The sequence below is a fragment of the Chiloscyllium punctatum genome, chromosome 15 (genome assembly GCF_047496795.1).
Source record: "Chiloscyllium punctatum isolate Juve2018m chromosome 15, sChiPun1.3, whole genome shotgun sequence".
In the NCBI taxonomy this organism is placed as follows: Eukaryota; Metazoa; Chordata; class Chondrichthyes; order Orectolobiformes; family Hemiscylliidae; genus Chiloscyllium; species Chiloscyllium punctatum.
The window spans coordinates 82,413,911-82,990,626 of record NC_092753.1 but is presented as its reverse complement, the minus strand read 5'-3'; the positions used below and the strand labels follow the sequence as shown (position 1 = coordinate 82,990,626).

The 576,716-nt window shown below is 41.5% G+C and overlaps 3 protein-coding genes and 2 long non-coding RNA genes across 19 annotated transcripts; 2 read left to right on the top strand and 3 right to left on the bottom strand.

Annotated features, from left to right (window-relative positions):
* Positions 1 to 52,873: 52,873 nt before the first annotated feature.
* LOC140486468 (uncharacterized) lies at positions 52,874 to 67,285 on the bottom strand. Its single transcript, XR_011962586.1, has 5 exons — positions 67,154 to 67,285; positions 59,136 to 59,323; positions 56,849 to 56,917; positions 56,691 to 56,761; positions 52,874 to 55,489 (listed from the first exon to the last, which is right to left on the bottom strand). It is a non-coding gene; the product is annotated as an uncharacterized lncRNA (long non-coding RNA).
* On the top strand, positions 64,987 to 106,087 carry kcnj15 (potassium inwardly rectifying channel subfamily J member 15). Of its 5 annotated transcripts, none has more exons than XM_072585673.1 (4): positions 64,987 to 65,037; positions 66,681 to 66,799; positions 76,839 to 76,906; positions 103,805 to 106,087. In XM_072585673.1, the coding sequence occupies exons 3-4, from the start codon at positions 76,860 to 76,862 to the stop codon at positions 104,925 to 104,927; spliced, it is 1,170 nt and encodes a 389-aa protein (XP_072441774.1). In that variant the 5' UTR covers positions 64,987 to 65,037; positions 66,681 to 66,799; positions 76,839 to 76,859; the 3' UTR covers positions 104,928 to 106,087. The 5 variants fall into 5 exon arrangements, with proteins under 5 accessions (XP_072441774.1, XP_072441773.1, XP_072441776.1 ...); XM_072585672.1 differs by lacking the exon at positions 64,987 to 65,037 and adding an exon at positions 65,057 to 65,292; XM_072585671.1 differs by lacking the exon at positions 64,987 to 65,037 and adding an exon at positions 66,350 to 66,391.
* A 61,323-nt stretch (positions 106,088 to 167,410) lies between these two features.
* Positions 167,411 to 428,939, bottom strand: erg (ETS transcription factor ERG). 9 transcript variants are annotated; one of them, XM_072585663.1, is made up of 12 exons: positions 428,290 to 428,939; positions 371,898 to 371,986; positions 341,152 to 341,254; positions 255,865 to 256,082; positions 208,467 to 208,618; positions 200,617 to 200,820; positions 185,119 to 185,199; positions 182,635 to 182,706; positions 180,021 to 180,083; positions 172,613 to 172,672; positions 171,383 to 171,430; positions 167,411 to 169,335 (listed from the first exon to the last, which is right to left on the bottom strand). In XM_072585663.1, the coding sequence occupies exons 3-12, from the start codon at positions 341,206 to 341,208 to the stop codon at positions 168,815 to 168,817; spliced, it is 1,476 nt and encodes a 491-aa protein (XP_072441764.1). In that variant the 5' UTR covers positions 341,209 to 341,254; positions 371,898 to 371,986; positions 428,290 to 428,939; the 3' UTR covers positions 167,411 to 168,814. The 9 variants fall into 9 exon arrangements, with proteins under 9 accessions (XP_072441764.1, XP_072441766.1, XP_072441765.1 ...); XM_072585665.1 differs by lacking the exon at positions 341,152 to 341,254 and adding an exon at positions 382,458 to 382,537 and having other exon boundaries at positions 428,290 to 428,932; XM_072585664.1 differs by lacking the exon at positions 341,152 to 341,254 and having other exon boundaries at positions 428,290 to 428,932.
* A 108,988-nt stretch (positions 428,940 to 537,927) lies between these two features.
* On the bottom strand, positions 537,928 to 548,412 carry LOC140486462 (uncharacterized). The gene is made up of 3 exons (XR_011962583.1): positions 548,135 to 548,412; positions 546,142 to 546,477; positions 537,928 to 540,828 (listed from the first exon to the last, which is right to left on the bottom strand). It is a non-coding gene; the product is annotated as an uncharacterized lncRNA (long non-coding RNA).
* A 126-nt stretch (positions 548,413 to 548,538) lies between these two features.
* Positions 548,539 to 568,089, top strand: ets2 (v-ets avian erythroblastosis virus E26 oncogene homolog 2). 3 transcript variants are annotated; one of them, XM_072585659.1, is made up of 11 exons: positions 548,543 to 548,696; positions 552,086 to 552,149; positions 553,506 to 553,574; positions 556,637 to 556,751; positions 558,256 to 558,375; positions 559,015 to 559,215; positions 560,804 to 560,893; positions 563,293 to 563,520; positions 563,770 to 564,030; positions 565,055 to 565,173; positions 566,045 to 568,089. In XM_072585659.1, the coding sequence occupies exons 3-11, from the start codon at positions 553,512 to 553,514 to the stop codon at positions 566,258 to 566,260; spliced, it is 1,413 nt and encodes a 470-aa protein (XP_072441760.1). In that variant the 5' UTR covers positions 548,543 to 548,696; positions 552,086 to 552,149; positions 553,506 to 553,511; the 3' UTR covers positions 566,261 to 568,089. The 3 variants fall into 3 exon arrangements, with proteins under 3 accessions (XP_072441761.1, XP_072441760.1, XP_072441762.1); XM_072585660.1 differs by lacking the exon at positions 552,086 to 552,149 and having other exon boundaries at positions 548,539 to 548,696; XM_072585661.1 differs by lacking the exons at positions 552,086 to 552,149; positions 556,637 to 556,751 and having other exon boundaries at positions 548,616 to 548,696.
* The last annotated feature ends 8,627 nt before the right edge of the window (positions 568,090 to 576,716 follow it).

Sequence of the window (576,716 nt, the reverse complement as noted above, 5' to 3'; positions counted from 1 at the left end):
GTTCATCCTTCAATCATGTAATGTTAGCACAGTATATAATCTCTCCACTCAATATGATATCTCTACTGTACATAATATCTCTACATAATCTACTAAATGACAATAGTCTAAAATAACACATTAATAATGCTACAATATATGGCATTTGATACCCAGAGACTGAATTTCAGCTTCCTGTTCACCCCAAGGCTTGTGTTCGTATTGTAATGCATGGTTTCTACTCTTTTTTGAGACCACTCCATTTAAGGTACAATCTACTGGATGACAGAGAAGGATTTTGTCTTCCTTTCTGCCTTCTCAGTGTGTCCTTATCACTGAGCATCAGCAGGTGAGTGAGTGTTCAGATGTACCACACAGCAATAAATGTCAACTGCAGAGATTTTTATACTGGGATTCAGGTGTCAAAAAAGCAACAGATGTTTTTCTTCTTCAAAGTACTGTCCTGCTTAGTTAAGTGTGTTTAAAAACGTCATTATTAAAATACGTCAGTTAAAAAACAAAAGCACAGTTTGTGCATTGATTGGGAGAATAGAATAGAATAGTACAGCCTCTATTGTCACATATACTCAATGAGTATAGTGAAAAGTTTATACATCGCCAATTACAGCACTGACTTAGATGCAAAAGTAGCTAGCCACAGCTTTTTTTTAGTTACAAGAATTTAGACAATACAGTAATAAAATATCCAACAGTATAGAAATAACAGTATGGCACCTAGATTCCAGTCCACACTAGGCCCTGGCTCTACACTGTACCTGGAGCCTGGGGGTCGCCATGCCAGCATCAGGAGGCTACTGGAGGAGGCTGGGACATTGCCATGCCAATGCTGGGAGGCAGTTACGGGAGGCCAGGAGGTCGCCACACCCATGCAAGGAGGCCACTATGCCAGGTGAGGAGTTCTCATTGGAGGCTGGCAATCATTGGTCACCAGAGGCCAGGAATCATCACCGGAGGCCCGAAGTCGAAGAAAGAAAGAAAGAAGAAGAAGACAAAGAAGAACAAAAAGCACTGTGGAAAGAAAAAGGAAGAAAAAGGGAAGAAAAGAAGAAGAAGAATGGGTGGAGTAGATGAGCTCCAGTTGGAGCGTACTACTCTGCTGCCATCTTGCAACTACTCCATCTCCACTGAGACAGAGACTCCTTATTTCATGTCTCCTTTGCTTCACTGTGATATCACCAAGGATGAAGATCCAGCTAAAAAGGATTTAGCCAATTTATTAAAAGGGGAAATCATAAGTTCAAAGTGTTAAGGGAGCTAGTCCAAAATAAAGTGGATCAGGGGAATTTTGCTAATTACTGGTGAATATTCTTACTTTCAAACCTAATTAAAGAAGTTATCATGGTATTATGATAATATATTATTTGTGTTCCATGATGCATAGAATCACAGAAGCAAGTACTTCAAGCCATTAAATCCAAGCCAATGACTTCTTCCCATAAATGAACTCATGTAATCTCAGTATCCTTCTTCCTCCCTCACTTCCATTCATATTCCTCCTTTTTGAATGCCAACCTAACTTATTTTAAACAGAGTTTTTAATCTTGCTTAAATATCATGGTGAGATATCCATCTTAACCATTCCCTGTATGAGGGTATTTTCCTTACTTTTTAAAAAATAATCATTTTAAATCTGTGCTTTCACTTTACTATCTCACCAACCAGCTGAAACAACTCCATCCAAATCTTCCTTAACTGGAACAAAATCCTGAAGCTTGCCTGACCTCTCCACGAAAGGTTAGCATACATCTCCTAACGATGTCCTGGGCCGGATGAAGGGACCTGCTACCTTTCCAAAAGGCTACCCTGGTAAACGTGTTTTCATGATTAAGCATGCTTTCTGAATGTTGTGAAATTTGCATCACACTTAATTAATTTGACCTGTATACCTCTAAATTTTTCCTATTCATGAATCTGTCCAAATACCTTTTAAATGTTGTACCTGCACCTCCCGCTTTGTCTGGCAATTCATTCCACATATGAGCCACCCTTTGTGGGAAAAAGTTCCACGCAGGTCCCTTTTAAATTTTTCTCCTCTCATCTTAAAGTATGCCCTCTAGTTTTGAACTCTCCAACCTTAGTGAAAATACACCTGCCATTCACTTTATATATATCCCTCATGATTTTATAAACCTCTATAAGGTCACCCGTCAACCTCCTATGCTCCAGTGAAAAAAGTTCCAGCTTATCTAGCTTCTCCTAATAACTCAAGCCCTCCAGTCCTGGCAACATCCTGGTAAATCTTTTCTGAACCCTTTCCAACTTAGTAATATCCTTCCTACAGCAGGGCGCCCAGAACTGTACACAGTACTCCGTAGTGGCCTCACTAATATCCTATACACTGTAACATGATGTCCCAACTTGGATACTCAATGGTCTGAGCAATGAAGGCTAGCACACTAAATACCTTCTTTACCACTCTGTCTAACTGTGATGCAATTTTCAAGCAACTATGTACCTGAATCCCTGAGTCTCCCTGTTCTATTACACTTCCTAGGGCCCTACCATTAACTGTCTGAGGCACAAGTGAGGACTGCAGATGCTGGAAATTAGAGTCGAGAGTGTGGTGCTGGAAAAGTACAGCAGCTCAGGCAGCATCTGAGGAGCAGGAAAATCAACATTTCAGGCATAACCCCTTTGGCTTTTGCCCAAAACATTGACTCACCTGCTCCTCGGATGTTGCCTGACCTGCTGTGCTTTTCCAGCACCACACTCTCGAATCATTAACTGTATGAGTCCTGCCCTTGGTCATCTTACCAAAATGCAACACCTTGCATTTATCTAATTTAAACTCCACTTGCTACTCCTTGGCTTATTGGCCCAACTGACCAAGATCTCTTTGTAATCTTAGATAACACCTCTGAGTTGACTTTCAATCCAGCCCACCCCCATGAACAGATAATGGGAAGTTTGTACAGTCATTTTTAAAGTTTGTGAAGCTGAGGACTCTCCTACATAGACCCTGGGAAGCAAATCAGAGACAATCTGCTTTTTCTTTGGGGATTACATCTTGTCCCAGCAGTGGCCAATGTTCCTCGTGGCATTGCTGGGATTGGTTAGCTCTGGTCATCTGTTTGGGCCTGGATGGTGCTGAAAGTATGGTCTCAAGTGAATTAATGGCCCAATGATTGTCAAAGAGCTGATGGCTAACTTGCAATCTGGCCAAGCAGAGGCAGATTCAAGGCCTGAATTTAGGCCTGTGGCTGAAAGAATGATAGTAACATGAGGTTATTGCTATTGGGTAAAATTCCAGAAAACATCTCCTTGATATTTTGTTATATCTTTATACACAGAAAAAAAAAATCCCATTTTACTTTTCAAACCATATCTACTTTCATTTCCATCTTTGATGTTCTATTTTCTGTACACCAAGATTCCTTTGCTACTCAACTAATTTCCTTCCTCTATTCTTATTCCTGAATGTTGCTAGCTTAAACTGCATATACCATCAGTTTGACCACTCTGCAGACAGTATGCTGTCTTTCATTTTGTTGTCTCATTGGAGATGTGTACAAATGGCAAAACGTCATGCTGGACTCAGTTCAATTCCTGAGTTCTGCTTCATGGTCTTATTTTACTCTGCAGACCCTCCCCTTCTTCCTGAGCTGAGAATGAAGAAACATCAACAATTGCACTTTTAACCTCAATACTGGCCAAGATGGTGAGAGTTGAGGTGAAAGTTCCACAAATACAAAAAGGAAGGCTGTAAAATAATTCGCTTAACATCTTTATTAATTAAGCAAGCAAACAAACTTGCTATGAAATGGTTAACGCTAATACCATACAGTGTAATTTTGACTCTGTCCAATGATATACCTATAGAGCCTGCAAGCACAGCAATGTGCCATACAGTGTGCGATAAATTTGCCTGGTTGTGATATCTCAATTTCCTGGGTTGAGACGTTGAGATTAAATCGTTGGCGTGTTTGTGGCATGCTGAAGCTCATATTGGTGTGTGGTGGAGATTCATAATATAGTTGCATACCATGAATAGTTATTAGCATAAAGTGTTTTGAAAATTTCATCTTTCTTTCAAGGTAAAGATTAGATTAGATTACTTACAATGTGGAAACAGGCCCTTCGGCCCAACAAGTCCACACCGCCCCGCCGAAGCGTAACCCACCCATACCCCTGCATCTATATCTACCCCTTACCTAACACTACGGGCAATTTAGCATGGCCAATTCACCTGACCTGCACATCTTTGGAGTGTGGGAGGAAACCAGAGCACCCGGAGGAAACCCACGCAGACACAGGGAGAACGTGCAAACTCCACACAGTCAGTCGCCTGAGGTGGGAATTGAACCCGGGTCTCTGACGCTGTGAGGCAGCAGTGCTAACCACTGTGCCAACGTGCCGCCCATACATTAGAATCTCCTAGCACCAGGTTCACATTTGTTTAGAAATGGCACACACTGAGTGGTTTTGTTGTCTCTGAGGTCAGTGTGGTTTTCCTCTTGAACTTGATGGTGCAAGGGAGGGGAACAGAAGAATGTCAGGTTTCAGAGAGACTCAGGACTGGCAAGAGCGAGTCAGTGATGAGTGTGGGAGTAAGTTGATGTGGGTCTCGAAGGAGTGGAAGAGGGATCTAGGAGAGAACAGAGCCAGGGCTGGGGGGGTGACTTTGGATTGATGTCGAAAAGCCTGGCCATCAGGGTGTGTAGAGGATGGGAATGGTTGGTGAAGCTAAGAAAATGAGAGGGCCTAAAGCACAGTGTTAGTACTATTCAGTTGTCCATCTCAGGATAACAACTTGGCTGAGCCCTTACGCAGGTTTGAAGTCAGCAACAGTGTAATCAATGCTGCTGAAAATGATCTCAGACAGTACCTTTTATAATGGGTAAAAGGGAGGGCCAGCTGAGCTTGCAAGGTCAGTCCAATACCATAGAATGATTTGCACAATGCTGGACACAAACATGAGTGTTCAAGAAAGAGCAAACAAAAAAAAAATCACAGCCTTATTTCTTAATCATTCAGGGGATGTGGCCTTTGCTGGCTAGGACAGTATTTGTGGTTGATCCCTAATTTCCCTGGAGAAGATGATATTGAGCTGTTTTCTTGAACCACAGCAATCCTTGAGATATAGGGACGTCCACAGTTCTGATAGAAAGGAAGTTCCAGAATTTTGACCTTGTGACAGTAAAGGAAGAATTATGTAGTTCCATGAAAGGGTGGTGTGTGGCTTGAGGATGAATGTTTAGATGGTTGTGTTTTCATGTATCTGCATCAGAAAATGGCTGGGTCCAGGACACTACCCTAAGGAATTCTTGCAGAGATGTCCTCAAGCTGAGATTACTGACCTCCAACAACCATGATCATCTTTCTACGTGCTAGGAATAACTCCAACCGGAGAGAGTATTCCCCTGATTCCTATTGACTCAGTTTTGCTCAGGCTCCTTGGTTAGATGTGGCCCTGATGCCAAGGCCTGTCACTCTCACCTCCCCTCTGGAATTCAGCTCTTTTGTCCATGTTTGAACCAAGGCTGTAATGAGGTCAGGAGCTGAGTGACCTGGGGGAACCCAAACTGGACATCACTGAGCAGGTTATTGCTGAGCAGCTGCTGCTTGATAGCACTGTTGGTGACCACTTCCATCATTTTATTGATAATGGAGAGTAGACTGATGGGATGGTAATTGGCTAGGTTGGATTTGCACTGCTTTTTGTGTACAGGGCATACCTGGGCAATTTTCCAAAGTGTCAGATTGATGCCAGTGTTGTAGCTGTCCAGGAACAGCTTGGTTATAAGTACAGGAAGTTCGAGAGCACAGATCCCCAACACTAGTGCTGGAATGCTGTCAGGGCCCATACTTTTGTAGTATCCTGTGCCTTCCATCATTTCTTGATATCATTTGAAGTGAATCAAATTGGCTGAAGACTGGCATTCAAGATGCTGAGAACTACTAGAGGAGACTGAGGTGGATCACCCACTCAGTATTTCTGCCTAAAGTGTATTGCAATTACTTCATCCTTATTTTTTGCACTGATATGTTGTGCTCCCTATTCTTGGACATGGAGATGTTTTGGAGCCTTCTCCTTCAGTGAGATGTTTAATTGTCTACTACCATTCACAATTGGATGTGGAAGAGCTGAGATCTACTGTTTTAATCAGGTCAGGAATTGTGTGAACCAGACAGAACCCAAAATCAGCATCAATGAGCAAGTGGTACTTGATGGCACTGTTGACTACATTTTCTATCACTTAGATAATGATTAAGAGAAGACTGTGAGGTTAGTAATTGATTGGTTTGTATTTTTACTGCTTACTTGCACAGGACATTGTTGAACAATTTTCTTTCCTGAGTGGATAGCAGTGTTGAAAGTGTACTGGAATAGCTTGGCTAGTTGTGTAGCTAGTTCTTGAGCATAAATTTTCAGAACTATTGTCGGAATATTGTCAAGATATACCTTTTCGGTATATAGTGTCCTCAGTTTCTTTTTTCGATTAGATTACTTGCAGTGTGGAAACAGGCCCTTCGGCCCAACAAGTCCACACCGACCCACTGAAGCGCAACCCACCTCACGCTGTGAGGCAGCAGTGCTAACCACTGTGCCGCCCCAGTTTCTTCTTGATATCAATGTGGCTGAATTAAAATGGTTGAAGACTGATAATGCTGTGGACCTCAAGATGAGACTGGGGTGGTTCATCCACTTGATACTTCTGGCTAAAGTTGGATGCAGATGCTTCAGCCTGATCTTTTGAACTTTCACAACAAAGGAATGTCCCTAATTCCCATGCCATTGTCATGCATGCCAGCCATGAAACAAGCAAACACATTTCGCTCTGACTAAGCTATAATGAATAAAATGAGCTAATGTAATGTGAAATACTGACATGAGATTTAAATTTATAAAACCACCCATGCCATCTTTATGCTGTTCATAGTTTTTCTGTTAATGGGAATGGAGTGGTGGCCAGATGGAGAGCCTCCCTGTTTAACTTGTTGCGAAGGTATTCTCAGGTCACAGCACGCTTTACTGAAAATCTTTTGTTGCCACCTGGTTACGAGTTTCTCATGCACACAACCGTGACTTTACATTTTGATTTAAATCACGAGGGAAACAGCAAGACAAAAGGGAATGGAAATTGTGCACACTTCCAGTTATACCATCATGAATGATTCACTGTTGACAAAATCCACTCCCAACATATTAACTCTGAAATTCTATGGGGATCTGCTACCCTCCCGTTGGAGTTACTGGAGGAAAGGGATGTTAACTGCATGGAACCTCAGGGCATTTATACAAAGTGAAAATATTTCAAGGACAGATGCATAACTGAGCCATTAAAAAAAATACATGCTGCTGCCAACCTAATTAAATTCATTGGCTGGCATGTGACAGAGTGCAACAATCCTAGCGTGAAGCATAATAGTTTCCTATTGTGGAACGTTCCTCCAGAACAAAACCATTAGAATATCTGACATTTCAAAAAGGCTGTGTGCAGGGAGGTATTGACTTTCTATAGTTATATAAAATGGCAATTGCATCACTCTAAATCTTTCCCAATAATTTTCCCAACATAAAAAAAAACCCAGAAGTAATTTAAACTAGGTTGCAAGTTTGTTATTTTCTGTTTTCTGCTATCAAGACAACATTAATCCCCAGGGTGGGGAGGGATGGGGAGGTGTCTTGGGATGGGGCAGGGTGGGGTGGTGTGTGACATTCCTCATTGCACAGGTAAAAATGTCAAAATGTTCTGTGAGTTGTGGTGCTGACTTTTACATCAGTCTCTATATTTGCACTATGTTCATCAGCTGGATACATTTTAATGTCAAACAGAAGCAAATGGGATGCTGAGGTCTCCAGTGACATTAAATGGTGCATTTGAAAATGCTTCCATGTCATTTTATGCAGCGGTGGTCTGAAACTCACATATGAACAAACAAACAAGGGACAATTGTAGGCCACGCGTCTCTCTGAGCTGGCGCTCCCATACAATAAGACCATGGCTAATCTGAGCAGAACCTCAGCTCCACTTTCCCACATATTCCTGACAACTATTTTTCACTCACTCATTGCTGGACAACCGGCATTTATTGTCCGTCCCTAGTTGCCTTTGAGAAGGTAATAATGAGCTGCTTTCTTGAACTGCTGCAGCCCATGTCCTGTATTTAGGCCCACTATGCCGTTAGGGAGGGAATTCCAGCATTTTGACTCAACAACAGGAAAGGAACAGTGATACATTTCCAAGTCAGGGTGTTGAGTGGCTTGGAGAGAAATTTGCAGATGATGTTCTACCCATGTATTTGCTGCCCTTGTCCTTCCAAATGGAAGTAGTCATAGATTTGAAAAGTGCTGTCTAAGGTCTTTGGGTTTCTGTTGTGCACCTTGTAGATAGTACATACTGCTGCTAGGGAAGTGAGTTACTCACCTGCAATATTCCTAGCCACTGAGCTGTACTTATATGGCAAGTTTAATTGAGCTTCTGATCAATGGTAAGCCCCAGGATATTGATAGTGGGGGATTCAGTAATGGCAACACCATTGAATGTTAAGGGGTGGTGGTTAAATAATCTCTTATTTGAGATGGTTATTGCTTGGCATTTGTTATTTGCTCAGCCTTGATGTCAAGGGCTGTCACTCTCGCCTCACCTCTGGAACTCAGCTCTTCTGTCCATGTTTGATTCAACGCTGAAATGAGGTCAGGAGCTGAGTGGCCCTGGTGGAAACCAAACTGGGCGTGAATGAGCAGGTTATTGCTGAGCAGGTGCTGCTCAATGGCACAGTTGATGAGACCTTCCATCATTTTGTTGATGATCGAGAGCAGATTGATGGGGCAGTAATTGGCCAAGCTGGATTTGTTCTGCTTTTTGCTTCGAGGAGATACCTGGGCAATTTTTCATAATGTTGCAGCAGATGTCATTGTTTGTACTGGAATAGCTTGGCTAGGGGTGGGCATGTTCTGCAGCACAAGTCTTCAGTACCAATGCTGGAATGTTGTCAGGGCCTGTAGCCTTTGCACTATCCAGTGCCTCCAACTGTGTCCTAACATCATGTGAAGTGAATCAGCAGAGTATGATGCTGGGACCATTGGATGAGACTGTGATGGATAATTCACTTGGCACTTCTGGCTGGAGATTGCTGCGAAAACTTCAGACTTATCTTTTACACTGATATGCTGGACTCTTCCATCATTGAGGGTGTGGATATTGTGGAGCTTTGTCCGCCAGTGAGTTGCTGAATTGTCCACCAACATTCACGACTGGATGTGGCACTTCTGCAGAGCTTAGATCTGATCCATTGGTTCTGGGATTGGTAAAATCACTTGCTGCTGATGCTGTTTGGTATGCAAGTGTCCTGCCTGGTAGCTTTATTTCACTTTTAGGTGTGCCTGGTGCTGCTCAGGGCCTGAGTGGATAAAGTGTAGAGCTGGAAAAAAACATAGCAGGTCAAGCAGCATCAGAGGAGAATAGGAGTTAATGTTTCAGGTCAGAACCTTTCATCAGGACGTCCTTCTACACTCTCAACTGAACCGGGGTTGATCCCTTGGCTAGATGGGAATGGTTCAGTGGGGGCTATGCTGGTCCATGAGGTTGTGAATTGTGCTGGAGTACAATCCTGCTGCTACTGATGGCCCACAGCACTTCATGGATTGAGCTGCTAGATCTGTTTGAAGTCACTTCCCATTCAGCCCAGTGATAGTTCCATACAACACAATGGAGGTTATTCTCACTGTGAAAGCAGCACTTTGTCTCCACAAGGACTTTGTGGTTGTCACTCTTACCAACAATATCATGGATAGCTGTGTCTGCAGCTGGCAGGTTAGTAAAGATGAGGTCAAAGTTTGTATTTCCCTCTTGTTGGTGCCCTAAACACCAGCCGCAGACCCAGTCCAGCAGCTGTATCCTTTAGGATCAGACCAGTTTGATCAGGAGTGGACATTAAAATGACTGCGTGAATCCACCCAGTGCACATTTTGTGTCGTTGCCACCCTAAGTGCTTCCTCTCAGAGTTGTTTAATATACAGCAGTACTGATTCATCAGCCCAGGGAGGATTGTTTATGGTAATTATCAGGAAGTTTCGTCCCCTTAGTCACAAAGAATCTATCTACTTCTGCCCTGAAATTATTAAAGCATTCTGCTTCCACTGCTTTTAAGGAAGGGAATTGCAAAGACTCTCAATCTTTTGTGAGAAAAAGTATTTCCTCATCTGTTTTCAGTGGGCTGAAAATGTGTTGCTGGAAAAGCGCAGAAGGTCAGGCAGCATCCAAGGAGCAGGAGAATCGACGTTTCGGGCATGAGCCCTTCTTCAGGAATGAGGAAAGTGTGTCCAGCAGGCTAAGATAAAAGGTAGGGAGGAGGGACTTGAGGGATGGGCGTTTGAAATGCGATAGGTGGAAGGAGGTTAAGGTGAGGGTGATAGGCCGGAGTGAGGGTGGGGGCGGAGAGGTCAGGAAGAAGATTGCAGGTTAGGAAGGTGCTGCTGAGTTCGAGGGTTGGGACTGAGACAAGGTGAGGGGAGGGGAAATGAGGAAACTGGAGAAATCTGAGTTCATCCCTTGTGGTTAGAGGGTTCCTAGGCAGAAGATGAGGCGCTCTTCCTCCAACCGTCATGTTGCTATGATCTGGCGATGGAGGAGTCCAAGGACCTGCATGTCCTTGGTGGAGTGGGAGGGGGAGTTGAAGTGTTGAGCCATGGGGTGGTTGGGTTGGTTGGTCCAGGTGTCCCGAAACGTCGATTCTCCTGCTTCTTGGATGCTGCCTGATCTGCTGCGCTTTTCCAACAACACATTTTCAGCTCTGATCTCCAGCATCTGCAGTCCTCACTTTCTCCTGTCTTAAGTGGGCACCCACTTATATTTAAACTTGGATCCCTCGTTCTAGACTCCCCCAAGAGCAAACATCATGTTAACAGCCAGCTGACCGAGCCTCCCAGGATTAACCTGATGAAATATGAGAATATCTGCAAGAATCTCAGACCTCTGTTTGCAAATTACTTTAATAGTGAAGCGAGAAAAGAGCCTTACATTATATAAAGCACTTTATACCATCTCACAAGTTTTAAAGTGACTTACAGTCAATGAAATATTTTGGGATTGTCGACATAGCTGAAGAGTAGGAATGCAAACGCCATTGTTGCACACATTAACGTTCTAAGCATAGGTCAGGGACTAATGACGGGGTAATTTAGTTTTGGTGTTAGTCAAGGGGCACTTGTCAGCATGCCAACAAAGCAATTTCTCCTGTTCTTCATTAAAGTCGTGCCTAAGAATTTTTCTTTGCAGCAGCCTGGAAGGGCAGTCAGGGAAGGGGTTTAATGCCTCAGTTGAAAGACAGCAGCTGTGAGAGTGCAGCCCTCACTCAGAACTGCACTGGAATAAGAGGTGAGATTTTGTGCTCATCTCTGGAACAGGACTGGAACCAACCGCTGTCACTTGCAGAGATGAGAGATTGACCAATGAGCTCAGCTCAACACCAATTTCTGGTCTACTAAGTCAATGCAAGATAAATCAAACCTTTTCACAGAAAAAATAAAAACAAAGCAACTGATGACCACTTTGCAACCCTGATTTCCTTTGTTAAAAATCACACAACTCCAGGTTATAGCCCAACAGGTTTAATTGGAAGCACTAGCTTTCGGAGCGACGCTCCTTCATCAGGTAGTTGTGGAGTATAAGATTGTAAGACACAGAATTTATAGCAAAAACTTACAGTGTGATGTAACTGAAATTATACATTGAAAAATACCTTGATTGTTAAGTCTCTCATCTGTTAGAATGACCATGTTAGTTTCACTTCTTTCATATGTAAATCACAAAACCTTTTATTAAAAGTTCACTTGAGAATGTAACTTTAATAAAAAGTTTTGCGATTTACATATGAAAGAAGTGAAACTAACTTGGTCATTCTAACAGATGACAGACTTAACAATCAAGGTATTTTTCAATGTATAATTTCAGTTACATCACACTGTAAACTTTTGCTATAAATTCTGCGTCTTACAATCTGATACTCCACAACCACCTGATGAAGGAGCGGTGCACCAAAAGCTAGTGCTTCCAATTAAACCTGTTGGACTATAATCTGGTCTTGTGTGATTTTTAACTTTGTACACCCCAGTCCAACACCGGCATCTCCATATCTTGATTTCCTTTCTCTTACACATTAGATGGTTTAATTTGGATCAATCACTCAGTCCATTAATGGCCATAACCTTGATCTCTTGGAGGTTGTGAGGTAGTGGTGAGAAAAGCCATTTATTTAAGTGAGGCAGTAGCAGACCTGATTCCTTCCGACTTCCTATCTCTGGTAGAATTATATTTGGGCAGGTGTGTCAATGGTTGATGTAGTTGGAGGGATGTGGTTGGCTGGGGTGGGGGGGTGCTACAATAGCTCTGTAGCTGACAGCCAAGGCCAGCGATGAACGATTCCACCAACTGGATGTCCTTTATTTATGCTACATTTGTGAACTCTAAAATATGTGAGTTCATTTTTTAAAACAACTATTGGTAGGTTTGAACAGGTAAGATCCAGTAAATAGTCAATGGCCTAATTACAGATACAGGTGATGACAAAACCATCAGACACCAAGCAGCAACCTTTTAACACTGTGTTCTCCTTAGACCTCAATCACCTTCATTTGATGCTTTCTATCATTACATCAACATAATGCCACTTGTTGCTGCTAAGTGTCTACCCTCCAGCTTTCAAAATGCCTGATCGTTTCTCACCAAGATGTGGAATAATGATCATGTTCACCTTCTCTTTAAAAGCATTTTACAGCATATCCCCTGAAGTGGCAATCGATGTGTAACCAAAAACCCCATTGGACCTGGAAATAATGTGATTGACACTTTGTTTCTTCAGGAGGTGTGGTAACTCACAACTTTAATGTGCTTTGCAAAATAACTTTAATTACTGAAGTTCCCTCAAGACAGTAAAGCAATGGCAAACATTTATCATATTTATGACAGATTTCCAGCAATCAATACATGAGAGGCTTTAACTCTAGATTCTATGGCTTTATTTCAGTGGCAGTGTGGGAGGAGGGGGCGGTGGGAAGAGGAGTCAGTTGAAGGATAAATTTGAACTCAGTTTGGCAAGTAACCTTGAGATTTAATGGTGTATGGTAGTTCACTGATTAACACGATTGCATAAAATTCTTTAGTGGCCTATTTATGCAGCCAATAACCTGTTTGAAATAAACAAAAGCATGAAAAAAATTGAGAACACAGTCACCACAACGCTGCCAAAGTTAACTATATTGTCAGCACACTGCAACAGAGGAATCTGTCTATTGTACTGACATCTTTGAATTTGTACAATGTTTCTATAACATTCGATGTAACGTATCACCAGAGAAAGTAACCTATTTTGTTCTGTTTATCAGCTGTACCTCTCCTGGACTCTGCTTTTGGCTCAGAAACATAAATACCAGACCCATGCTAGGCAAGGCAGTTTTGTAGTGTCAATATCATTGATCTAGTAAACTGGGCATAAGTTGGAACCCACCACAGTAGCGTATGGACTTTAAATTTGAGGGCTTTGTGGCATAGAAGTGGTATCCTTTCTTCACAGCCAGAGGGGCTGGATTCAAGTCCAACCTGCCCGAGAGGTGTGGCACATCCACACTACGAAGAATCTTTCCATTGGCCTAGTACTCTGCTTTCCTGTTATTCTTTCCAAAGTGCATCGCCTCACATTTATCTGCATTGAACTCCATTTGCCACATCTCAGCCCAATTCTGCAGTTTATCCAAGTCCCCCTGCAACCTGTAACATTCTTCCAAACTGTCCGATACTCCACCGACTTTAGTGTCATCTGCAAATTTACTAACCCATCTACCTATGCCTGCGTCTAAGTCATTTATAAAAATGACAAACAGCAGTGGTCCCAAAACAGATCCTTGTGGCACACCACTAGTAACTGGACTCCAGACTGAGTATTTCCCATCAACCACCACACGGTGCCTTCTTTCAGAAAGCCAGTTTCATACGCAAACTGCTAAATCACTCTCACTTCCATGTCTCTGCATTTTCTCCATCAGCCTCCCATGTGGAACCTTATCGAAGGCTTTACTGAAGTCCATGTACACCACGTCAACTGCCCTACCCTCATCTACATGCTTGGTCACCTTCTCAAAAAACTCAATGAGGTTTGTGAGACATGACCTGTCCTTGACGAAACCATGTTGACTATCTGAAATCAAATTGTTGCTTGCTAGAAAATATATGTAAGAGCCAGGCTGCCATTCAGTGCTGTAATGAGCGGGTGCTACCTTTCAAACTAGACATTAAACTGAGGCCCTGGGAAGAATTTTCTTTTCTCAAGTCTACGTCTGGCATCATGGATCTATTGGGTATGAAAATGGTGCTCACTTCCATTTGGGAGTGTGGGGCAAGTTTTCTCTTTTGATCCCATGATTCTCAGCTCATTCTTTTATGCACTTACAAAGAGAATGGCAAGGGGCCCCCACCACCACCAGTGACCTTCAACACTGAAGATCCGGGCACCATTAAGGGCAGTTGACCAGCCAAATCTCGCACAAATATGTAGACAAATCTCTGATTGCAAATGGCAATAATTGCAGAAAAGCAAACTTTACCAAGTTCAGAGATGATCAGGCAAAAGTGGACCAGTTACAGCAACTTGAAGGAAAGCCTGTGACAAGTCAGTGGGAGACATTCAAAAGTGAGGTTCCATCGGCACAGTGTAGACTGGTTCCCACAAACAGAAAGGGTAGCTCTGCCAAATCTCGAGTCTGTCAGGGGGAGCTGCTAAATATCATGCTCAAAGTAAAATAAAGGTTGGAGGAGTCTGTCCAAGTTTGTGTTGTAAATCAGTGGATGAGCATTCAGCTGACTCCATGGAGAGGGTGGTGAGCACCTTGGAGACCTAGGTCCAACAGAAGCCACAGTGGCAGCAGGGTATGAGCTCAGATCTGCACTCTAACGATGTACCCATGAGTACAGTGCATCAACAGCAATGTGGGAGGGGGAACAAGGGGTACAACCAGGCAAGCTTCATCTGAGGATTTCTAAGGGAGCCCTGTCTGGCTTGTAGTAGTTTGTCTTGCCACCAGGTACCGACATGGTTGGAATTGATGCATTAAAAACCTCTGCTAGTTGTGAGTGTGTGAGAATGTAGGTTCACAGAGGCTGTCTGAATAGTGTGACAAACCAGATGGATTTTGTCTGCTGAGATCTCATGTCAAGTATATATTAAAGACTGCTAGCTGATCCTGAAAATTCTAATAGGAACATGTCTGCAATCTATAGTCCCTTAGTGGGTGGCACGGTGGCTAGCACTGCTGCCTCACAGTACTAGAGACCCGGGTTCAATTCCCACCTCAGGCAATTGTCTGTGTGGAGTTTGCACATTCTCCCCGTGTCTGTGTGAGTTTGCTCCAGTTTCCTCCCACAGTCCAAAAATGTGCAGGTTAGGTGAATTGGCCAAGCTGAATTGCCCATAGAGTTAGGTGAAGGGGTAAAAGTAGGGCATTGCTTTTGGGTTCTTGTGCTCACAGATTCTCATTCAACAGTTGGCACATAAAGGAAACTACTTGCTGGGACTCCCCACCCACCCCCCACCACACACAGACACACACACACACACACAAACACTCACATTGTCTCTTGGTCAACTAAAGGTGGTTGCTGTGCATCCTCTAATGCTCAAAATCAGGCCAACACTCATCATAATCATGATCTCTGGTTACCCAGATCCTGTGCCCATAAGTTAGTTTAATGACACTCAGTTTGAGTTCACCCAGAGTCCATATACAATAATTCTGTTATGGGCTCTTTTCCCACATCCACTTATTGATCCCAACATCTGGAAACATGTTTATTTCCACACCTTCTTAAAAATATAAACATCATTGTAGCTCAATCCCATTCTCCTTTAATCCTGCTTCTCAGGGTCCTTTTAAAAGGTGCCAATTAGCTCTCAGTTAATGAGGTCTAGGTTTTATCGTTGATTTTGTGTTATTGTTAAAATGCATCGCAGTGAACTGGTTGCCTTCAGATGTCATCCCATTTTTATTTACATTAACTTTAACGGTAAAAATCAATTCGCAATTCACTATGACCTATTTTAGACTATCTCATTAAGTAAAAATCTGTTCTTTTATTAGCTCTCCTGTAAAATTTCCTAATTTCTGTCTTCCAGTCCAAAGTTAATTATCCACATTTAATAGTTTTCTTACTGCTGTCATTTCCAAAGCTCTCAGTATATGGTTCAAGTTTGCCTCATCATATGCATTTCAACAATTTCCAATTATAACATTGCTATCAAGCAATAACATACTTGCAGGGAAAGCTAGATAAGTGAGAAAAGAATAGGAGGATATGCAGATTGAATTAGATGAAGGAGAGTCATGTAGAGCACAAACACTAGACTGGGCCAACTGGGTAAAATGACCAGTGTTTTTGCTGTAGATTCAATGTAATCCTGGGATTGATCAGAACAAAACAAAACTGCAAACATAATTCACCAGACTAGAGGCGGTAAAAGTTAGCATTCAGTATTGGGTACAGCCCAAAAGTGGTTCCATTTGAAATAAGTGGCAGCTGTTCCCGAATTCCACTACAGTGCGTAAAAATCTCATGAAACGTTGACCAGGAAATAATGCAACAATGGTTGACCCCAAACTTGAGTTGTCATCCCCTGCCCGCAGGTTTTCATTTTTCAAAGTCCTCTTAACAATGGACCACCATCCTGAACTGGATTCCGAATTGGCCAAGTATCAAGGTCTCGCCATAAACAAGATGTAACAATGAGAACAATCGCTATCCGGTGCATGATATCATGTTGCTGATAACATATAATCTGCGCTCAGTAATAGCTTTGTGTGAAATAATTAGGCTAAGCTTGCTATCACTTTACAAAAAATCTACAGAAGGGTCTATTGAGGCAGATAATGCAGAGGTAAAACAGAAAAGCATGAAAGGAGAAATGTTGACACAGATATCCCAATGGCCAGAGAGTGGCTGAGGTCATGGGTAAGGGTCAGGGGGAATCCCAGTGCAGCAACACCATGCTCAGGGAACTCTGGTGAGCAATTCTGCTGGGCCTAGAATCCTCCTCCAATTCATTAATGTCACAGAATTCAGAGGAGTCTGAACAATTTAAAGCTTGATAATTGAGCAGGATAAATTAGAGGATTAAAAACCCACTCTAGTTGGTGAGGCTACACCTTGAATACTGTGTACAGCTTTGGCCCCAGTATTTAAACAAGAATATACTGGCATTAGAGGCACTTAAAAAGAGTTGAAGGGATTGATTTATCAAGAACAGCAACACAAGTTAGTCTTTTACTCATTCAAGTTTAGAAGAGTTGAAATATACAAGATGCTGAGGGGCCTTGATGGGGGGAGATATCTAAAAAAATGAAAAAAAGAACCGTGGATGCTGGAAATCAGAAACAAAAACAAACTGCTGAAAAAAACTCCGCAGGTCTGGTAGCATCTGTGCGGAGGCAAAACAGAGTTAACATTTTGGGTCCTGTGACCCTTCTTCTGAACTGATTGTAACTAGGAAAAGGTTAGTACATGTGCTAGAGAAGGGGTGGGGGTTGGGAGGAGGAAACAATAGGTGGAGATGGAGTCCAGAGAGATATAAACACATTTGGGCAGACAAAGAAATGGGTCAAGGTTGGCCTAGGAGAATGACTCGCTGCTAATGGACGTTGTTAGTGGCTGACATTGGTAGCAACCCACATGATGACAAGGCCTGGTGTATGGGGGACATGGAAAAAAGTGCTCAGGCCCTATAATTATTAAACTCAATATTGAGTCCTAACTGGAAAATGAGATGCTGCTCTTCCAGCTTGCACTGAGCTTTGCGAGAGGGCTACAGAATGCTGAGACAGAGATGTTGGCTAGGGAACGGGCTGGTGTGCTGAAGTGACAGGCCACTGGAAGGTCAGGATCGTTTTTGTGGACAGGACGTAGGTGTTTGTAAAACAATTGTCCAGTCTGCACTTCATCTCTCCAGTGTAGAGGTTACCACAGTGTGAGCAGCGAATGCAGTAGACTAGATTGAGTGAAGTGCAGATTAAGTGCTGCTTCACCTGAAAGGTGTGTTTGAGGTCTTGGATAATGAGGAGGGAGGAAGTAAACAAGCAGGTGCTACACCTTCTGTGATTGCATGGAAAAGTGCCAGGAGGGTGTGGAGTGGAGGAGGCGTGAATCAAGGTGTCCCAGTGGGAATAATTCTTGCAGACGTCTGACAAGGGACCCACAGGAGATGGTGGAAATGGTGGTTAATGATTCTCTGGATGTGGATGCTGATAGGATAGTAGGTGAGGACAAGGGGACCCTACTGGTGTTATGGGAGGCAAGATAAAGGGTGAGGGCCAATAGGTCAGACATGGCTGAGGGTCCTGAGAGGGTCCTATGAGGAACTGGCACAGCATAGGAGCTGAGGTCTGGAACAGATCAGTTATGATCTTGTTGAAGAGGTGGACAGATTTGAAGGGGCAAATGGCTTACTTCTGCTCCTATTTGTTTGGTTCTTATGCTTTAATTTCTGTCTATTATCAAACTGAATTCCCAACTCATCACTGAACCCTACTCCCAAATATACCAATGGATTTCTGAAACACTACAGACTTGACAGCACGCCGTCTAGATGTGAACTTGTAGCCTCTCCCCCTCACCATACCTGGCAACTCCTCCCAGGTCCTGATCTGACTCAAAACAACCCTCACTTTGACTAGACAACACCCACCCACCTGTAGACCTGCTCTCCCGACTTGACCTAATTCCTCTCATGTCTAACCCAGCATGCTCACTTTAGATTAAAGCATTCATCCACTCACTTGGCACATTGGCATCTGATTCACCTGGCATAGTACCAACGTTGAATCCTACTCATTTTATTCATCTAACATTCTAAACACCTTACCCACCTTGTACCCTTGTACCTCACTTATGTGTACCCTACCCACCCTCACCCATCTCCCACTAAAATAGCTTAACAGAGGCCAGTCACCCTTTATTTACACGTGGAGAGTCCTTGACGCTGATCCAGCTCCCTCAGAGCCAGCTCTCAGAGTGAACAGAACCTCTGACGCTTTATATCTGTCAGCCAGGGTTCCCTGATTGGATTAGATTAATGGTCCCAATGAGGGAACTCATATTCTATGACATCCAGCTGGCTGACCTCATTAAAATCACTACATCCCTCTGCCTCTGAGGCCAACGACATATGCCTTTTATTTTGAAGCCCATCCTGGGGTTTTTTAGCACTGGGTCAGCTTCCTCCAACTCTTCCTCACATACAAGTGGTGTGTAAAATACAGAAGTTCATGTCTTATAACAGGACCGTCTCAAGAAATTCACTCTCCTCTTCAGGTGGCAAAAGCATAGACAATATCTGCAGTGTCCATCTCAGATTCCAAAGTTTCTTCAACACGGGGAGAACCCATGGGTTCAGCCAACCTTCCTGACTGTTTTGAGGAACCAGGCATGTTTTTGTTCCTGGCTCATTTGGGGGTTCGCAGCTTTCCTGTGGTCCACTTGTTTGTTCAGGAATGTCATATCTGCCCGAACTTTATATGTCACTGGACCTGACTTTATGTCAACCTTGCCTCTTACCCATGCTGGGGGCCATTTCCATGGTTTCTACATAAACTTCATCTTCTGAAGTAAACTCTCTCTCTCTCTTATAGCACAGTCTTCCATTTGGCATTGGCATTCCTGATGCTGTTTCTCCCTCCCCACACCCGCAGATCTGGGAAGATCAGATTTAACTTTGTGTGGAGTCATCTCATTTAGCAATTAGCTGGGGCTATCTTTATAGTTGCATGAGGGATAGTCTTATAATTGAATGGGAACTGGGACAGTTTGGTATCAAGAGAAACTGCAGGCTGTTTCTTTAAGCCTACCTTCAAAGTTTGGACTGCTCTTTCTGCCAGATGATAGATGGTATGGAGCTGTCCTATTATGACAAATACCATTTGACTTTAGAAAATATTCAAATTCCCTGCTCCTAAATAAAGGCCCATTATCTATGAGCACCACTTTCAGGAGTCCAATATTGCAAAAAGATACATGCAGTTTTCTATAATTGTCCCTGTGTTTGACAAATGGATTCTGTGCACATCAAGCCCTTTAAGTGGGTGTCCACAATGACTAAGAACATTGAGCCCATGAAAGTAGCTGCACAGACGACTTGTATCTGAGTCCAGGAAAAATGGCTATTCTCATGAAATTGAGGGAGCTGCTGCTAGTAATTTCAGTCCTTATTGGCCCACTGGGTACTGTTCCATCAACGCAGATATGTCTGAATCCAGTCCAGACAGAACGTCTCACCAGCTTCTTCATTTTGGAAACCTCTGGATGACCCTGGTGGAGTTCAGCCAATATCCGGTGGAGACCTTTGCGTAGAACAATTACTCTTGCTTCCCGTAATATTATGTCTTCCTCTATTGAGATCTGGTCTCTCAGAGTCCAAAACAGTTCCAATTCTGGTTGTGATGGCCCTTTGGTTTCCCTCATCACCACTAACTTCACACGGATGATCCCTGGAATCCCTGGAATGACAGGTCTAGCATATGAGGAACGGCTGAGGATACTGGGATTGTATTCATTGGAGTTTAGAAGATTAAGGGGAGATCTAATAGAGACGTACAAAATAATACATGGCTTTGAAAAGGTGGATGCTAGAAAATTGTTTCTGTTAGGCGAGGAGACTAGGACCCGTGGACACAGCCTTAGAATTAGAGGGGGTCATTTCAGAACAGAAATGCGGAGACATTTCTTCAGCCAGAGAGTGGTGGGCCTGTGGAATTCATTGCCACGGAGTGCAGTGGAAGCCGGGACGCTAAATGTCTTCAAGGCCGAGATTGATAGGTTCTTGTTGTCTAGAGGAATTAAGGGCTACGGGGAGAACGCTGGCAAGTGGAGCTGAAATGCGCATCAGCCATGATTGAATGGTGGAGTGGACTCGATGGGCCGAATGGCCTTACTTCCACTCCTATGTCTTATGGTCTTATGGTCTTATGGTCTAACTCTTCCAGTTTTCCCAGGACTGGATCTTTCAGAGTCCAAATCTGATATTGTTAGCTGTGGCTGAACGTGCATCCAGAAAATTAAAAACCATTGCAAACACTTCTAATGGCAGTACCACTTGCTAATGGGAGCCAGCTCAATATATTTGCATTTGCTACTTGGCCTCTTGGAAGGTATTCCAATTTGTAATGATCTTCAATTGGTATTAGAGCCCATCGCTGAATTCTGCCTGAAGCTGTGGGTGGTACTGCTTTGCCCTCTTTAAATAGACCTAGCAGGGGTTTTTGGTCCATTACATTTACAAATTTACGTCTGTAAAGGTATTGATGGAACTTTCACAGTCTAAATATGGTCGCCAAATCTTCCTTCTCTCTCTGGACATATTTATGCTCCACATTAGCCAAACTCTCTCTATTGGGCCACCTATATACTGATACTGCCCTGATGTCATACAGGAAAGTATTGCACATCATACTTTGTCAACATCTTAGAGGATGATAGCTATTTCTCCACTTGCCTTAAAGCTATGGCTTGGCTACATGACCAATTTTCAAGGCTGACCCTTTTTTAAGTGCTGATGCAAAGGTGCCAGGATGGAGGCTAAGTTATGTATAAACTTTCTGTATAATTCACCAAAGTGCAGTACAGATATGGGAGGCGGGTCATCTTGATCACTGTCACTATATCTTCCAATGGGTAGAAACCAATCTTGTTGACTCTGCAGACCAAGGAGGTCACTTGGACTGCCAAAAGCACACACGTTTCCCTTCTAAGGCATACGTCCGCCTGGGAGAAATATCTAAAGACTATCTCCAAATTGTCAAAGTGCTCCTTATTGGTCTTGCCTGTTATTAGGATGTCATCCTGATAAACGACAGGATGGGGTAGACCTTGTAAAATGTCCTCCATCGTCCGCTGAAAAATTGCACAGGCTGATGATACCCCAAATGGAAGTCTTGTATATTGGTACAAACTCTTATGGATATTAACTGCAGCATGACTTCTGGGAATCCTCCTCTAACAGCAATTGCAAGTACGCATGGCTCATGTCCAGCTTCGTGACAGACTACCCTGCCAACTTTATGTATATATCCTCTATGTGAGGGATTGGGTATTTATCCAGCTGTGAAAAGCAGTTTACCATTTGGTTAAAATCCTCACAAAGGCGACTTGACCTTTCAAGCACTATGGCTGTGACAGGTACTGCCCATTCCATACACTGCACTAGTTTGATGTTTCCTTCCCTTTCCAGCCTCCTTATTTCTGCCTCTATTTTTGACTATAAGGCAAAGGGCAGTGGGTGAGCCTTACAGAACCGTAGAATTGTTAACATGCAACCTGGCCTTGGCTCTTTTGATTGTCCCTCGATATTCTTGAAACACTTCCAGATATTTAATTAGGACCATGCAGCTTTTTTCTAATTGAAAAATGTTGAACCAATCCAGCTTAATCTTTCTCAATCATTTCCACCCCATCAGGCTTGGGCCTAAGCTTTTTACTATAATCAGTGGGAACTGAACCAGCTGCTTCACACAAGAGACCTGAACCAAAGTTGTACCCTTAATCTGTAAAGGTTCCCCAGTACAGGTTCTCAGTCCAGCTGAGGTCTTGCACAAACTTAATGGTTGGAATTCAGAGTGAAATTTTGTTCCAGACTAGTTCCACAATCATTGAATCAGGCACACTGGGATCAATCTCCACTACTTGCTGCATTTTCCACTGATAAAACCAGTTGTAGTGTATGTTGAAGTCCAGTTGGGCATCAGCTAATAGGCGCTTTTGCAATTACATCATTAATCCCACAAATCAAACAGTCTCTCAGCATCTCAATAAGGGTTAAACCAAAGTCACATGCCCCTTGCCAGTCATCTTAACTTTGTCAAAAATCCCAGTGCGAATTCCCCAGGTTCTCGAATTGCTGAGTAAAACTGATCAGCATTCAAAATTCGAGAAGGCTTGGGCATCATAATATTTCTTAACAAAATCCACCAACTCTTGTAAGGTTTTAATATCTGGTGCCTCTGGGAAAGTTAGGCTCCTAATAACTGAAAAAGGTGTGGGTCTACAAGCTGTCTGGAGAATTACTCATTTTTTTACAGCTGCACCGATGTCATTTGCTGATAGATTTCAATGCCAACTTCCCACACTATCCCCAATCCCTTGATGTCAGCAGCGATATCCTTTAGGTTATCTCTTGTAGATACAGGCAATATCCAGGCTGGAGTTGAAGGTGACAAATAACATTTGCAGCACACAAATGCCAGGCATGGACAATCTCCATTAAGAGACAATTCAAGCATCGCCCATTGACATTCAAAAGTATTACCATAATTGAATTTCCCCACTATCAATATATTAGGAGTTACCATTGACAAGAAACTTATCTGGTCACGCCATATACATTCTCCAAAGTTTGTTCGATAGCTCCTTGCATTTTGACCACTTCCATCTGGAAGGACAAGGGTAGCAGATACATTGGAACACAACCACCTGCAAGTTCCCTTCCAAGCCAGTGATTTGGAAATAAATTGCCATTCCTTCACTGTTGCTAGGCCAAAATACTTGAATTCCCACCTTAACAACATTGTGGGTATATACCTACAGCATATGGAACATAGCAGTACAAGAAGGCAGTTCACTGTCACCTTGTCAAGGGCAATTAACTGTGGGCAATAAATGCTGGCCCAGCCAGCGATGCTCACATCCCATGAGTGAATTAAAAAAACTTTACTGAAACAAAGATGTTCATATTTTGGTGCTAATCACAATCAGACACAGGCTGGGACCTGGCATGGAAAGTGGAAAAAACAACACATACAATCAGTAACATTCCTCTAAGGTTTATGTTGAGGGACATGGTGACATATCTCATGATTCACACATAAGCCACTAACTACCCTAACTTGGATGTGTACACCATTCTTTCAGAATTCCTAACACAATAGCCCTGACAGAAGACCATGAGTACAACACAGAATCTCCACCTTCTCAGAGTAACTTGAGATGGGCAATCAAAGTGGCCTTGCCATCCATTGTCTCAATCATTTTGGGTCTAAATCAATATGTAAAAAAAACCAAAATTATACCTCTTTGGTAGTTATAAGCAGCAACATGGCAAATATATTTGGAAAAAATTCCACTCGTCAACATTTCCATATGACACCATTAACATATTTCCCCACAACTGCCTTTGATTTTGTATAAAATATGAGTATAACTACAGACGCTGAGAATTTCCTCAGAGATGTTCCAAGGTTCATTGAAAGTGATTCAGAGACCATGCCTACCCAATTTCACAACTGCATGAGATGTGCTTGACAATAGCACGAGCACTGACAGTATAATATTCTGCACTTTGAGCAACATATCTTAGAATTAGAATTCATACAGTGTATAACAGACCCTTTGACCCAACAAGTCCACACCGACCTTCTGAAAAGTATCCCACCCATACACATTCCCCATTACCCCTGACTAATTCCCCTAACCTACGTATTCCTGAACACTATAGGCAATTCAGCATGGCCAATTCACCTGGCCTGTACATCTTTGGATTGAGGGAGGAAACCCTTATTTTATGTTAGGGAAGCATAAAAAAACTCATCAATCTCAGGTGAGAATAGGAATCCACAGGATTGGTTTTGCAACTTGCTTCTTCTGTTACAGCTGCTATGTTACTTAACTACGCACTAAAACAATGCAGTATAATGTGTACAGCAACCTGGAAGTTCTTTATAATGCTGTGTTGTTTACCATCTGAACTGCATGTGGATTGCAAAGGTGTAATTTCATCAAATGCAGCTTTTTATGACACAATAAGTAATTGTTATAGCTCACCTGCTTGATGCAACATTCTGAGCCTCCAGTTAAAAAATAGCCCTGAGGACAAGCACAATCAAAACCACTGTCTCTAAAAATTGTGAAATTCAACACGTATTCTAGTTTTCTCTGGATTAGCCTTGTAGCTGACAGGATCACAGCACTAATTGAATCTAATTCTAGATACAGCTATTATTATGGTTCTGTTCACCAAGCTGGGAATTTGTGTTGCAGACGTTTCGTCTCCTGTCTAGGTGACATCCTCAGTGCTTGGGAGCCTCCTGTGAAGCGCTTCTGTGATGTTTCCTCCGGCATATATAGTGGTTTGTCTCTGCTGCTTCCGGTTGTCAGTTCCAGCTGTCCATTGCAGTGGTTGGTATATTGGGTCCAGGTCGATGTGCTGATTGATTTGAATCTGTGGATGAGTGCTATGCCTCTAGGAATTCCCTGGCTGTTCTCTGTTTGGCTTGTCCTATAATAGTAGTGTTGTCCCAGTCGAACTCATGTTGCTTGTCATCTGCGTGTGTGGCTACTAAGGAGAGCTGGTTGTGTCGTTTCGTGGCTAGTTGGTGTTCATAGATGTGGATCGTTAGCTGTCTTCCTGTTTGTCCTATGTAGTGTACATGAGCAAAACCAATGTAGTGTACAAAATCCCATGCAAGGACTGTACAAAACACTATATAGGACAAACAGGAAGACAGCTAATGATCCGCATCCATGAACACCAAATAGCCACGAAACGACACGACCAGCTCTCCTTAGTAGCCACACACGCAGATGACAAGCAACATGAGTTCGACTGGGACAACACTACTATTATAGGACAAGCCAAACAGAGAACAGCCAGGGAATTCCTAGAGGCATGGCACTCATCCACAGATTCAATCAATAAGCACATCGACCTGGACCCAATATACCAACCACTGCAATGGACAGCTGGAACTGACAACCGGAAGCGGCAGAGACAAACCACTATAAATGCCAGAGGAAACAACACAGAAGCGCTTCACAGGAGGCTCCCAAGCACTGAGGATGTCACCTAGACAGGGGACGAAATGTCTGCAACACAAATTCCCAGCTCGGTGAACAGAACCACAACAACGAGCACCTGAGCTACAAATCTTCTCACAAACTTTGAATACAGCTATTATCATCATGACATGGGTCATTGGATTAAGTTACATGGGCATTTTGTTTCTACATATTTATATATAGATGTTCGGGTTGTTCCCTTTTCATTTAACCTCAGATTCCACATATGCCCAATAATATCGACTCTGTGTAATTCTTGACCCCTCTACAGTGTTTGATTAGTCAGGCTGCTTGACTGATATTCAAGGTTGGATGAGCAGAAATTCCCCCCACTTAAATAGGAGGAAGACATGAAAGCATTGTCTTCAGACCCCATGACAAAATCTTTTCCACTAACAATAACTCTATCCTCCCTGCGAACCCCTGATTGATGATAAATTTGACTCTTCATAAACTTGACTCGTATTTGAGTCTTACCTGAGTTTCCAAGCCCAAAACTTTGCCATTGCCAAGAGCATCTATTTCCCTGTTCAATTTCCATCTCAGATTGTGCCTCAGCTCATCTGCCATTGGTGCCTTCATCCATTGCCTTTGTTACTTTGAGACACAACTATTCTCCATCTCCCATGGATGGACTGAAAAGAAGGAACACTGTAAATGAGCAATGGGAACCCTTCAATGGTTCAGGTGCAAACCAGGCATATTCTCTTCATTGAACCAGGACCACTCAATGTCTCGATGGTAATGGTGGGGTGGAGGATATGCCAGGTCGTGAGATTGCATCCTGTGTTGGATTACAATTCTATTGCTGATGGCCCACATGGATGCCTAATGTTGAGTTACCAGCTCTGTTCAAAGTGTATTCCATCTAGCAACAGTGATAATGCCACAGAACACAAAGGAGAAAGTGAGAACTGCAGATGCTGGAGATCAGATTCGACCATGAGGTGCTGGAAAAGCACAACAGGTCAGGCAGCCTCGGAGGAGCAGGAGAACCAACCTTTCAGAAAGGGCTGATGAAGGGCTTATGCCTGAAACGTCGATTCTCCTGCTCCTCGGAGGCTGCCTGACCTGCTGTGCTTTTCCAGCACCGCACTCCAACACAGAACACAAAGAAGGGCATCCTCAATGAGAAATTGGCACTCCATCACCACAACAGCAGTGTGGAGCTCACTCCTACTGCCATGGACTGATGCATCTGTGGAAAGCAGATTGGTGAGAATGGGTATGAAAACCACAATAGCTGGGCTGCTAATGTGAAGGGTCAGCACTTCCACTGGATGGTCCTAGTTCTGGCACAGTGGCTATGTTGAGTGCAGCAGAGATGTCCCTAGCTGGATGGCTCACTGGCCCACCTTTCCCTTTCTTGATTTTCCACAAAGGGACCTTCTCCATTCATGAACCATGTATCCATCTCAGCTTGAAGCATGGTGCATGACCCCAGTAGGCACTTTGATGGACCTAACTGACTACTCACGACTTGCTGATAGATAGCCAATACTTCCCAAATCCTGCCTGCATGAAAAGTGCCCAGTAATAAATTCACAGTGGGAGACCAGCTGCCAGTCAGTAAGTCAGGGTACAACGTGGGCCTACATGTGTCTAATTCCATGAAATGACTCAACAGAAGCAGATATCTTGTCACCAAGCCATTCTTTATTTCCACATGGAGAGTCTTTGACACTAATCCAGCTTCATCAGAGTCAGCTGTCAGAGTAAACAGTACATCTAACGCTCGTGCTTGCTTTTTTTTATTAAACAATTCACAGTTTACAAAACAATTAACATTTACAGCTTTATACAGAGAAACAGCAATTTTACAAGGGAAAGGAACGGCAAAGCCAGGCCCAAGCCCTACCGTTCAACCAGTTTTCAGGGAAATGAGGAACTCTCAAATTCCAGTTTCAATCATTATAAGACAGTAACAATAACATTTGTACATACAAGACCGTCCAATTACATAAGAAACAGTGCATACCATACAGACCCCCAGAAACCCAGCAAGACCGCTGACCCTCCCACCTTCCAGCCACTCTAAGGCAGCGCGCCCCTATACACCTTCCGGCTCTCGGTCCACCCCATGCCCCTTCCAGTTCTCGGTCTGCCCTGACACACCTTTTGACCACCTCTAGGACAGCTCGCCCCGGTACCCGCCCGGGCTGACAGCGGTCAGGACGGCCTACCTGCCTTCCAGCTTCCCTAACCGCCCTCAGCACCTTCCTATCACCTCTAGGACAGCCTACCCGGTAATACTTGTGCTTGTATCTGTCAGCACGGGCTCCCTGATTGGACTTGGTTTACAGCTCCAAACAAGAAACTCAGATTCCATGAGGTTCATCTGGCTGACCTTATTACAATCACTACACACCTCCCCCTCTGAGTCCAAACACATAGGCCGGTTCCTATTTTGTAGCTCCTACTGGGATCAGTGCCTCCAACTCTGCCTCTGATAGGGCGGCATGTAACACACAGTAGCTTGCCTCTTACCCCAGAGCATCTCAGATGAAATTCATTCTCCACTTCAGGCAGCAAAGGCGTTGAGGGAGCGACATCCGTTATGTCCATCTCAGATTCCGAGGCATCTTCAATGTGTGACAGAGAAGGAGAACCTACTTCTAGAACAGTTGACAAGACAGTGGAGAAGTCAAGGAAGTTTTGCGAATTTGTAGCTTTCATATGATCCATGTGTTAGTTCAGGGCTGTTGCACCTGCACGAACTTTCTACATCATAGGACCTGAGCTTGCATAGATCCTGCCACTTAGCTATGCAGGACCATTCCAGTGATCCCTACAGCAATCTTCACCCCCTGAAGAAAACTGTCTCTCTCACTTAGCAGAGTCTTGTGTCCAGCATTGACATTCCAGATGTCACTTCACCCCCACCCCCACAGGTCGAGGAAGATTTACAGACCCCCGGGGGGACCAGATTTAACCTGGTGCAGGGTATTTACCCCATTAGTAGCTCTGCTGGAGCTATCCCTGTTGTATGAAGGGTGGTCCTATCATCAAATAGGAACCGGAACAGTCTGGCTTCGAGTGAAGCTATAGGTTGCTCCTTTAAGCCTGCTTTCAAAGTTTGGACTGCTCTTTCTGCCAGACCATTGGACGATGGATGTTATGGAGCTGTCATTAATGAAGAATATCATTGACATTGTTAATATTTGAATTGCCTGCTGGTAAATGATGGCCTGTTGTCTGTGACTAACACTTCCAGGAGTTCATGTACTGTAAAAGATACATGCAGATTTTCTATTGTCGTCCCTAGTTTGATGAGTGAACTGTATGCACATTCAAGCACTTTGAGTGGCCGTCCACAATGATTAAGAACATTAAGCCCGTGAAAATGCCTGCATTGATAATATGTAACGGAGTTCAGAGTTTATCTGGCCATTGCCACGAATGTGGGAGATCTGCTGACAAAACTTTTTGTCCTTGTTGGCACTCTGTGCACTGCCCCACCAACACAGCTATGTCTACATACAACCCTGGCTACCAGGCATAGCTTCTCACCAACATCTTCATTTTGGACACCCCTGGATGATCTTGGTGGAGTACAGCCAGTATCTGGTGGCAACCTTTACTTGGGACAATCACTCTTGCTCCCCATAATAATATACCATCCTCCACTGTGATCTGGTCTCTCCAGGACCAAAAAAATTTCAATCCTGGTTGTGACTGCCCTTTGGTTTCTCTCATTGCCACCAGCTGTTTCAGTTTAGGTTGGACCAGACCTTTCTGCGTTCAAAGTCTGATATTATCAGCCGTGACTGGAAGTGTGTCCAGAAAATTTAAAATCTAGCCTAGATCTTGCACAAACTTCACGGTTAGAGTCCGGAATGAATTTTATTAAAATCGGTTCTGCGATCACTAAATTGACTGCACTGGTATCGACATTCATTAGAACTGGATGACCATTTAACCATTTGTTTATTTTGATTGCTTCTGATTTTAATGCTGCTAAGCAATTTAACTGTTCCAAACCAGTCAGAGGTCTGGAGAGTGCAGACCAGTGCACTCTCCTGGGTAGCAGCCTATGAGTTCTTTCTCTCAATTCAGGCCTAGTGGAACTCTTGTTGTCTTGAGTCTCCATACCAGCAGCAACTACAATGTCTTGCTGGCCCAGATCCTAAAGAAAATGTCCAATATTTGGACAAGACTTGGCTTTGTTTTGGGGTTTTGCTGTTGTCTGACCTCAAATGCCTTTGTTCGGCATATATCCTGAGTGAGGCTATGCAATTCCCCAAGCTCAGTTGGACTGGTGACGGTGTCCAGTTCCATCAGAATACCCTGCAACTTATGTGCTCCACTTGCTGCATTTTCCAATGATAAAGCCAGTTTTAGTGCCTGTTTGAAAAACAGTTGGGCTTCAGCTAATAGGTGCTTTTGGACGGTTATATCACTAATCCCACATACCAAATGGAGACTCAGCAGCTCATTAAGGGTTAAAACCAAAGTCACATGTCTTTCGCAGTTGTCTTAACCTAGTCAAAAATCCAGATGTGGATTTCCCCGGTTGTCGAACTACAGAGTAAAACTGATAGCGTCTCAGATTTAGAGGAGGCTTGGGGTCATAATTTTCCTCAACTAACTCTGTCAACTCTTGAAAGGTTTGACTATCTGTTGCAGCAGGGAAAATTAGGCTCCCAATAACCAACATAGCTGCGGGTCCACAAGCTGTCAGGAGAATTACTCATTGGTTTTCATCTGCCTTAATGTCATTTGCCTGGAAAGAGAAAAATAACAAAATCTTTCCAAATACTGGGCCCAGTTTTCGATGGCAGGATTGAATGAGTCAAGCTTCCCAAATAGGGCATGATGCTAAAAATGCTTACCCCAACTCAAAGACAACTGTTGCAAGTGAATTTCAACAGGACCATGCTTATCACTGAAATAATTCCACAGAGATCAGTATCCTGTCGCCACTTCACTCTGTATTTGCACATGGAGAGTCCTTCACACTGATCCAGCCTCCTCAGCTCTCTGACACTTCTGTTTATATCTGACAGCTAGGGCTCCCTGATTGGGCCAGGTTAACAGCCCCAATCAGAGAATTCATACTCTGTGAGGTCTACCTTGCTGACCTCATTACAATCACTACATTCAACTTCCACAGATGAATGAAAAATCAACCTGATCCTCTTTCATTTATGACCCAATCTCTTAAAGATTATCCTTCAGATCATGTTAGCCCATTTTCCTGTCTGGCCTGATAGCTTGCCATCATTAAATTTTGAAGCTCATCCTCGGGCCTCATCTACTTCTTCCAGCATTTTTCTATCTCTCCCCTCTCTATATTTTCTTCCTTGGTACAGAATTTATCAATTTTTAATCAAGAGTTCATTTGAAAGAAAACCCTGCAAAAGCTGAGAACATAAAATCAGAATGTGCAGATCAATAATGTCGAGAGACATATGGGTTCTGAACCCATTTTGATGAAAACCTATATCTTTCTCTTCACACCAATTGCTTTCTTCTGCAATTCATTATTCTTAATAGGGGTCAAGATCAGTTGGTAGCACTCTAATCTCTGTGTCAGGAGGTTGTGTGTAAAAGGCATCCTGAGATTTCATCACAAAGACCTTGGCTGGCACTCCATTGCAGTGCTGAGGGGGTGCTGCACTGTTGAAAGTGCTATAATGTGGATGAGATATTAAAATAAGGTGCCCATCTACCATCTCAGATGGAAGTAAAATGTCTCCTTGCCTACTTTGAAGAAGAAAAAGGATGTCTTCTGTTCTGTGAAACCTTTATAAGACAGTTATGCTTTCAAATGTCTCTGCTAATTGAAGATGATATAGGAGAATGGTAATCTCTGCCTGGAGACAGACTAATATGAATTGTAAGTAAAACCTACGAAATATTCATTGACAAGCTTCACTCCCTGTGACAATAGGGGCATGGTCAGTTTTATAGTATGACATATAGGTTCATAATGTCTTTTAGGGAAGGGATCTGCCGTCCTTACTTGGCTTACATATGACTAGAGAGCCACAGCAATGTGGTTGACTCTGAACTGCCCTCTGGGCAATTAGGGATGGGCAATATGGGATGGGCAATAAATGCTGGCCTAGCCAGAGACACCCTCATCCTGTGAATGAGTATAAAATAAAACCTCAGAGACATTGTGACATGGAGAAGGAGTCAGAAATTGATGATGGTGTAAAAGGCAATGGAAAAGACCTTTGCATTCCCTGGAATGTATGAGGTCGATCGTCCAGACCTTTACAAAATCATGAGGGCATAGATAAGGTAAATAGCCAAGGTCTTTTCCCTGGGATTGAGGAATCTGAAACTAGAGGGCATAGGTTTAAGGTGAGAGGGCAAAGATTTAAAAAGGATCTGAGGGGCAACTTGTCCACACAGAGCATAGTGTGTGTATGGAATGAGCTGCCAGAGGAATGATGTGGGCTTAAAAGACGTTTGGGGATTTGCATATAATGAACTGAAACTTGCATTCTAAAAAATGAAAGACTTAATTCAGACTTGTTCAACATATCACTGTATGACACTGTAATCTTTTGGTATAAATCCTGTGTCTTTATGGTCTTATACTCCACAGCCACCTGATGAAGAAGCAGTGCTCCGAAAGCTAGTGCTTCCAAATAAACCTATTGACCTATAACCTGGTGTTTTGTGATTTGCAACTCTGCCAGAAGAAGTGGTGGAGGCTAGCACAATTACAACATTTAAAAAGCATCTGGATGGGTATATGAATAGGAAGATTTAGAGGCATATGTGCCAAATGCTGGCAAATGGGACTAGTTCAGTTTAGGAAACTTGATTGGCAAGGACAAATTGGACTGAAGGGTCTATTTCCATGCTATATGACTCAATGACTCTATAACAAACTGACAGGATATTGGTGAAAACTGTTAAGTAATGTTTAATCAATCTTGATTTTAATTTGCTTGTTGAAACATTTCTTAAAAAGTAAAATCTTGTCCTGCAACTCTTTCTGTCAGTCCCTGAGAAATTAGTTTCTATTCTTGAAAGTCCAACGTTAATCCCTCAACTAACAAACAGATTTTCTGGCTGTGACCACATCACTAACTGTGGGAGATTATTGTGTAAATTTAGTTCCCATGTTTTCTACATTATAGCAGTGAGAGCTCTTCAGAAGTACTTAATTTTCTGTGAAGTGATTTGGCATATCCTGAGGTTGTAAAATGCAAAATATAAATGCAAGTATTTATCAAATGGTGATTACCCAGTTGGGGTTGGTTTTGCTCAGTTGGCTGGATGGTTGGTTTGCTAAGCAATGTAAACAGCATGAGTTCGATTACTGCACTGGCTGAGGTTACCAAAAAGGACTCTCTTTCTCAACCTCTCCCTTCACCTGAGGTAAGGTGGCGTTCAGGTTAAATCACCAGCAGTTATCCCTCTCTAATGAGAGAGCAGTCCCTTTGACTTGATTACCTCATGCCAATTTTGGATCAGATAATTTCTTTAGCTACCTGAGTTGTCCAGAAAACTGAACGTGTAAACTAGCTACAAAACTGCAGAATCAGAAACAAGTCACTTCGGTTTGCTGGGTTGTGAATTTTATTGAAGTTTCCATTAAACTTCTTTTTGATTAGATTAGATTAGATTACTTACAGTGTGGAAACAGGCCCTTCGGCCCAACAAGTCCACACTGACCCGCCGAAGCGCAACCCACCCATACCCCTACATTTACCCCTTTTTACCTAACACTACGGGCAATTTAGCATGGCCAATTCACCTGACCTGCACATCTTTTGGACTGTGGGAGGAAACCGGAGCACCCGGAGGAAACCCACGCAGACACGGGGAGAATGTGCAAACTCCACACAGTCGCCTGAGTCGGGAATCAAACCCAGGTCTCTGGCACTGTGAGGCAGCAGTGCTAACCAATGGCAATGTAAACTTCAGAACCTCCATTTTATCGACACCGCTCATCATCACTCCCTCCTCGCAACCCCATTCAATTATATTTTGGGCAACAATAAGTGGGAACTTGATTTCCATCAGATTTTCCCTGACTGTTGATTGACTGCTTTGCACTTCTGTTCCTTGAGAAGTTTCCAGAAAGTTCCAGCTCGGATAACTGCAATGTCCCGAGCAGGCTGAACGGGCTGGACAGGTTTCCAAACATTGTGTTCAAATGGCAATCCTCAAATTGCGGCAGTTTAGTCACTCTCCTTTCGAGCAGCCTCACAATAACAATTAGCACAGCGAAAGCTGCCATCCACATCGAGCCAGATGTGAAGATCATTTTGCAGAAACCAGCTCAGAGCTGAACTGAGGCTACAAACATGAGTTAGGCCAGTGGTGGGAGGGAAGTTTTGGCTATTTTAGGTCCGTGGAGATTGGACTTGCTTGGCAAGTCGAACGATTAAAATCTGCAGATTAATGACATTTCTCTTTCTTTTTGTGACCAAAAACTCACCCCGAAGCACTAAAACATTGTTTTAAAGAGTGTCTTGAATGAAGGAAGATTCACATTGAGGCACCTGGAAGAAGGGTAGATTACAGAGTACCTTCATCTTGGAAGTTAGGAACTGTGTGAAAAAGCATGTTATGTTCGCAAACCACAATTAGTGATTATCTCTTTGAATGAGCGGCAGTTGACAAATCTGCAATAATGGGTGTGGAATACTTTCAACTGCTGCAAATTTCCCCATTGCAGACGTTTTGCAAAAATGGCTCTATTATAGGCTTTCCCACTTTCTCATTTTTAAATTGTGTGTGGTGGAGTTTTTTTTTATGGTGTTTGAGTACGGTTACAGTGACGCTTGAAAGCTTAGCCTCCTCTCTTGTTCGTTGAAAAGTAATTGAATATCCCAGACTAGTACCCTGCTCTGCATCACCGCTCCCTCCCAAAAAGACACTGTATAAAGGTTCAATCAGTGGACATGGGAATCTGCAAAGGGATACAAGTAGGTTAGATGTATGAGAAAAATGTTGGCAGATAAAAGACAGCATAATGTAGGTAAATGTAAACTTTTCATGTTTGACAGGGTATCTACTAAATCAGAACATTAGTTAAATGGAGAGAGTCTGTAGGATTTGAGGTAACTTTGGTCACAATAAATAGTCATGCACTTGATCTGATGTCCTGGTTCATAATTCACAAGTGATGAAGAAAACCAGTGGATGTTGTCATTTATTATAAGGGGAATAGAATATGAAGATTGGAAAGTTGTAGCAATTTTGTGATTCTGGGTCTCCCTTTACCCACTCATGCAAACAGCTTAAAATAACATTGTAAAATGGAATCACAACGGATAATTTCCTCCAGCCATTTTATATATTTTCCTTACCATTCAGAGATATTATGGCACACCTTCAGAACAGGTGGGATTTGAACTCAGAACTTCTGTCTCATGATATAGGGATACTATCATTGCCCTACAAAAGCCTCTATTTTAATTATTGTATTCTAACTGGACTAGGCAGAGCTGACATCTGACCTTTTGTGTCTTCCTCCAATCAACTTTTAACAGCAGCAGTGAACTCATTTGCAGGATTGCATGCCATTTTTCACTAGTTGTCAACAAATAGAATCCTCATCAATCACTTACAATCAATCAAATACAGGGAGAGGTAGCAACCTAATGGTATTTGAAATAAATGCACGAAGGCCAGTAACCCGTCACCAACATATATAACACTGACCCAGCTAGCTCAGAGCCTATTTCCAGGGTGAACAGAACCCTTGACACTCATGCTTATAACTATTAGCCAGGACTCCCTGGTTGGACCAGGTTAACAGCCCCCATTAGGGAACTCCTGTTCTATGAGATCCGCCTGGCTGGCCTAGTTACGATTACTACAGTTTTGTTACTTGACTGTTAATACAAAGATCACCGAGTGTTCTGAGGGCCCAGGTTCAGATCCTGCTATGGCAGATGGTGACATTTGAATTCAATCAGGATCTGGAATTAGGTATCCACTATTGACTATAAAATTGTTGCTGATTACTGGGGTGAGGGCTACACATCTGGCTTGTTAATATTATTTATGGAAGGAAACTGCCATCAATACCTGGTCTGGCGTCTCCAGATCCACAGCAATATTGTTAATTCTTAATAGTTTAACCTATTTTCTAATCAAACCATTCAGAGATGTTATTACACACGTATGGAACAGGTGGGAATTGAACTCAGGCCTATCAGTCCAGGAGTAGGGACACTACCGCTGCACTAGAAGAAAGGCCATGGTTGGTTCTGAAACAAACACGGGCAATTAGGGATGGGCAATAAATGCTGGAACCTAGCCAGCAACATTCATATCCTGTCAATGAATAAAAAGAAACTTTGCTCAACACGTGAGCAGAGCAGTCCCATCAGACCAGTCTGTCCAGATTATTGAATGTTGTAATCCACAGACCAGAAATGCAAACTGTGAACTCAATAACACTCAGAACAGGAAATTTCACCCATTCCTCTGCTCATTGCAACAACAACATCTTACATCGTGTCGCAATTTTAACATTATAAAACACATGGTGTTATCAGTCAGAATTTGGTATTGAGCCATCCATGGGGACATTATGATCTCTCAGTAAAAGAGGGAGGTTTTATGTGTCAGTGACAATTAGAGCCCAGTCATCTGATGATATGACTATCATTGGTGGACTCATGGAAATAGGCACTGCGGAAGAAAGCAGATTGGAAGGGATTACAGAGCTAGTGAGGGGTGAGTCCATGGCAGGGCTAGAAAACAAGGGTGAGAAAGATAAAATCAGACTGGGACCCAAGACAATGAATATAGGGTTGATGGATATTAGTTAGGATATCGGCAGGAGAAAAAGCTAAGTTTAAGAAAGGTGAAAGATGGGAACTTGGCCAGCACAGTACTGGAGTAATCAAATCGGACAAAAGTTAACCAAGTTTGCCCAAGATTGACAGTAGCAGAACATAGCAAAGGGGCAGTTATTGCACAGGCCTAAGGTTGTGCAACAGATCTTACCAAACTTTAGTTAACAAGGGTTCCTGCTCGAAAAGCCGGAACTTGGCAAAGGAACAAGGAGAGGCTGGGATGTTAGAAAGCAGAAGTGGCAGTTTATCAAAATCTCAGCTTCTAAACACGATATCAATGCTGCATAGTGAGTTTTCTAAAAACGTCATGTTATTATTGTGCAAGGCACACAGAAACCCAATATCTACCTGTAACGTAAGCTAAGTGGGCGGCACGGTGGCACAGTGGTTAGCACTGCTGCCTCACAGTGCCAGAGACCCGGGTTCAATTCCCGCCTCAGGCGACTGACTGTGTGGAGTTTGCACGTTCTCCCCGTGTCTGCGTGGGTTTCCAAAGATGTGCAGGTCAGGTGAATTGGCCATGCTAAATTGCCCGTAGTGTTAGGTAAGGGGTAGATGTAGATGTAGGGGTATGGGTGGGTTACGCTTCGGCGGGGCGTTGTGGACTTGTTGGGCCAAAGGGCCTGTTTCCACACTGTAAGTAATCTAATCTAACTTAAATCAACTCCGAAATGAGCCACAAGATTTATATATCCTCCATTTCAGTCTCATCAGTCAAGCTCAGAATATTCCAGGGCCTAAGAATTTTTCTTCCTTCTCACAATCAGTAAGCTGCAGTGGACCCACAGCTGGACTTCTACATTCAACAGAGACTGAAATGATTCAGGCCTACTGGCATTGGCTACAGGTTGGTTGTCAATGCACTTCTTTCAGATGGGTTCAAAATAGCCACTGTGAGTTAAAATCACACTGTGGCCAGTTGCAAACCAAATCAAATAAATCTTGCATCTAGGAATATTATAAAGGCCACATGGGGCTCATTATTTGACCTAAATGCAACATGAGGTCTACACAATGTTATTGATTCTTAGTGTTCTAGCAAGTAGCCTAACAGAGCCCATTTGGCTTATAGACTGTTTTAAGCAGAAGATCTACAACTATCTTCTCCAAAGAAATGCATCAAATTTCCTGGCAGCACTGCCAATACTCTAATGATCAATGATCATACAGAAACCTAAGGTTGGTTGACTACTGATTGCCAATCGAGGTGTGCGTGTGTGAGGGTGTATAAGTACATACTAAAATTATTACAATGACTTTTCCATTTTGTTACTGATCAAATGATAGAAGAATGCCTGGAAAGGATGTGATCAACTATAGTCAAACAACACACATTTTATAATATGCAAGCTGTGACATGTGCAAACCAATGTAGACTTTCAGTGCCAAATAGAATATAATACAATGGAGAATTAGGTTTCAACATTCACTTTCCTAGGAAGAATCAAAGGCAAGCTATTATTTCAATGGATACAGACAGATTCCAAAACAGAAGTGCAGCATAGAGGGATCTGGGTGCCCTTGTGCTTGAAACACAAAGAGTTGTATCTTACACACATCTCCCTCAGAAGTCTCCCCTGTACAACACACAGAGAGGGTTAGTTTGTTAAGGATTGGTAGCACGCAGATTTCTGTCCTGTATGATGAATGGGCCTGTGTGTTGAGTTCCTACCCTCACTTGGGTGGCTCTTGCAGTCCCCTCCCTCACAGGTTGAGACACTGATCCCACCCACTGTGGGTGTGCTCCCAGTTTTTTATTTCCACATTCCATAGTTTGGATTTCTTTCACAATGAAAGTGACAGTGGTTTCCAGCCTGCACTGTACATGTCAGTGAGGCCCCACACATTCAGATCTTCTTCCTGATCATTCTTTCTGTGAGGCCATGGGTTTCACATCTCTCCAGGTTTTCACACAATCCATCTACAGGAGGCTGGATCTGTCCATCTTTCCTCCTAGCCCCTGGCATATGGCGAGACCACACCTAGTTTGGTCACCCAATGTCCTCCCCTTGAAGCCAGGGTGCTCATGAATGTGTAAGCAAGTCCGTCATGTATCACAACAGTCTCTCAACATCTCTTTCAGAGTTAACCCAAAATTACATGCCTCTGCTTTAACCTCATCAAAAATCCCAATACAGATTCCCCTGGTCCTTGGACTGCCAAATAAAATCAATATTATCTCAGAATTAGAGGAGACTTGGGGTCATAATATTCCTTAATCAAATCTATCAACTCTTGAAAGATTTTAGGATTGGGTGCCTTAGGGAAGGTTAGGCTCCTAATAATTGAAAATGCTGTGGGTCCGCAAGCATTGCTCAATGCTTTTCCTCTGCCAATGCCAATTGCCCGGAAAAAAATTGCATTCTTTCCACATACTAGGCCCTGCCTTCAACTGCAGGATTGAATGAATCAAGCTTCCCAAAGGAAGGCATGATGCCAGAAAAACCTGCTTCAATTCGAAGATGACTATTGTGAGCAACCTTTCTTCAGGAGCGCACTGCTTTCTACTGTCACCACTGAAATACTTGCATAAGACATAGGAGTATAGAGGCTAGTATCCCATCACCAAATCACTGTTTATTTACACAAGCACAGTACATGGACTCTGACTTGCTAGCTCAGTGGCAGTCCCTATATCTGTCAGCCAGGGCTCCCTGGCTCATCATACTCAATGAGATCTACCTGACTAGCCTCATTCCGATCACTGCATTGAATGGCAGGGCACGTCTGATGGGACAAATGTCTTCCTCCTGCTCCTATTTCTTATGTTTAATTATGCCTGGAGATTACAGTATCAGTATCAACTAACACTATGCATTGAATCCATTCAGATGGGCTAAGTGAAAGCCTAATTTAAATTAGAAATGTGTTTACAAGGACAAATGATGAATGATTACAAGTGGAACATTTGGCTGGAGGCAAAGCAATGAAATCAGAAAAACATAACATTTTGTGATTAAATAATACAAATTTTAATGTTAAGCCAGTATTATATTCAATGGAAACAAATCAGGGAGAGTTTTGTTTCGTCAGTTTAAACCTAAAACCTTCTGATTTAGAAATGTGAGTATTACTAACTGCGCATTTGATACTTTTTTAGTTTTATTGTTATGAAAATGATATTTTCATATGATAGCAAAGCCACCATACATAAGTGTCAAAAACTGCCTACATAAAAGTTTATATCTAATCTGTACTCTAAGAGTATGTTTTAATATTAACATTATCCTTTGTTGTGTCTTTCAAGTATGCAAAATATTTCTATTTAGTGTCTTGATAAACTTCATTGAGCCATGCACAAAGTTGATTCACAAGGTTGATACTAGCACAGTTATAATAACAGAGGAACATCGCTCAGGTTGGTATCACTAGAAAAGAAAAGGTTTGTTGAAAATGTTGGAAGAGTAACTATTGAATGTTAATTGTTGATGAATCAGTGACAAGGCGCCATAAGAAATTCCAATTGTTGTCAAAGTAAGACTGGAAGGGTTATTAAAATGTGAAAGATGGTATCAGAACATTGAACACTATTGAATATTGTGAATGTTCCCTCACAATTATTAAAATGTGTAGGGAAAGTGTGAAAAAATAAAAAGAGGTGGCAGTGTCATAAAACTAAAACCAGAATGGTCAAGTGATCTTTTATTGTCTTGACATTTCTCTTTTATTCACTGGATGTGGGTGCCATTGGTCACACAGCAGATAAGAGTCAATTAAATTTCAGCTGTTCTGGAGTCACATACAAGCCAGACCAGGTAAGCACATTGGTTTCTTTCTCTGAAGGACTTTAGAGAATCAGATGTGCTTTTATTTTACCCCAAAAATGGTTTCAAGATCATCATTAGACTCTTAATTCCTGATTTTTAAAAAAATTGAATTCAAATTCTATCATCTGCTACGATGTGATTCAAACTCATGTCTCTGGGTCTTTGGACAAATAGTCTAGTCATAGCATAACAAGGTCCTTTCTGGTTCTCATTTATTACCTGTCCATAATACCGTTTTTCCTTATGGTCAAATTGTGGTAAAAATGTAGGCAGTTGCAGGCTAGAAACTATTTGAAGATGTATTCTGAAAGAACTGATAGATCCCTAATAGCATTACTCCCGTGAATAAGACGCTTTCTCGAGTGTAGAAGTGTGAGGGAAAGCATGCTTCCATGAAAAGAATTGGCAAGAATATTTTTAAGCAATCCCTTCGAAAACTCAAGGAAGTAAGAATTTTTTGATGACTAGTGTGATCAACAGATTATTTTACTGACCTTGTTTATGTAGATAATTAATTATATTTCATATTACATGAGCAGACAGGGTGAAGTAACTCATTATGATTTATGATTATCAGGTGACAGTACAAGTTTTTATAGTCAGGGCCAGTAAATATATAAATCAGAAAGAAAAATCCAACTAATCGCAACAGCAGTTGTGTTTATATACAAAATCAAAATACCACAGTTGCTGGATATCTAAATAAATACGGAAGGTGCCAAAAATTTGCAGCAAGTCAGGGAGCATATGCAGTTAAAGCAATAATGTTAACATTTCAGATCAATGGCTTACGCTAAAACAGTTTTGGTGAAAAACTTTATATGCTAAATGTTGGGTTGAAATTTCCTGGCCACATGAAGATGGGAATGGGAGTGGAGTTTGGGTAATTGGAAAATAGGGTGAGTCAACTCAGATTGGTTCTTGATGTACTCCTGCTTTTGGGTAACTTTTCCAGGGGTTGTCTGCAAAGCAGATCAGCTCCATCTCCATGGAGGCATGTAACAATTGAAACTACTGAGGGCCCAAGTCATTTTTTTTTGCAATTGGGACTGAAGAAGCCCCAGCATCATGTATGAGTGTACCACTCACGGCAGCCTCCCAGCAACAGGATGCATAGCAATCACAGCTAGAGTCTCCATCGCTCAATAACAAAGGGACAGATCTCAAATGTTATGAGAGCATCTGAAAACAATTATGCAGTTTCCATTCCATCTTAACAGCTGTACTGACTTCAGCCTCATTACTTGAAGACATCAGCATTGTAGGTAATTGAAAGTGCCTGCAAATTAATATAACTTCACACTCACTTGCCAGCCTTCACAGCTCTGCTCACCTCTTCTGGGAGGCCTGCCAAGTTGATATTGACACCAGTCCACCTGATCGGGTGGCACTGGCATGCCAATATGGCCTCACATTGGAAATGAGGCACCCCCAAGAAATTCCAGTCCTTTAACTCTTGCTTCTCTCTTCATAGATACTATGAGACCTATCGGGTATTTCCAACATTTTGTGTTTTGATTTCACTTGTCGAACATTTTTAATGGTGTGAAACATCCCAAGATGTTTCACAAGCATATCATTACACATTTGTCAAATAGTCACATCAGGAAATGTTAGGATAACTGATATAAATTTTAATTTACTTAAGCACATAACAAAATAGAAAGACAAAAAGGAAAACCATGTGAAAACCTCTGAGTATTGAATACCATTTTCTATGTATGTGGTGTATTATAAACAATGCTGGAAAATATGCATTGTTTTTCCTGTAAAATATCAATGCACAAAGTTGAAACATTCTTGATTTACATTTACTTTACTTCTTTACAAAATAGTTGTTAAAGCCAAGCATTTTATGCCATCACTGCAAGATCATATATTTAAAAACTGCGTTCAATTTTCCCAACTACGTGAAGATGGGAATGAAAGTGGAGTTTGGGTAATTGGAAAATGGGAAGAGTCAGCTCAGAATGGTTCTTAATGTACTCTTGCTTTCAGGTGACTTTTTCAAGGGTTAGCTGTAAAGCAGGTCAGTTCTTTCTCCGTGTAACAATTTCCAGGGGTTGTCTGCAAAGCAGATCAGCTCCATCTCCATGGAGGCATGTAACAATTGAAGCTACTGAGGGCCCAAGTCTTTTTGTTTTGCAATTGGGACTGAAGAAGCCCCAGCATCATGTATGAGTGTACCACTCACGGCATCTAACAACTGAAGGAACAATAGAATATTTAGGTATCTGATATTGGGGGAGAGATAGGCAGTACAAATTATAGAGGTTAATAAAACCTTGAGAAGTATCAATAAGGTAAACAGCCAAGGTCTTTTCTCCAGGATATGGGAGTCCAAAACTAGAGGGCATAGGTTTAACGGAAGAGAGAAAAGATTTAAAAGGGACCTGAGGGGCAACTTTTTCACACAGAGGGTGGTGCATGTGTAGAACAAGGAACTAGTAGAGGTGGAGACAGTTACAATATTTAAAAGACATTTGGACAGGTACAGGGATTTGAAAGGTTTATAGGAAAATGGGCCAAACACAGACAAATGAGACAAGTTCAATTTAGGGAACCTGGTTGGTATGGATAAGTTGGGCAGAAGGATTTGTTTCCATGCTTCATGATCCTATGACTCTATAAATAGTAAGTCCTGGCACCTTCTGTGGATTGTCAGCTTTGCTGTCTTACCAGAAAATCATTTTGAAACAAAAGCAAAGATATGAGAGAGAGAGATAAAAACCCACTTCAATCTTTTCAACTGAGAGCAGTAACTCTGCCAGGCCCCAACATTTTAAAGCGGTTTTTGCAAGCCACAGGCCACTGATGAAAAATGTAGTAAAATCCAATTAAAATGTGCAACATGCCACATTACTGGACATTGAAGTGTTTTAATGCTGTTCTTTTGATCTTTAATTTACAAAATATTTCAAACCTGTCAGATAGTGATAGTTCAATATTGCAACTGAAAAGATTTAATAAGCATAATTGAAAAATTTCTAATATTTCCCTTTGCCTCATTGGTTGGTTTCATAAATATTTTAATACATTTAATTTGGAAGCTTTTAGACTGACTTTAATTTGGGATAATACATATTTCTTCAGTTATAATTTATTGCTAAGTATAAGACAGTGACACGATGTCAAACTCTACCAGCTAATGTACTTGACAATTGGTAGAAAATTTTTACTTATAGGCATGTAGGCCATTCAGTCATTCAGGCTTGCTCCATCATTCAACAAGATACATTTCCAAATTTCATCCACCCACATAGACTCCATGTCCCTTAATGTCTTGACTAGCAAAATCTTAGCACTCGTTAATTTACAATCAGGCAGAACCTAATTGTCTGCCTTCTGGAAGACCCTATAAAATAAACCATATGCATATCTCTGTCAAAAAAATTCAATCTTGTTTCTGAATTACCTACTCTTTGAAAGTCCATATTGAATCTTTAATCAGCTTAAACTTCTCTGTGCCCAGTCTCTCTATCCTCAATGCCAGAATTTGATAACAGCCCTACAACAAGTGTTAGATTAACAGATCTATAATTTCATTATTTGTCCTTCTCAGCTTTCTTAAATAATGAAGTCAATTCACAATTTTCCAACCTAGGGCCAGTTGTTGAATTGAGAACATTTGGCAGGTCATGACTGAAGTATCTTTAATATTGCCATCTAAATCCTTTGACTTCTGAGATGGTAAAAATCATGTCCTTTGTGGCAATACTTAGTGCCGCTTTAATATTTCATAACTGGGTTTTGCTCAAGTTAACTTTGGTGAATTGCAGCCTTTGATCCCCTGGAATATCAGACATTCGATTCTATTTGAAAGCCACCATAAAATAATTAACCAATTAACCAATCTGTCATTTCCTTACACTGTAGTCAGTTGCAAATTTACTCACATCTTTTTGAAATGGCCAGCAGAATATTTTGTCATGGTACTTATTTGACATCCAACATTGGATGTGCAAATATTTCTTCCCGCTAAATATGGGGAGATTGAAGCCATGTTTCCATCCACAAACACTATTCCTTGCCCATTGATTGTAAGATTTTTTAATGGAATATTTTTGTAATCAACCCATTCAGAGATGTTATTACACACCTTTGGAGCAGGTGAGGCTTGAAACCAGGTCTCTTGATCCAGAGGTAGGGACACTACCACTGCACCACATAAGGGCCCCTTGCCTGCTGATTCTATATCTCACTGTCAATTGTCTGAAGCTGAACCAGGCTGTTTCCAATTGGTTTTGTACTTGAACCTGAGCTGAGTTTCCAACCACATATGCACTTCATCATTCAGACTGCTATTTCCACTTCCATAGCATTGCACATCTGGCTTATTACCCATTACTAAATCTAATTCAGACAGCCCCCTTGTTGATTTTCTTTATTAACAGATTTTTTTTTCTGGAGTCACTCAAAAATTAGAATAGAATGGTAATTTATATAGGTGAAATAGTTCTGCACAGCAAAACTCATTGAAGAGACAATTTCAACTGAGTGACAACACCAAACATCATCCTAACAAAAGACAAAATTCTATTAAAATGCAAACTGTGTCTGAACCTAGTTAGGAGTGTTAGTTTGCAAAAAAATCTCCTCTTACAGGTGGGTGACATTGATAGTAATGTTATATTCAATGTGAAAGATGTCTGTTAACAGAATACATTATTTCCTCTTTTTAAATGACTGACAGGCAAATGGAACTATGCCTAGACTTAGCAGCTTGGGCCGCACAGTTAACAATGGGCCAATCTAATCTTGTTTGCCTGCAATCATTCCTGCGGGCACTACAGAAATCAAGAATGTGTCAGATTTCTTGATGCTACGCATGGTTAATTTTTCATTGGCACAGTCTTTACACTAAGGTCATTATTGACTTTTGGTAAAAGCATAAGACATCAGAAAAACTGTCAAGATGTTAAAGAGAACCTTTGTGTCTAAACTAAAAGAGGTCAACTAAAGGTGTTATAATTTATCTACATGATTGGAGCAATTTATCTTGAGGCAATAAACAATAACTCCATGGGTTTGGCTCATTCATCTAACATTGTAACATTACTGCTAATGTGATATCTGCCCTGGCTATTCACCTACAGTTAAAATTAGCTGAAATATGGATTGTAGTTGGATCTAATTGTTAAGTAGCAACCAATTCTGAAATACTGGCCAAATTAAGAGCCTTTTTTTAAGAAAATGTATCAGTTATGAAAATGTAAAAATTTGCTTTGTAGTGATTTTAGCAGAGACATAGAGTCATACAGCACTGAAACAGATTATTGGGCCCAACTGGTCCATCCTGACCAGGTTTCCTGAACTAATTTGCCTGCAGTTGGCCCACAACCCTCCTAACGTTTCCTATCTATGTACCTGTCTAAATGACTTTTAGATGTTACAATGGTACCCAACACATCTATCCCTTCCTCTGGCAGCTCAGTCCATAGACACACCACCCTCTGAGTGAAAATGTTGCCTCTCAGGTCCGTTTTAAATCTTCCCCTTCTCACCTTAAACTTATGTCCTCTAGTTTTGGACTCTCCTACCTTGGGGAAAAGACCTTAGCTATTCAAGTTATCCATGCCCCTCATGATTTTATAAACCTATATAAGGTCCCTCCTCAGTCTTCGACACTCCAGGTAAAAAAAGTCACAATTTGTCCAACCTCTGTATAACTCAAACCTTCCAATCTTGCTAACATCCTTGTAAATACTTTTTGCACCCTTTCTATAGCAGGATGGAAGTGTAAAGAATGCATGTGTAATAACAAAAATTAATAGGTAATGGATTTATTTGTGGACTAAGGATTACTGAAATATTTATATTGGCCTTAATACAGGAAAAGATCTGCCATCAGAATTACAGACAATAATTGATGTTATGGAGAAAGTGAGGACTGCAGATGCTGGAGATCAGAGCTGAAAATGTGTTGCTGGAAAAGCGCAGCAGGTCAGGCAGCATCCAAGGAACAGGAGAATCGATGTTTCAGGCATAAGTCGATTCTCCTGTTCCTTGGATGCTGCCTGACCTGCTGCACTTTTCCAGCAACACATTTTCAGCAATAATTGATGTTATGCCAAAAACAGCATTATAGACTTGCATTTTCATGAAGTTGAGGTGCTATGGGAATCCATCAAAAATGGCGATGGATTTCAGTTTCAGTATAATAGTATCCCCAACCTATTCATTGGCTTTCCAACTTTCAGGAGGTGTTTTAAGGGTATGGGATGATTGAATTTCTATTGCAGAGATAGACATTGACAGACTGTCCAACTCGAGGACACTTCTTCCTACTGCCCCCTCGACCATGACCCCACCCCCCATCACCAAACCATCATCTCCCAGACCATAGAGAACCTCATCACCTCAGGAGATCTCCCACCCACAGCTTCCAACCGCATAGTCCGGGAATCCCGCACTGCTTAGTTCTACCTCCTTCCCAAGATCCACAAGCCTGACCACCCGGGCCGACCCATTATCTCAGCATGCTCCTGCCCCACTGAACTCATCTCTACCTACCTCGACACTGTCCTATCCCCCCTCATCCAGGAACTCCCCACATACGTTTGAGACATCATCCACGCCCTCCACCTCCTCCAAGACTTCCGTTTCCCTGGCCCCCAACGCCTCATCTTCACCATGGATATCCAATCCCTCTACACCTCCATCCGCCATGATCAGGGCCTCCAAGCCCTCTGTTTCTTCCTCTCCAGACATCCCCAACAGTACCCTTCCATCGACACTCTCATTCGTTTGGCCGAACTCGTCCTCACCCTTAACAATTTCTCCTTTGAATCCTTCCACTTCCTCCAGACCAAAGGGGTAGCCATGGCACACGTATGGGTCCCAGCTATGCCTGTCTCTTTGTTGGCTACGTAGAGCAGTTGATCTGCCGTAATTACACCGGCACCACTCCCCACCTCTTCCCCCGCTACATTGATGACTGCATTGGCGCCACCTCGAGCTCCCGCGAGGAGGTTGAGCAATTCATCAACTTCACCAACACATTCCACCCTGACCTTAAATTTACCTGGACCATCTCTGACACCTCCCTCCCCTTCCTGGACCTCTCCATCTCCATTAATGATGACCGACTTGACACTGACATTTTTTACAAACCAACCGACTCCCAAGCTACCTGGATTACACCTCTTCCCACCCTACCTCTTGCAAAAATGCCATCCCGTATTCCCAATTCCTCCGCCTCTGCCGGATCTGCTCCCAGGAGGACCAGTTCCACCACAGAACACACCAGATGGCCTCCTTCTTTAGAGACCGCAATTTCCCTTCCCATGTGGTTAAAGATGCCCTCCAACGCATCTCGTCTACATCCCGCACCTCCGTCCTCAGACCCCACCCCTCCAACTGTAACAAGGACAGAACGTCCCTGGTGCTCACCTTCCACCCTACCAACCTTCACATAAACCAAATCATCCGCCGACATTTCCGCCACCTCCCAACAGACCCCACTACCAGGGATATATTTCCCTCCCCACCCCTTTCCGCCTTCCGCAAAGACCGTTCCCTCTGTGACTACCTGGTCAGGTCCACGCCCCCCTACAACCCACCCTCCAATCCTGGCACTTTCCCCTGCCACTGCAGGAACTGTAAAACCTGTGCCCACACCTCCTCCCTCACCTCTATCCAAGGCCCTAAAGGAGCCTTCCACATCCATCAAAGTTTTACTTGCACATCCACTCATATCATTTATTGTATCCGTTGCTCTTGATGCGGTCTCCTCTACATTGGGGAGACTGGGCGCCTCCTAGCAGAGCGCTTTAGGGAACATCTCCAGGACACCCGCACCAATCAACCACACCGGCCCGTGGCCCAACATTTCAACTCCACCTCCCACTCTGCCGAGGACATGGAGGTCGTGGGCCTCCTTCACCACCGCTACCTCACCACCAGATGCCTGGAGGAAGAATGCCTCATCTTCCGCCTCGGAACACTTCAACCCCAAGGCATCAATGTGGACTTCAACAGTTTCCTCATTTCCCCTTCCCCCACCTCACCCTAGTTCTAAACTTCCAGCTCAGTAACTGTCCCCATGACTTGTCCAGACTTGTCCTACCTGCCTATCTTCTTTTCCACCTATCCACTCCACCCTCTCCTCCTTGACCTATTACCTTCATCCCCTCCCCCACTCACCCATTGTAATCTATGCTACTTTCTCCCCACCCCCACCCTCCTCTAGCTTATCTCTCCACGCTTAAGGCTCACTGCCTTTATTCCTGATGAAGGGCTTTTGCCCGAAACGTCGATTTCGAAGCTACTTGGATGCTGCCTGAACTGCTGTGCTCTTCCAGCACCACTAATCCAGAATCTGGTTTCCAGTATCTGCAGTCATTGTTTTTACCCAATTTACATCAGTCAGACCAGTTTTTTAACAAGTCATGATTCACAACACCCCAGAGGTGTCATGAACCACGGTCTGTGTCAGGTCATTGAGATGTACAGCATGGAAAAGATCCTTTGGTCCAACTAATCCATGCCAACCTGGTATCCAAAATAAATCTAGTCCCATTTGTCAGCATTTGGCCCATATCCCTCTAAAACTTTCCTATTCATTTTCCCATCCAGATGTCTTTTAAGTGTTGTAATTGTACCAGCCTCCACCATTCCTCTGGCAACTCATTCTATATTCAAAGTTTGTGAGAAGATTTGTAGCTCGGGTGCGCGTTGTTGTGGTTCTGTTCGCCGAGCTGGGAATTTGTGTTGCAGATGTTTCGTCCCCTGTCCAGGTGACATCCTCAGTGCTTGGGATTATAGCCCTATTTATAGCCCTAAATGCTGGAGGAAACAACACAGAAGCGCTTCACAGGAGGCTCCCAAGCACTGAGAATGTCACCTAGACAGGGGACGAAACGTCTGCAACACAAATTCCCAGCTCGGCGAATAGAACCACAATAACTCATTCTAAATATGCACCACCCTCTATGTGAAAAAAAATTGCCCCTTAGGTCCCTTTTAAATCTTTACCCTCTCACCTTAATCCTCTTATTTTGGAATCCCCCACTCCAGGGAAAAGATCTTGTCTATTTATCATATCCATGCCCCTCATGATTTTATAAACCTCTAAAAGGTTGATAAAACCTCAGCATCCAATGTTCCAGGGAAAACAGTCCCAGCCTATTCAACCTCCCTCTCGAGCTCAAATCCTCCAAACCTGGCAACAATCTTGTTAATCTTTCCTGAACCCTTTATAGTTTCACAACATCCTTCCTATAGCAGGGAGACCAAAATTGAACACAGTATTCCAATAGTGGCTTAACCAATGTCCTGTACAGCCACAACATGCGCTCCCAGCTCCTACATTCGGGAATGTTTTGAAAGGGGAATTCAAGATGTCCTCCTCATCCTCCTGCAATGCTGGGCTAGGATCCCCTAGTCTTTCATGCCACAGTTATGCCACTGCCATGGCCATTGATTCACAATACAATGTATAGATCCAGTGACAACAGTACATAGTCGGATCCTGACCATGCTGGTACTGGTAAAGGATTCCCTTGAAACAACAATTTATATTTTCCTTTCAATTACTGAGTAACTTGCTGTATACATTCAGCATTTCCATTTCTAATTTATGATTTTTAGGATGTGGGCTTCATTTAATCCTTAAAAGCTATTTATGGAAATGGAAATTTGGAAATGGGTACCACATTAAAGGGAGATTTGGCAGATGCCTTGCGTGCTGTAAACCATATTGGAGTGGAATTTCCTGAACATTTCACCCCTGTTTTTCAGAGTTTATGAACAATGTGTTGCATGAGAGTAGATGTGATGCCATATGCGTGAGATTAAGAGGCCCTGGGGCCAGCTCTGAACAAAGTTGCGAGGCTAATTGAACTTGAATGATTCAAACTTTATCCATCATAAGCGTTATGTATATATGTTGTTGTTCATGTAACTAGGTGCAGCTAAACTCAATATCAGGCTGTATGTTATTAAATGACACTCTAACCTTGCAATGGCTTCTTACTAATGCTTCAATTATAGATGAGCCCAGAATTATTCTAAAACCTCCTGGCATGGACTTATGCTGAACTTTTATTTATGACTCTTTCAAGTCTGTAACATATACTTAAGTATTCTGTACCTAGATACCCTGTACCTAAGATGGTACCAAACTGGCGACATTACAAACTTTTCACTGCACTCATTCGAGTGTATGTGACAATAAATGCTAGTTCAATTCAATTAGAGGATCCTTCTTGATGTTCTAATATTCCTAACCACTGACTATATCTCATTCCCTGACAACTGTCCATGTCTTACCCAGAATGTTTGCAATATTGGTGTCATACTAGACCCTGATCTGAGTTTCCAAGCTCAAGACCTTGTATTATCACCCCCTAACATCAGCTTTTTGTGTTCATGCATCAACTCAGACTTTGCTTAAATCCTCCTCCATGTCTTTGTCACCTTATTCCTGGACTATTGCAATACTCTATTGGCCCCCCCTCCCACTTTGCATCCTCTGTTAATTTGAATTTATCCAAATCCCACCTGATATCCTAACTCAGACCTGTTTTAACCTAACTTGGTTCCAGTCTGGCAATGCCTAAGTTTTAAAGTTCTCATTCGTATTTTCAAATTCTTTCATGGCTCTGCCCCCCTCTGTTGTCTCCTCCAATGCTAGAGACCGCCAAGGTGCATACATATCTCTGATTTTCAATTCTCTACCAGTGGTGTCTGTGTCTTCAGACGACTGAGCTGATATTCCTTCCCTAACCCTTTCTGGCTCTCTCCCTCCGCTCCTATTAGACATTCCCTCATATCTTTATTTGTGAGCAAGATTTTAGAAATGTAACCTAGCTTTTGTGGTGCAAATTCAACATCCCTATGAAGTGCCTTGGGATGTTTCACCATATTAAAAGTGCTAAACAAATTTATGTTTCTGTTGATGTTCGAACAGGATGGTCTATTTTTGTTATTAAACGAATGGCTGCATATGTAGAACTAAAGTGTCAACAACTTCAGAAAGGGAGAAGGGGAGTATTGTAAAAGGATGAGGCAAATTAACAAGATAAAAAGAAAGCTCCATGGGAAAAGTAACTGGAATGGATCAAAAAGATTGCAAAACAATGAATGGATCCAGATTGTCTCAAACAGCATGAAAGTGAAACTGAAATGAGTCTTAAAAGTGATTGGGATAGGAACAGGATTTAAAATGATATGGATATTTGTAAAAACAACCACAACGATTACTTGCTTCTCAGAAGTTCCAGTTGATCCAGGGACATGGATAGAGTGAATAGTCCAGGTCTTTTTCCCCAGGGTAGGGAAGTCCAAAACTTGAGAGCATAGGTTTAAGGTGAGAGCGGAAAGATATAAAAGGGACCTTCGGGGCACCTTTTTCACACAGAGGATGGTGCATTTATGGAATGAGCTGCCAGAAAAAGTGGTGGAGGCTGGTACAATTAGAGCATTTAAAAGATCTCTGGATGGGTATGGCATGGTGGCTCAGTGGTTAGCACTGCTGTCTCACAGTGCCTGGGACCCAGGTTCAATTCCTGCCTCTGGGTGACTGTGTGGAGTTTGCACATTCTCCCCGTTTGTGCGTGGATTTTCTCTGGGTGCTCCAGTTTCCTCCCACTCACCTGTGCAGTCCAGATGAATTAGGTGTTAGGTGTTAGTGTTAGGTGCATTAATCAGGTGTAAATATAGGGTAGAGGAATGGGTCTGGGTGGGTTACTCTTCGAAGGGTTGGTGTGGATTTGTTGGGCTGAAGGGCCTATTTCCACACCCTAGGGAATCTAAACTGTCCAGGGTGTATGAAAAGGAAGGGTTTAGAAGGATATGGGGCAAATGGGACTAGATTAATTTAGGATATCTAGTAAGCATGGACGAGTTGGACAAAAGGTCTGTTTCTATGCTATACAGCTCTATGACTCTATGATTATCACTGGGGCAAGAAGCAATTTTGTAGAGATTTTACTAACACTGCAAGCCAAATTTGCATCCTAGAAGGAGATTCAGCTAAATATCCTTCTCTCATTCCATGATTTATCACATGGCACTTTCTTTAACCTCCTGTCCTCTAATAAGTATCACCGTGGGCGGCACCGTGGGCCAGTGGTTAGCACTGCTGCCTCACAGCGCCTGAGACCCGGGTTCAATTCCCACCTCAGGCGACTGACTGTATGGAGTTTGCACGTTCTCCCCGTGTCTGCATGGGTTTCCTCCGGGTGCTCCGGTTTCCTCCCACAGTCCAAAGATGTGCAGGCCAGGTGAATTGGCCATGCTAAATTGCCCGTAGTGTTAGGTAAGGGGTAAATGTAGATGTAGGGGTATGGGTGGGTTACGCTTCGGCGGGGCGGTGTGGACTTGTTGGGCCGAAGGGCCTGTTTCCACACTGTAAGTAATCTAATCTAATCTAATCTATCCAGTCAACATGAGATTCACTATCAGATGAGGCAAAAAGAAATCTTGCAGATGACTCAATTTATTAGTCTGGACAATGTGAAAAGTACTTAAAATTTATTGTATGACAAAAGTGTTAACGCAAGATGGACAAGTCATGGCATTGTAATATTAATTGTATTTCTTGCTTATTGTTTTCATGTTTAAAGACAAAACAATTAAGAAGCATATTGCACTAATGTCATGGAATGATCATTCTATTCTCTTCTTCTCTACTACTCATGTTGCATCTTTCATTGGATTTTTCAAAATGCTTTCCAGCCAGGGAGGTATATTTGAAGTGTAGTCATTGTTGTAATACAGACAAACATTTTACAGAGACTGTACAAAGGTCCCACAAAAAAAATCAATTAATTAATTGGAAATAAGATAAATTTATACAACATCCATGGAAAGTTTGAACATTGGCATTGGGAATTTGTTTTTATTATTATCATGATAGTGGATCACAGTGACACAGGATTAAACTAATAAAACATACACATATTGCTTCTGCCTCCAAAAAATGGCCTGACATGGAGATAAAAAGTATTTGAATAAAACAATAAAATGCTGGAAAAACTTTGTTATTTGCTGTAAAGACTAGTTCAGTATCTGGGAAAATTGGATTGTCTAGATAAGTAAGTCAAGAGCACAAGATTGTGTTAATTTTAATTGATCTACTCAGATATGTTACAATATACCTCCAGAACAGATAGGATTGAACCCAGAACTCCTGGGCCAAGGGTAGGAGCACAACCACTGCACCTAAAGGTCCCATCACAGGACCATAAGCCTATAATGGGTCTCACCTCATTACCCATCCATTTAGCAGAATGGGCAGAAATTGGGCAGGAATCCTTCAAGTGTGTCACGCCGCTCCAAATCTCTGTTATTTCCATCTTGCATGATGGAAGTCATATTTATTGACCCTTGTGAACTCAGAATAAATAAGCTCCAATAAAAACCAGGGAGGAAAATAAGTTGCATCTATATAGGATGTCATAAAGATTGTGCAACAAATGAAGTGTTTTTGATATATTGTTACTGATATAGTGTGGGGAAATAGGAGGTCAATTAGCTCAATTGGCCTGACAGCCAGTTTGCACTGGAGTGTAATGCCAACAGTTTGGGCTTGATAGCTACAACAGCTAAGGTTACCATAAAGAACTCTTTACAGCACGGAAAAAGATCTTTCAGCCTGCTGTGTCTGCATCTGTCTATCCTAATCCTATTTTCCAGCACTTGGTCCATATAATGTTTCAAGTGTTCATCAAAATAATTCTTGAATATTAGGTCCCAGGTTCGACTCCAACCTCGGGTGACTGTCTGTGTGGAGTTTGCACATTCTCCTCGCATCTGCGTGAGTTTCCTTCGGGTGCCTTGGTTTCCTCCCATAGTCCAAAGATGTGCAGGTCAGGTGAATTGGCCATGCTAAATTGCTCATAGCATAAGCCAGAGGGAAGTGGGTCTGGGTGGGTTACTCTTCAGAGGGTTGGTGTGGACAGGTTAGGCCGAAGGGCCTGTTTCCACACTGTAGGGAATCTAATCTAATCTAATCTAATATCTTGAGGGTTCCTGCCTCTGGCCACTCTTGCAGGCAGTGGGTTCCAGATACCCACTACTGACTATGTGAAAACATTTTTTTTCCCTTAAAACCCTCTCTAACTTAGTTAAAAATCACACACCAGCAGGTTATAGTCCAACAGGTTTAATTGGAAGCATACTAGCTTTTGAAGCGTCGCTCCTTCATTAGGTGATAGTGGAGGGTTCAAACCTAACACACAGAATTTATAGCAAAAATTTACAGTGTGATGTAACTGAAATTATACATTGAAAAATTAATTGTCTGTTAAGTCTTTCGTCTGTTTGAATACCATGATAGTTTCACTTCTTTTATGTGTAAATTACAAAAACATTTTTTTTTTTAAATTGCATTCTCAGGTTAGCTGTTTACAATGGTGATAGCTAGACAATATGTTGAAGGTATTAGCCCCCTGTGTTCTCTGTCTATGCCATGATGTTTAGATTGATTCTAATCTAAAAAGTGAGATAATGGAGTTTTACATGAATTCATGCAGTTTTTGAGCTCAGAGTTCTACATGAATGCATGCAGTTTTTGAGCAAAGTACAATGTTACCCTACAAGTACAAATTCACCCCACAAAATATATGTGTGCATGTGGGTCTTTGTCTATCTGTGTGTGTCTGTCTGTCTGTCTGGGTTGGGGGTTGTGAGTGTGAGAAAGTCTATGTGTGTGTGTAGTGAGTGTAGAGTGTCTTAGGTTTGTGAGGGGGTGCATGTGTGAGTGTGGGAGTGTGCGTGTCTGTAAGGGTGTGTGTGGGTGTCTGTGTGCGCGTCAGTGTATATGTGTGCCTGTGTGTATAGGAGTGCCTGTGTGTGCGTGTGTGTGTGTGTAGAAGTGTCTGTGTGTGTATAGTGCAATGGTGGTCACCTGTAATGTGACATGAACCCAAGGTCCCAGTTGAGGCCCTCCCTATGGGTACCGAACTTAGCTATCAGCCTCTGCTCGGCCACTTACTGCTGCTGCCTGTCCCAAAGTCCGCCTTGGAGGATGGTCACCCGAAGGTCCAAAGTCAAATGTCCTGGACCACTGAAGTGTTCCCCAACTGGAAGGGAACACTCCTGTCTGTTGATTGTTGTGCGGTGCCCATTCATCCGTTGTCGTAACCTTTGCTTGATTTCCCCAATGTACCATGCCTCCGGGCATCCTTGCCTGCAACGTATAAGATAGACAATGTTGGCTGAGTCACATGAGTACCTGCCATGTACAAGGTGAGAGGTGTCCCCACGCGTAATGGTGGTATCTATGCCCACACTCTGACACGTCTTGCATGTCTTGCACTCTGACACGTGATGGTGGACATAGATACCACCATTACTTGCAGGGTTACATTGCACTTTGCTCAAAAACTGCATGCAGTCACGTAGAACTCTGAGCTCAAAAACTGCATGAATTCATGTAAAACTCCATTATCTCACTTTTTAGGTTAGAATCAATCTAAACATCATGGCATAGACAGAGAACACAGGGGGCCAACACCTTCAACATATTGTCTAGCTATCACCATCGTTAACAGCTAACCTAAGAATGCAACTTTTTAAAAAAGGTTTTGTGATTTACACATGAAGGAAGTGAAACTATCATGGTATTCAAACAGACGACAGGCTTAACAGAGAATCAATTTTTTCAATGTATAATTTCAGTTACATCACACTGTAAATTTTTGCTATAAATTCTGTGTTAGGACTGAGCCCTCCACTATCACATGATGAAGGAGCAACACTCCGAAAGCTAGTGTGCTTCCAATTAAACTTGTTGTTCTATAGCCTGGTGTTGTGTGATTTGTACCTTTGTACACCCCAGTCCAACACCGGCATCTCCAAATCATGACTCTCTAACTTAAGATCCTTGTCCTAAAACCACATCCTCCTGATTATTGATCCATTCACTAAGGGGAAATGTTTCTCCCTGTCTATGCCTCTCAATTTAGGACACATTAATCAAATTCTCTCCTCCCCACCTATCCTTCCTCAGCTCTGAGGAAAATGATCACAGCCTATCTAGTCTTTCTTCAAGGTCAAACCAGATGTCTCTTATTGTTCCAAATTAAAAATAATTAATTACAGGCAGATTAAAATCCATTCAGATTCATTTGGGCAGGACAGTTTCAATATTAGACCATCATTAAATGAATCACTTCTTGGATTCTGCTTAGACTAAAATAATCTATAACCAAGTTAAGCTGAACTGGTAGAAGTTAATCCTCTGTTAAATTGATTTTATTTTAGTTACAAAAACTGCTTAGTATTAAGGTTAATTGGAATGATTTTCTACACTGAAAGATGATAAACCTGATCATTATTTCAAAGTTATCAAATCTGGTGAGGACAGGTGTGAGATCAGAGCTTCTTACCTGCAGGGCCATATCAGCAGGTGAAATTCACTGTCTAGTCTTACACATGGAGATGTGACAGTAACCAGAAGCTGTGGAAATATGACCCAGCAGACCTTCAGGCAAAGAAGGGAGTAATACAGAAAGATAAAGTAATTTTTGTGCAGATGGCTTCTTACCTTAGCCATTGGATCAGGTGGAAGGCCAATGGAAAAAAACTTATTCCATATTGCTGCCAGACACAGCTCCTGAATAAAACACATCAGATGCTGTGACATGAATATCAGGTCAGATTGGTTGTGACCCATAAAGTCAAACCAGATATAACCTATTGTTCCACAAAAAATAATAAATTACAGGCAGACTAATATCCATTCAGATTCATTTTTCCAGGCCACTTTCAATATTAAGCCACCATTAGATATACCACTTCCTGAATTCTGCTTAATCTGCAATAATCTGTAACCAAATTAAGATTTATTTTTTTAATTACAAATTTCCTTAGTGTTAACTTTAATAGGAATGACTTTCGACACTGGAGGATCTCCATGACAGTAATAACTAACATTAATCATAGGTGACAACGACAGTGGCGACTGCCCTTGACTTGAGGGTGAATCCTATTCAGGTGCTGAGTTTCTGCCGGGAGTTTTCATGTGACTGACCAGGCCAATTTTTGACTCAGGTTAATGGGTCACTGGGGGCGCAAGGTATCTCACATGGCAGTGGGATCTGGAGTGCAGGAATTCTTTTTCCTTTTTCTTCCTTCTCTGATGATGTCTGCTTCATTTAGACTCAAACCATGATGTAGCTTGATGGACAATTTGTCACTATTTTGAACAATCAGTAGTGAGCTCCTCCTAGTCATTAATGTAATGATATCATGTTTGAAGCAGAGTGTCTTTGTAGTGCTGTCTTTGTTCTTCCTGAACTGAAGACTTGCGACCAGTGATGCTCCTCAGGGATCAGTGCTGGGACTCCTGTTGTTTGGAATATATGTAAATGATTTGGAGGAGAATGTAGGTAGCCTGATTAGGAGGTTTGTGGATGACACAAAGACTGGGTGAACTAGGAATAGTGAGGAGAATTGCCAGAGGATACAGCAGGATAGTGAAAGGCTGGAGGCTTGGGTGGAGAAATAGCAGAGGTCAGACACGTCAGCAGTGTTTACATCGGACTTGTCCTGATGACAATGATGCTTTAACCAATGGTGTAGGCATGGATGTGTATTACAACTAACTTTGATGTTACTGTGCCTCAATACTGGGGACATTACCATGGGAGAGGACAGTCACGTTAGTACATTTGCCCTGCCAGTGGATTTTCAGGACTTTGCAAAGGCAATGCTGGGATAATTCTCCAGGTATGTGAAGTGTCTGCTGTACATCACCAACTGCTTCTGATGTGTATAGGAGGATGGGGACCATGGCTGCTGCATAGACCATGAGCTTACTGCTGAGTTTGAGATCTCAGATTCTGTTTCTCAGGGGTCCAAAAGTCAGCACTGGAGTCAGTATTGGATTTAATTGTCAATATCTGTTTGAGAGAGTAGGCTCCTGAGGTATGGGAAATGATCCATGTTGTCCAGGGATTCGTCATAGATTTTAATGGTCAGATGGCAGTGTTGTGTGATAGGAACAGGTGAGAAGCAAAACATGAAAATGAAACCCTAGCAGCTTTGGTTCGAAAATTACAAGCATTTTGAATCAACTCTGTTTGCTGCTTGTCATTTCTGACTTCCAAGCACCCAATGTTATTTCAGATATTACTGATTTCTTGCTATATATACATCTTCTTATTTATAGATCACCTGGCCATTGTGACACAACTGATAAAGGTTTGAATCAGCAACTCTGGAAGAAAAACCCTCTGGTCATTTGGAACTTTAAGCAATCATTTCCCTCTCCTCTGGGTCCATCTTTTGATTCCTGCTCTGTCCTATTGTCATCTCATTTTGACGTCAACTGTTCTCCTGCTTGCCATAATCACTTAATAAAAACCGGAAGAACTGAGGATGAAAGAATTCAGAAATAAAAACAGAAATTGCTGGAAAAGCTCAGTAGGTCTGGCAGCAACTGTGGAGAGAAATCAGAGTTATTGTTTTAGGTCCAGTGATACTTCCTCAGAACCGACCACAACACTTCCTCTTTGTTCTTACTTACACAACTGAATCTTTAATAAAAGCAGCATTCTGCAAATGTAGCAGACCTGAGACAATATTAAAAATTTCTGGAGGAACTCAGAAGATCTGGCAGCATCTGTAGAGAGAGAAAATCAGTGTTAACATTTCAAGTCCAGTATGGCTCTTCATTGGAACATGTCTTCAACTGAAGAGTCAAATTGGATTTTTTAAGTTGATTTCTCCACAAAGGCCACTGAGTTTCTCCAGTACTTTCAGTTTTTATAACTAATCCTTTTCTCAGACTATATTTCATCTAAAAATTTCTGGTTTTGATGGCCATTTACCTGTGCTGCTGAATATTTCCAGCTTTTTTCTTCAGATTTCCAGCATCTTACTTTTGTTTCTATTTTAGAAAATATTGGCAGAGGACTGTGTTTGCCTAATTTGGGACCACCTCTGAGCAATCTTTGGCGTTCCAAGTTAGGAGAAAGTTCAGTTGGAACAACTTGATATATAGATGATGTTTGTATACCTGAAAGTTGCCAAAACAATGAAGAGAATTATGAGCATTCAATGTAATCGAAATTCATTTGTCATGTTTGATGTATGTATTAATGATCTGGACGTAGATATGTGGCTAATTTAAAATACTAAACGTTGTAAACAGAAAAGGAACAGACTTCAGGAAGAAATTGAATGATTGGCAGACTTTTGGCAGACTAAATTGAATGCAGCAAACCGTGATGTGATTTGTTCTTGTAGGAATGAGAAGAGACACATGTAAACAAACTCAAACTATTCTAAAGGAGTGGCGTATGGTGGATGGAAACAAGTCTTCAAAAGTTGTAAGAGAACTAAAACATCGATTAAAAAGGGATTTGAGATCCCCGTTTTGGTAATAGTGGTCTGGAGTACAAAAGCTTAACTTTATAAAGCACTAGATTGATCCAGGAATATAATCTATTCAGTTTCCTGTGTCCTACTTGAGGTGCACAATCCCAGTGAGGGCACAGATGAATTTGTCATGAATGGTACCAGGCATGAAAGGATGCTAGTGAAATGTTGATACAAAGAACAAAGAACGAACAAAGAACAATACAGCATAGGAACAGGCCCTTAGGTGTCCAAGTCTATGCTGCCACATTTTGCCCTTCCATATTAAAACTGTCTTCACTTACAGGATCCATTTTCTTCAATTCCCTTCTTATTCATGTATTTGTCCAGGTGTTTCTTAGACAGTCATAGAGTCATAGAGATGTACAGCATGGAAACAGACCCTTCAGTCCAACCCGTCCATGCCGACCAGATATCCCAACCCAATCTACTCCCACCTGCCAGCACCCGGCCCATATCCCTCCAACCCCTTCCTATTCATAGACCCATCCAAATGCCCCTTAAATGTTGTAATTGTACCAGCCTCCACCACATCCTCTGGCAGCTCATTTCATACATGCACCACCTTCTGCGTGAAAAAGTTGCCCCTTAGGTCTCTTTTATATCTTTCCCCTCTCACCCTAAATCTATGCCCTCTAGTTATGGACTTCCTGACCCCAGGGAAAAGACTTTGTCTATTTATCCTATCTATACCCCTCATCATTTTGTAAACCTCTATAAGGTCACCCCTCAGTCTTCAACGTTCAGGGAAAACAGGCCCAGCCTGTTCAGCCTCTTCCTATAGTTTAGATCCTCCAACCCTGGCAACATCCTTGTAAATCTTTTCTGAACCCTTTCAAGTTTCACAACATCTTTCCGATAGGAAGGAGACCAGAATTGCACACAATATTCCAACAGTGGCCTAACCAATGTCCTGTACAGCCGCAACATTACCTCCCAATTCCTGTACCCAATACTCTGACCAATAAAGGAAAGCATACCAAATGCCTTCTTCACTATCCTATCTACCTGCGACTCCACTTTCAAGGAGCTATGAACCTGCACTCCAAGGTCTCTTTGTTCAGCAACACTCCCTAGGACCTTACCATTAAGTGTATAAGTCCTGCTAAGATTTGCTTCCCCAAAATGCAGCACCTCGCATTTATCTGAATTAAAGTCCATTTGCCACTTCTTAGCCCATTGGCCCATTTGGTCCAGATGCTGTTGTAATCTGAGGTAACCCTCTTCGCTGTCCACTACACCTCCAATTTTGGTGTCATCTGCAACTTACTAACTGTACCTTTTATGCTCGCATCCAAATCATTTATGTAAATTACAAAAAGTAGAGGGCCCAGCACCGATCCTTGTGGCCCTCCACCATCACCCTCTGTCTTCTATCTTTGAGCAGGTTCTATATCCAAATGGCTAGCTCTCCCTGTATTCCATGAGATCTAACCTTGCTAATCAGTCTCCCATGGGGAACCTTGTCGAACGCCTTACTGAAGTCCATATAGATCACATCTATTGCTCTGCCTTCATCAATCTTCTTTGTTACTTCTTCAAAAAACTCAATCAAGTTTGTGAGACATGATTTCCCATGCACAAAGCTATGTTGACTATCCCGAATCAGTCCTTGCCTTTCCAAATACATGGACATCCTGTCCCTCAGGATCCCCTCCAACAACTTGCCCACCACCACAGAAAATGTTTACCAGCATGTTGCGTTGTATGGGGAATTTTACCTCTGAAGAAAGGTTGGATAGACTGGGCATGTTTTCATTGGAATGCAAGAGGTTGAGGGGCAACCTGAAACAAGTTTATAAGATTGTGAATAGTATAGATAGAGTGGAAAGCATGAGGCTTTTTCCCAGGGTGCAGGGGTCAATTACTAGGGGACACAAGTACAAAGTGTGAGGGGGAAAGTTTAAGAGAGATGTGAGAGCCATGTTTTTCACACAAAGGGTGGTGAGGGCCTGGAATGCGCTGAGAGGACGTGGTGGAAACAGACACAATAGTAGATTTCAAGACCTCCCTGCCCTCCCCTTCACTGATTGATCACACAGCATTGCCCTTTGATGTGAAGGGCACTGCTTGTCACTGGCCACTCGGGTATTTCCTTTCTTCCTGGTGGTGGAAATTTGGATAAAGTTTTGTGCGCCTTGTGTCTTTCACTGTGTCTCACACCTGCACACATACAATATGGGTGCTGGGGAAAAAATAAGCACTGCCGCCTAACTGCGGTAGTGTGGGGGAAAAAAAGAAAAAAAAACCAACACGTTTTGCTGGTCAGCCTCCTGAGGTCACAGGAAGGTCATGCAGCTTCCACTTAAGTCCTAAGCCACAGGTGGGTTGATGAATAATAGGAGATTGATGGATAACAGGTGTCAATTAGCTCATAATTGAGCCTAATTGCGTCTTGCTCCCAGAGGCCTTTTTACGCTTTGTTAGCACATCGGTTAGGCCACTATTGGAATATTGCGTGCAATTATGGTCTCCTTCCTATCAGAAAGATGTTGTGAAACTTGAAAGGGTTCAAAAAAGATTTACAAGGATGTTGCCAGGCTGGGAGGATTTGAGCTATAGGGCAACGCTGAACAGGCTGGGGCTGTTATCCCTGGAGCGTCAGAGGCTGAGAGGTGACCTTATAGAGGTTTACAAAATTGTGAGGGACATGGATAAGGTAAATAGACAAAGTCTTTTCCCTAGGGTTGAGGAGTCCAGAACTAGAGGGCATAGGCTTAGGGTGAGAGGGGAAAGATATAAAAGAGACCTAAGGGTCAACTTTTTCACACAGAGGGTATGGAATGAGCTGCCAGAGGAAGTGGTGGAGGCTGGTACAATTGTAACATTTAAGAGGCATTTGCATGGGTATATGAATAAGAAGGGTTTAGAGGGATATGGGCTGGGTGCTGGCAGGTGGGACTAGATTGGGTTGGGATATCTGGTCAGCATGGACGGGTTGGACCGAAGGGTCTGTTTCCATGCTGTACATCTCTATGACTCTGTTTCAGTCGGGGAGTTTTTGTGCTGCTGGCAGGCAGATGTCGCCCATCTCCCATGATGAAGTGGGCCTTGTTGGCATGTTTTCTGCCATGACACACTTCATTAAATACAGCCCATATGTGAGTTATTTTGAGACAATGTGTTAAATGTGGTATGTTTTCGAGGAACCGGGCACAGCGCATCTAGGATTCTCAAATTTCCTTAATGCATGCCTGATTAATTCATAACTAATTGAAAGACACGGATTTTCCATTATTAGTCATCATTGCAGCAATTGGTGTATCATGTGACTACAACAACATCGACAATTTAATGAGAAGTCCCAAGCTGCTTCACAGGAGCATTGTTAGACAAAATCTGACACCATGACACCTAAGACGAATTTATAGCAGTCAACCAAAATCTTGGACACAAAGGTCGATATCTGAAAGGAGGAATGCAGGAAAGACAGGTGGAGAAGCATGACTAGGGGACTTGAGCTTGAGGTGTTGAGAACTAAAGGCATAGCCACAATGGCGGAGTGATCAAAACTAGATATGGGCAAGAATCCACAATTACACAACCATAGAAAACTCTCAGAGTTGTGGGGCAGTAGAAAAACCTGTTGTGGTAGGTGCAGGAGAGAGGGGAGGACTAAGACTCAAACTATGGAGGGATTTCAAAATAATGAGGAGAACTTTAATGTCATGATATTAGCTTTAAATCAATCAGCAGTCTTCTTTCATGTCTTGGCTTTCCCTTAAAAAATTGATATTCTTGCAAATTGTTGAGTGCAAGAGTTAGGTCTAAAGATATCAAGTGGTATGGGGTGAAAGCAGGAACAGGGCATATTGAATGGCAGAACAGGCTTCAAGGACTGATTGGCCATTCCCTGCTCCTATTTACTATCTTTCTAAAACATAAAGCTTCAAAGTTAAAAATCACATAACACCAGGTTATAGTCCAACAGGTTTATTTGGAAGTATTAACTTTTGGAGCGCTGCTAATTCATCAGGTAATGAGAGGGGCAGGAGCCATGGTCACCTGATGAAGGAGCAGCGCTCTGAAAGCTTGTACTTCCAAACAAACCTGTTGGGCTATAAACCTGGTGCTGTGTGATTTTTAACTTTGTCCACCCCAATCCAACACCGGCACCTCCACATCATAAAGCTTCAACACAGTGTGTTTCAGCAATATATAATATTGAGATGTTGCTTCATTGTAAGATATTATAGGTCAATGAGCATGAGGGAATAGGTAAACTGAGCTTAGTGCAGTTAGAGTCATGGCTGGCATCATCATTGGTAGTCCCTCACAGATGAGGATGACTCTCTTCCACTCTCGGGGTGAGTGCCCGTACACTTGGAGTGGGTGGTGGTCATGGGAATGGGTGGGTGGGGCATTGGTCTGGCAGCAGGCACCTTTCACTGTTTTCACATGGTTTTGAATATTTTCCAACGCCAAGTCTCGAGCTGTTCAACACCTTCCCGGATGCTCCTTTTCCACTTTGAACAATCTTGGGACAGTGATTCCCAGGTGTCTGTGGGAATGCCACACTTCCCCAGTGAGGCCTTGAGGGCATCCCTGAAACACTTCCTCTGTCCGCCTAGGGCTTGCCTCTGTTTCGGAAGCTGAGAGTAGAGCACCTGCTTGGGGAGTCTCATGACGGTCATTTGGACAACTCACTGAGCCCATCATATTCGATCAATGATGGTCAGTCCCTTGATGCTGGGGATGTTGGCCTGATCAATGACACTGGTGTTGGTGCATCTGTCTTCCCAGCGCATTCACAGGATTTTCCACAGGCAGCATTGGTGGGCCTGCTCCAGCACCTTGAGGTGTCTGTAGACAGTCCACGTCTCAGAACCATGCAGGAGGGCGGGAACCACCACAGCTCTGTAAACCACGAATCTGATATTGTTGTCGTGGCTAGCAGAGTTGCTAGCAAAAACACGACTGAAGGTGTCAGCCGCAGACAAGCTGGTACAGAGGCCATCAAAATGGCTTCAGGTAAACTGGAGGAAATGTCTTTTCCATCTACCCCCATGCCCCATACTGAATATAAATAAAGAGTTGAAAAGCTGGAAGTAAATGAAATGTAGAAAATACTGGAAATGCTCTTTAGGTCAGTTTATGTAGGGAAAGAGAAACACCAAGTTAACGTGTCAGACTTTTATCACAAACTGAAAGAGTAATGTGCCTATTCTGTCTACCCATACTTGCTGAGTATATTCGGCACTTTCTGCTTTTGAAACAACTAAGGAAAGGTGAAGGTGACGCAGACTGGAAACAGCCCAAAGGCAGTCATTTGAGTTTTATGATTTCTACAGCTGTACTTGCTGACTGAAGGATTTCTTAGCAGAACACAATGGAGCAGTAACAATCCATAAGGTAAGCTTCGGCAGGAAAGAACTGCAATCTTGGACACTACTGACAGCCTCATAGTCTCCCAGTCTGCAGGAATGCTGATGGAGGAAATGGAAACTGAACTGAGGTTGCATAATAGCTGCTGATTTAAGAGACCAGGGACATTTCTGTGGCAAGAATACTGGGAGCTTTCTGCTGTGTTTGGTCTGGGATACACCAGACCTGAATTAGCCCCTAAAGTGGCACAAATTGTCCATTCTCCAGCACTGCGAAGTTAAGGTAAATATAGATACATAAGTATTGCTTATCACCCATCATTAGGAGTAAGTTATCAAGAAAAAAGTAAATTACAAGTTAAAAAAAAGTTTTAATGTTGTTTACAATTTCCCTGAAGCATTGGAAAACATTCAAATTGAGGTATGCTGTGATTTAATAATTTTGAAAGCAGAATGGAATATTTCAGAATTCTCATGATTTAAGATGTGGGTTTTTTTTCTGAAAAAAAATGTGGAATAATATTTAAGACAGTTAACCCTTTATTCTGTTGAATAATATTCACTAAACATCCTGCATTGACCCTAAAGTCAAGAGTATTTTGTTTTTAGGTGGTCAAATGTGACCTTCCTTATCTAAGTTGTTGCTGTGATTTTAAAGTTTTTTTAAAAATAATGCTTCTAATAAATCATTATTAGGGGTTGAAAAAAAACTACCAAAGCTAAAACGTATTTTCAACCTTTCGGCCTGTGTCAATAATGTCAAAATTCACAGTCACATTCTGATAAAAATAGTGTTATTAAGATTTTAAAAGGACCTAAGGGGCAACTTTTTCATGCAGAGAGTGGTGCATGTGTGGAATGAGGTGCCAGAAGAAGTGGTGGAGGCTGGTACAGTTACAGCATTTAAAAGGTATCCAGACGGGTATATGAATAGGAAAGATTTAGAGGGATATGGGCCAAATGCTGGCAAATGGGATTAGATTTATTTAGGATATTTGGTTGACATGGACAAGTTGGACTGAGGGGCCTGTTTCTGTGCTGTATATCTCGATGACTCTATCTTCCTGTTTGGCACAAGCTCTGTTCCAAAACTGCCAAAACATAGCAGTAAAATAAGTTTATTCTTATTGCTAAAAATTCACATCGTCTTCCTGGAGTATAAACTTGTGTCAAAATTTTAAAAAGAGCTAAAATGATTTAAAAGAATCCTCCATTGATTTTATTCATGTATTTTTTTTTGTTTTTATCAACTGTGTGTGTTCACGCGTGTCTCTCTCCCCTACTTAAAAACAATTCTGCCAGTTTTCCACAACTCTTTTCCGCATACTTTCTGACTCTGCTGCTTCTGAAGGGAGGGGGTGGCAGTATGCAGGAGGCTCAAGGTGAAGATTGAAATGTTAAAAGTGTTAAATGATATAGCGAGCAACGGGGGCTGGCTGGACGTCGTTGAGTGTTCGATTCCACCAAAGTTCAGCCAACCGTGGCAGTAACTTTTTTTGGGGGGGGGGGTTGACAAAAATGTTTCTTAATAGTTCAGTGACATCACTGGGAGAGGAGGGGGTGCATTTAATAAAAGCTCCTTATCGTTCCTCACCCCTCCATGCCTCTCTCAGCAGGTAGGAACCATCCAGGCACTGACTTATTTTCTCCACCTCTCCCCCCCCCCCCCAGCTCCAGATTCTTGCCCCGTGTCTGGTGTTGGATCGCCCCGGTTTACAGTGAGCCTATCGCCGCCTCATAGTGCACCGCAGCCCCGGCACAATGACCCTCTGATTCCCTTCTCTCTCAAGGTAAGCAATTCTCTTCAATTCATTTCTAGAGAAAGCCCGCGCGTCCTTTCCCTCACCCAAGCACTGTTTTTTTTCTTACAATGAACTTTTAAAAAACAAAATTTGAAAGAAAATTAAACAAAAAGATTATAGTCCTGTTTACTCGTTTTTAATGTGTTTAATTTCCTACAACCTTTGATCTGCACCGAAACATGTATTTTCAAACTATTTGCATGTTGCAACATTTTATTCTTGCTGATTTTAAAAATTATATAATTCGGCTTTCCTTTCAGACTTTTATGCTAAAGTCAGAATGTAGCGATCTTTTTTTTCCCTCTCTGAAAATTTATTAATAAATCATTCTGAGAGACTAACCTCCTCTGATGACGAGTTGCTGGAGTTTGGCACGTTAGTTGTCGATTTTGATTTGTTTACGTCCTGTTCAAGGATTGGAGTAAAAAAAGATGTGACTACAATGCAATGACTTCCTCCCTCCCCATCCCCCTTTCCTCGTACGGCCAGCGTGAGAATCAAATTGAATAAGGAGGAATTTTGTGGACAGTACCTCCTGCAGAAATTTCCTGACCTGAAGGTGTAAGATTTGAAGTTTTGAACTTCGCTAAGCAGAGTTCATGTGAAAGTCCAGGCAGTTTGGCAAGGTGTGGAAACAAGTTAAATATTACTATCAAGACTATAGATTAAAAAAAACGTTTAACCCCTTCTCTATCATTAAGTTTGAAATTATAATTTAAAAAATAACATTCATGATCTCTTTGTTTTCAGTTTTGCAAACAAAATTGTACAAATGGACCAAACACCTGCTCCCATCTCCCACCCCCACTCAAAAAAAATGAAAGACCTGACTTTCTCAGCAACAAAATCAGAATTTGCTGGAGGAACTCAGCAAGTTGGGCAGCAACTGTGGAGAGAAAGCAGAGCTTCTCCAGCAATTTCTGATTTTGTTCCAAATTGGCTTCATTGACCATTGTTTTAATCCTTGACTTTCTATAGGTGTTTCACGGTGCTGCACAGTACTCTAGAGCTAATGAAGTAATTTGGAAGTGTGGCATTGTATGGAATTGCAGCAGCCAATTTGGACACAGCAAGATCCCACAAATAGCAATGTGATAACGGAAAGGAAAATACAAACTTTCACTTGCATTGCGTGCTTCATGGCTGAGTCTCAACCATGTCAATTAAATACTTTTGAAGTGTAGTTGGCAATACAGGATTCACTCAGCCAACTCTTCAAAATAGCATTGTGATAATGACTGCATTACCTGTCTTTGTGAAATCATTGAAGTGATAAATATTGGCCAGAACCTTTGAATTACCTCCTACTCTACATGGAAAGAGCTGAATATGATCTTTCACATACATCTGATGGGACCTCGGTTTAGCCTGGCTCTTTGTGCCTTTAGTCCTGGAGTGCAAGTGAACTCAAAGCCTTGTGTCTCAGTGGTGAGACAGCTGCCAACTGAGCCACAGCTGATGCTAGAAAGACCTGATGATCTGCTTTTAGTAATGGTGATTGAAAGATAAACGTTGATATAATGCCAAAAGTGATGCTGTGATAAAGAGCAAGGAAGCTGAGGGATAACCTAATAGAGATTTATAAAATCATGAGGACCCTGAATAGAGTAAATTGTCAAGGTCCTTTCCCCAGGCTCGGGGAGTCCAAAACTAGAGGGCATGGGTTTAAGGTGAGAGGGGAAAGATTTAAGAGGGACCTGAGAGGTAACATTTTCACGCAGAGGGTAATGCATGTACGGAATGAGCTGGCAGAGGAAGTGGTGGAAGCTGGTACAATTACAGCATTTAAAAGGCATCAGAATGGGTATATGAATAGGAATGGTTTATAGGAATATAGGCCAAATGCTGGCAAATGGGATAAGATTTATTTAGGATATCTGGTCAGTATGGCAAGTTGGACGGAAGGGTCTGTTTCCATGCTGTACATCTCTGTGACTTGATGGCTCTACAAGGTGTATGGGAATCAAAGTAAAAGTCAAGACTTCTTTTAACAAGGAGCAAGACAGTCAGGTCGAGAGTGAGAGAATAAGGGACCAAGAAATGGAAATTTAGTAATAACAATACCCAAATTTTAAAAAGGATGGGAAAAGTACATTTTGTGTTTTAAAATTATTTTGAATGATTACCAGATTGATCAGTTAATGTGACTGGCCCTGATGTATTTATTTAGACTTTGTTTAATTATCCTATTCTGGGAGTGGTAAACTTTAAATACAATGTTAAAAATCACACAACACCAGGTAATAGTCCAACAGGTTTAATTGGAAGCACACTAGCTTTCGGAGCGCCGCTCCTTCATCAGGTGATTGTGATTTAAATACAATGGTTGCCCCAGGAGCTCAAAATTCCTTGAATATGCTAAAAACCTACACATTCCATTTAAAAAGCAAACATTGCATTAAGAGCTCAAGCTCATTGTTGATGAGGAGAAACAATTTGCATTAGCTGCTCCAAAAGCAGTTCTGACCTTTTTGAAGTCAGCTTTTGAGCATAGTTTTTTAAAGACTGGCCTGGAACGAGAGAACTGCAAATAAACCAAACTGCTGAAGACAGTATTTACTGGAAGTTTACCTTTTGAGACACAATTATCCAGGGGACTTTGATTAGGTTGTTTTACCCTTTACACTGTCATGACAGAGTATACCGGAAACTCTCATTGCGAAAATTAAACTTAGTGTACAAAGGTACTGCAAGGGTTAAAATGCCATCAGTTTTGTAACAGTTGTTGCACAAAGAAGTTATGGGAAGCAGGATATAATACAAAAGTGTACAAGGATGTTTTCATGACATTTTGCCCATATTTTTATAAGCTATGATGGATGTTGTGCCACTCAAATGGGCTGCCTTTTCCTGGATTGTATCAAGCTTTTTCAATGTTGCATTGCACCCATCCAGCCAAATAGAGAATAATCCATCACAATTCTACCTTGTGCCTTGCAGATGGTGGACAGGTTTTGGGGAGTCAGGAGGTGAGCTCAATTAGATTAGATTCCCTACAGTGTGGAAAACAGGCCCTTCGGCCTAACCAGTCCACACTAACCCTTCAAAGAGTAACCCACCCAGACCCACTTCCCTCTGACTAATGTAACTAACACTACGGGCAATTTAGCATGGCCAATTCATCTAACCTGCACGTCTTTGGACTGTGGGAGGAAACCGGAGCACCCGGAGAAAACCCACACAGTCACAGGGAGAATGTGCAAACTCCACACAGACAGTTGCCCAAGGCTGGAATTGAACCTGGGATCCTGGTGCTGTGAGGCAGCAGTGCTAACCACTGAGCCACCATGCCATTACTCACAGCAAAATTCTTGTCCTTGAAGCTGTTCTTGTAGCTACAGTATATATATATGACTGGCCCAGTTCACTTTCTGATCAACAGTAAATCTCCAGGATGGTGAAAGCAGGTGGTTCAACAATGGTAATGCCAGTGAATTCCAAGCAGCTGTAGTTGGGTTCTCCCATTGTAGGAGATGATCATTTAAAACCAAACTACTGCAGATGCTGAAAATCTGAAATAAAGACAGAACATATTGGTCTTGCAGTATCCATGGAGAGAGAAACTTTTGAATCCAATGTGACGTCTTCAGAACCTCTTTTTCATAAATGTAAGTGGAAAGGAACTGAACAAGGGGGGCAGAGGGATTGTCAAATCAAGGTAAAGAGAAATAATTTCAGTGGGGCAGGAATAGTCTGAAATGATGGAACTGCCAGGGTAGTCCTGTTGGTGGACTTTAGGAAAAAGGTGGAAATGACTGTGTGAGTAGGGGCACTCTGAGGTGAGAAGCTGTGGATGGGAGATCTCCAGAGGAGATGAAGTCAGTGACAGTCCTGGAATGTTCAGTAGCAGGTTCATGATTCTGAAGGATACAGACTGAAGTGTCTGAAAGCTCAGCTTCTGCAAGTCATAGACCACCATGATAGATGACAGCAGCACCACCCTTATTAGCAAGTGATTGCCTGACACTTGCAATCCAAATGTTACTTGGCACTTACCAGGTCAAGCATGGATACTGTCCACATTGTGTGTGGCCAACATTTTGAGTACTGTGCCTAGTTTTAAACTCCTTATTTATGAAAGGATTTAATTACAGAAACAGTTCAGAGAAATTTGAGGGACTGAGTTATAAGGAGACGTTGGGCAAGCTTGGACTTTTTTCTTTAGAGAGTAGGAGGCTGAGGGGGTATCTTACAGAAGTGTATAAGATCATGAGATGCATAGATAGGATGAATGCACTCCATGGTTTTCCCAGGGTTGGGGAATCGAGAACTAGAGGGTATCAGTTTAAAGTAAGAGGGGAAAGAATAAATGGGAACTGGAGGGGCAACTTTTTTATGGAATGCTCTGCCAGTAGAAGTCATAGAATCATAGGGGTGTACAGCATGAAAACAGACCCTTCAGTCCAACTCATCTATGCCGACCAATATCCCAACCTAATCTCGTCCCACCTGCCAGCACCCGACCCATATCTCTCTAAACCCTTCCTATTCATATACGCATCCAGATGCCTTTTAAATGCTGCAGTAGTACTCACCTCCACCACTTCCTCTGGCAGCCCATTCTGGACACAAACCACCCTCTGCATGAAAAAGATACCCCTTATGTCTCTTTTATATCTTTCCCCTCTCACCCTAAACCTATGCCCTCTAGTTCTAGACTCCCCGACCCCAGGGAAAAAGATTTTGTCTATTTATCCTATCCATGCCCCTCATAATTTTATAAACCTCTATAAAGTCATCCCTCAGCCTCTGATGTTCCAGGGAAAACAACCCGAGCCGATTCAACCCCTCCCTATAGCTCAAATCCTCCAACCCTGGCCAACATCCTTGTAAATCTTTTCTGAACCCTTTCAGGTTTCACAACCTTCTTTCTGATAGGAAGGAGACCGGAATTGCATGCAATATTCCGAAAGTAGCCTTAGCAATGACCTGTACAGCTGCAACATGACCTCCCAACTCCTGTATTCAATACTCTGACCAATAAAGGAAAGCATACCAAACGCCTTCTTCACTAAGGTAAAAACAATGACTGCAGATGCTGGAAACCAGATTCTGGATTAGTGGTGCTGGAAGAGCACAGCAGTTCAGGCAGCATCCAAGTAGCTTCGAAATCGACGTTTCGGGCAAAAGCCTGATGAAGGGTTTTTGCCCGAAACGTCGATTTCGAAGCCAGTTGGATGCTGCCTGAACTGCTGTGCTCTTCCAGCACCACTAATCCAGAGCCTTCTTCACTATCCCATCTACCTGTGACTCTACTTTCAAGGAGCTATGAACTTGCACTCCAAGGTCTCTTTGTTCAGCAACAATCCCTAGGACGTTATCATTAAGTGTATAAGTCCTGTTAAGATTTGCATTCCCAAAATGCAAAAGCTAAATTAAACTCCAACTGCCACTTCTCAGCCCATTAGCCCATCTGATCAAGATCCTGTTGTATTCTGAGGTAACCTCCTTCGCTGTCCACTGCATCTCCAGGTTTGGTGTCATCTGCAAACTTACTAATTATATCTCTTATGCTTATATCCAAAACATTTATATAAATGACAAAAAATAGTGGACCCAGCACCAATCCTTGTGGCACTCCACTGGTCACAGGCCTCAGGTCTGAAAAACACCCCTCCACCACCACCCTCTGTCTTCTACCTTTGAGCCAGTTCTGTATCCAAATGGCTAGTTCTCCCTGTATTCTATGAGATCTAACCTTACTAACCAGTCTCCCATGGGGAACCTTGGTGAACGCCTTACTGAAGTCCATGTAGATCTGTCCTCACCAATCCTCTTTGTTACTTCTTCAAAAACTTCAATCAAGTCTGTGAGACATGATTTCCTCCACACAAAGCCCTGTTGACTATCCTTAATCAGTCCTTGCCTTTCCAAATACATGTACATCCTGTCCCTCAGGATTCCCTCCAACAACATGCCCATCACCGACGTAAGGTTCATCGGTCTATATTTCCCTGGCTTCTCCTTACCACCTTTCTTAAATAGTCGCACCACGTTAGCCAACCTCGCTTCTTTTATCAACTGTACCAGCCTCAGATTGATCGCTTTCATCACTATCTCCCTGGATTCCAACCCACACCCCCCTCCCCCCCAACCTTACTAGTTTAAATCCTCCCAAGCAGCTCGAGCAAGTCTCCCTTTCAGTATATTTGTCCTCTTCCAATTCAGGTGCAATCCATCCTTCTTGTACAGGTCGCTTCTACCCCAGAAGAAATTCCAGTGATCCAAAAATGTGAATCTTTCTCCCTTACACCAGTTCCTCAGCTGTGCATTCATCTGTCTATATCTTCCCTTCAGAATCTCATCCTTTTCCCTTCCTATGTGGTCAGTTCCAATGTGTAAAATGACCTCTTGCTCGGCCCTCTCCCACTTTGAGAACATTCTGCACCTCTTTGAGACATCCTTGATCCTGATTTGGAGATACCGGTGTTGGACTGGGGTGTACAAAGTTAAAAATCACACAACACCAGGTTATAGTCCAACAGGTTTAATTGGAAGCACACTAGCTTTCGGAGCGACGCTCCTTCATCAGGTGGTTGTGGAGGACACAATTGTAAGGCACAGAATTTGTAGCAAAAGTTTACAGTGATGTAACTGAAATTATACGTTGAAAAATACCTTGATTGTCTGTTCAGTCTTTCATCTGTTCGAATACCATGAAAGAAGTGGAACTATCAACCGACAATCAAGGTATTTTTCAATGTATAATTTCAGTTACATCACACTGTAAACGTTTGCTATAAGTTCTGTGCCTTACAAGTGTGTCCTCCACAACCACCTGACGAAGGAGCAGTGCTCAGAAAGCTAGTGTGCTTCCTATTAAACCTATTGGACTGTAACTTGGTGTTGTGTGATTTTTATCCTTGATCCTGGCTGCAGAAACCTCTGTCTGTACCTTGGACTCGAGAGTCCCTGAACACAATCGATCTCTTGGAACCCGAATTACGCCTCATTGCATTAGAGCCAGTCTCAATATCAGAAACTTGACTGTTCATTTTACATTCCACTGAGAATCCATCACCACTACATTTTCCAAAACAGCATACTTGTCTGAAATAGGGATAGCCACAGAAGATTCCTGCACTTGTGATTGAGGCAGGTGGGTTAACAACATTTAAAAGGCATTTGGAGAAATGGACTAGAAGGGTATGTGCCAAGTGCAGGGAAATGGCGTTACTGTGGATAGACATTTTGGTCGGCATGGACCAGTCTGTGCTATAGGACACTATGACTCTAATATTCACGGAAGTGATTTCTGGCACTCGGAAAGGTTGCATAGGTTAAGCCATAGGTCCATTGGAGCATAGAACAATGAAAATTAATCTTTTTGGAACATATAAGATCTGAAGGTCTTTAAGCTGAAAGGATGTTACCCTTTGCAAGAGGGTCTAGCACATGGGAACACAGTTTGAAAATAAGGTGTTTCCAATTTCTGAAGAAGAAGAGGGTAATGTTTTTGCTTTCAGATAGTGTTGCATCTGTCAAATTCCCTTTCCAGCAGAGAGGTTGAGGCATGGTAATTGAATATTGATAGATTTAGATAGATTCTTGACTAACAAGGTAGACAAAGGATACGAGATTGGCCAGAAAAATGTGTTGAAGCCACAATCAAATCACCCATGATCATGTTGAATATTGAGCCAACTAAATGGGCCAAATAGTCTCTTTCTGGTCCTAGTTCATAAGTTTGCGGAAGGGAGGGACTACCCAGTAAGGTGGAGGAGCCTAGAGAGAAAATTCTACTTTACCTAATATAACTGCTGATGTCTCAATCACTGATGACGGAACACTGAGAAAAATATGTAATCTCACAAAGCTATATGTGAGATTTGTAACTAGGACAGGAATTTTGAACGCAACAGGCTGAGGGAAGAGAGCCAGTGAAAGTTGCCGGTCACTCTGATCAATCCCCCCTCTTTACAGTGGCTCTGCAATCCTACCTCTAAGAAAAAATCATGGCTTCAAGTGCCAATTCAGGGATTCGGGTACAAATTCTCCCCTGACACTCTATTGCAACACGAATGAAATGTCCTGCACACTCAAAGGTGGCATTATTAAAATGAGATGGTAAATTTTCTATCCTTTTCAGGGATGGATGGAAAATACCCTGTGACATTAATTCGAAGAAAAACGATGGGAGTGTCCTGATTAATCTTTATACTGTGGCTACTGTCTAAAACAAATTATCTGACTCTTTGACCACATTTTTTGATCGTCTGCCCTAATATTGCCTTATCTGGTCAGTGTCATATCTTGTTTTATAATGCTCGCGTGAGCACCTTGAGAAGTTTAGTTATGCGAATCGGCACTCTACAAATTCAAATTGGTGTTGGCGGTTTGTTGCATTGTTGTTTGTGTGATCTTGCCATATGCAATTTATTTATTTACAACAGTTCAAGAGCACTTCATTGTCAGTAAAGTACTCTGGGATGGCCTGAATTTCTGCAACGGATATATAAACGTATGAAAAGCAAAGAGTTTGATGTGCTTGAACTTAGAGTCATACAGCATGGGAACAGACCCTTTGGTCCAACTCATTCATACCAACCAAGTTTCCCAAACTAAACCATTTGCCTGAGTTTGACCCATATTCCTCTAAATCTTTCCTATTCATGTACCTTTCCAAATGTCTTTTAAGTGTTATTACTGTATGTGCCACTTCCTCTGCCAGTACATTCTACACATGAACCACCCTCTACGTGAAAAGGTTGCCCTCGGGTCCCTTTTAAATCTTTCTCTTCTCATCTTAAACCTATGCCTTCACTTGAAAGACAGGAAGTCATATATGCACCGCACCTCCCAAAAACACCCATGTGATAATGGCCAGATAATCTAAATTTGAGTTGTTGATTGAGAGAGAAATATCGGCTAAGGCATCAGAGATAACCTCCCTGTTTTTTCTCATGCACATTCAGAGAGTTAGTATAGACATCACTGGCTGAATCATGCCTTCTTCTGCACTGTATTAGCATCAAAATGATACCACTTCCAGTAGTGCAGCCCTCTTTCAGTACTCCACTACATTGATGGCCTGGAGCTTTTGGAGTGAGACTTGAACCCACAGTCTTCTGGCTCAATTGAGAGTATGACCAACCGTGTCATTAAGCCTGTGAAAAGAGGTTTAAATCATCAAAAAACTTCCATTGGCCAGCTACAGCCAACTCACTAAACACTCAGAATGTGAGACCACTTTGTGCTGCATCCAGTGCCAAATGTAAAACCTAGAAATGGTACATCACAGTGAATGAAAACTGTACCAACAAAAGGGTAGGGTGATGCTGAGAATGGAGAAAAATGTGTGGAATTATTAAAATGTGTTATACATTTGAATATTCAAAGTTTCTGATATCTGCTTCAGTTTATGCATTGGTAGGTTAGAATGCCTCTCCCTTCCTTGAAATCTCACTTGATACTTTGAGATTGAGAGTGTTTGTTTTCTGTCTAGATGCAGATATTCCTGACACAAAAGTAAATGTGCCTTGCATTGACCAGGCCTGGTATAATCAACAGAAATTTATTCTTATACCTGTTTATCTCTATAGATTATTTAATATCTGATATAGAATTTAGTTTTCTGGCCTTTCCATTGTCTTCTGTGTTGATCTTGCATGATTGTCTGAAAATGTGCAATATTTTTAATCATTTCTTCTGCAAGTTATGTTCTCAGTGTCCAGTAGTCACTGAGTAGGATCATATGGTTAAAAAGCTGAAAATCTTGAATAAAGACAAAATGTTCTGGCTGCATGTTACTCAGAGTCTGAAGCGGGGAAGGATAAGAAACTGCTTCAGGTGAGAGCCTACATTAGAACTGCAATTATAAGTCTGGAAAGATCCTGACATTGCCACAAAAAGACAAATCAGGACATGCTCAGGTGAGTACAGCTCTCGCATTCCTGGGCATGTTCTGGCTTTTCTTACATCAGGGACTTCTGTTGGACTGTGCTACTTGTGGTGAAGTGAAGGTTGCTGAAGTGTTACTGCTTTAATCACTGATCTGATGCTGATTTACCTGCTCTTTATTTCCAAGAATTGTCTGTACTTGGCACCAATGATCACTTTCCTACTACCTTCAAATGTTGCAGAAAAATTAACACGGTAAGCCCTTTATAACTTTTTCAGTTCCGAGGTAACTGATAGATAGCACTGCTGTCATCTCTGAGTCAGAAGCTTGTGGTTTCAATTCCCATTCCAGGACTCAATCACCTAATCTAGGCTGACACTTAAAAGCAGAATTAAGAGAATGCTGTGCTATTAGGGTTAGATTTTGGATGAGATTGTAAACCAAGGCCCCACTGCCTGTTCACATTGATGTAAAAGGTTTAATTGTGACGGAAGATGGACCAAGATCTTCTGATAATATGGGCAATGGTCATCCTTCAATCAACATTATGTGATATACACAAGGCCTGGGTTTAGGGGTGATCCCTAGTTCAAAGTTTTCAATTATCAGAGATATCTATTTAAGCACAGATTTGTTTGGGTGACATAACTGAAGTATTAAAAATAATTAAGTCTTCAGATTATACATGGAAAGACATTTTGAGCAAGATAGTTTGGATCGTAATTCTATTTGGTAGTGCACAAGACAAGCATGTCTCATTTGTCAGTTTTATTTGTGGAATATTGGGGAAGTTTTCTTTTTACAGGGGATTATTGGTACTTAAGCTGGCAGAAAGTGAGGACTGCAGATGCTGGAGATCAGAGCTGAAAAATGTGTTGCCGGAAAAGTGCAGCAGGTCAGGCAGCATCCGAGAAGTAGGAAAATCGACGTTTCGGGCAGAAGCCCTTCATCAGGAATTAGGCTGAGAGCCTCGGGAGTGGAGAGATTGAGAGTATGAATTCTTCTGAGGATATAATACAGTAGTGGTTTGCAGTTTTGAGAGAGTGTGGCCCTCAGTTGAGGCATAGCTGACTGTAAAGAAGTTAAGTGGTGGTGCAAGTGTGGAGCAGAGGATTCGGAAGGAGGTTTAGAGTATGAATTCTCTCTTCCCAGAGGCTCCCAACCTCATTCCTGATGAAGGGCTTTTTCCTGAAATGTCGATTTTCCTGCTCCTTGGATGCTACCTGATCTACTCTAATTTTGACTGCAACCTCATAGCTCCCTAGTCCTGAACAGCTCACTTCTACCTTCTTCCCAAAATGCACTAACCAGAACCGTTATTTCAGTCATCCATCGATAATCATCTCTTTCATATATATCCACCATTCTTCTGACCACCCTGCCACTTTAGCAGGTTCCATTTTCATGGTCCAACCTACCATTCCTTCATCATGATGACCAGTCTTCCGACATTTCCATCCACCATGGGTGATTTGAAGGCTCTCTGCTCCTTTCTTGAACTGAAGTGCAAAAGGGTGCAGAAAAGATTTATAAAGATGTTGCCAGGATCGAAGGGTTTGATTTATAGGGAGAGGCTGAATAAGTTGGGGCTATTTTCCCTGGAGCATGAGAAACCGAGGGGTGACCTTGTAGGGGTATAAAATCATGAGGGGCATGGATTTGGTGAATAGCCAAGGTCTTTTTCCCAGGGAAGGGCAGTTGGAAACTAGAGGGCATAGATTAAAGGTGAGGAGGAAAGATGTAAAGGGAGTAAGCGGCAACTTTTTCATGCAGAGAATGGTACATGTATAGAATGAGTTGTCAGAGGAAGTTCTAGAGGCTGTTGACAACTTTTAAAAGACATCTGGATGGGTACATGAATAGGAAAGGTTTAGAGGGATATGGGCCAAGTGTTGGCAAATAGGACTGGAATAATCTAGGATATCTGGTTGGCATGGAAGAGTTTGACCAAAGGGTCTGTTTCAGTGCTGGAAAACTCTATGACCATGGCTCTAGTCTTTATCCACCATTCACTGTCCTGTATCTGGATGAACTTCTTTTCTCATTTTCCAACTTTCTTGTGAACAATGCTCATTTCATCCAAATAAAAAGATATTGGATCTGAGCTGTGCTTCCCTTTTTTTGAGGTGCATGATACATTCTTCCTTCTACCCTTCCATTCCCAATCCATTGAGGACTGTTTAGGTGCCACTTCTTGCTCGTGCCCTGAGCTAGAAAACTCAATATTGCTTTCAATTTCCAAGTTTTTCTTGTTTTCACATGTCTGACTCTTCGAAATACCTTAACATCTCTGTCCCCATTTATAGGATTGACCGTCAAAAAATGATAGCCTACTGATTTCCATAACTAATCATACTGCACACTAGCACACCTTTAAGTGCTGAAAGAATTTCATTCCATACTTTGTTGTATTGAATGCACTCATACAGTCTTTCTTATCGGTGTTTCTGACATGTCATTCTTTTCCCTAAACTGAGGACACTCTGCCACCATAGTTGACAGCATCCTCAAGTATGCCCATGAATTTTCCTGCAATTCTCCTCTCATCCTTTCTATATTATCTCAGTCCCATGAATACCCCTTTCACCCACCAACCTCTATTATTTTCCACCAGCTCCATTGTGATGCCATCACTGAACACATTTCCCTTTCCCTTCCCCTTTCACCATTCTGATGTGATGCCAGCTTTCCTTTTTAAATCTAGACTTTGGTTCTCATTGATCAAGGTGGTTTGAACCATTATGGCTGGCACAGTGGCTCAGTGGTTAGCACCGCTGCCCCACAGCACCAGGAACCCAGGTCCACCCTCAGGTGACTGTCTATGTGTAGTTTGCACATTCTCCCCATGTTTGTGTGGGTTTCCTTTGGGTGCTGTAGTTTCCTCCCACAGTCCACAGATGGACAGGTTAGGTGGATCAGCCATGCTCAATTTTCCACAGTGTTGAGGGATGTGTAGGTTAGTGGATTAGCCATGGGAACAAGGTTAGGTGGTAAATCTGGATGGGATGCTCGTCAGAGGGTCGGTGTGGATTTGATAGGCCGAATGGCCTCCTTACACACTGTGGGGATCTATGATTCAATGATCAACAAAGGCAACAGCAAACCTGTTCAAAAGTATATGGTACCTGGCCCTGTTAAAACACAAACTATCTGACTTGTACAGATCCCACCTTTTCTAGACTGGTTTCCATTGCCCCAAGAATCTGAAGTCTTCCCTTTTGTACTGTATCTCCAGGCCAGCATTTAATTGCACTATTCTCTTATTTCTGTGCTTACTAGTGCATGGCATCAGATACAATCTAGAGATTGTTACTTTAATTTTCTTCCTAGCTTTCTAAAATCTGCCTGTTCAATCTTATGTTTGGCCAATCTTATCCACCATGACGGGGTCTCCAAGCCCTCCATTTCTTCCTTTCCCGATGTCCCCAACAGTACCCTTCCACTGACACTCTCATTCATTTGGCTAAACTGGTCCTCACCCTTTAAAATTTCTCCTACTTCCTCCAGACCAAAGGGGTAGCCATGGACACCCGTATGGGCCCCAGCTATGCCTGTCTCTTTGTTGGCTACGTAGAACAGTCCATCTTCCGTAATTACACCGGCACCACTCCCCACCTCTTCCTCCGCTATATTGATGACTGCACCAGTGCCACCTCGTGCTCCCGCAAGGAGGTTGAGCAGTTCATCAACTTCACCAACACATTCCACCCCGACCTTAAATTCACCTGGACCATCTCTGACACCTCCTTCCCTTTCCTGAACCTCTCCATCTCCATTAATGACGACCGACTTGACACATGTTTTACAAACCCACCGACTCCCACAGCTACCTGGATTACACCTCTTCTCACCCTACCTCCTGCAAAAATGCCATCCCGTATCCCCAATTCCTCTGCCTCTGCAGTATCTGCTCCCAGGAGGACCAGTTCCACCACAGAACACACAAGATGGCCTCCTTCTTTAGAGATCGCAATTTCCTTTCCCACGTGGTTGAAGATGCACTCCAATGCATCTCATCCACATCCCACATCTCCGCCCTCAAATCCCACTCGCCCACTGGTCCTCCCCTTCCGCCCTACCAACCTTCGCATTAACCTTATCATCTGTCGACATTTCCGCCACCTCCAAACAGACCCCACCACCAGGGATATATTTCCCTCCCCACGCATTTCCACTTTCCACAAAGACCGTTCCCTCTATGACTACCTGGTCAGGCCCACACCTGCCAACAAACCACCGTACCCCCCAGCACCCTCCCCTACCACCGCAGGAACTGCAAAACCTGCGCCCACACCTCCCCCCTTCCCTCCATCCAAAGCCCCAAAGGAGCCTTCCACATCCACCAAAGTTTTACCTGCACATCCACCAATGTCATTTATTGTATCCGTTGCTCCCGATGTGGTCTCCTCTACATTGGGGAGACTGGACGCCTCCTTGTGGAGCGTTTCAGGGAACATCTCCGGGATACCCGCACCAATCAACCCACCCTGTGCCCCAACATTTCAACTCCCCCTTCCACTCTGCCGAGGACATGCAGTTCCTGGGCCTCCACCACCACTGCTCCCTCACCACCTGGAGGAAGAGCGCCTCACCTTCCACCTCAGAACACTTCAACCCCAGGGCATCAGTGTGGACTTCACCAGTTTCCTTATTTCCCCTTCCCACACTTTACCTCAGTTCCAACCTTCCAGCTCAGCACTGTCCTCATGACCTGTCCTACCTGCCAATCTCCCTTCCCACCTATTCACTCCACCCTCTCCTTCCCTCTGACCTATCACATCCATCCCTACCCCCATTCACCTATTGTACTCTTTGCTACCTTCTCCACAGCCCTACCCCCTCTCCCCTCCCCTCCCCTCCCCCCCATTTATCTCTTTACCCTGGAGGCTTCCTGCCTCTATTCCTGATGAAGGGGTTTTGCCCAAAACTTTGATTTTCCTGCTGTCTAACCTGCTGTGCTTTTCCAGCACCACTCTGATCTAAACTCCGGTTTCCAGCATCTGCAGTCCTCACTTTGGCCTGTTCAATCTTAAGCCTCTTTCTACCAGTCTGATATGAATATGGACCACAACATCTGGCTTTTATTTTGCCATGCAGATGCTGTGCAGCCATGCAATTACATCTTTGATCCTTGCACCAGGAAGACAACATTCCATCCTCGCTTCACATCTGTGGCTGTAGAAATAGCTGTTGGTTCTCTAGACTATTTAATATCCCATTACTATTGCTTTTCTGACCACTCTTGCTGTTAGAAAGAGCATTCTGAGACTTGGACCTGGAGATGGTGAAGAAACCGTGATATAGATCCAAGTCAGAATGGTGGGTAAAACAGAATTAGTGTTTTGAGTCTAATGTGGCTGTTCTTCCAAAGAAGTCGAAACATGAACTCTGTTCCTCTCTCCACTGAAGCTGCAAACTTCTCCAGCGCTTTCTGTTTTTATATTAGTTTTTATATTACCTGTTGGTTAATGCTTGTGGTAAAACAGTAAAACACTGAAAGACCCCTTTCCCTGCACCTACACCCTCCACCTTGGGTATTCTTACTCTGCTGAATTATTTACTGACAATCTTCCCTATCTTCTATTTGATGAAGCGCAGCTTTAGTGCCTATTTATATAGATGGCATGCTATCTGTAAGTAAGCATGCTTCGACCTGTTCACAACCATAGAAAGTATCCCACCATCTCAGCAATTTAAGAACAGTCACTTAACATTACCCATACTTTCTGAGCATATCCCTTTCTGAAAGAAACACCCAGAGTAGAAGTGCATTACTCAGCTTGTCTTTGTGTGTTTTATTCAGAAACGCACATGTTGAGAACTGTGCATTCACCAGAAAGTGTCTGGTAGCTGTGTTTCTTATCAGTACTTTCCCTTTCACCAGTGAACTATGAACATTTTCTAGATTTGTGGATTTCATGCACATAACAATCGTGTGTGTGTGTGTGTGTGTGTGTGTGTGTGTGTGTGTGTGTGTGTGTGTGTGTGTGTGTGTGTGTGTAGTTTTAGTGTAATAAAATATCCTAAAACACTGTCCAGGAGACAAGAACATTATAACATGTGACATGACTGAGACCCACAACACATGGCTATTTTAGAGCAGATGGCCAAAAAGCTGGTTAAAGAGACCAGTTTTACAGTACATCTTAAAGGAGGAGAAAGAAGTAGATGATATGAAAGGAAATTCCAGACCTTAAGGTGTGGCCACCAATGGTGCGGAGATTAAAATTGAACTGAATTGGATTGAATTGTATTTATTGTCACGTGTGCTGAGGCACAGTGAAAAGCTTTGTCTAGTGAGCAATACAGGCAGATCAGAGTTAAGTAGCATAGCTAAGTAAATAATAGATAAACAGTGGCAAAAACAAAAACACAGGTACAGGCAAATGCTAAGAGTTTGTGAGTCCATTCAGTATTCTAACAACAGTAGGGTAGAAACTGTTTTGAAACTGGCTGGTGCATGTGTTCAGGTGTGTGTACCTTCTCCCCGATGGTAGAGGTTGCGGGAAAACATTACCAGGGTGGGATGGATCTTTGAGAATGCTGGCGGCCTTTCCCTGACAATGAGCCTGGTAGATGGATTCTATAGATGGGAGGTTGGTCTATGTGATTGTCCAGGCTGAGTTCACCACTCTCTTTAACCATCTCCGATCTTGAATGGTACAGTTGCCATACCAGGTAGTGATACATCCAGACAAAATGCTCTCGACAGTGCACCTATAAAAGTCGGAAAGGTATTTGCCGTCATGCCAAATTTCCTCAGCTGACTGAGGAAAAAGAGATGTCGTTGGGCCTTTGTAACCCGTGTGTTCACATGAAGAATTCAAGAAAGCTTGTTGTTGATGACCACTCCCAGGAGCTTGATGCTGTCCACTCGTTGCACCTTTGTGCTGTTAATGTGTAAGGGGGCATGAGTAACATCCTGCCGAAATGTGCAAGAGACCTGATTTAAAGGGCTGCAGATACCTTGGAGGATTTTGCAGGTGGACAAGATTTCATACATCTTCTTTCTCAAGAAACCTTTCATTGCTCCTTATGGAATGTGAGTAATAAATGATGCAAATACTCATTTCCACACTTGTGAACACTGCCCGGTTCGTCTCAATAAGTTAAAGACTTCATCAGAATGGAAAGCAATGGAGAGCCATTATTGTCCGAAGTAATTTTTCCTTATTTGCAGATCATGCTCAGGCAACCCGAAGATACAGATTTTCTTCTGCTCGATCAAACATTATTATGGAAGTCTTCATATGTATCTCTGAGATTCTGAACTCTACTTATAATTTCTAATTCTCTGCCTCACTACAACTCTGACCTCTTTCTCTTTGGTCTCCTGCAGTAGTCTAAAAAATCTCTCAACAGAGTATTGATGATGATTTTTGATCATTAAGCATTTTCCATCTTTCTGGACTTGCCGTCAGCTGCTGCTCAAGATAAGAGTTGCTGGCACCATCCTCTTTAAGTACAGAGAACTCCAGGGTTTGGTAGAGTGGGATAGAGGAAATTGTCTGACTAGAAGTGTCAGTTGTAGCTATCAGTATTTAGTTTATAACATAGTAACAATTAGTTCTAGATTACATTGAACTGATAGACAGACCTGGAGGATCATCAGTTAGGTCTCAATCCTTCGAGCTCCTGAGTTGCTCTACACATAAGTCCTTATGACATCATCATAGTAAGTGGTGCTTATGATACTCCTCAAAGAACAAAGAACTATACAGCATGGAAACGGGCCCATCTGCCCTCCAAGCCTGTGCCGACACATTCACCCTTCCATTTAAAACTGTCTTCAATCACAGGATGCGTATCCCTCTATTCCTTTCCTAGTCACGCATTCGTTCAGGTGCTTTTCGCAAGCTGCTATTGTGTCTACTTCCACCACCTCCCCTGGCAATGTGTTCCAGGCACTACCACCCTTTGTGGGAAGAACTTGACTCACGCATCTCTTTTAATCTTCCCCCTCATATCTTGAACCTGTGTCCCCTAGTAATTGACTTCTCCACCCCTGGAAAACGCCTCATATGTTCCGTGCCACTCACACTCTTATAAAGTTCTATCAAGTCACTCCTCAACCTCCTGCATTCCAGTGAAAGCAAATCCAATTTAGCCAGCCTTTTCTCACAGCTAAAATCCCCTATACCAGATAACATCCTAGTAAACCTTTTCTATACCCTTTCCAAAACATCCACAGCCTTCTGGTAGTGTGGTGACCAGAATTGTACTAACCCTCTCAGAACAAAATATACAGCATTACTCTGCAAACTCTTTTTCTAATTATTGATATCATACCTAAAAACATAATCACATCTGCAACTACCCCATCTTCCATCTTCCACAAGGCTCTGCCTTTTCAAAATCAGATGATCTGGAGGCGTCACCATTATCGAAGAGCATACTTTACTCAGACTTGGGAAATTGATAGTTTGCTGAGTGGAAGACTATTGATATTGGTTATTTTGCTGACAGCCTGAGGTCAGTCAGTCCTTTTAAACTGGAGGATCCTTAATCTTGTGGATTTTGATTAGGGAAGCCAGCTCTCCAGCTGAAACAGGCATTTTCCTCTTTACAGTATCTTGATTAATTGGACATCGGTCATCCCTTTTCAGCGGTTGCTTCCAAGTAGTTGTATGCACCAGATCATCAATCTGTGTTAGCAGATTTGTATTCTCACTCCACCTTTTGATCTGTGCTGTAAACCTCTTATTTCAACCTGGTTATTGGCTTGGACCCTCTGCTTCACCCTCAACACTTGCATTATTGGTGAAACCACCGTATTTACTTCCTTTCTGTTTGAAGATAGCTTCTGTCATTATTACTGAGGACTTTTTCGAGGGAAATAAAGAAATGAATTGTTATGCTTGAAATTACCTCTTCCGAGTCACCTCAGCATCTAACATCAAATGTGAATCTGTCTCATCTATTTGTTTACCAGGCTGTGTTGCACTTTGAGTTGCATCAGTTATAAATTCACCAATTAGTTAGTTGAAGTATACTTTCATGGGCTATCTCATTGCTCGTTTTCCCTCATAAATATTGCTAGCTGTACAGTCTGAGTGCTCTTCCATGTTAATGATAGTGGAAAACATTTATGCCAATCCTGTATAGCCACAGGTTCCCACCTCATTAACAGTATGAAACAACTATCTTATCCCAGTGTGACTGACCTGTGTGGATTCTGATCTTGTCTTAGGTTCTACCATGAGTTCAGGGTGTGCTATGTAATCTTCTACTAGCTGACCTTTGATTGGTTGTTCCTTGATTTGCTGTTCATTTACTTGTTATTCCTTAACCAGTTGCTTCTTAATGTTATATTTTGTAACTCCAACCCTTCTGTCATTTGAATAAACTTGAGGTCAAGAGTAAAATTTATGATTGTGATGTGTGTATATATAGGTCTATTATTTGGTGGCCTCTGTATGAGAAAGTTGCTTGTAACGAGCTTTTAATCTTAAGAGCTATATACTTCCTGGACGAGGAGTGGCAGATGGAGTTTATTTTAGATAAATGTGAGGTGCTGCATTTCGGAAAAGCAAATCAGAACAGGACTTATACACTTAATGGTAAGGTCCTGGGGAGTGTTGCAGAACAAAGAGACCTTGGAGTGCAGGTTCATACTTCCTTGAAAGTAGAGTCACAGGTAATACATAGACAGTCTTTTCCCTGGGGTGGGGGAGTCTGGAACTAGAGGGCATAAATTTAGAGTGGGAGGGCAAAGATAGTAAAGAGACCTAAGGGGCAACTTTTTCACATAGAGAATGGTGCGTGTATGGAATGAGCTACCAGAGGAAGTGGTGGAGGATGTTAAAATTACAGCATTTAAAAGGCATGTCTTGGGTATATAAATAAGAAGGGTTTAGAGGGATCTGGATCAAGAATGTGGTGCTGAAAAAGCACAGCAGGTCAGGCAGCATCCAAGGAGCAGGAGAGTCAACGCTTTGGGCATGAGCCTTTCATCAGGAATCAGGTTAGGATATCTGGTCAGTATGGATGAGTTGGACCGAAGGGTCTGTTTCTGTGCAGTACATTTCTATGAGTTGAACTATTGCTGCTTGTAGATAGTGTTTTCTTAACCATGGCTCACCATCTGATAGTAAAGTGAAGTCACCCCAGTGTCTAACTTTAATTTCTTTCACTGGAGTGTAGGAGATTGAGGGATTATAAAATCATGAGGAACATGGATAGGGTGAATAGTCAAAAGTCTTTTTCCAAGGTGGGGGAGGGGTCAGAAACTAGAGGGTATAGAGTTAAGGTGAGAGGGGAATGATTTAAAATGAGGGGGATCTTTTTCACACAGAGTATAGTGTGTGTATGGAATGAGTTGCCAGAGGAAATAGCAGAGGTGGGTACAATTCTAACATTTAAAAAAACATTTGTACGGGTGCATGAGTAGGAAAGGTTTAGAGGGATATGGGCCAAACACATGCAAAGGAGACTAGTTCAGTTTAAGATACTGGTCAGCGTGGACGAATTGGACCAAAGGGTCTATTTCCATGCTGGCTGACTCTGTGATGTCAGAGAGCCCTCTGAAGTGTTTGATGTCTGCTATCTCAGGACTTTACTGCCCTCAGTAGTCAGAATTAACCTGCACTTCTCAGTTCAAAACCACTTTTCATTGTTGCACAAGTGACTGTACAAGCTCAGCCTAAATGTATAGCACATGATTAAGATTGTTTTCTTTTAAATGTAATTATTCTTATAATGCCACTGAATGCACTAAACAGACTGGTATCCATCCTGTACTTCTGTGTTTAGTGATTCATGTGCATTAAATCCTGTCATTCACACATTGTCAACGTAGCCTTGGAGCCCTCTAAATACAGCATGCAAGCATTTCATGAATTTTTTTTAATATTGTTGAACACAACTTTAAACTTCTGTATTGAGACCACATTTTGGAAAATTGATCATTTGTTTTTATTAGATTTAAATTTCCATGATCATGTCACACTAACTTTCCTTACAAACCTTTTCACGACAAGACCCAAAAAGGGGTTTGATCTGTTGCTGAAGATTCCAACTTTTACTGTGGGAATTAATAAAGACAAAAGAAAGAAAAGGATTGTATCGTCCATTTCACAACTTTTTGAGTCAATGAAATACTTTTGAAACATAGCCACAGTTGTAATGCACGAAATATTAAAAATATGAACTGAAATTTCCATACCTTCACTGCAAATACAGCTTACGAGACTCCAGTTCGTGAATGTAATATTGTGATGAGGGATAAAGATCTCCAAATCTCAGTTGAAATAGCAATTTCTTGCATCAATATTTATCCGATGCCATGAATGCAAATGTTCACCTGAAGTAGCTTCAAGTTGAATGCGAATAAGAAACCAAATTTATTTTTGTCAGTGGTGCAATCAGTCATATTGATGAAAACTGTAATGATAAATCTGAATAACCCATTACAGCCAAGTCACTCCATAATGCTCCCAATGTAATGAAGAGTCAAGGACAAGAAAAGACAAATCTGTCTGACCTGTGGCTAAGTGTATTTTGAAAGCCCCATGTGATTCACTGCACTACCTTGTTTGGAAAATTAATCCAAATTCTTTCATTATTTCCATCAAAAATTCTTCATTTAAATGAACTTAAAATTTACATTTTGTGCTTACATTTATACCATCTAGTTTTGATGTACTTCTAAGTAAATTTCTGGTTGAAAAAGAACGATGTAATATACCATGATTTAAAAAGATAGCAGAAAGAATACCCTGTATTTTAAAAGTGTGTTATGGTGTCATCAGACTGTTTCAAGGTGCTGCAAGCAACAAATGACAAGGTCCCAGACTCAGTACAATGGTGGCTGTCTCATTTCTGAATCAGTAAATTGAGGGTTCAAAACTTATTCCAGACCTCTGGGGATAGAGGAGTCTATTCAGCCCATTGAGGCTGTTCAGTTAGATGATTGGCTAATCTGTACCTCAACCTGCCTTAAGCAGGGTGTAGGACCATTCCGCACAGCCACTTTGGTGCAAGCGACTTGGTGCAGCCGGTTTGGCCCAACCCATTTTGGCGCATACCCATTTCGGCACAAGCGATTCGGCGTAGCTCTTATTTATTCCTTTTCAGGCTTACTTACAAGCATTAATGAAAGCAATAAAAAGAAAAATAATGTTTATCCTCTTCATTAAAAATGTTAAAAAGAAAATAAAAATGAAAGAAATAAGGCAAATACAAAATTGTTGATGGCATTTTAAAGGGTTTTATTTTATTTTAATAATTTGTACATCAATATGTTTTATTTTAATATATTTTAATAATTTTAGTAATAGTAGTTTAATAACCACTACTGAATAACTATAAAACAGTTCTGCGCCGAAATGGGTCGTGCCGAATCGCTCGCGCCAAAGTGGCTACGCCGAATGGTCCCACTCTGGCCATAAGCACCATCTTTTAAAACCAAATTGACAGATAATGCAGCTGCTGTTTTCTGGCAACCATCTCTTTGCCACGGTTTTGAAAGGTTGTTTAGATGAGTATCCCTGGGACGTTGGGGGGGGGGGGGAGGGGAAAATAGTTTCAGATTTCTGCTGTACCTTGTGTGAAGAAATAATTCCCAGTTTCACTCCTGACAGGCTGAATTCTAATTTTATGATAATGCTGTCTCATTCCCAATCCCTCACCATGGAAATAATTTGTCTTTGTCCACTTACCTCAATCTTTTATCTTTTTAAACTTCTTGATTTGATCTCTCCTCAATACAAAAGGGAACACAAGCCAAGTTTATGTGACCTGTTCTAATAATTTAACCTTTTTAACATTCTGGTGAAAATGCCTATCCCTCTAAGCTCAATGCCTGAGTTAAGGTACTTAGAATTGAATATTATACTCCAAATTGGTCTGAACAAGGCTCTGTTTCACTGAATCGTACACTCTCTTGAGCTGCTCGAATTTAAAATGATGCCTTATGTCACACTTTAAGAGAGCCAGCTTTAAGATGGAAACAATGTCTTATTTGCCTCCTGGGGTGAATGTAAAAGAATCCTAAGACATTGTTTGAAGAAGATCATTGAAGCTCTTTCATAATGTCTTGGCCAACATTTATTCCTTAACCAACACTACAAAGCAGTTTAATTCGTAATCACAAGATAAATGTTTTTCCACATAACAGCAGTTCATCATTGGACACTTTGAGATGTTCAACCGTGCTGTGCAAATGTGATTCAAGAGAAACCTTTTTCACACAGTGAGTGCTTCAGATCAGGAAGGCACTGATTGGAGGTGTGGTGGAGGCAGGTTCATCTGAGGCATTTATGAAGGCAGAGGATGATAATTTGAATGGAAACAAGGTGCAAGGTTGTAGGGAAAGCAGCACCAGATTGGCACTGAGTCAGATTGATGATTTAGAGAGCCAATGCAGACAAATTAGCCAAGTGGCCTTTTTCTACGTCATAATACTTCTGTTAAGGTTCGATCTGCAGGTGAGTCCTTTCTTTCCAAATGCCACAGTCATTCTGTGCATAAGTATTATCCTACACACCACATCAAGAGAGCAAACAGCTAAATTTGTTCTAGTGGTGTTAGTTGAGAGAGGAGTGTTCAGGTTATTGTTAAAACTGTGTGTGAAGAATCAGGTTATGGTTCAGCCAGTGTGATTAGTTAACTCATGTGTAGCAATGCCAAAATGAGAACTCAGTCCAGGAACTCCATTACCTAGAGCCATAGAGTCATAGAGATGTACAGCATGGAGACAGACCCTTCAGTCCAACCCGTCCATGCTGACCAGCTATCCCAACCCGATCTACTCCCACCTGCCAGCACCTGGACCGTATCCCTCCAAACCCTTCCTATTCATATACCCATCCAAATGCCTCTTAAATGTTGCAATTGTACCAGCCTCCATCACTTCCTCTGGCAGCTCATTCCATACACGTACAACCCTCTGCGGAAAAAAAGTTGCCCCGTAGGTCTCTTTATTTATATCTTTCCCCTCTCACCCTAAACCTACGCCCTCTAGTTCTGGACTCCCCCATCCCAGGGAAAAGACTTTGCCTATTTACTCTATCTATGTACCTCATAATTTTGTAAACCTCTATAAGGTCACCCCTCAGTCTCCAACCCTCCAGAGAAAACAGCCCCAGCCTGTTCAGCCTCTCCCTATAGCTCAAATCCTCCAGCACCAATCCTTGTGGCACTCCACTGGTCACAGGCCTCCAGTTTGAAAAACAACCCTCCACCACCACCCTCTGTCTTCTACCTTTGAGCTAGTTCTGTATCCAAATGGCTAGTTCTCCCTGTATTCCGTGAGGTCTAACCTTGCTAATCACTCTCCCACAGGACCCTTGTCGAATGCCTTACTGAAGTCCATTTGGATTACATCTACTGCTCTGCCCTCATCAATCCTCTTTGTTACTTCCTAAAAAACTCAGTCACGTTTGTGAGACATGATTTCCCATGCACAATGCCATGTTTACTATCCCTAATCAGTCCTTGCCTTTCCAAATGCATGTACATCCTGTCCCTCAGGATTCCCTCCAACAACTTGCCCACCACCGAGGTCAGGCTCACCAGTTATAGTTCCCTGGCTTGTCTTTACCGCCCTTCTTAAACAGTGACACCACGTTAGCCAACCTCCAGTCTTCCTGCACTTCACCTGTGACTATCGATGATACAAATATCTCAGCAAGATGCCCAGCAATCCTTCTCTAGCTTCCCACAGAGTTCTAGGGGACACTTGATCTGGTCCTGGGAATTTATCCACCTTTACCCATTTCAAGACACCCAGCACTTCCTCTTCTGTAATATGGACATTTTGAAGATGTCACCATCTATTTCCCTACAGTCTATATCTTCCATATCCTTCTCCACAGTAAATACTGATGCAAAAAACTCATTTAGTATCTCCCCCATTTTCTGCGGCTCCACACAAAGGCAGCCTTGCTGACCTTTGAGGGGCCCTATTCTCTCCCTAGTTACCCTTTTGTCCTTAATGCATTTGTAAAAACTCTTTGGATTCTCCTTAACTCTATTTGCCAAAGCTATCTCATGTCCCCTTTTTGCCCTCCTGATTTCCCTCTTAAGTATACTCCTACTTCTTTTATACTCTTCTAAGAATTCACTCGATCTATCCTGTCTATACCTGACATATGCTTCCTTATTTTTCTTAACCAAACCCTCAATTTCTTTAGTCATCCAGCATTCCCTATACCTACCAGCCTTTCCTTTCACCCTGACAGGAATATACTTTCTCTGGATTCTCGTTATCTCATTTCTGAAGGCGTCCCATTTTCCAGCCGTCCCTTTACCTGCGAACATCTGCCCCCAGTCAGTTTTCGAATGTTTTTGCCTAATACCGTCAAAATTGGCCTTTCTCCAATTTAGAATTTCAACTTTTAGATCTGGTCTATCCTTTTCCATCATTATTTTTAAATCTAATAGAATTATGGTCGCTGGCCCCAAAGTGCACCCCCACTGACACATCGGTCACCTGTCCTGCCTTATTTCCCAAGAGTAGGTCTAGTTTTGCACCTTCTATTGTAGGTACATCACGTACTGAATCAGAAAATTGTCTTGTCCACACTTAACAAATTCCTCTCCACCTAAACCCTTAACACTATGGCAGTCCCAGTCTATGTTTGGAAAGTTAAAATCCCCGACCATAACCACTCTATTCTTCTTAACAGATAGCTGAGATGTCCTTACAAGTTTGTTTCAATTTCCCTCTGACTATTACAGGACTATAATACAATCCCAATATGGTTATCATCCCTTTCTTATTTCTCAGTTCCACCCAAATAACTTCCCTGGATGTATTTCTAGGAAAATCCCCCCTCAGCACAACTGTAATGCTCTCCCGTTATCAAAAAATGCCACTCCCCCTCCTCTCTTGCCTCCCTTTCTATCCTTCCTGTAGCATTTGTATCCTGGAACATTAAGCTGCCAGTCCTGCCCATCCCTAAGCCATGTTTCTGTACCTGCTATGATATCCCAGTTCCATGTTCCTAACCATGCCCTGAGTTCATCTGCCTTCCCTGTTAGGCCCCTTGCATTGAAATAAATGCAATTTAATTTATTAGTCCTACCTTGTCCCTGCCTGCCCTGACTGTTTGACCCGCTTCTGTTCTCAGTTGTACCCGTCTCAGATCGATCTCTTTCCTCACTATCTCCCTGGGTCCCACCCCCCCCCCACCTTACTAGTTTAAATCCTCCCAAGCAGTTCTAGCAAATTTCCCTGCCAGTATATTAGTCCCCTTCCAATTTAGGTGCAATCTGTTCTTCTTGTACAGGTCACTTCTACCCCAAAAGAGATTCCAATGATCCAAAAATGTGAATCCTTCTCCCATACACCAGCTCCTCAGCCACGCATTCATCTGCTCTATCCACCTTTTCCTGCCCTCACTAGCTTGTGACACCGGGAGTAATCCAGGTATTACTACTCTCGAGGACCTCCTTTTTAAATTTCTGCACCTTTACAAAATACTTGCATTCATACAGTACATCTTCTGGTATCAAGACTTCCCAAGCACTTTACAGGCAATACACTACTTTTGAAATATAGACACTTCATAATTTTGGTAATACAGGATCCAATTTGTGTAAAGCAAGCTTCCACAGCAAATAATATAATTATGAACTGATAATCTGCTTTAGTGATATTTATTGAGGAATAATAACTGTCAAGCATAACACTAGATGTAACTCCTTTGCTTTTCTTTGAAATATTATGATGGAATTTATTAGAGCCACACGAGCAAACAAAAAAAGACATTGAAGTAAAAATACCTTTTTTATATCTACCCAGATAGGACTTCTGATTAGCTATCACTTGAAGGATGTCACCTTTGATAGTCTTTAGTTTGTGGAATTCTCTTCCCAACAAAGTAGCGGAGGCTGGACTTTTGAATTTATTCAAGACAGAGTTTGCTGGATTTTTGATAAAACGAGGGACTAAAAGGTTATGTGGGGCCTACAGCAAAGTGGAGCTAAGCCACAGCCAGATCAGCCATTATCTTATACAATGAAGCGGCTCAGTGGCTCAGTGGTTAGCACTGCTGCCTCACAGCACGAAGGACCCAGGTTTGATTCCAACCACCGTTCACTGTCTGTGTGGAGTTTGCACATTCTCCCCCGTACCTGCGTGGGTTTCCTCCGGGTGCTCCGGTTTCCTCCACAGTCTAAAGATGTGCAGGTTAGGTGCATTACTCTGGAGTAAATGTACATTAATAGAGTAGGAAAATTGGTTTGTGTGGGATACTCTTCGGAGGGTCAGTGTGGATTTGTTGGGCTGAAGGGTCTGTTTCCACACTGTAGGGATTCTATGATGGTGTTGATTCAAAGGGCTGAATGACCTACTGTGGTCCTTGTTCCTATCTTGTGACAATGCACCACTCCTCCACTATTATATTGTAGTATGATGACTGGCTGTAAAATGTTAAAGTTGAGAGTGTGGTGCTGGAAAAGCACAGCAGGTCAGGCAGCATCCGAGGGGCAAGAGAATCGACATTTAGGGTAAAAGCCTTCATCAGGAATTCCTGATGAAGAGCGTATGCCCTAAACATGGATTCTCTGCTCCCCGGATGCTGCCTGACTTACTGTGCTTTTCCAGTACCACACTCTCGGCTCTGATCTCCAGCATCTGCAGTCCTCACTTTCTCCTGTAAAATGCTAAACAATGGATTAAGCTCATGATTGTGTAATGGCTGCTCTCTTGCCAACATTTTTTAAAAAATCTTGACATTCCTGAACAAATTCATTGTGCATTGTTTTTTAGGACCCAGTAGGTAAACATATAATGCATTCAAGGAACAGATCTAGACTTATTATTCAGACCTGGGGTAAGACTTAAACTTGTAGCCTTTTAACTCAGCATTGAAATTGAAACCAACTGAACTAAGCCATCCAGCCCAAGCAAGAGTTATGCTCAGTTTCTGTATATTCATTAATTAGCATTGGACTACACTCCTGGAATTTCCTGTCTAAAAATATGGGGTGATTAACTTCACTGCTTAGCCAATCAGTTGCTAAGTGCTGACTGGCAGAGCAGGTTTTCTTTGAGATGGTATTTCTGTCTCCCCCTCCCGATCATCTCCAGTCCTGTATATTGTAAACAAGGAATGAGTGGTCAGAGTTGGGACAGGGCAGAGGTAGGTCTCAGTAGGTTTGGTGAAACAGTAGAAGGCTCACCACAAGAAAAAAATATTGCTTTTGGATTTCCTTTCAGGAATCTGGAAGAAAACAAATTTCTGAATTTAAGGAAAAGCTCAGCAGATCAGGCAGCATCTGTGGAGGGAAAGCAGAGTTAACGTGTTGGGGCCAGTGACCCTTCTTCTTGTGAACTCATGTTCTGAAAATTTCTGATTTTGTTTGCATCATCTGCAGTTCTGTTTTGTGTTTTTTTTAAGACAAAATTCCATTTCTAAAATGAACAGAACATTTTCACTCGAAAAAAACAAAAGCAAAAGCCGAACATTTTTATGAAATCAGTGAAATATATACCTTTCAGGGTAAAGCCCTCTCACCCCTCATTATTTGTTCAGAGGATCCCTGTCAACTGAGGTTTGTACTTTGTAAAATATATAAACTTGATGAGTAGCTGAATGATTAGCCATTGATGTTGCGTGATGGAAGTTTAGTACAATGACTCAAAGTCTTTCTTGTGCCTCAATAAATGAACAAGGTGAAGTCTTTGAGACATTGTCCTTCTAACAGTCAATTCTGCATGTATCCTAATCCCATTTCCACAGATCAACAAAAAAACATTTGCCAGCTCTTCATATTGAATAATGAAATAGAAGAGGAGAAGCTAAATACAGTTGAGCACCTTTCGGAGTCATACTCACTGATCGAGTTGAGATTAACTAGAAAAGGGAAAAGCGAGTCCAGGAATTAAAATCAGAGTTTGGATTATAGCACCTTTGGAAAAATGGAGAGTGAATTAGCTAAAGTGTGATGGATGGACAAATTAGTGTACAGAAAATTGGAGCGATCTATATGTACAGTAAGAGCGATGAAGCTGAAAGCCCATATGAAAAAAAAGGTCAAAAGTGGATGAGTTAGGGATAAACTAAGAAGGTAGTGAGATAATTTCAAAAAACATAGAAAGAAACAGTCACTTCTTTTCTTAGGACTGTCAGTAAAATAGGAGCTGCTAAAGTTGAATTGAGATTCCCAGGGGAGAGACGATTCTCACTTTGTAGGTGATACGTAATCTGGCAGGAAGGTAAACTGTATTTCTTATTGGTCTATACTGATCTAAGGAGAAGGATGTCAAGTTAAATCCTGAAGTGATTGCTTAATTTAGGTAATACTACTCAGATGAAAGCTTTAGATAAACCAAAGGAAAACTAGCCTGCAAACCCAATGTAATCCATTCTAAACTTCTGAAGGATAAACGATGGAATTAGCGAGGCCCTAAATGTTTTAAATAGAGAACTCTATATGAGGCTGGGCTTGTGTCAGAGGACTGTAAATATCCAATACACTATCATTTTAAATAATAGAGATGGAGCAATATGGTAATTATAAGCCATTTAGCTTAAACACAGTAATAGAGAAAATGTAAGAGAGCCTAATGATATGAAATAAACACAAATTTAGATCAACTGATAATTAAAACAAATCAGTATGGATTTTAAAATAGACTTGTGTAACACAAGTCTCATAAAATTTGTACATGATGTAACTGATATGGTAAATGAAGGAAATGTCAGAGGATATCATGTACATGGACATTAGCAATGGGCAACATAGAAGATTACTAAAGAATATGACATTAGTGGTCGGACAAAAAAGTGGATTGAAACTTGGTTACAAAGAAGAAAACATAATGAGGTAGAGATATGGGGCTTTCTCCCATAAGAGTAAAACACAATACAGATTTCTAAAATTGTAGTGTTTAAAAGTATGGAAGGATGGAACACAGCAGATGTAAGTGAACAGTTTCTATTAGTTGAGAGACCAAAAGCAAGGAGGTGGACATATAAAATTGAATGTAAGTTATTTAGAATGGAGAGTAGTTTATACGGAGAGGTGACTTTTTTCCAGACCCAGAATATCTTGTGGTCAGCCTACTGAATTAGAGGGGCTGGATAAGGCATCAGGCAGTCTGTCCACCCTTAGGCCTATTAGGATCTTAATTTGCTAATTATCTGCCACTTAAGAGCTTCAGTCTGGCAGTGGAATTTTTCAGATTGTGGGAGAAGGTGGGGAATGACAAGCAACTCACAGCCAGAGGGCCCATCATGTTTTTTGCCAAGTATACCAGCTCCTGAAGTTGCACAATCTTAAAACCAAAGGTTCTACTTCATTTGCAAGAGTTCATAACCCTAGTCATTTTCTCGGATCCCAGTTAGTTACGTATTCCTTTGTTGATGAGAATAAAATAATTCTTTGTTCTTTGTAGCCTCCCTCACCTACTCCCTGCACAGCCTTCGTGCAATCTCCTCTCCCTTCCCATACTCCTCTTGCAGGTCTCTTCTCTCCCATCTCTTGTAATCTCCTTTCCCTCTCCATACCCTCCTGCAGCCTCCTTTTCCCTCTGCGAACCCTCCTATATCTGCCTCCTTCCTCACCCCTCCCCTACCTGATGCATCCACCGGGCCCAACAGATGGATATGGAGAAAGTCTGGGCTGGGGAAAAAGTCACCACCCCCACCCCACCTGACTTCCAGCGTCCTGGCCAAAGTCATCAGCACTTTATCCCTTAAGGAGAAAGTGAGGACTGCAGTTTCTGGAGATCAGAGTTGAGAGTGTGGTGCTGGAAAAGCACAGCAGGTCAGGCAGCATCCGAGGAGCTGGCAAATCGACATTTCGGGCATAAGCTGAAGGGTTTATGCCCGAAATGTCGATTCTTCTGCTTCTCAGATGCTGCCTGACCTGCTGTGCTTTTCCAGCACCACACTCTTGGCTCTATCCCTTGACCCCTGCCAGCTCTTGGCTTTCAGTGAGACCCTGGACCTTAGTTCCCAGTGTCCTGGACACTCTGTTAATGCCAGCATGGACTTTCCGACTGCTCCAATGACAGAAGCCTAACCCCTTCTCTGAGGCTCCGTCGCCCTCATCATTGTTAGATTCCTTTTTTTTTAAGATTATTTTAAGTGTGGAAACAGGACCTTCAGCCCAACAAGTCCACACCAACCCTCCGAAGAGCAATCCACCCAGTCCAGTTCCCCTATATTTACCCCTTCACCTAACACTACAGGCAATTTAGCATGGTCAATTCACCTAACCTGCACATCTTTGGACTGTGGGAGGAAACCAGAGCACCCAGAGGAACCCACGCAGACACGGGGAGAATGTGCAAACTCCACACAGACAGTTGCCTGAGGCAGGAATTGAACCCGTGTCCCTGGCACTGTGAGGCAGCAGTGCTAACCACTGTACCACCGTGCCGCTGTCAGTGACCTCCTAAAGATCTGAGTATGGAGTCCATCCAGCTCTTGGCTTCTATTTGAGCAAAATCAAAACACTTGTGTCCCTTTGAACCATTTGCTGTTGGCCTCCCCTGTTGAAGCCTGCCCTGCATTAGGACCCTTATGCTGCTGGTCCCTGAATCACAACTCAGACTCTTTTTGCAAAGTAGGTTGTGAGCCCTTTCCTCTGGTTGGAGGTAAAGTTCCTTAGTCTGTTGTATTTATTCATGGTCCTGCACTGAGACATTAGTGTTCGACCACCATAAAACCATAAGAAACAGAAAGCATTTGGCCCCACAAGCCTGCTCTACCATTCTATAGGATCATGGCTGATCCAACATTCCTCACATCCACTTTTCTGTCCTTTCCCCATAACCTTTGATTCCCCGATCTACCAATCTCTGCCTTAAACACAAGGACTCTGCTCCACGGTTCTCTATAGCGAAGAGTTTCAAAGACTGACGACCCTCTGAGAGAAGATAATCCTTCACAGCTCAGCCTTAAATTGGCATACCTTAACTCTGAGACTATGTCCTCTGATCCTAGATTCTTCCATGATGGGACACATCCTTTCTAGATTAGATTCCCTACAGTGTAGAAACAGACCCTTCGGCCCAACAAGTCTACACTGGCCCTCCAAAGAGTAACCCACTTCTGTCTGATTAATGCACCCAACACTATGGGTAATTTAGCATGGATAATCCACCTGACCTACACATCTTTGGATTGTGGGAGGAAACCGGAGCACCCAGAGGAAACCCAAACACTGGGACAATGTGCAAACACCACACAGACAGTCACCCAAGGCTGGAATCGAACCCGGGTCCCTGGCGCTGTGAGGCTGCAGTGCTAACCACTGAGCCACCGTGCCGCCCTCAGCATTTACCCCTTAAGAATCCTATATGTTTCAATGAAATCACCACTCACTCTTCTAAATTCCAGTGAGTTCCAATCTGTTTAATCTTTGCTCATATAAGACAATCCTTCCATGCCAGGGATCATCCGAGAGAACTTTCTCTGAACTGCTTGCAATTAAGTAATATCTTCCCTTAAATAATAGGACCAAAACTGCTCATAATATTTCATTTTTTGTCTCACCAGCACCTTGTACTTCCTGACTTTCATACTCCAACTCCCTTGAAATAAGGGCCAATATTCCATTAGCCTTCCTGATCACCTGCTGTACCTGGGTGCTAGTTTTCTGTGTTTCCTGCACAGACCCCTCAAATCCCTTTATGCTGCAGACTTCTGCAGCTTTTCTTCCTTTAAATAATACTCTGTTCTTTTCTTCTCCATTCCACAATGAATAAATTCACATTTTTCCACATTATATTCCATCTGCGAATGTTTTCCACTTGCTTATCGATTGAAAGCTTTTTGACTCTATGATCCTCACAAAGTTGATGAACCTTACAGGTCCTAAGCACAAATTCAGCTATTCACATAATCATGAGAATACCCAAACTTAGCAAGTGGAAGGTATGATCTTCTGTATGCACCATGGAAATGCCAACTTTTAACTTACTTAACCTATCCATAGGAGAAAGTGAGGACTGTTGATGCTGGAGAGTCAGAGTCTGAAAGTGTGGAGCTGGAAAAGCACAGCAGGTCATGCAGCATCTGAGGAGCAGGTGAATCAATGTTTTGGGCATAAGCCCTTCATCAGGAATGACTTATGCCCGAAATGGCGACTCTATGCTGGAGATGTACTGCTGTACTTTTCCAGCACCACACTTTTTTCAACTTTAACCTATCAATATCCCTCTGTAAACTATCTGTATCCTTCTCACAACTTGCCTTTCCAAATATTTTTGTGTCATCTGTAAATTTGGCTACAGTTCATTCTTCCACGTCATTAATGTATATTGTAAACAGTTGCAGTCCCACCACTAACCATTGTGAAATCCCACTGGTTTCACATTGTCGGCCTGAAAATTAACCCCTTATCCCAACTTGGTGTTTCCTGCTCTTTAACTAATTCTCTATCCATGCCAATATATTACCTCCAACAATGTGGGCTCTTATCTTATGACTTAACCTTTATGAGGTACTTGTCAAATGCCCACTGTAGGTGCCTGAAGAAGGTAGAGCAGTAATTGAGTAAGGCTAAATGAAAATTGTCGTTCTTTCTCAGAAGGTATTTTTAATGGTAGCTAATTCTCTCTTTGGCTTCACTATTGGCCTGAGGAAATATCAATAAACTTACAATTTGGCTGCACAGATTTGAAAGCTCATTGACAAATTATAGTCCGTTATCAAATACAACTATGTTCAGGACTTCATGCATGGAAAACATGACCTTAAACACAGTTACTGAGCAAGATAAGAAAAACTGTCTCCTTAAATTGGAAGAGAACAATGTCAAGGCATTCCCATGGTCTTCCTTTGCAAGAGAATTTGAGTAGAGGAGGAAAGATGTCTTAATGCAGTTGTACTGTGTCTTGGTGAGACCATATATGGAGTGCAAAGGTCCAAGAAAGCAAATCACCACCACTTTCTCAAGGGCAGCTAGAGATGAGCAACAAATGCTGTCCAGCCAACGGGATCCATATCCCCTGAAATAATGTTTAAAAAACATTTGATCTCCTTACCAGAAGAAATATATTTGCCATTGAATGAGTGTGGCAGCTTTGTTGTATGAAGAGTGACTGGTGAGAGAGAATCTCATTGAAACATACAATGTTCTAACAGGATTACACAGACTGGATAATGGGATGATGTTTCCCCTGACCAGGCCAGGTCCGGGACAAGAAATCACGTTCTCAGGATACATGATAAGCCATTTCAAACTGAAATGAGAAGGTTTTTCACTCAGAAGGTGATGATTCTTTGGAATTCTTGAACACAGGTCTCTGAAGACCAAATGACTGAATATATTTAAGGAAGAAGAAGATAGATTTCTAGAAATCTGAGGTATCAAAGGGATAGTGGAAGTGAGATGGCATTGAGATGGACTAAAGGATCATTCATGGTCAGGTCGAATAATGGAGCAGGCTCAATGGGCTGGATGGTCTATGTCTGCTCCTATTTTCTATGTTTTGATGTCTAGCTGGAAAGGAGAAGGTGAAAGATGTCCTTTCTTCTTCTATCCATGAATAGTGCAGTTAGTGTCCATATCCTTGAGAAATGCCAGGCTACCATACCAGATAGTGGTGTTCTGGCTAGCACCTGGAAATCAACTGATGTCACTTGTTAATCTGGAGGACATCCAGTCAGAGAGTTTGTGGGATCACCGACTGCACTTTATAGACTACACAATCATCAATAATATGAATGTGATAGTGCTATTTAAAATAGTGCCACAGGGCAGAGGTATTGGGAGACATCCTCTGCTCAACCCTCCCGACAAGACATGCAACTCAGCACACATTCATCATCATGTAACTAAGCCTCACAAAACTTTTGCAACTTTATCACTGGCTAACAAGTATGTTGTGGTTGAAATGGTAGTGGTTAAGGTCACAAAGTCCTTGACTTCTTGAAGAAATCAGTTTGTCCTTACTTGCATTGTTGATGGGCTGCTTCATAGAACAGAAAAATGTGTTGCTGAAAAAGCACAGCAGGTCAGGCAGCATCAAAGGAGCAGGAGAATCGACATTTCGGGCATAAGCCCTTCTTCAGGAATGAGGAGGGTGTGCCAAGCCAGGCTAAGATAAAAGGTAGGGAGGAGGGACTTGGGGGAGGGGTGTTGGGAATGCGATAGGTGGAAGGAGGTTAAGGTGAGGGTGATAGGCCGGAGAGGGGTATCAGAACAGGACTTATACACTTAATGGTAAGGTCCTGGGGAGTGTTGCAGAACAAAGAGACCTTGGAGTACAGGTTCATACTTCCTTGAAAGTAGAGTCACAGGTAATAAATAGACAGTCTTTTCTTTGGGGAAAAGACTACATTTGAGATTGACTCTTAGAGCCATAGAGATATCCAGCATGGAAACAGACCTTCAGTCCAACTTGTCCATGCCGAGTGCATTTTTGAAGGTCAAATGCAGGGGGAAATTATACAGTGAATGACAGACACTTAGGAGTGATGGTATGCAGATCACTGAAGTTGACAGCACAGGTAGGTAAGGTAGTAAAAAAGGCCAATTGCATACGTGCCTTTATTGGAAGCGGCATGGAGTATAAGGATAGACAAGTTATGCTGCAGCTTTATAGAACTTTAGTTAGGCCACACTTGGAAAACTGCGTATAGTTCTGGTCACCACACTACCAGTAGGATGTGGATGCTTTGGAGACGGTATAGAAAAGACTTACCAGGATGTTGCCTGGTATGGGAGATTTTAGCTATGAGGAAAAGATAGATAGACTGGGTATGTTTTCATTGGAATGCAAGAAGCAACCTAATAGCAAGATGCAGGGCGACCGAATAGAAGTTTATAAGATCGTGAATGGCATGGATAGAGTAGAAAGTTTGAGGCTTTTTCCCAGGGTGGAGGAGTCAATTACTAGGGGACACAGGTTCAAGGTACAAGGGGGAAGTTTAAAAGAGACGTGCAAGGGTGGTGAATGCCTGGAATGCGCTGACAGAGGAGATGGTGGAAGCAGACATAATAGCAGCATTCAAGAAGCACCTAGATGAATACATGAAAAGGAGGGGAATAGAGGAATACGGATCCTTTAAGTGAAGACAGTTTTAGTGGCAAAATGTGGTGGCGCACGCTGGAGGGCCGAAGAGCCTGTTCTTGTGCTGTATTGTTCTTTGTTCTTCCTTGTTCTTTGTTACCTGAAGCTGAACTTTGATCATAAAGTTGATTCCTCCTGAGCCTTGCAGTTGGCTAATTAAGATTGCAGGGTGACCTTCTTCAGCCATTTAAGGCTGCCCAACAAAACAGTGTCTGTCATCCCTGTCTACCATTTTAAGTCTGGGCAGTGGACATTTACAGCAATATCTGTGGTCTGGTATTGAATATTCTGATCCATGACTCCCAGAGAAAAAAATGTACCGTGTAATTTCTCTCGAAAAACGGTTGCCTTGTTTCTTCTTAATGTACGTCCTTGTGGTGAGCTTGATATGTTTTGACTGCAACCATGGCTTTCTGTAATATGGGCAGGGTTTCTTCCCAAATGTGGAGTTTTGTTGCACCATCTGTAAAATAGCTGTTGGCACCTTTACTGCTTGATTTGTTGCTGCTATAGTGCAATTCTTGTTCTTTTTTATCCTCTATGGTAGTTTCAGTCCTGTTCGGTCTATATTGGGTCCTGAAGCATTGACCCAAGATTGTAAGCAGCTTAGGGTAGAATTCATTGCTCTCATGAGTCCCTGTCAGTGTCCTGAGGTGCTCTCTGTGTTGGGTGGCAGACTGTGTGGCTCTGGCACCACTGCCACCATGTTGCAAAATGAGGTCAGTACTCTTAAAAGTACATGTTAACAGGCATTATTAAACATAACTACTCGTAAGGCATGTTAAAAGAGGACATTGTGCTAGAAACTTACAGACTCAGGCTTCCGTTAGTGTAATCTGGAATGATTGTAATTTAACCCCTTTTGCAAATGCTTAGTAGCTATTGTTAAAGTAAAGGGACAATTAACCTTTTACTGCACAGCAGGTAGTGTGTATTTAAGATTAGTTTGAATAGGTGGATAAAACAGCAAACTTTAAGGAATATGGGAATGATGTAGGCAAATCTAATAGAATTGTGTAGAGGATAATACTGATATAGACTGTAAGAAGAAAAGTGGGTTAAATAGCATTTTCCATATATTTTTCTGTATGAATTACTATTCTGCATATTGACCGTTTGGTTGAGCATTACATTTCTCATGTAACAGACCATTTGTTGTCCTCCTCTCTGTTAGATCATTATCTTTGAAGATGGAGAACACTGAGAACATTAGCATGATCTCCCAAATTGCAAAACGGCGTGTTGTGTCAAAAGATGGCCATAACAATGTGAAAATTGACCAAGTGGATGGTTGGGCCTTCCTTTACCTGCAGGATCTTTGGACCACCGTCATTGACATGAAGTGGCGTTACAAGCTAACTCTCTTCACAGCAACATTTGTGATTACATGGTTCCTTTTTGGCATTCTCTGGTATGCTATAGCATTTGTACATGGGGATTTAGAGTTATTACACCCCCCAGCTAACCACACACCCTGTGTAGTGAACATTGAGACCTTAACAGGAGCATTTCTGTTTTCCCTGGAGTCCCAGACGACCATTGGTTATGGATTCCGCTGTATCACAGAGGAGTGCCCATTTGCCATTATCCTGTTAATCATTCAGTTGGTCATTACCACCTTGGCAGAGATCTTTGTCACTGGTACTTTTCTGGCAAAGATTGCAAGACCCAAAAAACGCTCTGAGACCATCAGGTTTAGCTACCATGCTGCCATTGCCATACACAAGAATAAACTTTGCCTCATGATCCGGGTGGCCAACATGAGGAAGAGTCTGTTGCTACAGTGTCAACTTTCTGGGAAATTCCTGCATAATCATGTCACTGAGGAAGGTGAGACCATCAAACTCAGGCAGGCAAATGTGAATTTCCAGGTGGATACTGGTTCTGAGAGTCCATTCCTCACCTTCCCATTGACATTTTATCACGTTATTGATGAGAAAAGTCCATTAAACAGATACGCATCGGCAAATCTAAGGGATAAAGATTTTGAGCTGGTTGTCATTTTAAATGCCACAGTGGAGTCCACGGGAGCCGCTTGCCAGATCAGAACCTCGTATGTGCCAGAGGAGATTCTATGGGGCTACGAATTTGTCCCTCTTATGTCACTGTCCCCTGGTGGGAAATATCTGGTTGACTTCAGTTTCTTTGACAAACTTAGGAAGAGTTCCAACCCTTATTTTTCCTCTGGAGCGCTGAGGTATGGGGATATTGATAAGCTAAGACTTGAAGAAAAATACCGAGAGGATGAACGGAACACATTGTTCAGTAAGATTCCAACAGTCCATAGCAATGTCTAGTTAAACATTTGCACAAAACAGACCAGCGTAAGGAAGTTTTTAAATCGATAAACACCTGTCTGGTACATAACGAGCCTTAAGCCTTATAAAACAAAAGAATGCATTTAGTCAAAATTAATATCAGAAGGTTCCCGATGATCTTATGTAGCGAGAACAATGTTGATAATTGTGTTAATGAAAAATGTATTATTTTTATTTGATTACTCACTTTGTCAAAACTGTATCATACAATCCATCCAACAGTGTCTGCAGATGGAGGACTCTGGTTCCTGAGCCTAAGAACTTTCTCCATTTTTCCTAAATTTCAATTGTGCCATTCTGCTTGTTTCCTAACAGTTAAAATCTAGATTCTTCACATTGTCTCTTACTTTAGTGTATTTGTTTGTCGAGCCTCCAAACTGGGTAACCAGTTCCTTCCCTCTGTATTGACTCCATTTTATAAACTATCATCATCCATGGTAGGTGTCAACTGACCCAAAGCTGGCTATGCAGTCTGTTACACAGCTTTTATGTTCCTAATCTGAACTGTAATTTTCCTTAACAAACAAAAACAGAAATTGCTGGAAATGCTCAGCAGGTCTGGCAGCATCTATGGAGAGAAATCAAGAGCTAATGTTTCGGGTCGAGTGAGCCTTCCCTAGAACCCATACCCAGAACCCATGTAATTTTCCATACCTGGATTTATAATTAGCAATATGCTTTTAATTGGTAATAGATTGGATTGTGATGATCTAACAACAATGTCTTGATTTACCTAATTGCTGGATCCACACTATTTAATCTTACAGGTTGTCCTATACTATGAATTTTGTGGCTGCCATGCCAGGTATGTTTTTGCTGGTAGTGGGTCATGTAAAATATGATGGGTGGCTAACCCACCACATCTACACCTGATGAATTCCCACAGTAAGGTGTATGGGTGGGTATTGCACCCTAAGCCCACCTGCCTGTAGCTAGAACATTGAAGCCCATTAAGGAGCAGTTATGGTCATAATTCTGCCTCTGCTTCCATAAAATGGTTGGCCATGGAATTTGGACTAACTGGGGCAGGCTGCATTTTCACCAACTCTTGTAAATAAATGGGAATGAAGAGGCATCCCTTTCTATGGGAAATTCCCCCCACACACACATCTTCTCCCCCCCCTCCCCCTCCCCCTCCCCCTCCCCCACATGTCCAAGACCCAACTTCGTTCCCAACCCTACCTGGGATGCTGATCACTCTTCCCAAAATCTTGGACCTAGCTCCACCCAGTGACCATGCTGGTTTCTTTTGCAACTGCAAGAGCTTCTGGCCAATCGGATTGACTGACTGGAAGCTTTTGAGATTTGAGCTTCTTTTCACTAAATGGGGGAAACTTCACACTGAGATCGTTAAGGCCCCCCCCCCCCTCAGTATAATATCGCTGTGGGCCAGCCATTTTTAAATTCAGTCAGTTCACTCCCACCCCTCCATAAAATTCACTGTACAAAGTGTGGCCCATCTTGAATATTTCTTAATTGATAAAAAATAAATGTGAATTATGTAATTGAATAGGTGATTTTTAAAAAAAGTTAATCCCGTAAAAATAATGTTGGTTCTTTTGGTGACATGTTAGTGGGACACATATTTGTAAAAGTTTATATTGATCTTGATGCAACTAATTAGAATATCCTATTAGTGACATACTGTTAATAACTGGAAAACATTTTACAGTTCCTTTAATATGTATGGTTACTGTTTATTTTTACATTTCTGTGAAACGGAGAGATTTATTTAAATTACTTCATGCTTCCACCTATTTATGTCAATAATTAATAAACTAATAATTAATTGAAAAGGTATGGAGCTATACTCATTGTGGACTTTGAGAAATGGAAGCCGAGTTATATGTTAGGTTCTTAGTTAAATGTGACCTTATCTTGCCTTCCAAAGAAATACAAGTAAATGCAATCACTGTGTTGTTATCCTGAGAAGCAAGACCTCATATTTTATTGTGCCTGTGTTTGTTATTGTTTGTATCTTATTGCTTGGCTGCTTTGTTTTTGTAAACAAGGCAAGTCTGGTATACGAGTAGTGTATATTACTCGATGTAGGTGGAGTTGTTGGATGGTGGGACTCCTGATTTCGTGTGAAGTAGGTGTTATCGGCTAGGTCATGCTTTAAGCAATGTTCCTGGTCCCCATTTCTGTTGACCTAATGTTGGAAGAGGTGTGTTAAAACGCCAGGCTGAGTCAAGATCATTTGTTTTAGAGTCAAAAGCTAAAAGTCAAAATGACCTAGTTTAACTCTCTACAGCTTGTTTTGATGTAGATCACAATACACAGTTTCTAATGATGCAATATAGAACATGTATTTACTACATTCTGCTATTTTTGGTATGAGGGCTGGTTGTAGAATGTATAAGCCCCTCTTACAATCCATTATGCTGTTTAACATAGAAGGAGGAAATATTAAGACTGAGCTACTGGACTGGAGTAGTACTAAGTGTAAGAAATGATTTACCAAGATATTGTCAGGTTTGGAGAGTTTGACCTATTGGGAGAGGCTGAATAGGCTGGGGCTATTTTCCCTGCAGTGGAGTCTTAGGACAGACCTTATAGAGGTTTATAAAATCATAAGAGGCATGGATAGGGTGAATAGCCAAGGTCTTTTTTTTCCCAGCATAGGAGAGTCCAAAACTAGAGGGCATAGATTTAAGGTGCGAGGAGAAAGATTTAAAAAGGACCTATGGGGCAACATTTTCATGTAGAGGGTGGTGTGTATGGAATGAGCTGCCAGAGGAAGTGGTGGAGGCTGGTATAATTACATTTAAATGGCATCTGAATTGGTACATGAATATGAAGGGTTTAGAGGTATATGGGCCAAATGCTGGGAAATGGGACTAGATTAATTGAGGATTTCTGGTCAACATGATTGAGCTGGACTGAAGTGGTCTGGTGAAATTGTCACAAGGGAGAGGTGCGTTGCCAATTGATCATTGTTATTGCTTGTTAATAATCTAACTCAGCATAGATTGCAACCGGACGAAACTTGCCATGCGAGCTAGCCATCAGGAAAACTTAATTCTATGGTGGATGCATGTTAATGAACTGCATCCAAACTGTTCATTTTGTTGTAGTTGGAGAGGTGTCCTGATTGAGTGAGTAGGCAGCACAGAGGTTAAGCAGGGTCAGTGATAACAGGGGTTGAGGTAGCTGCAGGTGAATGGGAAGATGTAATCAGTAGTGAGAGTAGTAGAGCATGAGCCTACTGTAATAGATTAGTGGACTCTGTTTAAACTGGAATTAAGTTGGTTGGGATATGGTTAGTTTTAACATGGTTGTGAAGGAAAAATTAGGAGATGATTTAACAATATTTTCTGCAGATCATTACATGTGCATGGGAATTGTGACATCATTAACCCCATCTTCTCCCTCCACCACTGACATTCAGTTGCATCAGTGTGTACTACCTACAAGATGCACTGCAGAAATTCACCAAAGACACTCAGACAGCACCTTCCAGACCCATGACCACTTCCATCTAGAAGGACAAGGGCAGCAGATATATGGGAACACCACCACCTTCAAGTTCCCTTCAAGACATACTCCATCCTGGTTTGGAAATATATCACCGTTCCTTGACTGTTACTGGGTCAAAATCCCGGAATTCCCTCCCGAATGGCATAGTGAGGCAGCCCACAGCAGGTGGGCTGCAGTGGTTCAAGAAGGCAGCCCACCACCACCTTCTCAAGGAAAACTCGGGTTGGGCAATAAATACTGGCCCAGCTAGTGACGCACAAAATGAATAATTAAAAAAAAACATTTGAGTTTGGCGAAATGATTGTAGATTTTCTCCTGCATTGTTCTTGACATTTGCCCTGACATGATAGATGGTGGGACATTGGCACCCAGCTTGTGGGTATGATGCTGGAACTCTTGTCATGCAGACAGGACCTCCTCTTCCCCAGCAATGGCATTGGAGGCCACAATACCAGACCATACCAGCCTGGTCCACCCCACTGAAACAGTTCCAGCCTTCAGAATGGATGCCAATACTGTAGGAAGAAGGTCAATGTTTTTCTCAACTCCACCACTGCCAATGCTGCCATTTCTCTCCAATATCTTGCACTCACTCTATCTCTGTTACTGTACCCACTTCCCACCAAGAATCCCTACAGTGTAGAAACAGGCCATTTGGCCCATTGAGTCCATGCTGACCCTCTGAAGAGCATCCCACCCAGACCCACTATCACTGTAATCTTGCATTTTTCATGGTTAACCCACCTAGCCTCCGCATATGCTGACACAATGGGCAATTTTTTAGCATGACAAATCCACCTAATCTTTAAGACTTTGGACTGTGGAAGGAAACCCAAGCAGATGTGGAGAGAATGAGCAAACTTCACACAGACAGTTACCCAAGGCCTGTGATCGAATCCAGGTCCCTGACGCCATGAGTGCTGACCACTAAGCCACTATGCTGATGAACTCATGTCCTGAGGCATGATAGATTAGTGGACTCTGTTTAAACTGGAATTATGTTGGTTGGGATATGGTTAGTTTTAACATGGTCGTGAAGGATAAACTAGGAGATGATTTAACAATATTACATGTGCATGGGAATTGTGACATCATTAACCCCATCCAAAAGGACTTAAGTTGCTTCATTAGATCACCCTCAACTCTTTATTGGCTAAAATCACCTTAGGGATAAAGAAAAATTTTAATTGAACCATCTGCCTCCTTGATCAAAGAGCCTGATAACAAAGTTTTGGCTTTAAGCGACAAAATTGCCCTTGGCTAAGTTAGTGAAGAACTGTCAGTACTGGTTAACCAAAATAAAGACTGTATTTGGGGTAGACAACTGAGGGAGAAAATGCACTTAAAATGATGGAAAATGATCACCAGAAATAGCCGACAGAAATGTGTTACATGTACAAAACTTGGATGAGCATTGTCAATCTCTAGAAAGAGCCATTTATATGTAATTTTGATATTCTTTTAAGAATACATGTAACTACAAGTAGTTTTGTTATAATGTGGTGGATATCAGGGTAATATGTCTGTCTGCCATGGTGCTCATTTGAAGCTAATGCTGGTATCTCTGTGAGATGATCTTATTGAAATATATAGTATTCTGAGGGAACTTGACAAGGTGGGAGCTGGAAGGATGTTTCCATTTGTGTAGGAATCTAAAATTATGCATGTAAGATTAAGTGGTCACCCATTCAAGAGGGAGATGAGGAAGAATTCACTCTCTTTGATGAACATTGGACTTTGGAATCCTCTTCCTGGAAGATCAATGGTGTCTGGATCATTGCATATATTGACAGCTGTGTTAGATTTTTGATCGAGATGGGAAACGGGGGTAATGGGGGTGTGCAGGAAGGCAAGTGTGTTAAGCAACCACAAGCTTTTCAATTGGTCATTCAGGTTTGAGGGACTGAGTGACCAACTCCTGGTTCTATATGTTATGATATTATCATCTATGATGGATTGTGGTGAGGTAGTCAGAGGTGCAGGGTGGTGGGGGTTAGTGCTAAGAGTTACATGTCATCTGTCATATCAGAAATCGCAAAAGGCTAATAAGGTAAGGATATTTTTGCTTTGAAACTCAATATTCTTAGCCACCATTTTAAACATTTAGCAGAAGTAAACATTATTGTGAAAAAAAATTCATTTAGCAATAGGCCATTTCAAAATGGCATATTGGAGGAAGAGATTCTGGTGAACTCACATTGGAGTGGGTGTTCCTGTTCTGTTTCACAGTACAATCTGTATGATGGAACATAACATCACAAACTTAGATGGCAGTGAGGGTCCTTTCTGTCTGCCTGCCACATTGGACACAAGATGCAAAAAGCTCAGAAACATGTTGTGAATTAGATTTATTCAGGAAATACTCTGAAGAAATTCAATCTCTTTATCTCAAATTGTAGAATTTAGTTGGAAGAAAAAATCATCTCAAATTCACATTGACATGCATGTCACATGCATTAGTGGATGTATTATTATATAATAAACCTCATCTCCACACAAAGGCCTTTATGTCTTTTATATTCTACACACCCATCACATTAACAATTGTTCTGTGAACAAAGACAATAGACAATAGACAATAGATGCAGGAGTAGGCCATTCTGCCCTTCGAGCCTGCACCACCATTCAATATGATCATGGCTGATCATTCCTAATCAGTATCCTGTTCCAGCCTTATCTCCATACCCCTTGACTCCACTATCTTTAAGAGCTCTATCCAATTCTTTCTTAAAAGAATCCAGAGACTGGGCCTCCACTGCCCTCTGGGGCAGAGCATTCCACACAGCCACCACTCTCTGGGTGAAGTAGTTTCTCCTCATCTCTGTCCTAAATGGTCTACCCCGTATTTTTAAGTTGTGTCCTCTGGTTCGGCACTCCCCCATCAACAGAAATATGTTCCCTCCTGCCAGAGTGTCCAGTCCTTTCATAATCCTATACGTTTCAATCAGATCCCCTCTCAGTCTTCTAAACTCAAGGGTATACAAGCCCAGTCGCTTCAGTCTTTCCGTGTAAGGCAATCCTGCCATTCCAGGAATTGACCTTGTGAACCTACGCTGCACTCCCTCAATAGCCAGAATGTCTTTCCTCAAATTTGGAGACCAGAACTGTACACAGTACTCCAGGTGTGGTCTCACCAGGGCCCTGTACAGCTGCAGAAGCACCTCTTTGCTTCTATACTCAATCCCTCTTGTTATGAAGGCCAGCATGCTATTAGCCTTCTTCACGACCTGCTGTACCTGCATGCTTGCCTTCATTGACTGGTGGACAAGAACACCCAGATCTCTCTGAACAGCCCCTTTACCTAATTTGATACCATTGAGGTAGTAATCTGCCTTCCTGTTCTTGCCACCAAAGTGGATAACCAGACATTTATCCACATTAAACTGCATCTGCCATGCATCTGCCCACTCACCTAACTTGTCCAGGTCACCCTGTAATCCCCTAACATCCTCATCACATTTCACCCTACCACCTAGCTTTGTGTCATCAGCAAATTTGCTAATGTTATTGCTGATACCATCTTCTAGGTCATTTACATATATTGTAAAAAGCTGCGGTCCCAGCACGGATCCCTGCGGTACCCCACTGGTCACTGCCTGCCATTTCGAAATGGAGCCGTTAATCACTACCCTTTGTTTCCTATTAGCCAACCAATTCTCTATCCAATCTAGTACTTTGCCCCCAATCCCGTGCGCCCTAATTTTACTCACTAACCTCTTGTGTGGGACTTTATCAAAAGCTTTCTGAAAGTCCAGGTACAGTACATCCACTGGATCCCCCTCGTCCATCTTCCGAGTTACATCCTCAAAAGATTCAAGAAGATTAGTCAAGCATGATTTCCCCTTCATAAATCCATGCTGACTCTGTCCTATCCTGTTACTATTATCCAGATGTGCCGTAATTTTATCCTTTATAATAGACTCCAGCATCTTTCCCACCACTGAGGTCAGACTAACTGGTCTATAATTTCCTGCTTTCTCCCGCCCACCCTTCTTAAAAAGTGGCACAACATTAGCCGCCCTCCAATCCTCAGGAACCGACCCCGATTCTATTGAACTCTGGAAAATAATCACCAGCGCATCCACGATTTCCCGAGCCACCTCCTTCAGTACCCTGGGATGCAGGCCATCAGGTCCCGGAGACTTATCAACCTTCAGACCTAACGGTCTCTCCAACACCAAATCCTGGCAAATAGAAATTCCCTTAAGTTCAGGTCCTTCAGCCACTGTTACCTCAGGGAGATTGCTTGTGTCTTCCCCAGTGAACACAGATCTGAAGTACCCATTTAATTCCTCTGCCATTTCTTCGTTCCCAGTAATATATTCCCCTGCTTCTGTCTTCAAGGTAGTCAAAGGTAGTCAAAGTGATGCACAACTCTAGAAAGGTCATCAATATTTTCATGGAACATTGCTTGAGGTTATTTTCTCCTACTAATAATATGCGCCCTCCTTGATGCAGTCCCTGTCTCATGTTAGAGACCATTTGAAAGATAGTCCCTATTCCTACTGCCCATTGTTCAAACATGAGCTGAAGCAGTACATACCAGGGCTGTCTGTCAATGGATCCATCACCATCCAGTCCTGAACCTGACTCTTCTTTTTTATCAAAAATCACTGAGTAATCTTCTCCCTTCTGAGGGTAATTATAAATTATCCCTCCCTCCTTGGTTCAGATGATCTACAGCACGAATTACCTGCCCACCTCGAGTGCATGCCAATTTCACCCATGGATACCCTGAGAATTTCACCTGGAAACACTCTGGGGAGAGTTCCAGATGAAAATTTCTCCTACTATTCCCAAAGGCCCTGATGTACCTCCAAAGGCCCTGAAAAATTCCTCCGACTTTATCCAGAACCAGGGATCATGGTTAAAGATATGGGGTAGGCCATTTAGTACTGAGATGAGGGGAAATTTCTTTACCCAGAGAGCAGTAAGCCTATGGAATTCTCTACCACAGAATATGGTCGAGGCCATGACATTGAATGTTTTCAAAGGAGTTAACATAGTTCTTAGGGCTAAGGGAATAGAGATAAATTGAGATCAGGCTGCTGAGTTGGACAATCAGTCATGATCATGTTGGATGGCGGAGCATTCTCAAAGGACTTAATGACCTACTCCTCCTCATATTTCTTATGCTTCTATTATCAAGATTTTAAAAAGTTCATTCACAGGATGTTGAGTGTCACTAGAACATAGAAAAGTACAGCACAGAACAGACCCTTCGGCCCATGATTTTGTGCTGAGGATTAATCTTAATGTAAAATAAAACAACCTAACTTACAAACCCCTCAATTCACTGCTGTCCATGTGCATGTCCAGCAGTTGCTTAAACATCCCTAATGACTCTGCTTCCACTACCATCGCTGGCAATGCATTCCATGCATTCACAACTCTGTGTAAAGAACTTACCTCTGACATCCCCTCTATACCTTTCTCCTAATATCTTAAAACTATGACCTCTCATGCCAGTCAATTCTGCCCTGGGGAAAGGTCTCTGGCTATTGACTCTATCTATGCATCTCATTACCCTGTATACCTCGATCAGGTCACCTCTCTACCTCCTTCTCTCCAAAGAGAAAAGTCTGAGCTCAATCAATCTCTCTTCACAAGACAAGCCCTCCAGTCCAGGCAGCACCCTGGTAAACCTTCTTTGCACTCTCTGCAAATCCTCTGTATCTTTCCTATAGTAGGGCGACCAGATTGGGACGCAATATTCCAGGTGTTGCCTCAGTAGGGACTTGTAGAGCTGTAGCAAAACCTCATGGCTCTTAAACTCGATCCCCCTGTTAATGAAAGCCAAAACACCATACTGCTTTCTTAAGCATCCTATCCACTTGGGTGGCAACTTTGAGAGATCTATGTACTTGAACACTAAGATTCCTCTGTTCCTCCACACTGCCAAGAATCCTGTGTTTAATCCTTTCTAGCAAGCCTGTAATCCTCTAAAGCTGTGCTAGATCCTTGCTTCCTCCACCTTATGTAAGCTGCCTTCTTCCTTTTGACGAGAAGCTCCTCTGTTCTCATCATCCAAGGGTCCTTAATCTTGCCCCTTCTTACCTGTCTCAGAGGAACAAATGTGTGCATCACTCGCAACTACTGCTCTTTAAACAGTTTCCACATGTCTGGTGTGCCCTTTCTGTGGAACAATTGCTCCTAGTCTGTACTTCCCAACTCCTGTCTCATAGTGTCATAATTTCCTTTTCCCCAATTAAATATCTTCCTTTAGTAACTGCTCCTTTCCCTCTTCAGGGCTCTGGTAAATGTGAGTCTAGATTAGAGTGGTGCTGGAAAAGCACAGCAGATCATGCAGCATCCGAGGAGCAGGAAAATTGACATTTCGAGCAAAAGCCCTTCATCAGGAATAGAGGTCTCTATTCCTGATGAAGGGTTTTTTCCCGAAACGTTGTTTTTCCTGCTCCTCGGATGCTGCCTGACCTGCTGTGCTTTTCCAGCACCACTCTAATCTAGACTCTGGTTTCCAGCATCTGCAGTCCTTGTTTTTACCCTCTGGTAAATGTGAAGCAGTTGTGATCACTGTCACCAAATTGTTCTCCCACCGTGAGATCTGACACCTAACCTGGCTCATTGCTGGGCACCAAATCCAAAATAGCCTCTCCCCTCATCGGTCTGTCTACAGACTGAGTAAGGAAACCCTCCTGAACACACTTGACAAAAATGGCTCCATCCAAACCATCTGCACTAAGGAGGTTCCAGTCGATATTGGGAAAGTTGAAATCACCATAACAATAACCCTGCTACTTCTACATTTTTCCAAAATCTACCAGCCTATTAGTTCTTCTTCAAACTCCCTACTGCTATTAGGTGGTCTGTAGAAAACCCCCAATGAGGGGCTGCTCCCTTGCTGTTCCTAATTTCCACCCATACTGACTCAGTAGACAAACCTTCCTTCGTTACAATAGACAATAGGTGCAGGAGTAGGTCATTCGCCCCTTCGAGCCAGCACCACCATTCATTATGATCATGGCTGATCATCCACAATCCGTATCCTGTTCCTGCTTTATCCCCATAACCCTTGATTCCACTATCTTTAAGAGCTCTATCCATCTCTTTCTTGAAAGTATCCAGAGACTTAGCCTCCACAGCTTTCTGGGGCAGAGCATTCCATACTCCCACCAGTCTCTGGGTTAAGAAGTTTCTCCTCAACTCTGTTCTAAATGGCCTATCCCTTATCTTTAAACTGTGTCCTCTGGTTCTGGACTCACCCATCAGCGGAAACATGCTTCCTGCCTCCAGAGTGTCCAATCCTTTAATAATCTTATGCGTCTCAATTAGATCCCCTCTCATCCTTCTAAACTCGTGTCAACAAGCCCAATTGCTCCAAGCTTTCAACATATGATAGTCCCGTTATTCCAGGATCTGACCTCGTGAACCTACGCTGCACTCCCTCAATAGCCAGAATATCCTTCCTCAAATTTGGAGACCAAAACTGCAGAGAATACTCCAGGTACGGTCTCACCAGGGCCCTGTACAGCTGCAGAAGGACCTCGTTGCTCCTATACTCGATTTCTCTTGTTATGAAGGCCAGCATGCTATTAGCTTTCTTCACTGCCTGCTGTACCTGCATGCTTGCCTTCATTGACTGATGTACAAGAACACCTAGATCTCGTTGTACTGCCCCTTTACCTAACTTGACTCCATTTAGATTGTAACCTGCCTTCCTGTTCTTGCCATTAAAGTGGATAACCAGACATTTATCCACATTAAACGGCATTTGCCATGCATTCGTCCACTCACCTAGCCTGTCCAAGTCATCCTTTATTCTCATAACATCCTCCTCACATTTCACCCTGCCACCCAGCTTTGTGTCATCAGCAAATTTGCTAATATTACTTTTAATGGCTTTATCTATATCATTACTGTATATTGTAAACAGCTGTGATCCCAGCACCAAACCTTGGAGTACCCCACTGGTCACCGCCTGCCATTCTGAAAGTGACCCATTTATCACTACTCTTTGCTTCCTGTCAGCCAGCCAATTTTCAATCCAAGTCAGTAGTTTGTCCCCAATACCATGTGCCCTAATTTTGCTCACTAATGTCCTCTGTGGGACTTTGTCAAAGGCTATCTGAAAGTCCAGATGCACCATCCACTGGCTTTTCCTTGTCTATCTTCATAGTTACATACTCAAAAAATTTCAGAAGATTAGTCAAGCATGATTTCCCCTTCATAAATCTATGCTGACTCTGACCTATCCTGTTACTGCTATCCAAATGATTCGTAATTTCATCTTTTATAATTGACTCCAGTATCTTTCCCACCACTGACATCCAGCTAACCGGTCTATAATTCCTTGTTTTCTCTCTCCCTCCCTTCTTTAAAATTGGGGCAACATTAGTCACCTGAATCTATAGAACATTGGAAAATGATCACCAATGCGTCCATGATTTCTAGAGCCACCTCCTTCAGTACCCTGGAATGCAGACCATCAAGTCCCGGGGACTTATCAGCCTTCAGACCTAACAGTCTCTCCAACACCATTTCCTGCCTCATATAAATTCCCTTCAGTTCATCCATTACCCTTGGTCCTTCAGCCACTATTATATTGGGAGATTGCTTGTGCCTTCCCTAGTGAAGACAGATCCAAAGTACTTAGTCAACTCTTCTGCCATTTCCTTGTTCCCCATAATAAATTCACCCGTTTCTGTCTTCAAGGGCCCAATTTCAGTCTTAACCATTTTTTTTCATTTCACAAGACTAAAAAAGCTTTTACTCTCCTCCCTTATATTTTTGCCTTCGTACCTCATTTTTTCTCGCCATGTTGCCTTTTTAGTTATTCTCTGTTACTCTTTAAAAGTTTTCCAGTCCTGCGGCTTCCCGCTCATCTTTGCTATGTTATGCTTCTCTTTTATCTTTATACAGTCCTTAACTTCCCTCGTCAGCCACGGCTGCCCCTGCCTCCCCTGAGGATCTTTCTTCTTCTTTGGAATGAGCTTATCCTGCACCTTCTGCATTATATCCAGAAATACCTGCCATTGTTGTTCCACTGCCATCCCTGCTAGGGTATTGAACCATTGAACTTTGGCCAGCTCCTCCCGCAAAGCTCTATAGTTCCTTTGTTCAACTGCAAAACTGACACTTCCAATTCTCCCTTCTCCCTCTCAAATTGCAGGTATCATGATTGATACTCAATCTCAAGCTTATAATCGTACCTTCTCCACATCACCTTTGTCACCTTTAGTGTTGAGTTATCTATTTCTTTCTTAAATGTTTTCAGTGATTTGGCCACCACAGATTCACCACCCTCTGAGTGAAGACATTCCTCCCTGTGTAAATTCTATACCATATCCTGAGACCGTGTTCTAGATTCCCAGCCAAGGGAGCATAGAACATAGAACATTACAGTGCAGTACAGGCCCTTCGCCCCTCAATGTTGAGACACCCTGTGAAACCAATTTGAAGCCCATCTAACCTACACTATTCCATTCTCATCCATATGCTGATCTAATGACCATTTAAATACCCTTAAAGTTGGTGAGTCTACACCTGTTGCAGGCAGTGCATTCCACACCCCTACTACTCTGAGTAAAGAAACTACCTCTGACATCTGACCTATATCTATCACCCCTCAATTTAAAGCTACGTCCCCTCGTGCTAGTCATCGCCATCTGAGGAGAAAGGCTCTCACTGTCCACCCTATCTGACCCTATATTTATCTTATATGTCTCAATTAAGTCACCTTTCAACCTCCTTCTCTCTAATGAAAACAGCCTCAAGTCCCTCAACCTTTCCTCATAAGGCTTTCCCTCCATACAAGGCAACATCCTAGTAACTCTCCTCTGAACCCTTTCCAAAGCTTCCACATCCTTCTGATAATGCGGTGACCAGAACTGCACGCAATACTCAAAGCGCAGCCACACCAGAGTTTTGGTACAGCTGCAGCATGACCTCATGGTTCCGAAATGTGATCCCTCTCATAAGAAGCTAACACACTGTATCCTTTCTCAACAGCTCTATCAATCTGGATGACAACTTTGAGGGATCTGTGTACATGGACACTGAGATCTCTCTGCTCATCTACACTACCAAGAATCTTACCATTAGCCCACTACTCTGTATTCCTATTATTCCTTCCAAAGTGGATCATCTTACACTTTTCTGCATTAAACTCCATTTGCCACCTCTCAGCCCAGCTCTGCAGCTTACCTATGTCCCTCTGTAAACTGCAACATCTTTTGGCACTATCCAACTGTACCAACCCGAGTGTCGTCTACAAATTTACTAACCCATCCTTCTATGCCCTCATCCAGGTCGTTTATAAAAATGACAAACAGCAGTGAACCCAAAACAGATCCTTGCAGTACACCACTGGTAACTGAACTCCAGGATGAACATTTCCCATCAACAACCACCCTCTGGCTTCTTTCAACTAGCCAGTTTCTGATCCAAACTGCTAAATCATCCTCAATTCCATGGCTCTGTATTTTGTGCAGTGGCCTACTGTGGGGAACCTTATCAAATGCCTTACTGAAATCCATATACACCACATCAACTGCTTTACCCTCATCCACCCGTTTGGTCATGTCCTCAAAGAACTCAATAAAGTTTGTGAGGTATAACCTACCTTTCACAAAACCATGCTGACTATCGCTAATCAACTTATTCCTATCGAGATGATTATAAATCCTATTTCTTATAACCCATTCAGCATCTTACCCACAACTGAAGTAATGCTCACTGGTCTATAATTACCAGGGTTGTCTCTACTCCCCTTCTTGAACTAGGGAACAACATTTGCCATCCTCCAGTCTTCTGGCACTATTCCTGGAGACTATGATGACATAAAGATCAAAGCCAAAGGCTTGGCAATCTCTTCTTTGGCTTCAAGGAGAATCCTAGTATAAATCCCATCCAGCCCAGGGGAATTATCTATTTTCACACTTTCCAGAATTTCTAACACCTCCTCCTTGTGAACCTCAATCCCATCTAGTCATAGCCTGTTTCTCAATATTCTCCTCGACAACATAGTCTTTTTATGATTTGGAGGTGCCGGTGTTCGACTGGGGTGTACAAAGTTAAAATTCACACAACACCAGGTTGTAGTCCAACAGGTTTAATTGGAAGCACACTAGCTTTCGGAGCGACGTTCCTTCATCAGGTGGTACTGATGAAAAATATTCCTTTAGCGATTCCCCTATCTCCTCTGACTCCAAGCACAACATCCCACTACTGTCCTTGGCTGACCGTAATCTTATTCTCCTCATTCTTTTATCCCTTAGATATCTATAGAAAGCTTTAGGATTTTCCCTGTTCCTATCTGCCAATAACTTCTCATGTCCCCTCTTTACTCGTTTTAACTGTATCTCGTGTCAAAGCTGCATAGTTTAATTTTAAGCCACGGTCTTCTATCCCAATGAAGCACTCCAGCATGTAATGGGCACTCGTTCTAAAGGACCTCACACAAGATTATTAATTAACCTATTCTCATTGCACAATACCAGGTCTAAGATAACCTCTCCCTTGATTTGTTCCTAACCATAATGGTAAAAAATAAACAACTTGCAAACACCTCAGGAATTCATCTTCCACTATATGCAGATTAAAAGCAACCATGGTTACAATAGTATCCTTGTTAAATGCATTTCTAATTTCAAGTTTAATGTCATCTGCTACCTTATCACTATTGTTTGGAATCCTATTGACAACTCACACTAATAGTTTCCACCACTTGATGTTTCTTAGCTCCATCCACACTGATTTGACATTTAGATTTTCTAAACCAATATCCTTTCTTGCTATCGCACTGATTTCATTGTTTACTAACAACATTACACCACCTTCCTTTCCTTTTTGTTTGTCCCTCATATAGATTGGATGTCCTTGCAAATTCAGTTTCCAGCCCTGTTTAATCTACAACTCCATAATCGCAAATATATCATACCCATTTGCAACTATTTGCGCTGTTAATTCATCCACTTTATTGCCAATGTTGCATACGTTCAGACTCAGTACCTTTAGATTTGTCTTTTTAACATTTTTAGGAGATTCTTAGAAAGGAGATTTTTCCCTTTGGCGGAGGAATCAATGACCAAGGGACATAGATTTCAGGCAAGGAAGCAGAAGGTTTAGAGGAGTTATGAGGGGGTAAAAAACCTTCATCCAGAGGTTGGTGGGAATCTGGAACCACCTGTAATTATGGTAGAGGCAGAAACCCTCATAACATTGAAGAAGGGTTTAGATGTGCACTTGCGATGACAAGACTATGGCCAAGTGCTGAGAAAATGGGTTGAGAATAGTTAGGTGTTTGTTTCAGACTGGTACAGATGCAATGGGCCAAAGGGATTTTTCTTTCTGTGTTATAGATCTCTGTGGCTCTATTACTCTGAATAAATTAGAGGCTCTTCAAGGAAAACAAATCAAATTATTCATATAAGACATTTATTTGAAATTATTCTGGCATTTTACTGTGATTATTTATGAAGACACATAAGAAACACAAAAATGAAGTTCATGTGAAAGCATTGATTTTCTACAAATACCAATTGGAACAATTCTAACCCTTTGATTTCACATAAAAACTAACACCCTTCAAAGCTACAGGAGGCCCCGACATTCATTTTTACCAAAGAATTATTTTGATAACGTAGTTACTGTGATCATTGCAGACAAGCAGGGAGCTAAATTGGGCAGCCCAAGGGCCTGCAAACTGGGAATGGTCAATGACTAATTAATATCTTTTGACATTTAAGTTGCAGGAGAATGCTCCGTTTAGCTTCAAATAGTGCTTCAGGGCCTTTAAATTCTATTTCCATGGCTGCACTGGAATGGAAAGAACATGATAAGGAACATAAAATGAACCTGTGCAAAATTAACAAAACAAGTTCTAAATGCTTTGGCCCATTTTATCCTTGATTGTCTGGAGGGAATCCAATGCAGGTTTTACACCTCAATTCTACATTGAAGTCAAAGGAGAGATTGATGTGTCAACATCTAAACCCAGCACTCCAACTGAAGTAATCCATTTCCCACCTAATGAAGTTGATTTAAAATTGCCCCCTTAACTCTTTCCGTAAAGTAATGGACACAGGAAGTTGATATTAACTTTTTGACGATTCTTTGGACATTGTTGATTATTGTTGATTTCTAAGATATAGACTAAAGATACAGTGTATAGATGAGATAGCAAGCAAATGAAGTCAGTAGGAAAGCCTGTGGGGATGGTTGGACAAGTGAGCAGCGCTCAAATTGAGGGATGACATGTGGGCACTTCAGGATGGAATCCAAAAAGCATATGGAAAATTAAAGGCCATGAATTGGCCATCAGTCTGGAGGAGCGATGCTCCATACAGAATGTATTTTTAAAAATTCAGTCATGCCATGTGACAATGCCAAGCTTTATTGCCTCTCCCTAATTGTCCTTGAACTGAATAGCTTGCACGAATGTCTCAGAGGGCACTGAAGAGTAAACTAATTGCTGTGGATCTGGAGTCATATGTCGGCCAGACTAGGTAAGGATGACAGATTTCCTTCCCCAAAGGGCATCAGTGAATCAGATTGTTATTTACGTCAATGGTTTATTCCAAATCTTTTCATTGAGCTTAAATTTTGCCATCTACCATCATGGGATTTGACTCCACCTCTCCAGTAGCTTGGATTTGGAGATAATTAGCCCAGTGACATTACCATTCTGCCACCACTTCCCGCTGTGCTGAATACCATATTCTGAATCTTTCACACAGGCGTGTGGACCAGACCATGCTGGTGTTCCAACCTCTACCTGTGAAGTCATCTTTGAAGCATTGCCATGCTCTAGGAACCAAATATGAGGACTTTCTTTGAGAGGGTAGGGAATAGGGAACCAGTCTCTCAAATTTGCTGGTAGTGGAGACCCTAAGCATCTTAACTGAACACCCACCACCAGTGCATAGATACCGATTCCAGCCACAGACACCCTGAGAAATTCATTTAGAAATGCAATGAGTGGTCCAGATGAGGTTTGCTCCAATTTTTCCGGCTCTCCTTTACCTCCAAAGGAAAATTCCTCCCTTTTTGTTCGGTGAGAATGTGCAACCCACTACCTTATGGAGCATTGATGCAAAGGGCTTCGGTACACTTAGGAGAAGCTTGATGAGTCCATGAGGGAGAAAAGGAATTAGAATTAGAATTAGAATCCTTACTGTGTGGAAACAAACCCACCAACCCTTTGAAGAGTATCCCACCTAGGCCCATTCCCCTACATTTACCCCTGACTCAAACACCTAACCTACATATCCCTGAACACTATGGGCAATTTAGCATCACCAATTTACTCAATCTACACATCTTTGGATTGTGGGAGTAATCCCACACAAACACAGGAAAAATGTGCATACTCTGTGCAGACAGTCACCCAAGGCTGGAATCGAACCCAGATCCCTGGTGCTGTGATGCAGCAGTGCTAACCACTGAGACACCATGCTGCCCCACAAATGGAAGGATAGATTAGATAAAACAAAGTGGGAGATGGCCCATGTGAGCGTGAACACCAGCAGAGACCATTTGGGCCAAATGGGACAGGTAATAAATTCTAGTAAAGGCCACATTCCATGAATAAACCTTTTCTTAAAAAAAAGGCCTATTTCTTTCCTGTCAACTTTATGCAGTCCAGGAGGAAGTTAGGCTATCATATGTCATACAGGGTTATACTGTGTGGGGTTAACTGAGACATATAGCTCAGGAAAGGTGTCAAGTAGGGGAAAAATGGCCAAGTGGTATTATCACGAGACTATTAATCCAGTGACCCAGGTAATGTTCTGGGACCTGAGTTCAAACTCTATCAAGGTAAATGGTAGAAATAGAATTCAATAAAAATTTGGAATTAAGAGTCTAACGATGATCATGAAAATGTACCGAATGTCAAGAAAAACCCTTCTAATTCACTGATGTTCTTTAGGGAAAGAAACTGTAATCCTTACCTGGTCTGGCCTACCTGTGACTCCAGATGCACAGCAATGTGGTTGATGGGCAATAAGTACTGGCCTAGCTAGGATCTGGGATATCACCAATCGGGTTTACAGGATTCTGAATGGGGAAGGTGAGCAGCCAGAAATCATGGTACATATTGACACCACTACATATTGATATAGCCAGGAAAGGGATCGAGGATCTGAAAAGTGACTACAGAGAGTTAGGTTGGAAGCTGAAAAGCAGGACGCGTAGAGTAGTGATCTCAGGTTTGTGACCAGTGCCACGAGACAGTGAGGTGAGGAACAGTCAGCGAATGTAGCTTAACACGTGACTGCGAGGCTGGTGCAGGAGGGAGGGCTTCAGATATTTAGACCATTGGGAAGCCTTCTGGGGAAGATGGGACCAGTACATGAAGAACAGGTTGCACATAAACTGGAGGGGCACAAATGTCCACAATGACCATGGTACATGTGGCTAGTGACCACTGACCATGCCCTGATAGATATTGATGCCTTGTGTCCAACATGGAGTTCCTTAGGAGCAAGGAGTGAGCTGAATTTGCCAGGTAGCCACTCTGACTTCCATGTCGAGATTTCTCAACATCTAACTTGCTTGGCACATTTGATAAGGTAGGAAGCTGAAAGGTAACAAGGCAAGTTGTGGCATGAGTAAGGCATTTAACAAGCAGTAATACCCTTCACTGGCAATTTACGGCAGTTCATTGAGAAACATGTCTCTCGACGAAGGCATATAAGATGCAGCAAGATGCTCCAGACACCGCGATACACTTTGCAGGATTTTCTGTCTGATTCTACCATTGCTCATGGAACTCAGAGCTCAATAAGATTTGGCCCAGTGTTTCTATGTTTTTAATAGAAACCAGTATAGTTGTGAAAATAACTTTGTTTGTTTTTCTTGCTTTATTACTCTCTTCTCAAAGCAGGAATCTTGAGTAGCTCTTCATGTTTGCTTGTTTTGGATTGAAACTTGAATTGGATACTTGTACGGCAAAAATTGATTCACTGTTGATGCTGCAAACTTTGTATATTTTGGTTAAATGTGACTGCAGAGGAGAGCTAGTGTGTGTAAAGTGGGTATTGCAAAATCTATGTCAAGCAAATCATCCCACAGGTCCTATAAGGAGTTCTCAATCAGTCACACTAATACACCTGCAGCTCAAAGCTATGGCCATATAGTAAGGTGAATGGCTGTGAGAACGTTACCTTTTATAATACAGATCAAATCCTCCAGATATCTTCTGAACCAATGAAGTAAAGAAAACAGAAAATCATGAAGTACTTTGTTCAGCTATAATGGTTTTACATGCTTGATTAGATGCTGATCCTTTGCAAAGCCAAACCAACAAGAAAGTTGCAAGAAGTCCATGAACTAGAGCCAACTCACTTTACTCCAGCTGAGCTTTCTGGTAATGTTGTAATGGCACTCATCCACAGACTCTATCAACAAACACATCGACCTGGACCCAATATACCGGCCACTACAGCGGACAGCTCGAACTGACAACCGGAAGCGGCAGAGACAGGCCACTATAAATGCCGGAGGAAACAGCACAGAAGCGCTTCACAGGAGGCTCCCAAGCACTGAGGATATCACCTAGACAGGGGACGAAACGTTTGCAAGACAAATTCCCAGCTCGGCGAACAGAACCACAACAACGAGCACCCGAGCTACAAATCTTCTCCCAAACTTTGAATGTTGTACATATTCTAATGGCAACTGCTAAAACATTTATAATGACCAGTGTCCCTGATGAATGCAAAATAAAAGATTCAAAATGTGATAAAATCTCTGAATCATTATACACCAATTTACATCCTCCAATTTTGATATGTCTCAACTCCCAGTAATTCAGTGCCTTCTTTTGCACACTTTACCTCCTCTACTGAATAAAGACTGGGGTTTCTCACTGGTTGGGCAGGGAGGGCTTGGAAAGGTGCTTGGGGTGAGAGCTTTCAGTACCTCTGCCTTCCGTGCACTCTCCTGTGGGCTCAGTGTGTGGAAGCAATGTGTGATGGAAGGTCTGCCTCTACTTGCTTCCTTGCTATTTCTTTGTACTCTGAAATGCTAAGTGAATGATCCATCTCAGCCTCCGCCAGAACTTCCCAACATTACAGATGCCAATTCAATTCACTCCATGTGGTACCAAGAAATGTTTAGAGGCACTGGGTTGTGCAAAGGCTGTGGGTCCTGACAACATTTCAGCAATAGTACTGAAGACTTGTGCTCTGTGCTTGTCGCTGCCCCAGCCATGCTGTTCCAGTACAGTTACAACACTGGCATCAACCCAACAATGTGGAAAGTTGCCCAGGTATGTCCTGTGCACAAAAAGCAGAACAAATCCAAACCAGATAATTACTGCCCCATCAATCTATTCTTGCTCATCAGGAAAGTGATGGAAGGTGTCATCAACAATCCTCTCACTCAGCACCTGCTCGGCAATAACCTTCTCAGTGATGCCCAGTTTGGGTTCCACCAGGGCTACTCAGCTCCTGACCTCATTACAGCCTTGGTTCAACCATGGACAAAAGAGCGGAATTCTAGAGGTGAGGAGAGAGTGACAGCCCTTGACATCAAGGTTGTACTTGACTTAGTATAGCATCAAGGAGCCCTAGCAAACTGGAATCAATGGGTTTAGGGAGGCACACTCCCTGCTGGTTACTGTTACCCGGCACAAAGGAAAATGGTCATGATTGTTGGAGGTTAATCATCTCAGCTCCAGGACATCTCCACAGGAGCTCCTTGGGGTAGGTTTTAGGCCCAACCATCTTCAGCTGCTTCATCAATGACCTTCCCTCCATCACAGATCAGAAATGGAAAGTAACATTCTCACCACACAAATGCCAAACAATGAACATAAGGTCATAGAGATCCACATCACAGAGAAAAAGGGGCGGCATGGTGGCTCAGTGGTTAGCACTGCTGCCTCACAGCATCAGGGTCCCAGTTTTGATTCCAGCCTCGGGCGACTATCTGTGTGGAGTTTGCACATTCTCCCCGTGTCTGCATGGATTTCCTCTGGGTGCTCTGGTTTCCTCCTACAGTCCAAAGATGTGCAAGTCAGGTGAATTGGCCATGTTAAATTGCCCATAGTGTTAGGTGCATTGGTTAGAGGGAAATGGGTCTGGGTGGATTACTCTTCAGAGGGTCAGTGTGGACTGGGTGGGCTGAAGGGCCTGTTTCCACACTGTAGGGCATCTAATCATAATCTTCAGCCCATTGCATCTATGCCAGTCCACTTAATTACTTTAATCCCATTTTCCAACCTATACACTTTCCTGTTTTGCATCAAGAGTGTATATCCACATACTTCTTCAATGTGATCAGGGTTTCTGCCTCTAACACCAGAGTTCCAGATTCCACTAGTGAAAAAAGTTTTCCTCATAGCTCTCCTAAACCCTCTGCCCCTTACCCTAAATCTGTGCCTCCTGGTCATTGATGCCTCTATTAAGGGAAAAGGTTTCTTCTTATCTACCTTATCTATACCGCACATAATTTTATACATCTCAATCACGTACCCTCCCAACTTCTTCTGCCCCATGGAAAATAACCTTAGTCTATCCTTCATCACTGAAACTCTCCAGCTCAGGCAATATCCTGATACATCTCCTCTGCACTCTCTCCAATGCTATCATATCACTCCTGTGATGTGGATTCTAAAACGGTACCCAATACCCTAGCTACAGCCTAACCAACATTCTATACAGTTCCAGCATTATCTGTAACACTAAACTTGGTCAAACTGCTGTGCAAAGATTGATCTCGCACATCGTCATCTTCACTCTCTCTCTCTCATGTATACACACACACACACACACACACTCCCCAAGATCCCTCAATTCTTGGTGTTTCCCACGGTCCTACATTTGTCATGAATTCCCCTGACATGTTTATCCTGCCAAGTGCATCATCTCACAAAGTGAGAGGTGGAAAGCTTAAGGGAGATACACGCGGTAAGTACTTCACACAGTGTGTGGTGGGTGTTTGGAATGCATTGCCAGCAGCGGTGATAAAGGCAGGCAGGGTAGATTCATTTAAGATGCGTCTTGACAGATGTATGAGTAGGTGGGGAGCAGAGGGATACAGATGCTTAGGAATTGGCCGACAGGTTTAGACAGTACATTTGGATCAGCTCAGGCTTGGAGGGCCAAAGGGCCTGTTCCTGGGCTGTAAATTTTCTTTGTTCTTCTTTGTTCTATCTCCAACAGGAGCGAATCTAAGCATCAACTTTTAACATTCAAATGTATTACCATCACTGAGTATTCCACCATCAACATCTATGGGGTTACTATTAGTTCAAATCTGAACTGGACTCACCACATAATCAAAATGGCTACAAGAGCACATCAGAGACTAGGTGTCTTGCAAGGAGTAACTAGTCTCCTGCTCCCCAAAGCTCATCCACCATCGACAAGGCTTAAGTCACGAATGTGGCAGAATATTCCCCATTTGCCTGGATGGGTGCAGCTCTAACAACTCAAAAAGCTTGACATCATCCAAGATGAAGAAATCTGCTTGATTGGCACCACATTGACAAATATTCACTCTGTTCACAATCAATGTTCAGTAGCAGCAGTGTGTGTTATCCACAGAATGCAATTCAGTAGTTCACTAAAGTTCCTCAGACAGCACCTTCCAAACCCATGATGATTTCTATCTCAAAGGACAACAACAGTAGATACATGGGAACACCACCACCTGCAAGTTCCCCTCCAAGCCACTCACCATCCTGACTTGGAAATATATCGCCATTCCTTCACTGTCTCTGAGTCAAAATCCTGGAATTCCCTCCCTAAGGGCATTGTGGGTCGGCCCACAGCAAGTGAACTGCAACGGTTCAAGAAAACAGCTCACCACCACCTTCTCAAGGGCAACTAGGGACAGGCAATAACGCTGGCCCAGACAGTGATGCTGTATGTGAAATTAGAAAAACTGCTGTCTACTGAAACCTGAAGCAATTGAAGTCTGTAGAGTCAGAGATTTCTGAAAGCAAGAAAAACTAATTACTCTGGGGGCACTTTGAAACCAATTGCATAACCCTAATGTTGTCTCAGAAGAATGAACCTGAAAGATGCCTGTAAATCAGACTGTTCTTCAGTATGGTAACAACTGGTCATCCTTTCCAACTCCTACCCCCACCAGTGATGCTTCAAGCAATACCCTGACCCACTCAAATCAAGGCAGAATCATAAAGTCTAGGCTGCACTGTCTACTCTAATGGCCTTATTGGGTTTGGTATTGAAGTGGCTATTTTTGTGTAAGGCCTGAGCTAAGACTGTGGTGAAAAACCCATCCAGTTTGAGAATTTGAATTTAAATTTGTCCGGGCATCCAGCTGAACTGCAATAAACATTCAACTAAGGTATTATTGTGACATCTACAGTCTTATGAAAGAACTGCAACAGATTTTAAAGATGGCTACTATTTATTTTTCCCCGAATTATTGCACATTATTTCTATTCAAATGTTTATCCAATGCCCTCTTCAATGTCTCAATGGAACCTGTCTCTTCCACACTTTCAGGCAGTATGTTCCATGGCCATGTGATCTGGTACCACAGTAACAAAGCTCCTTTTGCACATATTCAGCAGATCCTCTCAGAGTAATGGTATAATTCCCTTGACTCTACATCTGGTTCATGAGTGATCTGCAACTCTTGTGCACTTTTGCCTACACATGATCCACACGAATGTGGTTGACCCTTCAGCAGGCCACTCAGATGAGTCAAACTCCTATAAAGAATCTAGGAGAAAGTGAGGACTGCAGATGCTGGAGATCAGAGTCGAGAGTGTGGTGCTGGAAAAGCACAGCAGGTCAGGCAGCATCTGAGGAGCTGGAGAGTCGATGTTTTGGGCATAAGCCCTTCATCAGGAATGAGTCTCATTCTCACACATTCGCTCTAATATCCTAAAGCACCTTACAGGCAACTATTTGTACATACTTTTTCTTTTTCATTGGTCTTGTGGTGCACCTGAGAGTTTGAGTTAAGACTGAAGAGTTCAAGAACTTTCTTCATAGTTAGGCTTCTGGAAAATTCTGATTATTGTGTTGTAACACTATATATAACTATACACAATAATCTGAGATGCACCAGATTGTTCAGAGACTGTTATCTACGTGTGCTTCTCTCTTCAATTCTAATAGCTATGATCCCTGAACTCTACTGATATTTCATCCTCCATCTATCTCCACCCATGCTGTGCTATTTATGTCGTCTGGGAAGCAACTCTGTGACATCATCACAAGGTTTTTCCATGGTCTTAAAACCCTTATACAACACTTTTGAAGTGCTGTTATTATAATTTAGGAAGGACACAGTCATACTGCAAACAACAAAGGTCCTGTTAACAGCTATGAGATCATCAATAGATAATCTGCTTTTATCTCTCCTGTTCCTCTGATGCTGCCTAACCTGCTGTGCTTTTCCAGCACTGCTCTCTCGACTACTATAAAGAATCTACATAGATTTAAGAATAAGGCTCACCATCATTACAAGAATAACTGGGAATGGACAGTTGCCAGAGATGCCACAACCCTAGATTGAATTAAGATGTGGAGGTGCCAGTGTTGCACTGGGGTGGACAAAGTCAAAGTCACATGAAACCACATTATAGCCCAACATATTAATTTGAAATCACAAGATTTCAGAGCACTGCTCTTTAGTCAGGTGAAGTTGAAGGAAGTGCACAGGCACAGAATATAGGGGTGGAGACTGCCTATATATTCTGTTCCTGTGCGCTTTCCTCCACTTTTATCTGATGAAGGAGCAGTGCTCCAAAAGCTTGTAATTTCAAATTAACCTGTTAGATTATAACCTGGTGTCGTGCGACTTCTAAGAATGGATCTAGAAAGTAGCCCTGCCCTGACAGGAAAAATATTGACTCTGACTTCCCAAAATTCTCAATACATGCAGCCAAAAGCAGTCCAATCCAAAGTACAATTCATTAAAGCTTGTCTTTGCTGTTATGGTTATCGGATAAAATCTGCACGTGTTTGTTATTCAGCGAGCATCAAGGGTGTTGCAACATTTGGGAAGGTTACCACTGCACAGGTGACCCACAGATCATACTCCAGCTTCCACCAGCTGTAAATTATATTTACAATCAGAGAATTCTGAAACCAGAAGTGCTTTGATCACAAGATAATCAAACACGATCTGATAAAATATTAACTGCAAACTGTGTAAACAAGTAAATACAGACCATTGCTAACTAGGGCGTATTGCTTAACATTAAATGTTAAACACAGACTTACAGTCACTGGGATCAAGGTCTGTCTAGAATATAAAACTTATAGAAATGCGATTCATGCATTAGAGCACTTGCTTATCAGTGAAAGAAAAGAAAGCCTTGCATTGCTATAGCATCTTCCACATTTACTGGATATCACAAAGCGCTTGAATCTATGAAGCAGTGTGGAGATGTACTTTCTGCAGTAACATAGGATATATTAAGTAGCTCTGCGTCAAAATGTGTACATAGCAAGGTTCCACAGATAATAATATATTAATGACCAGGTAAACTGTTTTAATGATTAATCAGTTAAAGGGTAAATATTAGGATGCACATCAGATAGAACTCCCCAGCTCTTCTTTACGTACTGTCACTGGTCCATCTGAGAGGTGACAAACAGGGCTTCAGTTACCTGACTAAGCTGATAGAAAATAGAATGGATTATCCCCTCCCTTTGCTGCGCAAACTATGTCAAGAAGCCAAGCACATCTGATTGACGTTTTTGAAACGTCGAGTGGGCTAGACAGAGTAGAAGGGTGATGTGAAGAAAAGAAAAATCACACAGCGAGTAGTAGGAGAATGGAATTCACAACTTGAAAATGTGGTGGTGTCATGTTCAATTTAGATATTCAAGATGGTATTAGGTGGCTTTTTTAGTTAGTAATGGTGATATGAGGAAAAGGTGAGAGATTATCATGAGATATAGAGCCAAGTTGCATAATAGAGTCAATGCAATCACAAAGGGCTGAATTGCCTCCTTCTGCATTATAATAATTCCATGATCTGCACGTTCAAGGAATGGATAGCAGTAATTGAAACTTGGTAAAAACAAGGACTGCAGATGCTGGAAACCAGAGTCTAGATGAAGGGCTTTTGCCCAAAACGTCGATTTTCCTGCTCCTTGGATGCTACCTGATCTGTTGTGCTTTTCTAGCACCACTCTAATCTAGGCTGTAATTGAAACTTGCCAGGCCATTCCCAATGGATACCAATTTTCCCTGGCATTTCAAAGCAAAATGATGGATTTGACTCAAGAAAGATAGTTGACACTGCTGTGCAGGCAACTGGGTGATTGTTTGATTGACAGATTTATGACCAGATATTAGCAGTAAATGAATGGTGTTTATTTATTTTGATAAATTAATGACCATTTGAGAGAAAAGAAGGACTTATCAAGGTTTGTTCAAATAGTGGTTCTTCGTGCTAACGTCCAGGACTCCCATACATTACCAGCCAGCCTATGCCACTCTACACATGCCACAGGGTTCCTCATACTCTTCATTCTCATCATGCTGCCTCACTCTGCCCTCCATGACACTTTGTACCTTTTATGTAAGTTTGGTACCAACTTACACTTCCCCCAACTCACCACCATTTGTCTCCATGCTAACTCACCAAGTATCAACTCTGGGCAATTCTCAGGAATTATATTGAGGTAAAACAAAATAACATTTGAATTATTTTAATTATTACAGTTGAATAAGGTTAGTGCTGGCAATTTTACAAAGCTGTCTGTTGACATAAGTCTGAGTATGTCTATGTCAGGCTGTTTCTTGACTAGTCTGTGGGATGGCTCTCCCAATTTTAGCATTCATTTATCAGGGATACTTAGAAGCAACGGTTTAGATGTGATACATGGGCTAATTAGGCAGAAAACATATGAGGTCTGGAAAAAGTCATATCTCATTCAAATTGTCAAGGGAAGTAGAAGCATGTTGATCTCTATGGTTGTTGGTGGTGGTCTCCACAGAATGGATTATACTTTCTAGATTAGACAGGCTGATGGATGAAGCTGCTCTCTATGGCTGTTTTTGTTATGCCTCACAGTATGCAGTATCTCTTTAAGTGACATGTTTATGATAGTACCACTGTAGCATAGTATGTGACCTGAGGGTAGAAATATCTGTAGTTTTCATCTTTGCTTGGGCCACTTGAAGCATAACACATTGTTGGAACTCAATTGCTTAGTATTGGCTCAAATATTGATGTGTCTCTGATTGTATTATTTGCATACACCAGGACCTGTAATAAAATTCTATTAAATCTTTCAGCACTGCACTACCCACATCTAGCTCTTATATTGTGGGAAACAACATTAATATTGCATTATCAGATACAAATACCTTATACTACCCTACCTGAAAGATCATCTAAAGATAGCAGAAGATGGTATCTGTATGGTGATTAGCAGCTATCCCTACTTGTAGAAAGTCCAAGCTCTTGGTGGTAGATATTTGGAAACCTCACTGAAGATCAGATAAATGATAATTTATTGATTTTCCAAGGAAACTCAGTGTGCACTTCAGGAGAAGCTTCAAGCAAAACCAAACAATGTGGACTGAAATGGTATCATTCGGAAGATCAACCATCACACACTTTGTTATCAGTCCATCACATGCATCTTAAAGGTGCCACAACAACAGTATGCTTATGTAGAACGTGCCTTCACCTGTAACTAAACAGGTATCTACATAAATTATTGACACTGGGAGAATCAAATTCAAATTTTTCTGAGGGCAGGTCTATTTCCAAACTAAATGCAAAATACGGCTTCTGGTCCATCCATTTAGTGGAAGACGCAGGAGTTCATGAAAGATGCCTTTTAGAAAGTACTTTTTTCTGGCCATCACCATTTGGGCTATTGGTAAGCCTACACTTATTCAAGTAATATATGGATAAGATTATTGAATATGTGCCCGATTCTGTTCATTTAGTTGATAATACCTCAGCTTAGGTTAGACAAGGACCATGACCATAATCTTCACCTATTGATAGCAGCAGCAGCACAATGATATGGATTGGTATTTAACTGCACAAAATGCAAGCTTGACATCAGCCAATAAATGTTTTGGGTCCATTTACTGCTCCCATAGTGCGTTGTTGGATCCAAGTAGTATCAAGGATCTTAAACAAATCTCAATCCCAATAGAACAAAGAGAATCTGTGATGCTGCCTCAGATTTTTCAACTTTCTCTCACTCGGTATTTCCAACTTTGCAGAAAAGGATCTCTCCTGAGAGGTTTACTCAAGAACGATAGCCCCAGTGTGCGGCAAGATGCCTATTAATAAGTCTTCAATTTTCTCAAGCAGATTCAGTTGACAATAACTAACTGCAAATAAAATGACTCATGAAAGAGTCTTGAAACTATTCTTGAAGTGGATTCATCCCTTTTGCAAAATGATAGAGCTAGTTCTTTTGGTTCATCTGCACAAGCTATTCATTCCAATATTTAAGTTGAATACATCCACTCTGGCATTTAGCAACATGCAGTTTCACATCTAATTATTTGGTTAAAACAAAGCTCCTTCTCTGTTGAAACAGATCAGAAGCCACAGTATTGCCATAGAGAATGTACCAGCTAGGTGATAACTGACAGTTAACTGCCAAGATTTACTTTAATTTAAATTAGATAGGTTCACTGATCAGTCAAGGCATATCCCTGAGAAATGTAGCAGGGAATTACTGAAACCTACTTTATTCAGTTTATATTAGATTCCTACAATGTGGAAACAGGCCCTTCTGCCCAACAAGTCCACACCGACCCTCTGAAGAGCAACCTGCCCAGAACCCCTGCACCCTGACTAATGCACCTAACACTATGGGCAGTATAGCATGGCCAATTCACCTGACCTGCACATCTTTGGACTGTGGGAGGAAATCCACACAGACATGGAGAGAATGTGCAAACTCCACATAGACAGTTGCCTGAGGCAGGAATTGAACCCGGGTCCCTGTGAGGTAGCAGTGCTAACAGCTGAGTTGCCGTGCCGCCCTAGTTGAAATAGGCAAAATATGTTTTCATCAGGTTCTTTTCTCTGTCTGCAAGGAACGGGGCCCTGAGTATTAATACATGTGGCTCAAATATATGCACGTTTACCACATTAGTATGACAATCTCAACTCGGTTCTGAGCATAATTCAAACAAAATCAAGACAATTTGTTGTCCGACTGCAGAATCACATCTAATAATGGACAGTGTGCTTACAGTTTTACAAGTGGGGACTTGTTGGTTGCAGTCAGTACTTTGCCTGTATTGACCAGCTGAAAGGACATGTTGTTTGAATTGATATTCTAGTCTTTGAGACATTGAGCCCATAAACAGTCGAGAGTGTGGTGCTGGAAAAGCACAGCAGGCCAGGCAGCATCCGAGGAGCAGGAGAATTGATGTTTTGGGCATCAGCCCTTCAACAGGAATGAGGATTGCAGGTCGGGAGAACTGAGAGATAAATGGGAGGGGGCTGAGCTTGGGTGGGGGAAAGGTAGCTGTGAGGGCGATAGGTGGATGAATATGGGGGAGAAGGTGATAGGTCAGAGAGGAGGGTGGAGAAGATAGATGGGAAAGGTCATTGACAGGTCAAGATGGCAGTACCAAGTTGGAGGTTTAGAACTGGGATAATGGGTGGGGAAATTAGGAAAACTAATGAGATCCACATTGATCCCGTGTAGTTGCAAGGTCTCAAAGGGGAATATGAGGTGTTCTTCCTCCGGCGTTGGGTAGTAAGGGTTTGGCAATGGAGGAGGCCCACAAACTGCATGTTCTTGGCAGAGTGGGAGACGGAGTTGAAGTGTTGTTGGTGGGGTGTCCCAGAGATGTTCTCTGAAATGATCCACAAGTTGGCGTCCTGTCTCTCCAATGTAGAGGAGACGACATCGGGTGCAACGGATATTGGGTGCAATGACCTATCACTTTCTTCCCACCTTCATCGACCTATCGCATTCATAGCTATCTTTCCCCCAACCCTGCCCCCTCCCATTTATCTTTCAGGCCCCCTGGCCAAGAAGCCTCATTCCTGATGAAGGGCTTATGCCCGAAACATCAATTCTCCTGCTCCTCAGATGCTGCCTGACCTGCTGTGCTTTTCCAGCACTACACTCTCTACTCTGATCTCCAGCATCTGCATTCCTCACTTTCTCTTAGTTGAATAGAGCCTATATACTTTGCATTGTACCAACACTGAAATCACATTCCATATTACACAAAGTTATTATATGGTAATTTCTTATAAACTAGAAGAATTCATACAAAATGCTTGAGTGATGAATTTTATTGTAAGATTTATTGACCAAAGGTATTTTGATCTTGAAAGTACATTGATAACAGGTAATAAATGTGCAATTTTTCAGGTGAAATGCTTTTAATGAGAATGCCCAAACACCGAAAACATATTTCAAAGACAGCACTTGTTTATTTTAGTTCTGTGTTTCAGATATGGAATATGTTACTACCACACACATCTTCACACAAGGACAGGCACACACACAGTGCAGAATTTGATGCATTGCCTTGTGGTGAGAGGAATGTTTAATTAGGCAGGAGGATGGTGGGTGGTCACCCTGATTAAGTCCGTGGTGGGCGTACCCCTAGACATCTTTGCCTAGCTACCAACTGAGATCTTTAAGTGGCCACTTAACATCACGCTAAGGGCCTTAGTTTTCAGGGATAAAGAGACCTAAGGATATGGGGTGAAAGTGGGACCAGGATACTGAGTTGGCTGATCAGCCATGATATTGTTGACTAGCAGGGCAGGGCAAGGCACAAGGGAATTCCTGCTCCTACCTGCTATGCGTCTATCTTGCCATCACTGCAGGAGGTAGGTGACCTGTCTGGCAAGGAGCAAGGCGAGGAAACTCCTTGGGGCATAGTTTGTGGGCTTCTGGGGAATGTGAGGGGTACCTTTGTTCTCTATCCCTTAATGCCTGATCAAGAGACTTGGTACGAGGAAAGGAGGGCCCATTGAGAGCTAACTCCTTTGGCCTTGCTCCCGGCCCCTCTCCTACCCCTTCCCCCCAGCGCCACTGCTGCCAGTCACCAGTTGCTTGGGATACAGCAACAATACTAGGCCAAATGTCACTGACATTCAATACAGCTACAACTTTCAGATTGGCCAGGAACCCAGGAACTCTTGTTGGTGGGACTTCTGCTCTGGGTGCCCTGATCCCATGGAACTATTATGAAGAAAATCAAACATGATTTAGCCTTGGTGATTAGCCAACAGTTATCCTTAACCAACACAGAGCAGATTATCTAGTGATTCTATGGTAGCTTGCTGTGTGCAAGTTGGCTGCAGCTGAACTATACGCATTGCATCATTTTATATTCCCTATAGAGAATTATAAATTTTAAAAAGAGATGAATTTCCCTGCTGACCAATGATAATAAATAAATGGCCAGGGTTCTAGTGGCCTTCAAAAATCATTTGATTTGATTTGATTTAGGTTTACAATAACCTAAATCTTACCTCAAATATGGGGTAAGAGAGTTCAGTGAAAAGGACACAATTTCACCATTCCTGGCACCGTCTTAGGTACAAAGGTACAAAATCTTTGGTACAGAATATGAAGAATTAAGTTAAAAGGTCAAACATTGCACTCTTTTCTTAAGCCATAGGCCTGCAGACACTCCAAGCTGGGCTTTGGCTCACTCTCCACCCCACTGGACACACTTCCACCCAAATTGGGCACACTTCCACCCACATTGGGCACACGTTCACCCATACTGGGCACACTTCCACCCACACTGGGCACATGTTCACCCATACTGGGCACACTTCCACCCACACTGGGCACACGTTCACCCATACTGGACACACTTCCACCCACACTGGGCACATGTTCACCCATACTGGACACACTTCCACCCACACTGGGCACACGTTCATCCAAACTGGGCACACTTTCACTCAGGATGGGCACACTCTCACCCAAACTGGGCACACTTTCACCCACACTGGGCACATGTTCACCCATACTGGACACACTTCCACCCACACTGGGCACACGTTCATCCAAACTGGGCACACTTTCACTCAGGATGGGCACACTCTCACCCAAACTGGGCACACCTTCAACCGTGTGGGGCCAGGTCCTACTTGGTCTTGCCAGTTGCTTCAGCCCAACCGCTGCTGCTGACCACCATCAGGAACACCAGGCTCCACTGCATCTCACAAGGCATCAGCCCTGACCGCTGCTGACCAAGATCCAGTGTTGCACAGCAAAGCCCAAACTAGTGAACCTTCCAATCCTTAATTCTCCAAGAGCCCTGGCCCAATGATCTGCATGTGCTGCTACCAAAATGGCCTGACTTTGTGACATTAGCCAAAGTCAGCATCTTTGCAGCCAGCCAATTAGAACATTTTACTGCATGCAATTTCCTTAAAGATAATAATAAAGCAACAAGAATGAAATTACGACCTACATTATGTCCCTTTACTTATATTCAGGGGCTTAGAATCCTTTATATTCAACAGGTATACCTACTTGACTCAGTGAAAAACATCAGTCCAGCTGAGGCAGTTACTGCCAACGCCCCCCACACCTTCATCATGGATGAGGGGATTATACTCTGAGTCCCGAGATCATCACTCTGGAGACTTGAGAACAATGGGGTGTAGGTTTGCTCGCTGAGCTGTAGGTTTGATATCCAGACGTTTCATTACCTGGCTAGGTAACATCATCAGTGGCGACCTCCAAGTGAAGCGAAGCTGTTGTCTTCTGCTTTCTATTTATATGTTTGTTCTGGATGGGGTTCCTGGGGTTTGTAGTGATGTCATTTCCTGTTCGTTTTCTGAAGGGTTGATAGATGGTATCTAGATCTACGTGTTTGTTTATGGCGTTGTGGTTGGAGTGCCAGGCCTCTAGGAATACTCTGGCATGTCTTTGCTTAGCCTGTTCCAGGATAGATGTGTTGTCCCAGTCGAAATGATGGTGAGAACAATAGCTAAGATAACATCTCTGCACAGAGTTGAAAGACTGCTCAGTATTAGGATAATGGGCAGGATTTTCTACAATGAGGGAAAGTCTGATCATTTTCCAACATATATTCCTGACTTCTGAGTGTCAGCCTGTTTGCCTGAAACTTTCCTCTTCCAGAGAAAAGGGATAGACTGGAGTCTTGGTCACTTGCCTCCAGATACAGAACTAAGGTGGGAATGAAGGTGGGCAGATTCCAAGGCCATAAGGTTAGAAGGCATATTGCTGTTCACTGAGACATTGACCCAGTCCTCGATGCGGCTGCTAGGTCCTCCATTCCTCACCCATGAATGAATAAGAAATGTCAATGTTGGTCTTGCTCTTGACGCTCTCATCCCGAGAATGAATAAAAAGAACTATCTTCAACTAGTGACAACATGCTTTCATTAAGGAAAAAAAGCACTCACCCCTGTTTGACAAAAGTTTAAGGCGTTTTCAGCATTTTCCAGCTGTGGTTTATGTCCAGCCTTTAGATTAGATTACTTACAGTGTGGAAACAGGCCCTTCGGCCCACCAAGTCCACACCGACCCGCCGAAGAGCAACCCACCCATTCCCCTACATTTACCCCTTTTACCTAACACTACAGGCAATTTAGCATGGCCAATTCACCTGAGCTGCACATCTTTGGACTGTGGGAGGAAACCAGAGCACCCGGAGGAAACCCGCGCAGACACGTGGAGAATGTGCAAACTCCATACAGTCAGTCGCTTGAGTCGGGAATTGAACCCGGGTCTCTGGCGCTGTGAGGCAGCAGTGCTAACCACTGTGCCACCGTGCTGCCCACTATCACACCGACCCGCCGAAGCATAACCCACCCAGACCCATTCCCCTACATTTGCCCCTTCACCTAACACTACGGGCAATTTAGCATGGCCAATTCACCTGACCTGCACATTTTTTGGATTGTGGGAGGAAACCGGATTGTGGGCGGGAATTGAACCTGGGTCTCTGGTGCTGTGAGGCAACAGTGCTAACCACTGTGCCAGCCTCAGTCATGTCCTCAGCTTGTTGGTACAGGTGGATTGAATGAGCAGAAACCTGTTGGTCAGACAGTTACAGGGCCAACATGGGGAGAGAATGTAAAGGGGGATTTGAAGGACTGCAAATGAGATAGAGGGGCTGCAAACCAGAGAGTCGGGCAGTATTTTGTTCTAACTGTGCAGCAGTGCTGAGTTTCTGCTGCTCTTTAGTAGTTAATGTCAGTAGATGGCAGTATTAGATGTCATTTCTGAAGAAGGGCTTATGCCCGAAACGTCGATTCTCCTATTCCTTTGATGCTGCCTGACCTGCTGCGCTTTTCCAGCAACACATTTTTAAGCTCTGATCTCCAGCATCTGCAGTCCTCACTTTCTCCTAGTTAATGTCAGTACACCAGCCGCTTGTGCTGACTCTTGCAACAGTCATGATAACACTAATGGCCACTGTCTTAGCCAACAGAGCAATAAAACAAAAGGCAAGCAAAAAAAGGTTTTCGGGGGGGCAGCGACTCTGCCTATCCACAGCAGTGTTTTTTTCAGTCATTCTTGTGTTAAGGGTATCATTGGGTTCTTTTTGGCCATTACTATTTACCCTTGAAATATTGCTGGTGAGGGGACTTCCTGAGCAGCTGCAAATGAAGCTGTACTAGAGGGATCTAAATGGGGTGTCACGGTGGCTCAGTGGTTAGCACTGCTGCCTCACAGCACCAGGCTGTCAGGTTTGGTTCCAGCCTTGGGCAACTGACTGTGTGGAGTTTGCACGTTCTCCCCGTGTCTGCGTGGGTTTCCTCTGGGTGCTCCAGTTTCCTCTCACAGTCCAAAGATGTGCAGGTCAGGTCAATTGACCTTGCTAAATTGCCTGTAGTGTTAGGTACATCATTCAGAGGGAATAGGTCTGGGCGGGATGCTCTTCAGAGGGTCGGTGTGGACTTGTTGGGCCAAAGGGCCTGTTTCCACACTGTAGGGAATCTAATCTAATCAGTGATGCTATAGGGTCATACAGCATGGAAACAGACCCTTCGGTCCAACTAGTCTGTACCAACTAAGTTACTCAAACTAAACCAGCCCCATTTGCCTGCATTTGGTCCATATACCTTTAAACTTTTCCCATTTATGAACCTGTCCAAATGTCTCTTGAACGTTGTAACTGTACCTACATCTATCACTTCCTCTGGCAGCACATTCGGCCATCTGTGTGAAAAAGTTGCTCCACAGGTCCTTTTAAATCCTTTTCCTCTCGCTTTAAACACATGCCCGCTAGTTTTGAACTCCCCTCAGGAAAGGACTACCCTCAGGAACTTATCTATGTCTCTCGTGATCTTATAAACCTCTATAAGGCCACCCCTCAACTTCCTACGCTCCAGTGAAAAAAATCCCAGACTAACAAGCCTCTCCCTATAACTTAAACCTTCCAATTCCAGTAAAATCACAGTTAACAAAAACAGCAATTGCGAGAAAATCTCTGCAGGTCTGGCAGCATCTGTAGAGAGAAATCAGAGTTAACGTTTGCATCCAGTCACCCTTCTTCAGAATATCATTGTAAATCTTTTTTTCACCCTCTCCAATTTAATAATAACGGGGCACCCAGATTGTACACAGTACTTCAAAAGTGGACTCACTAACATCAGCGCCCCTCCCCCAAGTCCCTCCTCCCTACCTTTTATCTTAGCCTGCTTGGCACACCCTCCTCATTCCTGAAGAAGGGCTCATGCCGAAATGTCGATTCTCCTGCTCCTCAGATGCTGCCTGACCTGCTGCGCTTTTCCAGCAACACATTTTCAGCTCTGATCTCCAGCATCTGCAGTCCTCACTTTCTCCTCACTAACATCCTGTACAACCTCAACATGACGTCCCAACTCTTATGCTCAATGCTCTGAGCAATGGAGGCAAGCACGCTGCTGATGTGTTAAAGGAAACACCAGACAAATAAGTAAAAGACACTATGTGGCCTGCATGGATGGGTAATCTCCAGTAGATGGCAGTATTAGACTGTGATATCAACTCTGAAAAATGTGTTGTTGGAAAAGCGCAGCAGGTCAGGCAGCATCCGAGGAGCAGGAGAATTGATGTTTCGGGCATAAGCCCTTCTTCAGGAATGAGGAGGGTGTGCCAAGCAGGCTAAGATAAAAAGTAGGGAGGAGGGACTTGGGGGAGGGGCATTGGGAATGTGGTAGGTAGAAGGAGGTTAAGGTGTTGCATCAACAGATTAAATAATCAGAGCTCGCTCAGTAAATGTTATGCAGAAAACTGGATTGTAAACCAGTGTAGTACAAACAGGGGTCTGCATATTCTTCTAGTCACTAAAAGACCAATCATGAGTCTGCTTTTAGAATTTCTTTGACTCTAAAATAGTTTCATAAATTTTAGCCAAGAGAATTCAAACAAATTTTATTTGTCTTGATCTCGAAAGACTTGTGCCGAATTGTGCAGCTGCAGAGTAAATAGGGAAACTGGTATCGTGAGAGATCAGCAAGATTCCAGAGTAGTAACTATATCATGGTGAGCAGTTTTCATGGGGAGACACTGTGTCCATTGGCAGGCTGACTGAGAACCATAGGGATGATGGGGAGACCTGCATTCTTGTGCAGCTATGAACTGGAATATACTGATTCAGGCGACAGGTGAAGTAGATTTAATAGTAACTGACAAAAGGGAATCAGATATGCACTTGAAAAGAAAAGGTTTTGAAAGGTTATGAGAATGGGCAGAAGAATGGGATGATAAAGCCAGTATAGGCACAGTGGGCAGAATGGTCTCCACCTGTATGCCTGATTCAATAAATTGAACTTTTCTATATCAATGGAACAATTTCCAATGACTTCTTACAAAAAAACTTATGGATGAAAGGTGGGCAAGCAGCAAGCAAATAGGTATTTGATCGAGTCAGCTCGACTGACAATAGTACCAATAAAAAGCATTAATCTTCATCTGGTCATCTAGTGTGAAGGAGGAGGTCTAGGTGACAGAGGTTAGGCTCAATGGGATGGTTCTAATTGAAATGGGCCACGGACGCCCAATAAAAACAATTTCTGCATTCCTCTTTCTTTTTCAAAATCTCAGGAGCTGAGCAGCCCATATGCAGGAAAGCATTGAAATTTGATTTGGTGTGTTCCGAGAACTATTGACAGAACACTCACAACTTCTGAGATGTCCAGAGAATGGACAAAAAGTTATGCAGTTGCAGGAGGTTCACCAAACACTGACTGTCTGTTCAACGCTACACCCAGCTGCTCAGTCCTGAGAGGACCCATAGAGAGGGGTTGGACAGACTGAGTGAATTCACTAGAACATGGCAGATGGAATATAATGTGAGTGAGTGTAAAGTTATTCACTGTAGTAGAAAAATCAGAAAGACATAATCATTTTTAAATGATGAAATGTTGCGGAGTGTATGTGACCTAAGGGGCCAGGGTGTCATCATTCGTGAGTCTCTGAAAGTTAGCATGTTGGTACAGCAAGGAATTAGGAAGACAAACAACAAGTTGGTGTTCATTGCAAAGGAGTTTGAATGCAGGAGTGAAGATATCTTTCTGCAATTATATACAGCCTTGATGAAACTTCACCTGGAGTGTTCTGGACACTTTTTCTCTCCTTATTTAGGTAATATTATTTCCTTATTGATGCGAAGGTGCTAATGTTGGACTAGAGTGGGCAAAGTCAAAAGTCACAGGTCACCAGGTTATAGTCCAACATGTTTATTTGAAATCACAGGCTTGTGGAGTGTAGTCAGTGAAGTGACAAAGAAGCACGCAGACACAGAATTTCTAAGCAGAGAGATCAAGGGCAGAGAAATCAAAAGATCATACAATTGGTGTGAAGGGAGTGTTGAATAATAAGCCTCTGCAGATGATCAAAAGTGTCAGACAGTGTGAGTAAAGTGTCAACAGCTGAATAACAAGTGAAGGGATGACCTATAATTCGAGTAAATGAGACAGAGAGAGAATTACAAAAAATTAAAAACAATGTGGTGCTGGAGACAGACCAAATGACTGGAATAAGATGATAGGTATAAGAGTCACATGCCAAGAGTCAAATTAAAGTAATAAGTAATTCCAAACTGTACAAATTGTTGAGGTAGAGAGATCATAACAATTTATCAAGGTGATGGTGCCAAGGCCGGACAGTAAGGAAGACTTTACAGATACAGAACAGTATGGTGGGGTTACATGTAGTGTGACATGAGCCCACGAGGGGTATGAAACTTGTCTATCCTCTGACCAATGCTTTAAACCAGATGCATAAATGACATTTTCATCCTTTGGACTCATGGTGAGGAATCATTGAAATACATAGCAGTATCTGAGTCAGAGTGTGGTACTGGAAATGCACAACTGGTCTGGCATCATCTGAGGAGCAGGGAGAGTCGATGTTTTGAGCATAGGCTCTTTATCAGGAATGAAAAGGTTATGCTTGAAATGTCAACTCTTCCACTCCTCGGATGCTGTCTGATCAACTGTGCTTTTCCGGTACAACACTCTTTGACTCTGATCTCCAGCATCTGCAGTCCTCACTTTCACATAGTGGTATCAACAAATTTCATCCCACCATCAGACTTACCATGGCCTTCTCTTCAGAATCTGTTTCATTCAGTCAACCCTGCCCCACCGAACTCATCTCTGCATACCTCATTACTGTCCTATCTCCCCTGGTGCAGGAGCTCCCCACGTACCTTTGGGATACCACCTACGCCTTCCACTTCCTCCATGACTTTCGTTTCCCTGGCCCCCAATGCCTCATCTTCACTATGGACATTCAGTCCCTGTATACATCTATCTGTCATGACAAAGGCCTCCAAGCCCTCCATTTCTTCCTCTCCTGATGTCCCCACCAGTACCTTTCCACTGACACTCTCATTTGTTTGGTTGAATTGATCCTCACCCTGAATAATTTCTCCTTTGAAACCTCCCACTCCCTCCAGAGCAAAGGGGTAGCCATGAGCACCTGCATGGGCTCCAGCTATGCCTGTCTCTTCATCAGGTATGTGGAATAATCCATCTTCCACAGCTACACTGGCACCATTTCCAAACTTTTCCTCCGCTACATCAATGACTGTATTGATGCCACCTCGTACTCTCGTGAGGAGGTTGAACAGTTATCAGCTTCACGAACACCTTCCACCCCGACCTTAAGTTCACCTGAATCATCTTGGACAACCTCCTTTTCCTCCCTGGACCTCTCCATCACCATTAATGGTGACCGACTCAACACTGACATCTTGTACAAACCCACTGACTCCCACAGCTACCTGGACTACACCTCCTTCCACCCTATCTCCTGTAAAAATGCTATCCCTTATTCCCAATTCCTCCACCTCCGCCACATCTGCTCACAGGAGGACCAATTCCAGCACAGAGCAACCCAGATGGCCTCCTTCTTCAAAAACTGCAATTTCCCCTCCACATGGTCGATAATACCCTCCAGTGTGTCTCATCAACTTCTCGCACCTCCGCCCTTGAACCCCACCCCTCCAACCGCAACAAGGACAGAATCCCCTGGTCCTCACCTTTCACCCCACCAACCTCAGGATACATCACATTATCCTTCTCCATTACCGCCACTTACAGTCAGACCCCACCAATAGAGATATATTTCCCTCCCCACTCCTATCAGTGTTCCGTAAAGACCTCCTTGACTCTCTCATTAGGTCCACGCTCCCCACCAATCGACCATCCCCTCCCATCACTTTCCCCTGCCACTGCAAGAACTGCAAATTCTGCACCCATGCCTCCCCACTCACCTCCATCCAAGGCCCCAAAGCAGTCTTCCACATCCGTCAGAGTTTTAGCTGCACTTCCACACAAGTCATTTACTGTATCCGTTGCACCCAATGTGGTGTTCTCTACATCGGAGAGACAAGACGCCAACTTGCAGATCGTTTCAGAGAGTATCTCTGGGACATCCACGCCAACCAACCCCACTGCCCCGTGGCTGAACATATCAACTCCCCCTCCCACTCTGCCAAGGACATGCAGGTCCTGGGCCTCCTCCACTGCCAATCCTTACCACTCGATGCCTGGAGGAAGAACACCTCATCTTCCTCCTTGGGACCCTCCAACCACACAGGATCAATGTGGATTTTACTAGTTTCCTCATTTTCTCTCCCCCCACCTTATCCCAGATCCGACCTTTTAACCCGGCACTATCCGCTTGACCTATCCTATCTGTCCATCTTCTTTCCCAGCAATCCGCTCCACCCTCCTCTCTGACCTATCCCCATCACCCCTACCTTCATCTACCTATTGCACTCTCAGCTACCTTCCCCCAACCCCACCTTCCTCCCATTTATCCCTCAGCTCCCTTGGGCCACCCCGTTATTCCTGATGAAGAGCTTATGCTCAAAACTTCAATTCTCCTGCTCCTTGGGTGCTGCCTGACGAGCTGTGCTTTTCCAGCACCACACTCTTTGACACCTTCTCAATAGTTGTTGTACAGTAATTGTGTTCAGTTGGATTCAGGCAATGGACATGAGCTCAAGAGTCATTTCATTTCTTATAAAGATGAACAGAGTGGAACTGGTTTTGGGCTTTAGGAAATGCAAATATGGAGAAAAGCATTTAAGAATCAACTTCTGTTTTATCGCTCACCACAAGGTATTCATTACTGATTCACATCAACATGGTTCCTATCTTTTCTGCCCAGTTTATTTCAGCCAGAGTTGTTTTGTCTTAAACGATGCCTTTTTCCAGTCCAGTATCCTTATTTTTCACTCTTGATGATAGGAACTAAGGAACAGAAATAGACCATTCAGCTCCTCAAACCTGTTCCGCCATTCAATGAGATCATGGCTATCTGCGGCCCAACTCCATATACTTGCCTTTGGCTCATATCTCTTAGTACCTTTGCCTAACAATAATTTATCTATCTAAAATTTAAAATTAACAACTGATCCAGCATCCACTGCTGTTTGTGGAAGAGAGTTCCAAGTCTCTACCTGTCTTTGCTCTTTGCATGTAGAAGCGCTTCTTAACATCTCTCCTGAACGGTCTGACACTAAATCTCCAACTATGCCCCCTTGTTTAGAAGTCCCAATCAGTGGAAATAGTATATGTTTATTTACTGTGTCCTTTTCTGTTAATATCATGAAATTTTGATTAGGTCACTCCTTAGCCTTCTAAATTAGAACATAGAACATAGAACAATACAGCACAGAACAGGCCCTTTGGCCCTCGATGTTGCGCTGACCTGTGAACTATTCTCAGCTTGTCCCCCTACACTATCCCAAAATCATCCATGTGCTTATCTAAGGATTGTTAAAATGTCCCTAATGTGGCTGAGTTGACTACCTTAACAGATAGAGCATTCCCCGCCCTTACCACTCTCTGTGTAAAGAACTTTCCTCTGACATCAGTCTTAAATCCATCACCCCTCAATTTGTAGTTACGCCCCTCATACAAGCTGACGTCATCATCCTTGGAAAAAGTATTTCACTGTACACCCTATCTAATCCTCTGATCATCTTGTATAAATTCTACAGGAAGTAGAGTTAATTTATATAAACTCTCCTAATAACTTAACCCCTGAAGTCCAGGATTCATTCTTGTTAACCTACGTTGTGATGTCTGTAAGGCCAATATATCCTTCCTGAGGTGTGGTGCCCAGATCTGCTCTCAGTACTCCAGGTGGGGTCTAACCAGGGTTTTGTATAGCTGCAACATAACATCTGCATCCTTGTATTCCTGTCCCCGAAATCTGAAAGCCAGTATTCCATTAGCTTTTTTGGTTACTTTCTGCATCTGTTTGTAACTTTTTAAAGATTTATGCTCCTGAACCCGTCTCATAACAGGACTCATAACAGCACACAAACCAACAGCCACGCTCAGACAACAATTCACCAGAACGAAGGACCCGATACCCAACATGAGCAAAACTAATGTAGTGTACAAAATCCCATACAAGGACTGCACAAAACACTACATCGGACAAACAGGAAGACAGTTAACGATCCGTATACACAAACACCAACTCGCCATGAAACGACACGACCAGCTATCCTTAGTAGCCACACACACAGACGACAAGCAACATGAATTTGACTGGGACAACACTACCATTATAGGGCAAGCCAAACAGAGAACAGCCAGGGAATTCCTAGAGGCATGGCACTCATCCACAGACTCTATCAACAAACACATCGACCTGGACCCAATATACCGGCCACTACAGCGGACAGCTCGAACTGACAACCGGAAGTGGCAGAGACAGGCCACTATAAATGCCGGAAGAAACAGCACAGAAGCGCTTCACAGGAGGCTCCCAAGCACTGAGGATGTCACCTAGACAGGGGGCGAAACGTTTGTAAGACAAATTCCCAGCTCGGCGAACAGAACCACTACAACGAGCACCCGAGCTACAAATCTTCTCCCAAACCCTGAACCCGTCTTTTTGGATATTCATTGTATTTAACTTCATATCATCTAGAAAATGTCAAAAATGGATAACTTCACACTTGCTTACATTGAATTCCATCTGCTACAGTTTTACTGATTTATTCAGCCAATCAATATCCCTTTGTAATTTGAAGCTCTCATCTACAGTGTCATCAGCAAATTTGGAAATATGACTTTCTATCCCATCATTCATGTCGTTAATGAATAATGAGAATAACTGAGGCCCTAGCATATTTGATAACACAATTCGAAAATGGAGCCTGCCCATTTGTTTCTGGTTTGCTCACTGTCACAGTTAGATTCCCCCATTTAATAATTCACAATTAAAACTAATGTTTCATCCAACATGATTACGAAGAGTGTTATCACTTGCCAAGATGATCAATTGTGATTTTGCATTTTGAGTGTGATATTATAGACTATCTGTGTGTCCTCAACAAAGACTATGAGCAGCTTGTCAACTAGCAAAGTAGTTGGCAGTCTGTTTGCTCAGTTGGCTGGACAGCTGATTTGCCATGCGGAGCGGTGTCAATAGTGTGGGTTGAATTCCCTCATTTACTGAGGTTACCATGAATGACCCTCCTTCTCCACCTCTCCCCACATCTGAGGCACAGAAAACCTCACATTAGAGCATCTCAAGCTGTCTTTCTCTATCTGATGATCTGGAATAACAATGGTGAATTTCCCTTTTAATCAAGAATTGAGATTTCAAACATCCAAACTCTCCAGAGCAGCAATGATAGCGTTCACAAGAGCTGTGTCCACGGTACTTGTCCATAATGTTGCCTAGATCTCTGTTACTGGTGGCCTATGCTTCAATACATAATGCAGGGAAGACCTGAAAATAACTACACTTATTTCAAGATGTGATTCTCAGCATCATCTGTTAGTCAGCACCACCAATACTTCTATATTGTCCAAAGGCAATGAATATGAGAAGGAAAAGCTTGAGACAGAAGAGACTCATGTGGAACATGGTCCACTTTTCTGCTGTTGACTCTATGTAATTCATTGAGGTAAAAACAATGACTGCAGATGCTGGAAATCAGATTCTGGATTAGTGGTGCTGGAAGAGCACAGCAGTTCAGGCAGCATCCAAGGAGCTTCGAAATTGACGTTTCGGGCAAAAGACCTTCATCAGGAATAAAGGCAGTGAGCCTGAAGCGTGGAGAGATAAGCTAGAGGAGGGTGGGGATGGGAGAAAGTAGCATAGAGTACAATGGATGAGTGGGGGAGGGGATGAAGGTGATACGTTAGGGAGGGGAGGGTGGAGTGCATAGGTGGAAAAGGAGATAGGCAGGTAGGACAAGTCCGGACAAGTCATGGGGACAGTGCTGAGGTAGAAGTTTGGAACTAGGGTGAGGTGGGGGAAGGAGAAATGAGGAAACTGTTGAAGTCCAAATTGATGCCCTGGGGTTGAAGTGTTCCGAGGCGGAAGATGAGGCATTCTTCCTCCAGGCATCTGGTGGTGAGGGAGTGGTGGTGAAGGACGCCCAGGACCTCCATGTCCTCAGCAGAGTGGGAGGGGGAGTTGAAATGTTGGGCCACGGGGCGGTTTGGTTGATTGGTGCGGGTGTCCCGGAGATGTTCCCTAAAGTGCTCTGCTAGGAGGTGCCCAGTCTCCCCAATGTAGAGGAGACTGCATCAAGAGCAACGGATACAATAAATGATATTAGTGGATGTGCAAGTAAAACTTTGATGGATGTGGAAGGCTCCTTTAGGACCTTGGATAAAGGTGAGGAAGGAGGTGTGGGCAGGTTTTACAGTTCCTGCAGTGGCAGGGGAAAGTGCCAGGATGGGAGGGTGGGTTGTAGGGGGGGCGTGGACCTGACCAGGTAGTCACGGAGGGAACGGTCTTTGCGGAAGGCGGAAAGGGGTGGAGAGGGAAATATATTTCTGGTGGTGGGGTCTGTTTGGAGGTGGCGGAAATGTCGGCGGATGATTTGGTTTATGCGAAGGTTGGTAGGGTGGAAGGTGAGCACCAGGGGCGTTCTGTCCTTGTTACAGTTGGAGGGGTGGGGTCTGAGGGCGGAGGTGCGGGATGTAGACGAGATGCGTTGGAGGGCATCTTTAACCACGTGGGAAGGGAAATTGAGGTCTCTAAAGAAGGAGGCCATCTGGTGTGTTCTGTGGTGGAACTGGTCCTTCTGGGAGCAGATCCGGCAGAGGCAGAGGAATTGGGAAAACGGGATGGCATTTTTGCAAGAGGTAGGGTGGGAAGAGGTGTAATTCAGGTAGCTGTGGGAGTCGGTGGGTTTGTAAAACATGTCAGTGTCAAGTCGGTCATCATTAATGGAGATGGAGAGGTCCAGGAAGGGGAGGGAGGTGTCAGAGATGGTCCAGGTAAATTTAAGTTCAGGGTGGAATGTGTTGGTGAAGTTGATGAATTGCTCAATCTCCACGCTGGAGCATGAGGTGGCGCCAATGCAGTCATCAATGTAGGGGAGGAAGAGGTGGGGAGTGGTGCCAGTGTAATTACGGAAGATCAACTGCTCTACGTAACCAACAAAGAGACAGGCATAGCTGAGGCCCATACGTGTGCCCATGGCTACCCCTTTGGTCTGGAGGAAGTGAGAAGATTCAAAGGAGAAATTGTTAAGGGGGAGGACCAGTTCGGTCAAACAAATGAGACTGTCGGTGGAAGGGTACTGTTGGGGACGTCTGGAGAGGAAAAAAACGGAGGGCTTGGAAGCCCTGGTCATGGCGGATGGAGGTGTAGAGGGATTGGATATCCATGGTGAAGATGAGGCGTTGAGGGCCAGGGAAATGAAAGTCTTGGAGGAGGTGTAGGGCGTGGGTGGTGTCTCGAACGTATGTGGGGAGTTCCTGGACTAGGGGAGATAGGACAGTGTCGATGTAGGTAGAGATAAGTTCAGTGGGGCAGGAGCATGCTGAGACAATGGGTCGGCCAGGGTGGTCAGGCTTGTGGATCTTGGGAAGGAGGTAGAACCTGGCAGTGCGGGGTTCTCGGACTATGAGGTTGGAAGCTGTGGGTGGGAGATCTCCTGAGGTGATGAGGTTCTGTATGGTCTGGGAGATGATGGTTTGGTGATGGGGGGGTGGGGTCATGGTCGAGGGGGCAGTAGGAAGAGGTGTCCTTGAGTTGGCGTTTGGCTTCAGCGGTGTAGAGGTCAGTGTGCCAGACTACCACTGCGCCCCCCCTTATCTGCTGGCTTGATGGTGAGGTTGGGATTGGAGCAGAGGGATTGGAGGGCTGCGCGTTGTGAGGGTGAGAGGTTGGAGTGGGGGAGGGGGGACGACAGGTTCACCATGAATATCTAATCCCTCAACACCTCCATCCGCCATGACCAGGGCCTCCAAGCCCTCCGTTTTTTCCTCTCCAGACGTCCCCAATAGTACCCTTCCACAGACACTCTCATTCGTTTGGCCGAACTGGTCCTCCCCCTTAACAATTTCTCCTTTGAATCCTCCCACTTCCTCCAGACCAAAGGGGTAGCCATGGGCACACGCATGGGCCTCAGCTATGCCTGTTTTCCATGCTGTGGCTGAACTCAACACAGACAGGGACTCACACTCGGGTGCCTACAAAATACCATAGCACTGATGCAATACTGGGGCTTATAAGTATCTTAGTTTGAAAACACCTCAGTGAAGCCATTTTTCCAGTTTCCAAGACCCTGGCCCAGCTCTGAACTCCATTCTCATCATATTTTTGTCCCCAAGACAAGGTCCGAGAGATTTAAGAACAATCTTGGGAGGTGGGCTACTGTCCCCTGCTATCATCTCCTGACCAATCACTTCAGCACTCCCGCTCCTCCGAGCACTGAATTACTCCTGGGTTTCTATTTGACCTGGTGTTGGGATGAGGCTTTTAAAAGGGAATTCATTGCCCACTTCCCACAACTGTGCCATTGGCAAGTTCAACCCCTCTCCCCCACACCGAGTGCTGGTATTATTATAGTGGAGGCTGGGGAGGGGTAGCTAAATGGAGTGGCAGGGGGGTGTCAGGTTGTACGTTTCCTGCTGCATTGAGTTTTAAACAGCCCGTGGGGTGAGATATTGCTAAGTTTCCATAGTAACTTGGCACAGTTGTGAACAACATCAGTTATGAGGCCAAGGAGCACAGACAAGGCAGCAGAGAAAATTCTGAAATTTTACCACAGAAAAATAAAACAAATGTAGAGAAATAGATGGTGACATCTTGAAAAATGTCCATATTACAGAGGGAAAAGTGCTGGATGCCTTGAAGCACATAAAATGGATAAATCCCCAGGACCTGATCAGGTGTACCCGAGAACTCTGTGGGAAGCTAGAGAAGTGATTGCTGGGCCCCTTGCTGAGATATTCGTATTATCGATAGTCACAGGTGAAGTGCAAGAAGACTGGAGGTTGGCTAAAGTGGTGCCACTGTTTTAGAAAGGTGGTAAGGACAGTAAGGACAGAACTATAGACCAGTGAGTCTGATGTCGGTGAGGGGACAAGTTGTTGGAGGGAATCCTGAGGGTTGGGATGTACATGTATTTGGAGTGATTAGAGATAGTCAACGTGGCTTTGTGCGTGGGAAATCATGTCCCACAAACTTGATTGAGTTTTTTGAAGAAGTAACAAAGAGGATTGATGAGGGCAGAGTGGTAGACGTGATCTATATGGACTTCAGTAAGGCGTTCGACAAGGTTCCCCACAGGAGACAGGTTAGCGAGGTTAGATCTTATGGAATACAGGGAGAACTAGCCATTTGGATACAGAACTGGCTCAAAAGTAGAAGACAGAGGGTGGTGGTGGAGGGTTGTTTTTCAGTCTGGAGGCCTGTGACCAGTGGAATACAACAAGGTTCGGAGCTGGGTCCTCTATTTTTTGTCATTTATATAAATGATTTGGGTGAGCATAAGAGGTATAGTTAGTAAGTTTGCAGATGACACCAAGATTGGAGGTGTAGTAGACAGTGAAGAAGGTTATCTCAGATTACAATGGGATCTTGATCAGGTGGGCCAATGGGCTGAGAAATGGCAGATGGAGTTTAATTTCGATAAATGCGAGGTGCTGCATTTTGGGAAAGCAAATCTTATAGTACGGTCCTCAGGAGTGTTGCTGAATAAAGAGGCCTTGAGTACAAGTTCATAGCTCCTTAAAAGTGGAGTTGCAGGTAGATAGGATAGTGAAGAAGGAATTTGGTATGCTTTCCTTTATTGGTCAGAGTATTAAGTACAGGAGTTGGGAGGTCATGTTGTGGCTGTACAGAACATTGGTTGGTCTACTTTTGGAATATTGCGTGCAGTTCCGGTCTCCCTCCTATCGGAAGGATGTTGTGAAACTTGAAGGGTTCAGAAAAGATTTACAAGGATGTTGCCAGGGATGGAGGATTTGAGCTATCGGGAGAGGTTGAATAAGCTGGAGTTGTTTTCCATAGAGTGTCAGAGGCTGAGGGGTGATCTTATAGAGGTTTATAGAATCAGGAGGGGCATGGATATGATAAATAGACAAAGTCTTTTCCCTGGGGTGGGGAGTCCAGAACTAAAGGGTGAGAGGGGAAAAATATAACAGAGACCTAAGGGGAAACGTTTTCACACAGAGGGTGGTATGTGTGTGGAATGATCTGCCAGAGGAAGTGGTGGAGGCTGGTACAATTGCAATGTTTAAGAGGCATCTGGATGGGTATATGAATAGGAAGAATTTGGAGGGATTTGGGCTGGCAGGTGGGACTACATTAGGTTGGGATATATGGTCGGCATGGGTGGGTTGGACGGAAGGGTATCTTTCCATGTTCTATGACTTTATGACTCTAAATGTTTCGCTATCCTTGACCTCTGGTCCTAGTGAACATATTTGCCCTACTCCATTACCAGAGGAATTGGCAGTCCATTGGTCCCCTTGAGCTCCTTCCCCTGCACAAGCTGTTCCCTGAAAAATAAGATGTTCAAGTATGTAACAGGGTGGTTGTGAACTGCAAAGAAATCTCTGTCAGCAAAAAAAAGTGAGCTCCAATGAATGGTCAAATGAGTCTTAACTAATAATAAAAGTTGTACAGCAACACTTATGTGTCTTGGTCGTGAATAAAACCCCAAGCAACTGCCGTGCACAAATTAGTTGCTGGGCAGAATCTAATTTGGGCATTAAAGGATGTAGGATATATTGAATTATGTCACAGGATCTGTGTGAGAATTCCAGTGAGGCCCATCTGGAGGTTGTTGTATTTTTTAATACTGCATTTAACTGTATATTTTAACCATGGTCCAGACATCGAGCCCAGATTCTCACTAGGCAGTGGGGAATAGCTGATCAAGGGGGATTATTGCTTGTTAATTACCTTATTAACTGCACATCTCACCTCATTAATATGCAGCTTCTTATCCTAGCAGTCCATCAGACTGTAAGATGTAGGAGCAGAAATTCGACCATTCAGCCCATCAAGTCTGCTCTGCCATTCATTCATGGCTGATAAGTTTCTCAGCCCCATTCTCCCACCTTCTCCCTGTAACCCTTGATCCCCTTGACAATCAAGAACCTATCTATCTCATCGTAAATACACTCAACGACCTGGCCTCCACAGCCTTCTGCAGCAGTGAATTCCATACAATCACCACTCTCTGATTGAAGACATTTTTCCTTAACTCCATTCTGAAAGGTCTTCTCTTTTCTCTAAGGCTGTGCTCTCAGGTCCTACTCTCTCTCCTCCCAGTGGAAACATCGTCCCAACATCCACTCTGTCCAGGCCAGTCAGTATTCTGTAAGTTTCAATTAGATGTCTCCTCATCCTTCTAAACTCCATCATGTACAGACCCAGAGTCCTCAAACATTCCTCATATGTTCAGCTTTCATTCTAGTCAGCAACTAGATGTCAACAATTCTCAACATTGAAGTCAGAGCAGGTACTTAACAATTTCAGCTCATCCCATTGGCTGCCAACAGCCCCCATCTTATATGAGTCAGCTTTCAGGCAATATAAGAACCGCTAATAAAAGCTTCTTTAGATATGCAAAGAGAAAAAGATTAGTAAAGACAAATACAGAAACCCTACAGTCAGAAACAGGGAATTTATAATCAGGAACAAAGAGATGGCAGACCAATTAAAAGCATAATTTAGTTAGAAATTCACAAACACCACCTCAAAAATATGGAGGAACTCAGGGTCTGATGGGAAGGAGGGATTGAAAGAAATTAGTAGGGAATTGTTACTGGGAAAATTAATGGGATTAAAAGCAAAATAATTGCCCAGAGCTTGATAACTTTCATCCTAGAGTACTTAAGGCAGTGGCCCTAGAAATAGCAAGGGCACCAGTGATCATTTTTCAAACTCTGACTGGCTGTGGAAGAGTTCCTATGGATTGGAGGGTAGCTAAGTCTATATGTACTATATCTAGATATAGTTCTAAGAGTCATAGAGAGGTACAGCACAGAAACAGATCCTTCAGTCCAACTCATCCATGCTGACCAGACATCCTTAACTGATCTAGTCCCATTTGTCAGCATTTGGCGCATATCCCTTTAAACCCGTCCTATTCATATACCCATCCAGATGCCTTTTAAATGTTGTAATTGTACCAGCCTCCACCACTTTCTCCGACAGCTCATTCCATACACGCAGCACCATCTGTGTGAAAAAATTGCCTCTTAGGTCTCTTTTAAATCTTTCCCCTCTCACCCTAAACCTATGGCCTCTAGTTTTAGACTTCCAACCCTGGCGAAAAGACCTTGTCAATTTACCCTACCCATGTCCCTCATGATTTTATAAATTTCTCTAACTTCACCCCTCAGCCTCTGATACACCAGGGAAAACAGCCCCAGCCTATTCAGCCTCTCCCTACAACTCAAACCCTCCAACCATACCAACATCCTTGTAAATCTTTTCTGAACCCTTTCAAGTTTCACAACATCTTTCTTATAGCAGGGAGACCAGAATCACATGCCCTTAGCTTAATATAATCACACTATTTCAGAAGGGAGACAGAGAGAAAACAATAAATTATAGACCAGTTAGCTTGACATTGGTAATGGAAAAAAATGCTAGAATGGAAAAAAAGGAATAGCAGAGCACATAAGATGTTCAGACAGAGTCAGCACAGATTTAAGAACCGAAAGTTGTGCTTTACAAATCTACTGGAATTTTTTGAAGATGTAACGAGTGGATAAGGGGAGTCATTGGATGTGTTTTTACTTTAATTTTCAGAAGTCTTGCAATAAGGTCCTGCATGTCAAGATTAGTTTGTAAAATTAAAGCACATGGGATTGGAGGCTGTGCACTGAAATGGAGTGAGAACTGGTTGTCAGAAGGAAACAAAAAGTAGAAATAAACGGGTCTTTTTCAGAGTGGCAGGCAGTGATTAATGAGGTACTGCTGGGATCAGTGCTAGGACCCAAGCATTTGCAGAGGAAATAAAGCTGGGTGGAAGAGTGTGTTGCAATGAGGATGAAAAGAAGCTTCAGTGTGTTGTGGACAAGTTAAAGAAGTGGCCAATACATGGCAGCTGAAGTAAAATGTGGATAAATGTAAGGTTATCCACTTTGGTTGCAAAAACAGGCAGGCAGATTATTCTCTGAATGGGGATAGGTTGAGAAAAGGGAAGGTGCAATGACGCTTGGGTATCCTCATGTATGAGTTACTGAAAGTCAGCATGCAAGCTCAGCAGGCAGTGGAGAAACAAAGATGGTATATTGGCCTTCATTGCGAGAGGATTTGAGTATAGGAGGAGGAATGTCTTGTTGCAACCCCTGTATAAGGCTTTGATATATTGTGTGCAGTTTTGGTCTCACTATCTAAGGAAGGATATTCTAGCTATTGAGGAGGTGCAACAAAAGTTTACCAGACTGATTCCTAGGACGGCAGGTCTGATGTACAAAGAGGATTGGATTCATTACAACCATTCACTGGAGTTTAGAAGAATAAGTGAAGGGCAGCCCCATAGAAATCTATAAAATTCCAACTGGATTAGACAGAGCAGATGCAAGAAGGATGCTTTTGGTGATCAAGGTGACCAGAACCAGGGAATTCCATCTAATGACAAGAGGTAGGCCTTTTTTGGGCAGAGTTGACGAGAAATGTCTTCACTCAGACAATAGTGAGCCTGTGGAGTTTTCTATCACAGGAATCGGTTGAGGCCAAAACATTGAAAAATATTTAGAATGATGTAGATATATTTCTTGGGGCTCAAAGGAACAGGGGGAATGGGGTAAAAGCAGGAACAGAGGACTCAGCCATGATCATGTAGAATGGCAGAGCAGGCTGAAAGGGCCGAATGGCCTACTACTGCTTCTGTATTCTATTTTGCTCATCATGCAACAGCATTTCAGGGCGTGATAGATGGCCACCCATCAACTGCAAACTTTGACATCCGATAATTGCTAATGCCCTCAGGATCCTCACGAATGCTCTCCCTCCCATTCACTTGCAGAATACCTTGCAATTTGAAACCTGCATTTCAGGGTGCACAGACAACTAGCATGAAAGGCTACTGAAAGGACACTATGGGACAAGCTCTCAGCCTGGACAGTGGGACCAGGCTGCATCTCCAGGACTCTAATTTGCTCCCTTAGCTCTCACTCACTTAGTTCCCAGCAGCAAGCTCACAGCATCCCTGTTTTGCCTTGTCTTGGAATTTAGTACAGTAATACAACCAGGCAGCATGCCTTGCAGATCAGCAGTTCTCAGTCAAGAGAGTATGTACATTTTGCAGTGCAGCACTATGCTATGCCAATATTACACTTGCACCATGTGCCAGGAGATGGCACAGAGAAACCACTACATGTGCAGCAATCCAGCAGACATGGCTCAAAGTCTTGGGATGTTATTCCGAGCAAAATGCATGGAGGTACCTGTGAGTCAGGGAATCCTGACACAGTAAGTGTCATCCTGGACTGGATGGGATTCCTATACCAGTCCAGGGAATTAGCTCCGGTCAGGCATCTCTTCAGTCTGTTCTCAGGGGGTCCATGCCTCTGTAGTCTAGGAAGTGGGTCATTGTCAACCCTCTGACTGCCCAGTGGCCAGTCCTGGAAGTAGGGCTAACACAGTCTGGGAGATATACAACTTTCTGAGTTGTCAGGGGTCTGAGTATTTCTTGTCCAGGGCTATCCAGTTAAGGTGCTCAAGCGAATGGGCCATAGTTAGTCCATAGTTAGACAAATTAGTGGAAAGGTTATAGAATCATACGGCATGGAAACAGACCTTTCAGTCAAACAAGTCGCACCAACCATATTCCTAAATTAAACAAGACCCACTTGCCTGCAGATGGCCCATAACTCTCCAAACCTTGCCTATTCATTTATCTGGCTACAGGAGAAGCTGTAGCTGTGGGAAGGAGACTCAGCAAACTATCTGTGGTGTTACGAGAATGTGGGTTGACCAATGTGAAGGGGGCAGTTGTATTTGTAAGGGGGATTGTGGTACATTATGGATCGGAGCAGGGTAATTTGGAAGGGAGTTAATCCATGACTGAAGCACTCTGATTTCGAGGTGGGTGGAGAGACGGTGTACGATTATACCTGGCATGGTCCCCTTCATATGACAGGAGTTGTGTGGCAAATAAGGGCAGGTGGAGATTAGTTCTTCCAAGAATAGTGACTGGTTGATTAAGGCCAGAATTGGGCACCATAGTGTAGGTAGTTAACACGGCAATTTTGGTGAAGTACAGCAAGAGTTCTCACTAGGCCCCATGGAGAGAAACTCTCCATTAAAATCAATGAAACTGACACTTAACCAAAACAAAAAATAAGATTCAGCTTACTGTGTTTCCTACATTACAATATTGACAACACACCAAAAATGTTCTATTGGCTGCATTGAAACTTAGCAGGCGTCAAGGCTGTAAGAGTTGCTGAACAAACATTTAGCATATTGAAGTTCCCCAACAATAATCTAACAAAGTAAGAAATGGAAGAAAAATAGCAGGCAGCTCAATGTCAATGGAGCACTAACAATCTCAATGTGGAGTCCGTAGTCTTACTGCACTGACAACGCTCATGTGGTGTGTGCCATTTTAAAAGCAACCTACCAATGACCCTCCAAAGTCTTCACCTGAAAATGGCAGTTTGCTCACTTTTACTATGCAAATTGATGATATATGGCATACACTGACTTTAGTGAAGCACAGTGTAATTTGGAAAATGTCAATTTCTCCTCAGTCATTTAGCTCCAGTTTCAAATTTGACAACCTACATTTGATGGAAACTTCTGAAAGTTGGAGCAAGGTGAAAGAAATTTGCTCAGTTCTCCATTTCTTCCTTTCTTCCTGTTTTCCACACTTGTTACTGTCAGGATGCTACCAGACACCAACACATTGAGAACAGTAGCAAGGGTAACAACATTCTTTGACTTGTCTTACCAAGATGTATGCTTGAGAGTCCATGAGTAGACTCTCCCTTCCTTCCTTGCCCCCTCTGCTGGTAAGCAGTATCTGCACACATGCTGTGATTGGCATGAATCCTGGATATTAAAGATTATGTGTAAGGAGAAATCAGTCCCTCCCCTGCCTACTGTGGCTAACCTCAAATGGTTCCAGACTATGCACCAGTCTTAATAAACACTGTTTTCATAGAAAAACAGTGGTGGTGGGGGGCGGGTTCAGAGATAACCATGAGACTTTAATTAGAAAAATGATAGACATTGTACTAGATGATATAATGGCTCAGCACACATTGAGTCTGATTTCAGACATTGGCATGACGATTGTCTATTGGCAGTAAGTAAAGTGGCAATTGCAATCCATCAATAAAATTGGATATAACAAGGGCAGGTAAAAAATACAGTATGTTAATCATGGGTGACTTTAATCTTCATGTAGATTGGGATAGTCAGATTGGCAGAGTAGCCATGTAGAAGAAAACAGAGAGTGGATTTGAGTCAGCTTCCTTGAACAATATGTTATGGATCTAACCAGTGATTAAGTTTTGAATCTGGAGATGTGTAATGCAGCAAGTTTAATAAATTATCTTGGAGCAAAAGATCTCCTAGAAATTGGTGAGCATAACATGGTAGAATTTAGCATTTGAGAGGGAGAAACGTGTGTCGGAAAAAGCAGAACTGAACTCAATAAGGTTAACTACAAAGGAACAAGGACAGAGTTGGCTAGAATGGACTGGGAAGATGTTGCAGAAAAGAGAGGAAATGAATGATGGCAGACATTTAAGAAACTAGTTCATGATTTACAGCAAAGATATGTCCCACTGTAGAAGAAGGATTTTAGGAAGTGGACAAACTAATCATTCATAACAAAGGAAGTTAAGGTTAGTATCAAATTGAAAGAAAGGTTAGTGGTCAGCCAAAGGATTGAGAAAGTTCTTGCAGCTATAAATGCAGACCACACACACACACACACACACACACACACCATGATTCTTGTCTGATCCTGCCTAGCCTCACCACCACCCATTCCCCTCCAAACCCCTCACCATCCTAAGTTGGGAATATATTGTCATTCCTTCACTGTTGCTGGGTCAAATTCCTGGAATTCCCTCCCTAATCGTATTGTGGGTCAAGCTACAGCACATGGACTGTAGTGGTTCAGGAAGGCAGCTTACTTGCACTTTCTCGTGGGCAACTAGGGACACACAATAAACACTGGCCAGCCGCAACGCCCCCATCCACGAGTGAATTTTTAAAAAGCCACGAAGACAAACTGAAGAACACACACTGACATCTCTAAAGAGATGCAGAGATTGCCTACTTCAACACCAACCAGAAGATGATGCTGTGAACTGGCATAATTGGCCTAAACCCCCTACTACAAAATTGTTCTGTAGCCATCAACCAATCCCTCTGCCTGGAAGCCATCAGATACCTAACTGGATTCATTGTAACCTTGTTAGCTTATTTCAGCTTCTACATCCATATCCATGCCATCATTGCCTGTTTCCACCTCTGCAACATCACCTAACTCTGTCCCACATCTGCCATCAGCTGCAGTAGGCATTATTTCTGTCTTTGTTTCCTCCAGTCTTGATAATTCTAACGGAGTCTTGGCTGGCATTACATTTTAAAGTCTGGAAACTTGTACTCAACTAAAACTCTACTGCCTCTGTCTTAAATTACATTTATCTTGTTTGCTCACCACTTCTGTCCTCGCTAGCCTATATTTGTTCCTTGTTAACCAATGTTACAATTTTAAAATCCTCATCCCTGTTTTCAAATCTATGGCTTTTCCCATTTCGTACATCTGTGATTTCTTACTGCCACAAGACAGAATACAGGAAAGAGATAGAGTGCTTGGTGGTGTGGTGTGAAGATAACAATCTGTCCCTCAACGTCAGCAAAGCAAAAGAACTGGTCATTGACTTCAGGAAGCAAGATGGAGGACAAGCCCCTATCTGCATCAATGTTGCTGAGCTGGAGATAGTCAAAAATGTTCCTCGAAGTGTTGATCACCAACAATCTGTCCTGGTCCACCCATGTCACAGCCAAGAAACCTCTACTTCTTCAGGAGCTAAGGAAATTTGGCATGTCCATAAAGACTCTTACCAATTTTGATAGATGTACCACAGAAAGCACTTTATCCAGATGCCACCACGACAATAATCTCTTCTAACAGGCAGAAGAGACAAAAGCTTAAATCCACGTAAGAACAGATTCAAGAACAGTTTCTTCCTCATTGTTATTAGACTTCTAAGTAGACCTTTCAAATATTAAATTTAATTTAATTGCTTGTGCACCTTCTCTGCAGCCACAACTTGTATTCCTTGCTTTGTTCTATTACCCTAATGCATTTTGTATGGTATCATATGCCTGTACTGCACGCAAAACAAAACTTTTCACTGTGCTTACGCACATGTGACAATAATAAGTCAAATCAAAACAAAAAGAGAGTCATATTCCTCTAGTCCTGTCCCTTTATAATTTCTGATCTTAATTGCTCCAGATTCTATGGCTGTGTCTGAGGTTACCAAGGCCCAATGATCTGCAATTCTAACCCCAAAACATCACTGCCTCTTTACACATCTTTCTTCCTTAAAAATCTGTCTTTTGATCTTGCTGTTTGGGAAAATGGTGGTGTTATTGGCCTAGCAATCCAGAGGTTTAATCTAATCATTTAGATGTGCGCTGCTCCGAAAACTTGAGATTTCAAAAAACCTGTTGGCCTATGAGCTGGTGTCATGTGACTTCTGATCTTGTCCACCCAGTCCAACACCAACACCTTCACATGACCAACCAGAAAATTAAAATGATAACATAAATAACATTATAAAGATGAGTGCATCCCGAAGACACATGGACCTCTCTTTCAGCAACAATAATGTGTAGTGCTATTGAAATAGTGAAGTTCCTTTTTCTTCATGTGTAATTTTTTTTAAATTTATTCATTGGCTGTAGGCATCACTGGATGGTCCAGCATTTAATGCCCATCCTTAATTGGAGAAGGTCATGGTGAGCTGTCTTCTTAGGTTGTAAGAATAACAACAGTATGGTTAGAAAGGGATTTTGACCCAGTGATATATTTCCAAATTAGGCTGGTGAGTAGTTTGGAGGGGAACTAATAGTTGGCAATGTTCCCAGGTAGCTGCTGCCCATGACCTTTTAGGGATAAGAGTTCATGGATTTGGAAGATGCTTTTGAAGGAGCTTTGGTGACGTACAGGGGTGCATCGCGTCGATGCGATGCACTGTTGCACTGAGCATCAGTGTTGAAGGGAGGGAATGACTCATGTGATATTTGGGGTCCAAATCAATCAGGCAGCTTTGACCTGGATCATGTCTACTTCATTATTGTTGGGGCTGCACTCATTCAGGGTATAATCCATCACATTCTTGACTTTGATATGCAGATGGTTGACAGGCTTGCAGCTGACAGGAAGGGAGTTATTTGCTGCAAGATTCCTAGCCTGTGACCTTTTCTTGCAGCCATAGTATTTATATGGCGTGTGCACTTCAGTTTTTGATGTTGGTAAACCCCAGGATGTTGATATTGAGGAGATTCAATGCTAGTCATGCCATTGAATGTCAAGAAGTGATAGTTAGAATCTGTTTGAATGGAGATGGTCATTGCCTGGCATTTGTGTGATGCAGATGTTTCTTGCCACTCATCCTGGATATTACCCAGGACTTGCTGGATATGAATATAAACATGCTTCTGTGTCTGAGAAGTAATGAATGGTACTGAACATTATGCAATTGTCAGTGATAATCCCCATTCTGTCGTCACGATAGAGGAAAGGTCACTGATGAAACAGTTGATGGTGGCTAGGCCTAGGATACTATCCTGAGCAGGTTCTGCAAAGATGTCCAGGGGCTGAGGTGGTTAATCTCTAACAATCACAGCCATCTTCCTTTGACTAAGTTATACTCCAACCAGCAGAGAGTTTTTTTCCGTTGACACCAATTTTGCTAGGGCTCTCTGAATGCCATACGCAGTCAAATATCGCCTTGATGTCAACAGCAGTCATTCTCACCTCACTTCTGCAGTTCAACTCTACTATCTATGTTCAGATGAAGGCTGTAATGAAGTCAGTGGCCAAGTGACCCTGGAAGAACTCAAATAATTATCAGTGAGCAAATTATCACTTTGCTAGTGCTGCTCACAAAACTGTTGACAACCCTTTTCATCACTTTGCTGGTGATTGAGAGGAGACTGATAGAATGGTAAATTACTAATTGGATCTGTTCTGTTTTTTTGTTGATAGGCACACCCAGGCAATTTTACACATTAATATAGCACAAAGAATGCTGGAAACTTTGAAAAAAAAACAGAAATTGTTGGATACACTCACTGACCCTTAACTGGACTCAAACTGTTAATTCTGCTGTCCATCCACAGATACTGCCACACCTGCTGAGTTTATCCAGCAATTTTTGCTTTTGCTTCAATTGTACACTTTGTTGAGTAGAAACCCAGTGTCATCGCTGTACTGAAACAACTGGGCTCCTAGCACAGCTAGTTCAAGAGCACAAGTCTTCAGTACTATTGCCGAACTGTTGTTTTCAGAGCCTGTATTCTTTGCACCCCCAGTGACTTCAGCCATTTTATGATATCTTTTAGAGTGAATCGATTTGGTTGAAAATTGGCATGTGTGATTCTGGGGACCTTCGGAGGAAGCCAAGATGGCTGATTTGCAGACAAAGGGTAGTTTCTCAATGTAGAGTCATAAAGATGTACAACATAGAAACAGACCCTTCGGTCGACCTCGTCCATGCCGACCAGATATCCCAACCCAATCTAGCCCCACCTGCCAGTACCCGGCCCATATCCCTCCGAACCCTATCTATTCATATACTCATCCAGATGCCTTTTTAAATGTTGCAATTGTACTAGCTCCACCACTTCCTCTGGCAGCTCATTCCATGTATATGCCACCCTCTGTGTGAAAACGTTGCCCCTTAGGTCTCTTTTATATTTTCCCCCTCTCACCCTAAACCTATACCCTCCTGTGTGCTGATTATACCCAGTTCTATCTCTATTCCAGCATCCTTTACTCTCTCTCCACATTTATGTTGCCAGATCATCTTTCAGACATCAGGATAAGCTATAACTTCCTCTAACTGAACAATGCGAATGCCAAAATAATCTCTTTTGGCAGCCAGCAAAGTCCCTGTTTCTAATTTACCTCCAAGTTCATCACCTCTTTTCAATCTTGATCAGACAGAGCCAGATGTGAATGGAATTTAGACATCCTGTTTGACTCAGCTGAGCATCTAATGTGGAATCCATCACCTTTAAATGATCGGTTGTCATTGTCCTTCTTTCTCTCTGAAGGCTACTGTTGGAACAAAAAAAGTGAAGTCCCCTTTTCTAGTGTTGAAGTTTGACTGTGCTTTCAAATCCAATCACCCACAGAGTGGTCATGAATTGGAACCTGTTGCCACATGAATGAATAGCACAGCCACATTAAAGGGGAAATTATATGTGTGAATATATGAGGGGGATAAAAGCAAGAGGATATGTAGCTAGAGTAAGATGATGTATGGTAGGGATAGACTTGTACAGTACATAAAACTAGCACAGACCTGTTGGCCTGAGTGGCCTCTGTTAGAGCTATTACTGCAGCAACTACAACAGATAGTTCAACAACAAGAACAATATTTTAATCTCTATTGATAAATATTGCTTTTCCTGCGAAGAAAAATGGGGTAAGAGACAGATTGTGATATTGCATGTTTCAATGTGCTATGCAACCATTTATTTAAAGCCAGGAGCATGCATCTCTGAAATGTACATTTTTACCATTGTCTACAAAACAAGCTTTGCTTCGTAAACAGTGGTGGCCAATATTTAAAAGCGCTTTTTCAACTCAATGCTACTCATATGTAGCAACAAGCAGCTGTGATGTATCTCTCAGTCCTATCAATGTAAAATAAAATGTTGAAGGCTTTTTTTTAAGATTACCAAGTGTGGAAACAGGCCCTTTGGCCCAACTAACCCTCCAAAGATTAACCCACCCAGACCCATTTTCCTCTGACTAATGCACCTAACACTACGGGCAATTTAGCATGGCCAATTCACCTGACCTGCACATCTTTGGACTGTGGGAGGAAGCCCACACAGACACAGGGAGAATGTGCAAACTCTGTACAGACAGTTTCCCAAGATTGGAATTGAACCTGAGACCGTGAGGCAGCTGTGCTAACCACTGAGCCACTGTGCTGCTAAACTCTGTTACTTCTTCTATTCTTGCCTAGACTGCTCTGAGAAATATTGCAGCTTGGGTGGCGAGCTTCTGAATAATTTGAATTCAGGTCACTCTCAGAAATTCATGATTTGGAGATGCCGGTGTTGGACCTGGATGTACAAAGTTAAAAATCACACAAGACCAACAGGTTATAGTCCAACAGGTTTAGTTGGAAGTACTAGCTTTCAGATTGCTGCTCCTTCATCGTGTGGATGTGAAGGAGCAGCACTTCAAAAGCTAGTGCTTCCAACTAAACCTGTTGGACTATAACCTGGTCTTGTGTGATTTTTAACTCTCAAAGGATTTGAGAAGTGTGTAGATAGGAAAAATAGCAGCTTTGAACATATCATTCCCTGACTAGTTATAGCAGTTTATTGCATGCTGTATTTGCAAATATTGGACCAAAATTTTTTTTAAAAAAAGATTAGATTCCCTACAGTGTGGAAACAGGCCCTTCAGCCCAACCAGACCCATTTGCCCTCTGAATGATGTGCCTAACACTATGAGCAATTTAGCACAGCCAATTCACCTGCCTGCACACTTGCAGGAGGAACCCAGAGGAAACACATGCAAACTCCACTCAGACAGTCACCTGAGGCTGGAATCAAACCTGGGACCCTAGCGCTGTGAGACAGCAGTGCTAACCACTGAGCCACCGTGCTGCCCTAAATGAGGATACATTTTCAGTATAAATGTCACCAACACCACAAAATGTACATGTTTCACATTTGACAATATAGCTGCAGTATAAGTACAAGTTAAACCCAAGTTAGAGTGCAGCTTGACTCCAGGTTAAGATTCCTTGATGGACTCTCATTAGCGGGACTCTATGCTGTATGGTCTGTTCCCTGGGATACACACCAAGACAGACGTCAACTGCACCTGGAGAACTATCAACTCAGTGAAAGATGCTTTTTGGTCTGCCTGAAACTTGTTGGTCTTCCAGAGCAAGAAGTTGACCTTAACTGAATGTTGCAGACTGACACGTTCCAAGACCCAGGACTACATGCTGAAGGACATACTAAAGCTAGAGATCTTTTTCCTGAACTTAAATAGGCATCTGTTCAGTTATTGGACTCTCCTCATGCCTTATACGCAGGTAAATATAAACTTATACAAGTAAGAGATGCCTTTGGTTTGTTTATTGGATAGAATCAAACTCCATTTCTTGCTTGTTTCCTCACACACTACTGTACAGAACCGAACTGCTTTAATGGCAATGTGTATATATAAAGATAATTTTAATGAATAAAGTATATTTTTGAAATTTAAGAAAAGATGCCTTGATGGAATCTCATTAAGCTTAATCTCATTATTATCAAACATTTATTCTAAATTGACATGACAATGCAGCAAAGAACCAAATGCCAAGTATGGACTGTAACTTGAGGGACAAAAAAAATCATTTTTCTACTGTATATTTATCTGGATTAGAATGAAGCTGTGAAGACTTGGTTGTTGAAACCTTCATAACTCAGTGTCTTCTGTTGTGCCTTCTCTCGCTGCATGGGTCAAACTCTTGAAGCACTGTCTTCCTAAGAGCACCTGTGGGTGTACTTTAAGTCACATGGACTGGTGTAGAACAGGAGGAGGCTCAACACCACCTTCTCAAGGGCAATCAATGCTGGCCAAGCTTTGCCAGCCACACTCATATCCCGTGAATGAAATAAAAACTTAATCTCTCTTCCTAATTACTTTTTAAAGGCTACATGATTTTAGTCAGTGTTTGAGAAAGTGAATGTTGGAATCCCATTAAAAAGAGAGGATTATGTCATGTAAATGGTTATCTTGGCACATTTTGCAGCAATAAAATTAACTTTATTGAGAAAAACTACTTAATTTTTTTTCAAAAGTCTATTAAGCCTTTCGAACTGGTTTCTAATAATATCCAATCTTGTAAGGTGTGAGTCTCCATCTATTCAATCTTCAGACAAGTAAACAGTTGTCCACACATAGGTGTGGCTGCCATCACATTAATTGACCTTAACCAACCCCCTCACCTTCTGTGTCATATAGTGCTATGATAAGCTTGAGGTATAGGTAACAATGGGAAAAACAAACTCTGAAATGAAAGCCAGGCTTATTTTAATACATATATAATTTGCATCCTATGTGCTAAGAGTTTCATATGTAAACATAAAGCATATTTCATTAAAAAGAGTTATAAATCGAGGCCATAATGTTTAATCGCATATTTCTTTTTCCTCTTTTTCACTTTTTTCTGTTTTTGTTTTGTTTTTGTTTTGGGTTCATGGTTGGCCGAGGTCAACTCGTAGTGTCAGAAACAAAGGAATATATAAATGCATAAGTTACATAATAAGTTCACAATATAAAATGCAAAATAACCTTGATTTGAATACTTATTTCTTACAAACGCACAGCGTTCGCGACTCTTCACATCTGGCGACCGCCTTGGTTTAAAAAGATGCATTTGAGATCTCCTCAGGTTTGATAGTGGGCTAGTCCTGGCCCAAATGTGCAGGATAAAGAAAAACGGTAGTAACCTCCCAAGTTTCAGGTCCCGATCAGTTTTACATCAAGCACATTTACAAGATCCCCGTTTTTTTTTCAAAATGTAATAATTCCAGACAATCCCAGTTTTCCAATTCTTTAGAGATGTATTTTTTCCCTCGGTTATGAAGTGTTTTGGCTCCAGATTTCTGTTTTGTTTTTTTTTTCTTTCCTTCATATTAATGATTATGAAGACAGATCTGTCATTTTTGATTCTTCTTTGGAGAATCCTTTTTTATATCCAATTGATATAGCCTTGTTTTTGCATGTCCATTTAAAAATCACACAGACACCAGCTTATTCCTTTACGCCTAACTCTTCAGTTCTCCTTTTTCCATTGCCATTGCCTAATTTCTATTCCAACACATAGCCTTCTGCACATACTCAAATCCAAATGCTTGGCTCAAGCCATGCAAAGTAAGAAATCATTGTACCAAATCATACAGTCTTGTCCAACAGTCTCCCACAATTTTGTTTTTAATATACTTCGATGATAAATCCTGTTAACAAATAAATTCCAGAAGGTATAAATATTTCATTTCAGACAGCCAGAGTTTAACTGCTGAAGAAGATCCAAGACGTTACACTTCAGGTATCTGATTTTGAGATTCGACTATTACATTATTTCTGACATGCTTTTCATTCTCTCGCCATGTGTTGATATTTGTTTCTTAAATTCCACAATCTTATTTCACATGCAACACACATTGTCTTTCTAACAATTTGTGTTGTCGTTCCTGATTTTCAGCAGGGATCAGTCGATCCTTAGATCTTCTTTCAGTTCATACACTCTCCATAAAGTTCTCCTCTTTTTAATAATTCAACTCCAGTCAGTTAGCCAGTTATAATATCTTCAACAGACAGACGTCAAGCTTATTTCTATATGTCAACACACGGTTTTACCTCTTCCAGTATTTGAGACATCACATCTTTGGTATTCCTGTATGGTTTGAGACTATACTTTGTGTTTTTTACCTCCAATTTAAATTCATAGTTTTTAACCCAATGCTCCATCCCCAGAGCAGTAACCCAAGTCTTAATTGAAAAAAAATGAGCATTGTTCAATAATATGTTCCAAGGTGAGATGGCATGTGGGTGGACGGATGTCTGGCATTTGGATAGATACCTCCAGTTGGAGAATTCCAGTATGGACTCGGAGCTGCAAAGAAACTAGAGGATGTCACAGGTAGAGCAGGAGGGTGAGGAGCCACAAAATTCACCTTTTGCTGGTGTGCATGATAGGTACTCATATATGAGATATCTGTTGGGTACTTGTACATGGAAGACTCAGGGGGGTGGGGTTGCAGAGCTTGTGCAATCCCATGGAAGTCAAATTTGTAAGCGTAACGCTTACCGTGGACTTTGGTCATGATGTTCTTGTCGTAGTAGTAACGCAAGGCCCTGCTCAGCTTATCATAGTTCATGTTGGGTTTGCTCTTCCTCTCTCCCCAGCGTCTTGCCACTTCGTCTGGGTCTGTCATTTTGAACTCTCCATTAGTTCCTTCCCAGGTAATGCAATTAGCATTGGAGCTGTCAGACAGAAGTTCCAACAAGAACTGCCACAGCTGAATCTGCCCACTTCCTGAAATGAAATAAATATATTTTATGTTAATTCATGGAAAATCATTTCCAAAAAGACTTTTTTTTTGTTGAGATACAAAGGTGAGTGCCATGGTCAAATCATGGAATTTCCTTCCTGCGGGTATTGTGGGTCAACCTACAGCATTTTCCCTGTAATGGTTCGAGAATGATGTGGAGAAGCCGTTGTTGGACTGGGATGGACAAAGTTAAAAATCACACGACACACAGAATGATGTAACTGAAATTATATATTGAAAAAGACCTGGATTGTTTGTTAAGTCTCTCATCTTTTAGAATGACTATGTTGGTTTCAGTTCTTTCATATGTAAATTCCAGAACTTTCTTAAAGTTACATTCTCAAGTGAACTTTAACAATAGGTGCCATGTTGACCCAGATAATGCATTGAAGGTATGAGGTACCCTGTGTGAGGCTGTCTGGCCCCAATGTTCAGACTGATTCTATTTTTAAAAAAGGATTGACAGAATCTTACATAGATTCATGCAGTTTTTGAGCAAAATAAAATATATTTCTGCAAGTAAAAATTCACTCCACAAACTTATATGTGTGTGTGTGTATTTGTGCATCATTGTATCACTGTAATCTTTTGCTATGAATTCTGTATCTTATGGTACTGCTTCACAACCACCTGATGAAGGAGCAGCGCTCTGAAAGCTAGTGCTTCCAAATAAACCTGTTGGACTAGAACCTGGTGTTGCATGATTTTTAACAGTGAGACAATGATACATTGAACAAAACTACATCCTTCATCTTTTCGAATGGATTTGCTGGTTTCAGTTAATTAATATGTTAATCCTAGAACTTCTTTTAAGTCATATTCACACTGCACAACAATCACCAAGCAGGGGTGTTTCCTCCCAGTCGGGACACACTTCAGCAGTCATGGACATGAAGAGGCCTCAACCGTGACCTTGGGTTCATGTCACACTACAGGTGAGTCCACTACACTATACACTCTCTCTTACTCACACACACACTTTTAAATACTCACACACACATGCAGACCCTCTCTCATACACAAGCTCTCTCTCATACACACACACATACACCTCCCACACACACACCCACACACACACCCTCTCATGGCCTTATAACCCAGCACACACACACACACTTTACCAAGTTTACACACATTCAAACAAGCACTTTCTCATGTGCAGTCACTCACACGCACACACTCACTCTGTCTCTCTTTCCTGCATGTCCACACACATGTAAGTTTATGGGTTGAATTCGTATTTGCAGAATTATATTTGCGGATATCTTCTATTTTGCTCAAAAAATGCAGAAAAAAAATTCAGGGAGTGAATCCATATAATATTTGTAAATTCCACTATGGAAATAGAACCAGTCTGACTCAAGATTGGTCGGACTCACTCCTTTCAGGCATTGTCTGAGTTGAGATACCACATTTTGTTATAAAACCTTAAATTATCTTGAGAATGTAACTTAAGAGAAGTTCTGGGATTAACATATTAAAGAACCAAAGCCAGCAAACCCATTCTAAAAGATGAAAGACTTTAACAATCTAGGTTTGTTCAATGTATCATTGTATCACTGTAATCTTCTGCAATACATTCTGTGTCTAATGATCCTGCTTCACAATCACCTGATGAAGGAGCAGTGTTTTGAAAGCTAGTGCTTCTAAATAAACCTGTTGGACCATAACCCGGTGTTGGGTGATTTTTTAACATGGTTCAAGAAACCAGCTCTTTTCAAGGGCAACTAGGGATGGGTAATAAATGCTGGTCCAGCCAGCAATGCTTATGACTCACAAGTGAATAAGAAATAAATTAATAAATGTTCACATGAGAGATAAAGTAGATCAGTTTCCATATTACTTGATGTAGCAGGATAGAGACTGAGTAAAATAAGGATCTCCACAATACTGAGGCCTTGGGAAGATATTATGATGGGACAATCAATATTGAAGGTGAAGTGAGGAAGACAAATGAAAGAAGAATAATTAATTAAGAAGTACATTAATTCTTACTCTACTTCCTTTTACTGAACTTTATATCGAACTTACCTGGGTTTGCAAGACGGCTACTTGTAGGCCCAAGAATTTGATAAGGATCTGCGAAAATCAAAAATAAGTATTAACATACTGATCTCTTTCTGAATGAAGGTAGTTTTTTCCAATTTTATGAAGTCCCTAGAGTTAAGACTTAAGAAATAAAATTATCTGAGCCTTCCGAATGATTCAATTATTTAGATGCTCAGCCATACAGACCCGACAAGTTCAATGTTCAGCAGGTCTGGCGGCAACTGTGGAGAGAAATCAGAGTTAACCTCAAATCGAGTGAGATGTTAACTCTGATTTCTCTCCACAAATGCTGCAAGACCTGCTGAGCTTTTCCAGCAATGTCGGCTTTTGATTTACAGCATCTGCAGTTCTTTTGGTTTCATAGAATCCCTACGGTGTGGAAGCAGGCCATTCAGCCCTTGATTCCACACCAGCTGTCTGCAGAGCATCCCACCTAGAGCCACTCTCTCCCTGCACATCCCTAGATACTATGAGTAATTTAACATGGCCAATCCACCTCACCTGCACATCTTTGGGCTGTGGGGGGAAGCCCACAAACATAGTGAGAATGTGCAAACTCCATGCGGACAGAAGCCAAGGCTGGAATCGAACTGTCAGGCTGTCAGGCCGCAGTGCTAACCACTGAGCTACCATTCAAGTTTGGTGTCTGACATTTAGTAAGTGAAATTATATCAGCTATTGCAACAGTTGGGAGATGACAGATGACCTCCCTAGTATCCTTTACATGAGGGAGGTTTGTGAATTCATCTTTAGAGCATTGTTTCTTTTTCAACCAACTGGACCATTTACAGTACATTGCTGAGAGCCAATGTCAATGCCACATTCATCATATATGTTTATGTTGTCAAACTCAGATGTTTTATGCAGTTTTCTTTCAGATCTAGTTGTTTTCAGAGAGTTTGCTGTCATGAAATTTGGAATGGGAGATATGAGAAAATATTTGTTCCACTCTATACCCAATGATGGTGCTGTATAGGATCAAAACAATGTGCCACTTTGATACGGTGAGAGAGATTGTGTTAGTGACAAATTGATACATTGCATCAAAATAGGGATTTAATGCCCTGTACAACAATTGTCTGCTTGAAATGTACAAAGATTTACAGGTCTGTAAATTACAACTATAAATTGTAATCGTAGCTTGCTTGCACAAATATTGAAAACATCAATGTAGCTAAATAGTTAATTGTTTTGAGTTTAGAATTCAAGTACCTATTTGGTGACGAGGTTGGTCTTCCACCTTGGTTACATTTGAGGAAGATGATGGGGTTCCTAGGGAAAAAGGCAGAAAAATATGAATTCAAAACCAATACTTTTTACCGTGTAGCTGTTATACACAGTTCTTGATTTCTTTGGCAGTTTGAGCTAAAGTTGTTTTGCAAAGAAACATGAGAGTTATGATGCATTCTTTATTAGCTCTGGGTTTTAACCCCTTGTGCCTGAAGGAAATGGATAAATAAATCAGCAGTAAAGGATCAATCAATGCACAGACAGCATTTAGGAGGGGAGTGCAGTTAGCTTAGTTGCTGTCTTGCAATGCTGAGTAATGCCAACAACATGGGTTCAATTCCCAAACCAGCTGTGGTAACCATGATGGAATCTCCTTCTCAGCCTTTCCCCTCACCTGGGGAATAGCTCGCAGATTAAACCACTACCAGTCATCTCTCTCTAATGAGGGAGCAACCTGTAGTCCAGTAGGACTATGGCAACTTTATCTTTACTTTTGGGAGAGATCATCAGAAGATGAGATCATCAAAATAAGTTATGATTGGGGCCCTAGGATGCAATTGGATTCCAATAGCATTTTCATTGAAATTTGTGTGAGTCTTTCCCAGTGCTGTACCTTTAGGTAGCATGGTGGCTCAATGGTTTGCTCTGCTGCCTCACAGCACCAGGGACTTGGGTTTGATTCCACCCTCAGTTGATTGAGGGTGTGAAGTTTGCACATTCTCCATGTGTCTATGGGTGTTTGCTCTGGTTTCCTCGAATAGTCCAAAGATGTGCAGGTTTGGTGGATTGGCCATGGTAAATTGCTTGCCATGTCCAGGGATGGGTAGGTTAATTGGGTTAGCCATGGAACATGTGGGGATATGTTTAGGGACTGGGTCTAACTGGGATTCACTTTAGAGGGTCAGTGCAGACTTGATGGGCTGAATGGCATCTTTCCAAACTGTAGGGATTCTATGAGACCAACGAGGTAAAACCTGACAGTGAGACAATTCTCAATCAACTTGGGCAAAGTTATCCTTCTTGATTTTATTTCAAAATTTTCCTTGAAATGGAAGAAATTTCAAGTATCTCTTACCCCTGGCTTCCCTTTCCCCAATCGCCAACCCATGACATCCTCCAAACCCCCCTCTAAACCCTTCCTAATCATACGCCCATCCAGATGCTTTTTAAATGTTGTAATTATACCAGCCTCCACCACTTCCTTTGGCAGTGCATTCTCTGTGTGAAAAAATTGTCCCTTGGGTCTCTTTTGTCACTCTATAGGCAACAGCATCTCACCGTTGCAAAAATCAAAAAGAGTGAGAAGAAAATAACTTGCCACCTTGTAGTCTGGGATTTTCATCTTCAGAATTTTTCTTAATCTGTACATGTTCTTCCCTACCCAGAGTATATGTATAACACTATTTGTCTTTTGTGTCTTAATTGTGATTGAGTGTTATGTGTGTGTGCATTTGGGTTTTAAAGGGGTTTAGTTTAAGTTGCACAAATTAGAAACTGTATCTTTTAACTGCTTTTGTCAAAACTTTACAATAAACAGTTATTTTCTGTTACTGATACAATCTGATGTGAATTGCTTTTGCCTGAGTAGCAGTCAGCTTGGGAAAATTGTCATTTTCATTACAACAAGAAGTGCTAGAGAAACTCAGCAGGTCTAACAGCATCTGTAGAGAGAGACACAGAGTTAATGTTTTAAGTCCAGGGTGATTTTTCTTCGAAACAGGAAGAAGCAGGAAATTATAGTTGTTATGCTAGGGGGTGGAGGAGCAAGTGGAACAGAGTGTGCGCAGACCAACCAGATACCCTAAATTAATCTAGTCCCTTTGCTAGCATTTGGCCCATATTCCTCTAAACCCTTCCAATTCATATACTCATCCTGATATCTTTTAAATGTTGCAATGATCATAATGGTAAAGGAGTGGTGGACATACAAAATAGATGTGTGAATGTTAGGTGTAAAAAAGAAATTTGTCCATTCTATTGATAGCAAACAAGTATATGAATAAAAACCAAAAAAACTGTAGATACTGTAAATCAGAAATTAAAACAGAAATTGCTTAAAACGCAGGTGTGGCAGCATCAGTGGAGTGAAATCAGAGTTAACGTTTTGGGTCAAGTGACTCTCCCTCAGAACTGATTCTGAACAGGTTCTGCGGAAGGGTCACTCAACCCGAAACGTTAACTCTGATTTCTCTCCACTGATGCTGTCAGACCCACTCAGCTTATTGTGTTTAGGTACAAACAAAATATGGCCAGGAAAAGGTGGGGGAACATAAGAAGAATGGAGTATAGAGGTCACACAGAGGTCAGGAGTTGTGGAGCTCATTATTGCGTCCTAAAAGCCGCAAAGTGCTTAAGTGGAAAACTTGGTGCTGTTCTTCCATCTTGGCATGAGCTTCATTGGAACACTACAGCAGGTCAAGGACAGAAAAGGTAGCACCAGAGAATGGTGGTTTATTGAAACGGCAAGCAACTAGTCTCACGAACATAAAGGAGACTGCATTGTGAGCAGCAAATACAGTAGACTAGATTAAGAGAACTATAAATAAAATGCTTCTTGACTTGGAAGATGTGTTTGGGGCTTAGATGTTGAGGAAGAAGGAGGTGAATGGACAAGTGGTACAGACAGGTACCACTTGAACAGACAGGCACCATGGAACATGAGGAAGTATTAGGAGTGATGGAGCAATGGACCGGAGCGTCATGGAAGGTTAAGTCCCTGTGGAACATTGACAATTAAGAAGAGGTAAAGATGTACATCACTGCATCTCAGTACCTAGGACAACTACAAGTCAAACACAAAATCAACGTTTTTCATGCGTCCTTTGAATATGAAGACCAGTAGGCTGGAATCTTATCATTGTTCTGGGAGGGAGGGGGGAAAGGTGAGGACAGGCATGCAGACAATAGTCAAATGTTGCTGAAGGACATGTCAATCACAGAGTGGGGAAGGATCCATGGTTGAGGAAAAATGAAGACATGACAAAGACAGCCCTGTGGAAGGTGGCATCATATGAATAAATGTGACGAAGATGGAGAAACTGGAAATGGAATGGAATCTTGCAAGAAACATGATGTGAGGTAGTGTAATCATACAGTCATAGAGTCATAGAGATGTAGAACATGGAAACAAACCCTTCGATCCTACTTGTCTATGCCAACCAGATACCCTAAATTAATCTAGTCCCTTTGCTAGCATTTGGCCCATATCCCTCTAAACCCTTCCAATTCATATACTCATCCTGATATCTTTTAACTGTTGTAATTGTACCAGCCTCTACCACTTCCTCTGGCAGCTCATTCCAAATACTCGAAACTAAACAGTAGAGGCAGTCAGCAATGAAGGTTGACTGCCTGGTCAGACAGCTGTGCATGTTTACTGCTCCATTTGTTTCACCTTCCTCATTGTTCCTGCTTTGTTTCTCTTCCTCTTTAAAGTTGTTTTGATGTCTTTTTTCCAAAGTTCGAAAACAATGCAACAGCTTATAAAACAGTAACTACTGCTCCTAGAATTCGAGGAAATCAGCTCCAACACTGAAAATACCTCAAAAATGGAGCAGCTTTTATTTCCACAAGTTTTTCCCATCCTCCATCTTGGATTACCCAGAATCCTTTTAGTTAATTGTGGGAGTTGGTTGGTTTATAGTGACAATCGGTGAACAGCCTATTCCTAACAATGGAAACAATGAAGTCAAGGAAGGGTCAGGAAGAGTCAGAGATGAACCAGGTGAAGATGAAAGAAGAATGGAAATTGGAAGTAAAACTGATGGATTTTCCCAATTCCAGATGAGAACAGAAAGTAACACCAATGATGGAGAAAGAGCTGTGAGTGGGTGCCCTAGGACTGAAACAAGAATTTTCCACATACCCCACAAAGAGGCAGGCATAACTAGGACCTTTACAGCTACTCAAAGCAACACCTTTGACTTGGAGAATGTGAGAAGAGTTAAATGAAAATTTGTTCAAAGTGAGAACAAGCTCAGCTAAGTGAAGCAGGGAGGTTGTGGATGGGAACTATTCAGGCCTCTTTTCAGGAAGAAGTGGAGAGCCTTCACACCATCTTGATAGAGTTTGGATGTGTAGAGCAATAGCACATCCATAGTGAAGAGGAGACAGCTAGAACTAGAAAACTGGAAATTCTGGAACTGATTCAAAGTGTCAGAGGAATCACAAATGTAAGCAGGAAGATACTGAAAAAGGGTGGAATAAATAGAACTCAGATAGGAAGAAATAAGTTCAATGGGACAGGGATAAGCTGAAATGGCTCAATAGACAATAGGTGCAGGAGTAGGCCATTCTGCCCTTCCAGCCTGCACCACCATTCAATATGATCATGGCTGATCATCCTTAATCAGTATCCTGTTCCTGCCTTATCTCCATAACCCTTGATTCCACTATCCTTGAGAGCTCTATCCAACTCTTTCTTAAATGAATCCAGAGACTGGGCCTCCACTGCCCTCTGGGGCAGAGCATTCCACACAGCCACCACTCTCTGGGTGGAGAAGTTTCTCCTCATCTCTGTCCTAAATGGTCTGCCCCGTATTTTTAAGCTATGTCCTCTGGTTCGGCACTCACCCATCAGTGGAAACATGTTTCCTGCCTCCAGAGTGTCCAATCCTATAATAATCTTATATGTCTCAATCAGATCCCCTCTCAGTCTTCTGAACCCAAGGGTATACAAGCCCAGTCGCTCCAGTCTTTCAGCATAAGGTAGTCCCGCCATTCCATGAATTGACCTCGTGAACCTACGCTGCACTCCCTCAATAGCCAGAATGTCTTTCCTCAAATTTGGAGACCAGAATTGCACACAATATTCCAGGTGTGATCTCACCAGGGCCTTGTACAGCTGCAGAAGAACCTCTTCGCTTCTATACTCAATCCCTCTTGTTATGAAGGCCAGCATGCTATTAGCCTTCTTCACTGCCTGCTGTACCTTCATTGACTGGTGCACAAGAACACCTAGATCTCTCTGGACTGCCCCTTTACCTAAATTGATTCCATTTAGGTAGTAATCTGCCTTCCTGTTCTTGCCACCAAAGTGGATAACCATACATTTATCCACATTAAACTGCATCTACCATGCATCTGACCACTCACCTAACCTGTCCAGGTCACCCTGTAATCTCCTAATATCCTCCTCACATTTCACCCTGCCACCCAGCTTAATATCTTCAGCAAATTTGCTAATGTTATTACTAATACCATCTTCTATATCATTAATATATATTGTAAAAAGCTGCGGTTCCAGCACTGATCCCTGCGGTACCCCACTGTTCACTGCCTACCATTCCGAAATGGAGCCGTTTATCACTACTCTTTGTTTACTATCAGCCAACCAACTTTCAATCCAAGTTAGTACTTTGCCCCCAATACCATGCACTCACTAACCTCCTATGTGGGACTTTGTCAAAAGCTTTCTGAAAGTCCAGGTACACTATATATACTGGATCTCCCTCGTCCATCTTCAGAGTTATATCCTCAAAAAATTCCAGAAGATTAGTCAAGCATGATTTCCCCTTCATAAATCCATGCTGACTCTGACCTATCCTGTTACTATTATCCAGATGTGTCATAATTTCATCCTTTATAATAGACTCCAGCATCTTTCCCACCTCTGAGGTCAGACTAACTGATCTATAATTTCCTGCTTTCTCTCTCGCTCCTTTCTTAAAAAGTGGTACAACATTAGCCACCCTCCAATCCGCAGGAACTGATCCCGAATCTATCGAACTCTGGAAAATAATCACCAACGCATCCACGATTTCTCGAGTCACCTCCTTCAGTACCCTGGGATGTCGACCATCAGGCCCCAGGGACTTATCAACCTTCAGACCTAACAGTCTCTCCAACACCAATTCCTGGCAAATATAAATTCCCTTCAGTTCAGGTCCTTCAGCCACTATTACCTCAGGGAGGTTGCTTGTGTCTTCCCCAGTGAACACAGATCTGAAGTAACAGTTCAATTCTTCTGCCGTTTCTTTGTTCCCCATAATATATTCCCCTGTTTCTGTCTTCAAGGGCCCAATTTTAGTCTTAACCATTTTTTTGCCTTTCACATACCTAAAAAAGCTTTTACTATCCTCCTTTATATTTTTGGCCAGTTTACCTTCGTACCTTATTTTCTCTCTGGGTATTTCCTTCTTAGTAATCCTCTGTTGTTCTTTAAAAGCTTCCCAGTCCTCTGTTTTCCCACTTATCTTTGCTATGTTATACTTTTTCTCTTTTAACTTTATATTTTTCTTAACTTCCCTCGTCAGCCACTGCATCCCATGCCTCCTCCTAGGATCTTTCTTCCTTTTGGAATGAACTGATTCTGCATCTTCTGCATTATACACAGAAATATCCACCATTGTTCCTCCACTGTCATCCCTGCTAAGGTATTGCACCATTGAACTTTGGCCAGCTCCTCCCTCATAGCACCATAGTTCCCTTTATTCAACAGAAATATTGTCACTTCTGATTGTACCCTCTCCCTCTCAAATTGCAGATTGAGCTCAACAGGCCAAATGGCCTACTCCTGCTTCTATTACTATGAAATTACTATGAAATTATTTGTCCTCTAGGACTGTGCTGTTTGTGAATTTTGGGAAGGAGGGAGAAGCAGACTGTACGTGATAGGGGTCTATGAGCTGGGAAGCTCTGGAGGGTAAGTATCCAGAGGAGTCCTGGAAATAACCTGCTGGGTTAAAATCCTGGAACAATCGACCCAACTGAAAAACATCGTCAAAAAAAAGTTGTAAAATCTGTCACAAGTGAAATTAGGAAACATATCCTGAACCAAAAGGTGATAAATGCTTATGTCTCGTTACAAGCAGTAATTGATATGAATGTTACAACTGAGATTAGTATATTTTTCTGAGCCAAGTGCATTAAAGAATATGGGGCAAACATCAGTATATGGAGCTAGGACATAGATCTCATTGAATGGTAGAGCATTCAAGAGATGAAGTGGCTCGCTCCTGCTTCTGTATTCATATGTTCCTAACAGCAGTGTGGGAGTAACTTCCACAACGAGAACTGCAACATGTTGAGAAGGCAATTTACCACCACCTTCTCAAGGGCAATTAGTCATGACTGATATATGCTGGACCTCTCAGTGAATCAGTGAATGGAAGTAAATTACTAGGAAGGGATAAAATTCACATTTGTACAGGAAGAGTGGTGTTTTCCTGATTCTGTGGTTAAGGTGCATTGATAAGGGAGATTTTATTCTCTGTGTATATCTTGATTTGAAATGCACTGGCAATGGGACAGAGTTCCATTTCCCAGCATTAACCTTTGGTACCTTCTGAGCGCAGACTTTTCAAAATGTTTGACCCACTACAACCCCATTCAATCTCTACGAGAACAAAGGTCTCCTTTGATCAACTTTACAGTAACATAAACTTGTTACCCTTTGGCGGAACTCCAGGATGACTTGCCCACCCTGACCGTCTGGCTGCATCGTAAGCCAAATCTAAAAATAGAAAGCAGAATAAATGAAATATTCATCAATCTGAGAAATCTGACAGACTCTCCTGCAGACCACCAGACCACTGCTGAGTACTGGTTGGTGATAGTCCGAGACATCTGGTATTAAGAAAACACATCTGGGTTATTCTTTTATGGAATTAAAATGTGGGCGGCTGGTGTTGCAATCAGACTCCAATCCCACCCGAGAGAGAAAAAAAACTATTATACTTTAACTGTTTCCAGCTAAGGAATTTGTTGTAACATTTGTTTTTTTAACCCAATGCCACCCCATTTAGTAAATTCCTAGAAGTCTTTTACTCAGTTTTTTTTTCTTCTTCTGTTTTCTCCCCTTCCCCAGACTGTGGCCTCTCTCAGTCCTTCTCCCAAGTGGCCATTCCACAAATGCACCTCTCGCATTAAGTGTACACTATCTACCCAGAGAGAGAGAGAGTGACCAGCAAGTATGTGGCGTACTCCTAGATGACTACTTCTGATTCCTTGTGGTTATTTACCATCTTTGCCAATTTGTGGTGCTGGAAAGGGTTTTTTTTAGATAGTCTGCTGCCACTGATCCTGCTTTGTCTCCGTTTTGGTTTTAGCTTATCCAGTGATAAGCGGGGGGAGAGGATACACCATCACAGAGTATTTACAGAAGTGACACTGTTCCTGGATAACAAGAAGGTTTATTGCAATGATTGCAATAAGTAGAACTACATTTGGTTAGTCATCACGACTTTAAGGAGCTGATATTGACATATCTGTTCCTTTTGGAAGATTGAACAGAATTTAATGTCTCCACTTAGAGAAAGGAGCAGCACAGTGGTTCGGACTACCACCTCACAGTTTGATTCCACCCTCGGGCATCTGTCTGTGTGGAGTTTGCACACTCTCTCTGTGTCTGTGTCAGTTTCCTCTGGGTGCTCTGGTTTTCTCCCACATTTCAAAGTTGTGCAGGTTAGATGGATTGGCCATGCTACATTTCCCATGGTGCCCAAGGATGTGCAGGCAAGATCGATTAGCCATGGGAAATGCAGGGTTATAGGGATGGAGTTGGGTCTGGGTGGGATGTTCTTGAGAGGGTTGGTATAGACTTGATGGGCTGAGTGGCCTGCTTCCACACTGCAGGGAGTCTATGACTGGCTTAATATCATCTTCAGAATCATTACTTTATTCAACAAAGTCCAACATTGCTTTACATGTCAATGACTTCATGTCTATTTAACTTCAAGGGTCAGTGGAGAATGTTCACCTCTTGCCCACTGCCCTGATGAATCTAGAATTGCTGAAGCCAATGACAGGATCCTCACCCACTGCTTAACTTAATCAGAGAACTTAACATAAACAAAGATCAAATAGAGACCCTCTGATCTATAATGACTCAGTACTTGATCACAGTACATAACTTTACTCAATGGGGAACTGTTCATCTAATATAAAAGGATGTTTCACTTTACTGCAAACAGGTGTTTTATAAAGGAAGAACTAAGGGAAAGTCTTTGAGAACATGTGAAATTTTAATTACAGGACCGGATCATTGGTCTTTAAAAGCATTCGTTCTTTTTAGCTGATAGGAGGAAATAGTTGGGTGTTAGTCATGTTACTTGTCTAGTATTCCAAAGGCCCAAGCTAATGGTGTGAGGGCATTGGTTCAAATCCCACCTTAGCAGCTGAAAGGATTTGAAATCTTAAAATTAATAAATTTGAAATTCAAAGCCAGACTTTGTGATGACACTAATTGTCAGGAAAGGCTTGCTTGTTCACCAATCCCCTTTAGGGAAGGGAATCTATGTTCTTACAAAGTCTGGCTTACAAGTGACTCCAGACTCTCAGCAATATAGTTATCTATTAACCACTTCCTGCAGTAGCCTTGCAAGTCAGTACAGTCAAACCACTACAGACACCAAGTGGATTGTAGTGGTTCAAATTTCGGCTCATTGTTATCTTCTTAAGGACAGTTAAGGATGGACAAAAATTATTGGCCTTTCCAGCAACTCCCACAACCCATGGAAAAATGCAAAAACATCAGCCCGACCTACAAGAAGCCTCATTCCTTTTCCTTTCAAAAATGCTTTCAATTGACCCTTCAATCCAATTATACTGTAGTCACTGCCTCGTAACTGGACAGGCCCAAACTGACACACACTTCAGGAAGATTCAGCTGCTGCACTGTGGGGAGAGCAAGAACTAAAAAAAATGATTTATTTTTTTCACTTAACTACAAAACTTACATTTATATTATACCTTTAATGTTTTACAGGATAGATATCAAATATTGATAACAAAAACCACATAATTATTAGATTACCTGACAAAAAGCTTGATCTAAATGGCACGTTTTAATGAGGGCTTTAAAGGCTGAAAGAATAGTAGAGAGGTAGGGAGATTTAGGAAACATACTCTGAAGTTTACATGCAAAAGTGGTAAGCTTGATTGCCAAAAGTTAAGTAAAGGAAGCAAAACATCTAACATACATCTGTTATCGAATCTTCCATTCAAATTCACCTAAAGCACATGTGTAGCCTGTTGTCAGTTATGTTTAACATATAAGTTCCTACCTGGTCTAACTGTGAGTCTCTGAGATGGTTCGGGATAAACTGTTGCATTTGGAAAGATGAAAGTTGCACCTCCTGCAAAAAAAAACAAGAAATAGCAGCCATGAAATTGAGTTCCAAAAGAGAGCAAATGGATATGAATGCCTTACACTCCAGCTTCCTTCAAATCAATCATCCTCAGGTTTGATCCTTAATTGAAGGTGACCTCTGAAATCACTCTAAGATTGGCTTTAGAGCATTCCCCAAGGAATGGAAGACTTTGCAAGATTCCAGATTGCGATTTAGCAATGATTATAATGGAGTAGTTGGAAAGGTCATTGGGAGGGACAGTGGTCCAGCACTGAAGATTAGTTTGAATGTGATTATGATTTCTCCACAGATACCAATCAGTCGATATTTTCTTGACCGCTCTACCATGTCACTGAGTGGAGCAACCAAAGCAATTCTTGGTTGCAGTGAGAACAGGACCAGGTTCAGCTGGAGATGACTCTCTCTGAGAAACAGCCCAGAGCTCCTTTGATGTGTTGATGCCTGAAGAATAGTCATTGGGCCGGGGATCTGAGGCTGCATCATTGCATTCAGAAGAACAAGGTTAGGAACCTGGAGGTAATATTTGACAGGGTAGAGGAGAGAATAAAAAAGAAGTTTTAAAGGTGTCCAGATCAGTTTCTGGTACAGCTTAAGTTGTATTTTCCTTTCAACATAAACGTACAAGCCACGACAGGCAATTTCTGCAGTTTGCTGTTAGCAACTTGAACGTTGCCAAAGAAACAATATCAAAGAGCAAGGAGCATACAGTATATAGGGATGACTGATGGAAAAACTGAGAAAGGGAACTTAAACTGGAATTGATCATTTTGTTCAAAAGAAAGAGGTGAAGATCTATTGTTAACATATTATCTAAAAGCAGAATAGCAATTTTCAACAGGTTACATTGATTCTAAAGCATATGAACAGATCATGCTGGTGTCTAAACAAACCTTCTCCTAATTGCATCCTCCCACCTCCTCACACCCCATTCCATTCTCCCTCAAGCGTGGATCAAATCTCCCCCTATATTTACCTGTTCAGCCATTCCGTTTGACTGCAAATTCTTCCTCTTAAACTAATCAATCATAGATTAGTCATTGATCTTTAGCACCTTTATTTCCCTGGTGTTCTTTATCCTTTAACAATTGTTATAAGGGTTTCTTTTAATCTTGTTTGCACAAAAGAGCTCAATTCTTCCTAATCATTATATCATCTCAATTCTAGTTATGTTTTGCCTTTTGTGTCGCATAGAGACTAGAACTGCACACAGTACTCCAAACTTAGTTTAATCAAGATTCTTTATAAAAGTAATACTACCTTTTGTATTCTATTATTACCGAATTTAACCTAATATTTTGGTTGCAATCTTAACGTCCTTGACTTGTTACTTTTGGTGGTTGACATTTCTGTGATCACTATTCCACACATTTATTTCTGTTCAATTTTTCCCAATTTCTATGTTTTGTTAATGATGCTCTGAATATTGCCACACAGGAATTGTACAAAGTAGTGCTAAGTTTCTACTATAACATAAGATTAGTAGAAAATCTACCTTTTCACTGGTGTCAGGAGTGAAAGGAGTGGGGTTTTGTGGAGGGGCAATCCTTAACTTCCATGAAAGTATCAACAAGATTATATACGAAAGAATCTCAATGAAGATCCAGAACTAGTCACCTCTCTTTGTGAGCTGCCCGAAAAACTCATTAGGTCACAAGGAGCTATTTTGGCCACCACTGTTGGCACTTGGAAGCAGTGAAATTCTGCAGACATCTTCAAATGGATTATTTCATTGCAGCGTTCTGCACACCAGATTCAAATTTCAGAGTGACACAAATGGAGAGAACAATTTGCACGTGATGGCAGATGCTGGAATGTGTATCTTATCCACAGCACTGATACTAGAAATGTCACATAATCACAATTACTTAAATGCACTCAAACTCTTTTGCCAAATCCCTCCTGTGGGCACATGTGAAAAAGGAATTGCAAAAGTCCCATCCCACAGTCATTGCCAAGTCTATTTGTGAACAGCTAATTGGTGGTGCACAAAAGCAACTTGACCACCTCTACTCTCAGTAGCAACGCACCACACTCCACCTTTACCATCCACCAACAACCCTGTACCACACACCCCCTCCTCCTTCTACTCTGTTCCCTTGACTTTCACAGTAAGAATCCAAAGTTAGAGAACTGCAGGGAACTTTCAAGGTCAAATGCATGTCCTAACATCTCATGCATCGTTGCAACATTTTTGTGGCAATGAACTGGAAGGGATTTGGTTATGCCTTTAGTATCTCTTACATTTGGGCAGTGCTGACTATTGTTTTATCAATGAATATATTTTATTATTTTAAGTTACTGTGAACCCCATGGTGTGGGGGAGTGAGGGAAATGGTGGTGGGCTGACAGCTGGCAGGCTAAAGATCTGAACATGACAGCTCAGCTTTAATATATTACCTGTGTTTCTGGCGTGCATCAGACGTGGTGAGTTTTGCAAGGCTTTATCGACATCATCTGAAGTCAAATGAGGAAGTGGTGCTGCAAAATAGGAAATGATTTGATTCAACAGTCACCAAAACATTCAAAAGTGACAGTTACAAAGGAAGATGCTTGTGCCAACGATTAAAAAAGAAAGGTCTGCTCTATGGAAGAATTGGCTCAACAGTCACCCTGTGATACCAATGCTGTCAATCACACCTCTGTGACAGAAAGTTACAAGTTCAAGTCCCTTTCTATGACTTGAGAACAGAAAAATCAAAGGTAACATTTCAGTGCAGTACTGAGGGAGTGCTGCACTGTAAGAGGTGCCGTCATTAAGATGAGAATTTAAACCAATGCTCTGTCAATCATCTCTGTAGGTAGAAAATCTTCCTATGGTGCCATTGTGGATTGGAGTAAGGTCAGTATTTCTGGTCAATACTTATCACTCACTCAAGATCACAAAAGCAAATTGTCTTGCCATTGTCACATTGCTATTTGTGGGAGCTTGTGTGCAAATTGGCTGCTGAATTTCCTGAATTACACCACTTCAAATTGGTTGTAAGGTGCTTCAGGATATCCTGAGATCACAGAGGGTGCTATGGAAATGCAAATTTCTCTTTTTAAGTTTCTATGCAACATCAATGTCTAATTTATTGTCACTGCTGAATCAGCGATGCCTTTTGCAAAGCCCTAGCTCTACACGGCCATACCACCTGCATGGCTTAGTATTGCTGATTAGCCTTTGGTGAGGATGTAAAAGTAATTCACCTCTTTTTAAACAATGCAGCCTAACTAAAGGGCCCAGGTCTTTCCAGTAGAAACCACTAGGACTGAGAATAATCAAACAAGTGCCAAATATAAACCAGAGGAAATGATTAGGTGGCACTAAGGTTTGTCGCTGAATCTGACGCTTTCTTTGGCCAAGTGCGAGTGTGTTGCGGTTTTTGGAGGAATGTTCTCCATGAGACCTATTAGGTTTTCTCACCCGATCTCACCAAACTCACCTCATTGGCTACCTACCCCATCCCTATGTCATCCTTCACATCCAATTCCTGCCATATTTTATCATGTGCCTTTCCTGGAACAACCTGGACACTGCCGTGATATCCCAGAATTAACCAACATCTTATGCACCCACACCATCTTTAGCCAGATAAGTACCATCAGTGCGGAGCAACTCTGCACAGGTCCTGACATTTGCCTTAGACATAGGAGACAGGGGGAAGTTGGTACCCCACTGTACAGGCAGGAATCTGAAGCTCCTGCTGGATGGGGTACCGCAGACGCAGGACTTCCTTATCCTACAAGACAAGTTTATAAAATCATGAGTGGCATAGATAGGGTAAATAGTCAAGGTCTTTTCCCCAAGGTAGGGGAGTCCAAAACTGAAGGGCATAGGTTTAGGGTGAGAGGGCGCAGATTTAAAAGGGACCTAAGGGAGAAACTTTATCACACAGAAGGTGAGTGTGTATGGAATGAGCTGGCTGAGGAAGTGGTGGAAGCTGGCATAATCAACTAGGAGAAAGTGAGGACTTCAGATGCTGGAGATCAGAGCTTAAAAATGTGTTGCTGGAAAAGTGCAGCAGGTCAGGCAGCATGCTGGAAAAGCAGAGCAGGTGAGTCCCTCTCTCACTGCGCCCCCCCGGTAAAAAAATGCTGCCTGACCTGCTGCGCTTTTCCAGCAACACATTTTTAAGCTAAGAAGCTGGCATAATTACAACATTTAAAAGACATCTGGATGGGCACATGAATTGGAGGAGTTTAAAGGGATTTAAGCTATCTGGTCAGCATTGATGAGTCGGACCGAAGGGTCTGTTTCTGTGCTGTATAACCATATGACCAGTAGAGGAGGCTACAACACAAGTCACAACTGAGAGGGTAGTATGCTGGAAATCAAGCTCCACTAATCCCAGTCATCACAAAATTTAAAACTTTATCAAAGTACACAAGGTCCCTAAAATACCTGCCTGTTAGACCCAAGTTAACAGAAAACACAGACCAGATTTCTGTATTTAATAAGAGCTATTTATTACAAAAACAAGATTCTCAACAAAAGTATACAATGAATTGTTGATATATAACTCTACTTGTTAAACCTCAACACCCTTCCAAACCATATCCATCACCCCCCTAGTCTGTCTCACATAGACAAACACATTCAGAAAAATATTGCTGTTATGGTTGGAGATAAAAGTACACTGGGGATGCAGTTCAATGGCCCCAGTCCTCAAGGTTCACTGAGTTTTTGTTTTTGCTTGCCAGGCCAGAACTTTGTTTTCTTCAATTATTTTCTTTCCACAAGTTCTTTTTACACCTTTGCAGAAAGCATATGATTGATACATCAACAACAAGATATCTCAGTTACTGGACAAGGGCTTCAGACGGCACAGCAACTAGTGACCAAAAATAAATTGGCTTATTTGAAAGCTTCAAGTAGCTTACAACAGAGAAAGACTCAACATCTACATTTTTCAGCAGTCTGAAGGCTTCTGCCAATATTGTGTGCACCCACAAGCTGTACAGCTATGCAGCAGCCAATCAAAGAGTTATTGTCAACTCCACAAACAAATCAGCAACCTGTTTCCAGTCGAATTGCACTTTGTCCAAACAGCCCAATGCCAGCCCACCTACAAACAACCTTCCTCATTATTTAGATAAACTAGCTGCGTTAACATGACTTAAAACAAGTTTCAGTAAAATAAAACATAAGTTACTTTACAAATTCCTTCCACAAGTTATGGTTGCCAAATAAACCATTTGATATTCCACCACCCAGTCAGAAATATAAAACAATAAAATGTTTAGTGGTGGCTTTACAAAATAAAGGCTTCCGGGTTCAGGCAGTGGTAATATCCCTATCTCTGAATCAGGAGGTCTGGGTTCAGATTGCACCTGCTCCAGAGATTTATAGTAACATCTCTAAACTGAAGAGCATAATTAGAAAATATCAAACCACTGGGTTCTTCTCCATCAGGTGTTGGTTTATCGACAATGACGGCATCCTGAAGGAAAAGGTGGAACGTGTTGTTGTGCAAAAGTTGAGAGTTACAATAAACCTTTGTAACTCTCAAAGATAGATGGATAACCAAATAAAGATATAGTCTTTATACACCAGGATCAAGGATGTCTCAGAGAGGGTGTAGAATGTTCTCAAGGGGGAGAGGGGCCAGCAGAAGGTCATTGTACACACTGGAACCAATGACATAGGATGGGAAAAAGTTGAGATTCAGAAGAAAGATTACACAGAGTTAGGCAAGAATTAAAATAAAAGAGGTCCTCGAGAGTAGCAATGTCTGTATTACTCCGGTGCTACGAGTTAGTGAGAGTAGGAAAGGAGGATAGAGCAGATGAATGCATTGCTGAGGAGCTGGTGTATGGGAGAAAGATTCACATTTTTGTGTCATTGGAATCTCTTTTGGATTAGAAGTGTCCTGGACAAGAAGGATACATTGCATCTAAATTGGAAGGGGACTAATATACTGACAGGGAAATTTGCTGCAGCTGCTGGAGAGGACTTAAACTGGTAAGGTGGGTGGGGGGGGTGGGATCCAGGGAGACACTGAGGAAAGAGATCGATCTGAGATGGGTACAGCTGAGAACAGAAGCAAGTCAAACAGTCAGCGCGGGCAGGGACAAAACAGAGAACAAGGTATGACTGATAAATTAAACTGCATTTATTTCAATGCAAGAGGCCTAACAGGGAAGGCAGATGAACTCAGAGCATGGTGAGGAACATGGGACTGGAATATCATAGCAATTACAGAAACATGGCTCAGGGATGGACAGGACTGGCAGCTTAATGTTCCAGGATTCAAATGCTACAGGAAGGACAGAAAGGGCAGCAAGAGGGGAGGGGGAGTGGCATTTTTGACAAGGTTTAGCGTTAGGCTGTACTGAGGGAGGATATTTCCAGAAATACATCCAGGGAAGTTATTGGGTGGAACTGAGAAATAAGAAATGGATGATCACCTTATTGGGATTATATTATAGACCCCCCAATAGTCAGAGGGAAATTGAGAAACAAATTTGTGAGGAGATCTCAAGTATCTGTAAGAATAATTGGGTGGTTGTGGTAGGGGATTTTAACTTTCCAAAGATAGACTGGGACTGCCATAGTGTTAGAGGCTTAGATGAAGAGGAATTTGTAAAGTGTGTACAAGAAAATTTTCTGATTCAGTACGTGGATGTACCTACTAGAGAAGGTGCAAAACTAGACCGACTCTTGGGAAATAAGGCAGGGCAGGTGACCGAGGTGTCAGTGGGGGAGCACTTTGGGGCCAGCGACCATAATTATATTAGTTTTAAAATAATGATGGAAAAGGTTAGACCAGATCTGAAAGTTGAAGTTCTAAATTGGAGAAAGGCCAATTTTGACGGTATTAGGCAAGAACTTTCAAAAGCTGATTGGGGGCAGATGTTTGCAGGTAAAGGGACGGCTGGAAAATGGGAGGCCTTCAGAAATGAGATAACAAGAGTCCAGAGAAAGTATATTCCTATTAGGGTGAAAGGAAAAGCTGGTAGATATAGGGAATACTGGATGACTAGAGATATTGAGGGTTTGGTTAAGAAAAAGAAGGAAGCATATGTCAGGTATAGACCAGATAGATCGAATGAATCCTTAGAAGAGTATAAACGCAATAGGAGTATACTTAAGAGGGAAATCAGGAGGGCAAAAAGCGGACACAAGATTGGCAAATAGAGTTAAGGAGAATCCAAAGGGTTTTTACAAATACTTTAAGGACAAAAGAGTAACGAGGGAAAGAATAGGGCCCCTCAAAAATCAGCAAGGTGGCCTTTGTGTGGAGGTGTAGGAGATGGGGGAGATACTAAATAAGTATTTTGCATCAGTATTTACTGTGGAGAAGGACATGGAAGATATAGACTGTAGGGAAATAGATGGTGACATCTTGAAAATTGTCCATATTACATAGGGGGAAGTGCTAGATGTCTTGAAACACTTAAAAGTGGATAAATCCACAGGACCTGATCAGGTGTACCCTACAACTCTGTGGGAAACCAGGGAAGTGATTGCTAGGCCTCTTGCTGAGATATGTGGATCATTGATAGTCACAGGTGAGGTGCCAGAAGACTGGATGTTGGCTAAACATGGTGCCACTGTTTAAGAAGGGTGGTGAGGACAAGCCAGGGAACAATAGACCAGTGAGCCTGACATCAGTGGTGGGCAAGTTGTTGGAGCGAATCCAACATGTATTTGGAAAGACAAAGACTGATTAGGGATAGTCAACATGGCTTTGTGTGTGGGAAATCATGTCTCACAAACTTGATTTTTTTGAAGAAGAAGTAACAAAGAGGATTGATGAGGGCAGAGTGGTAGAGGTGATCTATATAGACTTCAGTAAGGCGTTCGACAAGGTTCCCCATGGGAGACTGGTGAGCAAGTTAGATCTCATGGAATACAAGGAGAACTAGCCATTTGGATACAGAACTGGCTCAAAGGTAGAAGACAGAGGGTGGTGGTGGAGGGTTGTTTTTCAGACTGGAGACCCGTGTCCAGTGGAGAGCCACAAGGATCGGTGCTGGGTCCACTACTTTTCGTCATTTATATGAATGATTTGGATGTGAGCTTAAGAGGTATAGATCGTAAGTTTGCAGATGACACCAAAATTGGAGGTGTAGTGGACACAACAGATCTTGATCAGATGAGCCAATGGGCTGAGGAGAGGCAAATAGAGTTTAATTGAGATAAATGTGAGGTGCTGCATTTTGGGAAAGCAAATCTTAGTAATACTTATACACTTAATGGTACTGTTCTAGGGAGTGTTGCTGAACAAAGAGACCTTGGAGTGCAGGTTCATAGTTCCTTGAAAATGGAGTCACAGGTAGATAGGATAGTGAAGAAAGCGTTTGGTATTCTTTCCTTTATTGGTCAGAGTAATGAGTACAGGATTTGGGAGGTCATGTTGCAGCTGTACAGAACATTGGTTAGGCCACTTTTGGAATATTGCGTGCAATTCTGGTCTTGTTGATGTTGTGAAACTTGAAAGGGTTCAGGAAAGCTTTACAAGGATGTGGCCAGAGTTGGAGGATTTGAGCTATAGGGAGAGGCTGAACAGGCTGGGGCTGTTTTCCCTGGAGCGTCGGAGGTTGAGGGGTGACTTAATAGAGGTTTATAAAATCATGAGGGGTGTGGATAGGGTAAATAGACAAGGTCTTTTCCCTGAGGTGGGGGAGTCTAGAACTAGAGGACATAGGTTTAGGGTGAGAGGAGAAAGATATAAAAGAGACCTAAGGGGCAGCTTTTTCACACAGAGGGTGGTACATGTTTGGAATGGGCTACCAGAGAAAGTGGTGGAGGCTCGTTCAATTGCAACATTTAAGAGGCATCTGGATGGGTAAATGAATAGGAAGAGTTGGAGGGATATGGGCTGGGTGCTGGCAGGTGGGACTCGATTGGTTTGGGATATCTGGTCAAAGGGTCTGCTTCTGTGCTGTACATCTCTATGACTAGGCTGTGTCAAGCTGAATCAAGGTTGCTCCCGAGATTAAAGCAGTCTCAACTGCCTGGAGGAATGCCAGATTTGTAGGAAGGAAGTCTTTTTCCATTCTGCCAATAGAGGGGTCCCAACTTCTCTCTGCTACCTCACACTCACTCTCTTTCTGGTACTGTACCTACCTCCCAGCAAAGCGCATGCTCTTTCACTCTCACTTTTGCCTTCAACATCTTCCCTCACTCACTCTTGCCCATCCTGACAACTTGAACTCTGTATATTCTGTGCACCGTCCGCTCTGTCTGTCTCTCTCATTCCAGGAAGAAAAGAGCTCACGACACAGCTGAATAATTCAAGATGGATGGTGGGTTGCCTGACATTTGACTCCTCACCTCTCATGTGGGGACCAACTTGACCATGACCACTCCGAGTGGCTAGCTGACTGTGTCCAAGCCCCCAGAAAGGTATCAGAGGCTGCCTTTGGCTTACTGTGCAGGGATCGCCTGCCATCTCCCTTGACTTCACTGAGGCCCGCATATAATCAAGGGGAGCTTCCTGCACTTGTGTCTATACTAGACAGCAAAGCAAGACAAAAGTAAGATGAGTCTAGTGTTTCTGGCCAAGGTGGTAAAGCACAATATGGCAAAGCATTGCAATGCAAGGCTGCATTACTGTGAGTACCCTGGCGGAGTCAAAGTGAGTGAGTCCTATAACAGCGAGCAAAGAGCCTGGAGATGTAGTCGGGTCCAGTCCCAGAGTTTGGTGCATGTCCAAGAGTGAACAGTGTCCTTGCTACAGGATTAAAATGATAGTTGCCAGTGTAGCCTGGGATAGAATCATAGAAACATAGGTACAGGAAAAGGCCGTTCAGCCCTTTGAGCCAAAAATACAGCTATCGGTCAACCTTGTAAGTACAGTGGAGATATACCATGAAGGTTCTTTGAGGCTGGTGTATATCAGATGTCAATGTCTGTGGAGATGTGTGTCACTGGGTGATCAAGGAGCGCACCCTGAGATGTTGGTGTTTGATGTCTAACATGGAGGTCCTTTCGCTCAAAAGGAGTCTTGAATTCTCCCAGTACCTGTCACTTTTTCTCAACATTTAACTTGTTTGGTGTGGTCAGTAAAATCGGAAGCTGAATATTAATGAGAGGTGTTGGGCTGTTAACAAGGCCATTAAGAAGCAATAATCCTTTTAACTGACAATTTACTATTGCTTCACAAGAAAATCAGCATGGTACCTTTCAATAGTATAAAAGGCCTCTGTTGAGATAGGACTCACAGGACTTCTTATCTAATTCTGCCACTCTGTTCAACATAGTCTATGTCACAATAAGACTTTTAGGTTTTAAAGAGATGCATGGAGGTTTATAGTTAAATGCAGGGAGGTTTGTATTGATTTGAATTAAATAGAATGACTTATTGTCACTTGTATTTAACAAATAAATACAGGTGGATTTGAAGGTAGATGCAAGGGTATTTGTAGGTAGATATGGAAGGTATATAAGTACTTATGGGGAGGTATTTAGGTAAATATGGGGCAGTTTGCAGGTAGATGCAAGGAGTTATGTAGGGTAAATGCAGGGAGATTTGTATGTAGCTGAAGAGAGGTATGTAGGCAGGGAGGTTTGCATGGTGGTAGGATTCCCTCATCATGATGTGATAGAACATTGAACATAGAACAGTACAGCATGTTACCTGCCCTTTGGCAATGATGACAAAGGATGAGTTGAAAATAATAGCAGGTGATGGGCTGACCTTCCATTTCTAGAGAAGCATGGCGAACGTGTAGGGACTTAGTGAATTTAATAGATTCTATACTCATTAAAAGCAAGTGAATAACTGAATGTCTTATCTAAATTCTTGGATAAATTGGAGGAAGCTGTACTTAGCCCTCAGAGTGATCTGGCTAGTCTGCACTTTCAGGATCATATCCAGTTGTAATCAATGTGACACAGGAAATCACAAGTCCTGGAGGTCATAGAGAAAAGAGCAGTGTTCTCAGAGAACAGAATATGAAGAAGAGCTGGAGAAATAGGGCTTTCAGCCTGGAAACAAGTCATAAATGAAAGCACAATATCAGAAGTAAAGGGAACATAGGTTCAAATTGGATAAAGGTTAATTAAGCTGCAAGGTTCATTTCCAGACGTTTCGTTACCTTACCAGGTAACATCTTCAGTGGGCCTCAGGCGAAGCAATGCTGAAAATTCCTGCTTTCTATTTATGTGTTTAGGTTTCTTTGGGTTGGTGATGTCATTTCCTGTGGTGATGTTATTTCCTGTGATGAAGTCACTTCCTGTTCCACAAACGAATCTGCATCAGAACATTATTTCAACGAGCCAACACACACTGCAGCACAGAGGAACTAAGCAGAGCAGAGGAAAATCACCTATACCGTGTATTCAAAAAGAATGGGTACCCAATGAACACGTCGGCCAATTTCTCAGCAACAAACCCAAACAAGCAGATAAAACACATCCAGAAACCCTAGCCACTCTCCCCTACATCAAAGCCATCTTGGAAATGACTGCCAGACTACTCAGACCCCTTGGCATCATGGTAGCCCACAAACCCACCAACACACTAAAACAGCAGCTAATGAACTTGAAAGACCCTATACAGACAATGAGCAAAACTAATGTCATTTACAAATTACCGGACTGTAACAAAAACTACATTGGACAAACAGGCAGAAAACCAGCCACCAGGATACATGAATACCAACTAGCCACAAAAAGACATGACCCTGTCTCACTAGTATCCTCACATACGGATGAGGAAGGACACCACTTCGACTGGGACAATACATCTAACCTGGGATAAGCCAAACAGAGACATGCACAAGAATTCCTCGAAACACGGCATTCCAACCGGAACTCTATCAACAAATACATGGAGTTAGACGCCATCTACCACCCCCTGAGAAAAGGAACAGAAAGTGACTTCATCACAGGAAATAACATCACCACAGGAAATTACATCACCAACCCAAAGAAACCCAAACATATAAATAGAAAGCAGAAACTTTCAGCATTGCTTCGCCTGAGGCCCACTGAAGATGTGACCTGGTAAGGTAACGAAACGTCTAGAAATGAACCTTGCAGCTTAATTAACCTTTATCCAATTTGAACCTATGTTCCCTTTACTTTTGATATCGTGCTTTCATTTACGACTTGTTTCAAGGCTGAAAGCCCTATTTCTCCAGTTTTTCTTCATATTCTGTTCTCTGAGAACACTGCTCTTTTCTCTATGACCTCCAAGACTTGTGATTTCCTGTGTCACACTGATCACAACTGGATATGATCCTAGCTTCTGTCATGGGCAAGAGCTCTCAACCCTCAAGCACTCACTGTCAAATTTAACCAATGCATTGCTGTTTAATGGCAGAAACATGGACACAAAACAAAATAATTCCTGTCATCAATGAAGCCCATTGGATGATCACCATTCAAAAGCCGTGTAAAATTGTTATTTTTAGGTGCCTCAGGCAGAGCTCGACTGCTCCTTCCAAATCTACTGTACATGAAGGTCAATGTAGAGAAGCAAGTTCCCCTCCAAAGCACCACACTCCCTTCCCTCCAATGAATGCCCTCTTGATATCCTACCTGAGGGATATGGCTAGTAAGTAGAGTATAAATAATCTATTTAAAATGAGTGGCTTACTCGGTCAAGGCATGGAAAGAGTCACTGATGCAATCAACATATTGTAATGAGGCCCAAAACCCAAATAACGGAAAGGCCTGAGCCTTCTGAATTGTCTGTCTGCATAACATACCAGAAAGCAGACCATACTTAACTGCTGTCAGTTTTGAACAGAAACGCAGATTACAATTTGTACATAATTACACTTAATTGATGTAAACCATATCGGACATTTTAAAAAGTCAATTACTTAAGTAAACAATTCATATTTGTAGCTTTCTGATAAGTCTCTTTATATCTTATCTCTAACCCTTTACAATAAAAACAGACAGTGCAGTTTTCTTAACAGGCGATAGAAGTATTCTCCCAGTGCCTTGAGTGACATTGTCGACCATGATATGTTACCATGACACTGCAATTTGTCAACACTATCACACCCAGCTTCCAGGTTGAACTGGATTTTGGAATTCCAATACCAGTGCTTATAGGGTTCAGTTGACTTTATCCCAAAAATCAGAAGACTAAAGCCTGATTAAGAGTAACCGTTAGTGCAAGAATTAATGTTGCACCTTTCTATTCAGCCATTTATTTATTTGTGCTCCATATCAATTCCAACCTTCAAGCTTATGTAATATGCATTATTGCAGGAAGGAGTTATCTTCACATCGGTTTCTGAGTATTTCACACTCATGTAAGCCAATTAAAATGCAAGGGAACAAAATAGATTGAAAACCTGCTTCTGAAAGCATTAATTTCACATGGAAAAACCAAACCACTAGCAGTCAATTTAATTAATTAATTTCATGTTGTTTTGTAGTCATTTAAGGTTTAATAAGGACTGAGACCTAAAGAAACTCATCATCATAGAGGATACTTTTCTGCCATTTAAAGCCCTTCTAAGTCACCTAAAGGTTAGATAGGAGTTGCAAGCCATCTATGAGAAAGAAGTCATCCACTTGACATTTTGGTAAAAATCAAAGTGTAGTTCTTAAACCTGAAAGCAGGCAGCAGGCCTTTTGTATTTGGGCTCCCAACTCCCACACTGTTTTATCCCAAGGCAGCTGCATTCAGGAAATCCAGGCCTACATAGAGCCTCAAAGGTGGTTCTTAAAGGCACTACCTGTTAGGCCAGACACAACAAAGTGAGTTTTTAAAATTTGTGAACTGAAATAACTCCACAGAGGCCAGTATCCTGTCACCAAGTCACTCTTTATTTACATATGGAGAGTGCTTGACACTGATCCACCTCCCTTAGGGCCAGCTCTCAGAGTGAACAGGACCTGACACTGTTTTTATCTGTCAGCCAGGGCTCCCTGATTGGACCAGATTAATAGCCCCAATCTAATAACTCATATTCCATGAAGTCCATCTGGCTGACATCATTACAATCATTACACTAACCTGATTGTTCAGCTTGGATAAGAAGGAGAAGGCCACACCTAAGGAATATAGGCTAAGTTGGTCACTAACCCCATTACCACTTACCTCAATGTCCCCGTCCCCACTCCTGTCTGAGCTCACCACTTTTCCCCCTTAGTAGTCACCACTGTTGCCATCAGTCACCACTATCTCACAATCCAGTTACTGCTCCCTTCCCAATTGTTCCGCTTATTCAATGCACCCTTCCTCATTTACCAGAATCTTGTTGCATTAGAATAAAGTGCAGAGGTCACATGCTACTGCGGATGATCATATATTCAATATGTCAGTAACTATAACTATCCTAAGAGACAAGCCTTTCTATCTATAGTATAATTTATGTCATGTTAAATTCAATCTACAATCATTATCTACTGCCCTACATTTTCAGCCATGCCATTTCCTGCCCTTGTGTGTTACTTTGAAATTCTATGGAATGGAAAAAAAATGGGAGCTCAAAGGACAGGTTTTGGAAAATTAAGTAGCTCATCAATTAAATATACTCCTCGGTTTGTGTTTATATAAACACGCGAAAAATGGCAGAAATGACAAGATCCTCAGCTCAATTCAAATTGTCCAACACAGCTGCAGGGACTTGTCATTTTTGACCTTTCATCAGATTTTAATGAGATGTGAAAATCACTGGCAAAAACAGTATTTGTTGTCCATCCCAGGACATTGTTGTTATGTTACAAGACATGGCATTCTCCATTGTATCCACAATCATGTGATCTCCTGGGTAGGAGAAACAGATAACAAAGGAAGTCAATTAGAGGAATAGGATTTGAAAAACAAAAAGTCTTCTCTGCAATTGAGAAGGTTAGGGAGACATACCAACCAGGAAAAACCCAGCTGAGTCTGTTGTCAGTATTTCTGTTATACACTTATTACAAAGCTTACAGCAGTAGTTGTTGCATTTTATCCTGAACAGGGAAGGGAAAAAAATTTAGCATTAACTTTGTTGTGAAAGTGTAGGTGTGTAATCTACCTTTAAGAGAGAGCGGAGGCTAGCAAGGACTGACTGAAAGCACAGTGTGTGCTGAACAAGGTAATAATGTAACACTTGGTTGAAACAAATAGCTGGAACTGTGTTGCCATGGAACAAAAACAAATTCAATTCAGCCAATCAGTTTAAATTATGCTCAGATACCAAAATTCAATCGAATTTGAATTTAGTGTTTTGATGACATCAAACCAATGAAATGATCCAATGTTTTAGGATATAAAACTGGACATTTTGAACAGTTAGAGGGAGAACTGCCAAGAAAACCAACAAAGTACAGACTTTGAGCCAAAGAACTCTCTGAAAGGTACCTGTCCATAAGAGATTTGTACAGCAGAACCCTGAAGCCGACCTAGAGAATAATCTACAGAGGAAAATCTACAAAGGAGAATCGACAAAGCTGACTGGTTTTATAATGTGATTTTTTTTTGTAAATCTTAATCGGGTTTTGTTTTAATCAGACCAGTATTGAAGAGTGGGAGGTAAAAGATAGGTTTTCGAGAAGGGAGTTGTAAATAGTTGTTTAATATTCTCTTTTGGATTTAAAGAATAAAACTGTTTATCTTTATTTTAAATAGTGACCTCTGGGATAGTTCTTTGTGTCTCGAAATTTAACAGATTATGGCGTGAAGTGAGTTTCTGTTTGTTGGGTCTAAATTAGCAGAGGGGTATACCCTGTGTCATAACAACATCAAGGACACTACTTTTGTATGAGCCTTAGATAAAGCCAGGAAATGGTTGGATTGTCAAGATGATACTAGAACTTAATACCAATGCAGTGGTTGAAGCAATTGGTATCAACATCTTTAAGAGGAATTTGGATGAGCAAGAGCTGAATAGAAGATCACACTGATAGTTTTAAATGTTGCATGGTGTGAAGAGAGATATGTCGACCATAAACACCAGCATGGATCTATTGGTATAATGACCTGTTTTAGTGCTCAAACTCTTTGTAATTCTCATGTTCCACCTTCTGACTTTTCCCTCATGCTGAATAACCTGCAGCTTCTCACACACCAAGCCTTAAGGATGTCTTCTTGGCCAAGACACAGAAGAACAACAAAGGGACATGGGACTGTATCCCCAGCAGAAAAATGGAGAGGGGAAAAAGCGAGCTTTGCTATTCAGCAAAAACTATTAGATAGAGTGATATGTTGTGGAAAAGATATGGAATCTTTTGCAAAGGACAGTCACAAATGTATATTAAAGTAAACATTACAACTCGTTTGAGGATTAACTTTTCAACTGCTTATCAAAACAACTGAAACATAGGCCTGATTTCTGCATTGATGGAGACCTACTCTATCACAGCATTAGTTGTGAAAATCCCTGTAATACAAAAGCATCCCCTCCCCATTTACAATTTTCAGAGAGTGGGTTTGCACAGCCTGGATTTCTCACACGTGTGATTTTCAAAGACAAGGGTTATTTAAAAGTGGAATGAGGGGTCAGGTACCTTTATTTAGAAGATAGTTCTCAGGTACCATTTTGAACTGTTAAAAATTATATGTGAATGTGCGTAAAAGGTTCTACTGGAACTATAAAAGCTGTCAAAATTTTTGCTTTCATGAGAGATTAGTTGAAAGAATCTTAATGTATTGAATTTTTAAACAATGAATAGACCCATAACTTAATGGCTCCTTTGGATTTCCCGAGATGGACAGGAGGTTAATAAGCACAGAGAGAGGAAAGCACAGGATAATGGATGGGGTGAGGGCATGGCTTGATTTGAGTTCTCACTAAGTTGGCACAGGAGTCATAACGGACCAGTGGTGAGTGTGGGGGCATAGGGTGTTAGCAGAGGGTGTATGAGGGGTCACAAGGAATGAAAAGAGGGTCATAGCATGGCAAAGGGGGTATAATAAGCCATAGGGGTGGTGGGTGGACAGTCATAGGATGGCATGAGGGTATGAGCGAGCATGAGATGACACAGATGGGGCATGAGGAATGTGAAGGGAAAATGGTTTGAGAGGGACGGGAGCAAATGCAATGATTATGTTTAAACCATATTAAGGCCTTGCTGCTAAGAGGTGTGCCTCATGCCCACATCCACAGCCAGCATCCTCCTTTCTCATTTCAGAGTTGCCCAGCCTGATCCCAAGGGAACTCCACCATCTGAGAATGAAAATCCAGATTCCCCGGATCAACACTGTGGTGGGGGAGTATATTTAAAACTTCCAGTCTGAATGCTTCCTACCTGGGAATGAAAGTTGGGGGCCAAGGACCTGACTCAGCAGGTCAGGAAGCATCTGAAAAGAAAGAAATGTTGCTGATGTTTCCATTGATTGGAACCTTGAAGTTTGGCATGGATTGTGTGACAGTGCAGGAAGAATGATAGTGAATTGACTTCAATTGGAAAAAATCAGTGAGACATGTAAAACAACTGGTTTTCATTATCTTACAGTATCTTACAAAGTTAGGTTCGACCCCTCTTCACCTTGAAGAGCTCATTTTTCATTCATTCACAGGATGTGGGCGTTGCTAGCTGGGCCAACATTCATTGCTCATCCCTGATTGACCTTGAGAAGGAGGTCATGAGGCTGCTTTCTTGAGTTACCACATTCCATATAGTGCATAAATACTGACAGGACTGTCACAGACTTTGTCATCAGGATTTGTTATAATTGAGTGACTTGCTACACCATTTCAGAAAACATTTAAGAGGCAATTATATTACAGTGGCACTATAGCCACACCTAGATCAGAGTCGAGAGGGTAGTGCTGGAAAAGTACAGCGGGTCAGGCAGCATCCGAGAAGCAGAAGAATCGACGTTTCAGGCATAAGCCCTTCATCAGGGATCGTCGATTCTCCTGCTCCATCTCAAGATCAGACCAGTTGAGGACCAAATTTCCATATGTAAAGGACATTGGTAAACCAATCTTTTTTACAGCAATTGGTAGTTTCAGCGTCATTACCATTAGTGTTTATAGTATTTCATTCCAGACTGAATCCGCACTTACTCTCTCTGAGGTAGTGCAGGTGCGACAGGAGGATATCCGCATTGTAGCTTGGGGTGAGACGTTGAAAATCTTCTTTGGTCATTTTGCATAGCTCCTTCCCATCAATATTCTGAAAGAGTGACACGTCGACATCGATCAAGCTGTATTCCTTCACTGCCCACTCCAGCCACTGCCTGACGTGATCCGTGGACCATAGTGTAGGATCTATATATATATGTATGTGTGTGAAAGGGAATTGGGGTGTTTCAGAGAAAAACAAACACTTACATTTAATAAGGGTAACTCAGAGGCACTGAGCAAACTCGACTTGGCCCTAAAAGTGTTATACCTGACCTTAGTGCTTCAAGCTGAGACTGAACATTTGAGTTAAAGCTGTTCTATTCTCCACATTAAGAACCTTCAACTTAGTAAAAACTGAAAGAACTGCAGATGTTGTAAATTAGAAACAAAAACAGAAGTTGCTGGAAAAGCTCAGCAGGTCTGGCAGCATCTGTGAAGAAAAGTCAAAGTTAACGTTTAGGATCCAGTGTTCTGAAGAAGAGTCCCTGGACCCGAAAAATTAACTTTGGTTCTCTTCACAGATGCTGTTAGACCTGCTGAGCTTTTCCAATAACTTCTGTTTTTGTCCCTCAACTTAGCGATTTTTAAAATTTCAAAATATGCTTTCTTCATAAAAAATATCTTTATATATTTGTATATACACACAGTCACAAATGTAGTTCAGTTCTATACAGTAGCGTATCACGGAAACAAAGAAACTGTGGAGTTTGACTCTATCCAACCAAACCAGAGGTATCTCTTATTTGAACCAGGCTATATTTACATGTATTTGAAGCATCAGGAGTTTCCAATAACTGAACGGATCCTCATTTAGCTTTAGAAGAAAGACCTTAGACAGTGGTCTTTTCACACTACACCTTGGCGGCAGTTGCCCCAAGCTTTAGTGCCAGTTCCTGATGAAGAACATTTGCCCAAAACGTCAATTTTCCTATTCCTCGGATGCTGCCTGACCTGCTGTGCTTTTCTAGCTCCACACTTTTGATTCCAACAGTCAGTCGAAGTCAATTTCTTGTTCCGGAAGACCAACAAGTTGCAGACAGACCAAAGAGTTGATGGTCCTTCAGGCATGGTCGATGTTTGTCTCGGTGTGCATCCCACTGTAGAGCACAGAGTCCTGTGTCATGGACCTGTTCAGGATGAACATTGACAAAAACCACATTGCACTTCCTCTGCAAAGGCACATTTCAGCAGGAGATGTGTGACAGTTATTTCTCCCCCACATCTGCTTTGAAGGTAGTGTGCAGTGGTGCAGAAAGCCTGGGTGTACAAGAAGGATCTCCCTTCTCACCAACAGTTAATGATGCCACAAACATGGGAAAAAGTCACTAGGGTAGTTTGACACAAGTTCAGCCTTAGTTGGAATGCAGTGTCCAGTTCTTTAGAAAGACTGTGAACATTTTGGGACAAGTGGAGAAATGGCTTCCGGACATTATTTCAGGGATGAGGAATTTCAATTATAAAGATAGATTGGATAAGTTGGGACAATTTTCCTGGGAAAAGTGAAGGTTGAGAGGAGATGTGGGTGAGGTATTTAAAATTATGAGAATTGTGGACAGGTTAAATAAGGAGAATACTGGAAGGACCAAGAATGAGGGGCACAAATTTAAAGTAATTTGTAATAAGTGGATGGTGTCAACATTCAAGAGACTTGACACCATCCAGGCAAAGCAGCCCAGTTGATTTGGCAGCACATCCAAAACCATGTGCTCCCTCCATCACCTCAGGAGCAGCAATATGCATCATCTACAAGATGCACTGCACAAATTCACCAAGGCTCCTTAGACGGTATCATTCCAAACCCATGACCTCTACTATCTAGAAGTGAAGGGCACAGATATATGGGAACACTATCACCTGCTAGTTCCCCTCCAAGCCACTCACCATTCTGACTTGGAAATTTATCGCTATTCCTTCAGTATCTTTGGGTCAAAATCCTAGAACTCCCATCAAATGGCACTATGTGTTCACCTAGCACATAGACTGCAGTGGTTTAATTAGGCTGCACACCACCACCTTCTCAAGAAAGGACAATAAGTGCTAGCCCAGCCAGCATCACCCTCATCTCATGAGTGAATTTAAAGAAAGAATAAGAGGTAAAAATTATTTGAGAGATAAAGGTTTCACAGAGTGGGAAGTTAGGGTTAGGATACACAGCTCAAGAGCATGGTGGAGTAGGCTCAATCGAGGCATTCAAAAGAAAATTAGGTTATTATTTGAAAAGGAACAATGTGCAGGTTTGCAGGAAGAAGGCAGAAAATATGATACTCAGTGATCTGCTCATCGTTTCTTTCTGTGCTGTAACAATTCTGGGATTGTGTGATTAGACAAATGGTGAATGCTTTGGTCACTCAATAAGTTGGAACCTAGTTCTGAAACTAAAAATTGAAAAGATCCAAGTTTGCATGGAACACTGTAAGAGAAAAGTCAAATCTCCTCCCTTTCCCTTTCCCAGATGTGTACTGTCCTAAACAGGATTTCAACACTTAAAAAAGACTGTAATGCTTGAACTTTCAATTTTATTTCCTAATTTTCTACATCTGACTAAGAAAGTGTCATTGTACCATAATTACTGCAAATGGTAACTTTGTTCTTTTGCACTGGAGTGGATTCTGCTGCAAGATGACAGTAGAGTAAGATGCTCCATTCGGAGCTCCAGTGATCGCCAGTTCCTTTTCCTTTTTTTTAAACCTCATTGCAGCAGGTTTTATTCCCCACACACCCCCAACTTCTGAAACAACCCTACTCTACTGGGAGAATGGAGGTGACACAAAGGGAGACAAGTCCTCACCAGAGCACGGAGTGGGGAGCAGAGCTGTCCCAGAGCTGGAAACAGAGCTGAGTCCTGGAGCGGGGAAGAGAGTGAATCCCGGAGCAGGGAGCAGAGAGAGTCCTGGAGCAGGGAGCAGAGCTGAGTCCCAGAGCAGGGAGCAGAGTGAATTCCGGAGCGGGAAGCAGAGTGTGTCCTGGAGCGGGGAGCAGAGAGAGTCCCAGAGCAGGGAGCAGAGTGAGTCCCGGATCAGGGAGCAGAGTGAGTCCTGGAGCAGAGTAAATCCCGGATCAGAGAGCAGAGTGAGTCCCGGAGCAGGGAGTTGAGTGTGTCCTGGAGCAGGGAGCAGAGAGAGTCCCGGAGTAGGGAGCAGAGTGAGTTCCAGAGCAGAGAGCTGAGTGAATCCCGGATCAGAGAGCAGAGTGAGTCTCGGAGCAGGGGAGTAGAGTGTGTCCTGGAGCGGGGAGCAGAGAGAGTCCCGGATCAGAGAGCAGAGTGTGTCCCGGAGCAGGGAGTAGAGTGAGTCCTGGAGTGGGGAGTAGAGTGAGTCCCGGAGCAGGGAGTAGAGTGAGTCCTGGAGTGAGGAGTAGAGTGAGTCCCGGAGCAGGGAGCAGAGTGAATCCAGGAGCAGGGAGTAGAGTGAATCCAGGAGCAGGGAGTAGAGTGAGTCCCGGAGCAGGGAGCAGAGTGAATCCAGGAGCAGGGAGTAGAGTGAGTCCCGGAGCAGGGAGCAGAGTGTGTCCTAGAGCGGGGAGCAGAGAGAGTCCCGGATCAGAGAGCAGAGTGTGTCCCGGAGCTGGAAGCAGAGCTGAGTCCCGGAGCGGGGAAGAGAGTGAATCCCGGAGCAGGCAGCAGAGTGTGTCCTGGAGCGGGGAGCTGAGTGAGTCCCAGAAAAGGGAGAAGTGCTGAGTCCTGGAGCAGGGAGTAGAGTGAATCCCAGAGCGGAGAGCAGAGCTGAGTCCCGGAGCGGGAAGCAGAGTGAATCCCAGAAAAGGGAAAAGTGCTGAGTCCTGGAGCGGGGAGCAGAGCTGAGTCGCGGAGCAGGAAGCAGAGTGAGTCTCGGAGCGGGGAGTAGAGGGAGTCCTGGTGCGGGGAGCAGAGAGAGTCCTGGAGCAGGGAGCAGAGTGAATTCGGAGTGGGAAGCAGAGTGTGTCCTGGAGCGGGGAGCAGATTGAATCCCGGAGCAGGAAGCAGAGTGTATCCTGGAAATAGGAGCAGAGAGATTCCCAGATCAGGGAGCAGTGTGTCCTGGTGCGGGGAGCAGAGCTGAGTCCCAGAGCAGGGAGCAGTGTGTGTCCTGGAGCGGGCCTCTCTCTACTCCCCAGTCCGGGACTCACTCTACTCCCGGCTCCGGGACTCTCTCTATGCCCCACTCCAGAACTTTCTCCACTCCCCGCTCCGGGACTCTCTCTACTCCCCGCTCCGGGTCTCTCTCTGCTCCCCGCATCAGGACTCACTCTACTCCCCGCTACGGTACTCACTCTACTCCACGCTCCGGATGTCTCTCTGCTCCCCACTCCAGGACTCATTCTACTCCCCGCTCCAAGTCTGTCTCTACTCCCTGCTCTGGGACTCATTCTACTCCCCGCTCCGGGACTCTCTCTGCTCCTCTCTCCGGGACTCAGGGATCAGGGAGCAGTGTGTCCTGGAGCGGGGAACAGAGCTAAGTCCGGAACAGGGAGCTGAGACAGTCCCGGAGCTGGGATCAGAGCTGAGTCCCGGAGCGGGGAGTAGAGTGAATCCCGGAGCAGGGAGTAGAGAGTGTCCCGGAACGGGGAGTAGGGAGAGTCCCGGAGCAGGGAGTAGAGTTGGGTCCTGGAGCCAGAGGCAGAGCTAAATTCTCGGGTGGGAAGCAGAGCGAGTCCTGAAGCAGGGAGAGGAGCTGAGTCCTGGAGCGGGGAACAGAGCTAAATCTGGAACAGGGAGCTGAGAAAGTCCCGGAGCTGGGATCAGAGCTGAGTCCCGGAGTGGGGAGTAGAGAGAGTACCAGAGTGGGGAGTAAAGAGAGGCTTGGAGCGGGGAGTAGAGACAGTCCCGGAGCGGGGAGTAGAGACAGACTCAGAGCGGGGAGTAGAGACAGTCCTGGAGTGGGGAGTAGAGACAGTCTCGGAGCGGAGAGTAGAGAGAGTCTCGGAGCGGGGAGTAGAGACAGTCCCGGAGCGGGGAGTAGAGACAGTCCCGGAGCGGGGAGCAGAGACAGTCCCGGAGCGGGGAGTAGAAACAGACTCGGAGCGGGGAATAGAGACAGACTCAGAGCGGGGAGTAGAGTGAGTCCCGGAGTGGGGAGCAGAGTGAGTCCCGGAGCGGGGAATAGAATGAGTCCCGAAGTGGGGAGCAGAGAGAGTTCCGGAGCAGGGAGTAGAGTGAGTCCCGGAGCGGGGAGTAGAGAGGGTCCCGGAGCGGGGAGTAGAGAGAGTCCCGGAGCGGGAATCAGAGCTAAGTCCCGGAGCGGGGAGTAGAGTGAGTCCTGGAGTGGGGAGCAGAGTGAGTCCCGGAGCGGGGAATAGAATGAGTCCCGAAGTGGGGAGCAGAGAGAGTTCCGGAGCAGGGAGTAGAGTGAGTACTAGAGTGGGGAGCAGAGAGAGTCCCGGACCGAGGAGTAGAGAGAGTCCTGGAGCGGGGATCAGAGCTAAGTCCCGGAGTGGGGAGTAGAGAGGGGCCCGGACCGGGGAGTAGAGAGAGTCCCGGAGCGGGGATCAGAGCTAAGTCCCGGAGTGGGGAGTAGAGAGGGGCCCGGAGCGAGGAGCAGAGAGAGTCTCGGAGCGGGGAGTAGAGAGAGTCTCGGAGCGGGGAGTAGAGACAGTCCCGGGTCGGGGAGTAGAGTGAGTCCTGGAGTGGGGAGCAGAGAGAGTCCCGGAGCGGGTAGCAGAGAGAGTTCCGGACCGGGGAGTAGAGTGAGTCCTGGAGTGGAGAGTAGAGTGAGTCCCGGAGTGGGGAGTAGAGTGAGTCTCGGAGCGGGGAGCAGAGCGAGTCCCGGAGCAAGGAGTAGAGACAGTCCCGGAGCAGGGAGTAGAGAGAATCCCGGAGCGGGGAGCAGAGTGAGTCCCAGAGCGGGGAGTAGAGTGTATCCCGGAGCGGGGAGCAGAGAGACTCCCGGAGCGGGGAGTAGAGTGAGTCCTGGAGTGGGGAGTAGAGACAGTTCCGGAGCAGGGAGTAGAGAGAGTCCCGGAGCCGGAAGCATGGAGAGTCCTGGAGCAAGGAGCAGAGCCAAGTCCTGGTGCTGGGATCACAGTGAGTCCTGGAGCGGGGAGCAGAGTGATTCCCAGAGCGGGGAGCAGAGAGAGTCCTGGAGCAGAGTGGGTCCCGGAGCGGGGAGCAGTGCTGATCCCGGAGCAGGGTGCAGAGCGTGTTCGGGAGCAGAGCAAGACCCGAAGCAGGAAGCAGTGCCGAGTCCCAGAGCAGGGAGCAGAGAGAGTCCGGGAGCAGAGCGAGACCCAGAGCAGGGATCAGTGCTGAGTCCCAGAGCAGGGAGCAGAGCAGTCCTGGATGGAGACCAGCCTGTGGAGACAGCATGGTCTCATGTTCTGAAGCCCAGCAGGCATGGACTCGTGTTGGAAAAGGACTATAACTTGAGTACTTTATAGACATTTTATATTCTCATTTTGGACTTTTAAACTCTGTATTTACATGTCAATTTTTTTTTACTATTTCAACACTGTGACAACACTTTAAATATCTGTACCAAGAAACCCTGTACCAAAGATTGTGCTGATAGGTGACATTATAAACTTTTCACTGCACACATTCGAGTGCACATGACAATAATAGCTATTCATTCATTCTAAACTTTCATTCTTTCCACTTGTTCTTAAGATTCTGTACCTAGATACTTGTACCTCAGATGGCACCTGTTGTGGCGATATTATCACCTTTTCACTGTATTCCTGTACTTTGGTACGTGAAAATAAAAGCAAATCAAATCAAATTTACAAAAATGCTTGGAAGAGCTGGCTCCTCCCTCCTTCTCTATCCTTTTCTTCTAGAAAAGCCAGGTAGACATAGTGATCTATGTAGAGATTAGAAATAATGGTCTGTGTAGAGATTGGAATTTGTCTGACCTAGTTCAGAACCAGCTTCTTAGGGTTTCTGTTGGGGAGATTTAGGGAAAAAATGTGATCAGACTGTGAAATCACGAGGTCATTCACATCACACTCCAACAACCTTTAATAAAGTTCATTGCAAGTGCTAAAAAGCCAGGGGACATAGAATCTTTGTACATTTTTAAGGCAGTGATAAATAGATTCTTGATTACCGATTGGATGAAAGATTATTGGAGATATGCATGAAAATATGATTTGGGAATTCTGATGTTGGACTGTGGTGGACAAGGTCAGAAAAGGTCAAGATTAGAGTGGTGCTGGAAAAGCACAGCAGGTCAGGCAACGTCTGAGGAGCAGGAAAATCGACGTTTCGGGCAAAAGCCCTTCATCAGGAACCAGGTCAGAAAAAGCACAACACCAGCTTATAGTCCAACAGGTTTATTTGAAATCACAAGCTGTCGGAGCGCTGCCACTTTGTCTGGTGAAGGCTTTGAAAGCTTGTGGTTTCAAATAAACCTGTCGGACAATAACCTGGTGTCGTGTGATCTCGGAACTTGCATGAAGATAAAGTTGAGGTTAAAATCGGATCAAGCGCCCTCTGTATTTGTCTCCAAATCTATGCCTCCCTGCTCCCCAGCCACACCTCCAAACACAGACACATTCATGGCTTTAATATTCCTAAGATATAGGAGCTGAATTCGGCCATTTGGTTATGGGCTGGGGATGCCAAACAACAAGAAAAGGAAATGCATCAGCATACATCCCTTTAAAGAATCAGAGGCAAATACGATAAGAGCACTGCTTGATCACAACTGTGATCCTACCTATCTTGCACCCTTGCTCATGTTTGACTTGATCCATCTCCCCGCCAGCCCACCCCTCCCTACATACCTGACCATGTCTAGTTTTGTGTGTATTTCCAAGGTGGCCTGTTCTGCAAGTTAACAGCTACTAGCACAGAGAGTATCCTTTGAAACAATTACCTGCTGGTACAATCACTCTCCGCTCATTAGTCGTCATGTTGGGAGGTGGCACATGCTTCTCCTCCATGTAGCTGCTGTAGCTCATTGGAACGCTGTCGGATCCGCTGACCATCTTCCCCGCTTTCGCTATGCTGCAGTGTTCTGGTGAGTTTCTGTGCGAGTGAAAAGGTTGTGAGAAAAAAAAAACCAATGGAATATTTACAAGCCAAATGCAGGTGTTATGCGGCTGGGGTACCTGGGGGTGGCTGGGGAGGAGAAGGAGCTTGGCATTACACAAGAACATATAGCCCTCCATAATCTCTCTCTCTCACACACACACACAAACGCACACACTTCAGTGTTAAATAGAATGAATGTTTTATTATGTGGTGTGCATTTCACATCCTTTTAAATAACAGATGCATTGCATAAAATTCCATGCAGGGGGTTCTTTTGGCAGAACAAAATGTTAGTGATTTGGGGTCTGCAAGGGGCATGAAACAATTTAACGAGGTTACGTTTGGCAAAGGCAACATGTGATGTAGTGATCAAGTTTTGCTCAGTGAAATAGTGATTCAGTGACTGGAATGAATAAGCTCCCTACCTAAGTGCCAATTTGACAACACAATTTCAAAGTTATCAGTCACTGCATCATCCTTTTATCCTGTTTATGGTAAAGTTCCAATTTTAACCCCAGCTGATGAGAAAAGGGGAATAAGGGACATTTAGACAGCAGCAGCGTAGTGCATACCTTGCCAACTTGCTCCTGCCAGACACATTTGAATGGCGTCTGGGATCTTGGGCCCAGAATGGACGACAATCTCATTAATGTGCCACAGAGTGATGTCAAATTAACTCACACCATGATTCGTTTAGGCCGTGGTGTGTGATGGGATCTTGACATGCTTCTGCCAGGTGAGAAGGAGCAGCAAAGCCCAAACCAGAGTTAGGAATCAATGAAGTTAATTGGCTTTTTCAGAGGATTCTCTATGGGCTATGTGGAAGAGGAATGCTCCTTCCAATCCCACAAGGAACGTTTTGGCATTTCTTGCCCCAGATATGCTCCCTTTGCCTATAATTCCGCACAGAGATCACTTCTCTGCCACCTAATCACATACTATTCACCGGATCGATTGAAGCTGTTACCTCGGTGACTTATTGGTAGTGCCCTGACACATTACCTCCTCCCATTCACCAACTCCCTATTGTTCCTGGTAGGTTCAGGTGGGAGTTGGGTTCTGTACTTTGGTAATAAGGCCTCGATGTTAAAATGGCCTGGAATAACTTAGCACTTCACCCCACTAACTTCATAATGGGCACTCTCCCCAGTAGCTTAACAACTTTTAGAGTTGCCTTCCAATTCTCTTGAACATGCCAACTGTTGCTTTGGTCAAATTCTTTGTGCAAGCTATCTATATCTCACCTTCCTTAACAAACGGAATTGCTATAATTCATGCAAGTGCCTCACAATGTTACAGACTAATCCAGACCCCCTCAAAATATTTTAAGAAGGTAGCCTCAACCCTTACTTTTTCTTATTGTAAAGGCAGATGTGAGGTGTCTGTTCCAAATGCAATTTGACTGGTCACACTACTCAACATTAAGCATAATACAACTTACTTAAACACTGTAATTAAAATATAACTAAAGAAAAAGGAATTTTGAATTTAGCTCTATTGGAAACTTACCAGAATAATAGATACAGTAACTATTACTAATTAACAGTTCCAATATCATAACATCTCGTAAATAAAGCCCTTGGCAAAAAAGGAAAATTCAGACACAGACTCTCACATGCAGTTCTCCAATCCAGGAGGAAAAACCATGAATAGATAATTCAGACAGATTAGCAGCAAGCTTCACTGAAGCTTCAAACTCTGTTGACACCCCAATAGCTTCTGCTGCTAAAGAACAACCAAGGCCTCCAAGCTGTTTAATCAAGTTGTCTTAACTAGTTAGCTTGGCACCTCTCATTCAATTTCTCTCTTAAAAGAAACCAGGACAAAGTAACTTCTTAAAGCTACAGCATCATCACAAACTTGTAGTCTGATGTCACTTCTGAACCGAATGGCATTCTCAACAATACCCATACATGTGAGCCTTCTAAAGCAAAAAAACAATGAATAGAATTCAGTTCAGGGATTATGAAGTCAATTGTTATGATTAGGATATTTTTAGAAATGTCCTGTCAAGAATTAAAATTCAAATTAATGTAAGTAAATCACAGTTCTTCAATTGATTACTACAATGACATCAAAATAATTGATGAAACAATTTCCTTTCATCCAATTCCCTTCTGAAGGATAAGGGCATCAACAGCATTTAACAGTGTCATGGGTTCCCCCGCAAGTAACATATCATGATTCCTGGAGGTTTCTGTTTCTTTCAATATCATTACCATAAGAAAATCTTCAAAGTCACTATTTAAAGACATCATAGTAGTACAAACATCATCTCATAATTATGGCCTTGCCAGAAGCAAATTTTAAAATGCTGTTATTAATGAGGCCATCAAGTATTTTGCTGTACAACTCACCAGCCTGGAAAGTGGGATAGAGCAGAAACTCATGGCTATAATGAGACCTGCAAACCTGAAGCTCCGAGAGACCAAACACCTGTTTATCTCAGACTTGAAGACATTCAATGATGGAACATCTACAAGCCTCTGGCGTTGAGAATTCCAAAGATTCATAACGTTTTGAATGAAAAATTTACTCTCCGTCTTAGCACAGCCAGAGATTTTAGCATTCAGCGAATCTGAGCTGTGGAGTATTGTCAGGATCCATGAGCCTGATGCATTGCCTCATACCACGATGTGTAAAAAAAAACTCTAGATTACATCTGTTAGATGAGCTTTCAGGGGATCTTTTTCATTTCTGCAAAAGTGAAATGAGTCACCATTAATATAAGTCTCTCAGTTGCCAAGTGCCATTGACATCAATTGAATGCAATCGAGTTGTAAAAGGGCTGGCTACCCTAATACAGCTCATGATTTGGAGATGCCGGTGTTGGACTGGGGTGTACAAAATTAAAAATCACACAACACCAGATAATAGTCAAACATGTTTAATTGGAAGCACACTAGCTTTCGGAGCGACGCTCCTTCATCAGGTGATAGAAGGAGCGACGCTCCGAAAGCTAGTGCTTCCAATTAAACCTGTTGGACTATAACCTGGTGTTGTGTGATTTTCAACCTAATACTGTTCATATTACATTATCAGCCCCAGTTAAAATTAGCCCCATGAACGAACATAATTTTAATAAAAACCTATGATTGCTGGTCAGAGAATCGAATATTGGCAACCATTCTGCATGCAATACATACTGACGATAGCTTTTCGAATTGAGTGAATGAAAATTTTGCACCTGTCCTTCTCACCAACCCCAATGGAAAATTTACAAGTAACGCTCCATCAAAATGCACAGCAGTGGTGAAACAAGATGCTTTGGGCACAAATAAAATGCTGTTTCCTTCCAGTTGGTGGAATTGCTTGGTTGCTATGATCAAGATTGGCAAAGCCAATTGGGTTAAACACCCTCAATGGCTGGAAGTAATAGTTATCCTGAAGGCCTAGCCAAGTGTGAGTGTCTCTGGTTTATATTGTCACCAGCAATTTGAGTATGTTCCGTATGAAAAGAGTAACATTTCAATGTTTATATAAAAAAGATCCTTGAGCAGCAGCTTGTTGGAATCATGCCGTGCATTCACAGGGTGGCCAACCCTCTGAGACTGTCCTAAAATCTCCAGGAATTAATGAATAATTGCCATGGAATTGATGCCAGCAAGCAGGAGAAAAATCATACAGAATTAATAACTGCTTTGCTTTTATTTTCTTTAATGAATTTATTGTACTGGTATTCAAGAAATGATTGAGGGAGGAAAAAGACTGTTTGGGTGGGGCAATTGGAGGTAGGTGGTCATGTGTTGACAAATCCGAGATTATATCCAAGCAGACATAGCTAGCAGGCCAATGCTTCCAGCTGTGATTGAGGTCAGACAAACACAAGGAACTCAGATATTTAGCTTGCAGATTACAGCAAGCAGTTAAGAAGGCAAATGGCGTGTCACCCTTTTTTTAATGGATTTTGAGTGCAAGAATTAGTAAGTGTTGCTACAATTGTACAGGCCTCAAGTGAGACCTGGAGCACTGCCTGCAGTTTTGGTCTCCATCCTTAAAGAAGAAAGGTCATGAATTAGAGACATTACCTTGAAAGTTCACCAGATTGGTTGCTGGGGTAAGATTATTTGGTGATGGAACACATTATGAATCTTTAGAATTCTCAACCCCAGAGGCTTGTAGATGTTCCATGATTGAATGTCTTTAAGTCTAAGATAAATAGGTGTTTGGTCTCTCGGAGCTCCAGGATTGTAGCTCATTTGGTGATAGACTGAGTAACTTAAAATTAAATTAAAAGAGTGAGATGTAATCTTATAAATTCATATGAGATTCTACTTGGAACTTGACTGGGTAGATACTGCCAAAGTTGTATCCCTAGCTGGGGAATCTAGATCATGGGGACACGGTCTCAAGATAAGGGGTTAATCATTTAGGGCTGAGATGATGGAGTAATTTTTACACTGTTGTAAATCTTTGGAAATCTCAATAACAGAGCTTTGTAGATATTGCATCGTTGAAATATTTAAGGCTGAGTCAGATAAGTTTCTGGTCTGTCAGTGAATTACAGGGTATTGAGAGTGAGCACAAACGTGAAGTTGATGTCCAAGATCAGTTGTGAACATATTGACTGGTGAAGAAGGCTCAACAGGCCTAAATGGTTTACTCCTATTTCTATGTCTTATGAAAAATGGGGAAGTGGTGGTAATGTCAGTAGACAAGTAATGCAGAGCCTCAGGCTAATGTGTGGGGACATGGGTTCAAATCCTAATGTGACAGACAGTCAAATTTGAATTCAATTAAAAACAATACTAGCCTAATGACAACCATACACAAGGGGAAGCAATGGCCTAGCGATATTATTGCTGGACTGTTAATCCAGAAATCCAGGGAATATTCTGGGACCAAGCTCAAATCACATCATGGCAGATGATGCATTTTGAATACAATAAAAACCTGGAATCAAGGGTCTAATGATGACCTTGAATTCATTCTAATTTTTGGGAAAAAAACCCATCTGGTTCACTAATGTGCTTTAGGAAAGTTCTTTGAGTCACTACACACGTGACTTCAGACCCACTGCAATGTAGTTGACTCTTAACTGCCCTCGAGGATGGGCAATAAATGTTGACCCAACAAGTGAGGCCCATGAATGAATGAAAAAAAAAGTGTTAATGTCATGAAAATAACCCATCTGGTTCTCTAAATTTCTTCAGGAAGACATTCTGGCATTTGGACTTTAAACAGTGCCAGATTCAGAGCAAAGTGGTTTACTCTTAATCACCATCTAGCTGAACATCAACTGCTGGCCTAGCCAGTGACACCTATGTCCCATCACTGAATAGAAAGAAAAAAAGTGAAAGATACAGGAGATTTCAGTTCCATGTCATATATAACTTCAGACAGCTAGCAAAAGTGATTTGAAAATGATTTCCAAACACTTGAATATCCTTGAAAATGCACGATTCTGTGGAAATTGAGTAGTTGCAACAACCCATGTGTGCAATGCTGACAGAAATCAAACCTCAATGAATCTCTTTTCATTAAAGCAGGGAGCATTGGTCAGTATCCAGCAATATCTCCATGCTGAAAGTTGATTCCAATCAGTGACTTCTCCCTGAAACTTTGAAACTTTGAGTCATGTGTAACAGTTTGCATTGACTGAGCATTGATTGAAATCAAGACCCTCCTCCAACCTCAGATATTGGGGTACAACCGATTCTCCTCCATTCACTTGATAATATGCATTAGAGGTGAGTTGTTTTTTTTCCTAAGCCTAAAATTGGAGGAGGATTGGGGTAAGACAGGCCTCAGTTCTGATGTTTGTTTTGTTACTGCTGAAATCACATAAAATAACACTTCAATATAACACTATCATATTCTAAGTGGAAAGAATTGCCTTCTAGTTAAAATAAATACAGATTTATGGTTCTTCAGTATGAAGTTTAGACATTTCCCTACAGCCCATTTATAAACAAGACTGTCTGGTTCAAAACTTAAGCCAATGGCAGGCATAGAGCAGAATGGTGCTGCAGAATGCCCAGAGGAATGCACAGTTAAAAAATGCTTGTTGTTATGTGCCAATGAAGGTCTGTGCCTCTAGACAGCCCACTAACAACTCACTGAAAAGAATCTGATTTGTTTCCATATGAATGAAATTGGCCGCAGCCAGTTTCTGACCTGATTCATGATGGATCTGACATCGTTGACTTTGGCCTAGGATGTGTCTTGCTTCCCAGTTGAGACAGTGGGAAATGCTGGTGCTGAGATGTTCAGTTAAATTAGAAAACAGACTTATTGATTTTTCATGCCATAGTTTTGTGAAGCAACAATCCAAAATTTGAAAACCTAAAACCTATTTACTTATAATTGCCATGAGTACTGCTAAGTCCAAACAAGGTCAGAAGTCAGTGCTTGAGATTTGGGGAGAGATTTAGGTTTCAGGAGGATTGCACTAAGTCATGTACTTTCAATTAGCATGTGGCCTTCAGCTGGCCTCACTGCTCCTTTTCCATTTCCTGACATCAGCCTATTTAGCCACTCTTCACAGAGATGTTGCATGTTTATACACAGTGCCACTCACTTTCAGAACTGACTGCTCCTCTCCCTGCCTGAGGTGCTGAAATTTCATTTCAAGGCCCTGGCGTTTTCACTGCCACAGGAATGTTTTGAATCAGTCCTGCTTTGAAATGTTCCCATAAATCTCCCAATAACAGATGACAAACGCTGCTGAAGAATCCAGATGAGTACCGATGCAACAAGAACAGAAATTGCTGGAAAGTCTCAGCGGGTCTGGCCCCATCTGTGGAGAGAAACTGGAGTCAAGTGACTCTTCTTCAACACTGATGTAGCTACCCAAGCAGTACCCAAGCTAGCCTGACTTCCACTTTTACCTCAGACTGCAACCTTCTTTGTGTTTGTGTTGCTCTCAGGTGTGACAGCACCTCCAAAACTATTCAGGAAAAATTATCTTTTTCTTAGACAAGGTCAGCTGGGACTTTCTTAAAGAGCTGTAATGGAAATCCTGTCATTGCTGTGTTCACCTTCAGCCGGAACTTTGAATAGACGTAGACTATTTCGCCCTGTGAGCCTGTTTGATCAATCAATTTGCTCATGGATGATTGTACCTTGACTCCATTATCTGCCTTTGCTCTGTATCATTTGACACCCCTACCGAACAAAAATGTATCAGGTCAGTTTTTGGGGATGGGAACAAGAATTCCAGATTCCCCCTATTTTTTGTATGAAGACGTGTTTCCTGATTTCACTGCTCACAGAATCATAGAATCCCTGCAGTATGGAAACAGGTCATTTGGCCCATCAAGTCCAATCTGAGTCTCCAAAGAGCATACTATCCAGACTCAGCTCCTACCCTATCCCTGTAACTCTGCATTTCCCTGGCTAATTCATGTAGCCTGCACATCCCTCGACACTATGGGTAATTTAGCATGGCCAATCCACCTAACCTGCACATTTTTGGAGTGTGGGAGGAAACCAGCGGGGAGAATGTGCAAACTCCACACAGACTGTTGCCCGAGGGTAGAATCAAACCAAGTCCCTGGCACTGTGAGACCATATTGCTAACCACTGAGCCACCATACTGGTTTGTGGATTCTTCACTGAGAAAAATAGAAATGATTTACTTGTTTTTAATGAAAGAACATAATAAATAAGAGCAAGATGTAGCCTCACCATCCAGTTCCACCATTTGACAAGACCCATCTCCACTCCATTTTCCATTCTGTCCTGTCTAATGTTTGACTCTCTTGTCAATCTGTTCAACTTGGCCTTGAATATATTCAATGACTAAACCTTCTTTGGATTTTTATAGAAGAATATTCCAAACACTAATGACCCTCTGAGAGACGAAATTCCTTCTCATCTGTATCTTAAATGGAAGATCAAACGGTACCAAACTGTGACATCAAACTGTGACCCCGAGTTATAGATTCTTCCGTGAGAGGAAACATCCATTCACCTTCTTTCCAGTTTCAATCCTATTGAATTGTGCTATCATTTTAAAGATTTTAATTATCTCTCTTCCAGATCTCTACAATAACTTAACACTCCAAACTCTGTTATTAGTCTGTGCTGCATTCTCTTACCAGGTCAATTTATCTTTCCTGAGACATAGTATCCAAATGTGTGCAATTATATCAGATGACACTCAGCTCCCGTGCAACTGAAACATTGCACTTTTAGTTTTGAATTTCAGTCCCCTTCAGATAAAAGCCCCTTTCCTCCAGCTGTTTCAAATACCTTTTGTACTTATACGCATTAGCTTTTAACAATTTGTGAATCTCGACACTTAAATGTCTTTGTTCCTCCCACCTACACAAGTTAATATGTACACTAACAGCTTAATGTTCTCACCTTGACACTTTTAGATATGGAAATAATTTTGCACAATTAGAGCATCACAGAGCACTTAACCTCACCCTGACTTTTATTAGTATGGATCATTCAGGTCAGCATCTAATTAATGATTAATTCTCAAGATATTAATGAGAAGTTCCTGGGATTTTTCATGCTGATATCATGTTCTAAAGGAGATTGATGAACCTTTTCTTACTTTAGATATCCTCGTCCAGTCATGGAAATTCCACTTGTAGGTACTCATTTGATGTTATTCAGGCTCTGAATTCATTATCAAGATCAGAGGATTGTGAAAAGAGGTCTACAGCTTGGAAGCATTCAGCCTTGCTCCTAACCTGATGTTCTAAAGGAGCTGATTGGTGAAACAGCTGAAGGTGGCCTGGATGGAGCTTGCATCTATCATGAACTCCTGTAACACTGTCCTGGAGCTGTGAAGATGGGCCTCTGACAACTCCAACCTTCCTTCTTGTCTTCAGGTGTGACTTCAGCCAGTGGAGAATTTTCCCTTTGACCCTCACTTCAGCTTTACTTGTGCTTTTTTTTTTGCAACGATGGTCTGAAATTTTACTTTGAAGTGCTGCTTTTGACCTCCTGTGGGTCAATGCTGACAAACCCTTATTGTCTTCACTGGCATTGAACTTGGTTTCATTCAGAGTATAACTATTGTTGTTAGTGTCAGGTTTGGCTCAGTGAATCAACATTGAATAAGAAAGTTATTCTGTCCAAAGTGCCATTCTGGAGAACTGTCACCAAATCCATGCTGACTGTCCAGTACTGAGGGTGTGGTGCACTGATAAAAGTGCTGATCTTTAGTTGAGTCATTAAAGAATATCCACATCTACTCCATCAGATGAATGCAAAAGATATTTTGACACTACTTGAAGAAGAATAAAAGATGTTCTTGCTGTCTTGGTCATTAATTATCCATTAACGAGTATGATAAAAGCAGATTATCTAATGATGATCTCATAGCTGTTAACAGGACCTTTGCTGTTTGTAGTATGACTGCGTCCTTCCTAAATTATAACAATAATAGCACTTCAAAAGTGTTGTATAAGGGTGTTAAGACCATGGAAAAACCTTGTGATGATGTCACAGAGTTGCTTCCCAGACGGCATAAATAGCACAGCATGGGTGGAGATAGATGGAGGATGAAATATCAGTAGAGTTCAGGGATCATAGTTATTAGATTTGAAGAGAGAAGCACATGTAGATAACAATCTCTGAACAATCTGGTGCATCTCAGATTATTGTGTATAGTTATATATAGTGTTACAACACAATAATCAGAATTTTCCAGAAGCCTAACTATGAAGAAAGTTCTTGAACTCTTCAGTCATGACTCAAACTCTCAGGTGCACCGCAAGACCAATGAAAAAAGAAAATGTATGTACAAGTAGTTGTCTGTAAGGTGCTTTAAGATATTAGAGCGAATATGTGAGAATGAGACTCATTCCTGATGAAGGGCTTATGCCCAAGATGTCGATTCTCCTGCTCCTCGGATGCTGCCTGATCTGCCGTGCTTTTCCAGCAACACACTCTCAACTCTGATCTCCAGCATCTGCAGTCCTTACTTTCTCCCGCTTTAGGAAATCAGGAGACTATGAAAGACGCTACGTACCCCATCTTTCAAACCCACAATCTCTAACACTCAGAAGGACATGTGCAGCAGATACACTGGGTACACTCCACCTACAAGCTCTGCCTCCAACTTACACACCATCCTCAGTTGAAACTATATTGTTTTGTTTCACTGTTGAGGGGTCAATATCAGGGAATCCCTTTCCTAACAACACCAGATTGTTCCTACAGCCCAAGGACTGCAGTGGCTCAAGAAGGTAGTTCATTACAACTTTCTCCAGGACCTTTGGGGTTGGGCATCAGCATTGTGCCAACCAGCCACATCTGCATCACATGATCAAATAAAAAAAAAGTTCTTTCCTCTCCTTTTGACATTAATGCCTGTTCTTTCATCTCAAGCACTTATGTAATAATGACTACATTCACTACAACAATTCTGGGATCTTTAAATATAGCAGGCCAGATTTATTCAAGTTTAATTAAAAGAATTTTTAGCCTTTTTAAAAACTTAGCATATTGTTAATGCTTTTGGGTCATGTTAAGAGCTATTCTGTTAATGAGAGGGCAGCGCTGATTTGGATTGAGTTCACAGTGAGTCAAGTATTTATTGATACAGATGAATTTTGAGATGAACCCTGTAAGTTGTAGGAGAACAGCACAGTTAACACAGATGAAAATCCACCTTGATGCAATAATTTTTTATTATTATCTGTTCAGAACAACCAAACAATGACCTAGTCCACTCACAATCCTGATTCACCTGGGAAGGACAAACATTGCTTCAACCTGCAGCACCATCTGGAGGTTATACATTGAATATTCCAGTGCATTATGAGTGCTGGGCTTTTAACGTTTTTAACCAATTTATTTTAAATGCTGTATGAATGTATTAGTAAGTATGCTAACTCTACCTTTTTTTTGCAATATTGAGCAACAAGAGGCATAGAATAGGAATATTAATTATTCTCAAATTGAAAACATTTACTAGTCAACTTCCTGCAGTTTTGCTGGGAGTGATTTTTGGTGTCGGAGAATGGTTGCGATAGTTAGCTCATAAGATGCAGTTGTGTTTTAACTTTTCTTGTCCTTTAATGTCAGAGGTCAGCTACTTCCTCAGGAAAAAGTGGACTGCAGAGATATATCCTGAGGCCCATTCAAAGATAACCGCTTCAAAACTCCTGGCTCCAGTTTCTGGGTAGAAGCCAGGTTATCCTGATCCAAAAAAAACAGGAAATGACTGGTTTACGTTGTCTTTTTTCAGTCCTTTGAAAGTTTTGAAATGCGAAGGCTGAGGTTAGGGTGGATGTGCTCTAGATGCAAGACTTTAATACTGAAAGAACCAATCTCGGCAATGATCTGGGTCCACAGGATAAACATTCACAGTGATAACCAAGGTAGCCTATTCTTCAGCTGAGAAATTTGGGATTACTTTGGAAAGCTGAAAAGTACCTTGGACCTCATAACCATCCACTCCACCAACACAACAATCCACTGCTATTTCTCATTCCAGAGACATTCAGCACCTAATTGTCTAATGTCTTCTGAAAATATGGTTTCTAACTCACAGGGTACAGATGCCTCAACATCAACAGTCTTCCATTTCTTCAGTTACGTGAACCAAGTCTTGACAATACAGTTTCTAAATTACTCAACTGAAGGGAATCACTACCAATCCTTAGCTCACCTAACAGTCAAGCACTGGTCACTGGAAAGAATTCAGAAGTAGGAATTCTGCCAAATGGAATATTCAACCATGGCTCAGTCATGACACACTTGCCTCTGAGTCAGAAAGTTGTAAGTACTGATAGATTAATCTATAAAATGAAGGCCCGCCTGCCAGCTCAGTAGGATACGAAAGTTCTCACTTTACTATTTTGAAGAGGAGCAAAGGGGTTCTCCATAGCAACCTGGTCAATATTTATCCCGCAGTCAAAGTCACTGAAGCAAATTATCTAGTTGTTGATTTTTATGATTGCAACTGTTCCCAATGGCTGTTGCCAAAGTGTAAGAGATCAACTTTGAGAACGTCTTCAACTTCAACTCACTCAGTTGTTTCAAATATGGTCTTTCCACCATCGTAATGTGGTTCAAATATTATGAATTGTGATTATACTGAGATCTGTGCATCATGGAATCTGGCCCTTACTGGATCATTAGTGATCCTGACATACTTAGCTTGAAACAATGCTTAGTTCATCGTTAACATACTGGGAGAGAAAAGATTAAAATAAACTAAATATCATTTGGTGTCTTTTTATCAGGTTTATATTGACCAGCAATGTCCCTGTATATCTGTTCCAGTGTTGTGGAAGATGTTGTGCACCATGTGTGATGAAATTATTTATTTATTTTCAGCTGGCACACATCTACTCACAGTGCACAAAACAATAGCTTTCTCTTCCCCTCATCTGCACACTGGTGATGAATTAACTTTGAGTCAATGTATCTGCAGAGGCAATAATTGTGAATAAATGTTAGCCCCACATTGCAGTGTTTTCAAGCCTTTAGTATCAGTTATTAAAAAAGCAATATACTCAAGGGTTTAACAACATCTACCACAAGAGGCTGAATGAAATGAGTTGTTGTTTACAAGCTGAAGTACAGACTATTGGAGTGAACATGCCCCCTGGTAATCATCAATGAAACATTGCTGAATTTAAGCAGTTGGTAGGTCTCAAAGTACATAGGAGTGCAGGTTCATAGTTTCTTGCAAGTAAAGTTGCAGATAGATAGGATAGTGAAGAAGGTATTTGGTATGCTTGTCTTTATTGATCAGTGCATTGAGTATAGGTGTTGGGAGGTCATGTCATAGTTGTACAGGACATTGGTTAGGCCACTTTTGGAATACTGCATTCAATTTTGATCTCTCTGCTTTAGGGAGGACGTTGTGAAACTTGGAAGGGTTTTGACAGATTTACAAATATGTTGCCAAGGTTGGACGGTTTAAGCTATAGGGAGAGGCTGAATTGGCTGGGGTTGTTTTCTTTGGAGCATCAGGGGTTGAGGGGTGACCTTATAGAGGTTTATAAAATCATGAGGGGCATGGATAGGGTAAATAGGCAAAGTCTTTTCCCCTGGGTGGAGTAGTCCAAACCTGGAGGACATAGGTTTAAGGTAAGAGGGGAAAAATTGAAATGGGACTGAAGGGACAACTTTTTCACACAGAAGGTGGTACGTGTTTGGAAGAAAGCTGCCAGAGAAAGTGGTGGAGGTTGGTACAATTTCAACATTTAAAAGGCATGTGGGTGGGTATATGAATAGGAAGGGTTTAAGAGGGATATGGGAAAAATGCTAGCAAAAAGGACTAGATTAATTTAAGATATCTGATCAGCATGGATGAGTTGGACCGAAGAGTCTGTTTCCGTGCTGTACATCTCTATGACTCTATGACTGTAACTCAACAAATGAAGGGGGTCACGCTTCAAACAAAAATGGTGGAGGAGTTGAAATCATATGTTAATTCCACACTAAGTTAAAAATGTCTTCCATCAATTGCATCTGGGGATGTGTAATAAATGCCAATGCTATTGAAGGAATTTTATAAATCTCAATAATTCTTTACATGAAATTCCAGACAATATTGACAGATTACTGGCGAATGGGGCATAATTTCTGTGCATACTGTTGACCAGATTACATGTATAACTAAAGAAGTGCTGTGCTTTGGTCTTGGTCTGGTTACCTCTCAAGAACTATCACTAAAATCATTCTGACATTGCTGTTTGTTGAACCATGTTGCTCCTTATTTCCTAATTCTAAAATCTTTCAATGGCTGCATCAGAATTTGGGATTTCCTGAGGTCATGAAAAATGCTAGATCTTTCTTTCAACACTTAAAAAGAAATGAGACTCTTACTTGTCAATGTGTGGAATAACGAGTGGAATCTCCTTCTCTGATGGTAACATCAATTATAAGAAGCATTACCATGCCTGCTGAGGTAGTTTCACTGCAAATAGTGCTGAGGTGTGGGTAAATTCAATCCACACTAAACTGACAGCACTAAACAGCTGAAGCCTCTTTAATGTCTGTTACAATGTCATGACTTGCAAAGGCACAGTACTCAAGGCTTTAAGAGCACAATACATTTAATGCAAGAATTAAATGAGTTGTCAGTTACAAATGGAGGGACAAAAGAGTAGAGTGAATATGTTAGTACGCATCAACAACACATTAATAACCTTGGCAGGTCTTGAAGTGTGTGCAACAGGCCAAGAGTTGGCCTTTCATCTTCTGAGCAAAAAATGGTTGAACAGTTGAAACCTTCTGGCTGGCAATTTTGCCATTCACCCAGACTTGCCAAACATGCATCATCAACCCCAACCTGAGATAAAAATATCCAAAGGTCTGGCTGTCCTTGAATTTCCTCTGTAACAATGGACCACAACAGCTGGCATTGGTGATCAAGAATGCAGAATTAGCCTAGAAATTTGGGTGGGATTCAAATTTGTCTTTCCTGTCTTTTTATTCGCTATATGACAAAGACTGGTCAGCTAAGAGGCAGAAATGAGGCTAATTTGGATTTCCGGCCTGTTGTCATAAGTTGGAACTCACCAAACATCTTTTCTGTTTATGGTTGACTCCGTTTTCATAAGGACCTCCATCTATTTCTTATTTCAGCTTTTGGGCAGACTTGTCAGTGGCTTCCTTCCATGTGGCAACCATCTATCACATATCCTTCCCTCAGCAGCTAACCAAGATAGGCCCAGTTAGGCTAGGCAGCCACCTGACTTTATCATAATTATCTCACTCTGACCTCATATACTCAAGAAGTGAGAACCCTAAGTCAGTAGTATCTAAGCTTAAAGCAGCAAAGAAGTGATAAAGCTTTTCAGGCTTTTTATGAAAGGAAGAAAAGCTCGTCCTTTCAATTTCACATTAACCTCACATTCCATAAATAGCTTCTGAAGTTTCATTTCAGTTTATGAATTTAGAACACGAGAGGTTCAAGAATCTCCTGCCAATTCAAACATATATTTTCCTGCATATCTAGCATTCTTTATGGACTGATATCCTGAGCTAATTGTTCCTGAAAAAAAATTGTAGCTTTACATTTTAAATTATATAGCACAAGATTTGAAAATATTGATGCTCCTCAAGTCATCCCTGACAACAAGCCATTGGAATAGCCACATAATTTCAAATGAACATCAACATCTCTGAACTTCTTAACTGATCAATGCTATTCTCATGTTCCAATGGTAATTCTATAGTGCAGAAGGTTGCTATTAGACACATTGTGCCCATGCCAGCTCTTTGAAAGAAGTTTCCAAAGGTTCTCAATTTCTTGCCTTTTCTACTGAACTTCCTGAAGGACTCAGCCTGTGTGATATTAGTTACAGTGTACATCACTACTGGAAATGCTGCAATCTCACATGTGTTTGCTCTCCCATGTACAGCATTGTGGTAAGATGTAGCCCACAGCAAAATAAATTGCTTTATCTCCATCATTATTCTCTGTAAATATTACCAAGAGGATGAAACATTATTGAGGATATGCAGGAATGTAGAGTTGAGGTTAAAATCAGATCGACCATGACCTTATTGAGCAGAAGAACAGGCTTGAAGGGCCGAGTGGTCCACTCTTGTTCCTTGTTCATATGTTTGTAGCATGGTGCCCATTTACAAACATGAAGGTCTTACAGAGCAAGTGGTGAACTGAATCCACCAAGTGCTCTTTCTAGTTTTCTTGTTGCGTTTTCCTGACATCAATCTCATTTGCTGAGTTTGGTAAGATGGGAAGCTGAGTATTAACAAGGCAAATTGGAATGTTAACAAGGTATCGATACCTGTCCCAAAACGAAAATCCAGTATAAACCTAGTAACATTTGGAAGTTAGTGTATTGGTCATACTGGAGCACAGTTCTGTGGTATCCAAGACAAGTTGAACCAGTATGTATCATTTGCACGTTTAAGTGGTTTTCCCTCTGGAAATTAGCATTTCACTACTGCCTGGTCACAATCTTACCATGCTGCTTGTAAAAAGCATTAAAGATGGCATGAGTTCTTACTGATTTCAAAATGGGTCTGGCCATACTTGTCACCTGACTCTTCCACATACCTCACCGTTGCCGACACATTTAGGCCCGTACAAGATTCCATACCTTGTTATTTAATGAAAAACATTCCCATAGCTCAAAATATTTTAATATATTTATATTTAATACTATTTTTAATATTTTGGGTGCAAATCAAATAAAGAAAGGATGGTGACTTGTTTTTAAAATGTTTACATACGTTCCAGTGTAGCATGGAAACAGAAGGTTACAACTGATGTAAGGTTGGAGAAACGTACTGGAATATCTGGGCTAGAGTTAGAAATGAGAAAGACTTAAAAGGCCAAAGACTCCATTGTCTGAAAAAATAGAGGTAACACTGCCTCAGGAACAAAGGAAGCTGGTAAATAATGAGCAGTCATGAAAGTGAGGTCTCCTACATATGGTGCTGCAATACCACTGACTTAGGAATGAAGTAAAATGCAATACAAATAACAAAAGAATGTTATGTGGTTTATTCACCAAGAGAAGGAAATGAAATAAAAAGATCAAAGGAAATCGTGAGGTGATGCACAAAGTGTTGTTCAGTGAGTACTCTTATAAATAACTAGAACAAGAAAAGGTTACAGATACTTCAGAATATGGAAGCAAACTTAAGTATTTCCTGTCTACCATTAACTTAGGGGGCTAAATTACAATTGTATATTCAATTTTAAAAATTACACTTTACCCCATTTTCATTTATTTACTCCTTTTCATTTTCTCTTATTTCCTATCCTCATGATCGCACTCCACCTGCGATCTTCTGTGTTGTTACATCCTAGCAGAAACATTGTACCATTCTGATTCACATAGTGTATTTTCCCTTCCTCCTCTGTCACTGTTATCTGTAGACACTTTAGCTAGCAAACCCCAGCACTCTAGAATTCTTTGCTAGATTTCTCTGCATTGTAACCTCTCTCCCATAACCAAGAATCATGCACCTAATTCTCCCTTGATACTGTGCCCCTTTGGTCAATTCATCCAAAATTGCCTCTACTCTTGACCCTATGTCGACCACTTCTAGGCAGCACGAGAGACATTTTGTCACAGAAACAGGACAACCTAAATGCAAGTTCTTAAAAACAAAGGAATAGAAATTACTTGATAAAAATAAATCAAAATATCTAGTTCTTCTTCGACACTCCCATAGTTTCTTGATACAACAACTATGAGGATGTTGACTAGTCATTGTGATTAATCTCCATCATTTAGCAGACAAAAGATTCAAACACAATGTCAGAGACATCACAAAAGGAGAGGAAAATTTAGAGACCTATGGGTTCAAAGTCATCAGTTTCCTCCCAAGCAAATTACACTATGTTTATATCCTGTCGGTCATTACTTTTCATTCCCTTTTTACTGTACTTCTGAAAACTGCTATACACAGAGTTTTTGTTGTAGATATAATCTATAACATCAGACCGTCCACTGTATCACCAAGTCCATGGAGTGAGAATTTGGTGTGACAAGACTCCTTTAGAAAGAAATGGACTGTAAGTTGGACAAAACAGTTGCAAAATGATGAGTTACATATTCTTCCAGTGATTTCTCCACTTCAAATCTTAGAATTCTTTAATCTCAAATCTATTCTTGTTTGAGAGGGACAAGGAAAATTAGGTTGGGGTTGGGAGAGAGCCCTCGTTTCCACAGGCATAAACAGGCAGACACCAGAGATGGTTTGTAGTCAGCCATGAACCTGTCGGTCCCATGTTAGTGAGACACATCCTGACCTTTTGGGTCCAGCACTGTCAGAGCTGGAGAATACTACTGAGGTCAAAGAATTCTGAAATAAGAATCTCTGGGGTTAAAATCATGCCATCTCATATCAGCAACAAAAATCTTTTATTCTGGTATTTTAATGAAAACATGAGCTCTCATATTTGTAATGGGTTAACTCTTTTGTTAACAAGACAAACCAAGGAATTTTACGAAAATGTATTAATAGGTTTATTATTAACTTTACATGGCAAAATTTGAATCCTGCTTGGTTTCTGAGTTCCAATATTATTTACTGGCACAAAACTTGAAAATGAATTGTTTGATCTTATTAAGATGAGAGCTGTCTGTACTGGAGAATGGAATTTTGTTCCTGTTTCCATAATTATTTCCATAATTCCAGTTCAATCAAGGAGGCCATAAGGATGACTGATGTGGAAAATGGAAAAACTTACACTGTTACACTGGAGAGGGTGGGATTCTGACAAATAACATTGGAGCAGAGCTATGAAAGCCTCACTGTGCTGATGGCCTATGCCCCATCTGAGTTTGGGAATGTTTGGTGCTGGCAGTGGCAGGAAAATTGAGAAACTGCCTTCATGATCATTTGTATCGCCCACTTCAACAAAGCAATAAAACATAGAAATAAAAAAGTAAGTAAAATAAAAGAATCTGCACTCATTTCAATTGAGTACAACTGTGTGGATTGATGTGAGATGGTAAAATCATCACATGCCAGATTGAAACAGTGATTTTCTTTTTAAGATTCAAATATCTAAGGAATACATGATGAGCAGTAGAACCCTGAGAAGCATGTCCAGTGGTCCCTGAGAATATCAGGTCTGAGGGTCAATGTGTTTAAGAATGTACATGGGAATGTATATGGTAAAGCATATGCCTTTGTTAGCTAAGGCATACTGTTTAAGAGCAGGGAATTTATGCTGAAACTTTATAAAAAGTTGTTTAGGGCAAAGCTAGAGTATTGTGTGCAGTTCTGGAAAACACATGATAGGTGGGATGTGAATGCGTTGAAGAGTGTGCCGAAGAGATTTATCAAAATCCGGCTTAGGCTGGACGGTTTCAGTTAGGAAGAGAGATTGAGGTTATTTTCCTTAGATCAGAGGAGGCTGAGGGGGGGCATGATTGAGATGTGTAAAATTATGAGGGGCATAGACAGGGTAGCCAAGAATAAACATTTCCTGGATGGAGGGATCAATGACCGAGGACATAGATTTAAGGTCAGAGCAGGAGGTTTCAAAGGAAAGTGAAGAAACATTTTTTTCACTCGAAGGGTGGTGGGAATCTGAAACTCACTGCCTATAAAGGTGGTAGAGACAGAGGCCCTTGTAACACTAAAGAAGCATTTAGATGTACTTTTGTAATGCCAAAACATTCAAGGCTGCAGGCCAAGTGCTAGAAAATGGGATTAGAATAGTTAGGTGGCTGGTTTTGACTGGTGCAGACATGATGGAATGATGGGCTTTCTTCTATGCTGTAGATCTCTATGACTCTATGGGTCCAGGCTATCTCATTCCTGTTGGCCATGAACCTTGATAGGGTCATTTCTTTACGCGATATTTGTACCACAGACGCTTGGTAAAGCAGCTCAATAAGAGAAAGTTCACCACATCATCAACATCCTAGAGATGATGAGAGGGATGCAGCTTCCCATTGACCAGAAACTATGCTGGACCGCATTTAAAGATAATGACCACAAGATGAAAGAAGAAGCCATATACACTGTGTCTGACCCACCTACTGATTCCTCAAACTCTTCCCACCATTTACAAATCCCAGTCAGAGGTCTGACAAAATACTCATCACTCGCCGTAACTGGTAGAACACTGAAGAGGCTTGACAATGTCCTGGCATCCCTCATCCTAACATTAGATTCAATATGCGTCTCTTCCATGATTAACACATCATTCTGAATTCACATTTTATATAGAATTTCCTGCAACAACTTCAATCCTAATATCCTCTACCACCATGAAGGATTCGAGCAGCAAGGTCATGGAAGCATGTTCACGTCTAGGTTTCCCTCCTAGCTTCACAATCCTCACTTGGACATAGATTTCCTTTTTTTTATAGTGGCTTGGTCAATGTGAAATCCATCAACTAAATATCCACCATTGGACAGGAATTCAGGGAAAGGTCACTGATATCCTTTCTGGAAAGCTAGGAGTAAACAGTAAATGTCATCATTTTCCATATCTCAAAAACTAAGGAAAATGTGATCAACAAATTAGGCCCAATAAAATGACATTGGATTTAACCAATCTGTAGAAACCACATTGAAGAATCACTCCATGATTTTATTATTTTAAATCTTCTGGAGCATCTGAGGATTGATGGAACATATACATAAAGGACAAAGAAAGGCATTATGCCAAAGTAAATCATAAATACAATATCAATATTTCAGGCAAGAATCTCATAGCCAGTGGCTGGTGTCAGGCTATTAGAGTCCAGCTGTATCACAGGCATCCCTTAATTAATAACCAAGCAAGAGACTTATAAAATAACCTATCATATAATATTTTTTGAGTCTTTGAGAATTAAACAATTGAGTATACAGTGTCACACTGTTGGCTAGTTTGAATTGGTATTGAAACCATGAATGGGTGATATAAGGGCTGAAAATATTGGGACACAAACAGGATGTATTATGGATCATTATTGGAGTTGGGCATGTATACATTCATCTTAGCAGCAGTATAATACCCTGTGAATTCCATCGTAATATGCTCTTGCCCTTATAAAACATACTTCCCCTGACTTAGCATGAGAAATAACAGCAAAGACATTTCCGCAATTTATAACTTCTATTTCAAGATTTTATCTTTAGGCCTTTCTCTATGCTTAAATTTCTGTCCTGCTCTGGACCCAGCGCCAAGTCACTCTCCCATAACTTGCACATGCAGATGTCAAGTGAATACACATTCGAACAGACCCTCCCTGACAGTTTTATTACATTCAAGCCTTGAAAGAGCTTGAGTTTGAAAAGGCGAAAAGTCTCATTTCAAGAGGCCAGAAATTGGGGTAAAACTGAGTTACTGCAGAATTCCACTCCAATAGCTGTGTCCTATTGGGTTCTAGTGGGAGTTTCATGAATGATTTATTGATTCTGCACTGTTTAACAGAATGTAGAGAACAATTTTCTTTCACCATCTCTCCTAACACTGTGCATATAGCACAGGGTCAACAAACTGCCAGCAAAACTGTAGGTGTTGACATGACTGCTCTTTCACACCAGTCCAATGGTCAATTTCTGTGTGGAATCAGAAGGAATGTTCATCACTGACACTCACTGCTGACCTGTCACAGGGTGACACACAAAAGGTGAACGTGAGGAAATGCCTAAAAAAAGGTCTCACATTTGGGAATAATTATAGGGTTGATTAAAAAGTACCATAACTGTCATTTAGAAAAGCCACACTGAAAGCTTTGTTCATTTGCCTGAAACATGGATTTATTAGTGCAATGAAAGACAGATCATTGAGGACAGCTGATACTGCACTACATCAACAAGGAATATGGTCGTGGTTTTTATGAGAACTATTTTGTGGTGCACCACTGTCTGAAGTGATTATTTAACATGAATGAGCTAGAATTGTTAATGAAAAGCTGATTTTGACCCTGAAGATTTTATGACTTGCACTGGCTGGCTGAAATGTTTGGAAGAATGTTGTGGTTCTTGTAAGTGACAGGTTATGGAGGGACCCATCTGCAGACAGATCAGAAACTTGTGAAACAACAATCCCTGATTGCTCAGCTCCGTGGTGTTGCTGTGAAATCATGCCTCTATTCGCTATAGAATTCTTTCGAGTCGAGTTGAGGCAGCAGGGGGTAGCCCCCAAGAGCATATCCACAACAATGATCTTGAGAAGGTTTGTTAGGAAATATTATCACACAAGATGGAACCATATGGAGTACAGCTGATTAAGATTGTCACCTTCTACAAAAATGCTGTCCTGCATTCCTTTTCTCATCTTAATTTCTAGTTGATTGGTTATGAAGTTCTTCAAACACTTGGAGATGTGAGGAGTGTTTCTTAAATTAAAAGTGTGATGACATTTTCTTTTGACAGTACAAAATTGGGACAAGTGGCTCTCTGACACTGCACTTGTAACTGGCCATTTTTCATGTTGCATTGAGTACTGGAATACTATGTACTACAACAGGCTTAAAAGTCACACAACACCAGGTTTATGGTCCAACAGGTTCATTTGGAAGCACTAGCTTACAGAGCGCTGTTCCTTCATCAGGTGATTGTTGAGAATAAGATTGTAAGACACAGAATTTATAGCAAACGTTTACAGTGTGATGTAACTGAAAGGATATATTGAAAAAGACCTGGATTGTTTGTCAAGTCTCTCATCTTTTAGAATGACCATGTTGGTTTCAGTTCTTTCATATGTAAATCGCAAAACCTTTTTTAAAAGTTACAGTAGGCTTAGCAGTCAAACCTGATCCTCTTATCACTCTGTATCCCCACAAGCACAGTTCCAAGGATGCTGCCTGACCTGCTGCGCTTTTCCAGCAACACATTTTCAGCTCTGATCTCCAGCATCTGCAGTCCTCACTTTCTCCTGAAAGGAAATGCCACATAAGACATTCCCTTTCTTTTACAAACGTCACTGTGACCCTTATTTCTCAAAGTGCCCATCCTTACTCCTCCACGCTGATCAATGCCAATTACCTGTCCCCTAATGCATTTGATCTAAAACCCATATCTAGAAATATTATCCTACCTCAGAACTTTCTCAGTCATACGCCCTCACCCCCGCCACGTGTATGTGAAAATATTCCACTACCCTCTCCATCTTTAAAACATTTCTCAAAATAAATCGTTTTTGACTACCTGCTCATTCCAATGTCTTTTTTTAATTTTATGCAATGTCTTAATAGGTTCTTAAAATCCAAGAATTCATGTTGTTGTAGCTTTCAGGGATGGGAACTCTTTACTAAGCTTTTTCTCCTGTTCTACATCAGTATCCCACCCCTGATTTGAAGTAATTCAACATCTTCGGTTGGAACATGTTACTCTTCATGCCTTATTGTCCCTTCGGAGCAAGATGCAATTCCGTGTTAAGAAACAATCTTTGACAATTTCCAATGGGTGGAAGTGAGTGGAACACAAACAACTTCAGTGTCCACCAGAAGTGTCTGCAGTGAAATTCCTTGCAGTTCCAACAACTGAAATCCCAGATTTACACTCCCTCCAAATCTGTTCTAGTCTTTATTTTAAAAATTCTCCTGGGACATTTCTCCTAGTGTGGCCTTTTGGGTGCTAATTAAAAGCAGGTGGTTAACCATTATTTTTAAATTGCACACTAGTCAAATATCCCAATCATAATCTGTAGAATTATCACTGACACTGACACAGACAAATGAGAACCTATCCCCATAGCTAACACCTTTATCTGATTTTGCTTTTGTCGAGACATGCAGATAAATGAATCAAAGGATATCAAATCTCTGGGGACATCAGCATGGCAGAAGTAGATTCTTTTTATTATTAAATCAACTCCAGATGACAATAATGGAGCTTGTGCAGCCAGCTTCTCAATCACACATTTGCTTACTATAATGTGCACATGACACATTATAAATCTCTAATCAGCCTGGGTACTGGCCGCAATTAAAAATAGATCACTGTGTGCTTTCTTTTTTTGACAAATTCCAAAAACAACCCACAACTGCACTCGTCCTGGGCTGCCCCTATGCTTAGGCACATGGGTGTCTGTCTTCAAAACGACCAGACATGCTATAAATATTAGTAGTAGGTCTCTTTATGTTAACAGTGTACAGAAGCAGCTGTTTTAAGTTTGACCACACACTATAATTCCTCCTTGTCTCAAGGCAGACAATATGGCAGCTTTTGTTTTCATGTGTGACACGGAGTTGAAGCAATTAGACTGGCACGAAATGCTCGAGTGAAACACTGGCTGAAAATATTTTCGGATGAGATCTTTGACCAGAAGCATAACTTTCTTGGGCTATCTGAAAAATGCAGACAAATAAGCTTTGATTCATAGAAGGCCCAGTTACCATGGCAAATTGCTGAACAAGGAATAACTACTTTCAATCATTCATGTGATATGAGCTAGCATGTGGTACCCTTTGCCCCCTTGTGCCAGCTAAGTGAAAAGCTGATGGTGATCCACCTTTTTGAAAAGTCGATGTGGCATCAGTGATCCCATGGTGTTATTAAGAATGGAGTTGAAGGATTGTCACTTGCTGTACTGACATAATAATGTCTCGTGATTCATGTACATCCAGGTGCTCTGTCTCTCAGAGTTCTGCAATCTCTCTCCATCTAAATAGCACATTTTTTCTTCATATTCTTTCTGCCAAAGTGTATAAATTCACATTTCCTCAAATTACACTTTAACAACCAAATGTTTGCCAACTTATTCAATCTGAATCTATCCCATTTTAAATTCGCTACCTCAAATTGACAACTTAGTTTTTATCTATTTTCTCGTCATTGAAATATTTAGCGACCATGTACTGGGCAGTGGCACCCATTGATATATATTGTAAAAAGTTGAGGCCCCTACACTGATTCCTGTGATGTGACACCTGATGAAGGAGCAAATTGGAAAGCTTGTGATTTCAGATAAACCTGTTGGATAATAACCTGGTGTTATGTGACTTCTGACTTTGTCCACCCCAGTCCAACACTGGTATCTCCACACCATGATCCCTGTGACACAAGACACAGCTTGCCTATTTAAAAAAAGATCCATTTATCTCTACTCTCAGCTTTCTGTTTGCGAATCAATCCTTTCTCAATGCTAATATAAGTTGTCCTGTACGCCATAGGTTCTGAACGTAGATTGCAACTTTTGATGTTGTATCTTATTACATCTTTTGGGAATCCTAGGATATTAAGCATGTCCACTATCGGTTCCCCTTTATCTACTTTGGCGTGTAACTTTCTTAAAAAGGTCCAATAAATTAGTTAACAATGATTTTGCTTTCACAAGGCCACGTTGACACTGCCTGACCATATTATGATTTTCTAATTATCTTGCTAAAATTTCTTGCGTATGGGCTTACCACATTTTTTTTTCTCCTTATTGAGTATTATGCTATAGCTTTTGCAGCATCAGAACGTGCTGTACTAAAAAAAGATTAAAGTTCTAACACCTGCCTGTTCTTAAAACAAATTGTGTTTCACTACAACAATGTTTGACATTTTCAAACTTGAATTTTCATAATTTCAGCAAGATGAGAAAGGCCCTGAAGAAGATAAGTAACCTGTTTCCCACACCGTCCTTGGGGCCCTGATTTCTTACACTGCACTTGGCTTGTTTTACAACATATACTGATTCATATTTCATGAAACTTCACCATACGTTGTAGTTGGCAACATGACAACTAGCCAGTTACATGTAAATGAAGTCCAACACTGAATATGCCTCAGGCTGACAAGGATGGACCTCTCTACTAACACTGTATCCATTTTTGGTCTTATGTTAAAGTTTGCACGCTTAGGCCTAGATTTAATCCAGCCATAATGACAGATAAAATGGTGGCTGAGTTCACTTAATCTTCAGTGTCAGAGTCCCAGAGGCAGCCAAATTGTCCCCTAACTAAGTTGAAGGGTTGACGGGGCTGCACAGGACTTCCAGCCACTAATGGCATTATTGAGACAATTGATACCCATTATCCCTGACCCATTGCAATATCGTGGTGGCAGAGGAATTAAATGGGAGACCTTACAAGGAGAATCAAGACTGAGGCAGAGGATGACCACTGAACATATAATGATTGTAACAAGGTCAGCCAGGTGGATCTCATTGAATATGAGTTCCCTGATTGGGGCTGTTAATCACGTTCAATCAGGGAGCACTAACAAGAAAAGGAGTGTCAGACATCCTGTTCACTCCAACAGCTGGCTCTGAAGGAGCTGGATCAACATCAAGCACGGTCTGGGTGTTAATAAAAGGTGATTTAGTGATGGGATGCCAGCCTTTGTGGAGATATTTCAGAGTGTAACCTTCCCTGCTCTTATCTCTGACCAGTCACTGACAGCCCCAAGCCCCAAGACTCCCATCCCACCACTCACATTCTGCCCTACTTCAGTTTTGACTTGGCAGCAGCTCCCATCAAGTGGAACTTCCACATTTTACACCAGGAAGGACTGAGAGTGACCAACAAATCAAGGTTACTTGATTCTATCAGCTTGCCCTACAGAATGTGCAGAATTTTTCTGCTTATTATTTCTAAAGGATGGATGAGACCCATTGCTCCAACAAAATCCCAACCATTGTCTTAAATTATTCACCAACAAAATACTTCATAATTAAACAATATCTTATGACAACTTCTCTTAGCCTTCTCTGACTTATTAAAAATATCCACATTGTTATGATCTCAGCTGATGTTATTATTGGACAAGTCAGATCCGAGGCTGAAACCTGACTTGACAGATCATAGTTTGTTTTGGTTTGGTTTCAACAAGGTGATCTCTAACTGAGATCAAAGCACACAATGTTGCAGATTTTGTTTCAATAATAAACGGAAGTTTATTAAGAAAAATGGATGAAGATAAAATAGAATAAACTAATCTATTTACTTATGACACAAATTCAAACCAAGACCACCTCTGTTAATATCCCAGCAGAGAAAGGTAGACAACTGGCATGTACTATCCATTAAGCCACCTGATTTTACATCACCTCCTTGCCAACCTGTGGGGCTGTGTAAAGTGCCAGCCACTGCAATTGTATGTAACCCTTCATAGAATCAAGTGCCTAAAAATATACATGGTGTTGCATCATATGACCAACATTTTGTGTCCAGTTGTTGTTATTATTTGGTCTTTTGCTGCATGGCTTCGAGTGGAAACCTATTGGCCTTTCTTTGATTATTATTTTCAGGCAATGTAAAATCCCCAGTTTATTTCTATTCTTCAGTGTCTTGTCATCATGTGCATTACCTTAACTTGATTAAACAACATGTCAGTTTTGCTAACCTGCCACTATCACTTGCTGGAGAGTTAGACAGCCAACCCTGTTTGCTAATCCTCTTCTGTCATCAGCAAAATTTGAGTTTCCATTAATACTCAAGTCCACATTGCATCCATGTACTGAGAGCAAAAGTGGACTCACTACACAGGAGTTACAGAGATGAATTGCCCACCCTGCTTAACTCTATCTCTGACACACCTTCCGAACACAGAATAATGAGGATGAGCTCACACCCTCAACATTTCCAAGACTCATCAGCTCCCGTTTCCATTGCTGTCCTGTCAGGGCTAGTACGTTCACTCAAATGTCTAAAGTTCCCATGTTGGTTCTTTCCCAATGGATTTGTGGCTCCAGAATTAAGTCGCACAAACCAGGTTCAGCTCCAGTTAACTGATATCAGCTAAGAAAGCAAGGGTTGTGATAGTTCAATTAACTCCAGTACCCCTGACATTGGGAGATGAAAATCAGCCAGAGTTCACATTCCTGATTGTTATCCAATTATCCATTTTGTTGGAGCAATGGGTGACTTGGCTGTAATTCTCTCTTTAGTCAATTTTTCTTAAATGATTAATTTTGATGTCATGGCCTTTGTGAAATCAGGAGTTGTGAATTGTTGTTCTACAATAAATACCATCCTGCTCCGTGCCCTCACCCTCAACCTCACCACTACAGCTGCCACTGAAACATTGAAGAAAATCTGGAGCAGAAAATTTTAAATATTAAGGTAGGCATCACTTTCTCGCTGTTTAAATGGGTGCCATCTGAGTCCCATGTTACTCAAACATCCCTATCCCTAGTGCCAACTGAGACTTCTCAAAGTAACAACTCAAGTGCCACATGCAAACCACATGCAACAATGGAACTATTCAACATTATACAAGCTTCTCAAAGCTTATAAGCTGTTATCAAACTTATCCAAGGCAATGTACTCACTGTTAAATTCAATTAAAGTAAAAGCATAGCTGTTTAAGCATTGCATTCTCCTATTCTCCCCTGCAACCCTCCTATTCGCAATGAATTGAATCTCAAGACATGTCCTTATTTATAATTCAATTTTATCCAACACAAAATGTGTAAGAATTTGCAGTTTTGTTTAATATAAGGGAACATTTTAATTCCAAACATTAAGACCTTCCATACGGTTTAGAACAAGCAGCATAGTTAACTCTTGCACATCCAGAAAATAAGTAAGTCATAAGTAACGTAGGTAAATCGATTAAGGTGATTCATTGCATATCCTAATCTGATTCTTAACTTCATCCCTTCTTAAACTTGTGGAAAATTCTGAATAAATTTTTGTTTCTTCTGCTTGCTTATTAGGTCAATCACAATGTCCAGTCCTACAGTATAAGGCTTGCAAATGAAGCCATCAAATCGAAACATATGCAGGCTCATCAGGCATTTGTATCAAATATTTTTTAGTGAAAGCAGTTTCAACTTTGTCCCCCAAGATCAACCCCACTAGTCTGCAACTGAAAAGGCCTGAAGCCAAAATGTAGGCCTGCCACAGCAGTGAGCCATATGTGTCAGCTCTCCATGTGTCAAGTTTTCGCAGGGCAAAAAAGCAGCTTTACTTTATAAGTATTAAAGTTAGTCAGTATCAATCAATGAGATGACTTGGACTGTCAAACTCAATTAGATCAGCTGGAGAGCAGGATTGAAGCTTGTTACAAGTAATCAGGTTGGCTAAAGGGTGGGACTCAAATATGTCAGAACCAATCAGGTCAGCTAACTGCTTGGACCAGGGGTCAACCCTCTGTTTGTTAGACAGAGATCAACTGGGAAAAAAAATGCTAAGATGACCTGATGGTTTTGTTGAGTTATAGTTGATCTGTGTTTACTTAGAGAGTGATTTTGATGGGCACTTCTTCCACTCTGCTACCATAACTCAGATTATACCATAAATTGAGTTTCTGCTGACCTTGCACCCATTTTACAATAGTGAACAGAAGCAAAGGAAATTTAGCCCCTTTGTTTTATTCCCAAAGAACTAAACTACATACAAGAAACAAACTAAAATAAAGCATTTAAATATATTTTGATCTCCTCAAAAGAACTTTCCTGGATATTTACAACTAATGTACAGTTGTCTCAGGACTGTTTGTCAGCCTCGACCACACAATTCATTGTAGATATCTCCTTGAGATGGAGAATATATTCTTCAGTATGAAGGTAATGATTAGCATTCATAGCATTGGAGCAATGGCAATTGTGAAATGCACAAGCTTTATAGAGCAGACAGAAATGAGGCTGGAATATTAATGATGCTGCTTTCATTTTAATGTAATGACATGGGATCGATCTGTTTGTGGGTGAGTTCATAGAATCCCTGCAGTGCAGAAAAAGGCCATTCAGCCCATTGAGTCTGCACCAACCGTCCCAAGAGCATCCCACCCAGAGCCACCCTCTCACCTTGCATGGGACTTTTACCATGGCTAATCCACACAGCCTGCACATTCCTTTAGACTATGGGGCAATTTTTAGCATGGCCAATCCACCATTGGGAGAATGTGCAAACTCCACATACCGGCCAAGGGTGAAATCGAACTGGGGTCCCTGGCACTGTGAGGCAGCACTGAGCCACCATGCCACCCCGGTAACATTATTGGAACATTATTTTCTGGTTTTTTAAAATCTGTTTTCACATTGTCTGCAGAACCTTCATGGAGGTCCCTTACAAAACAGATAGGAAGTAGGCTGAAAGCACACTTAATTCAAAGCAGAATAAAAACCATCAAAAGGAAAGTGTTATCAATATGGTAGCTGTGTGGCTAGATTGCTAATACTAAAACTCCAGAGGTCCAGACAAATGATTCAGTCACATGAGTTCAAATCCTCTCATAGAAGCTAGAAATATCATTTCAGTTTTATATTCTGGAAATACGAAGTTAGTAATGGTGATCATGAAATGCCAATTTCTTTTTTAAACTCATTCATAGGATGTGAATATCCCAAGTCAATATATGTGAAGCTGGAAAAGGAGAGCAGGTCTGACAGCATCTGAGGAGCAGGAAAGTCAGTGCTTCAGCCCCAAACATTGACTTTCCTAATCCTCGGATGCTGTCTGATCTTCTCCCATTTTTCCAGCTTCACATCTATTGACTCTGATTTCCAGCATCCACTGTCCTTACTGTCTCCAAGCATGACAAGGCTGGGCCAGCATCTCTTGCCTATCACTCGTGCCCTGGAGAAATTTGGAACATCCAACTGGTTCACAGCAATGTGGCAAACTTTTAATTGCCTTCTGAATTGACACAGCAAGCATTTTACTTCATTCAGAAAGTGGATTCAGAAGGGAAATCCGGGATGGGCAAGAAATGTTGGACATGAAAGTGATGTCGACATCTTGTAAATTAATTAATAAAAACACAATAACACCACGATAAATCTTTAACTCCAAATGGACAGTCAGGCCCACCTCAAAATACAAAATTCAGCTTGTGCCTGATTTACATAATGTATTTATATTAATAGTGGCAGTGCATGTATTATTTCTGTTACAATAAGGGAATGCTTTGAGACAGAATCAAGGAACAGCCGAGACTTGAAGATATTTTTACCAACAGAGTCAACAAATATTTTGGGCAGAAGTTTGGTGCTAATTTGGGAACGGAATCGGAGACATTTGGGTGAATAATTTTGTGCCAGTTTGCTGAGTAAATCTCCAATGTTTGAAAGATGGGGTGTGGTGATTATAATGCCACAGTTAATTTTTTTCATCATTCAATCACAGGTTAAGGATATTGCTAGCTAGGCCAGCATTTATTGCCTCGCCTTAACTGGTCATGGGTTTTTCCAGCAATGGATTCATAGTCATTATTAGCCTCTTAATTCCAGATTTCTATTATTCAATTCAAATTCCATTATCTTCTAAGGTGGGATTCATACCTAGGTCCTAAGAACACTGGGTCCCTGGATTAACAGTCCAGTGACAATACAACTGGGCCATTGCCTTCTCCTAATTAGAAGACAAATGCAGTCGTGTATGCATTAAAAAAATGTGAGAGACCATGAGCGTGTCTGTGTGTGTGTGGGTGTGTGAGAGAGAGAGAGTATGTAAGAATGTGTAAGTGTAAGAGTGTGTAAGTGTATGCGTGCAAATGAGTATGTGCAAGAGTATGTGTGTGAGTGTTTGTGAATGTGAGTGCATTTATGAGTGCACATCTGAGTATTGAAGAGGGATGAGTGAACAATGCCTTTGAGACAGAAATCCATTAGCTTACACATTGATGGGACGCCTCAGGCAATTTTTAATTCCCAGATTTCACTCCAATGGGAACTGCATGCAAAGCCAGTGGGAAGAAAGTAGAGACAAAGACAGAAGTCACTGGAAAAGCTCAGCAGGTCTGTCAGCATCTGTGAAGAGAAATCAGAGTTAATGTTGCAGGTCCAATACCCCTTTCTCAGAGCAGGAAGAAAGTAGAGGCTGGTTGGCTTGAATTTGGGAGCAGGATGCCATTCCTTTGGAGCTCAGGGAGAATTCAAAGTTTTTATTCATGCCATAACCAATTATTTTTCAGAATTTATCATGCACTAAACATGTTGAATAAATTATCATAAAATCACTCTTTAAAAATCTATATTCACTGCTGTTTTGAGAAAATTAATCAGTGTCATGAATGACTTAAACAATTCCATTCAAATCCTATTCCTTTTCCTCTTTTGTTATTAATACTCATTCATCATAGCTTATTGTTTACATTCATAATATATATTTTGATTTATCCACATTAAACAATACCTTTTATTCTTTGACAATTGAATCATTCTTTTAGGGATTGCTTTCAATTCTACCAGCCGCTTGTAAATAAAACACACAATAGCACAACTTGGCATTATGAACAAAAGTTGTATTGCTAAAATTATCCTCTTCCATGTTCTTGTGAAGAGTGCAAAGATTCAGGAACTGAATTAACTGCACAGAGACTGGTATCCCATCACCAAGTCACCTTTTATTTACATGCACATATTACAATGGCTGTGTCCAGTCAGCTCGGAGTCAATCCTTGAACTGATGAGATTCTGAATTGCCTGTTTATATTGGTCAGCAAGGGCTCCCTGATTGTCCCAGGTTAACAAATCCAATCAAGGATCTCATAGTCAACAGAATCCACCTGGCTCCAATCACTACAGGAACCTCAAGGAGATTCCTGCAAAATGTCACTTGTTAATGCCCTCAGACTGCATCATATCCAATTTCCAGGATTTTATTGCCACATTTGTTTTTAATCCAGTGAGCTAACTCATCATTTTTCCAATAAGCCTTTTTGAAATTATTCAGATTATAAACTTTACCAAACATTTACCAAAAAATCAAAATGGTTGTTGCTCTCTGTGTTTTTAAATGACTTCCAACAGATTTCACTACATATCAAACTTTAATGATTAAACATGCAAGTGAGCTGATCTTGAAATAAGTGGTTGTTGCAAACTCTGCTGTTCTGGCTCATTATTTACTCTAAATGTAGTACCAATTCTCCAGCCCCAACACTGTATACTCTTTGTGCCTTTTCCAATGTCACATTAAATGACTGAGTCACCAGCTAATGTGTCTGTCCCTCACCACACCATTTTGACTCCAAACCCACCAAAACTCAGCAGACATTAATTTTCTCTTCCGACAATTTCCTCTCCAGTTCATCTGAAGGTGCCAAAGCTTGCCAGAATTTAGTGTCACCATTCCAGGCCTATTTCAATAGCTTACCAATTTAGCCTTTCTTTTGTGAATAAAAATATTCATTGTGAAGGTACTGGAAGACATCCTAAACTACTGTATATATGATTTCTGACCAAACGTTTTCTGATACTCATCAGAAATGGGCATGCAGGCTAAACTCTGAGTACTTGGCTTTTAATGGGATTGCGAGACAATTGTTAAGCCTAATATTAATATAAAGCTTTTTTTGTCTCAGTTGTGTTTTTTTTCCTCCTTTTTAGATAACTCTGTGACTCACAGAATTGTATATGTATTGTTTGGAGATTTAGAGATTATGAGAAAAGAGAACTTACATTACTCAGAGAACATCTCTACTAAAGCCAGATAAAATGGCCATAATGGCAAGTGGAGGACAAAGTGTATATCCACGAAAATATTATGCCCAACTATAATGAACATGCTGGCCACTATTGCAGCTGTCATGCAACCACTCCATTAGTCACTTAGAAATTAACACATTCTGGAGAAATGGAAGCTGAGCAACAAATGTGAGCAATTCTTTTCAGTAACAATACAAATTCATTAAGACTCTGATAGAATCCAACAGACCTCTGGAAGATTGTGTGCAAAGTTCGCATGCATCTAAATCTTTAGCACTGAAAACAAAAAATGCTGGAAATCAAAGTAGGTCAGGCAAATGCTGCCTGACCTGCTGTGATTTCCAGTATTTGTTGTTTTCAGTACAGATTCCAACATCTGGAGTAATTTGCTCTGAAATCCTGAGCACATCTTGCAATCTGGAACAAATAAATAATGCACATTTAGTGCAGTGCTGAGGGACTGCTGCACAATTGAAGGTGCTGTCTTTAAGATGAGACATTAAATCAAAGCCATTTGGCCTTTGCTTTAGAACATCAGCTAGTAATATTTTACATAATACCTGTTACATCAGTGACCATTTCTCCAAGATAAAATAAGATGATTGGAAAATATGGACTTTGTCAATCTCTTCCAATTCTATCAGCCTCAATGTATCCACCTTTTTTTCTAAATTGGTACTCCAATCAGTTAGTATCGCTGAAGCTTCTGCGCATTCTCTTTCATCATTCTTAAAGGATACGAAAGACTTATAGGTGCCTCCCTGACCTCAGGATGTCCCAAGGTGCTTTGCAACTTTTAAAGTATACTTACAGTTGTAACGTAGGAATGGAGCAAAATGTGCAGAATAGCAAGCCAACAAGTTGAGGTATTTTATTAATTCCATTGCATTCCACATATGGCATTTCCATGAGCCCAACAGAACTGGAGCCATAATATTCCACAGAGGGTTTTAGCTTGGAATATTTGGTATAATTTCAGTCAAGTTCAACTCATGCATTACCTTCATTGAAAGTTTTCATACTTTTCATGAGATATCACTGGGGATCAATTTATTTGTCAGTAAGTTTGAGATTCAGTATGCCATGTTTTATTCTTATTGATGCATTCCACACATGCCATTGCAGTCAGTAAATTGTACTGTCACCACCCCCAATTCATTCTTTACAAGGTACTACACAGATTCTGCACCTACAATTTCTCCACACCAATACTTAATGCATCCATACAAATATGCCTCTGTCTGCACTATGTATATTGCAACAGTTCTTACTCTCAAAAATTTAATTGGCTATGAAAACACTTGAGGATGTCCTGAGGTAATGAAAAGTACCATATAAATGCAAGTGTTTTATATTTTTTACTGCAGATATCAGCCTAATAATTTTTCACCAACCATTTGGGGCGGCACGGTGGCTCATTGGTTAGTACTGCTGCCTTACAGCCTCGGGTGACTATCTGTGTGGAGTTTGCACAATCTCCCCGTGTCTGTGTGGGTTTCCTCCATTTGCTCTGGCTTCCTCCCACAGTCCAAAGGTGTGCAGGTTAGGTGAATTGGCCATGTTAAAATGCCCATGCGTTAGTCAGAGGGAAATGAGTCTGGGTGGGTTACTCTTCGGGGGGTCGGTGTGGACTTGTTAAGCTGAAGGGCCTGTTTCCACACTGTAGGGAATCTAATCTAATCAATAAAATTGGACAACGTTAATTAAAATTAATTTTAATTATTTTCATTTATTTTATGTAATATATTTTATACAATTAATTTTAAAAGATAAGATTAACCCCGCACAGCTCGCCTCTACTTTCTTGCAAAAATCCACAAGCAGGACTGCCCACAAGGACCCATTGTTTCTGCCTACTCCCGCCCCACAGAACGCCTCCCTTCCTACCTTGACTTGGTCTTTTCTGTCCTGGTCCAGTCTCTACCTACAAAAAAAATTGTTCTGAGGAAGGGTCATTCAACCCAAAATTTTAACTATGCCAAACCTGCTGAGTTTTTCCAGTAAGTTCTGTTTTTGTTTCTGATTTCTAGCATCTGCCATTCTTTCTTTTTTTTTGGATAAAAGTAACATTAAGTCACTTATAACTTTCACTAACTCCCACTACACAAGTAACTTCAAGACTTGCTTTCAATTTCACGATAAGCATTACTCAATAAAATCAACAACTCAGGTCAGGAGAAGAAACTTTTTTTTCATTTTGTCCATAACTCTCAATCTTCATTTTGAGATATTTTAAAAAGAAATTTTCCTGTTGTAAACTCAGGCAGCCCACGCACCACTGAGAAAGACAATAGTTGAATAATTCTACCAACACCATTTGTCTCTGTCAACGTGAAATGATAGATACAAGTCTGGGACAGAGAGGGAGATTTGGGAAACAATATCCTTACCCAGACTAAGAATAGCCTACAATATCTCCACTCAAGTGTGCAACATTGGCAATATATTAACATACATTCAATATTCATAAAAACATTCAACAGGAACATGAGTAGACCATTTAGGTGCCTGATCCTGTTCTGCTACTTGATGAAAACATGGCTGCCCTGTATTGTTTCTGCTTTTACTGTCCATCTAACTATATTATACAAATATTTATGTATACACACACATATAAACACTTATGTAACATGTCTCCACAGTACATTCTAGTCCCCATCCTCTTCATGATTGTAGCAAATAAAACAATATGTTTTGTAGGTAAAAACAGATTTTTACCATTTTCCGACAGAGAGGTCAGCTCATCATCACCTTGGATACCCAAATGGATAGTAAAGGAAGGAGAATAGACTGGTATTGCTCGTTCAGGGTAGAGAAGAGAAAGTTTCACAGAAAGAATAGTTTCAGGTTCCTATTGGAATGAGAGAGAACAAAAGAAGAACAGCTCAGTGGATTTTCAAATCAAAGGAGACAGATAGCAAGAGAACACTGAGAATTGAGCATTGTCCTGCACAAGGAAGAGGCTCAGCCAGTCAGATACCAAACACCGTCCAGCTGATTGTCTCCCAATGAACAACATTACACCTTGATCAACATAAACATATCATCATCAAATCAAGCAGCACAGAAAGAAGCTATTCTCCCATTAGGAATGCTCTAGCTCTATGAGAGTTATCCAATCAGACATTTTCCCCTTCCCCTCACTCATCTGTCATGTAGCCCAGAAAATGGTTAATTTTACAATTCCTCTTTTGAAGTTACTACAGGATCACCTTCCCCCTCACCCTTTTTTTAAAATTCACTCATGGGATGAGGGCGTTGTTGGCTCATCTCCAGTTGTCCTTCAACTGAGTGGCTTACTAGGCCATTTCACAAGATGTTAAGCTGTGGGTCTAGAATCACATGTAACTCAGACCACTTTAGGATGGGATTTTCCTTCCCCAAACGTCAATAGCGAATCAGATGGTTATTTTATAACAACTCACAATGATTTCATGGTCGTCATTACATTCTAATTCTGGATTTCTAATGAATTAAAATTCAAGCATTGAAACCCAGGTGCCCAGCACATTACCTGGAGGTTTCTGAATTGAGAGTCCAACCATGGGATATGGTGGACCCATTTTTAATTCTATGCATGTAGGTGTATTTTAATTGATTCCTTTGAATATGCTAGAAGCTACATTGATTCACACACAGGCCCCTATTCTTTGTAGGCAAAAGGAATCTATCCACACATTGCACCTTTTTTTACTGAAAGGGCTAAGGAAACAGTCGATCCCTGCTGAATCTCCATAGTAACCCTCTGACCAATCAAATTCAACTTGTCTGTTTCAAATTTAATCTAAAACAGTTAATAGTTTCTGCTGCATCTCTATGCCAACCAATCGGCACACTTTGCTCATGTATAAATTGCTGTTCCACTTCCCATGTTGGTTTCCTCACATTTTGGAGTTTATGAGTGCGAGCTGCAAAAGTTCAACTTCATATTTCTTTTTAGCAATGCTTAAGTTCTGTGCTACCAAACAATGATTTGTCCCTGTTTACTCAACCAAGTTCCTCATATTGAACAGAAAAAGAAGATTCATCACTCTCAGAAGTTTGTATTTTTGCTGATATTCTATTTTTGTGACTCATTCGATGAAAATGGCATACATTTCCATAAGCTTGCAACTGTCTGTTTTCCACATTAGAAATTCATTGTGTGTTTCCAGTGAAAGAAATTGGTAGGTGTGTCTATCAAAACTGTTTGAGAAAAATTCTATTTTTCAGTTCTCTAATTTTGGAATAAACGTTATATGTTTAAGCTTTGATTTTTTTAAAATGTTGTCCTCTTACCAAATTTTATTAAAGTAATTCATCAATTGCCCTCTTCACACATGCTCACAGCTGTCAATGTGAGAGAAATGTTGAGAGGGAGATTTACGATCAGACTGAGACAGATCATAACACCCGCTTAAACACAGGGCTGTGTTTATTTTTAAGAGCACACCAAATCACTTTTTAAAACCAAGCTGAGTGAGCCCTCATGGTAACTGAATGATTTGACAGGTTTGGAACTGTACACTTTGCAAAAACTGATTGTCCTGGTGACTTTTCATGCTGTTCCTGACTCCCCACTCATTAAAATATACTCCAGTGCACAATGAAGGTATTCAGTTCCAATCAGCAGGATGCCAATGTTTGTCTCTGGTGTCATTTGGCAGAGTTCAATGAACCTAAAATTGAGGGGCCATACATGAAACACCATTCATTTCTGTCTTACTGGTGGTGATCAGCTGTATAAATGCTTATTCCTTTCAAATATCTATTTAGTGCAGAAGGATAATAGCTTAGGGCAGAGGTTACTCAGTTCTATGCTTGTTTTGTAACCACATAAATTCCATCAGGTAAATTCTCTCACTGTACACACAAATGAAGCACTTTTGGCAGGGAAGTGGTATTCCAGTCTCTAACTCATGTTCAATTCATACACAAACTTAATACACTGTCATAAGCTTGATGGAAATAAGCAAACACTTCAGACATTTAATTTATATTATAGCTGATTTTAGGCAGGCTGTAAAGAAAGCTGAACCCTCAGGCTTACATCAATTCGCTAGGCCAAGAACAATGATGCTAGACTTGATACCTGGCTATAGGTATACCTAAATGAAACTGCTGGTCCACAGCCAATATCCTGACCGATTCTGAGGCTGAGTGCAGGATGAGAACCAATTGACTGTACAAGAAGAGCACAATGTCTTCCCTATTTGTCAGCTGTCACCCACAATATAAACAGCTTAAATAAAAACAGAAAATGGACACATTTTTATCTCTTTGCCCACTTTACCCCTTTGGTCTTTTGTACCTTAGAACCTTTTTGTTGTTTTAGCCCTGCTGACCTGGAAGATCCTTCGTTCCACTTCACACCACTCCCTTTCCCCATCGCTGCATTTGCTCAGAAACTACTTTGGCTCAGTTCTAATGAGAGGTAATCTAGCTGTGACCCTCACTCCGCAGAGCCGAACATTTCCAGCATTTTCTGTTTTTATTTCAGACTTTCATTGCCTGAAAAACTTTGGTTTTAGAGACATCTGGAATATGATTTATCCAACAAATTCAATGTTTTCATAAAATCCCTACAGTGTGGCAGCAGGCCATTCAGCCCATCAAGTCACATTGAAAATCTGATGTGCATCCTACCTCAACTCACACCCCCCCCCGCACCCCTGTAACCCTGCATTTCCCAGGGCTAATCCACCCAGCCAGCACATCCCTGGACACAGCGGGCAATTTAGCATGGCCAATTCACCTCACCTCCACATTGTTGGACTGTGGGAGGAAACAAGCACCTGGAGGAAACCCACACAGAGACGGGGAGAATGTGCAAACTTGATGCAGACAGTCACCCAGGGTCAAATCAAACCCTGGCACTGTGAGGCAACAGTGCTAACCACTGAGCCACCGTGCCTTTATACTGAAGAGGCAAAAGAAAATCTTCTTACTCAAAAGATCATCCAATTTTTGGAATCTTTGGAAGTTGCTGGGGTGTCATTGTTCAAGAATATAAGGCTTTCACTCACTACCAATATTAAGTATCCCAGTTCAGATCTGTTACAACATGTTACAATACCATATGCTAAGCAAGATCCCCACACTCAGAACAGAACTCCATACTGCGTTTATGGGACTTCTCTGTGTTCCTTGGATAGTAGATTGGAACAGTTTGTCTGTTATAGAACACACATGTTTTTTTTTAAATCAAGCCCATCTGAACGAATTAAAAAAGTATCACATCCATTTTGGCGATTGAAATCTCAAGCAGTACTGATGAATGTGGCCCCCAGTCCCATACCTTCACAGGGGTGTTAACTTAATGACACCTTGTAGATGTTTTCTTGTAAGTGGGTGCACTGGGAGTTAAGCTGAGACCGTCTTAAACCTAATTCATTCTGAGTCTTTCCAGTTGACAAAGAGGACTTTCATTCAGTCAGTCCGGATAGAATTCAGAAAGATTGCATAGGGTACTGTGCATTCCACCATTCTCCCATTCACTGGTAATAAAACTTTTAAAAAATTAAACCATTTGCTAAGAGTTTTCATTTGTGGCAATATAATTTATTCATCTCAATTTCTTTTTTCTTATTTTTTAACAAAAAAGACTTATTAACATTATTGGAGAAAGGATCAGCAAGATGAGGTGACTTTCAAAGTTAATGTGATGGAGCACACAAATGTTAATTGAGCTCACTATATACTATGAGAAGCAAAGTGTTTTAACCGGTTTTTCAGAAGAGATGTTGTATCCAGAATCAGAATCACTGCTCTAAAGGAGTTCTGTTAGATGCCTTTCTTGTTTCTTTAGTTGTCCCATTACTACCTTTACATAGTAAACCTTTTATAATTTAATTTCCTGCTTTTCATTCAACCATAGATGCTACCTGCAGTTTGTTCGTACCTGCTGCTATTTTCCTCTGAACTTGTTGAGAACGTGCTGATTGCAAACATTTGCTAGTTCTGACAAAAATTCATCAACCTGAAGCATTCACTCTATTTCTCACTCTGCAGCTGCTGCCAGAAATATTGAACATTTCCAGTGTTTTCCACATTTATTTCAGACTTACAGCATTCACAGTAATGTACTCATGTCAGGTCTATACAGTTAAAAAAGTTAGTATACAGAGAGCTCAACAAAATTTTTGTGTTATGCTAAACTAGGAGTCTGTATGTTCTGGTTGCCATAACAGGTACATTACCATGACATTTTATTTATAGAATCAGGAGTTCGTTCAGTTTTATTGTCAACATTTGTCCCTCAATCAATGTCAGTCAAAAGAGATTTGTTCAGAAATGGCAGATGGAGTTTATTCGGGAAAAATATAAGAAGACCAAATTCAGGTGTGAATTATACAATGAGGGACAGAAACCGTAGGAGCATTGAAATACACAGAGATCTGATGTACAGGTGGATAGATCCTGAAAATGACACCATAGGTGGATAAGATGGTCAAGTAGGTATACACCACACTTGCTTTCATGGGCCAGGGCATTGAATATACAAGTTAGCAAGCTATGTTACAGCTGTACAAAGCTTTAGTTAGGCCACATTTGGAATATTTCATGCAGTTCTGATCACCGCACTACCAGGAGGATGTGGAATGCTTTGGAAAGGGTGCAGAGAAGGTTTACCAGGAAGTTGCCTGGTCTGGAGGATTTTAGTTATGAGGAGAGGTTGGGTAAACTCAGATTGTTTTCATTGGAAAGATGGAGGCTGAGGGGCAACCTGATAGAGCACTACAAGGCATAGATAGGGTGGATAGCCAAAGGCCTTTTCCCAAGGTGGAAAGGTCAACTATAAGAGAACACAGGTTCAAGGCGAGAGGGGGAAAGAGTTGGTGGGTGCTTGGAAAGCACTACCAATGGAGGTGGGGAAAGCAGGCAGGTTAACAATGTTTAACATGTAACTGTTAGACACATGAACCGGAGGTGAACAGAGAGCTACAAACCATGCATGGCAATAAATAGTGCTTCTAAATAAGGCTTAGGAATTGGAATAGGCTTGGTGGACCAAAGGTCTTTTTCTCAAGCTGTATTGAATTGTATAAATTAAGTGAATTGTTTTAACAGACATCTCATCTCATTGCTGTTTCTGGGATCTTACTGTGTTCAAATCAGTTTCCACATTTCCTTGTAAACATGGACTGAAACTACAGTGCAAAAGCAAATATTTGGCTGTGGACAATTGTTGGATATCTGAGGGATGTGAAAATGTGCCAAATCAAAACGTTCATTTTTATTTATTAAAAAGTGAATGTAAACTTTTGCAAGATTTTTTTTCTCAAGAACACAATGTGATGAATTGAGCCAAGTTCAACTGTGTCATTGAAGAATGATACAATAGATGGAAATGTCACACTAATGTCTGGATGAATTTGTTCTTTTGCCAGCTCTTTCTCCAAATTGGAGCCCAAATATGAAATTACTAAACCTACACTTTGCAGATCTTGCTCTATAAAGCACTTTGATTTGCTGTAATGAAAGTATGTGAACATGAATAGATGTTTCCTTTGCTCCAGTGCATATTCCAGTTTGTGCAAAGCTAGTATGCCTTAAAATCCAAACCTACTATAAAATTTAAGATTAGATTCCCTACAGTGTGGAAACAGGCCCTTCAGCCCAACAAGTCCAAAGATTAACCCAGCCAGACTCATCTCCACCCAACAAAGGTACCTAACACTATGGACAATTTAGCATGGCCACTTCACCCGACTTAAACATCTTTGGATCCTGTGGGAGGAACCTGGAGCACCCGGAGGAAACCCATGCAGTCATGGGGAGAATGTGCAAACTCCACACAGGCAGTCGCCCGAGGCTGGAATTGAACCTGGGATCCTGGTGCTGTGAGGCAGCAGTGCTAGTCACTGAGCCACCTCCCTTGAAAAAAAAACAACCACTACTAACAGGGGACAGGCAAACTAAAGTCAATAGCTGATCATTTTAAATATGAGTCATCAAATGCAAATCAATAATGTAACAAATATCCCTGCAAATATCTTCAAAAAGCCACCTTCATGTCTGGCTTAAATCTAATTTTCCTATTAAGTTTCTTTTCTCCTAGTTAAGCTATTGAAACATTATCAATCACATCATTATCAACTGAATCTATTCAGACATAGATAAGTGTCATCCTTACACTGGAAGTGGTATAGCTCTCCTAACTCTTCCCTGGTTCAAATACGGCCAAATTCATCTTCAAGATGTCAGCTCCTTCCTGTTGACCATGATTGATTTCATCCTTTAGAAAGATGACAAGTGCTGTGGCTCTCCTTTAGGCTGTCCCATACACATAATCTTATGGTGTGATTGACGGTTCTTCTGAGGAGTGCAGCATAAACCCTACCTTACAAGGAGGAAGAAGCAAACGAGGGACAACAATAATATTTGGAGATTTCATAGTGAGGGATAGAGACAGGCATTTCTGCAGACTTCATTCCACAATGGGGTGCGGGGTGGGGGGGAGGGGGTGGGGGGGGGGGGGGGGGGGTTGCCTTCCTGGGGCCAGGGTCAGAGCATGTCACTGAATGGCTGCAAGGCATCCCAAAGGAGAAAGGCATACAGTTAGAAATCGCGGTTCACATTGGGTCCAACAACACAGACAAAAAGAGGCAGCAGATCCTACAACAAGAATTTAGGGAGCTAGGTAACAGATTGAAAGGCAGGACATTAAAGTTTGTAATCTCTGGATTACTCCCAGTTCTAATGATAATACAAATAGGCAGAAAGAGCAGATGCAGAGCTGAAGAGTTGAAGCAGAAGGGAGGGTTTTCTATTCTTGGATAACTAGGCCCATTTCTAGGGAAGTTGGAACTGTGCTAGTCCAATGGATTGCACCTGAACCAGAATGAGACCAATGCCTAGGGGTGGCACGGTGGCTCAGTGGTTAGCTCTGTTGATTCCAGCCTCTGGTGACTGTTTGTGTGGAGCTTGCACGTTCTCCCCGTGTCTGCATGTGTTTCCTCCAGTGCTCCGGTTTCCTCCCACAGTCCAAAGATGTGCAGGTCAGGTGAATTGGTCGTGCTGAATTGGCAATAGTGTTAGGCGCATTCGTCGAGGGAAATGGATCTGGGCGGGTTACTCTTCAGAGGGTTGGTGTGGACTTGTTCGGCCAAATAGCATGTTTCGACACTGTAGGGAATCTAATCTAATCCTGTGGGAGGTTTGCAAGTGCAGTTAGTGATCATTTAAAATAATTTGGCAAAGGGATTGGAAATGGAGTTGATCTGTAGTAAGGCTACTTTTCAGGTAAGGCAGATGAGTGGAAAGTGTTAATTAATGCATGGGAAGTGACATCATTGCAATCACAAAGATATAGCTGAGGGAGGAACAGGACTGGAAGCTCAATATTGCATTGTTTAGAATCTTCAGGCAAGTTGGTGGGCTATCCAATGATGTGCAGGTTAGGTGAATTGGCCATGCTAAATTGCCCAGAGTGTTTAGGGATGTGTAGGGTAGGTACATCAGGGGTAAATACAGGGGAATGGGTCTGGGTGGGTTCCTCTTCTGAGGGTCATTGTGGACTTGTTGGGCTGAAGGGCTTGTTTCCACATTGTAGGGATTCTATAAAAGAGGAGTTAGTATCATAATATTAATTAAGAAGTCAATTATTGCAGTAAGGAGGGATGACATCTTAGAAGGTTCCTCAAATGAGGCCATATGAATAGAACCCAGAAACAAAAAGGAGGAAACCACTTTGCTGGGTGCACTATAGACAGGGACAGATAGAAAGATAGAAATGTTGGCAACATTCAGAGAAGTGTCGGAGGCTGAGGGGTGACCTCATAGAGCTTTATAAAATCCTGAGGGGCATGGATAGGGTAAACAGACAAGGTCTTTTACCCTGGGTGGGGAGTCCAGGACTTGAGGGCATAGGTTTATGGTGAGAGAGTAAAGACATAAAATAGACCTAAGGGACAATATTTTCACACAGAGGGTGGTGCGTGTATAGAATGGGCTGCCAGAGGAAATGGTGGAGGCTGGTACAATTGCAACATTTAAAAGGCACCTGGATGGGTGTATGAATAGGAAGGGTTTGGAGAGATATGGGCTGGGTGCTAGCAGGTGGGATTAGATCAGGTTGGTGTATCTGATCGGCATGGACGTTGGACCGAAGGGTCTTTTTCCATGCTGTATATCTCGATGACTCTATGACTCTAAGTCTAAAAATAATATAGTAATAACAGGGGATTTCAACTTCCCTAATGTGGGATAGACAAAATGTGATAAGCTTAGAGGGTATGGAATTCTTAAAATGTATCCATGAGTTTTTTTCAAGATCAAGAGTGTGGTGCTGGAAAAGCACAGCAGGTCAGGCAGCATCTGAGGAGCAGGAGAATTGACGTTTCAGGCATAAGCCTTTAATTTCAAGCCAACAGGTAGAAAGTACTACAAGAGAGTGGATTGTGCTGAACCTAATTTTAGGAAATGACACTGATTAGGTGGTAGGTATGTTATTGGGGGACCATTTTGGTGATAAAGACCAGAAATCATTAACATTTAAGGAATTATGGATAACGGTTAAGATAAATTGGAAATAATACTGAACTGGCTAAGGCTGATTTTAACATACTAAGTCAGGATGTGGCCAAATTGGACTGGAATCAGCTACTTGCAAGAAAATTCACGTTAAAGCAGTGGGAGTCATTCAAAAGCATAATAGTGAGAATGCAGGGCCAACATGAAATGGATAAATCCCTTGGCCCAGAGAAGGTGTATCTCAGGCTATGGTTGGAGGCAAGAGAGGAGATTGCAGGGACTCTGACATTAAATTTCAACTCCTCTCAGGCCATAGCAAAGGTGCAAGGGGACCAGAGGACAGTTCATGTGGTGCTATTATTCAAGAAGGGATAAACCAGGAAACTATAGGCCAGTGAGTCTAACATCTGTGGTAGAGAAATCATTGGAAAAAACTCCAAGAGACAGAATTAATGCTCACTTGGAGAGGAATGGTGTAATCAAAGATAGTCAGCATGATTTTGTCAAGAAGAGATCATGTCTAACAAGTGTGATTGAATTTTTCAAGGCTGTGGCTTAATGTGTAGATGTGGGTAGTGCAGTTGATAAGGCATTTAACAAGGTGTCATAAGGCATATGTCATATAGATAAGAAGCTAAGAGCTCATGTGATCTAGGGCAATTTGCCAATGGATCCAAAATTGACTTGGTGGTTAGAAGGAGTGTGTTTTTCTAACTGGAAACCAATGTCCAGTGGTGTGATGATGGATTTGGCATTGGGTCCCTCATTGTTTGTTCTGTACATTAATGGTCTCGAATGTAGGAGGTATGATTGTTGAATTTTCAGATGACACGGAAATTGTTGTTGTGGTAAATAGCAAGGAGGAAAGCCTTAGACTTCAGGATGATATAGGCAGATTGGTCAGATAGACTGGTCAGTGGTATATGAAATTTAATCCTGAAAAGTGTTGGGTGATGCATTTTGAAAGAACTAACAAGCAATGGAGTACAATTGAATGGTAGCACCCAAAAATGTACAGGGGATCAGAGGGATTTTGGTGTACATGACCATAGATCCTTGAAGGAGGTAGCACAGGTAGATAAGGAGGTTAAGAAGGCATATGGGATATTTGCATTTATTAATCAAGGCATTGTATAGAATAGCAAGGAAGTTATGATGGTGGTGGACTACCATCGTTGGAATACATTGTGCACTTTGGGTTGCCACACAACAGGAAAGAGAGTGTACAAGAGAATTATCAGGACAATACCTGGGCTGGACTCTCTATGAAGACAGACCAGATAGGCTGGGACTGTTTTCCTCAGAGCAGAGAAGACTGAGGGGGAGCCTGATTGACCTGTACAAAGTTATGAGGGACTTGGATTGAGTATATAGGGATAAACCTTTCCCTTAATGAAGGAGTTAATAACTGGGGGTGCCATTTTAAAGTCAAGAGAAGTTTTAGAGAGGAAGTGAGGAAAGTTTTATTTTCTCTTGGGTATCTGGAACTCACTGTCTAAAGTTTTGGTAGACACAGGAACCCACACAATATTTAAAAAGTATCTCGATGAACACTTGTTGGAAAAATGGGATTACAATAGATAGATGCTTGCTGACTGACATGGATATGATGGTTTTAAGGGTCTCTTTCCATGGTGTTAAAAGCTCTGACACAATCACTGTATTTTTTATTTGCTAAATGTGGTGTCGGCAGAATTCTGATCACCTGGCAATGATTACAAGAGGATAATCTAATGAAAGATTCAAATGAATCATAAACTATAAACTTCAATGGTAGATTTCCCCCTTGAAGTTATTCTGAGGAATCTTCTAGCATGTTTTTTTAAAAAAACCTATCCCTCCATTTCTGAAGATGGTGCCGTTAATCCAGATACCTGTTCCACAGCAACTAAACATCGTTCTTTCCCAAACATAACTTCCATGTATGAGTCGGAACCAAGTGCTAATTAACTAGACAACAACAGGACATGACACTGATTCTATTTGTTTGCTCTACTCACAATAATACATTTCTCTGTGAGACCCATTGGATGACAATCAGAATTTGAGTTCACATAGACAGTTGTCTCTCAACTGATCCTAAGATGCAGAGTCAATTTTGCCTTTATCACCACCGAGGAGAGATCTAATAATGTAATACTTGTCATTGAACTTGAATGTTCTTAGTTGACATGGCTTGAGTTGTGAAGGTGGCAATGTAATCACTATCTGATCCATCAGAGAACAAAAGCAACTCTGTCCTGCCTTTGAGCCTTGTGTTGGTAACACCTATCAGTGAGACTGAGATTGTGAGAATCAAAGCAGACACTCAACTTCAACTCAGAGCTATAATTAGGCCACAGCTGGAGTACTGCATGTAGTTCTGGTCACTAAACTATAGGAAAGAGGTGAATGAACTGGAGGGAGTGCAGAGGAGATTCACCAGGATGTTGCCTGGGATGGAGCATTTTAGCCATGAAGAGAGGCTGGATAGGCTCAGGTTGCTTCTTTTGGAGCAGAGAAAGTTAGGGTGGGGGAAACTGATAGAGGTGTACAAAATTGTGAGGCGCATGGTCAGGGTGACTAGAAAGTAGTGTTCTCCTTTGTTAAAGGATCAATAACTAGGATGCATAATTTTAATGTGAAAGGCAGGAGGGGATTTGAGGAAAGCTTTATTCACACAAAGGGTGGTGGAAGTCTGGGAGAGTAGTTGAGGTGGGCAAAAACAGAACCTTTAAAAAGTTCTTGGATGAGCACTTTAAGTAATGTAACTTTCAAGGCTTTGAGCCTAGCATGGGAAAGTTACAAAAGCATAGGTAGCAGTATATCTTTGGTGGTGGAATTGTTGGGCCAAAAACCCCCTTCCACATTGTATGATTTTATGAGTACAGGATGAAAAATCTTGGCAAAAATATGTCTTTTTCCCAGCGATACTCCAGTTTTGTACATCTAACCAACCATTCAAACCCATTTTGGTATGATTTTTATATTTAGCATTTAGAAAAGACATCAGCCATGATTGAATTAAAATGCAGTTCAGCAAGTGAAAGATACAAGTTGAAGTAATTCTATAATTTTGGAATTATCTGGTACACAGTGTCCAAATAGCATTTTGAATCAACTCCTTGAATAAGTTCATTACCTGGATCCATTGACCTGATTTGGGTTGTACTCCATCTTGATGGCCACTCTGGTCGGTGGCTGTGCCAACCACTCTTGCTGTGGAACACGGGGGCTAATCTTTGAAGTCTGCCCATAGTCGCTTGATGAAGAAGCTGTCATTTCTGTTTTCGCTAGGTGAGATGTTCCGTAGGCACACTCAAATAAGGACTGGTCTTCACTGACTACTGATAGTGCTTCCTGTCAGAAAGAAAGATATGCAGATAAAATCTGACAGTCTCCTAGAGCACCTCAATCTTTGACTAAGCTATTGAGATGTCATTTTCCACCTTAGTTTACAGTGCAATTTAAAAATTGCCACTTATGTCTATAAGTTTTTAAGGAAACTTAATATTGTTTCTCCTCTATTGGTTAACCACAATCAATGATTGATTCAAATGTTGTAGTGCAAAAGACCCAAATTCATATTATTGGTGAAAAATTTGAATTTTCGTGTTGTTGATTGGCAACAATTGAGATAGAGTTAATATTTAGAGCTTCTTCTCTTCAATAGCTATTTGATGTTATGTTGTGTAATTTGTTTGTCGTTTAGGCAAGTCCTTAATAATCAAGTTTTTGGGAGTGTTTTCCATTTCTATTCCCCCCATCTTTGTTTCATATATTATGTCTCTTCCAGGAGTTAAACTAAGAGTGACCTAGTAATAATCTCAAATAGCTTGCTCATTGGGTTTTTTCCACCATCTCTGCTTTTCAGCTCAGTTCAGAAATCTCACAGTGTTTGGAATCATTGTCATCTTTGGATTCCTCATGAGGTGGCATGGTGGCTCAATGCCTGCCTCAGCATCAAAGACCCGGGTTTGATTCCACCCTTGGGTGAGTGGCTGTGCGGAGTTTGCACGTTCTCCCCATGTCTGTGTGAGTTTCTGACAGGTGCTTTGGTTTCCTCTCACAGTCCAAAGATATGCACATTAGGTGGATTGGCCATGTTAAATTGCCCATTGTGTTCAGGATGCATCAGTTAGTTGCGTTAGCCATGGGAAATCTAGGGTTCAGGGATAGTGTAGGAGGATAGGTCTGAGTGGGATTCTCTTCGGAGGATTGGTGCGGACCAGTGGGAGAGAATGGCCTGTTTCCACACTGTAGGGATTATATTCTATTGTAGCTCACTTTGTATCATTCTATTATGTTATAAACAAGATGGAAAATGTTCTTCTGTTGCACAATATATAAAGAGGATGACCCTGGGAAAGTGAAGTTGGACTTTAAACCTCTTGGGGAGCAAGTACTGGGATAAAATTTGACAGAGACTAGGGGTTGGCTTCTGAATGAAAGGACTGAAAGGTTTCATCTTGAAACACTGACTTTTTCTCTCTCTGTAGATGCTGCCAAACCTGCATTTTCTGTTTTAATTTCTGATTTAGTTGGCACTCTCAGTTTGAAGAACAGTGTTCAGCATGAGATTAAGGGGATGGCTAAAAGCAGTAGAATGAAACATAAGATAGATTTTTTTAATATCCTTCTCCAAAACCCATAAACAATATTGTAAAATCAATAGGAAAATGTTAGCTAACACAACTAATTCATGGCATCACCTGTACCCTAAGACAGGAATAATAAGAGTAAATTTGCCTCTCATGCCTTTATTAAATTTCTTTCCTCTCATCATAAAGATTTCTTCCCTAGTCTTGAAATCTTCCATCCAAGGGAAAAGATGAACTCTATTTATACCCCTCTATATTTTATAAATTGCCATCAGGTTGCCTCTCATCCTCCCACTCTCCAGTGAAAAATAAGACGGTTATACAAAATAGCACAAAAATTATCTTAATACCCATCTCTATAATTTTATTTCAAAGCAGTAAATTCCAATGCACCTTTAGAAATGTAGTGTATATCTAGAATTGTTAAGAATAATGCATAACTTTATGTTTAAATTTTGTTTTGTATTTTACGTGTTAAGAAGTGGCAGACATAGGTTAATTCAATATTGGTGCTTGTGTTGTGAAGCTGGGTCCTTACTACTGGGAAGTACAGAAGGTTTCAGTTATAAAGAAGGGCCGAATAGGCTCGGATATTTTTCACTGGAGAGTGGGAGGATGAGAGGCAACCTGATGGCAATTTATAAAATAATGAGGGGTATAAATAGAGTTCATCTTTTCCCTTGGATGGAAGATTTCAAGACTAGGGAAGAAATCTTTATGATGAGAGGAAAGAAATTTAATAAAGGCATGAGAGGCAAATTTTTACACAGAGGGTGGTTTGTATGTGGAATGAACTTCCTGAGGAAGTGGTGGATGTTGGTACAATTACAACATTTAAAAGACATTTGGATAAGTACATGAATAGGAAAGGTTTGGAGGGATACGGGCCAGGAGCAGACAGTTGGAACTAGTCTAGTTTGGGATTATGTTTGACATGGACTGGTGGGACCGAAGGGTCTGTTTCTGTTTTGTATGACTCTGTGACTCTAAGTCTAGAGATTCATTTTGTTTTATGTCAATTTTAAATGATGTTTAAACCTTTGAGGTGAGTGTGTTAAATATAGTAGGGCAAAAAGAAAACCTGTTATGAGCCAGTGGCAGTAGCTCAACAACACAGACAAGCAGAACAATCCAGTCAATTGCAAGTGATAAGATTGTATGGAATATGTGTACAGGATGGAGGCAATTCAACTAGACAACTGAGTTTAGATTACGTACAGTATGGAAACAGGTCCTTCGGCCCAACGAGTCCACACCGACCCTCCGAAGAGCAACCCAGCCAGACCCATTCCCCTACCCCACATTTACCCCTGACACTACGGGCAATTTAATGTGGCCAATTAACCTGGCTTGCACATCTTTGATTTATGGGGGGAAGCCAGAGCACCCAGAGGAAACCCACACAGACACAGGGAGAATGTGCAAACTCCACACAAACAATCGCCCGAGGCGGGAATCGAATGTGAGGCAGCAGTGCTAACCACTGAGCCACCATGCCACCCCACGAAACACACATTTTTGTTGTGAAAGTAATAGTGAGTTTTGCTGGTAGTTTGTTTTACCAGATGAAGGGATAAATGGAAGAAATGATTGGTCTGGAAACTGCTGAAAGGAAGCTGGTTATAGCTGTCCTACCTTTGTCAGAGCAGGAAGATTTAATGTAAAGATATTTGTGAATCTTTACTGATGTTTGAGTGGGTATAAGAATATTGTTGGGATAAAAAGAGGTCGTGAGAAATTTAACCTTTTCCTGAGATCTATAACAACATTTTTTCCCTCTTTCTTTTGCCTAATGTTGTATTGTTCATTTTTTTCTTGTTTAATAATGTTTTATTCTTGGTGCCAAAAGTACATTGAAAGCTTTGTGTGGATGTATTCAGTAACAAAGCTCCACACTTGGAAAAGACCAAGTTAGGATCTAACAAGCCAGGTTTCACTCTGGTTTTGAACTATCCAATATTGGAATCATCTGGAACTAACACAATATACTAAATATATAGCTATAAGTTTATATACTGTAAATAAGCATATCTGTTTATTGATTAATTCATTGTTGTCATGTACCGAGATAAAGTGAAATTAGATTAGATTAGATTCCGTACAGTGTGGAATCTTGCCATTTGGCCAACTAGTCCACACCGAAGAGTAACCCACCCAGACCCATTTCCCTACCCTATTACTCTACATTTACCTCTGACCTATACTCCTGACGAATGAATCTTATTGTACGGTGAATAATACATCACAAAAAGCTTTTAATTTGCTTGCTATACAGGCAGATCGTACCATAAAAAGTGCATTAGAGTAGCAGAACAGAATGCAGAAAACAGTGTTACAGCCACACAGAAGGTGCAGAGAGAAAGAGAGATCAGAATTAACATTTGAGAGGTGCTAACCAAACGAAAGTTATTGTACAGTGTCAACGTCATTCAATGCTTGCTTCTGATTGACAAGATTGTAAATTCAAGCTCAAATCCACAGTCACGAGAACATTAGTTACTCAGACAGGTTATCTAAGGATGAGATGTTATACCAAGGTCTTGTCTATTCTCAATATTCCTCCATCCATAATAAACAAAACCGTCGTTTGTCTTATTGCGGATTGTATAACAATGGTATGTGCACATTGGTTGCCTACAAACAACAGTGACTTCATTTCAGGAAAAAACTTCAGCGTAAAGATCCTGAGGACATGAATAATATATAATTTATAATTCATAAGACAATACAAAGGAATTCAATTCTCTTTATACTTTATTCTTGTCTGAGACCATTAGCTTGTAAATCAAATATCCAGATCCAAAATGGATATTGATTTGACTACAGTACTGCTGCATATGGTGTATTTTCCTGGCTTCAAACACATGACAGGAACACAGTATGTCAAACAAATTGCTCCTTAAGTTAATCAGATTTCTCAATAGCAGAAGGAAAATACATGAAGAAAATGTTGAGAAGTTCCATTTGTAAATCCAGAAGAAAAATAGGGTATATGAATCTTTGAATTCAATATAGAAATTAGCTGTCTTTGTCTTGGGTAAGGATGTCAACCAAAATAACTATATTTGATTGATGTTATGATGATACTGAGTGCAAACAAAACAAGGGTATTTTTACAGCTTGGAATGTGTTTCAGGGCACATTATATCACCATAGCCTTGTGTTGTAGGAACACAGAAAAAGAGCTTCCAAACATTCCTTCATAGAATTGGAAAACCCTTTGGAGTTTGTAATATATGTAATACCCTAACAGGGAGAATGTTAACTAATAATGAGCATCCACAATATTCTAAAAGTAACAGACAGATGCCCCAGACCAATAGGAATTCAATGTTGTTGGGTCAGCAGAGAATTGAAAGTGATCTGTCAAAGTCAGGAGCATCATTTTTGAATATAATGACAGAATGGCTACAGATATAGAATAACTTGTTCACATTCATACATTTTCATTAAATCTCTAATTTTAATGATACTCATAATGGTAGCCACGCTTTGGGCTGTCAATATCTCAAGCTTTGAAATATCCTCCTTAAACCTTTCCTGCGATGTCTTTCCTCCTTTATAACACTCCTTAAAGTCTACCTGTCTGGCCAAGCCTTGACCATCTGGCTTAATCCTTCCTATGTAATTCAATGTCAAAGTTCATCATTAATGCTCCCATGAAGGGCTTTTGGAGAGGCTTTTTACACTGTAAGAAGTAAAATAGCGCTGTAGAAGTTGCTATTGTATATGATACACTTTCATTTAGTATCAATGATTTATTAGATTAAATCATTATTGAATATTTATTTCTGTTTTACAAGAGTGTGAAACATTACACTTTGTTTTCAATAAGTAGGCCAGAATGGAAAATCTGTTGTGGAACAAAAGTTATCAAATTCAGCAGTAAAACTGTGGCCAAGATCACTCAAGCTGCCAGTTCTTTCCATCAATGTTCCTGTTAACAATAAAACAGCAAGATTCCCCACCATGAAGGAGAACAGACCAGTACTATGAATCATCTTGTTTTCTGTGGCTGCTCCTCCGAGAGTTAGATTGCAGGCCTTGCTCTGGAAGACAAGTTAAACTACTTTTCTACTGCTGGAACTTGACATTAGATTGAGACACAGTAACATTTTACTTGAATTTGGCGAAGTGGAATTGATGCCATTTTGAGTTGGCAAGTATAGCAGAATAGTTGTACTCGAGTACGCTGTGTCGCAAGGTGATGGAATGCAAGTCCTCAAGCAGCCCAACATGGACCATCATAATGGCACAAGTTGCCCAGATTGTACCACCAAGAGAGATATTAAGCAAAAAACAAATATTGTTCAAAAGTCAGGATTAAAACCTAGAGGGAGGTTCAGGCCAAAATCCTTCATGAGCTACTCAGGAACAAGTTTCTCAAGCCAAGATGCACAGTATGTGGAAATCAAAATAGAGAGGGAAAATATGACGTGTTTATAATTTGGGACATATTGAGGATATGATTGGTACTTTGAGCCCTAATGACATTTAACCCTGAATAATTCCTTAAAACTGTTCCAATAGGATGTCATCCAAGCGTGCGGCTATACTCCAGCTTCATAATTTCCATTGTCATAAAAGGATTTGCATTTATATAGTGCCTTTCTTGATAGTTAGATATTCCAAAGCTTGACAGCCAACTAATTGAAGTGTAATCACTGCTGTAATTCAGGAAAAATCAAGATAAATGTGCACACAGAAGCTCCTTCAAACTGTAATGTAATAATGACCAGTTAATCTGCTTTTCCAATGTTGATGAGGGCACAGGGATAACTCTTCTGGCCTTCTTTGAAATTGTGCCAATAGGGCTTTTTCGTTTACCTGCAAAGGCAGATAGGGGGCTGAGTTCAATGTCTCATTCACAAAATGAGACCTCTAACAGTGCATCAGTCCCTCAGCACTGATCTAGATAGGTATATGAATTGGAAGGGTTGAGAGGGATAATGGCCAAACAATGGCAAGTGAGATTAGCTTTATTTAGAATATCTGGTTGACATGGACGAGTTGGACTGAAGGGTCTGTTTCTGTGCTGCATGTCCTTGTTGTTTTACAGGTAAATCCTGGAGTAAATGTGTCTTGCCTCAGGGGCAGAAATGCAGCCAATTGAGCCACAACCAAAATCTGATGTCCTGCACTCCAGCACATTCAATCCAACATTTTAAACTACAATAATTTTGTGTTATTTACTCTGATATTGTAACAGTGTCATCTCCACAATAACTAGTACACTCCTTAGCTCACAGATCATCCACAAAGATTTTCATTTATCATGGAAGCTGGTCTTAATGCTCCCCTATAATTTTATATGATCCAATTAATTATGTCAATATGCTCTTCAAAGAACACTTAGTTAACAATAACATGTGTTGCTGGAAAAGCGCAGCAGGTCAGGCAGCATCCAAGCAGCAGGAGAATCAACGTTTTGGGCATAAGCCCTCCTTCAGGAATGAAGAAGGGCTTATGCCCAAAAGATCGATTCCCCTGCTCCTTGGATGCTGCCTGACCTGCTGCGCTTTTCCAGCAACACATTTTTCAGCTCTGATCTCCAGCATCTGCAGTCCTCACTTTCTCTTAGTTAACAATAAACCAACCTAAAGTGATATTTGAGATTTTAAGGTTTATTTTCCTTTGTATTATTTGGAATAGATGCACTGCTTAACAATTGATGTTGTGCCAGTTAAAAACATTCACAAGTATAAAGCATGGAATAAATAAAGACTGGAATATCAGATCTGCGTCATTTGTTTAAAAATTCATATTCAGCTATGCTAACATGGTGGTGCAGTGGCAGTCAAGAAGATTCCAAGTTCAAATCCCACTTGCCCCAAAGGGTTGAAATAATGATGTTGCTGATCAGGAAAATATCTACCACAAGAGCTCTTAGAATTGTAGCCCATTTTTTTTCTTCGCTCCTACCATCAAATCATCTGTGGGATTATTTTTTTCCATCTATTAGCCATTAGTCCTGCATTGTCCAACCTGCCACATCATGCACTCCACCTGCATTTATTTAATATTTGAGAAAACCTTCAATATGAATATTTACTGCCCAGTTGTAATCAGGCAAAGCTGCAGATTTATCCTTTCCAAACAATTGAACACTGCCTGGCTTCCTTCCAAAAATAACAATCCCCACACAAGTGTACTCAAGGAGTGTAGGACCTGACATATTCCATTTCAGGCTATAATTATTACACCCTCAATCCTGTTCCCAAGCAGATGTTCAACCAATTCTTGTTAGAAAAATTTTATCAACACAACATTGGAAGCCCTTGTTTGGAATGTTATCGTATAAATTATGCTGCACTTTAATCTTGTTTGAGGTTATTAACCTATATTTGCTTGTTCTGTTAATGCAGTGATGGTCAAAAAGTTGTTCACATCTAAGTCATCTATGCCTGCCAGCATTTTAAAGAATCAAGCGTGTTCTTTATTAATCTTTGCTTTTCTGATGAAAACAATCAATCTTAGGATCCTCCCCTGATAGAATTCTCTTCATTATTCTTCTCTAAATTGTCCTCAATTGCTTTTTGAAGCAAGTACTGAAATCTGCACTCAATATTCTAATTATGGTCTCACTAGGTAACTTGTTTCAATTGTAGTTAAATGCTGAGAAGATAGACATTTTTAATCAACCTCAACAACACAGCACTCCTGGAGCAGAAGGGATTTGTACCCAGAAATGTTTATACCTGCAAATGATTCGAAGTAGTCAGTCAATCAATGATCAACAGTCAGGGAAGGTACAGTGCTTGTTATATAAAATACAAAAGCTGAAATAAAATCAGAAAATGCTGTGAATATTATTGTGTAGTGTCCAACTGCACTCCTGAAGTTTGTGCACATTTCAATTTGTACTTTTGATCAGGACGGACTCTTGCCACCAAACAATGTCAATGCTGTCTTCATTTCAGTTGAAATACATATGTTAGAATATCCATGAAAGGTGTGTCAGTTCTGGAAGGACTGAGATTTCCTCACTACCATCTGCAATGATAGCATGCCTAAGAAGGGAACCATGGTAAATGCTGAGTTTGTCATTGATAAAATGCTTGTAAGAAAGAAGACTTTGAATGTGTAGTCCCAGTGTTACCTACTTAGAGTCATAGAGATATGCAGCACAGAAACAGACCCTTCAGACCAACTCGTCCATGCCGACCAGATATTCTAAATAAAGCTAATCCCACTTGCCATCATTTGCCCATTATCCCTCTAAACCCTTCCAATTCATATACCTATCTAGATACATTTTTAAATATTGTAATTGTACCAGTGTCCACTATTCCTGTGTCAGCTCATTCCGTGCACATCCCATCCTTTGTATGAAAACATTATCCCTCAGGTCCCTTTTAAATCTTTCCCCTCTCACCTTAAACCTATGTCCTCTAGTTCTGGACTCCCTCATCCTGGAGAAAAGACCTTGTCTATTTACCCTATCCATGCCCCTCATGATTTTATGAGCTTCTATAAAGTCATCCCGCAGGCTCCAAGGCTTCAGGAAAATAGCCCCAGTCTATTCAGCCTCTCCCTATAACTTATAAATTGATAAATTATATTTATGAATGATACTTTAGAAATTACTTCAAAAGTATCAACATATCATTCATGATGAATATAGTTATCATCACTTTTAGTTGGTGCTAGTGTGATCTGTCCACTATATGCTGTTGGATACTTACATGAAAACAACATGTTGATGCTCACTGAAACATAAAGTGGAAAATAAATACCCTCCAGGAGAATCCTTGCACAGTGACATGAGTATTTTGCACAGAGAAAGCATCCTGTGATTATTCTATATCACTGTTTTGCTAGCATCTACTGTCATAGTGACCGCCTCCATTAGAGGCTGCCATAGGGAATCGTGAGCCCTGAAGCACAATGGAACAACAGCTGAAAAGCATACGAAAGGTATTTGTAAATATGGCCGGGTTAGATACACTTAAATTGGGTTGGTGATATGTTATTTACTTGGAAGCATACCTTAGACTGCTCAAGGAACTATGGTTTCTTTCTCCAATTGAACATGCTGAAAGCGGTAATTGACAATGATGGAAATTGGTAAACACTATATGCTTGCTTTGAACAATTCCCCAGTTCAGGTGGCAGAGTCCCTAATACCAACATGGTAATGAATTGTTTTATTTATTGTTACATGTATCTTGTTACAAAGTACAGTGAAAAATGTTGTTGGTATCATGTTGCCATTTTTTGGCAGCAACATAGAAAAATAAACCAAAACATAAAATATAAAAGTAGAGGAATGAAGGCTCTTCAAAGTGTTTTCCTTTCTGAGGCAAAGGTATGCATTGTGCAACATTATTTCCAAAGACAATAGTCTTGAAATATTTATTGTAAACAGTTACGAGAGAATGTGGAGTGTGTGGAAATCAAAGCTCAACATATATAGTCCTCTTGTGTTCCACACAGCCTTAGAACAATAAAAACCTTAGCTCTCTCAATGCTTATTTCTATAGTGAGGTGATAGCGTAGCGGCATTATTACTACACTATTAATCCAAAAATCCAAGTACAGTTTGGGGACCTGGTTTTGAATCTGGCAATGATGAAAATTCTATTCAATAGAAATTTGGAATTAAGAGCCTAATAATGAGTATGAAGCCACTGCCATAATAAACCCATCTGTTGTACTAATGTTCTTTAGTGAAGGAAACTGCCATTATTGCCTGGTCTTTAATGAATCCAAATCCACACCAATGTGGTAGACTGTTATCTGCCCTCTGGGCAATTAGGCTTAGGCAATAAATACTGGCCTAGCCAGTAACGCCCTCATCCTGTGAATGAACAAAAACAAACACTTCCTTTCAGAAATCCCAGTTTTGTGGCACTAGACTCACTAGTTTGCCTTCAACTATTCTTATCGACTAAGGCTGAATTCTTATCTGGTTTCGCAACTTACTTTTTAAAATAATGAGCATGGCCATTAGATTATTATGGATGTTTATCCTTGTAAACATTTTCAATTAAATGGTTCAGGTATACCTCCAGGGCAGATGGGACCTAAACCAGGATCATCTACGTTAGGGGTAGGGACACTATCACGGTATCACAACACACTGCAGCTACTGCTGATCAATTTCTTCAGACCTGTTATGCCAGTGAGGGTTGGTCCTAGATTTTCTGGCCCAGAGAAGGGGCAATAAGTTAGAAGTTCCAATCTTTATCCTTATCTGTTATCCAAATCCGGGGGAGAGACAGATTAAGAAATGTTAACTGCAGCTTATCTTTCCATATCACATCTAACACAAAGAAAAGAATACACTTCATAAACAGCCATGAGAACAATGACGTTCAGCTGGTAAGGGAGTGATTAAACTGTCCAACAAACAATTTTGTTCAAACACAGCTTTTCTGAAGTCGACAGAAGGCCAGAGGGACAGAAATATTGCAAGAGGAAGTTCCAGACAGTATGAACAATCAGTCAAGAGCTTTATCACATTAACCATCTGAACACATCTTTTCCAAAATAAATTTTCTGATAGACAGGCTACATTATTCTTCCTGTTACACCATGTTAATTCAAGGCAAGTTAAATATAATAACTTTTGTGGCACTCCATTTTCTTCACATGTAATAAATATACATCAGTATCAAAGGACCCAAAGCACATGGTCAAAACTTTGCAAATAACTGGTGTTAAAGAACCTATAATAAGGAGACATACAATGTCCTATCATTGTATATATTTTCATATACATTTCTTTTTGTTTATTAAGAGACAAATCCAATAGTATTTAATAGGTTATTAGAATGCTAAATACCTGAGAGTTAAAGGTAAACAATGCAAATGATTGTTGTGAACTAATTAATTAATTATATTCAAATGTATAAGTTTTTCCTGAGAGGCTCTGCAGGGTTGCAGTGTATTATTTCACCCATTCATTAGATTTTGATTTGATCCCCACGTTTTCTTTAGAGTTACTCAGCCCTCATGAGTTGTTTAATTTTCACATGACTCAGTTTGTGGGTTTGCAAAAAGGTATTCAAAAGTATATAAATAAGAGCAGCCAGAAGGTCAGAGAGTTTTATTGTTTGTGGTTGTTTGAAATGAAATTCTGACTGGAATTTGGCAAAAGGCATTTAACTTCCTGTGTACAACAACATACTCAAGGGGCTGAATAGCCTGTTGCGGTTGCTAAGTTCCTAAAGCACCGAAAGCTGCTTTTAAACAGTACATTACCACATTTTCAGGATTACCTTTGAATGATGTCACTTTGTAGACAAACATGTCACCAAATTTACATGCATGATTCCATGAACTCAGTACTGGAAAAGAATATTTCTGGTTTAGTTACAAAGAAACAGGAGTAGGCCATCCGGCCTTATGAGCCTGTTCCATTTTTTTATTCATTTCTGGGATGTGGGCGTTGCTGGCGAGAGTGCATTTATTGCCCATCCCTAGTTGCCCTTGTGAAGGTGGTGGTGAGCTGCCTTCTTGAACTACTGCAGACTACCTGCTATGGGTTGATCCACAATGCCATTAGGGAGGAATTTCAGTTCTGCCATTCAATGAGATAATGGCTGATCTGCCTTTGGCCCACACTCTTTAATACCTTTGCTGAACAAACATTTATCCATCTCAGATTTAAAATTAATAACTGATCTAGCAATCAACTGTTGTTTGTGGAAGAGAGTTCCAAATCTCTAGCACCCTTTGTGTTTAGATGTGTTTCCAAACATCTATCCTGAATAATCTTTCCCTAATTCTACCCAGTCCTAGAATCCCAACCTGTGGAAATAGTTTATCTTTATCTATCCTATCTTTTCCTCTAGTATCTTGAAGACTTTCATCCTATCACTCCTGAATCATCTAAATTTTAAAGAAAACTTGTATAAGTTGTAAAAGTTGTATAATCTCTCCACATAAACTTAACCCCTTGTAAACTTACATTGCACTCCCTCCAAGGCTAAAATATCTTTCCTAAGGTGTGCTGCCCGGACCTGCATGGACTCCAAGTGGAGTCTAACTAGAGTTTTGTAAAACTGCAGGATAACGTCTGCATCATTATACTCCAGACCTCTCAATATAAAGGCCCGTATTCCATTAGCTTTCTGTCATCTATAAAATGCAAGTTCAGTCATCTGTCTGCACTGTTGCACATGAGCACAGTGACACAAACCTAATTTCTTCAGAACTGTTTGACTGGCCTGATGTTGGTGTTCACTCTCCTCAATATCCTGAGGGTAACAGAGAAGGAGGTCATCTGACACAAACAGAATAGTTACCAAGATGTCAGTGAAAAGAAAGTGTCCGTGGAGCTAAACTCTGTTCGCTGATATACAAAAGAATGACATACTCTGCCCATGGGAAAAACTGACTTTTGCATGTCGTGAGCTAGCTGTAAATGTCAAAATAGTTCAATTCTTTATTCACTGACTTTTCTCGATTTGTTTCCTTCCTTTTTCCTTTTCCACTATGTTGCTAGAAGATCATGAGAAAATAAAGATACACTCTGCTCAGCCTGTCACACAGACCTAATAATAAGTAGCAATGAATGCTGTTTCATCCCAGTTTGAGTGTTCAAAAGGTTCATCACACTCAGAATCTGAAATTTGCCTTGATTAACCACTGGTCTGAAGTATTCAGCAAAACTACAAATTACAAGTTTATAAACAAGGACTAACTGGTGGAAGTTGCTTAAAATGGTCATAACTTTCATCAATACTGAGCTGTAAGGGAGCTAGGAATAAGGTCAAAGTAACATTAACACTGTACACCCTGCAAAACAACTTTATTATCTACTCTTCACGTCAAAATAAATATGGCACATTTTTTAAAAGATACACATGAGAAATGCATGGTTGTAGATGTAGGAGGTTAGTCACTTAAGCTCCAGGACATCTCTGCAGGAGTTCCTCAGGGTAGTGTCCTAGGCTGAAATGTCTTTAGATGCTTCATCAATGACCTTCTCAATATCTTAAGGTCAGACATTGGGATGTTCACTGATGATTGCACAATGTTCAGCATCATTTGTGACTCCTCAGGTACTGAAGCAGTCCACATCCAAATGCAGCAACAGCTGGATTATATCCAGACTTGAGCTGACACAGAAGCCTGAACAAACGCACCAGCCAGTTTCGAAACAGTTTCTACCCTACTGTTAGAATACTGAATGGACTCACAAACTCTTAACATTCGTCTGTGCCTGTGTTTTTGTCTTTGCTGCTGTTACCTATTATTTACTTATCTATGCTAATTAACTCTGTGATCTGCCTGTATTGCTCACAAGACAAAACTTTTCACTGTACCTCAGTACATGTGACAACAAATTCAATTCAATTAAATGCAATTCAAGTAACATTTGCGTCATATAAGTGCCAGACAATGACCATCTCAAGCACAAGAGAATCCAACCATCACCCCTTGACTTTCAATGACTTTACTATCACCGAAATACCCACTATCAAAATTCTCAAGGTTACCATTAACTAAAAATTAAACTGGATTTGTTACATAAGTACAAAGACTACAAAAGCAAGTCAGAAGCTCAGTATCATGCAGGTAGCTCACTCCCTAACTTCCCAGATCCCAATCTACAAGGCATAAATCAGGATTGTGATGGAATACTCCCCACTTGGTGAAATGATTGCAACTCCAACAGTACTTAAGAAGCTTGGCACCATCCAGAACAAAGTAGCTTGGTTGATTGACACCCCATCTCACACATATCCTCCACCACTGATGCTCAGTACCAATAGTTTCTTAATATCTACAAAGTGCACTGCAGAAATTCAACAATTCTCCTTATGCAGCAAATCCACAGTCACTACCATTTAGAAGGAGAACAGCAACAGAAACAACACTAGCGCCTGAATGTTCCTCTCCAGATACTCCCCATCTCGAACATTTCTTCCATGTCATTGCGTCAAATTCCTGAAAGTCCCTCCTTATTGTGGGTGTACTATAATAAATGGACTGCAGCGAGTTGAGAAGGCAGCTCACTACCACTTCCTCATAGGCAGCTAGATATAGGCAATAAATCATGGCCCAACCAGAGAATTCCTGAGAATCAGAACAATATTTTATAACATTCTCTATCACCTACAGCTTGTGCAAATACACTCTCCATCGAGACTATGAAACTAATTTGAAAACATTTGTTCATGGGTTTACCAGAGGATAAGAGCTTGTTGGGTACTTAAACAATTTGATCTTCTGACATGATTTGTGACCAGATCAAGTTTTTTAATACCATTCCATGCAGAGTGAAGATAAAGTTAATTATTTTGCATTAAATTCTTTACACAATAATGTTCAATACTAACATTTTGTTGCCAAAGATGGTGTGTTAGCGTTTAACGCTATATGGCACAATTACAACATTTAAAAGGCATCTGGATGGGTATATGAACAGGAAGAGTTTAGAGGGATATGGGCCGAGTGCTGGCAAATGGGACTAGTTTAGGTTAGGATATCTGGTCAGCATGCACGAGTTGGACCGAAGGGTCTGTTTCCATACTGTATATTTTTATGACTCTATGTCAAAGAAATTGAAGGCTAGACGAACAGTTAATTATTCATTATTATTTACCCATCTTTTGAAAGGCAAGTGATTTGACAAGTGATTTGGGGGAGGTTGGTGTCTAGGTTCCCATAATGTCAGTGTCTTTTGAATATCCTAGAGAAGGAATTATTTTTATTCTGTGAAGGTCATCGGTGACTCAAATAGATATTAAGTTAACAGAGTTCCCAATAATATCTTTAATGTTGAGGTATCATAAAACTTAACATATTTATTAATATTTATTAAAATATTTATTACAAAAATAAATCATTTGACATTCTCAGAATCTTCTGAACCATAAAATTTACTTTTTGCAGTAAGCAAATGTTTAATCATTCAGCAACTGAATACAAACTAATCTTTGAGATTGTTTGGGAATTTTTAATTCATATTTTTTGATTCTGGACCTGACGTAAATAAATTTGAAAAAATGTCATATCATTTAAGATTGTACAATGGTTAGGGATTGCATTGCATTGGCTTGCAACACAAACTGAGCAGACCTTAACTGGGCCACGTGTGAGAGGCCCCAAATCACATACAGGATATTCATTTTGGGCCTGATGCTATTGGAACAATATGCATCCTTAACTAGTGGTACTTAAAACAGTCTCTGTAGGTGACAGTTATAAAGGTTTTCTGATACTGAACTGAAAACAGAGCAGATGGATTTAGCTTCACACTGACCTTTGGGTCTTCTTGTTGCACTACTCCAACCTGCCAGCACTCCCACAACACCTTTCACACCACATTCACCATCCCCACATGCTGAAGAAGGAGCAGTTTCTGGATCTTGGGCTTCATTGATTGTAAGTATATTTATCTTGACCCTGACCCTGGTTTCATCATATCCTCTTATAAGTTATTCCAGCAGCTGAAAATTGTGCAAAATCTTATTTCCCTCAACCCTGACCACAAACTACAGAGTTTAAAACCCACAACCTCTTGATTTCCTTTATCTTCCACACGTTCCAGCCTGGCTGGTATTGCATATTGTTGATTCTACAGACCTTGAGCAATATTGAGATTGATATTTCTCTTTGGACTTGTCTTCAACTCTCTTTGACCCATTGATGCCTAATAGTAGACTTCTCATTATGGAGAAATTGAGACGTCCAATGAACTGTCTGGTGGAATAGTCTTTTCCCATTTCTGTGGTCGTAAACAGACAAAAACTATTGTTTATTGTTGTAAACCACTATCCAATTTTCAAAAGCAGCATAATGTTAAACCAGAGTTCATGTCCATACCCCTACTCAAAAGTAACATTCCCACCCCAATTCCCCACAACATTCAGACTAAGATGCAGCAGAGAGTCACTAGTGCACTTCTGAGTGAGACCCAAACCAGGTTCAAACAGGTAGATCACTGTTCTCATTCACCTTTGTCATCTATCTTGAAAGAGGACTTCAGATAACTTCATCTGGTTGGAGTGGACATCAGTGGACTGCCCCATTACTGGAAGGCACAGAATCAAACAACTGATGCCAGCTGAGGAGGGAAGGAGGGAGGTCAAACTGGCAAGAAAACTACTGAGGTCTGGAAAAATATCAGAAAAGGGGAATGGAGTCCTTTATTGGCTGATTCATCACCAGGAGAGAAAGCTGAAGCAATATATCCTTTCTGACAGTCTCAAGGGTCAACTGATGGAAACAGTCCATGTCAAACAGGGTATCAAGGGATGGAAAAGACCACAGCCCTGAGCAGACAGCAATGCTCCTGGCCTGGAATGGCTGCTGATATTGATGTCTGCCACAACTGTCAGAGGGATTTCCAAAGCAGGGAAACAGCTTCAGGGAGGAGAAAGTGAGGACTGCGGGTGCTGGAGATCGGAGTCAAAAGGAGTAGTGTTGAAAAAGCACAGCCAGTCAGGCAGCAGCCGAGGAACAGGAGAGTCGATGTATTCAGTGCAGGGAGATCTACTCCTGGCTGGAAAATGGAGAATAGAGGATCTACAGGAAGGCAGAAACTGAAGCTAGAAGTACTGCTGATCATATTACTCCTAGAAGCCTGAATGAATTGGACACCACAGTAGGTGACCAGCCACAGCCTGGATCCCTTAGAAGGTACAAGTATAGGTAAGAGGCTGAGAAGGTCTTCAAGTAAATATTGGATATCACCCCAACCTTAATCTTATTTTTTATTCACTGAAAAGCATGGAGTTTAATGTTTGGAGTTTTTTTTATTTAAACTCCAGGAGATTTAAAATTCCTTAACCGCTTGAGAGTTCCAATGAGCTGCGATAATGTCCTTGATGAGTCCCTTAACAAGTTTGCAGCTTCCTTGACAGTTCAAATGAACTTGACAATTTTGCTGTGTTTAACCATTTTTATGCATTTTCATGTCTACTGTTAACAATCCTATTAACTTTTAACAATCCAGGACACTTTACTTCTCCTAAACAGTGCATATTGACAGGGAACGTACAAGTGTCCCCAGATCAAATTCATGCTTTGTTTACATTATTGATGAATTGTAATCCTCAAAGACATTCTTTGTGCTAATTGATAGTATATTCTTTTGAAGTCTTACAAGAAAAATTGAGGTTCATTACTGATCAAATGCATTTTTATGTATTTTATAATTCTGAAAACCAGCTCTCCTAGTCCTTTTACTTGTTTGACCTTGAATATTCTTGTGTTCTCTTTTTTTATACAGTTACCACGCAAACCCATTTCCTACTCTCACATCCTTTCCACCTCATCCAAACCCTCAAGAAAACAGCAGGAAAAGCAAGTGAGAAACTCAAAACAAATGACTTCCACAGAACAATAAGCAGCAAACAGTAGAAAAGAAAACTATCACTGTCAGGGGACTGGACAACTCGATGGTTAAGGTCAGAAATTTTAACCTCCCTCAACAGGAAGTTTGGAGCACAATTGTAATATAAATGATGCTGACACAAGGTCTTGTTTGTTTGGAGTTCAGTGTGACCAGTTTTTTTTTTGAAGTGTGTGCTATAAAGATTTAAATTTTAAAACTCTTAATGATATATGTATTTATTCCAGGGACTCAGGTTTCTGAAAAGAATACAAGGAAAATGTTTCTCATTAACTTTTCTTTCAGATCTATACTCCAACGTTTCTCTCTATCTCTAAACCAATGATCTTTCTCTATTTTCTTTATTTACCTTGGCCTTTAACAATCTTTAGCTATTGTCCTGATCGATATTTATCCCTCAAAGCCCAGCAAAACTGGTCCTAAGTGATTTCTTCTGTAATTTGTGGGGCCTTGTTATTTTTGGCTGCTGAGTTTTCCCTCACTACAACAGTAATTATACCTGAAAATGACTGTTGACTGTGAAGCACTTTGGGACAGTATTTTGTTTCAAACTGCTTTTAACCATGGGCCAGTTTTCTAGAAGGTACAGTTTGATGCCACGTTGACAACCATGTACTGCCCAGAGAAAAGGTGCCCAAAGATATTTTAAGTCCCAGGCCGACTTAAATCTGCCTGCCAGTTTTAATGCAGGTTCTTGCCAAAGTGACTCCACAACATGGAACAAATGTACAAGTAACCACAAGGGCTGCCATTCCTGCAACATGCATGGAAACTGGGAATTTAAAATCCCCCAACTTATTTACATCACTCCTGAACTACTGTGGGTGGAAAGATGCTGCTGTGAATCCTCTTTCCTTTGACTAGGTCTAACAGCCTATTTGGTTTACAGTTGTAGAGGATCAACCATTACTGAACCTTAACAAGAGACTTTTGTGTTAACAAGCTGCAGTTTATTGCAGGAATGCAATCAGACACAAGTAAAATTAGGAATCTAAATGTTGTTACTATGTTGATGAGGAGACCAACGATACACACCAAGGATAAGATCTGAAGCACTTCTACCTTTTCTCCATCTAGTTCTGCACAACAACCTCAGATTGTTGGAACTCAATGTAATTTTTAACGTAAATACTTTCTGCATCTTTAGTTCATACAATATTTCCCCCAAATGTTTCCCCCATAGTTAATGTTTGTATATTCATGAATATAATTACATTTTCTATGACTCTGAAGACTCTGAATTTTAAAATTCAGATAAATTGGAGGTTTCACAATTCTTCCAGAATTTGTTTTCTTTAGAGTTCAAAGATTGTTAGGTCTTTGGCTGGCACTATTGACTCTGGATCTGATCACAGTCTGAAGACATTTGTTATCAAGCGTTCATCATTTGATTCATCCAAATCAATCATTGGTGGATGGTAGCTCCAGAATGCAACAATGTTGCGATGATCCTTTTGTAAACTCTCAACTCTGTACAGAAAAGGTAGATAGGTTCTGTTGCTCTCTTGGGATGAGTTTGTCCTTTTATGCTCTTGATATGTCTACATTTATTCCTGGTTTCTGCTTTCAGCACAATCTTAATACTTTACTCCAAAGTCAAATCTGCTTTGGAATGTAGGATTGTAGTAAATGTGACAAAGCCTCATTGATAATTATACAAAAGATGTTTTTTTTCTCTCTTGTCAATGCTGACTTTAAAGCTCCACAATCACTGTTTCTCATTAATCTGTCGGCACAATTAATGAAACACTAACCACTATACCACTATTTTAGTTAAACGTTGTCTTAACAGGATATGCTTTATTGTATGAAGTATTCAAATAGTGTGAGTGAGGGGATGGGGGTGTGTTTAAGGTGCAGCACTCTGCATTGTGTTCAATTTCGGATCTGACGTCGAAATGTCTGCATGAAAGCAGAAATAACATGACTACAGCAGACTAAGAGATACATTTGCATATGACTACACTTTATACAAAAGAAGAAAACGTTTGCATCCACCATGTGTATATTTTAAGATACCTAAGTTACCAAATACACAATTGTTCTCATGCATTAATAGATTGTTGCTCTCATCAGCTATACACTTCCATTGCGCATATAGTCATTAAATGGTGCTGGTCTTCTAATGGTACCCATGCATGTTGTTGTGATTGGCTGTTCATCCAGTTGATGTTGTTTCCACAGGAATTGCTGTTTCGATATCATTTGTTATTGCCATGGTACCCATTGTTATTTCATTTTGTTAATAGGTAGCTGTGGACCTCTGGTTCTAATGTTTGATGTGAGACCTGGGCACATGGCATGTTCACCTGTTCCTGACGAGCAGTGTGGCGTCCTGAAGTTGAGGAGACATTTTCAAGTTAGGCTTGTTTACTTGCAGTGGTGATGGTATATTTGGTCATTCACTTGCACTGGTATGATCAAGGTGCCAACTGTTCTATACTTCCAAATTTGTCATTTGGTAGACTTTCTTTACAAGTATTAAGCATTTGTACTCCGTCTGGTCATTCAATGTTAGGAGTGTGTTGCTGGAAAAGCACAGCAGGTCAGGCAGCATCCGAAGAACAGGAAAATCAACATTTCAGGCTGGAGCCCTTCATCAGGAAGGGTTCTGGCCCGAAATGTTGATTTTCCTGCTTCTTGGATGCTGCCTGATCTGCTGTGCTTTTCTAGCAATACACATTCAATTCTGATCTCCAGCATCTGCAGACCTCACTGTCTCCTGGTCGTCCAATATTCAACTCTGAGTTGATGACTTCCAGAGCATGATGAACTGTTGCTTTATGTGGAGTTTGGAAGATATTACAGCAGGAAGATCACTAACCTTTTTACGAAGTCTGTGTTGATTTTCTTCTAGAGCAGTGGAAATGTCAAATACCATACATAACCATCTGTATCTCCCAACAGGTTTCCAGACTTTAGCTCGAAATCTATTGCTTTCATCCAGCTTCACTTGTCAGTATCCATCCTTCACAGGCTAATGAACATAATCGCCTTTTGCAAACTGTGGGAAATTCCTTCAATGGTTGGCACTGGGTAGTGAGATCTCTCCAAGGTTGAACTTAGCTTCTTTTGGTTGATGCATACTCTCAGTTTTCCAGGTTGTTTAATCGCTACCATGCTGCTCATCTGTGGTGGTTAATTACCCCTTTCTTTTCCAATCTTTCCTGTCTTTCAGGTTAGTCTTGAGCACAGCTCTCCTCAGAAGAAGCTAAATTGGTTTTACATTCTTACCTACTTTGAGATTATATTCTCTTGGAAGACATCTTAATGCCATGAACACATCTTTGTAAAATCTGTTTCATGTCAATGCTTTGTTGTTCTATGACACATTGCAAATCTCCTTTGACACTCTGAGGGTCATTAGTCCAAGTTTTATACTTGCCCCAGTTGAGATGCTTGCTGTCCATGATCTGGAACCCTTGATCCTCATTCATGTTATTGCATTTCTCTCACAGAGTAATCCATCCTTTCAATACTAATGTGATGTCAATATATAAGCATTAACTTTATTTTTTAGCTTCATTTTTGGATTGTTATGTTTCACATTGGTCTGTGTTATAAGGTGCACCAGTGTCTATCTGACACTATGTTCACCTGAAGTTCTCCTTCTACAGTCTTCATTCCAACTGTTACCAATAATGTCTCACCTATCGACTTGACTGAACCAATCTGTTATACGAGAGAGAGTGATCCATCAGAATCTTCAGCTGATACCTGTGGTCATCTGTACCTGCTTCTTGTGCTTTGTTTTAGCCAGAAACTTCTGCTAGAAGCCAGAAGCTTCTTACAGTAAGAAAACTGGATATGCCTTTTTCTCTTTAGTACGATGTCCTCCTTTCTATCCTGTTCTTCATCTGTGACTGTTTTGCCCTGAGTGCCTGGAGGATCTCTCAGCATAATGCAAGACCTGGTCTGTTCTGCCATAAATCTGTTCTAACTGCCAATTTGCAACCTCAGAACTTCTGCACATGTTAATTGTTCCCCTGAGTATATGTCTCACCTCTATCAGGTGATGTCTTCTAACTGCAGTGATTCTTACACCTTATTTTAATATATCACGCCTTTAATTAGATCATTAAACAGCACAAATTCACAGTTTCCATGAGTTGGGTTAATGACATTATCTCAGTTGGACTTGTGACTCAATGTTTCATGTGTAAAATGTAGTACAGTGTTTAACATGAGGTTTGTAATGAAGTGAACTTAAAATGTCTGCCTTGACTGTGTGTGTCTCATTGTAGAGGTCATATGACTATGTGAGGACAGGAAGAACATTTGTACACAAATGCATTTCAATCCAAAAATGATCAGTGGGGTTGGCCCTCCTTTCAGCTGAATAGATATTCAGTTGGAAGTCTTTCGGAGAGCATCAAAAGACAGACTGCAAGGTCCAAACTGCAGGTTAGGTACTAAATCAGTATCCAACACCTCTGTCATCACAAGCCTGAAACCTTCCTTCCTACATTATCAGCCTTTCTGTAATGGGCTATTGCATGGGCCACAGGAGAGGTAGCTAGAAGTCTACTTTTAACTCAGCTTGTATCAGTTAAATTAGGAGGCCATGGTTTATCCACCACCACTGCACACATCTTAAAGTAAGTAAGTAAACCAACTTATACCCACAAAATATATTGTCAAATTAAACAACAATAAATAATTCCTAATTTAATTTTCATTACATTGTATCAGAGAAATTAACATATTTATGATAAAATTACTAGTGAGGAAAATTGAGAACTGTATCGTAGTTTCCTAGACTGAGTCCCCTGGGTAAGAATGAGGATCAGAGAAGGTCTATTACAATTCGGGTTGTGGAGAACATTTGGGTTTCCTCTGTGGGTCACCCACATTTACCCTCTAACCAAAGTGACATGATCTCTTTCTATTAAGAGCAGTATGACTCCAACAGACTGGAAATACATTGTATTTTGATTTGTTGTTAGTGCTTCCTGTTCCCAAAAATGGAGTAGATGTTGTAAAGTGGGCTGTTGCTCTCACAGGGAGCTTCTAAAGAAACCTCTTTCAAAAATTGCTTTCTTCACGTTGCAGCAGATCAGGAAAATTTGCTGCAAATGTAAATATTTATCAAGTGTTTTACATATTTGACAAATAATAATTGCCATGACATTCCCTGTTGTTTACAATCCCAGCTAACACTCATCCTTTGAGTAAAAGCCAATTATTTGCACTATACTTCTCTAGTTGTAACTCTTAAGCTCCCACATTATTTATATTCCCTGGGGCACATTTTTAACTTTTCATTTAACAGTTTAACTCATAACGTAAGAACTGAGAAACATGTAATGTTATAAATATAATGGCATTGAGATGTAAGGAGTGATTTTAATACTGAAATTGGTTGTTTATATCTTCCACACGTTAAAAGTTTAAAAATAATTATATAAAATTATTGTTTGCATTCTATCTTTGCATCGGGTCATCTCACACTCCTTCCTCTTTTACTCCCTTGCTTCTTTGTTGTTTGTTTCATTTTACAGTATTTCTCAACTGAATAGCCTGTTATTCAATTTTGAAAGCTATTATTCACTTTATTGCAAAATGAACAAGTTTCCATCTGATTATCCTCAGTTTATTCTCCCATTTCAAGTGAAAATCTACATCTGATCGGCCGTAGTCCACCCAATTAATTTAAAGCCAATAGTTTTAGCAAACGTCTTTGGATTAGGAGTACAGTCTGTATTTGGTTTTGAGTAAAGTAGTTTATGCAATTTTTTTGTGAAAAAAAACGTTGAACAAAATAGTCGATTGCAACCCATTTGGAATGTGTAATCTCAACCATGGTATTGGGGGTGAGGGAAACTGGTCAGTGAATAACAGACTTGTTTTATTGACTTCAGTAAGGCAAAATAAGTCATTACTAAATATAGTGTATTGTTAATTCACTGTGGTATGATGATTCATATGATCAGGATTCGATTGTCATCCTTTATGAAGGAAAACTATGGCATTTCCATTGATGCAATGGCTACTTCTATGGATCAGTGCGATAACACCAGTTTGTTATCTCCAGTCACAGTGCAGTATCACCAGGAGATTCCTGCACAGCATACTGTTTCCTATCCAGAACAGATGAACACAAGGGCCCTGCATATTACCTTATGAAGGTATTTAAATAAACTTCCAAAATAGAGATATTTTTGCCACTTTTTCTCCCTCCCAAGTTTACTCAAGATTACAAATCACACAACGCCAGGTTATAGTCCAATAGGTTTAATTGGAAGTACGCTAGCTTTCAGAGCGATGCTCCTTCATCAGGTGGTTGTGGAGGGCTCAATCCTAACTCACAGAATTTATGTTAGGATTGAGCCTTCCACTACCATCTGATGAAGGAGCGTAGCTCCGAAAGCTCGTGTGCTTCCAGTTAAACCTGTTGGACTGTAACCTGATGTTGCGTGATTTTTAATTTTGTACACCCCAGTCTAACACCAGCATCTCCAAATCAAGTTTATTCAAGGTATCCTACGAAATGTTTAACTTAATATTTCTCATTGTATGTTTCCTTAACTAACAACTTTACCTTCTATACTTTCTTCTATTCTTCCATTGTCTTTATAGCTTGAGATCCACTGCATTTGCGTTTCTGTGTGTGTCTCAAGTTTTACTCTGTTGTTAACAATGTGCTTCTCAGTTTCCACATTCTTTATCACTTACGTCTCCACATGCTTCCTCTTTACACTCAACTCAAGCTTAAAAATCAGCCTCAATATTTTAGATTAAGTCCCAGGTGAAAGTGCAGCCTAACAAGCAGGCCTCATTAACAGGTCACTGGCTTATGTTTTGACGGAAACTACCTGGATACCAGCAGGAAGCATCTGCCTAGCTATTGGACCAGAGAATACAACCCTTGGCACTAAGCTAAGAGGAAATGTCTGACAGAGATTCAGGGGAGAGAATCCCCAGAAAAGCAAGGAAAAACATTTCCAGATGAAGAGGAGTCTCCTACACAAACAATCAAGGCCACAAACAAGTAAACCAAAAAAATGTATATTTCTTATGACATTGGAAAATGGAAACAGGTGTCGTCAGTCTAAACAGGTTGATTAAAGATATATATAATTAGGTGTTGGCTGTTCAGTACCTCAACTTCATTCCATAACTCTTGAAATCTTTTGCTCTCAGTGTTGAAAGTTCCTAATTTCCCAATAGCCACACCCTTTTGGAGGAAAGAATTTCAGAGTTCTGAACAAGTACTTACAGAGTTGAACCTTATCAGAATTTCCCTCCGTGTGAAATGAAATGCTCCAAAGACTAAATGACCAGTATCTATTTTTAAGATTAAGGCCCTATGCTCTTAATTCCCTCGAGTGGAGTTCCCGCAACTCCACTATCAAATCCTTTTAACTGTTTAAACACTTCAGTTACATTACGCATCATCTTCTATACTCAATACAATACAAGCCAATCTACACCCTGCAGCCTTTCAACATCACTGTCTGTTATAACATGACTAATTTAACCCATCCCGTCCCTTTTCAGTACTTGGTGACCCCTGCAGTCATATTTGGCTGAATGACTTTAAAAGCAAAAATTTTCAAACTTACTTCCTTTTGAAATCAATTCACTTTTTTAAAATAAAAAATGGCTGAAAGCACTACTTAAATCTTTAAGTCTCAACTATAAAATGGGGACAAACCAGAAAATCTGTGAGATATCCAGTGAAAGCAGTAGACTCACAATGACTCGTCATGCATGTTTACTGCAGCATATAGTTTGAATGGTCAACATTTCCTCCATTTGTCTACATGGGAACCTGCTCCCTTAAGTACTTAATAACAAAAAGTCTTTATTCTCATTAAACATTTCCACTCTGTTCTCAGAACAAAATTTAATCTTGCATTATTTACCTGTCAAAATCTCAGCCAGTATAAATACAGTACTCTGAACTTTCAAAACAAATCTTATACTAACATATTCTAAACATACAATGCTCCTTTTCTCCTCCATGAAAGCATGTTATTATTTTGATGTGTAATACAGAATATTTTCAAACCACTTCCTGACTTATTTGTCACATAATATTTCAAAGAATTATGTAATGTTTATATGCTTACTGGTACATTTCAGGTGTCTTTCTCTTGTATTAAATACATTTCTTAAAACTGCTGATCAGAGGTAGCCTGGAAATAGACATTTTGTTGCAGAATCCCTTTTTCACTGATGTCATGAAGTTCCATTCCAAGTTGGCTGTACCCCATTCATGACATCACTGAAATCAAGCTTTGTGATGCTACTGAAGAAGTTATTAGGAATGCCCAATCTTGTTCATTATAGGTTACATGCAATGTTGAACCTTAGCAAAATCTCCATTCAAACATTGCTGTACTGCAGTTTAGTGCTGAGAGAGGTCTGCAGCTTCGCAAGGGCCATGTTATTTTAAGCAATGTTAAACCAGGATTGTTCACTCAGTCAAATACATCTGGTCCCTTTTCCAAGAAGACCAGGGAAGTGCCCTCCAAATTTATCACACAATTAACATCGCTAAAACAGATGATAGTTAATTATCTTGTAACTGTTTATGGGATCTTGCTATGTACAAATGTTTTCCTGCATTTCCAAAATTGAATATTACGAATAGGGTTATTTCAACAGCTATTCCACTTCAAAAGTACTGGCTAAAGGCATAAAAAATGCCGTGTAAATGCAAGTCTTTTTTCCACTGCCTTTGACTTTCATTTCAACATTATTTGACAAGTCCAACAAAAATCAGCAGATTGCAATGCAATGAGCTATTGTTGTAAAATGCACACGTGACATCCAGTTTCAGATGTTGTGCTGGGCGTTTTCTCTTTCACTTTAAAAGTTACCATTGTTGGCTGTTCTTTTCCATTTTGCTTCATACCATGTTTGCATAAGTTGCTGATGGTGCAATCAGGACATTGCTATCAACTCCCCTCAATGCATCTTCACAACAGCACTTTTATTTGTAAAAGCATTCCAGTCTATGTAGCCAAAACAATTTAGCTTTTGTTCCAATACATGTTGAAGTAGAAGTCTTTGGAGGAAATGGTAATGTAGTGATAATATCAGTATTCTGGTAATCTAGACATTCAGTTCTGGAAATATGTGTTCAAATCCCACTATGGCAGCTGGTGGAATTAATAACACTGCTATTAAAAGTTAATCTCAGTAATTGCTGATTGCCTATCATTTCTGGTGACCATGAAACCAGTTTCATAGAGATCCATTTGGTTCACTAATGTCCTTTAGGAAAGAAAATTTGTTAAACTTACCTGATCTTTCCTACTTGTGACACCAGATCAACAGGAATATAGCTGACTCTCATTGTTCTCTGAAATAGCTTAGCACACCATTTGGTTTATATTAAATCTGCAGAGAATCTCACTAGTGACAGCCATACCCCTTGAAGAATAAATAAATAACATGGACCTTAAAAGTGTTTCGTAAAGAATGTGTTGGGAAGGTAGGCCTGTCGCCCGGCCAATCTTGATCCTTGGGTCTTGTTGAGATCACACCAGCAAGCTATAGATGCCTGTTTGATCTCTCCAGGCAAATGGACTGCAAAAGGGATTTGAATGTTATCAGACTACTACACTACTAGCAGTAGCTCTCAAATCAGTGTTCAAAATCAGATGGGTGATGTTGAGCAGGATGGAAGATAGGTAACCTGAAGAGGGAGGAAGAAGCACTGAGACAGAGTCAGCACCACATTCGAGGAGAAAGTGAGGACTGCAGATGCTAGAGATCAGAGCTGAAAATGTGTTGCTGGAAAAGCGCAGCAGGTCAGGCAGCATCCAAGGAACAGGAGAATCAACGTTTCGGGCATAAGCCCTTCTTCAGGAATGCTTAGCTTAGCCTGCTGGACACACTTTCCTCATTCCTGAAGAAGGGCTTATGCCCGAAACGTTGATTCTCCTGTTCCTTGGATGCTGCCTGACCTGCTGCGCTTTTCCAGCAACACATTTTCAGCTCAGCACCACATTCCACATTTTTTTAAGCAATTTTCAAAACTATACCTGTGTGGTGACAGTCTGCAGTGGCTCCTTTAAGGATCATAGGTTATTCACATTTACAGCCGGTTTTCCCCAAATGCGGTCAGCCAAGCAATGATTGTGGTTCAAGCTACTCAATTTCATAAAAGGAGGACCAAATAGACAAGAGGCCCTTTCATTTGCACAGATAAAGGACCCAAATCATAGATAGGGGGCATGGACACCTCTTTTGATGCCTATAACAATATAGTGGGTGACACCTGTCCGGCACAAAGTGTAGATGGATAGCACTTGCCTTATCAAATACTTTAATCCTAACTTTTACACCAAAAAATGTAATTGGCATCATTAAATTTCTAGGTGATCATTTCTGAGACAAGGCTCAACCATGAGTTCTACTTAAATGGAAACTTCCCTCGATTTGGTGAGTCAAATATATAAATACTGGTTTTAATCAGAGATCAATGACTGGAAGTAAACATTTATGGCACAACTAATATCTCTGAAGTTACAATATTTCCTGTTATGATGTGTACCTTTTACTTATGAGTTAACCAGTGAGGCGCTGCTATCATTGTCTCCATGTCTCCTTGTACACTATTTTCCCACATGGCAAGCCCTAAACAGGAAATTGTCTCCCCATACGCAAAAAGGAAAATATGGTAGTACATTAAAACTAGTTTGACATATAAATAAGGGAATAGAAATGGGTGTTAAGCTGAAAGGTAATATCAGAGCAGCTTCATATTATATTTTGTGCCTGATATTTATTTATACTGACTGCAATACAACACTGGGAAGTGGAGAATGTGAGCAAAGGAAATAATCTCAAGTGAGAAAAAGAGATTTGGTGTGAGAACAGTTTATGGGAAACTTAAGCTCTACAACCTAGAAAGAAAATGGAGTGGAACTCGAACTTTCATTGAGGCACACAAATCATTATTTGTAGTAAAGGGGGACGAGCAGTTCTTTTCCTTGCATACATAATTTAAACCAGGAAAACCTTAAACCTCTGCTTCCTCTTGGTTACAGACTGATATTGATAAAAGGACTGAATATTTCAGAATTGTGAACAGAATCATATTGATTGTCTGCTGAAGCAACTCACCTCATCCTGTATAGGTATTAAGTTAATTAGTATAAAGGAAATTGTCCACATGTTTTTCTTTGTCCTCTGCATCAAAATCTAAGATCTTAGCATTGTTTTCTTCTATAATTCAGCCCTTTGCAGGATTTCTAGGCACTACTGCTTTTGGCTTGCATTATGCCCCTTGTCACTTCTGTCATATAAATGGTGCTCTCACAGCTCAGAAAGCTTATCCAGTGAGTAACTGAGCCACATACACTAGGAATGTCACTGATTCAAAACCGAGACAATGAGATTAGCCATTTTATTAAACTATGGAAATCCCCAGAGCCATGTCCATGCCGATTCATACAGGACATTCATGCATCCAAACTTGCCAGTGGGAATTACAGATTTGCATTTAGAAACTGCAACTGCTGATGGTTTTTCCTTCTGTATTCTATGGAAATAAAGGTTAATTATAGTGCCTCAAATGAGGACAGATAACTTAGTGTGGTGTGGGGCCAAACCTAAAAGCTTCTCTTTTACAAAGCATACTACTCCTTAGCCTGTCTAACATGAAAGAACTGACAGCAAACTTACTTTCCTGCTGATAACACATACCTTTCTAAGAAACGTAAAATTTGAGGCTGGCTCAGTGTGTATTAGGATCATTTTGACATTGAGTGATTGTATAAAGTGATATGAATTTAGCACCAATTTTGTATCTATTTATTATTGACTTAAATGGAAACAAAAATCAAAGGAGATATTGCTTTTTTATCAATCTGTTCAGATGTGTTATGGCAACTTGGGGTTTGATCCCAGGTTCCCTGGCTCAGTGGTAAGGACATTGATATTGACTGCTTTCACTCAAAGTTCAAACAAATGCTTCTCGATGCAAAATATACTAGGTGAAAGCTAGTAATGTCCTCTAGTCACGTCATATACAATTTTTTCTTGCTTACAGCAATATCTTACAAGCTGTTTTACTCTGAATGTGGCATACCATAACTATTGAAGAGAAACCAACAGTTTGACAGCAGAACAAGTTGCGTAATTGACAAAAGAGCCAGGATTAACTTGTCAGCTAACTTGAGTAGCTTCAGCTCCCTAAACATAAAATACAGTTTCCATAACAATACTGCTGTGTGATTGTCATCCATAGTACCCTCAATGGCATTCTGTAAACAGTCATTTTGGCTTGCAGTTTAAAAGTTTCTGATGACACATAGCCTTTGATTCTGAGAAGGAACTAAACATTGATAGGGTTGTGACAAATACATTATGCATTTACAAGTAATCTTCTGTGTTATTGTATAATTAAAAAAACAGGCAGTGCTTTAGCGAGCAGTAAGTCAACCTCACTCAAATGACTGACAATAGACTCAAAGGCTGAGTAAGAATCAGTTTGAGGAAGAGGAAGTGGTGTCGGAAATGAGATTAGACCTGTTCAAAGTGTTGGGGTCTGATAACCCATCTGTGCAAAGAACTGCTTTAACCAAAAGAGTAATTAACCTTCACCAGACTGGCTCAAGCCAACTGTTAAACAGAACACAAAAATGAAATGCAAGAGAGAGAGAGAGAGAAGTTAACAAATGCTGATTATGCAAACGCCCTCTTGGGCTCCCGAGTGATTCGCCAATGCTTGATTGCACTGTGTACAGGACCATGAAATACATGAATCATTCCTTGTGTTGTGGTATCGACACAGCTGAATTCAGCCAGTTTGATGAAAAAATGCAGTGTCCTTTATTAATAGCCACATATGATTTAAAATATAAATAAAAGATTTAAATATTTCCTGCATTTTCTCTTTACTGTAGATTTTCACCAATAATTTAGTTTTTAGAAATATTAAAACTGTTCTCCATTGATTGTTTCATTTGTTTTTATTGGGAAAGGTGTAGGTTGGAATTCACAATCCCAACTCGGGTGAGTTTGCAGTCTTGTTCTGTAAAATAGCTAAAATGATTCACACAGATCAGAGATCTATTCAATTCATTTATTGTCATATGCATTTTGTTACAAACTTACAGTGAAAAGGGTTCTATAGTGTCGCCACTCTCCTGCGCCACCTTAAAACACTGAAAAAAAACCCCAAAATATAGAATATAAAGGCAGAAAAGGAAAGAAATAAAAAGTGTTCAACTTTACAGTCCTTGATGGGCCTAGTGACCAGGTACGAGTCCCTTTCTCTGCATCACTGTTGCTGGAATGAAAATCGCCACTCTGCGGTGCCATCCTGCCTCCATGACACCCTCACCTCCATTGATACCCTTGCTGGACCTTGCCAATGCAGACACCAGCAATGCCATCAAACACCGTACTGGCCCAAACTCGACTCTGCCACCACCCTGCTTCAGGCCTACCTTGCCAATGCAGCCACTGGCAATGCCATGACAAGTGAAGAATCATGTCAATGGATTGTAGAGCCAGGACATTTTATTACTCATTCATGGGACATTACTAACTAGGCCAGCATTTATTGTACTGAGGTGGTGAGCTGCCTTTTTGAACTTGTCAAGTCTAAGGTGTATAGGGAGACCCACTGTTAGGAAGGGAGTTCCAAGAATTTGACCATGTGACTGGGAAGAAATGGTGATTAGGTTCCAAGTCAGGATGGTGAGAGACCTGGAGGGAAACTTGCAGGTGGTGGTTTTCCAATTTATTTGCTGCCCTTACTGTGCAAATGGCGAAGGTTGTATATTTAGATGACATTGCTAGAAAAGCCTGGGGAATTACTGCAGTGTAAGGTGCCATTAGTGGTAACTTTATTTAAAGAGGACTGGCAGGTATTTGGAATTTGGATTATTCTGGTTGAATCTTTGCACATCATACCAATATGGGCTCTAAATTAAGCATGTATGAAATATATGTGTGAAAGCAACCTTTATCTGCTTAAAGGCATACAAGGCAAAACCCATAACTGTTAGTGATTTAGGAGCGATGAGCTTCAAGTGAATATAATTCTGCATAGTGTCAGGTAAAAATTGGAAAACAAAAATCTTCTTGTCACAAATCATTACGTATTATAGGGAGAAGTCTTATAAATGTTGTAAGACTTGTCAGCTCACTTAATAGAACCAGTTGAGAGAGTGAGTTTGTTTTTGCTAATTCCTGGGCACTAAAGATATTCACAGCTGGAGAAAGGAATCAGGCTATGCCCTCAAGTATTTAGGCAAACATCCTTTCAGTTCAGTTTCTGTGACCTCTGCATTCCGGTTTGTAGCAGATTATCACAACAGTTCTCAAATTCCTAAGAATTTTCCTAGACTTCACTAATTCTATCACATCCAAGATTGGCCTGCTTTTATTCCAAGGTAAATTACCTATGATGTAAAGCCCAGGAAAAGGCCTGAAGGCCAATAAGCCACAGCCCTTATAATGTGTTCTCCTGTAACTAGAATGGAATTGTGCCAGAAGGTCTGAAATTAAACTGCGTCCTTGTCTTTCCTGGGAGTTTTTTGAAATGTGAGGAGTGGAACCTTTGCTTATTGCAGGCAAGGAGGTTCATACACCAAATAGTTTCCATATCTCTTAATGTTAAGAGAGGAATCAACTGAGGTGCATTGTCTAGCTAAATTAGACTTTGCCTGGAGATCTTCTGTTGGTGACAAATATGGAATTCAGTACACCATGACAAACGTACCATGGATAATAATAAATGGATCATTTCAGATGTTGATGGCTGGTGGAACAATGCACACTGCTGTCCTGGGTTTTCAAATTCATTGAATTGAAGAGACACTGTTCAAAGAGATCATGTATTGCAGCTACAATCCCGGGTCAGTAGTTATGGCACCAGGTTACAGGCCTGTAAAACCTTTTTAATGATGTCCAGCTCTGAATACAGCTCTCTTAGTTGCATCCACACTCTCTAAACATTTAAAATAAGGTCTGGAATGCTTATAAACGTTCAGGGTTCCAGCGGTCCCTTTATACGTGTGGATACTTTGCAAAGCAGAAAAAGCAGCAATGTAACTGCCCATTTAACATAATACACAAACACCTTCGAATCTGTGAGAGATTTAAATGCTGTAACCTCCTTTCTTCAAGTTATATTTGGCCTTTTCGAAGCTGCAACTCCCTCTCTGCCTTTTAATGCTACAGTTTAATGAAACAGTGACTTGATTGGGCAATCCCACAATATCTGTTATTCTCTTGTTTCATCATAAACCTGATGTGTCAACAGAAAATTTTAAAAAGCTGCAGAAGAAAAGTATGGAAAGTTGATTACACAGGATCCAACTGTTCTTTCAAAATTGATTCAAACATCAACTAGAAATACATACAGGTTTTAGTCCAAACAATTGGAATACAAGCATAGAATTTCAAAGACCCAAATCTTGCTCATTCTTCTACATTCTCAGTTCTCTACACAGACTAATTATCTCTCATTTCTACTCTCTAAAATTGTCTGAACTACTAACTATTATTTCCATTGAATTAAAGTCCCAGAGGACAAATCAGCTTTAATCATTCCTGATTTGAGTACACTGTTAAAACATAAAATGATGATGGAAGGATAAAGTTTGAAATATAAGCCACACTTTTTCAGCAAATTAGACTCTACTGTTACATTGCATGAGGCACAAAATGTCACATTGGTCTATCTTACATAAAATCTATTTGTTCAGTGTCTTCCAAATCCTAGAATGATTGATAGCATGAATGGTACATATTTTATTCTGATTGTTATCAATCTACTGAGCAAAGTACAGAAACTCTTCGCAAATTATGGGTTTGTTTATGAAAATTTTACCAAATTGCTTTAAACAATCTTGAACAGACCAATATATGAACTTACATTAAAACCAAATTAGAGAATTTAGCAAACTGTAGAAATTAATGTTAAAGGCTGAAAAAGGAAACAGTGGAGAGAAATGGGGAGATTTAAGCAAATATAAATAATGTATTTTAACACAATTTGGAAGATGGAAAAATTGTTTTGCAACAGAGATATCTAAGAGAGGATTAAGTTACAAAATCAGATTATACAAATTTGGCTTGCATTCCCTTGAGTTTAAGAGTTTGAAGGCTAAGCTAATTGTACTGTTTAAGTAATGAAGAAATTTGATGAGATAGACCCAGAGAAGCCATAGCAAAGGGGAATTCTGATCAAAGAACACAATCTTAAAATTACAGCTGGACAATTTCGGATTTAAATCCCAAAGTATTGGTGTTAATTTGACATTCCCTCCACTAAAAAGGCCATGGATGCTGGATCATTTAAAAATTTCAGAACAGACATCGATAGAATGTGGATAAGTAATTGTATCTTGGGCATGAATCAATATCTGGTAACTAGAGTAAAAACATAAATTAGCCATGATGTGATCCAATGGTACATAGCCTCAAGAGACTAAAATACAAATAGGATTTGGGCATTTATGTAGAAGGGTGTTGAATACAGAAGTGATAAATCATACAAAATTCAAACAGATCCAACTTCATACAGAAGTATGAAGGTGGGGGGGGGCGGATGAGGAGCAGCTAATGAATCATACAAAATTCCAATAGACTTTGATTTATGAAGGACTCATACATTTAGAACCAGGGACACAATCTAGAATAAGAGGTGAACCATTTAGGGCTTAGATGAAGAGCATTTTCTTCATTCAGAGAGAAAAGGGTAGTTGTAAAATTCTCTATCTTAGAGAAATGTGGAGGTTCAATCATTAAGACAGAAAATGATAGGTTTCTAAATCTTTAAGGTATCAAGGGATCAGGGATAATGTGGGAAAATAGCTTTAAGGTAGATCAGCCATGATTTAGTTGAATGGCAGGCCGAATGGCCTACACCTAGTCCTATTTCCTATGCTTCTATATATTGGACAAGACATTAACTAAGCTAAAGTTGAATCATTATTGAAAGTATATTACAGCCTGGAAAAGCTGTTTGTATTAACTAGCCTATTAATTTAGAATATGATTATGATCATACTTGGGAAAACTAAGAAAATATCCATTAACTGGAAAAAGACAATGTATTCAATAGGAGTATTCGATAATTTGGAGAACAAATACTGAGAGTATTCCCATTGGTCAATGAATTAATAAGGAGATATAAACTTATTAGTATAAAAGCAAAGTTAAATAATTAGATTCCACCATAATCTTCACATTACAAAATCTGAAAATCATATTATCAATAGAATTTAAAATAAGTCAAAAAAAGTGCTGGAAAAGCACAGCAGGCCAGGCAGCATCCGAGGAGCACAGGAATTGACATTTCAAGCATAAGTTCTTCATCAGGAATGTGTTGAGGGGGGGCACGCAAGGGGGCTTAGAGATAAATGGGAGGGTGTGGCTGGCTGGAAGGTAGCAAGGAATGTGATAGGTGGATGTAGGTGGGGGAGGTGATGATGATAGTTCAGAGTGGAGGGTGGAGCGGATAGGTGGGAAGGAAGATGGACAGGTAGGACAGGTCAAGAGGGCACTGCCGAGTTGGAGCATTGATCTGGAATAAGGTAGGAGGTGGGGAGATGAAGAAACTGGTGAAATCAACATTGATTCCATGTGGTTGGAGGGTCCCAACACAGAAGGTGAGGTGTTCTTCCTCCAGTCATCAGGTGGCTAAGATGCCCAGGATTTGCACATTCTTGGCTGAGTGGGAAGGGGAGTTGAAGTGATCAGCCACAGGGTGGTGGGGTTGTTTAGATTAGATTCCTTACAGTGTGGAAACAGGCCCTTCAGCCCAACAAGTCCACACCGACCCGCCGAAGAGTAACCCACCCATACCCATTTCCCTCTAACTAATGCATCTATCACTATCAGCAATTTAGTGCGGCCAATTCACCTGAACTGCACATCTGTGGACAGTGCGAGGAAACCGGAGTACGTGGAGGAAACCCACACAGACACAGGGAGAATGTACAAACTCCACACAGACAGTTGCTTGAGGTGGGAATCGAACCCAGGTCTCTGGTGCTGTGACGCAGCAGTGCTAACCACTGAGCCACTACGCCACCCCAAAGACTTATTTTCTCTTCCTTTTTAGTGTGTGCCCCAGAGATATTCTCTGAAACGTTCTGCAAATTGGTGTCCTGTCTCCCCAATGTAGTGGAGACCACATCAAGAGCAACAGACACAATAAATGAGATGTTTAGAGGTGCAGGAAAATCTCTGCTGGATATGGAAGGATCCTGTGGGACCTTGGATGGAGGTGAGGTTTTAAAACAAGGATGACATTTATGAGCAAATTAGATTAACACCTAAAGATGCAGACATAATAGACCAAATAACCTTGGACTGAACAAAAAATAACCCAAAGAACTACAGATGGTGGAAATCAGAAACTAAATTGCCAGAAAAACTCAATAGGTCTGGCAGCTTCTGTGGAAAGAAAGCAGAGTTAACATTTTGGGTCCAGTGAGCCTTCTTCAGAACAGAAGGGTCACTAGACTCAAAACATTAACCCTGACTTCTCTCCACAGATGCTTCTAGACCTGCTGGGCTTTTTCAGCAATTTCTGATTCTATTAACCCTGCACTAAGGTTGCTTTCGATTATGGCCAACAAATTCCTTGGAGCTAATCCCGCTCCACCAGTGTTAACTTGTTGAATGTACAGCTAAAATATCACAGCTTCAGGAATTTTTCAGCCAAATGTTTCAAAAAGATCTAAGGTCTAAGATTAAAGGCTCCTCTGCCTCCTCTTTTGAAAGTAAAAGATCCCATGCCACTGTTTTGAAGAAAAGTGAAGGAATTACTTCCACTGTCCTGACCAATATTTGTCCTTAGATCAACAATACTAAGCAAAACAGGTTAATTTTTTTGAACAAATTATCTATGGCTTTCCTCCATTACAACAATGTCTACACTTTAAAGTGTTAATTGTCTGTAAACTGTTTTGAGATGTCCCATTACCATGAAAAGTGTGATTAACAATGTAAATCTTTCTTTTATAACCCAGAACCACAGCAAATATTGATTGTGGGTAGCAGTTTGTTATCTTGAAGAATTTGCAAAAGAAAACAAAAGATCTTTTTCCAATAAATATTTCAAGACAAGTAACGCAGAACCATTGGTGAGCCTAGTGGTGTTTAACAGTCTGCCCTTTGCTCTATTGGGAATAGAACAAACTGGTATCAATCACTTGACCATCTCACTGCTTTGAGGAATACCAAAGGCGTGGACCTAAATGTCAATGAAATTTATTTTGTTTTTGTCCTAATCTGAAAATTGCACTGCTTCCATTGGTTTCACAAAGATTTGCCAGAAAAATCAATATTATTTCCTAAATGAGGAAAGAAAATTGCCATTAGCTGTGCAAAAACAAGTAGACTAGTTTTGAGGGCAAAAAAAAAGAAGTGAAAATTATAGCTGTGCTTCTTCTTCAGGCAAGAAAGATTCGGTTCTCAAATGGCACAAGCCTAATTACAGCATTTGCCAAATTTTTGCAGAAAATACAAAAGGGTTCACCAACATCCATCTCACCGGCAATAGATAATCTGCTTCTTGACACAGTTAACCTGAACAATAAAATAATCAGTGACCCTACATTATGTGGGCATGAATCAGTTCTGAATTTACACGTAATGGAGATTTGCAGCTGCTTTGTAAATTGGACTAACCTGTAGTTGCAGGTCCCCACTGAGGTTTGACAGATGTTAAACTCAACCACACACTTCGTGCCGCAGTATTGGGTCAGGACCTCAGTATCTTCCTGTCATGAGCAAAGAGGATATTCCAGCAGAAACGTTGTTCTTATCTCTCTGATCAATTGACACTCTTGTAGTTTTGTTGACATTTGATCACAAAATGAATACAGAGAGTCAAGCGGGAGAGATTACAGGAAGAGGAAATAAGTCTTTAGGCAACCTCTTCTCAAGTAGGTCAAATCCACTTTATTTCACCCTTGCAAGCATACTCATTTCGTGCAGCAGAGGCACATGAATATCTGAAGTACATCTTGTCAACAAGAGCAAATTACTCAAATTTATATCATCTCTTTAAATAGCTAAATGTCCCAAGGCTACATTGAAGAAAAGTTGAGCAACTATCTCATGCAAACACACAAAGAGAGGAGCAAGATAAGACTGTCAGGTTTATCAATTCTCCTGTCACACAATCTTTCCTTATTTACCCTCACTATCTATAATAAAACTAATAACTCTTGAGAGAGACAAAAATGTGGAGACAAAGTCAGTTCAACTTAATAAAAATATGAAACTCCTTCTCAACTCCATGATCCTATTAAATTGAACTACATGTACTCTTGTTACGCATAATAATTAGTGAAATTAATTGGTGGGTCTGAGGAAGTGGGATTATAGTTTGGCAAAAGCCAGCAGCCCAAAATACATCAACAACTGTTGATAAAGTAAATTGCTAAGTGCAACTCTGTTTCTTCCACACACTATTTAACTGAAATTTCTAGGTAGTTATTAGGAGCACGAGGCCTCACTGATCATTCTACACTAACTCAGGGCACTGAGGCCAACTACACTCCTTCACCTCATCCATGGTTGCCAGGTAACAGCACAGACCAAACATTAAATCAGACACTTTCCTGTGCTGTTTTGCTTTTCATCATACAATGTAAACAGGAACTTTGACCCTAATTTAGCATTATTTTGATGTTTTAGTGAGATAAAAGTTACAGAAAAATTATTTATTTTTTATTAATTGGGTTGAACTGTAAAATGTAAATGTAAAAATATTGACATGAGATTCAGAAAATAGGTAATAGCAACACATAGATGTCATGTAAGAATGGACATTTTGTAGGCAAAACAATGCACCTTCTTAAAGAACTGTTGAGAAGACATTTACAACAAGAAATATGACAGAGATAAATAAGATATTGGAGTAAATGGTAAGAGCTATTTTTAAGTTATTTCTTTAAAGTGACATGGAAATTACATCACGGAAGCAATCCATATTGTTTAATTTGTCCATGCTGGTGTTTATCATTTCTACAAGCAGCAGTGCTAATCCTGCGCTTCTTGTTCCCCTATTTCTTTATCATCTTTCAAACATTTGTTTAACCTATTCTTAAGCATGAATATAGAGTTGAATATTGTTCTGAGCTCAGGGAAAACTCAACCGGACTTTCATGGCACACAAAATTCACACCTCATGCATTTGTGACTTCACAAAGGAGTTTCAACTTTTCACACAAGGGTCGATCTCTGAGTTCATTGTGTGAATTGTGATGGAGTGGATAGAGAGTGTGGGAGTGGTAGTAGGCCAGTTAGAAGGCCCACCTTTGACTCCCACATCAATTAAAAAATTCCCTGAAGCACACAATTCACGTCCTCACCATTCTTCTCCCTCACCCCACACCCATCACCATGCAACCACATTCTCTATCATATTATGCACTCCAAAAATGACCCATGCTACCTTACATCATCCATGCTATCCCATGCCTCCTCAGGTTCCTCCATACCACTAATTATCAGCTCACAATCCCTAAACTATCTTTATGTTCCCCCATCCTCATGTATCTCTCTATCGACACTTACCCAATATGCACAATACCCAGTTCACAGGAACCATGTAATAGCAACTGGAACTATGACAAAATGGATGAAAAACCACTAAACGTCTAATAATCTACCACTGACCAAGAGCCTCAAGGCTTAAGTTTGTGAACAAGAAAAGAATCACATCAAAGATATATTTAATAGCATGGACTTTCATCCCCAAGACGGGTGAAAGTAATTGTCTAATTTCCCAACCCGGCAGACCAGCCTTGGTAGAAAGTGTTCTTCCAGACCTGCTTTTCATTCTGGGGTCTGCTGCAGGATAGAGCAGAATCAAATCGGTAGCAGCGTGAGGAGTGCCTGAATGCTGAGGTGTGCTGCTATAAAGCTGATCTCAGTTCTTAGAGTCATCACCACAATCTTCAGTTCTGACTCCTTACACTCCTATCCACTCCCATTCATGTCCACATGAACCCATGCCAAACCATGCCCTTTAACTCATCCCCAAACATACCCCCCACGTCACCACATTGGGCTTTCATGCCTATTCATACTGAATATAATCAATACAGAACCAATAAACCCAAAAGTAACAATGGCATATGTGGTACAGCTAAAAAAAAACAATCATAATTTTCTTTTAAAGAAACTGTATTGTTGAAACCATATAAAAGTGCTAATAAATCAGGCCTTTAAAGTGCCAATAACAAAACTTTACACTTCCTTTTATTCATTCACAGGTTGACAACATTGTTGGCTAGACCAACATTTATTGTCCGTCAAGAGGTACTTAAGAGTCAACTATATTGCTGTGCATCTGGGTTACATGTACAGAGGAACATCCATTATCAGGCATTCAATTATCCGATAATTGGGCTATCTGGCAAGATCGCAAGGTCCTGATGCTTGCCTAACTATGTTATCCAACATTCAATTATCCGGAATTCAATTAACCAAACAAAATATTCCCCTTCAGATAATCAAGGTTCTTCTGTAGTCCAGATGAGATAAGGATGGCAGTTTCCATCCCGAAAGGACTTTAGTCAACCAGATGGGTTTTCTGACAATTGGCAATGGTGCCATGGTCATGATCAGACTCTTAATTCCAGATTTGTAATGAATTCAAATTTTAACATCTGCTGTGGTGGGATTTGAACCCACGTTGCCGAAATATTACCTGGGTCTCTAGTTTAACAGTCCAGCAATTATACCACTAGCTATCACCTCCCCTATAAATTTATCTTGTGAAAAGTAATTATTGAGGCATTAACAAAAAAGGACAGAAGAATTAGCTTATGACAACATCTCTATTAGACAAAATTCCCTTCTACCTAACAGTGTCAGTGTCAATTATATGAAGCCTTTTATGGAAGTCTGGGCTCTCAGCCAATAGAGAAAACGCCAAATTGCAGTGAACAATTTAAATAAAATGTCCTCTGCTGTCAGGGTTTTATGTTCCAATTTACTTGAAGTGTTGCTTTAAAAACAACCTGCTGCTGACGATAATAAAATAGTTCTGCACCTGTTCCTCTCCCCCTTCCCCCATTGATTGATAGACACTTTGTCTGAAATAGAAATGCATATTCTTCCTATCAATGGAGTGGGGAGATTCATTATGACAGCTGCACTCTTATGAATTTTTGACTCAGTTTCAAAAGCCTCAGCTAAGCAGTTAGTTTTAAAATCACAGGAACTTTTTTGACCTTACGGCAACATAATGAGTGGAATATAACGCACTCCCCAACAGTGAGTTTGGTGGCCATGAGTATTACTTTGGCAGGAGCAAGGTAACTGGGACCTCAGTCATCTTAGACTATAAGATATGGAAACAGAATTAGACCATTTGGCCCATCAAAACTTCTCTGTTGTTCGATCATGGCTGATATCTTTCTCAAACCCATTCTTTTGCCTTCTCTCCATAACCCTTGATCCCTTTACTAACCAATAACCTATCTATCTCTTTCTTAAGTACACAAAATGATTGAGCCTCCACAGCCTTCTATGACAATTAATTCCACAGATTCAACAACTTCTAGCTGAAGAAATTCCTCGCTATCTCAGATCTGAAGTGTCAACCCTTCACTATAAGGCTGTGCCCTCAGATCCTAGTCTCTCCAAGTAGTGGAAAATCTTGTCCACATCCACTCTATTTAGGCTTCTCAGTATTCTGTAAATTTCAATTAGATCCTTCCCCCCCCCCACCCCCAGCACCCCCAGTGACAAGCCTTTCATCCCCAGGATCATTCTTATAAACCTCCTCTGGACTCCTCCAAAGTCAGTACATCCATCCTTAGATAGAGGGCCCAAAACTGCTCACAATATTCCAAAGGTGGTCTGGTCAGAGCTTTGTACAAACTCAGCAGTACATCTCTGCTTTTGTATTTCAGCCCTCATGAAATGAATGCCAACATTACGTTTGCGTTTCTAACTGCCAACTGAACTTACACGTTAACTTTAAGAGTAGCCTGAACTTGAACTCCCAGGTCCCTATGTACTTCAAATTTCTGAAGCCTTCCCCATTTAGTAAATACTCTACCCCTCTACTATTCCAACCAAAGTGCATAACCTCACACTTTCCCACGTTGTATTCTATCTGTCACTTCTTTGTCCACTCTCCTAATTTGTCCTCATCCTTCTGCAGCTTCTCTGCTTCCTCAACACTACCTTGTCCCTCCGTCTACCTTTGTGTCATCTGTAAACTTAACAACAATGCCCTCAGTTCCATCATCCAGATTGTTAATGAATAATGTAAATAGTTCTGGTCCCAACACTGACCCTTGTAGAACTCCACTAGTCCCTGGGTGCCTTCTTGAAAAGGAGCCCTTATCCCTATTCTCAACCTTCTACCAGTCAGCCAATCGTCTATCCATGCCAGTATCTTGCCCCTAACACCATGGCCTCTTATCTTACTTAGCAGCCTCCTGCGTGGTACCTTATCTGCCTCCCTCTCTTCTTAAAGATGGATGTTATGTTAGCCATTTCCCAGTCCTCAGGAATCCACCTGGATTCCAATGATTTCTGAAATATCATCACCAATTCCTTTGCCGACTCCTCAGCTATCTCCTTCAGAACTCTGGGGTGTAATCAATCTAGTTTGGGTGATTTATCCACCTTTAGATTTTTCAGCTACCCTAGCTGCTTTTACTTACTAACAATCACTGCACTCACCACTGCCCCTTAACTCTCTTGAAGTTCTGGCATGCTGCTGGTGTCTTCCACAGTGAAGACTGACGCAAAGTACCTACTCAGTTCCTCCGCCATTTCTTTGTTCCTCATTACTAGTTCTCTAGCCTCATTTTTCACTGTCCCAATGTCCACTCTTATATCTCTTACCTTTTTGATATCAAAAAAAAGCTCTCGTATTCTTCTTTTCTAATACTAGCTGGCTTGCCATTATAGTTCACCTTCTCCCCCATTGCTGCTTTTTCCAGTTGTACTCTGCTGGCTTTTAAAGACTTCCCAATCTTCTAGCTTGCTACTAATCTTCATCATCTCGGATGCTTTTTCTTTTGCTTTTTATTCTGTCCCTGACTACTCTTGTCAGCCATCATTGCTTCATACTCCTCTTTCTTCTTCGTTGGGATGAGTTTCTGCTCTGCCCTCCCAAATTAGTCCCAGAAACTCCTGTCATTGCTGCACCATCCTCCCAGTTAGGTCCTCCTTCCAAGCAACTTTGGCAGCCCATCCGTCATGTGTATATAATTATCTTTACTCAATTGTAATACCATTATATCTAATTCCAGCTCCACCCCTCAAACTACAGGGTGAAGTCTATCATATTACAGTCACTGGCCACAAGGCGTTCCGTCACTTCCAGCTCGATAATCAAGTCTGCCTCATTATACATTACCAAATCCAGAATCTGTTCTGACAAAGGGTCACTCGACCCGAAATATTAACTCTGACTTCTCTCCATAGATGCTGCCGAACCTGCTGATCTTTTCCAGAAATTTTTGATTTCGTTTCATTTATTATTGTCTATGTACCTAAGTACAATTAAAAGTTTTGTTTTGCAGTACAGGCAGATCATAACATACAAAGTTCATAGGGTGATTAAACAGAGCAAGGAATACCAAGTTACGGCTTTTTGTCTTTGTTTCTGAATTACAGCATCCGCAGTTCTTTCAGTTTTTATTACGTTTGCCTACTGAGGTCTACCACAAACTGCTCCAAAAACCCATCTCATAGATATTCCACAAACTCTTTTCTCTTGAGATCCACGACCAACCTGATTTTCCCAGTCCATTTGCAAATTAAAGTCCCCCATGATTATTGTCATCTTATCTTTTCCATCTCCTGATTTATTTTTTTCCCCACATCCTGATGACTGCTAGGAGGCCTGAACACAGCTCTAATCAGGGTCTTTTATCATTTATGGTTCCTCAATTCTTTTATATCACCCCTTGTTCTCAACTTATTTTCATTAGTTACTAACAAGGCAACCCGGCCCCCTCTGCACATCTGCTTATCCTTTCGATAGGATTAATATCATAAAGATCATGGAGAAGTATAGCATAGAAACAGATCCTTTGGTCCAACTCGTCCATGCTGACGAGATATTCTACTTTAATCTAGTCCCATTTGCTAGCCTTTGGCGCATATCCCTCTAAACCCTTCCTATCCATATACCCACCCTGATGCCTCTGAAATGTTGCAACTACACCAGCCTCCATCACTTCCTCTGGTAGCTCATTCCACATGTACACCACCCTCTGCATTAAAAAGTTGCTCCTTAAGTCCCTTTTACATTTTTCCCCTCTCACCCTAAACCTATGCCCTCAGTTTTGGACTCCCCCCCACCCCAGTGAAACAACTTTGCCTATTTATCCTATCCATGACTCTCATAACTTTATAAGCTTCTACACGGGCACCCCTCAGCCTCAGACGCTCCAGGGAAAATTGTCCTAGTCTATTCAGCCTATGCTTACATCTCAAACCCTCCAACCCTGGCAACATCCTTGTAAATCTTTTCTGAACCCATTCAAGTTTTACAACATCCTTCCTATAGGAGCGGGATCAGAATTGTATGGCCAAACCAATGTCCTATACAGCTGCAGCATGACATCCCAACTCCTATATTCAACGCTCTGACCAGTAAAGGAAAGCATACCAAGTGCGTTCTTCATTATCCTATCTATCTGCGACTCCACTTTCAAGGAACTATGAACCTGCACTCCAAGGTCTCTTTGCTCAGCAACACTCCCCAGTACCTTACCATTAAGTGGATCAGTCCTGCCCTGATTTGCCTTTTCAGAATGCAGCACCTCACATTTATCTAAATTAAACTCCATCTTTCACTCCTCGGTTCATTGGCCCATCTTTCCAGTCTGAAAAACAACCCTCCACCACCACCCTCTGTCTTCTACCTTCAAGCCATTTCTATATCCAAATGGCTAGTTCTCCCTGTATTCCATGAGATCTAACTTTGCTAATCAGTCTACCATGAAGAACCTTACTGAAAGCCTTACTGAAGTTCAAATGGATCACATCCACCACTCTGCCCTCATCAATCCTCTTCATTACTTCTTCAAAAAACTCAATCAAGTTAGTGAGACATAATTTCCCATGCACAAAGCCATGTTGACTATCCCTGATTAGTCCTTGCATTTCCAAATACATGTAAATCCTGTCGCTCAGGATTCCTTCCAACAACTTGCCCACTACAAACGTCAGGCTCACCAGTCTATAGTTCCCTGGCTTTTTCTTATCACCTTTCTTAAATAGTGACACAACGTTAGCCAACCTCCAGTCTTTCAGCACCTCACCTGTGTTTATCGATGATACAAATATCTTAGCAAGGGGCCCAGCAATCTCTTCCCTCACTTCTCACAGACTTCTAGAGTACACCTTATCCACCTTTATGCATCTTAGGACTTCCAGCACCTTCTCCTTTGGACATTTGGACATTTTTCAAGGCATTGCTATTTATTTCACCACGTTTATATTTTCCATATCTTTCTCCACAGTAAACACTAATGCAAAATAATCATTTAGTACCTCTGCCATCTCCTGAGGTTCCTCATGTAGGCAGCCTTGCTGGTCTTTAAGGGGCCCTATTCTCTCCCTAGTTACCCTTTTCACCTTGATTTATTTGTAGAATCCCTTTGGATTCTCCTTAACCCTGTTTGCCAAAGCTCTGTCACGTCCTCTTTTTGCTCACCTGATTTCCCTAGCCTTGGATATTTGGATCCCAGCCCTGATCCCCTTGCAGCCACATATCTCTGATACCCACAACATCATGTCTGCCAATTTCAATCAGTGCTACAAGCTCACTTACCTTGTCCTATATATTGCGTATATTTAATCACAACAGTCCTGCACTGACTGCCCACTTTCTCATTGTTGCTCACTTATCTCCAGTGCTGGAAGTTAGATTCCTGACCCTTTCCATGCTTCCTGTCCTATTAATGGTTCTGGAAACTTTAATAACCCCTGATAAACCCTCTCCTTCTTTAACTTGTTCCATAATTTTCCATGCACCTGAATTGCACCCCTCTACTCCTGCTGATTTTCCCGCAACAAAACCTTTTTCCCCTTTGTATCTGGATCACTGGTAGTCACATGGACCATGATAACTGGATCTTTCCTCTCTTTCTCCAAGTTCCTCTGTAGCCCAGATGAGACATCCTGGACCCACGCACAAGCAGGTAACACAGCCTTTGGAACTCTCAATCCTGGCCACAGCGGACATTATTAATTCCCCTGATTATACTATCCCTGATGAAAGCTACATTCCTCTTTCCTCCTCCATTTTGAATAGCACCCTATAACACAATTCATGGTCAGTTTGTTCATCCTCCCTACAGCCCCTACTCTCATCAATCCCAGGAGCAAGAATTTTAAACCTGTTTGACAAACTCAAGGGCTGAGGCTCCTTCAGCACCACCTCCTGGATCCCTCCATCTGCCTTGCTCCTAGTAACACCCTCCTGTCCCTGACCACTGACCGAATTTGAGGTAGTTAATCAAAAGAGTGTGACTGTCTCCTGAAGTACAGAGTCCAGATAACTCTTGCCATCCCTGATATGTCACATTGTTCAAAACTCAGATTCCAGCTCATCAACTTTGAGCTGGAGTTCCTCAAACAACCAACACTTGTTACAGATGCGATCACCATGAACCACAATGGAATTCATCAGCTCCCACAGCATGCAGGTACAGCACATTACCTTACCCGGCATCTCTTGATTATTAAAAGTTTCTTACTGGTCTTTTAGATTGTTGCCTGGAAATATTTCCCTTATTTACCTTCAACCTGAAAACAATCTATATTAGAGAGTCATGTGAGTTGCTATTACCAGTCAATGATCTTACAGTTTACTATGATGTCACTCTTTTTCACTAATCCCCTGATCCACTGTGGAGAGAAAACAGAGTAACTGCTTGGAGTCCAGTGACCCTTCTTCAGATTTTGTGGAAGGGTCTTTGGATTGGAAATAGTAATTCTGTTTTCTCTCCATAGGTGCCATCGAACCTGCTAAATTTTCTTAGTAATTGCTTTCTCTTGTTTATTACAAGCATATCCTGTTCAGGTTGCTTGCAGGCTTCCAATGAAGTCCTTTGTTCAGAGGCACCCAATACCTGGCCAAGGGACCCAACAGTGGAAAGACAGGGGCCCACTGAGAGTCACTGTGCCTTTTTCCTGACCTTTTCCCTTCACCTGTTAATGGTTTGAGGGAGATTCACTGCACTGTACACCACCATGTTGAATTATTACAAACTATAGAGGATACTGAGCAGGGCACTGTGGAAACTGTTATCTTTAAATTGGAAAAAAAAGGAAAACTCTTCATACATAGCTAAAATAGTTGAAGCAATATTTGTATTAAAAATGCTTTCCAGTTGTCATGACTGAGAGTAACCACAAGGCCTGAATGTGTTTTGATATTCTCATTGTTAGGTGTGGTTATTGTTATTACTAATTTAAATGCTTCCAGTGAAGGACTTGAAAATAGCCCATTCAGCCCTTCAATAGATAATAGGTGCAGGAGTAGGCCATTCTGCCTTCGAGCCTGCACCACCATTCAATATGATCATGGCTGATCATCCTTAATCAGTATCCTGTTCCTGCCTTATCTCCATAACCCTTGATTCCACTATCCTTGAGAGATCTATCCAACTCTTTCTTAAACAAATCCAGAGACTGGGCCTCCACTGCCCTCTGGGGCATTCACTCTCTGGGTGAAGAAGTTTCTCCTCATCTCTGTCCTAAATGGTCTACCCTGTATTTTTAAGCTGTGTCCTCGGGTTTGGCACTCACCCTCAAGTCTATTCCATGATTCAAATGGATTATGGCTGATATCCAACTTAACACTCATTTACCTTTGATGCATATCTCTTGACATCTACTCTCAACAGTTTTCTAGAGGAATCTGTTCCATATTTCCAATAACCTTTGTAAAACATGCTTCCTGACACCATTATTTGAACAGCTTGGTTTACACAACTTTATCTGAAATTCCCTCCCACGGAAAGTAGTTACCATATACACTGACAAATATATTAATTATCTTAAACGCCTCATCCATTAAACTTCTTCACTCCAATTTAAATATTGGAATTGCTACATTCTGAAAATACAGCCGTACTGTAATCAATTCCTGGCAGTGATTGGAAGACCTCAATCTGAGTGAAACTCTACACCAACACATAAAGAACTTGAGTTAAATGGGTCCATGTTAAATATTTTGCAGGTCATCAATAGTTTGAACAAGCATTACCTCAAAACTTTTAAATCAACTCAGGGTGGATTCATAAACTTGATCCAACACAGACTCAAATTGTAAAGCAGGTTCATAGTTGCCCCACATTGTAACACAGTTTTAGATGGCATTTTGTTTTCAGAAAGTATAACTAATTAAATAATTTAAAATAAAGTTGTGACAAGTCCAAAAGGAAAACTGATAAAATGAACAAATATCATTGCTTATGTCTGTCAGACAAACTAAATAGCGTGCTTAAGGCAGCAAAATGTCTCAAAGCTCTTCACAATGGTGTTAACAGCTAAAACATAACACCAAGCCACAAACTAAACCATAGTGAAAGGGGTAGGTTCGAAAGAATGTCTTAAAGAAGGACTGATTGCCTTGGAGCAGAGAAGGCTGATTGGGGAATCTGATTGAGGTGTACAAAGTTCTGAGAGGTAAAGACAATGGAGAGAGGCAGGAACTTTACCCTTTAGTAGAGGGGTCACTAACAAGGGAGCACAGATTTAAGGGAAAGAGCTGGAGGTTTAGAGGAATAAGAGAGAAAAAAATTGGCAAGTGTTTTGTAGGTATCTGTAACTCACTGCTGAAAGGGTGGTAGAGGGAAGAATGTGCAAGACATTTTAAAAACTATTTAGTTGAGAACTTGAAGCACCATAGCATACAAGGCAACAACCAAATGGTATTAGAATAGATGGATGTTGGAAAACTGGCAGGGACATAGTGGGTTAAAGGCCTCTTCCTGTGCTGTAAAACACCATGAATCTAGAGCCCATAACTAGAGAGGAGGAGAGGTTCAAGCAGTTTAAGTCCATAGTTTAGGACCTAGGAAGCTGAAGAAGCAGCTGCCAACAAATTGTGGAATGTGGAAAATCAAGGATGCCCAAGAAGCTAGAATTGACAATGCATAGATATCTCAAGAAAAAATCTGAAGGAGATGGCAAAGGAAGCGAATGGTGTGGCTTTGGAGAAATTCAAAATCAGTGTCCACAATTTTAAATGAGTTGCTTTACTTGCTGTGAGCTAACGTTATTCGGCTATACACAGAAGTATAGATGGAACGACATTTAGTTTAAATTACAGGCTTAAGTTCCTGCAGTGTACAAGGTGAGAGGCCAGCCAGGAGACCATTGAAACATCCTGTCAGTATGAAGACATTTATTCTGGTAGCATTAAAATTAACAGAGCAGAATACCCTGACCGCTGAGCTCCTATGAGTGCTGTAAGCTTGGACATATATAACCTAGCTCCAGATTGGAATCAGTAATTCTAAATGCACACAAAGACTATTCATCAATTTAATTATTACTGGTGCCACTTAGTCTTCAGTAATAAAATCCTGCTGTGATTTAGGATTGAGCCTCAGGGCATTATGAAGACATAATATGGCTTTGTACAGTGCTGTTAAAACTAGAGTATGCATTCATTTCTTTTCTGAACAGTTGTTGATGTTGTTAAAGAAAAGTCATCATTTGCCTTCCAGCGAGCTGGAGATCTATACTGGGGATGGCAATGGGGAGTTGGCATATCAAGACTTCCTGGGAATTTCTCTCAACACTTCCCAGTGGATGGATATATTAAGAGTTCTGCTGCAACCAGTCAACTCTCCACCACTTTAGCAGAAGGAATGGGTGTGACTTCAATAATAAACATCACTGTTCAAGTTGTATACAAAAGAGAGAGCAAATGACAAAATTACCAGCAGTACCTTCAATGCAAGAGAGAGACAAGAAAGATGGGCAGATTTACTTGAAATAAAAACTTAAGCAAACTGCACAGGTCAAAAATATAAAGAGTTCTTTCAAGCTAAATCATCAAAGTGAAACCAGAAGAAGGATTCTGATGGTACACATTTGCTGCGCATTCAAGCATTCTTTAGAATTGCCTTTCTACACTTTGTCTGCTTTGCTGCTTAAATAACAGCCCCAGCTGCCGCTGCCAGAATCTTCCGAATGGCATGCTCTCCCAATGAGCAAAAGCGTGAAGCTGAAACCTGGGCCACCAAGCATTCATCCCACACACAGCCTGTGTAGAAAAACAGTCTGCATGTGCTGGAATATTCAAGCAAGGTTGGCACAAACTGCTTCAAGAATGATTTCTTGCTTACTCTGTTCGACTGCTTCAGTTTGACTTGGAATAACAGACTCAAATGAAATATAGCATAGTTTCATGCCAAGTGCGGTATAGTTAACTAATCAGAGGAGGTAACATATTCATTCCTAGGGAGTTCAAAGTATTTACTCTTCTTGTTTTCAAACAGATATATATCTACATTACCACAAACCATTATTGACTGTCAGTGGTGTGCACAAATTCACCAGAGTACGAGAAAAAACACTGAAAACAGTTAGAATTAGCGTTCAATGCCAACTTTAAATAGACTGACCTGTCACAGTTAAGCTTTCTATCCAATTTACGCTTCACGCTTTTTCTATTTCAATAAAGAAGAGGGGATCTGAAAACTCAAATGTTTATCTCATGTAAAGTTCGATAAGAATGCAAAAAGCAGATTCTATCTGTTTACTCCTTGGACATCAAGAGGTAGCGGTTTAAGAATGAAAATGGAAACAAGGCTCAGTAACTGTGGTAGAACCCAGGGGAAAGACTACACTCCACGAAATACTTACAATGAGTATGTGTGAAGATACAGACATACACACACAAGCAAATTCGAAAATAATTTTTAAAACAAATCCCTTCATAAATTCATAATATTCCCCAATTACAAAAAGTTAAAATGGTACGTTAAAACAGAATAACATCTTTGAAACATAACTCAGCAACTTTGACCAAGCAAAATACCTCAATCATCAGAAATTTAAAATTAAAGGAAAATAAATCTCTTTTGGAATGAATCAATTGAGATTTCAGATCAAAGAGTTTCCATGCACTTTGACACATTGACACCAATGTTAAAATGTTCAATTAGCTTCATAGAAGGTACTTGTGATTTTTCATTCATATCAAAATTCCCCATAACTAAAATAAAATTATAGGGCTGAGCTGAATAAGCATAATCTAAGAAACAATTCAGAACAGTAACTTGTCATTAATAAGCCTAGAAACACAATCCATTTCTACAAACAGCCAAGGTTACGTTTTGAGATTTATCAACAACTTCCATCCATTCAGGTGAGTTTACAAAGGTTCTTTACCAAGACATGTTTTTGAAATCCCTTGCAAATTCATCCAATAATTTAGCACTAGTTGACTCAGTTTACTGCTACTCCCAGTCTAGAATGCACAGCGAGCGCGATACAATTAGACCTCAAACCAGTAATGAGAGTCCATCCTCACATCCTCAAGGCAGACTCACACTCACTCTTTGAAGCGATCATTCAGCCAAGCCCATGAAACTGGCACCGAGGTACAAAAAAAGTTAGAGAAGGAAGAAAGTAACAATTAAGCACCTCACTTCTGTCCAGGACGTGCATGAAAATCTCTATCTTTTCCTCAAAAAACGTCGATCTAACGACCCGGACAGTTCAAGTAGGAAAGAGGAAATTTTACAGGCAGCACAAAGGAAATCTGCTCATCGCCTTCCATTGTGGAAAAGAGGGTGTTGCTTCATTCACTGTTTAATACATCTGGCGAAGAGCAATGATTTGTAGCCCAACATTTACAATACAAAACAAAATCCATCGACTCTTACCTTTATTGTACTGGCCATTTTAAATCAAAAGAACTCTTTTTCGAATCTATATATTGTTAACGAAGTTTATGCCCAGTCAGGGCTGTTGAAGTTTTTTTTTGGAGGCGGCGAGATTGTGCTAAGTCTGGGAAATGAAGTCAGTCTGTAGCAGGAAGAGGTTTCTATTGGTTCTGGCTGGGTTAGCTCTAAGAAACAGGATATTTTGGAGTACAGAGATAAGAGTGACCAGAAAACAATGTTGTTTTTCTTGATGCGTAGTTGATGATTTCTTTTTTCTCCTCTCTCTGCTATGTTTCGAAAGCTGATCTTCAAGGCAGGTGTGAGATGATGGTTACATGTCTAATTCACACAGCTTTACCACAGGATACAGATGTCATATTGAAACAAGGACTTAAAAATCTGACCATAAGTCTGAAATTGAGGCCCTGTGTACATTACGGTGATGATGATTATTATTTCCTCTTTGCCCCCACTGGCATTTTCCTCCCCCCTCCTCTTTTGAAGGCGCTGATGTATGTTGCTATGCCATTCCACAACATGTAACAGACCTTTGGTGTCTTGCCCAAGTGCTGTTTCTCATCAGTGAGACATATTATAGTCAAATTAATCCTTCTCTTATATAACATCTAAAATATGGGACAAGGAATGTGCAGATAAATTCAACCCTAACAAAGATTTTACCAATTACTTATAGTGCAATAAAGTCCTACAGGATTACAGTCTGTCCAAAAGAGCCATGGACCTGAAATTACATTGGGGTCATCTAAAAATTCTCCCTAAATATTTCAGCAATCATTAACCCAAATTTGGAACAGTTTCTTCTCAGGGGATGTGTGATGTGGATATGTTAACAATCCACATAGGAGTACAGCAGCTTGGATAAATCATTCAGTTGACTGACCTTGCTCCATCATTCAATACAATCATGGCTGATAATCCATTCTGTGTTATTAACTTATTTCTTTACACCTTTGGCATTTAGAAATCTGTCAAACTCATGTTTAAACAAACTTAATGATTTAACTTTTACAACTTTCTGAGGAAAAAGAATTTCTCCTCATCTTGTTCCTAAGTGGTTTCTCACTTTATTTAAAATTATATTCCTTGATTCTCAGCTTCCTAAGCTGGGGATACATGTCAAGTACAGCTACTTTGTCTATCCTTGAAAGCAGTTTGAAGGCTTCAATGAGATCACTTCTCAACCTTCGAAGTTCTAGATAATACAAGCCTAGTTTTTCCCAAGTCTCACTTCAAAGGCCAGTCCCACTGTCCAGGGAACAAGTCTGCTGAATGGTCATTGCACTGTTTCTGTGAAAATAATATCCTTCTTCAGATAAGGAGAGCAAACCTAAACACAGTACTTCAGGTGCACTCTAACCAAGCTCTTATACAATTGAAGCAAGACTTGACTACTCCTGCTCTCAAATCGTCTTGCAATAAAGGCTAACAATAACATTAGCCTTCCTAATTGCTTGCTGTGCCTGCATGTCTGCTTCAGTGACTTATTGTCAAGGACATCCAGCTTCTGAAACTTTTGGCATTGGTTGTAACTTAAGAAAGAATTGTGGTCAGGTGACAGACTCATTACCCATAGATGATTTCAAAACCTTTTTTCAGGAGGAAGTAATATATGTAAGAAAGTTAAATTTTTCTTGCATACATCATTTTTTAATTCATTTGTCAACTAATGTTTTGTCTATAGCTAGTTATTCCTGTAGCCAGTGCAGCCTGTAATCAACTTTTGAAACCTCCTAGGTTGCAATAAAATCTCCTTATGCTGAATATTTCAGTGTAAAGTGATATTACGAAAGATTGATGTTTCCTGTGTAAAGTAGTATGCTCAATAGCAGGATAAGGATTGGACCATAAGGCATAGGAGAAGAATTAGGCTATTTGGCCAATCAAATCTACTCAGTGACATGATCATGGCTGATATGTTTAGAGTCAGAGTGTCAAAGAGTCATCGAGTTATACAGCATGGAAACAGACCCTTTAGTCCAACTTGTCCGTGCTGATGAAGTTGCCCAAACTAAATTCATCTCACTTGCCTACGCTTGGCCTATATCCTTCTGGACATTTCCTGTCTTTGTACTGGTCCAAATGTCTTTTAAATGTTGTAATTATACCTGCATCTACCATTTCCTCTGGAAATTCATTCTGCATACAAACCATTCTTTGTGTAAAAAAGTTGCTCCCCAGATCCCTTTAAAATCTTTCTCCTCTCACCTTGAAATTATGTCTCTATTTTTGAATTCCCCTACCCTAGGGAAAAGATTTTTGCTGTACATCTTATCCATACACCTCATGATTTCATAAACCGCTATACGGTCACCCCCAACATCCTAAGCTCCAGTGAAAAATGTCTCAGCTTATCCAGCTTCTCCTTACAACTCCAACCCTCCAGTTCAGTTGTGATTCTTTTCTGCACCCTCTCCAATTTAATGATATCCATCCTATAGTAGGGTGACTAGAACTATACACAGTACTCCAAAAGTGGCCTCACCAATGGCCTGGACAACCATTACAGGATGTCTCTACTCCTACACTAAACAGAGTGAACAAGGAAGGCAAGTGTGCTAAATGCCTTCTTCACCACCCTGTCTATCCGTGACACAACGTTCAAGGAACTATGCACCTGAACCCCTAGGCCTCAGTTTGACAACCCTCCCCAGGGCAGCTCCACCGCCTTCCCTGCTAGTGTCCCTTTCCATTCCCCTCATCTGCTGTGCCTGAAGTTAGATTCCTGACATTTCTACACTCTCTGCCCTATTACTTGCTCTGGAAACCTTAATAATCACTGCAGAACCCTGCATCCTTTAACCTTTTCCATAACTTTCCATGCAACTGAACCCCTCCCCTCTATTTAGTTTTTTCACCAAGCCTCAGGTCCCATCAGAGCAGTTCCCTCCTTCTCCAGTACTGGTGCCAATGTCCCATAAATTTCAACCTATTTCTCCCACACAAATCTCTGAGCTATTATTTACCTCTTTAATCTTGTTGACCCTGTGCCAATTAGCTCATGATCTGGAGATTATTACATTTTTGGTTGTGCTTTTTAATTTAGCTGCTCATATTCACTGAGCAGAACCTCTTTCTACCTTTATCGTTGGTACCTACATGGACCATGACAGCTGGCTGTATCCCCTCCCACTCCAAATTCCTCTGAATTCCAGATGAGATAGCCTGAAACTAGGCATCAGATCCCTGATCCCCTGACTATACTATCCCAGATTACAACTACATGTCTCTTTTCTCCCCTTCCTCTTAAATGGCTCCCTGACCCATGGTGCTATGGTCAGTTTGCTCATCCTCCCTACAGCCCCCACTCTCATCCACAGAGACAGCAAGAAGCTCAAACCTGTTAGTCAAGCTCAAGGGGTGAGGCTCCTTCAGCACTACCTCCTGGATCCCTCTACCTTACTCTCTCCTAATCACACCTTCCTGTCCCTAACCACTGACTGAATTTGTGCTCGTTAGTCTGAGGAGTGTGACACTGCCTTCTGAAACACAGCATCCAGGTAACTCTCCCCCTCCCTGATGTGTTGCGTTTTTCAAAACTCAGATTCCAGCTCATCAACTTTGAGCTTGAATCCTTCAAGCAACCAATACTTGCTATACATGTGGCCACTATGAACCACAATGGAATCCATCAGCTCCCATATCATGCAGGTGCAACACATCATCTCATCCAGCACCTTTATTTAATTACTTAGGTCTTAATTGTTTTTAAATTTCAATTTAACTTTAAATTTGTAGCCTGCAAATATTTCATCTCTTTTCCTCCAATCTGAAAGGCAACCTAAAATAAATAGCCAAATCAGTAGCTATTATCAACCAGTGAACTTATGGTTTACCTGTGATGTCACTGTTTGTGCTGGGTCCCTGACCAACTTATCCTGTTTAAAGAAAACCTTACAAACTGGGACCCAAGACAAAAAGCAAGCAAAAAGTGCTTCTTCAATTCTGAGCCAAATTCCCCCATGAGCTCCAAATTCCCAGAGCTATATATTATCTTGGGCTGTGTCTCATTTAGATGTTATCAATGCTTCTTGATCGTGCAAAGCTTATTGCCCTTGCTGATTTTGCTGGATATTACTCTGCTGCGATACATTTCTAAATAATCAAACTCTTGAATAAATTGCAAAGGAAAAGGAGGTGAATGTGGTTATCAAGAAATATTCTCATGATGACTGATCCAAACTGAATGCGGTGCATTGTTATTTTGTGTGTTTTGTGAGGAAATGTACAAAAAAGGAGTGAGTCTTTCCATTCAAAAATGAATAGTTTTGTTCTATAGTTATCAGATTAGAACCAACGGATTCAACTTTATTATTTTAATAACAGTTTCTGATTTTACATTGATTGTGTCACCAGAGTCATGACCCAGACACCTACTTCATACAAATATGAATTTAGATTAGATTACTTACAGTGTGGAAACAGGCCCTTCGGCCCAACAAGTCCACACCGACCCTCCAAAGAGCAACCCACCCAGACCCACTTCCCCACATTTACCCCTTCCCCTAATACTATGGGAAATTTAGCATGGCCAATTCACCTAACCTGCACATTTTTGGACTGTGGAAGGAAACTGGAGCAAACTCATGCAGACACAGGGAGAATGTGCAAACTCCACACAGACAGTTGCCCGAGGCGGGAAATGAACCTGGGTCTCTGGCGCTGTGAGGCAGCAGTGCTAACCACAGTTCCACCATGCCACCCAATTGAAAACCTACCACGACTATTTGGCCCGACCTTCTGAAACTACTTCATCAATGCCCTTCCCTCCATTAAAGAGGGGGATGTTTGCTGATGTTTGCACATGTTTAGTACCATTTGTGACTCTTCAGATACAGAAGCATAACATGTCCAAATGCAAACAGATCTGAAAAACATTTTGGCTTCACTGATAACCCACAACTTCCCTTCCCACGTGGTTAAAGATGCCCTCCAATGCATCTCATCCACATCCCGCACCTCCGCCCTCAGACCTCACCCCTCCAACCGTAACAAAGGCAGAACGCCCCTGGTGCTCACCTTCCACCCTACAAACCTTCGCATAAACCAAATCATCCACCGACATTTCTGCCACCTCCAAAAAGACCCCACCACCAGGGATATATTTCCCTCCCAACCCCTTTCCGCCTTCCGCAAAGACCATTCCCTCCGTGACTACCTGGTCAGGTCCACACCCCTCTACGACCCACCCTCCCATTCTGGCACTCTCCCCTGCCATCGCAGGAACTGTAAAACCTGTGCCCACACCTCCTCCCTCAGCTCTATCCAAGGCCCTAAAGGAGCCTTCCACATCCATCAAAGTTTTACCTGCACATCTACTAACATCATTTATTGTATCCGTTGCTCCCAATGTGGTCTCCTCTACATTGGGAAGACTGGGCACCTCCTAGCAGAGCGCTTTAGGGAACATTTCTGAGACACCCACACCAATCAACCAAACCGCCCCGTGGCCCAACATTTCAACTCTCCCTCCCACTCTGCCGAGGACATGGAGGTCCTGGGTCTCCTTCACCGCCACTCCCTCACCACCAGATGCCTGAAGGAAGAACGCCTCATCTTCCACCTCGGAACACTTCAACCCCAGGACATCAAGGTGGACTTCAACAGCTTCCTCATTTCCCCTTCCCCCACCTCATCCTAGTTTCAAACTTCCAGTTCAGCACTGTCCCCATGACTTGTCCGGACTTGTCCGACCTGCCTAGCTCCTTTTCCACCTATCCACTCCACCCTCCCCTCCCTGACCTATCACCTTCATCTCCTCCCCCACTCACCCATTGTACTCTATGCTACTATTTCCCCACCCCCACCCTCCTCTAGCTTATCTCTCCAAGCTTCAGGCTCACTGCCTTTATTCCTGATGAAGGGCTTTTGTCCGAAACGTCGATTTTGCTGCTCGTTGGATGCTGCCTGAACTGCTGTGCTCTTCCAGCACCACTAATCCAGAATTTGGTTTCCAGCATCTGCAGTTATTGTTTTTACCTCCCTGATAAGCAGCAATGTCCATCTCCAAAAAGAGAGTATTTAACCGTCTCCCTTTAACATTCAGCAGCATTACCATTGTTGAATTCCTTACTATCAGCATCTCAGTTGTTACCATTCACCAGAATGTTAACTTTTACTCTGGTCACAGTTCAGGTCAGATACTGAAAAGTCTTTGGCAAGAAACCTCTTGACTCCCCAAAGTCTGTCCATCATTGACACGGCATATCGAGGAGTGTGATGAAATGCTCTCTACTTGCTTGGGTTGGTGCATCTCTAACAACAGTCAACAACTTGATACAATCCCAACAAGACAACTATCTAGATTGGCACTCCCTCCACCAGTGACACCGAATGACAGCAATATGCACCATCTACAAAAAGTACGATAGCAACATTCCCAGGATCCTTCAACAGCATGTACATAACCTACAACCTAAAAGGGCAAGTGCAGCAGATGCATGGGAATACCACCAGTTACAAGTTCCCCTCCAAGCCATTCACTTTTCTGACTTTGAGCTATGTTGTAGATTCTTCGCTATCTCTATGATGTGGTCTCTCCATAGTTCTGCACAACTGAAGCATAACATCCTCACTGTTATAAAATCAAAGTACTATGCATGTTGCAACACTGAAACAAAAACTGACAGTGGTGAAGAAACTCAGTCAAGAGTGTATTGCTGGAAAAGCACAGCAGGTCAGGCAGCATCAGAGGAGCAGGAGAATCGACGTTTCGGATTGGAGCCCTTCATCAAAAACTCAGCAAGTCTGGAAGCACCTGTGAAACAAAAGTTAATGTTTGAGTCCAATATGACTAGTTCTGAAGAAGAATCATATCAGATTCGAAACACTAATCCTTAATTTTACACTCAATATTTCCAGTACTAAAAGTCAGCATCGATTTCATCTTCTTGATTATGAGTTGAACCGCAACTTAATATTTTGTAATTCCTGCACCAGAACATGTACCAGAACATGTAATTCCTTCTGTACTACAAAATTCTGCAGTTATTTTCTGTTTTACTAATACTCTTAATTTTCATTTTTCCTGTTAAAGTGAACAATTTCACATTTTCCCACATTGTACTCCATCTGTCAGATTTTTGCCCATACATTCAACCTTTCTCTATCCATCATCTTCCTTATGCTTTCTTCACATTGTACTTTCCTATTGAACTAGGTATCATTTTAGCAATCATACCTTTGCTCTCCTCATCTAAATCATTGATGTAAGTTGCAAAATATTGAGGCTTCAGCATAGACCTCTGCAGACTCGATTGTTACATCCTTCCAATCAAAGACCCATTTCTGCACATTTCTGTTTCCTGTCATTCAGTCAATCTTCCATTCATGTGCTTTCATTTTCCACCTTAACTTTGATGTGGCACTTTATCAAATGTCTTTTCTCCTTAAGTCTAATGCTCTTCCTATTGTCTGCAATTCACCATGTAAGGTGGGACTGCCCTTCACAATTTTTCTATGTAATAGAAACATAATTATTTTGAGTAAAGTATAATATCCTTTTAAATATCTGTCATTGTGTTTTTATTGTGTTTTATCTATAGTCTAGAGTATTTGTACACTTCAACTAGCTGAGCTACCACGTTCACATAATTGACCTTATTTAGGTTTAAAAATTAGTCTCAGATCCAAACTTCTCCCAATCAAACTGAATATAAAATTCAATCATATTTTGGTCACTGCAACGTAGAAGTACATCAAGCCCTGCGTCATTAATTAATCCTGTCACACTGTACAACTCAATGTCTAACCTGTCTTCTGTTGTAAAATATGCTGCTCTAAGAAACTATATTAACTTCAAGGGAGGAGATGTTTCCACAAACAATTATTCTGGATAGAATTAAGAGTCAGCATGGATTTCTAATGGGGACATTCTGTTTAATTAACATTCTGGAATTTTTGAAGAGGAATAGAAAAACTCAATGAAACTAACACTGTTAATGTTGTATTCATGGACACCTGGAAGATGTCTGATGCATGGCCATACAACGGATTTGTGAGGAACATTATAAATCACAGAATAAAAGGGTCAGCAGTAAAGTGCATACAATACTGGATGAGGGATAGCAGAGAATAATGATAATTGAATATATTTCAGGCTGCAGAAAGATTTGTAGTGAAGTTCTTCAGGGGACAGCATTGAGACCTTTCCTTTTCCTAATAAAGCAGAACCTCTATTTTCCAAATGAGACAGGCAGGAAGTATTTTGTTTGCATAATTGATCTTTCAGATAATCGATCTGATCGTAAACAAGCAGTAATTTATGAGTGTTGGTTATCTGAACTTTTCTCAGTTTTCTGGCAATGCACACCATAATGCCATTTAACCGACAACTGGATACGGAGTCACCTAATACCGTTTTTACGGGACTTTGAGATCTTTTTCGGATATTCCAAGATTTGGATAATTGATGTTCGGATAATGTATGTTATACTTATGTTAATGATCTGGATCTTGGTGTATTAATAACAACTTCAAACTTCGTTGATGACATGGAACTTGGAAGAATTGTAAACCATGAGGAGGATAGTGTAGAACTGCAAAAGATCATTGACAAGTTAGTGGAGTGGGCAGATAGGTGGAGAATGAGATTCAATGTAGAGAAATGTGAGCTGGTGCATTTTTACAGGAACAACATTAACTATTATATAGGGAATACAATTCTAAAGGAAGTGCAAGAGTGTACAGATTATTGAAAGCAGCAGAACAGGTAAAAAGAGCAGTAAGTAGAGCATACAGTGTACTCAGCTTTATTAAAAAGGGTAGAGTACAGAAATAAGGAGGTGATGTTGACAACACCTATTAAACCTTAGCTGGTACCTTGTGCACAGTTTTGGTCATCACCTTATAGGAAGGATGTGAGAAAGTGCAGAAGTTATTAACAAGACTGGGCCCAAGAATAAGAATTTCAACTATACAGAGATCTTGAAAACGTTGAAATTGTTCTCCTTGAAGAGAAGACTAAGGAGATCTGTTGGAGATTTTCAAAATTGTGAGTGGGCTAAATTTGATTTTTGATTACATTGCCACATGTATTTTACAGTAAAAATCCAATAAAATACAATGAAAAGCTTTCATTTGTCACCACAAAATGACACCATTTTGAATAAATTAAGAATATGGAAAAGAAAGATATAGCTTGAAGAGAGTCCTGAGCCAGCTCATCACCATCAACGATGTCTACACCACCATCCCTCTGCAACTGTCTCGGCGCCATCCACACTGAACCCAAGCAACACCACAATAGCCAATCCCCAGCCACCACTTCGTTCCCTCCTGCACAACACCCAATAACATCAGAGTCACATCTCTCACCACTGGGCCCACCACATCAATGTTGTCTTGAGGCCCTTCCACTACTGCTTCACTGTCACCAGCACCAGACCCAACCAACAACAAAGTCGCTGAACCTCAGGCCATCTTTTGCCATGAGGCCTATCTTGCTAACTTCATCTCTACCAATATGGCAGCACTGATTCCAGGTCCGGTGCTTGCTCCAGAAAAGTAATTAGGTGCTCACTGTCCTCTGTGCTGGACCTGCTCAAGGTCTGCTGTAGGCCCACCTGAGATCTGTGCCCTGGGCCCGCCCAAGATCCACACCTTGGGCCTGGCTCAAAACCATTTGAGATTCATGCCATAAGCCCACTTGAGGTCCATGTGCTAGGCTCTCACCACCGCCAATGCAAAGGATTTGGTAAGTAAGTTAAAAAAGGAAAAGAGAAGGGAAAAGAAGAAAAAGATAAGCAGTCAGAGCTGATGAGCTCCAGCACAGGAGCCCTACTCTGATGCCATCTTGGACTGGACTAATTAGAGAGATAAACTATTCCTGCTTATAATAGAAACAAGAGTCAGAGGGCATTAAAATTAAAACAATTTGCAAAAGTGAGGGTGATGCAAAAAAACTTCTCTCACTCATTGAGTAGTGAGGATATGGAATGCACTGACTGGAAGTAGGTGAGGCAGATTCAGTTGAGGCAATTAAGGACGGCATTCGGGAATTTTTTTTTACTTTTTTAATTTACTTCAATTCAGTTACTGAGTTTTAGATGCTACATGTATTCAGATACCGGGCCTTTATTTTGTCATTTTGTGATCATTGGAACATAATGTCTTGACTGTTGGTGTATTGCTGGCATTTGCTTTTCTCTGCACCTTCCTAGCATTCTGTGACCCTCATCTCCCATATCACTATTTCCTTTCCTTAACTTGTCTCTACTCTTTAATATACTTCCTTCCACATTTGACTTTTGGCCCCAACATTTAGTTTAAAACTCTCTCTGGTAAACAATTCACAAGAGCACTGGCCCCAGCAATGTTAGAGTATAAACCATTCCAATTGCCCCAATATCAGGATCTGTATTAGGCCGTCAAACTGGAACACATTCCTCCCACACCAGTCTATGAACTATATATTAATTTCTCTAATCTTATGTACTCTATGCCAATTGCAGGTGACTCAGACAGTAATCCAGTGATTATAACTGTTGAGATTCAATTTAGTGGAGAAAGTAAGGATTGCAGATGCTGGAGATCAGAGCTGAAAATGTGTTGCTGGAAAAGCGCAGCAGGTCAGGCAGCATCCAAGGAGCAGGAGAATCGATGTTTCGGGCATAAGCCCTTCTTCAGGAATGGGCTTATGCCCAAAACGTCGATTCTCCTGCTCCTTGGATGCTGCCAGACCTGCTGCGCTTTTCCAGAGATTCAATTTAATGCCTAGCTCCACACACTCACTATGCAGAACATCTTTCTTTTTACTGTCTATGTCATTGGCACATACATGATCCACAGACATTGAATCCTCCCCTTGCCTTTGTAAATTTCTTTCTCGCCCTGAGCAGATGTTCTAAGTCTGGGCATTGGGCAGGCAACACAGCCTTACGGACTCTTGGTGTTTGCTGCAGACAATGATAACAATCACCCTTACTCAACTATCTCTTACTGCTCTTATTACACTCCTTGTTGTTCCCGCCTCCCCCACCAACTTAAAACGCTTGTTGTATCACAGTACCATAGTTAGTTTACACATACACCCTGAAATCCCCACTTCCATCCAAACAAGCTGAAAGAACTCAAACCTATTGGATAATCACAGAGGCTGAGGTTCCTGTGCTTCTCTCTGGGCTCTCTTGGCTGCATCACTCAGTGTTCCTTTACCATGGAACAAATCAGAAGACCCTATTCTAGGTGATGTGACTGCCTCTGGAAGAAATAATCCAGGAGATGTTCGTCCTCTCTGATGTATCCCAGTGTCTATAGTTCAATCTCCAGCTCATAAACTCTGAGGCAAAGCTGCTCAAACATCAAACGTTTACTGCTGGTGTGTTCACCCTGGATCACAATGGGATTCAGATCACTGCAGACTTCACTCAATATCTTAATAAGTTTTAGTTATGGTATTATATTATTCACTTACTTCGATTAGCTTTAGTATATTTGATTATTTATTATTATTTTACATAGTCTGTTAAATTTAAGAATAGAAGGGACCTTATAGAAGGGACCTTAACCACTTACCACTTGCTTAAAAACAGCTTGCTTCTTTCTCTGTAGCAGAACAAATTGCAATTAGCTCCAATGAACCTCGCTCTGTGTGTTATGGGGTCCCGACCTCGCCATTCCTTATCATTGAGCAACAGTCAGAAAAGGAGATTCTGACTGATAGGATAAACTTGTGATTAAGTTTCCTGACCTCAAATGTTGCATGAAACTAACATGCTGCAGGTTTGTGAGAACTTTATTTGCATGTGTATCAACATCTCATTAAAATTACAACTTGACACCAGCTCTTGAATTTCGGAAGAAGTGCTTGCTGTTTTGTCCTAGTAATGACCATAATATGGCTTTAAATGATGGGAAAACAAAGGGGAATTAACCCCTCCACATCTACTTTGTCAAGTTCCCTTAAAATTAGGTGCATTTCTGTTTCAGTTATGTGTTTCTTATAATGATTTTGGGCTTTGCCTCAAACAAAAAGGAGACAGATTACACCACACCTCACAGCATGCTTCCAAATTCCTTAGGAAGACATGAGGAAAATTAATCAAATGTTAACAGTTATCAGGCCGGAAATTGAATACAAAGGCAAGTATGTTGCGCTTCAGTTATGCAGGGCATTGGATAAACTACATCTGGAGAATTGTTTTTGATACCAGTCACCTTATTTAAGGAAGGATGTGAAAATGTCATGGTGGTTCAGTGGCTAGCACAGTTGCCTCAAAGTGCCAGGGACCTAATTTCAATTCCACCTTTGGGTGACTCTCTGTATGGAATTTGCTTGCTCTCTCTGTTTCTCCTGGATGCTTTGATTTCCTCCCACAGTTTACAAAGGTGTGCAGGTTATGTGGGTAGGCAATGCTAAATTGTCCTTACTGTCCAGTAATGTATAGGCTAGATATATCGACTGTGATAAATACATGTCGGGGTAGGAAGGTCATTGTAGGCTCAATGGGCCAAGTAGTCTTTTTTTCACATTATAGGGATTGTTTGAAAATATTGGAGCCAATTCAAAGCAGATTTACTGGACTAATATCTGAAATGGCAGAAGTGGGTACTGCAGATGCTGGAGATTTGAGTCAAGATTAGAGTGGTGCGAGAAAAGCACAGCAGGTCAGGCAGCATCCAAGGAACAGGAAAATTGACCTTTTGGGAAAAAGCCCTTCATCAGGAATGTTTGTGGCTCATTCCTGATGAAGGGCTTTTGCCAGAAATGTAGATTTTCCTGCTTCTCGGATGCTGCCTAACTTGCTGTGCTTTTCCAGCACCACTCTAATCTTGACTAATATCTGGAATGGATGGGTTGTCTTCTGTGGAAATGTTGGACAGTCTAGACTTGTACCATCTGGAATTTAGAAGAGTAAGTAGCAATTCGATTGATACATATATGATCCTGAGGCGTCTTGTCAGGATAGACATGGAAATGACATGTCCATTTATGGGGAGATCTCGAACTCAAATGTTACAATTTCAAAATAATTGGCTGTCCATTTAAAACAGAGATGAAACAAAGGATCGTGGGTCTTTGGAACTCCCTTGCTGAAGGGGTGGTAGAAGCAGAGTCCATGAATATGTTTTAGGTAGAAGGAGATAGATTCTTGTTAAGAAAGGGGATCAAAGGATTTATGGAGGCCATTTAACCTCTTCAGCTATGGTTGACTTGTCAGTTGTAAGTCAACCATAGCTGAAGAGGTTAAATGGCCTCCACAAATCCTCATTAACACACTTGTGATCTCCTATATCCTGCCTGATGGTAGTTGTCATCCTATTCCTTCCCTATTCCTGAGTGGGCAAGCAACATCCAGTATTGGTGCAGACTTACAGCGAGAGAGGGCCTATCGCAGCAGGCTTTAAAATATGGGGCCTAAACTGTTGATCCCAAAACGTTCTCGTTGCCTGCTCCTTAAGATTCACTGTTCAACATAATAAGCTAGAAAACCGAATCCAAACAGAAGTAACAACCTTTAACACATCCACATCACGCTGAGAGTCCTAAATGGAAACCTTTGCTCATGATTCCCAAAGTTAAAAGCTTCAGGACTCCAAATGCAATCTTTATCCCAGATTTTGATGTCATAAAACCAATTTTGACAACATTCCAAATATAAGTTGTTATGGAGTCAGCGAATCACAAAGTCCTACATCACAGAGACAGGGCCTTTGGCCCAAACTGGTCCATGCCAACCAAAATGTCCATCCGTTCTAATACATTTCCCTGCGCTTGGCCTATATTTTTCTAAACCTTTCCTATCCATGTATTTGTCCAAATGTCTTTTAAATGTTGTTAATGTACCCACCTCAACCATTTACACTGGCAGTTCAGTCCATATGCCCTCTACATTAAAAAGTTGCCCTTCAAGTTCCCTTTTATTTTTTCCCCTCTAACCTTAAACAAATGCCCAGTAGTCCTCCATTGCCCAGACTGAGGTGCATTCATCCTATCCATGCCTCTCGTGATCCTGTACTCTTCTATAAGATCCTATGCTCGAAACAAAAAAGTTCTAGCTTGTCCATCCTCTCCCTATAACTCAGACCATTGAGTACTGGCAACCTCCTTGTAAATTTCTTCTGCTCTCTTTCCTGTTTAATAACATCCTTTCTATCGTGAGGTGACCAAAACTGAACCCAATGCTCCAAGTCCTGTATAACTGCAACATAATTTCCCAACCTCGATACTCAATGTCCTGACTAATGAAGGCCAGTGAACCAAAAGTCTTCTTCACTCACCTGACGACCTGTGATTCAACTTTCAGAGAACTGTGCACCTGAACTCCAAGGCCCCTCTGTTCTACTACACTCCTTAAGGCCCTATCATTCACCATAAAACTCCTATCTTAATTTGACTTTCCAAAATCCAAGACCTCACACATTTCAATATTAAACTCCTTTTGTCATTTCTTGGCCCACTTCTCCAGAGTCCTGATGCAATTTCTGATAACCTTCCTCACTGTCCATAATACTGCTTATTTTAGTGTCATTAGCAAACTTACTCTCAACTCTCTGAGTGAAGAAATTCTATCTCATCTCAGTCTTGAATGGCTTACCCTTTATTCTGAGACTGCGACCCTTAGTTCTGGACTTCCCAAACATCAGGAACATTCTTCCCGCATCTAATCTGTCCAGTTCCATCAGGATCTTATATGTTTCTATGAAATCCCCCCTCATTCTTCTGAATACCAGTGAGTACAAGCCCAGTCAGTCCAGTCTTTCTTCATAAGTCAGCCCTGCCATCCCAGGAATCAGTCTGGTGAACCTTTGCTGGACTCCCTCAGTAGAAAGAATGTCTTTTTTCAGACGAGGAAACCAAAACGGCACACAACACTCAGGGTGTGGTCTCACCAAGTCCTACGTAACCATTTAAGTAACTTTAAATCTTGCCAGCTGAACAAGTCTTATTTGCCCTTCAAAATTTGTGATTCCCACACCGAAGACCCTTAACACCAAAAAAAGGGTCTATTTGAATTTAATGCTAATTTCAAATGGTTTGTCTGAGACCGGGTTTCCATCCAGTGATTCCTGAAGAAGGGCTTATGCCCGAAACGTCGATTCTCCTGTTCCTTGGATGCTGCCTGACCGGCTGTGCTTTTCCAGCAACACATTTTCAGTTTCCATCCAGTGTGTTTCACACTCCAGCCCCAACTGACAAAAAAATGAAATCTGTTGAAAATGGGGGTACAACATCCATATTAAGGACTCACCCATCATTTTAAAAAGTTTCAGGAAAGTCCAGTCTGATGTGTCTGGTGGAGAGTGTAAAGGCAGATGAGGATATAAAGCAGTTGTACCAGGTAAGAATAGAACAATGTTCTTTACTTACACTTCTTGCCATGTGGTAATAAGTCTGCACACTATTTACATTTCAACATTACCATCACTGTCTCAGAAACCTTGCTTCACTTTCATAGTACAGATGTAAAGCAAAACCTATTTAGACTGATGCCATAGTAAAGGAGTAAGTGTAGTCAAAGGGAATTTCAAAGACAGGTCATTATGCCAAAGGAAGTACTGTAAGAGTGAACATGGAGCTCACTAGTCAAGAAGAGAGACACTAGGGATTGCAAATAAATAACAGCTCAATGCCATACATCACACCAGCACCTACCTTGAGCAACATTGCCTCTGAGCAATGTAGACAAATACAGTTAACTGGTAAGATTGGAGTCCCTGATCAATGCCATAATTTAGCAATGAATAAATGCCTATTTAGAATTATTAACACTCGCAAATCAATGAAATTTTAAAAGTCTTCTGAATTATTTGTAAACGCTTTAAGTTGAAAAATGTTAAAGTTGCTACCAGTTTGAATTCTATAACTGTGAAAAATTCTATAAAATTAGACCTACTCTTTATAGTTGAAGGATAAAAATAATAACTTCCTCATTTTGAACAATTTCAACACAATCAGCCCAGAGAGTGCAGTTAGAAGTAAAAAAGATGTACTGCAGTATTTTGTAATAATTGCTACAGGCCGTGCTCCATGTTTCCTGCTGATTAGAAAGCTGAACGGAATGGAGCTGAAACCTGAAGCAGACAGGTGAGAAAGGTGCTCCAAATCCCTCCAGACATGCTTAAGACCTGCACACTGCCCGAGACAGCTGAAATTATACAAATGGGCTACACAGAGTGCTGTTGCACTTGGGAGTGTGGTAATAGTTACTAACAAGTCCCAAAATCCATGTTAAAGGCTGAGAGGTCACTGCTGAAATGTGAACTCCTGTTTCTCCCTACTTCTTAACTCGCTCTGTGCTTGTAGAAGTTTCAAGTTTTGTTTCAGACTTCCAGTAATAGTGCTTATAAGGGTATAGAAATGAAAATTGATGCTATTCTCACAAAACTCCCTTCTATTCCTTGTACTATTGTATCACATTTGTGCTGAAATACAATACAAAAAAGTTTTTTCTACAAGCATATACCTCTGCATTTAAAATGCTCTGGGGGTGTCATAGAATCATAGAGTCATACAGCATGGAAACAGACCCTTCAGCCCACATTGTCCATGTCAACCAGTTTCCCTAAACTGAACAAGTCCCATACATCTGCATTTGGCCCATATCGCTCTAAATCTTTATGAAATAACTATATAGAAGCTGGTTTCCACCACCACGTCACTCTTTATTTACACATGGAAAGTTCTTGACACTGATCCAGCTCCATCAGAGCCAGCCCTCAGAAATTCTGACACTCCTGTTTATGCCTGTCAGCCAGGGCTCCCTGATTGGACCAGATTAACAGCTCCAACCAGGGAACCTATATTCTATGAAATCCAGCTGGCTGACCACATTACAATCATTACATTTTCCTATCCACGAATTCTCCCACTCTGAGGAAAAACCTTGGCTATTCAGTTTATCTGTACTGTTCATGAAGTTATAAATCGCTCAAGCTCAACCCTGCACTCCAGTCCCAGAGAAAATGGTTCCAGCCTATCCAACCTCTCCTTTTCACTTAAAATCTCCACTCTCAGTAACAGCCTTGTAAATCTCTTTTGCACTCTTTCCAATTTAATAATCCTATAGTAAGGAGACCAGGGTTGGATGCAATACAACAAATGGCATTATCAATGTGTTATACAACCAAAACATGATGCCCCAACTCCTGTACTCAGTGCTCTGACTGATGATGTTAAGCATGCTAAACGCCTTCACCATCCTGTCTACCTGCAATGCCATTTTCAAGGAACTATGTACCTGTATGCCTAGACCGCTCTGTTTGACAACACTCCCCAGGCCCCTATATTTAACTGTATAAATCCTGCCTTGGTTTGCCTGACCAAAATGCAATACCTCAGATTTACCTGAATTACACTCTGCTGTTCCTCGAACAACTGGCCTAATTGATCAAGATTCCATTGTATTCTCCTCCACAAACTTACTAACTATGCTTTCTATATCTCATCCAAATCCTTTAGACAAATAACAGTGACCCAGCACTGATTCTTGCGGAACACGGATTCTCACAGGTCTCCAATCTGAACAGCAACCCTCTACCACAACTCTCCGTCTCCTATCAACAAGCCAATTTTGTATCCAATTGGTGAACTTTCGGGATTCTATTTAATCGAACTTCATTAAACAAACAGTCTACTGCGCAGAACCATGTCAAAGGCCTTGCTAAATTTTATGCTCTGTCTTGTTTCTTTTCTCTCTAAAGCTGTATAGTGTTAATCTTCCTGGTACTTATACTTACTTAAACCCTGCGTTAGAAACCCATAAAGTGAAGGGTTAATTTCTACTCATGTTGGGAATTGGATGAACAATTTGACTCACAGATAAGGGGAGAGGTGAACTGACATTCCTTTTGCATCAACAACTGCTCTATCCTTGGAGTATGCTTTATAGGGTTATCTGGAAGTAAGAAGGAAAAGAATCTGGGCCCAAAGAGACCTGCCTATGATGTTATTCCTTCTTAGTGAGTTAGCAAATTGTCAAATACCAGTTATGTGGAAACCTGCCTGTTTCCAATATGAAAACGCCAGGGTAGGCTTTAAGATTGGGGGCCAAATGAATGCAACTTCAGTAGGATGCCCTGGATGTTTAGATTAATGCATAAATAGTTAATTAGTGAACACCAATCCTTCTGGCTTCCTGTAAAGAAAATTAGGCAACTGGCTGTACTTGGGCAGCCAGCCAATGGCATGGGTTCAGTGAGTTGGGAGAGCAGACCAGAAGATATTTGTGGAGCTCAGTGCAACATGCATGCTCTTCCTAGGCTCCCAAAACCTTCCAGTCTTCATATTATGGATTGGTCTCAATGCTGCCTTTATGATTATATCGCTAAATCTTTCAACAACATTTGAAATGGGATGGAAAGGTACAGTGTATGTTCCATCAATTTATCTTGTAAGTCTATGATGTTGGTTGCTCCATAACAGCTGTAGCAGGCCTTAGCTGCAGACCTAAATGAATTCTGGTCGTTCATTGTCAGGAACACCATTTGGAGACTATTTAACCCAAACCATCATCACCTCTATTGTTGAAATAAGACAAGTTTAACTGCTTAGTTTATCCAGGTTAACTAATGCTTCTAATGCAAAGATTTCAGTTAAAAATCATACAACACCAGGTTATGGTCCAACAGGTTTATTTGGAAGCACTAGCTTTTGGACCACTGTTCCTTTATCCATCTGATTTTTAACTTTGTTGTGTGATTTTTAACTTTGTAGATGCCAGTCCAAAACCAGCACCTCCAAATCATGACTACCAAGGATTTCAGTGAGTGAGTTGTTTTGGATGAGGTGGAAAAATATTGGTAAGAGAATAAAGGAGAGGGTTGAGAAAGACAAAACTTATACCTTTAAAAGAAAAGAAAAAGTATAGAGAATAGATGCAGGGGTAGGCCAATCAGCCCTTTGAGCCTGTACTACCATTCAATATAATCCTGGTTGATCATGCAATTTCAGTATTCCATTCCTGCTTTGCCTCCATACTCCTTGATCCCCTTAGCTACAAGGGCCATGTCCAGCTCCCTCTTGGATATATCTACTGAGCTGGCCCTAACAGCTTTCTGTGATAGAGAAATCTACAGGTTCACAACTATCTGAGTGAAGGAATTCTTCCTCTTCCCAGTCCTGAATGGCTTACCCCTTATTCTTAAGACTGTGACCTCTCGTTCTGGATCTCTCCAACATTGGGAACATGTTTCTTGCATCTAGTCTGTCCAGTCCCATCAGGACTTTATGTATTTCTATGAGGTCCACCTTCCCCAGAGGCTGGCACAATGGCTATGGGCGGCATAGTGGCTCAGCAGTTAGCACTGCTGCCTCACAGTGCAGGGATCCAGGTTCGATTCCAGCCTCAGGCTATGTGGAGTTTGCACAATCTCCCTGTGTCTGCATGGGCTTCCTCCGGGTGTTCCGGTTCCCTCCCACAGTCCAAAGATGTGCAGGTTAGGTGAATTGGCCATGCTAAAATTGTCCAGGGATGTTTAGGTTAGGTGTACTAGTCAGAGGAAATGCAGAGTAATAGAGTAGGGGAATGGGTCTGTGTGGGTTACTCTTCAGCGGATCAGTGTGGACTTGGTGGGCCAAATGGCCTGTTTCCACACTATAGGGATTCTTTCATGTTCATTCTGTGTTTCTTCTAAAGTCAATAAGGACAAGCCCAGTTGATCCAGTCTTCCTTCATATGTCAGTGCTGCAATCTCAGGAATCAGTCTGGCACTTGCAAACTGTGCACCAAGAGCATGAGTGACTTTCCTTTCCCCATCCAGCTTTTGGGTTCACAGTGCAGTGGTGATCTGGAATGGAGTAAGGAAGTCTGTGGATGCAGAAACAAACTGGTTAGAAAGCTAATTTCCGTTCTCCGACACATCAGCTCAGCTCTCAATATTATTTAAAGGTCCTCTAACATCTCATCCCTCGCTATCCTCCACTTAAGTACAGGACTTTGGTTAGGCCACAGTTGGAGTACTGTGTGCAGTTCTGGTCGCCTCACTTTAGGAAAGATGTGGAAGCTTTGGAGAGGGTGCAGAGAAGATTTACCAGGATGTTGCCTGGAATGGAGAGTAGGTCGTACGAGGATAGGTTGAGAGTTCTCGGCCTTTTCTTGTTGGAACGGCGAAGGATGAGGGGTGACTTGATAGAGGTTTATAAGATGATCAGAGGAATAGATAGAGTAGACAGTCAGAAACTTTTTCCCCGGGTACAACAGAGTGTTACAAGGGGACATAAATTTAAGGTGAAGGGTGGAAGGTATAGGGGAGATGTCAGGGGTGGGTTCTTTACCCAGAGAGTGGTGGGGGCATGGAATGCGCTGCCCGTGGGAGTGGTAGAGTCAGAATCATTGGCGACCTTTAAGCGGCATTTGGATAGGTACATGGATGGGTGCTTAATCTAGGTTAGAAGTTCGGCACAACATCGTGGGCCGAAGGGCCTGTTCTGTGCTGTATTGTTCTATGTTCTATGTTCTATGTTCTAAGTCATCCACGTACTCTCCATACCCTCTACAATTGACACTTATGATCCTTACAAGCTGTGCAATACCAATGAAAATATTTCTAGTGCAGATGCAAAACAATTTAACCTTTGACAATATAATCAAACTCCTATTGAAAAGTATATCATCAATAATGCGCAAAAATTGTTCTCCGTGAAAAATAAATGAAATTGCGTAAACAAACTATGACACCATTGTGAAACAGTTAGTAATTTCCCCAAACACCTGTGTCAGCAGAACTTTGTACTTCAGTAGTTTTAGAACTCAGCCAAGCATTTACTATGGCCACACATATCACCACAATGAAACATTATTTCAACTGCATGAGCCTGAAATTGAAAGAATGGATGATGGCTTCTCCATTTCAAAGAAGATTGCCGATTAACCAGCAGAGTGCAGCAGGTGCTTAGTTTCTTTTTACTTTTTTCAAGAGTGTATACTTTCTTCACAAGCAGAACTGCTAGTAACTTTAAATCCCAGTACCAAACATGACAAGGGGAGTTTATCAACATGTCTCTGTACGTCTGCGAATGAATTACAATTTGTTACTTTCCTCAATAGAATCAGTCCTGTAATGCATTTCAACACTCACACATTGATGGTTAATGTAATAGCTTCACTTTGGAGAACAGAATCCTATATTGAATCATTACATTAAAATCATATCTACATTACAATAGAGCAATTGGATAATGACATTTGGAGGTGTTAAAATATTTTACACTTACCTTCCAAGATGCTTCAGACTCTGTAGCAGGATTTTTCCAGTGATCACAAATATTCCAAGCAGGTCTGGATTTTTTAGCATTACTAGGCCTCACACCAACACCAGCAGAACCATGCTTTCCTGTGGTCCTCACAATGAAGACTCCAGCTTTGGAAGTGGTACCTTTGCATTTTCTTTTCATGACTTTTTTGGCCACCAGAAAAGCCACAGCAAATGGCGTCAGAATGGTGGAAAAAAAATTACTTTTTTTATCAAAAGGATGCTTTTAAGAATTGGCAAGAAAAGATCTGTTTCCTGGATGTCTAACACTATTCCCTCTACCCTATTTTCATCAGCATGAAATAAAGGTGCAGGTATCAAGCCCACAACCTGAAATTCCCACCCAACCAGCTCTATGAAAGAAGTAAACATCTCGAGGCAGTTTCTCCCTGGCTCCTGGTTCACAACCATTCAGGACAGGCATGAACAAAATTCTGGATTTGATAACCTTCGCAAGACCTTGTACTCTCCATGCCAACTCATGAACATTTATCCAGTGTGCACAAACAAAGAGTCATGTGATAGCAATGGCATGTCTGGGACTACTTAGAAAAAATACATCCATTTAAAAATGTTTGTTAATTTTACAGCACTATAAACTATTTAATCATGCAGACATTCAAAAACTTCATTCCTCTTAGTGCTGTCAGAATAAGCATTGATACATTGACAAAATTGGTCACAGAAATTAAAACTTACTTTCACCACTTAAAGATGTCAATCATGTTCAGTTAATAATTTAATTTGTTTTTCAAAACATATTCACTACATCCCACTTACATTGTTGTGCACTCTCACCAAGTATAAACAATTAAAACAGATTAGAAAACCATGTAGCCTGTCAATCTTTTTTTCTAAGTTTTCAAATCACCTGTCCTTGGCTTACTTGCTTTTATTTATAACCTATTCTTCCCCTGTTTGTGTGGTTTCTCTCATCTGTTTTACGGTTGGGGGTAAGTTTTCAAAATGGAAACTGGTTTCGGATTGCCTTATTACTGGTCTTAAATATACTCAGTTTCAGTAAATCACAAGTTCTGACGGAGATTGGCAACTTGAAAATGAAAAGATGAATTTTATATTCAATGTTTGAAATCAAACAGAAATCTAATTTGGAAAACAGGTGCACTTCATATTTACCCATGGAGTTATGGAAAGTATCCAGTTCTACATGTATTTGTGTTAATTATACTTCTAATATGCCTCTGACATAAAAATGATGCAGTAGAAATGCAGGTTGGTGAGTTTCAAATGTGGGAATAGATGAAAAATTAGTATACCATCGAACCAGGAATAACAAATAGCATTGTTCACTTATGATTTGGAGGTGCTGGTGTTGGACTGGGGTGTACAAAGTTAAAAATCACACTCCAGGTTATAGTCCAACAGGTTTATTTGGAAGCACTAGTTTTTGGAGCACTGCTTCTTCATCTACAACCACCTGATGAAGGAGCAGTGCTCCAAAAGCTAGTGCTTCCAAATAAACCTGTTGGACTATAACCTGGCGTGGTGTGATTTATAACATCGCTTGCTTAGGAGGAATGATTGCACTGGGTTTCAGTATTTGATGATTTTTAATATCTGTTCACTTAAACGAGTACAATTAATTATGTTATGTTATCTCTTTCACTGTTGCTTTAAAATAAGTGCAGATACCTGACAGGATTAGCAACATTGATTGCGCATATTTGTGGACGACTCATTCATGGCTGGCTGTCTGTAATTGCGTAACCACTATACACTCGCCACTGTTTGCCCAAAATGACTATCCTCATGATACAGCACCTTCCAGACCAATTAGAAATTCAACAAACACTTCATCAGCACTGGGATGATTCTTGACTATTCATTCCATGCCCAACATTTATATGACTCAGGGTTTGAGATATAAATATAGACTAGAAAACTGGGACTTTTTTCACTTGAGCGTAGAAGGTTGAGGATTGACTTTATTGAGGTTTGTGAAATCATCAGGGGCATGCATAAGGTGAAGCAAAAGGGTATTTTTCCTAGGATGGGTGAGTCCAAAACTAGGAGCATATTTTAAGATGAGAGGAGAAAGATTTAAAAAGGACATGAGAGGCAACAGTTTTACACAGAGAGTAATTCACGTGTGGAATGAACTATCAGAGAAGGTGATGGATGCAGGGAAAGTTACAATGTTTAAAAGACATTTGGATAAGTTCATGAATGGGAAAGGTTTGGAGGGATGTGGACCAAATGCAGGCAGGTGGAGCTAATTTAGTTTGGGAACATGGTCAGGGTGGATTTTTGGACTGAAATGTTTGTTTCCGTGCTGTATGACTTTATGACTCTTATTAAAAAAGGAATATTTTAATCTAATTTTTGTACCTGAATCAATGGTATTTCCATCCATCCCCCTTCTGGAAAATCATTCCCCAAGAAATAAATCATTAACTCCCGGGATTTGGCATCACCAGCCAAAATAACCACTGACATTTCAGTGTCACTGGCATCCACAGACTCATCAGAAGTTAAGTGCTCCTTCAACTCCCTTTAATTGTGTCCGAGGTATAGTTAAAGAAAACCCCTGTGTAGTTCATTTCATCTCAAAATGGTATACTCTGTATCAGTATAAAGTGAAATCCTCACTCCAGGTGAATTTCAAGGGATTCAACCAAAGATTTAACGTTGTAGTCATGAGTAAGTATTTAAGTAATGACATAACATGATTAAACTGGGTGCAAGATATTGGTATGGATAATATCGGACATACGGAATGGCTAAATTCACCAAATGATGTATTGAGGCTAACAAGTGTGATTGCCTAAAGATTTGGTAGAAGAAATTCTTGAATTTATCTTAAATCTTTTATTTTGTCTTCTTCAGGAATTAACATGATTAGTTACGGCTAGAAATACAAGTCTAACTTTCTCAGGAAATAGTGATTCTCACATTTTTCAGATATCTGTATTAATTTCTGAAAACAAAAAGTTATCAACAAGACATATTTGACAATAAATTATGTTAAATATTAATTCCTGTCTCAATATTAGATTTTTCATTCCTTTCTTAAAAGAAATTCCATATCTAGAGGTTTTCTGAGTATGTCCTTCCTGATCTTTCTGAATGCCAGACTTTGAATGTTTGGAGGCATTAGATTCTACTCTGTAGGCTGAAGGGATTAACCAGAAAGAAGGAAATGCGTAGTCTGACAGTGCTTTGGTGTTCTAGTGTGTGACGCCACTGTGTGGTATCATATAGGTTTGCACCCAGGCTTTTCTTGGATTGAATCTGTAACCTTGATGATCCACATGGCACAAGCACTGAGGGGAAATTAGTTGCATAATAAAAGACCTTGCACTTATATGCTGCTTTCCAATTCTCAGAATATCTCAAAATCCTTCACAGATAATTTATTACTTTCAAAATATAAGGCAGAATATTAACTGCCAAGGTGATGCAGGTTTGGGTCTGTGTGATGAATTTATCCGCTAAAAGTGATGTTGAGCTCACTTGGAGATTTTGTTATGAACAAGTTTGTGAAGTCTGTCAGATAAGTCATTGTGATCTGCAAAGAAGCAAATAATTCCTTTTTAACCAATGATAGTATGTGCTAAATGGAACAGACTTCAAACAGATCTAGCAACTCAAGACTGGACATCCATGAGGCACTGTGGGCCATCTGCAGTAGAATCATACTTCAGCGCAATCTGTAACTTCGTGGCCCAACATATTCCCCCACTCTATCATTAACCTCAAACCAGGTGATTAACCCTGATGCAGTGAAGAGCGCAAGGTAGGAGCATACCAGGAGCAGCACTAGGCATACCTAAAAATGAGGTGTCTTGCTGAAAGACAGCCTGCAAGACAAGACTACCTATGTGCTAAACAGTGTTCGCAGAGATAAATGATTCCACAAACAACAAATCACATGTAAGCTCAACAATTCTGCCACATTCACTTGCAAATATTGGTGAACAGTTAAACAACTCACTGGAGTAGGAAGCTTCACAAATACCCTCACCCTCAATGATGGAAATATCCAGCACATCAATGCAAAAGATAAGGCTGAAGCATTCACAGCAATCTTCAGCCAGCAGTGCCAAGTGGATGATCCATTGTGGCCTCCTCTGGCAGTCCCCAACTTTACAGATATCAGTCTTCAGCCAATTCAATTTACTTTACATGATATCAAGAAACAGTTGGAGTCACTGGATGCTGAAACGTCTATGGGCCCTGTCAACATTCCAGCAATAGTACTGAAGTCTTAGAGTCCATACAGTCATGGAGTCACAGAGAAATATATTACGGAAACAGACCCTTGGGTCCAACTTGTCCATGCCGACCAGATATCCCACCCCAATCTAGTCCCACCTGCCAACACTTGGCCCATATCCCTCCAAGTCCTTCCTATTCATCTTTTAAATGTTGCAATTGTACCATCCACCATTTCCTCTGGCAGCACTTCCATACACGTACCACCCTTGGCGTGAAAAGGTTGCCCCTTAGGTATCTTTTATATCTTTCCCTCTCACCCGAAACCTATGCCCTCTAGTTCTGGACTCCCCCATCCCACAGAAAGGACTTTGTCAATTTATCTTATCCATGCCCCTCATGATTTTATAAACTTCTATAAAGTTACCCCTCAGCCTCCGATGCTCCAGGGAAAACAGCCCCAGCCTATTCAACCGCCCCCTATAACTCAAATCCTCCAACCCTGGCAACATCCTTGTAAATCGTTTCTGAACCCTTAGTCATAGAGATGTATAACACAGAAACAGACCCTTCAGTCCAACTCGTCCATGCCAACCAGATATCCTAAATTAATCTTGTCCCATTTGCCAGCACTTGGCCCATATCCCTCATAGAATGAATCCCTTTCTATTCATATCCCACCAAACACTTGTTCTCCAGCATTGGTGCTCTCCTAGCCAAGCGTTCTAGTATAGTTACAACACTGGCCTTTACTTGACATTGTGGAAAACAGCTCAGGCATGTCCTGTACACAAAAAGCAGGATAAATCCAACCTGGCCAGTTAATACTCTATCAGACTACTCTCAATCATCAATAAAGCAATCGAAGGTGTCATCAACAGTGCTATCAAGCAGCACATACTCAGCAATGACCTGTTCAGTGGCATCCAGTTTAGGTTCCACCAAGGCCAATCAGTTCCTGACCACACTACAACTTGTTCTGAAGAAGGGTCAATGGACTTCAAATGTGAACCTTGCTTTCTCTCCATATATGCTGCCAGACCTGCTGAGTTTCTCCAGCTATTTCTGGTTTTGTTTCAGATTTCCAGCATCCGCAAATCTTTGTTTATTGAGGTCATTATGGCATTGGTTCAAGCATTGACAAAAGAGCTGAAAGTGGGAGGTGAGCTGAGAGTGACTGTTCTTGATATGAAGGCCACATTTGACCGAATGTGGCATCAAGAAGCCCTCACAAAACTGGAGTCAATAGGAATCAGGGGAAGATTGGTTGAAGTTCATAGCTAATACATATGAAGATGGTTGTATTGCTGAAGGCCAGTTATCACAGTTCCAGGTAATCTTTGCAGGTGTTCGCCATGGTAGTGTCCTAAGTTCAACCAACTTCAGTTTCTTCATCAATGACCTTCCCTCCATCATTAAGTCAGAAATGGGGATGTTTGCTGGTGATTGCACAATGTTCAGCACCATTCATGACTCCTCAGATACCGAAACGGTCAGAGTACAAATGCAACAAGATCTGGATAATAGTCAGGCTTGGGCTGAAAAATGGCAAGTAATATTTGTGCCACACAAAGGACAAGCAATGACCTTTTCCAGCAAGAGGGAATCTGATCATCACCCCTTAACATTCAGTAGCATTACCAATACTGAATCCCCCTCTATCAACATCCTGGGGCATTACTGTGCACCAAAAATCAAACTAGATTTGTGATATAAATATAGTGGGTACAAACACAGGTCAAGGCTAGGATTCTGTGGCAAGTAACTCACCTCCTGACTCTCCAAAGCCTGTCCACCATCAACAAAGCTCAAGTGAAGAATATGATGATTACTGTCTACTGGCCTGGATAAGTTCAGCTACAACAGCAACAAAGCAGCCTGCATGATTGACACCACATCCACAGAAGTATCCATTCCGTCCACCACTGACACACAGGAACTTCACTGTGTGCCACCTACAAGATGCATTATAGAAATTCACCAAAGCTCCTTAGAAAGCACCTACCAACCTTACAATCAATTCCATCTAGAAGGACAAGGTCATCAAGGGGTGATGATCAGATTCCCTCTTGCTGGAAAAGGTCATTGCTTGTCCTTTGTGTGGCACAAATATTATTTGTCATTTTTCAGCCCAAGCCTGAATATTATCCAGATCTTGTTGCATTTGTACTGGACTGTAAGTGGGATGACCACACTTACAAGTTTCGCTCCAATACACTCCCCATCCTAACTTGGAAATATATTGCTGTTCATTCATTGCTGCTAGGTCAAAACCCTAGAATTCCCTCCATAATTATATTTGGGTCAACCTACTGGACTGCAGCTGATCAAGAAGGCAGCTCACCAACACATTCTCAAAGGCAGCAAGAGATGGGCAACAAACCCCGGCCAACCAGTGATCTCCCATCCTCGTCAATGAATAGTAAAAAAGCAAAGTAAGAACACATACTTTTGGCAAAGTGTATTAACTTGAAAAGAGGGTTATTTAATTAATACAAGACAAGAATAGAAGTTGAAATGAGAGGAGTATTTTCAGGCTGGCACCCTATAACAAGTGGAGTGCCGCAGGGATCAGTGCTGAGTCACAATCAATTACAATATATATTAATATCTTAGATTAGGAAGTAAATATACTGTGCCAAGTTTGCAGATGAAACAAAGAGCCTGCAGAGGCATGTAAGTGAGCGATTAAAAATAACTTTGCAGATGGAATATAAAGTGGGAAAATGTGATGTTTGTACCTTGGCAGGAAGAATAGAGTGATAAGAAACATAGACAGTCAGAGAGTCATAAAGCAGAGAAACAAATCTCTTAGTCCATCCCATCCATACTGACCAAGTTTCCCAAACTAACCTAGTCCCCTTTGCCAATGTTTGGCATATATCCCTCTAAGCATTTCCTATTCATGTACCTGTCCAAAAGTTATTTAAATGTTGTAACTGTTTCTGCATCTGCCACATCTTCAGTCAGTTCATTTGACATACGAACCATCCTCATGAGAAAAAGTTGCCTCCTGGTCTCTTCTAATCTTTCTCCTCTCACCTCAAAGTATGCCCCTAGTTTGGAGCTCCCCTATCCTAGAGAAAATATTTTTAGTATTCACCTTATCTATGATTTTATAAACTTTTATAAGGTCACCCCCGCCCCCACCTCCCCCCCCCGCCCAACCTCCAATACTCCAGTGAAAATGGACTCAGCCTGTCCAGCCTCTGTTTTTACTCAAACCCTCAAGTTTGTGCAACATTCTGGTAAATCTTTATGAACCCTCTCCAATTTAATAATATCCTTTCTATAGCAGGGTGACCAGAACTATATATTGTATTTCAAAAGTGGCCTCACCAGCATCCTGTAGAGTGACAGTATGACATCCCAACTCTTACACTCTAAGGTCTGCGCAATGAAGGCAAACATTCTAAATGCCTTCTTAATCATACGGTCTGCCTGTGATGCAACTTTCAAAAAACTATGTACCTGAGCCCATAAGTCTCTCTGTTCAACAACACAATCCAGGGCCCAACTATTAACTGTAGGAATCCTGTCCTTGTTCATCTTACTAAAATGCAACACCTCATATTTATCCAAATTATACTCTATCTGCTTCTCAGCTCATTGGCCCACTTGCTTTGTAATTTTAGGTAACCTTCTTCACTGTCCACTATACCACCAATTTTGGTGCCAGCCGCAACGTTACTAACCATGTATGTTTTTATACAAATAATTTAAAATAAAGGATGATTGCAGAAATCTAAAATCACCAAAAAGCTAGCATCAAAGTTTAGCAGGTAATTGGAAAGGCAAGTTAAGTGTTGGTATTTTGGAATGGAGTATAAAAGTAGGGTGCCTTACTAAAACTGGTCAACTCACACCTAAAGTTTGTGAACAGATTTTGTCACTGTATCTTAAGAAAAACATACTGGCTTTGGAGGCAGTCTAGAGAAAGTTTACTAGTTTGATCTTGGAGAGAATTTCTTCTGAGGAGAGGTTGAGTAAGTTGGGCCTGTACTCATTGGAGTTTAGAAGAATGAATTGAAGCGTACACAATTATTAAGGGGCTTTACAGGGTACTCACAGAGAAATTGTTTCCCTTTGTGGAAGAGTCTAAGGCCAGAGGGTATGATCTCAGTATAAGGGGTCACCCAGCTAGGACAGTGATGAAGAGAAATTTCTTCTCTCAGAGAGTAGTGATTCTTTACCACAGAGGGCTGTAGAGGTTATGTTCAAGGCTGAGATCAAGAGATTTTTAATCAGTAAGAAAATCAAGGATTTTGGGGAAAGACAGGTAAGTGGAGTTGTGGATTTTCATATCAATCATGATCTCATTTAATGGCAGAGTAGGTTCGATAGAATGAATGTATTATTTATGCTCCTAAGCTTTATGATCTTATAGTCGGCCTATGCCCCTCTGCAAATTCTTGTGTCATGCTCACCACTTGCTTTCCCATCTTTTTGTGTCATTTGCAAACTTAGAAATAGTACATTCATTTCCATCACCCAAGTCATTGGCTTATATTATGAATAATTGTGGCCCCAGCACTGATCCCTGTGACACTCCATTGGTACAGGTTGAGGTTCTGGAATTGCCACCATTGTTCTTCCCTACGACCCACCCCCTCCCCAATCCCCCACTTTATCCCAACTCTCCACCTTCTATTCATTAGCCAATTAGTCAGCAAAGTATTATTCAACTCCTTTGCCACTTCCTGGTATGGAAGTTAATTTGGCAGTTATGTAACTAACTTAGTGTTGTAATGCATGCACAGGGTCATACTCCAGGACTCCAGTAACAGATAATGGTTGTGCACTGTGATAGGCTAGTTAAATCACTGATAGATGAAGTAATACTGAAGGCGATGGTGTTGTAATGTGATAGGTTAAGTGTAATGTAGTGAACCAGTGAGGCAGAAGATGATTAGGTTAGGAAGACAAAGCAAGCCAGCATGATTGGGTATGCTAATGCTATTAGGTAAGTGCGGGAACCTAACACTGTATAAACTGTAGAGAAACAAAGGTCTCGTGGGCAGACAGAGAAGACATTTTCTAGCTGTCACAGCTTTGATTTTGCAAATTTAAAGTTTAATTTCGTGAAGGATTTTCTCCATCTCCTGGCAATTCTTTACAGAATATTGAGTGATTCTTCCACAACAGTGATTCCCTATTGTTAATTCCCAAGCCTCATTGTCTAAGTATTATACTTTCACTTTTGCCTTTCTCGTCCTTTTTATTTTATTATATATTTTTAAAATCACTTGGGGCACATTGTTGTCACTCGCTGGGCCAGCTCGTATTGCTCATTGTACTGTTAAAATTCCTTCAGCAAACCTTCTTCCTCGTCCTGTCAACAACAACCAGATCCAAGTTACATCTCAGCCTGAGGAGATGTTGAAAAAATATGAAGAAATTATAAGATTGTGCAAAAATAATAAGGGTAGAGCTGTCCTTTGACCTCTGTGGCCTTTGTTTAAGTCCAAGGACACTGATGGACAAAACATCTGAAGGCTGTAAGAACCTTAGATTAAGTGAGTTTCGGTAGTTTCCACCCAGATCCTGCTGGGCACAGGCCCACAGCACACAGCTAAGCAGAAATAGGCATATTCATATACCACTTACAAAGTTAATTATGATGGGGATGTTCCCTTGAGATTAGATTTAAGGACAATCAAGAGAAATTCCCACGCATTGGCTGCAGTAAAATCAGAACCATTTTGATGAAGAGGAAGTCTATCTCTATTGTTGGGCCTAATAGGAGACTGTCTCTATTTTGAACTACACTATGCTGACATTAAGGGTGACACAGGAATTCCACCAACTAAGTCATATAACTTGAGGGTGGAAAATCAAAACTTCAAATTACATGTTTAAATTTGGGCTGTACTTTGTGATTAGCATTTTTCTCATACAAGCTCACCATTATTTGATGATATTACTTTTTCTTAATCCAGCTCGTGATCAATTTATTTTAGTTCACATAGTCTGTGCTAGTAAATTTGTCCAGATAAGCCACCTATACTAATCTCACACCACTGCTCTCTACCCACACCTTTTAGTGTGCCTCTTTTTCTGCTCAAAACATAATTCCTTTCGAAAAAAAACTTGGTTCCAGCTTCTTACCTCCCTCAGAAAAAAAATATTTTTCTAAGCTCCCATTTAATGCTTTTCATGGCAATGTCAAATTTGCACTCTCTCATTATCGCCTTAACAACCATATACCATCCATTTCCTTGATGACATCTGTCAAGTCACGGTTAACCTTCTCAGCGCCATTGAAGATAAACCCTTCTACATTACTCTAAACACCTCATTTTCAATCATATACTGGTTAAACTGTATAAGGTTTTCCCCATTAATTTTATATCCTGTATAGAAAGACTGCACCAATAACAGTCCACAACTCTTCTGCTACAAATTAACTAATATTGGGTCCACATTTAGCATCTTGCTTTTATATTCTATGCCTTTGTTATGGTGTAAGATGACCTGGACGTCTAGATCTCTATGTTCCTTTACGTCACAATAAAAATAATAATTCAGCATGTTTATTTTCCCATGCTTTAAAATGTATTGCTCCACAGATTTCTACAATAAATGGGAGCTGTCTCCAAAGTGCACATCCAGCCAACCTAACAATGACCTTTGACATTTCCAGTCACATATGGTTAATTTTCAAATGACACCAAATCAGGGCCAATAGTGGAATTGGAGGAGGTAGTTCAAAATTTAGAAATTGAGTCAAGGCCTCTGCTTTATTTTCCTTGGATTCCCTGATATAAACTATTACATTTGTTATTTGTCCACATTTAGTCACGTTTTAACTACAATTTTCTGATGATAAAATTTTGAGAGTTTTCTGTGAAATGCCTGCATTGAGATTAGTGATGCAACATAAGTACAAGTTGTTGTCGATGAATAATGTGATATATCTACATTTGATGGTTCTGCAATTCTACTAATCATCTCATCTGTGGAAACTGAAATAAAGTACCTTTTTACATAGTAAAGGAGAAATACTGCTGAAGCTGGATATGTAAATTAGAAATTGGAAACGTTGAGAGAAATTGACCTGTCAAGGATGTTACTGCCATTTTCTGTTGTTTTACCTATTTAGTACCCCAGCTGTCCCTTCAGCTTCCTCTGCAAGTTTGTCTAATTTAAATCTCACTTCATCTAGCCTTCCTTGACGAACATTTAATATTAAAATTTCTAAGCCTACTTATTTGTTATGCATGCTTTTATGGAATTTGCTGTTAAAATTCCTGGTTGATCTCTTTCAGCACCATTTTTTTCAGTTTCATAAACTCTTAGGTTTTCAATGGCTTTCTACCTTATCTTTTGCCATGGTCAATATGTTTTATTCTCAGTTTTGAATTTAATCTCCTCATTCATCCAACCCAGTCTTCAGTCAATGGACCTCTTTACTATCTCATTGGAATATAGTTATACATTTCCGATTACAATTCTAAAGGGACTGGAGAAGTGAAGCCAGGAAACATATGTTTCTATGTCATTGAAGGTGAAATGGATATTTGGAAAAGTGGTTAAGTAGACATACAGCATCCTGGGAGCATAGACTACAAATGCAAAGAACTTATAGTGAACTTTTTCAAATGAGTTTTGACCTCATCTGGAATATTGTGTCCAATTCTCAGCACCACAATTTAGGAGGGATATAAAGGCACTGGAAAGGGTGCAGGAAAGATCTACAAGAATGAGTCTAAGGTGCAGAGCTATAGGAAAAGGTAGGGCAATGTAACTAGTTGAATAGCACTTGCTTAGGGCCAGCATGGAGATGACAGATTTGCTGCCGGTGTTGTTTCTGTCTCACATACTACCAGCATGCAGTAAAACTCCTAACATCATCACCAGATCACAGCATATGTCCTGAATGTTTAAAGGTGTCAGGTTCCATCTTAGCTGGGACCACTTGAAACAGAATGTACTGATGTACATAACCTTTAACATAGCACCCACAGTGTTTTTTAATGAAAAGCTTAATATTAGCCAACATACTGAGGTGCCTGTGACTGTAATATCTATGTCAATACCAGGACTGTAATAAGTGTATGTTGAATCTTTCAATAACTCATTACTGACATCTAGTTTTAAGTCATGGGCTAACATAAACATTCCACATCAAATAAAAATACTACACTGGATGCAGAGTTTATACCACACAGTTTCAGCTGGTTTCCTATGATTCCTCTTTGTGTGGTCAGTGAAGACCACTTCCCTGCATAATATTTGGTATCTTTACACATGCATATTTAGAGCAGTGTTACTGTATCACAAGCAAACTGGAGTCTGACCTGTTGTTGCCGTGTGGAAGGTGGATTTTTTCCAACAGCAGGTGTCATGGTCAACATCGACAGCCTGGACTTTCCATTCAGTTGATGAATGATGACGTCTTCACTGAAAGATTAAATTTGTATTGACAGTCACTGCAAGATCTCTGGGACCTTGATGCTCACTCAGCCTCTAACCTTTAGCACTGTTTTATATCCTGCATGTTGCTCAGGATGATCATTTAAGTCAGAGCTCACACCAGACTGACCCGGGATCACTGCTCAGCTTGCGCAAGGCTGAACAATGCTGGTTCCTTTCCCAGGGAATAGGGAACCTGAGGATCTACTAAAATCCTTCAAGATTAGTTGTGGCATAGAAGGACATCAATGTATTGAAAACACAAGCACCACATGACAATAGTCAAGGTCAAAGTTGTCTCTTGGTGTCCCAGAGGGCTGCTCTCTCCTTCGAGAGAGAGAGAGAGAGAGAGAGATGAGGACTGGTGGTGGTTTAACTTGAGAGTCATAACACTTCAGGCAAGGGGAGAGGCTGAGAAAGAGAGTCCTTCATGGTAACCTTGGCCAGTAAAGTAATCAAACCCACACTGTTGGCATTACTCTGCATTGCAAACCAGCTGGTTCAAAGTTTTTTCCCAGATGTTTTTCCAGAGTTAGATTTTTATCTGGTTACTTGTCTCATCCAGCATGTCACATAGCTGCAGGCTATGTAAAGATTCCAATACACAAGGCATTGCCATTATGTGGAACATTCTGGATGAAACAGACTGGAGCTGCCTGGGCAAAAAGACACTGAAATGGAACTACACATTCCCTTCTCCAGGTTATTTTCAAGAAGGTTGGAAGGTTGGAAGGTTGGAAGTGTAACAGCTCGTTGGCTGAAGCAATAAGGGCATTAGAATAGGTGAAGCTGGGAGGGGGCATGGTGTTGATAAAGGCATCAGTAAGAGGGAGGAATCTTCCAGGATAACTTAAAGGCTCTTCCTCACTGTCAGTGTAGAAAGAAGACTCACAACTGTCACTGTATGGCCACACACCTCCACAATGGCAAACTGTTAGCTCTGGCTGGTTCTTTTTTTCAGTCTTATGCAAAGTGCCAAGAGAGCTCCTACCTCTTGTCCTGCTGTTTCTCTCTCATTCTAACCCACATCAACAGATGGTGGCCATTCTCTCATGGCTGAAGAGCCTCCAATTGTCCCTCCAAGGTCAGGAGTCTGCCATCGTACATTGACATCAGACCATGAATTGGCCATTTCTTGGAAAGTCATGTTAAGTGATTATTTCTGTGACGGAGCATAGACTTGTATCACTGAAGCTTTGAGAAGATGTGAATTGTCCTAAAGTCACTGGATGGTAATCTAGAGGGTCATGCAAATTTAAGTCTAAAAGTAAGTAGTTGACCATTTAGCCCCTCAAGCCTGCTGATCCATTTAATTAGATCTTGGCTGCTTTCAATGTAACCTCAAATCCATATTCCCACGTATCCCTGCTGTACTTTCAGCTCCTTGCTTAACAAGAATCTTTTTATCTCTGGTTTTAAAATCTTGAAGGATTCTGCTTCCATCACCTTTTCAGGAGGAAAGCTCCAAAGCCTCATGCTGTGAGAAAGAACATTGTCTCATCTTTGTCTTAAATGGGCAACCTCTTATTTTTAAATAGTGATCCCTAGATCTACATTCACCTGTGAAAGAAACATTCTCGAATCCTCTCAAAACCTTACATGACCCTATCAGGCTAATGCTCTGACAAAAAGGCTTCAAACATCTCAGTAATGGTGACCATGAATCTATTATTGATTGTTGTTAGAGCACATGTATTCCTTTCAGAAAGGTTATCTGTCATCCAGTCCTGGTCTTTCCTACCTGTGACTCCAGTCTCAGTAATATCGTGGACTATTCACTGCTCACTGAAATGCCTATCCAGCACAAAAGCAATTGATTCCTTGGTCAATGTTGCAACTCCTCGCCTCTACTTCTAGCCCCTCTCCATCTCATCTAAATACCTTATAACCAGGCATATTGAGGTGCCAGTCCTATCCATCTTCCAGCCAAGTCTCGGTATGAGTTATTAGATCGTATACGGTGTAGGTTTGCTCGCTGAGCTGTAGGTTTGATATCCAGACGTTTCATTACCTGGCTAGGTAACATCATCAGTGGCGACCTCCAAGTGAAGCAAGTGAACAGGAAATGACATCACCATAAACCCCAGGAACCCCATCCAGGAGAAAGATATAAATAGAAAGCAGGAGACAACAGCTTCCCTTCACTTGGAGGTCGCCACTGATGATGTTACCTAGCCAGGTAATAAAACATCTGGATATCAAACCTACAGCTCAGCGAGCAACCCTACACCCTACACCCTACACCCCAACCTGAGCTACAAACCTTCACAAACCTTGCATATACCCATATGCCTGCCTATGCTCAGCTCATCTGTCCTTTCAATTAGGGCCCTTGCATTAACATATATTTATGAGGAATGAGCAACAAATGTTGGTCTTGACCATGACACCTAAATTCCATCTCAAAATCCCAAACATCCCAAATTGAAAAACAAACAGCAATGATACAATCCAAGCAAGTACAAATTGGTTGGGTTACTCTGAATAGGAATGGAACCAGGCTACTTCTGGGGAGATTAGTTAATGTGGTTTAAAACCTAGATTGGCAGCGGGAGGGGATTCAAACAAGTAAGTCAGACGGGAGAAAAGCAATTAGAAGTTAAAATGCTAGTAAGTGAGTCTGAAAGGCAGAGGAAAGGTATGCAAGATAAAAACAGCAGTTAATTCAAGAAGCACGAAATGGAACATAATGCAAGGAGTTTGAGGAATAGGTCAGATGAGCCAAGCATAGATATGCACATGGGTGTATGATATGATAGCTAAGACCAAGACTTAGCTAAAAGATGGGCAGGATTGTCAGCTCAACTTGCCTGATTATAGAGTATTCAGATGAGATAGAAAGGAGAGGAGGTCTTAACATTGACCAAGGAATCATTTATAGCAGTGAGGTGGGATGTATCTTGGAAGAATCATCAAATGAGACCATATATATATTTATATAGTTTAAAAAAACACACTAATGGCAAGCATAGTGTTGGATGTGCAATATATGCCCCAAATATAGAAAGATAGAGAAATAAATATGCAATCAAATTTCAGAGAAATGTGAGAATAATAAGGCAGTAATTGTAGGGGATTTTAGCTACCCAAATATTAGTTTTAGTTTGCAACATAGGGAAGGAGCAAAAGTCTTAATTTGCATCCATGTGAACTTGACAGTTTATTCAGGCTTTCCACCCAGCATGCCTTGGGAACTAGCTCTTCCTTGATCACCAGGTCTGGCTCATAATGCAACCTATGTCCCTGGCCAACCATTTTCAAGGTTGGCTTCATGGAACCAGGATTTTTCCTGGCCCTGCACACATAACACAGGAACAAAACTGGGGCCAACATCTGCTCAAGACATAATACTCTTTGAACAAAAAAGCAATAATTTGATCCTGAAAAGTTATCAGTTACACCCCTTACATGGAAGGAAGATTAGAACTCTGTGATCCTACTGCCACCTCACCTCGGAGCGATGATGCCAGTTGTAACATTACTAATTCAGTAAGGGACATGTTAAAAGCTGGGATCTTCTTGGAGAGTAAAAGTGAGAGCATGCGAGAGAGTGACAGTGTGAACATAACATAAGAACATAAGAAATAGAAGCCAGAGTAGGCCATTCGGTCCATCAAGCCTGCTCCATATTCAGCAAGATCATTGGCTGATCTGTCCCAGGCCACAAATTCTTTTTTTGTGTCAGCACATTTTAGCATTTTAAAACTCATATTTCACCATCTGTTGTGGTAGGATTAAAACCCAGGTTCCAGTAGCATTATCTGAGTCTCTGCAATACTACTTCAGTGACAACGCCATCACACCTTCACTTCCACCCAACAGATTGCAAGGGTAAGTCAATTTGTGAGATTGAGTATGAGAGAGTAACTGTTTGAAAGAGTGACTGTTTGAGAGGGTGAGTTTGTGAGAGTGAGAATCTGAGAGAGTTAATGTGTGAGAGAATGTCAGAGTATGATTGTAAGAATGAGAGCAAGAGTGCATGTGAGAGAGAGACTGTATGACAGTGAATGTCAGAATGACAGTGTGAGAAATGGGTCAGAATTGTAAAAGTGAGTGTGTGAGATCGAATGAGAATTGTGAGCAAGTGAGAGACTGAGGGTGAGCTAGTGAGTGTATGAGAGAACGTGAGAGTGAGGGTGTCAGAGTGTTAAAAGAGAGAGCAAGTGCTTCAGAGTGAGAAAGTGTGAGTATGTGAAAATGGCAGGCTATGAGAATGAGAGTGAAAATGAAAGAGTGTGAGAAGCGTGAGTATGTGAAAGTGAGAGAGTGCGAGACTATAGTGAGGAGAAGGCTTGCTATCACATCACGTGGTGTACATTAGCTATTCAGGAATGCTGAAGCAAGTCTGGCCCACTATGGCTCTTATATTGAAGGAAAACTTTCGGAGGTACATTTACTCAGCAGAAAATCAACTTCACCAAACAGGAAAATGTCCAGATGAAGTGCATGTGCAGGAATTGATTACTGTCGCGTGCTCTGTTATAAGCAGCTGGAAGAGATTTTCTGGTTAAACAATAATCATATTTCTTTGTTGAACGTGTCACCCTTTATTCATTTCACATATTTTATAAAATCAAAAAAATCTGTAGCAAACTGACTCAGACCAATGCACAAGCACTGTGGCCCAGATTCTTGTCTGAATTGATGAATAATGTGAGTAAAGTCTCGGTCTCCAGTTTATCACGCTCTGCCACTCTGATCTCTTCCATTAGAATTTCCTTGCCTCAGTTTGCAAGTTTGATGCTGAAGGCTGTTGATAGCTTCACATGTCTAACCTTCACGATCACCAGCAATGTGTCACTAGATGCTGAAATCAACAGTTGCATCACAAAAACTGAAGCTGTCGTATCCAAGCTGAGTAAGGGAGTGAGAAACAGCAACCTGACTGAGAAACATCAACTGTGCATCCACCAAGCCTGTATCCTCAGCGCACTCTGTGATGAGACCTGGACAATATTTGCTAGGTACGAGACAAAGCTATACAGTTTCCTCTCTCACTGTCTCTGCAGTATCATTTGGCAGAGCAAAGCCATCAATGCAAAGATCCTAGAGTGTGTTAATTCCATTGCTAAGCAAATGACATGCATATTGGCTCAGCCACATTCATCAGATGAATGACGGCATACATTAAAAGGTCTTCTGCATGGTTCATTAGCCATTGGGTCAAAAACACCTGACCATCCATTTCTCCACTCCATGGAAAAATATAAATGAGATATTATAATGGCAGACATTGACAGCAAAAACTGGAAACAGTTGCTGATGGCCATTACCTCTGGAAGCTGACTATTTGGAGGGGCATGAACATAACAGAAACAAAAAATGAGCTGACCAAGCAGAGGAGCCAATGATAATAGAGAGCAGCACATCACACAACTTTCCACTGCATTTAATATGGCAGATACTGCCATGACAGAGTGTCTTCCTGAGTCATTTCAGGCAACAATTAACATGGAGTTGACAACCACAAACCATCATCTTTTGAAACGGAAAGCTAAGTGTGCAATTGGACAAGTGTAAAAACAACCAGCAATCTAAAAATGTAACGCATATAAGAAAAATAAATTTCCACACTGGAGATTTTAATCTCTATAGAATCTTTATGAACTGAAACATTTTACTTGTAAAATATACCATTCATTTAGTCAACCTGTCACTATATGGATAATGCGTGGAATGCACTGCCAGCAGTGATAGTGTAATGGGATACATTAGGAACACTTAACAACTCTTGGATAGGCACGTGGATGATAGTAAAATGAAGGACATGAAGGTTAGTTTGATCTTAGAATGGGAAATTCTTCGGCACATCGAGGGCCGAAGGGCTGTGCTGTGCTGTATTGTTCTATGTTCTATGTTCTAATGCAGAATGAATATCTGTTAAATTTCATTTGTATTTTTTTCATCATTCTTTCCTGGGTTGTGTATGTTGTTGGCTAGGCTAATATTTATTCCCAATCCTATGTGCCCTTAAAAAGGTACTGGGGAGCTGCCTCTATTTCACTGCAGTCTAGATTAGAGTGGTGCTGGAAAAGCACAGCAGGCCAGGCAACATCCGAGGAGCAGGAAAATCGACGTTTTGGGCAAAAGCCCTTCATCAGGAATGGAATGGAGACAGGGTGCCTGCAGAGTGGAGAGATAAATGAGAGGGGGGTGGGGATAGGGAGAAAATAGCATAGAGTACAATAGGTGAATGAGGGTGGGGATGAAGGTGATAGGTCAGAGAGAAGGGTGGAGTGGATAGGTGGAAAGGAAGATAAACAGGTAGGACAGGTCATGGGGACGGTGCTGAGCTGGAAGGTTGGACCTGGGGTGAGGTGAGAGAAGGGGAAATGAGGAAACTGGTGAAATCCACATTGATGCCCTGGGGTTGAAGTGTTCCGAAACGGAAGATGAGGCGTTCTTTCTCCAGGCGTCGGGTGGTGAGGGAGCGGCGGTGGAGGAGGCCCAGGACCTGCATGTCCTTGGCAGAGTGGGAGGGGGAGTTGAAATGTTAGGCACAGGGTGGTGTGGTTGTGCAGGTGTCCCAGAGATGTTCCCTGAGATGCGTCCAGTCTCCCCAATGTAGAGGAGACCGCATCGGGAGCAACGGATACAATAAATGATATTGGTGGATGTGCAGATAAAACTTTGATGGATGTGGAAGGCTACTTTGGGGCCTTGGATGGAAGTGAGGGAGGAGGTGTGGGCACAGGTTTTGCAATTCCTGCGGTGGCAGGGGAGGGTGCCAGGAAGGGAGGGTGGTTTGTTGGGGGGCATGGACCTGACCAGGTAGTCATGAAGGGAACGGTCTTTGCAGAAAGCGGAAATGGTTGGGGAGGGAAATATATCCCTGGTGGTGGCACCATCTCCATGACCTGTACTTCCGCCTCAAAACACTTCAACCCCAGGACATCGATGTGGATTTCACCAGTTTCCTCATTTCCCCTTCCCCCACCTCACCCCAGCTCCAACCTTCCAGCTCTACACCGTCCCCATGACCTGTACTCCCTAACACCAGGGATATATTTCCCTCTCCACCCATTTCCGCTTACCGCAAAGACAATTCCCTCCGTGACTACCTGGTCAGATCCATGCCCCCAACAACCCACCCTCCCGTCCTGGCACCTTCCCCTGCCACCGCAGGAATTGCAAAACCTGTGCCCACACCTCCTCCCTCACCTCTATCCAAGGCCCTAAAGGAGCCTTCCACATCCATCAAAGTTTTACCTGCACATCCACCAATATCATTTATTGTATCCGTTGCTCCCGATGCGGTCTCCTCTACATTGGGGAGACTGGACACGTCCTAGCAGAGCGCTTCAGGGAACATCTCTGGGACACCCGCACCAAACAACCACATCACCCTGTGCCCAACATTTCAACTCCCCCTCCTACTCTGCCAAGGACATGCAGGTCCTGGACCTCCACCACCTCTGCTTCCTCACCACCAGACGCCTGGACGCCTTATCTTCCCCCTCAGAACACTTCAACCCCAGAGCATCAATGTGGATTTCACCAGTTTCCTCATTTCCCCTTACCCCACCTCACCCCAGCTCCAACCTTCCAGCTCAGCACCGTCCCCTTGACCTGTCCTACCTGCCTATCTTCCTTCCCACCTTTCCACTCCACCCTTCTCTCTGACCTATCACCTCCTTCCCCTCCCCCATTCACCTATTGTACTCTATGCTACTTTCTCCCCACCCCCACCCCCCTCTCATTTATCTCTCCACTCTGCAGGCACCCTGCCTCTATTCCTGATGAAGGGCTTTTGCCCGAAACATTGATTTTCCTGCTCTTTGGATGCTGCTTGACCTGCTGTGCTTTTCCAGCACCACTCTAATCTAGACTCTGGTTTCCAGCGTCTGAAGTCCTTGTTTTTACCCAGTCTATTTCACTGCAGACTATGTGGGGTAGGTAATCCAGAATACTGTTTGGAAGGGAGTCCCAGGCCTTTACCCAGCAACACTGAAGGAACAGTGATCTATTTCCAAACCAGGTGCATTTGGAATCACTAGCTTTCGAAGTGCTGCTTCTTCATCGGGTGGTGCTTCATCAGGACAACCACCTGCTGAATAAGTGATTCCAATTAAACCTGTTGGACTATAACCTGGTGTTGTGTGATTTTTAACTTTGTCCACCCCAGCCCAACACCAGTATCTCCAAAACAAATCAGGTATGTAAATTAGAGGGGAATTTGCAGGTGGTGGGGGTCCCACATATATGCTGCCCTTATCTTTCAAGGTGGGAGAGGCTGTGGGTTTGGGAAGTGCTGCCATGTATCTTGCAGAAGGTGCTTTCAATGGTAGAAGGATTGAATGTTAAATATAGTGGATGGGGTGCCAAACACACAGGCTGCTCTGACCTGAATGGTGTCAAGCTACTTCACCCTTAGAGCTATAGTCATCTAGGCAAGTGGGGAGTATTCCATCACACTCCTGACTTGTGCCTTGTAGGTGGTGAACAGTGAGGAGGTGAGTCAATTACTGCAGAATTCTCAGCCTCTGACTTGCCCTTCTAGTCACACTTTATATAGCTAGTCTAATTCTCGCTGGTATCTTATCAGTGACTAATCTGATGACTCCTAAACGACAATATGACAAGTGAATTCTTGTTAGTACCAGAAGAAGGATATCGTTTATGACTCATGTACATAAAGTAAGGTACTAAATTTTGCTTGAGCTACCTATTAAGCAGAACATCAGAGTTTAAAAGAGAAAATCACAAAAATGCGCACAAAACATATTCATGTCACTTATTCAGTCTTTTCATCATTATTCCCATAAAATATCTCTTCAGTTCAACCTCAGAACATTACCATTCATGTACAGTGTTGACACTGCATATTTTTTCTATTTCTTACTCTACCTCTGTGTAAGATGGTCAATTGGAAACCTGGGTGAAATAGTGTATAATTTGCTAAAGTTGTAAGGTTATGAACTCATGTATGTAGAGAGTTAGCTGCTATCTCAAACAGTAGCTTTCTGCTCCTAATTACCATGATACACATGAAAGCATAAGGCATTGGAACATCAATAGGCTTTCTCGCACCTCAAGGCTGCTTGGGTATTCTTTGATTCCAATGTCAATCTTCCACTACAACTACCCGGTCAATTACTTGTGTCCCTTAATGACTTGATGATTCCAGCTGGAAACTGTGTACAATTGAATGGGATTCCTTCCAGTGATTATGCTGAGATACACAGAGCCAACATTCATTTCAGTTTGTGTTCAATTCCAGTTTTCAAGAACATTTAGCATTGGGAGATAGGGCTGGTATATAATAGCAGCTCTTTTTGGGTGTCTAATTACATCAATTAGCGTGTTTCCAAATTTCAATTTTAGTAAAACATATGTGCCTGAGGTTAAGAAGAACAATATATATAAGGCTGAATATAAGATTGTAAGATATGGGAGCAGAATTAGGCCATTTGGCCCATCAAGTCTGTTCCACCTTTCGATCATCGCTGATATGTTTCTCAACCTAATTCTGCTGCTTCTCCCCATAACCCTTGATTCCGTTACTAATCAAGAACCTATCTATCTCTGTCTTAACTACCATCAAAGACTTGGCCTCCACAGCCCTCTGTGGCAAAGAATTCCACAGATTCATTACCCTCTGGCTGAAGAAATCCCTTCTCATCTCAGTTCAAATGAGTCATTTCTTCAATCTGAGGCTGTGTTCTCACATATTCTGGTCTCTTTGCTGTATCTAGATCTTTCAGTATTCTGTAGGATTCAATTAGATCCCCTTTCATCTTTCTAAATTCCATCGAGTAGAGATCCAAAGTCCTCAACTGCCCCCTCATATAATAAGCCTTGCATCTCCAGGATCATCCATGTCAACCTCCTGTGGAACCCACCCATGGCCAGCACATCATTCCTTAGATTCAGGGCTCAAAACTGCTCATAATATTTCAAATGCAATCTGACAACAGCCTTATATGCCCTCAGCAGTACATTCTACTTTTGTTTTCTAACTCTCTTAAACAATAGAATTGGAAATAAATAAATCTGGAAATACACTATTACTGATAAGAAAATATAAATCAGTATTGTGAGGATAGACCCTTTTTTAAAGACAACAAAATCTGTCTGTGATCAGAACTACAATAGAATGGACTGAGGTGGGGGTTATGGCATTCAATGGTTTTTCAAAGCTCCAAATCCCTTGCCACTAATATTTCATCCAGTTCTTTGCCTGTGGTTGACTCTCAACTGAAGCTTTCCATCTAAAACACTTGCCATCTTTTCTCTTCATAGCTGCTAATAGACCTGCAAGGTTTCTTCATCATTATCCTACCTGTATGAGATATAAATTAAGCTTTTATATTCTTTTCGAAAAAAAAGACCATCTCTTTCAATACATAACAGAATGAAAGGGATAGTAACTTTAGTGTCCCTTAATATCATCCTGTAGCAATGCTTTAATATTGAAGCTTTAGAAAAAATTTGTAAGTCAGGCATTAATCAAACTAAAATAAAAGCAATGGGTTGAAATAAGTGGTTTAATGATTCCATTAAAAAAGCAGACAAAGGTATTAAATGAAAATATGTTAAATTAACCTATCACCAACTGTAATTTCTAAGATATAATATATTTTCCCTTAAAAAATGAACAACATTTAGCTTAAACTAGCTATGGTTTCACTTATGAAAATTTGGCTGCATTCACTTCTTGCAGACGTTATCCACAGTCAGAAATAATTCACATAAAAAGAAACGAATTGAACAGCTTGGCAAAGGAAAGGCCCAACTCTTAATCAATCTTAATTTTGAAGGACTCAAAAAAACTTCAGCAGAGGGAAATATATCAGTTCAGAAGGAGTGCTTTCCTCAATCTCATGGTACGTGCGTGGTTCTTGGCTCGGCACACATGTTAAGATTTACAGCAAAAAATCTCTGATCCAAAAAGATATGTTCTAAACAAAATGATGGAGCTTCTCCCTCATACAGATTGCAAAGTAATAGTCAGAATAAATATATGTAGGTGAAACAATGGTAAAAATGTACTGCTGACATTTGGGTTCATGCAAATAAAAACATAGGTTTGGATTTTTAAAACAGGACTAGGAGCCTAACACCTTTTATAAATGTCAAGACCCAATCTCACATGTAGCTCACATGATGCTATTTTTAAATGTGAATGGTCTAATTGAACTGAAGGGAACTCAGTGACCAATTAGTGATGCCGAACTTCTCCAAAAGGCAAGAGCTGGCTACAGCATGTGAGCAGCAAGGGCAAATGGTGGCCATGATGTGGCCTGCTGTTGCTTTGCAGAGGAGAAGGAGAAAGGCAGCATCAAGGCTTGGGAAAGCATCTACACAGCCAAATCAGAGATAATTATGCTTGGTTCACCTCAAGATCCCCCAAAGGCTGAAAATTTTCCTGTCATCTCTTTGAACCCACGAGTAGTACATCAATGTGCACCAAACTGTTTGGATTCATCTGAATCATTTTTGAAAACGGCAATTCTGACCTCCTCGGCCTGTTAAACAGTTCCTCACGATGTTCACTTATTTGAGGCCACTGAGATTCTGATCTCTCCCACAGCCAATACTTAAAGTGTGGCTCAGACGTGTTGAAATGAGGTTCTTTAAACCATGCCCATAGCCAATCTCAACCATATCACTACAGCCCACACAGACAGGATGAGCCATTCCGTCCTCGAACAGAGAAATTCCCAGATTTCCACTATGGTTTATTTGAAGTGCTTCCCAAAATCTGTGTGAAATGGCCTTGCTCTAATTTTAAAGTTATTCCAACTTTTTTTGCACATTTTCACAAGAAAAAGTACCTTCATTACTGGCACCTAAACAAAAATTGCCATCAAGCCAAGATTGAGGGTAAGTGCACGAGCTTTGCCAAAGGTTTCTTACACTCAAAAGGTAATTCCTTGAGTCAATCATTTTTACTTGTTTTAATGTGACTGTATGCTTCACAAGTGATGTTAATATAACTATTTATGGTTCCGGTTGTAAATTTTTTGACAAGGTGTAATTTTGACTGACTTCTTAATTAAATACAAAACCACTGCTTTCACAAAAGGAAGGAAAGGAAAATACCATCTTCTTTTCGCTGACCTGTGTTGTTTTTAGAAGAAACTGTTCTAGCAGAACCCAATCCAACCATACAGCTTTGGTTAACACAAAAGAAATCTTGGGAAAGTAGGCCCTAAAAGGTAAAACACAGAGAAGCAGCAGCAGACAGTTAAAGAGATTTTCATAATTCTCAAAAAAGATATATTCTATTGTGAAAGAAGGATGCACCATCCATGGCTAAGTAGGAATGTTATTGGATGGTATCAAATTGTAAGGAAAGATGTACAATGATGCAAAGTTTAATGATAGTCTCGAAGGTGGGAAAATTTTGGAAAATAGTTAGTGATTTTTAAAAATGGAAAAAAAAATTGAAGTATGGTAGAAAAAACTGGCAAGAATATAAAAACAAACACTTTTAGCTGTAACAAGATTATACAAAGGAAGAGTTTAGCTGAAGTAAGACATTTTGTTCATTAGGTGAAATGAAACAGCAAATTAATAATGGGAATCAAGGAAATAGTAGTGCTTTGAACACATATTTTGTATCTCTCCTCAGTAGGAAGCATAGACAGCATCCTTTTGAATAGTAGAAATTCAAGGTCGGAGAAGAAAGGGAGGGAGGAATTCAAAACAAGCATAATTATTAGAAAAAATACTAGAAAAGCTAATGGGATGAAAGGCTGACAAATTCTTTGGATCCCATTGTCTGTGGTTTTAAAGAAAGTGGCTGAAGAGATATTAGATGCATTCCAAAATTCCCCTGATTCTGGAAAGATTCCAGCAGTTTGGGAAACTCAGGTGTCGTGCCACTTTTTAAGAAAGGAAGGAGATAGAAAGGAGGAAACTATAGACAAGTTATCTACACCAGTCCTTAGGAAAATTCTGAAAAATTGGAAGCTGTTGTTACAATTGTACAGAGTTTGGGGGAGTCTAGATTAGAGTGGTGCTGGAAAAGCACAGCAGGTCAGGCAGCATCCGAGGAGCGGGAAAATCCTGATAAAGGGCTTTTGCCCATAACGTCGATTTTCCTGCTCCTCGGATGCTGCCTGACCTGCTGTGCTTTTCCAGCAACACTCTAATCTAGACTCTGGTTTCCAGCATGTGCAGTCCTCACTTTTGCCAGAGTTTGGGAGTACTAATCAAGTTTACCAGCTAAATTTTTTATAGTAGGGACTGAACCCAGGACCTTCTAAATGTAACGTTTAGTTGTTCAAGTGTTCTGTGTTTGATTATGTATGTCTGGTAGCTGTTGTTTGCCAAAGGTGCATGATTAGTTAAGTCTGGGTGTGGTGACTGAAAAATATTAAACTGAGGAAAGCAGCGCTGACCATGAAGCATTGGATGAAACTCCGATTCCCTATATAGAAACTGAAGTGTCATTCCTGCATGTATTACAATGGTATAAAAGACAACATTGAGTCTGAAGTGCAAATCTATCCTGCATATAATCAACTGCATAAAAATTTAATTTTTCATTTGAAGCTTTCATTTTTGAGCATTCCTTCATGCAGGATCAGGTGCCCATGATAGAATGGATGCATGTGAGTAGATGAAGGACTTTTGCCTGAAATGTCAATTTCCCTGCTCCTCGGATGGTGCCTGACCTGCTGTGCTTTTCCAGCACCATTATAGTCTTGACTGCATGTGATAGGGCCCTGACACCAGGCTTCATACCTCACTGTGGTCAGTGTTGCAGGCAAAACTCTCCATGGAAGTGGAACTGAAATCACAGACAGCTCTATTGGCTCACCACGTGTCCCAGTGTGAGAACAAAATTCTGCCCCTTGTGCCTGCACAGGCAATTTTACCCCCACCTACCAACTAAGAGGTCACCAACAAGGTTGCTGTCTAATTAAGGATTGCAGTCTACCTCTCCAGAACCCCTGACAAGTCAGTAGTTTTGGCATTGCCACCCACAGTTGATCCTCCAAGACAGAGGCTCTCTACATTGAAGTGGCCTCAAAGGGCTGGCAGAAAAGTTGTAACATTTCTGTTTATAACAACCATGATGGAATGTACATCATTCATCTTATTCAACGCAAGCTTTGAGTGTGTGTAATAGCGCCCTATTATTCATTGTTGGCATATGGGATGTCTGATCCAAACTTACCACTTTAATATCAGAATTCAAGACTCAAGCCTCTGAGATTCCATTGTTATTCAGCCATTAATTTCAGTTTTGACATATGCTCAGTTCATTCCCAGATTCTACCATAAGGCAACAGTATATTTTAGAAATCTCATCACTCCTCTTTAAATATTAACTTAAGCTCTGTGTTTTGACTAGGTCGCTGAATGAGTGATTGAGTGGGTTATGCTTTACAAATTGCTCAGTTTTTATGCAGTGTTTTTGAATGTTTGCTGACACCCTAATCCTAATCAAACTCCAATCCAAGAATACAGTTTCTGGGAATAGCGGATGTACGTTTAACAGAATTAAATATGTGGTAAGGTGAGGCATGATGTTTTCTGTAGGACTGGAGGAGGTCATCATTCATAAGACATGCACCTCACTTGATTTATAAAGTAAATTCCCTAATTTTACTAGTTATAAATATGAATTCAAATGAAATTATGCATCATGCTATCAGTTTACAAATGCTTAACAATATCTGAATGAAATTATTTTTATCCATTGTTTAAATGGTAGGATTAATCCCCTCACAGTACTGGTATTAAAACAATGAACCTCGCATACAAATTTCTACATTGATATCTTATAGCTAGGACTTGGAAAGCATAACATACAAAAGTAAGAAGCTATAATAAACCTTTATAAAACATTGTTTTGGCCTTAAATGGAGCATTGTGTCCAATACGTGTATTCCCTTTAGGAAGAACGTGACAGCATTTGAGAAGTTGCAAAAAAGATTCATGAGATTGGTTTAAGGGGCCATGACTCCCCTTCCTATGTATTATAAGAACATCCACAGTGCTATCAGGGAATGGATTGCAGGACTTTTGCTCAAAATAGTTCAAAATTGCTCAGAAAGACAAAATAGTTCCAAGTCAGTGGTGAATGACTGGAAGGGGAAGTTGCATATGGTGGTGGTGTTCCCCTGCATCTGCTGCCTTTGTCCTTCGAAGGTGTAGAGGTTGCAGGTTTGGAAGGTACTATCTATGGACTTCATCGAGTTGCTGCAGTGTATCTTGTGGCATTTCTTTCCTGTAATGAACATTGGTAAAACCAGATGGATCTACATAATGACCTATTATGGTTTCATGGACATCACTACTGAGATTAGCTCTCAATTCCAGATTTACTAAATTCATTCAAATTCTTCCACCAGCTGCTCGGTGTGATGTTTGAATCCTTGGAGTAGCTAATTATTTTTGCTTCTTTTTACTTTTTCTACCAAAAATGTATAATATCCCATTCCTCTGCAATAATTTAATCTATTATTTGTGTGAAAATATTATTGTTACTTTGACCAGTGTGTGTGTGTGTGTGTGTGTGTGTGTGGGGGGGTGGGGGGGGGGTTCCCTCCAGTTTACTCCAGCCAGAGTGTGCTGCATCATTCTGGTGTGCTGTATTCTGCATAAGTGGAGCTGCCAACGATTATGAGGAGCTGGGGGAATGTGTGAAGTCTTTTGAAGAGGGAAGAACAAAGACATTGGGAAGGAGGAAATTAACATCATCTACGACAGGGTTCAGCTGCATCGGGCACTCCAGTTCAGATCTCACTGAGAGACCCATTCCTGGAAGAGAATTGGAAACAGAGTACGATTGTTCATTGGTAGTGATTCTTAAATTTGGTTGGTGTGGTGGAGGCAAATTTCAGCCTCTGTTTGTTTTGCTTTTTGTTTCTTTTTGCATCCTATGAATGAATGCTCATGTTTGTATTTTAATTTGTTTGCCTGAATTTGAAGTCCCCCATTTGGACAATGAGAAGTGGTCAATAGGGACAGGGTAACACTGACTTAGAGGGCGCTCAGACAGTATGGACTTAAAGTCAAGTAAAGTGGGTGGTGTTGTGGCTAAACAGCACCAAGGATGAGACAATGGGGTAGCATTTGCAAGGAAGTGCTATTCATGCCAGCTATGTGCCTCAGGCAGTGTGGCTTTGCTGCTGATATACCATGATGTTGCCAGTGAGGGACAAATGCTAGCTTGCTAACACTTGTCCAGATGCACAGCATAGATATCACTCTTTTGGCACAACCTGAGAGAGAGCAGGTTCCAAGGTTCCTGCTTCCACGCTAGAGTTCTTGGTGCAGGACATGGAAAGAAAGAGGGAGATCCACTCTGCACAAGGGACAAATCAGCCCTCCAGATCTATGGTAAAAAGAATGGAACAATAGTCATGGTAGTCAATGCCAGAATTAAGACTCGAGGAACCTGATTGCAGTACCACAAAAAGTTCAATGTTCTCACACAAAGTGTCAAGCTTAATTTAGAAAGCTCTATCCCACTCTATTAGGTTCAGGCACTAAAATCACCACACACCTACCACTCATCTACCAACAATCTCTACTAACATTCTAAATGAGCATGACCAACATTCATATACATTTCCTCACTGTTACATGCATAGCACTGCTGCACACCTCAAATCCAAATTGAGCAGCACTTCAACCATATAGGCCACAGTAAGCAAACACATTGCAGGACACTCTCCGACAATACCTACCCTTTTGCAGCACAAGGTGGTGTGCAATTGGAGGCAGTCAAAGCCTGTCCTGCTCTGTGTGGCCTGTTGAATCTCTAAGTTATTCCATATTCTACAGGGAATGTGTATGAATACACCCATGCCTGGGAATAACTGATTTGCACAGAAGCTTTAAAGTTAGAAAATACATCTGCTGAAGTAGACTTTTACAACCTGAAAGAATTATAGAAAGCTTCAAACACTTGTAGGATCATAACAACAGCCGGAAAATATCAAACAACAGATAACCTGTTAGTAGCAATGATCCTTTCAATAGCAGCCGTGTGCGGTCTTTCCTGATGCTAAGCGTGTGTTCAGCTGTATGAAGTTAAAAGAGGGAAGTTACTGAAGTATCAAGCCCCAAAACTGGTATCGCTGCAGTGAGTTGAACATTGTATGCAATGGATCCACCCCTACTACTGCTTAGATTAATGCCCTATCCAAAGCCCTAGTTGTGCGATTTGCCAGGATACTGGTCTCAACATGAATCATTTGTTATCTGTCCCATCAGAACAATTGCCTCTTTTCCCAGAGCTTCCCACAAAATCCAGGGACAAACTAGGTCAGGTCCGGGAGATTTATCCCCTCTTATTTTCTGGAAAAACTCCATCACTTTGTCTTCTGTAACATGTACTCTTTTCAAAGCATCAAGATTTATTTCCCTGAGTTCTCAGGCCTCTATTTCTTCCTCCACAGTAAAAACCAATTTACTTAATGTCTCTCCCATCTCCTGTGGTTCAACACAAAGATGACCTCTTTGGTCTTTAAGGGCTCTATCCTCTCTTTAGTTATTCTCTTGCTCTTAACATACTTGTAGAATCTTTGGATTATCCTTAATCTAATTTGCCAAGGCTATCTCATATCCTCCCTTTTGCCTTCCTGATCTCCCTCCTAAGAATGCCCCTACACTCTATACTGTTCAAGAGATTCATTTAAACCTAATTGTCTATATCTAACTTTTTTTTATTCTTGACTAGAACCTCAATATCTTCATTCATCCATTGTTCTCTAATCCTACCAGCCTTCCCTTTCACTCCAACAGGAACACAATGATTGTAGTTTTTTCATACATAATTTTTTAAAATTTTGCACCATATATAGATAGGGTGGTTAATTTAATTTAGCATGCTTGCCTTCATTGTTCAGATCTTTGAGTTTAAATGTTAGGACATTATAGGGTCATAGAGTCATAAAGATGTGCAGCACGGAAACAGACCCTTCGGTCCAACTTGTCCATGCCAACCAGATATCCCAACCCAATCTGGTCCCACCTGCCAGCACGTGGCCCACATCCCTCCAAACCCTTCCTATTCATATACCCATCCAGATGCCTTTTAAATGTTGCAATTGTACTAGCCTTCACCACATCTTCTGGCAGCTGATTCCACACACGTACCACCTTCTGCATGAAAACGTTGCCCCTTAGATCTCTTTAATATCTTTCCCTCTCACCCTAAACCTATGCCCTCTAGTTCTGGAGTCCCCAACCCTGGGGAAAAGACTTTGCCTATTTATCCTATCCATGTCCCTGATGATTTTATAAACCTCTATAAGGTCACCCCCCAGCCTCCAATGCTCCAGGGAAAACAGCCCTCGCCTATTTAACCTCTCCCTATCGCTCAAATCCTCCAAACCTGGCAACATCCTTGTAAATCTTTTCTGAACCCTTTCAACAACATCTTTCCGATAGGAAGGAGACCAGAATTGCATGCAATATTCCAACAGTGGCCTAACCAATGTCCTGTACATCCCCAATATAACCTCCCAACTCCTGTAATCAAATACTCTATCCAATAAAGGAAAGCACATCAAACGCCTTCTTCACTATCCTATCTACCTGCGACTCCACTTTCAAGGAGCTATGAACCTGCACTCCAAGGTCTCTTTGTTCAGCAACACTCCCTGAGACCTTACCATTAAGTGTATAAATCCAGCTAAGATTTGCTTTCCCAAAATGCAGCATCTCGCACTTATTTAATGTCGGAGAAATTAGCCCAATAAATTAGAGATCACAAAGCACAGTTCGAAGTGAAATTGACAAACAATTTATTAGTACGGCGATATCTCGGAAGAGAAATGGACTAAGCTGAAACAGCACAGACAGACTGTCCAGGTAGCCAAGAATTCTCTTCCACGAGCTGAGGATGATGCCAGGTTTGTTAGGAATCTTGTACAAGAAGGTTATTTAAAATGGGGAAAGATACAATGTATTTGGAATGGAGTAATCTAGTTACAATGATGATAATTGCAAAACAGTTATCGGAAGAATGTCCTGATTCCCGATATGATGCAACATCCTGACAGTATCAATGGGATCAGGAGATTCCTGCTCTCTTTGCAGGTAGGTGAGAATGTCTCTTTTGAAAAAGTAAGTTGCTTCCATTGTCCTGTCCTGGAAACGATGTCTTTGGTGGTCCCTCTCTGTCTGACCTGTTCTTTGTGTTACTTTGGTATTGCTGTGTTATGAGACTGCCCTCAGGGCTTTGGGACAGCTGTGTTGACCTGGTATTGTTAGTGTGTTTTGGGAAATGTATTCCCTTGTCTGTGAGTGTTGTCTGGTTTCACTTGACTGCCTGTTTGGTCCCTGCTGAGGCATTCTGGGTGTTTCTGGTGTAGTTTGGCCAAGTTTGATTTCCTATGTTCTGTGTGGGCCTACTGTGGGTAGACAGGGTTGCAGATCTTTTCCCACATCTAAATTAAACTCCATCTGCCACTTCTCAGCCCATTGGTCCATTTGATCAAGATCCCGTTGTAATCTGAGGTAGCTTTCTTCGCTGTCCATGACACCTCCAATTTTGGTGTCATCTGCAAACTTACTAACTATATCTCTTATGCTCACATCCAAATCATTTACATAAATGATGAAAAGTAGTGGACCCAGCACCGATCCTGATGGCACTCCATTGGTCACAGGCCTCCAGTCTGAAAAACAACCCTCCACCATTATTGAGGTTGTACAGGATGTTGATGAGGCCTCTTCTGGAGTACTGTGTCCAGTTCTGATCCCTCTGTAATAGGAAGATTACTATTCAGCTGAAGAGGGTTCAGAAGAAATTTGCCAGGATATTGCCAGGAATGGAGGGTTTGAATTAAAAGGAGAGACTGGATTGGCTGAGATATTTTTCACTGGATACTAGGAGGTTGAGGGGTGATCTTATAAAATAATGAGGGGTATAGATAAGGTGAATGGCAGGTCCCTAGGGTGAGGCATTTCAAGACTGGGGGCACATTTTTAAAGTTTAGGGAGAAAGATTTAAAAAAAGAGGACTTTTTTTAACATAGAGAGTGATTTGTGTGTGGAATGTACTTCCAGAGGAAATGGTGGATGTAGTTACATTTACAATGTCTAAAATGCATTTAGATAAGTACATGTATAAGAAATGTTTGGAGGGATATGGGCGAAGCACAAGCAAGTGGGACTAGTGTAGTTTGGGAGGATGTTCGGCATGGACTGATTGGACCCAAGGGGCTGTTTACATGTTGTATGAGTCTATGACTATAACTGGTGCCAATGTCCCACGAATTTGAGCCAGTTTCTCCCACACCAATCCTTGAGCCACACATTTATCTCCTTAATCTTGTTGATCCTGTGCAACTTAGCTCTTGGCCTAGGTAGTATATCTTTAGTAGGCGAAAATGAGGACTGCAGATGCTGGAGATTATAGTCGAGAGTGTGTTGCTGGAAAAGCACAGCCAGTCGGGCAGCATTCGAGGAGCAGGAGAATCGATGTTTTGAGCAAAAGCCCTTCATCAGGAATCATGATGAAGGGCATTCCTGATGACAGCCTTTTGCCTGAAACATCGATTTTCCTGTTTCTTGGTTGCTGCCTGACCTGCTGTGCTTTTCCATCACCCGATTCTCGACGGTATATCTTTAGTAGATGATCTGCTGAGCTTCTCTCAAAGTTTCAACGTCTGCCTTTATATTGAGTATCTCTAATACTTAGGTTCAACCAAATGCTTCCTTATATACAGGAGTGAATGGCAGCTCTTACAAAAATGAGAATTGTACATGTTGCTATTGTTGGTATTCAAACTTACTGATCTTGCTCGATAGTGCTCCACTGCTTCCTTTGCACCACTTAAACAGTTATTGAACTGGCAGGAGTTTAGGTACATGAAAAAAAACCATGTGAAATGCAATGAGCAGCAACACTAAGTAGGTTTCTGAAATGAGTTGAGCAGAGAGAACAGAATTGGTGGTTTGAAGCCGGGTGTCATGAATTGGCTCACTCTGGGTTGTGCAGTTGTTATGAGTCTGCACACACATATTCCCTTCCAAAATAAAAATCTGTCATGAAATTGTTGCCTAACTATAGATTCAACCAATCCTCACCATAATTTTATGCAAGACGTTCAGACCAAATAAAAATGCAAGCTCTTCATTTATCCCAAATAAGCTGTTTCTGTTTCCATTAAATTATAAAGCATTTTTCTCCGTATGAAAAGCAGAAACCAGTAGAAGTTTCCCTTTCCTCTCCTCGATCCCCCAGCCCACTCCCTCCCCCGGCACACTGCAGAATAACAGCAATTAAAAAAAACTTGAACAGTAAAGGATAACATAGTCTTTACCTTTTATTGTGAGTGTGGCTGAGAGGAGCAGACAGCTGTAGTTAGTTGGACATCTGGAGTACAGAGTGAGCTGACTGGGCACGTGAGAATGTGTGTATGTGTCTGCCACATCTTGGCAATGACATTTCCTACCCGCCCCCACCACCTCCACCCCTAAACAACAATTTCCATCCCATAAAACTCTCGCAGGATCTGCACAATGTCTGCCCATATTTTTCTCACATGTATATCGGATGGTTAGATCAGGGAACGTGACCAGACCACTTATTGTTACCTCTAAGTGCACCCAGTATAATCTGTGCAGTGCCACAATATTCCAAACTAATAGAGAAGAGTTACGTTTTAAATGAATTCTGACTTTTCCTTCTGCCTGCCTCTCCACCAAAACCCTAAAGCAAAGTAGTTCCAGGAGCAGAACCTGGCATTAACTAACGATGCACATTTAGTCTATTCAACTTCCAAAAGCTCAGGTCTGGTGGGTTTCCTTTGCAGCATTTTTAAATAATTATAGTATATGGTTCATTATGTATACCTTTCCTTAAAACTAACATTACAAATCACTAGTTAGGAAACTTAAAACCTCTCTGGGTGGAAACTGTGTTACACCCACAGAAAACACTCTATTTACAAGCTGCAAAACACAGAGGACTTTGAAAAATATACATATATTTGGAGTATTGAGTTTTTTTTCACTTCTTTATTTATTTGATTCCTTTTTGAATTTAGGTGATCACAAATGAAACAACTAAAACGTTCAGTCCAGTTCAGTGATCATTTCAGAGGTGGGGAAGTGGAGGAGATGGGGGAGCTTGTGTCTTGCTTAGTAGTTCAGTGCACAGTAACCATCAGGTATGAGGGAAACAAGGAGAGACTGCATGAGTCAGTCTTTGATAGTGGTTGTATCGAGGAACTGGAGGGGACAGCTTTTGGAATGGAGGAATTGGATGAAGGGCTTTGGCTATTTTATACATGTTTTAAAGAAAAAGCAAAGCAAGGGCTTCAACAAAATCTTTGTGTGAAGAATGTATTTGGACTAACCTTAGTATGCTGCTTGTGGCCCAGGCTGTTGGGAGAGGGAAACATAAAGGCTAGCCAGACATAATGGAACCTGTGTAAGATTATAACGGAAGGAACCGATAACAGGAAACAATGCTGACAGTTGGAGACATAAGGAAGCAAGGCCTGCCAATTGGTAAGAGATTCTCAGACATTTGATCATTAAACTGCAGATTTTAGGAAGGATACCCCTTAAAACAGATCATTGTAAAAGAGTTTGCAGGAGACCCAGGGTCCACATCAGAACACGATGGGAAAGAAATCTTTGATTTCTCCTTAAGATTTAATCAATTTGTTGTCCTGAGCTGTTCTCATGAGGAAAGGAAAACTCTCATGAGAAGTTGCAATTTGCTGGTACAAAAAAAAATCACCCAATATGTCAAATAAATATCTTCAAAGTTTGAGAATAACTACAGTGTCATGAATTCTGAACTTTGCATAAGCTGAACATGAGAGCAAAGTAATGCTCTATTAAGTATTGTGCAGGAGGAAATGTCAGTCATTGGTGTAGTTTCATGCAATGATGCTCACAGCTAACACCCTGATTTATTCCACTGTGATGCCTTTGTACCAACTTTCCTCCAGCTTTCATTCTGGCCATAAGGGTCTCCAAGTTCCATGCGTGGCAGCAACATCTGGGAACTGGCCACAATCAACGTGCCAATGCTGATCGCTATGCATAGGATCTTGGAGCTTGAAGGGAACATTGTTGGGTACCAACCATTTGCCATAGAGTCACAGTCTTCGAGGTCTACAGCACAGAAAATGGTCCTTTGGCCCAAAACATCCATATCAGTCAAGAACAAACACCTAATTGCTCTCATCCTATTTTCCAACACTTGAACCATAGCTTTGCATGCTTTCATATCACAAATGTACATACATTCATACATCATTGTAACAGACCCTTCAGGATAACAAGTCCATACCAATTATAATACCAAACTAAACTAGTCCCACTTACATGTGCTTGACCTATATCCCTCCAAACCTTTCCTATCCATGTACTTATCTAAATGTCTTTTGAATGTTGTAACTGCACCTGCATCCACCACTTCCACACAAAGTTCATTCTACGCACGAAACACTGTGCAATAATTGCTGCTCATGTTTTATTTAAATCTTTCCCATTTAACCTCAAAAATATGTCACTTAGTCTTGAAATCCCTCACCCTAGGGAAAAGACACCTGCCATTTACCTGTCTATACCCCTCATGATTTTATAAACCTCTAAGGTCTAAATTCTTCTTAAATGCTGTGAGAGTTTCTGTCTTGACCCCCTTACAGTGAGTTCCAAATTCCCATCACCCTCTGGGTGAAAACTGTTTTCCTCATATCTTTTCTAAACCCTCTTGCCCCTTACTTTAAAATCTATTCCCGTGTCATTCATCCTTCCATCAATGAGAAAGAATTCCTCCCGTCTACCCTTTCCATGCCTCTCATAATTTTATGCATAGTATTTTTATTCCCTCTCAATCTCCTCTGCTCTAAGAAAAATAGTCCAATCACTCTTCCTAAGTGAAATTCTCCAGCCCAGTCAACATCCTGGTAAACCTCCAGCGCAATCACACCCCTCCTATACTCCAATTGGCTGCCACCAATCCTCCTTCCTATGTTAGTCTAAGGGTCTATTCAGTAGTCTGTGGTGGAAGACAGACCACAAATAGGTCTCAGCCAAGAAGCTCTAGTCCTTCATAACAAAATATTGTTCAGTACATAACAGTAATTAAACACAGGTTACATTAACTTTGATGTATATTAATTATTACTAATAGAAGGTAGAAAAGACACATGCTGCTCCATTAGGAGACCATGCCAGAATCCAAGTGATTCTACAGCCAGAGTCTGTGTAAGCGTCATTAGACTGGGCAGGACTCAGCATAAATCAAACAGTAACTCTTTCAGAGCTATTACCTTATTCAAAAATAAGATAAACAAGATGGACAAATTTAACAGTCCTTTGAAGAATTGACTGATTGATTTGACTAAAGAAATAGGTAAAGGAGTAGAAATTATGCGATTTGAGAACTGGATACCAGGAATGGTCCCTATAACAAAGCCAGTAAATCACCACAGGTGACTTGAAAAACAGGTATAGATATTAGATTGCTGATGTACAGGAAGGAAGTTTGAATCAAGCTACACGAAGATGAGGGTTGAGGAATGGAATTGTGATATCTTCAGATTTTGTTTTAAACATTGTTAATAACCTGCTATTCGTTGCTGCTGTGAAGGCTGCTAAATAGTCCTGAGTGGATAGGCCAACATCACTGAAATGACTAATAGAAGCTCTCTGCAGTTTATTGTTTTCGTTGGAAAAGCTAATTGAAAGCCATCCACAAATTCTGAACACTAGCCAATTATTTAAAGTTTGACATTGGCCTGTGGCTTATTGTGTGTACACTCTGTTAATATATCATGGAAACCAGTCATTAAGTGAAGGGAAAATACATCTGCATAGAAAGGAAAGGGAAGTCAGAGAAAATCACTTCTCCAAAGCGTTCTATGCTTTTTCTGGTAGCTTCAGTTAAGTATAAGAAGAACAAATCCTTCACACCCTTTTATTTTCCTCTTACACTTGAATTTATATAGTGCCTTTCATGAACGTTGGATGTCTCAAAGTGTTGAACAACCGATGTCAAACTTTCAGAAACACAGGCAGTAATTTTAACTCTCACATTCGGGTCAGTTTGAGGAAAATTGGAAATAGAAATTCTAAAAAGTTTAAATTCAATTTGAACACACGCATATCCAGTTTTGTAAGAAGTGTGTGACAGGGCAGGCAAGCATCCACTATCATGAGGTGGGTCATTAACTGAAACGTCTAAGAAGGCTGCACTTTTATCATTTTTAATATTACCTAATGTCAGCAGGTTTCCCATGTTTGGGGAACCTGACAGGTAAAAAGAGGCAAAAAGGGCTCAAACCATTTATACAGAATTACAGAATAGTTACAGCGCAGAAGAAGGCCATTCGGCCCATTGTGCCACCATAGACTCTTCAGGTAAGCATCATTACCTCGCATCAATTTCATGCTTTCTCCAGCAGAGTTTGTGGGCCAGCAGGAATAGAAGCATTTCCCAGCTTGAGCAAACAAACCGCAGATGAGGAGGCTGCTGAGGTGGCTCTGATTTTCCAAGGGCAGATCAAAATGGAAACACCCTAGGAAGGGTTAAAAATTAATAAAACAGACAGACCAGGTTACTCATATCCCTACTCACAACACCCTCTCTGGGAGAAGGGCCCTTTAATTCCAATGGCCATTCAGCCTGCCACAGTAAGATCATCTCCATGGAATTCCGCACATAGTGTCATAGTGTCACATGGTGAGAAACTACTCATTCACTGGCAAAATTCTGGCATGGTGTGAAAAGTCACCCAAAATAGGTTCTTTAATTGCTTAAGTTAACTGATTGAGTCCATTGAATTTACAACTGATTCACTGACTTTCCCAGGCCTCAGAAACTGTCCCAAGAGCCATGAAAGTTTGGGAGTTATCTCTGCCATTTGCTGGGACCTCCCATCTCCTATCCCACAGTCCAAGGCCCATAAATGTCAGGATTAAGCATTCGCCAGTCATATAACTCTTCAAAGGTAATGTTTGTTTTCAAGTGTACAGCTAGGTCAGGAAGAAGAAGTGCAGTTATATTTGCTGGTCTGACCTTTATAGTTCATTCAATCAATTACGAGCCATAATTTTGAAAAAGAGAAAAAACTTCTATCTGTCTGGCTGTTGTATTCGGAGACTTGAATTAAAATGCCACAGAAAACCACTGGAATGAACTGGGAGCAAATTGGGACTTTCTGAAAACTTTCACAGATCTGGTTTTCATCGAAGTAGAGTTGAGTGTATTTCAAGTTCTGGAATTAATTATACAATTGACTGAACAGTTTGACAAGTGCGATATTAAAGTGAAATATAATCTGGTTCTCTGAAGGGTGCTTTAATTCTTATTTTAATGGCCCAACGCCAGCCAATTCCCCTCCAATCTGCCTCCAGGGTTTCCCCCTCCCCCACAACACCAGCTGGAGAGATAGGCCCCACTATTGAACAATACCTGGGCTGCAGGTGGGAACATTCAATTGAGGGCTAATTATATTAAACAGGAACATTCAAACAAGAAGACTGGAGTACTAAAACCATTTCAATTTTTTTTTGCATGGCATTACGTTTTACTTCTGCACCTTCCGGTATTTTGGACTGTACTACCTCGAATGATTGGAACAACAGGTGTATGAGAACACGTGACACTCACAGTTCCCAACAAGTCAACTTGACACATGCATCATGTGACACCTCATCACTGCTGTTTCCCACAAAGTCCCTCCCAACGCCACAAAGTCTATACCATCACAAAAACAAGTGGGGTTGGGCAAAGAATACTGCCTTTACCTGCAGTGTCCATTTCCTGAGAACAATTTGTATCTTTTTTAAATGTAATAGATTGGTGGTGGTAGAATTACAAAGTTATATCGTCAACCTGATCCAGCCAGTGAAAATGACTTCTTTCAATGGTTCACTTGGAAGATGCAGTGTTCTTAACACCACCAATTAAATATCCCTTTGCCTTGATATTGGAATGGGTGGTATTTGTAAATCTCAGACTGAGATACAGTAAAGAAACCCACAAAAACTGCAGGACTCAGCCATAAACAGCTGTCAGCTGATTGGAGGTAACAGAGAGCTGTAGTCATCAATGAGAGAAGAGAGAGACTAAGATTGGAAAGAAAAAACAATTACCATATCAAACAAAATTAGTCCGATAAACTTCAAATGGAATGCAATCATTCATATACATGTGAGATCTAAAAAAGTATACTTTAATCTTGTTCCAGAGAGTCATTTATAGCAATAGAATTAGAATGACAGCACTGACTACACATTTTCTGCATTATTGTTTCATGTTTTTGCATGTTGTTCTCATTTGTAAATTGTAACTAATTCAGAAAGTTTTATAAGTTGGGATCTCAAGTTTATTTTTGTTTCAATTATTTTCTTCTTGCAGGCATGCTTGACCAATGTCATCTACTTGCAATACCTTCCGAAGCTGTCCATGTGCAGACTCTGTTTTCAATTAAAACACTCAGACAAGAGTATGTGGCACATGAGAGAATGCAACAAGTCTGGTTAAAGTGTCACACAATGCAGTAGAGAAGCAGCAACAACCAAAACGGACAAAGATTACTTTCAGGTGTGAGTAGAAAGGAGGTAGAAAGATTTATATAGAGCTGAAGTAGACCACTCGGTTTGATTTGAATGTGTATGATCTTTTCTGTACATGATTTCTTTTCCCCAGCACCTTGCATTTTTTTAAAATGTAAGACAGCAAAAAGAGTTAGGGAGAAGGAGGAAGGGCTTCTAGAAAGGCAGAGAAGGGGAGGAGAAAATCGGGGTATAAAAGAGGAAAGGCTGGATGGAGTGTTTTTGTAAAAGAAATGGTTGGGATAATACAGCGAGAGAGCAAACAGTAAATAAAAGGCAATTTGAAGTAGCATGATGAAAGAGCACATCTTAACAAGCCTTACATGAGAAACAAAAGATCCTTGAAAATTGATGCGTGTGTTTTTAGCTGTTGTCCTCTGCCCTGTTCTAACTTTTGACCTATATGTCAGATCTCACTGTCCTCACACTGCGAAAAACCCATTAAATCAATTTAATAATGTGAATTTAACTGCTCAGTATCTCGTGATGCAATGTTTAAAAAAAGCATTAAGTATGGAGTATAGCTGCTGCTTAAAGAAAACCATTTGCCCAACTCTTTCACTGCACGCACGCATGCAAAGACACATATGCCCATTTAATCTGAAGTCAATCACTGAGCAGATCAAGATCAATTTGCCAAGAAAAACCTTGCTTGCATCAGGGGTTGTTCTAATCCATAATTTACTTTTCCACTTGAAAATGCTAGACCTGGCACATAGAAACCACATGCTTCAAACTGCAGAAGCACAGTCATTTTTTAAAAAACATGAAGCCAAATATTTAGCAATCAGAATTTTTGTTCATGCAGTCCAAGCTTTCTTGCCAGTACTGTCTCTGCACTGCGGTAGAGAGAGAAAAACATGTACTATCAATGCAATGGAAGAAAGCATTTAATTATAAAAGGCTAATTGTCTCACCAAGTTCAATCTCCCACCGATCTAAAGGTCATACGCAATCTATCCTATCTCCAATACTTTTAAAGTCCTGAGAAGCATCTCTGCATAATACTGATTACTAAAACCAAACTCCGAAATTCTCTTTCATTTTTATATCTCTACTATCAAACTTTAAACACATGCTCCTGCTCTGCCTCAAAAGACAGGAACTAGCATAACTTGTGCATATCCTATTGTTTCACTCAAAAACTATTCCAAGGATCTAGCATCTTTACCCAATGTTTGGTTGCTTTTCAATTAATTGAAGGACCATGCTTTTCCTGGTGACCTGTTCTGTTTAACCTGCCTACAATAATAATTTTATGATTCACAGGGATTCAGTGTCCCATGATTCACATACATATACAGAATAATGCAAAAGCAATAAATTACAAGTCAAAAGAATTAGCCATGCTGACTGCTCTGCATGGAAGAAAAAAATTCCTTAATATTCTCCAAATGCCAAGTATTATCATATGAATGCTTAACCCATTCATGTTACATTTCCCTATTCACTCTTTCATGGGAACTCAACAGGGTAATTCCAAAAGTCTGAATCCAATTTCAATCTGCCTGCAACGGGTCCACCCAATTTTAACAGAGGTGGGTTAGGGTAGGGACAGCATTTACATATGTTAATGAAGCTGCATACCTTAATAGAAAAATTGAACAGCTGAAAGATGGTAAAAATGTTTGGATCCAATATTAAGGTGCATTTCCCACAGATTTGTACAGGAAGATTGCACTTGCTCTTAAACCACATCATTATAAAACTAAAGCATGTATATAGGAGATGCAAAAATAATCCCCGAGATTCGCAGCAAAATTATAATTAAGGAATTTAGTTTCAGCAATGAATGAAGTACCAGAGGTTTTGCAAACAACATTGAAGTCATCTAATAGACACTCTTTCACCCATTATATTTAGTTATAATTTGAATGGTGGAATTGCAACAGATGATTGTATATCATTTTTAATCTCTTTAGAGGAGGTTGCATACCAGTGACAGAAGTTATGTTGTGCACCTTTCATGAACCTATGGATAATGTCTTCACAGAAGGATTAGCCACCTTGCCAGATTTTAGTACATGTCTGGCACTAAATAGAAATAAATATTTTTATTAGAAAGGTGCTGGTATTTTGTTCCTCTTTCATAACTTGCATCAAGAAACAGCAGCATTTTACACCCCAAACATTGCCCACTGCCTTTTCTTTTTATTTGTTCATGGGCTTGGGCGTCACTGGCTGACCAGCATTTATTGCCCATCCCTAGCTGCCCTTGAGGAGGTTGTGGGGAGCTGTCTTCTTGAACCGCTGCTGTCCATTTGAATCTAGGTATATCAATTGAACACTCATATTCACATGCATTTTTTTGTTATTCTAACAAGATGTTAAGGGCTACAAAACCAAAGCAAATAGATGGAGAGATGTAAAGAGGTGGAATTAGTGGTGGAACAGGCTTCTTGTGATGAATAACCTACTTCTGTTCCTTTTTTAAAATGTTCTATTGCATTGATAAGGGAGCCATTAGTTAATGAAGATTATCAACTTAAAGTCCATTTCCTAAGGCTTCAATGTGAAACCACATTCAGAGGGTCAGCGACAGTGATTCTCATTCTTTGCCTTTGTCCATCTCTTCACCTCTTGCTTGTACTTCTGTGTAGCTGAGATCACATGTCACAGCCTCTTAATTGTTTGAACTCAGAAATGGTCACAGCCTACTCATAAACGATAACTATTGAGTGCCCATGTCTGACAGCAATCAGTATGTTATCTGTCAGGTGCTACTCTTTTCTTCATATTTCCTTTGCCCAACTTTCTCCCCCATGTCTTACATACGATGCTGCTCAGCTGCAATATTAGCTTACATTGGGCTACACTTCAGAATTTCTTCATTGGTTGCAAAGTATTTTGCCACATCCTGTGTACGCTGTATATGAAAGATGTTATATCAATGCAAGTCTTGCTTTCCTTTTGACTCCTTGTAAACGGGAAGCAATAGGACAATGAAAGACACTGGAGCTAGATTCGGATTGGAAAATCTTAATTGTCACATGTTTCAACTTTTTGCAGACTTCACTGAGAAATACGCATGCAAATAATTAATCAGCACCAGAATTGCACCATAACGACTCCCTTATTCTCAACTCCCCTTCACAGGCAATAATAACAGAAATGTATCTTACTGACTTACTTTGATATGAGCCACTGAGTCTGGGACAGTCTGAATCATGTCCTTCGGCTGAACTGTATGGTGTAACAACAGGACAAGCCTCACAATTCCTGTATGCAAGGAGAAAGAAAGATTAGACCAACAAGGAGATGAAATCTTCTACACGTGTAGCCAGGTTAATTAATAATCCAATGCAACAACAAATTCAAATGGTGCCAGCCAATTGGGTGATCAGATTTAAAGAGAACAGATTTATCTGTGGAAACATATATTTGAAATGGCTAGAAACTGATGATGTCAGTTATATTCCAGACTAACCTCAGCACACTGAGCTTTCCAATATCATAAATAGCCCAATGACATCAGATGTTTTGAATAATAGAATCATTTTGGGTTAAGGAACTTGTCCCGGGATTTCTCTTTAATTTTACATAAACAGTAGACATAACCCATAGACATTCTGGAATATTTGCAAATAGAATAGGACATTGAAAAATAAGTGAGTAGTGATTTTGACTCTTCTGGCAACATAATCACATTGGGGAATGATTGAATTGTTGGGGCCAATCCAGTTAAAACTGAATGCCTGTGTATTGCTCACAGATCAAACTTGATATTGTTTTGGTGTGTCTACAATACAAGTCTGTCAATCATCAAAGCCATTTATGGCTAGTTTTTTAGTGAGATGTTAAATGCTAGCCTTGACTTAAGAGCAATTTGTTTGAAAAGTTAGGGAATAAAGAGATCAGAGAAACAAATGATTAATAAAATGAAGCCATTCTTCACCCAAAGTTGTAGAGATGTACAGTACAGAAGTAGACCCTTTGGTCCAATTGGTCCATGCTGACCAGAATCTCAATTTGACCTAGTCCCATTTACCAGCATTTGGCCCGTATCCCTCTAACCCCTTCCTAAAGATGTACCCGTCCAGATGCTTTTTAAATATTGTAATTGTACTCATCTTCACCATTTCCTCTGGCAGCTCATTCCATATATGCACCATTGTCTGAGTGAATAAGTTAGCCCTCAGGTGCATTTTAAATCTATCCCCTCTCACTTTAAACCTATGCCTCCAGTTGTGGACTCCCCTACCCTCAGATAAAGACCTCAGCTATCTACTGTATCCATGCCCCTCATGATTTCATAAACTTCTATGAAGTCATGCCTCAGCCTCCAATGCTCCAAGGAAAATAGCCCCAGCCTATTCAGTCTCTCAGAAACACAGAATGTTTCTAAGAAGGAGTTAAATATAGATTTTAGGGCTAAAGGGATCAAAGTGTAAAATGGAGACCGTGGGAACAGGATACTGACTGAGATGATCAGATATGATCATACTGAATGATGGGGCAGGCTCAAAAGTCAAAAAAGCCTACTCCTGTTTAATTTTCCACTTTTTATTCAGCAGTTAAAGGGCAATTGTACCACTCAGGTTATGATTAATGTGACTTTATTCTATTCACTTATATTTCTTTTATATTCTTTAATTTGAATGAAACACTGAAGGATACATTTTTCCTTTAAAGATTCTTTGTCATTATTCTAAATGCAACAGGATAACTCCTCCACAGAGCTGCAGAATTGTCCTTAGATAGGACTAGAGTCGAACCTCAAATGGGGCATTGGGTACAGTTCAGGGAACTGCATTTCAGGAATGAGGTAAATATACAGAATGGAGTATGGAAATGTTTACGAGAATGATTCCAGGAAAGAAAAACTTCAGCTTTGACGATAGATCAGAGAGAGTGGGTCTACTTTCACCCAGGTAATAGAAGGCTAAAAGGAAAGCTGATAGAAGTTTTCAAAATCATGAAGGGTCTGGGAGGAGTACATCAGCAGAAAGCATTCCAGCTCATAAGGAGATCAAGACCAAAGAGACAGATTCAAAATGTTTTGCAAAAGAAACGCTTGCACTACCTGTAATTGTGGTGGAGGTAGGTTCAACTGAAATCTTGAGGAAGACATTAGGTTATTATTTAAAAGCAAACATTGTGCAGGGCAACAGGGAAAGGGCAGGAAATTGGCACTAAACCAAAATGCTCAGAGAGTTAGTGCAGACACGATGAGTTGAATGTGTTCTGCACTTTAAAAACTCTGTGATTCTATGATTTTATCCTAGTCCTTAATAATCCCTCAGTCAATATCCCTATTATATGATCATACTGTTTATGGCGCCTGGCTGTTCCTATACTTCAACAATAACAACACTTCGAAAATACTAGAAAGGGCTACCAAGCATTCTGAGATGCCCTGACATTGAAAAAAGCATCACAATGATACAAAACCTTTTCTCAATTTCACTGACAGAACAAAACCGAATTTTGGGCCATCCAAAATGGAGACTATTTGTGAATGTATCCATGCTAGAGCATCTTCGGACCAGAAGCCTGATGAAATAATTTGTGCATCTTGCCTTTGTTCACCCTCCTGCAGGTTCTCCACCCAATCTAGGAGAGTGGACAGGGTGACCCAGCTAATGAGGGATCTCAATTTGAAAGGATGCCATCAAGACTCACAATGGTACCAGTGTGTGCCATTTCCAAACCAGTGGGAAGGATAAATGAGCTGCAAAATGGAGGAAGATGTCGACCAGGCTTCTCCTGGTTCACAAATTCTTCCTAGAGGTGATGTTCATTTGGTGAGTGCTCAAAGGGAAGTTCTATTCTCTAGGGCCAACAAGAGGAATCTAGCCAGCGTCATTAAACCCAAACCGCAAAGGCGATGAACCGTTAAAGTGTAGCTCCTGTTCTGGAAGAGATCTCATTCAGTTTGCAAGGTGCATTTCCTGCAATTTTCTGTACCCTGGTGTTCTGTAACATGGCACTCCTGTAACTGACTTAACTTCCCATCACAAACATTCCGTTCACTCCAGCTTCCTCCTTCAGCTCAAAAGATGGCATTCCCACTCACCCACTTCCACCAAATTTTCAGTCACACTCCTCAAACCTTCACCCTCCATCCTCAGCAATCAGTTCACCTCTCGCACTTATAAAGCTCTGCATTCTGAAATCACAGGAACAGAGAGTCTCCAATTCCAGGGAGAACACACGGAAAGTCAAAGCCCACCCTGACTGTGAGGGAGGGGCAAGTCCTGGAGATTGACAGGTTGGTAGAAGCATATTGCTGATAGAGGGATAGGGGAATGCAGGGTGATCGTAGGTATTTAAGCATATGGTGAGCCCCACATTGAAAGTGAGCAGAGGTAGGTGCTAGAAAGAGGTACCACAATGGAAATAGTGAGCAGCAAATATCTAAGGATGTAGGTGAGTCCAAGCTCTGCTCAGCTGGGTACAGATACTGAGCCTCAGGGGATGTACACTAATGTAACTCATGCAGCACCGTGGAAAATACATGTGCTTCGGTCAGAATTTCCAGAGGCAGTCCATGCCCTTGCACAGAACAGAGGAGGGAGGAGTCCATTTCTAGCTTTATGTCTGTGTTGCCCAAGTTATTCCCACTGATCATCACCTCCATTGACTGAGTAGCCAAGCTCAACAGGCCACCAAGTTCATGCTGATCCATCTCAAAGGCCTGCACTACCTGGCTGTCAGTTTCCACCTCAGCGCCTCAACTTCACACTATGCTCTCCCGCTTTTGATCAACTGAGAAATGCAGCTAGGTCTTCCTCAGAGGGAAGAAAGGGAAAGGACTAATGGAAGTTTGTACTTTTCACAAGGCTATTTCATTACTTGTGCTCCCCACCTTAAACGTTGCCCTAGAGACTGACACCTGTCCCGACTGGATTGAGCCTGCCCCTGCATGGGTTGACATGGGGCTGCCTTTGACAGGGGTCCTCACCTTTTCAAATGCCCAAACGCTGTCTGCCAAAGATGTCATTCTGGGCCTGTGGAAAACGTGTAGGGCTAAGCATGACCAACAGCCCTATCGGTTTGACTTGTCACATGCAAGTCAAAACTGAGAGAGTTGAGGCCTTTATAAGCAAGATTGGGTAACATGGCGGATGTGAATTACTGCTGGAGCTGTGGGCCCTGTTAATGTGAAGGAAGTTGCATCTCATACTCAAAGATCAAAGCTACTGCAGTATAAATATATGCCTTTAGGATTATGGAGCTAAGGTGGGTGGATGTACGTTTGGTTGATGTACAACCAAGCATGATCTAATTGAATAGCAGAATAGGCACAAGGGGCTGAGTAGCTTACTTCTGCTCTTTTGTGCTACTACATAATGTAAAGTAAAGCATTCTGAGTTTATAAAAGATATAACATAACAACAAGTCTATCTTCCTTCATAACATCCTCAATTCACAGAAACAAGTCACAAAACTAAGGCTAACTTTGTGAGAGTACTAGTTTTATTGAAAGTGTCAGTAGCCAACAAGTAAAATTACAAAAACAACATACAGTTCATCTCCTTTTGTCTATTAAATTCTGACTGGTTGACAAAGACATTATCAACTGTACATAATAAGGGCATTGTGAATTATTTGAAATTTGTAGACAAAATATAATTGGTGTCTGATTTAATGCAGCTGAATTTTTTTGTAGACCAACACTGTGTTTTACCACATCATTTTAGTCAAAAAAAAAATCCTTGATTGGAGAAATCTGTCTCAGCAGCAAAGTGTAAAGTGTGGAAAATGATTTCGGGGAAGGCTGCCAGAACTGGTGTCTTTTTTTTTATTGAGAGGATGAAGTGAAGGTCTGAGGCCCATTATATGGAGCACCACCAGAATAATATGACTCAACATGACGTAAATCAAAAATTATAGTGCTACTTTAAAATTGGACTTGCACCTTTAACATTGATTATAGGTGAAAAAAAAGACTTGAAGTGTTTTGGAGTTCTGAAGAGAGTTCTTAAAGAGTTTTGAAGATTAGGATTAGGACTAGAGATTGCTTTTAAAGATTGATCCCTTGAAACTCATGAATAGGTGCAGTACCATTAAATTCCTTGGGCTGGTGATCTAGTTTGGAAGTATACAGAAGGGTTTACTTGAAAATTTAAAATAATGCACTTCACTATTTATCAAGTCACTTGGGAACAGATTTCTTCTCAGCACTATTAACAGTGATGATGTACACATCGGTATCATGAACATTTTGGGAATTTATGAAATAGCAGAATTACCCCTTTAATGGTGACTGATAGGGAAGTAAGGCAGAAGATCATTGTGCCTGCTTCATTATAGCATTCTTTCAAGGCACTGGCATCATTCGTTGTGAAATACATTATCATCCATTAAAAGATTTTTTTTTTGCAGCAGTGGTTAGACTTTCCCTTTATATGGCCATTTAATAATTGTTACAAGTTTTTTACACCATTCCATAATATAAATTAGGCTTTTATATATTTCTAATAAGTGAAATATCAGGCATTCATAGCTGAAGACTTAATTGGAGATATAACTGATTTTATAGAATTACTGGATGCTATTGGAATTGTGTGTATTGTGTAAGTGTTACATTATTTAGATTTGATACTTATATAACAGCAATTGTTTCTTTTTTCAACATCATACATATTTGAAACTTTGCCAAGATTTTAAATCTTGTTACATAATTGTGGCATTTTCATGGTACTGAGTCATAAAATACACCATCTTCCAAAGAGCATTATTTCATTATGCAAAATACTAAAGAGGTCCAATTTCTTCCAATAATTGTCCCTTAAGCTCAATTGGATGACAGTTCATATTTTCTAGGCAAGTTTCTCTTTTATTAGCAAGGTTTGTTAAGTCTCCAGTTCCTCTAGAAAGTCAGAAAAAAAGATCGGATTTCTTTTTAATCCACCTAATTTTTTTTTCTGAGTGAGGCACTAACATTTACATAAACAGTAAAATATGATATGTGGCATCCACACCTTAAGTAAGCTAATAGACCTCTCATGATGTTAGTCACATGAAGGTGAAAGCTTTCTCTAATGACATCACCATTGTACTGCAGATGGCAATATGTTCTGCAGCTCCAGGAAAAACAAGGTTTATTAAGACCAGAAAATATATTTGTGGTTAAATAAGTACTGGATGACTTTATGCCAAGATCATTTAGGAAACTGTAGACTATCCAGCTCCAATCTCTTAAGTTTCTCAGGATGTCTTTTGTTTCATAATGGACTTTGGAAGTGTAACCCAGAGATGTAAATGGAACATTTGAAATGCGAAGGTAAATAGACCAGATGAAAGTTCTCACTATTAGAAGATTGAATCAATTCAAAAAACTGTATAACGCATCAGAAAAGAGATAACAGCATAAAACCGTCCCTCTTAGACAATAGCATTTGGCACTGGGAAGTAAAAGTTTTGGTATGCTATTATGGAAATACCAAAAATACATAACGCAAATGAAAACAGTATCATCCATTTAATGTTAGTGAAGGGATAAATGGCAGACTGTGAGATCACATGTGGGGAAAAGGTTAATTCCAATCAGGTCCTACCCAGAGGAAAGCCCAGTGAACAAAAGAAGTAATAATTAGAAATAAAATACTGCTCATACAGGAGCTCCATTTTGAGGTATTCAAGGTGAGTAGGGCCCAGTATGTGCCATTCACCAATTATACATATAGTCCTTCTGGGTAAGCAGGAAACAACTGGAGCAAATGTCAAACACACTTCTGCATCCATGTTAAATGTCAACAGTCCATGTCTGACCCATTCTGGACAGGAGAAGGAAACAGAGCAGGGTAAGATTAAAAAGCCCTCATCATTCACCAGCTTGCAGGTGGAAAGGGAGGATCTGGGAAGATGTGTAAGAGAGAGAACAGATCTAGGGAAGGGGAAGCCACTAACTCATAGAGTCATAGAGATGTACAGCATGGAAACAGACCCTTCGGTCCAACCCCTCCACGCTGACCAGATATCCCAACCCACTCTAGTCCCACTTGCCAACAACCAGCCCATATCCCTCCAAACCCTCCCTATTCATATACCCATCCAGATGCCTTTTAAATGTTGCAATTGTACCAGCCTCCACCACTTCCTCTGGCAGCTCATTCCATGCATGTACCACCTGCTTCCTTAGAAGGAGCTGGAAGAGCTCACCTGACCTTTCTGGTCCCATTCAATAAATGGTCCCCCTTACCTGAACAGTACCTTTGTTCTTTCACCACCTGTTATCTGTTTCACTGAATGGGAGATCCACAGTAATATGCCCATTTAGGAGAGTTAAAATGGTATTGATGTCTCATTTAAATCATAGTTGACCCATTCACATAAATTCACGATTTAGTCAGGCATATCACTGACCTTCAGCTTAAATTTGGAAATGTCAGGAATGGGTAGAATTCGGAGTGAGTCAGTAGCTGAGTCATTTTTAACCATCAGAAGGTTAGATTAACATCTACCCCTTGTGTGATTGATCTGCCAGCCTACACTAGCAAGGGTGGCATGGGAATTTCTATCATGTAATTGCAGTCACACACAAGAAATCAATGGTCTTCTTTGCTGCCAAAGTTATCTCATGTCCCTTTTTTTGCCCTCCCGATTTACCTCTGAAGTGTAGGCCTACACCCCCTGTATTCCTCAAGGGATTCACCTGATCCCAGCTACCTATACCTGACAAGTGCCTCCTTATTTCCCTTCACCAGAACCTCAATGTCTCTCGGAATCCGGTGTTCCCTACTCAAGCCAGTCTTGCTCTTCACACTCACAAGAACATGCTAGCCCTGGACTCTCATTATCTCGCCTGTGACAACCTGCCGCTGCCAGACATCCCTTGACCTGCAAGCAGCCTCCAACAATCAACTTTTGAAAATTCCTCTCTAATGCCATCAAAATTGGCCTGATCAAAGTTTAGACTCTGGAACTATTCCTACAAATTGGAGGGTAGCTAATGTAGCCCTATGATTTAAAAAGGGAGACAGAGAGAAAACAGGGAATTATAAACCGGTGAGTCTGATGTCAACAGTGGGGAAGATGCTGGAGTCCATTATCAAGGATATTATAGAAGAGCACTTAGAAAACAGTGATAGAATCACACCATTAGCATGGATTTACAGAAGGGAAATCATGCTTGATACATCTACTGGAATTCTTCAAGGATGTAACTCACAGAGTTGATCAGGGAAGCCGCAGGGGATGTGGTTTATGTGAACTGTCAGATGGGTTTTGACAAAGTCCCACATGAGAGATTAATATGTAAAATTAAAGCCCATAGGATTGGGATAGTGTATTAAGATGGATTGAAAATTGGTCAGCAGACAGAAACAGAGTAGGAATAAATGAGCCTTTTTCTGAATGGCAAGCAGAGATAGGTGGATTACTGCTGAGTTTGATACTTGGACCCCAGCTTTTCAAATACATGTTAATAGATTATATGAGAGAATGAAATATAATATGTCAAACTTTGCAGATCATGGAAATGTGAGGATGTAGAGATGTTGTAATGTGTTTTGGACAGGCTGAGTGAGTAGGAAAATGCATGGCAGATGCTGTGTAACTGATACGTGTGAGGTTATCCATTTCAGTAGCAAACATAGGAAGGCAAATGAGTACTTGAAAATCTGTAAATTGAGAGAGGGGAATGTTCAACCTGACCTGGGTGTCCTCGTACACCAGTCACTGAACGTAAGTACGCAGGTGCAGTAGGGAAAACAGAGACAAATTGTATGTTCACTTGGCCGGCAAAACCAAGGAACTCATTATTGACTTTCGGCGGGATGTTACTCATGCCCCCCTACTCATTAACAGCACAGAGGTGGAACGAGTGGAGAGTGTCAAGCTCCTGGAAGTAGTCATCAACAACAAGCTTTCTTGGACTCTTCATGTGGATGCACTGGGTACAAAGGCCCAACAACGTCTCTTCTTCCTCAGGCAGCTGAGAAAATTTGGCATGACAGCGAATACCCTTTTCAACTTTTATAGGTGAGCCATCGAGAGTATTCTGTCTGGATGTATCACTACCTGGTATGGTAACTATACCATTCAAGATCGGAGACGGTTACAGAGAGTGGTGAACTCGGACCAAACAATCACAAAGGTCAACCTCCCATCTATAGAATCCATCTACCAGGCTCACTGTCAAGGAAAGGCCACCAGCATTCTCAAAGATCCATCCCACCCTGGCAATGTTTTTCTACAACCTCTACCATCGGGAAGAAGGTACAGAAGCTTGAACACACGCACCAGCTGGTTTCAATACAGTTTCTACCCTACTGTTGTTAGAATACTGAATGGGCTCACAAACTCTTAGCATTCGCCTGTAGCTGTATTTTTGTTTTGCCACTGCTTACCTATTAGTTACTTATCTATGCTATTTAACTATGCGATCTGCTTGTATTGCTCGCAAGACAAAGCTTTTCACTGTGCCTCAGCACATGTGATAACAAATTCAATTCAATTCAAAGTGAGAGGATTTGAATACAGAAACATGAATACGTTGCTGCAATTATGCGGAGAATTGATGAAGCTGCAGCTAGAATATTGTGCGCAGATTTGTTCTCCTTATCTGAGGAAAGATGTTCTTGCTATTGAAAAATTACAACAAAATTTACCAAATTGACTCTTGGGATGGCAGGACTGAAACATGAGGAGAGATTGATTTGGTTAGGATTGTTTTACTGGAATTTAGAAGAATGAGGAGCGATCTCACAGAAATTATAAAATTCTAACAGGATTAGACAGATTAGATATAGGAAAGGTGTTCTCAGCGGTGTGGGAGTTCAGTGCCAGGGTCATAGCGTTACTCGTATCCATGAGCTATCTCTTTCAGCATAGAGATTAGGGAAAATTTCTTCACTGAGAGTGTGGTGAACCTGTGCAATTCACTACCCCAGAAAATGTTGAGGCTAAAACTTTATTTGTTTTAAAGAAGGAGGGATGTATAACTCTTGTGGGGAAAGGTATCAAGGGATATGGGGGAGGATAGGATTAGGGTACTGAACTTGATCATCAACCATGATCATATTGAATGGAGCCAGATGAATTTAGGGAATGTGACAATTCACAGTCAAATTCAAACACCAAGGAATGTCAACACAGACCAGAAACCTTACCTCTGCTTTTCTCTCCATAAATACTGACTGACCCGCTGAAAATTTCTAGTACTTTCTGTTTGCATAACAACTAGGGATCAATTGTGTTACCCCAAAGCCTATAGACATTAAGAATTTATTGTCTTTTTACTGTTAGCCAAGTAAAATCCATGCCCATTGCTATAAGAATGCTTCTCTTCATGTCGAACCACCTAAGGTGATTATGGACAAACTATGTGTGTGAGAAGAGGCAATGAGCTTGGATGGCAGACCTGCTGTGGGTCTCTGAACAGGAAGGTAGCAGTGATGCCATTCATTTCACTCCAAGGATCGGAATAAATAGGAAAGAAAAGTAAACCCATGGCAGGGACTATTTGACTTTTAAACTGAGTTTAAAGGCAGTGTGAAAATCTGAGAAGTCTTAACATTCTTGATTGTTTGAATGATCACATCTACAGCAAGTGTCACTGGTTTCATCAGCTAGACAACCAGCTTTTGGAGCTAGACCCACAGCTGGAGATATAGCAGTGCATCCACGAGGCTGGGAGTTACATGGACAGCCTGTTTATTTGATATAGTTACCCTCCATCTTAAGGAAGTATAGCTAGAGAGGGAATGGGTTGAATTGAATTAGCTTTGTCACATGTACTCACAATGAAAAGTTGACAAGTCACCACTTATGTCACCATCTCAGAATCAAAGATCCCCAGGTACAGATTCTTGACTACAAATTCTTTGGAATAAAATAGAAAAATAAATAAATAAAAAGTCCAGCATTACAGATCTTCAAACATACACAATCTTTTTTTTGTGTGGACCATTAGTAAGAAGAAGGGAGGCAGACAGGTAGTCAGGAAAGTCCCAGAGTGCATCTCACTCAAGAACTGAATTCCAACATTGGAAAGTGGTGAGAGTGATGTCCTTCTAGAGAATGCAGTCAGTGCTGCTACACAAGATAGGAGGAGAAAGAGAGAAACAGCAAAGACTGTCAGTGAATCAGTAGTGAGGGGTATGGACTTACATTTCTGGGGCCGCAGGTGTGACTCAACAATGGTGTGGTGTCTCTCTGGGCCCAAGCTAAAGGATGTCACAAAATGCTGCAGGAAATACTGAAAGGGAGGGCAAACTGCCAGAAATCATGATTTACATTGATACCAAAGACATAGGTAGGAAAAAAGATGAGGTGCTGTAATAAAAATTTAGAAAACTAGGTAGCAGGTTAAAAAGCAGAAAGTCAGAAAGGTTGTAATCTCTGGATTCCATGCACTACTGAGTATAGGAATAGGCAAATAGGCAGATCAAACAGCTGAATGCATGGCTGAAGATTCAGAGCAGGCGAGAGGGCTTTTGATTCTTGGATCACTGGGTTCACTTCTGAGCCCCAGGGGCTGCATCTAACCAAAATGGGACCAACATCCTTGTGGGGACGTTTGCTGCTGCTATTAGTGGGATTTTACATTAATTTGGCAAAGGAATAGGAGACAGAGTGCAGATGTAGAAGGTGATTTTGGACTGACAAAAAACAGAAGGAAAGCTGAAGTTTGCCTGGAAAGCAGAGGGAGAATGTCAAGTTTGGGTGATATTTATTTTAATGCAAGGGGCTTTGTGAGTAGGTCAGATGAGTTGTGAATGTTGATTAACACATAGGAACCTGATAATGTTGCCATCATATTGATATGGTTGAGGAAGGGACAGAACTGGAAATTCAATATTCCTGAGTATAGAATCTTGAGACAGTAAAGGGATGGGGGTGGGGGGGGGGGGGGTGTGGCGGGGGAGGTGTGACAAAGGGAGATTATTGGGGTTACAGTATTGATCAGTCAATTACATGATAGGAAGGATGATATCTCAGAAGATTCTTCAAATGAAGCCCTGTGGGTAAACTCTAAAAACAAAAATAGCACACTTACATTGCTGGGACTGTACTTTAGATTCTACAACACTCAGGGACAGATAGAAGGAGAGGTAGGTCACCAAATCTCAGAGAAATGTAGAAAAATAGTAATAACAGCAGGAGATTTCATCTTCCCCAATATTAACTGGGATAGACTTGGATAGAAGTGTTGAAGACTTAGAGGGAGCAGAGTACCGAAGAGAGTATTTAGAAAGTCATACAAAAGAGGGGTTGGTTCTGGACCTAATTTTAGGGAATGAAGCTGAACAAGTGGTAGAAGTGTCAATCCGTGAATGTTCTGGTCATATTAACCATAACTCAGTAAGATTTGTGGGGTTTGACTGAAAGTAAATTTTCTGAAATATGCAGAAAACCAATTTTAACACAAGATTTTAATATAAGATGGGATCTGCCCAAAGATATCTGCCAGCCGCTACTCCTAAGAAAATCCACATCAGAACGGCAAAAGTCATTTAAATAGTAAATAGTGAGAGTGTAAAGATTGCATGTTCCTACAGAGGTGAAGGGTGGAACCAATAGGTCCAGAGAACCTTGGATGTTCAGAGCTGTAAAGAATTGGGTAAGGAGAAAAAGTGAAGCGTATGGTAGATATTGAGGACTTAAAACATTGGAGGAATATAGAAAATACAGAGGGTTATTTAGAAAAGAGATTAGGATAACAAAAAGGGGCTTGAATCAGTGGGATAAAATAAAGAAAAATCCAAAGCATTTTACAAATATATTATATACAAGAGGATAACCAGGGAAAAAGTAGGGATGCAAGCGACAATGTCTGTGTTGAGCTATCAGACATAAATGAGATTTTAACTGACTGCTTTGCATCTGTATTCACAATAGATGTAGGTTTGGAAATCAGGGAAGAGAACAGTGATATACTTGAACAAATTATTATCAAGCAAGAGGAGTCATTAATAGTTTTAATACGCAAACCCAGCTGAAATGTATTCTAGTCTGCATTGGAGATTAAGAAGAACATTTCAGGAAAGCTCACTTGACCTGAAGCATTAACTCTGATTTCTGTTCATAGATGCTGCCAGACCTGCTGAGCTTTTCCAGCAATTTCTAATTTTGACCTGATATTAATGTTCAAATTTGTTTCTGGCCAATGGAGAGATGCTAGAGGATTGGTAGCCAGCTAATGTGGTGCTATTATTCAAGAAGAGTGGTAGGCATCAATCACGAAACTAGGAGAAAATGATGACTGCAGATGCTGGAGAGTCAGGGTCAAAAAGTGTGGCACCAGAAAAGCACAGCAGGTCAGGCAGTGTCCGCAGAGCAGGAGAGTCGATGTTTCCATAAGACCATAAGACAATAAGACATAGGAGTGGAAGTGGAAGTAAGGCCATTCGGCCCATCGAGTCCACTCCACCATTCAATCATGGCTGATGGGCATTTCAACTTCACTTACCCGCATTCTCCCCATAGCCCTTAATTCCTTGTGACATCAAGAATTTATCAATCTGGGCATAAATATGCCCAAAACATCAAATCTCCTGCTTCTTGGATCCTGCCTGAGCTGCTGTGCTTTTCCAGTGCCACACTTTTCGACTATAAATCCGGAAACAACAGGCCAATGATTCTGACATCAGTGGTAGGGAAATTATTGGAAAAAGGTCTGAGGAGAATTAATCTCCACTTGGACAGCTATTATGTAATCAAATATAACCAGCATGGTTTTGTAAAGGGAAGATCATTTCTAACAAATTTGACAGAGTTCTTTGAGGTAGCGAAGCATGTAGATGTGGGTACTGCAGTTGACATAGTCTACATAGATTCCTGATGAAGGGCTTTTGCCCGAAACGTTGATTTCGCTGCTCGTTGGATGCTGCCTGAACTGCTGTGCTCTTCCAGCACCACTAATCCAGTATTTGATTTTCAGCATCTGCAGTCATTGTTTTTACCATAGTCTACATAGAGCTCACTAAGATTTTTGTCAAGGTATCACATGGAAGATTAATTAAAAAGCTGTAGGATCATGGGATCCGAGGCAAATTGGCAAATTGCATGCAAAGTTGAGTTAGTGGCAAGAAGCAGAATATGATGGTCCGTCTTAGTTTTTGTGACTGGAAGCCTGTGTCCAATGGGTTCAGTGCTGGGTCTCTCAGGAATATCACAGGGTTCAGTGCTGGGTCTCTCAGGAATATCACAGGGTTCAGTGCTGGGTCTCTCAGAAATGATGTGTGAGGTATGATCGCTAAATTCACAGATGACACAAAAATTGATGGGGTGTTAAATAACGAGGAGGAATGCCTTACACTACAGGACTATGTAGGCAGACTGATCGGATAGGCTGAATAGTCACAAAGTGGAATTAAATTCTGAGAAGTGTGAAATGCTGTATTTTGGGAAGATTAACAAGATGAACACTTGAAGTGCCACAGCATAAATGCCTACATCCAAGTCCCAAAAATGAGATTAAAGTAGATAGTGCTTGATAACTGGCATGGACATGCTGGACAGAAGGGTCTCTTTATGTGCTGTCAAACTCTATGACTCCAAGACATAAGTCCCAGACAAACTGATTGCTGTAAATGCAAGAGATCAAGCTTTGCAATAACACATTGATTAGAGAGAAGGCACGTTAATTGAAAATATATTAGCTCACAATGGGCATGGATTATAATTGTTTACAGAGTGAAGTATGATGAATTAACCATGTGAAATTGAGTTAATATTCTGTATATCCACTTGCTGTGAAATTAAACAGTACAGTAATTCAGTTCTCACCTCATTTCATCAAATGTTTCTGAGAACACCTTTGAAATGACTGGTGATTTGCATGTGAAACACATGTTTAACTTGCACCTGAGTAGAGCTTTTGACTGTTAGATACAGGCAGAACAAATACATTGCTCAGAATTATGCTTTCAGACAGCTTAATGGAGGAACCAGACCCACTGTACCCAAGAGAGTATTGAATATAGCTTGTCAGGGAAAAGCCTTCTGATACTATAGAGCTTGCTGTGTTAAAGTTGGTACAGATACAAAACAAAGGTAGATTTACAAAAATAAAGACAGAAATTGATGGAGAAACTCAGGAGATCTGGCAGCATCTTCAGAGAAAAATCAGTGTTAACATTTTGGGATCAGTGACCCCTTTTCAGTGAATCTATCGTTATATCCATGGAAGTGAGTAAGGTCCATGCTGGGAGATTTTGCCCTAAAGAATCCCCATAAGGACTGATGCAATGTTAACAACACTTTGCCTCAACAATATGTTTCAACTCCAATGACACAATAGACACTGTGTCAGTCACAAGTAATTTAGCTCATTGTAACCTTGGTCTGAAAAGGAAGCAATTGTAAGTCATTAATCTGCTTTTCATCCAATCTGATCAAGATGCATTCATAAATTAGCTTCAGAGATGACTGTATGTGATATGGAGCTGTTTAACTCTTTCCCATCAAATTTCATGTACTTTGTTCGTGATCTCTCCCATAAGATAGAATAGATAGAATCCCTACAGTCCCAAACATAACCATCAAAATCCCACACCTAGGAAAGATTATCAGAGTCTAGGAATTGTAGCATATAATTTGTTTAATTGTGTGTTGCCTAGCCTTTGTGATATGGTGGTAAGTGCTTTTGGAAAATACTCTGGCCAAGGAAAAGTCTAATGATCAAATGGGTTGTACCTCACCAGAGGTGCCAGGAAGCCCAACATTAATCTGCTTAAAAGTGTGCACAAATTGTTGAGGTACCACTGGTATCCATGAATAACAAGAAGAAAAAAATCAAACACATTCTTAAATTGGAACAACTTTTCAAAGGTATTATTGAAAAACACTTAATTGGTTTCATACATAAGAGGGGGCTATACCTGAGAGGGAAGTGTGGCATATGTATTCCATCTTGTATGGTGAATCACTTGGTTATATTCTGGAATTATCTGTGGAGATCACAGGCATTCCAGTGTCACTCATTCACTCATCAGCATATCTACATCAAACAACACTCAGTACCATTGAGAATTTGTGCTACTTTCATTCATCTTGCAAGAGACCATCTTCAAGTTTACGGTGAGTAAACTGTCCCAGTGTTAGAAGAAAAATCAATTTCAATACATTAAAAGGTGTCACCCTAGAGAGGTTCATGTTCTATGTTGCCAAAGGCAAATGTTTTTCAATATACTTAGCTTTAAACTTGTGGACTACTCAGGGTAATTAGGTGGCACAAATGCCAGCCTTGCCAATAATAGCCATAATCCATGAACAAATAGAGAAACTGCAGAAAGTAAGCCAGTAGCTGAGTGGCCTCATGAAATAGAGGAAGGTCTGATCAAGTATCACAGAGTACACAATGAACCCACACTGTTTGATAATCACTGGATCACATAGAGCCTGAGCATTTCTTCTGAAAATGCTCCATTAACATCTATTCCATTTAGCCCACAAAGTACATTCAGTTCTAAAGATGAAACAATGATCCTGTGAAGTACTCTGGCATCCAGCAATACGTTCATTAGAATTACATAGAATGTACCATCTGTTAAACTGTGTCCCAAACCCGTGTCCATAAATGAGCCACAAGCAACAAAACAATGCAATAAAACCACATTCATATTTTGGAGAGGTGCAAGCAATCAATATTTTTTTGCTCATTGTCTGTGATCTAAGCAGCAAATGGATAGAATGTTTTGCAACAAATTCCGTGATCAGCACTTCACTTATTGACACTGTAAAGTAGTTGTGCACAAAATAGAATTTGCTGAAGACTACCACAGCAGACCACCAATTCACAGGGCTCCTAGCTCCCCATCTACAGAATGCATCACCACCTGACATCACATTTCAACACGAATCGAATGGTGGTGTTGGATGATTCAATAAGGTTTTCAAGGACAGTCTGAGAGCTAACATTTCAGAGGGAAAACATTTGAACAATCTATTCATATCTGTCTTTGCATGTGTCAATCTATCCCACTCTTTCTGACTGCAAAGATATCGGTCAAACCTATGACTGAGCATAATTTTTGCAGGATGGTGACTATTCCTAAATCACTGACCTTCAACATGTCGTGTGCATTCTCTTTTGTCTTCATGCTGTCACCGACTTCCTTTATCAGTCATGGTTGCTTCTCAGTGTGTTTCTTCTTCTTTGGGATGAATTTCTACTGTGCTTGCCAAATTATACCCTGAATCCCCTGCCATTGCTGCTACACTGACTTCCTTTCTAGATTCCCTTTCCAATCTACTCTGACCAGCTCCTCCCTCTTGTCTTTGTAATTACCTTTACTCAATTGTAGTACCATTACATCTCATAGATATTTCACAAGTTCTGTTTTTTGGGATTCGCTGATCAACCTGATTTTCCATATTCACCTGGATATTGAAGCCAAAAGGATTATTGTAAATTATCTGTGTGTACTAAAGAAAGATCACTGGACCAGAAACGTTAACTGGTGCTGTCAGATCTACTGAGTTTCTCCAGAAATTTTTGTTTTGTTCTGGATTTCTTGTGTCTGCAGTTTGGTTTGTTTACCTTTTCTATCTCCTGATTTATTTTCTTCCCCACATGCTGACTACTGCTAGGAGGGCAGTACACAACCCACATCAGGTATTTTTCTCCATTGTGTTTCCTCAACCCTACCAACAGAGATTCTACATCTTCTGACTCTATATCACTTATTTATATCAATTTAATTTCATTTTTTCCTAATAGAGCAACCCCACTCCTTCTTCCCACCTGGCTGTCCTCTCAATAGGATGTGTATCTTTGGAAATTTAGTTCCCAGCCCAGATCCCCTTACAGTCACATCTCTGTGATACCCACACATCGTACCTGCCAATTCAAATCTGCTACAAAGTCATTTACCTTGTTCCACACGCTGTGTGCATTTGAGTACAACACCCGCAGTCCTGCACTGACTGTCCCCCTTTTTATAATTGTCCCTTTATTTGCTGTGCATGAAGTTAGATTCCCAACCCTTTTCATACTCCGTCCTTTTACTTGTTTTGGAAACTTTGATAATCAATGCTGAACCCTTCCCTGTTTTACTTCTTGTACAATTTTCCATACAACTGAATCCCTGGCCCCACTATTTAGTTTAAAGCCATATCCACAGCCCTAGTTGTGCAATTCACCAGGACTCTGATCCCACTATGATTCAGAGGGAGCCCACCCCCCTTGCCCAGTACTGGTGCCAATGTCCCATGAATTCTAACCTATTTCTCCCACACCAAGCCCTGAGTCACACTTTTACATTTTTATTTTTGTTGACCCTGTGCCAATTAACTCCTGGCTGAGGGCATAATCTGGAGATTATTACTTTGTTGATTCATTTAGCCCCTAGCTGCTCATGTTCCCTCAGCAGAACCTCTTTCCTCCTTCTACCTATATCGTTGATATCTACATGGACCTCAACAACTGGATCTTTCCCTTCCCATTCCAAATTCCTGTGCAGCCTGGATAAAAATCCCAAACCTGGGCATCAGGCAGGCAACATGGCCTTTGGAATTCTTGATCCTAGCTACAGGGAACAGTGTCTATTTCCTGACTATACATCCCCAATTATAACTATATTTCTCATTTCTCCTCCCTCTTGGATTGCTATGGCGCTATCATCAGTTTGCTCATCCTCCCTACAGCCCCGCTCTCATCCACAAACACAGCAAGAATCTCAAATGTGTTAGACAAGCTCAAAAGCTGAGGTTCATCAATGCTACCTCCCGGAGACCTCTCCTGCGTCGCTTCTAGTATTAGCCTCCTGTCCCTGACCACTGACTGAATTTGAGGTAGCTAATCTAAGGGGCGTGATTGTCTCCTGAAACACAGCATCTCCCCCTCTCTGATGTGTCACAGTATTCAAATTGCAGACTCCAGCTCGTCAACTCTGAGATGGGAGTTCCTCAAGCAATGAAGATGCTTTATAGTGAGTGTAGTAGGTTACTTTGAGGACAGTGAACATGAGGGTATTGGTCATACTGAACAACAACCTCCAGGACATCTCTGCAGCAGTTCCACAGGGTAGTGTCGTGGGCCCAAACATCTTCAGTTGTTTCATCAATGACCTTCCCTCCACCATTAGGTCAGGAGGGGGAATGTTCGCTGATGATTGTACAATGCTCAGCACCATTCGCAAATCCTCAGGTACTGAAGCAACCCATGTCCAAATGCAGCTAGACTTGGACATTACACAGGATTAGGCTGTCAAGTGAAAAGTAATGTTCATGCCACACAATGCCAGACAATAACCATCTCCAAGAAAAGAGAATCTATCTAATGCATCTTAACATTGAGTGGCATAATCATTGCTGAATACCCCCTTCATTATCAACATCCTCAAGGGTACCATTAACCAAAATCTGAACTGGATTCCAGTATAAAATATAGTGGCTACAAGAGCAGGTTAGAGATTAGGAAACGTGCAGCAAGAAACTGACCTCCTAACTCCCCAAAGCCTGTATACAGTTGAATACTCCCCACTTGCCTGGATGAGTGATGTTCCGACAACACTCAACAAACCTGACACCATCTTAGACAAAGCAGCTCAGTATATACAACCTTGGTGTAAAAGATACATTGTGGAAATTCACCCAGGTTCTGTAAACAACTCCTATCAAACCCATGACCACTGCCATCTAGAAGGACAAGGACAGTAGATATATGAGAATGCCATCACCTGCAGGTTCCCTTCCAAGCCACTCACTATTATGATTTGGAAGTATATCATGTTGTGGAGGTACTGATGTTGGCATGGGGGGTTGGGGGGTTGGCAAAGTCAGAAATCACATAGCAGTAGGTTATAATCCAACATGTTTATTTGAAATCACAAGCTTTCAGTTTCACCTGATGAAGGGGCTGCACTCCGAAAGATTGTGATTTCAAATAAACCTGTTGGACTACAACCTGCTGTCATGTGACCTCTGACTTTGGAAAGATATCATCATTCCATCAGTGTCCCTGGGTGAAAATCGTGGAATTCCTTCCCTCAAGGCATTGTTGGTCAATCTACACATAGACTGCAGCAGTTCAAGAAGGCATGTCACTACCAGCATCTCAAGAGGGTGACTAGGGACAGGCAATAAATATTGACCCAGTTGACATGAGCGTCTCTTCAGTAAATAAAATAAGTTAGTAAATTGCAGCACTTTCTCTCCTTAGGGAAAAAGGATAACCTGCACTTTAAGAAATGTTTTGATATATGTGTGTACAATATGTTGTTTTGGATTTTTAATTTCAAATAAGGTCCTTTAATTTTATACAGTGCAAAAGATGTTGAGTTCAGTTACCCATTGTTTGGCTGTCTGTAGTCTGTTTTTTGTACAGTTAGTCAAGCCTGTGGGAGTGGTTAGAAAAACAGAAACTAAACTGAAGTAAGATACTAGAAGCATGAAAGTGCAGACTTTTTAAAAGCTCTATAAATAAAGCTCCTGTCTAGACATAGTAACATGTGTCATCTTTACAAATCACTGAGGCATGAAGCAAAACACAAACAGAAGTTGGCCATTCAGCCCCTTGAGTTCATTCCACCATTCAATTAGATCCTGGTGAATCTGTACCTCAACACCATTTGTCTGACTTTGTTCCATATCCCTCAATGCCTCTGCCTCCATTTAGCATTCAGAGTTTTAAAATATTCAGTTGATCAAGACTCAGCAAGTTTTGAAGAAGAAAATTTCAGATTTCCTTCAAGACTAGTATCTTCCCTAAATTGAGATGAAGAGTCATTGGGTTCAAAGTGTTAACTCTGCTTTCTTCCCACAGATGTTACAAGACCTGCTGAGTTCCTCCAGCAATTTTTGTTTCTGTTTTACATAGCATTACACCACTTTGAAATCCTATTCTTTTTTGTCTTTCTCTCACATGGTTTACAGTGATAAAATCAAAATTTAGAATTACCATGAAAAATATTAGCATGTACTAAAATTTAATTGATTAATAATTCTTAATTACTAGTACTGACATATGCAATGTCAGTGCACAGTGCTCAGGACTATAGGTAGCTTTTGAAAAATGTTTTGCGCTTTCCTTATTTTTTAATTGCTAGTGAACAACAGGAGAATGTGGTGAAGAGATCAACACAAAAGGGAAGTATAATGAAAGAGGAGGAGCACAGGAATGCAGTAAGAGGCTCCATCTACTGGTAGGCCATGAACAATATCATTTTAGGCCCTTGATGAGGCCCATACTCAGATGGCGAAGAATATTAAGGATAAATGTTGAACAATTGTTTTCAAAAGAAAAGAAATCTAGATTTCTGAACAAACGCGCATTTTTTTCCTGCCAGTGTAAAACTATTAAACTTTTCAGCACAATGTGTTTTACTCTATTTAGTACCTCTCCTGATATCTTACTGCTTAAATAAAACATCTTTCTCGATAAAAAAAATGTTCCACATTAAAAAAGATTGGCAGTAATATCGCGTTGTAACTATTTGATTTCTTAAACATGATCTTGAGCCAAGTTACTTATAAAAATCTGTTGCTCTCTATGTGTTTAAGGGAACAGAAAGCCTCTCATACAACTTTGATTGTGTAATTTGATAACGTAATATTTATATAAATGTACATCAATGAAATGTTAGATCATCAGCAGGCAATATACTTTAAATAATTTATAAATGTGATTAATGAAGGAACACACTGACAGCAATTAATCTTTCCAGTTCATAATAAGAGTTTTAAAATCACATGACATGGTTTACGTTTCCAATAGACAGAGTGAAAACATTGAGGACATTCTAGACTTACATTATCACCATAGTTCAAGTATAACTAAACAGACAGCTCAGGTCACCCTATACACACAGCTTAAGTCAATGTAAACACACAGCTCAAATCAATCCATTTGTATTGCATGAGTCAAACCTGGCTAACGGCTTCCTCCAGGTTAGCAGTAAGTAAGTTAAAGTGGCATTTAACCAGAGGTTCTGCTCAGGGTTTGGGCAACTGAGCTAATTCCCATAAGAATCTGTGAGACATATGTTCTGATTAGATTAGATTCCCTACACTGTGGAAACAGGCCCTTTGGCCCCGCCAGTCCACACCAACCCTCCGAAGAGTAACCCACCCAGACCCATTTCCCTCTGACTAATGCACCTAACACTATGGGCAATTTAGCATGGCCAATTCACCTGACCTGCACATCTTTGGACTGTAGGAGGAAACCGGAGCAAACCCACGCAGACACAGGGAGAATGTGCAAACTCCACACAGACAGTTGCCTGAGGCGGGAAATGAACCTGGGTCTCTGGCGCTGTGAGGCAGCAGTGCTAACTACTAAGCCACCATGCTGCCCTTACACTTACACTCTCGGAATTTTCTGGGGACTGGAACAAAACTCCAATTACACCATGTAAGACAATAAACTTTGGTAATTCTAACATTAATATGCCATGTTTACTGTGTCCATTCAGAAGGACGTAAAATGTGGGATTGGCAGAAGTTCTCACAATTGATTATAAGCCTAGGGAAACCTGAGGAAAGAAAACAGATAGAACAACCAACTATTATCAACTAGAGACATCAGAAAATTTTAGGTGATTATGTGGAATCTTAGATGATTTTACATAGATTCATGGAGAAAGTGAGAACTGCAGATGCTGGAGATCAGAGCTGAAAATGTGTTGCTGGAAAAGCGCAGCAGGTCAGGCAGCATCCAAGGAGCAGGAGAATCGATGTTTCGGGCATGAGCCCTTCTTCAGGAATGAGGAAAGTGTGTCAAGCAGGCTAAGATAAAAGGTAGGGAGGAGGGACTTGGGGGAGGGGCGTTGGAAATGCGAAAGGTGGAAGGAGGATAAGGCGAGGGTGATAGGCCGGGGTGGGGGTGGGGGCGGAGAGGTCAGGAAGGAGATTGCAGGTTAGGAAGGTGGTGCTGAGTTCAAGGGTTGGGACTGAGACAAGGTGGGGGGAGGGGAAATGAGGAAACTGGCGAAATCTAAGTTCATCCCTTGTGGTTGAAGAGTTCCGAGGTGGAAGATGAGGCGTTTTTCTCCAGCCGTCATGTTGCTATGGTCTGTCGATGCAGGAGTCCAAGGACCTGCATGTCCTTGGTGGAGTGGGAGGGGGAGTTGAAGTGTTGAGCCACAGGGTGGTTGGGTTGGTTGGTCCGGGTGTCCCAGAGGTGTTCTCTGAAACATTCCGCAAGTAGGTGGCCTGTCTCCCCAATATAGAGGAGGCCACATCGGGTGCAGCGGATTGCAACACGACGGCTGGAGGAAGAACGCCTCATCTTCCGCCTAGGAACCCTCCAACCACAAGGGATGAACTCAGATTTCTCCAGTTTCCTCATTTCCCCTCCTCCCACCTTGTCTCAGTTCCAACCCTCGAACTCAACACCACCTTCCTAACCTGCAATCTTTTCCTGACCTTTCCGCCCCCACCCCCACTCCGGCTCTGAGCTCAATGCCTAAAATCTCCTTCAGAACATTAAAAGTAAGCGTTTTCCCTATCAATCCATTCAGTAATTTTTTTTAATGAATGGATTATGCAGTAATGTACATTTGGCAGTGGTGAAAGGGACACTTATTGTACTGTTTTCCGATACTAGTGACACATTGCTATTATTTCCAAATGTTCTGACTAACTGATATAGTGCTAATGTAGTTCTACAGGAACAGGATAAAAATTACAACAAAACTACAAGCTGTTCTAAAGAAGAGTCACTGGTCCTGAAATAATAATTCTGATTTCCCTCCACAGATGCTGAGAGACCTGCTGATTTTCTCCAGTAATTTCTGCTTATGTTTCTGATTTCCAGCGTCTGCAATTCTTTGTGTTTTTTTATTACTAATCAGTCTAACTCAAGCATCATGCTGCAGGCTGATTCTACCCTAAATCAGCAGATCACATTAGGCTTCTGTTGACAATTAGTAGTTCCAAGATTATTTAGACAACACAAACAACACAATTAGTTACTTTTCATGATGGTGTAGTTGTTATGTCACTGATCTGCTAACATAAAGGACATGATTAATAAGCCAGAGTGGATTTAATACCACCTTGGCTGTTCCAGAGTCTGAGTTAATATTGTTTTAAATCTTAAAATAAATGGTTGATTTCAGTAAGAGGATGATCTTGAGGCACGGTGGGTAGTGTCTCTGTTGTGCTGTCAAGATCAGCTTCATTGGACATCTGATTCTACCGCAAATCTACAAAAGCCCAAAATGTTCAGACCCCCAAAAGATTCCACCAATGAATTAACATGTCGGGTTATTAGTGGTTATGGCACTCTTTGATTAAATGAGTGTGAATAGTTTTGTCATTTAAAAATAAACAAGTTCTATTGTCTAATTTTAACATAACTCATTGACCAGGTTCAAGACCTATTCATCTCTTTCCTTAAGTTGAAATGTATTAAACCTACATGAAAATGTACTAATACAGTGATATCTTTAGAAGTACAGAATTTGGCTGACTCAACTGGTCCAAAGTTGTGACCTCTGGCACCTAAAGGAATAGATGCTTGCCTACTTAGTTCTGTTCCCCTACTTGAACACATCCTGTCATTCCTTTATCAACACTGGATCAAATTGTGGAATGCGCTATCTGATAGTATAGTAAGAGCACCTTATTACGTGGACTGTTGTGGCACAATACGAAGGATTAGTACCACCTTTTCAAAAGTAAATACAAATGGGTATCACAGACTGACTTTGGCAGTTACACTCACATCTCAGACATGAATAATCAAGGCCATGTTCTAAAATGTCTGAAACAGTAGAATGCATGTGGCCCAGAAAACATGAACTCAATCATTATATTGTATTAGTATTATAATTAGTACAAATGCAGATCCACAGCTGTCAGTAGGGGTGCAAAGACTCTCACCACAGGTCAGCTCTAACAAAGAACTGAGAATGGGTGTTGTTGGAAAGGCTCACATGTGCATCAGAAATTATTTCCCTACAGCATGCTGCCGATGTTCTGATCATTCCATTGCTATCTCTGGATGAGGTTTAACTCCAGTTTTGTAGAGATTCAAACAATGTCAGCCAGGTTGACCTCATAGAATATGAGTTCCCCACCTGTGGTTTTTAACCTGGTCTAATCAGGGAGCCCTGTCTGACAGATATAAACAGGAATATCAGAGGTTCTGCTCACTCTAGGAGCCAGCTCTGAGCTGGCTGGGATACTGTCATATACTATGCCCATGTAAATAAAGGGTGAGTTGGTGACAGGATACTGGCCTTCATGGAGTTACTCCAATTTTTTTTTTACTGATTATTCACCAATCAGCTAACATTGCCTATTCTATTTATCTAAAATATGCAATGTAGAATGATGCTTATTTGATTATTAAGTAGTTTTTAAACATATAGAGGTGATAACCTAGTGTAGTTTTGATAATACCGCTAATGTTGGGTTTATCAGTAAAAGCATTGCTAAATAGTAATGTGTTGTGATCTATGTCCAAATGACTCAATGTAAAATCACTAAAGATAACAACAATTACATTCAATAGATCATTAGCTACACGAGTCAATTTTTTGGTATATTACATTATTTTGACATTAAAAAGTTGTAAAATATGACAGCAAGCACCAGTACACCATGGAAAAGTAAAATGATTTATCAGTCTTCCCAATTGAATTGGATCAAGTGACATGGCCGAGACAGGACAGAAAAATACTAATGAAGGAAATGAGGATCAGGAGGGAAAGGAGGCACAGACAGAAAAATACCGCAGAATATAACAGCAGTTAAAACTAGTAGCTACAATGATAACAAGGAAAACAGAACTAAAGAGTTCATATCTGAATGTGGTGTAGTATTTATAACAAAGTAAATGAATTGATAGTACATGTTGAAGTGAATAAATATTACCTGATAGCGATTACGGTGATATAGTTACAAGATGGCAACAATTGGGTTCTCAATATTGAGGGATATATGACATTTTAGAACAACAGGAAGCAGATAAAGATATAGGATAACATGCCTGATCAAAAATAGTGTCGGTGCATCTGTTAGTGATGACCTTGGTTCAGGAGTTAAGATGTAGAACTGGTTTGCATGGAGATTAAAAATATTAGAGGAATGAAGTCACTTGTGGGACTATAATCACAACATTGGAGAAGAAATATTCGGAACTTGTGATAAAGAAGCAGCAATAATTACAGGTGATTTTATTCTCTATATAAATTGGAAAAATCAGACTGGTAATGGTAGCCGTTGTCAAAAGTTCATAGAATGCATTTTAAGTAGTTTCCTAGAGGAGCACATTCTGGAACCAAACAAAAAGCAGGCTATACTAGACTTGGTACTTTGTAATAAGGTTGGAATAATTAATGATTCCAAGTAAAGATGTTTCCAGGTTCCAGTGAATAGAATATGATTGAACTTTACATCCAAAGACTAGTATTTTAAACTTAAAGAGGGCAACTATGTTGGCATGAAACCTCAGCTGGCTGATGTTACAATCCACCCAGTAATTTAAGACCATTCTTCCAGTATCATACCAAATCTTAAAGGTCTTCTAAAGTAAGCAGAGACGACAAAATTTACCTGCCATTTCAGACCAAGATTGATATAAAGCCCACAAACCAGGCTTCTGTACGAAACAATAATTATTATTTGTTGTCAGTACTTAGGCTCTAAACTACAGGGACACAGCTATAAACCATTAGCATATAATATGACTAACTTAAACTCTACACCCCTTATAAACTCCTCTTTGAGCATACACAGACAAACAAATGGGAAACGTAGATTATTGGCAGAGGTAGATGAAAAAGACTGGAAAGTCGGTTTAATGGTCTTTGCTTCCCAGTTCCAATGGTTAAGTAATGCTACTTCAGCTGGCCCAGCCCTTTGGTGCTCAGTTGTCTTTTTCTGGAAGCTTCCATTAGTTTAGAAGAACTGACTGATTCACTTGGAAAATGTCCCTGATTTACCAATTCACAGTTCCCAACAACTGCTACAGGCAAGTTTTCTTCAAGTTTAAACTGATTTCTTTGCAAGGAAGAGAACAAACAATATCTGCTAAGGAGAACAACAACACACCCTCCTGTGTCTTTCTCTCTTTCTCCATGTCTTTTGTTTCCCATTCCAACCTGCTCAGTTAGCTAAGGACCAATCAGCTTCACTTACAGCACATCAGAACCTGATTGTCTGCATATGGCAGGATCACATAGCCACAAAAACAGAGTTTTCAATAGGCATCAAATTCCTTGCTGTGCAATTACATAGCCATTCTAGTAAGTTCCTGTTTTAAAGAACCAAAAATGAAAAGACACAATGCTTATACTAGAGTGAACTAGCATATTAGGCTAGAGGATAGATCAATGGAGAAGCAGTGGCAAACATATAAAAGGATCCTTCAGAATACTCAAAATATGTGCACTCCTACTGTAAAGAAAAATTCCAAGGTGGTTAACTAAAGTAGTTAAGGAGAGCAGCAAATTTAAAGAAAAAGCATATAATTGCATGAGGTGAGTGACAGTTCTGATGACTGGTTAGAATACAAAGATCGGCAAAGAATGGCTAACACTTTAATCTGGAGGAATAAATTAGACCATGACAGCAAGTTAACTAGAAATGCAAAAATAAATAACAAGAGTTTCTATATGTATTGAGAAAAAGGAACTAAGTAAATCAGTGAGGGCTAATCCACTAGTGGATGAAATCGTGAAGTTAATAGATAATAAAGTAAAGGCAAATGTAATGAATAAATGATTTGCTTCAATATAAAGGACATAAAAGACATCTTGGTAATACCTTTAAATTATGAAGGTGGAGGACTTTCGTGAAATCATAATCACTGGAGCACAAGAAATAGGAGCAGGAGTATATCAAATGGGCAGTCAAACTTACTCCACAGTTCTATATGATAGAAACATAAGAACATTGGATCATAGCAACAGGTGGAAGCTGTTGAGTCTGCTCTGCCATTTCATATAATTATGACTGACCCAACACTTCACTGCCTTTTACTCACACAAAACTCATAACACTTGACACTACTCATAATCAAACACTCATCAATTTCTCCAGGTCCGAGATCACCAACCAGGTCAGTGCCTTCTCCAGGATGCAGAGTAACTGCCAGCTATGCAAAAATACAGTCAATTATCTTCTCTATGCCTCCAGGGTAAGTGCTACATTCTTTTCTCTGCTATCTCACATTCAATCTATCAGTACCGCTGCACACAACTTCCACCAAAGCTCATGGTCCTCCCCTCACCGTTAAAGTGCAACACGTTCCCTCACCCGCTTTTCCTCCTCAGCCTGTCTACCACTAATCCTGCATGCCCTCTGTGCTGCCTCATCAGTACTAACAGCCACATCAGCGCACTTGTTTCCACCCTTATTCTCACATTGGAGGCAGAATGTGCAGGTACAGGGAGGCCCGACACCTGTTTTCTCACTCCCTACAAGACGGAAATCCTGGTCCTCACAGGAGAAGACTCGGACTATTCCTACAAGAATGCATAAACATCCAGACCCCTCCAAATGACTCAGTACTACTGTGCATGCCACTGTAACTCTGCCATTAACCCACTGTCACTCTCAGTCATTGCACTCCACTCCCGACAACTGGCTACAATGTTGCCCCCCTCTCTCTCTCTCTCTCTTCTGTCTTGCAGGTTCCGCAATATTCCCACCAACTTCTGCAGAAAAATGGCAATCCAAAAGAACTGTCCCATGACCTCAGAGTACAATGATATCAATGCTTCAGAGGTAGCAACAGCAAGACCGCCTGCTGCACCTCCCAGCAAACCAAATACTGACACTGAGGGAGAAAGAGTCGAACTAGAGAATGTGGATAGACAGTCTGGTGAGCACCACACTGTGACAGCTCTGCTACTGGCCATGGAAGGAACAACCAAGGTAGGTGGCACTCGGAGGCCTATCAGCGACCAGGCAACAGCTCAATCCCAATCCCAACCCTGTGGAACCAACAATTAGGTGTTTTATCCAACTGCAAAGGAGAAGCAGCAGCAGACAGGCATCTGGGACAGAGTGGCACTCATTGCCCAAAAACTGCATCAATGCAGCAAATCCTGCAATGGTCTGTCTGCAGCTGCCATGGCCATACAGGCTCAGCACCTTCAGGGACTGCTCATGGTGAAAACACATCTGCATTCCATTAGCCCTGGCATTGGTCCTCAGGGCTGAGGACACAGTGGCAGGGGCATGGGGAACCTTGTTCCCAGTTTATGTGCCCCTTCCACACAAGGAGACAGGACTATGTCAAGAAATACTCAGCCAGAGGTGGAGCCACACACAGGCCCCTTGGTGCGCATTTTTCTCAGGACCCAGCTTAGGTGGCCAGACCTTCCACCTGCAGCCTGTCTGCCCTCATTCAACCCTCCGAACTTCGCATTGAGGAGAGTCAACTTGCCGCTGGCATTTCTGACCCATCGAGAAACAGTCACCCCCAGGGCCATTCTACCCAACATCCAGGGCCATTGGACTCCACAGCATACACGTGACATTGGGTTCTAGTGAAACTTTTGATCTCCTTCGACATCCATCTTACTTGGCTCTCTCTGTTTGTGAAGAGGTGTAACTGTCAAACAGTTCTCCAGCACTGGCTCTGCTAGGGAGATGCAACATTCAGAGAGGGTCAATGCTGTAGGATGGTCAAGGAGTATCTTGAATGCTGGGTGCTCTACCTTTCATTGGCCTGTGTTTGATGTTGTTGCCCTCTGAACACCTTGAACTGCAGCTCCCTCCCTCACAGGTAGTCACTTGTCCAATCCCCCAGGTTGTAGTCATTTACTTCCCCATTGCATACTTCAATGTCCAGCATGATGGAAGGTGACACTGAGCACTCTTTTTCCAGTGGCTCCCAGCCGCAGCCTGACCATGTCAGTGAACGCATGTTTGGTGTGGTCATTTGGTGGATGCACTCAGTCTTTTACCCAGGATTGGAGAATTGAGGGCGACAGAGCATCAGTTTAAGGTTAGAGGGGAAAGAATAAAAGTGAACCTGAGGGGCAACGTTTTTACTCACAGGAAGGCGGCACGCTTATGGAATGAGCTGCCAGCGGAAATAGTTGAGGCGGGTACATAAGTAAAATCTAAAAGGCCTTTGGACAAATTCATGGATAGGAAAGGATTAGAAGGATATGGGTCAAGTGTAGGGAATTGGGGTGAGCGTGAATGGACATTTTGGTCATCTTGGACCCGTTTGTGTCAAAGGGCCTGTCTCCATGCTGTAGGACTCTATGACTTGATGACTCTATTCCCTGCATCTTGGCCCCACTTTGAAGTCAGGGTGCTCCAAACTGTGGATGCCCAATGTCCCAGATTACACTATTCCCTGCCATGCTTTACAGTATCACCCAACAACAAACCCTTTGCCACTATTCACAATTGCACTGAGCCCTTGCCCAGAACCTGCAACTCTCTAGAGCCAAAAATAAAACTGCTGAGGCTTTGGCCACCCTTCTTTCACCCCACACCCCACTCACCCTATCCCCTTAGTTTCTGTAGATGAATACTTTAGATTGAAAGTGGCCCACCCCTTTGATAGACGTGGCCAGACAGCTCCACGCAACACATGCCCAGCCTCCATAGACAGGGATGGGCGGTTGCCTGTGGCTTACTTTGCTGGGAAACTCTGGCTGACAGGTAGCTCAATGGATTTAATGAGGGACTACCTCTCCAACACATACAGAGCATTTGCCACACACTGCTGGCACAGATACAGGTGTGAGATTGATGGAGCACACTGCGATACAGCATGATATATACCCTCTAGACTAATGATTGCTTAATAGCAAGTTTGTATGACTTTTTTTTATTTCAAAAATATACTTTATTCATAAAATGATTTGATGGTCTGTACATTTGATCATGCCATACATCTGTCCACATTTACAAACACAGATTCGACTTTATCCCTGTCATTTACAATCCTGTGCATTTTTCAATCTTGTACATATACCTCTATTTGGCTGAGGCATCAGCAGAGCCCAAAAAAACGTCCGCATGGGCCCCCTGTTCTTCTTTAGGCAGACCGATCTTACACGGTGGTCTTTCCCCACCGCGCCTTGGCGGCAGCTGCCCCAAGCTTCAGCGCGTCCCTCAACACGTAGTCTTGGACCTTGGAATGTGCCAGTCTGCAACACTCGGTCAGGGTCAACTCCTTCAGCTGGAAGATCAACAGGTTTCGGACCGCCCAGAGAGCGTCCTTCACCGAGTTGATGATCCTCCAGGCGCAGTTAATGTTCGTCTCGGTGTGAGTCCCGGGGAACAGGCCGTAGAGCACGGAGTCCCGCGTCACGGCGCTGCTCGGGACGAACCTCGACAAGCACCACTGCATTCCTCTCCAGACTTCCTCTGCATAGGCACATTCCAGAAGGAGGTGTGTGACAGTCTCGTCCCCCCCGCAGCCACTTCGAGGGCAGCGTGCGGTGCGGCAGAGAGTCCGGGCGTGCATAAAGGATCTCACAGGCAGAGCCCTTCTCACCACCAGCCAAGCCACGTCTTGGTGCTCGTTGGAAAGTTCTGGCGATGAGGCATTCTGCCAAATGGCTTTGACAGTCTGCTCAGGGAACCGCTCGACAGGATCCGCCCTCTCCTTTTCCCGAAGCGTCTCAAGGACGCTACGTGCTGACCACTTCCTGATGGACTTGTGGTCAAAGGTGTTTTTCCTCATAAATTTCTCCACGAAGGACAGGTGATACGGAACGGTCCAACTACTCGGAGCGTTCCGCGGCAGCGAGGCCAGGCCCATCCTTCGCAACACCGGGGACAGGTAGAACCTCAGTACGTAGTGACACTTGGTGTTTGCGTACCGGGGATCCACGCACAGCTTGATGCAGCCACACACAAAGGTGGCCATCAGGGTGAGGGTGGCATTGGGCGTGGTTTTTCCCCCATTGCACCGGTCTTTGTACATAGAGTCTCTTCGGACCCGGTCCATCTTTGATCTCCAAATGAATTGGAAGATGGCCCGGGTGACTGCGGCGGCACAGGTCCTGGGGATAGGCCAGACCTGTGCCACATATAGCAATACTGAGAGGACCTCACACCTGATGACCAGGTTTTTTCCCGCGATGGAGAGCGACCGTTGCCCCCATCTGCCTAGTTTCTGTCTCATCTTCCTGATCCGCTCCTCCCAGGTCTTGGCGCACGCCCCAGCCCCCCCGAACCAAATACCCAGCACTTTCAGGTGGTCAGTCCTGACGGTGAAGGGGATAGAGGATTGGTCGGCCCAGTTCCCGAAGAGCACGGCCTCGCTCTTGCCTCGGTTTACCTTGGCCCCCGAGGCCCGTTCGAACTGGTCGCAGATGCACACGAGTCTGTACACGGACAGCGGATCCGAGCAGAAAACAGCGACGTCATCCATGTACAGGGAGGCCTTAACCTGCCGGCCCCCGCTGCCAGGAATAGTCACCCCTCTCAGGCTCGCATCCTTCCTGATGGATTCGGCAAATGGCTCTATGCAACACACAAACAAGGCGGGTGAGAGGGGGCATCCCTGCCTGACTCCAGATGACTGTGCTAATTGGCACAACAAAGCAAGATGTGGCAGGATACTGTGAGCAAGACTTAAGAGAGCAAGTGAGTATCCCTCAGCTTTTCAATGGTGGTTACTGGTGTGCCCTGCAATGTCAGCCTGTGCCTCCAGAATGCAATGCCAGCGCACAGGGAAATTGCCAGGATGGTCAAGGTGAGTGGCTGGTTCAGAAAGCTAATGTCCATGGAAAGGTGTGTTGCTATCTGATGTCCAACATGGAGATCATTTTGAGCAAGCATTGTGCTGAATCCTCCGGATACATGCTTTAGTTTCCTTGTCGAGTTTTCCCAACATCGAGTGTTTTTGACAGGTTTGGTAAGATGGAAGTCTAAATATTATTAAAACAAGTTATGACATTAACAAGGTGCTTAATGAACAATTAAGTCCATTAATTGGCATCTCCTTGCTGCCGAGCAACTATCTTACCACACCATTTATGCAAAACATAAAAGATGGAACAAGATGATCTCAACATCAAGCTGATTCCCCTCACTGCACTTGTCATCCGATTCTGTCACACATCTCGCCGAACCCCACATCACTCAGACCCTTAACAAAATTCTACCCTATTGTTCAAAATGATTAGGATTTAGGCACTTTATCCTGAGACAGTGCCCTCCCCCGTGTTTCTGCAAGTATGTATGTGCACAACTGTGAAGCACCTCTTATCACCATTGTTCATGAAAAACATATGGGCTGAATTGCTTTTTCTCCATTTTGCATGACCAATAAACAGAGGCAAAAATGAGGGGTGACCCTGCCTCGGCTATTTACAATATGTAGAGCACACTTTACAGGATGGGGGCAGGGTGGGGGCAGGGAGGTCAGCCAGCTTTAATTGCAAATGGGATTGTTGTCCCTGTTAATGATAGTTGCCTTGTGCCAGAAACTGTTGACCAATTGGGTGGCATAGTGGCTCAGTTGTTAGCACCGCTGCCTCACAGCATCAAGGACCCGGTTTCGATTCCAGCCTTGGGTGACTGGCTAAGTGAGTTTGCACATTCTCCCTGTGTCTGCATGGGTTTCCTCCAAGTGCTCCAGTTTCCTCCCACAGTCGAAAGATGTGCATGTTGGGTGGATTGGCCATGCTTAATGCTCAGGAATGTGCATACTAGGTGGGATAGCTATGACAAATGCAGGGTGACAAGGATGGGTAAAGGGGTGGGTCTGAATGGGATGCTCTTCGGAGGATTGATGTGGACTCAATGGACTAAATGGCTGTAGGGGATCTGTGATATTTGGAATTGCAGAATTGACAACTCAGCAGCTTCATAGGTTATGGGGCCACGTCTGTTCCTACACCTGGAATAAGAGGGCATGATGGAAGGATACTAACATCCCAACACATGTGAGGCTAACCAGACAGGATTCTGGTGGGTGCTTTGAGTAGGCATCTCTGGAATCAATGAATGCCACATTAGGTGGGGCCATCCCTCTCCGAGCCCATTAGGAGACTAGCCAACCTCCTGTGTAGTAGAGGGCTCATCCAACATTGCTAAAATGCCAAAGCTGAAGTGCACCCAGCTTCTACCTGAAGGAAGAATTCATCTGCCACTTTCACAACTATGAGCAATATGGTAGCAAGTGCATGACAAATAAACCACTCCATGTTTTGCCTCACCATTTTACATGCACCTTCCCCTATCCAGCCTCCCAGCCCATCTCAACATATCAGATTACTTTCTAATTGTTAATAAAGACACTTTCATCCAAAATGAATCAAAACATGCCTTGGCAATTGGGCAGGATGGCAGTAAGTATTAAATGAATTGATTGGAAGAGAAACAAATCTGGTCATTGTAGCAGGAGTTAGATGAGGTCAAACTTGATTTTGAGAAGCCTTGAGATTCCAAGGTGAATTTACAAACAATTGAAAGCAATCTGCAAACTGTTTTTAGTTAGCATAGTATCAAATGGCGTTAGAGGACTGAAGTGGCTAATGTTGAATGAAAGGTGAAGGCAGACTAAACGTCAATAACTAGCAGTTGTTGACCTTCAGGTTGAATGGTGTATAATTTCTATCACAAGCTACTATTACAACTTTTCTTTTGTTCCAGGGGTTCATTTAAACTTTAAATTGGAAAACAAGTAATACTGAAAGAATTCAGAGGCAATTTGGCACCAGAGGTTGGAATATATAATTAAAATAAGATTGCCCACTGGGGGACTGTTATGAATGTGATGAAACCCTTGCAGGGGCAGTAACCTTTAATATTTGGCATGTTGTATACAACAACTATTTGATTAAGAGAAATATGTGGTTCAGAAACTGCTTAATGATGCAGGTTATTTTCAACAGTGAAGGGTGACTAATTATCATATATTTCTACCATTACCATTTCTAACTGAAATTCTATGAGAAGATTGAAAGGTTTTACCTTAAAAGTATTAATATAACACCATGAATCAAGAATGATAAAAATGTTTTGGGTACATAAAAACATAAAATGCTAAATATAAATGTAACACTGTAAAGTTTGTCAGTTATTGCAAATACAAGATGTAAGTACAAACATAGAAGTGTAAACATAAATAGAATGAATATGTTTTATATAAACTTGCTCTTAACAGCAAAACTCCACAAAGTTCAAATTTTTCATCAGTTCAATCAGTGGAACCTGCCAATTGACTCAAAACACACCAGGAAAACAGACATTAGGTAACATACTCGCTACTTTACAATGTGCCTTGGCACCATAGCTTTCAGTTGTTTTTCTGACCTTTACTGGCTGCTGAATGTGGTACTTGTCAGCTATGTTGTGTGCAGATGTAACTGTTCAGACCTGGATTTGCACTAGACGGTTTACAATGTTTGCAGTAACCAGCCAATCTTCCAAAGGTGTGAGGAGTAAAATGTTCCAAACTCTCCAACTACGAAGTAAAGAGACCCCAGTCGGCAATGTTTGCCAATAGGAACAAAGGAAGATAGGAAAAACAAGGAAGAGCGGATAGAGACTCAGGAAAATTGATAGGTCAAATGATAATAACTAGGAAGAGGTAATTTTTTAAATTATCTTGTGGGATGTGGGTGCTGCTGACTAGGGCACTTATTGCCTGTCTCTAGTTGCCCTTGAGAAGGTAATGCTGAGCTGCCTTCTTGAACCACCACAATCCATGTGCTGATCTCCCTTAGGGAGGTAATTCTAAGATTTAGTCAGCAACAGTGCAAGAAGCCCAATATAATTCCAGGACAGGATGATGGATGGCTTGGAGGGGAACTTGCAGATGGTGGAATTCCCATGTATATGCTACCATTGCCCTTCCACACAGAAGTGTTTGGGGGTTTGGAAGGATATTTCTAAGAACCATTGATGAATTTCTCTAGCATATCTTTTAGATAGTACATACTGCTGCTACTGACTGGAGAGAGTGACTGTTTGTGAACATGTTGCCAATCAAGTGAGCTGCTTTGTCATGGATGGTGTTAAGCTTCTTGAGTATTGTTGGTACTATTCTATCATACTTCTAACTTGTGACTTGTAGATGTGACTTGTTAGCTTTCGAGCAACAGGAGGTATGTTACTCACCGCAGTATTCCTAGCGTCTGACCTATTCTTGTAGTGACTGTGTTTATACGGTGAGTCAAGTTGCGTTTCCAGTCACTGGTAACCTCGAGGATCTTGATAATGGGAATTCAATGATGGTAACACCATTACATTTCAGAGGGCTGTTGTTAATTGTCTCTTATTGTAAATGGTCATAGCCTGGTATTCATGTAACATAAATGTTACTGGCCACTTGTCAGCCCAAGCCTGGATATTGTCCATATCTTGTTGCACTTGAACTTGGACTGCTTCAGTATTAAGGAGTCATGAATGGTGCTGAACGTTGTGTGATAATCAGCAACCATCCCAAATTCTGACTTTATGATCGAAGGAAGATCATTGATGAAGCAGCTGAAGATAGTTGGGCCCAGGACACTATCTGAGGAGCTCCTGCAGAGCTGTCCTGGAGCTGAGATGACTGATCTCCAAGAGCCACAACCATCTTCGTATGTGTGAGGTATCACACCAACCAAGGGCGAGTTTTCCCCTGATACTCACTGATTCCAGTTTTGATAGGCCTCCTTAATGCCACACTCGGCCAAATGTAGCCTTGATGTTAAAGGGTGTCACTGTCACCACAGCTCTGGAATTCAGCTCTTTTGTCCTTGTTTGAACCAAAGCTGTAATGAGGTCAGGAGCTGAGTCCCCCTGATAGAACCCAAATTGGGTATCACTGAGCAGGTTATCACTGAGCAGAAGCTGATTGATAACACTGCTGATGACACCTTTCTTCACTTTACTGACAATCAAAATCACGCTAATGGGGTGGTGATTGGCTGGATTTGATTTATTTTGCTTTCTCTATACAGGAAATACTTCAGTACTATTGTTGAAGTGTTGTCAGGGTCCATAGATTTTGCAGTATCTAGTGTCTCAAACCATTTCCCATTTCTTGATATCATGTAGAGTTAATCGAATTGGCTGAAGACCTGGCTCTGTAATGCTGGGGACCACTGGAGAAGGCCGAATTGGATCATCTAATTAGCACGTCTGGCTGAAGATTGCTGTGAATGCTTCAGCCATATCTTTTGCACTTATTTATTGGGCTATTCCATCATTGAGGATGGGAATATTTGTGGAACCTTCTCCTCCAGCGAGTTGTTTAATTGTCCACCACCCAATTTTCAGACCCAGAAATGGATGGATGTGGCAGGACTGCAGAGTTTAGATCTGATCCATTGATTATGGGATTGCTTAGCTCTAACTATCATTTGCAGTGTATGCTGCTTGGTATCCAAGTATTCCTTTTGGTGGTTTCACTATGTTGACCCTCATATTTAGGTCTGCCTGGTGATGCTCCTGGCATGCCCTCCTACACTCTCCATTGAACCAGGCTTGATCCCATGATTTGATTGTAATGGTTGAGTGGAGGATATACTAGGCCTTAAAGTTGCAGATTGTGCTGATGTACAATTCTGCTGCTGTTGCTGGCCCACTGTGCCTCATGGATGCCAAGTCTTAAGTTGTTTGATCTATTCAAAGTATGTCCCATTTAGCATGGTCCTAATGCTACACAACACAATGAGGCAGTGGACTGTGCGGCCGTCACTCTTACCAATACTGTCATGGACAGATGCATCTGCACGCAACAGATTGGTGAGGATGAGGTGAAGTATGTTTTTCCCTCTCACTGGCTCCCTCACCTCCAGCCACAGACCCAGTCTTAGGACCTGACATGCTCAATCAGGAGTACTACTGCTGAGCCACCCTTGGTGGTGAGATAGATGGTGGGAAAAGAGGGGAAAGGAAGGAACATAGCAGCTTGGAGTAAAACAAAAATGGAACTTGGGGATGCAAAGAACAAAATAAAGAGGACATAGAAACAGGGAGGAAAAAAGGGAAAATTGTGTAAAAATGAAGAGAAAAAGTACTAAACAAGAAATAGGTCGTGTAACTGAGCAGTCACCACAGAGTGATTTAGATCTCTTCTCCTACAGGGAAAGTTTGGGGTGACAATGTTATTAGAAGTAATTAGACCTAATGACTTTTTTTAAAATTATAGATACAGTTCCCTGCATTCCTGTTGCAATTTACCAGATCTATCAATGCCCCAGAATTTCATGTAATATTTAATGTGGAAGCTTTGTCCACCCAGCAACAATCCCCGTGGGATGAGTCATCTCACATCAAGTTGATTGGTAACAATCTCCATGAAAAAGGGTCGGGACTTATTTTTAGCAGAAGAAGTTTTACATTACTTTTTAATCAGGCTCTATTCCTGATGAAGGGCTTATGCCCAAAACGTCGATTTCACTGCTCGTTGGATGCTGCCTGAACTGCTGTGCTCTTCCAGCACCACTAATCCAGAATCTGGTTTCCAGCATCTGCAGTCATTGTTTTTACCTCGTTACTTTTAATCATGGCAATTCTGGGTCTGAAAATTGTTTAAGGAGCAGATATGGCTTTTAGTAGGGTGATGTGCTGTTCTACACATGGGAATGTGGGAGATCAGGGAAAATTTTAATGTTCCTGGAGTTATGTCCACAGAAAGTATGTTTGGATGCAAATCCTATCAGATCGCATGGATCAGCTGGAGCGGTGGTTAGAGGCAATGAGAAGTTTCCAGGAACCAGTGAATGTGATGGATGGCGCTTTCAGCAAGGTCAAAAAACTGCAGATACATCACGTAGTTCGGTTACTGCTAGGAAAGTTAGGAGGGGTAGGCAGGAAGTGCAGGAGTATCCTGTGGCTATCCCCATCTCAAACAAATATGCTGTTTTGAATATTATAGGGTTGATGGAGTCTCAGGGGAATATAGCTGTGACAGCCAGATTCCTGGTACCGTGACTGGCTCTATTGTAGTGAGGGGTATGTCACGTTCCAAGTGATCGATTGTGATAGGGGACTCTCCAGTCAGAGGCATTTCTGTGGCCAACACCAAGACATCAGAATGGTATGTTGCCTTCCTGGTGCCAAGATGGCTCAGAGAGGTTGCAGAATATTCTCAAAAAGGAGATTGACTTGCAGAAGGTCGTTGTACACATTGGAACTGATGACATAGGAAGAGAAGAGGACAAGATTCTGAGGAGTGAATAGAGAAAACTAGGCAAGATTTTTAAAAGTAGGTTCGCAAGGGTAGTAATATATGGAATACTCCTAGTGCCTTGTGCTAATGAGAGTAGGAATAGGACAATAGAGCAGATGAATGTGTGGCTGAGGAGCTGATGCATTGGGCAGGGATTCACAGCTTTGGATCATCGAGATCTCTTCTGAGGACAAAGTGACCTGGATAAGAAGGATGGGTTACACCTGAATTGGAAGGGAACCAATATCCTGGTGGGGAGATTTGCGATTGCTACTCAGGAGGCTTTAAACTAGCAAGGCTTGGGGTGGGGTTGTGCAAAAAGATAGTGAGAAAAGAAATCTGTCTGAGGTTGGTACAGTCGAGAAGAGGAGCAAGTAATCAAGGCAGGCAAGAGCAAGACATAGAATGAGGTAGGACTGATAAATTAAACAGTATTTATTTCAATGCAAAGGACTAACAGGGTAAGGAGTTGGAACATAGGGCATGGTTGGGATACCATAGCAATTACAGAGTCAAAGCCGAGGAAAGGGCAGGACCGGTAGCTTAAAGTTCCAGGGTATAAATGCTATAGGAATAATAGAAAAGGGGTGAAAGAGGAGAGAGAATAATATTTTTGATTAAGGATCACATTGGTTGAACTGAAGGGTCTGTTTCCATGCTGTATGATGTACTGTGATTCAAAATGTTGGCCTTTGCCCACATCCCATAAAACAATTTGTTTAAAATAAACACAGGAGGTTTTTCAGTTCATTACACCTGATCTTTGACAAATTCACCAAATTACAAGACTATCTTGTCCTTTCCCCATTACCCTGCTAGTTCTCCTTATCCATTTCTAGCCTGGAAGTCACTGGAGAACTTCCACTCTCTTTTTAAACAAAGCTTTCTAGGTTATAGCAGCTCCTTGTGCAAAAGAAAAACCATCCCATCTCCCTCATTGGATCTTGGAGTTGCAGGTAGATAGGATAGTGAAGAGGGCGTTTGGTATGCTTTCTTTTATTGGTCAGAGTATTGAGTACAGGAGTTGGGAGATCATGATGCAGCTGTAAAGGACATTGGTTAGGCCACTGTTGGAATATCACGTGCAATTCTGGTCTCCTTCCTATATGTTGTGAAACTTGAAAGGGTTTGGAAAAGATTTATAAGGATGTTGCCAGGGTTGGAGGATTTGAGCTATCGGGAGAGGTTGAATAGGCTGGGGCTGTTTTCCCTGGAGCGTCGGAGGCTGAGGAGTGACCTTACAGAGGTTTACAAAATTATGAGGGGCATGGATAAGGTAAATAGGCAAAGTCTTTTTCCTGGGGTCGGGGAGTCCAGAACTAGAGGGCATCGGTTTAGGGTGAGAGGGGAAAGATATGAAAGAGACCTACGGGGCAACGTTTTCACACAGAGGGTGGTATATGCATGGAATGAGCTACCAGAGGAAGTGGTGGAGGCTGGTACAATTGCAACATTTAAGAGGCAGTTGGATGGGTATATGAATAGGAAGGGTTTGGAGGGATATGGGGCGGGTGCTGGTAGGTGGGACTCGATTGGGTTGGGATATCTGGTTGGCATGGATGGGTTGGACCGAAGGGTCTGTTTCCATGCTGTACATCTCTATGACTCAAGTTGCCAACCCAATGGGAATAATGTCTTATTTGTCTTCTCTTTGCTCCAATTTAGTGTCCATGCCGTGATTAAACTCACCATTTTATTTTGTCACTGAATGACAGAATATACTCTTCAACTGCTCACTAACATTCCCAGAATGTATACATTTTAGAAACTTGAAATGGTATTTCTACACTACCCCACCCCACCCCCATCAACAGTGTCTGGCCTGGCGGGTCATCCCTGGATACGGTCCCTTATCGAAACAGATCACACAACTTCCGGGGTGGGCTCCTTCCAACTGTAGGAGCAAATTACTGCCAATGTTGCAATCTGTACTGAAACAACAAATGCTGGAGATCGCAGTGGGTCAGGCAGCATCCGTGAAGAAAGAGCAAACTAATGTTTCGAGTCTGGATGACTCTTCATCAGAGCTGATGCTGGCTGAGCAGCTGTGATTTTCAGTATGTTTTTTTGTTTTGTTTTCAGTACAGCTTCCAGCATGGGCAGTATTTTGCTCCTACATTGAGCTAAATCGACTGCTACATTGTCTTCGAGGAATGCCCACCCTGAAGAAGTTTTGCTCTTCCCTCCTCCAAACTGCCTAGCTGACTAAAGCTGCCACCAGCAGCTAACATCTCGAAGTCATTGCTGGAAAAATGCAGAATCTCAACCACATCCTCTCCTCTTGTCGACCCTGTCAACATAGCAACTGTAGTAAAATAAATAGAGACATTGACAGAGGCTGTTACTGAGTGGAATGGAAACCTCGAACAGAGTAAATATCTCATACCCTCCCAGTCTGTCAAAACCACATGGGGATGTGACAATTTGATGCAGGTATTACATTTCTCTTTTTTTTCCAGAAAAACGTGCTTTTCTTTCCGTATCCCTTCTGATACACATTTGCCAATTCTTGATGATTAGTTACTGAACTGTCCTTACAGTCAAAGTCCTGGCAAAAAAACTCAGCAATGCTTCATCAAACAGTGAAGGTGAAGCCAAGTTCCAGCAAGTAGGTCTGGGTATCGGTCATTCGAACGCGCAGTCCGCAATACCAGCGTGGGTTTACTTTCTGTTCAAAAGACACCCCAATGAAATGCAATGGCAGTTCTAAAACAAAAATAAATTCCACGAGTCGTTCCAACGTAAACGGTGAGCTTATTTCAGGAGCGGGTAGAAGGGTTTCATGGTTCGAGTGTATTTGTTAAACCATGGAGTTTGGGTGTTCCCTATTTAGTGATGTATAAGCCGCATTGCAACACAGTGACAGTACAAAGAGGTTTCTGGTTGAATGCTAATAACGGGGGAGTGTTTCTTTGCTTTTTCAATGTATTTTAAAATCATTAAATAGATGCGTCCAATATAGGGACGGCACGGTGGCTCAGTGGTGAGCACTGTTGCCTCCCAGCGTCAGTTCCAGCCTCGGGTGAGCACATTCTCCTCTGCGTGGGTACTCCGGTTTCCTCCCACAGTCCAAAGATGTGCAGGTCAGGTGAATTGGCCATTGTTAGGTGCATTGGTCAGAGGGGAATGAGGCTGTCTGGGTAGTTTACTCCTCGGAGGGTAGGTGTGGATTGGTTGTGCCAAAGGGTCTGTTTCCGCACTGTAGGGAATCGAATCTAATAAGTGATATACGCAGCAATAGTGAAAGGTTGTGTATTATAATCCGGGCATCGATTTCAAAGGTTTATTTAAATACTTGTTATTTCGCATTTTTAAAATGATTTACAATGGAGATGGTCAGATGACAGAGGAGATGTGAACTCTGCAAAAATGCATATCCTGAGTGTCTCCAGTCAATTCATCAATATAGGGCACCTTAGATCACCGTTAAAGAATCTGTAATACAGATGCCTCTGTAATACAGATCCTCGTTATGATTTAAATACGTGTGTTCACTCTGTCCTCTTTATCACACTTTTCCAAATCCAACTGTTGGCCGCTCCCTATTTCAAGAATGAATGTGTATTGTGAATTTTTCAAATCTGTTGAAATTCGCTCTGTCAACGTATCAGAACGCTGGCTCCCATTAAACAGTGGCTAGTCAGTATCACTCCCTGTGATTTCTAAGCGAACGATGCGTTTCAGTAACTGTCAGAGGTACCCGTGTTTTTTCTGGAGTCCAGATACGCCCTACGAATTTGATATTCACACGTTAATGTCTGACTTTCTCCCCAAAAAGGGTTAATCCTGGAGAGACAGAGTCTGAAGAGGAATGACCAGCGACAGACATCAACTCCCGCCCTCACCCATCCAGCCCTGTGACTGAAGGACGAGCTGAGCCAGAACCGAGATGATGAGTCCCCGGTATCAGTATGAAAAGTGCAGCAGAAGTCAATGCTACACGTCAAACGGTACATTGATCAATGTGAATGCAGCTTGAGGGAGGAACTGGGACTATTTTAGAAAGTGCAACATTTCCCTGTGAGCTGGAGATGTGGATTTCTTTTGTTTGACTTTGAAACATATTAATGCAAGTTCTTTCGCGTTTATTTTAATGGATTGGCATCTGAAAGCTGTCGAGTGTATGCCTGATCATAAGTGGAAGCTGCTGTTTGCCGTTTTCTGGCCGCTATGTGACGGAGTGCCGCTGGTTTGCATCGTTTCCGAGGGTAGGAGTCTGAAACAGCTCTGCAGGCACTGCGACCTGCTCAAGTACCAGTTAGACCAACATTGCGGGGTTTGGTAACACTGTTTTGTGGTCTGCACTGAGGCTGACGATGACAGTAGAAATTTTAGCATCAGCCTGATCAGTGAAGCTGGAGGCAATAGGCACACTAATAGTCATGGAATTTTCTGAATAGACAGAGACCACATTGAAAGCTGTAAAATCCTGAGACTGTGTTATGGAAAAGAACAGCCACTTATTAGGAAATTGGGCAATAATGGGAAAGGATGTGCGTGTTTGCAAAAACGTTTTGCAATATCAAGCACTGTTTTCACAAAAGATGAAGCGAAATATTGAAAGAACAAATTAAAAATAGACTGTTCCTGAGTGTTCTTAAACGGCGTCCGTTTTAAACAAATGTAATGCTCTTTTTGATCTTCTATGCGCTAGACCTGAACACCCATCTCTTCATAATGTGGTCAACCTTGAAGGAGATGTATTGTCAGAAATGCCCGAACACAGTGCACCGAGTAACTGGTTGGCCCCACACTGTCAATTCTTGATTCCCAATGTACGATTCTGAATAGTTGTCTTGCGAAATCCCGCCATGGAATTAAAGCAAAACGCTCACCGAATTTCTTACATGATCAAGACTACTTTTAAGCAGGCCATTCATAGAAATATTAAATGAAGGAAGCCATTCGGCCTATCGTATCCGTGCTGGCTCTCCCAATAAGCGTTCCATTTAGTGCCCTTCTCCTTTCCGCCCCTTTAACTCCACACATTGTTCCTTTTCAAATAACCCTTTGAATGTCCAAATGGACCAGTCCCCACCACACTATCAGCCGGGCATGCCAAATCCAAACTATTCGCTGCGTGAAAAGGTTTTTCACGTTTGCTTTAAATCTGTCCTTCTCGATCCTTTCTTGAGGATAACCATGTTCTCCTTATTTACTTTGTCCCAGCTTCTCACGATGTTGAACACTTCAATCAGATCTCCCTACAACCAAAAACAGTGCTAACCGCTCCAGTCTTTGCCAAGGCTCCTATGAGCATTCTGCTGATGTGATGAATTAGCTAAAGCAGGGAACTGCTCTAAGTCTCACTGTGGCAACGATAGAGAATTGACCCGCTCCTTTGTCTCTCTGTCTATGCGGCGACCTGTTGGGGTGCATGCGAATCTATGGGTTTGCAGGAAGAGATGGAATGAGAAGACTGAATTTAGCCCCTGACGTGTTCTCTGTATGGTCACGCAACTTCTAATTCTCCAGGTTTCAGGGTATCCCAGTGGCTCAGTGGTTAGCACTGCTACCTCACAGCGCGAAGTTCATGCCGACTAGATATCCTAAATTCATCTAGTCCCAGTTGGCCCATATCCCTCTGAACCCTTGCTATTCCCATACCTCTCAGATACCTTTTAAATGTTATAATTACACCAGCCTCCACTTTCCTCTGGCAGCTCATTGCATACTCGCACCACCCTCTGTGTGAATAAGTTGCCTTTTAGATCATTCCCTCTCACGTTAAACCTCTGCCCTCTAGTTTTGTGCTCCCCACCCTGGGGAAAAGATCTTGTCTATTTACTCTTTCCATGACCCTCATTATTTTATAACTTTCCCTAAGTTCACCCCTCTGCCCCCGACGCTCCAGGGAAAACAGCCCCAGCCTATTCAGCCTCTCCCTACAGCTCAAACCCTCCAACCCTGGCAACATCCTTGTAAATCTTTTCTGAATCCTTTCAAGTTTCCTATAGCAGGTAGATCATAAGTGAATGCAGTATTCTAAAAGTGGCCTAACCAATGTCCTGGATTAGTGGTGCTGGAAGAGCGCAGCAGTTCAGGCAGCATCCAACGAGCAGCGAAATCAACGTTTCGGGCAAAAGCCCTTCTGATGAAGGGCTTTTGCCCGAAACGTTGATTTCGCTGCTCGTTGGATGCTGCCTGAACTGCTGTGCTCTTCCAGCACCACTAATCCAGTATTTGATTTTCAGCATCTGCAGTCATTGTTTTTACCTCAATGTCTTGTACAGCCTCAACATGAGCTCCCAACTCCTACACTTAATACACTGGCCAATATAGGCAAGCATACCAAACGCCTTTTTTTATCGCCCTTGTGACTACGCTTTAGACAGAAGCATAGGATATCGTTCACACGAAAGAACTTTCATTAAAACTAAAACCCGGGAAAAAATAAACAACTCTACACCTGAATAGAACGTTCCTATGTAAACAGCAATGCTAGAAGTATCCAACAGGCCAGGCGGGAAAGAGAGAAACACGAACTCTGTTTCCCACGGATAACCCTTACCCTGGTGAGTATTTCCAGCATTTTCTGTTTGCATTTCAGATTTCCAGCATTGACTGTATTTGTTGTTTTATGAATACTATGAGATTCCTCACAAAGTCCATTTGGTCTTTTTAGCTAATCGCGTGAGAGAGAGAGCAGTTCGGAACGGGAACCAAGGACTAGTTATTCTGTTTCCGACCAGATATCCCCGCAGGGGGAGGGGAGGGGGGCAGGTTGTATCTGATTAATGGGAAACATTAACAATGCCATTGTGTTCAATGGTTTTATTTGAAAGCACCGCTGCCCACAGGTGTCAGAGATGTGTACAGTATTTCAGGAACGTGCAACAAAATAATCTAATAAATCAGGGGGTGGGGAGAAGAGGAGGGTGATGACCAATATCTTCATTAAAGATCTCAGTGCATCCTCTTTCTGTCACTTAAGTAGCATGTAACCAAGAGAATGCATGTTAGATATGATCTGTAAAGCAATAAAAATAGTTTAGTCTGAGATGTGAATACCTTTGTTGTGGTTAACAGGCTAATGTAATCTTACTGTGTTAACATACAGATAGAACATTGTATCGAAATGGTTGCACTGTGTGCTCAATGGTAGTTAGTATTTACAGGTGACCTGGCTAAGAGCTGTGGAGGGTGTGACCAGTTAGAAACACCTCTCCAGCATCATTCTAAGTGTGGGAGCTGTAAGCTGGAATCTTCACATTTCTGCAGTGAAAGGTTAATTGCACATATAGAATTTTATAAAATCACGAGGGGATAATAGTAAGTATATTTTCCCTTGGATGAGGGATTTCAAGATTGGAGGGCACGTTTTAGAGGAGAGTTTTTTTTTAAAAAAGGGACTTTTTTTACCAAGGGGGTGGTTTGTCTGTGGAATGAACTTTCTGAGGAAGTGGTAGATGTAGGCACAATTACAGTGTTTAAAAGACATTTGGATAAGTCTATGAATAGGAAAGATTTGGAGGGGTATGGGCCAGGAGTAGGCAGATGGGACTAGTTTAGTTTGGGATTATGTTTGGCATGGACTGGTTGGACCGAAGTGTCGGTTTCCGTGCTGTATTCCGTGTATGATTCAATGTCTAATTTCTCATCAAATGTACATTAGATCAGAAGTTTGCTAGGAAGAGGTGGCGACATAAAGTCGTTATTTGAGATATCTACGTCATGTAAGGAAAGGGATGGCTCCCTCGTGGACAAATGTTCCGTTTGCCATAATGAGAGGCCCCAGAATCAACCTTCAAATCTCTGTGCACAGTTAGCTGTCCTTAAGTAGGGTAGCAATGCTAACTTCTCCAATGAATATCTCTGTCCTTAGACGGGCAAAGGGCAAATCAGCCTGGATTTCCACTGTAACTGAGACCTGCTTATTAATGGCTGTGAGGATCAGGCTGGTGGAGGGCTACTGGTCATGTTGACCACATTATAGCTAAAGGTCTGAGCCACCCAAGGCAAAGAACGGCATACCCGTGTGTGAGATCAGGCTTGTCTTTAGGAGAGAAAATAAAAGAGGGAGTAAATATGAATACATTTTCGAGATTGTGGTGAGATTATAAATATTCATCTGAAACTTCACAGTACGTTACCCTCTGAATACACCCAGCTCGATGTTTCGTCTGGAATCACAAATCTGCCCTTGCGTTGCTCTGTCGTTACAGCACTGCAGTGAGGCTGTTACATTTAACTGCTAATTTGATCTGTTTTGTTTTAAATCAGAAAGTACTGGACAGACTCACTAGGTCTGGCAGCGTCCCTGGAGAGAGAAGCAGTTGCTAACTTCTCTGTCCTGTTAAAGCCAATGCTCTAAAAATGCAAACGCAAGTAATTGTAGCTCGCTGTAAACGAGGCCATTGAAGGTCGAGTGTAGCTTTAAATTTCAATCGCTGATCAATAATTGTCTTTTTACAACTTTTTTTGCCTTGATAGTAAAATGGGATCTTCTATAGTTTGATATCGGTTACGTTTGATGTCTCCTACAAAGACACCTATACAATCTCCCTCGCCTTGCTTTTGGTCAGTCTCAAACAATGTGCTATACAATGCTGGAATAGCGAGTTAATAAACTCAAGTCAAAGCAGATACATACAAAGAGAAATGAAGACAGGGAGAAATTAGATTGGGAGAGAGAAAAAGGGGACAGGGAAGGGTAAAACATAAAGAACCATTTTAATAACATCGAAAAACAGGGTAAAAACAAGGACTGCAGATGCTGGAAACCAGACTCTAGATTGGAGTGGAGGTGCTGGAAAAGCACAGCAGGTCAGACAGCATCCGAGGAGCAGGAAAATCAACGTTTCAGACAAAAGCCCTTCATCAGGAATAGAGCCTTGTAGAGAGAGGAGGAAAACAACCACCTATCACCCGCGTAAGTGAAACATGGTTGGCGTGGACCAGTTGGACCGAAGGATCCAATACTATGCTTTATGACTCAATGGCTCTATGAACTGTTTCCTTTGTGAGTTTCTGATTTAGAAGGCCGTTAGGACCATCAATTTGCCTATTATCGAGGCCCTTAGACCAGGAATAGCAGATCTAACTTTCGAAAGTGGATTTCATTCATATTTATGGGCAGCTCGAATGACTTCTTGTTATCCAAGGGAAAGTTGGCAGCAAGCTTCTATCTGTGCAGGCTAACGAGTCATCCAGCAACTTGTGGCCATTCGCAACTCCCAGGTTCTCCCCTCCTCACCACATATTGCCGTTTTGAATTTTCTCTCGCCCTGGCAGAATGCCGTGAGCGGACTGTTATTTCCCCAGCAAATTCAGGGCTTTTTAAATAAAAAAATAATAGTGCCATCCTGAGGAGAAATTAAGAATAGCAAACGACAATTGAACCGTTACCAAATCATTTCAATCGATTCGGAACGTTGCCATCTCAGAATTTCCACATATGTGAACTATTCAGTGTGTATTGGCGCCTACCCCTATACGTTCTTGATAATCCTATATCAAGCTTTGTTGGTTTTTGATCAATGCTGACCTTCGCATTGTGGTTGACAGGCGATAGCATTTGATTGTCCATAATGTAAATGGGAAGAACTTTAAAGGTTAAGATGCTGAACTGAAGAACTGAACCCTCTGCCAAACAAATTGGGAGGTCCATTTGTGCAACCCAGTGATGACTTTAAATGAAAATAATGTTGTTCTAATGACTTTCACGTACACTGTGGCAAACAAGACATATTGGAATCTTTCTTTAATTTGAGAACTTTTGAATAAAATATCTAGTAGTACTAGATGTGTAGAAAACACTGGTGGGTCACAGATGGAGTTTTATATATAGCTCCATCACCACATTGCAGCAATGCCATCATTACTCAAGAGAGAGTACAGACAGGATTTACAAGAATGTTGCCAGGGCTTGAAAACTGCAGCTATGATTGGAAAGATTGGTTCAGTAAGGTTCATCTTAGAACAGAGAAAACTGAGGGGTACTTAATTGAGATACGCAAGATGATTGAATAGAATGGATGGTGAAGACCTGTTTCCCCAAGCATGGTGGTCAGTTACCAAAGTTTGCAGACTGAAGGTGGTTGGCACAAGGATTAAAGTGGACATGAGGAAATCCTTTGCACCAGGAGGACGGTTGGTGTCTGGAATTTTCTGCCCAGTTTGTGGTTGAGAGGGAAATTCTCAACTAATTTAAAATGACCTTGGATCTGCACTTGAAGCATTCCAACTTGTAAAAAAGATCATTTTTAGCCACGTGCAGACATATAGGCTGAATGTCCACTGTCTCTGCCTTAACTTTCTATGATTCTCTGGTTCTATAAGCTCCTATCACAAATGGCAGTAATGTGATACTGAACAAATTTGGTCTTCCTGTTCACTTCTTTGTTTTTAGCTATTTTTATCCCTGCATTACATTTGAGCTACATAATCAAAACTGCACACAAATTCTGGTAATTCTCAGCTATTAAAAACACCGTGTAAACAAGTAAATGTTAAAAGGTTTATATTATAAAGTACGAGTTTTGTTTAGAGTTTAATCATCAGCGAATTGAAAAGTTCTAATGATGTCAGAAACTGTCCAGCCAAAGTTAAATCACAATTATAATATGGCCAAAAATGTAAATTAATTATTCTTATATTATATAAATATTGTCTTTATTTAAGTTACACTTTAATGAGGTAGACTGGAACTTGATTCAAGACGCAAATCAAAGTTATATGGATTAGTGGGTTGCAAGTCACTGAGTTTGGAGTGCTTCTGGTATTTGGCAAGTATAGCCATGGTTATAATGGAACGGCAGGAGCCAACTTGAGCACTTGCAACAGCAATGTTGCTTATGATCAGATAATATGCTTTACTGATATTGGCTGATGATAAACATTGTCCATGCCACAGAATCGAAGTGTTGAAATAAAACACATTGTGTTGTTAGGCATGGACTATATTAGTCAACAAGAAGACTGGTGTCTAAGCCAATGGGTAATCGCTTGTTTGTCTGTACATGTACACATCAATATGTTGACTTAAGTAGTATTGTTTCAAACATTAGGAGCAATCATTATAAGTCGATTTTTAAATATATTTTTAATTCTTCATTTTATGTCATATCATTTTATAGTGTTGCAGTGTGGGTTGTTTTATCATCCATTCACTCCCTGATATTTGTAGTAAGCTTGAACTTTTTTATGGCATTTGTAATAAAATACTTCATTATTCTGTCTGCTATGGTTCAGCATTTGTAAGGCCAATTTTAAAAAAAAACTTTGGTTTTCTCTTCATCTTTTGTTGCACTCAGGCCAAAATAGAATTCTGGGATACTGACAGTCCAAGCCTATCTTGATTGTTTAATGTTTAATTGGAAAGGTGAAATTTTAGGCCATTTGATTTCATGGAGCATTACATTATACCTCAGTCCTGAGCATAAGGATTATTGAAATATAAACATTTGCTTTACTTATTTTTATTGGAATTCTTCAAATCAGAAAGAATGCTTTGTCAATTCCAATTATGTTAGCTACTACATTGTCATGCCTCAACTCACCATATTATGGAGAGTTGGGATATAGATTTGAATCTGGTGACTGTCTCACAGTGAGTTTCTGACCTGAACAATCACATTGCATGCATCTCAGGATCAAGGCAGAGGTCTGGAAGTGAATAACTTATTTTCTACCTCATCCAGAATGTTACACAGGGTGACAAATAAGGGTAAGACAAGTTTTTGTTTAAAACCAAAGCAACATTGTTTGGAAGGGAAATAGCATTATATCAATTGTTTGTCTGTATTAGAAATACTGGCTCACATTTTGAAAAGCATTGCTACAGAGATAATGTATTAAACTTGTGTTAACAAAGCATCATAAATACTGTTTGGTTCTAAATATTCACATTGTGTAAATCTTTATTTTGCATACTCAAGAATTTTATAAAGACTAAGGCAAACTAAGTGCCTATCCTTTGTTTAAGAAAGGCAAAAGGGATAATCCAGGAAATTACAGGCCAGTGAAACTTACGTTAGTTGAATGGAAATTATTGGAGAAGATTTTTAGGGAAAGGATTTATCACAATTGGAAAAATATGGACTTCTTAGCAATAGACAGCATGGCTTTGTGCAGGGAAGCTTGTGTCTCACAAGCATAATTGTGTTTTTTGAGGAAGTGACAAAGATGATTGATGAGGGCAGGCAATAGTTGGTGTCTACATGGACTTTAGTGAGGCCTTTGACAAGCTGATTCAAAACATGAAGTCACATAGAATCCATGGTGTGCTGGTAAAATGGATACAGAACTGGCTTATTCATAAAAGTTGAAAGCATCGATGGAAGAGTATATTTCTGATCAGAGACTGTGACCAGTTGTGTTTAACAGGGATCAGTACTGGGACCTTTGTTGTTTGTAATTTATGTTAATAATTTAGAGGAGAATCTAGGTGGTCTAATTAGTAAATTTGTGGATGACACAAAGATTGGAGGAGCTGCAGATTGTGAGAAGGATAGCCAGAGGATACAGCAGAAAATACAAAGGCAGAGAAATGGCAGATGGAGTTTGATGTGGACAAATTTAAGGTGATACATTTTGAAAGATCTAATGCAGAAGAGAAGTATACAGTAACTGTCAGAACACTTAATAGCATCAACGCAGATGGGCCTAGGTGTACAGGTCCACAGCTCAATTAAAGTGGCAACATAAGTGGATAAGGTGGTCAAGAAGGCATATTAGCATGCTTGCTTTCATCAGTCCGGGGGTTGAGTATAAGAATGGGCAAGCCATGTTACAGCTATACAGAACTTTAGTTAGCATCTGAGGAGTAGGAGAATTGACATTTCAGGCATAAGCCCTGAAGGGCTTCTCCTACTCCTCAAATGTTGCCTGACCTGCTTTATGCTTCCAGCAGCACACTCTTGACTCTGACCTCCAACATCTGCAGTCCTCACTTTCTCCTAGAACTTTATTTAGGCCACATTTTGAATATTGTTTACAGTTCTGACTGGTACACCAGAAGAAAGATATGCAGGCTTTGAAGAGGGTGCAAAAATGCATGTTGCCTCATCTGGGATTAGTAGCTATGAGGAGAGATTGAACAACTTGTTTTGTCTCACTTGAATGTCAAAGGATGAAGAGCGACCTGATACAAGTTTACAAATTTATGAGAGGCATGGATAGAATGGATAGTCTTTTTCCCATGATAGAAATGTCAATTACAAGGGGACGTAGGTTTAATGGAAAAGGAGGGAAAGTGGGAAGGAGGCAAGTTTTTTCCACAGAAGGTAGCAAGTGTTTGAAATAGTCTGCAAGAGGAAGTGGTGCAGATGGATACAGTAGCAATGTTTATGAGGCATCTTGACAAATATATGAATACGTGGGGAATAGAGGGACACAGACGACATAGATGCTAAAAGTTTTTAGTTTAGAAAGGCATCATGTGTTGGCACAGTCTCAGTTGACTAAAGGACTTGTTCCTGTGATGGACTATTCGTAGCAACATAGAGGTGTACAGCATAGAAACTGACTCTTTGGTCAAACTTATCCATTCCAACCAGATATTCCAAATTAATCTAGTCCCATTTATCAGCACATGGCCCATATCCCTCTCAACCACACTTATTCATATACCCATCCAGCGTTTTAAATGTTGCAATTGTACCAGCCTCTACCACTTCCTCTGACAACTCACTCCATACATGCACTACTGCCTGCGTGAAAAAGTTGTCCCATGGGTTCCTTCTAAATCTTTCCCCCTCACACTAAGCCGATGCCCTATAATTCTGGACTTCCCACTCCCGGGAAAAGACCTTGTCTATTTACCCTACCCATGCCCCTCATGATTTTATAAGCCTATATAAGGTTACCCCTCAGCCTCCGACCCTCCAAGGAAAACAGTCCCAGCCTATTCAGCCTCTCCCTTTAGTTCAAGCCCTCCAACCCCGGCAACATCCTTGTAAATCTTTCCTGTACTCTTTCAAGTTTCACGACATCCTTCCTTTGTTCTTTGTTTCAAGAATGTACCAAATATGACGTGACTCAAAGGACAAAGAAAGAAATAAAAACAGAAAATGCTTATCAGCTCTGGCAGCATTTGTAGAAAGTAAAATAAAATTTACAATATTTCAGGTCATGGTGTTTCATTAGAACTTCTGAAAGATCACAACCTGAAACTTTAATTCAGTTTTTTCTCTCTCTCCAAGGATGCTACCATGTGTTCCTAAGCACTTTTGCTGTTTTCGTTTCACATTTCCAGCATCTGCAGTATTTGTTTTATGACAAATAAATAAGTTGTAGCTACTATTTCAGTTCAGACAAAATGTCATAAATATTTGATACTACTGAAAGGGATCTTTCTGGTGGATTTGTGACAATAGTAGGAAGCAAGCACAGCCAAGATATGAAATAAACACTGTCACTTCACCAAGCTTTCTTAACATACAAGGCCACCATGTTAGGGTGGAGAGAAAAATATGCAAATATTCCATTCCTAATCATGTTTAGTTTTTCTAAGTGGGAAGTAAGAGAGATTGGACTTTGACCAAGAGGCAAACAGCCAATCTTGCAACATTCAGGTTTGCACATGGAAAAATATCACTTAATGGGATATTAGAAAAAGGACACATTTGTAAGACCATAATGTAAAATGAAAGAACACTTTTAATAATGCAAGAAAAGAAACCGAAGTGGAAAAGGCAGAATTAGAAAGGAAATCATTAAATGGTACATTGCATAGTTGTGCTCTTCCAAATGATGATACCACATGAAATATTTCCATCATGGAGCCAAGTCTGATGATACTATATGTTCTAATTGCCAGAGCTCCTGTGAGTCAGTGACTTTTGAATATTTACACTGCTTTGCCACATGAGTAAGTGCCTTCAATGGATCACATCTGGACATATTCAAGTACTTAGATATTGGGTCTCAGAGGAATGAGTTATGGAGAAGCAATGGAATATAATGTAAAGAAGCCCAGAATCCAGCAAAGTTATAACTTACAATATTCCAACACCATGATAAGACATATTACATGCATCCAGTTTACATCCAAAATCATATAATTAATGCTACCATCCTTGTTGTGCTCACTCCCCACATAGGCTCCCAGTCCACCAACAGCTGAAATTTTAAATATTATCCTTGTGGTTGGATCCCTCTATGGCCTCATCCCTCCCTATAACTGTCATCTGCTCCAGCCCCACAAACCTCTGAGACCTATGAATTCTTTCAATTCTGGCTTCCTGACCATCTCTGGGTTCTTTCTTCCCACCATTGGTGCCAATGTACTCGCTCACCTCAATGCCCAGCTTGGGTGTTTCCTCTCTCAAGCACTCTTCTATTTTTCTTAATTGCACTGCTTAAGCCCTTCCACTTTGACCAAATTTTGTGTCAACTATCCTAATTTTGGCTTAGTTTTTTTTTGCTTATTTGTTTTTTTGCACTTGAGACACATTACTGCATTGAAGGCGCTATATAAATGCAAATTGCAATTAGAGAGAATGAAGGAAGAAATAGAACAATCAAAATTCTAGCACTTTGAACGTGATTGAATTAAAACTGCAAAAGATCAATCTGCTATACCTATCTACATTACTTAGCACAGCCCAGTTGCTTTACAGTTCGATGCAAAGAAAAATCATATTTTGTAAACACTTCACATGCGACCCCTCTAAAGAGCAGTCAACAATAAGCTGCCACTTTGGGCATATTTACATCACTGCGATTTTGTCAATGAAAGATTGTGTGAAAAGTTCCTTATTCTCGTTTCACTCCATACTTTTCAATGCAATCAGGGCAGACTCATGTTAGTAACACTATATGTACAACACAAATACAATAAAGAAACCACGGTCGGACCCAGCAACCTCCAGAACTAATCATTTAAAATGTTGGGTTAATAAAGGGATCATGTTGAATTTGGGATGAAAAAATATATGTGAGAGGGGGATTGATATCTTACAATTGCTGCGTCAGGGGCTCCAAAAAATCTGAACTGTGTTAAAAAGTCCATGAGGCATTGCCCTTTTAAGCCGTTGGGGCATTCTTGCAACTGGTAGCAATCAGGCGAGCGGCTGCAATGGACAGGAAATCTAAAATTAGTTTTTACTACCTATAATAGAAGATTTACGGTATGGTTTAATTTGTCGTCTCCGGGCTAAACTGTAAGGGAGAACTAAACCAGCCGGTCATGGAGATGGGCTCCGGCTCTTCTCATAGACTCACTGTCAGCCTCTACCCGCTCTCGGCTCACGTCTTCACTGAAACACCAAAACCGCGTCATATTTAGTAATTCTTATACCCCTTTTCTTTCCTTTTCGGCTTTTCCACTCCTTTCCCCTCCTCGCTTTGTCCTCTTTACCTTATTTTGGGGGGAAAATAACATGCTTTATCGCTTATCAGACTGGGCGACTTACTTCTAACTTGGTTCATGAAAGGGGCAAACGTAAAATGAAGGAAGCGTGTGCATTTGATGGTGTTATCTTGATGTGAATAACGGCGTTGTGAAGTGTGATGGAAACTGATGATCTAAGGGCAATAACTTGGTGAAAGAAATGTAACTGAAACAAGAAGTTAGCTGACTTCACTCAATCCTTTCCCAAGGAGGCTGAATAATTAAGAGTTTTCAATGTGAAATTAGTACTTTTTAAAAAGTCGAAACACAATTACAATTAAAAGGTAAGTTCCAGGGTAATAATCTTTCCCATTTCCACGAAGTTAGTTAGGCATCTGGACAGGATAATTGAGCAAACTTCACTCCTGGCTTTGAGCTTTCAAAATCCCAAAGCAGTGTGATCGCCTAAAAACGAACCCAGAAATCACTTTTCAAACACGTGTCAGATTAAGGGGCTGGGGGATTTTACTCTGTGTGGATCAGCCGGGTAATGGGGCAAGACAGTGTAAAAACATAGATGGTGGGGGTACTGCACAGATTGATTAAAGAGGATAGCTGAACTGAGACAAATGGGAGAATCTAACCGTAAAGGTGAGCGATCCTGAAGGGCGGGGGTGGGAGATGAAAAGACTCAGGGAAAGAGGCAACTTTGGAGTCAGCAAAAATGTCACAGCGTACTTGAAAGCAGGAAAGGTGGGAGAACATGCGCAAACGGTGCCCGCAAAATCCCGTCGCCTTTAGTTTGGAGTCTTGATGGGCTCGAAGGTAAATATTTAACACTGCGGCTTCAACACTTGCCCAGCAAAAAAAAAATACAAAACATTTGAGAGGGAGCAGAAGGAACCCCTGACTCTGAGGAGTTTCTGATCTGCCTGTGACAGTAAATTCTCGGAGTTGAGCGGTTCCGTTATTCTCTCTCTCCATGAAACAAAAACACGTTGTTGCTGTTAATTCTGTTTCTCTCAAACATACACAAAAACTCCAATCAGGATATCACGTCACTACAGTGCAGATACTTTGACTGATATGGACTACCAGGAGGTAAACATCTTTCTAACATCTGCAGAATCATTTCAACTGCGTCCCATTCGCTGTAAATCAGAACGTGACTGGGAAAGAAAAAGACGTTTCTACGCAAGTTCACGGGTAGAGCCCGTCTCTTTTTGTAAAGTCAATGCTCATGTATTTCCTATACATACATTTTAACACGAAGCTGGGCGGCTGTGGGCTATAACGGCGCGTACTTACAGAGCGGACAGCAGGCAGCCAGTCGAGTGGCGGAGATGCAGTTTCTGCTGTGAATGGGAGGCTCGGTGAATGGAATTCCTTATTTCGCTGAGATCTCCAATCACGGATCAGTGAGAGTGCCCAGACTCCCCATACACTCTGCAGCCTGGCCAGACAAAAACAGGAGGGAGGGAGGAGAAAGAGAGAGAGAGAGAGAGTTAGACAGGAAAAGAGGGAAGAGAGCGAGAGTGTTGGACAGGAAAACAGAAAACCGACAGGGAGAGAGAGAAAGTGTCAGACAGAGGAAGAGAGGGCAAAATCCCAAGGGCAAGGGAGTCAAAGACGGAAGGGTTTTTTTTAAAAAAACTGACGAGAAGTTGGGAGTGAGACGAGGAGGAAAAGATTTCCGAGAGAAAGGGGAAAGATACGTTCACACAGTGACGGAACTCAAACCCACAAATGAATGAGAGTCGGAAGTGAATTCAGAGGAAAAGAGATAAAATGGGGAGAAGAAGCGAAAAAAGAAATAAGGAAGATGGAGTAGAAAAAAGTTTCCAATTAGAAAATGGCACCATAAATCGGCAAAGGGAGGAACAAACTAGATGAGGAACTACATTAAAAGTTGCACGTAGATGTAAACAGAGGCTTTCTGAATGAAATCTATAAAGAAATGTTGACGATATTTGTTGATGCTACAATAAGCCTATGACACTCCTGTTTCACTGGGCGCATTGGGCTCTGTTCAAACAGAAGTCTGATTGTGGTACCTGTCCTGCTCACTGCCCTTTTTTTTCTGTTTTTTTTTGCAGACGTGTTTACATTTCTGCGGTTTAGTCTATAACTTTCTCCTTTTTCAGAACGCTAGACTACGCGCATGCCCCATTCCCTCAGCTCCCAGACATTCCTGAAGTCTGCCAAATTTTTTTTTTGCTTTTAAAAAAATAAGTTGTTTTAAAAAAAGCTCACCGACCCCCAAGACTGGGTCAGACACAGTGCTGTGTGAAGACTGGGGTGTGCCGTTTCTTTTAGTAATGCCAATCTCCCCATCTACACACACCGCCACCCCCACCCCTTCATCCCAATACCACCATGTAAGAAGAACCTCCAAGACTCGGTTTCCTGATTTTTTTTTCAACTCAAAAGGAGCATGGGTCAACTCTTGTAGATATTAAACAAGGTAGTGCGTCTGAAAAGACCAAGAATTGCGCGCAACCCAGACTATTCCTTGCATGTTTCATTACTGGAGTTCCCTCTTCCTCGATATTTCTTGCACAATGCATGTATCTTTGCTGAAGTTATTTCCTCAATCCTCTCCCCTTTCTTCCCTCACTCAGACCTGCATCCTTTCTCCTATATTTACACAACCTTAAATGCAATCAGACTGCACTAGTGATTAGGAAGTCCATTTCTGTAACATTATTAGCTACCAGATGTGGAAAAATGATTAAGGCCTGAGAGCAAAGTTAGAGCCAACTTCCAAACGAACAGGGAAACGATCGCTCTTATGCATTTAAGACGGATATGATGCTCAGAAGCGCGCTATGAAAGTACGGCTAGAGTTCAAAAGTGACCACGGGGGACAGGCTAGTTTATATGGATACAGACATGAAGAGACCTTTTGTATTCCTGTTGGTGATGGATATTACAAGGAATTACAATATTATCAGGATTTTCTTTTCGAGTCCTCCCCATGACAGCACATCAACGCGATAGAACTTGCTGGTGGAAAATGAAGGTTTTTTTTTAATCGTGTGTTTCCAATACAACTTTCTCGACCATTGTAAATGCTCAGTCGTAACTTCACAGTAGGAAACTGTATTTTAAAACGTGAAATAAACCTTGCATTTATGTAGCTTTTTTTAAAATCTAGGATCTCGGGAGGTGCTCAAACGCTTTGCAATCAATGAACTTCTTTTGGGGAATCGCCACTTTTCCAGGGTAGGCAAAACTGAGAACTGCAGATGCTGGAAACCAGAGTTTAGAGTGGTGCTGGAAAAGCACAGCAGGTCAGGCAGCATCCGAAGAGCAGGAAAATCAACATTTCGGGCAAAAGCCCTTCATCAGGACTGAAGGCGGGAAGCCTTCAGGGTGGAGAGACACTTTTACAGTGAAGTTAATTTTCACACAGCAAGATCCCAAATTGGGTTCATGGAAAGATTACCTGTTTTAAGTCGTGATGTGAGTGTGAGAAATATTAACCGGGACTTTGGGGAAACTCTCTTGCTATTCTTGGACTATGGACTGGGTAATCCTTTTTTGTCCAATTGAGCGGAATGATGGTGCCTGGGTTTCAGGCTTCATCCCAAAATCACCTCTGCTCTACTGCAGCAACATCCAGGTACTGCACTGAAGTGTCACCTTCGATAATGTCCTGACATTTCGGGAGTAGTCATGAACTATATTTAACCATCATGTACAGTCCTGTTATATGGTGTGCACATAAATGTGTGCTAGTCCAGATATTGTTTATCAACCTGTTTAAAAAAGTGGAACTTGAAGGCAGCGACTCCAGCTCAGAGATAAGGAAACCATCACTGCACCAATGTACCTGATTATTCACCTACACACTTCTGTGTGAATTTCTATTACTTTTTAACCCATATTGGACACAGGGAAGACCTTTTAGGACGGAGAAAAGGAGAAACTTCTTCAGCCAGAGGGTGGTGAATCTATGCAATTCACTGCCACAGAAGGTGTGGAGTCCAGGTCATTGAGTATACAGTATTTAAGACGGAGATAGGTTTTGATTGTCAAGGGGATCAAGGGTTACAGGAAGAAAGCGGAAGAATGGAGTTGAAAAACTTATCAGCTTTGATTGAATAGTGGAGCAGATGGGCTGAGTGGCCGAATTTCTGCTCTTTTGTCTTATGGTCTTATGGTCTTATTCGGACATCTCAGGGTAGAGCTGCTGAACTACAACAGGCCATGCTCAACACAGAATTGACTGCAATTGCACAAACAATCATCTGCCAAGGTGGATGGCTACCATGGTTACCACATACATATTTACATATTTATATAATGCCTGTAAGTTAAGGTAGTTTTCTACAAACTCGTAAGTTGTCAGTTATACATATATACACATCCATTTGTCTGCATATTAATTTTGTGAGTTTGCAGATACGATTACAGGGATAGGGTAGAGGGGTGGGTCTGTATGGGATGCCCTTTGGAGGGTCAGTGAGGTCTCAATGGACCGAAAGGCCTATTTCCACGCTACAGGGATTCTGTAATAAGTAATTTAATTAGGGAATAGGTGGACTTATGTTAGGGATAATTGAGACAGTTAAAGAGAAAGTGATCTAACCCATTTGAGGACCATAATGAGGTCCCGGTTCTCTCCCTGCTCTGAGTCATAACGGTAGGGTTTTAAATCCCACTGCAGGACCTCAACACAAAATGCCAGCTCAGACTTCAATGCAGCCTAAAGAGGCTGATCCCTTTCTGATGAAGCTGTCCAATGGCCCGAATTGCTATATCAGATGGACATCAAGATAGCATTGTTTTTATTCTTTTTTTTCATGAGACATCAGTGTTGTTGTCTAGTCCAGAACATCCATTTCTATTTACTATTGTGAGGGTGAAATGTGTGCTATCTTTGAACTGTTGCAGTTTATCTAGTGTGGGGGTACCCCACAGTGCTGTTAATGCAGGAATCCCAGTATCTTGACCTGGCAACACTGAATTGCTGATAGTTCCAAGTTAGGATGGTGTGTGGCTTGGAGTGGTTTTGAAGACGAGGAAAGCTCTCTAATTTCCCACCCAACGCTTGTTCCTCGAGGAACAACACTAAACATGAGTTACCCGGACATTATCTCATTGTTAATTATGGGGCCTTCTGCTCAAATTAGTTGCAGTTTATCCAGATTACAACAGTGACTAGATCTCAAAGGAGCTTCATTAGCTAGAAAGTATCGCAAGCCATCCCGAGCAGTTGGTATATAATGTCAACTCGTTCTTTTTTGATGGTATTTTGATGCATGCGGGATAGTTCCCTATGCACGTAGCTTGTTCTGTATATATGTAGTGCATATGTGTTTGTGCATGTGTTGTGTGTGTATGATGTTTTGGATTAACATAGTTGTAGCATATTTGATCACAGCATGTATACATGTGTGCCATCCTTATGTTACGTGCTAATCTTTTTTGAATGTACACAGTAGGTTTAATCTACGTCTAGTGTTTAGGTAATTGTGTTTGGTGCTTAGAACTGTGCTCGCATTTCTGTAACTCTCGCTAAGTCATATTCAGCATCAAAAATTGCAGAAAATCAGTTATGCAGAAGTCGTAGAATAGGGGACAAAGTAAAAGCTGCCGAAAAGGTACTCCAAGACAGCACAGGGTTAATTAGGGAATAGGTGGTCTTATGTTAGGAATAATTGAGACAGTTAAAGAGAAAGTGGTCTAACCCATTTTAAAACATCATGAGCGGTGGAATTTTTCTGATTATGTGAGTTAGCGAAGTAATGAGTCGAAGTTGTTAGAGTGGAGTCATTGTTCAAATTATCTGGGATAAAATCGCTTCTCATTCACCATCAACTTCTGAGTGTGTTATTCTTAATTCAAGATTCAATCAATTCACATCAGAACAATCTTTACTTTGGCAAAAAAGAAATTGCGAGCGATCTTTATCAAAATGCAAAATCGTTTCAACTTTCTCTAAAATTTATGGAAGATTTTTTTTAGAAAAGTTTTCTTTCAAGATATTAATTTATGTAAACAGTACTCCTCAGAGTCTGAAGCTGAATAAAATTCCGTTTGCTATTCCGCCTTGTATAAAATATTTCTTTATGTACTATCTGAAGGAACTGGATGGAAAAGCATTAACTGCCAGATGATCAGACGACACGTATTTTGCAAAGCTCTTGGGGCAGAGACGTCGCGACTGTGCGGATCTGTCGCGCATCTTTATGAGAAAATTTCAGAGATAGACGATGTGTCTTTTTTTTGGCGTTTTATTTTCCAGTCTGTGCAGCTAAAAAGAGAGAGAGAAAATCGCTCAACGTAGAGTCTAGACAGGAGAGATTCTGTCCAAATCTGGAAGCCATTCGGCCAGACTGGGAACACTTACTGTGGAATGGAATTGATTGGAGAAATGTCGAGCTCAGATTTCACTGGAAAACTGGGCACAAACTCCTCTCAATTAAGAGTGAAAAAATGGATTTTTAAAAATATATTTGAAGCGGTAGAGCTAGCCTCCTAACACCTTTTGTTCAAATATGAACTCAGTTTAACCATATCGAAATGTTCTGCCTCAGATTGTCTAATTCACTTCACCAGCAGTGATTCCCCAGAGCAACAAGGCGCTAGCAGCGCAGGGTGAGAACACAAACTCTATCCTGCTCTCCAGTAAACCACAAGAGACCTCGTCAATATTCACATACCTTGGCACGTTCACTGGGACTAAGCTTGCGATGTTAGTACGCGGAAGCATTAACGATTTTACTCACAAAGCGTGACCAGAAGCCAGCGCCCCAGTGACCTGATTGCCAACATTCAACAAGAGTTTTACGTTAAAACTTGAGAGGACCCCGGGGGCTTCAGCTTTGGACCAGTGGCAGCCTGTGTGAAGGCGGGGCCGTATGACAGCGCCTCCTGGAGGTGATTCCATTTGGATAATTTCACACCTTTGGCACATTGCACGGTTGCTGTGGGTAGAAAGTGGAAACCAGTTCCCACTGGAGGGAAAGACATTTGGTGTTCCGCCTCACAGTGCGAACACACACACGCACACACTCCTACAGACCCATACACTCTCGCAGACCCTCTCTCATATACAAGCTCTCTCTCATACGCTCACACATACACACTCCCGACACTCACACCCACATTCGCGCCCTCTCACAGACCTCTTCCCCTTTACACTCACACAGACACACACACACTCTCTCTCAGCCGCCTCCAGCAACCCACACACACGCGGAGCAGGATAACCCCACAGTCAGATGCGCAACCGGGGAGATATGTGTCTAACTGCAGTCTAACTCCCTCCGGCTGACTGTCTGGGATGCTGCTGTGCCAGAGGTTGGGAGTTTAGCCTCCAGTTTGCCCTGACCGAACAAAATCGATTGACTATGTCTCCAGAGATTCCTGATGAAGGGCTTTTGCCCGAAACGTTGATTTCGCTGCTCGTTGGATGCTGCCTGAACTGCTGTGCTCTTCTAGCACCACTAATCCACTATGTCTCCAGAGATACCGGCCAGGGAGAGACGTCCGGCTCATAGCTCAAGAGTAAACGTGTGTTGTCGGCCATGGAGCCAGCTATGGGACCAGAAAGCGGCCAGTTCCCCCATTGCTGTAGCCATTGTCACTGCACTCAACATATGCGCTACTCTCAAACCTTTAGCTCACCCCACAGAATAGCAGCTATTCTCATACTGTCACTCTTTCTATCAAATCTCGGAGGATGCGTTGGAATTTCAGGACCCCACCTCCTATGAGCTGCTGAAACGAATGGGAAAGGACACAGGGAGAGGAGCCCGCAGCGTTTGACAGGGCACCGTCCCAGGCAGGAGCTTTGATCGCTCAGGTGACAGCACCTCATTCCGGCGTGGTCTACTCTTACTGAAAGTCCCAGCTCCGCCGTGTAACATTTGAAACGTCGGTTTTGATCTTCCAAATATATCTGCGGAGGTAAAGGTTCCGTTTCGCTCCCAGCGGGATTCAGATGTGAACGGAACTCTATAGAGCCAACCAGGGTGTATACTGTATGTTTAGCTCTGAGAAGGGTTATTGAGCAAAACGCACGCTGCATGAGTTCATTGATTTGCGACCCATGAACCCCTCTTCACCCCACCCCTCCTGCTTCCGGTTTATTTTGATTAAAATCGAATTTTGGGGGATAGGTGACATTGTCAAGTTTTCATGCTAATCCCTTGCCTCTGTCCAAGACACTTGCAATTTCTCTCTGCTGTTTTACCTTCATCTTTTCTAGGGAGGGGATTCCAGACCTTAGGGCATTGGCAGCACTTGGCACCCAATAGTGGAGTGACAAAAATCGGAAATAGGAAAGATGCCAGAATTACTGCAATGCAGATATCTCAACTGGCTGTCGATTGGAGGAGACCAGGAGGGGAGAGACCATGGAAAGATATGAACAAAAATATGGAAATTTAGAATCGAGGAATCGAGGAACGGCAGAAATAGGACCCAGTCTAGATCACATATCGTCCAACAGGTTTATTTGAAATCACAAGTTTTCGAGCGCAGCTTCTTCGTCACGTCAAATGATTTCAAATAAACCTGCTGGACTATAACCTGGTGTCCTGTGACTTCTGACTTTGTCCACCCCAGTCCAAAACCAGCATCTCCACATCAGTGTAGATCAGTCAGTAACAGGGTGATGGAGATACAATATGGATACAGCAGGATGAGCTGAACAGTCATGGGGTGGGGGTGGCAAGTGTGTGAAAATCAGGAGGTGAGCTAGGACAACACATCAGATGAATTCAATGACATACAAATGCATCTTCCAATAAGGTCTGGTTTCCATTATTTACTGTTTGCTCCTTAGAGATAGATCTCAGATAAATTAGCTTGGATGGAATTATTACAGCTTGTTACTGAAAGTAAATCAGTTTCCAGTCGTTTATAGCATTATACCATGCAATTTCAACCCCAAGTCACTTTACAATTTTCAAAGTGGGCTAAGATCAGCTAAAATTGTCCTTTTTAAAAGGAAGCGTAATATTGAAAAAGACTTTTATACAAAATGGGAATTGCCACCTATCTACCAAGGGAGAATCAAACCTGTTGGAAAGTGGCTTCGAAACTCTCACTACATCAGACACTTTCTGATACAATGTAAATCGACCCCAGTTACACAGCACTACAGAAATAACAGTTTTCTTGCTGTTAAATGAACTGGAAATTCCCAAATCTGCAAATAAATGGCCACACAGTTATTTCCCGTGAAGAATCAGTTCACTTTTTCTGTGAAATCTTGCCCTAAATGTACAGATTTTCTGATTTTTTTTAAAAGGATTTGCAAATTTCATTGGAAACAATGAGTGGAGGAAACCTTCCCAAATACAGTCATAGATGCTGGAAATTTCCACGAAGTTTATCCAGTCAAAATGGGACGACTCCTAAATGGGATTTCCACCTGGCATTCCTTAGAATTACTTTAGAAAACCTGAGAAAATTCCGAGTGGCAGTGTCCGCAGCAGTAATTCCCCTTATGTTCCACACTAATTCCGATACACTGATTGGCATTGTCAATGTTTTTTATTTGTACTAGGAAGAGCTGATAATAAGCATGAAAATGAAAACAAAAAGCTTGGGCATTTTTGTAGCAGTGTTCAAATCCAGGTACATCAAATCACTTTACAGCCAATGAACCATTATTTTTGGAAGTGTCATCATTCTTGCAAAACAGGGAAAGTGACAGCCAATTTGTCCCATAAACAGAAATGTATCATTTACCAGGTGATCTGTCTTAATAACGTTATTTGAATGATAAATATTGGCAAACACACCAGCAAAATCTCTTCTTTGAAATTGACTAATTGGGTCTTATACATCCATCTGAAAATGCAGTGAGGACATCAGTTTAAAAAATTGTCTGCAAAACACAATTGCTGATGGTATGGTAATATATACAATCATTGTTGGATGTTTATTTGAATAAAAGTAATGTGCAACAGTATGGAAAAAAGCAGGTACTGATGCTCTTATGAAGAGCCAGTACAGGTACATTGGGCTGAATGGCTTCTTTCCAATAATTCTATTGAAGTGTCTGTGTATATTTTTGTGCTCAGGTCTCTTGACTGAGTCAGTAACTCAAGACCATCTGAATCAGGTGGATTTGCTACCACTGAGGTACATTGACATAAATGATAACAGCTACAGTGATAGCTTAATGGTAAATATATTGCATAGGAAAATACTCAGCTGCACACACCCTTGTCTGAGTTGAGCTGAATAAATAATAGAACACTGAACTGCTTGGCTCTGGAAGGGGAAGTGATATTGAAACATTAAGATCCATTGTCAAGGACATTGTACAGTACAGTTTTGATGTATTTGAAAACAAATTCAACAGAGAAGGATCCAAAAGCCTTACCACAAGACAACCACAACTGCACACAGATCAGGACAGCTTCTGATGACAGCCTTCCTGAGAATCCCAGATGACTTTGAGCTTACTGCCACTCCTTTGTCACTATCTACTTTCTACACAAACAGCAGCAGAAGCAGACCAAAACCAGGATACTCTTCTTTATGCACAGGAAACACAGTGAGCAACACACGAAGATTAACACACACAAAAAAGTTTTAACCAGGTTCTAACTGGGACCCCTCAGCAATTCTCCACATCCATTTCTCCCAACTGGTTATTACCTAAGGCTAATAAGGTGGAAAGATGCTTAATGACATCCTGGGAACTAGATAGTTGTTTACAGAGGTAAATGTATTGCATAAATCCAGCTTTACAGCAATAACATTCATCACTACCTAGCTATCAATAACTCTGTAAAACAAGGGCATCTTCTGTAGCATTCATAACTACAATTAGGAACCTAAAGGTTTGAGGATGGGTCTGCTCACCTGAAAGCACAGTTAAAGGCCCTAAAATGACAAGAATATAAAGACATGAGTCAGGTAAGTGTTTGGTTTGGAAAGTGGGCTATGAGTTCATTTATGATGGGAGAGAATTCGAGTGTGCTGCACAAATAGAATAAAATACCTTTAGAAATCAATCATAGAGACATAACCATAACATGGCTAGACTTGGTTTTAATATCATATCCACTAGTAATTGATGAATTGTACCAAATCAGAGTTGACTGAGTGATGCTCATAGGTTAGATGCTGAGGTTGGAATGGGCACCAAGTGGTTAACACTTTTGTGCAGGTTGAGGCCACAGAGGCTTGAAAATCATGTTGTGTGGAAACCTGAAAAATGTTATCAGTTGTAAAAATCAAGCGACAAAATGGATGTTAAAAAAATGACATACATATCTCTAAAAGGCCCTTTTAGTGACAAACATCCACCCCCAGGCCATGAAGAACTTTTATAAGTAAAATTGAAGATTCATTTTTGCAAATTTTTGGCAACAGAAATTTTCAGTACTATATTATTAGGTTATTGACAGAGTGAGAAATTGGCTGAAATGATTTTCAAAGCTATTTTAAGTCATTTAAGTGGTTCTGTTCTCTGTTGTTTGCTGATCCTTCATTGATAATTTTTAAACTTGGTTTCTAATCTGTCAAATAATATTTCAGCCTATGACCATTATTGATTTCCTGCACTTTATTGAGTCTTAATAGAATGGATCATATTTAAGTCAAGTAAACACATTAAGTGTTTAAAATTTTCAGTGGTAGATAGAGAGAAACTATTCTGATGGGAAAATGCAGAAAAATGTGCATAACCTTCTAAGTAGAGCTAATCTATTCAGTGATTAATTTAAGAAATTCTTCCTCACAGTCTGTAATCTGAAATTTTCTTACCACCAAAAATACCAATGAGGCAAGGGCATTTCAAAAATTTCAAAATGGAGATTGCTTGATTTTTGTTAGCTAAAGGTATTAAGGATGACAAAATCAAGAGTAGATGGAGTTACAATAAAAATCAGCTGTGATCTAATTGAATGATAAAACAGGCTGAATTGCATTTCCCTGGCCGTATATTGCCAAGTGTTTTTTAACTTCATTCAGGGGATGCAGGCTTGGCTGGCTGGGCCAGCATTTATTGCCTATTCCTAATTTCTCTGGTGAGCAGTCTCTGAGGATGAGGGAATATTATTTTCCTCTCAAAGGCTAACAGGCTCTGGAATTCCCTTCCTCAAACAGTGGTGGATGCATAATTTTTAAATATTTTTAAAGCAGAGGTTGATAGATTCTTGATTACAAAGAAGACAAAAGATTATCAGGGATATACAGGATTGTAGAGTTCAGGTTAAGATCAGATCATATTGAATGGTGGAGCAGGCTCAAAGGGCCAAATGGCCTACTCTTGCTCCTTGTTCATTTGTTTACATGCCTTTTTTAACTGCTGCAATCAATTTGAAGATACATCAAAAGCGTTGTTTGTTAAGGAGTTCCAAGATTTTGAACCAATTTCAATATAAGGACAGTAGTATATTTTCAAGTCAGGATAGTGAGTGGTTTGGAGAGGAATTTGCAGATGGCGATATTCCCATTTTGGCATTGCCCTTGTCCTTCTTGGTAATAGTAGTGTGATTTGGAAGTTGCTGTCTAAGGATCCTTGGTGAATTTCTGCAGTTCATCATGTGCGTGGTACACACTGCTACTACTGAGCACAAATGATGGAAGGATGAAAGGCTTGTGCTTGTGGTTGGTTTGACTTCTTACTCAAGACTTTCTTATACTGTGTAATGAATAAAATGATATGTATACTGCTAATGTGACACTTCATCATGATTTGAAATTGAATTACATAGAGTAATACGAGAGATCTAGGTTTATACATCATAATGGGATACTACACCAAATCAAGTGCAAAGAAAAAGACAAGGTAAGTCCAAAAATATATTGAAAACATTTTGCATTCTATCCTCCTGGTTATTGAACAATCGTTAGAGAAGTAATTTGTTTTTTATTCATTGTGGGATGTGGGCATTTATTGCCCATTCCTAACTGTCCAGAGGGCAGTTAAGCATCAACCACATTGCTGTAGATCGGGAGTCACACGTAGGCCTGACTGGGTAAAAATTACAGTTTTCTTCCCTAAAGGATATTAGTGAACCAGATAGGCTTTTCCAACAATTAAAAATGGTTTCATGGTGATCATTAGACTCTTAATTCCGGATTGTTTTGATAAGTACTAATAGTGAACTGAGAGGACATATTCCCATCTCCTTTTTTCTGCAACTATTTTGCGGCATGTTCCTTTGGTGAACACATGAACGTCCTTTTCAATGTCAACATTGATGTAATGTACACTGGGAAAGCCCCACTTGCATAGTTACTGACATTGAAATATTTCAAGAATTGGAAAGATGTGGGTTAGTTGCATGCATGCTACCACAGAACTAACATTCGCTTCATTTGCAATGGATGATCCTGGCCTTGCAGGAAAGCCCAACAATTAGATCTGAATTTCCCAATCACATATATGGTATAGGTCAATAAGAGTTAAAGAGAAAAATGCTAACTCCATGATGCAGCAGTGTGCAGCATACTGCTCAATCCAATTTGTCTTTTGTGGTTGTCTGGAAGCTGCCAATGGCACTGAAGTTCAATGCATTGGTCATTTTTTAATTCCACTGAGTCAGTTGGCTGGATTTTACAACTTGGCTGTTAGTTTGGTTTCAGGAGCAAACATAGGACTGAGAGCTCTTCCTTATTGAGTGAATCACCCTTTCCCAAATCTGGGACCCGGTGATTTTAAGATTCCTTCTAAAAAAGTTAGCAACTCCTACTTTACAATAACACATAAGGGCTCCATCTGCTGTGCCTCTATCATAGAATCACAGACTCCATACAGTGTTGAAGTAGGTCATTCTGTCATTCGAGTACGCACTGTCCCTCATGAAAAGCATCCCACCGAGTTACCTTATCCCTGTAACTCTGCATTTCCCAAGGCTAATTCACCAGGACTGCACATCCCTGAACACAATGGGAAATTTGGTATGCCAATCCACCCAACCCACACAAGGTGGCACGGTGGCTCAGTGGTTAGCACTGCTGCCTCACCACGCCAGGGACCCGGGTTCAATTCGTGCCTCGGGTAACTGTCTGTGTGGAGTTTGCACATTCTCCCCGTGTCTGCGTGGGTTTCCTCCGGGTGCTCCGGTTTCCTCCCACAGTCCAAAGATGTGCAGGTTAGGTGAATTGGCCATGCTAAATTACCCATAGTGTTAGGTGCATTAGTCAGGGGTAAATACAGGGTAGGGAAATGGGTCTGGGTGGGTTATTCTTCGGAGGGTCGGTGTGGACTTGTTGGGCCGAAGGGCCTGTGTCCACACTGTAGGGAATCTAATCTAATCTAATCTTTGGACTGTAGGAGGAAACCAAAGCATTCGGAGGAAAACCACACTGACATGGGGAGAACGTGCAAACTTCACACAGACAGTTGCCTGAGGGTGGAGTCAAATGTGGGTCCTGGAACTGTGAGGCAAAAGAGATAAATACTGAGCCATCATGTTGCCCATTATCACTTGCATCATTTCTACAACCTTCAGACCAGGGATTCCTAAACTATTGCATGTGTATATGGAGAAAAAAATTAATATACTTCATTGTTGGTGCTCTATCTGTTATATTTTTCCCAGATGATCTTGGATTAATCAGGGAAGCAGGTAAGTGTGCCTTGGTTGTCAGAAGCCTCTCAGCCCTTCTTCATGCAGGTTGGGAGTCTCCACAGAAAACTCGCTGTCCTCTAAAGTACTTGGAGCTTGTAGAATCACTACCTGGGAGGAAGAGCCCATCATCAACACCAACCCAGCCTTTTGGCTCGAGAAACTACCCACTACCAGCAGCATTTGGGATCATGAGAATCCTGACTGAAGATGGATTGTTAGGGTGCAGATATGATACAAAATCCATGGATAAAATTCATTCTAAAAATTCAGATTGTACATTTAAGCTTAAGAAAAATGACCAAAGGCACTTCGCAATAGAAGTCGGCAGGGAAAGGAATGTGAGTCATGGGAGAAAGAATTGCAGTAGTTCATTAAAAAATGGCCAAAAAGTTGGGTCTTCAGAATTATTTTAAAGGATCAGAAACTGGAGAGATTAGGAAAAGAATGGAACCAATATGTAGGAAATAACCTTTTACTCAAGCTATCAGTAACAAAATGCACATCTCCTTAAATAAACAACTTTATCAATCACATTAATTGTGGATAACACTATCAAGTGGGTGTGTATTAAAACTTTGCACAGTAAATGGATATTAAAGGAATTAAAACACTAAACATTTGGTGATGTGATCAGCACGTAGATCTTGAAGAAACGTGCAACAAATAAAGAATAGGAATCTCTGTGCTAGACTAAAATAGCCCTACCATTTGTGTTTCATACCAGGCCCTGCCAGGCATTATTCTATGTGTTAATCATCAATTCCTCTTTCACTAAATTTCACTGATAAATTTTGCCACAAACAGGATAGTTGAGTAAATCAAAAAACTGACAGAATTACACATCGTTGTAGTCTTTTCACGTGTGTAAAGTTAAATTTGGACTTCTATTTCCAACATTAATTGTTTTTGTCAATTGAAACAACCTTCTCAAGTAAAACAGATTGGAAAGCTGCTCTCCAAAAATTTACTGATTAGGAGAACAGCAGGTTCTTTGAGATTAGCCCTGTTTACACAAATAACTACTATCTGTTTCTCTAGCATTATTAAACAAACTGTGTATTCAACTTTTGTCACAACTGGAGCATAAAGGATCCATTCATAAAGTACAGCAGCATCATCCACCATTATTTCTTGTGAGATGCATGGTGTTAATTTATTACCCGGGCAATGAGCTTATTTAGACATAGAGTCATAGAGATGTACAGCATGGAAACAGACCCTTCGGTCCAACCTGTCCATGATGACCAGATATCCCTACCCAATCTAGTCCCACCTGCCAGCATCCGGCCCATATCCCTCAAAACCCTTCCTATTCATATACCCATCCATTATTTACAATTTACAGAAAAATGGTATGTTTTTACTGGTTTTTGACAGATCACGTCTCATCTAGATCAGCCATTCAAAGAAATGGTGTCTGACTCTAACAGGTACGAGGTTTTTGTCTTGAGAAGGATAAAAAACAGTCACAATGATAAAGCAGCCATAGCTCCACCCATATGCCCTGTCTAAGAAACCAGCAGCAAGAGAGTCAGTATAAGAACAAAAATGGTGGAGAAATTCAGCACATCAGGAAACATTTTAGAAATAAACTGAGCTTCAAACATCTTTGACACTTTGTCATGCAGGAGAATCAGAATGGTCTTTGCTGTCCACAGAGAGCAGAAGTCATGAGGAAGATTAGCATTTCACATTATCAATGGCTTATCAAAGACTTCAATAAATCATACAAACCAATTACTTGGAACACTGAACAGTCGTACAAGATGGAGATCTTTAAGACAATCATTGAATCTCACATCAACAATGCCTGATTTGTGATGAGACTTGTGACTCTGGAGGAAGCTTATAAGGGACATTTTTAATGGAAAGGACAATTGGAAAGAGCTATGCTGTTATCACTTTCAGTATGGTTCACTGATTGGTCAAAAGTTCAGTCATGTTGAACATTTAAGTGGCTAATCAACAAAATGCTCTGACTGCCTGCCTGAAAATTGAATCAACTTGAGACTCAGGTTTCAATTAAATAGACCAAACAATTTTCAATCCACTTTGGGTGGATTCAGGTTAGCACAAAAAGCAACTGACTTGGAAATTGCATGCAGGCATTGTTAATGGTGAGGACAATGGGGTTGATAAGATTTGCAGAAGTCTTGGAAATGCAATTCTTCGCTCATAAATTGTGGGTCTGTGTCATTCACTATTAAGTTTGAAATGTCATATTGACTGAAGTGTGCCATCAGGTATTCTATATTAAGGCAGTCATTGACTTAAACTATTCCAATCCCAGTAGTCAAAATAGTAGTCAAGGTGTCAGGATAATCAGTTCTTGTCAGAGTGAAAACGTCTTCTCCAGGCTTTATCTACCACCTCTCTGGGATGTCATATGTCACAAGTAGCTCTTTAGCTTTCTAGGCAATTGTTACAAGCACTGCATTGGCTGATTTGTTCATTAACCTCATTGTGTTTGGCTTGTAGAAGACTTCTCTTGCCTTCCTCAGACAAAATCAATTCCTTGATGGCTTGCAAAGATTTGCTTCAGCATTTGTTTTCTCATCTCCTTAGGAATAATGACTACATTTCCTTTGCACAATGTTCCATTTGAATTTTCGATTTAATTCTCTCTGCTCAATACTTGTAACAATTGTGCCCTTGATGCTTTCAAACCTTTGTTTCATTACTTCTTCCTGCAAGAGTTTTTTTAGTTTGTTATAAAGTTTGCTTGATTTAAGCAGATGTTTGTCGTTCAGATTCAATATCTCTGCTACGTTGATGTCTTCCAGAGGATACCAAGTGTCTTGTTGAACCTGCAAGGTTTCACACATTATTTTAGCATCATCAGCTTTCTTCTTATACAGTGTTTCGCTCAACAGCATGTCAGCAATGTATATCTGCTTCCTTTGCTTGTGTTTAATGTCCAGATATCCCTGCAAGTAAATAAACATTCTTTAACAAGCTAATACTGTCTGCCTCAGCTAAGATAAGTGGGTTTTCCTTAATGTCTACTATCTGGAAATGCAAATCTTCATTTTGCATTGGGCTCTTAGTTTCATTTGTCCTTTGGCATGAAGATTGTTCCATTCTTTTTTTGAGGGCTTCATTTTTAAATCAGCATCTTAAGTCAAGGTTTGCATAGTTCATAACAATGCATGAAGTACTGATGTCTATCTGATACTTCATAGGTTAAACATGAGTGTGCAAAGTAATTTCATTTCATGCAGTGCTTTCTCCACAAGGACGTGTTAACTTCTCTTTTCTGTGAAGTCCTACATAATATTTACATTCTGTCCTCTGGCCTCGATCTTTATCCTGGCTCTTCTGCAAATACTTTCCCTTTTCTCAACAGAATGCTTTCATTCAATCTGGAATGTTTCTCAGCGTAATGTATAGTTTTGTATGGCCTCCTATTAGAGAGCTTCTATGCTTGTCAATAGATTCCGAAGAGCAAGTTTCTCTTCTCTCAGCAGATGTACTCTCACATCACTTATCTACATGCCTAAGTCAGTCCTAAATTAAAAATCACACAACACCAGGTTACAGTCTAACAGGTTTAATTGGAAGCACACTAGCTTTCGGAGCATCGTTCCTTCATCAGGTGATAGTGGAGGGCTCAATCCTAACACACAGAATTTATAGCAAAAATTTACAGTGTGATGTAACTGAAATTATACATTGAAAAATTGATTGTCTGTTAAGTCTTTCATCTGTTTGAATGCCATGGTTGTTTCACTTCTTTCATGTGCAAATCACAAAAACTTTTTTAAAAAGTTGCATTCTCAGGTTAGCTGTTAACAATGGTGATAGCTAGACAATATGTTGAAGGTGTTAGCCCCCTGTGTTCTCTGTCTATGCCATGATGTTTAGATTGATTCTAATCCAAATAATAAGTCAGTTCTACCACTAACATCATCATGTTTTTGTTCTCCAAATCCTCAGAAGTCAGCTAGACATATTAGTGCACTGATATACTGATCACCAGTCTCCCTTTCCCCTGAGCTCTGATGTTGAACACATAATATACATTTGAAGTATTAATATGTTGTTCAAAGAATATCTTCATAGTGTTTGAACTCTTTCCCGTCTAACCTTTCTGCTCCTCAGTGAGCCAGGCTGGAATACTCTTTCTGTAACATTGATAGAATGGTTGCTCTTCTTATTTGATTGAGTGAAATTTTTATTAATTCTGCGGCTATTTCAAAGTTTTATTATGGAAAGTGGAAAAAAAATACCATTCTGTCTCATTTCTCCTTTCATTTATACAGCAGTGACAGAATAGAAAATATACACAGCCATTTTAACTCACCCAACTATTCAAAGCCACAGGCTACTTTTGTTTTTCTTTTTCTTTGCTGTTTCTTTCGGTAGCTGTCTCTCCAACAGCTGTGAAAATCCATATATTTTCAGCTGCACCACTCTGACACCATCTTTCAAGTGATAGTGAAGAAGGCGTTTGGTATGCTTTCCTTTATTGGTCAGAGTATTGAGTACAGGAGTTGGGAGGTCATGTTGCAGCTGTACAGGGTATTGGTTAGGCCACTGTTGGAATATTGCATGCAATTCTGGTCTCCTTCCTATCGGAAAGATGTTGTGAAACTTGAAAGGGTTCAGAAAAGACTTACAAAGATGTTGCCAGGGTTGGAGGATTTGAGCTATAGGGAGAGGCTGAACAGGCTGGGGCTGTTTTCTCTGGAGCGTCAGAGGTTGAGGGGTGACCTTATAGAGGTTTACAAAATCATGACAGACATGGATAGGATAAATAGACAAAGTCTTTTCCCTGGGGTCGGGCAGTCCAGAGCTAGCGGGCATAGGTTTAGGGTGAGAGGGGAAAGATATGAAAGAGACCTAAGGGGCAACGTTTTCACACAAAGGGTGGTACGTGTATGGAATGAGCTGCCAGAGGAAATGGTGGAGGCTGGTATAAGTGCAACATTTAAAAGGCATGATATATGAATTAGGAGGGTTTGGAGGGATATGGGCTGGGTGCTGGCAGGTGGGACTAAATTGGGTTGGGATATCTAGTCGGCATGGACAGGTTGGACCGAAGGGTCTGTTTTCATGCTGTACATCTTTATGACTCTATGTTCTATGTTTAATGGCTCCTGTAGACTGATCATAAAGGGAGTTACGGTGTAGATAAAAGTGACTACACCAAACCAGCCAGAACACTGAGTATCATTGCATCTCTTCATTGCAATGTCAATGTCAAAGTTTGCATCTTCTGACTAGCTCTCCAAAAATAACTTCTCCAGTGATACACCTCCTCACAGACTATTTTGTTCAGAAATGGAACAGAAAGCAGTCTTGAGGACTTTAATGAATTCCAGCACAAACAGTTTGATTCATAAATATTAAATTGACATGGATGCACTGATCATGTATTCAAATCATTATCTCAAAGTCTATTTCCTAACTTATCACGACAAACAGGAGGGTAAAAGGTATTCCAAGGGAAAATAAGAAATACTGTAAATGTAAACAGAAGAAAGCTTAGCTGAGCATTTTGAGTTTCCAATCACCAAGGATAGCATCCCTTTTCTTGGAAGCTCTTTAGATTGTTACAACAGCTTGCAACAGTCAGAAACTCCACATGTTCACATCTTTCATCAAATATTTAGAACCTCTATCAGAATTTAATGCAGATGTTGAACTTTCTTGTTTCCTCTTGTGGCAGAGTCTAGAACTGGATTATGTCCAAAAATAAGGAGCCGACCATTGAAGACAGTGGTAGGGAAAACTTATTTCTTACCGAAGGTCATGAGTCTTTGGAACCACAAAAGGTCATAGAAGCAGACTCCTTGAATATCTTTAAGGCACATGTAGATAGATTCTTGGCTAGTAAGGGAGCAAACTACTATCAGGGATAGAAAGAAATGTGGGTAATCAGATTGACCATCATCTTATTGAATGGTGAAAAATGCTTGGGGGGAATAATTGGCCTAATGCTGCTCCTATTTTGTGTGTTCATAAATTTGAAAGCTAATGCGAATTACACAGTTTTGACTTCTGTAGTCAAGGTGCATAAAATAGCCACCAGACAATTGTTTGTGGGATTTCTAATTAGTTCAGATATGAGAAATTTCAATCTTGAAACGTAGACATACAATTATACAATACATGCTGTAGCCACCAAAGTGCTTTGCAACCAGTGAAGTATTTTTAAAGTATACTCACTGATGTAAGATAGGAAATGTGGCAGCCCTTATGCCCATATCCTATTTCCCACAAATGGCAATATAATAGTGATCAGTTGATCTGTTTGTATGTTATGTATTGAAGGATAAATATTGGTCTTATTCTTCTTCAACATAGTATCAGGGGATCTATCCATCCCAGTTGGCAGGTGAAGCCTCAGTTTAGCATCTCATCTGAAAATGGTACCCATGATAATGAAGCTTTCCATCAGGACTGTGCTGGAGTGTCATCCTTGATTTTTGCCCTGGATTTGAACTAGGATGTTGTGACTCAGAGGCTACCCACTAACATTGCAGTTTAAAATGAATTGATATTATGTTAAGAACTTGAGTACCTAAGGGGCAATGTTTTCACACAGAGGATGGTGCATGTATGAAATGAGCTGCCAGAGGAAGTGGTGCAGGCTGGTACAATTGCAACATTTAAAAAGCATCTGAATGGGTATATGAGTAGGACGGATATGGGCTGGGTGCTGGGAAATGGGACTAGATTAGTTTGTGATATCTGGTCAGCATGGACAAGTTGGACCGAAGTTTCTGTTTCCATGCTGTACATCTCTATGATGATGATGAAAAAGAGTCAGTTGCAGAAATTGCAAACTGCGTGATGTCACATTTTATCATTAACACAGCTTCACTGTAGCTTTGGCCTGAATGAGAACACCAGTCAGAAGATCCTGTGAGTAGCTAATGCTGATTCCGCCATTGCTTTCCTCATGATTTTTGGATTACCTTTTGATAAATGATCTGAGGGAAGATAATCAGTCTCTCCTTTCTGAAACTACATTGCTTGCTATTTCATTGATTAATGTAACACAAGTTATCAATATTCTATTGCAGGCAGTCTACAGTTTACTGTATTATTTCGAATATCCCTTGAAGTCTTGGTTAGCAGGTTAAATTATTTCACACTTTTTCGAATGGAAAGGCACCAGCAGCAGGACAAGGCACCTGGCCACTTTGGAGTAGCTAATCTTTCATGTGAATGAACTCAACAATGGAACCCATACAGCATCCTGGAGAGCAAATGCCTCTCTCCCAGTTGCTACAACCACTTGCTTCTCCTGATCTATACTGTCTGATTCGTGCATATCTATTTTCTTAAAATTACTACCTAAATCCTTTAAGCTGGAAGTACTCTTCATGACCTGTGTCCACTGAGATGTTTTCATGAGAATGATGTAAGATATCTCCAATGGGTCTTGTTTGGAACCATTGCCAGTGTTTACCAATTGCTCTTCCAGCTTTACAATGATAGAATTGGAATAATTGTTAGAATGCTGGCTACAGGGAATAATTTCAAGCAACGACTTCAATGCAAGATACTATGAAAGTGTGAGATGTATGCAGTTATGTTTACACCTCTGTGGGAGGAACAGAGAAAGGAGACAACATGAGCATAGTGTGTGATAGTCTTTGCTGAGATCAAGAGTCAGAGTAATTAGTGACAGATAAGAATAAAGTGAATATTACCTTCCATTAAGTATATGTATATGATATGCACAGATATAGCACCTTTAAAATAGTAAAATATTCCAAGCAATTTCACAGAAGTTATTTGACATCCACCACTTAAGGAGTTATTAGGATAGATGACAAAACAGAATAGGTTCTAAGGGGCACTCAAAGGAGGAGGAACAGTGGAGAGGTGGAGAATTGTGGCAGGGGGTTGTTGCTTGATAGGTATGGATGGGATGTGAATTCAAGAGCTGAGATTAAAGTCATCTAAAGACAACTTTGGTGGACCAAATACAATTAAGGATATGCAAAAGGCCAGATTTGAAAAAGGACACAATGTGGACAATTTGGAGACCAAGGGAGAAGCAGCACACAGCAGCACACAAACACTATCCAGTAGTGAATGCAGTGAACAATGTGTATGCCTTCAGCAGTCAAACCTAGGCATCTCTAACTGACCATGCAGTTAAATTCCTTACATTGATTTGGGGTGTGATGTTTTGATAAGATAAGAATATACCTCAACCTTCAATAGTAATTTGCTTTTAGGATGAAGGCTTAACTATGGTATCCATGATGTGGAGGTGTCAGTGTTGGACGAGGATTGACAAAGTTAAAAATTCTTGAAGAAGGGCTTTTGCCCAAAACATCGCTTTTCCTGATCCTCAGATGCTGCCTAACCTGCTGTGCTTTTCTAGCACCACTCTGATCTTGAAAGTTAAACCTCACACAAGACCAGGTTATAGACCAACAGGTTTTCAAATAAATGTGTTGGACTATAACCTGATGTTGTGTGATTTTTACCTATGGTATGAGTAAGAATGAAGTGCAATGATAGAAATGACTATTTATATGTGAGCTTTATGTGAGGAACCAGCTGATAGGCAACATGATATGAATTCTTGAACCACTGCCTTGTAAAGATTTTGTTCAGATGAATACACGACACATTCTCGATTTGTATTCATTTGCAGGTCACGTAAATACTGTACAGCCCAGTGAAACTGGGCATCGCCTCAAGCCAGGTGTGATGCACTACTGCCCTCTGGGGATCGTCCTCCAGAATACCAACTGCCCTCACATTCACATCATGAAGCATAATTCTGATTACATGGACTACTGAAAAAGAATATGATGCTAACCTGACCCATGCCACATAATTATACTGAACTCCACTGAGTGAGTCCCTGTTTGGATTTCTGTTTATTTCATCTTTATATGGCAGTATAGTCAGGACCAGAAAACATACCTTACTTTTCTTCTTATCTCATCAGAACTGATCCAGTAGCAAGGCACACATTCCCAGCAAAAACACTCAACAGCATAACGGTTCAAAACAATTATCAGCCCAGAGGGGTGAACTGTGGAGAACCAAATCCAACTTTCACCTGAACATATAAAGCTACTTTGTCATTCCATTTATGGAAGCATTGAGTTCTGAGCCAAGTTTGTAGTTTGGACCTCAATGTCACAGTGCCCACATGCTCAGGATTCAAATGGCCATCCTGTTCCCATTTGCCATATTCATGTGGCACAATATGGATAGCCAGCAGAGTGTGTAGGGTGGAGATAATCAATCGAAATGACCAAGGATAGAAAGGAGCCTGGGGTTAATCATTCAGTTTGTACAAGTTCCAGATGATCATTATCTCCCTCCTCCAGTTCCTGGATTTGTTGCTGTTCAATTTCAACATGCACCTTTTCAACACTGTATTATGCAGTGTTTTGCATTTCATGTAAACCGTATTGTCCTGCAGCATTAAATTTCAAAACTGCATTAAAATACAGTAATTAGCTGCTTGATTTTTCTACCTTCCAAATGTGCTTCACTGTAACTTGTTGCTATGGAGCCTGTGGTAAAATAAAAGTTAGGTGTTGTCAATTTTGAAACAATAAGTCACTAATTGTCCTTAAAGAGAGCAGGGCTCAAACCTTCAGCTCAAAAGTTCTTTTTAGTTGCCTGATTTCTATTCTAACTATAGTCAGTACGATGTGGAGATGCTGGTATTGGACTGGGGTGGACAAGGTCAGAAGTCACATAACACCAGGTTATAGTCTCTTCAGTATTCCACTTCAATACACTACCATGTTCCAATGCTGACATTTCTGCCTTAGGCCTGCTGCAATGCTTCAGCAAAGTGAGTGGAGCAACTCCTTCGTATCTACTTGGCAACTTACAACCATCAGGAATCAACACTGAGTTTAACAAATTTTAGAGCATGAACATCCCCTTCCTTGTTTTTGACCCCACTCCCCACGACCCAAGGTCCCATCATGAAATGGGTTCAAAGTTTGTGAGAAGATTTGTAGCTCGGGTGCTCATTGTTGTGGTTCTGTTCGCTGAGCTGGGAATTTGTGTTGCAGACGTTTCATCCCCTGTCTAGGTGACATCCTCAGTGCTTGGGAGCCTCCTGTGAAGTGCTTCTGTGTTGTTTCCTCTGGCATTTATAGTGGTTTGAATCTGCTGCTTCCAGTTGTCAGTTCCAGCTGTCCGTTGCAGTGGTCGGTATATTTGGTCCAGGTCGATGTGCTTATTGATTGAATCTGTGGATGAGTGCCATGCCTCTAGGAATTCCCTGGCTGTTCTCTGTTTGGCTTGTCCTATAATAGTAGTGTTGTCCCAATCAAATTCATGTTGCTTGTCATCTGCGTGTGTGGCTACTAAGGATAGCTGGTCGTGTTGTTTCGTGGCTAGTTGGTGTTCATGGGTGCGGATCATTAGCTGTCTTCCTGTTTGTCCTATGTAGTGTTTTGTGCAGTCCTTGCATGGGATTTTGTACACTACATTGGTTTTGTTCATGCTGAGTATCAGGTCCTTTGTTCTGGTGAGTTGTTGTCTGAGAGTGGCTGTTGGTTTGTGTGCTGTTATGAGTCCTAGTGGTCACAGTATTCTGGCTGTCATTAGGTTGCTTTCAGTGCAGCCAGTGGATTTTCAACTAATCATAGTCTGTGTGTAGCTTCTCTTCTTTCCTGGCATACTATTAATAGCCCTTTTTTCTCCTGATCCTTTCATCTGTCTCTCCAAGTTCCCTCTCCACCTATCCACTCAGTTCCTCTCCCGCAGGTATCATCAACTTAAATTCTATCGTTTCCTAGCTGCTTCCACTTCACAGGTCACAGAACTCAAAAAGTTAACTCTGTTTTGTCTCCATATTTGCTGCAAGACCAGCTGAGTTTCTCCAGCAATATCTGTTTTTATTTGTTGCAGATCTCCAGTTCTTTGTTTCATACAAAAGAATTTAAGGTGCAAGACTGCTGATTTACATTTCAAAAGATTTTTTTGAAACGTAATTTTTTATTGATTTACTAAGAAACTGAATGCTGTTCTCAATGAAACTAGAAAGGTATTCCAGACAATGCTAGACTTTTGAAGACAGTCTTCAGTCTTTTCAAATCAGATTACTCACCACTACCGAACTTGATATCCTGATTAAAAGTGCTCTTTCGCACAATAAATCAATTTGCAGTGTATTAGTTGCCAAGATATTACTGCAAAATATAAAGAACACTTTTAAGCAAATTTACATTTTTGAAAAGGTTTGCCCTTAGACCCACTTTCCTTGCTCTGCTTTCTGAGGGGCAGTGGAAGCTTAAGAAAATAAATCAGAAAAATACTTCACTTCGCAGATGACCTTTGACCTTAATTTGTGTCCAAAACAGAAACCGTACACCAAGAATTATCCTAGCAATTTAACTCATCATTCATTAAGTTTTTTTGACAAAAGAGATGATTTTAAAGATGATGCTTTCCAGACTAAGAAAATTACTAAGTGGAAGCTGATATCTTGAAATTGTGGATATGTTTATTCTGATATTCTGTCAACTGATAGCACAGACAATTAGTTCATGGTCAACTGTAGCCATCACATTATAGGCAGATGGATTAACTGGGACAATACTCTGAAAACAGCTACTGAGCGTGCGCATAAGGAACTGTATGAACATATGAAATTGATGCAGAAGAGGACAACTCAGCCTAATTTGTTATGCAAAAAAGGTAATGGCTGATCTGGTTTACTCTACATGCCTTCACACCTCTTGTAACATTTCACGCTCATGCCATAATGATACCAGAGCACATGAAACTGAGACAGTACTGTGCCATGCTTCTGTATATTGCTCAGAGGCAATAAACGATAACACTTTGCATTCAACCCACACGTCTCCATCTCCAAGAAGCTCCTGATGATATTCTTTATGTGGTGGGAGTCAGTGACTTGTCCCAGAACAAAATGATGAATAGAGATAAAAAGAAGCCCAGCACCCCCAGAGAAAAGTGGGTGAAGGACATTGAGGCCATCAGACTTCATGGAGGAAAACTGTACACAATACCATCAAATGGAAGAAAGTTAAAAAATATCAGCTGTCTGAAATAATATAAGCAACAATTGATGGAAAAACCTTGCAGTTACCCAAGACTTTGAACTGCTCGTAGACCCCCAACCAAACCAGGTATAGAATCTACTGGTGGTGACAGTGATGCAAGTCCTGAACTGCAAGGAGCCTTGGTCAAAAATCAGATAAGCACCAGGTTAGCATATTGCTATTGCTGTAGGCAATTGGCAGCAGTTCCAAACCATTTTCATTGTACAAGGGACAGAAGGGAAAAAACAAGAAATATGACGACATAATTAAGGCCTTTGATTCTTATTTTACTTTATGGCATAACCTCATTATAGACCATAGGCCATTTAATTAGTACAACCAGGATCCAGGGGAATTTCTTTTATAAATGACATCTACCGTCTTATTGATAATTGTCAATTTGAGGAGAGGTGATGGAGTAGCAACTGCAACTTGCCATTGGAAAGCTACCCAGGGAGAAATTGGATCTAGCCAATCATAAAAGTTCACAGGTAATTGATCTGTACAAATGAAAGCTAATGTCTGCAACTGAGTCTCACTAGAAAGCCATGAAGAGCTCAAGTTTTGATTGAGTAAAGAAGTCGGAAACCTAACTACAGAGCTCCTAGAGCTAACTAGTACCTTAGAAAAGCCTAGAGCAAATCATCGAATGAAGCTTGAAAAATGTAAAATTCAAGCACAAATTGGAAAAGTCTAACTACCTAAAATAAATAACTGAGTTAAAAATGGTTCTGTGGCACTATTAAATCACAGAGAGGGATTCAGACATTAGAAAAAGAAAGTGAACATGCAGTAAAATCACAGTAAGTTGAATTCAGGTTGCATTCTCAAATTGTGTTAAGCAGAGTTTCCAGATAGCAGAAGGAATCCTTATGTAACCAGATTTGTTTAACAATGTGCATGATGTTAATCTAAAAACAAATAAAAGCACAGTGATGTGATAAATATGTGAAAAATGTCTATTTTTCAAATCATTTGCAGTGATGAGTCTATGGCCTTAACAGGTGTATTTTGTCTTTTTTTTAATGAAAACAGGTTGAGGAAGAGGTGTACAGCAATCTGCTCAAAGCCAGTAAAGTAAATAACTCGTGAGGTCTTGGGTTTTTTGAAAAATTGGAACAATAGAAGCAGCCTGAATGGGGGGAGTCAAGCTCCCACAGAGCCAGGATTTTAGTTAAAGCTTTCAATGGCTGTTGGGGTTGTGAAAGCTGCAACATCTCTAGAGCTTAAAACTTGGGTTCTCCTCCTGCTGCTAGAAATGTATGTAGACAATCTACATTACGGAATTTGCCTTTGCCAAAGGTGTGCTTCTGGGATGTTACTTTATTGAAGCAAGTAATGAGGAGTTTATTATTTTGTTAAGCATTTTGATAGAGTTACAGTGAAGCCAATTCTTTTTTTTTTCTTTTGTCTGTATTTTAACTATAGTGTATGAATAAAATCTAATCGAATTGCAACAGGAACACAATGCCTGGCACTTGCCTTTAAAATAAGAAAAGGTTAGGGTCTCGACTATCTCCTTGGCATGTTTTGAGGGGGTTTGGTCTGGTCTGTAATATTCACATCTCACAATGGCTTTACCTTTAACAGTAAAGCTCTGGAAAAACATAATGATAGATAAGACTATTTTGTAGCCAGTCATCTATCAGCACTCGCACTACTTACTGATGATGTGCTTCGTCTTCAATTGTTCCACTGCAGGTGAACTCTTTGTGGCCCATACTCTTTGCCAGGACACTTCCCTTTTCCTGTAGGATTGGAGCAGATATGGGAATTTTCTCTGTCAAGCTGGCTTGAACCACATTAGCAGACTTCGTTGACATTAGACTAGGTAGCCATTCTCTTCAGCTTCCTTGCTGGCAAGAATAGCTGCTCATCAAACTGATCCAAGGCATTTGTCTTGTGCCTTTGAATGGTTGACAGGTGTGATGGTGGAATTCCTGACATTCTCGCTTTACACCATGACTTCCCATTTGCCATTGCAACATTGTCTCCAATCAAAAGCATGTTGAACTTTCTCACATGTTTAGCTTTACTTGCGCATTTTAATGGAGAAATATTAATGTTGAAAAATGATATTACATGGCACCATGGTCTAACTTCACTCCATCTGGTTGGGGTAGTTATATAGCATGTTTATACAAGTTTGGCTAATCTGGTGCTACCCATCCTGATTTTCCCCCACATATGGGTATCCTTCTTTTGGATTTCTCTTTCATCCAGTGAGAATGGCTGACTACTTCAACATAACCAGAGATCTCCTGTTGTTCAAACCAACACTCTTCCTTATCCAGCAACATAAAATTTAAATTATCTGTCCACTCATTCAATTTGTGCTTTATGAGATCTTACCGTGGATTAGCAGACACATTTGCAAGTATGACAACAGCAGCTATTCCTTGTAAGGTAGTTAATTGAATATTAAATTCACTATAAGATCCACAGGACCTTCCAAAGTCCTATACAAATCCAATCCTCCCCACACCCCCATGGCATCTACCCTGCAGAAGGTGTAACAGCTGTCTGTTTACTTCCTTCTTCCTCACTTTGCAAGGCCCCAAATATACCTTCCAGGTGAAGCAGCATTTCACACAATCTAGTCCACTGCATTCACTGCTCACAGTGTTGTCTCCTCTACATCAGGGAGATGAAGTGCAGACTCGGTGACCATTTTGTAGAACACCCACATTCCGTCCATAAAAATGACCCTGAGCTTCCTGTTGTCAAGCACTTCAACACACCACTGTATTCCCTGGCTAACATCCCTGTCTTGAGTTTGCTGCAGTGCTCCAGTAAAGTTCAGCACAAGCTGAAAGAACAACACATTATTTTCCACCTGATACACTGCAGCTTTCTGTACTCAATATCAAGTTTAATAATTTTAGGGCCTGAGCACCTTCTCCCATGTCTTTACCCCAATCCCCACACACCAGGCCGTGTTATCACATGGACTACTATCACAAACAACCCATTGTCAGCTACAACTAGTCCCCGTTAGCAGCTGTTGACTCCCCCAGAGTTTCTTTGTGTGTCCAACTGTTGTTCTTTCTCTGGGCTTCATCTCCACCCCCCTACCCCCACTCCATCTTCAGCATATATCCCAACCTTTTTATCACTGCAATCAATTCTAAAGAAAGGTCACTGGAGCCCTGAAAAATTAGTTCTGGTTTCTCTCCACAGATGCTGCCAGAAGTGGTGAGTTTTCACAGCAATTTCTGTTTTAGTTTCAGTTTTCACTTTGCAGAGGAGATGCTGAGGATTTCAGGGTTGAATCTTGATCAAGGCTAGGTGATTGCAGAGAAGTTGGACTCTGAACTACTGCAGCTAGTCATAATACCCTTGAGTTAGTGAAGGCAAATGCCAGCTAAAGTTCCCAAATCTGACTAATGTCCAGATCTTCTGTAATGCTGACATTGAGTAAGAACAGGATGATGATGATAATCTGTTCAGGAAGACTGTCGATACCCCAGGTTAGATACTCTGCCCTGTTATGATTGTGGTGCACCAGCAGTAGATGTGCTTCTGTTTGTCATTGAGGGAAGACAAGTTTGACTCCAGATAACCTTTGAAACCCAAAGCCATCAGCACTGAATGTACAGTCTCTGAGTGCAAAATTTTCCCATGCCTCACAAACAAAGAAACAGAGACAGAAAAACAAATGGAGAAAAGGATTTGATCCCAGAATTTAACACATCCAACAGGAACAGGGTGGTTATGGTCAAATCATAGGTTTCTTTATAGCCTTATTTCAAGCATCATTGAAATTATGTGTCTAATTGGGTTGAACATAAAATGAATGTTTGATGCATTTCCTCTAAGTGTATTATGTTATAACTGGGACTCTGCTGACGGAAGTTTCTCAGTGGAAAACAAAGTCTGTTAGAAAGACAGGATAATATTATATGTGAAAAGTCATGATTACATTGAAATGAAATGTGCTGCCTACTTATTTTTTTTCCCATTTTTAGCCAACTATAACACGAGGGGGTTGTTAATACAAAAACTGAATACCATAAAATAGCCCGATAGTACAATTAAATTAATGTTTAAATTCTTACACCCACCTCACGCCAAGTACTAGAACAAGTTCTCTCCAGTGCTTGTAAAAGGCTCTTTGTAGCCAAGTGTCAATCTACCGTTCACCTGCTTCTTTTGCCAAAAATAATTACAAGTGAATTGAGACCCTCGTTACAGTTGGGATTTTTCAACAGTGGCCTGTTCTATATTTGGACACACACTTCTTTGGAAAAGTCATTTTGAAGAATCAATTCTTATTTGTAATGAAAAGTTCTGTGCTGATTGGAACACCCCACCCCCGTTACCTCAGGGAATAGTATTCCAGGAGCTCTTCTGTTGGTTTGATTAGAAGCTTGAAGAGGTTATACCAGTAGATGGCAGCTCTACACCTTCACACAAAGCCCCAATTTGTTTTTGCATCCTCAAAAATTACTTCCCTGAATTAGAGTTCTGAATTAAGGCAGGAGTTTTGACACTGTAGTTGGACTTAGCCACAGTTGTTGTGGCTCTCTTGATAACACTTAATACACCTGAGTCAAAAGATTGAAGGTTCCAATATATGAACAGTAAATTGAACCTAGCATTTCAGTACAAAATTGAGAGACTGGTGAAGATATGGTACTTTGGATAAACTAGGTCTCTGTTCTTTCATGTGGACCCACTGTCATATTGTGTGGCATTATCAAAGTGCTAAATGGGATAGATTTTGAACAGAAAAATGAGGATCCATGAAGCATGATGTTCCAACAGCAGCAACAAAACTGTACTCCTTCACAATCTACCACCTCATGATCCTGCTTCTTGCTATAGGAAGGATGTTGTTAAACTTGGAAGGTACAGAGAAGATTTACAAGGACATTACCAGGAATGGAGGTTTTTGAGCTATAGGGAGAGGCTGAATAGGCTAAGGCTATTTTCCCTGGACCGTTGGATGCTGAGGGGTGACCTTATAGAGATTTATAAAATCATGAGGGGCATGGATAGGGTGAATAGACAAGCTCTTTACCTCAGGGTGGGGAGTCCAAAACTAGAGGGCATAGTTTAAGGTGAGTGGGGAAAAGTTTAAAGGGGACCTAAGGGGCAACTTTTTTTATGCACAGGGCAGCGTATGTATGGAATGAACTGCCAGAGGAAGAGTTGGAGTCTAATACAATTACAACATTTCAAAGGCATCTGGATGACTATATGAATAGGAAAGATATGAAGGGATATGGGCCAAATGGTGGCAAATGGGACTAGATTAATTGAGGGTATCTGGTCGGCATGGATGAGTTGAACCAAGGGGTCTGTTTCCATGCTGTACATCTCTATGATCGTAACTATATCCCCCACTCCACCATTGCCATTAAGACAGGGAGTCAATGAAGAGTCCAGGAGGACATGTCAGGAGCAGCACCAGGCATATCTAAAACTGAAGTGTCAACTGATAAAGTTACAAAACAGGACTACTTATGTGCCAAACAGCATAAGCAACAAATGATAGGCAGAGATAAATATTTCACAAGAAATGATTCAGATCTAAGCTCTGTAGTACTGCTGTATCCAGTCAGCATTATTGGCAGTCCCTTGCAGATGAGGATGACTCTCTTCCACTCTCAGGGTGAGTCCGTAGGTAGCTGTATAGACCAATGTGGTTACCACAGACTCTATTACACTTGGGACAGGTGGTCACAGAAAGGGGTGGGTGGGGCATTGAGGGTGTGGCAGCACACACCTTTCACTGTGTTCCCCTGACTTCCATTTTTCCCGACAGCAAGTCTCAAGGTGCTCAACGCCTTCCCACCTTGAACAGCCTTGGGACAGTGATTCCCAGGTGTCGATGGAAATGCTGCACTTCACCAGTGAGGCCTTGAGTGTATCCCTGAAGCACTTCCTCTGTTCACTTGGGGCTTGCCTGCCATTTTGAAGCTGGAAGTACAGCACCTGTCTGGGGAATCTTGTGTTGGTCACACAGACAACGTCTCCAGCCCATTGCAGCTGATCGATGGTTGGTCAGTGCCTCGATACTGAGGATGTTGGCCTGGTTGAGGACACTGGAATTCCCAATAAATTTGTAGGATCTTGCACATGCAGGTGGTCCTGCTGCAGTGCCTTTTTCTCAGGCAGCTGAAGGCTGAGCTAGTACGCTGAAGGCAACGCTAAATCTCTTCATCAATAGCTGCTTTGGCCAACAGGACACTTCTAAGATTTTGGAAGTGGTCAACGTTCTCTAAGGCCTCCACATGGACCTTGATGAGTGGTGCGTTTGCTCCACAATGCCGGGCCAGGTTAATGAAGGGCCTTCATCTTACGGATGTTCAAGGTTAGACTCATACTTTCATTTGCCTCCGTAAAGGCACTGACAATGGTCTGGAGTACATCCTCTGAGATTGCACATACACAAACATAATCTGCATAGTGCAACTCGATGACATTGGTTGGGGTGACTTTGGTTTTGGCTTGAAGGTGGCAGAGTTTGAATAATTTCCCTCAAGTGCTCTAAGTTAACTCCACTCCAGCAGGGGTTTGTCAGTGGTGAGGTGCAACATTGCACTGAGGTAGATCGAGGACAGTGTTAGGGCAATGACACATCCCTGCTGAACACTGGTCTGAATGGGGAATGTGTCGGTGGTGGAGCCATTTGTCATTATCATGTCTTCCATGTCATTGTGGAGGAGGCAAAGGATGGTGACAAACTTCATGGAGTTTGTTGGTGGACAATTGAACAATTCATTAGAGAAGGAGGCTTCACAAGTATCCCAATCAACAATGACGAGGGAGCCCAGTACATTAGTGCAACTGATAAAGCTGGAGCAATTGTAACAATCTTCAGCCAGTAGTTCAGAGTACAAGTTCATCTTAGTCTCCTCCAGGGATCCCCAACATCACAGATGCTGTCTACAGCCAGTCTACAGCCAATTTAATTGACTCCATGTGATATGAAAAAAAATTGGTGGATCACTTATACTGCAAAGTTCTTTGGCCCTGACACTCTGACAATAATAATGAACACATATACTTTAGAACTTGCCAAATTTCTAGCCAACCTATTCCAGTATCACCACAACACTGTCATCTGCCCAACAATATATCCATTCCTGATGAAAGGCTTATACCCGAAATGTTGCATCCTCTGCTCCTCAGATGCTGCCTGACCTACTGTGCTTTTCCAGTGCCATACGTTTCAAATATGGAACATTGCCCAGCTGTGTCCTGTACACAGAGGACAGGACAAATCAACCCCAGATAACTTATTGCTGACTGTCTACTGTCAGCCATCAAAAAGGTGATGGAAAGTGACATCAACAGTGCTGTCAAGCAGAACTGTATACCAATAGCCTGCACACTGACACTCAGTTAAGATCCAGTCAGGGCCATTCAGTTCCAACCTCATTACAGCCTCTGCTCAGTCATGGACAAAAGAGCTGAATCACAGAGGGGAGGTGGGAGAGACTGCTCTTAACATCAAGGCTGTATTTGACTCAGTGTGGCATCAAGGAACCCTAGTCAAACTGGAGTCAATGGGAAACAGGGGGAATCATACCTGGTACAAAGGAAGATGATATGATTGTTGGAAGTCAATCACCTCAGCTCCAGGATATCTCTGCATGAATTCTTCAGGGTAGTGTCCTCAACTCAACCACCTTCAGCTGCTTCATCAATGACCTTCCCTCCAGAAGTGGGGCTGTGCACTGTCAATTGTACATTGTTCAACACCATTTGTGACTCTTCAGATACCAGAGCAATTCATGCTCAAATGTAGCAAGACCTGAACAATATCCAGGTTTGGAATGACAAAGTGGCAAATAACATTTGTGCCATACAAATGCCAGGCAATGACCATCTCCAATAAAAGAGAATCTAATCATTCAGTTGATATTCAATGACATTACCACCACTAAATCCCTACTATCAATATCTTTCAGATTACTATTGACCTGAATCTAAACCGAACTAGCCAAATAACTACTGTGGTCACAAGAACTGGTCAAAGAATAGGAATCCTGTTGCAAGTGACACTTCTCCTGGCTCCCAAGGTCTGTTCCCATCTACACATCAAATATGAAGAATGTGATGGAATACTCAAAACTTGCCTGGATGAATGCAGCTCCAACAACAATAAGCAAGTTGACACCACTCAGTGCAAAGCAGCCTGCTCAGTTGACACCACATTCCCAAACATTCAGTCCTTATACCATTGACGTTCAATAGCAGTGGTATGTATTGTCTACAAGATGCAGTGCATAGATTTTCCAAGGTTTCTTAGAATGCACCCTCACTCTTTGCCTGGGTGACTCATTCCCCTCAGGAACATATTGATTTTGCCATGGTGAAAATGGCAAATCTATCAGTGATCACTGTCACAGCTGCCACTGAAACTAACATTACCATTGGGTCATAGAGGCATAGAGAAGTACAGCATGGAAACAGACCCTTTGGTCCAACTTGTCCAGGTCGACCAGATATCCCAACCCCACTTGCTAGCATATCTCTCCAAACCTTTCCTATTCATATACCCATCCAAATGCCTCTTAAATGTTGCAATTGTACCAGCTTCCACCACATCTCTGGCAGCTCATTCCATACATGTACCATATTCAGACATGCAGAGAATTATATGAAACTCTCTCAATGAGTACATTCTTCTATGGGATCTAGAGGTTTTTGCAAAGTGTAGTCTCCATTGCAATCATGAATTGATAAGAACTATCTATTAGTCCCCCTGTAATAACCCTGCAAAAGGTTATACCTTGTTGAAGGAGGCATTACTGTTGTTTTAATAGCATACTAACTTCATAATCACTTTCAAACTAAGAAAGGCTTATTTGATCTTGGTGGAATGTCACAAATGATAAACAATTCTCATTTTAAAAAAACATTAGAAATAAATCTTTGTTAAACACCTGTTGTTTCTGCATCTATCTTATTATGGTCACACATTTATTTTACTCTCTGAGCATTTAAATAAAAAGTGAAAGATTTTGAATGCTGTTGGCTTCCTGGTTTGCTTTGAGGGAATACGACTTGTTGACATGACTGTTGTTGTACTTCGGGTCTTCACTTGGATTGGCCAACAAATTTAAAATGCCATCAGAAGAGGGAGAAAGTTTTGACGCAGAGATAGCTAAAACTCTGTGGGGACTTTGCTTCAAAGTTAGTAGTCAGCATCATTAGGACAAAGCCCTTCATCAGGATTTCCTAATGAAGTGCTCCGGCCTGAAACGTCGATTCTCCTGCCCCTCGGATGCTGCCTGACCTGCTGTGCTTTTCCAGCAACACACTCTCGACTCTGAACTGAAATATTTGCAGTCTTCCCTTTCACCTAGTCAGCATCATTACACCATTCCTCGCTACCAAATGAAACCACTGATTGAAATGAGGCAGAGAAAGAAGGAGACATTCAACAGTCCATGGCAGAGACAAAATCTTTTCCTTACATGAAAGTAAGTTTTTGTTTTTTACCCATCAGCTGTACTCTTCAGGATCAATGTCTGGTGTGAGCTATCAGTAACTAGCCAGAAAGTCCTTAATGCTTACTTCATCCCATTTCTCAGCATTGATTTGCTTTGACTCACTTTAGTCATTCTTAAGAACATTAATTCCCCAAAAGATCTTCCGAGACTGATAAGTGTAATGAATAATCTAATTCCTCAGATACTGAAAGCTAGGGTCTTGAATGCACAAGCATTATGTGCTCCGTCACATGTTTGGCATCTCTATAAATGGGCAGTGAGTCACTGGTTAGTCTGGCTGCAAGGTGATATTGATGGCTAATAGTAAACAAAGTGTCAGCTAGTGTTTTTGTAGTTAGTGGAGTTTCTGGAGAATCTTTGAATGAAACCTTTGCATCAACTCTTTTAACACCTGCTCTGTAAATCACTGTCTGAACTGTTAATATCAGTCATGTCTGTATTGCAGCCATTCTGTGGAACTGACATCTACATGTAAATATCTTCCCTATTAATCGCAGTAGTGTGTGACCTGTTTCTGAAAGTTGGCAAAAGCCCCCAAGATTGGTGAATTTGCATACTTTGTTACTGAGGTACGGACTCAACATGTACCAAGTCTGTGTGGGATTAATTGATTCCTCTGGGGCATTGATGAGATTGCCTTCAGGAGACAAATCAGCATTGGATGAAGACAGGACTGGGAGAGATTGTAATTCCAATCATTTAATTAGGTAGCTGCCATTTTGTGTGGCACTATAACACAGGATATTCTACTGCCATCTGAAGAGATGGGGTGAATCACAATTTAGGTGAAATAATATGTCTTCTACTATCATTTCCAAACTTAGTTCATTGAGGATATTCTTTTTTCAAGTTTCTTTAAATTAATAATGTTGCAGTTAATGAGGATTAAATCACAAGTGGGGCTTGAACCCTGTTAATTAGCAATAGCAGCAGTCTAAGTCTTTCTTCTATATTTTTAATCAATCTGTTCAGATGCGTTATGATACACCTCTGGAGCAGGTGGGACTTAATCTAGGTCCTCTAGCCCTGGAGTAGGGATACTACAATTTCACCACAAGAGCTCATCAATATCTTCCTTCCTTGCTGTAAGAGACTGGCTGGAGCAGTAGTCTAAAAGGTGTATATATTTACCCAAGATACCATGGCGTTAAAACGAGCTTCCAATATAAAAATATGTTCAAAATTCAGAAACTGCTGCATGTTATTCTTCATCCAGTCTGTACTGCATTGCTAAGATGCGTACTGATACACAAAAAATCCTTTAATACAAACCTATAGCCAATAGATTATTTTGTTTGGTGTCATTCAGTTCTCAATTTGTGCTGCTTGGGACTTTTAATCATGTATTTTAACTGGATAAGTTAACTGGATTGTGTTGATTGCAATTTTAGTTGAAAGTTGTGAATAGGCTTCTATTTGACTCATTAGATAGAGTTAGGTGCGAGAAGAGTGGTAGTTATAGGGATTTGGTGATTATGTGGATAGACCTTTGCAGACATGACCACAAATCCAATATAATGAGTTGTATCTCTGGCGTGCAGATAAAAGTTATAAAAGTGTGTGACGTAAAATAACAGCACCAAGAATAATGACTTAGGAAAATATGATTAAATTAGATTACCTACAGTGTGGAAACAGGCCCTTTGGTCCAACAAGTCCACACCGACCCTCTGAAGATCAACCCAGCCAGACCCATACCACGACATTTACCCCTTCACCTAACACTACGGGCAATTTAGCATGGCCAATTCACCTAACCTGCACATCTTTAGGACTGTATGAGGAAACTGGAGCACCCGGTTTCCCACGCAGACATGGGGAGAATGTGCAAACTCCACACAGACAGTTGCCCGAGGCAGGAATTGAACCCAGGTCTCTGGCACTGTGCCACCGTGCCGCCCAATGGTTTCATAAGAGGAATATGAGGGGTTAGACTGACGTGTAAGACTTCAAGGATAAAATAATAAAAGTGAAATACTGCAGATGCTGGAAATCTAAAATAAACACAGAAAATGCTGGAGAAACTTTGCAAGGTCGGGCAGTGGAAACAGAAACAGAGTTAATGTTTGAGTCTGGTATAATTCTTCTTCAGAACTGAAAGGCGTAGGAAAATGGATAGTGATCTCAGAAGTATTAACAGTAACATATGTTGAAAAATTAAATGACCGTCAGGCTAGACATGTCAATTCTTGACAAAAAAGATTTGCAGTACTGAGAATTGCTGGGATATTGTGAAATATGCAGTTCAGATGGACCCCACCTGAAAGTATCAGGTATCATGTTTACATAAGACAATAAAAGGCAACATGGGAAGTTCTTAAACCACTAAAGCAGTGAGGAAAAAGAACAATAAACATAGAAAGAGGAGTAAGAAAGTATTATTATTATAGAAAAGACAGTGCAAGTGACAATAGGGTACAAGCAAATCAAGGTTACGTTTGAATGTATTGGCCGGTGAATAACAAATGTCATTTTGTGTGGACAGTATACCATAATGAAACTCGGAAACTAATAAGCAGGAAACATACATAAACAGCTTTGAGCCAATTGGCTAGCTCCCCCAGACTCCATGTGATCTAACCTTGCTAACCAGTCTGCCATGTGGAACCTTGTCATACATCTTGCTGAAGTCCATAGAGACAATGTCTTCCACTCTGCTTCATCAGTCTTCTTTGACACTTCTTCAAAAAACTCAATCACGTTAGTGAGACATGATTTCCTATGCAGAAAGTCATGTTGACTCTCCCTAATCAGCCCTTACCTTTCTAAATGCATGTAAATTCTGTCCCTCAGAATCCTCTCCAACAACTTACTTATCATAAATGTCAGGTTCACCAGTCTATAGTGCCCTGGCTTTTCCTTACCACCTTTCTTAAACAATGGCAACACATTAGCCAACCTCTAGTCTTCTGGCACCTCACCCATGGCTATTGATGATACAAATATCTCAGCAAGGGGCTGACCAATCTCTTCCCTAGCTTACTACAAAGTTCTGGGAAACGCCTGATCAGGTCCTGGGAATTTAGCCCCCTTAATGTGTTTTAAGATGCCCATCTTTTCTCTCCTGTAATATTACTACTGGCCTTGGAGCATGTTCAGAGGAGCTTCACAAGAATGGTCCCAGGAATGAAACGTTTGAGGATTCTGGGTCTATACTCAATGGAATTTAGAAGGAATTTAATTTAATTTAAAATGATGAGGGCAGGGGGATTCTTATTGAAACATACAGAATACTGAATGGCTTGGACAGAGTAGATTTTGGGAGGATGTTTCCATTGGTAGGAGAGACTAGGACCTGAGGCATAGCTTCAGGGGTGGCACGGTGGCTCAGTGGTTAGCACTGCTACCTCACAGTGCCAGGGACCCGGGTTCAATTCCCGCCTCGGGCAACTGTCTGTGTGGAGTTTGCACATTCTCCCCGTGTCTGCATGGGTTTCCTCCAGGTGCTCCAGTTTCCTCCCGCAGTCTAAAAATGTGCAGGTTAGGTGAATTGGCCATGCTAAAAATTGCCTGTAGCATTAGGGGGAATATCTGGGTGGGTTGCTGTTTGGAGGGTCAGTGTGGACTTGTTGGGCCAAAGGGCCTGTTTCCACACTGTAGGGAATCTAATCTAAAGTAAAGAGAAGATCTTTTAGAATGGAGATAAGTGGAAACTTCTTCTGCCAGAGAGTAGTGAATCTATGGGATTCATTGCCACAGAAGTCTGTGGAGGCTAGGCCATTGAGTATATTTAAAAGTGAGATAGATAGGTTCTTGAGTATCGATGGGATCAACGGTTACAGGGAGAAAGTGGGAGGATGGGCTGAACGTTCTAACTTCTGCTCCAATGTCTTATGGTCTTATTTCCCCAAGCTCTCTAGCTTCCATGTCCTTATTCACAGTAAATAGAACAAAGAGAATAAAGAAAATTTACAGCCCAGCAACAGGTCCTTCAGCCCTCCAAGCCTGAGCCGATCCAAACCTACTGTCTAAACCTGTTGCCCAATTCCTAAACATCTGTATCTCTCTGCTCTCCACCTACTCATGCATCTGTCCAGATGCATCTTAAATGAATCTACCATGCCTGCTTCTACCATCTCTGCTGGCAACACATTCCAAACACCCACCACCTTCTGGATGAACTTCTTGCCGCATGTATCCCCCTTAAACTTTCCACCTCTCACCTTGAAAGAGTGACCTCTTGTTATTGAATCCTTCACCCTGGGAAAAAGCTTGTCTCTATCCACCCTGTCTATACCCTTCATGATTTTGTAAACCTCTAACAGGTCCCCCCGAATCTCTTTTTTTCTAATGAAAATAAACCTAACCTACTCAACCTCTTTTCATAGCCAGCATCTTCCATACCAGGCAACATCCTCATAAACTTTCTCTGCACCCTCTCCAAAGTGTCCACATCCTTCTGGTAATGTGGCAACCAGAACTGTATACAGTATTTAAATGCGTCCGAACCAATGTCTTGTTCAATTTTAACATGACTTGCCAGCTCTTATACTCAATACCCTGTCCAATAACAGCAAGCATACTATATGCTTTTTTGACCAGTCTATATCCACCTGTGCAGCAACCTTCAGGGTACAATGGACCTGCACTCCCAGATCTCTCTGTCCATCAACATTTTCCAAGGCTCTTCCATTCATTGTATAATTCGCTCTAGAATTAGACTTGGCCTAAATACATCACCTCACATTTGTCTGGATTGAAAACAATCTGCCACTTTTCCGCCCAACTCTCCAGTCTATCTATATCCTCCTGTATTCTCTGACAGTCCCCTATGCTTTCTGCTACTCCACCAATCTTCGTGTCACCTGCAAACTTGCTGATCATACCAACAGAACCCTCTTCCAGATCACTTATGTATGTTACAAACAACAGTGGCCCCAACACTGACCCCTGTGGAACTCCACTGGTCACGTTTCTCCATTTCGAGAAACTCCCTTCAACTACAACCCTCTGTGTCCTGTTGCTCAACCAGTTCTTTATCCACCTAGCTAGAACATCTTGCACACCATGTGACTTCACTTTCTCCATTACCTTGGGGAACCCTATCAAACGCCTTACTAAAATCCATGTACATGACATCAACAGCCCTTCCTTCATCAATCAACTTGGTCACTTCCTTGAAGAACTCTATTAAGTTGGTAAGGTATGATCTCCCCTGCACAAAACCATGTTGCCTATCACTGATAAGCCCATTCTTTTCTAAATATCCCTCAGTACCTTCTCCAGCAACTTTCCTACCACTGACATTAGGCTCATTGGTCTGTAGTTACCCGGAATATCCATAATACCCTTCTTGTATAAGGGGACAACACAAACAACACTCCAGTCCTCCGGCACTTCACTTGTATTTAAGGATGCCACAAAAATATCTGTCAGCGCCCCAGCTATTTCCTCTCTCGCTTCCCTCAGCAACCTGGGATGGATCCCATCCGGTCCTGGGAATTTGTCCACTTTAATAACCTCTAGCCTACCCAACAAATCTTCCCTATTTATGTCAATGTGATCCAGATTAATCAACTTTTATCTCTAATCTCAACATTCATCATGTTCCTCTCCTCAGTGAACACTGATGCAAAGTAATCATTCAGAATCTCAGTTATTCGCTCAGTTCAACACACAGCCTTCCTTCGTTATCCTGATGAAATACTGACACAAAATACTCAATTAGTATCTCCAGTTATTCCATCTATAAACAGCATTCTTGATCTTTAAGGGGCCCTATTATCTTCCTACTTACTCTTTTTCCCTTAATGTATTTATAGAATCTCTTTGAATTCTCCTTAATGCTATTTGCCAAAGATATTTCGTGTCCCTTTTCTACCATCTGGATTTCCCATTTAATTATACTCCTATTACCCATGTACTCTTCTGGGGATTCCCTTGGTCCCAGCTGACTATACCTGACATATGTCTCCTCCTTTTTCTTGACTAGAGCCTCAATTTCTCGAGTCATTCAGCATTCCCTACACCTACAAGCCTTGCCCTTCACACTAACAGGAGTTTACTGTCTCGGAACTCTCGTTATCTCATTTTTAAAGGCTTCTCACTTTCCGACCATTCTTTTACCTGTGAATAAACTCCGAATCAACTTTTGAATGTTATGCCTAATACCATCAAAATTGGCCTTACCCCAGTTTAGAACTTTAATGTTTAGATCAGATCTATCCTTTTCCATAATTATATTCAAACTAAAAGAATTATGATTTCAAGCCCCACTGACACCTCAATCACTTGCCCTGCCTTATTTCCCAAGAGAAGATCAAGTTTTGCTCCTTCTCTGGTTAATATGTCCACATACTAAAGAAGAAAATTTTCTTGCACACATTTAAGAAATTCCTTTCCATCCAAGCCTTAACACTAGAGCAGACCCAATCTATATTTGGAAAGTTAATATCCCCTACCATTACAGCTCTAACATTTGTACAGATACGGAGATATCCTTAGATATTTCCTCCTCAATTTCCTGCTGACTACTTGGGGGGGGAATGGGAGGGGGTGGACCTACAGTACAACCGCAATAAGGTGATCATTCCTTTCCTATTTCTCAGTTTCACTGGATAATATCGAAATGTCAGTAATGCTTCACATGGTAGTAGAATTGCCTCTGAGCCACAGGATTATTGGTTTATGTTCCACTCTGTTTGAGCACTTGTGCACAAAAAAACAAGCATGAAACTCCATAGCTGTAGTGAGGCAATTCCTAATCTGGTTATTATAACAATGTTGTTCATGGGAGCTTGCTTTGTACAAACTGACTGCTGTCTTTCTTGCATTTCAACAGAGGACAATGGAGGGATGAGAGAAGTGAGAAGGAGCATAGGGGTTTGAAACTACTGGAGAATCTCAACAAGTCTGACTGGACCTATGGAGAGAGAAACAGAGTAAATATTTCAATTCCAATAGTACTCTTCCTCATGTTATGACCAAGCTTTGGTTAAGGCTCACTAATTTATTTTTCACAGCATAAGAACATAAGAAATAAAGGCACCAGTAAGCAATTCAGCCCCTCAAACCTGCCCTGTTACTCTGTAAGATAAAGGATAATCTGCGTAGGTCTGAACTTCTCTTTCATGCAAGCCCCTCATACCCTCAGCTCCACAATTTAGAGTATGTATCTACCTTCTCTTTAAATACTTTCAGTGATCTAACATTGAGAGCTCTGTGGTGCTCACTGCCTAGTGCATTACTAGACACCTCAAATTGTTAAGCCTCTGGATGAGAAATGATGAATCATTTCTTATAATTTCTTTATTCACCTGCTCCTTTGTTTTGTTGGAACAAGTTTAGTTTACAAAGCGTCTACTTCCTTATCTATCTTTCTCCGAGGTCAAATTAATTTATTCATTAAAAAGAGCCAATTTAAAACAAGCTTTCTTGGGTTGACAAAGAATGAGTTTATCAGTTACTAAGCACAAGAAAAAATAATAACTCAGCACACATACTCATGAATTAGGATTAAGAAGTGAGCAGAAGAAAAAAGATAAAAGTTTTTAAAATTATATGAGTTAGTCTCTGCATCATTCATGAACAGGAGATGGTAGATTTTGCAGCCTTTACAATGGGTGTAAGTGGATGTGAGCATTGATGTCCATAGTTAGTCAATTTAAAGATTCCCAGCTTTGAAGTTGATTGAAATTGCATTGCCCTGATTCCTTTCAACAGTAGCTAGCTGGAAGAACTTCACTTCTAATCCAAGTCTATTTAATGACTATTATTAAACTGCATTCTTCACAGCACATAGGCCACATGCTAGGACATCAGGCCACTTACATACCTACACTACAGTGTATGTTTGCATTTAACCCCTGTCCCAATAAATTCTATGAAAGGGAATATGTGAATATGTGCCTTTCCCATACAGTTTTTAAAAAATAATCATGTATAGAATCTGAGATGATCTTCAGGAGATTATGATTCAGTTTGTGGTGCATTTCTCTATATTTAAGTCAATTCCTTTAAAGCTTTCTTGACACCCCATCGGATGTCTCATTTCTGGGTTTCTCTCTCTTCAAACAGTTATTGAGCTTGCATCTGCAATCATTTTGGCTGTATCAATCCACTTTTAAAAATACATTATAGAATTAAATCTTGATATGTCCATGCTAGGTCCATGAGCTGTAATCATGGAATTTGGAACTGAAAAAATTGAGGAGGAGCAAATGAAACAGTGTGAGAAGGTTAGAGACTGACATAGGTTAGAGATCAGAGGTATTCCAGAACAAAAAACAAAGAGAGTAGTAATGCTTATTGAGAATGTGGATCATTCCTGCAGAAAGCAAATGCATGAAAACCAGACACAGGGGAGAAATGGGGGAATGGGGCGGGATGGGAAGAAAATAGAGCTTCATTGTCTGAAGCTGTTGAACTTGATGTTTTATCCAGAAGGCTGTGACATGACTAAGCAATAAATAGTGTGTTCCTTTTGAATATTGACAAGGGAAGGCAGGGAAAGATGTGAGTGTCATCATGCTGAAGATCCTGGAAATGTCAATGGCTTACTGTTTGAATTTGGAGGCTTTTATGAGGATATGTGAAGCCACAGGGAGCTTTACAGTGATTCTGGGGGAGTGGGGAAAGGGTGAGGGCAGAAGAAAAGGAAATAGGTCAAACATAGTTGAGAGCCCTGTCCAAGACAGTGGAAGGAGTCCTTATCTGAGGAGAAAAAAGACATGTCAGAGGCAGCATCAGATGAGGTGCAATTTAAAGCAGAATCTGGGGGAATGGAATGAAGTTCTGAGAGGAAATAGACTGTGAGGAAGTTTAGCTGAGGTCACTGTGGGATTCATTGTTCCAGTCAAGTCCAACACAGCTCCTCATTTCCTATTTATGCACTTTTTAACCTTTTGGAGTCAATCTTGAGTTATACAGTCATAGAGTCATAGAGATGTACAGCATGGAAACCGACCCTTCGGTCCAACCTGTACATGCTGGCCAGATATCCCAACCCAATCTTGTCCCACCTGCCAGCACCTGGCCCATATCCCTCCAAACCCATCCTATTCATATACTCATCCAAATGCCTCTTAAATGTTGCAATTGTACCAGCCTCCACCACATCCTCTGGCAGCTCATTCCATACATGTACCACCCTCTGTGTGAAAAAGTTGCCCCTTAGATATCTTTTATATCTTTCTCCTCTCACCCTAAACCTATGCCCTCTAGTTCTGGACTCCCCGACCCCAGGGAAAAGACTTTGCCAATTTACCTTACCCATGCCCCTCATAATTTTGTAAACCTCTATAAGATCATCCCTCAGCCTCCGACGCTCCAGGGAAAACAGCCCCAGCCTGTTCAGCCTCTCCCTATGGCTCAAATCCTCCAACCATGGCAATATCTTTGTCAATCTTTTCTGAACCCTTTCAAGTTTCACATCATCTTTCCAATAGGAAGGAGACCAGAATTGCATTCAATATTCCAACAGTGGCCTAACCAATGTCCTGTACAGCTGCAACATGACCTCCCAACTCCTGTACTCAATACTCTGACCAATAAAGGAAAGCATACCAAACACCTTTTCACTATCCTATCTACCTTTGACTCCACTTTCAAGGAGCTATGAACCTGCACTCCAAGGTCTCTTTGTTCAGCAATACTCCCTAGGACCTTACCATAAAGTGTACAAGTCGTGCTAAGATTTGCTTTCCCAAAATGCAGCACCTCGCATTTATCTGAATTAAACGCCATCTGCCACTTCTCAGCCCATTGGCCCATCGAGTCCAGATCCTGTTGTAATCTGAGATAACACTCTTTGCTGTCAACTTCATAACTTTGTCCTCCATTTTGCTTCCACCGTGTCCCCAGTATTTTGCTGTCAGCAGACTTGACCTATTCGAAGTTTCTGACACCTACTCTGCATGCATGCTTTATACCTTCTCTAAAACCATTGCCACTCTTTGCATTATGTGACATCTTTGATCTCTAAACCCTGTAACTTTTCTCTGATCTTCTCTTCATAACCATTTACTTATCCTATATCCTCACAGTGTAAAATCTATCATTTTTCCACTTCTCTTCAGTTCCAAAGAAGACTCAAACTGAACTTGAAACTTTAACCTCTACTTTTATCTCCACAAATGCCCAACTTCTTCAGCTTGTTGTTTTTCTTTCAGATCTCCAGAATCCATAATATTTTGCTTTCACAAAAAATAGTGGAGGCAGTTGAATACACTTAATGGGACAGTGTTGCCAAACAGAGATAGCTAGGAGTACAGGTTAATAGTTCCTTGAAAGTGGAGTCACAGGTAGACAGGGTAATCAAGGATGAGTTTGGTACGCTTGCCTTTATTGGTCAGTATATTGAGTATAGGAGTTGGGGGTCATGTTGTGGGCTGTACAGAATGTTGGTTAGGACACCTTTGGAATACTGCATTCAATTCTGATCTCCCTGCTAAACAAAACAAATTGTGAAACTTGAAAAGGTTCATAAGAGACTAACAAGAACGTTGCCAGAACTGGAGGGTTTGAGCCATAGGGAGAGGCCGAATAGGATAGGGAGTTTGAGGCTGAGCGTTGACCTTATAGAGATTTATAAAATCATGAGGGGCATAGATAGGGTAAATAGCTAAGGTCTTTACCCCAAGTTAGGGGAGTCCAAAACGAAAGGGTATAGGTTTAAGGTGAGAGAGGAAAGATTTACAAGGGACCTAAAGGGCAATATTTTCATGCAGAGGGTGGTGTGTGTATGGAATGAACTGTCAGAGGAAGAGGTAGAGGCTGGTACAATTACAACATTTAAACGGCTTCTAGATCGGTATATGAATAGGAAAGGTTTAAAGGGATATGAGTCAAATCGTGGTAAATGGGACTAGATTAATTTAGGATATCTGGTCTGCATGGACAAGTTGAACTGAAGGGTCTGTTTCCGTGCTGTGACTCTAACTTTATGATTTAGCCACAATTTACTGGGCAACAAGCTAGAAAGTGATTTCTTTTGACTTCAGACATTCATGTCTGTCTGTGTAACTTTCTGTGCTAATAAGCACAGTAGTTAATTTCTCACAGAACATCTGGTACATGTCAAACTGTGCTCACTCTCAGGATCATGATGATAAAATGTATTTTAGAATCATTCCTCTATTCTTCTGATGAAGTATAATGGAAAATATTTTTACCAGGTTTGTAAGCTGTGTCATGCACAATTAATGCTTTTTGGAATAATTTCATCACATCTGGCCTGCTCTTTGATGTAGTTTAAACTTCCAAAGAACTAACCATTTCAAAATAATGCACAGTGCTTTCGGCAGCGTGCTGTTTGTTTCAAACATACAACAAAATGCCCCAGACCTAATTCCAGTGCAGTGGAAATCTTTCCAAAATTTACTACCTAACACTAGAAATGAAATAAGGTGAGTCCTGATGGGACCTTCACTTACCTTGTGGTTAATGCCATGGCTTCCCAAACCCATAGAAAATTAGGACATTTACATCCTGAGATCACAATGTTGGTATCCACCATTGTGCTCAATAGGATTTTATAGTAATGACCCATTATTTCCTCAGGGATTTTATTTGGTCATTTAGTCAACTGTATATCTTTCACTGCTGTTCACAGGATGGTACAACCCAGCCCCAAAATGAATCAATTGCTGTTTGACTAAGAGCCACGGAGTCATAGAGATGTACAGCACAGAAACAGACCCTTCGGTCCAACTCATTCATGCCAACCATTTGCCAGTACTTGGCCCATATCCCTCTAAACCCTTCCTATTCATATACCCATCCAGATGCCTTTTAAATGCTGCAATTGTACTAGCCTCCACCACTTCCTCTGGCAACTCATTCCATACACGCACCACCCTCTGAGTGAAAAAGTTGGTCTTTAGGTCCCTTTTATATCTTTCCCCTCTCACCCTAAACCTATGCCTCTATTTCTGAACTCCCTCATCCCAGGAAAAAGACTTTGTCTATTTATCCTATCCATGCCCCTCATGATTTTATAAACCTCTATAAGGTCACCCCTCAGCCTCCGACGCTCCAGGGAAAACAGCCCCAGGCTATTCAACCTCTTCCCATTGCTCAAATCCTCCAACCCTGGCAACATCCTTGTAGATCTTTTCTGAACCCTTTCTAGTGTCACAACATCCCTCCGATAGAAAGGAGATCTGAATTGCACACAATATTCCAAAAGCGGCCTAACCAATGTCCTGTACAGCTGCAAAATGACCTCTGAACTCCTATAATCAATGCTCTGACCAATGAAGGAAAACATACCAAATGCCTACTTCACTATCCCACCTACCTACGACTCCACTTTCAAGGAGCTATGAACCTGCACTCCAAGGTCTCTTTGTTCAGCACCATTCCCCAGGACCTTACCATTAAGTGTATAAGCCCTGCTCTTATTTGCTTTTCCAAAATGCTGCACCTCGCATTTACCTAAATTAAACTCCATTTGCCACTCCTCATTTCATTGGCCCATCTAATCAAGAGCCTGTTGTACTCTGAGGTATCAGTCTCTGCTGTCCACTACACCTCCAATTTTGGTGTCATCTGCAAACTTACTAGCTATACCTCCTATGATCACATCCAAATCATGAATATAATTGACGAAAAGCTACTTGGCAAACTTCACTACATACACACTACATATGTCTGGTTCTTGCTGGTTGGGTTATGAGTGCACCTTGTGGAATTTCCAAGGACAAAGCCTCAGAATTGTAGTGGGGGAGAGAGTGGGTCAAGACTCTTCCTCTTTGGTTCCAAGATGGCAGTGGAGCAGCAAGGCCGCATGAAGGCTCTTGCTTGGGGCTCATCCTCTCCCGTCTGCTTTCTTTCTTTTATTTTGTTTACTTCTGTTCTTTCTTTTTTGCTCTTTCTTTTGTTTTTCTTTTCTTTGACCATTTTGTGGTGTGTTAGTTGGCAGCATTGACACAGTAGCAAGAGTGAGCTATGTGCAGAATGGCAGCTCCTCCAGTGATCAGAGGCGGTGACAGACTATACAACATTACCTATGCCCCTCATGATTGTATAAACCTCTGTAAGGTCACCGCTCAGCCTCGTACTCTCTGGGGAAAATAGCCCTATCCTATTCAGGCTCTCCCTATGGCTCAAACTAGGTGACTTTTTGGAGGAGGGCAGCCAAAGTGAAAGTCTGGGCAAGGTGGCAGCAGCAGCCTGACCTGGCAGGGGAGTCAGGACTCCTGGTGGGTGTAGGCCGAGGGAAGAGACTCCTGGCACTTCTGAGGCAGAAGTTACAGCGGCAGGAGTGTGGTACACCTGCAGCAGGAACTCCTGGTGTCATTGAGACAGCAGCAGAGCCTGGGAATCCAAGCTGTGGGGCAAGTGTGGGTTCAGCAAAGGATGCGGCATGGGCATCGGCAAGGTGGGCCTGCATACCAGATTTGCACATAAAGAGAGGCCACTCCTACACTGGTCGCGCTGGCACAGACAGCAACGAGATGGTGGAGGAGGATGGCCGTGCAGGTATTGTTGGTAAGCCAGTTCAGGACCTGTGACTCTCTTTCAGTTATATCGTATTATTCTTTTTATTCTTTAACTATTCAAAATGGCATCAGATTGTGGCAACAATTCAAGCTTTTCATTGTAATTTATTGCATTATTCACATTAAAATACAAGTGACAATATATCATTCAATGTCATTGCAATTTAGTATGGAAGCTACCAAGAGCTAGAAATTAGGTGGAGGCCAGTTCTGTTCAATTTTCCAGCGTATCTGTTGGCTTGATAGTCAAGTTCCACCCTATTAAAAAGCAGAACTTCTGGACAAGCAATATACCTTTTCTTCCAAAAAGCCAGTAGTTTGAAACTTGACAATGAACATCAACAGACAATTAAATTGTCAGGGATCATTTCCAAGCCCAGTTTGTGATCATCTATATGCACTTTGAATAGAAGGCACTGAAGTGAAAAATCCTTGCAAGGAGTTCCCTTTCTCTGCAGCAACGGGAGTTGTACAAGTTCTGACATACTGAACTGAACTAACCAAAACGTAGGAACAGGAGTAGGCCAGTCAGTTCAAAGAAGAGAAGATTTGAGAAAAAAAATTCAAGACAAAAAATGACAGTCTTATGGAAAAATGCAAACATATGGAAAAATGCAAGAACATTAAGGAAAGCCAGAACAGCTTTTTTAAGAAAAAAAATCATTTTTAACCAGCTTGCTGGTGCTTTTCACAGAGGTAACAGAGAAGGCTGATAAGAGTTATGCTGTTGATTTGGTGCAAATGGACTTGAAAACGTCACTTGATACAGTACCCACAACTGACTCGTGAACAAAGATAGTGATCATGGAATGTAAGAGATAGTAGCAACATGGACATGGAATTGACTGATAGACAGGACACAGAAAGTAGTAGTTAATGAATGTTTATTGGGTTGGAGGAATGTATTTGTAATGGCTTCCCTGCAAACCAGTTTGACAGCAATGTTTCTCCTAATATATGTTAATGACCTTGACCTTGGGGTAGAGATCACAGTTTCAAAGTTTCCACAGGATACAAATCTTGGCAGAATTGTACACTCTGAGCAGGATCTTGTTGCATGTCAAAAGAACATGGGCAAATGGTGAAATGGGTAACCAAGTGGCAGGTAAAATTCGATGTAATGACAGATGAGGTGATTCATCCTAGTTGGAGGAACACTGGGAGAAAATACAAACTAAAGGATTTAATTCTAGAGGGGTGTAGTTTCAGAGGAGTCTAAATGTATGCATCCATGAATCAGTGAAGTAGATAGGAGTAGCTGTAGGAGCAGTTAATAAAGCATGCAGTAACCTAGGCTTTATTAATGGGACATTGAGCACAAGAGCAAGGAGCTTGTATAGGGCACTAGTTCAGTTTCAGTCAGACATTGTGTCCATTTCCAGGAGCCATACTTCTGGATGACTGTGAAGGCATTGGAGAGTGCAGAATAATTTTCTTTATTCACTTGTGGGAAGTGGGTGTTGTTGTCTGGGCCAGCACTTATCGCCCATCCCTAGTTGCCCTTGAGTTGGTGGCTGTGAGTTGCCTTACTGAATGTGCGCAGTCATATGAAATGTATGATAATGGTTCCAGAGCTGAGGGACTTAGCAGAAATTTGAGTCAATTTGGAGAAAGGTAGGTTGAGAGGAGATTTGATAGAAATATTCAAAATCACATGGGATCCCAACAAAATAGCTGGACAGAAAATCTCTTCTCACTTTTAAAAGGATTCAAAGTGAGAGCACATGAATTTAAAGAAATTGGCAAAGGAAACAAAGAAAAATGTTTTGACTCAGTAACTGGTTCAGGTTTGGAATACACTGTCTGAGAATGTGGTGGACGGAGATTCAGCTGAGGCATTGAAAAGGGAGTTAGATTGCGAGCTGTAATGGAAGAACATGCAGGGTTGCAGGGAGAGGCACAAAGTGCAATACTCATTTGGAGAGCCAGATACCATGGGCTGAATAACCTTTTTCTTCACTGTACTGTAATTACTCTGTGAGGATTAAGCCATGCAATCCCTTAAGTTTGTTCCACTGTTGAACTCAATCATGGCTAAACTTATCTCCATTGACCCACCTTGGTTCCACTTCCCATATCACCTTTACCTAAAAAAACTACTAACCTGTTTTGAAATCAAATTAAGGTCAAAGTTAAAACTTTCCTTGTCTTTATCATTCATTTGCTGAAGGAGTAAATTTGTTGTGGCTGAATACCAACAGATTTTGCTAAACAATACATTAGCATTTATTGATGCAGACTCATACATCAGGTTTGTTTCTGATGGAAGAAAATAAAGATTTTTTTATACACTGCAATTTATCTTTTACGCTTTTCTGGATATTTATGCAAACAAAAGAAATGAAGGAAGTTAAACAAATATAGCTGCATTCCTGCATTGAAGGCATCTCAAGTCACTTTATATATTTTTTACAGGGCAGCCATTTTAATATGTGGAAAGACAGCTGTCAATTTGGACACAGTAAGGTTTCATGTGAGAAATTGCTAATATGTTTTCAGGATGAAGTTTCATGAACAAATGTTGACTTGGGCACTTAGATAATTCCCTGCTATTCTTCAGATAGTGCTATGACTGCTTTACATTAAAATAGGAACAGAAATATGGCAGCTCCAGCTTTTAATACAATTATGGCTAATCATCCAACTTATTGCTTTCTTGCTTTCACCCCCAACCCTTTGATCCATTTAGCCCAAAGAACTACATTTAACTCCTTTTTGAAGACGTTCAATGTTTTGGTTTTGGCTACTTTCTGTGGTAGAGAATACCACAGGATTTTTAAGGCGAGAGGAGAAAGATTTTGAAAAGACCATGAGGGCCAACTTTTTTACACAGAGGATGGTTCTTGTGTGGAATGCATTTCCAGAGAAAGTAGTGGAAGCAGGTACAATTATAACATTTAAAAGATATTTAGATCAGGACATGAATAAGAAATGTTTGGAAGGATATGGGCCAAGCACAGGTAAGTGGGTCTAGTTTAGTTTGGGATTATGTTCGGCATGGACTGGCTGAACCAAAATGTCTGTTTCCATGATGTATGACTCTATGACTCTATTTTATTCAACATCTCATCTGAAAGGTAACATTTCTGCAAGACTCCGTTGAAGTGTTAGCTTAAATTATCTGCTCAGGAATGAAATTGGAATGTTCATTCTTCTGACCCAAGGGTAAGAATTCTACTAGGTATGATAGCCAAAGAACTAGTGGACCATCTTGAACTCCTCAGTTATGTGATATTCACAAACAGCTGCAGAACAATTTCTCTAATTTCTAATAGTATATTGGGGGGAAGGTGAAGTGAATGAAATTAAATGTATCTGAAATCATGGGTTTTAGTTAGGTACTGAATTGAAGAAAATGCCAATTAGTTTTTGAACATTTTTCTAAAAGGGTTATAGGGAACAGCAGTAAATTTTGAAACATAGGCTATCAGAAATCTGTTATGTGACTGGAAATGTTCCAAGCTGTATGTTGAGTCATTATCTAATCATTTTTATTTGAAATAGATGAAAGCCTACATCTGCGTGGCACTCATGAACAGGAAATTTGATGGAATGCAATGTGGATATGGTTCAAATACTGTAAATTTCCCGTGGAGCACAGGAAGTTGGTTGGGGGTCTGGCACAAATGTAGATTCGGATAAGTCAAACTGCAAAAGTAATTCATACTTTTACCAAGGACCTGCCATCCAAATTCTTGAAACTTATGCAATGGTGTGGGCTTTTCCTCCTAAGTGAAGAATCACATCTACACCTGCAGAGTTAAAACAAACAAAAAGGCCCCACGACAAAACTACCAGAGCAGATTCATCAGGATGGGGTAAAAACAATGACGGTAGATGCTGGAAACCAGATTCTGGATGAGTGGTGCTGGAAGAGCACAGCAGTTCAGGCAGCATCCAAGGAGCAGCAAAATCGACGTTTGGGCAAAAGCCCTTCATCAGGAATAAAGGCAGTGAGCCTGAAATGTGGAGAGATAAGCTAGAGGAGGGTGGGGGTGGGGAGAAAGTAGCATAGAGTACAATGGGTGAGTGGGGGAGGGGATGAAGGTGATAGGTCAGGGAGGAGAGGGTGGAGTGGATAGGTGGAAAAGGAGACAGGAAGGCAGGACAAGTCCAGACAAGTCATGGGGACAGTGCTGAGCTGGAAGTTTGGAACGAGGGGGAGGTGGGGGAAGGGGAAATGAGGAAACTGTTGAAGTCCACATTGATGCCCTGGGGTTGAAGTGTTCCGAGGCGGAAGATGAGGCGTTCTTCCTCCAGGCGTCTGGTGGTGAGGGAGCGGCGGTGAAGGAGACCCAGGGCCTCCATGTCCTCGGCAGAGTGGGAGGGGGAGTTGAAATGTTGGGCCAAGGGGCAGTGTGGTTGATTGGTGCGGGTGTCCCGGAGATGTTCCCTAAAGCGTTCTGCTAGGAGGCGCCCATTCTCCCCAATGTAGAGGAGACCACATCGGGAGCTATGGATAAAATAAATGATATTAGTGGATGTGCAGGTAAACTTTGATGGATGTGGAAGGCTCCTTTAGGGCCTTGGATAGAGGTGAGGGAGGAGGTGTGGGTGCAGGTTTTACAGTTCCTGCGGTGGCAGGGGAAAGTGCCAGGATGGGAGGGTGGGTTGTAAGGGGGCATGCACTAGACCAGGTAGTCACGGAGGGAACGGTCTTTGCGGAAGGCAGAAAGGAGTGGGGAGGGAAATATATCCCTGGTGGTGGGGTCTGTTTGGAGGTGGCAGAAATGTCGGCGGATGATTTGGTTTATGCGAAGGTTTGTAGGGTAGAAGGTGAGCACCAGGGGCGTTCTGTCCTTGTTAGGGTTGGAGAGGTGGGGTCTGAGGGCGGAGGTGCGGGATGTGGACGAGATGCGTTGGAGGGCATGTTTAACCACATGGGAAGGGAAATTGCGGTCTCGAAAGAAGGAGTCCATCTGGTGTGTTCTGTGGTGGAACTGGTCCTCCTGGGAGCAGATACGGCGGAGGCGGAGGAATTGGGAAAACGGGATGGCATTTTTGCAAGAGGTAGGGTGGGAAGAGCTGTAATCCAGGTAGTTGTGGGAGTCGGTGGGTTTGTAAAAAATGTCAGTGTCAAGTTGGTCATCATTAATGGAGTTGGAGAAGTCCAGGAAGGGGAGGGAAGTGTCAGAGATGGTCAAAGTAAATTTAAGGTCAGGGTGGAATGTGTTGGTGAAGTTGATGAATTGCTCAACCTCCTTGTGGGAGCACTAGGTGGCGCCAATGCAGTCATCAATGTAGCGGAGGAAGAGGTGGGGAGTGGTGCCGGTGTAATTACGGAAGATCAACTGCTCTACGTAGCCAACAAAGAGACAGGCATAGCTGGGGCCGATATGTGTGCCCATGGCTACCCCTTTGGTCTGGAGGAAGTGGGAGGATTGAAAGGAGAAATTGTTAAGGGCGAGGACCAGTACGGCCAAATGAATGAGAGTGTTGGTGGAAGGGTACTGTTGGGGACGTCTGGAGAGGAAAATCGGAGGGCTTGGAGGCCCTGGTCATGGCAGATAGAGGTGTAGAGGGATTGGATATCCATGGTGAAGATGAGGTATTGGGGGCCGGGGAAATGGAAGTCTTGTAGGAGGTGGAGGGCGTGGGTGGTGTCTCGAACGTATGTGGGGAGTTCCTGGACTCGGGGGGGATAGGACAGTGTCAAGGTAGGTAGAGATGAGTTCAGTGGGGCAGGAGCATGCTGAGACAATGGGTTGGCCAGGGTGGTCAGGCTTGTGGATCTTGGGAAGGAGGTAGAACCGGGCAGTGCGGGGTTCCCGGACTATGAAGTTGGAAGCTGTGGGTGGGAGAGCTCCTGAGGTGATGAGGTTCTGTATGGTCTGGGAGATGATGGTTGGGTGATGTGGGGTGGGGTCATGGTCGAGGGGGCAGTAGGAAGAGGTGTCCTCGAGTTGGCATTTGGCTTCAGCGGTGTAGAGGTCAATGCACCAGACTACCACTGCGCCCCCTTTATCTGCTGACTTGATGGTGAGGTTGGGATTGGAGCAGGGCCATGACCAGGGCCTCCAAGCCCTCCGATTTTCCTTTCCAGACGTCCCCAACAGTACCCTTCCACCGACTCTCTCATTCATTTGGCCGAACTGGTCCTCACCCTTAACAATTTCTCCTTTGAATCCTCCCACTTCCTCCAGACCAAAGGGGTAGCGATGGGCACACGTAAGGGCCCCAGCTATGCCTGTCTCCTTGTTGGCTACTTAGAGCAGTTGATCTTCCGTAATTACACCGGCACCACTCCCCACCTCTTCCTCTGCTGCATTGATGACTGCATTGGCGCCACCTCGTGCTCCAGCGACAAGGTTGAGCAATTCATCAACTTCGCCAACACATTCCACCCTGACCTTAAATTTACCTGGACCATCTCTAACAACTCCCTCCCCTTCCTGGACCTCTCCATCTCCATTAATGACAACCGACTTGACACTGACATTTTTAACAAACCCACCGATTCCCACAGCTACCTGGATTACACCTCTTCCCACCCTACCTCTTGCAAAAATGCCATCCCGTATTCCCAGTTCCTCCGCCTCCGCCGTATCTGCTCCCATGAGGACCAGTTCCACCACAGAACACACCAGATGGACTCCTTCTTTAGAGACCGCAATTTCCCTTCCCGTGTGGTTAGACTAGACCTCCGACGCATCTCGTCCACATCCCGCACCTCCGCCCTCAGACCCCACCTTTCCAACCGTAACAAGGACAGAACGCCCCTGGTGCTCACCTTCCACCCTACCAACCTTCGCATTAACCAAATCATCCGCCGACATTTCCGCCACCTCCAAACAGACCCCACTACCAGGGATATATTTCCCTCCCCACCCCTTTCCGCCTTCCACAAAGACCGTTCCCTCCGTGACTACCTGGTCAGGTCCACGCCCCCAAACAACCCACCCTCCAATCCTGGCACTTTCCCCTGCCACCGCAGGAACTGTAAAACCTGCGCCCACACCTCCTCCCTCACCTCTATCCAAGGCCCGAAAGGAGCCTTCCACATCCATCAAAGTTTCACCTGCACATCCACTAATATCATTTATTGTATCCGTTGCTCCCGATGTGGTCTCCTCTACATTGGGGAGACTGGGCGCCTCCTAGCAGAGCACTTTAGGGAACATCTCCGGGACACCCGCACCAATCAACCACACCGCCCCGTGACCCAACATTTCAACTCCCCCTCCCACTTTGCCGAGGACATGGAGATCCTGGGTCTCCTTCACCGCCGCTCCCTCACCACCAGACGCCTGGAGGAAGAACGCCTCATCTTCCGCTTCGGAACACTTCAACCCCACGGCATCAATGTGGACTTCAACAGTTTCCTCATTTCCCCTTCCTCCACCTCCCCCTCGTTCCAAACTTCCAGCTCAGCACTGTCCCATGACTTGTCCGGACTTGTCCTACCTGCCTATCTCCTTTTCCACCTATCCACTCCACCCTCTCCTCCCTGACCTATCACCTTCATCCCCTCCCCCACTCACCCATTGTACTCTATGCTACTTTCTCCCCACCCCACCCTCCTCCATCTTATTTTTGCACGCTTCAGGCTCACTGCCTTTATTCCTGATGATGGGCTTTTGCCCGAAACGATGATTTTGCTGCTCCTTGGATGCCGACTGAACTGCTGTGCTCTTCCAGCACCACTAATCCAGATTCATCAGGTCCTCTAGTAGTTTGACTTGAAGCTGGCTGTTTTGTTCTTTGTGGAGTAAAATTTTTCAGCAACTCATCACCTCTATTAAACAGCATATACAACCAACTGTACTCCACAACTTCCCAATCCCTTTAATTGTCGGTAACCGTTATACCCTTAAACTAGTGTTTAACTTAGACTATCAAAGCTTTGCTCTATTGTTAATTATAGGGCGAAAATTGTGAAGCTCCATACCAAAAACTGTGTTTTGCTGTTTTCGTCCTTGTTTGGCTAAGGAAATAACAGATTGTCTTTTTCCCTCCTTTGTCTTCCCAAAGAAATCAATGTCTCCTGGGGTAAACTCATTGGTGTTCCAGTCACTCAACAAAGTGGGTTGTAATTGCGCATGATTTAAACAATGAATGTTAATGTATAACCCTTACATCGCCTAAGGGGGATCCCTTAGGATTAACTAATTAATGTCCTCATAGACCTCGTTAAGTAAGAGTTCCTTTGGTAACAGGCAATGGCCTGCCCAGCTCGGATTCAGTACCTGAGCCCCTTATCTTTTTCCTCTTTTTTTACCTCCTGTTTATATTTTTTCTTTTTTATTTATTCCCTGCACTACCACCTAACAGCAGTAATACCTGAGGCCTTTATAAAGTTGACCCAATTTCCTTTAACAGGCTTTGCATATGAATATTTAATTGGCTACATGGGTGTTTTACTGGTGGTAGTTATAGTTTAAACTGGGAAAGAGAAAAACAAAAAAAAGTCACAGTGATTTGGTAATTCATTCAGTTGTGTGTGACAGCACTACTGGGTATTAAAAAAATGAAGCGATAAAGCAGACCCAGTGGACTTTGCTTGTAAACTTCAAATTGGTTGCATGTGTGATTCCTGATGGTGGTTAATAGTTAAAAACAAAAAAAGGCATGGTGATTTGGTTATGGGAAAGTCATTCAGTCATGTAGGATTAGACTTCTGATATATAAATAAAGGCAGTCCTCGTTTTTTTAAGAAAGTGGACACAATGAGAGCTCTTGTGGTCCATTGGTCAGGTCACCAACCTCTGAGCCAAAAGGCCTGGGTTCAAGGCCCACATGCTCCAGATGTGCGTATTAAAATCCCTGAACCGCTGGATTTTAAAAATCGGTTAAACTAAAAATAAACAAAGCAGTCCTCTGTTAGAGGACTTATGTGGCATGAGGAGCTCCAGGTTCAAGTCCCATCTGTTCCAGAGTATGTAATAACATCTCCAAACAGATTCATTACAAACATTGGTTAATTTGAAAAGAACAGGTCCCTGGGGGGAGGGGGGGTCTCCTATAGTGCAGTGGTAGTGTCCCTACTTCAGACCAAAAAGCCCAGGTACATGCTCCAGAAGTGTGTCATAACATCTCTGAACAGGCTGATTTTAAAAAAAGAAAGTAGATGCTGGTCCAAGAAAAAGCAAAGTAGGCCAAGGGAGTCAGTTGTCTATCAGCAATATTACTGAACTGGTAATCCAAAACCCTAAGCACATGTTCTGGGGACATAGGTTCAGATTTCCACTAAGGCAGGTGTGGAAATCTGAATTCAATAAAAAGTAAAGCAAACCCAGGAGGCTCTCATGGCGCAATGGTAGTGTCACTGCTTCTGAACCAGGAGATTTTGTTTCAGGTCCCACTTGCACTAGGGGTGTGTAAAATAAAATCTATGTGCAGGTTAATTAAAGAAATATGTCAGGCAGACCCAGTGATTTGATGGTGGGAAAAGAAAACTTCAGTTGTTTGTAAGAGCAATTCTGGATATAAAAAGAGAAAAGCAGACTCAGAGATGATTCTGCAGAACTGTCTGTTCTGAGCGAAGAAAGTTTATGTAAATCATGCGTAATGAGTCTATTTTGGTGTTCAAAAGTAAATTATTTTCCTTTCTGGTCAGGTTTCCTGAGTGATTACAGTTAACATGCTACTTGACCATGCAACATCACAGAAGAGAACAGTGTTGTCCTCTGCTAATCTCCATAAATATCAGCTCCATCAGGTGTCATCTGACAGACATCAGTAATCAGAGTGAAAATCAGAGATACTCATAGGGAACTTCTGTAGTGGTATTGGGTGCAGTTCAGCTAATCCATCACAGAGCAGGGCTTTGAGTCCTTTTCCAGATCCAAGTATCACAGTGTGTCATGAATGGGCCTTCAGTGCAGAAGTAGTTAAATGTATGTAACATAAAGGTATATTTTGGAGCCTTAGTCTCAGCAAATGCTGGTCAGTCAGTGTGGCCAATTCACAGTCTTCCTGACTTCACCATCATTTAAATTAATCAGCAGAAAATAAGGAGCAATGTGCTCTCCACACCTAATGCTCCAAGCTGCACTATCACCACGGAAAACTCCAGGTCAGCAGCATAAATTTTCCAAAGCTCACAATCATCAGCTTGTACTGTGGGCAAACTTCTGTATTCAATGTTTTGCTATTAAAATCATGTAATTTATTACCACCTCCAATACACCAGGGGTGTTTTCACATTCGGCTTGGCCTCGTGCAGGAGAAGCAAATCTTCACAGATAATAAAACATTCCTGCGATAAAAAGAAACATTTTTACTTTTTCAAAAAGTGAGTATATTACAGTAACAGTTATTACCCTGTCTACATATATTAAACAATTCCAAACGCTGATACATAACTGTAGAACAGTGCCAGTTATAAAGAACTCTATCAGTTTGTCTTAGGTTTACCACTATTGGCATTAACACTGCAGGGCTAGGGAGAAGCAATTAGCCCATACCTAATTGCTATTCCATGATCCCTGCTGAGAAACATGGCTACAATCCAGCAAGACTCAGTGCCTTCTTGGAATGGCAGAGAGAAATCTGAAAAGGGAAGGGACAAAATTCATCAAAGTCTAAATGCAAATCTTTCTGGATTCTGTACACATCTGATTCTCAAGACATTCTCAAAGATCCATCCCACCCCGGCAATGTTTTTCTACAACCTCTACCATCAGGGAGAAGATACAGAAGCCTGATCACACGCAGCAGCCGGTTTCAAAACAGTTTCTAACTATGATTGAGGGGGTTGGGTAGTCGATTCAATTGGATGCTTCATCACAGAGGTGGAGATAAAATCAGAGAATGCATTATGCCAGGAACCATCACAATTAAGATATTTGCACTTAAAATAAATGTAAGATGCAGGATGTTGATGTGCATTTTGGGAATCCACAAAAGGAAAGTTTCAACTCATGATCCAATAGTTAAGACAATAAGCTGTAGCAGCAGAAGTAGCATTCAACTCATAAAGTCTGTTCTGAAATTCAGTGAGAACATGACTCCTTGAAAGTGGAGTCGCAGATCGATAGGATAGTGAAGACGGCGTTTGGTATGCTTTCTTTTATTGGTCAGAGTATTGAGTACAGGAGTTGGGAGGTCATGTTGGGGCTGTACAGGACATTGGTTAGGCCACTGTTGGAAAATTGCATACAATTCTGGTCTCCTTCCTAATGGAAAGATGTTGTGAAACTTGAAAGGGTTCAGAAAAGATTTGCAAAGATGTTGCCAGGGTTGGAGGATTTGAGCTATAGGGAGAGGCTGAACAGGCTGGGGCTGTTTTCCCTGGAGCGTCAGAGGCTGAGGGATGACCTTATAGAGGTTAACAAAATCATGAAGGGCATGGATAGGGTAAATAGGCAAAGTATTTTCCCTGGTGTTGGGGAGTCCAGAACTAGAGGGCATAATTTTAGGGTGAGAGGGATAAGATATAAAAGAGAGCTATGGGGCAACTTTTTCACACAGAGGGTGGTATGGGTATGGAATGAGCTGCCAGAGGAAGTGGTGGAGGCTGTGCAATTGCAACATTTAAGAGGCATTTGGATGGGTATATGAATAGGAAGGATTTGGAGGGATATGCGCCGGGTGCTGACATGTGGGACTAGATTGGGATGGGATATCTGGTTGGCATGGACGGGTTGGACCGAAGGGTCTGTCTCCATCCTGTACATCTCTATGACTCTATGATTCCACAACTAATTAGATAATCCTCAATTCCACTTTCTGCCTATCTCAGACTTGAATATGTCTTGAAACGGGTAAAGGTGGATAAATCCCCAGGACCTGATCAGGTGTACCCGAAAACTCTGTGGGAAGCTAGAGAAGCGACTGCTGGGCCTCTTGCTGAGATATTTGTATCATCGATAGTCACAGGTGAGGTGCCAGAAGACTGGAGGTTGGTAGACGTGGTGCCACTGTTTTAGAAGGGCGGTAAAGACAAACCAGGGAACTATAGACCGGTGAGCCCGACCTCAGTGGTGGGCAAGTTGTTGGAGGGAATCCTGAGGGACAGGATGTATATGTATTTGGAAAGGCAAGGACTGATTAGGGATAGTCAACATGACTTTGTGTGTGGGAAATCATGTCTCACAAACTTGATTGAGGTTTTCGAAGAAGTAACAAAGAGGATTGATGAGGGCAGAGCAGTAAATGTGATCTAAATGGACTTCAGTAAGGCGTTCGACAAGGTTCCCCATGGGAGACTGATTAGCAAGGTTAGATCTCATAGAATACAGGGGGAACTAGCCATTTGGATACAGAACTGGCTCAAAGGTAGAAGACAGAGGGTGGTGGTGGAGGGCTGTTTTTCAGACTGGAGGCCTTCGACCAGTGGAGTGCCACAAGGATTGGTGCTGGGTCCTCTAGTTTTTTGTCATTTACATAAATGATTTGGATGCGAGCATAAGAGGTACAGTTAGTAAGTTTGCAGGTGACACCAAAATTGGAGGTGTAGTAGACAACAAAGAGGGTTACTTCAGATTACAACAGGATCTGGACCAGATGGGCCAACGGGCTGAGAAGTGGCAGAAGGAGTTTAATTCAGGTAAATGCGAAGTGCTGCATTTTGGGAAAGCAAATCTTAGCAGGACTCATACATTTAATGGTAAGGTCCTAGGGAGTGTTGCTGAACAAAGAGACCTTGGAGTGCAGGTTCATAGCTCCTTGAAAGTGGAGTCGCAGGTAGATAGGATAGTGAAGAAGGCGTTTGGTATGCTTTCCTTCATTGGTCAGAGCATTGAGTATAGGAGTTCGGAGGTCATTTTGCAGCTGTACAGGACATTGGTTATGCCACTTTTGGAATATTGTGTGCAATTCAGACCTCCTTCATATTGGAAAGATGTTGTGAAACTAGAAAGGGTTCAGAAAAGATTTACAAGGATATTGCCAGGATTGGAGGATTTGAGCTATAGGGAGAGGCTGAACAGGCTGGGGCTGTTTTCCCTGGAGCGTCAGAGGCTGAGGGATGACCTTATAGAGGTTTACAAAATTATGAGGGGCATGGGTAGGGTAAATCAGCAAAGTCTTTTCCCTGGGGGCGGGGAGTCCAGAACTAGAGGGCATCGTTTTAGGGTGAGAGGGGAAAGATATAAAAGAGACCTAAGGGGCAACTTTTTCACACAGAGGGTGGTACATGTATGGAATGAGCTGCCAGAGGATGTGGTGGAGGCTGATACAATTGCAACATTTAAGAGGCATTTGGATGAATATATGAATAGGAAGGCTTTGGAGGGATATGGGTCGGTGCTGGCAGGTGGGACTAGATTGGGTTGGGCTATCTGGTCAGCATGGATGGGTTGGAGTGAAGGGTCTGTTTCCATGCTGTACATTTCTATGACTCTATAAATATACTTTTCTGACACCTCATACCTCTGGTCCTAAACTCTCCTACAAGGGAAAACAATATCTTTGCATCTACATTGTCAACTAAGAATCTTGTATGTTTCAGGGTACATCTCACTCTTCTAAATTTGAGTGAGTACAGGCCCAACTTACTCAACCTCTCCTCATAAAACAGACCCTCCATACCTAATCCTAGTCAATGTTCCCAATATCAACATATCTTTTCTTAGAACAGGGGCCCAAAACTGTTCACAGCATTCCAGTTAGGTTTTGACTCGTGCCTTGTATAGTTTAGCAAGGCCTTGCTAAAGTCCAGTCTCTTTGAAAAAAAGGCCAACATTCTATTTGCCTTGCCAATTACCCACTGGACCTGGATGCTAGTTTTTTTTGGTGTGATTTATGTATGGAGATTCCCAAATCCCTCTGTTCTGTAGCTTTCTGCAGTCTTTCTCCATTTCTATAATATTCAGCTGCTCTATTCTTCCGGGCCAGCCAAGGTGGATGTTGTATGCTTGGGAGTCGTCTGAAATAGGTTAAAAATTCAGATAAAATGGAACAAAAATATAAAGTTAAATGTTCCAATTTCTATTTAATCTGATAGTACCCAACTTGAGGGGACAAAAAGTAGGGTGCACATTTATCAGTCAGAGAACGGTGAAAGATGGTACAAGGCTTTACATACCACATACTGCTTCAAAAGCAAAGGAAAAGAACACAGACAGTCACTTCAGAGGTGACACTGATGGTAGCCAGAATTTGCTGTAAGTAAATGCAGAGCAAATAATACTATAATTCAAGTATTTCCTTGTGTTGCTACTGGGAATATTACAAATGTTTAGGTCTCTGCCAAGTTTGGTACCCCCAAGTGAGCGTCTGCTCACTTTTGGCTCCCAAGGAACATAATGCCACTCAAAGTATGCAGCACTAAAAAGAATAAGTCAGCTTATTATGAAATTATGAGGTTGCCACCCTTTTTTTTGGCAACACAGTTTGTTTTTTTTTATTGAACTGCTTGTTTCTTTCTTGGCAGTAAAAGCACATGCTACTTAAAGGAAAAAAAGGCTTGGTTTACAAATTATTTTCAGCCATCTGCACCCTACAGTGATGCTGAAGTTTCTCAGATGAAATCCAGTGAAACATTGCCACTCAAATCTGCAAATCAAGGAGACAGATGCTACAGTATTTGATGCTTTTAATCTATAAGCCAGTGCTGTGTCCACTGGAAACAAACCATAGACCACAAAGATATGGCAGTGGAACTGAATGAATATGCCTGTCAGAATGCCAGCACAGCATAATGGGCTGAATTACCTCTTTCTGTCTTGTATCATTTTAGTTTATTTTATTGTTCTGAATTGGTAAACCAAGATGGATGATTTTGCCACCTTTCTGAACTCAGTATAAACAAAAAAATCAATGCAAAAGTATAAGATTGTAAGAAACTTTCCTGATCTCTATTGCCATTTTGGTAGTAAAGGTGATTTCAACAGTTGACAGTAGTTTGATAGAGTCTGCGTATCAGTAATGTGAGAGTGGGCACTGAACAGCTTTTGGAAATAGTTGACCTCCAGCTTTGATATGCCACTCTAAAGATGGGATTCACCTTCAGGAAACTAGCCCATTTTGATGAGTGCCAAGAAAGCTGCTGCAATAAAACTGGAGCAGGGAAATCACCTGTCACATTGCTAGCTCTAACATAAATGAACAATAGTGGCTCAGTGGTTAGCACTGCTGCCTCACAACACCAGGGACCCCAGGTTCAATTCCTGCCTTGGGCCCATTGTCTATGTGGGTTTCCTCTCACAGGTTAGGTAAATTGGCCATGCTAAATTGCCAATAGTGTTGGGTGCATTTGTCAGAGGGAGTGGGTTACTCTTCAGAGGGTCAGTGTGGACTTGTTGGGCTGAAAGCCCTGTTTCTATACTGTAACTTAATCTTAACTTTTTTTTTTCACTGCATCCTAAGCCCACTGGTACCAATATCAGTTGGTGCCCCATCTTTTGTCTGCCCTTGTTAATGATGTCAGTGGCTTCAAGTTCCAGGCAACTTTTCTTCTTTCTCTCATCTATCCCACCAGGACAAAATGCAAGAAAGAAGAAGACTTATAAGAAAGAGTTGTTGGTAAGGAGCCATTGGAGCAGTTGAAGACCTACACATCCCGGTAGTTCAGTTGAGGAAGGTATCACTAATAGCACTATCACACAGTACTGTCCAATGTACACAAGAAGCGTCTGGCCCCTACCTGGCTGAACTTGTTGTATAGTTGCTTTAAAAGTTCTGTAGCTTTAAAGACCTAGATATGCTAATGGTCCCAGGATCAGAACAGAAATTACCTGAGCAACAGCCAGGCACACCCAGCAGAAAAATGCAAGAAGGGAATGCATAATTATCTGTAACTGCAAGTACACTCTAAACTGTTAATTAAACTTGCATGAGATTTTCAATTAAACTGTTTCCACTCTACTTAATCTGTGTTATTCACCAATAACACAAAAATTTTAATATGATGATCAATAGTGATGCAAGATTAGAAACAGAATAAAGCTTCAGGAAAGACTTGAAACAGTCACAGTATACACTGAGACCCAGGGAAATAATCAGTACTGAAACATTGAGTACTTGATTTGAGATTTGTTCAAGACATTTGGTTTTAATTTAGGCTGTAAGAGCAGCAGAGCCATTGAGACAGCATTAGGTGTAATTCCTGTGAAACAAAGGGTAGAAGACCAAAATAGGTTTGGGCTTCAACTGAAATCAGCTTAGGGCAGCTTAAAAAAAAAGAAACACAACAAATGCACAAAAGGTGGATTTTTTTTTACAAGATGGCAAAGAGGCTTTCCATATTGTCAATGGAATAATTAATGTCTACAAAGTCAAACAATTAGAAACTTTCGCCACTATGCCCAAAGAAAATCGAAAACATACAAGACAAAAGTCAACAGAGGATCTAGCATGAAATATTAACAATCAGAATCCTGAAGGTACCTGGTTTGTTGGAAGTCAATGACACAACCTACAATAGGAAAATGAAGGCAAATGATGAGACGCCTAACCTTTGTATTGATGTACTAATGGTGATAAACAGCTATGACAATTCTGCATTGATTTTACCTGGTGGACATAAGTGGACCAGCAAAAGCAGGATTACCATTGGTATAGAATTCAACATTTTGACAACTTAAGAGCTCACCAACATAGCAATACAGGCGAAGAGACCAAGATTACTTGCAACAACCCAGTCCAGGCCTTTCAACAATTATACTCAGAGAGATCTGGCACCATACTGTTGCTTGTACTTCACCTCAGAGAAAGTGCAATTCTGTCAATTGACACTCCTACAAAAAGCAATGTTCACATAAGATGGAAGCAATAGACAATAGGTGCAGGAGTAGGTCATTCTGCCCATCAAGCCTGCGCCACCATTCATTATGATCATGGCTGATATTCCTGCCTTATCTCCATAACCCTTGATTCCACTATCATTGAGAGCTCTATCCATGACTTTCTTAAGCGAACCCAGAGACTGGTCCTCCACTGCCTCTGGGACAGAGCATTCCACACAGCCACCACTCTCTGGGTGAAGAAGTTTCTCCTCATCTCTGTTCTAAATGGCCTACCCCTTATTTTTAAGCTGTGTCCTAGGTTCCGCACGCACCCATCAGCGGAAACATGTTTCCTGCCTCCAGAGTGTCCAATCCTTTAATAATCTTATACATCTAAATCAGATCCCCTCTCAGTCTTCTAAACTCAAGGTTATACAAGCCCAGTCGCTCCAATCTTTCAACATAAGATAATCCCGCCATTCCAGGAATTGACCTCGTGAACCTACGCTGCACTCCCTCAATAGCCAGAATGTCTTTCCTCAAATTTGGAGACCAGAACTGCACATAATATTTCAAGTGCGGTCTCACCAGGGCCCTGTACAGCTGCAGAAGAATGTCTTTACTTCTATACTCAATCCCTCTTGTTATGAAGGCCAGCATGCTATTAGCTTTCTTCACGACCTGCTGTATCTGCATGCTTGCCTTCATTGACTGGTGTACAAGAACACCCAGATCTCTTTGTACTGCCCCTTTACCTAACTTGACTCCATTTAGGTAGTAATCTGCCTTCCTGTTCTTGCCAGCAAAGTGGATAACCATATATTTATCCACAGTAAACTGCATCTGCCATGCATCTGTACACTCAGCTAACCTGCCCAGGTCACCCTGTAATTTCATAACATCCTCCTCACATTTCACCATGCCACCCAGATTTGTATCATCAGCAAATTTGCTAATGTTATTATTAATACCATCTTCTATATCATTAATATATATATTGTAAAAAGCTGCGGTCCCAGCACTGAGGGTGAGCTGGATGTTGTGGTACATGATGGCACAATCTGTTATGTATATCAACACATAAACTTATCCAATTCTATTATGTATGACCTGAAGAAAGGTGGCACGATCAGGGTAAGTTTGGATTTAAGATGTCTAAATCTTTCTCTAAAGAGGTGCACACAAGCTAAATTCCAATATGTGAGGAATTGAATCCCACATTCACTGCTGCTAAATTCTTTTTCAAGCTTAATGTGAAACACAGGTGTTGGTTAGTTCACTTTGCAAAGTAGTCTCAAGAAACTACCAGACAGCATATATAAGATATTTCTTCCAGACACTATGTTTCAGCCCATTGGTCAATCAAGATGTATCCAGCAGCATATGGACAGAGCTTCAGAAAGAATTCCTGGATTTCTGTGTATTGCTGATGATACTGCATGATGGGCAAAACCAAAGGAGGACATGACCCAAAATCTACCAATGATGGCAGCTCGATATGATGGGCTTGTCTTCAACAGCAAAACATACTAAGTGAATCCAGGCTCAGATCAATCTTTTCACCTTTATCTTTTCAGGTAAAGACTTCGTCTCAATGCAGACAAAGTCAAAGATTAACAACTCATGCCGACTTCACGGGACAAATTTCTTCAGAGTTGTTGTGAATTATTTAGCTTCTTAGCATCATGCAGACCAAACTTCACTGTAATAGCAGAAGTTTTAAGAGAGATCTTAAGGACAGAAATCCCCTAAGTATGGCGTTGATGACCATCCAAATACTCAAATAACTGTTGCCCTTGTAAACATAAATACTACAGTTCTACAACCCAAAGAAGAAGACAATCGTAGGAGTCGATGCAACATATAAAGGTCTAAAATGTGCACCTTGCAGAATGATAAACTGGTTGCATTTGAATGCAAAACGTTTTGGCAAGCACAATCCAGCCATTTTTAACATAGAGTGTGAAGCACTTGTTCTAATATTTGGTATCTCAAGTTCTCATAGGTCTATGTTTGGTAAGCAATTCATCATGAAAACCAATCACAAACCACTGACAATTGAATATACAAGCTCTATGGCTCTTTAACTCCTAAATTTGTCAATTTTTCTTTCTGTAAACATTTTTGCATTATTCGTATATATGTATGTTATTACATTACATTGTATGTAATTTTATCTTGGGAAAAAGAGACATTTCTTCTAAATTTTTGAAGAGTTGCCCATTCCTAGTGCCCTGGAGAAAATAGTGGTGAGCTGCCTTCTTGAAGGGTGGGTTAGTAAATTTGTGGATGGCACTAAGGTCGATTGAATCGTGGATACTGCTAAAGGTTGTTGTAGGTTACAGAGGGACATAGATAAGCTGCAGAGCTGGGCTGAGAGGTGGCAAATGGAGTGTAATGCAGGAAAGTGTGAGGTGATTCACTTTGGAAGGGACAACAGGGATAAAGAGTACTGGGCTGATGATAAGATTCTTGCTAGCGTAGATGAGCAGAGAGATCTCAGTGTCCAGGTACATAGATCCCTGAAAGTTGCCACCACAGGTTGATAGGGTTGTTAAGAAGGCATATGGTGTGTTAGTTTTTATTGATAGAGGGATTGAGTTTTGGAGCCACGAGGTCATGCTGCAGCTGAAAAATTCTGGTGCAGCCGCACTTGGAGTATTGCACGCAGTTCTGGTCACCGCATTATACAAAGGATGTGGAAGCGCTGGAGAGCGTACAGAAGAGATTTACGAGGATGTTGCCTGGTATGGAGGGAAGGTCTTATGAGGAAAGACTGAGGAACTTGAGGCTTTCTTCGTTAGTGTAATGGATGAGGCCAGACCACTCAAAACATTCTTAAGCAGGCAGCCCAAACCATAACTTTGCAATTTGTTTCAATAGATGTACAATGAAAATTACCTGGATTAAGTTAGCTAGGTTGACTACCACGTTTAAAACAGACGAAGAATTTATTCACAAAATTACACAATGGAATATGAAGAACAAAGAACCCCTACAGAACTCAGTCGATCCAAACTAGACTTAAGTATACTGTTCCAATATATACACAACAGTCCCAACAAGCAGAGCCCCTTTAAAACACAGTACAAAAAAGGAGTCAGGTGCTTACAGGTTGAAGTTAGAAGGGCAGAAGAGAGAGTTTCCACACAGCTCACTGTTGAACACCCAAGCAGTTCTGAACAGAACTAAACTGCTGTGAGTGAGCTGAATACTCTCCTTGCATTCTGCAGGTCACTTCTAAAACATGACCACTTTGGCCTGAAGTCTCATCTGTTTACCTCTCAAAATCTCAAACTCCTTTTCATCTCCGATCCAAACTAGTCTGATCGGAGCCCGGCTGGTTTATTACCCCTCTGAAAAAAAATCAAGGACAGAACATCCTTGAGCCAAGGAACAACTTTTAGGAAAAAAAGGACTAGCTTTGCAACACTTGAGAGAAGAAGGTTGAGAGGTCACTTAATTGAGACATACAAGATAATCAGAGGGTTAGATAGGGTGGACCATCCTCGGATGGTGATGGCTAGCACGAGAGGACATAGCTTTAAGTTGAGGGGTGATAGATACAGGACAGATGTCGGAGGTAGTTTCTTTAATCAGAGAGTAGTAGGGGCTTGGAACGTAGATTAGATTAGATTACTTACAGTGTGGAAACAGGCCCTTCGGCCCAACAAGTCCACACCGCCCCGCCGAAGCGCAACCCACCCATACCCCTACATCTACCCCTTACCTAACACTACGGGCAATTTAGCATGGCCAATCCACCTGACCTGCACATCTTTGGACTGTGGGAGGAAACTGGAGCACCCGGAGGAAACCCACGCAGACACGGGGAGAACGTGCAAACTCCACACAGTCAGTCGCCTGAGGCGGGAATTGAACCCGGTCTCAGGCGCTGTGAGGCAGCAGTGCTAACCACTGTGCCACCGTGCCGCCCACTAAGGTACTGACTGCAACAGTAGTAGACTTGCCATATTTAAGGAGGAGAAAATGAGGACTGCAGATGCTGGAAATCAGAGTCGAGTGCACATTGCTGAGAAGGTACAGCAGGCCAGGCAGCAGCCATGGAGCAGGAGAATCAATATTTCGGGCATAAGCACATCATCAGGAATGAGGCTAAAAGGGAGAGGGGTGTGGTTTGGGGGATGGTAACTGAGAAAGCCATAAGTGGATGAAGGTGACGGAGAAGGTGATAGGTCAGAGGGGGCAGATGGGTCAAATGGGCAGGTCATGAGGGTGGTGCCGAGTTGGAGGCTTGGGACTGGGATAATGTGGAGGAGGGGGAAATGAGGAAGCTGTTGAAATCCACATTTATCCCATGTGGTTGCAGGGTGCCAAGGCAGAATATGAGGCGTTCTTCCTCCACGTGTCAGGTGCGAATGGTTTAGCGATAGAGGAGGCCCAGGACTTGCATGGCCTTGATGGAGTGGGACGGGGAATTGAAGTGTTCAGCCATGGGGCAGTGGGGTTGGTGGGTGTGGGTGTCCCAGAGATGTTTTCTGAAACGATCCACAAGAAGGCATCCTGTCTCCCTGATGTAGAGGAGACCACACCGGGTGCAACGGATGCAGTAGATGACATTGTGTGGAGGTACAGGTAAGTTTCTGACAGATGTGGAAGGATCCCTTGAGGCCTTGAACAGAGGTGTGAGGAGTGGGGTGGGTGCAGGTTTTGCATTTCCTGTGGTGGCAGGGAAAGGTGCCAGGAGTGGGGTGTGGGCTGGTGGGGGGCATGGACCTGATGAGGGAGTTATGGAGGGAATGGTCTCTCCGGAACACTGATAGGAGTGGGGAGGGAAATATATCTTTGGTGTTGGGGTCAATTTGGAGGTGGCAGAAGTGGTGGAGGATGATGTGTTGTATGCTGAGGTTAGTGGGGTGGAAGGTGAGGGCCAAGGGAGTTCTGTCCTTGTTGCATAAGGAGGGGTGGGGTTCAAAGGCAGTGGAGCATGAAGGAGAGGAGATGCACTGGAGGGCATCGTCAACCATATGAGTAGGGAGGTTGCGATCTTGGAAGAAGGAGGCCATCTAGGACTTTCTGAGGTGTACAGTCCCTGTACACATTGATCTGCCATGATGAAGGTCTCCAAGCCCTTTGTTTCTTCTTCTCATGCCATCCCACCCAGTACCCTGCTACCGACACCTTCATCTGCCTGAGTGAACTGGTCCTCACCCTCAACAACCTCTCCTTCCAGTCCTCCCACTTCCTGCAAACCAAAGGGGTAGCCATGGGCACCTGCATGGGACCCAGCTATGCCTGCCGGTTTGTCAGGTTCGTGGAACATTCCATCTTCCACAATTACACAGGCAACACCCTCCACCAGATCCTCCGCTACATCGATGACTGTATCGGTGCCGCCTCATGCTCCCACGAGGAAGTTGAACAGTTCATCAACTTTACTAACACCTTCCACCCTGACCTCAAATTCACCTGGATCATCTTGGACACCTCCATCCCCTTCCTGGATCTCTGGCCATCGCCCATCTCCGGTGACCGACTAACCTCAGACATCTATTACAAGCCCACTGATTCTCAGAGCTACCGAGACTACACCCCCTCACACCCTATCTCCCATAAAAATACCATCCCTTATTCCCAATTTCTCTGCCTTCACAGCATCTGTTCCCAGGATGACCAATACCACCTCAGAAAGTCCCAGATGGCCTCCTTCTTCCAAGATTGCAATTTCCCTTCCCACGTGGTTGACAATGCCCTCCATTGCATCTCCTCTACTTCTCGCATCACCGCCTTTGAACCCCACCCCTCCCAATTCAACAAGGACAGAGTCCCTATGGTCCTCACCTTCCATCCCACCAACCTCCACATATAACGCATCATTCTTTGCCACCTCCAAATGGACCCCAATACCAGAGATATATTTCCCTTCCCACCCATATCAACGTTCCAGAGATACCATTCCCTTAGTCAGGTTCACGCCCCAGGGCATCAATGTGGACTTCACCAGTTTCCTCATTTCCCCTCCCCCCACCTTACTCCAGTTCCAACCTGCCAGCTCAGCACCATCCTCATGACCTGTCCTACCTGCCAATCTTCCTTCCCACCTATCCGCTCCACCCTCCTCTCCGACCTATCACCTTCAACCCCACCCCCATCCACCTATTGTACTCTTGGCTACCTTCGCCCCAGCCCCACACCCCTCCCCTTTATCTCTCCACCCCAGAAGTTCCCTGGCTTATTCCTGATGAAGGGCTTTTGCCCGAAACGTCAATTTTCCTGCTCCTCTGATGCTGCCTGACCTGCTGTGCTTTTCCAGCACCACTCTAATCTAGACTCCACACCCCTCACCAGTCCTCACCCCACTCCTGATACCTTTCCCTGTCACTGCAGGAAGTGCAAACCTGTGTCCACTCCACTCCCCTCATCTCCGTCCAAGGCCCCAAAGGATCCTTCCATATCTGTCAGAAATTTACATAGAACATAGAACATAGAACAATACAGCACAGAATAGGCCCTTCGGCCCACGATGTTGTGCCGAACTTCTATCCTAGATTAAGCACCCATCCATGTACCTATCCAAATGCTGCTTAAAGGTTGCCAATGATTCTGACTCTACCACTCCCAGGGGCAGCGCATTCCATGCCCCCACCACTCTCTGGGTAAAGAACCCACCCCTGACATCTCCCCTATACCTTCCACCCTTCACCTTAAATTTATGTCCCCTTGTAACACTCTGTTATACCTGGGGAAAAAGTTTCTGACTGTCTACTCTATCTATTCCCCTGATCATCTTATAAACCTCTATCAAGTCACCCCTCATCCTTCGCCGTTCCAACGAGAAAAGGCCGAGAACTCTCAACCTATCCTCGTATGACCTATTCTCCATTCCAGGTAACATCCTGGTAAATCTTCTCTGCACCCTCACCAAAGTTTCCACATCTTTCCTAAAGTGAGGCGACCAGAACTGCACACAGTACTCCAAATGTGGCCTAACCAAAGTCCTGTACAGCTGCAACATCACTTCACGACTCTTGAATTCAATCCCTCTGCTAATGAACGATAATACTCCATAGGCCTTCTTACAAACTCTATCCACCTGAGTGGCAACCTTCAAAGATCTATGTACATAGACCCCAAGATCCCTCTGTTACTCCACCTGACTAAGAACCCTACCATTTACCCTGTATTCCGCATTCTTATTTGTTCTTCCAAAATGGACAACCTCACACTTGGCAGGGTTGAACTCCATCTGCCACTCCTCAGCCCAGCTCTGCATCATATCTAAGTCCCTTTGCAAACAACAAATGCTAAAATCCATGTATACTACATCCACTGCTCTACCCTCATCCACATGCTTGGTCACCTCCTCGAAGAATTCAATAAGACTTGTAAGGCAAGACCTACCCTTCACAAATCCGTGCTGGCTGTCCCTAATCAAGCAGTGTCTTTCCAGATACTCATAAATCCTATCCCTCAGTACCCTTTCCATTACTTTGCCTGCCACAGAAGTAAGACTAACTGGCCTGTAATTCCCGGGGTTATCCCTATTCCCTTTTTTGAACAGGGGCACAACATTCGCTACTCTCCAGTCCCCTGGTACCACCCCCGTTGACAGTGAAGACAAGAAGATCATTGCCAACGGTACTGCAATTTCCTCTCTTGCTTCCCACATAATCCTAGGATATATCCCGTCAGGCCCGGGGGACTTGTCTATCCTCAAGTTGTTCAAAATGTCCAACACATCTTCCTTCCTAATAAGTATCTTTCTAGCTTACCAGTCCGTTTCACACTCTCGTCTTCAACAATACGGTCCCTCTCGTTCGTAAATACTGAAGAGAAGTACTTGTTCAAGACCTCTCCTATCTCTTCCAACTCAATACACAATCTCCCACTACTGTCCTTGATCGGACCTACCCTCGTTCTCGTCATTCTCAGGTTTCTCATATACGCATAAAATGCCTTGAGGTTATCCTTGATCCTATCCGCCAAGGATTTTTCATGCCCTCTCTTAGCTCTCTTAATCCCTTTCTTCAGGTCCCTTCTGGCTATCCTGTATCCCTCCACTGCTCTGTCTGAACCCTGTTTCCTCAACCTTATGTAAGCCTCCTTCTTCCTCTTTACTAGACATTCAACCTCCCTCGTCAACCAAGGCTCCCTCACACGACTATTCCTTTCCTGCCTGATAGGTACATACATGTCAAGGACACGTCGTATCTGCTCCTTGAAAAAGTTCCACATTTCCACCACATCCTTCCCTGACAGCCTATGCTCCCAACTTATGCTCCTCAAATCCTGTCTTACAGCATCGTAATTTCCCTTCCCCCAATTGTAAAATCTACCTTGTTGTGCGCATCTATCTCTCTCCATAACCAAGGTGAAAGTCACAGAATTGTGGTCACCATCACCAAAATGTTCACCCACTAACAAGCCCATCACTTGTCCCGGTTCATTACCGAGTACCAAATCCAATATGGCCTCCCCTCTGGTTGGACAATCTACATACTGAGTTAGAAAAGCTTCCTGGACACACTGCACAAACACCGCCCCATCCAATCTACTTGATCTAAAGAGCTTCCAATCAATATTTGGGAAGTTGAAGTCGCCCATGACTACGACCCTGTGGCTTCTGCACCTTTCCAAAATCAGTTTCCCAATCTGTTTCTCCACATCTCTGCTGCTATTGGGGGGCCTATAGTTAACACCCAACAAGGTGACTGCACCTTTCCTATTTCTGACTTCAGCCCATACTACCTCCAAAGGCAGATCCCCCTCAAACTTCCTTTCTGCAGCCGTTATACCATTTCTAATTAGCAATGCCACCCCCCTCCTTTTTTACCACCCTCCCTAATCTTACTGAAAGATCTGTAACCAGGAACCTCCAACAGCCATTCCTGTCCCTCATCAATCCACGTCTCCGTGATGGCCACAACATTGTAGTCCCAGGTACCGATCCACGCCCTAAGTTCACCCACCTTATTTCTGATACTCCTTGCGTTGAAGTATACGCACTTGATCCCATCTCTGTGTCCGCAAGTAGTCCCTGTCAGTGCTACCTTCTCCACAGCCTCCCTACAGTCTTGGACATCCTGACACACAGCTAACCTACTTGCTGGACTACAAGTCCGGATCCCATCCCCCTGCCAAATTAGTTTAAACCCCCCCGAAGAGTGCTAGCAAACCTACCCCCCAGGATATTGGTGCCCTTCTGGTTCAGGTGCAACCCGTCCTGTTTGTTCAGGTCCCACCTTCCCCAGAATGCAGTCCAATTGTCCAAATACCTGAAGCCCTCCCTCCTACACCATCCTTGCAGCCACGTGTTCAACTGCACTCTCTCCCTATTCCTTGCCTCACTGTCACGTGGCACCGGCAGCAACCCAGAGATGACGACTCTGTCTGTCCTAGCTTTTAGCTTCCAGCCTAACTCCCTGAGCTCTTGAATGACCTCCCCACCCCTCTTCCTACCTATGTCGTTGGTGCCAATGTGTACCACGACTTCTGGCTGCACACCCTCCCCCTTAAGGATTCTGAAGACACGTCTCGGAGACGTCTCGGACCCTGGCACCCGGGAGGCAACAAACCATCCGAGATTCTCGCCCATGTCCACAGAACCGCCTGTCCGTCCCTCTAACTAGAGAGTCTCCTATAACTAGCGCTCTCCTCCTCTCCCCTTTTCCCTTCTGAGTCTCAGAGCCAGACCTCATGCCACAGACCCCTTCACTGCAGCTTACACCTGCAAGGCTGTCCCCCCCAACAGTTTCCAAAGCTGTATACTTATTTTTTAGGGGAACGACCACAGGGGATCCCTGCACTGCCTGCTTCTTCCCCTTCCCACCTCTAACTGTTACCCAGCTACCTCTGTTCTCCGGCGTAACTATGTCCCTGTAGCTTCTATCAATCACCCTCTCAGCCTCTCGAATAATCCTCAGTTCATCCAACTCCAGTTCCAGTTCCCTAACTCGTTCAGTGAGGAGCAGGATCTGACTGCATTTCCTGCAGACGAAGTCGGCAGGAGTATCGGTGGTCACCCCTACCTCAAACATCCTGCAGGAGGAACATTCCACCGCCTGCGCTGCCATGACTGTACCTCTAACCAATGTAATCTACTGCATCCATTGCACCCGGTATAGTCTCCTCTACAGGATGCCTTCTTGCAGATTGTTGGGACATCCACACCCACCAACCCCACCGCCCCATGGCTGAACACTTCAACTCCCTCCCCCACTCGATCAAGGACATGTAAGTCCTGGGCCTCCTCCACCGCCAAACAGTTTGCACCCGACGCCGGGAGGAAACACACCTCATATTCCACCTTGGCACCCTGCAACCACACAGGATCAATGTGGATTTCAACAACTTCCTGATATCTCCTCCCCCCATATTATCCCAGTCCCAAGCCTCCAACTCAGCACTACCCTCCTGACCTGCTCATCACTCCCCCCCTGACCTTTCACTTTCTCCCTCACCTTCATACACTTTCTCAGCTACCTTTCCCCCAACCCCAACCCCCTCCTTTTTATTATCTCAGCCCCTGGCCCACAAGCCTCATTCCTGATGAAGGGCTTATGCCTGAAACGTCAGTTGTCCTGCTCCTCGGATGCTGCCTGACCTGCTGTGCTTTCCCAGAAACATCCTCTTTCCAAATTTAAGGGCATTTAAATGGTCTTTAGATAGACATATGGATGAAAATAGAATAGTATAGAATAGATGGGCTTCAGACATGGTTGACATGGTTGGCCCAACATCGGGGGCTGTTGGGCCTGTACTGTGCTGCTACGTTCTATGTTGTATGTTCTATAGTCCATATGGTGGAGGTCACTCTCACAATGCTGTTAGCAGTTCCAGGATTTTGGCTCAGTGATAGCAAAGGAACAGTGATATGGATCAAAATCTGAATGGTGAGTGACGTGGAAGGGAATTTGCGGTTGGTGGTGTTGACTTGGGCCTGTGACTTGGTCATTCTAGATGCTAGACGTCGTGTGTTTGGAAGGAACTGTCAAATAAATTTTGATGAGTTGCTGGTGTGCAGCTTGTAGATACTACACAGTGCTGCTGCTGCTGTCTTGTCAGTGGTGAAGGCTATGAATGTTCATAATGGTAAATAAGGTGCGAATCAAGTGGCTGCTTTCTGCTGGATAGCATCATGCTTTTTTTTTGGAATAGGAGTTGGGATGTCATATTACAGTTGACAGGATGTTGGTGAAGTCACTTCTGGAGTACTGTGTACAGCTCTGGTTGCTGTGCTATAGGAAGGGTGTTAGTGAATTGGAAAGGGAGCAGTAAAGATTTATAAGGATATTACCAGGTTGGAGGGCTTGGCTTATAAGAAGAGGCTGGATGTGCTGGGACTCTTTTCACTGGAGCGTAGAGGTTAACAAAACCATGAGTGGCACAGATAAGGCAAAGAGCAAAAGTCTTTTCCCCAGGGTAGGGAAGTTCAAAACTAAAGGACATTTGTTTTGAGTGAGAAGAGAAAGGTTTAAAAGGGGCCTTAGGGTCATCTTTTTCATATAGAGGGTGGTTCACTTGTAGAATGAACTGCCAGAAGAAGTATTAGATGCAGGTATGGTTATAACATTTAAAAGACATTTGGACAGGTACATGAATAGGAAAGGTTTAGAAAGATATGGACCAAGTGCGGGCAAGTGGGACTATTTTAGTTTGGGAAACCTGATCAGCATGGACGAGTTGGACTGAAGGATCTGTTTTTGTGCTGTATGACTCTATGACTTTAAGTGGGGTGTATTGTAGACTATGGCCTTGTGCCATGGAGACAAGATATAAGTTACTCACCTCACAATTCTTGACATTTGACCCGCACTTGTAATTGCAGCATGTGAATGGGCTGGTCCAGTTCAGTTTCTGGGTAACCTAACTGTCCAACTTTTTCTTATAAGTGCCCATTCCGGATATTATTCTTGTAAATTTTGAACTGTTTCCAAATCTTTTACATCCTTCCTTAAATAAGGAGACCAATATTGTACTTAGTATGCCAGACCAGGTGTCACTCGTGGTCAGTGCATAACCTCCCACTTTAACATTCAATTTGACTCACAATAAATAATAACATTCTATTAGCTTTCCTAATTACTTGCAGAAATTGCACCTTTGTAATTCAGACACTAGATACCCAGATCCCAATATCTCTCAGAGCTCTGCGATCTCTCACCATTTAGATTATATGCCTCTATTTTAATCTATCTACATCACTTTGTCCCCTCCTTATGGCCTCTTCACATCTTACTTTCCAACAATCTGGGTGTCATTAGCAAATTTAGGCACCATAAATATTCAGTCCATTTATCTGTCACAAATATATGTGTGTGTGTAATATGTTATTGAAAACAGTTGACCTGCATGAAAGGTGCAGAAAATAATAAACTCTAGGAAGATTACCCGGCTTAAAATTGTGTTGAATTGTGGTGTTGCAGGAAATGGGGTGTGCTGCATGAGTGGATATTTTAGTTGCATTTCCTCGTTCAGACAGAGCCAGGCCTAAGGCCTGGTCAGTGTCAGGCAGGAAAAGCTCAGGAGGAAGCTGATGATCCAAGAACAAGTAGAGAGCCTGCAATTGAGTTGCATTAATATGGGGAATGGTGGTATTCCACAATCCATAGATTTTTGGAAAGAGGATGGTAAATCTGATATGTGAGGAGAAGCCTGTGGTAGGCAAGAAAGACTTTGCTTAGCGGGACACACTGCTGCTCTTCTTGACCCATAAGAGGTGCAACAAAGCCATTACCTTTGAACAAACCAATCCTTGACTCCCTTCAGCTGCAAGCTTCCAAAAGGCTCAGGAAATGCAGCAAGCTAGGGATAAGTCTGGAAAGCTAGTTAAATATGAGATGTGCCACCTCATTATTATATTTAAATGTAAAATTCATTCACACACCCAGATATCCCACTCTCTTTGTCCTTTTTTTCTTTTTCTTTTTCTTTTCTCCATCTACCTGCCATTTTTGGGGATGTGTGGTGGTGACCAGAATGGGGGCTCCTGGCTTCATAAACTGATGCATGGACTCCTTGAATTGAAGGCGAGACATTAGCTGCAGAAATGGTGGAGCAGGGACTTCTGGCTGTGGTAGGCACAGAGCAGGGACCTGGTGGAGACCTTGCAGAAGTCCTGGTTGAGACCCTGGCCAATGAAGATGAACTCTGTTTAAGTAGCATCTTTTTATTCTTTTGTACCTCAAACTGGTGCCGGAGTTTGGTTACAGAACACTTTTCATTGCATCTCCCTAGATATATGTTACACTAAACAAAACTAAATGAAAGAATAGGCTGAGTCACCTATAAGATTTCTAAACTTTTAACATCCCTTCCTACCCCAGCCACCCTTTTCATCCCTGTTAAAATTATGCCCATTAATTCCATTTCTCACTCCACAGACATTTCCTGACCTGCTGAATGCTTCCAGTATTCTCTTTCTTTTATGACTGAAACAGGGGGTGCTCTCTGTTGAAAACATTCCTTCCCACAGACACCAAGATGATCTCACGCTAGATCTTGCATACTTCACCATAGGTATAATAGTGATGTCATCAGCCATTTCTGTAGAAGTATTAAAAATTGTACCTAGTGAAGTCTTCGGCCTGCTGTGTTCATTTTTCAGACTGCAAGTATTTCTTAGCATGGTGGTAATGAAGTACTGTGCAGCTGAACGGGTCACAATTAATTGTTTTATTAAGGTTTAGGAAACACATAGCAAATTCATCACTGCTTCAACATTATGAGAAGCCCACAAAAGAAATAGATCCCATTTTAAAACCTAAACAAAAGCTGCAACATTAAAAGATTGATTTAGCTGTACCCCATAAAGGCAAGGTATCACATTTTTGGATCTGCACTGATTTATAAGCCATCAAAAATGAGAATTTATGATCGTAGTATATCCTGCTACACATTCTTGAATGTATGCCACATCACATGTACAGACGGGATTGCAAAGTCCTAGCAATGTGATTTTCCCTGTACTTGGAATAAGTGAAATGGTAGATTCAGATCCAGACGCCTTTATGAGAAATTTACTGTGAGTAGTATAGTTTTATATTTCTTTCTGAAAGAGGCATTTGGGATGAGCATAGAATCTGAAGATTGGATGGAAACTGATCTCAATCTATTCTCCTCGGATTATTTAATGAAAATCCAGAGGTCTCTGGCTTTGGCTGAATTCCAATTTGGACTACATTCAGCTTCTAAATGAAATAGTGATTCATATCCAAGTGGGGATAAATTGTGCATGTGACACCTACTATTCTGTCACCTTTCCATTACTCATGTGCCTGGACAACAAACTGCAAGGTTTCTTTGTGGTTGGGGGTCACAGTATAATTTGGTTCAGCAAGACTTCAGTTGTATTTCATCTCTCTGTGTGGATTCAGTTCAATCTGTGAGGTCCAATTCTGGGTAGTCGCACATGTCTAACTCTCTGGAGTCGGCTCACATTCAAGCAAGTCCGAATTTGTGCCATTCCCTGATGTTCAATAGCAGTTTTGATGTAGCTGATTTCTTTACTTGTGATGGTTTTGTGGGCTGGCTTACACCCAACTTTCAAATTTTCCTAGAGAATTAGTAACCTGCGCCCATCTAATGCTTTTGTAGTTGTGTGAAATATTGCTTCAACTCCCATTACAATTCATTATATTCTAGTGTACTGGTGAAAGGAAGTTTGATTCAAATTGTAGGACCACGTGAGGAAGGGGAATGGCTCCCCTCTCAATCGGTCACAACAAATATTTTATTTTTTTTATCATGTAATTAAATAAGGCATCAAATCAAAATGCAAGAAACTAGGTATAAATGAAGGAGTCAATTACAAGATTTTCTTGAGCCGAAGAATGAAGAATTTTGTGATCTCCAAAGCCTGAAGAAAGTTCTAAAACTATGACATCAAACACAAAGATAATAAATTTATAAGGGAGAGTATCTGCTACATAAAGGGAAATAAATGCTCCACAGTTTAAAAGTCCTTTGACCGGCACCCCATCCACCATCTCAGATAATCACCTCCTTCAGCAATGACACACAATGGCAGCAATGTACTGCATACAAGATGCACTACAGTAACTCGCTAAGTTTCCTTCAACAACACCTTCCCAGCCCATGACATCTACCACCTAGATGGATAAGTGCAACTGTGCTTAGGACCATCTCCACCTGCAAGCTCTGGTCGAAGTCAAACACCATCCTGACTTGGAACTTGCAACTTGCAACTTCACTGTTGCTGAGTCAAAATCCTGGAGCTCCCTTCCTAACAGCATTGTGCATGCTCCTAAATCTCAAGGACAGCAATGGGTCGTGAAGACAGATCACTGCTCCTTCTCCAGGGTAATTAGAGATGGACAATAAATGCCAGTCCAAACAGTGATGCCCAGATTCCCTTGAATGAATGAAAATTTAATCCCGAGGTAAACTGAGCTCACACTTGTTTATTTGCTGACTGGTATCCTTAGATAAAATCTGGACAGACCCTTGAGTTCTCAATGAATGGATATTTTATCTTATCTACACTAGCTCTCTGAGCATTTCACCTTTGTCTCAATTTCTTGTTGTTACCTCAATAACCATGAATATTGTATCTCTGCAAGTATCATCCAAAGAATGCCCTCTTGAATGTATCAGTTGAACCCGCCTCCACCAGATTTCCAAGGAATGCATCCACTTCCCTAAAGAATCACTAAAAGCCCCATCTCCATTATCACCTCAACATCAAGATCCTACAAGGCAATCTCTGCCTGTAAATCCCCCAACTTAATTGACCATACTCCATGTATTTACGCTCATGCAGTATAAACCTGATTTAGACTTCATTACTTTTTTCCTTACCAAGCTCCAAATATTAACTTACTACTATCAATTTTAATGCTATCTGCCTCTTGCAGCATTCTATGCACCCTACGATTACTTTCTAATATTCTCTCCTGATTCCCAGATTCAAGCTAAATTAGTTAAATCCTCTAAAGCAAAACATGCCATGAGGAACTCAGTCCTGCCTATGTTCGTAGAGGCTCTTTGTTCCCCAGAGCCAGTCCGATTTCTCATGGATCTAAAGCCTTCGCTCCTGCAAATATTTCCAACCATACTTTGTTTTTGTCAACTATTCCTATTTCCATACTCAGTTGCATGTGGCACTGGGAGGAAACTGGAGTATACTATCTTAGAAGGCTTGCTTGCTCATTTTCATCCTAGATCCCTAAATTCCAATTGCAAGATCACATCTGTCTTCTTACGTATGTTGTTAGTACCAGTGTGGGCCATAATCTCTTCCTGTTCAGCCTCTAACCCAAAGGGGTGTGCTGCAACCATTCTGTGACATCCTTGAGCCCAGCACCAGAATGGCAACAAACTAAACTGGAGTCATATCTTCTGCAAATGGTGACACTTTCTGAACATGGGGTCATCTAGGCCATGAGAAGTGGCCACAATTCTACATATACTATTTGTTGGGCATTCTGCTTGGCCGTCTGTGCTGCCATATCTTAACTTATGCTTGAAAATTGTTTTTCTTACACTGGCTTTAATTAACTTATTTTAACTTTAATCTTATACTATTAACTAAAAAAAAGGAGATTAGTAGAAAGTACAAAGTCTTTATACTTACTCACAAATTAGCCCCTCTCCTGCGCCTATAAACTTGTACTTTTTCCTGTGCCAGTTCAGACATGTATGTTTCAAAATGACTGGAGTTGAAACACCGTCTTGAACAGCAGCTGCTCACACCAATCAACTCACAACTTTCTTACAATATCATTCTTAGAGCTTTGCCTCTTTTCCTTGTGCTGCTTTATCTGATGTCCTTTCTCTTTCTCACACTCTCTCACTCTCTCTCTCTCTCTCTCTCTTTCTCAAAGGTGTTAATTTCTGTCTCCTGCTCTTTTAGGTGTCTCTGTCACTGTTCCTGAGTCCTCCTCTCTCTCACTCATTTCCCAGATCTTGCTTACAAATTCATCTTGCTTCTCTCTGCTCAGCAGTTGTTATAGTTCAGGGTATATTCCAGCTCCATTGTCTTTCCAAGCTGGCCAATCAGCAGGCAATCTTTTATATCTCAATATGCGAAATGAACATAGGTATGTGAATTAGAACAGGAGCTGCAAACTTCTTAATGCTAACTCAGTTGCCTGGTTTCAATGTCTTTAGATAAAAATATTAAGTCGGTGCTGATGGTTTTATTTATCCCACAATGGTCTTTCAAATCTTGCCACATCTCTGGTCAGGTGACCACTGCAGCATTTTAGGTCCACGTTTCTACCTTGTTAAAACTATTTTAGTCTGCTAACATCCTGCAACGAAGGAAATCTGTCATCCTCACCTTGTTTGGCCTACATGTGACTGCAGACCCACAGCAATTCGAATGATTCTCAACTGCCCCCTGAAATGGCCTAGCAAGCCACTCAGTTGTATTAATCACTACAAAGTCTCAACAAAGAAATGAAACTGGATGGGCAACCTGGCATTCGCCAAGGCAATGGAACGGACAATGGCAGAAAGAGCCCTGTCGACCTTGCAAAGTCCTCCTGAGGGCTAGTGCCAAAATTCGGGGAGCTGTCTCACTGACTAGCCAAGCAATAGCCCAACATAGTCATACTCATGGGGTCAGATACTGATAAATAATGTCCCAAACACCGCCATCACAATCCTACTGGCAGGACAGGCCCAGCAGAGCTGGTTGCACAACGGTATAGAGTCAAGAGTGAGTTTCCCTAGGAGTCCTCAACATTGACTCTAGACTCCATGAAGCCTCATGGCAAAGACAACTCCTGCTGAATGCAATAAATTGTTCTTCCTTGGCTGTTGAATCAGTACTCCTCCATGTTGAATAATACTGAGGGTGGCAAGGGTGGAAGTGTATTCTGAGTGAGAGATTTCAATATCCAGCATCAGGTGTGGCTTGGCAGCAACACCACTGATTGTGTTGGCCGAGTCCTAAAGGAAGAGTGGCAGGTGGTGAGGGAACCAACAAGAGCGAAAGCAAAACTAGAGACTGCTTGTAAAAACTCAGTAGGTCTGGCAGCATCTGTGGTGAGTTAACATTTTAAGTCCAGTGACCCTTCAATAGAAGAAGGGGATCTGAAACGTTAACTCTAATTTCTGTTCACAGATGCTACCAAACCTAAGTTTTTCCAGCAATCTCTTTTTTTTTCTGATTTCTAGCATTCACAGTTCTTTTGATTAGATTAGATTACTTACAGTGTGGAAACAGGCCCTTCAGCTCAACAAGTCCACACCGACCCTCTGAAGAGCAACCCACCCAGACCCATTCGTCTACATTTACCCCTTCACCTAACAGTACGGGCAATTTAGCATGGCCAATTCACCTAACCTGCACATCTTTGGACTATGGGAGGAAACCCACACAGACGCGGGGAGAATGTGCAATGTGGGATATAGGTAAATTGATGTTACTTCTGCAATTCTGCAATTCCATTTTACAAAGTAAAATGAACTCACACCAGTGTGTAATTGTTTTAGCCACGAGCTGAGTCAACAAGAATGGAAACGATGTGGAGGAAATATATAATTGTTTTTGTATTAGCTAAAACTGTATGTCAGAATGAAATGTGACTTCAAAACAATGGCAGACATTACGGGCAAATAGATAAGATGTTGTGAGGGGATGAAGTTAAGCTAGATACGCCTGTACAAACGGTAGGTATAAACATCTGCTTCCCACTTTTACAAAAACACAGGAACAAACCCCAATTAAAAGGGTCATAGGGATCAGAACGGCTTCAGGAAAGGCACAGATGAAGGGGGTAGATAATGATGAAGAAAGAATATGCCTAACAATGACCTACAGCAGGATGAGGTCAAACAGCCTTGTGAGGCCAGGAATAAGCATTTTGTCACAGACAAGGCCGGATAAGGCAAGAGATAAACAGGGGTAATGGGGGCCAGTCTTAGGGAAGTGGAGGATGTAAACAGGGGAGGGAGCAATGTAAAACAATAGAAATCAAATCATATAAATGTTGTGTATGAATTGAATTTGGTGTGTATGTCCTCTGCCTTATAGACACTGGACATCACACCCACTTGCAAGTATAAAATAAATGACACTACTGATTCTCTCACACACTGTCCCCAACACACACGCTCTCTTGCACACACACACTGCCCCCAACACACACGCTCTCTCATACACACACACACAGTTCCCATCACACACGCTCTCTCACACACACTATCCCCAACACACAGTCCCCACTACAGATTCAGATCTTGTCTCGGACTGAAATTATTGAAGCGAGTGGGCTTTGTTTCTCACAGCAAACTCCACACAGACAATTGCCCGAGGCAGGAATTGAACCCAGGTCTCTGGCGCTGTGAGGCAGCAGTGCTAACCACTGTGCCACCATGCCGCCCATTGGTGTTTTAAGAGGGAAAAACATCCTTGACCTCATCCTTACCAATCTGCTGGCTGCAGATTCATCTGTCCATGACAGTATCAGTAAGAGTGATTACCGCACAGTCCTTGTAGAGACAAAATTCCACCTTCCCAAAAAGAATACCCTCCATCATATTGTGTGGCACTATCACTATGCCAAATGGGACAGACTTCAAATAAATCTAGTAATGCAAGACTGGACATCCATGAGGTACTGTGGACCATCAAAAGCAGTAAAATGGTAGTCCAACACAATCTGTAACCTCATGGCCCACACATCCCTCATGTGACATTTACCATTCAGTCAGGGGTCAACTCTGGTTCAATGGAGAGTCAAGGAGGAGGGCATGCCAGGAGCAGCACCAGGCATATGTGAAAATTAGGTGTCAACCTACAGAAGCTACCAAATAGGACCACTTGCATTCAAAACATCATAAGCAGCAAGTGATGGACAGAGCTAAGTGACCCCACAACCGACAGATCATATCTAAGCTCCGAAGTCTTTCACATTCAGTCATGAATGGTGGTGGAAAATTAAGTAACTCACAGAAGGAGGAGGCTTCATAAATATTCCCATTCTCAGTGATGGAAGAGTCCAACACATCCGCACTCCTCCATCATCCACCTCCACTAGAAGCAAATTAACCGGTCATGGATCTCTCTGCTCTTTGCAAAATCATGCTGCCTGCAAAACGGTTGCCACACTTATCTATAATTGTAAAGTTTCATAGAATCAATCTTTGATTCTGTGGAATCATCTATTCTATGGATTCAAAGTTGCTGCTCAGCTCACCAGGCCTTTGTTTCTCTTAGTTTCATTTCTTTAATCTTTCCTCAGTGCTACCCCTGGTAAAGCTTTCTTTTCAACTATTTATCCAATATCCTTTTGAAGATTACTACTAAATTTACTTCCACCACCATTTGCAAGTCTTTCTTTCTGAAGGATTTCTTCAAATTCTCAAAACCTTGATTTCAGTGTTCAAACATTATGCATTATGAATGAGCTGACTTTGACAAGGTATGTGTGAGTTGTTAGTTAGGCCAGTATTCTTGCCCATCCTTGCAGTTACTTCTGCCATGTAGATTAGATTACTTACAGTGCGGAAACAAGCCCTTCGGCCCAACAAGTCCACACCGACCCGCCGAAGCGCAACCAACCCATACCCCTACATTTACCCCTTACCTAACACTACGGGCAATTTAGCATGGCCAATTCACCTGACCCACACATCTTTGGACTGTGGGAGGAAACCAGAGCACCCGGAGGAAACCACGCAGACAACGTGCAAACTCCATACAGTCAGTGGCCTGAGGCGGGAATTGAACCCAGGTCTCTGGCGCTGTGAGGCAGCAGTGCTAACCACTGTGCCACCATGCCGCCCCTAGGCATGTAATGAGAGCATGGTTCGCCACAGTTGTGGTGAACCCAAAAAAACCTTACCAATGGTCACAATTGATTAGCAGAAATTATCAATAAGGTGTCATATGTTTCCTAATATCCATGGAAACATCCTCCAGTATAAAGAGGGGAGAAATAATGCAGGGGTGAAATTGGAGGGAAAGTGTTAAGAAAGAAAATTCATGCATACTAGCTCAATAAGAGTTGCTTCTGTGACATGAAGCTATCTTTCCCTTTGTAATGAACAATCTGTTATACAATTTTTTTTGTGAGTCTTTAAAAGTGTGATTAACCCATATTATAAATTATGCACTTTCTCCAAAGTGAAAATATCAAAAGATGGCATTTTAATGAATATTAATATGAAAAGAAACAAAACTCCATAAACGTTAAATATTATTGATGTAAGCTGCCAAACGCGAATTATTTGCAGATCATGTTTCTCTTTTGCAATTAACTGTTCAAAAGAAAAAAAGGAACATGGTACAAGTCAACACATGCTGAGAATCTGACACGATGTGCTTGAGCTTATTGCCCAGTGTGTGTAACTATGCAAACTAAAATAAATACAAAGCCAGATGTGAACGAGCTCTGTGGTTAACTGTGAAAACCTATATTTGCAAGACATATAATTAGAATCCGAGGGGAGGAGGTGCTTTAGCATAATTCATGCAGAAAGATCATGCTTGCTCAGGTGAATATTAACATCTATTGCTGGTACTTCGAAAAAAGTCAGGAATTTTTTCCAAACGCCCAGTCAACCTTTCTCTGCCAACAAGCATCATGAAATAATATTAACCTATCATTCATGTCATAATTTGTTATGAAATGTTGCTGGCTATTGCTGTTGTCTGTCTAACATTTCAGGCATAAATTTCAGGCATGAAGCACTTTGAGAGACTTTAACAATGTAGTTTGGTGCTATATAAATCGAAGAATGATTTTCTGTGCAAAAGTATTTTCCTCCTATTCTATTGAACTTTTAAATATTTTCAGCATTAATCACCAGCTTTGCATAACATAATATCCTTAGACTCTGCTTTAAAGGAAGTAAATGAACAAAATTACAACTTTTCATTTTCCCTTTCTGTGAAAGTTACTGAGAGCTTCAAAAAAAGAACATGGAAGAAGATGATGTTGACTGCATTTGTCTAGAATTTAAATTTTTTCAGTGTCCATCCAATGTTAATCACCTTGTTAATTGCCTGGATGTCTGACAGTGATTAAATATCATGGGTGGTTAACATCAGTTAAAGCTAGCTAAGCTTGCAAATGACAGAAAGACAAGTGGACGGACAGGTACTGTTGAGGAAGCAGGAAAGCTGAAAAAGGACTTGGACAGGTTCAGAGAGTGGGCAGATGTAACACAATGTTGGAAAGTGTGAAGTTGTGTACTTTGGTAGGAAAAATAGAGGCATAGACTATTTTCTAAATGTGGAATGGCTTTGGAAATCTGAAGCACAAAGGGACTTAGGGATTCTCTTAAAGTTAACATGCAGGTTCAGATGGCGGTTACGAAGGCAAATGTAATGTTAGTATTCATTTCAAAAGGACAAGAATACAAGAGCAGGGATATACTACCAAGGCATTATAAGGTCTAGAATATTATGAGCAGTTTTGGGCCTCATTTCTAAGGAAGGTTGTGCTGGCATTGGAGGGGTTCTAGAGGAGGTTTATAAGACTGATCCTGAGGATAAAGGGTCTTGTCATATGAGGAGCGGATGAGGACTCTAGGTTGATGGAGTTTGGAAGGACGATGGGGAATCTGATTGAAACTTACAGAATACTAAAAGGCCTGGATAGAGTGGACATGGAGAAGAGGTTTCTAATATTAGGACAGACTAGGACCCATGAGGACACCACCTCAAGATGAAGGAATTACTCTTGAGAGCTGAGATGAGGAGGAATTGCTTCAGCCAGAGAATGGTGAATCTGTGAAACTCATTGCTGCAGAAATCTGTGGACACCAAGACATTGAGTGCATTTAAGACAGAGATAGACAGTTTCTTGGGTGGCACAGTGGATCATTGGTTAGCACTTACTGGATTAGTGGTGCTGGAAGAGCACAGCAGTTCAGGCAGCATCCAACGAGCAGCGAAATTGACGTTTCGGGCAAAAGCCCTTCATCATATAGCTTTTGCCCGATACGTCGATTTCGCTGCTCGTTGGATGCTGCCTGAACTGCTGTGCTCTTCCAGCACCACTAATCCAGTATTTGCTTTCCAGCATCTGCAGTCATTGTTTTTACCTCAGTGGTTAGCACTGTTGCCTCACAGCACCAGGGACCTGAGTTCATTTCCAGCCTTGGGCGACTGTCTGTATGGAGCTTGCACGTTCTCCCCATCTCTGCATGGGTTTCCTCTGGATGTTCTGGTTTCCTCCCATAATCTAAAGATGTGCAGGTCAGGTGAATTGGCCATGCTAACTTGCCCATAGTGTTAGGTGCATTAGTCAGGGGTAAATATAGGGTAGACAAATGGGTCTGGGTGGGTTATTCTTTGGTAGGGTGGTGTGGATTTGTTGGGCTGAAGGGCCTGTTTCCATACTGTAGAGAATCTAATGTAATAAGGGGATCAAGGGTTACAGAGAGAAGTTAAGAGAATGGGTTTGAGAAACATACTAGCCATGATTGGATGGCAGAGCAGACTTGCTGGGCTGAAAGACCTAATTTTGCTCCAATATCTGTGATCTTATAGCCTGCACCTCTGGTGAGATATAAAGAATTCCAGAGGGGAAAGGTTGGATCTTGGAGGAGTAACCATTGAAATCAAGGCCCAGAATAAATTCCTGTGGACCTTTTTTCAATAATGCCAAAGACAAGATTTTGATGATTTATCTGATACTAATATCATTTATATTGAATTTTTAAATATGGGTTTTCTGTGTCCGAAGGGGTTCAATGATTAATTTGCAAGTGTTTTTTTAAACGTTTTTAGCTTGAAAATAATGTTTTGGGTTCCAGTTTAGCAGAAATTTTAGCTGAAGCTGGACATGTAAATCAATTGCTCCTGAGAACTGTTAAGAAATAGATTACTGCAGTATAAGGAGTTTAATTTAAAAGTTCCACACCAAAGTGTTTGGTTAAAACTTTGAGAGAGTCTAAACTCTGTTTTCTGATGCTCTAGGGAAAGGTTATCAATTTTTCAAGATGGGGAATTATGGCCACAGTTAAATTAAGCCTTATAGTGTGAAAGAGAGGGAAATTCTGTCTGGTGTGAGTCTTATAAAAGCGTGCTCTTGGGATTAATGGGATTGTATTTTACCTTGTGTTTCATTTTATTTTAAATTTATGTTATATACACATAGTTTGGTTTATTCTATTTTGATTTTCATTTTTAATGCATAATAAATTTCTGTTTTAGTGTTAAAACCAAACTGACAGCATTGTTTCCTCATGTTTCATTGAAAGACAACCTCATTAAAACAAAAGAAATGATGCTAAACCAGATTTCAGCCTCAAATTTTAAGTGTTGAGCAACTGGGATCATATGACACAAATGATCAAAGTGTCTGAATGCATCTTCAAATGCTTTATCGTGCCAACTGCCCCACTAACCTCAGATAATGCTCAATTCACCAAACACACATCATTCACCCATCAGCAAAGTTTACCAATCAGGATACAATTCATATACTTTCCTCCACGCACGTAGTTAAATCTGCTGCAATCCTCACACCCACATTTCAAAGCTTGCATACACTGCTTGCTATTCAACCATCTCAGGGAGGATTTCACAATACATGATACTCAATCACACATTTCTCTCTCTCAAATAACTATGTAACCCAAGCCAGGTGAAACAGGAATTAACAAGAAGGGAACAAATTTATCTTTACCCCATGAAGGAGACAGTTTTGGCACGAAGCCATTGCTTCAGCCATATCAAGGTAAACATGACTGAAGATGACAGAATATTCAAGCCACCACTCCTTGCATCGTACTTAGGTTTCATCCCGTGCTGTCTTCTGATTTATAAGCACCATGTGGTGTAAGTAATGCACCCCTTATTTTCTCCTCATTCCCAACCTTCCCTTTCTCTGTCACTTTTCGCACCACAAATGGTCCTGTCAACCTTGATCTTTTCAGACAGATAAGAAGTAAAATTTGGCTGGTAGTGGAGGAACAGCAACAAGAAAATGATGATGAAAATGGGCCATCACTCAATCCCACACTCAGTCACCAGCTCAGATACAGCCACTGACTGGAATATGAAATATAAAAAAGATAGAATGGAGACAGGACCAGAACAGAAACACAGAAAATAGGAGCAGGAAAGCTCCCTTCGACCCACTGAGCCTACGCCACCATACGACATGTTCATCCGCTATCTCAGCACCATCTTCCTACTCTCTCCCCATTCCCCTTGACACCTGTGATAAGAAAACATGGTTTACAGTCAACGGTATGTTGGGGAGGGGTCAATGATAAAGGTCAACATAGGGCAAGGTCATACACAAGTTCTAATATTTGATTTTTGATGAGAGCTAAAATAGTCATCTAAAAAAAAAATCCTTTGGAAGCAAATAGTCAATATCAATTCATGGGGGACACCAGCACTAACTTGGCACAGGTCTATGCACAGTATTTGGAGTCAATCTGTTTGGGTATGGAATGGTAACTAACTCTATCAGCATACCTGTGGACACAGCCCCATATTGATGTTTCAGCTTCCAGTACAGCATAAGCAGCTTCTGCCAGAGGTCTGAGTGCTCCAGTGTACATTCAGACTGAGATTATGCAAGGCCAGCAAACTATCATTCTGCCACAACAACTGCTGAGGAAGCTTGCAGCGTGTCACAGTAGACCAATACAGGTAATCTGTCCTTCAACAGATGAAAAGGATGTGTTGATGTGCTGACCTCAGGAAGTGTCAATGCTCTGACAGGCAGTGTCCTCTTTAGCAAAACAGCCTTCCTCCTTTTACCCTTACCTGTGCACTGACTATTTCCTATAATTCAGTTGTTGACCATGCTGAGGTAGTGCAATCCACAACCAGGCTTCTAGTGCTGCTCAAGGTTGCTTGTACTTTCCTTCACTAGAAGTCAGTCTTCCACTAGTCATACTGAAAATACTGGGGTTGCAATGCCTGGACAGGCAAAGACTCCAAGGGCACAAGCATTAAGGAAATGACACAGATGTGCAAAATGGTGGGATTTAATTTATACATTTGATTTGCACTGCTTAATTTGTGATGACTTTATTTTTCTATTGCAGTCAAGAGAACACTCGTGACAGTGGGAAGGTTAGGTATGGCACAGTCTAGGATTGAGATTGCAATTAGTGATATTGCACTCAGAAAGGTTTTCACAGCCTCCCTAGAATTAGATTGTCTAGATTGTTTCCCCTTTGCCTCCTCATGTTCCTGCTCCTCAGCTGTTCCCTGACTATCACATTTTATGTGGCTGTATAGCTTTCATTACGTGCACCAGATTTACAAGCCACATGGTCCATAGATAGACCTTGTAATCCAGTAGCCAATCTTTGACTTGCATTGCAGCTTAAATATAGCTGGTACAGCAGAGCTGCATCATGTCAGTCCAATGAACATTGAGCTGCACTATTCTCTGCCTGTGGTCACACACCAGTTAGATGTTGAAGGACAAAATCATTTTTCTATTCCAGGTTAGGGAAGTGTTGATTTATGGAGCAAGTAAAGTTGAGTGTTTTCACTCAAATGTACCCTGGACCATGGGGAGCTCTGCAATTCTGAAGAAGCTACATGCTCACTCCACCTTTTAGAGAAAAATGTCACTGGTACTCTTTGAGTAGTATGTCAGTGATCCCCAGTGCTAATGATGTCAACTTTCCTTCCCTGTGGATCTACCTAACTGCCCATAAGCTGCAGTGGTTCAATAGGGTCACTCATCTCAAGGGCAACTGAGAATTAGTCAAGTCAGCTGATCAGTCAGCTACACCCACATTCCATGAATGAATAAGGTTGTCCTTATTTAAGGATACACTGCACAACCTGGTCAAAGTTCAGGTTGGAAGTTTGCTCACTAAGCACCAGGAGGGTGTAGGCTTTTCCTGAGAGCCCTTCTCTCTCTCATCCTTTGTCTGCCAGCAATTAGTCCTACCCTTCATTGTCTCTGTTGATTCTCCTCTGTTGAATTGCACAAACTAGTTACTGCATGTGGGCCAGTACATGCACCACGAATTGACACACATGCAGTAACTAGTTTGTACAGATGCCTCAACATCAGCAAAAATTCAATCACACCATCTCCTGTAGTCAAAATTACAGAAATCACCAAATTGTAAAAATAAAAATAAGAAGGAGAAAGTGAGGACTGCAGATGCTGGAGATCAGAGTCGAAAAGTGCCATTCTGGCAAAGCACAGCAGGTCAGGCAGCATCTGAGTAGCAGGAAAGACAAGGTCTCGGGCACAAGCACTTTATCTGGAATGTGGCAAGTGGGAAGGGTGCTAAGGGATAAATGGGGGCTGATAGGGGTGGGACTGGGGGGAAGGTAGCTTGGAAGGTAATAGGTAGAAGCAGGTGGGATGTGATGATGATAGGTCAGAGCAGAGGCTAAAGCAGATAGGTGGGAAGGAAGATGGACAGGTGGAACAGTTCAAGTGAGTGGTGCTGAGTTGGAGGGTTGAATTTAGGAAGGGGTGGGGGAGGGAGAGATGAGTAAGCTGGTGAAATTGACATTGATGCCGTGCAGTTGGAGGGTCCCAAGACTGAAGATGAGGCATTCTTCCTCCAGGTATTGGGTGGCTAGGATTTGGTGGTGGAGGAGGCCCAGGACTTGCATGTTCCTGGAAGGGTGGGAGGGGGAATTTAAGTGGTTGGCCACAGGAGGGGGTGAGCATGTAGCGGTGGGGTTGTCTGGTGTGTGTTCTCTGAAAACATTCCAGGAGTTGGTGTTTTGTTTCCGCAATGTAGAGGAGACTACTTCGAGAGTAATGGACACAGCAGATGAGGTGTTTGACTGTGCAGGAAAATCTCTGCCAGATGTGGAAGAATCCTTTGGAGCCTTGGATGGATGTGAGGGGGGAGATATGGGCAGAAGTTTTGCACCTCTTGCAATGGCAAGGGAAGGTGCCAGGAGTGGAAAGTGGGTTGGTGGGGGTGTGGGCCTAACAAGGGAGTCGCTGAGGGAATGGTCTCTGCAGAACACTGATAGAGGTGGGTAGGGAAGTATATCTCCAGTGGTGGGGTTTGATTGTAGGTGGTGGAAACGGCGAAGGATGATGTGTTGTATCTGGAGGCTGATGGGGTGAAAGATGAGGACCAGGAGGCTTCTATCCTTGTTGCGGCTGGAGGGATGGGGTTCAAAGGCACAGTTGAGGGAAGTAGAGGAGATGCACTGGAGAGCATTGTTGACCACGTGGGAGGGGAAATCGTGGTCCTTGAGATAGGAGGCCATATGGAATGTCCTGGAGTGGAATTGTTCCTCCAACGAGCAGATGTGGTGGAGGTGGAGAGATTAGGAGTAAGGGATAGTGCTTTTACTAGGGGGAGAGGAGGGGTTGGGAGGAGGAGTAGTCCAGGTAACTGTGGGAGTTGGTGGGTTTGAAGTAGATGTCTGTGTTGAGTTTGTCAGCAGAAATGGAGACAGAGAGGTCCAGGAAGGGGAGGGAAGTGTCCGAGATAAGCCTGATGAACTTGAGGTCAGGGTGGAAGGTATTCATGAAGTTGATGAACTGTTCAACCTTCTCGCAGGAGCACGAGGTGGCGCTGATACAGTCATCAATGTAGCGGAGAAAAAGGTGTGGAATAGTGCCAGTATAACTATGGAAGATGGACTGTTCCACATGTCTGAAGAAGAGGCAGGTATATCTGGGGCCCATGTGGGTGCCCATCACTACCCCTTTGATCTGAAGGAAGTGGGAGGATCCAAAGGCATTGTTGTTGGTGAGGACCGGTTCAGCCAATCAAATGAGCGTGTTGGTGGAGGGTACTAGTTGGGCCAGCAGGAGAGGAAGAAACAGAGGGCTTGGAAGCCTTCGCCATGCCGGGTGGACATATACAGGGACTGGATGTCCACGGTAAAGATGAGGGATTGGGGGGTTGGGAAACGAAAGTCATGGAGGAGGTGGAGCGCATGGGTGGTGTCCCAAATGTATATGGGGACCAAGGGGGACAGGGCGGTGTCAAGGTATGAGGAAATAAGTTTGGTGGGCAGGAGCAGGTGGAAACAATGGTTCGATGGGACAACCAGGTTTGTGAATTTTGGGTAAGAGGTAGAACTGGGCAGTGCAGGGTTCCAGGACTATGAGGCTGGAGGCTGTGGGTGGGAAATCTCCTGAGGTGATGAGGGTGTGGATCTCTCAACCCACATCGCACTCCTGCATTCCTGATGAAGGGTTTATGCCCAAAACATCAACTCTCCTGCTCCTCAGATGCTGCTGACTTGCTGTGTTTTTCCAGTGAAACATTTTTCGAATCAAAATAAGAAATCAACCAGCTATTTAACCTCTAAGTGTCCTGTTTAAATAGTGCCACTGGGCTGTCTTCGTGCTGAATGCATGATCAGCTGTGTGAGGTTAAGAGACATTGATAGCTGGAGCATTGAGCTACGACATGGTATCATTGGAATTAAACCAGCATGCCATCACAATCTGCCTCCCTGGCAGAGGTGCCATTTTGGTCCCCAGAAAGCATGTAATGCACCTAAACAACAGATATATCAATCCCTATTTTGCACTGACTGAATTGTTAGGTCAGCAATGAAATAGTATTGTGCTTGATTGGCACTGCCTGTTGGGTGTGCTATAACACAACCATAATTATATCAGCAAGGACTATTTTATGCTATCAATAGTGTACAAGGGAACAACTACTTTAAATAGCTATCTGACAGAACATTATTTAATATTGATTTTGTTTATGTTATCTTAATAATTTATTCACAATCACCTTTCTTATTCGTCCAGTATATGGTAGGGAATTCTGATCAAATGAGAGCGGAATAAACATTTTTTTCACTCTTACAGTGTCAACATCAACCTATAGGATGGGTGAGACAAATAGAAAGTCTAGCTCTACACTAACTCCATCGTTGCTCCTTTAAATGGCATTTCCAATTTTCAATTTTTTAAAGGAGGCTTCACAATTTATTCCCCTTTACCAATAATTTTCTGTCATTAAATAAAATTACAAAGAAATCCAACATTTCAGCTCAACCAGTTTATGTTTGTGCTTATCTTCCAAGCTTTCAATAGCTCTGTTCCAATATTCTTAGCCGCATTGAAACTTATCCTTCCTTCAGGTTACCTTTATTACCTATTCTTAAATAAATTTACGAACTCTGTAACAAATTGTTACAGTTCAGGGTGCATCCGTTGTGAAACCCTCCATGGTAGTTACTTTATAACAGGGTCAACAGTAGTCAGAATGGATTAATCGGTAGTAATTTATTAGCTACTTAATAATAAAACATTGGTATTCAAAATTAAAAATCACACAACACCAGGTTATAGTCCAACAGGTTTATTTGGAAGCATTAGCTTTCAGACTATAACCTGGTGTTGTGTGATTTTTAACTTTGTACACCCCAATCCAACACCCACACCTCCACATCATTGCTATTCAAGACTGTTAAAAATGGTGCATAGATACATGAAAAAGTCTATCTACATTCTGTCTAAAATCTCAACCTTGAAATAATATCTGTGTTCATACATTCTAAACTCCTCAAGCACTGTAAACAGTAGTCTATCTGGTTCCATGTATTTGTAATTTTACATATCTCTGAAGTTATTCCTAATCTCCATTGTTTTAACAAACCTTTGATGTCTCATGCTCTTGGGTTGACAAAGCACATTTTGCCAGATTCAGACATACTCCAATCATTAGACCTCTAGACTTGGATGCTTTGTGTCAAATGAGATGTTAAAGGTCTGTGCAATTACTTTCAAACATAGTACTAACATCAAATCAGCAATGATAGAAAATTGAAAATAGATAAAGTTATAAAGTGTGTTGGACGTTTGAAACTCTCTTCCCTCAAAAAGCAGTGGACTATAAGATAATTGGAGCTTTTAAGACTAAGATTAATATTTTGATCAGGGTATCAAGATTCATGGAGCACAAGTGGAAAGTATAGTTATTATATAAAACAACAGTGATCTAATTGAATGATAGGATAGGTTCATGGGGCTGGATGACCTCCTCTTCTTAACATGTCAATTTTCATACAATCAGTGGGAAATCCAACCTTACCTACAATTGCAGGCATCTCTAATGTCCATGCAAGTTTTCCAGAATGGAATCAATGCATGACCTGGCATTGGTAACAATACATCTATGCATTGGTCAAACAACCAAAAGATTGGTTGCTGGAAATCTTAAATTAAACTACAAATTGCTGTGAAATCTCAGCAGGTCTGGCAGCATCTATGAAGTGAAATCAGACTTAACGTTTCAGGTCCAAAACTGAAGAAAGGTCATTGGACCCGAAATGTTAACTTTGAATTCTCGCCACAGATGCTGCCAGACCTGCTGAGATTTTACAGCAATATATGTTTTTGAATCTGTGCACTCATACTGTACTGAATTGTCAGCTGAGATTATGTGCAGAGGTCTCTGAAGCAGATGTATATCCATAACCAAAAAAATCAGGAGTAAGAGTGCTAACGCTGAGCCAAAGTTAATTATATGCATTGTGCATAAAACATTTTGTGATTGGTAGATGATAGTAGTAGAGGAGAACAAGGAATGAATTTAGACAGTTACTGGAAAGGTGTAGATGAACAAACTGATGCAAAGATTTGTCTCAATAAAGTATGAGAGCAACACAGCAATGCTTAACCTGTAAATTGTTTTGGATTAGAATATTGTATGATATTTGTTAATCCAGTGTAGAAAGAATACTGAGCAATAGCAAGCACAGATTAATTAGGCTGATGTCTGCAGTAGAAAACTATTTCAGGGAAGATTTGAGGTATTGGGACTCTAACCAGTGGAGTGCAGAAAACCAAGATGAGCTTTACTAGAGGTGTTAAAATTATGAAGCATTTTAAACTAATTCACCTGGTTAAGATATCGGTGACAAAAAACAATGTAAAATTGCCACTAAAGAGAAAGGCGAAGAGAAACATCTTCACACAGGCTGTTTCTCAAGTGTGGAATTCGTTTCCACTGGAAAGTTATTCAAACCTCTCAGTGGCCAGTCTTCCTTTTTGTCAGTTTTGCTATTCACCAAAATTTCAGCTTCTTTCACCAACTTCTAAACCTTAAGAAATATCATGATGTCATCAAAGGCAAGAGCTGACATTCAATAGGATGAGGCATACATACAAAGGAAATATTTGCTAAACATTTTACCCACAAAATTCCATCTGCTTTGCTGTTGCTTGTGTCCAAAATCAGAGGCATCTTAGGATTTTTGGCATCAAGGAATGTTAGGCAGGAGTAGAAGCAGCATTTGTTTATTACAAAGCTCCAAAGGCAATTTATTATGTTAAGGATGGGAGTCACAAATGTCTGAATTTAACTTACTTTATTTTACATTTATTCTACTTTTCTGCACTTTTATTTGCATATCAACTTTATACGTCTTACTGGTCAAGTCTTTCATTGTTGTGAGCATACTTGGACCTCATTCAAACAGCCATTCTTCAAAATGGGAACCAAATTTTTATGCTTACTTCTTTTCCAGGAGAAAGTTACTTCTTGCTGAGGTGTATGTAGTCCATGTGAATAGGATGTTCATTGGCATTTGCTCAAGTGGCCATGATTCATGCCTAATGCTTGATCTGAAGTACATGTCCTCAGCACATTCAGCAGAATTGCTAACGCTGACAAATATTACAATGCCTAAATTTGAGGCATTGAAGGCAATTGTAGTAGCCTAACTGAGATCATCTGTCCTAACATAGGCATAGGATCAAATTTAGAAAGCTCTTGGTCTATATTAGCTAGCCTATATAAGGTTCTATGCATTGCAATGTGTTCATTGTATTTCAATTAGTACTAGATGTTTCTGAAAAGTGCGAGAATGCTTTATAAAATTATAAATATTTCTTTCACCACATTTGGAGTATTGTGCACAGTTTTGGGCCCCATATCTCAGGAAGAATGTTTACGAGAATGGTCCCAGAAATGAAAAACCTAACATAAAGGGGATTACACTCAATGGAGCTTTGAAGGATGAAGGGGATATAATTGAAACATACAGAACACTGAATGCCCTGGACAGAGTAGATATTGTGAAGATGTTCCCATTGCTAGAAGAGACAAGGACCTGAGGGCATACCTTTCGAGTAATGAGGAGACCCTTTAGAACAGAGATAAGGATAAACTTCTTCAGCCAGAGAGTGGTGAATCTATGGAATTCCTTGCCACAGAAGGCTGTGGAGGCCAGTTCGTTGAGTATATTTAAGACTGAGATAGATAGGCTCTTGAGTATCAAGAGGATCAAGGGTTACAGGGGAAAAGCAGGAGAATGGGGTTGAGAAACTTATCAGCATGATTGAATGGCAGAGCAGACTTGATGGGCTGAATGGCCTAAATACTGCTCCTGTTTCTTATGGTCTTGTGGACACCCTAATCAATGGGCCATCAGTAGAAACTTTGCATATTTGTTGAATACTTTGAGGTTCTAAGAGATAATAGCACTAAGTTCTCTCTAGGTTGTGAAATAATTTCAGTTGACCTCTTTTGTACTCACAAGTATTAAGACATGCAGATTAGATAGATTGGCATGATAAACTGCCCATTGAGTTACGGGATGCAGAGATTAGGTGAATTAGCCAATGGAAATTTAGGGTAACAGGGATGAGGTAGATCCGGATGGGATGCTCTTTGAAGGGTCGATATGGACTCAATTGGCTGAACGGCCTGCTTCCACACTGTGTGGATTCTTTGATTCTATGAAGGCTTCTCACTTTACTAAACTGCAAATCAATATCTGATTTCCCTCTGACAGAGAAATAGTTAATTCAATTTTAAACATTTTTTGATAGTTTACATTAAGTTTACTCAAGCTTGAGAAGGATAAGTCAAAGATAGAGGTTTCATGATTTATCTGTAAACAGTGTGTTACCACACACAGTTTAATTATTTATTCTTGCAGAAATATACAGGTATCATATAACTAAATTGGGTTTCAGTACAAATTGTTTGATTCACAATGCAAGGTTTGAGTAATAATTTATACTTGTTTTTGGTACAGGTTCGGGTTCAGCTGAAAAGAAAACTCCTTCTACACTGTTACTGTGATTCTCTTTCTGTGGTTTCCAGATATTGTAGCTGATATTTCAGATATGATTATCTGCAAATTAATTGAAAATACAGCAGTATTATTCATAATAACTATGGGAAAAGTTTGTTATAACATGGATATTAGCATCCAAAAAAAACTGCATTATAGCTGGATCACATTAATGAGAAAACTCCTTTTATCACTGACTTTACTTCCAAAGTTAAGCTATAAATGCAAGTTTCCTTCTTTTGGGAGCCTGAGATCTCTGCACTGTGTGTCAATTTGCAGTATATTCAACCACCAAGAGTAGTTAGGATGAATACAGGCTATAATTCTGCCAGAACACAGTAACTGAGAAGCTGAGTTAGAATAAAATAGAATATAGAATAGAATATCCTTTATTGTCACTTGTACTCCAGTACAGAAGTACAGGAGTACAGTGAAAAGTTTTCGTAATGGCTGCCTTTTACTGGTGCCATCTTAGGAACAAGCACCTAGGTACAAATCTTACAGAGTAGAAAAATATAGTCTTATTATACAAAAAGAGGATTAATGGACAGCTGTAGCATTACTTACAAAAGCAGGATGAAGTAAAATAATTGACATCTATTGATAATTTGTAGATCCTTATGTAAGTAAGATAAATGACAAGGTAATGTAAGGGTATAATTCTGAAAACATTGTAGTATTATATTGATATTCTGCTTAATTCTCTGTTGTGATTTTGGCATCATCAGTAAGACCAGTATTTATTGCCCAACCCTACTTAGATTCTGTGAAGGTGACACTGCCTCATGCAGTTGTAGTTCATGTGATGAAGGTGCTCAGTAACAGTCTCATACAACTGAATGGCTTTCTTGACCTCTTCTGGGGGCAGTTAGAAGTCCATTGACTGTACCGGGATGTATAAATTAACTTGGGTAAGAATGGTAGATTTTTTTTTCCCTGAAGGACATTTGTGAACCTGCCAATTTTTTATGGTCTTTTTTACCAAAACTAGATTTTGATATCCTGATGTTTTTAAAATTAATTCAAATTATCAAGTTGTCATTGTGGCAACTCATGTTCTATCGACCATTATATTTGACAAGGAAACAAGGAAAGAGATGCATCAAATGACTTTTAAGGAAGTGAGAGTGAAAATTGCAGATGCACTGGCCATAAACTTTCAATTTTTCTTAATCTCGGGGAGATGCTAGAGACTGACAAATTGCAAACATTATTGTCTTGTTCAAGGTAGATCATAAAGGTAAGCCCAGCAATTATTGGCCCGGTAAGGCCAATCAGTTTGACTTCAGTAGTGGGGAAGCTTCTAGAAACAATTATTTGAGAATTAGTAATCACAAGGAAAAAGGTGGGTTGATTAAGAATAGACCAACATGAATTTAAAAGGGGGAAGCTGTGTATTTTGGAAAGGCCATTGTTTAGCATGTTGAAGTTAAACAGGGTCCATTCGGTTATCAGATAGCCCCATCGCCTGAACCCTAGTGCCTCAAATATCAGTAAATACGGTCTTGTACAAGTAAGAAATGCCTTTGGTTTGCTTGTTGGATGGGTGTCAAATTCCAATGTTTGTTTGATTCTTCATATGCAACTGTACAGAATTGAATTGTTTTAGTGACCGTGTATGTAAAGATATTTTTATGAATAAACTTTTGAAATTAAAAAAAGGCTCGATGAGGGTAATACTGTTGAGGTGGTGTATATGGATTTCCAGAAGGTGTTTGATGCAATGTCGCACAACAGACCTGTAAGGATAGCTATCGGTCATGGAATAAAAGGATCAGTAGTAATATGGATACAAAATTGGCCAAGTGATATGAAACAGAGAGGAATGAATAACTGATACTTTTCAGACTGTAGGAAAATGTGGAGTGAAGTTCTCCAGGGGTCTGTATTTGGACCTTTGTTTTTCCTGATATATAAAAATGATCCAGAACTTGGTGTATAGGGGATAATTTCAAAGTTTGAAGGCAACATGAAAGTTGGAGAATTGTAAACGTGAGTAAGACAGTGTAGAACTCCAGAAGCACATAGACAGATTGATGGAGTGGGTAGAAAGATTGCAGTTGAGTTTCAATTCAGAGAAATGTGAGGTGATGCATTTTGTAGGAAGAACATTGAAAGGCAACACAAAATAGGGAATAGAATTCTAAAGGGGGTACAGGGGCATAGGGTCTTGGATCTATATCTGCACAAATCACATATGTGAAGGTAACAGGATAGGTAAAGAGCAGTAAATAAAGCATACAAAGTTTTCAGTGTTATTCATTGGAGCATAGAGTACAAGAGCAAGGAGGTGTTACTGAACTTGTGTAAGACACTTGTTCGACCTGAGCCAGATTACCATGTACAGTTCTGGTCAGCAAATTTCAGGAAGGATGCAAAGTCATTGGAGAGAGTGAAGAAGTGATTTATAATAATGGTACCAGGGACATAAAACATCAGTTATGAGGATAGATGGAAAAAAGTTAGGATTGATCTCCTTGGAAAGAAAAAGGCATACAGATCTCATAGGATTGTAGTCTCACAGAACCATACAGTATGGACGAGGCCCTTCAGCCCATCACATCTGGAAAGCCAAAATAAATTTCTATGTGTACTTCTCCCACTTTCGTAAACTAGACCTATAGCCTTGACTGTTTTAACACTTCAAGTGTTCATCCAAGCAACAGTAAAAGATTGTGAGGGGTCCCACATTAACCACCTATGAGGCAGTGCATTTCAGATTCTCACCACTCTCTGATTAGATTAGAATAGATTCCCTACTGTGTGGAAACGGGCCATTTGGCCCAACAAGTCCACACCGACCCTCCGAAGAGTAAGCCACCCAGACCCATTTCCCTCTGACTAATGCACATAACACTATGGGCAATTTAGCATGGCCAATCCACCTGACCTGCACCCAGCTTTGGACTGCGGGAGAAAACTGGAGCACCCAGAGGAAATCCACATAGACACGGGGAGAATGTGCAAACTTCACACAGTCAGTCGCCCGAAGCTGGAATCGAACCCGGGTTGGGTGAAATATGTTTTCCATAAATCCCCTCTAAACCTCCTGCTTTTCATTTAAAAGTATTCTCTCATTCTTGTCCCTTCAATGAAGGGAAACAGCTGATTTCGAACACCTGATCCTTGTCCCTCATAATCTTATCCATCCCTATCAGGTCACCCTTTAACCTTCCTTCTCCAGAGAAAACAACTCAAGCCTATCCAGCATCTCTTCATAGCTGAAATGCTCCTTTCCAGCCAACATCCTGGTGAATTTTTCTGCAGCTCCTCCAGTGTAATCACATCCTTCCTCTGATGTGGCAAGCAGAACTGCATGCAGTATTCCAGCCTGTGACCTAACCAAAGTTCTGTAAAGCCCCAACGTAACTTACCTGGCTCTTATAATCTATGCCTTGACTAACAAAGCTAAGCATCTAGTATGCCTTAACTACCATATTCGAGCTGAAAATGTGTTGCTGGAAAAGCGCAGCAGGTCAGGCAGCATCCAAGGAGCAGGAGAATCGACGTTTCGGGCATGAGCCCTTCTTCAGGAGGGCTCATGCCCGAAACGTCGATTCTCCTGCTCCTTGGATGCTGCTTGACCTGCTGCGCTTTTCCAGCAACACATTTTCAGCTCTGCTCTCCAGCATCTGCAGTCCTCACTTTCTCCTTAACTACCATATTCACATGTCCTGCTACATTCAGGGATCTATGGGCATGTACCCTTGATCCCTCTGTCCCTCTGAGCTTCAGATAAAGATCAAATAGAGATTTCAAAATGATAAGCGAATTTGATAGAGTAGATAGGGAGAAACTGTGAATGCTCATAAAAGGAACAAGGATAAGAAGGCATATCTTTAAAGGTATTTACAAAAGAAGCAACAGTGATTTGAGAAAACACTTTTTCACTCAATGAATTTTTAGGATATGAAATGCACTCCCTGGAAATCCGATGCAGACAGGTTCAGTCGATACATTCAAGAGGACACTGGACAATGATTTGGATAAAAATCATGTGCAATGATATGGGGAACATGCAGGAGATTGGCAGCAGGAAATGATTTCATTAGAAGAGCTGGTGCAAACACGATGGGTCACATGGCCTCCTTTTGTACTATAAGACTATTATGCTTCTGAAATTTTAGTTCATTATGAAAGAATTGTTTCTCAGAAAACTTCTGAGCACTATCACCTGGCATTTGCAAGTTCTCAGTCTCTCCACCTCCAATTCGTAGAAATGCAGAGGTAACACTTAGTTCCAGAGGTGCCTCTTTCTCTGCCTGCATCAGCTGCACAATTTGTGGCAAACAGCCCTCCACTCTCTCCCTTGTTGTTTACACCCTCTTCTCCAAAGAATGAAGAATAAACAGACATATAAGTGACACAAAGTTACTAATTCACTATGTTTGGTGAGGATGAACATAAGTTAAGTGCATCCAATTTCATAAGGATTGGGATGAGTGGCAGTGCTGAGTGGATAAATAGGAATATGGAGAAGGGCTCAAAAAGTAAAGGATGGATGCTGTTGAAACATAAGTGTGATGAACTATACTTAGCAAGATGGAGTGGGAAATGGGAGGTGTTTGGTGAACTCACAGGATTCAGTTGAAGGAACAACTATACTCACTTTTCCTGACTTGGTGAGGTCATTAAACCACTCCTTGCACTGTATCCAGGGAGGGATTTAACCTGTTTACCTCCTGCACTACTTCCAATCTTACTTTCTTGATGAGAGGAATAGGTTTTGTACTCACTTTGCTGTGAAAAATGATCTCCCTCCTGCCCCTGAGTGCAGCCAGAGAATCATCATTAATTATCAAACTTTACCTGTTCTGAATTCATAATGAATGTTTCTCACTATTTCTTGCTAAAATCTCCCAAATACTCCAAATTCAATTTTTGCATAGGTCATTTAATACTGGAGTTTAAATTGTGATATGAAGTATCATGCCCACTGATGCACTGCAGAGATCCAAAATGAACAAATAAAATTATAGGGAGGCAACTATACTGAACTCAAACTTTTTGAGCAGCTAGATTTTCTTACAAGTTACATCTGTGCAATTGCTACCACTAACCTCCACCCTGCCAAACATCTTGGACTTCAGTTGATAAAAAACAAAACAAACCTTCATAAATGGCTACATAAGAACAAAAAGAACTGTGGGGAATGTAAATCACAAACAAAAACAGTAGTTGCTGGAAAAGCTCAGCAGGTCTAGAAACATCTGTGAAGAGAAATCAGAGTTAACATTTTGGGTCTGGTGACCCTTCCTCAGAACTGGGGCACCCAGTTTTTGTTCGTAAATCACTAATTAGTTCCTTGACTTGATTGAATGGACACTTCCCAGCATTTCCACACAGACTGTGGAGCTGGAACATACTTCAAGACACAATTTATGAAACCGCACACTTAACACATGGCAAACATATGGTTGGATGTTAATGTTATTGTGATTTAACCTCTCATTGAAGCCAAGTGGTTGTTCTTGTTAATTTCAGGAGGAATATGAGCAGGAAAATTCTGAATGAACTCAAAGCCACTTGAAGTAAAGTCCAACAGACTGCTAGGCAGTCTGCCACTGACTACTGATTACAATCTAGGCATAGTAACCCAATGCCCTTCAAAACAGAGACACGTATGATGAGATCAAAAAGGCAACAAGTCCACCAGGGTTGAAAATGGCCCCCACTAAAAGAGAAGGCAGAAGATGTATTCAACAACTTCAGTTAGCAGTTAGAGAGATGGGTAAGACACTACCTTCAATTTACTCCATGGAGAATACAATGACGAAGGAAGTTCTAAGCACCAAATAAGGGTTGCTCGTCATGGCACAACTAGATTTTAATCCCACAATGGAGTAGCTTAGAAAAATTATTGACTTGCTTCCCATGGACAAAACTGATGCTATACACCTTAAATCACCAAGCATGGAAAACTGGCACACCCATGGCAAATTCACAACTCCTTTGTCTCTGCTGGAGAGATGGGGTAGTGTCCCAGTATATATGCAAGACAGTTTGTACAATTGCAACAACTATTGAAGCACCGCCCTGCTAAGCATTATGGGAAAAAATAGCATAAAAGTAAAATACTGCAGATGTTGGAAATCTGAAATAAACACAGAGAAGACTGGAGAAACTCCAGAGGTCTGGCAACACCTATGCTGAGAGAAATGGAGTCAATGGTTTGAATCCAGCTTGGCTCCTCTTCAGAACTGGACTATCCATTGGATGAAATCATACTTAGTTTAAGTGAAGATGGTAGTGGTTGTTGGAGGCCAATCACCTCAGCTCCAGGATATCACTTCCTTTGTTGGCCTTGGCAGCTAGCAGATCTTGGCTGAACACATCTACGCCAAATCTTAATGATGTTTCTGAACAAGAAAATCTGCAAATAATGTGATCTTCTCAGTCTGCCAGCTTCAAGAGAAGTGCTGTGTCTCTAGACAAATTGTTCCAGTACAGCTACAACAATGACATCAAACTGGAAAAATGGAAAATTGCTCATGTTTGCCCACAAATAAACAAGACATATCCAACCCAGCCAAATGGTATTCCATCAGACCACTCCCAAATTTCAGCAAACTGATAGAAGGAAACAATGACAGCTTTTGTTCTTGTTCAGCAATAACCTGCTCACTGATGCTCAGTTTAGGTTTCACCAGGGTCAAACCTTATTATAGCATCAAAGCAAACAGGGAGAAAACAGGGAGACAGTGACTGCATTTGGTGTTGGGGCAAATTTTGACTGAAAATGGCATCAAAGTGCCATAGCAATGTCAATGGAAATGAGGAGGGAAAATCTCCATTGGTTGAAGTCATGCCTGGCTCAATTAAGAAAGAAGTGATTGTTAAAGGTCAGACATCTCAGCTCCAGGATAGCACTGCAAGAAACCATAACACTATAAGATATAGGAGCAGAATTAGACCATTTGAATAGATTCCCTCCAGAATAGGTTAGAGTAGATTCCCTACAGTGTGGAAACAGGCCCTTCGGCCCACACAGTTCACACCAACCCTCCGAAGAGTACCCCACACAGACCCATTTCCCTCTGACTGATGCACCTAACACTATGGGCAATTTAGCATGGCCAATTCACCTGACCTGCACATCTTTGGATTGTGGGAGGAAACCGGAGCACCCGGAGGAAACCCACACAGACACAGGGAGAATGTGCAAACTCCACACAGTCGCCCGAGGCTGGAGTCGGACCTGGGACCCTGGTGCTGTGAGGCAGCAGTACTAACCACTGAGCCATCGTGTCACCCTAAGTCTCTCTCTCTCTCTCTGAGCCACCGTGGCCCACTGAGTCTGCCCCATTCAATCATAGCTGATATGTTTCATCCCCTGCCTTCTCTGATGAGGAGTGCCTCAGTATAATATCCAGGCACAACCATCTTCAGATACGTTGTCAATGACATTGTTTCCATCATAAGGTCAGAAGTGGAAATGTTTGTTGATTATAGCAGAATTTTCAACACCATTTGTGACTCCTTAGGTAGTGAAGCAGTCTATGTTCATAAGCAGCAAGAACTGGACGTCTTAGGTTGATAACGGCAAGTGACATTTGCACCACATGGGTGCCAGTCAATGATTATCTCCAACTAAACAGAATCTCTTCTTAACATTCAATGGCTAAACCATTGCTGAATGTCCAAGTATCAACATTCTGGAGGATGGCCAAAAATTGAACTAGTGTGGTCATATAAACACTGTGGTTACAAAGAGCAGATCAGAGGTTAGGAATTCTGCAGTTAGTAACTCACTTTTTGTATTCCAAAGTTTTTCCACTACGTACAAAGTACAGATCAGGAGTGTGATGGAATACTTTTCACTTGGCTTGATTAATGCAGCTCCAACACTTAAGAAGTCACTTTATGCTAAAAACAACTTATGTATTACAAAAGCTGAAACTGTAATATCCGATCTGAGTAAGGTAGTGTGGAACAACTGCACCCTGACTGAGAACCCGAAAATGTGATTCCATCAGGCTTGTATCCTCAGCACATTGCTCTGCAGTGGTGAGACCAAGACCACACATGATAGGAAGGCGAAAATGCTGAATAATTTGTTGTCTTAGTTTTTTTTAGATTCCTGACAGTGTGGAAGCAGACCCTTCGACCCAATCAGTCCACACTGGCCCTCCAAAGATTAACCCATCCAGACCCATTTCCCTCTGACTAATGCACCTAACACTATGGGCAATTTAAAGTGGCCGATTCACCTGACCTGCACATCCTTGGATTGTGGGAGGAAACGCACGCAGATATGGGGAGAATGTGCAAACTCCACACAAACATTCACCTGAGGCTGAAAACAAACCTGGGACCTTGGTGCTGTGAGGCAGCAGTGCTAACCACTGTGCCACCCCGAGATGTATTCTTGCATCCATTGGCAGGGCAAGGTCACCAACCTAGAGTTTCTAGGGTATGTTATTTTAATCACATGCACACCATTGCTAAGCCAGTAATACCTGAACTGGCTTGGCCATGTTCACTGGATGGATAATGGCTGTATAATTAAAGTGCTCCTCTATGTTTCATTGGTCAGTGGTCGCAAACCTTTGAGCATCACTACCTTCACTACTAATGAGTTATGACCTTGGCTCTGTCAACTGGGAGACAGTGACCAAGACCTCATGAGGATGATTGTTCTGAAGAGAAAAGACACAAAGTTCAGTTAACCAAGAGTCATAGCTTTACAACAGTGAAAGAAGCCCTTTGACCAATTGTATCTGCGCTGGTCAAGCACCTATCTAATGCAGCTCCATTTTCCACACTTAACGCATAGCCTTATATCCTTTGACACTTCAAATGATCCTTCTGAAATGTTGTAATGATTCCCACCTGTATCAATCTTTCAGGCAATGAGTACCAGTTCCCACTGCCCTTTGAGTGAATATCTTCCCTAAATATCTTCTAAATTTCTACCAAGAGGGAACGTTTTGTCCTATCTATGCCATACGTAATTTTGTTCACCTCAATCAGATCTCCTCTCAGCTTTTTGTGCCCTAAGGAAAACAACCCCAGCTGTTAACAGCTGAAATGCACTAGCCCGTGCAGTATCCCGGGGAATCTCCTCTCAAGTGCAATTACATCCTTCCAATAGTGTGGGTTAGAAATACATACAGCACTCCAACTGTGGCCTCGAGTCTTTTCCATCATAACCCCGCTGCTCTTGTATTCAAGTCAAAGAGAGCTCAGAGAAAACAGGTGTCAGTGAGGAATATACTTCTTTAGCCCACAGCCTTTCTTTGCATCAATTGAGTCAAAGGCCGCCATGTCACATTCCCTGGTTGGAGACAAAAAAACTGCAAATGATGGAATTCAAAGAAGGCAGGCAGAAGCCTGGAAGAACCCTGTCCCATTCCCCACCCCACTCTCCAGCCCACCCCCCGCCCCCATCTCCTTTCTCTCCCACAACCACTACCCCGCCCCGACCACCACCGCACCACATTCAACCCTCACCTACCACATGACATCACCCTTCCCCATAGCCACCTAGGGACACCCCAAAACCCCACACAAGAGCTTTGCCACATATTTACTAACCCTTCCCTACCTTGAACTCTCTGAGGCTGAACAGTCTGTCCCATGTTCGTACCCTCCGCCCCCACCCCAACAAATTCCAGACCCACCACAACATAGAGCTCTTCTTCCACAACCTCCGTTTTGTGCATTCTTCTTTGACAAAAACTCCCAACCTCCCTCTGAGGACCCCTTCTCCCATCTCCAAACTTCCTCCTCCACTTGGTCACCCCCGCACAAGCCTTGTACCTATCCTAGACCACTTCATTACAGATTGACAACATGACATCGGCTGCCTCAATTTCTCCACCCCGCTCACCCACTCCAACCTCACCCCCTCCAAAAGTCCACTCTCTCTGCAGCAACCCCCAGTTCACCATCAAACCCGCTGACAAAGGCATGGCAGTGGCAGGGTGGAGAACGGACCTCTATGTCACAGAGATCTAACACCAAATTGCCGACACCTCATCCTACCTCCCCCTTACCCACGAACCCACTACAACCCATCATGCCACAATCACTCGCACTGTCTGCGCTCTCATTGCATCCAGCGATGCTTCCAAACTCATGGCCCCACAGTGTCCAGTTCTACTTGCTTGCCAAAATCCACAAGCCAAACTACTCCGTCTGACCCATTGTCTCAGCATGCTCCTGCCCCATCGAACTCATCTCGTCCTACCTCAACTCCATCCTCTCTCCCTTAATTTAGGCACTTCCCACCTATATCTGCGATACCAACCATGCCCTCCATCTCTTCAGTAACTTCCAGTTCCCTGGCCCCCAGTGCTTTATCTTCCCTATGGATGTGCAATCCCTTTACACACCATAACCCACAAGGATGGCCTCCAGGCCCTCCGCTTCTTCTTCTCCAACAAACCCATCTAGTTCCCCCTCCACCAATACCCTCCTTTGCCTCATCGAACTGGTCCTCACCATCACCAAGTTTTCCTTGAACTCCTCTCATTTCCTTCAAATCCAGGGGGCGGCCATGGGCACTAGCTACGCCTGCCTCTTTGTTGGTTATGTCGAACAGTCCCTCTTCAGTACCTAGACAGGCACTGTGCCCCAACACTTCCACCTTTGCACCCAGGCTGAACTGGAGCGGTTCACCAAATTTGCCCACAACTTCCACCTCACCCTCAAATTCTCTTGGTCCATCTCAGCCAACTCCCTCCCCTTTCTTGACCCCTCCATTTCCAACTCCGATGACAGTCTCTACACTGATGTTTACTACAAACCCACAGACTCCCATAACCACCTGGACTACACCTCCCCCCAGCCAGTATCCTGCTAGAACTCCATCCCTTTCTCCCAATTGCACCACCTCCGCTGCAACTGCTCAGCCGAAGAGACATTCCACTCCCAAGCATCCCAGATGCCCAGTTATTTTGAACAACATTCTTTTCCCCTGTGAGAAACAAAGCTCACACACCTCAATAATTGCAGTCCGAGACAAAATCTGAATCAGCAGTGTCCTTTATTTTACACTTGCAAGTGGGTGAGATGTCCAGTGCCTATAAGGTAGAGGTCATACACACACCAAGTTCAATTCATACATAATATTTATATGATTTGATGTCTTTTGTTTTACATCGCTCCTCCCTGCTTACATCGTCCACTTCCCTAAGACCGACCCCCATTACCCCTGTTTATCTCTTGCCTTATCCGGCCTTGTCTGTGACAAAATGCTTATTTCTGGCCTCACAAGGCTGTTTGACCTCATCCTGCTGTAGGTCATTGTCAGGCATATTCTTTCTTCATCATTATCTACCCCCTTCATCTGTGCCTTTCCCGAGGCTGTTCTGATCCCTATGACCCTTTTAATTGGGGTTTGTTCCTGTGTTTTTGTAAAAGTGGGAAGCAGATGTTTATACCTACTGTTTGTACAGGCGTATCTAGTTTAACTTCATCCCCTCACAACATCTTATCTATTTGCCCTTAATGTCTACCATTGTTTTGCTGGCACATCTCATTCTGACATACAATTTTAGCTAATACAAAAACAATTATATATTTCCTCCACATCGTTTCCATTCTTGTTGACTCAGCTCGTGGCTAAAACAATTACACACTGGTGTGAGTTCATTTTACTTTGTAAAATGGAATTGCAGAATTGCAGAAGTAACATTAATTTTCCTATATCCCACAATTTCCCCCTTTTCTTTAATTACCATTTGTTATCTTCTGCATTTTTCTTTTAGGGGCACCTGTTTCATTAAGGCTGTTTCAATCAGTCTTTGGGTGAGCCCTCGCATACAGGGTATGATACAACAGCCAATGGCCACCAATACCCCGACTACTACTATCAGGGAAGTAAGGATAGAAACCACCATCCCCTTCTACCTTCCAAACCAGGACTCAAGCCATCCTGTGAGAGATGTATCTACTCCTGAATTCTCAGCCAGTTCCTCTGCTAAGGTAGTCAATCCCCTTAAGGCCCGAGTAATTGAACCATCAGGTGCAGTGTTATTAGGAATAAAGGTACAACAGCTTCCTCCTAACATCGTACACACACACCCCCTTTTTCTGCTAAAATCATATCAAGGGCCATTCTGTTTTCTCATGCCATCTTACTTGTTGCATCAAGCTGGTCTGATATTCCTTTAACCGCATCTCTGGTATAATTTATAAATCGCTGTTGATTATAGAAAATGTAACTTATCCAATCTACATTTTTATTAATTGTTACCCACCAAAAGAGAGCTGACTCAAAGCCTGCTGCAATCTGGTTACGAGCCTTGAACTCATGAGGTACCCCCCTAGGGACTCCTACAGAATCGAGATAAATCCTGTCATCGAAAGAAGTGTCTAACAGTAATCTCTTACCCCTTCCCTTTTTCCCTACTATCTTTTCCTTCTCAAATGCCAGGGTAAATGGAATTGCCAATTGTACAATTGCACATATCCCTCTCCAATCTGGAGGTAGCGTGGGTCTCAATATTTTGCCTCCACAGTCCCACCACAGATCCGCTCAGGGAACCTTTAGTGCTGAGTAGTTCCCTCCCTTCTCCGTTTCGGTAACATTCTTAATCTCTGTACATAATTTCAGCTCCCCCAAATCTTTTGACCAACTTGTACCTCATCTACGCACACACGATGTGTGATTTCCAACTGCGGCGGAAAATAGGGGGGGAACTTTTGCATCTTTCTTCTCCAAGGGAGGGAACATCAGAGATAGGGAGGTACAATTCCTATCATTCCATGCAGTCTCATCCTGATACAGGGCTATCATACATTTCATGCCCTTCCTGTCTCGCTTCCACCCGAGCGGAAAGGGAACCACCTGGGCCACTGGCCGACTGGAGGCACATGCATAGCAATTGCTTTTGTTCAGACTTTTTACAGTATACTTTACCCATTCAACCCAGGCATTTGTATCCCCGTACCCAGTTTCTATTTCAATGGTCTGTTTCAAGTCCTTTACCTCTATAAGTTTTACTACTTTAGGATCATCGGGAGGGGTGAAAGATTGTATCTTATTACCCAGTAGTTCTACCTGTTTTCCCTGTCCTACACTAATTCGAAAACAATAGCCCAAGAAATCCTTCCCATTTGCTTTCATTTCTATCCCAAATGTTTCATTTCATTGTATCTCATAGGTGCCCCCCCCCGCCCCCAGGATTGTTTCGTGCCATGTGGTTTTCCTTATCGTTAGGTATATTGGGTTACACTTTTTATCAGGACAATCACGAGCTGGTCGGAAGGGGGCCCGGTGTACTGTGACGAGACCATTATACCAAGTACCATCCCCAAGGCAATCCCCATAGGACTTAAGATGTACTCAGAGCTGCGGTACTGTCTCTGATTATCTACATCCCCACAATTTACTAAGCTGCATACATCAGCGTCTATTACTTGTGGATTATCAGATTCAGGAACCGTTAATAATACATATGAAAATGATATTTGACAAAATCCCAATACTAAAAGGGCTAGCGTCATATCTCTAGCAGCATTCCCAGTATTCTAAACATCATGCTGAAGCACAAAAAGACTTAATATACAATCTTACAGAAATAATCCCGCACTCGCATCGCCACTGTATAATTAGTTACTCAAAGTCTCTTTAGTCTGAGTTTCAGCGGTTTTTGCGTTGATTCGGCTGTCCAGACTTCTTCCTCCACGGGAGGGTCCACTGGCCCTTTGATCCGAGTGTAATGAGTCCAGCCTTTCTCCGCTGTCCTTATTGCCGTTTCGGTAGTCAAAAGAGCCTGGTACGGCCCTTCCCAGTCCGGCTGCAATTTAGTCTCTGTCCATGATTTTACTAAGATTCAATCGCCCGGCTGGATGGGATGAGGTGAATTCAAGGGGTGGAGTCTGTGCCAATAAACCCTGTTTCCTGAGGAAAGACAAAGAGGAGGACAAGCCCAGTACATACTTCTTTAAGAACAACTCTTTAGTTTCAGGAATTGGCAATTCTCTATTTGTTCCCAAGTAAGGTAATCCAAATAGATTTCATAGGGGGATAGTCCCAAATCTTTCCTTGGGGCTGTTCGTACTCGCAAGAGAGCTATAGGTAAACATTTGGTCCAAGGGAGTCTGGTTTCTATTATCAATTCAGAGAGCTGTCGTTTGAGTGTTTGGTTCATTCTCTCAACCCTTCCCGATGATGGCGGGTGCCACAGAGTATAGAGCTCCCAGGAAATTCCCAACCCTTTCATTACCCCCGTAACACTTTACAGGTAAAGTGAGTTCCTTGGTCGGAATCAATATGGTTCACGAGCCCATATCGGGGAATTATGTGCTCCAATATTGTTTTAGACACTCCACTCGCAGTGGCGGTAGCTAGGGGGTATGCCTCAACCCAACCAGATAGATGATCTACTATGACTAGCATATATTTTAGTCTTCCTACCCTGGGGAGTTCAATATAATCTACTTGTATACTCTGGAAAGGTCTCAATCCTGGGTCTCTTCCTCCCGGGGTCTGTTTTCTCAAGACTTTCTTATTTACCTTTCTGCATATTATACATCCCTCACATATTTGTTTAGCAATTATATATATTCCTTTACATCCATATTCCCTAAGAACTAAATCACACATTGCTTGTACTCCCCAATGGCTGCCTTGGTGTAGGACAGCCATAATCTCTCGCAACATCATTTTGTTTAACATTTCCCTTCCATCAGGTAACCTCCAATGCCCGTCTGCTGTTTTTACAGCCCCTAAATCTCTCAATTCCTTTTCTTCGCTTTCAGTAAATATAGGAGCTTCCCTAGGACTTGGGACAGTAGGTATTAGGGAATGAATGAACTCTTCTTGTGGGTTCAGGGCTGCTTCCTTAGCCACTTCATCAGCTAATCTATTTCCCCTAACTTCTAGTTCATTTCCTTTCTGATGACCATTTACATGCACTACTGCTATTTCTCGGGGAAGTAGTAGGGACTCCAAGACTCGTTTAATCAATTCTTCATGTACTAATTCTTTCCCTCGGTTATTGATCAGCCGTCGTTCCTGCCATAACTTACCGAAAGTGTGCACAACACCAAATGCATATTTAGAGTCAGTGTATACTGTTCCCTCTTTATTCTCTAATGCCCTAAGGGCTCTTTCCAATGCATAGAGTTCACAAGTCTGAGCTGACCACCCATTTGGCAACCGTCCTGCCTCCACCACACTACTGTTTGTCCCATCTACGACTGCATACCCATTATGTCTTTTTCCTTCAGTCACCCGGGATGATCCATCTATAAAAGGTCTAGCCCCTGCATGAAGTGGAACATCTCTCAGGTCCATGCGGACCTTAGTTTGGTATTCTATAATGTCAAGGCAGTCGTGCCCTGGATTCTGAGGAGAGTCTCCTTCCCCTTTCCAAAGAAAGGCAGCTGGATTTAAACAATTGTCAGTGACCAACATTAGATCATCCTTTTCTATTAATATTGCCTCATATTTCAGAATCCGCGAGATTGTTCTCACTTGGTGTGGAGTGCTTACTATTAGGGCTCCCCCAAATGTAAGCTTTCTGCTTTCCTCCACCAACAGTGCAGTGGCAGCCACGGCCTGCACACACTCAGGCCACCCCCGGGATACTGGATCCAGTAGCTTCGAAAGATATGCTACTGGTTGTCTCATTCCTCCCCACCTCTGGGTCAATACTCCCAAAGCCGCTCCCTTATCCACGGTAGCAAAGAGGTGGAAAGGTTTATCTAGAGAAGGTAAGGCTGACACGGGGCATGGATCAGATCTCTTTTGAGTTTCTCAACTAGTTCTTTTTCCTCATCATCCCAACTTAGACATTTTGGTTCCTCCTCTAATAGTTTGAGATATAATTTCTTAGTCTTCTGTGCATAGGAATCAATCCACAATATGCAATAACCCGTTAGACCCCAAAATTGCGTAACTCCCGTTTAGTCCTGGGCAGCGGCATCCCCACTATTTCCTCTATCCGTTCCGGGTTATCTTTCGCTTTCCCTCACTAACTAAATGTCCCAAGTATTTCACTTCTTTCTCCACATATTGTAGTTTGTTTTTAGATACTCGCAGTCCCTGCTGACCCAGGAAATTCAATAATTTGTTAGTGGCTTCTACTACTCTTTCTCTTCTTTTTCCTGTTACTAAGAGGTCGTCTACATACTGCAACAGGGTAGTCCCCTTGGGGCTGCTAAATTTCTCCAAAATTTGTTCTAACATCTGTTCAAATAAATTCGGGGATTCCATAAACCCCTGGGGAAGCACAGTACACCGGTATTGCTGTTTCTGTCCAGTCTTAGGGTCTTCCCACTCAAAGGCAAACAAATTCCTACCTTCCTCTGCCAATGGACAAGCTCAAAAGGCATCCTTTAAATCTATGACACTAAACCATTTGTGGTCATGAGGGATCTCACTTAATAAGGTATAGGGGTTTGGCACCACTGGGTGCCTGATCTGTACTATTCGATTTAATGTTCTCAAATCCTGCACCAATCGATAAGTTCCATCAGATGTCCACACTGGTAGTATTGGGGTATTATAAGGAGACATACATGGCTCCAACAGTCCATCTCTAATCAATCCTTCAATTACTGGCTGCAGTCCTCGTTTACCTTCTATGGAAATGGGATATTGTCGCTCACAGACAACGTCCCCTTTTCCTTTTTTTTTAAATTTACTTCAAGGGGAGGGACCTGTAGTTTTCCACAATTCCCTTCTCTAGCCCATACAATAGGGTCTATCTCTCTCTCCACATCCTCTGTCAACATTGCCTTTGTACAACTAATTCTTTTTCCTGAATTCCAATCTCCAGTCCTAAAAGGATAATTAAGTCTCTCCCTAGTAAGTTACTTCCTATATCAGGGATATACAACAGTTCCCCTGTGACCCTATCCTTAGGACCTTCTATCATCATAGGTTCAAATACTGGAACAGTAAAGCCTTCCCCTTTAACCCCAGAAACAGTAATTGACCGTGTTGACATTCCTACTTTCTTTGGTTTAAAATTCAGCGATGACCGTGCTGCCCCGTATCTACTAGGAAGATTACCTCTTCCCTATAGGGTCCCACCTTCAGGTTTATCAAGGGTCCCTGGTGGGCCCCCGAGGGCAGGAATCCCTGACACCCCTATTCTTCATCAAAATTCATCAGCGGAATTGCCCTCTCTTCCCTTTTCAGAGCAGGACACTCCCGCTGAAAGTGCCCTATCTTTCCGCAATAAGAGCATCCTGCCTGTGGAGACCTCCAACTCTGCCCCTGTCGTTCGAACCCTCTATCAAACGCTCCCCCTTGTCCTCTCCCTCTCCCTCTCTGTCGGACATGCTGCCACCCGCCGCTCCGATTGCTCACTATTGGTTCCATTCTTTTCTTAACTACCTCATCAACCGCAGCTACCATCATTTTCACCTTCTGTTTCTGTCTCTCATCCTCTCTCTTTACAAACACTTTCTGTGCCTCTCTTAACAATTCATCTAATGGCTTTTCACTCCACCCTTCTATCTGCTGTATCTTTCTCTGTATGTCTGGCCATTCCTTTGTCACAAAATGTACTTTCAAAAGACCCTGTGCCACTGGGTCCTCAGGGTTCATTCCAGAATATTTCTGCATTGAGTCTCTTAATCTTTGCAAAAAAGCTGAGGGAGTCTCACCTTTCTCTTGTCTAACTTCAAAGGCTTTAGTCAAATTCTGTGACTTCGGAACTGCCTCTCTTATTCCTTTTAGAATCAGGTCTTTCAATTCCCTCATTTCTTCTCTATACTCCGGATTTTGATTTTCCCACTGGGGGTCTCTGAGGGGAAACTTCACCTCTCCCTGTCCAGCATCCCCATCTCCAATGGGGTGTTCCCTGTCCCATATTTTAATGGCTGCTCCCCATATAAGTCCCCTTTCTTCCCCAGTAAATAGTATATTCAAAATAGACATTAACTCAGCCCAGGTATACAGACTGGGCCCCAAAAATTGATCAATTTGTTCAGACAACCCTACCGGATCCTCAACCAGGACCTTCATTTCTTTTTTAAATGTTCTGACCTCCCCACTGCTGAGGGGGACACTTACAAACCCAATCTCTTTGTCCCCTATTGGTACCTCCCAAAGGGGATAAGTCATTACGTTCTTCCCCTTTTTCTTTTTTAAAGAAATATTGCAATATTTCTAGCTCCCCATAACTTCAAACACCAATTCATCAATTCATGCTTGACTAACTTTAAAGCCTGTTCCAAACTTGTAAATATATTTATATATTTACGTTCATTTATTCAGTATTTAATATTCAAAATGTAAAATGCATACAGTTCTCAATTTTGAAATCCACTGTAATCACCCAGTTTTAGTCCTTTAATTTAAATCCAAAATTAGTTTTCTTAAGTAGTGCTGACCAATCATTGCTCAATTACAATACTATAGGTCTTGGAATAATCAGAGCTGCCTTAAAAGAATTTGTCTATTCAAGTTAAAAAAAAAACTTCTAATGCATGAACAATGGCTGAATCCAAGGTCACAGATATTAACCATAGAATTTTGTTTTTACTACAATCTAATGTTGAACTGAAACTTTAACTGTCCTCCATAAATCGCTTTTATGTAAAGATAAAAGAGATTAGTTAGAAACTGATAGTAAGGCAGTCATGACCTGTAAGAAGAACAGGAGGTATCATTCTTTTTTTTTCATAATCTCTATAGAATCCTTAACCTTAAAAGAAATCATGTTAAGTTTCCATAATAAAAATCAGATTCAAAACAGTCCCGGAACTCAAGCTCCAGGGAATAAAATGCAAACATTCAATCACCAACAAACAAATGTGCATTCAAACCAAATCACAAAGGGTTAAACTTTCTACCAGCTGTACAGCTCTTTTCATTCTCTCTCTCTCTCTCTCACTCATTGACAAATAAATTCAGATATTTACAAACCCAGTCTTTGTCCGACCTGTATTTTGGCCAGAAGAGGAGGGACGAAGAATGGATTCCTTAGTCCAAACGAAGCAACAATATTTAATCATCTTTTTCCCTTGTACAAGTATTATTTTGCCAATTCCACAACATCCTCCCCAAAGGACTTTCTGGAGGTATGTTGTAAGGGACCCCGCCTCCATTTCCATTGCTTTTTCCTTCTTTTGTTTTCCCGGAGGCTTTTTCCTTACCCACGGCACAACAAATATTGAGTTCCTTCGTTAGTCCCTTATTAACTACTAAAACTCAATCCCGGCCACCAAGGCAATACTCAAAAGTCAGGTTTCTTACCTTGGTCGGTGCACAGAGTTGCCTGGCCCCTTGTCGCTGTACTTTCTATCGAACGCCTATACCTGTCTGATTCAGATGTCTCTCTTGTGGGATTCGTACCAGTCGCCCAAGGGAGCAGACCAAACCAGGACACGAGACCGCTCCTCAATGGGGAACGGGACACGTCTTCCCAGTGTCCAAGGCCAGCCATCCCCCCCGGTGATGGAAGAAAATCCCGGACGAGCCCCCAATTGTGAGAAACAAAGCTCACACACCTCAATAATTGCAGTCTGAGACAAAGTCTGAATCAGCAGTGTCCTTTATTTTACACTTGCAAGTGGGTGAGATGTCCAGTGCCTATAAGATAGAGGACATACACACACCAAGTTCAATTCATACATAATATTTATATGATTTGATGTCTTTTGTTTTACATCGCTCCTCCCCTGCTTACATCGTCCACTTCCCTAAGACCGACCCCCATTACCCCTGTTTATCTCTTGCCTTATCCGGCCTTGTCTGTGACAAAATGCTTATTTCTGGCCTCACAAGGCTGTTTGACCTCATCCTGCTGTAGGTCATTGTCGGGCATATTCTTTCTTCATCATTATCTACCCCCTTCATCTGTGCCTTTCCCGAGGCTGTTCTGATCCCTATGACCCTTTTAATTGGGGTTTGTTCCTGTGTTTTTGTAAAAGTGGGAAGCAGATGTTTATACCTATTGTTTGTACAGGCGTATCTAGCTTAACTTCATCCCCTCACAACATCTTATCTATTTGCCCTTAATGTCTACCATTGTTTTGCTGGCACATCTCATTCTGACATACAATTTTAGCTAATACAAAAACAATTATATATTTCCTCCACATCGTTTCCATTCTTGTTGACTCAGCTCGTGGCTAAAACAATTACACACTGGTATGAGTTCATTTTACTTTGTAAAATGGAATTGCAGAATTGCAGAAGTAACATTAATTTTCCTATATCCCACACCCCCCTCTGTCATCCAGACAGCTTTCCACTGCTCTAACCCCCCGCCCCGTGCAATAAAGACAGAGCCCCCTTGTCCACACTTACTACCCCACCAGCCTTCACATGCAACATTTCTGCCAACTCCAACTAGACCCCACCACCAAGAACATCTTCCCTTCCCCACCCCTCTCTGCCTTCCACAAGGACTGTTCCCTTCGACAGTCTTTGGTTTGCGCCACTCTCCCCATCAACGCCCCCCATACCTTCCCCTGCAACTGGAAAAGATGTAAAACCTGTCAGCACACGATATTCCTCACCTCCATCCAGGACCCCAAATAGTCCTTCCAGGTGAGACAGAGGTTCACCTCCCTCTCTACTGACCTAGTTCACTGCATCAGGTGCTCCTGATGTGGTCTTCTCTATATCGGGGAGACCAAACATAAACTTAGGAAACGGTTCATCGAGCATCTCAGCCAGGTCACAGGAGCCGACCGGACCTCCCAGTCACTGCCCATTTCAATTCCCCCAACATGACCATCCTTGGCCTCCTCCAGTGCCACAATGAACCAAACCAAAAATTGGTGGAACAACACCTCATCTTCCACCTGGGCAGCCTACAGTCTGGAGGACTCAACATTGAGTTTTCCAATTTCAAATAACCTCCCTTCCCCTGACTCCCTTCCAAGCCCCTATCCATCCCTTCCACTTCTCCCAGCCACCTAGTGGATTCATTCTTCCCATTGACCAACCAGGTCATACCCTCTGCCTGTCTTCACCTATTCCCACTTCACCCTGCCCTGCCCCCATCACCTTCTTTATCTGCAGCTCCCTGGCTTACTGTGTTTTTCCATCCCCCTGCCTATGCTAGATTTCCTCAGCCTCCTGGGGATAGAAGGTCTCCTGTATTAGATATAATTAGGTATAATTTAAATATCATTGTCAGATAAAATATGCAATTCTATTGAAAAAAGATCTGTCAATTTTGGCGTTAGAAACAGTCTTTACAGGAAGTAGTGTCTATCAATAAAATAAAACAACGAACTGCAGATGCTTGAAATCTAAAATTGCTGGCAAAACGGCAGCATCTGACAGCTCTTCGAGGGGCCACCGGACTCGACGCTATGACTTTGTTTACTCCACCCCCAGCTCTGCTTGGTTTCGCCAGCAATTTGTTCATCACGATTGGATGCAAAACATTGAACGGTCATCTGACTCTGTCGGGCACAGAAACGGGGGAGGTTACCATGACTGCGGGAAGGGAAACCAGTCTGACGAGATAACCTTGTTTGGCGATGGTTCGCTTCTCGGCTCCTCCTACTCCCCCCCCGACTCCAGCAGGTCCAATAAAGAGGAAGTGGCGCGGTAAGAGAGATTGTGGGAATTGATGTAAAAGGCGAGGTTTCTCAGTACTAATTCATCAGATTGCTCAAGAGCTGTACCTTACTCGCACCGAGGGGGAGTTTTTACACTGAAATTCCTCGAGGCAAACGACGCTTCGTGAATCATTACTTTGTTGGATCAAACTCACTGATCGTGAGGCATTGCTGGATTTTAACTGACCGATTCCGCGGTACGCAAACTTAACGCAGGAAAGGAGTGATACCGTAAGTACATTATTTAGGTCTTTGAGATTGTCCAACTCTGTGAGCTGACCGATCTCTAAACGCTATGAGAAGAAAATCGGTTTCTTTTTTCTCTCTCTCTCTCTCTGTCATGAAGGAGGCGGATAGTTTGTTCAGGCTGTTTAGTATTTCACAGTCTTTCTGTAGTTTGGCCTAACACGAAGTTTGATCTCCCGACTCTTGTGTTGGCCCGGCTGCTGGTTGGAAATGATGCCGTCAGCTTGTTACAACAGCGGTGGAACAGAGCAGAGTCCTGGTTGTACACGGCTTGCTGTGGTGTTATACAAATCACTTTGTGCTTTCGATGCTGACCTCCATACAATCGAACCAGCAAATTGAGAATCCGGAAAGACGAAAGATGCAAATTGCCACAACTTGTGAGTGCACCCCAGGCTTGAGACGTGCCAGCCCGGGTTGACTCTACCGTAGAGTAAAAACAATGACAGTTTCAGCCCTCCTGCTCAAAAAGCGATTGCGATGCATTCGGTTGAGTTGGAGAATAATGTGTACTTTGCTCAGGTGGGAAGTTTCAAGCGACAGGAGTATGAGCAGTATCGCTAATATATACTGTGTGGAACCTAATTAGAAATTAATGGAAAATCTCAGCAGGTCTGGGAGCATCGGTGGAGAGAATCCAAAGTTAACGTTTCGGGTCCAATGACCGTACCTCAGCCTATTCTGGGTGAAGTTGGACCTATAGTTTACTATAATGCTGCACACTGTTCCACGGAAAGTGCTATTGTCTGCAACCTTTGGAATGGATGCTACTAACACGACAAAACCTTTCATTCTAATTTCAATATTTATTTACATAAAGATAAAAGTAAACTGAGATCAAGGTAATATCATTGCAAGTCTTTATGGTCTTTGTGTTTTATCTGGGTTGATCTATACATTTTAATAACTATCAGCAGGTGTGACAACAGAAAAAATGTCTGCATCTTAAACTAGATGACCTGTAAAAGGGTTTTTCAGGGATTGCATTATAGAAGTGAACAAAAGAATTAATTAGCATTTTTATAACATCCTTCGTTATCTCGGGTGCCCCAAATACTTTACACTGTTAAGTAGCTTGGAGGCACTTAAAGCACCTTTTTGAAGTGAAGATTAAGTAAAAGACATCTGGGCACAGACAAAACAATTAAATCAGTGATGGCTGAAATATACATGTATGCCAAGACAAAAGGAATACCGTGTTTTTTTGTCAAATAGTGCCAGAGGAATTTTACATTTACATGAGAGAGCACTTTAGTATCTCCGCTAAAAGGTGGCACCTCCAACACCATAGAACTTACTTTGTTGCAGTGAAGTGTAAGGCTAGATGATGACCTCAGGTCTCCGAGTCTCAAATCTTTTGCATTGAAAGACAAAGACAATGCAGTGCCACTCTGCCACAATGGGCAAGATTGTTGCTGTATAAGTACCGTCCCTGATGCCCAGAATCACGACAGGCCAAAAAAAAGTTTTCAGTTTTTTCCATTGTGTACTATGTTACCATTTTTTTTTAAAAAAAGGTCTATTTTGAGCCATGAGCACTTTGCTGAGCCAAGAAAGGATTTCTTAAACCGATTGGGTGCTATTCCTGCTATGTGTACCCTATCTGGAGAATTGTATGTCAATTCTAAATAATGCTTCATATCACGAATGCAGCAACTAACTTTTGATTTTTTTTTGTTTTGCTTTGTAAACTTAATCTGATAAATTCATCAAAGAAAACAAGGGCGTTGGTCCTGTACAGTTTGTTAAAAGAGTAATCCTATGAAACCTTCTTCTGAAGTAACCAAAGAAGTAAACTTCATAAGTAATTATGAAACTTTTGCACCCTCCACCCCCCCCCCCCCATCCACGATCTGTTATATTAAATATTAATCAGTGTAATTGTTTGACAGAGGTTACCTTGACCGGTTGCTTGAATTGTGGGCATATCTGTTGAACTTATCACTGCAACTGAGCTTGAGATACTTTGGCAAGTGGAGTATGAGCCATATAAATCTAATTAATAACATGATTAACCTCAGCCATACTTGTCATCTGATAATGTATTCAGACAAAGCAGAAGGATAAGCTGATTATGGAGTCCGAAGAGCAGGGCTAGCGAAATATGACGGCATTACTTTACATTGCTTGTACGCTGTTCTACAAATTGATAGGGTACATCCCTAATACAGTTTACATGTTAAATGTCAGATCTGAAATTCTGGTATTTCCTTCCCATTTTTAATTAAACATTGAAAGCAGAAATGTACAATATACTTGTTGGGTTGTCTTTCCCAAAGCATGCATTCTCGAAGGATTGCTTGTTTAGGATTTGGCATCTTTCATGTTTGTTTCACTCAACAAAAGTAATCTGTTTAATCTTGTTGCATCTATAACTAGTGAGGTGATTGTTCCTTCTGCTCGCCCTATAACGGTTGTGTAATGCTTTCACGCACCTTCTACAGCTGTTTTTACAAAATTTCAGTTACAATAAAACGCTTATGCTGAGAGGAGAAGAACTGGAGGAGCAGTAAATTCTAAGATGAAATAGGGTGGGAGAGGTTTAAGTGGAGCACAGACATTTAACATTTAAGTAGCTGGGCCAAATAACAGCTTGTTTATGCACTGGGAATTATAAGTGAAAAACTAATTGATACTTCTAAGACATTTTTCTCCCACCGATTATAATCTGAATGATAGTCATAGAGGTCTACAGAAAAAGGCCCTATGGCCCATCAAGTCTGCTCTGGTCAAAAACAATTACCTAACAATTCTAATTCTCTTTCCACCACTTGGCCCATAGGGTCTAGTGCTTTAGCATTACAAGTGCACATCTAAGTACTACTTACATATTATGAGGGTTTCTGCCTCAACCTCCCTTATGAAAAGTGAGTTCCAGATTCCTACCACCAGCTGGTTGAAAATCATTATTCTCATATTCCCTCCAAACTTCCCACCCATTACCTTAAATCTGTACCCCTGGCCAATGATCCCTCTGCTAGGTTGCTTCCTATTTACACTGTCTAAGCCCCACAAATTTTATACATGTCAATCATGTCCCCCTTTGCTTTCGTCAGAGCAGAGGAAAATAACCCCAGTCCATCCAACCTCTTTTTTTCACAACTGAAACTTTCCAGCCCAGACAATGTCACGACAAATCTTTTTTGCACCCTCTTCAGTGCAATCGCATCCCTCCTATAATGGAAATTCAAGAACTGCACATGGTACTGTAGCTGTAACACTAACCAACATTTTGTACAGGTAATGGGAACAAATTTAAAAATGAAAGTAACTTTCAGAAGAGAATTGGATCTATCTTTGGAAATAAATTTTGTGAGGGTTTAGGTGAGTAAAGTAGGGAAATGGGGCTGACTGGATGGTTTTTTTTCTCTCAGGAGCAGGCCAAGTAACCTCCTGCACTGCAAGATTTTGTGAAAACTTCATGCTGATGTAATATTGGTATGGTTTCCATATACATGTGTAGTTGCAATTTTCTTTGTTTAGCTAACTAATTGGTTTTTCATGCTAATTAGTTTTTATATCAATGCCTGCCACTCAATGTTAGACTATTTTATTTCTGTAATGATAGAGAAGCTGATTCTGAGAGTCAAGGCCCGTAGTTTTGAATGCCATGTAACATTTGAAAGAGTAAGGTAGCTGAACAAGTTAAAAAATGAAGCGGAATTAAGTAATGCTAGAGTAGGCAGCACGGTGGTTAGCACTGCTTCCTCACAGTGCCAGAGACCCGGGTTCAATTCCCGCCTCAGGCAACTGTCTGTTTGGAGTTTGCACATTCTCCCCTTGTCTGCGTGGGTTTCCTCCGGGTGCTCCGGTTTCCTCCCACAGTCCAAAAACGTGCAGGTGAGGTGAATTGGCCATGCTAAATTGCCCGTAGTGTTAGGTGAAGGGGTAAATGTAGGGGAATGGGTTTGGGTGGGTTGCTCTTCGGAGGGTCAGTGTGGACTTCTAGGGCCGAAGGGCCTGTTTCCACATTGTACATAACCTAATCTAGTGCAAAATGTCTTCCGCTTGTGGCAGAAAAGGAAGATTGGAAAAAATAAGGAGTTATAGTTTGAGGAACTGCGAGGAAAGAAGATGTCAAGTGCTCATTCCAGGGAGTGAGGAGTTATTTCATGGGGATTTTCTAACCTATTTTAAGGACTGTAATAGTCTGGGCAAGGTTTTTCAGAAAAATCACCACAAATGTGTCCTTCCCAGCTTTGAAATCTTTTTACTGGCCAATAACTGCAAAATAAACAATCAAATCAATCTAAAATTATTCTGTATTAGCCCAAAACTTTTAATTGATTTAATGATGAGCTATTCATCTCCTAAAAGAGAGCATGTTTGACAGTCCAATTCAGAATGTTATTCCTGGATAACTTGTACTATTGCTATAAAATATTATTTTGACCAGACATCATGAACTCACCTTGCGTGCATCTGAGTCATATCCCCGAGCAGCTGTTAATGTTGTGAATGTGATTTTCACAAGTATTGCTGTAATCCTGAACCTTCTGATTCACAGTTACTTGTACATTCACCAGGTGTAAATGGAATAAAATGTGTCTGGTGCAATCAAAGATAAACAGCTAATCAAAGAAAAGAATGCAGTAGACAGCCTAGGTACTGATTAGAATTTGGCTTTGAATTCCCAAGAAAGTGGAGTGTTGATTACCAAAGAGCTGCAGTTTATAGGAAATCTTTTTTTACTGTTTTCAACATGACTTTATATGATCTAAATAAAAATGGGAGTTCATTCTGATTTCTTGTTTCAGTCAATTTTTAATTATCTCCCCTCTTTGTTTTGCACAGGTCAACATGTGTGATTTGTTAAGGGATCAGGAAGCCCCTGTGGCTTTGGAGACCCGAGGAGTGCTTAAGGTAAGGTTTGCCAAGACTGAAACTACTTCTGTGAACCATGTATACATAAGTCTTTCAAGTTGTGGTGAATGTGATGAAGCTAGTGTGTGTTTTGTGAGCTAGCTACACCTTCAGCTTGCACATGTGCACAAGGATCATGCAAGTGGTATAATGTAGTTCCCCAGTGATTGGAAAATTAAATCAATATCTGTCTCAATTTGCACACTTTACCAACTTTGTCACAGAGCTGTAGATGTATTTGCAAAGTTTTTGCCTCTTATGACGAGAAAAGGGTGAGTTGTTGTTTGTAATGCAAGCAAACAATGTGTTTTATTTTCCTAATCAGTAGTGTCCATCACTACTGCCTACTGTTGTGGTTTGGAGATGAATATATCCAGTGTATGTATTCTTTGATCATTGAAGATGCTTTCCTCTAGTTCTCTTCTGAGGAAGTGATTTAAAGCATAATCTGGATTCACAAGCACTTTTTATTTTGGTTATTTGAAGATGGAATAAAGTACATGCAAGCACAGAAAGAAGTCAGTTAGCACACAATGTCTATGCTGACTCTTTGAAAGAACTATCTACTCCTACTCCCCATCTCTTCATATATAGCTGTATAAATTAAAATTTTTAAATGAATATACAGTTTCTTACTGGAAGAGCTGCACTGGCCACTCTTTGAATTTAGTCATCACAGCACATAGAGCCATAGAGATGTACAGCATGGAAACAGATCCTTCGGTCCAACCTGTCCACGCCGACCAGATATCCCAACCCAATCTAGTCCCACCTGCCAGCACCCAGCCCATATCCCTCCAAACCATTCCTATTCAGATCCAAATCCTGTTGTAATCTGAGATAGCCCTCTTCGCTGTCCACTACACCTCCAATTTTGGTGTCATCTGCAAACTTACTAACTGTACCTCTTATACTTGCATCCAAATCATTTAAATGACAAAAAGTAGAGGACCCAGCACTGATCCTTGTGGCACTTCACTGGTCACAGCCTCCAGTCTGAAAAACAACCCTCCAGCACCACCCTCTGTCTTCTACCTTGGAGCCAGTTCTGTACCAAATGGCTAGTTCTCCCTTTATTCCAAGAGATCTAACCTTGCTAATCAGTCTCCCATGGGGAACCTTGTTGAACGCCTTACTGAAATCCATATAGATCACTGCTCTGCCCTCATCTATCTTCTTTGTTACTTCTTCAAAAAACACAATTAAGTTTGTGAGACATGATTTCCCGTGCACAAAGCCATGTTGACTGTCCCTAATCAGTCCTTGCCTGGTGTGAGATCATTAATATTCTACATTTCATTATGCCTTAAAAAACTGTGCTATCTTGGAATGGAGATCATTCCACAGTGCATACACATTTTCAGTTATCAAGAACTGGTGAAAAAATCCTCCTCCCAATTATAATCAGCAGACATTGCTTGGGTGAGTAAGCATGTAAATGTTTAACACGTACCATACTTGACTTTCCAGTTTACCTAAGGTGTGTTTCATTAATAGACTTAGCAAACTTGGAGATAATGAATGGTTCTTGTATAATCCATTTTTCAAAAAATTCATCCATTGTTGACAAACTGCAACCAAGCTAAGGAAATGTTGCTGGTATGCAAAAAGACGTAAGAATGTTCATTCCAGTGGAATTGTTTACACGTTTTATTACTGCTTAATCTTGTTCAAGTTTTTATTTGTGTTTTCAATGTAACGTTTATTTCCCTGTCATTGTATTTTCATTCCTGTTAAAGGACCTGGTTCAAATCCAACTCTTAATAATGGGCAGAGATTTCAACTTTATAATGTCTTGTTTAAATTTGATTTGGAGATGCCGATGTTGGACTGGGGTGTACAAAGTTAAAAATCACACAACACCAGGTTATAGTCCAACAGGTCTAATTGGAAAAACTACCTTTAGCAGCACTGCTCCATCATCAGGTGGTTGTGGAATACACGATTGTAAGACACAGTTTCCAATTAAACCTGTTGGACTATAATCTGGTACTGTGTGATTTTTAAATTTGTTTAAGTTTACGTGTAAAATAAGCTTATGCAGTACAAAACCAGATCTTAGAGGGGGTATAATATCAAAAACAATCCTTCAATCTTGGCTAATTGATGAGAGGTGATGATGTTTTTTGAGACAACACAGGATGATAAAATGTCACCAGTGGTGAATACCAAATGCTTTTTGTCAACTGAGCTACACAGTTGGATAAAGTTGAAAGAACTTTACATCTCTGCTGGTTTTAACCTGAATTGGAAGTGCTTGTTGGTATGGAAGGTGTTCTCTTTCCAGCACTACTTTCCTTTACCTCAATGAGACCAATATTAAATGTAAGTTCACTAGATTGGCAACTCTACTGTACTTTCATAGATCTTTCTTAAGTGGTAGAAATATTGTGAAGCAGGTTAAATTGGATTAGATATACAGAAGTAAGTAGAATGAATGAGCAGTGAATTTTTCTTCTTGCCATACATCCTACAATTGTTTTTCAACATCGGAAAGTGTTGTAAGAGTATCTCAAGGCTAATGAGTTTCAGTACTGACACACTATATTATTTGGACAGTTATATTCTACACAACTGAATTGAACTATAAGTAACTGAGCCTCAAGTTGAGGTTATCTGTGAATTGTGACAAAAGACTCTGGTGAACTATCCACTCTCCCTTCAAACTCCTGACATCAGAAATGTTCACTTCTATTTGTTGTTGGCATGTGACTGCGAGAATAAGACCACCTTTCTATCCATCTGTCATTACTTTTCCACCTTCAAATGAGGGACAGTGCTTATGGTGTTAGTATTTCATAATGGCAGTAATACTGCATTCCAGTGATTCCCATAATCCTGGAATTTTGACCATATTAACATTGAAGGAACTATTATCTGTGTTCAAATCAAGATGGCATATGATCCCATCTCTAATTCCCTGTGTTAAAAAGAGTACTAATTCCCTGTGTCCAATTTTTGATTTATCAACACCATCCACTTCTGGGGGAGATAAGAGTTATCTGGTTATGACCATAATCATTGCTCGTTTTTATACAAGTCTTGGTCATTTTTCGTTTCAGCGTCAGGCAGCATTTGACATACATGAAGCTATTGGACTCAATGGATTATTGTCGCACTTAGATGAAGAACAGAGCATGCAGGAGGTTCCAACTGGCATGTCCTCCTTTTTATTTGGTAAATGCTTAATTAATTGGGACACATCCATGCTTAAATGTAAAATTTGTCATTGCTAGAATTTTGCACATAACACTGATATTTTGGTTCCCATCTCTTTTTGAAGATAATATTGCAGGAACTTGAAACTGGTTTAGTGAGAGGATTACATCGCCTTATCTGACAAATTATCGGGAGGTTTGATAGAGTAGATGTGAAGAGGTTGTTTCCATTTGTGGGAGGGGCTCGGACGAGTGAGCATAATCTCAGAATAACAGGTTGCACATTTAAGATATCGATGAGGGAGAATTTCTTTCAGTGATTGTTGAATCTGTGAAATTCCTAGCTGCAGAGGACTATTGAGACTGGAATATTAAGTATATTCCAGGCCAAGATAGACAGACTGATTGTTAATCAGTAAGAGAATCAAGGTTGTGAGGAAAAGGCAGGAAAATGGAGTTGAGGAATGGTGGAGCCAACTCAGTGATCTAAATGGCCTATTTCTGCTCCTCTGTCTTATGATCTTATCCACACAATTCATGCTCTAATCTCCGTGTAATTAGCTCCAGGCCAGTGGTTCTGAGTAAAATGGGGCTTTAGTACAAATGAGCACTTGGGTAATGTTGGATAAACAAAATATGGTGAGCTGTATCCTGTTATAAGCTAATGCTTCAGGAGAAAGTCATTTACAATGAAAATGTTTGCTTTAACATCTTCAGTTTTGTTTTTTGACTGCTTTCTAAGTCATATTTGAAATCCTAATGCAGTTTTTTCCCATTCTGTGAGCAACAACAGGTTGTTATAAGGCATTGGCTAGATTAATATTTCATCGATCCCATCTGTTTTAACAACTCAAAACATGTTCACTAGAATTTCTGTCAATTTCCTTCCCTTCTGACTGCTGAAACACCTTCCAAAGTTAATACTGCTTTCCCAGAATTAGTTATGGTTTAAAGCCAATAACATTGATTTCTGGAAATCTAAAATATAAAGAAAATGCTAGAAATATTCCGCTTTGTGCAGAAAAATCGAGTTCATGTTTTGAGCTGAATATGCCTCTTTAGAACAGTGAAAAATCTGTTAATGTTTGGTTACTGAACAATAAGGGATGTTTTATGCATATCAGCTATCAAAATCACACTCAAATACAATAAATTTTCAGAGATAACATCTCTACCCAATATTTTCCCAAAACCTCATTAATTTTCAATATAATCAAAGTATTCTAAAACATTTTTAAAACTCATTTGCATCATATGAAATTCGATCTATTTTAATTGTCTGCATTAATATTTGTGAAGTTTTATTTGAGGACTAACTGACTATCCAGTATGTCACTTAAACTGAATAATTGGGTATTGGGATATGGCACTGGAAATTCATAGAACACTACTTACAATTGTCACAGTTGCAAAATTTTGCTTTGAAGATTTATTAAAGAACAAGTTTAAATAGGAAAATCTGAAGGAAAATGTACTCCTCGTGGAAGAATTATTTTTCACTTTTTTGTTCCTCACGTTTGCAGATGTTGGAGCTAATGAGGTTCCACTCCTAACCCCTGGCAGCAAAGCAGTCATGAGCCAGGCCCTGAAGGAAAGCTTTAGTGGCTTTGTTAAAGAAAGACGTCGTCTCAGCATCCCAAAAGGTAATCAACCTGAAAACAGTCAATATACTTGTTTGTTTCTAACTTTCATCTCCCAAAATTGCTCACAAAGCAATTCTTATTCTTGTCCACTGTGATTACAGTAAATGGAAAGTATTTGTTGTTGGACAAGGCAATCCAAATTCAATATAGACTAAACAATTTCTGCAAATGACATCAAACATCAAGATATACACACCATGGGCCATAAACATTAAAATTCCATTCTTAGTAGTTGCATGGTGATATCTACTGCAAAGTGTTTTGTTGCTGGGTGAGTCCAGGATTCAATAATACTCACCCATGAGTAATGGGTAGTTGGGTGATTTTTATTTACCTGAGGGGGCTGCTGCCTGAATGGTCATACCGCTTGGTGGCATGACTCACCACTTTCAGGAGAATTTTGAAGAATGATCTTAGATGCAAATTATTTTTATTTCTTTTGGATATAAAGTCCTTCTATTTCATATAAGGGTAACCACATACATTATACATATTTAGAACCATATGTTTTCATTCAATCACTCTGACTGCACACAAACTTTGATCGGAGCATAAATGACCCAAGCATTTATCTTTAGGGTCTGAGTCCGATTTTGCTACAGGTTTTGCAGTTAAACTTGATTTTTGATTTCTTTCAAGACCCTCATGTTTGGACTGAGCAACATATCAATCAGTGGCTCCACTGGGCTGTGAATGAATTCAGTCTAGAGAATGTCAATTTCCAAAAGTTCTACATGACCGGTCGGGCCCTCTGTGATCTTGGGAAGGAACGTTTTCTTGAGCTAGCACCTGATTTCATTGGAGACATTCTTTGGGAGCACTTGGAGCAACTAATGAAAGGTATAACAATCATTAGAAATATTTCCTTTAAAAGCATGAAACAAGTGGCCCTAATTAATGAGATATTCCTTGCTACAGGGAATAGCCTCATCAACTAGTCTCTACAACTTATTAATTATTGAGTTTTCCTGTCTAACAATTACCTCAGATGTCTTTTATGGCCTTTGTGCTGTTTTCTAACCATCAGTTGTTTACCAATATCTCAACCTAATGGCACTGGTGTGATTTGTCACACTTAATGTGGCATGTCTGTTCACTTGCAAAGTCCATCACAACTATACTCGTCAGTATGACCTATATTACTTGTAACAAGTTTTTTTTTGTTCATCCAGTTACTGTCACTGGATATCAGTTTGACCTATTTGTTTCTTTGACCCCTTGTCTAACCCAGAGACCAGTTTAGAACCTACATAATCATCTTGGTTGAGATCAGCAAACTTAGTAACAGATCCCAGCAATCAAATTTTGAGTGTCTTAATTTTGTCTGATAGCTGTGCTGTTGGGGAGATTTCATATCTTTTTGGTGTTGGATGCTTAGGCTGTTTTTTGTCCATTAGGGATAAAAGAATGTCTGTACAATAATCTCCAATCCCCTGCCACAAGGCTGATGTAGAGTAAAAACCCCTCATTACTGTTTTAACCATCTCCCATTCCTGCAAGACTTCTAACATCTCAATAAAACTTTCTGCTTCTTATAGTAATCAGCCTATGCTAGTGAAAATAATTAATTTTAATATGCACACTAAGGACAACAAACAAAGATTAGTTTGGGAATGCACAGACCATTGAATATAAAGGATTTGCCTTTAAGATTGAGAGCCGATTGCTAGTTATTTTAAATAACCTGTTCAGACACATTATGCCACACCTCCAAAGCAGACAGGACTTGAATCCAGAACATCTGGCCCAGAGGAAGGGACACAATCTCTGCACCACAAGTGCTCTAAGACCTACTCATTCAAGGCTGTATTTGATAAAAATACTTGGGAAGATGTGAGAGGAATAATTCACTTTTTTTGGTGCTACTTAAGCAAGAATGATCCACTGAATAGCATTTCAGTTTAATCCCATCTGACAGTCCCAGTCTTTAACTACGTTTAAACTAAATATGGCCATTTACTTTTTGAGTATGGGTGTCAAAAAAAAACTTGAACCTCTCATCCAATGGACAAGCTTTCAGTTTAAAAGAAGTCTAAATAACCAAGTTTTTCCTGATTTCTACCACAGACATCAGAGAGCTATCTTGATGCAGAATAGTTTAAGGTTCTGATACTAGACATAATTGTCAATCCAAAGTGCTTGTTTAATATCTTCTTACTCTGGATTTAGCTTTTGGTGTGATCAAACGGTACACAATTCCATTGTATACTGCAGACATTGGTTGAGCATGTGATTTACCATGTGTGGAGTTCCTGATCTCTGATCCTCTCAGAGATGTTTCAGTTAGACACTATTGAAGTAATGAAGGAGAGGCCTGGAACCAGTCCACCTTTTACATTCTATGTATTTGAAATAATGGGGAGTTTTGCTTTTTTTTTCAAGCAAAAAAAGATTAATCTGGTTTCCTCTTTATCTTTCTGAATTTTAGATTGCCAGGAAGCACCACAACTGAACTATTTTGGATCCTCCTCTCTCATCAATTCAAGTTCCCGCTGGGTGGATAATAACAGTTTCCTAGGTATGTCTTTTTTAAGTTCACTGATCATAATATATTCTGACATTATCTGTCTGATTGTGCTGAACAACCTCAATCCACCTTATAGGTTTTGGTTACTAATGCTGGCGAAAATCCAACAATCACTGGGAGCAGCTTGTAATCTAAGCTCCTTTGATTGGATTGTCTACTAAGATACTGCAGCTGTCTTACTGAAAATTTTTAAAATATTTGATGACAGTGTCATTTGAGGTTTTTGTTCTCTGCAACTGTTTAAGAAGATTTTTGGTATAAAGTTCCCATCTTGCATTTTCAGAGATCATCAACGTATATGGTATTAAATACAGCCCTACCAAGATATCCCATTAACAAGGGAGCACCATAGAGTTTTATTTGAACTTGCACCAAAATTACTGGATGGGTTTCTTTAACTGCCTGTTGCATGAATGAAGCTAAAACCCAGTTTGTGGATGGGGTAATTTGATCAGGGAGTATGGATGAAAATTGGACTGATTGACCGGGGTCTGGTGGGGTTGGGGGTCGTGGGGGGGAGCCCAATTCTCTGAGTCACTAATTTTAGAAAAGACATTGCAGCCACCCCATGAAAACAAGATGAACATGGAATGTTCAGCAAGCCAACAAGCCTTTTATAAAAAGTCACCCACGTTCTGAGTGTCTGTCTTTTCATAATACGACATTGGTAGGAATATTGAAAACCAGTCTCCCATGACCTGGCAGTTGGGGAGGTATAATGCCCTCCTCAAATGTGGGTTTGGTGGCTAGGCACCTTTTAATCAAACAGAAAAGACCACATGGTAGGGAAATGCCAAGCAAGCAGTCTCACTAGACTGGGCTTGGCCACTGGGCTGAGCACCAAGAAGTGATAGCCCACATAGTATTAAGTTGCATAGGGTTCAGAAAATATTTGCCAGAATGTTACCGGGAACAGAGGGTTTGAGTTATAAGGATGGGCTGGGACATTTTACACTGGAGTGTAGGAAGTTAAGGTGTGACTTTATAGAGGTTGATAAAATCATGAGGGGCATAGATAAGATGAATAGCAAAGGTCTTTTCCCTGGGGTGGGGGAGTTCAAAACTAGGGGGCATAATTTTAAGATGAGGGGAGAAAGATTTAAAAGGGATCTGAGGAGCAACCTTCTCACAGGGTATTTCAAAAGTGGAGTGAACTGGCAGAGGAAGTGGTAGATGAAGGTACAGTTAATACATTTAAAAGATAGGCATATGAATAGGAACGTTTTAGGGGGGGGGGGGCCAAACGCAAGCAAGTGAGACTAGTTTAGTTTGGGCGGAAACTTGGTCAGCCTGGATGAGTTGAACCAAAAGGTCTGTTTCCATAGGATTCAATGACTAAGAGCCCCCTCCCTGTCCTTGCTGATGAGCCAGCCTTCACTGTGAAATCCCTCCTAACAGCCTATGTACTGGATTGGTCCATTATCTGGAGTCTTCGAAGAGCATGCAGCTCCTGGCTAGCAGGAATTACTGCCCCAGGTCCTGATCTAGCAGCTTAGCCGATGACCTCTTGACTGATTTGGCTCAGAATTCAGTAATTGCCTTATCAAAACTAGCACCATGGTTCTGTTGCTTGCTCTGTAACCTCTGTCCAAAACCCTTGTGTCACCTCCATGTAATTCCAGCCCTGCTCTTAATAGGCACATTCTGAAATCAATAAGAATCTAATTGTTGTGGCTTGAGGAATTTTTCCAGCTCTTGGCTCTTATTTCAGCAGTCAGGTTAGATAACATTACTCATTATAACTACTTTTCTTTTGCATATTGGGTTTTGTGTTCTGAGTTACAGCCTACCCTTGTCAAAACATTTAGTTAGATTAGTTCTGTTTGTCAATGTTTGGAAACATGTCTGGTCAGGAACAACTCCAAGATGAATGCAGATTAAACTGGTTTGTTTAGGTTTGGTTTAAATTGATATCCTTCACTCAATAAAAATGTGATTTTTTTTAACATTAAACAGAATAATATGTGCTTAATCACTGAGAAATTTAAGTTCAGCCGTTTATTCACATTATCTTTGTGAAATATCAGTTTTCTGGTTTGACTTTGACTCCTACATTTAATGGGCATAATGCATACAGAGTTAATCTAGCTTTTCAGGCAGTAGTTCATTGTACATCAGCAAGGTCAAATCAGACATTTGCAAGAAGAATGGAGCTGGAGGGTATGAAAATTGCATCCAGTGTGAGACATATAGGAGCCAACTGCTGGTATGGCCACTATTGAGCATCAAATAATTCCAGTTAATACTGACTGCAGTAGCAAATGTTTAGATTTGAGGTGATAGTTGAAGTTTTGGTTCTTATTGACTCTGTCCCATTCAGACCAAATGGAGGTGACAGTTTTAATAACAATCCAGTTGATTTGGCTGCTTTGTTTTGAAATATATTACAGCGTTCTGCTCCAATCAGACCCAATGTGGAGGCCAACTTTCTGACCTTACTGGAAGTTTCCTGTCAGAAGTTTGTCAGATCTCATCGGATTCAAATAATCAAGATTTCCTCAATTTGAACCAAGGCTTCCCGAATCTTTCCAACCCACACCTGGATAAGGTGGATATGACCTACTACCCCGTGCAGCAAAAGCAAATGAACAATCTGCAAGTTGGCATAATCGACCATGGTAAGTGTGTGGTGTGTACATATGTGTATAATATGGGGCCTCATTTTTAATGCCAGATGAATGAGCTTGTGAGTTGTAATCTTGTCCATAGTTTCACAGGCAATACAGAATTAAGATGCCAAAGTTACAGAATTGGAATAAAGGGCAATGTCAAATAATCTGAAGAATTCTACAAAGGGAGATGGGAAGAAGATACTTCTGTAATTTCCTTTTTATGTGCATTTCCAAACTTCTCTTTCTTTTTATCAGTTGAAAGCAGGAAGCCAGGATCTCTTGAAAGCATGGATAGTTTTGACAGTACAGGGGCGATGCTGAAATCCTGGAACAGTCAGTCATCTTTGTGTGACATGCAGCGTGTACCCTCTCAGGATAGCTTTGAAGATGAATATAGCCAGCCTCTGTGTCCAAACAAACCAAATATCTCCTTCAAAGATTACATCCAAGAGAGAAAAGAGCCATTGGAGCAAGGAAAACCGGTCATCCCAGCAGCAGTGCTGGCCGGATTCACTGGTAAGCAATTCTTTGTGTTTTTTAATTCACTTTTGGGCTGTGGGCTTTGCTGGCTGGGCCAGTATTTCTTGCCCCTAAGCAGGTGGTGGTAAGCTTCCTTCCTGAACTGGCAAGGGAGGGAATTCAAAGATTTTGATCCAGGAACTGACTGTGATACATTTCCAAGTCGGGCTGATGAGTGACTTGGAGGGGAACTTGCAGATCCTGGTGTTCACATGTATCTGCTGACTTGTCCATCAAGATGGTAGTGTTGTGGATCTTGATTATGCTATCTATGGATCTTTGAATTTTTCCCAATTGAAAAAGGAAAACAGTACCTGTACATCATCTCACAACCATGAGAAGTGGAGGGCTGCCAGTTCCCATGAAAATTACACAGCAAGCGCTGGTGGGAAGTGAGAGGACAGGGACTGAAGTAAAAACAATTGCTAGTCTTTTGACCTGTTCTACAGTACATGTTGCTGGGATTTCTGAAGAAATATGTAACAGCATCATTTTTCAGCAGAGACAGCCAAGGTCTTCCTGCAGAGCTCGTGACTTAGTCATAATCAGATATCCCAGCTGGCGAAAAGAAAGCCCTGTGTCTTGCACGTTTAACGATCTGCAAATTAGGTTGCAATTGCTGACTCATTAACTAGACTGTAAGGCAGTATTTTGCAATAGATTACTATTGAGTAAAAAAAATTTCAGTTCATGATCAGCCATTCCACTTGTTTTGATTTATATGATTAGCAATGAATGGCTGACAATTTCTCACAAAAGTACTATCATTTTTCAAAATATCTTCCTTCAGAATAAAATGCCAGTGGTTGAGAAACCACTTGACTTTTCCTGTTAGGTTACAGAATGTGGGAATGTTTGCAGTGTTGTTTTTATGCCTGATAATAAGAATTGAATGATCTACAACTTTGGCAAAAATAATCCGTTTCCAAGATCCTGAGCTGAGGTATTGTTGTGAAAGTTTCAACCACCAGAATGTGTTTCCATTTTTAATTTGCATCCTTCTTTAAACTTGCTTGTGCAGGAAGTGGACCCATTCAACTTTGGCAGTTCCTTTTGGAGTTACTGACAGATAAATCCTGTCAGACGTTTATCAGCTGGACCGGCGACGGATGGGAGTTTAAACTAACTGACCCTGATGAAGTAAGAATCTCCTAAATTATCAGCATATGGGTTGGGGGTGGGTACAGTCACATTTTCAAGACATAAAGCAAAATACTGGACATTTGGCAGACAGTCCCTAGCTATTTTCAGAGAAAGTGAAAGTTTCAGACAAAAGAAGCTACCACAAATCAGTTTATGCAGAGTTTGCAATGTGAAATCCTTGGCTTCTTGTATTTAATAATTTTAAGGTTGAATATCAGATTTGAAATTGCACAAGCAGTTAATGATTATTAAGGAGTTTGAAACTTTAATATGTCACTTAAATTCATATTATGAATTGAATTCATGTTGGATTCTTCTAAGGGGAATATTAGAATAAGAATTGAATAGACATTAACACAAGTTGGCTACTTTGGAATCTCTTGAGTCATAGTATGAATGACCAGGATGTGCACCCACACTAGGATTCATATTTGTAGCCCTCAGATAGAAGGCTTGTGTCCTCATTCCTCATCCAGTAATGCCTGGTACCAATAGTTATGATCCTAGTTGAGTCATCTTGGGGAGGCAGCAACTGAGAAGAGAAGCTGCACTGGAAAGGAATGGTAGTCTAGTGCTTGGGACAAGGGCAATATTGACATCGACCTGAAAATTGGTCACACTCAGCCCCAGAATGCAGTTCATGCAGAAAGACCTAGAGGAATTAAATACTGTACAGAAAGAGGAGACAATATAAGGTAACTGTACACAGTCAAAATTATCTAATGCCAATTCAATATCAATTTTGAGTCTTATTGACCTAGTTATTATGTTCACCAGCACAGCAGTTTTAGAAAGTGATCTGCTGGTTTGCTGCAGCAGTGATGCTGAATGTGCTAACACCTTTTCCTGCTTTCTTGCTGGGTCACAGGTTGCTCGGCGATGGGGCAAGCGCAAGAACAAACCCAAAATGAACTATGAGAAATTGAGCAGGGGGTTGCGCTATTACTATGACAAGAACATCATCCATAAGACCTGTGGCAAAAGATATGTCTACCGTTTCGTCTGCGACCTTCACAACCTGCTGGGTTACACAGCAGAGGAACTTCACGCTATGCTCGGAGTCCAGCCAGACACTGAGGATTGATGTGTTGGCTGTCCCTTTATAGCCACTTTATTTTATTCTGTAATTACCTAACAGTGAGAATGGGACTGGCAGTGGTCAAATGATTTCACCATGGACCGGTCTAATGTGGTGGGCGACATGTGGGTTCTGCAGTGAGGGGCAGTTAGGAGGCATCTTCCTTTGATTTTGTTTTGCCAAAGGTGACAACCGGCAATGGATCCCCTTCTAATATAGTTACTGCTTACCTGGTGGAGGCGTGAAGTATTGATCCATTACATCAATTCAGTGCATCAATGCATTTTTCCTTCTGATTGCAAGTTGCCGAATGTTAAACAAGAGCTTTTCTTTCTTTTTGTTGAAAATATTGAGAGCTTCTACAAGCTATCTAGTGCCAGCAACAAATTGTTTAACAATAACATGAGTGCCGTTGTGATAATGTAGTTTCAGACCAAAGGTGTTTCCGTAAAGTGGGAGTGTTTTATTTGCAATTCAGGGTCACTCCCCCAAACCCAACACTTGCCTATTGTTCTATGATACCTTTCATCTCAAGTTAGTTAATATTTATCTGCCACATGAAACAGTTTGGTTTGCTGAGAATTGGGCTACAAATGTTGATACAAGTTCACATCAGCCCCAACATAGTCACGTCCTTCAAAATAGTGGATTGCATCCTACACTGGAGTTGTTCACATCTTTGTATATTTCTTTGATAAATGTAAAATGTTACTCCGAGACCAAAGGCCAATGTCTTCTGAACAAAACATGGAAATGTTGAACAGTTGCTAAGCAACTATCGGGAAATAGTTTAACATGCAAAGCAATCATTAATCCTTTGTACATCTGTAGCCTGTAAAACCAAGAGTTCCCATATGTAGTTGCCTTTTGTGTTGACTGTTTCAAGAATTAGTGCTGTCCTTTTAGTGGAGGCATGAAACTGCTTGATAGCATTTAAAAGTCAGAGTTTAAACACTGCAAGGTAATTTAACAGCTTTATAAATGACTCTGGCAGCTGTTTCCTATCACACAGCTATCATTTTTTTTGCTGCCAAGGTTAAGGCATTATAAAAGACTGCTGGAGTGGCTGAAGTGTGGGAGAGTTGTACAAATACAGCGTTTTTTAGAAGGTAATTAAAAATGCTGTCCTTTTACAGCAATATACTGGTGAAGGATTCTATCACTGGTCTTTTCTAATTTACCATGCATTAAAAAGTTTCTGTAAATATGTGTATATATTATTTATATGGCTTACTTGTAGGGTTGCTTGCAGCAAATATTTTTGATAGGCTGAAGTACCAAGAGCTATCTTAAAGTATTTCTGTTGGTTAATCAATGGAAAATGTTTTGAATGAACTTACATGACTGGGTCATGAATTGAGACAACCTCCCAGATGCTAAAAGCTCATTTAATGAAACTGGTCTTTCATTTTGATCAATCTTTTTACTATTAATAATTATAAGACAAGGAAGTTTGAATCTTACCCTGCAATGGTTCACCTCAGGTTTTCTATGTCTGTGTGCCTCAGATTGGATATGCAGAACTTAGACCATCTAAGCAAAAGAAAAATGTTATTAGTTTATTTTGGGGGGTCAGGTACAAGGAGATTAATTTTATATATAAATTATAAGAAATCTAGAAAAGGCAAGTGTTGCAGCTGGTTATCTGCATTGAATTTGAGAATTGTATGAAACAAGCTGGGAAAATATTTTACATAATTTTGGAGGTTTTTCAAATGATGCAAAACGTGTAATTTCCTGTACAGTGATTAGAATTTGTAATATTATTTTTTTTGTATAAACGGTTGTGGTTTCAATATATTTTTGAAATAATAAATCCATTTTCTGAAACTTGATTTACTTTTTTTGAATGACTGTTTAAAATAAATGATAAATCACTCCAGGCAAGAAAATTGGTCCCATTTGCTCCTACAATGGTGTTATGTCAGGATTTTATTCCAGAAATGATTAGATTAGATTACTTACAGTGTGGAAACAGGCCCTTTGGCCCAACAAGTCCACACCAACCCGCCGAAGCACAACCCACCCATTCCCCTACATTTACCCCTTTACCTAACACTTTACCTAGCAATTCAGCATGGCCAATTCACCTGACCTGCACGTCATTGGACTGTGGGAGGAAACCGGAGCACCCGGAGGAAACCCACGCAGACACAGGGAGAGCGTGCAAACTCCACACAGTCGCCTGAGTTGGGAATTGAACCCAGGTCCCTGGCGCTGTGAGGCAGCAGTGCTAACCACTGTGCCACCGTGCCACCCTCTTGATGACACAATGAAAATGCATGTCTAAATAGGGATGGATGTGATTTGGAAAAAAACTGGAAGATAAGTGTTTGCATGCAATCTTTGTCCCTTCAGCTGGTGAAGGTTCCCAAAGAAGCCTTGGCATGTTGCAAAAGCCTGTCTTGTAGATAGTAGAAATTGCACCCCTGGCACTAAAGTAATGGAGAGTATAAATCATTAATGGGAGAATGTGAAGCACAATTAGTTTTGCAATAGATGGTGTTGAGCTCATTGGTAAAGTTACCTCATTCAGACAAATGGGATGTATTTCCGGACACATTCTGTCACTCTGCAGGTCAAGAAATGAGCCAGTTTGCCTTTAAGAATTCAACTTTTGACTTTCTCTGCTGACAATCGCATTCATGTAGGTGGCACAGGTTAGTTTCTTGCTAATAATGACCAACCTTGCAGTTACATAGTGTTTTTGCCATTACCAAATCATTTCACTATTTTAATGTCACTGAATGTCAATAGGAAGTGAAGTGAATTGAACTTCTGTTAGAGATGGTCATTGCCTGGCAATTGAATGGTGTGATTCTTATTTTCTATTTTTCAACTCAAGCACTTGTCATAATTAACTGATAATGAGTAAATGTTTCAGCCTTTATGGAAATTGACGGGTTAATTTCTCACTGTCACTAGCTTTCATTCCAGATTAGTTTTAAACTGATCCAATAGCATTAGCATTTGAAAGCTATTTCTACGAATCATCACAATCAAAGCAATCCAATCCTGATTCAACATCCACATCCTTACAGTTTCCTGCAAAGTGATCAGGAAATGAAACCCTCAGCAACTGAAAAATGTCCATATTACAGAGGAGGAGGTGCTTGATCTCTTAAAACGCATCAAGGTTCCAAGGACCTGATGAGGTGCAAGTGAGTACTGCAGATGCTGGAGATCAGAGTCGAGCGTATGGTGATGGAAAAGCACAGCAGGCCAAGCAGCATCAGAGGAGCAGGAAAATTGACATTTTGGGCAAAAGCCCTTCATCAGGAATGAGGCTCGGAGCCTCCGATGTAGAGAGATAGATGGGAGGACGTTGGGGCTGGGGGGAAGGTAACAGAGAGTACAATAGATGAATGGAGGTGGGGATAATGGTGATAGGGTGGAGCAGATAGATGGGAAGGAAGATGGACAGATGGGACAGGTCATGAGGCTGATGCTGAGCTGGAAGTTTGGAACTGGGGTAAGGTGGGGGGAGGGGAAATGAAGAAACTGATAAAGTCCACATTGATGCCCTGGGGTTGAAGGGTTCTGAGGTGGAAGATGAGGCGTTCTTCCTCCAGGTGTTGGGTGGTAAGAGAGTGGTGATGGAGGAGGCCCAGGAGCTGCATGTCCTCGGGCAGAGTGGGAGGGGGAGGTGAAATGTTTGGCCATGAGGTGATGGGGTGATTTGGTGCAGATGTCCCGGAGATGTTCTCCGAAGCATTCTGCGAATAGGCATCCTTCCTCCCCAATGTAGAGGAGATCGCATCGGGAGCAACAGATACAATAAATGACATGTGGAAGTGCAGGTGAAACTTTGATGGATGTGGAAAGCTCCTTTGGTGCCTTAGACAGAGGTGAGGGGGAGGTAGGGGTGCAGGTTTTGCAATTCCTGCGGTGGCAGGGTGGGTTGTGAGGGGGCGTGGACTTGACCAGGTAGTCGCGGAGGGAACAGTCTTTACGGAAAGCAGATGGGGTGGGGAGGGAAATATATTGGTGGGGGAGCTGTTTGTAGGTGGTGGAAATGGTGGAGGATGGTGCGATGTATGCGGGGGTTGGTTGGTGGAGGGTGAGGACCGGGGGTTTCTGTCCTTGTTGATGTGGTTTACCCTGGAACTCTGTGGGAAGCTAAGGAAGTGATTACTGGGCCACCTGCTGAGATATTGAATCATCGATAGTCACAGGTGAAGTGCTGGAAGACTGGAGGTTGGCTAATGTGGTGTTACTGTTTAAGAAGGGCGGTAAGGACAAACCAGGGAACTATAGACCAGTGAGTCTGACATCGGTGATGGGCAAGCTGTTGGAGAATGAGCGACAGGATGTACATGTGTTTGGAAAGGCAAGGACTGAATAGGGTTAGTCAACATGGCTTTGTGCATGGGAAATCATGTCTCACAAACTTGATTGAGTTTTTTTAAAGTAATCAAGAGGATTGATGAGGACAGAGTGGTGGTCAATATGGACTACAATAAGGTGTTGACAAGGTTCCTTATGGTATACTGTTTAGCAAGGTTAGATCACGTAGAAATGGGGAAGAACTCACCATTTGGATACAGAACTGGCTCAAAGATAGAAGACAGAGGGTGATGGTGGAGGGTCGTTTTTCAGACTGGAGGCCTATGACCAGTGCAGTGCCAAAAGGATTGGTGCTGGGTCCACTGTTTTTTGTCACTTATATAAATGATTTGGATGTGAACATTTGAGGAATAGTTAGTAAGTTTGCAGTTGACACCAAAATTGGATATGTTGTGGACAGCGAAGAAGGCTACCTCAGAGTACAATGGGATCTTGTTCAGATGGGACAAGGGATGGCAGATGGAGTTTAGTTTAGATAAATGCGAGGTGCTGCATTTTAGGAAAGCAAATCTTAGCAGGACTTATCCACTAAATGGTAAGGTCCTGGAGAGTTCTGCTGAACAAAAAGACCTTGGAGTGCAGGTTCATAGTTCATTGAAATGGGAGTCGCAGCTAATAGGATAGTGAAGAAGCTGTTTAGTTGCTTTCTTTTATTCGTCAGAGCATTGAGTATAGGAGTTGGGACTTCATGTTGTCGCTGTGCAGGACATTGGTTAGGCTACTTTTGGAATGTTGTATGCATTTCTAGTCTCCCTGCTAATAGCAATAATGTTGTGAAACTTGAAAGGGTTCAGAAAAGATTTACAAGGATGTTGCCAGGGTTGGAGGATTTGAGCTATAGGGAGAGGCTGAACAGCCTGAGGCTGTTTTCCCTGGAGCATCAGAGGCTGAGGGATAACCTTACAGAAGTTTATAAAATCATGAGGGGCATGTATAGGGTAAATAGATCTTTTCCTTCAGGTGGGGGAGTCCAGTACTACATGGCATCATTTTAGAATGAGAGGGGAAAGACATAAAAGGGATCTGATGGGCAACGTTTTCACACAGAGGATGGTATGTATATGGACTGAGCTACCAGAGGAAGTGGTGGAGAAGCACAGCAGGTCAGGCAGCATCAAAGGAGAAGGAGAATCGACATTTTGGGCATAAGCCCTTCTTCAGGAATGAGGAGGGTGTGCCAAGCAGGCTAAGATAAAAGGTAGGGAGGAGCAACTTGGGGGAGGGGCGTTGGGAATGCGATAGGTGGAAGGAGGTTAAGGTGAGGGTGATAGGCCGGAGAGGGGGTGGGAAGAGAGGTTGGGAAGAAGATTGCAGGTCAAGAAGGCGGTGCTGAGTCTGAGGGCTGGGACTGAGAAAAGGTGGGGGGAGGGGAAATGAGGAAGCTGGAGAAATCCGCATTCATCCCCTGTGGCTGGAGGGTTCCTCTAGGACACCCGCACCAACCAACCCAACTGCCCCATGGCTGAACACTTTAACTCTCCCTCCCACTCCGCCAAGGACATGCAGGTCCTTGGCCTCCTCCATCACCAGACCATGGCAACACGACTCCTGGAGGAAGAGCGACTCATCTTCCGCCTAGGAACTCTCCAGCCACAGGGGATGAATGCGGATTTCTCCAGCTTCCTCATTTCCCCTCCCCCCACCTTTTCTCAGTCCCAGCCCTCAGACTCAGCACCGCCTTCTTGACCTGCAATCTTCTTCCCGACCTCTCTGCCCCCACCCCCTCTCTGGCCTATCACCCTCACCTTAACCTCCTTCCACCTATCGCATTCCCAACACCCCTCCTCCCTACCTTTTATCTTAGCCTGCTTGGCACACCATCCTCATTCCTGAAGAAGGGCTTAAGCCCGAAACGTCGATTCTCCTGCTCCTTTGATGCTGCCTGATCTGCTGCGCTTTTCTAGCAACGCATTTTTAAGCTCTATTCTCCAGCATCTTCAGTCCTCATTTTCTCCTAGAGGAAGCAGTGGAGGCTAGAACAATTATAAAATGTAAAAGGCATCTAAGTGGACACATCAATAGGAAGATTTGGAAAGATATGGGCCAAGTGATGGAACTAGATTAATTTAGGATATCTGGTCAGCACAGATAAGTTTGACTGAGGGTCTGTTTCCTGCTGTCTATCTCTATGACTCTAATTTTGCAGTCAAGGAGGATCACTGTGCTAGGCTGGAATAGTTGATACCAACTGAAGCAATGATAAATCAAAATTTAGGACTTCCTATTCCACATGATTGAATACACTCATAGAGTCATAGAGTCATAGAGATGTACAGCATGGAAACAGACCCTTCGGTCCAATCCATCCATGCCGATCAGATATCCCAACCCAATCTAGTCCCACTCATCACCCAGCCCATAACCCTCCAAACCCTTCCTATTCATATACCCATCCAAATGCCTCTTAAATGTTGCAATTGTACCAGCCTCTACCACATGCTCTGGCAGCTCATTCCATGCACGTATCACCCTCTGTGTGAAAAAGTTGCCCCTTAGGTCTCTTTTATATCTTTCCCCTCTACCCTAAACCTACTCACGTACTGAAAATAGGTAAGAAGGCCTTGTGACCACTACAACAGTTTTTTATCTTCAGAGTAGGAACATTACAGCCATCTGGACTTGAGTCCAACACCTTCAAATTATGAAACAACTCCCACTTTTTTTTAGCTTATTATCATGTCCTCCCCACCTCCACCCTATTCCACTTACTGACCTTTCAAGTCTGGCAGGAGACACATCATTGTTCTGCTATTCTCACATAATCTAAATTATCAACACCTTTTTTCATGAACTACCAACCCACCCCACCAAAACCATGGCATAAATGCTGTTCCCTCCACACTTCAGCTCTGATGAAGTGTCATCTAAACTCAAAATATTAGCTTGCTCTCTCTCCATGGATGCTGTCTGACCCACTGTGATCTTCAACATTTGTTGTTTTCAGTACAGAATCCAGCATATGCAGTAGTTTGTTCCTTTGATATGATCCAATATGCTTGATTCTCCCTTGAAAATACTGGGAGGAGCAGGAAAGAAAAACATGCAGAATATATTGATATTGCTTCTAATGAAGTTGTATTTACCCCATTGGTATAGCTTTAAAAATGCAGTTTCTTGACATATGTAGCAGCTGAGTGTGGCAGTAGTAATGAAGTGTGTCAGGTAAGTAAATTGGCCTAATTTGGACACCTGTTTAGTTTTAGCTCAAGGTTGTCATTCAGAAATTGCGCCTAAGCAACTTGTGGCATGGAAGGAGTTCCAATGATTATTACAAAGAAAATGTGACTAGATTGTGTCATCGCTATCAGTGGCAACATCAATGGACAAATAGAGTTAATGACAATATTTTAAAATTGTGGAAGATTCCGAAGTGAATATTTGTCAACTTTGTAAACCTTTGAAAGATGAACTGCAAATCTTACCTTGGCTGAGATACACTTGGAATAGTGATGGTACCCTGATTATTTTATCTGAATTTGTAGTTCATATAGATCATTTGACTGTACACAAGATTGGACCCAGAAGTATTCAAATTCTGATAAGCCTCATTCTTCTAAGTGTCATACAGCTTTTCATACTGCAAAGATAGTTAAATAAGTGCCATGTCAGATTGTCAGGGGGAGCAGTAATTATAGTATGCCGATGTCGATTGGGCAAAGGTTCAAGTTGAGAGGGAGAAAGTGTTTCACACAGACTGTGGTGGGTGCCTGGAATGCACTACCAATGGAAATGGTGGAAGCACGCACATTAGTAACATTTAAGGTATACCTTGATAGACACATGAACAGTCGGGTCGGGGGGGGGTGGGGGGAGGTGAACCTGCTTGGGCAATAAGTAGTGGATCTAAATAAAGAATAGAATTGGTGCAGGCTTGGTGAGCCAAAGGACCCACTCCTGTGCTGTATTGAACTGAAGGCATTTGCTTTAAATATTTTGAACCTAATCTGGAACAATCTCTTTAAGTGATCTCTCTCTAAACATTCTCTAACCAATGAAACCAACACAGGAGATGGCAGTATGTCAAGATCCAACATGGTCTTATTTCTTTGACACATTAAGTGCAAAACAAATGATATGGAATGTAGTATGGTTGGATAATGCTTTAATTAAGGCCTCATCAATTGGCACCTGAAACTGCCACGAGCCTATCATATTTATCACAGATTCTTGATTTCCGAGGTGTAAACGAGGCATGTGAGCCATCTCCAACAAGTCAGCCAGGTATAATTATGTGTGTACACGGAACAGAAGTCAGAATGCAAGCCAACCTTGATGATTTTGAGTGTGAAATGCCAACGAAAATTCACCCCTTTGTCTTGTGATTTCAGGCAAATCTAAAATATCAACCAGTAACCAAAAGTTCAGCAAATGTTTAGCAATAAGTAAATTGATATTTAAAAGATCAGCTAAGAAAACTGTTCCTGGGTATTATTATGCAACAAATTTCCACACATAAATCATAGTTGTTGAGTAAAAGTAGAAATCTTCAGGATCTGTCATGAGATGTTACATTGCAACAGGTTAATTCTCCTAATAAATGATAAGAAAGGGTTGTAATATCTGAAAGAGATCTATCATTTTAGCAAGTGATATGTTGTTTAAATATGAAATTCAACAAATGGCATATTTTCATCAACAGTGGCTGACCAATAACCAATGCCTTGTGCTGATGCACCACTATCCAATTGGAAGAACCTACAATACCGAAAACACTGAAGCCTATCATGGAGCTGTACGCACCTAAACTGCAACCGTCTGTGTAATTCAAAACCAAAGTCAACCTTCAGGCCAAATGTGTATGTTATTCAAGGCTTAATGTGCAGTGACTGGTCTGGAGACTACAGCAGTAGAATTCATGATATATGGTCCTGATTAAAATTCCAACAGAATTCAAACTGCTTCAGTACAGTTGCATACGTGACTAATATAGGTAAATATTTTAGTTTGGCTTTATTTTTGGCTTCTGTCAAGCCAAATAATGTCAATCTAAATGTGGTGGTGCATTATTACATGTAAGGCCTAGGTTTGAATCTAAAACTTGCTCAAACACTAACTTTTTAAACTGAGACATGCAGAGGCAGTATCTCATGCATTACATTTATAGTTTTGTTGAATTACAACTTACCTCTTTTGAATATTAAGTGTAAGAAAGAAGACACTTCAATGCTTCTACTTTCTTAATAACAGCATCGAAATATAAATTATCTGAAAGGAGCAAATTCATAGGGGTTTTTGCGGGGTATAAAAACCCCTATGACTTTGCTGCTTTCTGATAATTGATATTTAGATGCTGTTATTAAGAAAGTAGAAGCATTGAAATGTCTTCTTTCTTACACTGATAGTGCATCTTAGTCATATCAACCCCAGATGATCAGACCATACAGGAAGGAAATGGTTACAAGTCTGAAAAGAAGTTTCTGAATTAGTATTTCGGGAGTTTTTCAATGGGGTAACAAAACAGCAGTGTTGCTAATTACCATTGCAATAGTCCTGAAAAAAAGTGAGGCACAAAACCGCAAGTGTTCAAGCAACAGAAAAAACAGATAGACAAATTTGTATTTACACAATGATTAATAGTATTGATTTAATTTTGATTTCTATGACAAAAGAGAATTGGTCTTCATTTATGATTTAAAGAGATACCTACTAAGGTAGCAACTTGGGTGATTTGCATAACATTCATCCATGATGCCAATGAGAAATGCATGCTAGGATTCACATTTAGTGGCTTAGCAGTGATGCCGACCCCAGGAGTCAACGTAGTGTGACCCTATTAGAGTCCTATCAGAAACACGCACTTCCCCTCCTTCATCAAAAAAACATCCCTCTTGATCCAAAGTAGATGACTTCACAGTTCCCTATATTGAATTCCACCTCCTGCTATTTCTGACTCAATATTTGTAGTCCCACTGGAGGAGATGGGTACTGATAAGATAACTTGGAAAATCACAGAGGTGCCTGGACATGGAGGGTCACCAGCCGGCCAATAGAGAATAGTCACACTGAAGACTCCCAAAACCAGCTGGAACATGAGGATGGAGTGCAAATCCTTCTACAGGCCTAATCATTGGTGGGACTATAGTCTTTCAGAGTTACTGCTCTGTCACAGAGCAAG

Bases quoted from the DNA above. Each gene is read 5' to 3' on its own strand.
- kcnj15 (XM_072585671.1), top strand. The intron at 66,800-76,838 runs GTAAGCAATTCT...TTTATTTCCAAG, and splicing joins TGATTCCCTTCTCTCTCAAG to AATTGTCTGTACTTGGCACC. The intron at 76,907-103,804 runs GTAAGCCCTTTA...CCTCTCTGTTAG, and splicing joins GTTGCAGAAAAATTAACACG to ATCATTATCTTTGAAGATGG.
- erg (XM_072585663.1), bottom strand. From the start codon at position 341,208: ATGTTGACCATGACACCTGCTGTTGGAAAAAATCCACCTTCCACACGG. The intron at 185,200-200,616 runs GTAAGTGCGGAT...CCTATTTTGCAG, and splicing joins CCTGCACTACCTCAGAGAGA to CACCACTTCCTCATTTGACT. The intron at 172,673-180,020 runs GTAACAAGTTTA...CTTTTTCCCTAG, and splicing joins TCCTGGAGTTCCGCCAAAGG to GAACCCCATCATCTTCCTCA.
- ets2 (XM_072585660.1), top strand. From the start codon at position 553,512: ATGTGTGATTTGTTAAGGGATCAGGAAGCCCCTGTGGCTTTGGAGACC. The intron at 556,752-558,255 runs GTAAATGCTTAA...TCACGTTTGCAG, and splicing joins CATGTCCTCCTTTTTATTTG to ATGTTGGAGCTAATGAGGTT. The intron at 563,521-563,769 runs GTAAGTGTGTGG...TCTTTTTATCAG, and splicing joins AGTTGGCATAATCGACCATG to TTGAAAGCAGGAAGCCAGGA.